Below are 576,716 nucleotides of genomic sequence, written 5' to 3'. Positions count from 1 at the left end.
AGACCAGAATCTGCCTTGGCAGAATTCTGAATTTGTCGGCCTTTTATTTGCATAAAATAATAAATGTGTATTTCTTTCTCTTTTTTTATGTAGTTTTATGTTGAGTTTGCAAATAAAAAATATTTATTATTATTATTATTATTATAAATGATATGCCCAGAACTGAAAACTAATTTAAGGATATGAATATATATTATTCTATAAAAATATTATTATAAAATATTTATAGATTTTAAACCTTATTAATAGTTATATAAAATGTAAAGCAATAAACGATGCAAGCTTCTGTCAGTTATGTTGATAAAAAATTTATTGTCATTTAAGGGAAATAAGTTCAATGAAAAAAACTGTTTATCCTATGAATTTCTGGTTTGAACAATTTTAACAGCTTAATACTCCTCGGTTTATATGTTAGAGTATTAAGTTTATAGTATACAGGGAATTATTTATAATCGCAATAAAAATAATGTTAACTGGTTATATGGACATTATCCATAACTATTACTCTTGGGTATTATTATCTAATGCAAACATGAGAATTACTTTATCGAAACTAAATTATTGTTTCTTTGGCTTTTAAAATAGTATCGAAGTACAAAAGAAGAACAATAAACTAAAATCAGAAAGTAGATCCAGCAACAGAGTAATATCGATGGAATGCTAATATGTAAGTATGTGTAACTAAGCTACTATTAGTGATGAATATAAGAAAATAAGTTAAATATATAGAAAATAATATATACTACGAGTCTTTAACTTATTAAATAAATATATTAAAATAAATTCTAACTCGAAATTAGCCAGTCTTCAGTGTCAAGAGTTCTTAAAGCTTAAAAAGTTGTATCCCTATAAAATATCGTACTCACCAAAGATAATCCGAATACAAGACTCCAGTCTTGTGAACAAATAATAAATCGACTAGACCGGGTTCTTATATAAATAGAAAATGTCCTATTATATGATGAATCAACGTTTATGTTTAAAAGTGAAGTAAATCGTCAACATTGTCGTTATTGGGTAGACAAAAACCCATACTGGATGACCGAAAGCTACAATCAACATCCAGAAAAAGTCAATTTTTGGGCAGGGATTGTTGGTGATCGAGTTATAGGACCTCTTAATGCACTAAGGTATTTAAAATTCTTTTAGGGGGATCTAGTTTCGAATGTAGCTATATTGTTCAATTGCCCTATTAAAGCTGACGTCCCCAATAGAAATACCTATCTTCAATAGGATGATGCGCCTCTTCATTTTGCGAGGCCTGTCTGTGAGTACCTGAATGATATATTTCCAGGTAGAAGATGACCCTTTGAATGGCGACCTTGGTCTCCGGATTTAACGCCTTTTTCTAATAGGGTTACTTGAAAAGCAAAGTTTTGAAGACTAAACCGGCAAGTATTGAGGATTTGACAGAACGATAAGATAGGAGTGTAGGCTTATCTCTGGCGATGTAATTAGAAATGTCTAGTTCTGTTTAGGGTATCGTCAGTTATTAAATAAATTTTAGTACATTTTTAACACTTATTTAAAAATGACTATTGAATTAAAGTTATTTTTCGAATTAGATAATGTTTGCTAAATATCTTTTAAGAGAAAAAAAAAAAATAAATAAAATTAAAATTTGGCACATATGTGTCACTTGTTAAAACTTTCAATAAATAGTCACTAAAAAAACAGGGTTGCCAATTAAAAAAATCAATGACGTCACATCTCAGAAATTCTGTCTAATATTTTTTACAGAGGCAATTTAAAACAATAATTGACATGTCCGAATATATTTCTGAAAAAAAAATACCTTAGAAGAAGAAGAAGAAGAAGAACCTACAAATGTAAAAGCGATTTTTTTACTCGTCCAGGCATTTAAGATTAAAAGACATTTTAATGGCCTTGGTTTTCTGTATATTATAGTGGCAGTTCAAAATTCCTGCAATGTTTTCTAGGTCATTTATTGAAACAGTAAATTTTACATTTTAAATTAATCCACTTATTTAATTTTACGGCAGTTTTTAAAGACTATTTCTATTTTTTTCAAATACTTTAGAGGCAGTTGAATTCTTCCTTGTCATCTAGGAAATTGATAATACCTAAAAGTATAGATTTTGTATTGCTTTTAGGCGGCTGATTTATTTTCCAATTAGTTTTAAAAGACTACTAGCTATTTTAACTATCTTTAAGATATAAGCGAAGGCTCCACCTGCTTGTAAGAAATAACTTTTAAATTGCATGAGCAAAATTTTGAAATTTTAATTTTTATTAGGCTATTGATTCATTTTTAATTCATGTAGTTTTTAAACTTTTACTACTTCCAATATCTTAAAATGTCAATATCTTCACAATCTCGGCAATTTTGTTACTTATAAAAATTTTAGAAACAAGAGCTTCTTAGTACATAGCTTTCAACGTACAAAGGTAAAAGCAATATTTTATCCTTCCAGAAAATTCAGATATTAAGACATATTAATAACTTTGTTTTCTCCCTAGTAGCAGCTGAATAATCCTTTTATATTTTGCAAGTGATTACTTATATTCCAACGTTTGAGATAATAGATTTTGTATTTTCTATCTGCTTATTTTTTCCAGGCAGTTTTCGAAGACTTCTGTTATTTTTCCAAGTACCTTCAAAATATAAGGCAGAGCTTCAATAATTGCCTGTAAGAAAAAAATTATAAATTTCATTATAAAAGAAAATTATAATAGAAATCTCACCTTTTGAGGACATAACCTTTAACGTGCCATTTATTATCCTTCAGGACATTTTAGACTATTAAATCATTTTTGTGGTCTTGGTTCTTACTTAGAGAAAGTTGATTTTTTTTGTCGCCTAGGAAATTGATGATACTTCAAGGCATAAAATTTGTGTTATTTTTTAGGCAACTGCCCATATTCCAATTAGCTTTTAAAGACTTCTATTAGCTCTTTTAACCACCTTGAAGATATAAGCCAAGGCTTCAACTGCTTCAAAGAAATCAATTATAAATTGTTTTAAAAAAATATTGAAGTTGTCAGCTTCTGAGTTTAATAAAGCTCCAATGTAAAAAGTTTTCAGGTATTTGAGATATAAAGGAATAGTAATGCTCTTGATTTTCTTTTTAAAAGCATTTTCTTGTTTTATCTACACCTTCCAGACCAATTATTACACTCGGGTATTTAAAACCGTAGATTTGGTAATTTGGATGAGGTTATTGATCTATTTTTCAGGTAGTTTTTAAACTACTATCTTATTTTAGTACCTTTAACGTTCCACTAATTTTAGTGCTTATAAAAAGTCTAGAAACAAGAGATATTAAGTAAATAATCTTCAAGATACAAAGGTAAAAGCAATATTTGATCCTTCCAAGCATTTCAGATATTCAGGGACTGTTATGACCTTGGTTTTCTTCTTAAGCACAGTTGAAATAAGAAATTTTATGGCTTCCAGGTCTTACATTTAGTCATTTAAAATAATAGATTTTGTATTTTTATCAATTAATTGGTTTAATTTTTATACGGTTTTTAAAGATTTACTAATTATTTTAACTGCGTATGACTTGGAGTTGCGTGGAAGGTCAGCGAATCTTCCGGTCCAACGATCTTCCGTCCCAGGCGAACCATGATGGTCAGCCGAGTATATAAGGAGCCATATCATCAGTTGGTTGATCAGGGAGTCAGTTGGTTAACTTCTGTTTGGAATATTGGCGCGAGATTTAAGTCGGACATAAATAGTAGTAAATAAAAATCAAATAAATATAAAAATTAAATATTTCTATTAATGGTGAATGACCATGTTTAGTAGTGTATGTATATAAAAAAATTAATTAATGATTTTTGTGCAACAGTAAAAAAATTTAGAAACTGATTTTGAGTACATAAGTTTATTATCGTAAAGTTAATCCCTCACATAATGCAAGTTGTTCCTGTATTTCCTTTTTGCTTTTCATCAATGGTGTCATAGGCTGTAGTACAGAAGCTTTTAGCTTACTCTATGTGAATGACCTACATTTTTTTAGTGCAGTTACAATACTTGGTTTTACCAACTGATCTGATAAAAACTATATTTCATAAAATGTTTGTAAGTGTAAGCACTGATATTTTTCAACCGTAAGGATCCTTTAAATCACATAACGGTCACTTAAGCCACAACTAAATCACATTAATGACTTAAGAGTCATATGTGATCTAGATCTTACCTTTCTAAAGTCTTTAAAATGATTGCAATCATAATAGCGACTTATGTGCCTTTCCAACATTCTAACTTGGCTTTATAAGGCCCTAGTAAGAAGCATTCTAAGTCTTCTACGGTATCTAGTCTATGCCTGTAATATTGAACTAATTAAAAAAGCCTAGAGGAAATGCACAAAATATTTACTAATCAAACACTCCTTTCAATAAGACAAGATTGATACTGTGTAGCATACAATCTCTTAAGAGGTACCCTTGCAATTCATATATTATTTTCCTATATGAACTTTTTCTTTTATACAGGGTGATTTTTAAGTTGATACTTTTTTTTTAACTGTCTATAGAACTCGGTAAATTATAAATTTTTTTCAAATAACTTTTTTCGATACACTCAAAAACAAGAGACATACAGAATAAAAAAAGTGAATATGGGTTTGTTTTTCATCGTCTGTTTATGTTTAGTTTTTGCTCGAATTTTTGTATTATCGATCACGCATTGTACCGATCAGTTAGTCTTAGACACTTTTGGTTTATTGTTGTTAATTTTAAATTTGCAAATCCTAAAAATGGCACATCGTTATGAAAACGATGAACTTGTGGATATGTTGCTTATTTATGGAGAGTGTCTTCAAAGTGCTGCTGCTGCTTCGGTATTATATGCAGACCGCTTTCCTTTGCGGAATCATCCTACACCTAGAAGTTTCATAAATCTTATTCAACGGGCTAGGGATACTGGCTATTTACGGGAACATCGTGGAGGGCATGCAGGAAGAGGAAGGAGACTTGGAAATGTTCATATGGATGAACAAGTTTTAAATCTGATCGAAGAAGATCCAACAACAAGTACTCGAGTTGTTGCAGGGCAGGTCGGATTAAGTAAAAAAAAAGATTGGACAACATTGCGCGAGAATCAATTTAATCCCTTTCACGTTCAACGTGTCCAAGCGCTACTGCCTGAAGACTTCCCCCGCAGAGTTTAGATTTGTGAATGGTTTCTACAACAACATGAAAATGATCAACATTTTTCGAACAAAATTTTAGCCATGGACGAGGCAACATTCACCCGAAACGGAATTAACAATTTTCGAAATATGCATGTTTGGTCTGTTGATAATCCCTATGCAATTCGCAGACACCAATTTTCAACACCGCTTTTCTGCTAATGTGTGGGCAGAAATTGTGAATTGGCAGGGATACTTGTTGGACCATTTATCTTACCAGACCGTTTGACGGGCGATGTTTATTTGGACTTTTTGCAAAATAATCTGCCTGTTCTGTTAGAAGACGTGCCACTGAATATCAGGCAAGCTATGTGGCTCCTGCAGGATGGAGCACCTGCCCATTTTAGACGAGAAGAACGCTTAAGACGAGTTAGAACGCGAATTTTTAAATATAAGTTACCCAAATCGGTGGATTGGCCGAAATGGACCAGTTGCATGGCCACCAAGGTCGCCAGACTTAAATCCATGTGACTTTTTTTTTGTGGGGGTATATGAAAAGTTTAGTTCTCAAGACGCCTATCGACATACAAGAAGAACTAATAGCACTTATTGAGCAGGCTGCGGCAACAGTTAGACAAAAACCGATTTCTCTATTGCGCGCCGTTACGGAACAGTGGATACGTCGAGCAAATCGTTGTGTTGAAGTTAATGGTGACAACTTTGAACAACTTATTTAAATTAGAAAGGACCGTATTGGACTCATTTTATAACATTTTGGCAATGCAATTTTTTTATTTTTCGGTTTTTGAATAAAGTTATTTGAAAAAAATGTTTATTTTACCGAGTTCTATACACAGTTAAAAAAAAGTATCAACTTAAAAATCACCCTGTATATTTTCTACGTATTTTCTTATTCTCGTAACTATTAACAGCTCAATTACAAATGCTTACATATTAGCATTTAATTCGTATTTCTCTGTTTCCGGATCTACCTTCTGACCCTAGATATAGTTTTAGTTTATTTTTCTGATACATTACTTCAATTGCCAAAAAAATGATAATTTAGTAACCAAAGGATAAACGTTACAGTATATACTTGCCCTGTATCCTATAAAATTAAAAAGTAATAAAAACCAAACAAACAAAACTCTACCTAATGTACTTGCGAAAATACCGACACGAGAAAAGACATTTCGAAGTTATATGAAAGCCCTTAGTTCGAAAATAAGAGCCCATAAAGTGCATGTTTCGAAGACAAGTTTTCCGATTTTGTGCGGAGCTTTCCAGAACCGAAGTTCTATGGCTGTCTCTTATAAACTGCGAAAAAAAAGGACAACTACTCGCAAGTGAACACTAAATCTTACGGAGGATCCGAATAGATTTAGAGCGGTGTCGTAAACAGATCGTCTTTCAAATCCGATTTGCCCTAAATCTCCTTTGTCGTCCTGTTTAGGCTGGCAGGGAACGAGGGATTTTTAAGCTGTCACCTTTATTGCTCAGGTAATATACTCGCGGAGCTCCATTTACCTACTAGATAAAGCAAATAATTTAAAATACTAGCTGGGAAAAATCAATTTTCTTATACATGGAATTTTTAGCATAAAATATGTTAAATATCTTAACAGAAAGGCATAGTAAGTCAAGAAGAAAAGAAAGAAGGTTTTGAAGCACTAAATGGAAATGGATTTTGATTGGGTTTTCATTAATTAATGCTATAGAATGACAAGAGTTCTAAGCTTGGGATTATCATAGAGAAATGGATACTATTTGCTTCTCTGGTTGACTTTTAATAGAAAATGAGGTTAGGATATATTTTATGATAGATAATTTGTATTTATCTATCGCCGGACACTGTCCCCCCAACATTAGCAACAGACTCCAAATAGAGTTAGTTTAGACTAAAGTACACACCAGCTTCCCTATATAACAAATCACTGGACAATCTCATTGTTTTATGTAACATAATTTTTAATACATTTATTTGGGCATAGAGATATACTAAGATTGTAAGAAACGCTGCACTCTAGACTACTTAACCAGTTGAAAGAACTGATACTATAAGTGATTTTAAAATAGCTAAAATATTTTGTCTTGGTAACCAACCTCTTATATGATCAAATTTGTAGTGTTGTTGTTTATGTTTATGTTGTGTTATGTTGTTTATGTTGTAATGTTTCTAACTTTTGTTATAGTATATTAAATATGTGGATCCTATCTAACATGAGGATTATAGTAGAGCTGTAGATATTTCGCTTTATCTGTAATTAATTTTTTTATATTTTTGAAAACATTTATTATATTTATTTTACAATGCTTTCAAAACGATCCACCCTTAGTAGCTTTTTAACAACAAAAACACGTCAATTTGATACAAAGGGACGTTTACTTTTATATTTTTTATATTTGTCAAAGTTTTGTCAATCACCTCCTCACCTCTAGCTAACCTCACTTTGGTATTTCAAATAGGAACCCCTTTGTGTAATATATCATTGTAAGCAACATTAAAATATCTATCAAAAGCGGCAAAAAAATTAAATCGGTTGACTTAACAGCGAAGTGTGAGCTAAACTGTCTGGTAATAATGAACATTTTATCGACGTCATACTTTGGTACATCAAATGGCTATTCTATAGTGTGATACATCATTTTAAAGGGCATACAATCTACCACCCAACGGTGTATAAAAATGTAAGTGTATAGATAAATAAACAGTAAGGGTATATTTAAGTTTGTTGCGAGTGGGACACCTTAAGGATATAAGAAGGTGTTTAAAAAATAAATAATTTAATTAGTTATATATATTAATAATATTAAAGTCTATCTTGAAATTTGTTTGTTTTTTAGTTTGTTTAGATCGGAGATTGTATGTCCTTTAAAATGATGTATCACAGTTAAAAAAGCCATTTGAAATCCAAAAGTTTTTTTTTGTGTTAAGAAGTTATTAAAGGTGCTTCGTTTTGAAATGAAAGCACTGTATAATAAATTGTTTGGCCGGGAATTCTATTTCCCTATTTTAAAGCACATAAAGTTAGACTTCTTAAATTTATATATTAGATAAACAGAAGGCATGACCCTTTCAACTTTTGGATGCACTTTTTCCCAAGACTTACCATGATGTAACAAAACCATATCATCATAAAGCACAAAAGTAAAGAGAAGTGGTGGTTGCATACAAACTGAAACTATTGTAACTAACTTGACAGTTTGACGGTCAAATTAAGGCGGAAAAATCAAATTTCATTTACTCAGAAATCTCATAATTTTATTATTTAGTCGCAATATTAGAAGCAATCGTCTAATATATTAATTAAAAATAGGTTTTGCTTGGCCACACTTAAAAGCCAGAAAAGAATTTCTTGTAGAATCTTTGGACCAGAAGGTAGTTGGAAAACATATCATAAGTATTTGAAAGACATAGACTTCTTTTAAAAATGAAGAGGGCAAAGGCTTTGTCTTTCACTCGAATCACAAAACAGTTTGACCACTAACCAAAATTCTTTGTTTTACTTTTGACACGTGTTTCGCTAACGAAGTTAGCATCTTTAGGAGAAGAGTGAAACTTTTCGGTAAAACTGTTTCGTGATTTGAGTGTCACACCAAGGTTACAACCATAGAACTGTTTACCTTTCACCGATCAGATGCGGTATGAAAGGCGATAATTAGCCTTGAGAACTGTGAGGTAATGAATTCCTTAGTAACTATATTAAAGTTAACCGCTATAAATTGAAAATTACCATAATTATAAAGAGCCTTAAAAAGGTAACTTCATCTCTCATTTTTCAGAAGTAATTTAAGTTTTGACAACTTGTTCATTGTAGATTTATAAACATGTAACACTATTCTCTGTTCATAATTTAAACTATCTTTAAAGAGACCAGCCTTTGCCTTTCCATTGGCCGAGGCATCATTTGAGATTGAACTGACTGAACATTTTCAAAGAGGATGATATTAAAGCTTAACCACTAATGTCTCTAGTTATCAGAATCTCAGCAGTTTATCACTAATAAATAAAATTTTCTTAGCGGTAAAAAAAACTAATTAATTTAAAATAGCATCCTTAATAAAAACTGAATCCACGCGTACGGCATACAACAAAAATCAAACTCAACTGATATATCAAATAATGATATCAGTCAATGTCAACAACGTCATTTTTGTCAGCTTCCTGTCATACATGTAATAAATGCATATAATAGTATTATGTAATAATTATTCTTGCTTGATATATAATATACAGCCATCACACTTATTACTTACACTATTGTTATAAATAACTTGAGAGCCTGTTATATTAAAATTATTTTTTATACCCCCAATAATATTAAAATCTCTAAAAGGGCTATCAAAAATATGTGTATCAGTGATATCACTTAACATTTTGAATTATAATTATGGTAATCGTCGGTGAGATTATGATATACCATAGTATATTTTTAGTATAATTACAAGTAAGTTAGGTTGTTAATTAGGCTTTCTAGTATCAGAGCTTCAATATGCAAAAAATCCCGAATTCTTAGAGCATCGTTTCTTTCTAATAGTCGCATAAATTTGATTATATCTACACCATACATAACTTTATCCAGCAAGAATGAGGCGTTTTGCATATATAAACTTTCTATAAGGCAACAGAGTCACCTGTTTATTTATATAGATATATTTATTTATTAAATGTGCTTATTAATAAGCTTAATAATAAACGTAGTAGAAATGGTACAATAAATAAGATAAAAACATTGGAAAAAACATTAACAAATAAGGAAATTATAGATGAATTTGGTAAATATCTTGCTGTATATGTAAAGGATAAACTACAGATTTATTTTGATGATCATCAATCTGCCACATGTACTTATGGGAAGTATGTCCCTAACTCGATGTGTTTTATGCTTACTACTCCTCTAGAAATCGCAAATTTTATAAAATCTTTACCCAAAAAATAGTCCACTGGACCTGACAACGTTCTAGTGTTAAAGCATGTGTTCATGAACTTTCAACAATACTATCTATAATTATCAATATCTCGTTATTATCAATAGTCGTTCCAATCTTTAAAAAGGGTAAATAAAGCAACATAGAAACTTTTAGACCTATTTCTCTTCTCAGTGTGTTTTCAAAAATGTTTGAAAAAGTGATTCATAAAAGAACGACTGATTTTCTTAATAGAATATTATTAAATGTTTTGGTCATTTTTGACCGATAGGCAATTTAATGTAAAAATAGAAAATAAACAATCTGCAGATTTTGTGATGTACCTAGGTGCACCATAGGTGGTAGTGTACTTGGACCGCTTATTTTCAGTTTTTATAAATGACTTTTTGAATTTATTAACTGTTTTTATGTTATCTATTAAGTGCGAAGATCTTATTTTCTATGATGATATATTTTATATAATATTTATTTTCTTGCACAACAGCTGTTATTTCTGATCCGGACTCGCTAAACTTACAACGCAAAGTCCAGTCATGTCTAACTGAAATTAATAATTGGTGTAAATCGAATAAACTAATGCTAAATCATGTGAAATCAAGGCAAGTTTCTGTCGGGTTCAGAATCGTCTAGATTCCTAGGCATAATGATTGACAAACACTTGCACTGGTCGGAATATATTAATATTGTATTAAAGAATGAAATAAAAGTGTCTATCTTATAAATCGACTTAAAAATTCACTTGATATCAAAGAACTGATGAATGCGTACTATAGCTCTGTTTACAGTGTATTGGGTTACTGCATAGTATTATGGGGCAGGGCCATGGATATAGAGAGAGTGTTTGTGATTCAAAAACGTATAGTTAGCATTTTATTTAATATACCAGTCAGACAGTCTTGTCGAAGGATCTTTGGCGAGAATAAGATTTGAACAGGGGCGAGTATTTATATTTTAAAGCTTCTTCAATTAATTATATTTAAAAATGAAAGTAAATTGATTACATTGGGTGATCAACATCAACTCAATGTGAGGGTAAGCACTGTGGTAAAAACAACTTACTCCTCACTAAGCATACTCACCAATTTTATAAAAAATCTCTTTTGTATTCTGGAAGCTATCTTTTTAATTTGTTACCTACAGAAGTAAAATTGGCAAAATCGCTAGAAATTTTTAAAACTAAAATTAAAACACTGCTCTTCATTGTTGTTTTATATATTATCTTATTTTTATTATATTTACAAAATGTATTGCTTTGTATAGCAATCGTGACGTGTCTATGCTATGTTTCTAGTATCTAAGACAATAAATGATTTTTGACTTTTGATATATTGCTTACCCATTTTGTAGACAACATCTAGACTACCGATATACTTCTAGTTTCCGCTAACTTATTTCACGTCGTTATTTCCGCACTCATGGTTGGGTTTAGGTTAAAGTTGACTATAAATGCAAAAATTGAGAAAAAACATACGCAAAAGAGATAGTTTTATACTAGTATTAAATTATTTATAGTAAACTTGACGGTTTTGATGAAAAATAAAGACGGATCATCAAAATTATAACAACTCGATAAGAAATAAAAATGTAGATTTTAGAGCAATAAATGGATATCAGATGCAATTTTGGAAATAGTATTATTTGACTTCACGAAAGCATTCGATTGGATATTTATTAAATACTGCTATGAAATAATATAACTTCATTTAGGTCATTTACACCCACGATAAGCGAATCAAATCATAAACAAAACAACAAATATTTTCTCACTTCCTTTTAAGAATCAATGGTCCATTCTTTAAAAAAAAAACTGACTCTCACTTAATCCCATTCTTCCAAATTGCCATAATCAATTACGTATTGTCCTCGCTCGTCCAAAACGCATATTCGTAGGCTCACACCTACGTAAGTATTCATTCGCGCGGTATATTTTCGATTCATATTACAGGTTAAATTGACGGTTCGTGTCTAGAAGAACATATCCTGCGTCATATTAAAAATAATAACAGTAATTCCTAGGGCCGGGTGGCCGCCCACAGCTCAGAACGGGGTGTGGAACGCTTTTTTTTGTATGCTAATTCTTCCGACAGTTCTCGTCAATGCGGGGTGTATTCACGTGTTGACGTCGGTCGGCCTTTACAAGGTTCGTTTTAAATTTTAAATATGATTCTTGCATTTAATATATAAGCCTATAAAAAATCATTGATTGCATATTCTTTGAAAACAGCTGTGTTTTATATAATAATAATAATAATAATATTAATCCACATATACATATGTTTACAAAGCTGTAAAAAAAAGCTGTAATAAAAGTAGAATAATTTATCCAAAAAAAAGTATCTAATAGTAAGTACCCAAAGAAAAATAAATAAATAGTGCAGAAAACACTTTTACATAAATAAAATTTAAAAGACAAAATACAAAAATAAAAACCTATAACAAATCCAAAATTCATATTTTATTAAATGCATTGCTCTGTTTTTAAATAATATTTTGAAGCTGAGATTTCATGCATTTTCGGAAGCCGTTTGTCGTTAGCGAAAGATCAGTAATATATTTATTTACCATAGATGCAATATTACAAGGAAATAATCGTTAAAAAATTTCTTTTCGATGTCGTGGAATATCTAAACACCGTCTATTTCTAACATTAGCCTGATGATGAATATCAGCTCCACCCTATCCAAAAGATATTGTGAGCACCTCTTCTTAAGAATATTGTAGCAAAATACCACATAATGTAACTCTCTCCTCGATGACATATTAAGCCACTCAAGATCAACCTGTGCGACAGTCATATACAGGGTGGTCCATTTAACTTGAGACATCGCAATATCTCGAAAACTAAACATGTATTCAGAAAATGTTTTAAGTGAAGTTTGAAGGGTTTCCAAGGGGCCATAAAATGACGTCATTGATTTGATCTTTAGTGGGCTCCTTCAAGGTCAAATGAAGGTCAACTTCACTTTTTTGCATAGAAACCTCTATTTTTTTACTAGTATCTAATTTAGCGTTAAAAAATAAGTAACTTTTATCTGACACTTTTTTATATGCGACCTCTACTTTTCAAGATTAATTCTTGATTCTTTTACGAATTTTTTCCTTGACAATGACATTTGCCCTTGTAGGTAGTATCTGATGATCTATCAAAAGGAGCGAAAGTATCTTATGATAGAATTTTATTATCAACAGAATCGAAAACTTCAAATAAAAGAAATTGAAACAGAAAAAGTCAGAAAATAATTTCAATAAATGTTCAAAGTGTTGACCTTCCACCTATACATTTTTCGACTCGCTTTCTAAATGATCGATGAACAGAGTGCAGCATCTGTGGAGTTATCTGCCCGCAAACCTCCGTGATTCGCAGCTTTATATTTTCGGGAGTCGTTGGTGGATCGCCATATACGATCTCCTTCAAATAACCCCATAGAAAAAAATCTAAGGGCGTCAAATCAGGTGACCGTGGCGGCCAGTGGACTGCTCCACCGCGACCTATTCAACGTCCATTGAAGTCACGATGTAACACTTGGCGCGCAACGTGTGAATAATGTGCAGGACAACCATCATGCTGGTACCACATATTTAGTCTCACTTCAAAACACACATCTTTCAAAAATACTGGTAGAATCTCCAGCAAAAAATTACGGTATTTTTGGCCTGTAAGGACACCATCAGTATACACAGACATTGATGATGCCACACCAGACATTCACAGACCATGGCCGCTGATGTTCTATCGCTCGAAACCACCTAGGATTTTTAACTGCCCAATAATGCATGTTATGACGATTAACTATACCATAGTTTGTAAATGAAGCTTCATCGGTGAATAAGATGCGCAGAAAGAAATTGTTATTTTCATGCAACTGATTTTGGACCCATTCACAAAACAACACTCGATTTTGGAAATCATTCCCATTAAGCTCTTGATGTAACGACAAGTGATATGGATGAAACTTGCGGCGTTTCAAAATTCTCAGAACACTTGTTTTGGAGATTCCAGAAGCAGAAGTAATTGATCGTGAGCTGACTCCAGGATTATGGGCAACTGCAGCTAAGACGGCAATTTCATTATTTTGACTGGTATTGCTTCTCTTTCGTGATCGATTTATCGTTCTCACACTTCCATCTTCTATAAAGTGGTTCACTACATGATAAAACAATGCTCGCGATGGAAGTCGCCGTTGAGGATGTCATTTCTGGGTATTTACAATATCGTTATAATAATAAACTCTATTGCATTAGTCTAGTTCTGGTAAAATGAGGGATTCTATTAACTTAAGTTAAGTATTTACAGGCAATTTAAAGTTAAGGGAATAAAGGCTAGTTTACAGTATACTATTGATAATTTTGTTCTGACATACGCCTCAAAACTTCACGGTCTTACCAAATATTACACCAAGATTACCAGCCTGATCCACAGAGGAAACTTTAATAATAGTCACATCAGAACCAATAAGTATAAAGTTACTCTTCTTGGTATTAAGAAGAAGACCCTGGTTATTACACCATTCAAATATACTAGATAAATCATCGTTAATCCTCTGCATTGATCCACTGAACTCCTCCAGTCGAAATTCAAACACAATTTGGGTATCGTCAAAGTAGAGATAGAGAGCGTCATACTTTTTGTGTTGAAAGTTTACTCGTAGGTATATATTAAAAATAACATGGGCCTCAAATGACCGCCCACAAGCATCTTTATCTCAATAACCTGTATTTTTTGAAATTGATAGTTGTAGAATTATTAGAATGCTTATACAGTAAAGCCATATTAGGAAAGCATAGCTACAAGCATTTTAGGATTAGTCAGTTAGCTATGAGACTAGGATTAGTCTCATAGATACAAGCATTTTAGGATTAGTCAGAGTAGCAAAGCCTTTGGGTTTTGCTAGTCTAAGGAGAACGAAGGGGGATACTTTAGCTGCGGTCCATGGGAGTGGATAGTTCATTTTCAACGTTGCAGAGCGCTGTTACTATATTATGATCCTTCCTAAATCCAAACTGCATAGAGTGCAAAATTTTCCTTTCATCAGCAAAGTATTGCTAAGAGACTAATTGGTCACAGGTCTGCATGAGAATGCAGAGTCTCGACTAGAATCCTTCTGTACGTCAGGAAAGACGCCCTCCTGCAAGAACATGTTAAACAGTCTAATCAATACAGCAACATATTATACGCTATATTATCGATAGCGGCATAATTTGACTTAATTCTAGAAAAGCAATACGGGCCCGTTAAGTTAGATATATTTGTAATTTTAATCCTAATAATGTTTAGTTTATTTTCTTTACATATAACATGTAATAAGGAATCATTACTTTTAGACAACTTAGTTAGCTCAAAAGTAGTCTTTTGTCGGCCAAACATTTGCAAAATGCTCTCAATAAATATGGAATCAGTACCACTTATAAGTAAATTAAAATTTAGGTCACCCAATAATACACCATTATCAAACAATGAAGAAGGACTAGACAGAATATTTTCTAGGCAATTTTAACATTCATAGCCTGTAAGTAAGCCCACTAGTAGTTTTTTTTTTAATATTGTCATTAAGCTACAAATATTCACAGTTCTCATCATTCTTCACCGTTGACACATCTACTACAAATCATCTTAGTCTAGCCAGCATATATACATCAACACCACCATCACGAGTGAGTCAATCTTTTCAAAATAACTTCTAACTATCTATGCTTATAATGTAATCAGGATAGTCTGAAGGAAATCATGTCTCAGTTACTGTAAAGATATGCCGTTGTTCTTCCATAAGCAACTCCCTAATATGGAGGAATGAAAGTGTCTTATATTGACATGGGTAGTTCCATTGTTGCTAATATTTTGGGATCTTCAATCCTTTAATTGCTATTTTAGCATATACAACCTTAGCTTATCAAGCTTATCCGAATTCGGCCCGACTTATCAAAAGTCGGGTATTTGTAACTGAAGCACCTAGGACACACTGTTGCTTTATCACATTTTTCACCTTAATGAGGAAAGCCGCAACATTAAATACTATGCATTAGTCGTAACCAATAAAAACATGGCTCATCTACTGCGTTCATAAGCGTAATGATCAACCTTAATTAAACAGCAGAATATATTATTTTTAACTCAGAGTAATTTGGAGATATAATCTTCAAGCTGCAACCCTTTAGTATAATTGACTTAATCTGCTGTCTCAGCAAATTCACTAGCATATCTGCGTGTCAGATTCTTACTCTATGACTAAGATGACCAACTGCTTTAACATCACATTTATCTGATAATTTTACAGTAACTAATCGGAAAACTTTATCTACTACTTCTTAGTGGAGTAGCTAACAATCATATTACCACTACAGTATTTTTAAGAAATTGCATAGAAAAATCTTCTCCTACGGGATTAATGTAATTAGGCAAATCACTTCTTGTAGTATTTGGGCTTTAAGATAAATCTTTCGGTTGCTTTTATCAGCAATGAATTTTATGAATTAGCAATGGTACCAAAAGTTTCCAACAGAATCCAAAGCTTGGACTATCTTAGTTGCATTTGCTCTTTAATAATTTTCTCCAGAACAGTAGATTTGGTCTCAGTAATAATCTTTTCCCTCATTTCCGACAGAAGCAAAGCATAGTTGATCTCCCTATACTTTATCTTCAAGGCTGCATGACAGTCATGAATATCATAAAATGGAAACATGGCACTTTTTTCTTAAGTTCCAAGCACCTGACCTTAGATGCACTGAGCAAAACTTAAATAAAAGTAAATAAAAATCATAGGGAATAAGAGAGTTTTCACATCATCCGCTTTACAAACCTCTATAAAAGAGGGAAAAAAGTGTACCTTTAAGGCTTGTTATTTCTGTTTTGTGTAGTAGACCTGAGGATGCCTGGTAAAACACGTGTCAACGATACATTTGACACCTGTGGCTTGAAATTTTAATTTACTCCTATATAAAGATTTTCTTAATAAACATTTCTTTAGTAAAAACGTAATGATACTCAGAGTCATACCCAACTGAAATATCAAGATTACCATATGGAGAATTTATAATAAACCTCGCCATAAGCAAAAATTTACCCCATATATGGTTTAACCGGATTTAAATGCGGCACTCAATGTCATAACAAATCTTAAGTCACAAGTTACAAAGAAAAAGACGTTTCTTCTACTTCGCAGAATGTACGATCGATCGTAAATTTTATGATCGGCTTGGGTGTTGTGAAGCTTAATAGCGAATTATTTTTGATAGAAATATATACTTGAGGCGTAAGACTAATAAAAACTCAATATTCAGATTAAAATTATTTTATTTTAAAATATTATTTGGCTTCAACTGTCGAACCAAAAACATCGTAAGGCAACATGCCACAAACAATAACTTATCGACTTCATAGTTCACAATGCGAGAATACATTTTCCCTTTTAGCAGATAGCGCTCGTTGAAGTATTATCTTTTTTTTTAGGTATATTAACCATTCGGAGCTCCAGATACTACTAAAAGCCCTTTTGTAGGCCCAAAGCATACGTATTGTGATAGTTCCTTGGAGGCATACTTGAAATCTAGTGTGATACTTAGAAAACATACTGCCCGGGAGGATTTCAGCTGCACGCCTCCTTGGATCCAGAGATAGTGTCTCTAGTACACTACCATTGTGTCATTACTTTAGCATGGAATGTTGCATACTACTCTTATGTGTCAAATCATTTATCGTGAACAATAATCATCTTTTATCTGGACCAAGTGGTAAATACCGAGGTAATCTTACTTATCTTACTTAAAAGTTGACCCGGTCTGTTGTAAAGCTTTATAGCAACAAGACTTCCACTTCCATATCTGTTATTTCAGATATTTTTTTCATAACCTTTTTTGAAGTTTATGTTAGTATTTGCGAATTTAATTTTGGAGTCCAACTAATAGATATACAGATGTAAAACCTCTTTTGTGTGTCCTTCATGTGTCTTATAGCTTTCTTCTTCCATAGTGATTAACTTGAACGTATCTAGATTATGCGCTTAGATTAGGTCAGTGGAGTACTAGGAGCATGATGCATTCGTTTATTATTTATTTATGCATTATTCCGCATAAGCTTATCATGAGATGTTATGTAGAGTCTGAGATCATCTATATAGAGCAGGTGTGATGTTGAGATTAAAGTTCGCATGATTAACTATAGTATTTGCAGAATCAAAAATGTGATTTAATTACTTAGATATACCTATAATTCCGGATTGCCAATCTGGATTTAGGTTTATTAGATTTTTTGCCCAAGAACCTTCGTACTAACCATCTTATTTTCCTCCACACTCAGTAGAATATTAAGATCTCTGTTCTCTCTTTTTTTGGCTCTATTTTCAATATCCTGAGTTAAACATTTACAATTATTTATTACGATACCTTTGGACTAGAACTTATTGACAATACGCCTAATAGTTAAAATGGACGGAATGGGTTTGGTCGGAAAATAAACTGAAAACATTTCAGATACTGCTCTACAACTGTTTCCCGCATAATGCCACTTAATTATGGCTATTTTTTCGTCGATTGAATAATTCATACTTGTTTTCAAATATCGACTGTCACTGATTTACTGACACTTTTCCTCACGTCAGTGACAATATTCATTTTACTGGTGCCTGTTTGGTTTTACCTGAACCGAAAATTTGCTAATTTTGCAATTACATTTAATTGAATAATTCAAGATTCGCTTATTAAAATTTGTTAAAACTTTGCACAAGAGTTTGCCCGATTGGTCTCTTCAAAAAGTTATGTCACATTTTTTCTATAAAATGTACAGGGAAGCCAATAATTGACCCCCTTAAAATGTACATGGGATTTCCTATGTTCCGCTCGGCGACGCACCACCCGGAACTTCATGAGTGTGCAATAGTGTGCATGCCTTTTTTTTATTAATATTTTTCTTAGTCGTTTTTCTTGATTTTTTTCTGTTTTTACATTCATATTCAAATATACGTTCTTTTCATTTTGGCTCATAAATATTTAAAATGTATTGCAACTGGAATGTAAATAGTTGTTTAAGGTCTTTCAAAGGGTTGTCTCACTTGTACTACAGTTTACTGATGGTGCAGGCAAACGGTTGTTTTAATCGAGAGACACTCCTATTTGCCATAATAAAATAAGTGAACACAAAAATGCAACTTAATTATAAAACTGACAAATAAAATCATTTTGTATTTGTATTTGTATATACCTTACTCTTCTATTGACATGCTTCTTTTGGACGTTTTTTTTCGCTTTTTTATCAAAATATTCCTGCCTAATTATAGAACTTGATAAATTTTGCTACCCTGTACACTCTCTTCATTTAATCCTTTTTAATCCTGCTAATTATACATGATGAAGCGACAACCATAATAAATTACTTCCGGAAAGCCATTATTTAATTATTAGACGTAAATGATAGTTTTTTAAATTTTATAGCGGACTGGTTGTTCAAGCTCTACTCGCACATAGTTAAATTGCACATGGCTGGGACAATAAATAAAAGGAGACAAAGACAAATCATGTAAATAATCCGGCGAACGTGCGACATTGCGTGCCCCCGTCATGATCACGGAATTTAATGTCGCTGTGGCATATTGCACGACCGTACGTGATGCATGGCTTTGATTGCGTTTCCAAGTGGACGACTCGAGGGCTAGAGTAGTCCAGCATGTTGGGAGAGGGTCCGTTTTTTATAGTTTATGAGTAATTGGGGTAAATTTTTGCTTATGGCGAGGTCTATTATAAATTCTCCAGATGGTAATCTTGATATTTCAGTTGAGTATGAGTCAGTTCTTATAGAATCAAGCTGCCAAAGTCTGAATGTCATTACGCTTTTACTAAAGAAATGTTTTTCCTAGGAAAATCTTTATGTAGGAGTAACTCAAAATATTTATAATATTTATACAATACTTCAATGATTGCGCTCACTGTTTTTTCTTTTTTGTGCAGGTTTGTAAAGCGAATGATGTAAAAATTCTCTTATTCCCTATGATTTTGCTGAGTTAGCCAGACCTGTATAGAACTTTTATCAGCATTTGAATTGATAAATTTTAGGAAATGTTTAAACATTTCTACTTGCTTATATTATATTATTCTCACATACCTTCAACTGTCGTCCAACCACAGTTGAATGATTCTCTTCTCTTGAATTATTGTAATATCAATGTTAAAACATGGATGTACTAATAAAAATACGTACCAATAAACGTACTTAATAAAGTAAATAGTGCAACTTTTGTGACATTAAAAAAAGAGGAATATTTACCGATTTAGTAGGGTAAATTGGATAGTAAAAACTACTATTGCCTCTTGTAGGACTTAATGGAATATGCAAAACAATTTTTTTTAAGTAACTGAGGAGCTGGTACCCTACTGTAATTATAGAACTTGATAAAAAATTTTATATAGGGTTAAGACATCTCTTCTTTTTCACGTGCTGTAATAGCGTCAATATTTATCAATTTAGTTAAATGAAAATCGTAATAATTATCTAAAGTATTTAGGAGATATGCTACAACAACAACAAAATCGTTTATTTGTCAAAAGAAAAAAAAAAAACACTTTATGAAAAAAGAAGGCAGCATGACAAAAAGGACAGTTTATCAATTATTAAAAAAATCACTTCACATGCTGCGTATATTAAGGAAAGCATATGTGAACTATCTTGTACATAAGAAACAAAAACAGCTAAATTATTCTAAATAAAAACTAACCTAAAAGCAGATGCAAGCACTATCATTAGTATTTACTTTAAGAAGGAATTTAAAACGATTAAAAGAAATATAATGTTAAGTTATGAAAAAACAAATTATAAGAACTTATGCTCAACCAACTTTATTTACTTATTTATGGGATTACCATTTTATAATAAATAGACTAATTATAGTATACATAAATTTAAATATAATAGATAAAAATTCATAAAATTACTATTAAAATTTAAACTACAAAGAATATTTTAATGTATATCATAATAATTTATTTAAATTATATTACAATACTACCTGCTTTACTCTATCAGCAACACTCAACTATAAACACTTAATTATTCTATTTACAATTTTATGTATAAAAGTCATTTTAAGGATTACTAAGGTTTCTCCTTTTTAAAGGGTCCATAATTATTAGTTAATGATCTTAATTCACCCTCTCTATTATAACCACATCTACAATCAATAAATCATAGAAAGTTGCTGTGGACACATTCTGTTGCAATAATATGAGCTATATAACTAAGGTGCCAGTTATTGGAACAATACTCAAGAATACTCCAAACTAGCACAAAATAGAGTCATTTTATCGTAAAAATCGAAATTACTTTTGCATATTTATTTAGGATTTCGAGCATCCTAAGAAAGTGAAAAATAATTTACAGATAGGTTATTATCTAATGCAATACCAAGATCTCTAATTTTAATATCAACTTTCAAATCAATTAAAACAATGGAATAATTAAAATGTATTGGTTCTAGTAGTCTAACAAATGATCTATATTTAGAATTTTTTGTAATAAAAACATAGAAAAGCTGAAGTTTATTGGTAAATATGACCAATATTCATATCGTCATAAGAAATACAAATCAACTAAAATTCCTATCATGTAAAAAACCTTGGATGTAGCCCGTCTTGCCAAATTTGATGTTTGTGAATTATCTCTCATAAAATTAATGTCAATGGTCTCATAATACCCTTAAAAAAGAATGTATAATTATATTAAAAATTATAAAAGGAATACTGCAAATCATTAAAAATAGTGTTCTAGTTTAAAATTGTTGAACAGGCAGTCTTTTACAGGCTGTGCCACAATACACCCAAAAGAAAACTGGTATTACCGCAAACATAAAAAAGTTCTCTTCAGGTCTAATAAATGCGCCAATTATAGTAATATATGCAATTATTACGCACTTTCTATAAGGATCTGATACTAGGTATAGTTTAATTTTATAAAATTTTACTTTCTCTAGAACATATTAACTTTTATTATATCGTTAGGTGTAAATTAAAATAATCGAAAATAGTGAACTAATTTATTTACACACTTCACTATGAAAACACATTGTCTTTTGTCCCAATATTAAGAACTTTACTTTACTGAACTGACAACTCATACGGCTCCTTATATAATCGGCAGAACGCTGTTCCGGAAGATTCTCGCTAACCTTCGAAATGTCCTGCGGGGTGTGCCACTTGTGTTATTCCAGAATACGCGGAGAATCAGCTGGTTTCTTGGTGTTTACAATATCGTTACAATATATTCTTCTTTACGAAGTAGCTCATTTAAAACCATTTGACTCTCACAGACATAATAAAATAAGACAAAAAAATAAGATCAGTTTAGTGGTATTTGAAAAGTATTCTCAAGACGTTCTCAAGATTATTAAATGAGACTCGAGTTTTTCGTTGTTATTTATTTAGATTTTTATTAAACAGTATTCAATGATAAATGAAAACGCTGTTACAAAAAGTCTAAGCACAACCAATAGAATCGAGAGTAAGTAACTGACCCGTATGAATGAGAGGGTTTCTTATTACATACGGACTATCATTTGATAGTCTATACTAAAAATGCAAAAACTCGAGTGCAAATGGATAGAGGCTTACACCTTGCTAGCCTCTAAGCATCACAGGATCATCCATTTTTCCCTTGATCCTAGCTATACGATCATATTATAGTATATGTCTAGGTTATTGTGTACAAGAATCTCTCCTTTTGATGAGGAGTGATTGACTAAGGCACTACAACCATAATGGCAAAGAGGAGTAGCAGGGCTCTAAAACGCTTGCATTATGAAACAGACAGATCTAGTACAGAGACAGATCGAGTACAGAATAAACGAAAATGCTGGTGCATACTTTCAAGGTGGGGCCTTATATACCAGAAGAACCCATTAAAACTATTATACTACGTACACGAAGCTATAGCTGTCGCGTCTAAAGAGTTTTGTCATCTGCTTAATAGCAAGATGGTCTGGAGATGATGAGAAGCGCCTTTCTCATGCCAGGTATTGTTGGTGTTAGAAGGAGGAGCAGACAGTGTTATCGGGGAATTGCAACCTACTTTAATATTTACATTTTATGATAGTTGTAAAAAACTATTAAATACGTAAAAAAACGAAGAGCTACATATACTAAGGGAGAGCGCCCACCAAATCATCGATATGATGGAAGTGAAGCGTACCTAAAACGCAAGACAAGTGTACAACATGCGTGCGTCTTGTGATCGCATACTAAAATAGTGTACAAAACGCATGAAAATTAAAGATAGTTCTTAAATTGTCGTCGTCCGATGAAGGTGATTTACTTGCAGTTTTGTACCCGGATAAATTTAGGTTATTAACTTTTAACTGAGAAAATCCGTCCTTTTATTTAAAAAAGGATACGAACTAAGGCAAAGTGTGTCAACAGAAGAACGTCTGCTTATTACTTTGAGGTCAGTATAAATAGGTTTTATAATATTTTAAAGCATAATATATATTTTTTACAAGTAATAACAGAAGTAACAGAAGTAAGTAACAATTTAAAGTTAGCTAAGTAAAAAAATCTCTTGTCAAACTTTTCTTTATCTGATAAATCCCACTGGCTTGTTAGAATTGTGAAATATCCATTATTTGCGTTAAAACAAGATTCAGCTTATTCTTCCTGCTGAGGGTTGTTCCAAAGTAGATTAGTATCTTATTGGGATGCTGGTTGAAGTACTGCAAACTGAGCAACATTCCTATTTGGAGATTGTTCTGAGCACTGAATTAGTGGCGAGGGATAAGGTACTTTAATCACACTTTTCCCTTCTAAAATATCCGAAGCTAATGAGATTAGACCAATTTTGAATCTTCTCTTCTGTTCTGGATTCATTGCTTGCATGTCTGGAACCATACTTAATAAAAATGAAACTTCAGGACCTTGCGTTACACTTCTTGATTCAAAATAATTAAGAGCCAAATGATTGACATCTTCGAGAGTAGTGTTTTGCATCTTTTCGATGCAAAGTTCTTTCTATTTTCATTCTGGTTTACGCTTTTTTGCTGAGATTGAACTGGTTCCCGCTGTACCTGATTTAAATGAGTTGACGAACTTTTTTGTCTTTGTCTTTGAATTAGGTCAGTGTAAACATTTGAAGTAATTATAATTAATATTAGTTAAATCTTGCTTTATTAGTTAAAGCTGCTGCAATTGCAGATCTTCTTCTAGGTTATTTTCGGGTAGATTGGCAACCTGTGTAGCATCATTTGATTCATCTAGGCTCATCATACTCGTATTTTCTTTTCTGTCTTCACTTTTTATTGCACTGATACTAGATCGTTGGGAATTATCCGGAAGCTCAGAATGTGAAAAGTCAACATCTTCTTCAGAATCCTCTGTTCTCTGTAAATTGCTTTTGCTTTTTCAAGAAGTGGCAAAAGGGTCCAAAAAATTCATATATTCTGCTAAGTAATACTGTTTATATTTTACACATCCAAATCCTAAAGGCACATATTTCTTCTTTTGTCTAACATAACGGCCACGCAGGTCTCTCCAATCGTAACACTCAGAAGCTGGAACTGATTAAAAATGATAATACGTATTTTTATTATTATTATTATTATTACACTAGTTTTATTAGGCGTAAAAGATATTAAACAAATTTTTATTTAGTTAATAGTACAAAGAATCTAAGGTATTAATAACTAATAATTACTATTTTTTTCTGTGGTACTATTAACAGTGTGTGATGCCGATGGTATGTTTTTAACAATAGATATAGGTGAATTTGGCAGGAACAGTGATGGGAGACCTTTGAAAGAGAGTGAATTTGGTAAAGCTTTGTCAAGAAGAGTGTTAGGAATACCAGACCCCAAACCACTTCCAGGAGAAATAACAAATTTTTAATATTTTTCCGCAGCTGATGAGGCTTTTGCGCTGACACAAAACATTTTAAAACCCTATCACAAGCGAAATCTAACAAACAACAAGCGGATATTTAATGCAAGGCTTTCAAGAGGCCGAAAATCAGTTAAATGTGCCTGTGGCATGTTAACATTCGAGTTTAGAATTCTAGACACCTCAATCAATTGCAACGTCAAGCAAGTAGATGACATCATCTAGGCTGTATGTGCTTTACATAACTTTATCAGGAAACGCGAAGGAGATTTCAGTGCCAACAGTGGACCAGCAAATTCCAACTCTTCATAACAACGAGCATCTTCGGCTCAGAAACCAAAATCATTAAAAAAAATTTTTTTTTGCTTACCTGATGCATTTAATTTTTTTGCTATAGTTTGCCAAGCTTTCTCCTGCACATTCGATGATAATCTTTGCTAGTAATATCGTAGAGACATGGGTGAGATTCTATTACCTGTACGAATCTAACATTAAATTCTTGATCATCACGTATATTTTTAATAAATGTATAAACAAAAGTATTCAAACTCAATTTTATACATAACCAAAAATAATATTAGCACCTCGGTACGCATGAGTCGAAAATAGAACGTGTCCTACGTTTCAGCATACATGCAGTGAGACACTGCATCGAGAAGCTTTAAAATCTTTCCAGGGGCCGTCCCACAGCTTCGGTGAGCGTCGTTCCATATAAAACATATAAATGTTTTTCAAAGAGGTTGTTTACAGTAATGGAGTTAAATAAATAAAACAAATAAATGACAAGTGTCCTTACTGCAAGACTTAACTGCACATGTGGCACGTGGCAGGTATATGTATGGAACGGTAGGAAACCATAAGGAATCTCAGGGACCATAAAAGAAACACGTTGAATCTAAGTATAGATTCCACAGAAAATCGAGAATAAAAAGGCCTTATCTCAATAACTTAGAAGGGTCTAAGCAAGGGTCTAAGTTCACATAGTAGACACACCGTCTTAAAACATGACAAAAACAAACTACATGTTACCTAAAAATACCCCATGGCCGACTTTTGGCTTTTTAGGAAGGTGTTTTACTTATTAAAGAACTTTGAAAAAAACCAAGATAGTTGAGCAGTGCTGTCACTCTTAAATGTAAGAATATATTCAAAAAATTTGAAAAAATGTATCGAAATGTATCTAAAATTAATTTGTTTGACATTATCATAGATATAATATGAGTGACCAGCCTCACTCACCTTATAAATACACCGGTATAATATGAGGTTTTTGACCAAAATGGATAGTAAATTAGGTCTTTATAAATAAAAAAAAAACGAAAGAAACTAGCAAGTTATAAAATTAACATTTACTTTATAATTTGATAAACCAGCAGGAGCCTTACATTCAAAGCATCTGGTAAGGCGGAACATTTACTTATTTACTAATATATCCAACTATTTTTTATTTTTCCGATTTATTTAATCAGATGCTTAAAAGACCCGTTCTGCAGCACCACTTCCATGCGGTATGCAAAGAACATTTTGAAAAAGTATAAACAAATTAGGAAAAAACTTTTCACTCAAAGCATTTTTTGTAGTATTTAACTATATAATTAAATTCTCTAATATAATTTTTTGTATTAAATTTTAGTTCAAGTAGATCCGTTAACCTTCGGTACTCGGTATTGATACGGTATCATAGTGGGAAAGCATTTGACCAATACTAGTGTTCTCCTTTATCTTAGAATGACATAAGTGGGCATACCGTAGGACATCTCGAGAGACACGTGGGAGGTCAGCGAATCTTCCGGAACAATGGTCAGCCGAGTATATAAGGAGCCACGTCACCGCTAGGAGGTCAGTTAATTGGTCAGTTATAATTCACTTCGGAATATTGGCGCAATATTTAAATCGAACATCAATAGTATTAAATAAATGCGGTGTAAATAAATCTTTGTAGTAGTCGTAAGTGATCGTATTTAGTAGTGTAAATAAATTAGTTAATTATTTTTTTATTGTATATTATTTATCGAGTATTTTAATTTACACCTTAACAAATGAAAAAAACGCTAGATTTTTATGGGAGGAGTTTAAAATCAGAAAAAATATAATGTGACTCTAACTAAATCAGTTTAAAACTTTTTTATTTGCGTAGATAGTTTAATGCTAAATTATAAACATTATTATCTAAAATGATGTAATTCCTAAGGATCTAATTAATGATGTTCCATGCTGCTTGTCAGCAGTTGTTTTTCCTACTGCATTTTATACCATCAGCAATTTCATAATCTTTACAAATATATTTCATTAAATTTGGCAAATGTTCCATAATTTTAAAAGGCATATCATGCTTTGCCACCAAAACAGCAAATTTAAGCTCTTGTTTTAAAATAAATTTTTCGACAAGTTTTTTTCTTAACTTCCTGTATTAGTATTAGGTTGGACTTAAGACGAACATTTTTTTGTGAAATTCTTTAGTTTCTTGTCATAATGAATGGCACGGATTCCTTTTAATGTTACAAATTTTTCAGTACAAGTACGGAAAGTTGCTATTTGCCGCTTTTTCACACCATTTAAATTCAACTTTATATAATGTTCTTATTTTTATTTCCTTTCGTTTATTATTACTTTGTTTCTGATACAGAATAGCCGTGAAAAAAAACTCGAGTATTAAAATTTGCTTTATCTGATATAGTCTAACATTGTCTCTCTTCTACACATAGGTAATTTTTTTCAATTATAGGTGCCTCTCTGCCGTATTTCTGATTTATTTTGATTAAATGACTAAAAACTCACGGAAATTTGGTCAAATTTCCAAAATTTTTTAAGTAAAAAATGCAACAATTTGACAAAAAAAACGAATTTATGTTAAAAAAAAAAACTACTTCAAATAGAACTTTTTCCAGACAATTCCACTAACCCAAAAATACGCTGTAAATAAAAAAAACATCAGTTGGTACTACGTCTTTTAGTATCTATGGAGAATGGTACTCTGGAGATAAGTAAAACTGAACTAAATCGGACGATGGCGCTGTTGGAGAGAGGCTGTTGGAAGTCGATCGAGTTGAAAGCACGGAAAACACTTAAACTCTAAAGATCCTATTGTGCAAGCTCTAATATAGATTTGATGTTTAAACCGGGGTTGAAGTACCCGTAAAGAGGCTAGGAGGATCGCTGACTAGAGCACTTGCCAAGCGGCAACACTGTGATCGATAGCACCGCCCAACAGCATGTATGTTGCATGGAATATTTTTATGATTTTAGGCTTATTTTTAATGCTGATATTAAATAATGTCATCAGTTTATATGTGTCAGCTCTAGTTTTTGAGTTAAAAGGAGGGAGTATTTTTTGGGAATTAAAAATACACTCAACGTACAAACATTTTTAATTACAAGAACTATACACTCAGGAATTTTCTTTTATATGATTTTCTACTAGTTTTGAATGAACTGCTACTCTGAATACTCCAGCAAAAATCGGCCAACATATGTGCATCCCAGCGACCCTGAAATCGTTCCTCCATGGTTCGAAGATCTTGGTGGAATCGTTCACCCTGTTCTTCACTCATGTCACCGAGATTTTCAGGAAAATGGTGTAAATGGCTGTGTAGGAAGTGCACTTTGATGCTCATGTTACATCCAAGTCGCTGGAAGTGTGACAACATCTCTTCGACGTGCGCAATGTAATCATCACCCTTCCTATTACCTAAGAAATTTTGGATAACCCAAACAAAGGAATCCCATGCATTCTTCTCAATTTCTGACATTGAGCTGGTGAAATTAGGATCGTTTACCAACTTGCAAATTTGTGGACCATCAAATATACCTGCCTTGAGTTTTTCTGAACTTAGACTTGGAAATTTCCTTGAAATATATTTGAAACATTCACCATCTTTATTTAATGCCTTAACATATTGCTTCATTAAACCTAGTTTAATGTGCAGGGGTGGCAATATGATAGGATCTCGTGGCACTAGAGGTTCATTTATAACATTAAGACTACCTGGAAGTAGTGCTTCCCTAGAGGGCCATTCTTTTTTTGACCAATGTTCTGATTTTGCTCTACTATCCCATAAACACATAAAACAAGGATATTTAGTGTAGCCTCCTTGTTGTCCTAAAAGGAAGTTCACCATCTTAAGATCAACGCAAATCACCCATTTATGATTGTTATATTTGATTGTGTTCATGACCAGTGCTATTGTGGGGTATTCTTCCTTAACTTTAGTTGAATGTGCTATTAGTATGGAGCCTAGTTTATTTCCGTTGTGCAATAGTACACACTTCAAACTCCGTTTTGACGAGTCAATAAATAAACGCCAATCGATTGGTTCATATTTCTGCAAGCCTATGGCAGTCATTAAACCAGAAATATTAGTACAAAATACAAAATTATCCTCCTCAGCGAAGAAGGGAAGTAAGTCTTTTTCTCGAGTGCGGTAATAAAAAACTTTAGTTTCTTTAGTTAAAAGATTTCTCTCTTTTAATCTGGAGGCCAATAATTCAGACGAAGTTTTGGATAGTCCAAGGTCTCTAATTAAATCATCAAGTGCACTTTGATCGAATGGTTTTGGTTCAAAGAGATTTTCTGGAACAAACTCGTCATCGCTCATGCTACTCAGTTCATTCAATTCATCAGAACTTTCTGGAGATGTAGATGGTAATGGTAAAGATGTATCTTTTGAGCTCCTTACAGGCCTCACAGCTGATGTTGATGTGGGGTAAATCCATTTGGAGCGGTTCGTCTTGTTGATTCCTTTTATATTAACAACGCAAAAATAGCAGTCATCGTGATGATTTAAAGGTTCACGCCAAATCATTGGGGATTGGAATTTAAAAGAGAGTCTCTTCTTAGTGGCCCATAAACGTAATTCTTCAACACAAATTTTGCACACAATATTGGGCACCCAGCATTTGTTATCTGTTTCCAAAGGAAAACCAAAACACTGTAAATACGCTCGTTTCACAAAGTCTGACATATTCAATCGAAATTTTTGAAAAACATATTCACCACAAATATAACAAAAACAATTCGGATCGTTAATGCAGACCCTTCTTAGCGAAGTCATGATGAAAATTATAATAATTTATCTAAAACGCGACTATAATAGATAAAAAACCAAAAATAAAGATAAATGAGAAGAACGTAACTATATCTAAACAACTCGAGCTGTTAGAGTAAAACTGACGACAGATTCGAAATCAGATGCCTCGAATTAGTAAACAACAATAAAAATATTTCAGTCAACATAAAATAACCTTCGATTTGTTGTGCAGTGTAATCGAACCTACCAGGTCACAAGTTTAGGAGACAATCCCTACTCATCATTAATAATGACGCCAAACATAATCAAAATAACACACTACTAAAGGAATTTATTCCCAAATAGGTATTATGATTTTATTCCTATATAAACATTTAGAATAATAATGGCAACAAAGGAGGGTCACTATAAATTGAGAAAAAAACATACGTTAAGCCACGAACTTAATAAATATACCTGGAATGCTAATGCTTATGGCCACGATACCCAAAAATGACCACTGCCTGGTGGCCGCCATTTTTATAGTGGTTGTGTCCTCTTGATGTTGGTCACTCTGAACATTTGTAGTGTTGCCAACACAAAATATATTAAATAACGGTAAGTTGACGACGCTGACGTTTGACGTGTGAGTAGCGGATTGCTTAGTTTTTGGCGATTTGTAAACGAAGCTTACAAGCAGACAATATACCAAAAACAATATATCCATTTTGTCTGCAACAAGCAATATAGCTTCCTCTTTATTTAATACGTGAATAATGTACCACCATCCTTATTTAAACGTATTTGGTTCACTGTTTCTCAAAACCAAAATATTGTGAATTGTCTGTGTTAATGATGAATGAAAGATAGAGTTGTTTATTTTTATTATATAAACCCTTGCTAATTACAAAACCTCATAAAATCATTTATACTTTGATTTTTATAGATGGTTGTACCTATTAATGTAGAAACACTGTACATAGAAGGAAAGTAAAAGTGTAATAGTTAAAATTGAAAGAAAATCAAGTGTTTTTAACTGAATTTGTTAAGTAGATACAAGCAAAAATTTTAATGAAAATGATCATTCTCATGGTATTAAAACTTATAACTTCACAACTGAAATTTGTCAGAGTAACCATTATCGAAAGGACACAATCACGCAAAATGGCGGCCCCCTAGTAGTGGTCATTCACTTTTCATTAAATTGGCAGTCCAGGTATATTTATTAAGTTCGTGGGTTAACCCAATAAATGCAAAAAACAAGGTAGGATGATTTTTTACTATTTGGGATTATGACTTAATGTCAATGGTCAACTCGACCTAGAGCCATCTCATGACAGGAGTGGTAACGTAGAGTGGTATGTTGCCAACCAGTAATACAGTAAGCTTAAAGAAGGATTTGTAGATTTGTGTTATTAGGCTATAATTCCTTTTCTTAATTATTGTATACCGAAAGATTAAACAAAATACAGAGTGTCCAGGATTTATGCATGCTAGGTTCAAATATCTTCAATACTTACAATTTACCCAGGAATATAAAATTTCTTAGACCAAATTCCTAGATTCTGCCATATTGGTCAGTTAGTGGTTAAATATAATTACAGAAAGATGTGAAACTTTGATACTAATCATATTATTTTTCATCAAGATAATACCAAAACAATTATAAATATACTTGTGAAAAAGTTTCTTAGTCGAAAAACTAAATTTTTCCTGGAAAATGAAATTGCACCCGTCGACTGAAATAAATTTGTTAACATTAGGTAATAAACAGCGCAGTTCACTTTAATGCCCAACAAATTTATTTTTATTACTTTCATAAGAGCGTAAAGGTGAGAAAAGAATCCGAACTGAAAATGAAATGGTACGATATAAAATAAATTGTTCTTACTAAACTCGGCCGTTCTTTTTATAAATTATGGATCAATTTTTTAGGAAATTTATCTCTCTTTTGTGGACCAGGAGAAAAATGTGCGTTTCTCTTATTAAAGTAATCATAGACGCCATTTAGCACGATCCATCTCGCTCGAAATTTGGCCATATCAGAGATTTATATTGGAAGTAATTCCATTTTTCATCCTTTTATTTCCAACAGCCAAGGTTGGCCTTATCATCTGAAGATTTATTGCTGAATAGGCCAGATTATTTTTTTGTATGAACGGTATTGGGGATTTTGTAGAGATTTCGTTAAAACGTTAGTAGAAATATTTAAATGATTAGATTTTTGGAAACTTTTATATATGTTTTGGAATTTAATTTTCCTTATTTTATTATTGTTTATAGTAAGGGAGTTAAATACTATTTACAGTTTCATATACAATATTACCTTCATGCAGAGAACCTTTGCTTTATCACGAGGGGTAGTAGGTACCATACTTTCCTAAATATATTATTTTAGTATCATTTTCGCAAAATTATTGTATTACTGTAATATATTGACTGCCTCACCTATAATTTAACCAGTTCGGCAGCCCAAACACACGCACACCCAAAATTTATTTAACCAAAGCCCATTTGTAATAACATTCAGCGTGAGCATTTTGGTTAGCCACTAATTCTCTAGTTTTACCCAAATTATCGAATGTATAATTCGTAAAATCCACTAGAGCGACCGCACGTCTGTTATTTATTCAAATCGGGGCTGCGTACATTTCGTTACGTCCGTGTTTATTAATGGAGAAGGGCCCCATTGGGCAAGCAGTTTATTTGGCCGGAACGATTTAAGGCTGGATGCACATCGGGGAGATATATTACGGAAATAAAAATTCCGGTGCAAAGTTTAATGACATCGCATAAAAGCCAGGTAATGCGCTAATGGTATATTGCGCGTAAATGCAATAACGAGGGGCCAAATTGACGATTGTTTACGCCATGTGCCCGTCAGGGCCGATTGCTTTTATCTTTTGTCCATTTTATACTTCATTACATTAGGGAATATGATTTTTGTTAGTTATATTATTATGGTATTAATTACATATTAAATTTCATGTTGAACACTAAAATTTTACGATTACAAGGAGCCAATTCAAGTAACAATTTGCAGTCACCTAAGTTGAGATTACTCTTATTTTCACTGGTTGCAACGTTGTTTTCAGTGCAAATTTAGTTAGTTTTGCAACAACGTTTATTTTCGACCAAACTTCGACGTATTGCTAAAAAAACAACGACGTGCAGACGTGTACAATTTTTCGAATCATAAACCCAGTAAGAGCAACGTTACCTCATCGTTAGCGAATGGGTATTACCACAGAACTAAGTATTTACATCTATGGTATTACATTGCCTGATCGTCTGTGTTAGGCATTTTTTGCTGTAGAGGAAGCTTTTTGACGTGTTAAGAGTTTTAGGAAGAAGATGAAAAACAAAGGTAGAGAGAATAAGATGAAGAAAAAATATTTAATTCAACATAACTTACTTAATCTATATTTTTATTTTTATAATTCATTTTTTGCTTGGAGTTATTAGGATTTATTATTTTCGTTTTGCTTTAAAAAATTAAGAGATATAAAGACTAAATATTCTGCAACTTCAACAACTACAGACGCAAAAAAAACTTGCAATGGAAGCAAAAATGCCTACAACTAGCTTATCTGAAGTTGATATGGATTATATAGAATCAATGGAAGTGGCGGAAGAGCAGTGAAAAAGTTTGTATTAAATTTTACATATTTAACGTTTAATGATAGAGTGTACAGAGGCTTGTCCTGCCAGAAGCGCTTCTGGAAGTACTTTTGTACAAAGACACATGTCCTGCCAGCAGGACTTCTTTCCGCTCATAAAATTAGCCTGCAAGCAGAACAAAACGTCCTTCTGGCAGTACAGGTGCAGAATAAAAAAATAAAACATGCAGCCTCAACGTTTTAATCAGTGCATATCCTGCTGACAGGACTCATATTTAGGCATATTTGTACTTCCAGAAGTTCAATGTTTAAAACCGATTATTTTTATTAACTTTATCTTGATATGTAAGTACAAAATAAAAAATAAAACATTTTAAATGAAACATTAATATTTTAATCAACTTAACATATAAGGATTTTATAAAAAAAGAAAATACATTTATGTTGATAGAAAATTAGGCTGGTATACCATGCTAAATGTGATATGTGAAACAATTTCTTCCAGTAGTTGGAGAACATATTACTGCTCGGATTCCACAAGCGCTACATCTGTAACTAGACTTCTGCTGCACATTTCTTATTCTACTGCAAATAATACACTTTTTTTGCACTCTTTGCCGTTCATCTTCCTTACTCAGGGCAATGAGAGTGTGTTCTCCAGGAAGCCAATCTTGTCTCGGAGGTAGCCGTTCTTCATTATGTACTTGCCGCGGAGGTAGCGGAGTTTCTACTACAGCACCTGTCCATTGGTTATTAATAAGTTGTAATGCCAAAGCTGCAGTAAAATCAGAATGCTTTTTATTAAAATCTTTTTTTAAATATTTATGCGCTAGAAAAGCATTTGTCTCTATAATTCCAAACATGCTAGCAAATATTCTATGCTGCCATCTCTGAGTATTCCATGTAGTTTCTAGAGCTAAGCCGTTTTGACGAATATGATTATGAATATCGACTGCGGGGGCTCCATCAAAATAATCCTCCACTAGCTTGATTCGCTCCGCTTCATTGATAATGGTTTTCCCGTTGGCATCTGTCCTTTTTTTTCTCGCAGGTTCACCTGGCAGAGTTGTACTGCAAGAACCTATGAATGTGTGAACCTTCTTGTCACGCCAAGCAACACATGTTAGTTTGATGTATGGATCTGCGGTCACACAGGTGGCAGCAATAGACTTGCCTTTTTCTTCTGGGCAACGTATTTTTGCCTCCTGTATTGGATAATTTTGGGTTGCTGTTTTTACGATTCTTAAAAAATACAGGCCCCTTTTATTGAGCTCTATAGCCGTCTTGACAAAAGCAAACCACGAGTCGCCTGCTACAATATGTCCAGATCCATGCCAAGGACGGGTAAGTCTCAGAGTTGTCGCAGTTCCTGCGCCCAGTTCTCGTTGCCATTCCTTTTCCTGCATTGCCTCTTTTCCTTCGTTTGTTTCAAGCCCTATCATGATTCCAGACGGAACATCAGCAATGGTTTTGCAGTCGCAACCCACACCTTTTGGCTTTCTTTGTATTTTTATTACAGCTGGCATACTATCGCGTTCATTATAAAGTCCTTTCCCGTACCACGCGAACATCGATTCGTCGACGGTTACCTTATAGCCCGGGCTAAAAATATCATTCCATTTAGATGTTGTCATATCGAAGAACGCTCTGACTTGGTACCAGTTATCCATATTTTCTTCATTGTTAAGTTCTTCAGCAGTAGGCATTGCAAATGCCAGGCAATTGATGATTTCTTCGAATCGATGTAATCCCATCCCAAACCTTTGACCAAAAGCAGGAGCCGGAAACAAACCAGATTCGGTACTCCAATACTCTCGCTTTGTATGCAGTGAATTTAGAGTAATCGCATACATAATTCCTAAAGCCTTGTACAGGTCGCCGTTGGTTACAGCTCTTCGGCGCTCCCTCAATCTTGCATTGGTACTTTGGTACGATAATAAGATCTATATCTTCAGACGGAAAAAATGTTAGCCAAAAATCTAAGTCAGTCATGTTTGGTATGTTATTAACATGTAATTGGGGCTTATATTGCGCATCTTTGAAAGCATTGATGGTCACGGTGTCTCCAAAAGTCCAGGTACAGTCATGAACTGTTACTTAATTACTGTAAATAACTGGCATATACCTCTCAGATTCTGTCTCCATGGATACTCGTCAGCTGAATCTGAATCAGATGATGCAGAGGAAGATGAAGATGACGTTTGGTGAGGCTCATCATTACAGCTGATATCATGGCATCAGTAATTTGGCGTTTGAGTGGTGGGGCTTTTGTCTCTAATACGCCTTGAAAGAAAAATAAAATTAAAAAGAATGGCAATTACGGGCAGTTAACTTTTTTAGAAAACGCTCAGACGCGTTGATCCTACTTACGAGTGGGTCACCTAATATTTACAAAATTACCTTCATACCAACCAACAAACACCAACCAACAAAGTTTTTTTCAACACTGAAATCTTACCCATTCTCAAAAATTAAATCTGTATTTCATAAAGAGAGTATTTTAGCCATTAAATTTTCCTAATTTTTAAAAAACATGTACCTGTAATCCTATCCTCCACGAATTATCATTTTTTGAATCAAAACCGTAGCGGGTGTAAAAATACGACTGCCGACTTTCATTTTTCACGCGTAACTAATTGACAAGTTTACACTTTTATAAAATCGGACTCAATACAGACATTGACGTCATTGAAAAATGCGCTTGTAGGAAAATCTTTTACAAATCAGAATATATGCACATTTGTCCTGCTGGTAGGACCTAAAGTCCTAATATTTAGCGATTTCTTACGTACTCAAATGTACCTCATACGTCCTGCCGGAATGCCGCTCTACATTCTATCATTAAAATACCGGATTTAATTTTTGTAAATGGTTTCCTTCATGGTTCCTGTATCCTAGTTTCTAGCCTTTCTTTACACAAGAGACTAACCAGTTTGAAAACAATGGTAAATTTTAGAAAGTTTTATTTTTTAGGATTTATATAGCAGCAGCAGCAATGAAAACTCAGAATTAACATTAAATTCTGAGTTTATATTTTTCGAAGAGCTAAAAGTTAAAGTTTCTAAAAAAATGTGCTGCAAACAATATTGCAAATTGCAAACAATATATGAAATAATAAAATTTTAGGTTAGGTCCATCCGTTCTTCCTCTTGCTTCAGGCCAACCAAGGACAACAACGGCGGGTTTCTTACCAATAAAAAAAAAATCACCTATTTTTTGTTTTTTTTTTTTGGATTCCGATATAAATTCTGGGCGCGCGTGTTATTTAGGGCTAAAATAACATCTTTTTATAGTATACTATGTTCCGTTTATAAATTAAGTGCTTGTAAATCTTTCAAAACGGGTATTTTACCCGTATAATTCACTATATTAAACTACATACAAAACAAATATTAATAAGGGCTGTTCAAAAGATAGATTAAAAAGGTTGTATTTTTGGAGTAGCTGCCTACTGCAGTTATCTATTAGTTTATTGTTAAAAAAATTATTAATTTTCTCAGTTTTGGACAAGGACATGAATGGTAACCTGGAAGCTGATTTTAGAGTGTCGTACCTTGGAGCGACTCTGGAGTCATCGGATTACATTATTTTGATGATTGATGCATATTTGAAAGTAAGGTTTTGTGTTATTTCGATTAGCAGAGTCAAATTACAATATTTCCATTTGAAAAATAAAAACTTCAAGTAACCTTGAATAGCACCTGCAAAATTGGCTTCAAGATCACCATTCAGATATTCTTAACATTTTTCTGAAAAATTTCTTTCGAAAACGCATATTTTTGTTGCTAGAGTAAGTGGGCTTGATACTTTTTATTGGCTCAATATATGGAAAACTAATAAAATAAAATTTAATGATGAGTCACAGAGAAGCATAATTATATTCTTTATAGATTAACAACATAAAACATATTTAGATATGTTTTTGGTTCATTCCTAATAAAACTATCTTTGGTTATAATTAACTAGATATAGAAATAGATACAGATATGGTATAAAAGCAAAAAAGTTGATTGAATATAAAAATCACTAAATTTAAAATTATAGAACGTTTTGTGGGCGGATACTATATAAGTATATAACAAAACTAAAACTATACGAATAAAAGAAAATATCAGAGACTAAATATATTTGTGTAAATAAAATTAAAACAAAATAATTGGTGTAGAGAAAATATAAAACATAATAAAACTTAGAACATTGAAAGACTAGAATCAGTAAACAATAACTTTGAGTTTGAGTTCAATATGCCGATCTTATCACAAGTAAATACCGATATCTTATATCAAGGGGAACCGTCATCATAGACGTAGAATAAGGGATCATATAAATAAAGTTAAATAAATACTTGAATGTGAGGTTAGTACGTGTACCAGAATAAAGAAATAGAGGTAAAATACCAGAACCTTTATATTTTTAAATTCAATAATTTAAAAAAAAATACTTATGTATTAATAGGCTATAAAGAATCACAAACTCGAGTTTTGTCTTATTAACAGCACTGATTATATCTTGATAGAAAAATGGCGTATTAAAATGTGGAAAATGTATATCTTAAAACATGAATTATAATTAGGAAATCTATAATAATTATAGCATATTTAAAATTTTATATAAGTGCTTTTTATTAGATAGGTACCTTTACTCTAATGAACTACTTTAAAAAAAACTTATAAAGAGTTCATAAAGGATATTGTTTGTATTTAAAGCATAATCTATTATTAATAAATATTTATCATGTAAATATTTTTTGACGACGTCACTGGTAAAGATTCCTCCTGTCCGTAGCATCAACAATGCGATCCAGCAGCGTTGCGATGTTGTTGCCGTTTTACCTAATATACGTTATCTACATTTATTTAACTTTGTATATTGACTTCTTTATAGGAGTATCTTATCATATTATTTTATTTAAAAAATGCTTTATTTGTTACTTCTTTGACATCTTTCAAGTTTTTGACCACCAATTTTTCTTTTAGGGCACTAGGATGATCAACTAGAATGTTATGTGATTGCGTTTTGCTTTAAGTCTATATTTGCTTTTGTTTTTTTGTGGTAAGTGTTTCTTGTAAATGAGCCTTTATTTTCAGTGTCCATAAACATTTTACGGTGTTCTCATTATAATATCGTTTCTGACGCTTTCAATATTATTTTCAATTCGTGAAAATAATAGTTATTAATTAGTGAGAGGGAAAGATTTTCATTCACTTCTCTTACTAGTTGCTTAGTAGTCGGTTGTGATGGAGCTTTGGCAGCTTTAGGTCTATGTTGGGTATTTTTCGATCGTACTCCGTGAGAAAAGCTGTGAAACAGGATTTGAATTTATTTATTTAGGGACTGATATTTGTCGGTTGTGTTTCCGTTTTATGTGTCTTATTAGTTGGTCTTACTGTAGTATCTTTATTTTGCTGTCCTTTGATGTCTGATTGCCTTATAGTTCCATTCTTATTTTATCTTTAGTTTGTTTAATAGTATTTGCAGTTAGATCAATAGGTAAAGCCTTAGGTCTGGGTATACAAAAAATTTAACATACCTAAAGTAAATTTTTGTTTTTAAGAAAAAGTAGCCTTAACTAAATAAAAAATAACCAAAGGCATTAAAGATTTAGAATCATACTTGTTCTCAATACGTGAAAAAGGCGACTTTCATCTTCTTTTCAATTATTGTGCGTATGAGATAATTACAGAAATTGATATTTATTTAAATATTGATGTCATACCTAACAAAATAGATCACTAATGTATGTTATACTCCCGCAAAATCAGATGAGGGACGCAACGTACTACCGCAAGCTTAAGTCCATTCTACAGAATTGGACTCATAAATCGTTCAGAAACTTTAACCTGTCCCCGTGACGTTTTATGGGAAGATTGGTCCGATACGTTTAAGAATTATGCGCTACAGTTGGCCTTGCCTTTGAATCATACGTCCAGTTACGGAATTTATGGCCGTTATCCGGCCCAATCTCGATTTCAATGTTTAAATTAAAATCCGCCGGATAATAAGGCCGTTTAGGAGATCTCTAATAAACAGCTGATCCGCCTTTTCGGTTCCACCGATAACTCGGACCGGCTCGATTGTAGTTGTTTTGATTGTTTGAGCTGTAATTAAGGATCTACCAGGGCAGCTTAGTAAGTATTGATCTGCAATATAATATACGAGGTAACAGACTTAAGATCTTTTTAATGACTTACATTACCCTTAGTTTTGATATGAGTGATAATAGATATGAAAATTTTAGGTTTTAAGTGATGATGGTGAGGCCATATTTTGAGATAATGCAGGTGATTTGACTTCTTCAGACAAGGCCTTGCAACACATTTCTGTTAAATTTTTTTGTCAAAAAAGGGTACACTACTGTTTGTTTGAAAAAAGTTTTTTTTCTAAATATTCTATTTATTTTAAACAAAAAAAGGCTTTTGCATTTTTGAGCTTTGACGCATCGTTTTCGTGTAAAAACAATTTATACAAGGGTCATTTACTTTAAAAAAAGCTTAAAAAATAATTGGAATATTCACACAAAAAAAGTTGCGTTAAAGGTGATTTTGTCATCTCAAAATCACTAAACTTGAACGCTTTTAAACCAAGTTGTAATTTTATAAATTTTATTACTTGATGGACAATTTTGGTCATAACTTGGAAACCGCTTAAAATATTTTCATGATTTTTTTACAATAATATAGTAGGATTTTTGAGGAAAAATTTGAAATGAAAGACGATTTTGAGTTAACAAGTTGGATAGTAAGGACCAGTTTGAGTGGAGCACTTCTATGGTTACTAAAAATAACTCTAATTTAAATTGATTTTTTTCGCAAACTAGTGTTCTACCTAAATAAAATCAACTAATTTAATGATAGATAAAAAGTTCCCAAAGTGCTTATCTAATAATTCGAGTCGAGTATTATTTGGACAGTTTTCATATTAATGTTCGCACGTGGTATTGTTGTGGTAACAAGTTTCCCTGTTTTTTGGTTGTTAGAGCAGTTTTTGAGACCATGCTTTTATATTAGAAATAAAATATCTAGGATGATATTTATGTTATCGCTAGAATGCAATTTTGAGAAAAAGGTATTAGTTTTATAGAAAATATATGGTGTGCTCAGGGCGGTGACACCAGTCTCTTAGGCAAAAATTTTCTCAAAATTTCATGAGTATTTTTCTAACGTTTTTTTTTATAGGATTTTATTATTATTTACAGATAAATTTTATAACAAGCTTATAAATCTCAACTCCAATGACCTGTATGATTATTTGGAAGAAATTCCTTGCAACAACATTAGCGAGTTAGGAGATGTTAGTGAAGATGAGATTGAAGGAGACGCAGAAATAGTAGGCCCAACGGCAGCGGCGTCGCCAGCAATTAATTTGTTTGACATAGAAAATATGCCTATTATATTTGGGAATGATACTTTGTCCCAAGACGTTGATGCTGACTTAGCCGAATGGAGCAGTATGGATGAGCTACCTTTGTCACTAATACGACCCCAGGAAATTCGCAAAAAAAACTATAAGGACTAACTCCAACTCACACTGTGTTCGAAATTTTAAAGAATTTGTAGAAGAAATAGGACCAAACATTCCCACCGATATAAAAACCCCTACCGACATGTTTTTGCATATATTCCCTGAGCATCTGTTAGACCACATAGCTTTTCAAACTAACTTATATGCCTTGCAAAGAAATGGAGGTAATATTCATGCATTTACGCCTACTAATGTAAATGAAATAAAGGGTTTTATTGCATTTGATAATGGGCATAAAAAAGCTACCCAGCTACAAGGATTACTGGTCCTTACGTTTGGAAATGAGAGATCCATTCATAAGTTTAATAATGTCAAGAGACAGGTTTTCATGGATGTTAGCCAACCTGCACCTAAACGACAACTTTACACAGCCTGGCCGTGATCACCAAAACTTTGATAAGCTTTACGAATTACGGCCTTTGTTATAAGATATTATAGATGTATTATCTGATACATATAAAAATGCTTTGAAACCAAGTCAACATCAAGGTATTGATGAGTCGATGATCCGATTCAAAGGACGAATCTCCCTAAAACAGTATATGCCAAAGAAACCAGTAAAGCATGGCTATAAAGTTTGGATTCGTTCCGAGAATTCATGATACGTATGTCAATTTCAATTTCAGATTTACACTGGTAAAATAGGTCAAATAAGCGAAAAGTCTCTTGGTGGTAGAGTTGTTAGAGACCTTACGAGAGACTTAGTTGGAAAAGGGTACGAAATATATTTTAACAATTATTTTAATTCGGTCGAGCTGCAAAAACAACTGCAAACTGAGTTGATTTATGCTTGCGGTACCGTCAGAAAAGATCGAATGAATCTACCAACAGATCTACTAGATGACAAGCAGTTAACAAGGGGTTAATTCGATTGGAGAGTTAGCACTGATGGGTTGACATTTTTGAAATGGATGGATAATAGGCCAGTCGATTTTTTAACTAATTATCTGGATTCATGCAAAAATCAATGGGTTTCCCGCAAAAAAAAAAGATGGTTCCGCCGAAGATGTTACTTGTCCTGAACTAGTAAAGAAATGTAATACGCATATGGGATACGTGGATAAGACGGACATGCTAAAAACTCTTCCTGAGGTTAACCGAAAGTCGAAGAGTGGTGGCATAGAATTTTTTTCTATTTCATAGATTCATCCTTAGTAAATGCATTCATATTGTATCAAAAAAGAACGGATTCCAATGCGCAACTTTCGCTAAGATTTTTTCGACTTTCAGTGGGCCTAGGACTTGTGGGAGCTGAACAAGGTTTACCGAAAAGGGGTTGGCCATCAGCAACGGTGAATCATTTCAAACGTACTGTACCATACGAAATTTGGTACGACTCTTGTTCCCACATGCCTCTATATGGCAAGCCTGGAAGATGTGCTTTTTGTAGTACCAAGGCGGAACCTCACAAATCAAGATGGCATTGTATTGATATTACATTGATTAATAAATAAACATAGTTAATTATTGTTATTTTTTTAGGTGTGATGTTGCCCTGTGCCTTTCAGATAAGAAAAACTGTTTCCGTCAATATCATACCAAATAAATTTTTTATAATTAATGTATTTTTCTAGCAATAAAAAATTAGTTTTTGCCAATTTTTTTTTGTTTATCTATCTAGTGTCCTTACAGTGAGCACACCTCATTGTAACTAACTCATATGCAAAAAAAAAGATTTAATATTAAAAACATATTAAATAATCTTTAATTAATTAAGCAAAAAAAAAATTTTCACCAAAAGTTAAAAAAAATAAATCCGGCCTCAAAGGGTTAAAGATCAGAGCTTAATTAAGCACCGAAATTGCTCTTTTTTTTTAAATACGTAACTGTCGTCTGTAAAAAAAAGGTTAAGGTCCAAATTTATCGGTGCGAAATTAAACAGCGTTTTAGGGTTTTCTGTAAAAAAAAAAGCATTTAAGTGCCACTCCAGGTATGCATTGCTAGAAATGGTCCTGTCCATTGGCCAGCGAGATCACCTGATTTTGTCAAATCAGGATTTTTTTGTCTAAGACGCCATGAAATAACTCACATACGAAATTCCTGTACCCAACAGAGAGAATTTCTGAAAAATGATTCAGGCGTGTTGAACTTCTTGCTGTACTAAAATAAAAGTTTTAAAGGATCGATTTATAGCTTTTATTTCTTTACACATAAACGGTGTGTCAGAGCGTAAAAATTCAAGGGATTTTTTCTTAAAAAAAAATAGATGGTTTCTAAAAACATATATATTTTTTTCCAAATATACAATAGATTCATTAAGAAGTAAATAAGTATTACAATTAATATTAAAAGGGACTATAAGGTAAACATAAATTTAACTGAAGAAAATATTAAAAAAGATATAAAATTCTTTTGCTCTTTTATAAATAGCAAAAAAAACACGACATATAATGAAGATATTTGTGAACGTTTTTAAAATACTTTAGAAGCGTCTTTGAGCCATCTACCACTATATCCTTAGTATATTCTATCAAATGCTTACAATGTTTTAGCATACATTTTATAGGAGAACAAGAAATAGGAACCGCAATATTGTCTGTTGACTCTGATGGTATTCCTTCCATTTTTTTGACATCTTGTCCTAGTCTTTCTGAGCCATTGCATATTTTATTTGATCAACTTTTATTAAAAGGCTCATTTCCTATAGCGTAGAAAATGGCTCAAATTGTATCTATTCTTAAATCTGAAGATAAAAGTTTTGTGACGAATTCAACACCAATTTTCTTATTAAGTCACTTTGTAAAGCCCTTTGAACTGCTTATTTTTAATAACTCTTTTTTAAAATAAAAAATGTCAAACAATACGGATTTTTTCCAGAAAAGATCGGCCCTTACTAATTTGATACCATTCGTTCATAACACAACCAAAAACATAGAACAAAGTCTCGATACATGCGCGGTGTACACTGAAGTAACAGGTCTTAAATTTATTAAATTATAGGCAAAGGATTACACTTGTTTCGTTTATAATAGGCATCATCAAATCCACTTGTGTATTTACTAATAAAAATAACGAAAAAAGAAGCAGAGAACAACACTACATGATATAAGTCAAGAGTAGAAATTATGTTAAAATTGGTAAAATCAGAGGGAGATTAGTTACTACATATTAAAAAAAAATTATAAATAAATTATTTAATAATCTAAAAGATGTCACTATACTTTTCTCAAATAAATCACCGCAAGTACAGAATATATGTGACGTTTATTTTGAGGAAACTAAATTAAGTTATGTGGATTGTATTAGGGACTTGGTTGTTACTTTGAGTTTCAGGCTGTTGTTTGACTTAAGAAAATTATGTTCAAAGAGCGAATAACAATGTAGGATGTATATTTTGAATAACTACTGGTTTAAGTAATATTTAATCCATAAGTTTGGTATGTAATTCATTAGCAACACCTATCCTTAAGTATACAACAGTTGTTTGGAGTTCGATGTATTATAAATTCATTGATCAGTTGGTACCTTATTGTATTATTGATTGTTTCATTGTACCCTTTCAATGTAAATATGCAAATATATTAAATTTTAGATTTAATAGACCTAGGCATTTTTTGAGTTATAGCAAAACCTTTTACGGTATGTTTTTAAAAAACTATTATATACTTTATTAAAAAAATCATATTTATAAAAAAAACAGATATTTTTTTGATCTAATTTTTGTGCCTAGAATTATTAATAATTAAATTGACTTCCCTCTCAGTTTAGAAAACTTATGTATTAGTACTAGCCCTTAAATTCTGCGTAACAGACAAGCATTAAATATTTTCAGGTACTCTTCTATTTATCACACTCTCCATTATTTAAAAGTGCTAGAAATTTTTTTAAATTAACTTGCAAATTTCAATGCAGACTTATTCTATGACAGTGCTAATGTATTAAGACGATATTTAAGATAACTTTATATTAGTTTTATTCTTTATTCCTTCGCTTTTCAGATAACCATAGTATTATTATAGGTTCTTACTACTTTGTAATTTGATTTTGATAAATTTTGTACTTTTAAATTAATTGTATTAAGTCAAATATTATTAATTTCTGTTTACCTATTAATTGTTTTTTTTTATCACACTGTGCTTTTCATTTTTTGAATACTTAAGTTATCGTGAAGCCTTTATAATAAATAAATAAATAAACAATATATAAATAAATAAATGCTACAACTGGTAGAGTTACTTGTAGTAACTCAGAGTAACTAACTCTGGAGAGTAGTTTGGAGCTTTCCGTTTCCCTGTAGTTTTATATTGCTAGTTCAAAATGATGATAACCGGTAAATTGGATACACATTGTTGAATTTGTGTACAGTTTGTTTATTAATTAGTTCTTCTTACTAAACTCAAAGATACAAAATACTATAAAAGGTATAGAAAATAATAATTAATAATTACATGCTTATTATCTGGCATGTCAAGACGTAGCAATGACGCAACACATTATATACGTTGCCATCAAGAATATTAAAGTGGAACGGTCATTAAAAATAAAAATAAGAAAACGCAACATAGCGACCTCCTTACTTTTAAACAAGAAAAAACAAAAGAATATCTTAAAACTAATCACTAAATAAAGCACATTTTAAGATACTAAGATTAAATAAATACAAAATGAATTTAATTTACCTAAGTGGGCTAAAATGTTCTTAAAAGGTAAACAAACAACAGAGTTGCCAAAATTATCACGACTGTAAGTCTGCTGAAAATTATTTTCTACCTCGTTTTCTTTTGGCGTATAATAATTTTTTAAGGAAAGGATTTCTTCAATTGACCAATATTTTTCTATTTAATTTTCAATATCAATCGCGGATCTTGACAGATTACATTGGGAAACATTTCTATTATCTATATTTCAACAGCTAATTGTACCTGCAACAACCCAGCCAAGTTTAGTATTTTGCAAAATAGGCCGACCTTTTCCTAAAGAAATATGACCTGCTAAAAGTAAATGATAAAATATACCAGCGCCTAAAAGTATGTCAATTTTACTAGAATCATTAAAATTAGGATCGGACAAATTAATATAACTTGGTAAATTTAAGTGCAATATATCAAAGTCCATTTGAGGATTATCTGTCGTTATTTGATCAGATAATAAAAATTTTAGGTCAACGTCATAATTTAAACTGAAAGATTTAATTCGCGCTTTAATTACATTATTTGTCTAACTAATATTGCTGTTTATGCCTATCACTTTTATATTAACTGTAGATCCTTTTATATTCAAACGTTTAAAAAATTCTTGACTAATAAAATTTGTCTGAGAACTCCGATCTAAAACTGCCCGCCCAATGATGGGATTTCCGTCTTTATCTATTATTTGCAAAAGAGCGGTCGTAAATAAAACACATGAATGATTATGATAGGAAGTGTTTTGCTTATTATATTTTGGGCGCAGGAGACGACCCTTTGATCTTCATGACCCAAAATGTTATTTCGTTCAAAATTCTTTTCGACGACAGCCGTAGTCGATATGGGAATCATTTCGTTTGAATCAAAGACGTGTGAATTTTCACTTTCTACTTTATTTGAAGTATTTTATTTATAAGTGTTTTTGAAATTTTGATTAGCGCTTTAGCTTGTATTACCTAAAGGCAATATACTGTTATGCTTGTTATTACAAATTTTGCATGGTTTTCCATGGCAATCATAACTTGTGTGTCCCATTCGAAAGCAATTAGTACAAGCTTTAAGTTTACGGATTTTATTTATTCGATTTATTGATAGACGTAAAAAATCATTACAATAATAAATTACATGATCTCCTTTGCAAAAGATACAAGATAGAACCATAATAGAAATATGATTCTGTACTTTTAGTGGATAGGGTTTTTGCGAAGCATTATGGTTACTTGAAGAAGTAGATTTGCTTGAATATTTATTATCGATAGATTCAAGAAGCTGACATCTATCGGTTAAAAATTTGATGAATGTTTCTGTGAATGGCAAAACTTGATCTCTGGTTTTAATTTTCCATTCCTTCCTAGAATTTATGTCTAATTTAGACAGCAATAAATGTATCAAGATTGTACTCCACTGTTCTAGGGGAAAGGCGGGCAAGATGGGGTAGGCGGGTTAAACGGGGTGCCGTGATTATTTTTAGTACAGCCAGCTCCATCTCTCCGAAAGTTCGTACAGCTTCGTTTAAGACCATGCCCGATCGATGGCAAAAAGCGCTGTCACTTCAGAAGCTGCGTGAATATCGGTCAGTCGAGCGGTGTTTGTTTTAGAGATGCAAGTATATTTTCGTCAATAATTTAATAAAAGGTAAGTGAACCATAATTGTAATTTATATTTAATTGTTATTCTTTCTGGAAAAATATACACATTTAGGCATATTTCTGTGCAAAAATGTTTAGTAATTTTTTAATCGAATAGGGAAAAAAATATACCTAACCTCAAAATATGCATTTGGGCAAAACGAGTACTACTCCATTTTACCCGCCCAATATAAAACCATAATTTAATTATTATTTTCAGATGGTGTTTAAGTACGACCGCCATTTTGACCGACACGAATGGTCCACGGTCAGAAATGCAGAATGCTCTAATAGCAGTATTTACGGGCAAAATGGGGTACTACAGAGCATCTACCAGTTTTAATGTGCCTTAATCTACATTAAAGCGCCATGTTAAAAAAGCTAGGGAAAATCCCGGGTATATTGTTACTAAATCTTTGGGACGATTTAAGGCAATATTCACTCCTGAACAGGAACAAGACCTTGCAAATTATTTAATGCACATGTAAAAAAGATTGTTTGGATTAACGATGACTGAATGCAGGCGTTTAGCATTTCAATTAGCTGAGCTCAATGAACTTGATCATCCGTTTAATAAAGAACTTGCCATGGCTGGGAACGATTAGATGCAGAGTTTTTTGCGTCGACATTCAGAACTTTCAATCAGAACACCAGAAGCAACATCTGGAGCTCGAGCAATGGGATTTAATAAAGTGGCTGTAGCTAATTTTTTTAACTTACTTATCGAAACTGTAGATATCAACTGATGATAAAATCTATAATGTAGACGAAACCGGAGTGTCAGTTAATCCAAAGGGAATGTCTAAAATTATTGCTACTAAAAGGAAAAGACAAGTCGCAGCCTTGACATCAGGGGAGAGGGGTGAGACCGTCACTGCTTTTCGGCTTCAAGAGCATACATGCCTCCCATGTTTATATTTAGTAGAAAAAAAATCAACAAGTTTTCATGGATGGAATTGTTTCTGGCGGTTGGGTAGAGCTAAATGATAGTGGGTGGATGGATAAAAATGTATGTTTTATTTGGTTCAAAATATTTGTTGAATTTGCCAAGCCCTCAAAAGACCGACCAATTCTGCTTCTTTTGGATGGACATTCATCTTACACAAAAAACCTGGAAGTTATTAATTACGCCAGGGAACATGGAGTTATTTTGATCTGCTACCCTCCCTATTGCACCCATCGGCTACAAGCCCTAGATGTAGCTTTAATGAAAGCAAGTAAGTACCCATTACGCTGAAGAAGTACGCAAATGGCTTAGAGCTAATCCTGGTCGTGTAAATACCTTACAACAAAATAACTAAATTATTTTGTGTAGCTTACCTCAAAGCAGCTACACCGCTTACTGCCATGAATGGACTTTTACAAACTGAAGAGTTTGGCCAGTTAATGTTTTCACAGATGCAGACTTTTTGCCTTCCGAAACAACAAATATTGAACAAAATGAAAACTTACCACCTAAAAACAATAATAGTGAAACTATGAATGAAACACAACTATCGGAAATTAATTTAGTTAAAGAAAAAACTCCAGAACCAATTGATATTTCCAAACCAGGTACATCAAAAGATTCAGAGGTAAGCTTTAAGATTGTTAGTCTTGAGGGTATAATTCCAGTCCCTAAAATAAAACAAACTCAGAAAAGAGTTTCTCGTAAAAGAGGAAAGACTGCTATTTTATCGTCTTCGCTTTACAATAACGAGCTAAAAGAAGCTGAGCAAGAAAATAATAAAAATTCTAAAGGAAAAACTCTTGTGAAGAAAAACCTTGCACCATCACCAAAAAAGAAAAAAATTACTAAAGCCTCCACTATTCTGAAAAATAATGACTTAAGTGATAGTGAAGTTAGTGATGCGGAGTGCCTTTACTGTGGAGATTTTTACTCTTCGTCAACGGAAGGATGGATGTGTCACCACTGGGCCCATAACTCATGCGCAGGATTTGAAGACAAAGATGACGAAGCCGTTTTAGTTTGTGAGTTATGCAAGTAAGGTCCAATCCCATTTTGCCCAACCGTGCGGGCAAAACAGGGCAATTAGCATTGTTTTGCTAAAATTACTGTAACAAAAAACTTGTATATTTTTTATTTTATTTTAAGCTCTTATAACTTAGGCATGATATGTAGAAATTATTTTTTCGTTAATTAAAGTTTCTGTGTCAATTAATACTAAAGTTATCTTTATTTGGAGACCAACTCCCCCATTTTGCCCGCTTTTTCCCTACAGGTTCATTTAGATTGCGTAGAGCACAATAATGTTTTTGGAAATTGTCTGAATATCGTAGAGATTCAAAGGAATCTTTACCAACGTCAAATCAAAAATGTGTTTAGTATGATTTTTTATAATAAATTTTTTAATTTGATATCTCTCTTTTAACAGTTCTTCAGAGAATCTATGATTTTTGTAGCTTTCTTTTTCAAAGAAGTTTGCAGACAAACACATCTCGTGAGAGTGCTTAGATTGCAATTGCTATGGTTCAAAGCTGAAAATAAATAATAAAATGTTAACCATTTATCATAGCTACCGTCAAATTCAAGTAATGCTAAAGGAGGTAACTTGACATTAAATGCGTCAGAATTAGAAAATTGAGTATTAAGATTTGAATTATTTTGTTGTTGTGGAGTTAACTGATTGTTAGTAGACTCGCCTACTTCACGTCTTTTGCTCTTGAAATAAATTCATAATAAGCGTCTTCAAAGTAGACTCGTTCGGAGCGATTTTGTTTAGATTTATCATACTGTTCAATTTTATATTGAACCTGATTAAATTCATAAAAGAAATAAGTTCAATTTTTTGCATACACCAGTTGAAATTTCTGATATTTTTAATTCATCGTTTACATCAGTAATAATATTTTCAAATCGATCTTGATTGATCAAGTTAGAGTTAATTTAAGAAAGCTTCCACATCATCCACATAAATGTGGCTGACTTAAAAGCTTTAATTTACTTGCTTTAATTTATTTAAACAGTTCGTATGTGTATAATACCTATCATACTTAAGATATGGGTTGTTTGGAAAAAGAATTTCACAATCAAGTGGGTGGGAATTTCTTTATATTTTTTCATCTTGTTCTACATTAGATACTCTGTTTATCGAAGGGCACTACCCATAATTACATACTACAACCTAACATCTTTACAAAAACAGAAAAACCCAAGGAAAACTCTTTCCGAAGTTTACACTCGTCATAAATGACTGCCTTTCGACCTTTGGTATGATTTCTTTGATAATAAATGATTTAAGACTTGACAGAATTAAGTATGTATATGATTTCGTATATTTACAAAGTAATCGTAATAGATTTTTCAGTAGGAAAAGGAATTTGATAGCGTCAGATCGTCAAAGGATAAACGAAATGCAGGGAGGGCGTTATCGCCGTCTGAGCAGGATATAGGGTCAAAGAGCGGTCCGGACCGGTAAGTGGGCAAAACCCTTTAGAAATCGGCGCTTTGTAGATCTAGTTCCTTTATGTCGGTCGGCACACATCTCGTGAGAGTCGCGCAATAAGACCCATATTCAATTTATAAGCGTACACACGCGGCGGCTCGCCATTCTTTGTGCTTCTTGCGGGATTATATTTGAGTTAGTCATGCAAACAGACGCGGCGCTGCTCCTGCTTTCAAAAAGCCTTTTCTTATTACATTGGATTTCCCACTATGTCGATCATTTTATTCTTTACTTTCCAGGTATATTAAATTTGGATTAAATGGTGCTACTTTTATGAGAGAACATAGACTATATGAAGGAAGTTTTAAGGGTTCATTCTGGCTTAGATATTAACTTATTTTCAACTAGGATATATAACTTATAGCTTAGTCAAAGGTATACAGTGCATCTACGATAAAAGGAACAAATTTAAAATGCAGTTGTTTTTTTCTTCTTTGATTCTTAGACACATCGACTAGCATTATCACTAGCGCGTTTTTTCGCAATAAAAATTTTCTATACAGAGAGAAACATTAATTTTTTTATGGAACATGCTATATATTTATTTATACTATTTATACTTTTTATATCACATACCATATGCCTAAAGCCAGCGGTTTGTTAAATTTGACATAAAAGACTATTATAAAACATACAACATCAAAACATAAAAAAATATAGTATATATATTGCAACTGATATTTTTGATTTTGTTGTCCATTTAATTCAATGCATTTTTGAAGTCGGTAAGTATCTTCCAATTGCACATTTTCAATCACTTCACGATTAGTCTAATTTCTTGTCGAATTCTTTGCTTTAAATCATCAAGATTATTTGGTCTATTCACATAAACTTTGGACTTTAATTAGCCTCATAAAGAAAAAATCATAAAAAAATCTAATAGGGTTTTATCCGGTGACCTTGGTGGCTCAATCGGTCCTCAATGCATGACAAACCGTTATCAAGCAGGTTCTAAAACTAGAAACTGTTGGAAAATAATAAGGTCTACTTCCTTCCTAAGAAATCACATAAGAAATAAAGCCTGAAGGAGTTGATATATGACTTTTTATTATTTTTAAAGTTACTAATAGTAAAAATTAGTATAGAGCCAGTCAATATTAACAGTGGTAAAATGTTTTTAATCGTGTAATTGGTCCAGTAGCTAGAGCTATTTGAAATTTGATTGATGCGTCATGATCTCTTTAACAAACATTCTAAGATCTAGATGGAATAGATCTCACTCTGTAGATTTAATTAGAAACTGCAATTGAAGAACAAGTCAGCGTATACTTAAAATTGTCAAAATATTTTTAAGGTTTTAACTGTTGGACTTAATTTAATTAACGGGGTCGTTGGTTATACTAAATGCTGGATCACCAACTCAAGTAATTTTATTTTCTAAAATAACAATGTTATCTATTATTCCAGGTAACACCTTAATGTCCTTACATTCAGATCAGTTTTTACTGATCCATTAACTAGTTACTCCACACTCAAAATTGAATATGTAATTTTAGTAAGCTAGTGTAGTTTTTTAGTTTATAGGGTTATGTTGGATCTAGGGTCAAGTAATATGTAAATGATGTAGGGTCAAGTTAAAGGGATTCAAATTCACCAGAATGGTGGACACTGATAAGTGGTATATTTTATATTAAAATTTCTGAAAATGCTTTTATAAGATGAGGAGTTGAATTTTACATGAATTTCACCAAGGTAGTTCTTCTTCTTCTTCTTTAAATCATGAAAACTTTTTTATTTATTAAAAAATTCTTTATTTAGAATTTTTCGCAAAGGCTTTGCCCAAAACTAAAAATATTTTCCTTATTAAAATCTCCTTCTATTCCTGATCTTTTAATGGAATTCTGTATACTGACGCTATAAATAATACAGAAAAAACTCTTATTATTGTGGAATTCCAGTCCTACTGCTGTTACCAAAAGTGAGTTATTACATTAGCTTTTTATAGATGCATATTGTAGATGATTTTTTAAATATTTTAGCTAAACTGATAGAAGATAATGAAGAATTTCAGAATTGTTCCCAAAGATTTGGCTTAAAGCCAAAAATGTGTTGCCTATAAATATTTGAAGTCTAATTTGAGAATTTTAATTGACTTAAATTCAAATCAATATGCACCAAACTGTACTGACACATCTCGTGAGAGTATCATCTCAACCTTTATCCATAAGAGCTCCACTGGTAGCCCTCTGGCTTCTTTTTTACCTGATGATATTTTTACAAATTTCGTTTACCGAATATGACTAAACCATTTCAAATAATTCTTTTATTCCACGATAGTTACAAGTTTCATTTAAATGGTCATATAAATATGAACTTCAGTGCATTGGTTTGTAAGACTATATCTGAAGATTTTCAGAAATTTGAAGCTCATATTATATCTTTTCCTTCCTGAATGTCATTACACACTTCTTCCTATTCTGAATATCATTATACACGAAAGTCTACTAAACACCAATATTTGGATTCTAAATAAAGCACAGCAAAAATACAGTCCTTTTATAGGCAATTGTGTGAAAAGAATGATTCGGTACCTGTCTTACTTATAATTTATAGAAGGATATTTTGTAAAAATTAAAACTACTCTCAAAAAAAATAAAAAGTAAAAAGAAAAAACTGGAAAATAATTATCAGGCCTACGTATTAAGAACATTGCAAGTCCGCTAATATTAGGAATAAAAAAAGAGCGTTAAATGCCAACACATTTGTATGTTGCACGATGGACTAACAGGGTGTTCTTCAGATTCCTAGCAGTGACGTAAGCCCTATGTATTAAAGCAGAAAATTATGCATATAAAATTTAACAATCTATGAAATTGCATCAAGGTATAATGCATTTTGTTACGTTTGGACTGAAGTTAATAAGAAATGAGCCAGTTTGGAGATCGGTACCTATATTTAAATATATTGAGAAGCTGCCTGAAACAGTAACTGAAATATATCATTTTTGAAAAACTTGTTGCGCAACAAAAACATGAGTGGCTCTGATGCTTTATTTAGTTCAAGTAAATGTCAATGTGCATATCATGGAACAAAAGTTTTTAGAAAGCGGCCATAGTTATATGGAGGCCAACAGTATGCATAGCTCAATTGAGAAAGCTTAGAAGCATGTTCTGGCTTATACTCTCCATCACTGGATGACAATATTTCGCATTACTAGAACATCAAGATCAAATAAAAAAACCTTATAATGTAACTGAATCAAAACTTAGTGATTTTTTGGACAGAGAAAAATTAATTTTTGAAGTCGGTAATAAAAAAGAAAATTAGAAACACACTTGGCGCGAAAGTCAACTAGCTAAAAAGTAAAGTGCTTTAATTACTTAAGGTGTGAACCATCGATTCTTTAATACAGATACGACCATACATCAGAACACAAAGCAATTAATGTTTTAGGTAAAGGCAAGCCACTAAATTTAGATAAATTTAAGTAAAAGCATTCAGTAATCCTAAACCAATTACAACCTCTAAAAAAGCAGATTTGAAATTACCTAAAACTTAGGTAATTCCAGAAGTATGTATTTCGTATATATCCTATATCATTTACTACCTAGGCGAGAAAGACGCTAAAGATTTACTTCCAGAACCAGCAGTTAAAGATATTGATATAAGACTCATCTTCAGTTAACCTAGATAATTTAACTGAAGATGAGTTTTAGTATAACTGAAAACCAGAATAATATAAATACAGATTTTTGTTTATAAAAAAGAATCATTTTTGTTTTGTTTTTAATATGTCAGTAATAATTAGGTTTATATTTTTTTCGTTATATGAAATAAAACATTATTAATTTCAAAAAGGTATTTTAAAAATTCGTATTTAAGGTTAAAATGCTCATAACTCAAAATGTGACTCACCTGGTTTTTGCACCTCGATGATATTATACCAATAAATTATTTTTCTATCTATATTGTGAGTTATTACAGTTCAATGTACAACGTTCAAGCAGGTTTATAAGATAAAATATTAATCAGTTAATTTTAATAACCAATTCACAACTTAAAAAACTCCTATTAACCTAAAAAATTGCAATTTAATATTTCTTCTTCGATCTGGGCTGAGATTAAGGAATTTCTTCCTACTGCTTATCACGGCTAACAGTTCCCCAAAGACAGACGATGCGACCAAATGGTCGTTACGGGTGAAGTTACACGAAAGTCCGCGTCCGGTGGGTGGCACTGGCGTATCGACAATACCATTAGCGATAAGAGACCCGCTGCTATCGAGATTTAATCGGATGAATTTAGAATGCATTACTGCGGTGATTTATGTTATATACTCTTTCGCGAAAAATATTGTTTGGTTTTTGATTTGTTGCGGCGGAAGTTGTGCTTTTGATCCGCATCAATGCACGTTCGGGTGTAAAAGTCAAAGGTCTCAACATAATTCGTTTCCGAGATACAGGGTGTCAACTTTTTTCCAAAAATTAAGTTTTTTATTAATAACTTAGAAATGCGTTAGTCGATTTCATTGAATTTTTTACAGTTTATTTAAACCTTTATCAGACATCTACTGAAGCAATTAAATTCGATCCGAAATTTCCAGGGGCGTACCAATAGAGCAAGTATTTTGTCTTTTTGTAGAAAAAAATATCACCCTGCAACTTTTTTGCGGTTTTTATTTACTTATTTTAAAAAACCCACTAAAATACAACTTTTTGGTCTCTTGACTTTTTTTAGTGTCTCGCTTCGTTTTTGAGAAAAAATTACAATACGGCACCACGGCACGTCTCTGAACTCCATAAGGAAAAATAAAAATGCTTAGGAATTATCCAAAAATGTATCGCAGTGTGTTTGAAAACTAAAAAAAACATTACCACGTAGATAACATCGAAATCGTAAATAATCGTAACTAACATCGAAAATACCGAAATTACATTCCAATCCATTCTAAAGATTATTTTTGTATCAAAGTGTTTTTGTTTACAACGCTCTGCATTTGTTAAAGTTTAAATTTAACAGTGTTAGTTCTAAAATACCTATCTTGGTAGTTGGTGGTGAAAATAAATGGAATACACTTTTGCTGACCTAACAGATATGCTTCTTGTGTATGGTGAGGCCCGTTGCAATTCTCGAGAAGCCGAACGAATTTATCGTCGAAAATTTCCCAATAGGCGACATCCCAGCAGAAAAATATTTCCAAATATCGAAAGGCGAATACGAGAAACTGGTACATTGAGTGTAACACGGCCTGATGTTGCTCTCAGAAGAACTGCCCGAACTGTGGCTGCCGAGGAGGAAATTTTGGAAAGAGTAGAAAATGCACCATTCGTTAGCACTCGTGAAATAGCTAATGCTATGGGAATTGGACACAGTTCAGTCTGGAGAATATTGCATGAGCAGCTGCTGCATCCCTACCATTTGCAAAAAGTCCATGCATTGATTCCAGCCGACTATCTACTCCGTGTTTTTTTCTGCCAGTGGTATCTTCGTAGCCTTATAAACAATCCACAGTTTAATAGGAACATTTTATTTTCCGATGAAGCGTTGTTTACCAGAAATGGATATTTTAATAGCCATAATTATGTTTGGCATGAAGAAAATCCTCATGCAACGCACGTTACAGGCCACCAGCAGCGTTTTCATCTAAATATCTGGGCAGGAATTGTAGCTGATCAATTGATTGGCCCATTTGTATTACCACCGCGCTTAAATGGAGATGTTTACTTAGATTTTTTACGCAATACTCTTCCAGGACTCCTAGAAGAAGTTCCATTAAATAGCAGGCAGCAAATGATATTTCAGCATGACAGTGCACCGGCTCATTTTTACCGAGAAGTAAGAAACTATTTGGATGAAGCTTACCCTGGACGATGGATAGGTAGAGGAGGACCCATTGCATGGCCTCCTCGCTCACCAGATCTTACATCTTTAGATTTTTTCCTTTGGGGTTACCTAAAAAACCTTGTTTATGCTACCCCCGTGGAAACAGTGGAACAATTACAGCAAAGAATTTTCGATTCTTGTCGGACTATTCAGAACACTGCAGGTATTTTCGAACGAGTATGACAAAGTATGGTGAGACGGTGCAATGCTTGCATCGAAGCAGGAGGTTGTCAGTTTGAACATTTATTGTAATTTTGTTATCAGTGATTACTTTAACAAAAATGTATTCTCGTACCTACTAAGAAAATTGAGAAATAATGTATTATTTTAGAGAAAATTTTATTTGATGTTTTTTTTTAGTTTTCAAAAATAAACACACTGCGATACATTTTTGGATAATTCCTAAGCATTTTTATTTTTCCTTATGGAGTTCAGAGACGTGCCGTGGTGCCGTATTGTAATTTTTTCTCAAAAACGAAGCGAGACACTAAAAAAAGTCAAGAGACCAAAAAGTTGTATTTTAGTGGGTTTTTTAAAATAAGTAAATAAAAACCGCAAAAAAGTTGCAGTGTGATATTTTTTTCTACAAAAAGACAAAATACTTGCTCTATTGGTACGCCCCTGGAAATTTCGGATCGAATTTAATTGCTTCAGTAGATGTCTGATAAAGCTTTAAATAAACTGTAAAAAATTCAATGAAATCGACTAACGCATTTCTAAGTTATTAATAAAAAACTTAATTTTTGGAAAAAAGTTGACACCCTGTATCTCGGAAACGAAACATTTCCGGACCCATGTTCATATAAACTTTTTTTCTTATTTTGCTGAGCGGAATCTCCCCTAAGGTTTTGGCACTACAACTCTGAAACACCCTGTATATCATTTTTGCGATTTTCAATTTTTTTTTTATTAAAATAATAGGAAAAAAGATGTTCAAAAATTTGCCACATGCACACAAAAAATCCTATTCTATGTTTAAAACTGAAGCCACTCTTGAAAAAATTATCTTGAAATAACTTTATGATTATTAATAATTAATGTAATTATGTTTAAATCTAATGTAACAACGTTGAGATAACAACACCCTAAAAATTAAATCACCCAAATTATTTCACCCGATATTTGCTATACTTGGATCTAGTTAAAGGTACTACGGAAACATCACGTGGTAACACTTGCTTCGAACTTCGACCAATAGCAGAAGCGAGTAAATTTTATTTAGGCTCGATTCGATAGCTTCTCATTTTCCTTTTCAAATTATTGTTTGTTTAATGATTTGCCTTAAACGTAGTTTGTGATTTGTGATTTCCACGAGTGTTATTTGATCGCATTAATGCAATTGATCCTTCAAGGTATGTGATAAAATGAACCCAGTTTTGATTTCTCCGTTTACATTATTCTGGTTCTCTGTTCAAAGTGCTTATATAGTTGCTTATATAGTGCTTATTAGTGATCCATACACCGGTGTCGGGTACACGTTGCATGGCTGAGATTGCTATCAATCAAAATGGAGGATATTTTAATTGTGTTTTATATATGTAAGTCCATTATTTAATACCAAGTGTGTAGGTACTATTTTTTTGATCAAATCAGTTTGTTGGAAAAATACCGGGTGTTCTGGAATTTTAAATATTTTTTGTTTTGGAATTTAGAATCTTTCTTAATTGGAAAGTTGTTAATTGGAAAAAAATGTTTATTTCATTTTTAAATTTTCTTTGCTCCATGTAAATGCTTCATGGACGGTGTCACTTTAAAATGGTTTAATGCAAATTCATTCTCAAAACCCTAGAATAGAATAACATTTTTTTGTTAAGAATTATTCAGTCCACATATATTATATGGTATACTTACTGTATAAAAACGAATAAATATTTTTTTAATAGTTTTTGTTACCTACACTTACGTTTTTATATGCTTTTATTCCATAATGATAAGAAGCTTGACCTACATGTTATTATATTAGTGTACGGATAGAGAGCAAATTATAGGGTAATTAATGACTTTTTGACAAGAAACTTAAATAAATGCCATAAGATTTGAGTTTCTGTTTACCTAACCTAATTTATTAATCAATTTATTGAAGAAATGTTGAAAATTAGCTAGTAGGCGAAAGTACCTTTTCTTTTTTTAAATTGTATCGCATTTTTCAACTTCGATGATACAGCATACTTTATATTCTTATATTCTTATAAAATATACAAGCGGTAACTATTCTTTGTAATAAAAACCTTAGCGTTTTGTTTGAAGATGCGCATTTGAAATTTAAAATTAGTGTTCCATTCTACTTAAGAATAGCACATTATTAATAAAGTATAAGCTATACTTATTTCAAGTTTAGTTACTTCTAACTAACAATACAATTAAAAAATTGTATCAAAAGATTACTATTCTTAAATAAAGCTTTTATCCTATTGCAATAATGTTTGCAAACGTGTTCTGCCGAGTATCGCTATACTAAGACAAAGATTATTAATATTTAAATAAAATGTAACACCAATACGTTTTCTGGAATAAAATTAGTTGTCATTCCGGATATATAAATCTAAGCTTATCTCAAGATTATTATTTTTAGTTATAGTGAAGTTTTCTTCCGTGTGGTATGACTAACTGTGTTTTCTGAAACTTCACAATTTTACGAAAATTGTTAATTTTATTTAAAAAATCCAGGCCTTATTTTAGGACAGTGATCAAAGGCGTTTAGCAAAGTGATAAAAGCATTCACGAATTGCCGATGATACTGTAGTCATTACCAATACAGGCAAAGAGCTTAAAACATGCTTCGGACTTGAAATGAACTGAAACAAAATAAAGATTATGAGTACAGAAGACATCTAGGTAACTGTTAATGACCCCTACAAATTGTCTCAGAATATATTTACTTAGGGCACAATAACAATATTGCCACTAGGCTATAAACCAGTCTAGGAGCAATGGAGAGGGCTTTGATTGGAATCACTTCAGAAGGGATAAAGTTCGCAACGAGGTAATTCGAACAAGAATGAAAGTGACGTATGTAGTAGGGCTTGTGGCACAACTAAAATTGAGATGGGCGCTGGTCATTTGGTCTCATAAATAGCAAGGTAGGATGACTAAAGATGGGTACATAGGATATTCATTTGGCGCCCAAGAGAGACGAAACGGAGTATCGGTAGTTCCAGTAGTAAAGGAAATTTTGAATCCAGAAAATTTCTAAGACGCATGGAACTATGGAAACGAACACTACTGCATTACACCCGCAGTCAGATAGCATAATGAAACGAATGAATGATAATGAATGAATGTATGAATGATCAATATTTGGGCAAAGTAATCTCTAGGCACCAAAGAGACTGGGACAGGTTTCGTTGATTGTTATTTTCACAAGAAGTCTAGAACTTTCTACCGATATCGACATCCATTTTTTCGGAACGAAATGAGTTTAGCAAAAAGGCAGTGTAATGATATTGGCAATACCAGATATACAGTGCTTTTCTTTGAAGTCCCCCCCCCCATTTATTTTTTGAACGGGTCAAAACAAATTTTTGAAACTTGGCATAAGTAAATTGGTCTATAGATACTATTTTTCACTGTAAACTAGGTAGTTGTAAATTCCAAGATGGCGGCTGGGCGACATCTTGAGAAAAAAATTTAAATAGAAAGGGGGGTCGTGTGGTACCTCATTTTAAAGGTCTCAATGAGTACTTTATAACCCTGAAATATTAGACCCATATCTTAACTCGTTTCAAAATGGCGGCCTAATAAAAAAGTATTTTTTTTTATTTTAACGTTTTACATTTTTATGATTTTTGAATAGGTAAAAATCAGTGTACGAAAATAAATGCGTCACTATTTTATTTTGACATAAAAACAACAGTTCTAAATATCAAAATAACACATAAGCGCCATCTTGAATAAATGCATTAAATAGAAATCTTGTGTTACCTCATTTAAAAGGTTTTATTGAGTACTTTTAATATTTATTACATGGACTCGGTGGACTCCGTTTTGACCTGTCTAAAAGTAACTGCCAAAAAAATACACTGTTGCGATTTTATTAACGTTTTTAATAATAATATACAAATAATTTATAATTTTTGAATTTTGGATTTAAAAATTGTCCATGTAATAAATATTAAAAGTACTCAATAAAACCTTTTAAATGAGGTAACACAAGATTTCTATCTAATGCATTTATTCAAGATGGCGCTTATGTGTTATTTTGACATTTAGAACTGTCGTTTTTATGTCAAAATAAACTAGTGACGCATTTATTTTCGTACACTGATTACTACCTATTCAAAAATCATAAAAATGTAAAACGTTAAAATAAAAAAAAATACTTTTTTATTAGGCCGCCATTTTGAAACGAGTTAAGATATGGATCTAATATTTCAGGGCTATAAAGTACTCATTGAGACCTTTAAAATGAGGTACCACACGACCCCCCTTTCTATTTAAAATTTTTTCTCAAGATGTCGCCCAGCCGCCATCTTGGAATTTACAACTACCTAGTTTACAGTGAAAAATAGTATCTATAGACCAATTTACTTATGCCAAGTTTCAAAAATTTTTTTTGACCCGTTCAAAAAATAAATAGGGGGGGGGACTTCAAAGAAAAGCATTGTATATATGTATATTTTTTTTTCGGAATGACGCAAATGAGCTCACCACACGACCTCTCTGGAGACGCGTGGAAGGCCAGTGAATCTTTTGGGATCGTGGTCAATCGTGGTCAGTCTACAATATACAGGGTGTTCATTTAAACACTTCCCACCACGGATTTATCGAAAATCACTGTTTAAAAAAAAATGCCGAAATACGTCAAAAGGTCGCCGAAATGTCTTTCGAAGTCTTTTATTTTGACGTTTGATTTTTTTAAATCGGTCGATTCTTCTTCGACAAAATTAGAAAAATCTTTGTTTATCCTAATTTGTTCAGATAGAAAACAAAAACATGAAAATATCAGTTTTTATTTCAATAAGTGTTTAAAATGTTGCCCGTTAGCGTTTGCCAAATCTACAATTCGTTTATAATTTAAAACGGAAACTACCAACATAAACGGCAATTCCGAATATTAGACGTGGAAAAAACTAAATAACAACCCGATTTTTTTTACGCATTTTTTTCATCAACACAGATATCCTGGGCGAACTTTATTTATTGTTATACCTGCTTAGTTATTTATAGTTGCTTAGGAAAATAAAGAATTTATTTTGCCGTCAGTTACATTTGTGACAGTCTTGGAATAGTGAAAATTTATTCGTTGAATTGAAGATTTACTTCCAAAATGGTTTACACACTAGCCGAAAGAGTAGAAATTATTCTAATTTATGGTGCCCAAACTCAATGTGCTCGGTAAACTGCCGTCACGTTTAACGCCAGACATCCAGAGAAGATAACTTCACATTGATATGTTTTGGACCTTGTTACTAAGTTTACTGAAACTGGATCCGTTGCAAATAAAAAACGCGATCATCGGCGAATTTTGGATGAAGCCGCTCAAGTTGAAGTTTTGGGTGATTTTGGAATAAATCCTAATATTGACCCTTGACAACCTTTTGACGTATTTCGGCGTTTTTTTTTAATCAGTGGTTTTCGATAAATCGGTGGTGGGAAGTTTTCAAATGAACACCCTGTATATGTTATTATTGTAATTTAAATGTAATGAAAATCATTTTAATTTAAAACCTACCATTTTTTAAGGTATAGTTAGATCTAATTGTACGTATATTTACTAAAGAATAATTCGGCGGCGTGAACCGAGTTTTCACGTCCTATTGTAATTTCTTATATGTTCCTAAATATTATAGCTTTTAAAGAGTAGTTACAATAGTGTAGATAGTTAATATATTGAATATTGAATTATTGTACTTTCTGGAGTATTTCTAATCAATTTAGTGATAGCTCGTAGCTTATTGTAGCTGCAATATAAATCCATTTGCACTCTACATTTTTTGAATAAAAGATAAAAACTACGAAATTAAACATTTCGCGATGACTTTTAAAGATAATACAACGTTGTCAGCATACCCAGAATTTTCAAAAAATTCCAATAACTTTTCTTTTAAAAACTTTTCCGATTTTTACTCTTATGGCGCCTACGTTTTTTTTTACTCTCACTTACGGAACAATAAACTTTTCCATATATGTTCTAGTTCTAATTTGGTACATCCACCCCATATATCCGTTGTTCATTAAAAGTTTTTCTTTTCCAATAAAGGCGAAGCTCCCTTATCCGTCGCGACCCATGTCAGGAAGTAAAAATTCCGGGGATTCCTAACGTCGGAAAACGGAATCCAGTCAGGGGTGACAATGAAAACACTGTGTCGAAAGCAATAAAAATACTCCTAGCTCCTTTGCTAACGGTCTGCACGTCTCTCTTGAGATGACAGCAATCCGATGGATTAACGGAAGAAAGTTAATAATGAAACAAAGAGGCTGCCAAAGACATCAGTTAAGTTTGAGACTAGAAAGTTTCTTGACAATAGGTGCCTTCAGCTACATCTAAGATTGGCATGTTGTATTCCCTAAGAAAGTGAAACAATACATACTTTTTGTATGATGCATTCGAATATAGTTCTTTTATCCTGATATTGTAGTCAGTGCGAAAATATTGATTCTAGTACTTGATTGATTTTACTCCAGAGACTTAAACATTTTTCGTTTATTTCAATATTCTTTTAATTTATTGCGGGCCTTAAGAGTTATTTTTTAATGAAAACCAAGAATTGCATAGTAATTTTGTGTGTTTTCCAGGCATTGGAAAAATAGCTTATATGCCTTTTATTAAATATTTTTAGGTTGATGGATGTGTTCCTGTGGCGCCATCTAAAAGAAAAGCTTCAAAGCATGAATTAAGGTCACCTCATAAGTTGCACAGTACTTAAACTACACACTTCCGTTGCTTCACCAATAGCAACTCTGTTGTTGGAAAATGACTGCCTAAATGTTCCGAAACCAATAAATTTATAACTACAAAAACAATAATTATTGAAATAAAAGAACAACACCAACTAACTAACAAACCAGTCACATATCAACGCAGGAAATATTAAAAATCTTTAAAAACAAAACTCGAACCAGTCTTCAGCGACGCACAAAGAGAAAGTAATAAATTATTCAAGTTAATATATCCGCTTTTTACCTGGGCAAGATCCTAGACGCAAAAAAGGGCAGTAAAATACCAGCTTGGTCGGGCAAGAGCACCGAATCAAGAGCAGCAATTCCTTTCCTGTTGCAGCATACGAGTAGACCTGATCCGATCTGCCGTACCCTGCGCAAAAACAGTCATTTTTAAGGCCTTAATAAAGGTAGTTACAACGGTTAAGAATCATTTCGATTCTTGGTGCGGCGTTAAAAAAGTTAAGCAAAGACAGTGATGTGCACAGTGGAAAACGATCGTTCGTTTGATCAAAAATACACTTTTATTATCACTTGGGGATTACACTATTTGAAAACTAAATTTAACACAGGCAACTATCAGTAGAATAATCTTTGAGCATCGTGGTTTATCATTCGAGGTTACTGAACATACATTTCTTAATAATTTAACTAAAGTATCTCTAACAAAACATATTGAATTTTTTACTCGCGATTTGAATGTTAATATAGAAAACAAACTAATATATTTAATGTTGTATGTATGTAATGTTATATGTAATATATATAAACTATAATATTGTATGTAAATGAATATCTCTCTCTAATGGACCAAAATGGTTTTTTATCCCACACAAATTCTTCAACAAGGGTAATTCATGAAACAGCCACATGTATTGACCATTTATTTGTCAGACAAAAAATTGAAATAAATTATTTAAAATTTAAATCATTTATCTTGAATACTCATATAACAGACCACTACCCAATTATGCTGAATGTTAATCTCGAGGCAAGCACTAATACTTTTAATTAATCTGAAGAACAAATTGACTATTGCAACCATATTAATTATAATCTCTTAAAACAGAGTTTGTCAGTTCAGGATTGGGCAGAAATCTTAGGTACAGAGGATCCTGAACAAGCCACAAACTCCTTTTTGGATATTTTTAAAAAGTCCTTGCAAAATGTAACCTTAAGACGCCCTATGAAATACTCAAAACACAAAAAAATTAAATATTAAAATTTATCAAAAAAAACTAAACAATTTAATTAAGAAACAGTAAAGTCTTCTAATCATGCGTTTGTAAATTAAAATAATCAGAATCTTCCAAGTACTTTTGAAATGGCAAATTATTGCAATAAATATTTTAATAACATTGGTGTGGAAATGGAGAAAAAATAAAAGACACAAATTACCCTCAAACTGTAAAAAAACTACCCTCAAATTGTAAAAAAATCATTAAATGATAGTGCCCCAGGAAAGTTTATTACAAAATAAATATAGTATATGAAATATTTAACAAAATAAGATTTTATATCGCAATAAAGCACTTGAAGTATTAGTACTATCATTAAATATCTAGCATAAATAACAGATAACAGGTAACATCGATAAAATTAAATAAAATATAAGGACAACAATGGTTTAAAACAGAGTAACTGCAATAGAACAGAAGACACACTTTAAGCAAAGTCAAGATATAAAATTATATTGCCCTTAAGCAGATTTTAAAACTCGTTAAAGTGAACTCAGAGAACCATGAAACAAATCTATACTGACACTATTTGAGTTAATCATCATTCTACCTATTGCACAGTTTTCACCATACAGTATACGATGTTGTTCAAGGTAGAATAATCTAGTCTGTCTGAGCACTGTAGTAGGAGGAACATTTAAATTAAGCTGACACAACAACTCAGGAGACTGTATTACATTGTTAAGAATCTTGTATGTTGTGACAATATCGCGGTTTTTACGTCGAGTCTCCAACTTTTTAGCAATCTATACATTTCACTGCAATTAATTTCAATACAATGAATATTAAGCTTGTAAGCAATGTATCTTATGAATTTATATTGATCTTTTTCTAGACACATTATATATTTAGCATAATAAGGTGACCATATACATGAATTCGACTTAAGTTGACTGCGAACCAATGAAAAATACAGAAGTTTGATGGAATCAATACTGCTAAAATCATGAGTGTCCTTCTTAATAAAACCCAACATTTTGTAAGCCTTATTACACAGGTTTTCAATATTTTTTGAAAAAGTTAGTCTGCAATCTAAAACCACCCCAAGATCACGTATTTCTGATACCTTCTCAATAAGTGAACTCATTAGATGGTACTGATGAAATGGTGAAATGGGAAATAGAAGATTGAGTTTGCTCAATAAGGTTTGAGTAGCACTGATCGGCCTGATTTTTACAGATTGCTCTAAGATTACTGAACATTTCATAGTCTTCAACGGCCTTAGACTGTTTATACTTTGCATTTGACAATCTCTTTTGCAAGACATTTGATTTCAATTCTGCGCTGAACCATATTGGATACTTGAATTTATTGTAAATTTTTATGATAGGTACAAAATAGGTGAGAGCGTTGCCTAGTGCATTATACAAACAGTCCACATTAGCGTTAACATCAGATGAGTATAAACTATCCCAATCCGCATCAAGAAGGTAGCTGTTAAGACCCGCATAATCTGCATTCTTGAAGTCGTGTAATTCTTCACAATAATCAAGAGATTCAAAATTGTTTAACTTTTTAAAAATCACCAATGTAGGATGATGTCGATCACATTTAACTAAAAGATCATTTGAGCATGATAGGGTATCATTCCTATTGTTACTAAAAACTAGATCTAGATATACCCCATTTGCATTTTGAACTCATACATGTTAAGGTATGGCATTGTTTCTAGTAAAGATTCTACACGCCCCACAACACCACTTCTAAATATTCCAAGAGAGTCATTACACCAAGTCAATTTTGGTAGATTAAAATCACCGGCAATCAAAATTGAGCTGTCACCATAGTCTTCGGCCACCTTCTCGGTTGTCTCACAAAAACATTGGTAGTCTTCGGGTTTAGAATTGGGAGGTGTGTAAAAGCAACAAAAAATAATTCGTCTCACTTTACCAAAAATAACGGAAACCCAGATGGCTTCAGATTCTTCATGAGCCATAGGCAGCAATTCAGACTCTAGAGACGACCAAACAGCAATAAGTACTCCACCATTCCTGGTTTTACCAGCCCGTTCAAGACATCTGTCCCGTCTATAAATAGTAAAGCTATGCAGACCCAGTTCACTGTCCAAGAAGTTGCTGTTCAATGAAGTTTCACTCAACATCATCACACCATATACTGAAGTTGAAGCATTTTTGCAAACTTCAACCAACTTTGTTCTTAAGCCATTTACATTCTGATAATAAACTGTCACCTCATTAAGAGCTATCAATTGCCTTGTATGTGTACATTTGGTCTTTGAAAATTTACATTAGAGTTTCTGGGCTTATATTCAAATCGACGAAATACAATTCCATCTGGCTAAAAAGATTGATCAGAAATTATGTCCTAATATTTGTCACTTACACCAACTTTAAGTGATTTTATGCCATTACGAGAAGATAGCTGATATACAACTACGTCTTTATTGTCATCTATCTTCGCCTGATTTTTGACAAAGTCAATAATGGTATCCTCACAGACTTCTTGGAAGCCATCAGATGTGACAATTGTACCGGACACCCTTCCAACATATAACCAGTTCTTATGAGTCACTGGTACTCCAGATAAATGTAGGTTTTTCCCTGTGCCTCTTGAAATAGCTGGCTTGGAGGCAGTTTTATTGTTAGGCTCCAAAGATGATGTCCCAGGGCTAGATTGTGATAACTCAGGACTGATTTAAGAAGACCCCGAACTGGTTAGAGAAGATCCCAAGTTGGTTTGTGTAATGGCGAGACTGACCGCTGTCTCCAAAGCCTTTTTTGACACTAATGGCTCTTTATCCTGAGTTCTAGAGTTGCTATTATAGGGACTCTTTGGTTTATTGTTGTGAGCTAGGGCTGGTGATTTTAAACCATTTGCTTGAAATCTTGAAATGTTGATGTTTGAGAACTTTGAGTTCAAATCACTGGTGCTGGTTGAAGGAGCAGAGTTCCCAAGCTTAAGTATTGCTTATCAATTTTGTTCAACATAACATTGACTAGCTCTTTGTTTGTATCATAAATATTTTTTGTAACTGATTCAAGCTTGGTGTTAATTTTGGACTCCATAATATCAAAAAGACCTTGGATCATTTCTTTAAGTCCCGTCATAATGTCATCAGTTGATATCACATCAATATTGGTAGGTGTTCTGTTAATCTTTGCATAAGTAGATATACAGCATTTGCACCAGGCAAGTAATACAGGTTTTTGCAATAAAACACATCTAACCTCACTTGAAGAAAGACCACTGTAAGATTTACAAATAGCTTTTCTACACCTTTGGCATTTGAAACCAAACAAGACATTTTTCTCTTCCTTGAAATAGCAATTGTTCTTACATGATTCACAGATAAGCTGAATATCCTTACCCATTCGGTCATCTGAACCACCCTCACCCATTGTAGATCAGGTAAGACAGTATAACCTTAACCCTTATGGAAATGACTAAAAGCACTGCCTTATAACACAGTATACACAAGTTCAATATTATAACAGATCACAAGACTAATATATTTATGTGGCAACACTGCCTACCCGGTTTATTTACAAAATGCACAGCTGATAAGTTTAACAGTGTATTATAATGAGAGAAACTTTTTTTTAAATCAAACTTCAAATTTCATAGCCTTTGTGTCATTTAAACAAACAGATGCAACACTGTTTACAAATTAAAATGACGAAAAAATCACAAAAATTACTGCGTTTAAATACGGCACAAACAATAAAGTCGCGTGATGTTGCCACTATCCAACTTATGTCAGAGGGTAGAAAAATAGGTCTTAATTCCACACTTGTGAAAAAATAGGAAAATAAATGCATATATGATACATTTATATTTTAGGAAATAGTATATTATAAGTAATATTTCAGTGCACATACAGAGGTATTAACCTCTAGGTGCCAATTAAACAAAATTTTTGATAAATAAAAATAAAAAAAAATTTCTATAGAACTCAAATGTATCGTATCAATAATTAAATTTGAATAAATTTGATTTGATTAATATATTATATATTTTTGAAACCAGAAGAAAATGTTTGTCATTTAATATACAAAAAAATAATTTAATATACAACTCAAATAGGATATACAGCTTCTTGAAAATTGAAAACCTTTAATATTAATTTTCAGACCGATCCAGAGCTTGGAACCATTGGCATATAGAAAATATATGAATTTTTTTGGATGTTTTGTTCAGATTAAAAATAAAGCCGAACATGTCATAAAAAAAATTATAACTTCGTATGATCTTAATTATTTAACAATAAATGAAAACAAATCTAACTTTATTTGTTTCTCAGTAACTAAGTATAAATCTGCATTTTTAAACTATTCATGATTAGAACTGTTCAGATAATTTTCAGTGTGAAAAATGAAAAAAGAAACAAAAAATATTTCTCCATAGTTATTGGCTGATGCATATACAATATGTATCAGCCGAAATCAGAAAGCTTATTTATAAATTCTACCAATTAAGGCAGTATTTGGACTATCATTGACTAAAGTTACTTTATTCATCTCTCGTAGAAACTATATTAAATCATTGCATTGCTGTATAGGAAGCTACAAATAAAATAAATATAAAACCTTTACCCTAATAAATATATATTAAAAATTATTTTAAGAAAACCCAAGCTATACTCATCTACAAGTTTTGCTCTTTTCCATGAAGCTAATATATCAAAGTTAAAACTATTATATATTAAAGCACTAATAGGATATATATCAACAGGCGAATCATTTGTAAGTTTTCCAACTTATTCATTTAATACTAGGGTAAACTGTAATAAAGAAGCAGTAACTTGTAATGTAAAACTTGGAAAATGTCACAAAAGTCTTTTTTTATATTGTGCCAAAAACACATAACACTTGATATCAAAAATAAAAACTTTAATAAATTAAAACGCAAAATGAATACATGGTTACTTGTAAATAATATAGATTGGTTTACTAACTGACTTTGTTCGTGCTTACTTACTACTCGATTTTCTGGTATAACTAATTCCTTTTAGCATTTATATGTTTAAATACTAAGTGTATGTATTATATTTACTATTACTTTAATTAGTTTTTTTTTATATTTAATTAAACGATATGCACACACATATTGTAATCCATTGTGCACTCTGATTACAATATGTGTGTCACAAGATTTATATTATATGTATAACAATTATAATATATTTGAATTTGTCAAAATTTTGTATTACCCTGCACTAATTCCATAATCCTAAAATGACCCTAAGGCAATTAATAATTATAGATAGCTAATCAATAACTAATTATTAATGGCTTAACTTAAGTAAACATTTGATTACCTGTATTATTAAGGAGAATCAATAAATATTAAGAGATATGAATCTTTAATGTAAGGTAATTGTTTAAAAAAATTAAGAGTTAAGTTAAAACTATTGTTTAAATGAGGAACTGCTAAATAAAGAAGAAGCGTTTTACACCAAAAAACGTATTAAATGGTTCTAAAAATGTGGAAATAACAGGAAATACCTAAGGCATAAAATGGAGGCATCTATATTATGAAACCAAGTAATAATTTCGAAATTATTAGGTATATCGCTTATCTACATAGCATACAAAGTTCTAGCAATAGTGAGGAGGTCAAAAGACAAATATTAGAAAAGAAGTGGGAGTTTGACCGGGATGTCCACCAAATTTTCGTATATTTCCAGCAAGCATAAAAAGAATTAGGTTATAGTTGGCAACGTTAACGATGAACATATTAAGGAAATTAGAGAGCATCCAAATTAGTAGAGCATAAATATGCGTAACAAACTCATATGCACAGATATAGATTAGAACACATACGTTATTCAGTGTAACATCAGGACTCAGACAAGGAGACTTTCTTTCACTTTTGTCGAAAATATAGCGTCGAACATAACAAAAGGTTATGCGCATCCAGATTCTAAATTGAGCAGAAACAGTGGTTCATTAAGAAGACATGTGAGAGGTTTCTTCGCAGTTCGAGAAAGAATCGGGTAATTTGATCCTACGAGTAACCGAAGAAAAAATAAAATATATGCTGGCTACAAAGAATCCAAGGTCTCGAATCAGGTAGAATATAATCCTTACAGAGTTCAACTTCGAAGTGGTTAAAGAATATAAGTACCGAGTGGTCATCACGGATGACAGTTGAATAGAAAAATGTGTCTCAGCATGAATAATGGTCGGAAATAGGGCTGTGTATTGAAATCTAAACTGCTAAAGAGACACTCTAAACTAACTTTGTATAGGGCATTAATCTGCCCAGTAGTTACTTATGGCAGCGAAACCAGGACCCTCAATTAACGGGAAATAAATACACTTAACAAGACAGTATTCCTTAAGAGACCAAATGGCAGAAGATCAATAAGTACACCGAGAAAAAGATGAAAACAAGTGGAGGCACAGCATTGCAAGAGATAGAAGGCAATGTATAATACGGATCACCCAAAGCCAGAAAAAAAGAAGAAGAATTACTTAAAAAAATATTTATTTTCTCTTCCATTTTTGATTACATTAGTTCCAAAAAATGCCACCAGCTTTACCTTTAAATATTGGCATGTCCTCATTTAGGTCCTTCCCTACTTTAGAAAATAATAAAACGAAATTATGGTTCAATGATACATTAACTAATCCTAAACTGTAACGCCTTTAATACTTTATTGAATAAACATTATTTTAATCCTATATCAGGGAAAAACTACAGGCTCACTCTTGAAAATTGGCTTTTATTAATGGATTGAAATTTTAAACGGAAATGCTGATTATGCAGATGAGGTCAGGTGCTCTACCATTCCTGTTCTCAGAAGATCATCAATCCAGACATTTTTCGTTTGGTCCTGGCTTTATTCGAAATATTTACAATTCTTATAAAAAAATTAAATGCAGAAAAACCAGACAAAACCCAAACAAAAATAATTACGTCTAGGTCAAATGTATGAAATAACCTTTTTTACTATATAAATTAATATCAGATGAATTACTAACTTAAGTTAAAATAAAGAGCATTGTTGGAGCAATATACAGTTTACGCACAACTTAAATGGACACGACTTATTTTTCGTTGAAAATTTACTTAATAGAAAATGGAAAGTACTGCTCTTAAATATTTATATATTACATTAGTACTTACCACTATTATGAAATATATGTTGCATTATTATTATGAAATATATATATATATATATATATATATATATATATATATATATATATATATATATATATATATATATATATATAAATTTCAATTTGTTTTTTTTTTAAATAATTTATTTACCGTACAGAATATAATTTATATTTAAACATTATAAAAGTTTAAGTGCGGAGAATGAACCAGAATAGCAGCAGGCTATTACGTCGTTGCTGAACCGCTACGTCTTCTAAAAACTTGTTTAGATATTTATAATGACAATAATTGACATTTCAATCATCGGGACAATCCAGGATGGATCTGTCGAGTCCGTAAATAACCCCCTCTAACCCGAATTTGAGGTAAAAGATGTAGCTTTCCCAGTAAAGGTAAGACGGTAACTCTAAGGGACATTCCGAAACCGAAGAACATTATCATTGGCATAGTTAGGGTGGGTCTAAGAAACGTTCCATTTACAACATTAAAGTAAGCTTTAATGATCAATCTAAAGCTCTGTTTGTTGCACACCACTATTAAACTAGTCACGAAGAATATGGTAAGTCTTATAGCTTCATATGGCTGAGCCGTTAGGTCTTTTTTTTTTTGATTTACTTTAAAAATACTTTTATGCTAACAAATTGCACTTACTAGAAGAATTTTATTTCAACGAAATGCTCGGGTTTCGGTCTAAATACATGCAAGATAAGTTCGTGTTAGTATTCTATAACAAGCTTTAAAAATTGGGAGTGTTTACCAATATTTGTGAGTGTAACAGATTTAATATAGAAGTATTTACAGGTTAAGTTTTGTGATTAGGTCTAAAAGGACGATAATGTATTATTGAAGAATATTACATTACATTTCGGTTACAGGTTAACATTTGGCTTTGAACCGCGGGCATGAACGTTTTTAAGACTCTTGAATGAAGAAGATATTGCTAAATAAGGTTTATTTACACATCCCTACACTACGCCTTGTTTAAACGGAATGTAGAAAAATTAACACATTCTTTTTGCCTATATTTGTAAGGCAACTATAAGATAAACTATAGAAATATATTTGGATTAGATAACTCTTATACCAGCTTGGCCAAAGAAGATCTTGGTTGCGGAAATTAATATATTAACTTGCAATATGGCAAGCGTAAGTGAGGAATCGGAAAAGATGCTATTTTTGACTTAACGCTTTTTCTATGAATTAAGATTTACTACTGATGCATTTTAGTAGAACATAATATGTAGTTATCACAAATAATCTGCACTGCTCAATTGCATTCGGTATAACATATAATAACTACCTATTTTGAAACCGAATCTTTTTAATGCACTGGAATGGTAAACGGACTTGTTGATTATGCAGATTACGTGAGGTGTTCTACCGATAAAGCCATTGGGAAAATTATCAATTAATCAATTAATAAAAACAAAAAAAAATTTGCATAAGCTCTGATTTACATTGCTTGGACTTTCTGTATGGGGGAATTGTCTGCTAAGTTGCAGGTGGAATAGAATGTAGATTTGGTTGTTCCCGATTTTGGTCTTTCTTCTTCGTTTTTTTTAATTTGGACTGAAAAGTAAATAGAATAATTTTTATTTTATTTTGACGGAATTCAGAACGTTATTGAGTGGCAAATTATAGAATCTGACAACTAGAATGAAATAATTACGAAAATAAGTAACGGAAACCTGAGCACAATGACTACGACGTGACAAAATGAATTTCATAACGTAAGTTCGTTAGTACTTTATTTTCTTTACAAAATACTTTGATCCTGACATATTGCACTTATTAAAGGAATTTAAATTTAACTAAATGTTCAGGTTTTTCTCTTAGTACATGCTATATTAATTCATGTCAGTATCGACATATTTTGTTAGTGGGGATTATTTACAAATATTTGCGTACAAGCAGTAGGTGTAAAGCTTTAATATAGAGGTTTCCTACAAGTCAAGGTTTGCGATTAGGTATTAACCCTGCTTTGAACAAAATACAGAAAAACAAAGAAAGATTTCACTTTTTTTTATATCTAGATCAGATGACACCTATACCAGCTTAGCAAACAAAGTCTTGTGTGCGGAAATTCATGTATTAACTTGTAATATGACAAACGTAAGTAGAGAGTCAAGGAAACGATGGTTGTCGTGCTCTCTTTGACTTTGTATATGGACTTTTATTGCACGTTAATGCATTTTGGCATGTAAGTGAAATATTTGCCAGGTCTGCAGAATATATTTATTAAGAAATTGTTGGTTTGGTTCAACTGATTTTCGAGTGCAAAATCTTTTGCTGCCTTTTCAGTTTTATAAGAATAAACTTGGAAAGAAGATTCACGATTTATATCGACGGACTACAGGATTAAGCATCACACTGAGGTAAATATAAAATTTATTACTAAACTATAAGTATATTATACAAATACAAATATACTGTAATTAAATTTCATAAGTTAACATGAAAAACTTCCACAAGTATGTTTCTTGGTAATTACTGTAAAAGGTATGGATAAAACTGAGATTTGTATAACGAAAAAACTCCAATTACTTTTCATGAAAAAATTGCATACAGAATTCTGTAAAAAGAAGATTATTTAGGTACATAATTTATTATTGGAACTTAAATATAAAGAATTTGAATATAAAGACTAATGGAATTTTAAATGGAGTTCACCAATAAGTACAAACTAAAAAATAAAATATTAAAATAAACATATGTTTAAAAAACTCGGGTGTTCATTATATATCTCGTTATTAAGAATTTGCTTGTCAACAAAATATTACAAATTGATTTCTATCAATTCTACTTTTCTAGGAGGCTACTTTTGATGACCTAACTATTTTTTTTACGACATTTTTTATATACTTTATGCAACTATCCTGATAAAAATGATGTTATACCGATGTCAACTGTAGCAATCAGTTTTTCGTTTTATTTTGAATACTGACCAATTTTTTAACCAACTTATTTCAGTGGGGACTTTGAGGATCCTTCTACTCGCTAACATTAAATAATGCAATAAAAGCATATATCTTCATAAATATCAATTTTAATTAGAGTCAAATATGAGTGATGCAACTTGGAATTTTTTTACTTCAATGACGATTCAATGAACAATTGCACCAGTTTTCTTTGGTTAGTTGAAGGCATGTGACTGGATTAATTATACAATTCTACAGCAGGAGGTTGTATAGTTCTAGTCACACTTAACTGCTGACTTGTTTTGTTCATTGTCATCAAAACCATTGAAAGATTATCGTGACCTTCCTTGGAACTCTCTAATTCCATATTGTAAAAACTTTCTAAGTATTCTGTATTATTTTACCTTAAACTGTTTCGATTTTATATATTACAACACAAAATTCAAAAATTGCTATGTAATGGAAGATTGGAAGTAGAGGTAGATGTTACAATACAAGATATACTCATTTTTGACGGGATCTAGACCGTCTTATCGTAACAAAATTCCATATTATAGGGAAATCAACGATTTTTTAAGAAGCATCTAGCATAGACCCGAAGGTGCGACAAAGATGGAACGAGCGACGGTCACATCTTGCGACATCTCGCGAGACATGTGGAAGATTTAGGAGGCCTCTTCAACTTAGAATATTGGCGCGACCTTTAAATCGAAATAAATAGTAGGAAATAAATACAGTATGAATATAGTGCTTAGTGTATACATGTAATAAATCACTGGACTATTTTTGTGTTTTTACTCACACCTAAAAAAAAATGCAAAAAGTTATGAGAGAATTAATATTTGTTTTTGTAGAAAATAATTTAATACATTCTAATAAAATTACAGCTTGGTTGGCATAATATTATTATACGGAATACTGTAGTAGGGCACTTATTGCTAACAACTTTTCTTTATGAAGACATTACATATTTAGTTATAATAGAGTAGGTGTTATAGATAATACCCATTTTATTTAAATGAGTTACTCAGCCATTATCATTAGAATATCATAAAATAGACATTAACTTAAATAACCGCACATCATATTACACTTGTGAACAACGTCTTAGACCGTAACATATTATATATTATATGCATGAGTTCCCTTTTTGGTAATGACACTTTTGAATATTTAAATTTGGTTCTTTCGTTGTTTGTTTCATAAATGCATTTTGAAAATAAGGTTAAATTAAAAAAATAATAAAATTTTCACATAGGTATTGGTGAGTTCGTTCCACTGTGCGTCTCAGACGTGCGAACAATTCTTAACATCCAAAACGGTCAGCCTCGTCTTTTTTCATCGTCTAATTAGAAACACATCGTGTGTTAAAACTTTTCGAGATATGAATTTTTTCCCGCCAGAAATGCGGATCGGCTTATAAGATAAATTAGGCTAAGTGTTGATGAGGCTCTCGGAATTTCTCGCCATAACTTAACAATAATTTTTTATAGAAGATTACACCTTAAGAATTTTTTATTTTTGATTTTATTGTGCTTTCAAATTGAAGAATTCCAACTGGAAGATATAATATGTTTATATTCTTCCTTATGTTTTTTTTTCTTTAGTTATAAAATATTTAATATTTTTTTATCAATTTACTTTTTTAAATTAGGAATTCTTCGAAGGACTGATATTATGTTAATAAGTGTATATTTCTTTAACAACCAGGCATATACTAACATTATTAAGTTATAAGATAGATCTACCCACGAGTGCTGAATCCCACATATCGGCATCATTATAAATAACGAGATTACTAATAAATAAACTATAGTCACGCTAATCCGGCAAAGAAAATATGAAATACCCTAACCCCCACGACAATATTTATTGTATGAAATAAAATTAGCAGTTTAGCATCTAATTTAGGTAAATCCTTTTGGTGGGTTAATTAAGTTGTTCGTGTTGAGCCGGTTTTGCATGTACGAACGTACTAATCAATTGTTATCTGATTTTTCGTTGCAGCGCAAAGAACATAATCCGCTACTATCGGGTAACAAAAAGTGGCGCCTTTCTAAATTACTTTTTGCCACGTCATTTTGCCGGCTTAAAATTTCTTTATTAGCATTGATTTATTTATGTCCCATTTACATTTCATTTGATGCCTTGACAGCCGTTTTCAGCTGTTTTATCGCAGGAATAATTTTCTTTAAGATCTAAATCCGATTACATAATTAATTTAATTTTTAAAACGGGTGAAATAGGGAAGTCGTTTATGAATAATTACCGACCAATAAGCGTAATTTCAAACCTTACAAAAATTTAAAAAAAAGTTTAATTGTGATTAATTTATTTATAAAAGAGGCATTCTACATCAGAAGTAGCAACTTAAAATTAATCGTTGTGTTATTTGCCAAAGGCACAAAATAAACTATTGCACATTGAAAATTATACTCACAGGGGCCTTGACAAAGAAGGATAAAAATAATATTAGGAAATATTAGGAACTAGCAAATATTAGGAACAATTACTAGAAATTCATTCAAGTGTATTTCTTAAAAGAACAAGACTAAATAAATTGAGGTTAAGAGAAGATTAAAGCAAACTTTGATAATCTAAATCACTAAACCCACTCCAGCTAAATACTTTAATATAAAAGCATTATTCGCATCAGAATTGGTCATAAATAAATCGATACATAAGAAAGAAGCAGGAATAAAAAAGCCGACTAATGGAAAATAAGATAGGAGAGCTGAGAAAAGATGTATCCTGACTAAATTAAATTTAAAAAGTACATTATACCATGACAACGAAGAAAAGCCGATTACTTACTAATTATTACTATATTATTTATAAGCATACAAAAAAAATGCAGTGCAAATCAATAGAAGAAAAAGAGGTAACGAAAACGATAAAAACAGCTAACTGACAGTCCCCCGAACCAGATTTTAAATTTCTAGCCCAAGTCTTTAAAATTAATCATCACAGATATCAGGTAAATAACTAACATTAAATAATCACAACACGAACAACTTATCTACTTCCAAAAAAGGAAAATTTTTACAAAGTAAAAACTACCACCTTATAACTTGCATCACTACAGGAATCCTTTATCAATTATCGCTTAAAGAATCCAAGCATATACATATAGATAAAAAGTGTATTATGCCCCCAGAACAAAAATTCAATACAGAACAACAATAAAGGATCTAAGGATGCAAAGAACAGCTCATTTTATCTAAAAATATACTGGAAGACTACCAAAAAGAAAAATTAAATTTAACACTAGTCTGGATAGATTAAAAAAAGGACGTTTGATAGCACCTGAACCTGGAAGCAGTAGACATACAAGTAAATATAGTAAGTATCCAGACCTGGGTCCAACTGATGAGAGAAGGCCAGGAATAATAAAGGTCATTCAATAGCAACCTTCGCAATCATTACAGAAGACCAATGGCAATAGGTTTAGGACAGTTTCAGATAGGATAGTCTGAAATAAGATTTCAGAAGTTAAAGATTGTATAAAAATGCTGAGAGGATCTCGTGGACCTAGCCAAAGAGCAAAACAGGCGAGAGATTATCCTGTCACAAAATATGGGCAACCATGCTCTACAAGAAGTATAATGTGACATGCAAGGAAGGGAGCAGCAATAGACTCATAGATCCAAAATCAATATGCTGTGTCAGCGATAAAACCTGGAAAAGGGATATCAGACACTGGGTGGAATTTGAGCATGAAAACTACTAGGAAATACTGCCAAAGCTAGAACGCTCACAGGCCATGCACCCTGCAGGAAATACCTACATAGAATCGAAAAGTAGATACATCGCTATGTAGAGGTTGTGAGGAAGAGGAAGAAACAGCTCTTCACATTTTACGCTTCTGCGAAGCATTCACCGGATAAGAAGATAGGACCTACACCACTGTGCAGAATACTGGACTTCCTAGAACAGCAGAACTGAACATATGGGAGTAAATGTATGAAGCACAATAGGACTGCAACAGAGCAGACTGCAGTGCAATGAACCAACCAAATATCACAAAGCGGGGAAGTTCTATTGGGTAACTAGGCCCGTGCTTGGTTGCCTAGTCTCACACTACCGTGGGTTCAAGAACTACCGGTATTCATAGAGAATTTAGGCAAAAAAAATCTAGAACAGTAGAAATGCGGAAAGGGAATACCAATCTTTAACTTGAAACGCAAGCATCGGAGATAACTATACCAAATATTAGGATACAAAGAGGAATTTCTCAGGGTTTACTTATTATCATCTCTTTTGTTCTACATATTCCTTATACCTCTATCAGCTGAACCAAATAAGATGAAAGCGGGGTGCAACATGAATCATATTACGATGAATCACTCACTTTACATGGATGATCTAAAGCTGATAGGTAAAAGTGAGGCGGACCTTGAGGAACAAATAGCTAGAGTTAAAAAATTTGGTTATAACATAAATATGCAATTTAGACAAATGTGCTAAAGCTATTATACTAAAACGGAAAATACAAAAAAAACAGATAATTTGATAATAAGCGATTTTCAATAAGTTAATAGCAGAGATAAGGTTAGAGAGAGTTTGCAATTCCTATCCTGCTTTAGAAATTTGGAGCGATTAACTGGAAAATAAATAAAATAAAATCAACGAAGAGGAACACTAGTAAACTTCTAATACTTCATAATATGCACTATGAGCCAATACCGAGCGTTTGTATGTGTCTATAAAAAAAGATGGCAGATGACTACAACAAATCTTTAGCAGTCAAGCTTCTACTCTTAACACAGTTATAGAGAGCTATATTATATAAAGGATATATAAAAAGAAGATATCGGAGCAAATAGAAGACAGCTGGGACCGTAAATCTATGCATGGCCAGTACAGAACTACTTGCAAGTTCTAGATAGTTTCCTGGTTCATAAATAAAATACTCTTAAGTGGCTAACTTGACCAACGTTAAAGGGAGAAATAGAAATCCCAATCGTACCGACTCAAGACCAAGCCACTAATGCGAGTTACTTCCTCAAAAATATCTTTGGGCAAAACATTGATCCTAAATGTAGAATATGTAGAGAGTAAGAAGCAACAATTTTTTACATTATATCGGCTTGCTTCACTGGCAAAACGAGAATATAATAGACATGACAAAATTGCTAATCTACTTCATTTTTAAACCTGCGGAATTTACCATATAGGCGTTAACCGTAATTGGTATAAACATAAACTAGCCCAGGTAATCAACGAAGAAAATTTAATAATTATGTGGAATCACAAATTAAAATAGATCGCCAAATAGGCGCAAATATATAATTATTGATATTGACATAATTTTATCTTCAAATCAATTTGATTTTACTACTGGCCTGAGCATAGTAAATGCCATTTTAACGTGGTTGATTAGAAAACTTAATTAGTATCTTGCTTAGTATTTCTAGACTTCTCAAAAGCATTTGATACTTCTTTACATAAAATATTGCAAAAGATAATTTGAGAAATATGGTATAAAAGATCTCGGATTAAATTTTTTAAAAAATTATCTTTTTCATACGATACAATACACCAAAATAAATAACTACATAAGTGTCGTAGGGCACTGTTCTAGATCCTATACTGTTTAACCTATATATAAATTCAATAATTTTTTTTAAAGTAAAATTTAGTCTTATGTCAATGATACTATCCTGATATCTTGTGCGCCAACATGGGAAAAATCCAAAATTCAACAAGACTTAATTAAAAAAAACTTCTTTGATACTTCATTCCAATGACAAAAAAATTAAATATATAGCTTTTACAAAATAATTTCAAATGAAATATTCACACTATCAGTGAGTCAAATGAAGAGTCAATAAATATTTTAGCATATACAAAATGCAAAATAAGAATATTCATAAAAAATATTAGAGTACTTTACCTTACTGTTTACTTTAAATTTTACCTATTAGGAGAGTTTCTGACAAAAAAAACTTATATTACATGCAGACTGTAACATTTTGTAAACTTTAAACTTTTGAATATTTAAATTGAATGCCAAATGAATTTACGTCTATTTCCCAAGTTTGATTAATCAGCAAAAGTGAGGAGTTTTCAGTTGTTGCTTAAATTGGTGAATAAGCAATATATAAACACTATATTTGAATAAGCAATTTAAAGTTACAATGTCAAAATATTAAATAATATTGAAAAAAAAAATTTATGAATTAAAAAACTATTTTTTTTTATGAAAATTGTTAAAACAATAAGGTACACAAAGAGTGACATTACATTTTGAACAAAATGTGCGGGGTTTACTTTTGCATGTGTTAAATTGACAACTCCTTTGCTTTTCTCTCTTGGCTACCAAGTGATTCTTGCCATCATATTTTACGTTTTCTGTAACATTACTCCGAGACGTATTTGATAAACTCAAGGGACGATCAAAGGCTACTCTTCTTCCATGACCAATCTTTAGGTATGAATAAGCCACATCCATCCTGAAGTCTTTTATGGATGTTTTTTCTTTTCCGGTATGGATTATGTTATAGAGAATTGAGCTATTTACGATCGACATGTCTATCAGTCGAGTAAAAAGGCACCAATACCATTTTTTGCCCCGTACTGATATGTGATGTTTTTCAAGCAACCAATCATGGTGGTCCACCCCTCCCATATGCTTATTGTAGTTGGCAATCAAAAGAGGTTGTGCAACTGGAACACAACCACCTTCTTTTTTGTTCCACCTTTGTACAATAGTGGTTAGTAAAAGTATCAAAGTTGGTGGCCACCGAAACACATCTGCTATCATCCATTTGATTATAAGAATTTTTTGGCTACTGTCAAAGTGCCAGTCATAGGCCCCTCTCGGTTCCTTCTCGAGTTCTTTGGATGACTTGGTGGGACACTTGGATGATCGATTTTCCCTTATGGTTCCTGTGGCTCGGAATCCTTTTTCTTTTAGGCTACACAAGAGGTTGTAACTCTTAAAAAAGTTGTCAAAGAAAATAATGTGTCTTTTAGGATTTTTTACAGTTTCCAGCATACTTGTTATGACTCTTGTCCCTAGAGGATTCTTGGGCTCTGCTGTTGATTTATTATCCTTGCCACAGTACAAAGCAAAGTTGTAGCAATACCCATTATCACTACAAAGCGTCCATAATTTGTAACTGTATAGGCTTTTCTTTGATAAATTATTGCTTTAGGCCATGGTGTCTAAAATATTTAACAATCATCGCATCAATCGATAGAAATGTATGAAAAACTCCCCATTGCTGAAATTTAGTATTTGTTGCCCCAAATAATGGTCCTATTTTGAATGACTTATCGTCTTTGTTATCATTTGCAAGGGAATTATCAGCAAAGTGAAGACAAGATTTTATATCTTTGTAGGCATTTCTGGAAAACGAACATTTTTCACTAGAGGAACACCCAAATCTTCTCTTTCAGACCAATAGTCTCTTTCACTTGGTAAGGCATGATAGCCAGAAAAAATCAAAAACCCGATAAAAATTTTGAAGTCCTCCGAAGTTACAAAAAAATTATGTTTCTTTTTCTGTTGGGCGTATTTCATGGTCTTTGTTTGAAGAAGATTATAAAGATCGTCATCAAAAAACTTCTCAAATATTTGTAGTAGTGTTAATTCCTGTAATTCTTCTTTTATTTTATGGAAAGCTTCGGCACAACCTTCTTCTTTAATATTTTCATACATCGATCCTTCCTTAGTCCAGGAATGTCCAGGATTTAGTGCTGAATGCAACCTTTTTCCTTTTTATGAAATTTGACAGTGGTAGATCATCTTCCGATTCCCAATCATTTTGTTCTTTTACCTGTATCTCCACAACCCCTGGGACGTCCTGGACATCAACCGCCCCTAAGTCACCATCGTCGATATCGTCTACGTCCATCAATTCATCCACCTCGGGAGGTAATAGCGCAATATCAGCATCTATTTGGTTAGAATAGAGATATTCCACCGCATCGTCTAAGTTCTTAAAACTATGTCTATTCATTTTTTGCCAGTCTAAAAATAATAAAACAAATATGTAATAACCCAGTGTCCTCATTTGAGGACACAGAGATTTAGGTTAGGTTTTCGGCTAAAAAAATTCAACTAGAAATATCACAATATTTTTACAATATTTCTACATCTCTTTGGTTGTAAAACACACTAAATAACACAGAAAGTATCTTACCCCTACTGCTAAAGGAAATATAGCAGATCTTTCTAAACAACGTGATTTTCGCCGAACAAGTAAACACAAACACTAGTAAATACCACCTGCAGAATATTGCGTAGGCATTGCTCTAATGCGTTAGACAGCCGTCGGCAATCGCCAACCTACTCGGGCGCTCTCATCCCCTACCAATTTCTGACGTCATCAAATGATGACGCTGGGCGTTAATAGGTTAAAGCCTCTTAAGTATTAAACATGATCTTTCTAACCGAATTTGTTGAAAATATTTAAATGTTGTTCGCGTCATAAAAATCCAAAACTTCGCATCTTTCTTATATTCTTCCCCTCTTTATAATTTTCGTTTATTATCTTCTCGTTTAAAAATTCCAATCTTTCTTCTTTATTTTTCACCGATTTGTCTTAATAATAATTGTTATAACCGTTTTATTACTAAGATTTTAGAGCTTCTGAGACTAATCTTTTTGATACCGAATGCGCTGTTTTATGGGACTATATGAAATGAGAAGTATACAATTGAATAGACTTTCATTAGCCAAGACTGGTGACGAACAACAAATTTTACCACAAACTCAATATTCGATAGGGTTCGTCTAGGCATATTTTGCAAAATCTTTTTTTTGTATTCTTCCAACACCCTTAGCAAGATTTCCTAGATTTTGATTTTTTTTGCAAGCTTCTTTATGAAGAAGCAGCTCATATAGTTAGAATTCATAATGCATTATCTAATAAGAGTTTTATTAGATATTTTTTTAACTAGCTTTACTCTAGACTATTGTTTGGTTTTTCTGCTTGACCTCATGAAAGAATTAATTCTTTTCAAGTTTTTTATGCTACTGTTTTCTTATATTTTTACAAAAAAAAACATAAATAATTCATCGCTTTGTTATAACCATACATCCCAAATGCCAATCCCAATCAATCAAACCCAAAACTTTTTGAAATAAAATACTTAGTCTTAAGCTCTGGTTGCGATATCACTACTGCTGTGGACATAGCTAATACTGCTGTATCACTACATATAAAATTACTGCAAGTGCATTATTTTGCCTTTATTCTTAATTATACTTCTGACAAGAATCAAGGCATTTTTCAAAATTCTATCTAATTCATTTTGTCCGATAATAGGAACTAGATAAGACTTATTGATTTTTATATTTCTTTACCAGTTAATTTTTTGATACTTATTACTTATTAGATTCGTCTCTGATTTATAATTATATATTTTACCCTCATTTTCGGCTAAATTGAAACTTCTTCTAATTCTTCAAGAATGTTTGGTGTATATTATCAACTCACCGCATATCTTGAAAAGGCTTATGAATGCACTTAAGTAGCTCACAAGAAATATCAAGATAAAGTTTACTAGGAAGATTTCCTCAACTTCTTTCAAAAATTAAGTGACATTTTACTAATTTATATAAATAATCCCTTTCAAGTGCCTGAAGAAAGCTTCTGTGCGCATTTAATTAGCTTTCAGCGTGTGCAACATTCTGCAAACAGATAATTTCTTCATTAAGTTTGTTGTATTTTTTTTTAAAATTGAGTGTATTGCTCTTACCTTTAGAAAGCGTTACTAACTCAGCTTCTGGAAAAGATTTTTGAGTAAATAAATCAGTTGGCAAAGAAGACCGGACATCGCAATGGTCACCCCCAAAAAAGTTTATAGTTTTAGTATCTTCCAACCTCAGCTTTTTAGCCAAGAAGTCTTTTTAAGAAGTCCTGAAGTCTTTTTAGCGTCAAACATAAACTTTTTAATCGATTTTATTGAAAATATTTGATCGCTGTTGTTCGAGTCACAAAAAGCCAAAGCTATTCATCTTTTGTTTTATCACCTTCTTGTCATCTTTTCTTCCCTTATTATCTTCTCGTTTGCTTTCACCTTTTTGTCTTAATAATAACTTTGATACCGTTGTATTACTCAGATTTTAGAGGATGTGGGAAGATGTGGGGGGGACTAATCTATTTAATATTAAATAAGCTATTTCCCTTGACGTGAACTTTAAGATTTTATACTTAATATCAAATGAAAAGTATAAGACTGAAAAGTCTTTTATTACCCAAAGACTTGTAATGAATAACAAATTTTGCTTCAACATAATTTAGACATAGTTTCTTTTAGGCATGTTTTGCAAAATCTTTTTTGGTTTCGCTTCCAATATATTTATCAAGATTTCCTGGATTTTAATTTCCTTTGGCAACTTCTTCTTAAAGAAACGTTTAATATTATATACTTGTTTTATTGCCTAACTATTTGTCATTATCAAACTTAAATATTTTTTCCACTAGCCCTGCTATTTCTTTGATTTTCTGCTTGACCTCATTAAAGAATCAACTCTTCTCAAATTTTTCCATGCTACTGTTTTTTTATATTTTCACAAAAAAAAACATAAAAAATTCATCGATTTCTTATAACCATACATCCTAAATCTAATTTGAGTAAATAATCTGATTTATTCAAATAAGGGATTCTAATTCTCCAAGCTTTAACATATTATTCGTTTGATACAAACTTGCCGCACTTCGTGTTTTAAGTGGTTATACGAAGGATATAAACACTTGTGCACTTAATCAGAGCTCGTCTGTAAGACCGAGCCCATCCTATCCAGACTTTCTATAGAATTGCTTGAAGCTAAAGCGATTCTAAGTGAGCTGGCAATCAATCAGTCGCTTAGGCTTTAGCTTCACGCCTTGCGCCAGCAGATAAGGACGGGATAATGAATTGAGAGCTTTCAAATCGAATGGCAATGCTGCTGTGGTTTAAATAGTTTGATTCCAATGTTAATCGAGTTTTTTATTCGATATATTTCTTATCAAGTTAGTTCTGTTTTTAATAAAATCGGAGGAATTTAAAGGAATCAGTTATGTAATGCATAAGATTAGTCTTATTAGTATTCTGACACGTCAATATAATTGTATTGAGTTTTTTGTATTTTTCATTAATCTTAGATTAATTAAAAGTCTCTTATACTTTTCGTGCTTCCAATTTAAGAAATATTCAAACCTTTTTTAATATTCCAATAAGCATATTTCCGAGTCATCGTGGTAAATGATGGAGAAGGAACTTTTCTTTATTAAATTCCTTAGTTCGGCCGAATTAAGATGGTCTCCTCAAACTTATTGAACCTTGTGCGAAGTGCGAATGCCTCTAAAGAGAGCCCCAAAATGAATATTAATAGGTAAGAAATTACTTTTTAGGAATAACCGTAATCCTTTATAAAGAATCTAGTTATATACAAGAAAAGCGTGGAGCTCTGCCCAATGAAGAGAAAAATTCATAATTAAAAGACTGTTTTTGTAATAGATTTAACACCATTTAATTTCAAAATTTATTTGTAGTAGCATATAGACACGATTCTACACATAGACATATATATACGATTCTAGATTTATTCACTATAAATCTTTTAAAGCAATTAAAATATCCCCTACAACTGTAAAGAGGAAAGCTGCAAATAATTTTAAATACCCAGCCAATTTAAATAGCCCGCCCTTTAATTAAGTTAATAATGTAGGCATCTGTTTTATCAACAAAAACCATGATTTCAATTTTCTTACACTGGATCGTTGCGATCGAACATAATTAGTACGTATTCGACCACTCTCTCTTCTACCTTCTCTTATACAGAAAAAAATATTAAAAAGTCTAAAGTAAAAGTAAAAAAAAGAAAGAGTTGAGTAAGAACTCCGTAACTTTTATAATGAAAGATTTCGAAAAAACATTTCTAATTCCACCTAAGGAATTTAATAAGGCAAAGTTGGAGCAGTTAGCCCACTCGATGGCACGCAATGAATAGCAAATTAGACATAGTGAAATATTGCTGAAGAAAAGACGGCCCGTCGCGAAGGCAAATGGGTCGCGCCGTGCATTTATAAAAATGTCCTCGATCCCTTATAGCAAGCTTTGCATCTTTTTGCTTTGTTAACTAAATTTAATTTTAAAAAATATGATTTTTCTACTACCATGCGGTAAACACGCTCTAGGGTTCATAAAGTTTTGATTTTTAGTGCATTGCAAAGCGTTATAAATAACACAATTAGCCGAGCTCTAAAAATTTGCTTTCCAATATCCCCGGCGAAGGTGTTATGATATCGGATTTGCATGTAAAGGTCAAGGGTTAAAGTCCGATAATCCTATATAATTTCTTTTTTCTAATAAAGTTGGGTCAGAAAAGCAATTTGGTATTATAATATTGTAACGTAATTCAAAAACACACTCCTTCTGGAACAAATTTACTCCAGGAATACTTTTTTATGACAGCAACACACTTTTTATTGACAAGGTCAAAACTTTGATCTGATTTTGCATTGACTGTCATTTAACTGTCTAAAGTTTAAAACTAAACTGATTAAAATTTCACAGAATGCAGTCCCTTTTAAAGACCCATGGCATAATTTAGAATATTTTTTTTTTGCTGATGTAGACCAATAATTTTAAGAGAATACTGATAATCAAAGCATGCAAATATACAAATTCTAAAAAATTGAAACTACAAGGATTTAAAATAATATAACTGAAATAACCTAAATGAAGTCCTCAAACTAATGAATTACTAAAGACTAAGCATTATATATCCAGTACACTCGTCGTTGATTCTGGTGACCACATGAAACGGACCTTCTCAATCTGGAGTTTTGGTGACTTGGCCTTAGTCCTTTATGGATTATATAACCAGACTGTGTCTCCAGGATTAAAACTGATAGAATTTGCCTTTATATCATAACGTGATTAGATTTTATTACTTTCTTTCTCAAGGGTTTCAACGTCCTCAGATCTCCAAGTAATAATGTCCAAAGGTAAACGAAGTTCATCACCGAAGATAACTTTTACCAGGCTTTTTTTAGTAGATTCGTAAATAGAAGAACGATATGCTAATAAGAATGATTGTATGCAGGCATTGCAGTTGGTTTGCTTAGACTCTTAGAGAGTCACAATTCTCAAATACGTGTCAAAAGTGCGATTAAATCTTTCAACCATTCCATCGAACTGAAGATGTGAGGGGGTTATGTGAATCTTATTGATTTCCAGCAACTGGCATTCTTGAAATACTTGTGACCCAAAGATTCTTTCTTGTTTTGAATGTGTGTCTCTGAAAACACCAGATCGGCAAGTTCTGAAACAGCACTTCAGCTGCGGCAAATATTTATTTAAATAAATAAATAAACGTTTATTAAGCAACAACAAAATATTATATAAAAGGTAACATTTACATAATATGTTCTTCCATGCTACCTAAAAAATACAGTATTAGTGGGCAGTTTCAATACAATACTACTTTATACTAAACTCGTTTCTTAAAACTACTTAGCATTACAATAAAGGTATATGTGCATCTAACAGAAAAGCCTTGTATTTCTTCTTGAAATTGAAAAGTGAGCATGATCTTATTAAGTTGTATACTTCGAGTTCAGCAAAAATACACCCTGGTAGGCAACTGAGTTTGTAAAACCTTCAGTTCTATGCACTGGTATTTGAAATCTTATATTGTTTCTTAGGCGGTGACTATGTAAATCTTGTCTTGCTGTGAAATAATCTGAAAGATATTTACGGTACCTCGACTTGTAAATTCTATAAACAAACTGACCAAAATGTAAAGCTGCTCTCCTTTCATATTCTAGTATTTTATTGTCAACATATGTTGGTTTTATTTAATCAAATTTTTGTCAGAAAATCTCATAGAGGCGTGTTGAGCTATCTGAATTTTGTTCTTCATCTCAAGAGTAAGATGATTGCAGTAATCTAGCTTTGACCAAACAAGAGCCTCCACAAGCATTAATTTGATATTTTTGGGAAAATAATAGTTAAATTGATACAGACTTTTAAGTAAAACATACATGCACAATAATTTTTTATTGACATGTACCTAAAAGTTTAGGACCTCATCAAAAATGACACCAATTTTTTGCTGATGCTGAACAAGGAAGGACACAGTTATTTATATGCAAAGTAATGAAATTAGATTGAAGAAATTGTTTTTTTAATGTATTAGAACCTATGAGTAAGTATGTGCTCTTGTAAGCATTTAAAATCATCCCATGCTGTCTAGACCATTTAAATAATGAGTTTAAGTCCTCATTAATTTGCTGCATACATTGGCATTATGAGGAGGAAATACGGATAGCAGCTGTGTGTCATCTGCATAAAGATTTACAGAACAAAACCGAATTTGCTCTGGAATAATAGAATAAAGGCCTTACTAAAATCTAACAGTACCAGGCAAGAAACACAAGAGGAGTCCATATTGGTTGATATCTCGGAAGCTACTTTTGTCAGGGCTGTAGCTGTTCCATGATTTTTCCGAAAACCAAACAGTACTGAGGGTATAATTTCATGCATATTTACAAATTCAAGCAACATATCCAATATTTTGGCAAATATGGGTAAAAGAGAAATTGGTCTTAGCTCTGAAAGATTTTCAATTCTATTTTGCGTTGGTAGGGGCTTGATAATAGAAGTTTTCCATATTTGTTGAAATTCCCCTTTTTGTAGAGATAAATTAAAGAACTTTATCAGGAATAGAGTAATAAGCTCAATGCTAAAAAGAACAAGATTATAACTTATTTGGTCAATACCTATACTTTCTGATTTTATTCTTTTAAATGAGATGTATATATCATATTCTGAGATGTCTTTAAAAACAAGTTCAGCATTATTAAGAAATTCAGTAGTAAAATATCTATAAGTGTGGCCAACCGGTATACATCTGCAAAAGCGACACTTATTTCATCTTTCAGATGAGTAGGTATTTCACTGTTTTTATTATCCTTTGTATTCCAATCTTTTCACTTATGCCAATTTTTTTTTGTATCCCTTTTATGTTTGTGGAGTTCAAATGACATATATGCCTTTTTTTCACTACAAATAGCAAAACACAAATAGTTCTTGATGTCTAGGTAGAATTCTTTATGTTTAGTTTGACCAGTTTTTTTAAACTTATTAAAAGCAGCTTTGTTTAATTTAGTGATTTGCTTTATTGTATCGGTAATATAAGGCTTGTACTTTTTCTTAATTACTGAATGTCTTAGGGGAGCATGCTTATTGAAGATTTCGTTAAAATTATTACTGAAAAGAATCACTTTATCATTTAAAAATGCTTGCTGCAAAATAAATTCATAATCTATATGCTGTACATCTATCTCAAACTGCCTCTTATCGAAGTTTTTTAAATCCCTATAGATTATAGCCTTATTACTTATTTTAGGAACATTAATATCAATTATTGAGTACACGAGTCTATGATCCGTAAAACTAAGCATATCTAAAGTACCTGAATTAATGACATTTATTTGCTTATCAACACATATTATACTAATTAAAGTTGAACTAATTCTACTAATCCTTGTGGGATTAGAGACAAGTTGTTTTATGTTAAAAAGCACTAGTAGATAAATACACTAGTAGAAAAAAAAAACCTATATGCCATATGTCTCATTAGTGGTTTTTAGGAGGGCTAAGAATCTTTTTTAAAGTAATTTTTAAATAGAATATCCTACATGTTTTGTATGTATTCTACTAGTGTATTTATTTACAGTGTTCCCACCAGAAAAGATCTATTCTTATATTTTATATCTACCTATAGTTGTTCCACCATATTTTCGCTATTCTTGCTATAAGAGACACTTTCATTCAGAACTTTACTTTTCAAACACTGAGCTACATACAAGCACACACCCCACCCCTTGATTCTCTATCAGCCCTATATAATGTGTAATTAGGCACGTTTACTAGATTATCAGGTAGTGCTGGTATTAACCATGTTTCACTTACCCCAAATAAGTGAAACTGTTCATGCTGCAGCAATGCAGATACCTCGAATGAAGAAGGGGTAAGAGATCTAATGTTTACATGACCCATGCACAAATTATCATTACTATCTAGTGTACTCATTGACGAATTAATTTTTTTTTTGGAATTATTCATAAGAAATGACCTCCTCTTTCTAGTACATTACCTAAATTATTTAAAAAATCCCTATGTTCTTTAAAATCAAATCTGTTAACCCCTACATACTTGGGCCAAAAAGAATGTTCATACGTACAATTCCTTTCGTCTCTTTTTATTTCTTGGTTTAGAATGGGATAAATCTCAGACCATTTACTGAAGTAGTCCATAGGAACAAGAGCATATCGATTTCCAGAACGGCTAGTAGGAAAACGTTTTGCTACAATACATGAATTCATTTTCCCTCTATTCCAGGTTCTTGGGCCTTTACTCGATAAACATTGTTCATACTGTCGGCAACAGCGTGACAACATGACTATTTAGCCAGTAAAACCTTTCTCTTACTTCTGCCAAGGTATTACTAACTCCAAAAGATCCTCCGGCAGTACAGCCTTAGACATCTTCAAGAACTTCTGGAGTCTATTTTCAAGAAAATATTGTCAGATAGTTCTTTTCTTTTTCATCTATGCTCTTTCAGACTCTTGTTAACAATCCATCTTTTATAACCAACGAATACACATTGAGGCCAGTATGCTATTAGTTCTGGAGATTTGTTAGAAATATTTTTCTGTTCTGACTTTGACATTCATTAAGTTTGCAGTTAAGACATCAGATTAAATACTGGATGATCACGCAGATCATGGATAGTTACGTCCCACGCAATGTAGTTTTAGGACTCTTAATGCCAATACGTTAATAAGCAAGTATCTCTAGATATTGTTGCAATTCCTTTTCAAGAAAATGTTGACATGTTTCAACGCAAGGTCTTTTGGATAAAGCGTTCGTATTTTGGTGATATCCGCCTTTTCCATGTTCTATTGTACAGTGATTCTCTTGTAATCGTTGAAGCCATCTTGCTATTTGTTCTTCCAGGTTTCTAAACTGAAACAGCCATTTGGCAGACAAACATGGCAGTGCTAACGATGAATCGTTTACCATATAAATATTCAATAGCTCTAACTGCTGCCCATAACTGTCGTCTGGTCATACACTAATTTCTTTCTAACTTTGATCGAATTTTCCTGAAATAAATTTGCTCGCCATCTTCATATTTTTGTAAAAGAACGACTCCAATCCCAACATTGCTTGCATGTATATCCAAAATAAGAGTGTGCCTAGGAATTAGATACGTTAAAATAAGAAATATACACAGTGCTCTTTTCAGCTCTTGAAATACTTTCTCATAGTCTGCTGAACAACTAAATACCATTTTATCCTCCATTAGTTTATGTAGAGGTTTTGCTTAAGGCCCAGCAAGCTTCTTTACTGGCGTTTGTCAGCAGGTCGTAGCCAATTTTCTATTGCTTGAATCCAAGTATCATAGTTTCCATAACTCTTTTAAAGGTGGCTGAAGGGCATGACTGTAAACTGCCAGTAAAGTCCTGTATCAGTCAAAAATGCAATCTTTTTATTCTGAGTGCATTTGTACCTGTCAGTATCCACTCTTTTGAGCAAGCGTTGAAAACCATTATGAACCAGCTTGGTAATATCGTTTAGTCACCAGTAGTCGGAATCAAATCTGGGAGATCCGTCCTTTATCTTCACTAGTACAACTTGAGATATTCAGGGATTCTGATATGGTTCACCTTCAATCACCCTTTATGTCCTCATTTATTGAAGCATCAAGGAAATTTCATCTAGTTTAGCTATCGGAATCCTTTAACCTACTTGTTTTATCCAGTCCACGAGCCAAAGTTTCCGAAATACTTCTATGATGAGCCATCCTTAGAGCATAGTTAGTATCTGAATCTTGAAGCTGGCCAATAAAACAGTTTATAGACATTTGTGTCCGAAATTCCTTTGGAGTAGATAGATAAGCCAGATTTATGAATCCAGCAACATCGGCCTCAAACTGTTAAAGAACTTTCTCAGGTTGTTATCTTCTAGATTTTAATTGGGCCTGGTATACTTGTTGTAAATGTACTTCACTGTATGTTCTTTCTAAGATATGCACCAGTACATCCAAATTAAGCTGATCCTCAAATGGTACTTTTCTCAATATTTCTGTAGCTTCTCCTTTCAGGCATAGCTTAAAATTGATTGAACTTTTTTTGTTATCCCAGAGATTTTTTCTAACAGCGTGATTTACTCTCATCTCTTGTTTTTTTTTGCACTTGTCCCAATTATTCTTCAACTCTTACTTCGAAGTTAGTCAAAAACGGTTTCTGTTTAATCTCCAGATTTTCTTATTGAAGTTGTAAATGTTGTTCCTCTTATTTTCTGTCTCGTTCGTCCTGCTTCTTTTTAAGATCATCTTTTAAATTCGGTAAGTTTTCTTTCATAGTCTTTATAAGGTGTTCTTATTTTCTGTCTTGATCTTCATTTTCTTTTTTCAGGTCATCTTTCATGGTCTTAATTAGGTTTTTATTTTCGTTCTTCACGTCCGACTTAGTTGTCTTTAATAAATCTTTCTGTTTCTTGTCTTGTTTTTCTTGTTTTTCTCTCTATCTGCGATCTCGTTCTTCTTGTTCATCTCTCTGTTGACGATGTCCTTCCTCTTGTTCATCTTTCTGTTTACGGCTCGTTTTTCTTGTTTATGGTTTTTCTTGTTCTACTCTGTACTCTTTAATGGCAGCTCCAATAGTTTCCCGGTCTACACCTTGTCCTGACTTTTTATTAAAGACACTTACTAAAATGTAACGTAATTCAGGAACACCCTCCCTTCTGGAATACACATCCTCCAGGAATACCATTTTATATCAGTAACCCAAAAGTTAACCCATGGGTATTTTAATTAGAGATCAAATACTATACAGCTTGAATTTTGCAGATGACCAAGTAATACTTGTAGAAAGAAAATCAGGATGATATTCACTATATGTTACAAAAAATAGACGAGGAATACACTAGGTGGAGTTTGTCAATTAACCTTTTAAAAACAGATTATGTAGTGATGTGAGGTAAATGAAAGTATTTAGGAGTAAGAGACACTCAAATACTGACAGCTATAAAACATTTTGGTGAAGGATTACAAATGATGGTGGAAGCACAAAGGAAGTCTCAATTGGACAAGGTAGTCTAGCAATTTATAAGCAAAATAGGATATAATTCGAAAAATTTTCTTTAATAGGAAAATGAACTACTGACTTAATGGTTGCTAACTAACCTAACCAGAAGAGACAGAATAAGGAATACTGAAATCAGAGAGCGTTTGGGCATAGGTTTCATTAGATCGTTTGAATTAGGATAAAGAAATAAGATATAAAAATTGAAAGAGGTGAATGACTTACTGGCGGAGAATAACGAATTCATCAAGATATAGATTCAAAAAGAAAGAATATTTAAAGCCAGAGAAGGAAACCAAAAAGAAATCTTGGATGACCAGTGAAATTTTAAAACTAATAGAATAGAGAAAAATACATAAAAGTAATAAAAAAGCATATGAAAAGATCTATACATAAATTAAGAAACCAAAGAAAAAAAGCAGCAGGGAGATGCGCAGACATATAAATACTGCAAGCTAAACACAACAGCATTAACCTACACAAAAAAATTAAGAAGATAACTAAAATCTTTAAAAAGTAACAAGTTATGAAGATCATCGACACAAGTAGAAAAATTATCATTGACAAACTTGATCTGAAAATTACGTATGTCATACTCAGAGCTTTTTGAGTTACAAAGACCGGAGGTTACGTACTCACTATTGGAAAAACCTACAGGCCCATCCATACTAATCCATGAGGTAGAAATAGCAATAAAACGAAATCAAAAACAAAGAATCTGTATGACCAGACAACATACTCTCATACAGAATTTTTAAAGCTATTAGATGATGAAAATGAACAAGAAATAAAATGTATAGGAAAAGCAAAGACAATAACTTACAAACTCAGTGCCATCTTTAAAAGTCATAACATATCATATGCTATATCTTTTCTGTTTCAATGTATGACGTACGTATTCTGGACACTCACAGAGGCACTTACTAATAATCTGAAAGCATTTGAGATGTGGCTGAATAGGAAAATGCTCAGAATACCTTACAATACAAATATAGTAGTGCTAGGAAGAATAAAAAAGATCTATCATGTACACCATCAAAAAAAGAAAACTATTATACCTGGGGCATATATAGAAAACTAGAGATAGCAACGCTTTATTACAGATATCAAAAGTATATCATTATAAAAATCTAATATAAAATCTGCTAAAAGGTAAACATTTCAATGACTTCTGACTCAACCTCAATTACAATGACAAGTATAAAGCATCATTTGCATTACTTGTATTTTATAATAATAAATTCAATTAAATGATATAAGCGGAAAATGTGGCACTTTAAGTATCAATAAGTCAAAGAAAAATGAAGATAGATACGTGGCACCCTTAATAAAAAACACTAATATTTAACCATAGAATTTAAACATTAAAAATAGGTGGAAAGTAAAAAAAAAAACCTTTTTTCTGTTAAATGAAATACCCTGGTCAAGTCACAATTATACTTTTTTTTACGCGTAGCTCATGCCTCTTTTTTATGTCCATGTTAGGAGTTTAAAATCGAATTTAGTACTGCTCAATAAAAACATTACAATACAGACGGAACTAATCTAATTGACTGTAAAATTATAATTTTCCTTTCTGAATCCGTAATTTAAAAAGAAATCAAAACTATTTCCGTGAAACGAATAATAAGGTACACAATAAAATATTAAAAGACAATGTGAGGATTACAAGGCACTTTAGCAACCCATTTCTTTTACACCTGTCCTATTATTAGAGATATCTATAATTCCGAGTCGAGTTTCCACACTGCCGAGTATAATTTCTAATTAATTCTTAGAACGTCGTATAATTTATGATAAGCTATTAACAAGTCAGTTGCTCATTAATTTTGGTTTTATTAATGGCCTTGTGCAAATAAGTTGTTTTTTTTTGAAGAATAACGACTTTTTTATTATTATAACTTTATTACGCAGTTTGGTTAAGCACGAAATTACTTAGTTCATTTTCCAAGATATTAAAGGCAAGTAAGGTTGCCTTTTAACTCTGATGTTATTAAAATAACTCAACTGTTTTAAAAAAGCCGGGGTTTATTGTGCCGCGGGGAAATTTCTGTGGTAATTTTATGGCTGGAAAAAATTTTCTGTTTTGCTTAACAAGGGAAAAGGTTTCCTTTGCTCATCTCTTATTAAGGTTTTATTTTAATAATTTATTATCAGACAACCGCAGATATATCCTTAAACTTAAGGCTTCAAGAAACACGGCTTAGAGGCTTAGTAAGGCGTTTCTTTTAGTAAGTAAATGTTAAATTACAATATTTCAAGAACATTCATCGAATTTTTATAAATGTTCTGAACTGTTTTAAGTACTGGATTAAATCTGATATCCATGAACGCCCTTTTTAGGAATTTGGTTGAACATTGGACCTTCGTTACTCAGAGTTTCTAAGTCAAACTAATATTTTGAGATATATGTAATAATATTTAAAAAAATCTATTTAGACCCTAAAGAGTTGAATTTTCATAAGAACTTTTAGTCATTTAAAATATTGATTAGAAATAAACATTAATTTAATTATACAAAAAAATATAGGTACATAAACTTCTATTAAAAAATGCATCCAAATAGCTGAAATCCTTAGAAATTGTTGTTTGGACCTGATGTTCCCGAAAGCAAGAATATATTCCTGCATCCACGACATGTATTTAGATATTTATTAGCAGCCAGGCTAGACGAAGGTAACAATATTAGGCGGAAGCAAAGTGGTGCTTAGCTATTCTGTTTATGTTCTGGAAGGCTTCTACACATGCATTATCTATGCGCATTATTTTACCGACGCTGGATTTGGTTTAGAGTGGAAATAAGAACGTTTATTATCACGTTTTACTAAACATTCTATTTTATTTTTTGCTTTAAAATAATGTTTAGTTTTATTGTGTATTTTTTTAAGGGATAATACCTCTGGTTAAAGAAAAAGTTTCAATGATTTTGATGAACCAGTTAAGAAAACAAACAAATTTTTAATAAACTCGTTAAAAGTATTTTAAACTTTTCGGAAATTGTAGTTACGTTGGCAACGTTGTGTTAACTTTTTACGCAAATTCTATGGTCGTCCATGTGTGTCATGAATACAGCAATATCATGAAATCGATATTGCCAACGCGACTCGTTTTCCTTGTTTGCTATTAAATAATCAAAAACTCTCCTGTGTGTTTATAGGATACGCCATATCAGGTTTAAATACTTGATGTATACCAGGATTTATGCTAGTGATTACTGATTTTTAAAGAAAATTGACAATTTTTAATGTACACTAATATATTTTTCAATATTTTAGTTAGTAGATATTAAAATATATAAATTCTATTTTATGATTTGAAAAAAACAAGATTTTTTAAATGTAGATATTTTAAATAAAATTTATATGATTTCTCTATATTCGTTTAAAATTACACGTATCTCAGTTGTAAGGATATTCTATTATTATCGTATTAACGTTTTAATTTTAGTTGCATTTATATTGGACATTTTAAATTCTATAACTAAAAATTAAATAAAATAATATTTAACTAAAGCAAAAGAAGACTGAAGAGAAATATTAAGAATACAATTTACATATTAAAATAAGATGCAAAATAAATTAATATTTTTCGTATTACAAATATATTGAATTAAAAAAGTTAATATGGGCATATTCATTGACCATGGAAAGTATCTTTTAATTTCTTTTGCATTTTTACTGCTTTAATAGTTATTAGTCAAAAGTTAATGACTAAAAACAATAACTTAAATTTCAATTTTTCTCACGAAAATCAGTATTTTAATAACATATTAAAATTCATTACAAAAAAAATATTTATCTTGAAAATTTAAAACCACTTTGTATTTAAAATAATTCAACATGCCTATATTTAGGGCCTCTGTGTATAATGTTTTATTTATTATCATCATTATCATTATTATTTTTATTATAATTATTATTGGTTCAACGTGCAAAAAAATATTATTAAAATGTTTGAAATGATCATATTAATAGGTATCTTTAATGGTCATCTTATTAAAGTTTTAATTTTAATTGAGTTTTCACAGTTTTTATAGTTAATAAGTAAAAATTAATGAAAAATATTTTAATTTATTTTATATTTTAAATCCATAGTTCAACGATTTTACTAAAGAAAAAAAACATTAAAAATTTATTCAGGAAAAAAACGCAAAAAATATGTAAATGTAGATTTCATTAAAATTAAAAAAAAAAAATATTTAGGGTTTTTCTCTTAAAAATAACATAAAATATACAAAAATCACAAAATATTTTAGATATACTATGTAAATATTTTTATAACATTTCAGGTCTTTATGTGTATTATTAAGATATAATTGGTAATTTCTTTTTAAAATTTAGCCACACCTTAAATATAATATAAACTATTTTAAGTATACTGTTTGTTCAGCCTTTTTCCCTTTTAACGAAAAACTGTAGTTCTTCTGCTAAAGTTTCATTCATCATTAGTACAGGGAATGAGTTCCTTAATGGAAACCTGTGGCCCAGAGATATTGTGAACCAAATTTTTAAATCTGCAGCGTCAAACAAAGGTGAATCCTCACAGAGAATTCTACATAAGGAGGATATCAAACCAATTAAAACAAAAGATTTAAGGATCTTACACCTTAATGCTTAGTTCTTAAAACACAAAGTACTATATTTAAAGTTATTTATTATTGACAAAAATTTAGGTTGAGCAAAGCATTAGGGGAGAGCAAATTAATATACTTTAAATTGATGGGCATAACAGCATAGGATCTAGCAAGAAAAGAACTAGCTGAAGATCAAGTTAATATGTGGAGTTCAAATAATTAGGATTTCTGTCTTTCTCAAATATAGTTTTAGACCAATTACACAAAGAGACTTGTTTATGTTTTATAAAGATTTATATACTTATTATGTTTGGAATTTTGTTGAGAGCTCAGACATAATGCTGATAATAAATGTGATGACTGGAGAGGAATTTTTAGATAGCTAGAAATACTTATCTTGCTATCTCTGTACATATCGGGGAATTTGCTCTATGTGAGAAAGAACATCCACCTATTTGCTACTCACGGGGACCTACATGACTATTTGGCAAGAAATGGTAATATTCTAATCCCAGCTTTTTGGTGACTAAAAAGGTGTCTGAATAACCCAAGCTGCTGGTCTGACATTATAGAGTTACCAATAAATAAGCTTAAGACAAAAGTCAAAATAGATATCAATATGAAGGGCATTTTATTCAAATTTAACTCTCGTGGGTATTTATAGTGTCCACATGTCATCTATGTTTTATTTAAACTCTAAAATGTTAATGGAACGCTCTGTATACTTTACAAAAGATGTTTTCCATGTTGGTATGATGTTGGTATGATGTAGGTACACTAACAAGTCTTACACCAAAGAACTAAGAAATTTAAAGGATTTTGAAAAAATTACACGTGATTGTAGAGTAATTCCGGAAGAAGTAATAAGAAGCGCTTGTACCACTATGAACTCTGTCAAACCGAGAATCAGTTTGAAGATTTACTATAAGGTTTTTTAAATTATTCTAGTTTTATAATCTTTTTCAACTGTTTTAATAGTAGATTGGATAAAATTAGAATATCATCATAATAAGCAATTTTCTCAAAAACCATTAATATTTGACGTATATTATATTTTATATTTTTTATGTAGAATTAAATGGGTGATAAAAATTTGGTAAAATATACAGGGCGTTCAATTTAAAAAAACTTCCTTGACAATAAAAACTTTGTTTTTGAGACATTTTGTACATTTATCAATGCTCTCAGCATAATTAGTATTTCCAAATAAATACTTTCTATCTTAAGTCTTTTTTCATATCTTATACAGGGGCGAGAAAAAATTGTGTATAAATAGAGTTGGAAAACCCTGTATATATTCTAATGTTACTTTAGTGTTCTTATTGCTTTAAGTAATTTTAACACGAATAAAGAATTTAAACTACTACTATGATTATTATTATTATGATTGCTAAATTTATTTTTCATAGTCCAACATGTAAAAAACCGTTAATTAAACATTTAAATGTTAACTAAGAGAATAAGCATTACAATTACATAATTCAACATTTTTTATATCATAAGTTCGTATAAAAAAATTAAGAAGTTAATAGGGGCATACTAAATGATCATGGTAAATATCGTTAATGGTCATTCTGCTAAAGTTTTAATTTTAACCACGTTTTACGGTTTTAATAGTTATTAGACAAAAAATAATAAGACTGTATAAAAATATTTTCATTTATTTTGCTTTATAAATCTTATAATTAAATATTTAAAAATATTACATTTCTAAAGAACAGACATTACTGAAGCCGAAGGAAAAATATTTAAAATATATTTAAGAAAAAGAAACGGAAAATGATTAAATGACAAAAAATTGGACTAATATTCTACATTATTAAAATATTAATTAAATGTAAACATATTTTTTTGTAAGTACTTAAAATTTACTTAAAAAATTAAAATAAAAAACAGATTATTGCTCTAATACGCGCAAAATATTTACTTAAAAAAGTACATGGTAAATATATAATGTATATATATAAAGTAAACCAAAACCAAATTAAATAATATATTTTAATTACATTAGTTTAGTTTTTAGAGGGATTTGATGAATTGGATACATTTGAAACTCGATAAATTTGGAATAAAATTAATTTTTTAATATTTAAAATTCTTTAAGAGTGAAAAGTATTTAGAAAAAAATAGTATAAGGATGTTTGAAGTTACATATGAATATATTAAATAATATTTACTAGTGACGGCTCCTTAATTAGGACAATGTTCCCTACCTCCCCAAAAAAATATTTAAAAAATTTTTTTTATTGATTACATAAGAGATAGAACAAATTTAAATTAGGTTTGAAATGCCTAGTCATAATAAAAAAATTACATTAAAATAATGTCCAAGTAAAATCAAATCGATTATCTATATATATATTTTTTAATAAAAAAATATATATATAGATAAAAAATATATAATATATAAAATAAAAATATATAATCTTTATCTATATATTTTTTACCTCAAAAAATAATAAAAGAAAGCGGTTTAAAACCAATATTTTATTTAATATATAGGAGATATTTTAAATGCCCGGAATTAAAAGAAAATAAACCTTTTTACTAATTGCCTTTTAAGGTTTTAAAAAGTTATGTCCAATTCCTGGGAAACATAAAAATAAAATAAATTTAAATACATTAAATAAAATAACCTCAAAACCCTGGCACTTATTATAAAATTAAATAAATTTAAGTCCGTCAAAGATGTAAAAATTAATTACGAGTTAAAAACTAAGACAAAGATACCAGTAAACTTGTAACTGTTGTTTAATTCCTAAAGTTACTCTCATCTTACGCTCCCATTCCTTATCTCGTACGCTGGCAATGCTATTACCCTAAATCAAATTAATTAAATATTGTAATTTATGTTTTAAATTAAATACATTCTTTTTTCATTTTGGTTGTTTTAAATTAAGTGTAATACGTCGTTGGAAAGGTGAAGAAAGTTCTGTACGAAAATAAAACTCAAACTGGCGCTTATTTACTACGTAGTGTTCTCTAAATACTGCTCTTAATAAATATAACTATACTACCATGTTAATTGAAAAAGGCGTATTTGCGAAAAATCACTTTTGAGACATTTGACTTTAAAGACTTTAGTTTGCGCCATCCGCAGATTTAAATGGATTAACATGAAAAAGGAATTCGTGATATGATTCCGCTTAAAGAATTTTTGTATATTCATATTATATGTATAATATTACTACTAGTGATCTTATCTAAAAGTGACTTTTGATAGATACGCCCTTTTCAATAAACATATCATTCAAGAATGTAGTGATTTTGGGTGTAACTAAAAGAGGCAAATAAAAAAAGTTAGAATTTAATTTCAAATTTCGTATATTAGGGTACTTAACAAAAGCAAACTAAATTATACAACTCAACATTTACATAGGATACAGATCGGAAAAACCGATTAACACTAAAAACGTTATTAATTAATACACGAGAGAAATTCTCCAACATGGGCCTTTAAGGATTTAAAAACCTGCAATAGATAATAAATAAGTAACTTAAATTTAATGTTCAGATTGCCAACTTACATTTTAAATTTTATGGGTTAAGCTCGAAGGCTTCATTCATCATCACTGGACTCTACTCTGTCATTTGTTGTAGGTAAACTTTCCCAAAATGGCATTCTGGATTTTGGAAGAATGTTACGAAGTTTGTTTACAATTTCAATTTTCTTAGTATTTGGTATTCCTTTAGGACTAATTTCTTTTTTCGGCATATAAATTCCTGCAATAGTATTTATTTGAATATTATAGATGTTTTAAAATTTTCAACTTACCCTGTTTTTGAGACGTAGTTTTCTTTATTTTATACTGTGATGATTGATCTTCCCATTTATAGAAGCAAGCATTTTTCCACGCCTCTTCAAGCTGATTTCAATTTGATGGTGGAACGAGTCCGCTGCCATAAACGTATGACCAGGTTCAAAATATCTCAGAATTACTTTTTCTATAGAAGTTTCTGTCCCATTAACTAGATATATAAAAAATGAAAAGAGGCACTAATTTTTATTTTGGGCCGAGCAGTCGTCAAGCCACAAATCTACACACTTAGTATCTCTCATGGATAGGAAGTATTGATAAAAACTGCTAATGATATTTTCTTTTGACCTCCCTTGTATAGCATCATGCACATTTTGCCTAATTTGCCAGCCGGAACGAAACTTTCGTTGTATGCCACAAGTCTTGGAATAAAAATGATTTCCTTGAAAGTATCACATCTAGGTAACATGATTACCTTAAAATTAAAAACGAGACTTAAGAACGACGAATTTAAAACGAGAATTAATAAAAAATTAAAAACGATCGAATTATCACTTACTTTCTGGAGATCAGCGGTGATAACGATTTCGGATGTAGTTTGTGTTGCATTTGCATCTATTTGGTACATTCTGCGGGCATTCTTATATTTTTGATGATGTTTCTCCCAATCCTTGCAATTTTTGCATAAGGGATTCAGGTTTTCTTATGAGCACTATTATGTTTTTTAAAAACTTCGCAAGTCCAGCACTCTTCATGGCCCAATTTACTAAATGATATATTTTGACTGGCAACCACATCTCTGTATAAGTAATATGAAAAGGAGGCATTGGGAAATTTATTCATAAAATCGTCATACATAAGCTTAATAGTAATATCACTTGGGAGATACAGGCGGTTGGGAGCATGCTCCCTTCGGTAGTGTGAAATGGATGGTTTAAATGTTTTTATATCCTCAATAATAATATTTCGATCAATTTTTGTTTTTCCACAATTTGATGTCCGGCCGGCTGGTTTTGCAATAAGAGATGTACCTGGGCTTAAAACATTTCGTATTATTTTATCATGATTTGCATTATAACCCAGAGTATAAAGGAAAAACTTTTTACACACTTCTTGTTTATTGCCCGCTTTATCTGTGAAAAAATAATTTAGCGTTTTGCTTCTTCTGGAGGGTCGTTCACCGACTGTTTTTCTTTTCGTGGCTCTATTGGTAAGGCAACTGAATACAAAAGTCCTTTGATTATCTGCAGATAGTTTCCAATATTCTTCGTATATACGTTCCGCATTTTCTATTTTTTTCGAGCATTTTTTTACACAGGATTTACCGCATGCTTCTTTCATTAAATGCTTTGTTTTTCTTTTTTTTGCCTTGGATTCTTTCTTTCAGTTTTAGTTACTTCAAAATACCTTTTACGTTTTCTAACTTCACCTTTTTTTGTAAACACTTCCATTTGTATTACATTATCTAGAACATCTTGGCTTGTCTATTTTGGCTTGTCTGCTTCATCGCGTTGTCAAAATATATGTTTGTAACAATTCCTCGTATAAAATTTGTATCATCAGTTTTTTCGCATAATTGCATTCCAAAATTTTTACATCCCTGATTTAAAAGAATGTTACTTAAGATTACGATTTTATTTGTAGACGAAGGTCCAGGTCTATTTGGGTCACGGCAATTTGACAAGCAATCTGTTTGTATATTTGTACATTCCTTATTAGTCAATGGAATGTCTTTTTGTATGAATAAGAAGTTCCAGGCTTATTTATGTCATAACAATCTATTTCGTCATCAGATAAATCAGATGTTTTGAAAGATTCGTAATGGTAGTCTGGGTCAAGTTCAACTTTGGGTAGTTTCCTCTGGTAATTATTACTTTTGAAATGACACATATCATCTTTTAATTTTGCACTTAAAGTTAATGTAAGCAATTTTTTGCTTCTAGATGACATAATTAAAATTTTGACTGCAAACAGATTAAAAATAAATATGTAAGTTTTCTTTTATCTTCAATATGTACTAACTTACCAACAATTTGTTAATACTCTAGCACAAAGTAGCACAAACATCCTAATTTTAACGTATATAATAATGAAAACTACAACACAGAAACTGCACAAAACCAATAACATAAATCTCAGAAGATATATATGTATATCTAAAAAAGTGAGGTTATGATGAACATGAACTTCTAAAACCTAAACGTTATGTTAATTGATACAGGCGTATCTGCACCAATTCTGTTGGTTACGTCTAAATCTAATAATATTGTCAGATACGGTTATTTCAATTAACAGACACTGCATTTTTGTAGATACGCCGTTTTTATTTTTAATTATACACACATTTAGATGATCAGATACGCCTCTAGGTTTTAACAGATGATAGAACTCATTGCGCAGACTCCCTAGAGGTCAATTTTGCAGATACGCCTTTTTCAATTAACACGGCAGTATAGGAGTGACGAAAACCCGCCTGTTTTCAAGGAAGGACAGACACAGTACTCAGAAAGAATGAATGCATTGACAGACAAATTGGGTAATACTATTATTGAACCTTTATTTATTAATGGTAACCTTAATGGCAAAACATACTTAAAAATATTCGACATTATTCGTCCTCTTATAGTTGAATAAATAGAAAATTAGTTAGATACTAGTGGAAATAAAAACCTAAACGAAGATCTAATAAATTGAGATGTGAGTGTCACCTTACAATATTTTTTCTGTGAGACAATATTCAAACGAAACATGTCCAGATCAGTGAATTAGACGAAGAAGTCCGATATAATGGCCGCCACGATCACCAGATTTAACACCCTTGATTTTTTTTCGGGGTTTTATGAAAATTGCGTTTAAAACATTTTGGCAATGAAATTATAACAGAATGTTCTTTTATTTTCAGTTTCAAAATATGTTGTTTTTGTGTTTAGCCCAAAATGGAATACATTTTGAGTATCTTATTCAAAATTTCTATTTTACAGGAGTTAATTTGATATTTTAATTTTGTGTTTTGCTCCTATAAATAAAAAAAAAACTATTTTAAAAAGTTGAGGATAGTTTTCTTAAAAATAAAAAGTCACTTCAAAAAACGTTCCACATATTTTAAAATTATTTAAAAATATAACAAACTTTGTGGTATTTTCGAAAATGTATTTTCTTAGTTTTTCCATTTCCGATATCAAATTGTAAACTAAACAGCATTCATTTGTAAACACAATTGCCAAAAAAAACTCTTTTTATTAGGCCGCATTTTTCTTTGTCTAACCATTGATTGAAAAATAACCTATTTTTACATATTGTCTATTGTTCTGTTATCAACGGTCCAACAGTTTTCGTGATCATAATACATGCATAATACATGATCATAATACATGTTATACTGGTTCTCTTGGGAATGTCAAAAAAACAACAAAAAAATGAAAAAAAAAAATAAAATAGGAATTTTTTAACATAAAAATTTTAAAGATTGTATATGACTTTAGACGAACACAGGTTTGTTTTGCATGCGGTTGTTAGTATTCCCTTAACGCAACGTCAACCGTCACCGTCTAGAAAGTAATAACGTAATATAAATGGGGTGCATTACTTTTGAATGTCACTTTGAACCCCAGACACGTACCAGCTAGTTTTGTTATCCAAATGACGCAATCATGAAAATATAATTCGTTTCTCCCTCGTATTCAAAAAAAAAGGGAAAATGGTAATTTTTCTTTTTTCCCTCATGTTTTGTTTTAAATTTTAGGGACACGCATGTTCGCAGGACGTAGTCATTTATTTTATCTACATGTTATGCAATGCTAATGAAATCAAATAATATTTTCACTAAAAAGCATGTCAGTGGTAATGTGAATCTTGGAATATTTGTTTTGTCAATAATCTTAGAATTACTAGTAAAGAGATTGGCTCATTCAACCTGCCTCAATTAAACTTAATATTAGAGAAAATGAAGAATAAGTCAATAATTCTGAATTATACTTCTGGAAGAGGCAATATAATATTAGAGCAGATGAAGAATGCAGCTGATTTCTATTAGAGGTTAATTGATTAAATAGTAACCCATTATGCTAGTAGCATACCAATCTCAGCCTAGGAGGAAACCTCTATTCAAATTTAATCTACCAATCACAATTATACAGTTTGTCTTCCTCAAGTTTATTTAGCAAGAGTGAGTTCCAGTGCGCAACATATGAGCCGTAAGTTAAATTAGATATTTTTTCAGTTTCTTTCTTCTATATTACTCCATTTTCGTATTTGTCTGTATTATTTTTTTCAGTGACTCTTAGTTCTTTATTAAAAAATCTGGTAAAAGAATTTTATGAAATTGTTTGTTGATATTAATCATGAAGTGTTTGCTGTTTTATAGATATTTGTTTGGTTTCTTGGATACGATTGATAAGGTATTTTTATTACTTTCTTTGATATCCCAATAAGTAAAAAAATGTTTCTTCAAATCTACTATAGTATCACTAGCCTATGGCTTCTATCTGGATATAAGATTAGGCGGTTTTTCCACTCTTCTTTAGTTAGTAAATTTAACTTCAAATGATATATGGGAGTCACATAATCTGCTATAATTTCTAATATCCATAAATCTTTGAACTAGGAAAACTTAGAGGTTGTCCAGATATTTAACCTTTTAAAGTATCTATGCATTCTTTAATGAATTTTTTGACTGAGAGCTACACGATTTAAGAAAATTTTTAATTTTTTTTGTATTAGCTTACTTTAATTTTAATCTGGCCTGTCAATCAATTTGAATTTCAAGCATAATCATAAAATAATTACAGTAGAACAATCCATAAACATATACATATATCAATCGATCTTTTCTCTCACAGAATCAAAAATCTTCTCCTATGGATTTCCTTCAAATATTCTGACCTCAATGTCTTTGATTCGTTTAATTCTTTAACCTGGTTGGAACCTATTACCATCTTTATGTTATTATCTGCGATCAAATGACATGGTTTATCGGATCATTCACATGATCTGAGATTATTTCTTATATCCCAGATCTTCTAAATCTTTTGAAGTTTGATGAAATTATGCTGAATCCTACTGTACATTCTCTTTGTCACGGTTCTTATCACAATTACCATGAAAGAATTTATCTGATTGGTGTAACTATATTGAGAATCATCCAAAGATCCAGTAGCGCTCAAAATCTGTTACATTATTCATTAATATTGTCTTATTTTGATTAAACATGTCTTTATAAGTCTTTTGACTGTGTATCAAATCAAATCATGCTTTTAGTTTAGTTGAAAATTTAATTTCAAAAGTTTTCATTTTGTGAATATTTTTTGTTGAATATCTGAAACCCAGCTCTATATATGTATTAGAAAATGTATGGTTCTTTTCGAAATTATAGTATGCAAATAGAAAAAGTGTTAAGTTGGAACTTTTTATCTTTATATTAAAAAAAATACTTCATTTAACACTTTTTAGATTCGCGTACTTTAGTTTCCGAAAGAACCATGCAAAGTAGAGAAAAATTCAAATTTGGCGCCATAATCAAATTCAAAATTTCCCGCTACTATGATGTCACAAACTCATTTTCGTTTCCGTTTAGTACTACTTCTCGACATTTAAAGGGCGCAACAGTTAATTGACGGTTTATTAGTAATTTCCCGCTTTATTAAATTCATATTTGGTATCCGATTTGACCACGACGTCTTTTAAACCTGATTGGTTAGACGGGTTGCCAATAGTTATGGCTTACAAATGTAAAAATTAGTTCGAACTATTGCACCTTCAGTAGAGGGCCAACATATCTTCGCGTTAACAAGGCAACCCGCATTTCTCTATATTTGTGTTCAGTACTCTTACATTTCTGATTGCTTTTGCGTCCAGCTTATATATAGGAAATTTGACTTTTCAGCATAAAAGTCTAACTTCTTGCTCTAATGTCTGTTGGAGAGACAGAGAGAGAGAGAGAACGAGTTATAGATTAACATTCAGGCAATCATAAGATTAATCCGTACCACCCTGGGCCTGTTTTGGCCCCCAGTAAGTGCGATCATCAAAAGTAGTGGTAATAAATCGGAGCCGACCCACACTACACCGAGTGTTCGCATTGTTGTGACCTCTCGACGCGGCCTGATTACAATTTATGGGGGCAGAGCGCCCTCGGGCCTTTCGGGAATTAATTTTATGGAGGCCTCCTTTTTTTTTCTTTCTTTGTTTTTACCGGTCGATCGGGAATTGGGATTGCGTGCGTATTTAAAGTTATGTAAAGTCGAGAAAAAATTAATTGTTAAATCCGAGGGAATGTATGTACACGTTGGCAAATGGCGTGGGTTTTATGCGAGTTGCAATTAAACCGAGATTGGAGTGGGTTTTTGACTGGGTTTTCTGATGGGGTTTTTCAGTTACTTTTTTACTAAATAAATAATAAACAAAGTGTATGATCTTAATGTAAGCCTCTTATTTATCGCTCGTATTGTATCTACAATTAAAATACTAATTAAGGATATAAAATAAAATAATGTTCTAAGAAAATATTTAGTAACTTATTGGTTGAACCCAGATTTAATAAATAAAATTTAATGAACAAGATAAATCACTTCCTAAAAAGGCTCTATTATTGATGTATATCGTCCACTTTTTGTCCCATAAAGTTTTTTGTAAAAATGACTATATTGTTTGAAAATATTGCATTTAACATATTGCATATGAAATAAACAATTAAATATTGTAAATTAATATATAAATATAATTAAACAAAGTAATATATTGTAATAATAATTAAATGGAAATTGAATATTATTCATTAATATAAAACCTAATACTATTTGCAATATTTTAATTAATATTTTATCACTAATGAAATAAAAGCCTGAAAAATGAAATTTGCATGAAAAATAAATGACAGATGAGATGAGTTGTGTGGATTATTAACATTTTTCGCAGTGATTTTTATGCCTAATCAGCGGTTTTTAGGTTTATAGACGTATGGCTAGTAAAAAAAACGTTTTTTCTCTCTTATCGGCTAAGCTAGGATCACCGTTTATTGCTACTTTTATAGTGCTTTTGAAACTTTATTTAATATTATATTTATTTTTTTTATTATTATGGATTTTCTCATACTGACCTTAGATTCGATAACTATTTATATTAACATTAAGTTTTACAAATACAAAAACCCCATGCATTCTTCGCAAAGAGACTAACATAGAAAATTGACGAAAAAAGAAAACACACAGTCACGGTCTCACAACTCAAACAAAAATCCCATTTTAAAAAATTTAATTCAATATTCTTTATCGAAGTTTTCAGCTTACGTTTGATAAATATAATAACATTTAAGTAACTTTGTATTAGTATCTAGATAGTCCAGAGGTTTAACACTTCTAATCTTCCATTCTTTTACCATATTTTTTGACTATAGTTGGTAGCAGTAGTAATTTACACTTAAAACAACGACGTGCAGACGAGTACAATTTTTCGAATCAAAAACCCAGTAAGAACAACGTTACCTCATTGTACCCATTCACTAGGGTATTAAATTGCCTGATCGTCTGTGTTTAGCATTTTTCGCTGTAGAGGGAGCTTTTTGACATGTTAAGAGTTTTAGGAAGAAGATGAAAAACAAGGGTAGAGAGAATAAGAGGAAAAAAAATATTCAATTTAACATTTTACTTAATCTATATTTTTATTTTTATAATTCATTTTTTGCTTGGAAAAATTGGGATTTATTATTTTCATTTTGCTTTAAAAAATGAAGAGATATAAAGACTTTAAATATTCTGCAACTTACTACAGACGCAAAAAAAAACTTGTAATGGAAGCAAAAATGCCTACAACTACTTACCTGAAAAAAAAAACGCGCTGCATACGAGCAACAAACTTTAAACAATAATTAAAATATTTAAATTTCAGGTTAGGTCCATCTGTTCTTCCTCTTGCTTCAGGCCAACCAATAAAAAAATTACTTATTTTTTTCCCGAAATCCGCTATAAATTCAGGGCGCGCGTATTATTTAGGGCTAAAATAACATCTTTTCACAGTAAACTATGTTATACAACCGTTTACAAACTAAGTGCTTGTTATTTTTTTTAAAACGGGTATTTTACTCGTACAATTCACTATATTAAACTACATACAAAACAAATATTAATAAGGACTGTTCAAAAGATGTATTAAAAAGGTAGTATTTTTGGAGTAGCTGCCTACTGGAGTTATCTATTGGTTTATTGTTAAGAAAAGAAAGTAATTAATTTTTCTGTCGTTATGGCGTTCATCCGTCCAAAAATCAGTAACTCTAAAAACGCTGCAGAAGCGTTTAGAAAGTTAACGGGTCGTTACTTCGTAACGTTAAGACAACCAAAAAAATCTATTTCAAACTGGTGTATTGGTTTTCAACGGGGTTAAGACAACGTTGCGTTGCAATTTGCAACGTTGTCATATCGAAAAGTTGCTAATTGGGTAATCTTGTGGAACACAATTAGCAATTTTGCTTAATTCAATTCTCGATGGGTCTATGTTTGTTGAGTTCTAATTTGGTATTTTCTTATTTATTTTTAAAATTATAACCTAAAAATTTTTGTTTATTTACATAGTGTGGACGTTTTGAAATGGCTTTAAAAGGTTGTTATTGTTTTTTGTTTCAATTTCGTTTTGTTTAGACTGATATCTTTGATTTTTGGCCTAATGATGGTCTAGCTAGAGCGAAACACATGGGGCCATGTATTATATGTTGTGAGACCGTGACTGTGATTTTGTCAATGATTTTTACGTTTCATCAACCTATAACCAGTACAAAAATGGTTTTTTCTTTTTCTTATCGGCTTAAATGATGTTACTATTGTGTTAGTAGTGATTTTTAAACTTTGTTAACTTATAGCTATAAAGTTTATTAACTAATAGGAACTAAGCTTTGTTAACTTATAGGAAAAATGAATTTCTTTAAAATTGTCAAAAAAATCATATTGATAGTAAGGTTTCACACCCTTGATTCATTAAAATTGTATAAACTATATCGGTAAAAATATCTTGGCAGTACTTTTTCCATTGAGAAAACTATGTTTTTTTGGAAGCGATATTATAAGTAATGACTTTATCTTTTTCGGTATATGAACTATTGATCTCGGTAATGATTGACTAAAGTACGTCCTCCTGTATAATAAAAAAAATTGTTCTTTTGTAAAACCGTGTTCAATAAAACATGGTTTTCAGTATTAAAATATTTATTGATTTAGAAAATACACATTTGGGAATTATGTATAGGCTTGGCTGGCATATGCGTACCCTTTTCACAAAATAATAAATAAATTAATTGTGTACATCTGGTGGTATTTCATTGATACATCAACTCATTGTGACTTTTAATCCTCTGATGTTGCAGGCTAATTGGCATAAACCTGTGACTTCGGATAACCCCACAGCCAAAAATCTAAAATTGCAAGATCGGGAAGGCCAATTCTGGTCACTAAATCGAAAATTGACACGACTAGGAGCAAATTCGTACAATATCGTCAATGCTTCACGGGCGGTATAAGATGTCCGTCCTGCAAATGTCGTCAAGATCAATAGCTTTTAAATGAGGTACAAGAAACTGTGTTATCATGATACGATAACGTACGTTATTTACCATTACTACATTAACTTCTCCGTTTTCGAAGAAAAACGGTGCAATATTTTCTTGCACATCATACAGTGACACGTTGTATATGTATTGCTTCCTGACAAATCATTCATTGATATTCTAAGACCCACGCGACAGTGTGTCTACTAACGAAGTCATCGAGGTGAAAATGGGCCTCATCACTGACAAAAATTTTATTTGCAAAATCAGCAGGTTGCTCAAGGATCTAAATGGTGAATTCTCTTTGCTATTGATGGTCTGCTAGCAGAAGTAGTTGAGTCATTTGAATTTTTTAGACATGCAGCTGTATATTTTTAGTAATAAAAGTGCCTGTTGAAATATCCAATTCTTGTGTCCAATAACGAATTGACATCATCGGGCACTTGATGCACTTGATCTCAAATTGATGTTTTGTCCTGAACGACCTTCGTTCGTATTGTGCATTCCAGATCACAACCGAATAAATTCTTTTGATTTTTTTTTGCTTTTGACAGTAATTAGGAACATTTATTCGACCCAACGTTGGACGCACTATAAGAATAGTGGCAATTGAACTTTCACCATATTGGTAATAATTTTTGATAATCAGGACGCATTGTTCTACCGTGTTTTGTCATGTTTACTAACCTTCATCTGTCAACTTTTGATCTGGCACGTCATAAACATGTGACATTATGACTGTCAAACACCCTACTATGATTTGTTGTCATGTAACTAGAATATCCCCCTCCATCCTTATCATCTTGTCACTAATAATTATTTATATGGGCAGTGACTTCTAAAATCTATCAAACTGTAGTTAACAATTATTTCTTAGTTCTTGCCTTTCACATTATTATGTTTCGGATTTATTTTGCCTTTATAGGAAGTTATCTGTGACAGAACTCAGTAAGTAGTAAATGATGGTTCGAAATCTTTGTCGATAACTTTACATCTAACTACAACTTTAATATTGAGTTAAATGGGACCTCTCTTGACCATTCAATGTATTCAAAAAAATTAGGAGTATACCTTGATAATGATCTTCGTTTTGAGTACCATGTGTCACATCTTCTCCAAGTATATTTTAAAAACAGGACCTTAAATCATAATTTTGCAAGAACAACTTTTTTTTCCACATTAAATGGAGAATCTAACAGTTGACTTCTTATAAAAAAATATATTATCACCTCACAGATTTGAGACCAAAAATGACCAAGTCCCTCCGTATGTTACGCCACTGGCAATTTTTTTAAAAAATAGCAGTAATTGAATAACAGTAATTCACAATTCACTACAATAACCTACATGCGAAATTTAATTAAAATTGGTAAGTAAAAATGGTAACTTTAAAGTTGAATATTCTGTGTATAAATTTTATTGTAAAAATAATTATTGGTTTATGATAAATAAACCAATAATTATTCTTAACATTAACACCCTGTATCTTTGTTATTAATCATTTCTGAGAAAAAATTTTATGATAAAAGTCTATTTGTTTTTAAATTCTCTATCACGTATTAAAATTAATGACATTTAAGCTGAACCACCCTGTATATGCATTTAATTTAAATTTAATTTTCATATTTTATTAAGCTCCCAATATATTATACTTAAGGTCGCCTGTACTGTTCACTCATTGTATTATTATATTAAACTTATTTTTTTTTAATCAGTGGTTAGGTGAAAAGCTGTTAAACCTCGCCTCGCCTAAATAGTAGTTTTTATAAATTTTTATGAAAATAAGACGTTTATAATTATTATTGTTATTATTATTATTAATATTATATATCTGGACTGTAATTCTAGATTTACATATTCATAATAAAAAATGTTATTTCAATAAATAATTGATTTTAATAGCAATTGTTCAGTTAAATAAGTACACATTTGTTTCCTCTTATCTGCTGGTCTTTGATAACTGTTTATCTCACCAGTGATTGTCAACTTTTACCGATGCTTAACTGGTAGAAATTTTGTTGTTCTTTCTGTTTTTGTAACTGATTCATTAATCGTAAGAGCTTTCAACAATTTTATCAACGCTCAAACGCACTACCTTATTAATGTATTTCAATAGTGATTTTTAGGTTCTATTAATGCATAATAATAATTGCGTGCTTGAATTTTGGGTTTGGAAATTAAAAAATTTTTTTTTCGACAGTGATAGTAAAAAATTGTTTTATTTTATTGGCTGAAACTTTTTAACTCTAATTTTAGAGATAAAACATATTATTGGCTTGGATCCAGTAACTAATAAAAACTGAGGAAAAATTGTGTGTTTAATCATCAGCTCAAATTAATATTATTCATCTCAGTTAAGTGAGATTAACGGTTCATGTGTCCAAACATTTTTTGTCAACTTTGTTGTAAGAACATAATTTTCTCACCAGTGACTTTTGAAGACTTAAATATCAAAAAAAAATTCTTTTAAATTTACCTCTTTAACTTATATCTAAACAAAATCAACAAAATTATATCAGTAACATCAAAGCACGTTTTTAAAACTAAAAAGACATTTTAAAGCCAGACGTTCACATAACTTAAATAAATACGAGATCAAAGATTCGTGATGAGCCAAACGGCATTCTTCCAATCAATTAGTTTGCCGATGTAAACTAGAATTATTACACAATCTTTTAAATGTGTCACCGATTTAATTGAAATCAGATTGACAACGCCGATAAAATTCCAACGACTTAATTTTATCGTTGTGTCCCTTTTTTTTCTTGTTATCTCAGTTTTGGCCTTATGACTGTTTTGTGTTTATTTAGGGGCAATAATGAGCGAAGAGAGAAACAACTTGAGATTTTTGTTTTAATTTATTAACAAGTTCTTTTCTTTCTTGTCTCATAATTAAGTCCTTATGATTAAAAAAGAAAAGAAGAATCACTGTGGCATACCGGACGTTTTTTTGCTATAGACTTAATTATTTTTATTATTTATCAAGATATCAGGTAAATTGTAATATGTCGAAAAAGTGGATTCCATAATAGGCTTTAAGTTATGTTAAATGCTCTTAGAACTGCTTGGCTCTGTGTAGAACTTGATTATCAATTATCCGCAGATTTACTTATTAGTGGGAACTCTCCTGTAGTTTTTACTTAATCTTTCAAAATTTTATATCTGGACCATTGTTAACAACGAGTAGAAAAATTCCTGTTTTTGGTTTTGATGTAATCCAGCTTCTCCACCTTTATCGGATGTTGATTCCACCTGTCGATGACCAAAAGATAAACGATTGCTCTTATTTAATTAATTTTGAATAAAATATAAAAGAGATATATGGCAAATCATCAGATACGATTTTTATTTTATTATATTTTCCTCTCAGATCCTCTTTAAATAATATATTATTGATGCCAAAAGAGAATTCTTTATGGCTCAGTATTAAATTTGCAATTTCTGTTTTATTAAAAATAATCAAATTTATACACAGTGGATGGCATTTATATATTTAATTTAAAATACGGATTTATGTGGTTAGTTACTTTTATGCTAAAATATATACAAAAATAATATTATAATGAATTATATCTTTTTATTGTAATATTTGGGCTTGCTTGAGAATCAATTCTTAACTGAGTTAATCTTAGAAATTATTGATTTTAAGTCACGTGGTAATTATAACATTTTTGCTATTGGTTCGATTTGGTCAACATTTGGTATTGGGTGATTATTGAGCATATAGTTAATCAATATCGACAAATTTTTGACATGTTGAGTTTTGTTGTCCTGTGACACCTATTATCTTTTTGCTATTGGTCAGAATTAATTAAACTATTGTATTTGGGGTGTAAGCAATTTGTAAAATCTACTTCTAGATCTATCTCTTGGTTTGTCGGAACTTCTACTGTGGCTTCAGAGAAAGGCGCTTGCATTATATGTAAGAATAAAAGATAGCGCCACATGAAAGCATTTCAGACTCGAAGTAACACGGCAAACATCCATCATTCAACTAGAGGACAATGAATTAAAAATGAATTTCTACTACCTCTCAATGCAAAGCCAGGGGACACTGTATAGCTAGGAGATCCTTTTAGATTATCTTTAGTCTGTTAGATACACACATGAATTTAGAATGGTCTACATATGGCTGCTGTCAGAAGCCGGAATGTATCGTAGTGATACTGATCGAGAAAAAGCTTTATCGGACGGTATCTGAAGCGAAAGTGTTTGCCATTTTGGAGGTAGCCATAAGGGAAAAAGCCTCGGAGGTCCGAAAAATTAATATAATCATTTACTTTGATAGCCTGAGGCTGTCTTAAAGATTATCCAATCACCCAAGACCAGTTTAAAACTAATTTGAGAGTGCAGGGACATGTCCACGCGTTGTGTAGAAGGAAGATAGTCTGAGTTTGTAAGGTTCCGATATACAGCAGACTAAAGTGCAATTATTGAGACGAGTTCGCCAGGCTCGTATCATCTCTCCCACCGAGCAGCCCCGAGCCCTACCTTGGACTAAGAGTAAGAGACACATTTTTTATATCCTAAATAACTAGGCATGGGCAAAGATTAGCGAAAAATTTTAGCGGTTACTGACAGGCCAAAGACCTGCTGTCAAATGCAACTTAGGTTAAAAATGCCTGGCTGCTGTCCCGGCAAAAAAGGATTATAGCAGACCTGACTGGAGTCCTAACAGGTCATTGTAGTACCTACGTGTAACACTCGATGTGCTTCCGCCTATACTTTACGCTTCTTAGCCCTAGATCTCAGCTGCAGAATACTATGGACCTAAAACAGCAGAATAAAAGATTTCCTATTAAATACTTCAAGAATCAAGAATCAATCGAGTGTATAAATTTGATGAATGTTCGTTTGCAATGATTTTGTTGTCATATATATCTCTACGACGGCTCAATCGGCATCTGCATATCTTAGATATAATACCCAGTCCGCTGTGCCCTAGTTGTGGCGTGATAGAGGAAACCGCATATCATTTTATAAAAAAATTTAAAAATTGGGCTAAGATAAGGAGAGAAACCATGGATTCACTTCCTGCCACGAGACGAACTAAAGTACTTTAACTGTGAAGGCCTGCCCTCCTTTATTAGGAAGACTAGAGACGGCTTTTACCATCACTAACACCACCTAGTTATGACATGTCACCTTCGTACGTTATTTTATTGTTTTGACTACTTAAGTCACATAATACATTATGGTACTTTAACGCAAAACTCATTTTCCTTTTCCTTCGTATTGAACTTTGACCCTTTGGCTAATTAAACCTAACTGCACTTGATAATTTGTAGTTTTTCTTAATAATTTCTTCTAGCAAGACCACAACATTTTAAACTAGTCCCCACGGACCAGAAGTATAAGAGCGAAGCAGCTCAACTTGTTTATTATATTTTGAAATAATTCGGACAATTAGAAGTCCAGAAAAATGTTCCAACAAACATTTTTCTATAAGATGGTGAATTTTTTTTGACCAAAAATGTCTGATCGCTTATGTTGATGGCTACGTAAAAAACAGAAAACCATAATTTTACTAAAGCGCAGCCCTAGAATTTATCATTAGCCCTTTTTAAAAATGCCTCTGCTTTGCCAGTCTAGAAAATTAGACAAATAATTTTTTTTATGAGTATTTGTCTTCACTTGAAGTAAATCGTCATCTACCAAGGCATTTTTTCGAATACAGTGGATGCTGTAATTTTGTCCATCGAAACTGCACAGATGTGCACAAGCAAGTTACCATGATACGTATAAGATGATTTATTTTCTCTTCAAATGTTGACTTTTTCTTTTTTTCTTTCTTAAACGGTGCAATAACGACGCATAATACGCCCTTGTAATCATTGTTTTTTTCTTTTTCCAAGTAATCGATAAAAATGGTGGCGTGTCCATCCCAAAAGACTGAGACCATCATCTTGCTAGCTGATTTATTTTCGCTTTTGTCCTCTTCACCCTAACATGAAACACGAAAATTTACTATTGTAGCTGTATCTTCGTCGCTAGAGTGTAGTATCCATGTTTCTTTCACAAGTATGTATCTGTAAGAAACTTCGCAAGATTATTAGAGTCAATCACACTAATGCGCTTATTCTCCTCTAGTAGTAAACGCAGCATCCATCTTGCCGAATTTTTCGTACAAAATTAAAGCGATTGTTCCTTGTTATATGCCAGTGACCCCATTTATTTGGCACAAATTAATCGGCAAACACTCAAAATTATATCCAAAATTTTGTCAATATATTCGGAACTAGTAACCTACATTGGACGTTCCAGACGATGTTCATCTTTTGTGGATGAACGACCACATTTATTTAATATTGAACAGTTGCAAACACAGGAGGAAATGTGCCTTTGATTTATTTTGAAGCAAAATGTTTGAAACGAAAGTGCTTAGTCACTTTTCAAAACTCGTTATTCTTCATTTTTATTAACAATTCTCAATCTACACCAACTCTATCAACAACGGAAATAGCACACGTAAAGAATGAAACTGAATTTTTGACAGCTCTCTAATTATTAGTAGTGCCAACTGAAAAACCTCATTCTTCAATTGTCTTCTCTTGAATTTTCTAAAGACATTTTGAACAACTCTAACATTAGTGTAGACTGGGTACGGTTGAAGCAAAGCGAATATCGAGTCGAAACACGAATTTCGAAGAGGGTGTTGAGAATAGCTGAAACATTTTTTTAGGGTTAAGGTTGAAAAAGTTGTTTAATTGCATTTTCTTCATTTTTTAGATACCAAGAGTACGCCAAACGAAGACTACGAGACACAAGGCCAGTGTATTGACGTATAAACTAGCCTATGAGATGTAAAAGCGGGATCGTCATTGAGAACAGTGGCAGCAAATTATGAACTAAACTATTAAGCTACTTATGTTGGGGATAATAAGGCTCACAATCACATATTTAACCAGGAACAAGAACGTGAACTTAGTATTTAACTAGATGGTTTAATATCCAATATAAGGTCTAACTAAAAAGACCTCGGACTTGGAGTGACAACAAAAGGGCGAGGAATGGTTGCGAATGTTTATAAAAGGAAATTCTGGATTTTTAGTTCGTACAGCTCAGGTTACAGGTCTTCTAGAACGACTAGCTTTAATAGAAACATTGTAGATGCTTTCTACGTAAATCTTAACCACAAAATATATGTTGATAATAAAATTTATATAACTATTTTGCAAGACCCCAGTAATAGCTAGGCGTGGTATTCATCAGGTATGTTTAGTGACTTTAGCAGGGAGCAGTAATTTAGATTGAGATTGATAGAGTTGCTTTTGTGGTCAATGCCATCGGCAATGCCATTACTCCATTTTTGATTTATCATTTTATCAGAGATGGACTAGTAATATCTGCCAAGAGTGCAAATCCTTCTGGCTAGATGCAGGTTGAAATATTTATTTATTTCCTGGAACACTTCAAGAAACATATATATATTTATAGATATTTTCAGAGATGATTAAAAAGAGCAACAAATCTGTGTCACACAGGTAAAAGAGAATGGCGGCTTGCAACTCAACTACCTGGAAGAAAATCTTTATGAAATTACTCCCAGGCAGATAGATGCAGGTAACCATATTACAGAGAAAGACAGACTATAACTCAACTGCCTAGAAGAATACCGGAATTACTACCAAGCAACTACGTTAACAAATAAAACAGACTTAACTACCTGGGAAAAATTAATAAAGTTTACTATCAAGACCAATAAAGTTATTTAAAATGAAGGGTGTGAGGTACTTTTTCCTATAATTCAAAAAGTTGTTAATCAATGACCAATAACTGCCTGGAAGGAAATCTTTGCTAACTATGTAAGCAATTTACAGGGAAAGACAGAAATAACTCAACTGCCTAAAAGAATACCTAAGTTATTTCCAAGCAATTGAGTGGACAAAATACTAGACTAACTTATATAGAGTCGTACTTGTGCTTGATAACCACTTTTAATTTATTCATATTAACGCATTAGACTTTTGCAAGGCGAATGGCATTATGGTGCTATCGTTCCTTCGCTACTATTCACACAAGCTCCAACCGCTTCATCGATTTGTACTTAGTCCACTGAAGAACGCTGTAAATTCGACCTAATATAATTGGAAAAGCTGTGTTATGATAACTATATTTATACAACAGAGCTTTCCCTAGGTACTTAAAACAACTTCTGGAAATTTGTTTGTTCAAAAAGAGCCAATTCCCATATACGCAATGTGCTCTCCTATAAGAGCACTACAGGTTCTACAGGTGAGGCCATTGCATGTTGTTTGCGGATTATTTTTTTGAAATGTATTATCCTTGATAAATTGCCTTTTAATAATATTCATAAATCTAAATCTAAAATTATTAGTTTCTGGTATATATACTAAATTATCCAGCTTGGATGTGAGCAAGGGCCCTAAACCAGATAATTCTTTAATAATTTTCATTTTAAAAAAAAGGGCAGTTTTTAAATAGGCCGGCCTCTAAAGACAAGTTTTATAACTCCAAGACCTAAAAGTGGTAACAACTTACAAGTTAACAACTATAGACCAATAAGTATTCTTAAGTAAGGCCCCAAAAATGTTTGAAGGATGTGTTCATGAGCTCCTTACACCTGCTCTTCAGAGTCAATTATTGGATCAGCAATTTGGTTTCATTGCATGGGCATTCCGGTAAATTGAATGTCCTTAAAATCGTCACGTAAAGTGACTTCCCGAGACCTTTGACAGGGTAAGCAAATGTGACACCGTCAAGCAAGCAGGACAATGTATTACCAGGATTTTAAGTGTTACTATGTAGCCTTGCTCTTACACAATTCAAAATACATGCTGGATTTCTCTCTACTGGAAATGTTCTTTAAATTGAATGAATTTTGCAGTTGAATTTGTGAAAAAATCCTTTTCATCCAAATACAATTGAGGCAGCTGATGACCTAATTCAAAATAATAGGACAACCAAAAATAAAACAAAAATAGAGAACGGGAAAACATTATTGCAGATCCAGAGCTTTTGATTACACTACCCGGACATTAAGGTAGTGGTAGAGCTTAGCCAATTTCGCCCAAACCCTGTACAAGTTCTTAATTCATTCCGGCGTTGACAAATCAAACGAAGAATATAAGATAATGAGTCTCTAAGTTGAGAAAAGATTAGAAAAAGAGGAAAAGGCTACAAAAATGCTAGAAACAGAAGAAACAAAAAACTTGAGAATGAATTATCAGAAGAACAGAAATACTGCTGCCATGTTTATTGACATATTCAGAAAGCAGACTGGGGAAAAGATTGATACAATGCATAGAAGGCTGCACATGAAGGCTGTACAAAAGGTAGTCAGTCTTTTTTATGTTTACCTCAATTAAGAATCCGAATAATTTCGTAACCACTTGACCCCAAGTACTATTTCATATAGGAAAGGTTCAAACAAATTAAACTTTTTAAAGATTGACGTTACCGATAAAATACAATCAGTGTCAATCTCATATAACATTGTTCAGTAATTTTCAGATTACTTGACCCTATGGTCTCTTACTTACTACATTTTCGATATCGTTCACTTAAGTAATCCCTATATCATAGACAATAAATGCCAAAGTGTTTCAACTCTATCCAGTTTCCCTACACCCAATAAGAAAAACTTTCCATTATAAAAAAAACAAGTCATAAAAGTATATAGCCTATGCCAGTTTAATCATGTTCTAGCCGATTAACTACTCATCTACTATACTTTAAAATGACAGCAGTTCTTTTTAATTAATTAAATTGACAGGCTTTAGACGGACCAACAATTCCGCTGCGAGGTGTCTTATCAAATTATCCGGAAATGGGAACGGAACGGATAAATCCAGATTGGCCACAAGCGAGGTATTCATGTATTGTTCCTCTCGCCACCGCAGGCCGTTGCAGTAATTATGCCTCGTCGTTCTATTCCTCGACGCCGGCAAAGCGGATGTACATAGCGCCAGAAGGCTACGGATAATACCCCCGGATAACATCAAAGTGATACTGTGCTATCTCTTAAATTCTCAGTCGGATTCATTAAAAAAATCGTCAAGTGGAAACCCGGATAATTGCGAGTGTAGACAAAGGCAACCTCTTAAAGTACATTTTCCTTTTGCATCAACTTTCAAATTATACAACCAAAAGGCATCAGAGAAAAATTACTGCTACGCCTATGAGATTCTCCAGCAAATAAATCAAGAAAACGCAAATCTTTAGGCATTTAACGGCCCAAATTACCATAAGCACCCATTACGCAACACCTTAAATTATACGGGAGTAATGGTATGCCGCTGATACCATCTTATTTGCGGTTGAATTTTTGAGTTTTGCTTTCTTATGCGTATTGTACAGCTCGTATTGATACTAAGATTCTATAGTAACCGAGAGGAAGTTAAAATACCATAATTACGGTTCTAATAAAATTGGTTTATTACTGATGCTTATCATTTAATTAAACTTCTATAATTAACTAAAATTTGTATGCATTTAGTTCATTGGATACTTAATAGGAAGGAAATCTCTTAAGAAGCCTATGAAGGGATTTTTGTATTTATTAAAATAGTGAACGATATCTTACTTTTTTAAAGAGAAACGTATTTTTTCTGGTCTATATTTATATTGGATCATCAAGTAACAAACGTTTATTCAAGAAATGCATAATCACTAAAAAGTATTTTGGTGTTGATGCCACAATGAGCTCAGAGAGGTCGTTTCTTTCCTTCTATCGAACGTGTTATATGTAGAATGATCATAGCTCAATATCCCAAGAAAAATAGTAAAGGTTTAAATATAAATCCAATAGTTTTTTTGACAAAAGAGCCACGCATTACATACTATCAAATATAGACGAAGACAGAACAAGCATATTTAGGTTAGGAAATAATAGTGTATAATAATTAGATAGGGTCATTAACCTAACTACTAATGCTATAGAAAATAAAAAACAAGATAATTAAAGCTACAACTAGATATGAAAGAAACAAACTGGCATTTAATTAATAAAGACGAACAAACGACAGTGACATTTAGAGAGCTTGATATTGACTACTTCAGCGGTCATTTGATTATGACTGACAGTTTAAGCTTGAAAAAAGTTTAGATTTTAAACGCTTGAGAAATAAATACAGCAACAAAACGAATTAATAAAAAATCTACAAATAGAAATTAGTAGCCTAACAAACGAAAAATTACAAAAAATAAACAAAGAAAACCCAGCAACATCAAGCAGACAAAACAGAGAAGGTCAAACACAAAATAACATACAAAAAAAGCACAAATAGACACACAAACGTGTTACAGATGCCACGAACCTGGATGCCTGGAACATTGCGACCTACTTTATTTTTTAATGTTGTGATAGTTATTAAAAACAATTTTTTAAAAGGTTAAATTAATAAAAAAAATGACAAGTGCCCCTACTCCAACTGGAAATAGATGTAAAAGGTACATAAAGTTATGGAATTTCACACCTAGGCGAAGGTAAGGCCAGGTCAGGTAAGCATTAGTTACTATACATATGGTCAATAATCGAAACTGCTAGATTACGATTTCAGAACATAATACCCACTCATCATTAACAATAATGCCAAAGCTAACCAAAATAGCACACTGCCAAAGGATTTTATTCCCAAGTAGAAGGTAAACATTAAGATAAACAACGGAAACAAAGCTGGATTGCCATTAATTGAGAAAAAACATGCGTCAATCCGCTCAATGCAAAAAAGAAGATAGCATGATCGTTCACTGCCTGGGATTATGACTTAGTGTGAACGGTAAACTCGATCTAGAGCCATCTTGTGACAAGAGTAGTAAGCTATTCCTAAAACCCATAAATCACGGAAGAAAACCGCTTCAGCTTTGTTATGCTGTATGCTGACAACCAGTAATAGAAGATATATGTTATTAGGCTATATTTTGGTTTGTTATTGATTTTTTATTATGAAATTAAATAAATATAGATAATTTTAAACTTAAAATTTTAATAAGCAACTTACAAAAGTAAAATCGCTTCAACTGGCAATACAAAAAAATATAAAGATGACAAAGACAAAATGCAAGAAACAAGACAAGATACAAAAATGAAGGCCAACAAAAGGGAGACGAAAAATAGACAATACTTCGACTAACAGTTAAAGCAGGACAAAATTTAGAAATTGAAAAGCTAGAGAGACAAATATAGGAACAAACCGAAGTAAGTATTAAGGAACCTGTAAAAAGAAATCAGTAATTTAACAAAGAAATAAATAATAAATTTCTATAACAACAAAAGACAAAAACAAGGGACAACAGACGTAAAATCACGAAAACAAACAAGACCAAACACAAAATATTATACAGACACACAAACGGATAGAAATAGCGAATGTAACAAAATAAATATATCAGAAAAAAAACACATACATACATACGAGAAACAAAAAAAACAAAAATAACAAAAGAAATAAAAATAACAACAAAAGAAAATAATTTAATGACAAACGGAAGCAAAAGAAGTTCAAACAGTACAAAAATACTTAGAATACGAGACATAACAACACTTAAAGACAGGAATAAAAAAATAGTTATGCACGATACAAAAGAATAAATACTAACACAAAAATTAAACTAAAAAAACTAAAAATAAAGATAATGGAAGTAGGCAGACACGGACGACGAAATAATAACTAATTTACAAGAGGACAACGAATTACTAGATAATCTTTACCCAGGACATATACAAAAATGAAAAGGGATGGCTAGAAAAGGCCACACAGGAAGAATCTAATTTTGGAAATTAACCCAATAACTGCGAGATACGTATTGAGACAAGAACGACTACCCTTAGACTACAGACGATACTACTCGAAGGAAGAAGTAATGACATATTTTTTAAGAGGCACTACACACAGAGAGACAAAGGCAAGACGTTACAAATATGAACGAACCGAACATAACATTACAGAGTGTCAACAATTGTGGGACTGCAAAAACTGGCAAGGATACAAAGAGACTTAAAACGACACTTGGTACGAGATAAAAACTGTATACATGGAATAGAGGGACAAAATTAGGAAAATTAAAGACTAGTGACAAACAAACGAAGAGAGACAGACAATAGGCACAGATTAGGTGGAGACAAAACTTAAAATTGAAACACAAAAAAGTACGGTACACTCTGGATCCTGACAGCTCTGTGTGGGCTATTCTTGGCTATTCTTGATTAGGTCATTCATCCCTCCTTACTATGTCAACCCTAATGGAACCCCTAGCCATACTCCTCCTCTGAAATCATATCTAACTCCGAACTCTGTACATTGGATACTTGGTACATTAGGTTACTATGGTTTTAGTATGGATTACTATGGTACATTGGATAGCTCACCGAGATCACGTATGCAGCTCTGGCATTGTAGCCAAAGACACTGTTGTCAATTACAATAATATAAAAGAGGATTAAATACAAAAAGTATTAGGTTGTATATATTGGTTTATATTTGGTATCATAGGCGTTTAAAGCTGAAAAGTTAAGTTATATCACTTTTTGCAAATCAAATATTATTATTGATATTGAGGTTAGATCTTCGAGTATTACTGAAGCATACATATATTTATAGACTCTCAGGTTGCCAACAAAAACTTATAAGATTTTTTCTCATCTTTACCTACATCGTATAATCCAATAACAAATCCCAATTTAATACATGCATAAGTGCTAACTTAGCATGTCTAGATACTGGTCAAATATTAATCATCCAAAAGGAACGTGTGACTTAACAGGGCCACAGTGGCAATACCAATCTGTCATACTTTGCCAATATTGCGTTAAATATTCATGGGATTATTAAGATAACAATCAAACTACTATCGATCATTTACCGAGCAAACTGAATATCTTGGTTGATATTGGTAATGTTTTAGTCAAATATTATGATAATTATATATTAACGATGATGTGTTATAAAATATTGGGTGGTCGGGCTACAAAAGTTCCACTTTTATTTAAAAGCTTGATGTTTCGACAAATTTTTTATTTTTGGGCAAATTAAGTTTTTCTGTTAACAGATTTTATTAAGAGCAAATTAAAACGTGTTAAAAACTGCACTTTAGCACCCTCTTAGCATCAAAATATGAACAACGAAAAAAATATATTTAGAGGAGCCATAGCCATTTAAGTTATGCATAGAAAAGTTCAAACTATTAAACTTCTTATAATTAATATATTTTCTTAAAAACTTCTTATAATTTTTTTTCATAGGTATTTGTTGATTAATGTTAAGTAGAATATCATATTTAATATAAGTTTAGGTAGTGTTAATAAATTTAAGTATATTGAGGTTTTTTGAGTTGGTAATTGCTATGGATTTTATAGTCTTAGTGTTTATAGTAACTAAAAGGAAAGTGGTTTTATTATACAGAAGTTTTTGTTTAGCCAAAAAACAATTTTAGAAGTGTTTATAAGTCTACAGTGGATATAGGATTTTTTTTATTCCGACGGTTTAGCTTATAAGCATTGTTTACTATTAGTGTTATTTTTTATGTAACAAAATCTCTAATTAGTTTTGTGGGCAAAGTGGGTATTTACCCTATTGTCTTTAAACTGATTTAACAGAAGTTTGCCTTGCTACACTAAACCTAATTAAACATATTGCTTTTAATAATGGTTTTTTACTTGATATAATTAATTACCTTTATCATAAATTCTATAATAAATACAAGTTCACCCATAACTAAATTAATCTTAAAAATAAAAATATTCACGTTTATATACCAATGGCCTTTTTTGGTATAACACATTTGTTTTCAGCTAAAGTTTTTAAGTCTATAAGTTTCACAATAATTGATTTAAAATAACGGAAAATTTTAAAAGACAGCAAATTACTATGCTAGACAAAACTGATTTCAATTTAAGATTAGAGATATATTCGTTAAGATGTAATGACATTTACGTAGGGCATTTAGGTGTAATATTTCCACTAATCAGCTCATCTCTTATGAGCTGATATTTTAAATTGTCCAAAAGTCAAAAAACTAGACTTGTTAGCAAAAAAAAAAAAAAAATTAAGTGAAGGAAGTCTCGTGTTTACGTGTGTAAATAATGTTTTCACGTATGAAACTCACCTCATTTATAACAACCTAGTGACTTTATGTTTTTACCTTTGTTTTGTGTTTTAATTGTGCCTTTCGGAGATTGAGAAAACTTATTCTTCAGATTTTTGAAATATTTATGCTTTTCCTAAATTAATTTTAAGTTCGTCCTTAAGAACTTTTTTATGTGGTTATCGATTAAGTGGCCCTAATATAGATAGATTATGAACTGAAATGTATCATTTAAAAAAAAATAAAACAATTATGATAGAGAAGAAATTCCGCATATATTTAATAAGGAAGAAAAATTTTATTTTCTACATGTGCGAGAGAAAAGTTCAATAACGTTCGGAAACTTCAGGGTGTAAGTAATAATGCGAATTGTGAATTTCTTGGCATCCGAATATTGACGATTTTCCAGTAACCGTAAATTGAGATCTTCCCCAAACTATTTACTATTTGTTTGCTAAGTTATTTCTGTAACAAATGCAATTCTAAGAAAAGATTCCCTTTCTCAAGAGAACCCGTTGCCTCGAGTGACGTCGGAACCGGTGTATATCGGATTAAGGAATATCTCGGGGGGATTAACCCCCCGTGTCACGTTGGGGAATTGGGGAGGCCACGGCTCGCAAGTTTCATCAGTCGGATCCGACGAGAAAGCCGATATAAGAGTAGACGTGACGAAAATCGCAATTTACGGAGCTTTGTTGCCGGGTCTAAACTATGATTGATAGAATTACGTCGGAATGCCACGAAATTCATGCCGAAACCGAAACGAGATACCGCGTTAGTAAAACCTATCTAGTTTTTATGCTTGAATTCCCGTAAGAATGCATTAAGTCCAAAAAAATTTTGAATCTACATACATTGCATTTAATAATAGGTTTTGAAGGTTTCATGTTCGCAAATTCGAAATTCAAGACCCAAAAAAGACATATTACAAAAATTTTAAAAATAATAATATAGAATTTAATGTGCTTTGTATACTTGTGATATCTTACCCTTCCTAAAAACCACCCTCAATCACAACATATTTTAACCTTATCACTACAGCTCATACTTATATTTATTAGAGACATGTTATATACCTGACTAGGCAGCAATACATACTACAATAAAAAGAGCCACATAGCAGGAGAGCCTAAAAGCGAAAAAGTCGGAAACAAAAAATTAGCAAAAGCTGACTGTCTAATTAATCAATCAGTGTGAGTTCCTTACGTTCATCCGGTTTTTCATTTTATGATTTATATCTACAAGACTAAATCATTTTTAAACGCTAGATGTTTAGAAAATACACTAATGTTGCGAGTGTTCAGTGTGTGCTAGTTATATAAAATAATTCACGCAAGTATGGTGGTAACAGATGGCACTGTCATCTATTAGTCATGGACAAAATGGATAGTCTTTTTAAATACGATGTAATCATATGATCTCTAAACGCAATGAAAAATAAGAGTCGTAAATAAGAATTTTACAACTTTTGAATCTAATATTAAGAATCCGTCATAAACAGCATCACCATAGTTCAAAAGAGATAAGGCTGAGTTATTACAGAGAAAGTATCTTTTTTGGAAGTATGTACATTTTAATATTTCGTTGCTTTTTTAGGCGCATATAAGCAAAATTTATCTACTTTTGACATGTATAATGGGAGTTAATTTTTATTATTAATTTTCACAGCAGAATTCTCAGAGATTTTCTGGTTTGAAGAACGAAGAAAGTTTTGGTTTTAATGCACTTATATTATTATTACACATAACTTAGACGTGTTAAGTTTTAACTTGTGTTTTTCTTTACATATGTTAATAAAATTCAAATCAAGATTATTATTTTTTTGCCATTTGCAATTGACATTCAGCAAAAGATAAATAAATATGTGAGTCGTCCGCATATTGTTGCATTTTACAGTGTTTTAATTAGGCTTGAATTTCGACAAAATAAATTAAGGGATCTAATATGGGTCCTTGGGGTATGCCTGAGAAATTTGCAAATACTCTGATTTATTCTAATGATGCTGTTTTTATACCAAATACTTATATACTCGTATATAAAATTATATCAAATTTAAAAACATTGTGTTATATAATTAAATATTCCATAAATATTTTTTGCCAAAACATTGTTTTTCATCAAGACAACCCTTACCCAGCCACCCACCCTAAACATTTCTCTAGTAAGAAATTCTTTTGAAAAATCACTGTTTTTCTTTCATAATATCCAAACTAATAACACAGTTTTTGTATTAAATATTAATTAATATACATATGTATAATTATATTAAATTTAAATAAACAAACTGTGTAAGTAGATTGGATATTAACGATGAAACCAGCTATTATTCATGCGTAATATTTTGGAAAACCGTGATTTTTCAAAAGAAGTTCTTACTGGTAAGTTGTGTAGGGTGGAGCAGGGAGTTAGCGTAGTGTTATTAAAAACCATTTTTTTGCAGAAAATAATTGCCTGAGAGAAAAATGCTTTTTATAAAAAATTATAGGTATTAAAGAAATCTATAGTTTTTGTATTTATACTTTTCTCACATAACCTTAAGGTTTTCTAGTAAAACGTGGAAAAAACCTATTTTATTTTTCGAAAACAAGGCGTAGCGCTATGAAATATGCAGTAGCTGTATCATTTTTTATCGAAATAAGTAGAAATTTAGTTTTTTAAGATCAGTCAATAAGTTTTGAAGAAACATCACTTTTTCTAGATAACTTTTCATTATCTAGGTTCAAATACACCGTTTTTAAAACTATAGGTATATTGATGAGCCGTAGAGGATCAAAATATATTTATTAAACTGTAAAATATACGTATATCATAATATACGATTCTGTTTTTAAAAGGGAGAAAATTTTGGCATTTAAAAAAAATAACATGGGATTTATATATCTAGTTTTATACTGGTGTTCTATAACTAAGTATATTTGCTTTGAAGCTCATTCCATCCAACGCAATGTGTAAACGTCTTAAATAGTATAGAATATACCTAAACGTTAAATAATTATATAATATTAACATGTAATAAACCTTCTTGTTAAACATGAATAAGATAAACATAATATTAGATTCCTCTAGGTATATCACGCGGACATTTTATCCAATATTTACAATTAAATTTCAACCAAAAATGACCCGGTGTAAACCAAAAATGAACAAACATTTATTGAAGCAATGTACCATTTCTATTATCCTTACTTTTTCTAAAATCATTTATCAAGCTAAAGTTTTTTCTAAATCCTATTTGACAATCTGGTATAATGCGTAAAGAAATTGGTCCTTGATATGATTTTCTAAAATTTAAGATACCACTGGTAGAGTGCTTATAGGCCTCAGCTCGTTAAAGCTTGATAGATTTGATATCTTACGTATGAATTACGTAATCAAGCCTTATTATTGCATTCAGTATATTGTCGATTTAAGGATCGATCAGCTGACTTAGAAAGGCTCTAGATGGATTATACGTTAAATTTGACTTTTATGCTGAGTTCGTGAGAATATTGAATTGAAGCGTCAGTTCTTCTCTTCAAACGGGTTTTGTGTGCCTTGTCCCTGTTAATAGCCTAATATTATCAATTATCTAAGGCGTAAATTGCTTTTCTTGCATTGGTATTTTTTTTTGGAACATGTTTATTTAGTAAGAAAAGAATATTATTATTAAACATGTTCACCCTATCATCAATATTTTGCATGTGAGGAAACTGATGTGGATGGTAAGCGTGCTTATCCAGAAATAAACGGTAACTAGTTTCAGAAAGAAGTTTAAAAGTATACTGTAGGTAATAAGTGTACCTTACTCTTAACTCGTCACTAATAAGAAAAAAAATATATATGATTTTAATTAAAAATAACTTAAAATTGGCGTTGATGACAAGGCCAAGGGGCCAAAAGATCTAAGCATCGTAAACCCGAAAATAATGAAAAAGGAAAGGGGAAATTAATGCTACGTAAATGAGAAAAAGAAAATACGTCACAAGTACTCAGAAAATATCAAAAATTCTTTCCAGTTCCAGAATATGATAAAAAATTACTACGAATGCCTAAAATAGATATAAAAAATGCAATATATTAATAAAAGCCTAATTTATATATTTTTTAAATCTTCGACGAACAAAGACTCATTAGTTAATTTTTTGAAGAAAAAAGTATGCATACACGTAGGAATCAAATTAAATATAAGAAAAACTTCCCTATTAAACAAGTCACAAGCACCAACATAATTACGTATCAAAACGTGTTAAATTTGCATTTCTGCATCTTCTTTGCGCTAAAATATGAACAACCAAAAAAATATATAAAAAAGAGCCATAGCCATTTAAGTTATGCATAGAAAAGTTAAAGATATCTGACTTCTTATGTATTTATTGGTTAATGTTAAGTAGAATTTGATATTAAATATTCAAGTTTCAGTAATGTTCATAAATTTGAACATATTGAGGTTTTAAAATTACCAATTGCTATTTTTATTGCACACATCGGAAAAGTCTAGGGATATTTTTATAAATTGACCTTATTTTTTTTTGAATTGTTCTGGATAAATAATAGCCGAATTATAGTAATTAAGACTCTTTTACTATACTAAGAAAATAACCAAAATTACAAAAATAAAGAACTGCCTATAACTAAAATTTAAAAAAATTAAAAAGTATAATAAAAAAATGTTTTTTAAACTAGATACAAAAAAAATCTTTATAAAAAACGCAAATTAGTACAAAGTATGATCTCCACGCTGGTTTATGACGGCTCGACATTTATTATTGTTCATAGACAAAATAACGTTGTCGATGTTTTGTTGGGGTAAGTTCGCCCATTCCGCTATCAGTCGCTCCCGGAAAGGAAAGGCAGTGTAAATGTCACCCATCTGTGGAGTCATTCTTCGTTGGAGCATATCCCATACATGCTCAATTGGATTAAGGTCAGGAGATTGTGCTGGCCATGGCAATACATTAATCCCCTCGTTCTCCAACCAGTCTCTTACTACGCGTGCGACATGTGGACGCGCATTATCATGCGTTAGGTGCAAGTTTCGGCCAACAGCGCCAGCAAACGGACGAACAACAGGTTGAAGAATGGTATCGATGTACGGCTGAGGAAGCGATCTGGAAAAACGAGGTCGGTTCTACCGCCCATCATTATTCCAGCCCATACCATAATTGTACCCCCTCTGTATGTATACACTTCCTGGACATGTCTTAACCGTTCTGCATTTCTAGATCGTCTCCATACCCTCATTTGACGTGAATCTGGATGAAATCCAAATCTGGATTCGTCGGTGAATAAAACTGTAGCCCAATCATGTTCATTCCAGTTTTGATATTCTTGGCACCATTCTAATCTCGCAGCGCGATTGCCTCTGGAAAGAGGTGGACATCTAAGTGGCCTTCGATTGTGGAGGTTGGCTTCATGGAGACGATTTCTTATAGTATCACGACCTACGGTAATATTGTGTGCTCTCTGCAACTTGATAACCAATTCAGGAGCTGTAATGTTAGGTTGCCTTCTAGCAGTTAAAACTAAAAATCAATTTTGAGCAGCTGTCGTAGCGCGGTCACGTCCTGGATGTTGTTCAGCTGGATTTCCAGTTTCACGAAAATGCCGCCACAATCGACTTATAACGCTCTGAGAGACTTCTAGACGCTCAGCTACATCAATTTGCCGCATGCCTCCTTGAAGAAGTCCTACAGCTCTATTCATCTCGTCCAAAGTTAAATGACGAGTTAAATTCCATGATAAAACACAATTTTTTTAATCACTCTGCAAAGCAGTAACTCTGTACCATGAACGAAATCCAGACTACCAGAATATTTATTGCAATATAAAAACCATGGTTTTTTCTGTTTTGTGAAAAAATTCCTAAAATATTTGTTATCAGTGTTAAGATTCTGTTTGTCTCACAGAAATCTACAGGATGAGCCAATCTTCAAATTTGATTTAAATTGATCACCAAAAAAATTTTTTTTTTATAATTTTATTATTTTATAAAAATATCCTTAATTCTTATCCTATCCTTATTTTTATGTAAAAAATAGTGATGGAAATTGTGAATTCGTTCTGTTGGCCAAGTGGGTATTAACTACATGTCTTTTAACCGATTTAACAGAAATTATTAAAAAAAATAGATTTTTTTAACTCGTTTTAACCGAGAAAAACCATCTTATTTTGAAATTTCACTTGTGATGATTTGATTCTATTCTCTAACATTCGATGTTTCATCTCTTGATTTCCATTTTCAAATAATTTTTTTAATTTTTAAATAATGCCTATTTAAATAGATTTTTCGAAAGATGTACCAGGTTCCATTAAATATTTCACAGACTGGAAGAAAAGAGAAAATTATTTTAAATTAATAGAACTGAAAATTAGCATTGATGATGGCGGTCAAAGGGCCGAAACCTGCGAGGGTGGTAAATCCAAAAACACTCAAAAAGTAAAGAGAAAATTGTATCTACGTAAACATCCAAAAGAAAATATGTCAAATTCGTTCAAATAGATATAAAAAAATTACTGATGCAAGATATTAAAATTATGCTATGAAATATTTGTCTTAAATACGTGGTACAAATAAAAGACTCAATGCTTTCATTTTTTAAGAAAAGCAGTTTGTATATATGTAAGCATTAAATTAAATATCACATAAACTGTCGATTACTTTTTTTCGCATTTATATATTTAATTTATTAACCCTAAAAAACTAAAATTTTTAATAAAGAATTTAAGCCAAATGGAATTTTGCATTCGACACGTATTTTCCTAATTTTATTTTTTTATATGTATACTTGGGCAACTTAAGGCTAATATTGAAATCTAGCTTATACTGATAGTTTTAATCTTATAAAAATAAAGAACTGCTTGGCCAAATGAATTTAACTTGTTTATCATACAAGGCGTTGAGGAAAATGTGAAAACAATTTTTGTATTAAAGAATAATTAATCTTTTAATCAATCTATGGAAATTGTTAAAAATAGATTTGGAAATTTTTTTTTAATAAACTAAGTATACGATAATATAAAAAACCCTTTAAAAGTCTCACCACTAAAATAGTTTTACCTTTATACTTCACCTAAATCTCCGTAAATTATCTCAAGAATTAAAAGCAATTTAAGGCTAAAATTAGGGCTTTTTGGGCCAAATTAAAATAAATTATTGTTTAAATAAAACCCCTTTGAAAGAAGAAAGGATCTTGGATGAGTTTCCAAAAAACTTTAAAAATTTTTTTAAGCTCACTGATATTAAAACGTAACAAAGTAGCATCTCTGCCCTTTTTTTGTGACAAAGTAGGAACAAGCAAATAATATATAACCAATGTATTCATTAAAGTTATGCATAGAAAAGTTAAAACCATGTTTTCTTGGTTACATTTTAGAAGAAATTTGCATTAAATTTTTCTTTAGAAACTCTTTATAAATTTAAACATATGGCGATTTTTTAGATCTGGCTAGGTCTTAATTTTAAAAGTATGCAATAAAAGTGTAATAAAAGATAGTTTTTTTTTCGAAATTATTTCAAAAGTACAGAAATTATAAGAAACTCTTTGCAATACATGGATGACATTAATTACCTGGAACAAAATAATAATGTTTTAAGAAGATTTGAACAAAAAGGCTTTGTAAAAACGTAAAAAGTCAAGTACTTGCAAGATTACTTTGAATTACTAAAAATGTAATAAAATAATACCTTCAACCTATGAAACTCAAAACTCAAACAAATTTTTCCGATCTCTAGAAGACTAATACTTAAAAAAGATAAAATATTATTTTCAATTCAAGGATAACTACAAAATAAATTACTTCAAATGTCTAAAATAAATATTTAAAAAAAAAATACATGCAAGATTTTAAAACCCTGGAATAATTTTTTTAATATTTGGTAAAAACGAAAGTCTTAAAAACTCTAGATTTAATAGCTCAAGGGAAGACTCAATGTTTTAAGAAAAAACAACATGTTAGAATCAAACTAAATATAAAGCAAATTCCCTATCAAATAAACCATGAGTCGCCACTGGCATTTAAATGTGTTAAAGTTGCAATAATGTATTAACAACCAAGAAAATATAGAAAAGAAGAATCATATCCATTTAAGTTATGCCTAGAAAAGTTAAAATTGCATAACTTCTTAGATACTGCCAATGAATTTAAATATATTTACATTTTTTACATTGTCAAATGCTATCGATTTGAGCCTTTATAGTTGCTCGCAATAAAAAGAACATTTTATTTAATTAACTACATTTTAATATATACAAATTTTGCTTAAATAACTTTACTCATTCAAATATCCTACTCTACTTGTGAAACTTCTTACCTAAGTAAACCTCCATATTTAAGCAATAAACCTCCCTTTCAATTACGAAGTTCTTGATGCAAAACAAGGCCCATTATCCTCTTTATTTGCCCTGGCTGCATCTTGATCCATTCTCTGCTGGCAATATCCCCAGATGCGAGCAGGCTATACATATATACAGCAGCGCCTAATTTCAATTTCAAGGACCATTTACGAATTCTTCTCGCAACATAAATGAATGCAGTGCCTAAAAGAATTGGATTTACTTGTACACGTAATGCCTTTAGCTGTTCCTAAGATAAATTTTAAATGATGTTTTTCCCTTGGAGCTTATTTGAATATAAATCTAACAAGCTTACGTTGGTATTATTTGTTTCGTTTTTTATAAAATGAACTTTTCTGTAAAACAATTAATGAGAATTTAAATTAAATAAGGTTCGGGGTATGACGCTTTACTCAGAAATTTTCTCCATTAAGGGGTTATTAAATGCTTAAAATTTAATCGGGTAGAGGCGCGCACAATTCGTCCTAAGGGATTTTGTAGGGCACTTGTATAGCCTTGCACTATCGAATTTACCGAAAGCATTTCCGAGCCACTTTGTAATCAATCAGGCGTTAACAGCTTCTACTTGCGTCTCTTCTGGAATAGATAGAGGCTTAAATGGCTCTCCCGAAAGTAACTAAGATTAAATTTAATGCTTTTATACTGGGTAATTGTATTTACATTTGCCAAGAGAAACAATAGCTCACTTACTTCTTATTATTGAATGGGCGGAAATAGCTACTAACATCTATTCTAGAACACACAAAGCTCTTCAGAAAGAAGTTGCGATGAAATTAAATTCTTTTATTTTAGGTAAATATATTTAGAGATTTAGGTGCTCTTAACCATAACACAAAATAACTACAATACTTCAGGGCTCGTCCCTTGACTTTTGAATTTAAGAGATAAAATACAGTACGCTAATTAAAAAATAAGGAAAAAATATATATATGACTTGATGATATGTGTGATAATAAAGAGTTGTTCTCTTATTCATGTATCAAATAATTAAAATTTAATTTAATAAATGATACCTCCCATAAAAGCGCCGATTACAGAATATCACGGAACGAGAACTGCCATAGTATCACATTACGAATAGGACTATAACCATCATTTAAGCAGTTTTCCTCGGAACATGGCAAGTTTTCTGTTTTACACGTTGGCGATTTGAATATCGCTGCATCATCAGCATATTCTCATGAATTAATAACGTTGGGAGCCCATAAGAAACAAAATCTTACGAGATTGTTTCGTCGAGTGTTACATGCGAAACGGAGATTTGATATTCCGGCGATGGTTTAACGATACCGGGTAATAGATGGGGTATAAGGAAAAGCTAGGGAAAAAAGTGCGTGGGATGAATTTAAATGCCGAATGTTACCTTCTCTCGTGATTTTGTATAATGTTCCTGTTTTGTTAACAATATAAGGACGTGACATGACTTCAGTTCTTACTTATATATAAAACGAAAATTTATATGGTGTATTATTGTATTATTAAGTATTTATGAAAATATTATTTGTGTACAGTTTCTTATTAAATATTGACATGTTTATTATTAAAATCCAGCAGAATTAAGTCTGATAGTGTTTTATGTAAGTATTTTAAATCAGATCAATGAATCAAAATGATAAAGTTGATCTTAGTATGTACAGTGAGCGCCTAAAGTTCCGCATAAATTTGTCAAAATCGACATGATTTTTTGAGAAAACGCTCGGACCCATCGATTTTTATTTTAAGTTGCGCATTATTTCACATACATTTTTGTATATAGGGTGGAACAAGAAAAAAGATATGACGTCGTCGGTCATTTTTTTAAATAGATTGTTGTATTTTTTATTGCATTTATGAAATATAGGTGAAATTCCAAGCAAGTTTTGTAAAACATACCTTATCTCAAAACTCAACTGTTTCAGAAATATTTACACTTAACCAACAAGAAAGCAAGTAAGTACGACTATTTACAAATTCAGATAAAATGGAGGTTAAAATTGTTATCACCACTTGACAACAAGAACCAGGCAAAATCTTTAAAACCATTAGGAACCCACAAATAAGATGACTATTTCTTTGGGTATCGGGTTACACAAATGGATCTAGGGCAACTTGAACCGAAATGAGGGACACTTGGGTTTAGGTCTAAAAGGCGTGCACTTGTCGGATACAGAACCCTATTTTAGCTTAATTTATTCGTTTGCGTTTATATTAATATTTTTATTCTTTTATTCTCTTCTGTCTTCATTCAATCAATCAATTCTTCAATCTGATTTCATTGTAATAAAATCCGTGTGTTATTTAGAAATAATTTTAATTATTTTTGAGTTTTACAAAATGTTATAAGCTTCTTTTGGCGTGCGCACTCGATCCCCGTACCCTAGCTACATCAAAATTTTAATTCGTTGGGTTTCCGTTAAATTCGCCATAATTTATTCTGATAAAAACTATTAATTTTCGCACTGACTGTGATATTCGAAAATGAAGATTCCTTACAAGTAGAACCATGGAAATAGAAACAATTGGCAGTGCTTATAACATTATTTTTATCCTCGATTTTACATTAATTTGTAAATAGACGTACTTATTTCTTTTCTTGTTATTTAAATGTAAATATTTCGGAAACAGTTGGGTTTTGAGTTAAGGTGTGATACAAAACTTGCTTGGAATTTCGCCTATATTTCATAAATGCAATAAAAAATATAGCATTCCATTTAAAAAAAAGACCGATGACGTCATATCTTTTTTTTTTGTTCCACCCTGTATACAAAAATTTATGTCAAATAATGCGCAACTTAAAATAAAAATCGACGAGTCCGAGCGTTTTCTCAAAAAATCATGTCTCTAATTTTTATCGAATTTATGCGGAATTTTAGGCGGTCACTGTATATACAGAGATAAGTTAACCCATGGAGATTAACTGATCTTCAATCTAATTTCAGTTATATAAAATCTGCTGTCTTATATGCATAAATGCGTTGAACTTAAGAAATCTGTCGATATGTAAAATTAAATCGATCCATTAAAATTAGACGATCTTAAGTATTAACCAACCAAACTAATGGAGTTTTAGTATATATAAAAGACATTTATAAAACGAGCTTCCGTAGTGAAAGTAGTTCTTTTCGTAAAGCTTTTTAAATTTTTATTTATATAGAAAAAAATACAAATCAGTGCATTATATAGACCTTATAATAACGAGGTTTACACTTTTAATACTTACCTTGATTTTTTTTAATAAGAATCACATTGATTTTTCACATTTTGTTCTGGGCGTCATTATGACCGATTAGAAGTGGTATTTTGTGGATGGGTGTGTTAGTCAATTGTTAAAAAAAACTATTTGTTTCTAGCTAGATATTTCGAGTTATTGTTAATTCAACTTCAGGGCTCTACAACAGATAGAAAGAAATGATGTTTAGCATTTTTTTCCCTCAACTTTCCACAAATATTTTTTAAAAACTTATAAAAAATACAAGTTAACATAAAATGAGAGTATTCATATTATAGGGTTTTAAAAAATACGTACCGAAGTCGTAATTCTCTCTTGTCATATTAAAAAAGTATATAACACAGGGATAAAAAAGTGGATAACATGGTAATAAGGCGGTTACGTAAAGGAGGTATTACAATTAAAATATGATAAAATATTATAAAATGGAACACGCTGATAGACTAGAGAAATTTAGTATAAGGTGTAAAAGCTACAGAAGAGAAATGTGTGTAAATGTTGGAAAACGGTTTTATAATCGAAAGGATAGTCCTATTTGTTAATATAATTTTTTTTTGTAATTTTTATTGACTTATAAAACTGTAAATGTTGACAAATAAACCATTTTGAATTTGATTTTAAATTTATTGTATATATACATTTTTATATAAAAAATTTTTGTTTGCTAAATAATCTGCTTCCTATAATGTTGATATAATCTTAAAGTACGCTTGGCTTGCGGCTCAGGTGATGGTTGACAGCTATATAGTAGGGTCACTATTTAGTATCTTTCTAATAAGGGAAAATAAGTAATTATTTTTAATTAAGAATTAATGCATGAGATTAATACTTTTTTTTATGAAAATGTTGGCGTAAGAGATTTTGTGCAATTTTTTGAGTTTTGAATAATGTTAATTGTTTTTTATAGTTGATGGTTTGAAAAATAGTTTATAAGTCTCTCTAAAAATGTGGGTTTATGATACCAATCTATAAGAAGTCTATTGTTATTACTTATGATTTTAGTACCCAAAAATAAATAAAGTAATTGTCTTCAAGTTCTATAGTAAACTGTAGTCTTGGGTGAAACGAATTAAAAACTTAAAGAATCTCGCCATCATATCCTGTAGGTACGGAGATTAGAACACCATCGACATACCTCGTAAACAATGGCACAGAAAAATATATTTTACTAATGCAAATTTTTTTTAAATTCTTACATCACTATATCTGAGCAAATCGGTGACATATAATTACCCACACCAAGTTCAAAGGTTTGTTGATAGAAATTTTTGTTGAAATCGAAATAGTGTGCGTTTTTTCTTTATTATTTGCTACAGAAGTCTTTTAATTTTTACATTTAATTTTTAATTCCTTAAAGTTTTTTAATTTCTTTATGCTCTCATAAGTCAAGAGAAATATTTTTACGTAAGGTTTTTATTTGTTTTGTTGCTTTTTTTAAGGATGTATTACGTAAAAATGCCTCTTGCACTAGGATTATGTATATGAGGTATTAAAAGGATTAATTATGACTTATTAAAAAACCTCGACACAAGTTGGGAACGTATCAACAACTTAAATAATGTAAATGAGTCCTTCGAATGTTTTATAAATATATTAACGAATTATATAAAAAAGTTTACAAGGGTATCCTATAATAATAAAAAATAAACAAAAAAACAGTTAAAACAAGACAAGGATTATATAAAAGATGCTGCCAATTTCCAACCAACATGAAAAACGATAGAGAATATAACTTATAAAAGAAAACTAAAAAAATTATAAACAAGAAAAAATATTGGGAAAAAATATTTTAAGAATTTGCTACTTCTACTATTACGACTTTGACTTTTTCGACTAGAACAATTTTCGGTCCTTAGATGCGTATTACACATGATTAAATTTTTTTAGTTGGACAAAACGTCCAGTAGAACTAAAAAATGGAGATATCGGGGATGAAAATGGAGCAGAGTAAACTCAGATCCAAATGTTTTATAACTATTGCATTATTTTCTAAATAAAAATTGCAACATTTAAAATAGATACATCCACATTAGAACAAGAAACGAAAATCATTGATTTAGTTTGAAATCGAGAAAAACAATAAATATTTACATATTTAAGTTAAATACATAAATATCGTCAATATTTTTATGTGTTATCTTATACCGTCCAAAGCACCAACCATGCATGTATTAAAATATAATTGATAAGTCCGTTTACCAACAAAAAAAAACAATAATTTTTCCTTTAGTGTTCCAATTTTTCAAGTATATTTTTCTATTTTAATAATTTCAAGTCTATTCAAAAACATAGAGAAGAAATAATAAGAAAATCTTATATAGTAATAAAGCATGTCGAACAATTCTTTTATTTTGCCCTACTCTATATATTATTAAAAACCAATATCTCCTACCAATAAAATAAAACTGTTATATTTAATAACTCCTATCTCCAGAGGTGAATAATTATCCTAATTTGCGCAAAAATAAGGAATAATTAGGTTTAAATAATATACAAATATTAATGTTAAACATCTAATTATATAGGAAACCATTTTTTTCAATAAAAATAAAATATTAAAGCACAAATGTACAAAAACTTACTCGATTGTTCACTTCACATACCACCTGCGATTAAAATCTTGGAGATACGAAATATTGTATTTGTTTTTGACAGTCGACGTAATTATTTTAGAGGATATGGTCCTATTACCGCCATCTATCGATTCAATATGTAGTTTTTCAGAAACGCGGGAAAAACCTTGATTTTTAAAATAAGTGGAGATACGAGGCGTTGTTTTGACACCATCGTTATATTATTCCGTTATATCAATGACGGAGAATCAGCTAGTATCCTCAATGTTTCGAATTCAATATCGTTACAATGCTATGAATTATTTAAAAAGCATAGACTAGAGAACAGTATTTGGAAAAAAGTAATTTTTCAGTCATTTGTAAAAGATACTCTTACGACCAGATTCCAGACGAGACAGGTTCCAGAGTGGAAAGTTTGCAAATGACCCCAAGGATATCCCAAAGAAATTTGATAATTCATGTGCCAGACATCCTATATATATTTAATATGGGAGACACGAATATAATACGAATAACTTATAATATATTAAAATCTAAAGGTTTTTACTCAATTGACATTCAAAATATGAGAGATGATATCACTTTTGCCGAGTAATTTACCAGATAAACTAATATTAAAAATACTATATCTTCTCAAACCCAAATATTACTTGAAAAAATTACCAAAGCAACACAGGTATAAAAACTTAAAAAAATAAACATGTCAACATTACAGGCAAATGCCCTCTGGCCCAACGATATTTCCTGCCCCTTGTCATCTAATACCATGTTTTTAACGTAATTAAGCCCCATAAAATATGAACCGACCGGGAATATTGAAAGAAACTAATTTGTAACAAACTATTTATCATAAGTAATTAAAATGTTAATTAGAACTCCACGAAGGCAAATATGTATCGTCCAGATTTCGAGGGTTCTTTTTTCTGTTCTTCGCGGCTCAATTTACATCTTTATGTATGTTTTATGAACGCATATTAAACGTCTGCTTGTCCATAATGGAATGTAGTTAATTACAATATAATTACATGCGCGGCGTAATTTTGAAATAATTTATATAGATGATTTACAATAATTTATGAAAATTACATTGAATCCACGTCTTTTTATTATTAATTTCTTCGTTTAGTCTGAAAACTTTGATACGCTTTTAGCATATTTAAAGCATACCATGTTGTATGTATATAGGTGGAAGGATGTCATTATTTTTTATGATCCAGACGTTTTGACGATCAATTTGTTGGATTTTATGTGCGTTTTTTCTATAAGATTGCTGAAGGATATGCACTTTTTAACAAAGCGTTATATATACAATAGAAATTGCACATAAAAAGTTTTCTTTAGGGGCAAATCTAAATGGCTCTTTATCTCGCATTCTGACGTAACCTACATACATACAATCAATGTTGCCGGGGAATACGTGAACATGCCAACAAATAACATTTTGATAAAACCTTAAATAAATTATGGGCAAACAAACAGGACTGGAAAACGAACTCCAAATATAATGCTCGATCGTATTTCTTCTTTTGACTTTCGGTAAATAATTTCTGGAATCGCATAAATTGCTGAAGAATGATACAAACATGATCGTAAATTTACGTTAGGTTCGTCGGTGCTGTATTTATAATTTAGTGATTACATTCAAAAAGAAACAATAGATATATGTATTTTAGGCTCGTCAGCTTTATTTGTTTAAGTTAATTTGTCATATTTTTTTAATAAGAAAAATCCTTAACAGAAGAAGCTTATATTGAATATTGAATGATCTAAATAGTAATAAAGATGAATTTTGGCCGTAAGCAGAGATATTTTCACTCAGGGGGCGTAAGACACTTTTTCAAGCTTAATTACTTAAGGACAATAATACGAAAGGATGACTGATAATAAAGCATTTAAAATTTTAATTAAAAAAATTGGCAAAAAGCAATGCTCCAGTAAGAAATCATGATCAACTTCAATAATAATGCTCCCTTTTCCTAACGGTCTCTTAATTATGGGTCTTCGTGGAATATAGTGACCTCAAAACACATATGCCCCTTAAGTTACCATCATCCATTAAGTTACCAAATATATGGAAGTTATTCATCATTTCTCGTTACAGATCAGTATAAGGATCAATAATTTAATTGATTGAATATCTAAATCATATCATGGTAACTTTTCTTAACGGTTTCTTCAGCTTGGAATTTTGTGGGATATAATGATTTTAATATATACATATCACATATTATAATATATATTTAGCCACATAATTTATTATTCTATAGAGTCTCCACTGTTATATTACATCCATCAAAATTACTGGCAACCATTAAGTCAGCCAGTATGTACTTATACTATCTAATTATTCTATATAATACAATAGCCGCTCTAATTATACAAACAGATTAATATGTCCCTTAATGCGTTTTTTAAAATAAACTGATGGCCAAAAATTTAGGTGTCGCGGAATTTTGTTATAAAGATTCGCTATGTTATAGCTAAAAGATCTTTTAAAAGTAGTTGTCGTGTGAAATGGAATTGTAATGACACTTGTATTACGTAGATCTTCGTATGCTATGTATTTCAGAGCGAAACTTTATTTTTCGATATAGATAATCAGGACATTTTTTCGCAATTATCTTCTGAAATAAGACGACCGAGTGGAAAATACGTCTCTCATCCATTCTAAGCCATTGTAACTCCCTCAATTTGGCCGAAACCTTTCGCTCCCCACCACGTAAACCTCCAATCAACCTCACACAGTGATTTTGAATCAGTTGGATTTGGTATATATCTCTTGCTAACAAACATGGTGCATAAATTACATCTGCAAAATTGAAATGGGATAGTACCAAAGAATCGCAAAGCAGTTTTTTCAAGGGAACTGTAAGTAGGTATCTGTTTTTAAAAATCAGTTTTAAGTTTAAAAAAGCCTTTCTTATGCACATACTTACATGTTCACTAAACCTTAAACTCGAATCCACCATTAAACCTAAGTTCTTAGTGCAGTCCGTAAAGTTAAGTCTATTATTATTTAAAGTTAGATGAATATCATGCAGATGTACATTTTTTAACCGAGCTCTACCAAAAAGCATAACCTGGGACTTCAAGGGGTTTAGTTCTAAACAATGTTTATTAGAAACTGTAAGGAGTGTCTCTAGATCTTGATTCAATTGATTAACCGCTTCTACAATTTGATTTGGTCCAAATGATTTATATACCTGTGTGTCATCAGCGTATAAATGCATGGTAGAATATTGTAAAAGCTTTACCATCTGAGAAGTATATCATATAAAAAGCAAGGCCCTAAAATGGATCCTTGTGGAACCCCAAATAGCAACTGTTCAGAATCTGAGACTTTGCCATTGACCTTTACTTTTTGGCTTCTACCCTGTAGATAACTTTTATTTAGTTTAATCGAGAAATCAGTAAAACCTAAATATTTGAAGATTGCTAGTAGAAGATCGTGATTTATTTTATCAAACGCCTTTGAATAGTCTAACAGGATTAAGACATTTAAATTATTGTTCTCGATACCATGAATTATATCGTCCGTAACTTTCAAAAGCGCTGTTGAACAACTGTAGCCTGGTCTAAATCCGGACTGTATTGTAGGCAATATGCTATTTTGTTGGACATAATCACGGATTTGATCGTTAAGGACCCGTTCTAAAATTTTTGATAGAGTAGTAAGAATACTTACAGGGCGCAAATCTTTTAATTCCATAGGTTTATTTATCTTAGGCAGAGGAATAACAAACGAGCACTTCCAATCATCTGGAAAGCAAGATGTCTCTATCGCATAGTTTACTAAGTGCACAATTACAGGAATAATTCTGGGACAATAAAGCAACAACATGTCAATACCAATGTTATCACACCCGGTGGCCTTGGAATTTATTTGAAATAAAGCATCTTTTACTTCTTCGGTAGTGGCCATCCTAAAACTGTTTGATATCTAAGTTCGTATACGTATACGTAAAATTAGGATATCTAAGTTCCGACCTATTTTTAAAGGTGGCGGTAAGGATAGTCTCTGTGCTACCCAGCATTTCCAAAATATTTGATATCTGAATTTAGTTAACAGGCATACTTCATATCTTCATAAACATAAATTTATAACAATTGCGATATTATTTGTCTTTTTTCAATAAAAATGCACAGCAAACAGTGGAATTACATTTTAATATTCTTCGCCTTCTCAAGAGTCCATACCAGCTTCCTCATAATCCTTTTCTAATGCAGCAGTATTTTCTTTTTAAATTAAACTTTTTTTGAAATTGTTTTCTAGTTGTCAATATGCCTTCCGTGAATCTACGTAATGTCGTATCTACGAATCTACGTATGCCTTCCGTAATCTACTTCGGCGACTGTTGATGTAATAACAGAACTTCAAACTCAAATAGATCATGGTGAAAAGACTGCAGTGGTGTCTTCTGACCTGCAGACGGCATTTGACACCACTGACCACAATGTTGTGTTGGGAGTCAACTAATTTCATGACGGTTATTATTTATTTTTATAGATCGCTGTAAAAATTAAAGCATTCAATTCATCATATATCTTATTAGTATTATAGCAACTAAACTTGATTTTTGAAGATATTATTTAACTTGGATCAACAATAACACAAAAATATTTTTTTTAATTATAATAAAACTTTTATCTCTGTCAAGCTGCTGGCAATGGTATTGACTCTAAAATGATATCTGTTATCCCCTCATACTTAATTTGTTACAAAACAGTAATTCTTACTACTTCTTTATAATCCTACAAAATCCTTAACCCTTAGAAATTGGTTGCTATGATCCCTATTAATAATGTAAATAATCCAACTCTAATCAATCCATGAAACTGATTCCAAGTATTAATTTATTTTAATATATATAATTTGGTGCATCAAGGTTTTCAATTAAATAATAAGTATTCAAAGTATGAAAACGAAAAGAGAATAGATTTTTAAACATGGTGCGGATCATACGTTTTTTACAGATCAATGCTCTTTCAATAGTGTCGGACACAAAATCCCAAGCAAACAAACCATAAACCAAAGTAATTTGAACTTCTGCATAATAAGAGGTCTTAAGTATGTCAGTATTTATAAAATCTGTAAGCTGCAAAATTGCCTAGTTCCTACGAGCCAATTTGCTACATACAAAATTCCCAAAAATTTAGATGTCTTGTTAAATCATGATATTTAAACCCAATTTGAGCAATAAGCTTCTCTCTTGGAGAACTTCAAAAGGTATAAAAACAATAAAACTGGTTTTTAAATTGTTAAGACAAATTCCATTTTGTATAATAATAATAATACACGTTTTATTTAACAAACAAATAATTTACAGTTGTAAATATTATACATACGTTTCTATAAAAATATAAAAACAATAAGAAAAATCTGCTATACATTTGCTATCCCGAATATGAAGACACTGGTAATCATGACCTGAGATAATTGTCGATGTATCAACAAATAAGGTGATATAACGCTAATCAATTAAAAAAGGTAAATCATTTATAAAACTCAGAACTAGAATCGGACCCAGGGCACTCCCTGTGGAACACCAGTGTCAACCTCTACCTTGTCAGTATGTTTTCGTAAAATATGCCAGATAGAACCACAATGGTCGAACAGCTTAGGAATGACAAAGAGGTGACTAATGGAATGATAATTAGTTGTATCATTTTTATTCCCAGATTTAAAACTATAGGAAGATACTATACTAAGAAAACTATACAGAGTGTCATAAGTACATATGTTATAAGTACCAAAACTTTTTTGTACCCCTGTATAATAAAGTTCTAGTAAAAAATTCTAACTATCCAATCTTTTATTGTAAAAAAAGTATTCTTAGTAAATGTCGGCCTGAGAATCCGTTTATTAGATATCTTAATTTTAATATCTAGATACATTTTAACAAGTAACAAAATAAACGTTAATTATTTTTTCTAAATTAATGCAAATGACTTGTTCTAATAAAAATTATAAAATAATGACCTTAAACACTTTGTTCTACCTAACCTCCATTCATTTGTATACACATACGAGCCCTCTTCATTAAAGAAAATCTACGGTTTTAAAAAATATTTGGTTTTAACCTGAAATGCTCTCCAACTGCAATGATTCTTTTCCTTACTTAAATGATCCTTGAGTAAAATTGGAAAAGAAGAAGAAGTCTTTTATACATCCCCAGACTGAAAAGTCCAAAGGTGTAAGGTCGGGCGAACGGGGTTGCGACGGAACAGGAGCATCTCGACTCCGACAAATCCAGCGATTAGGAAATACTTGATGTAAATAGTTCCTTAACTATAGTTCCTAAACATTTATAGCAAAAAGAGCCGGAGCACCATCGAGTTGAAACCAAAGACTTTGTCTTAAATTTAGACGCAAATTATCAAGCAAATCGGGCAGTATTTCTTATAGGAATAACAGAAATGTATCACCAGTCAAATTTCCTGGTAAAATGACCGGTCCTAAAAGAAAGTTATCTACAACACCTGCCCACACATTGACCTCAAAATTTACATGATGATGTGTCTTGGCTACGGCTGTAGGTTTCTCTTCAGCCCATATGTGTGCGTTATGCGAATCACCCTTATAAAATTCACATTTCTATTATTCATTTCACATAACCATCTACAAAAAGAAAGTCTTGCCTCGGGATCGTCGGGTAAAAGACCCTGTACTTTTTGAAGATTGAAATGGGTAAAGTTGTTGACTCCGTAAAATATTATGTGTTTCGGTTTTCCAAATAATTCTCACCCGTTCAGCCAAAACCCTAGTACTAATGTTTAGCGATTCTTCGACAATTCTTAAAATTTCTTCCTCTTGCCCTGGTTGAACCGCACGAGGTCGGCCGCAATTACCCTTCCGTCTTTCGCTGAAACTTCCAGTCTCCCTTAGGCGGTTAATCAAATTTAAAAAAATATTTTCTTTTGGGATGAAATCGGTTTGGGAATCTCTGGGCTTAGCGCCTAGCGGCTAAACTAGCATTGGAGTCACATTTTCCTAGTTGAGAATTTACACGTATTTACTGTTTACAATAATATTGAAAACTTACAAAACATCAAAACCATATCCGCCATTTCGGAAAAGGGAATATTTCTTGGTCTATAAGCCATTATGGTTTTATAAGTTGTAAGAAAACACTCCAATTAAAAAATGTAAATTTATTTTAGGAGTAATTGAGAAGCTTATTAAGAGCATCACAGGCGTTTAAATTTTTCACTTTGACATTACGTAAAAAGTCACTGGTGACCGAGATCAGCCAATTTGTATTTAGATTTTAAAATTAAGATATCTAATAAACGGATTCTCAGGCCGACATTTATGAAGAATACTTTTTTTACAAGAAAAGATTGGATAATAAGAATTTTTTACTAGAACTTTATTATACAGGGGTACAAAAAAGTTTTGGTATTTATAACACATGCAATATACTGCAGGTGGCGCCCTCTGCAAGGTATAGCGAATCCGTGAACCGATTTAAATTTCTCGTTCCAAAAAAACCCCTCACACCAAATTTTAATTTAATATATAAATAGACACCCTGTATATTGAATACCGAGCGCCCAATTAGAAAATGGCATAACGAAAGTCGCAATATTTTGGCCCACCCTATATGTGGCCATCGGATTGGTCTCCTTTTTCCGGACACCCTGTATAATAAATATAGGAAACATGAGATAAATTCCAGTCATATAGAAAAGTTTCAAAAGTTAGCGACAGATAGAAAATATGAAAAAGTAGAAGAAGAAGGATTGGGAGCACTCTTTTAAAAGTCTGTTTGGCGCCAGTATGTTATCAGGACCTGCTTCATTCCTATTATACATTTTAGCTAATGCTATTTGGATTGTAGTAGACATCTGGTTGATATGGTTAAATTTATATGAGGTGTCAAAGGAATGGTCATGAAGGAACATTTCATTTGGGACATTAGAAGCGCCTCAATTGGACCGAAATTTTACAAACTTTTAAAAGGATTTGCTGTCATTTTGTATAGCATCTTTGGCTCTGTCAATATAGTGAATGACATTCTGATTGCAGACCACTAAAATCTAAGTAATCCGAGTATTGCCATTAAGGACCAGCGAGTATTTTTGAAAGAATTATATCTAATCACATAAAATCTCATATTCCGCAAACTGTTTTAATACCACCTATGCAGTCAGGTTTTCGAAGTGGCCATAGCACTACCACTTTTCTGTTGCATATATGTATGTGATGGCATTTTTAGGGTTATGGATGACGGTCGTCCAATAGCGTTAATACTTTTAAACTATTGTGAAGTATTTGATACTTTGATAATACTGTTCAACTTAATCAAAATTACTTAAGAGGAAGGAGCCAAAGAGTTTGTATTGGATCAAAAGTTTTAAATTTTGAATGTCCGGAAAAGTGTTCCTTAGATGTCAATTTTTAAAATATTTTTATTGTCCTTAGATCCATGTAGCCTTTATAGTTATTTAGTAAATTGTCATTTTCATTAATACGCTGATAACACTCAAATTTATTTCTCATTTTCTTATTTAGATGTAAATGAGTTCCGTATTGACGGTGTTTAGAAGGGTGCCATTGATTAGAAAAGGGTTCTAATCAATTGAGGCCCTATAGACTGTAAAATTTATAGGTTGCGATGGTTTATGTACCTTTGGACGGTTTTACACCACAGCCTGCTGACTTAGCACGAAAAATATAAAAGTGATTGAATTAAATTAACAGTAAAAAGACTTACCTAGGGGTCAGTCAGGATCAGGATAACACAAGAGGTTTTTGCGGAAGGCCGCGCGAATACTGGTCGTAAAATGGTTATTAACAGTAAGACGATCTAGTACCGAGTGTTTTCACCTCGATTCCCCGCGTTAGTCTTTTCAGTACTTGCGTGTGACGTATTATTTGGGTATGTACCAGGTTTGTAGTAAAAGTAAAGAATAGCAAGTAAGGAAATATTATAGGGAGAGGCGAGGAAACAAGGCAAATCTCGACATTCATTATGTAAAACAAAAAAATATTAGCAGCAAGAAGCGATACTTTGAATGCACTTAAGAATATAACTTATAGAACTAAACTAAATCAAACTAAGTATTAAACTAATCAATAAAGTGAAATTGAGATGACTACAAGAACAGAACATTCCCGCGCCCATGAAAACCAAGGGGTTTTCATGAAACAATAAATAAATTATTGGTTTGGAAGTGGGCACAATTTTACCAAAGGTCTTTTAAGTATACCTTTGGCTGTCCGTACTGTTGCCACTCTAGGAACCCCGTCCTTGCCCAAAGTAACTTCCGCGATTCGACCAAGAATCCAGTGTAAAGGCGCCGACTTATCATCTTTAATAGCTACCATAGTACCCGTACTACTCTACCTATTGCATTATGCCATTTGGCTCTTTGTTGCAAAGTATGTAGATATTCACAATGCCACCGCCTCCAAAAATCACGATGCAGTCTAAGTAAAAGCTGCCAACGCGTAAGGCGATTAATATTTGTGTTAGTAAAGTCCGGATCGGGAAGAACAGTTAAGGGTTGTAGGGTCAAAAAATGTCCAGGAGTAAGTGGCAATAAGTCTGATGGGTCTGAACTTATAGGGGAAAGTGGTCTTGAATTAAGTACCGCTTCGATTTGTATAATTACCGTATTAAACTCTTCATATGTGAGTATCTGAGTTCCTACTACCCGTACTAAGTGAGTTTTAATGGACTTAATATTTGCTTCCCATATACCACCCATATGGGGGGCAGAGGGGGGATTAAAATGCCACGTAATTGGTTCAACTTCGGCAGATTTTAAAAATATTTGACGTAAGTATTTTTCACTAGCAATAAAATTTGTACCGCAATCTGAATATAAGTTAAGTACTTTTCCGCGCCGTGCAACAAATCTGCGAAGTCCCGCCAAAAAAGCCTCTGCACTAAGGTCCGATAGCAACTCCAAATGAACACCTTTTGTACTAGTGCAAATAAATAAGCATACGTATGCTTTATGCACTTTAGCACCCCTTAATCGGCCAATAGTAATTGGAAACGGTCCACACAAGTCCAGGCCGCAGTTAATAAAAGCTTTGGAATTTGCGGATACCCTGAACTTAGGTAAATTACCCATAGGGGGTTGATATGGTTTCGGGTTAACCTTCCAACAAATATGACATTTATGGATTACTTTACGAACTATTCTCTTTGCTGAGATTATCCAGTAGTTTTGAAATAGCAAATTTAATGTGGTTTGTATACCACAATGTAAGTAATTAAGATGTAATTCGTTTATAAGTAAGGACGTAAATTTACAATTACCTGGTAAAAGCAAGGGAAATCTTTTATCGTACGACAAATCGGAGTTATGGAGTCTACCACCAACCCTCAAGTAGCCCTCTTTATCTAAAAAAGGTCTTAATTTCTGAAGACTTTTCGAAATACGTTTATTATGTCTAAGCAATGTAATCTCTTCAGCAAAATAGAGATTTTGGATGAATTTTATAAGTAAGTAAAGAGCATTATTTAATTCTGATAAAGTAAGATAAGAAGTATTTAAAACTGTCGCTTTAATTTTAAAGGACTGGAAATTCTTAGAAGCCCGCAAAATATAAGCTACAATTCTTTTAATCTTTGGCAAGGAATTATATTTATCAATTAAAGATTCAATAAAATGAGGAGATTGCTGTGTTATTAAAGTATTTAAAACAGTCTTTCTCTTCTCAAAATTAAAAGAATCGATACTAGGAATTTCAAATTTTGTAAATGACCATTCCTCTCTGTTTTGTAATAAAAAACTGGGCCCGTTCCACCAAAGAGAAAAATCTGCGAGCTCAGAGACACATAAACCTCTACTTCCACAGTCGGCTGGATTCAGTTCAGAGGGAACATGGTGCCAATATTCGGGTGGCAATTTTTCTTGAATATAAGAAACGCGGTTGCTTACAAACGTTTGCCAATGGTGAGGAGAACTTTTAATCCATGTTAAGGCAACGGAACTATCAGTAAATGAAAATATGTTGGTAAATTTAATTTTATGTGAGAAAATATTCAAAACATAATGCATTAATTTGCTAAGCAAAACAGCGCCAAGTAACTCAAGTCGCGCTAAAGTTACTACCTTTAGAGGGCTTACTTTAGATTTGGCACAGACAAGGTAGGTTTTATAAAGAAATTCTCGGGAGAAAAATACACGAATATATACGACAGCACAATAAGCACGTTCTGACGCATCGCAAAAACCAAACAATTCGTGTGATTTAGACTCAGTAACATCTACTTGACGTGGAATTTCAACCAAATGCAAATTATTTAATTCCGTCTTAAATTTATTCCATTTAGTAATAATGTCAGAGGGTGGTCTTTCGTCCCAATCAATACCAGCAATCCAAAGAGATTTTATTAGTAATTTAATAGAAATTGTAATAGGGGTAAGATAGCCACAAGGGTCAAACACCCTAGCACAGTGACTGAGTAGAGTACGTTTTGTACATCCCGTATCATCAATAATGACTTTATAGAAAAATGAATCTCGAATAGGATTCCATTTTAGACCCAAAATTTTTAAAGTTATATTTTCTTCCTGATCGAACGAAATGTCTTGGGCAACATGTGTTTTAGGTAAAGTTTTGAGTAGCAAAGGACAGTTACTGGCCCATTTTCGTGCCTCGAACCCACCCCTAGACAAAAGTTCAACCAATTGATTTTTTATAGCAATTAATTCCTCAGGGCTACTTCCACCCCCGTTTAAATCATCCACGTAACTTGATGACTTAAGAATGTCTGACGCTAAAGGAAGATCTTTATAATCATCTGCTAACATAAGAAGGGTGCGGATGGCTAAAAATGGGCTGCAAACTACTCCAAAAGTAACAGTATCCAATTGGTAGTGTAAAATAGGCTCATTGGGAGAAAAACGCCAAAGAATTCTCTGGTAATTACGATCCTTCGGATTCAGTAAAATGTTTCTGAACATTTGTTTTAAATCACAAGTAAAGGTATATTTATGCAATCTAAAATTAAGCAAAAGACTAAGTAAATCTTGTTGCAATTTTGGTCCCGTATGCAAAGCTTTATTCAAAGATAATTTATTGCTGGCACAACTGCTAGCGTCGAAAACTACACGCAGGGGTGTACTTGTCGAATCCTTTTTAAAAACTGCATGGTGACTTATATAAAAATAATTAGAAATTTTGGAACAAAAGGGTTTAGTAACTTCTTGTAAATGATTATTATCTAAATAATCTTTAATTACGTCTGAGTAAGAAGCATGAAAGTCTTTGTCTTGTAAGAACCGTTTTTCAAGAGATAAAAATCTACGTAAAGCCACACTGTAAGTATCACCAAAATCAGGGGCTGTTATTTTAAAAGGCAAAGAAACTACGTAACGTCCCGATTCGGTTCTGTAAGTTGTGTTTAAAAAGTAGTTTTCACAATATTCATCATCCTTAGATTGGGCATGAATCTCTGGTACTTCTTCAATTTGCCAAAAATTTTGTAGTGTTTGATTTAAATTATTAGTACTACATGTGGTAAAAAACGTATTTATCGTTTTATTTGGTTTTTCATAGGAAGTTTTGCCAGTTATAGTCCACCCAAAGTAAGTTTTAATGCATACTGGTTTATCTGGACCGTCATCAATTTTACCGTCTTGTAAAATATATGGAAAAATATCATTTCCAAGCAAAAGATCGATTTGAGAATTTTTATAAAAGTAAGGGTCCGCCAATTGCAAATCAGAAGGAAAAGTAAAGTTTTCTTTTGAAAAGGAAACAGAAGATAAATCGTCGCATATTTTATCCAAAATAACGGCATCAAGTGAAAGGGTATGACTTGAATTGTAAATTGATGAAATTATACAATGCACGCCCTTTTTGGCAGTAGCATACATAGAATTAAGACCATGCAGGGACATAGATATATTAAATTTGGATAAATGTAATTTATTAGCACAATTTTTAGAAATAAAACTGGACTGAGCTCCACCGTCAAGAACGGCTCTAAAGGTATGCCATTGATCAAAGGCATCTTTAATTTTTACTAACACAGTAGCAAGCAAAACTTCCTGATCATTTATTAGTACACCCACAGTAGAAGCTTTAGAAGTAGATGGCATTGGACTTTCAAGATTCCTAGTTGCCTCGACCGGCAAATTTGAATTTAAATTCTTATTAATGTTAAACTTTTCATTGTTTGATTTAAAACACAGTAAGGTATGATGCTCTTGATTGCAATTGCGACACCGTTTTTCAGATGTGCACCGACTTACAGTGTGAGCACTTGCAAGACAATTTACACAAGCTTTTTGGGTTTTTATGAAATCAAATCGATCCCTTGTTGTTTTAGAAAGGAATGACGGGCATCTATAAATTATGTGAGAGCCTTTGCAAAGAAAACATATAGAATTAAAATTTGATTTCTGGCTGTTTGTGAATAAAGCAGAACGGTATTTTGGTTTATTTACATTAAAGGAGTTTTGTGAATTACGAACATTATTATTTGAGAAATTTTGTCTAGAAATCGAGGGTTTAGAATTTTCTTGAGAGTTAGATTCGTATAAAAATGACTCAAGTGCAATGCATTGCTTTTGCAAAAAATGCTTGACTGCCTCATATTTCGGTACGTCATTAGACGCGTGAAACTGTTCAAAGGCTTTTCTTGTTAAAGGATCTAATCTATTAAGCAGCATATAAACAAGAACAAAATCCCATTGATCAATTTCAAATTTTAAATTTTTAAGAGCACATAAATTCTTGTTAAAAGTATCTAATAAATTTCTTAAGGAAAATGCACTATCAGAAGACATGCGCGGGCATTCTTCAATTAATTTCCAATAAGTAAAGGCCTGAAGGCGTCTATTACTGTATCTTTCTATTATGGTGTTGTATGCAATAGGATAATTTTCATTAGTGATTAAAATATCAGCAATGAGATCACGAGGTTGTCCCTTTAGGGCACCTAATAAAAAATTAAACTTCGCGATATTACTTAAATTGCGTTTGGAATGGACCATAATAGCAAAGCTTTGATGAAATGTGGGAAATGTAGTTATATCTCCATTAAAAGTAGGTATATCGAGCCGAGGCAAATGATCAATCTCGTGAGAGTATTGTAAAGTAGGACCAACAGGGCGGATAGAAGTATCCAGGACACCATTTTCCTCCAGCGGCAATTCAAAAAGTTGATAAAAAATTGTATCAATTTCATGGCAACGTTTAACAAAATCTAAACCTGTTTTTTCCTCAACCTTAATCTCGTCTGGAGAAGCCACAAGTAAAGTGAGTATGGAATTATGGTGTTTCTCGAAATCCTTCTTAATTTTTGCCAAGCTTCTGTAACATATTTTAAATGAAAGTAATTCCGATGAATCAACAAGAGCTAATGCCGCAGCCTCTTTCACCAAAAAGAGTTGGGATATTGCACTTTGCCTTAAGGCTTTTGATTTTAAAATCTTATCATTTGCTGAAGAAGTCATGGTAAGGTTTTTTTTTTTTTTTTTTTGTAAACCCCCAAAATCACTCCAAATCCAAAAATCTCAGAGTAAAAATGTTACCTCTTTTATGAATCCCTGTGCTATACGCGTAGAATGAAATAAATGGAAAATAAAAAAGAGGCTCCACCTTAACGAAGAGCAAAAAAAAAACAGATCACTTAAAAGTATCACTTTCCGAAAATCCCCGGTAAAGAAACACAAATAATAAAATTCATCACCAAAAGAAAAAAAACCCGGCCTTGGCGTATACAATGCAAACGTTATCTTAGCAACGGAATGCAACAAAACCCAACTAAATTTAGCTGATCTCGGAGCGGCCGAAAGAAGTATTTTATATATATATTATATTTGTATACAGTATAGTACAGTATAAGTATAGTAGAGTAGAGCTGGACTGGTTATGCAACCAAATAAAAGCAAATATAGATTTCCCGATTAGTGGAAACAGTATTCTAATAACAGTAGTAGCAATTATGTAAAAATGTAAAAATAAAGGTTATAATAATTTTATCGTATAACTTTCAAAAGTTTTAGGCAAAATCGTATTTCAAATTATGCAAATTAATAGTAAAACTAAATCGTATTCATGAAGTAGCACTCAAAGTATATATGGTGAGCAAACTGAAGTACAGAAAATCGTCCAAAGTTTTTTTTTTTTTTTTTTTTGAAATTAATACAAGCAATTTAGAAAGGGGCACTATCCGGCTCGAAGGACCATGTTTAGAAGGTTGCCATTGATTAGAAAAGGGTTCTAATCAATTGAGGCCCTATAGACTGTAAAATTTATAGGTTGCGATGGTTCATGTACCTTTGGACGGTTTTACACCACAGCCTGCTGACTTAGCACGAAAAATATAAAAGTGATTGAATTAAATTAACAGTAAAAAGACTTACCTAGGGGTCAGTCAGGATCAGGATAACACAAGAGGTTTTTGCGGAAGGCCGCGCGAATACTGGTCGTAAAATGGTTATTAACAGTAAGACGATCTAGTACCGAGTGTTTTCACCTCGATTCCCCGCGTTAGTCTTTTCAGTACTTGCGTGTGACGTATTATTTGGGTATGTACCAGGTTTGTAGTAAAAGTAAAGAATAGCAAGTAAGGAAATATTATAGGGAGAGGCGAGGAAACAAGGCAAATCTCGACATTCATTATGTAAAACAAAAAAATATTAGCAGCAAGAAGCGATACTTTGAATGCACTTAAGAATATAACTTATAGAACTAAACTAAATCAAACTAAGTATTAAACTAATCAATAAAGTGAAATTGAGATGACTACAAGAACAGAACAGACGGCGTATATCAACTCAGATCTTTTAATCATTTCGGAGATTTCCAAAGCTCAAAAGCTTGTTTTTAATAATTCTAAATCTAAGCTTCTCTAAATCGCAACTCCCTAACTATTTCAATATTAAAGTTGAAGGCGTGGTTTTGAACTCTAAAAATCATGTGTCTCTTAAAATGCTTATTTTAAATTAAAACTATTATCCATACACAAACAGGTTCTTTCCACCAATATTAAGTTAGGTTTATGCGATTCATTGGTTTCATCTACTTGTTTTGACTCTTTCTCTACCTAATTACAAAGGAAAAGAAGACAAAATAGTTTGCAAAAGGTTCATAATTTTTGTTTTAAATTTTGCCTCAATGGTAGGAAATTTGACCATATAATTCCTTGCATTTATTTGAAGCATCCAAGTGGTGTAAATCTAAGAGAAAGGTATCTAGCTCATCTGTCTACTCTTACTTACAAAATTGTATTATCAAGAGCTGCCACATATCTGGTAGTGTAGAAGTCTATACTCAGCAGAGGAGTGGAACTTTAAAGGTTAGGCAAGGTTGTCGTTCTCCCTATGTAGTATGCATTTCAGCTATTATAATAGTTATCAACAGATACAAAAATATATAAAACACATTACAAAAGTCTTAATATTCAAGAATTACTTTAATCTTAACCTTCCCACGTATCTTTTATCTTAACTTATGATCCACGCTACCATCCATCGTCGATTTACAGGTAACTGCAATAACCTTAACTTAACCTAACCTTTTTTAAATACAAGACTACTAAGTTTACAAAATTATTCTCTCTAGTAAGGTAAAATTTGCTATCTCTTTATTCAACTTTAAACATAAAATTAAAAAAATATATTCATTCGAAGCATTCGCAAAAGTCAGTCAATGTTTCTGTAGTTCTGGATATCCTATTCAATTATTAATATAAAATTTTAATTATTATAAAATTTTTGAAGCTTCTTTAATTTTTTTAATGGTCTTATCTTCGCTTTATATGACTTTTTTGTCATTAGTTCTTTATCATGTATTTTAAGTTAGAAATATTATTTTATGATAATATATTTAGTTGGACGGTTGGATGAAGTAGCTTTGCTAAATCTCGCCGTCTATTAGACGTAAGTTATTTTATGTAATTTTTTAAATAAAAGATGATTATTAATTTAATAATTACATTGTGGATATTCTATTTCTTCCCTACAAACCTCAATGTGAAAATTGAAACTCACTTATTTTAATAAACGCACTTACGAACGTCAATGACATTACGGTCGGACACGCACGCTAGCCCAAAACCGCATCGCAAAATTTCGTAATGATACGCTGACTCTCCATTAAACTTAGAATGAAAATTACGCTTAATAAATTCCATAACGGGCTTAATGGCAAGTTTGGTTATGGAACCGCTTTGCTCTTGTATTACAAATGCGCCCAACACAATAATTAACAGACTCTGAATTGGAGCTCTGTATAATTGACTAGCAAAAGCAAATCGCGGTGCTGTGATTACCCCTGTGAACATGTATGGCGTGCACTTAGAGAATAGAGCTTCAGAAACTGGGAATATTATGATATTTTCAAAATGAAATTTGCTCTTAGCTGTAGAAGCAATAGGATTGTTGTTAGTGTTTCAAAAGCTGCAAGCTGTAATCTAATAATGGTAAAATATACTAGTTACATAAAAGAAATATACATTTCTTTGTTAAGAGTTATTCTTCTTAATGTATTTGAAAAACATTTTTAAAGGCCGATTTACACGATGCCAGTAACTGGCGCCAGTCTCACTGGCTCACTGGCACGCCAGTTTTTTACTGGCCAAGTGTTGTACCTAAAGTTGTTTTCACGATGTCAGTAAGTTCAAGTCAGTTGTGAATTTGTACTTTGTTGTTTTTAAAAATGAATTCGAGAAAAATTGAACTTTTCAAAAAAAGAACAATAAGAACCGTAATTATGTTACTAAAAGATGAATTGAGTAATATGTTGAAAAAAAATAAGCGACTATGGGTGAGAAAATGGATCAGTGAGAGATCAATAACAGGAGGTTCGGCTTTGCTGTTTAAACAGCTTAGATTAGAAGATCCCTCTGAGTACAGATTGGCGTTACGACTTACAGCCGAAAATTTTGACGAGTTACTTTCTCTCATAGAACACCCTATTCAGCATCAAGACACCATAATGAGAGATGCACTACCCGCAAAAATAAAGTTAAAAATAACGTTGACATATTTAGCTACAGGAATGTCTTACCGAAGCATAAGTCACTTTTATCGTGTTTCCAAATCTGCTATATCACAGTTAATACCAGAAGGGTGTCGGGCAATTTTTAGAGCATTAAAACAATTTATTAAGGTAAAGTATGTTTAATATATTCGGAATAATTTACATTACATATTATTTCTCAAAGCAGTCACTATTATATCACTGGCTTGTGTGCTTTCGTCCAGGCTATCATTGTGATATGAAATTGGGGAAAAATCATCGTTGTAGTGAGAAGCTGAAGAAGAACTTGTAGTGCCTGTTGGACTGATTTCTGGTGGGGAACAGTATAATCAGTATAATGCTGGCTGGTAGCTCGACTGCTGATATTGGACGATGGTATACGCTTGAGAGGGCATGTTTGATTGCACCGGTTGCTGAATATTAAAATATGCGGTATTAGGTTTCTTGGCTTTTATATTAGCAAGTCTGCATTGAGTTAATATGCTCTGTATTTTTTCTTGAGCAATGATTGCTTGTTCTTCGGATAATTTCTTTAATTGAGCTGATACACTCTTTAGAAATACGTCATGTCCTGTTTCTTCCAAATTTTTATCTATATTTTTTAAATCGTCAATTAATGAAGACATTTGTGAGAGTTGGCTGCGCTTAGATTTTAGGGATGCTGTAGTAAGTGGCCGTTTTTCTGCGCTTGATTCATTCTCCGCGGGTGATGTTACTGCCGGAGCAACCTGACACCTATTTTCCGAGCTTGGTGAAACTAAACGTTCCATGTCGTTGATAGGGTTTTCTTCGACATTTATTATGTTATCCTGCAAATAAAAGAACAAAATATATTAACATAACTCTAATTTCAATAGGTTATAAAAAGAAAAAATATCTAATCATGTTATTTCATTTTTTAGATGCCAAATACAGAAGAGGAATGGAAAACCATTGAGGCGGGCTTTAATACAAAATGGAATTTTCCAACGTGTTATGGCTCAATAGATGGAAAACATGTAGAAATCAGAGCTCCCTCTAATAGTGGAAGTGAATTTTTTAACTATAAGAATACAAGCAGCATCATATTGTTAGTTATTGTTGATCACAACTACTGTTTTTCATACATGAACGTTGGCGCAAGTGGCAATGCATCTGATGGTGGTGTTTTCAAAAACTGTTCAATTCACGAGCAACTAGAAAATGGCCTGTTACCTGAAGATGGAGATATTGTTGGAGATGCAGCATTTCCGCTTAAGACATATTTATTAAAACCATATCCAGGCGTTAACCTCAGTGCAGAAGAAAAAATATTTAATTACATCACGTGCCAGACGTATAGTCGAAAACTCTTTGGGATTTTAGTCAGTAGGTTTCGTATTTTTGAAAAGGCAATACCGACTAACTTGAATACGGTAGATACAATCATTTTTGTAACTTGTGCACTACATAACTGGCTAAGAAAAAAAATCAAAATCCTATATCACTGCAACTTGTATAGATAGGGAAGATCAAGATGAAAATGTTATACCAGGCTTATGGAGGCATAAAATAACGCCCTTAAAAAGTATCTCGAATCAAGGAAGTAATCATTCAGCAAATATTGCTAGAGAAAAAAGAGATAAATATAAGAATTTTTTTATGGACGACGGTAGTGTTCCGTTGCAATTTGGTTACATATAGTATTATAAAAATAGTAAATAATGTTAAACTAAACTTATAAATATACATGTTGTTCGTCTTTATATTCCTGGCATCGAATATTCCATAGGCATTCATGCTCTCTATACAGTTGAACAAGCTTTAAAGTTTCATCTGCACTAAACTTACGGGCCATTTTTTCAAAAACACCCAGAAATAATTATAAAAAAGACCAAGAATCTGAGCTGGTAAGTAGAATAATTAGATTCGCTGAAATAGGTTTGCCGATAATACCACAAATCCTTCGTCGTCTGGTTTACAAATTTTGCGAAATGAAAAACATAAAGCACAATTTTAATATTAAGCTAAAACTGGCAGGCAAGGATTGGCTATCTGCTTTCATGAAGAGAAACCCAATTATTTCCAAGCGAAAAGCACAATTTATGAACCCCGCCAGGGCACAAAAGTTAAATAAGTTTAAAGTGGATGACCATTTTGCTAAAATCAGTAAACTTTACGATCAGCTGGACCTAAAAACCACCCCGAGCGAATATACAATATGGATGAAAAAGGTTGCAGGCTGATAGTGCACCACCAACAAACGGTACTGGCACAAAAAGGGGCTAAAAGAGTCCATTTACAATCATCGGAACATGCTGAGAGTGTCACTATTGGTGAGTGTGAACGCATTGGGTTGTCCTATACCACCAATGGTTATTTTCAAAGGTAAAAGGTTAAAGCCAGCATTAAATGATAACCTACCAGCAGGGACTCTTGTAGCTAAGTCAGCCAAAGGTTACATGACTAATGAATTATTTAAAGATTTTCTAAATCATCTAGCCAAATACAAAAGCCCCGGGAGATGCCTTTTGATCTTTGATGGCGCAACTTGCCATTTGGACTTACAACTCATACAACTCATACAACTCATGATCTACAACCCATCGATAAGTCCGTATACCGCTCGTTCGAACATCATTGGGACGCAGAACTCTTATTATTTTTGGACCAAAATCCAGACAAAAAGATAACAAAGACACGATTTAATGTTATTTTCTCTAATGGTTGGTCCAAATGCATGACTCACAGCAATATCACCAATGGCTTTAGGGCTACTGGTTTATTTCCTCTTAATTCTCAGGCGATTCCGGAAACAGCGTTTGCACCATCTATATTGTCAGCTGTAGCTTAACCAGCAATCAAGGCTGTAGCCAATGAGAATGCGCCCAATCCCTCTTCCAAAGCATCAACTTCAAGAAAAGTGCAACGAACATATGGATGGTCGAAGAATAATATAATAAATATGAACATCTGAAGGTCGTCATATCCAAAAAAAAACTAAATGGTCTGATGAGGATGAGGTGCCTCTTGCAAAACTTAAAAACAAGTTAAATGAGACAACCAAATGTCAGCAACCGTCAACATCTAGACAAGCAGCTGAAAGGATGCCCATCAAGTTTTCTAACGGAGCCCATTCATCTTCCTCGAAAAATATTGGAGATGGAAAAAAACATTTTTATTCACTGGTGTATTCGTCCGATTCTTCTGAAGGCAAAGATGATGATAATGATGAAGTGGGTGAAACTACTTTAGACACTTCAAAAGCAATAAATTACAGGGGAACTTTGGTTACTAAAGATCTCTTTAAGGAAAGTAATGAAAGCAGTGCATGACTTAAAACTGGAAAAAGCGCTAATTCGAAGCAGGTGAAGGCAAGTTGGTTTTGTCATGCGTGTATGGAAGATAAAATGGCTGATATGCGGCAGTGCACAGAAGGTGGTAAATGGTATCATGAAGAGTGTATCGGGTTGACACAAGAATACACTGATACTTTTGAGTGCCCCGCTTGTTGTTAAAATCTTATCTTACACCGTAGGCATCTATTTTTGTTATCAATGATAATGTGTTTAAGTTTGATCTTTAATACCAAATATTTCTACTTTAATAGCCATTTTTTATGTTATTTTAGTGATAGGCCTTATTACCTTACCATTGTTTAATAAGGCCTAGTTGCACTGTTTTTGAATTTTTTGTTTTATTTTATAATTAGTAGAAAATGTTTTACTTTTAAGTTTATAAATCAGTTGTTTGACCTTGCTGGACCAATAAAAATTCAAAACTAATTAGATGTGCTGTTCATTTTCTGAATATTTTTCTTTAGCTAGGCCTTATTACTCGCAGATACCTTATACGATACCAGCGCTGGCGTGCCAGTGAGACTGGCGCCAGTTACTGGCATCGTCTAAATCGGCCTTAATAGTTCTTCGGATTGTCATTGAGTTATGTCTACTAGTTAAAAGATTCAATTATAATTTACTGCAATAGAGCCAAAGAGATCTTAAAAATTAACTTTTTCCTTGAGGAACATTCAAGGAAAAATGGAATAATTAGGAATAATTAATACAAGAGCTACTTAACTAAAGTATGAAAATGGTGGTTTCAACAGAGACAAAAAAGAAAGCTACAGGTACAGAAATCATTAAAAACTATGTACAGGGTGACCGTTTTATTAGCGGCCCATACCGTTTCTCAGAGTCTACAGGGTGTGCAAAAAAAATTCTTACCGAAGTGTTTTCGTTTTAAGCGAGTTTTTAGTATATTTGAGTTTCATCAATTCAGGGTGTTCAAAAAGTGCTGCACCGACTTTAACACCAATATTTTTATATTTTTAGATTTTTTGGAAGGGATAAAAGTAACTTTTATAAGAACTACCTATCTGAATTTTGTGTAGTTCAGATAGAAATTAAGGTTTATATTTTTTTTTAGCAAATTTATGTCCTTGGCATACAGTGTTTTGTAATGCTGGTAATTAAGACTTTTTAATAACATTCCTACCACGACTTAAGAAGACTACCTCCTATTGATCGGCGGTATCCGGGTATTTTAAATTTACACAGGGTGCCTCAGGTAACAATATATATTTTTAAATTTTCAATTCGCAATATTTCAGTTTTTTTAAATGGAATACCCTGTTTTTTATATAGTATTCTTAAAAACAGCAACAAAAGCTATTCATCGATATATATATGTCCTATACCAAAATCTAATTATTTAGAAAATATTAAGAATTTTATTGCAGTGATATAATTTCAACTCTCGACAATAATATCGCTCTTTGAACAAATTTTGCTAGTTTAGTATTTCACCGTAGTAAACTGTGAAATAACAATGGTTAATATCCGCGCTTGTCATATCCATAGCTACAGAATAATACTATCACAAATTTACATTATCAGTTTAGTAGTTAATGATATTATTTAAATTCAGATCTCTCTTAAAAAGTTTTATACAGTGGAGGCAAAAGTAGATATGCTTGAATGTTTTTTAACAAATTCAAAAAGTCCAGCTTTGGCGCTCAGAGTATAGAAGAAAATTTCCGTTACGGAAAATTCCGGAAAAGAAGTCATTTGGCAAAATCTATGCAAAATTCAGGCAAGATAGTACTTTACTCCCAAGACCTAAGAACAGACCCCGAAGAGTTCTAACAGAAGAGAAGCAGCTAGAAATTTGTCGAGGATATACCCAAAACCTCCACCAGGAAAGCCGCTTTGGAAATAAATATCACAAGAAGCGTGATTCAAGATCAGTAACCTTAAATCATTTAAATTTTTATCTGTTCAATATTCAGAAGAAAGAGACATATGATGGAATATCAAACTTCCGTGATAGGTTAATGAACATGAATTTGGATGAAAATATCTTTAATAAAATTATATGGACTGATGAGTCCAGTTTTTACACATCAGCACTTATTTTAAATAGGAAAAATACGCATTACACGAAAAAGCAGGAAAACAATCCGTAAAGGTGTGGTGGGAAATATATCGCTCAAAAATTATAGGACCAATTTTCTTTAATGAAAATTTGAATTCAAGAAGATATTTAGACAGGGCAAGGATTAAAATACAACCGCTAACAGAAAATGAAATAAGTTGAAATACGTTGGACAAGGCAAAATAGAACAATCCCTTGGCCAGCTCGATCTTACTCCGTTATATTATTCCTGTGTATACAAGAAAAGGCTTACTACGGTAAATTAAGTGCAAAGAAGTATTAGAAAGACTGTAGCCTACTTAAGTCAAACAGATTTTGTATCCAATACCCTAGAACCTAGAATTTGTTTATACTACATGTAATATTTGAAATGGAGAATATATATCTAGAGAATTATATATTCAATATATTAAAAACTTACTTTAGACTTTAGTCAGCGTTATGTTGCTGTTTTTTTAAGGCTGTTATTTCTTACAATTAATAAATTTGCAAAGCTAACTTGATTTATTTCCATAATTTTTAAAGATGCATTTTATGCATAAAAGACGTTTTTTTAATTAACGATTACACCCAAACGGTAAGATTTACAGCAAAAGTGATGGAGGAATTTTTTGTTTATAATTGATTGATAATTCAGATAAAATTATAATTTTAGATAAGTCAGTAGAGTAGTATTTTTTTTGTAAAATTGTATTAAAAATTCATCGTAGCTACCCCACTGGTTGCTAAAAAAAAGTAGGTGAACATCTAAAAAATGTGTTTTTATGCCATAATATCCTGTACCAAAATTCAGTTCAATATTTTAAACCGTATTTAAAAAATTTATTAAAAACGAAAAATAAAATAAAATTTTAATACCCTGTATCTTAAAAACTAATCATTTTAGGACCCATGTTTATATGAACTTTTTGACTTAAAATTGGTCCAGGAATGTCCGTTTTAAATTATGACATACCTTTAAGTAACACCCTGTATTTACTTGTGTCCTGATCATGATGTACCAAAAAAAAGAGATAAAATAACCGACTTCGAGCCTCTCAATGAAAATATTATTCGGGCTCAGATAACTATAAATCAGAAACCAGTGGACACTATCTTTGAACTATACGCTAAATATATTATAAAAACCACTACCAAAAAAGGGTGCATTTTTTGAACAGGTCAGTAATGATCTTATGAAAGTAGTAAAAAGTATTATATGTTAGGTGTTGTGTGTATGTTATGGTAAGTTTTTGTTGAATTTCCTTTTTTCGAGTTACATCATCCTAATTATTTTAGGTCTGATGATGCTCTAGTTCGGCGAAACATGTAACCTTTGTCGTTTTATTAAATGTTTCTGTGATGCTGTAGATTTTGTGTTTTTGCCTTTTATAAAAACGTAAACGTATGACCAGCATCTTTGGGAAAAATGGAGTTTTTCGAGTTATTAAAATAGGCAAATTAAGAGAAATTATAGTACTTCGTGATCCGAGTAGTAGAGTTGGTCGGAGGTTTATGACTCCGTAGTAGACCCATTCGGAGAAATTAATATAAACGACAAGGGTAAGAGACTGATCAAAATGTGTCAACAATATCGGGCATAAGATATTTCAGGCATCAGGATTATTCATACATACAGGGTGTTTCAGAACTATGGGATTAAACTTCGGGGGGTTGTTGAGTGCAACAGAAGAATCCATTTGAGTATAGGAACCCATGTCCGGAAATGCGTCACTACGGCCCTAAGACGCGTTAAAATTTATAAAAAACAATAATTACCTAAATAGGATCTGCTGCATTTATTTTTACCTTTTGTACATGATACTGTAACAACAATTGTTTAAAATCAACGCTTATCAATGTCAATTCTTAATGTCAAGTTTAAAAATTTTATAGCTTACAATTTTTAAACATTTATTTCTAATAGAAAACTTTACCAATCAAGAATTGGCGCATATGCATTTGGCATACGGAGCAACAAACTGCAATGCACGAGTAGCATCGCGGTTATATCATGAACATTATCCCGAATGACAGCATCCTGGATACAAAAAGTTTATTGCGGTTCATTGGCGGCTCGCTGAGACAGGCATTTTTAAGACCAAGATGCATGATACTGGTGTTGCTCAAATCGTAAGAGCGGTCGAATTTGAAGAAAGAGCTGCTTTAGTGAGTTGCCGATGAACCATCAAATAGCACACGTGACGTCGCTAAGAATATGAATACGAGTAACGCTTCTGTCTGGCGGGTACTACATGAGCAACAACTTCAGCCTTTCCACTTCCAGAAAGTTCAAGGTACCACTGCAGCCGATTATCATCCTAAAGAACAATTTTGTCAATGGCTTCTGGATCACATCATTGCACAACCAAATTTTTTACGATATGTTTTGTGGACCGATGAAGCCTCTTTCACAAGAGACGGTATTTTTAATAGTAGAAATAGCCATGTTTGGGACGAAGAAAATCCTTATGCAATTTTTCCAAATAAACATCAGAATCGTTGGTCTGTCAACGTATGGGCAAGCATTGTTGATGATTATTTAGTTGGGCCATACCTTCTATCTGCGTTTCTTGGAGGAACTTCTTCCAGAACTCCTTGAAAATGTTCCACCAAACGTTAGACAGCAAATGTGGTTTCAGCATAATATAGCGCCGGCTCACTTTGCTGTACAAGTACGTGAGTATTTGGCTCAGCGGTTTGGGCACCGTTGGATTGCCAGAGGTGGAGCAGTTTCTTAACCTCCTAGGACACCTGATTTAACGTCGCTCGATTTTTTCTTGTGGGGACATGTACAAGTCTTCAGTCAGTACAAGTCTTTAGTCTATGAAACTCCAGTAGAATCAGAGCTAGACTTAATTGGACGAATAACAGCAGCATTTGAAATCATTCAAAACGAGGATCAAATTTTTAGTGTAGTCCGCCAAAATCGTGTGCGACGTTTAAATCGGTGTATTGAGGTTGGAGGAAGACATTTTGAACAATTGTTGTGATGGTATCATATACAAAAGATAAAAATAAATGCATCAGATCCTATTTAGGTAATTAATATTTTTAATATTTTTTCTAAATGTAAACACGTCTTAGGGCCGTAGTGGCGTAGTGACACATTTCCGGACATGGGTTCCTATACTCAAATGGATTTTACTGTTGCACTAAATAACCCCTAGAAGTTTGATCCCATAGTTCTGAAACACCCTGTATAAAAAACATTACATCTTTCATTGACTATGTAATAGTAAGATAAATTACGATGTTACGAATAAATAACGTACGATCTACTATACTGTCAGACCATTAAATTGTCAGAGCAAAACTGCTAGTCATATCCAGATCTCCAAAATTTACAGATAACAAGGAACAGAATTTCACAAACAACAAAACATTATATTTTAGACAGTCTAGCCATTGAAAATATTCGAATGTTGTACCATAATAGACTAGATGAGAAAATTCTTATAGGAGGACAACAATAACCTATAGACAAAATATACACCATAGTAAATAGTATAGAAAGAAGAAAAACTAGACGGATGAAAAACTGCACAACGTAGTAGGAAACTGTAGTAAAAAGATGAGATCAAAGAATTAGTGAACCAGAAGAAAAAACTACATCATCAATGATTGAACATCCATCTTCAGGAAGACCAGTACTTAGAAATTAAAAAAATATTTAAATGAACTATAGATCTAGCATAGAAAAGGATATGGGGCAAAAGGTATAGGGTAATATAAACACCTATGTAGGCGAAAGAAAGTGCTCGGATTCCTATTAATTCATTAAAAACTTAAAGTGCGACTCAAAAAATAGGGCAAATGAGATAGCCGTTGCAAACAGTAAAGAATGTTATGGCAAATATTGAACAATTCAAAAATATTAGTACTGCTAAGCTGTCTAACTAAACCTATAAACTATACAGGTATATCTGTGACCAGTACAATGACTCGTCTCTATAGCATTATGTGAGATTTCATTAAAGACGAATGAATATGAATAAAGAAAAAGAAGAACAGTCAAGATGTAGTGCTGGAAAAAGGTGTATGGATATCATCTTCCACTTAGAACTTATGACAATAGGCAAATCAAGAGAAAATATAGCACGTGGTGATCTGATATTAAAGTTGCCGAATGATTAGCGACCAGCAATCATAGCAAACCAGTTCGAAAAAATTAATAAAAACGATAACCAATGTATCCAAAATATCTATTAGGAATAACAAATAGATATTTGAGGTTTAAGGATCATTCATACATAGACATGGATACAACATACAAGAAACCTTAAATCTTTCATTCACTATGTAATAGAAAGACAAAATACGATGTTACGAATAAATAACGTACCAGCATATAGAGGAACCATAAAACAAAAAACCTTATGTCCCTGTCAAGAAGTTGTAAAAAGTTATACAGAAATCGAATCTTATTATTCACTCTATTTAAAAAGCTCCTAAAAACTGTATGATAAAACATCGTGAAGAGTAAAAATCGGTAATCAGAGAAGTTGCTGATAAATAAAAGTTTACGCCAAGACTAATATGCATCACCTATATTGTTTAAGATCTATGTAATACAGCTGTGTACCATGGAAAAGAAAGTGTAACGGGATGGACCTTGACGTTGGAGACACTTGTCTTTCTACTTTACAATTTGCTGACAACAAAGTTATTATAGCGAACCGACAAGACGACTTACTAGGGCAGAAGTCTGCATAAAAGTTTAATCACTGGGGACTAGAAATCAATATACATAAAATGAAATATCTCCTCATAGAACCAGAACCATTTAACACCCCATTAAATATAGATGAAGTAACTATTTGCAACGTGTAAATGCATGTTGATGTGGAGAGTGACTCGTCTGCTTAAAAAAGCTACTCTTCAAAAATCTTGCTACGACTGCGATAAAATTTTACCAACTTCAGGTTGTTAGTTGAAAAATTTGATTCAAATATTTGTTAGTTGTAAAAATATTTGTTAAGTATGCTGTGCTTGACAAGATGTATTATTAAAAATGTCATTGTTCTTCTCAGTTACTTTGATGAGTGGCTATAAAAATTAAAAATCATAAATCTTTTTACTGCGTTTTTGTTATGTTGTTTAGAATAAGAACGCAGTAAAAGTTAGTTAGTTCTATTAGTTATTGATATTTGTTACTTATGGCGTATGAGATGGAAGTCGAAGAACTTGGCCCGTACGAAGTCCTGACTTTAAAATCCAATAGATTTTTGATTGGGGACATGAAATTAATTGTAAAAATATTAACTGCTGTTGAATCATTTTGAAATGACCAACAATTTTTTCAGATTTGGAGAACTATTTTTTGAGAATTTTAAAATGTATTGAGACAAATGGAGAGCACGCCGATCATTCATTGGCAAATATTCATAATTTTAATTTTTAATTTATCTTTTGTATTTTATCATTGATTCGAAATGTGGTAAAGCAATTTAAATAGTTTATGAAAGTAATTTTTTTAATGTATTGAAAAATTTGATTTTTTCAAATTTTTGAAGTACATCTTTTTTAAGTCAGACAAGTTTTGATGGCGTCCTTTATGGCATAATTTTCAAAAAGATTAATTTTATTATTTGCCATATAAAAAAACCCACTGTCCAAATTTTGTTAACAATGCAGAATAAATGCTAAAGTTATTCCTAAAATTTAAAAAAAATACATTAAATTTACCACCCTGTATCTTGGTTGACTTTTGGACTAGAAGAATTTTACTTAAACTCATTGTTTTTTTTTTAAAGAAATCTGCTTTTAAATTATTTACCATTATTTATGGGATACCTTGTATATATCATTATAAAGACCATTATTCATATTATTTTTTTTGCGGTTCTTATGGTTGGTTCATTACATAGTTTGTTTTTTTATATAATGAGAAGGGATAATTTCCAGATGATAGAAGTATCATGTTTCACTGCTGATTAGAATATTTTGGCATAGTTCTCTTTCACAAGAAGTATTTTATATTCCATGGTATTGGCAACGTTAATACAAACTATTAGGTGCTGCCAGAAAGTACTCCCAATACTTGAAGTGATTGCAAATTACATGAACCTATATGCGACGTTGCTAACGCACCAAAAAAGTCTTAAAAGTTTCAATAACTTCTCCGGATCCCAAGATGGTGTAATAAATATAAATGAATATCGTTATTGGACTGTTTTACAATAATTTATGTTACACTACTATTATTGGAGTGGACTAAACGCCTCTTATCCGTTAACCTTTTTAACCAAATGATGCTGTCAGATATTTTAAAATAAAAATCTCCATATCTGCCTTCATATAACGTTCATACAATACACAAGCGGCCAATGACAAACGGCTCCTTTTGAATGCAAATGGCGCATTTTTCTTGTACACGACCGCGACATTTTTATTTATGAAAAGGTATTATAATAAGTTTTGCGGCTTTTGCTGCGTGCCCCGTGGTTTTACGCCAGACTGGAATCCCTCCGTCTCGCATAAACTAACGTAATTTATAATAATGCAGGTGACACGTCGGAAACTTATGTTTAATTGTTGCCCACTTTGTCTTAATGGGTAATGCATATTTATAAACGGCCGTAGATCCTCCAAAGTTAAGCAAGAACGCCTTATTTTTACCTTTTTAATATACTTGCTCATAACACGCCATTTAAAAGTGAGTTTTTGATAAGGAATTCGTTTTATTTTCTAATCGGTGCGATAATAAATGTTCCCCCACTTGTTCGGAGTGTGTACCTAAAACAGCTTCAAATTATTTGATAATCTATCACCTACTCAAAATATTTTCTTTTCATCTAAGAAGAGAGAGAGAGAGAGATATTTATTATAGACGCACCGGTAACTTAGACCTTTTGGCATCTATCAGAATTTTTAATAGTTATATAAATAAGCAAACACAGTAGAAAATAAAGGTCTTATTTCACCAGAAATTCCTTTTATTATGACGAACGGTTTCGCGATTACAATATCAATGCATCATCAGATCGAGGACTAAAAGTAAAAGACACAATTTATATAGATACTACGCTTATCAAAAATTGGTAAAATTCTGAATAAAAACGAATTTTAAAGCGTACTTACATTGTTAAAAACGAGATTTGTCATAACAAAACAAAAGCACATATAGAACGGTACAGTTAAAATTAAACGAGTAAATCTTATCATATGATAACAAATAATACACTTATACAGGTTTAAAACAATAACATCTAAAAAGCACCGTTACAACACAATAGACAAAATGATCTTAAAACTATGATAACCGCCATTCAAACTAATCTGACCAACAGAGTCATCTATATCTAGTTTTCATAATTAAGAAAGAACGTTACAAAGAAATCTATATTTTATATCATATAACCGAATGGGTACTAGGTAGCGGTACCCACAGTAACTTTAAAATATTTTTTAAAACTGTTAAAAACAGATGTCTCTACCAGTTTATATTAAGAAAACAACGGGGTTTTTATTAAAATAAATTAACCAAAAGGGAGGGAAGAGTTATTCAAATAAAATATTAATTAAATTAGTTTCAAGAATGTTAATCTGAATATTAAGAGATTTATCATATTCTTTTTTGAGAGATCTTTTTATCTCGAGTAATTCAAGATTATTTAGATTTATGTTGTCCTGAACTCTATGTAAGATCTTGTAATTATTTAGTAGATTCGATGGGTGACCGGTCTCCATAATATGCTTGGCAAATAATGATCGGTCATGTTCGCTAAACCGAGTTTTAAAAGGATAAAGATCTAGTTTTCAAGGATATTCTGATCTCGCCACTCTTGCCCATAGTGCTTACGTAGAAGATTCTCCACATCTTTGATTTTTTCTTGCTTAACAGGAATATATAGGAACATATACAGGAACCAATAGGTAAACGTTTCAGTTCTATATTTCTATAAGACTGGCCTTTCTTTAGTAAACTTCTATATGTTAAAAGATCAGACTTAAAATTACCTTCCCCTTTAACAACAATGTCACCTTTAGTGTTTTTTTTCAGCGACAATCTTTTACACTGGGAAAGTTTAAAATGCCAGCTAGAAGTATTTTTCATGACACGGAATGATTCACTTTTCCAATCACTCACAACACATTCTCTGTCACCTAGTTTTTGGAGCTTTCCTTGCTCTTCGAATAACAAGTAATAATCTTCTGGTCTAACTATGGTTTCTTTTCTACGAACTTCGATTCTTCCAAACACTCGATCCGGGGGTAAGTAAGAATGCCCAACTACTGAAAATGTTAGTTTTACTTCAGTAATAGTAGGTGGTGCTTGCGTCTGTAACCAGTATCCTAACATGTAAATAATCGTGGAATTCTTGTTTTGTCCAGGGCACCCATCACAAAACATTTCAACTACATTAGTGTCGTCGCTGAAGGTATATGTCGTTAGGAGATGATTTATCATCGAAGTTCTCATTGGATCCCTTAGGCCTTTCATTTTTCAACCATGTGTATATGCGTACAGAATTGCGTGTCTGTGTAGATTTTAAGCCTCCAATGCAAACGGTAAAGTTATAGCAGTACAGTTGCCTAGAAAAATACGCTGCTTGATCTGGTATTTTTGGTAAAGTCATACACATCTCGTGAGAGTTGTGCTTTTAACGTATGCACTCTCAGTCTAACCATAAGTAGATTTTTTTGTACCTCCGGCAATTTAGTTTTTAACATTTTCTTAAGGGACTGACTTTCAGAGCAAACATCGGTGGCTGGGGCTTTTAAAACTAATATTATAGCCAGAAATAAAAACCACTCGAAAATAGTCATACTTCACTGCAAGATTTGGTGCAACAGAAGCACAGTACATCTTCCACAGCTTTCTGATGCTTAGTTCTGAAGGAAGATATTTCCTAGTCTAGGACTATACTTGCTGTAGTGGAATTCAACAGGCTGCAGTTTTTTAATAAAAGCTGTAACGGACTTTCTTCTATCCTCATATTTTTCTGGATGTCTATTTCCACCCCTTTTTTCTACTGGACCGTAGCCTGTTTCCAGATGTCTTTTGCAAATTAACTGTACCCTATCTTTTTTGATACCTAATATCGACAAAAATTATTTTTTACAAACTTGAATCTTCTTATTGCCTATATAAACTCTTACAAAGTATCTGACTCTCATTCCTTTTCTGGAACTTCCTACTTTTTCACCTCTTGATCGTTGTGGTTGTTGCTGAGTTGTATAGCGCAGAATAAACTCGTCTTGTTGCATTTTCGTTTTGTTTTTGTAAAATTGCTCGTGGAAGCGCCGAATATCTTGTATTCCTAATTCATTGCATTTTAAGGCATTTTGTTTCTTGTGTTTACATGTTGGTTTAGTTGGTAATGTTTTTGCAGTATACCGATTCTTCTTTGCTCGCTTACGTTTCCAGTTTTCTAGATTACGTTTAAGTTTTCTGCTAATGATGACTGTAGTTTCATCCATTACAAATATTATGAAACACACTTTCTACCCCGAATAAGAATAAACGATACTTAAAATGCTTTTAAAAAGCTAAAGACGACTGCTTCAAAATAATAAACTGATAATTCGACGCCGGGCGGTTTATCTGCACGTGGCTGAAACAAATCTGTTTGAATTGGTTGGAAATTCTTTGTTTTCATGCGGTAAGTACAGAGTTACCAAAATTAACAAATCATTTATCGCACACATTATGGATAAGGCGGCAGTATCATCATACTTGGGTAAGTTACCTATGGTATAAAGCGGGTATTGCAACCGTAATCACAGTGAAAGTATATAAATGGATAAGACGGATTCTGCCGCAGTAATCGATTTTTACACTTAATTTTAAATAGTAAGAAGCGACTTTTGCTGCATTTTGTGGCTGTATTTATAAAGATTCCAAGGTCCCCTATTGATATATTTACTAACACAATTTATTTTGATAAATGGACAAGGCGGGTTTTACAACTTGACGCTTCACTTAATTTATTAGACACGTAGAATAATATCCTCTTCAGACCCAGGCGACAATAGTGTGTGCAATTTTTATTTGGTTCACTTGGAGTTAACTAGGGCACCATTTTAATCTAATAATTATCCCAAACGTACTTGCCCCGCCAAAGGGGGCGCTAAAATAATTTGCACACAAATGTGTATCTTGGGTCCATATAAACTTGCGAATACCAATGTACACATTTGTGTACAAAATATTTTTCAACAGTAGCTAGTTAAAATTTAGTATCTAACTAAAGTGGAAATAAAAAATAAAAAACATTTTTTAATTTTAAAAGTGCATTTATTTAATATGGAAAAAAAAACATAACATATATCGCTAAAGAACATAAAAGAGGAATCTTGTTTTAATTATGAAACTCAATAAAACAATCACGGTCTGCACGAAATGCACTTGACTCACGTACGTCTCGTACAGTCGGGATTTCTGCACCTCTGAGCCTCTTTAATATCGATGGCTTTTGGTATATGCCGGGCTTTTGATTTTGCCACTTTAGGAGGAGGTAGAGGCACCCTTCCAGGCCGACCCGGTAATTTTTTTCGCGATATAGGTTCAAAAGACTCATCATCAGATTCAGACTCGGCAGTTGATATTCCTTTAATTAGTGCTTCTGTTATGCGCATTTTAAATCCGAATAAATCTAGAATGTCAGTCTTTTTGACTTTTAACATTTCACAGTCACTCCTAGACTGATTCCATGAGTTGACTACTGCACAATACATGAAGTGTTCAAACACTCGTATTGGTCATTTTTTAGTTTTATGATAACATAGTAAATCAACCCCTTCCATAAATTCATTGTAGCGCCTTACTACATCTGGTTGGGGAACATTTAAATACTGTAGATCAGGCCTCGAATATCTGCGACATTGATGTATTGGATTAATGCTGTGTGCTGAAGAGGCCATTGTTATTGCCTTATTGTCCATCCACCTAACTAGAGCTACCTTTTTATTATCTCTTACTTTTGTTTTTATGATCCCTCTGCCTAACTTTTTTAGTTCATAGTCAGTGGGAAAACCAACTTTTGGAAATCTGTTGGACATTGTAGTTCCTGTACCAGAAATTCCCTTTTCCCTTAGTTTATCTAATAAAGTAACGCTTGTAAAAGAGCGGTCGAAATAAATGTTTGTTCCAGGTGAACAAGTTTCACTTAAACGCAATACGGCTCTACCTCCTGCACCTAAATTTTTCTTCTCGACGTCTTCTGGAAAATTAGTTATTTTTCCTTGGTAAATTTCAAAATCTAAAATAGTTCCGTTTTTTGAAGCTAAGACATAGTTTTTTAGACCAGTGGGGTTGGGTTTTCGAGGAACGTACTGTCGAATAGCTACTTTACCCGAAAATGGTATCATTTGTTTATCAATGCTCACATTCTCCTCTCTCGGTAGCCGCAAAACCGCATTATGAAAAGAAGTTATTATTGGACGCACTTTCCATAGTTTATCACGTTTTTGTTCTTCATCTGAAACTTCCAAGTTATTAACAGCATGAAGATAATTTCTTATTTTAAAAAATCTATTCCTGCCCATTGTATCAACGATAGTGGAATTTTAAATCATTTTGACCAGTAGATGCGTATTCGAGGGTAACCCAAAATTCCCATTAATAATGTAATTCCGACGTAGGCACGTATTTCGGTCTCGCTTGCATTAAGCAAAGTATTACAAGTTTGTTGAAAATGAATATTTGTATTTTCCATTAGATTTTTAAAAAAAGCTTCATCGAAGTACTGATGGAAATAATCAATTGGATAATAGTTTTTCCTTTCCTAAACATCATTTAAGGGAGGAATGAATTGCGCAAAATCAGTCTCTAAATGGCAGCCCTCGTCTGCGTCATGCCATTTTTGAGCCGGTACTTTTTGAGTTTTTTGCCTCTTACGCGATTGATTTAAGTTAGCAACAGATCTCTTTTTTGGGGATGATGGATTTTTTTTGAGTGGCTAGTATTGAGTTATTACCGAAGGAGCTGCTGACATCACTTTCATTGTCTTCCTGAACAGGACAAATTAAGTTTGGAAAAACTCTACTAAGGGGAATTGAATCTTCTTCTTCTGAACTTGTTGCATTGTTATGGGCATCCAAATTAATTGTTGGGATCACTGGTGATTCCCTGATAGATGATCCCCATTTCTTGAAAAGTCACTGCTGGATCGTAATGGGCATTAGTAGCTTCAAAGTTGCCACTGACGAAGAAGTGGCAAAAAAATCGCTCTGATCCAAAATCTCCGCTAATTGTTCGTCGCTGTAGTAAACGTTCCGACCTAAAAAAAAACTTCTTTTAGACCCAATGGCCACATTTGTGATAGGGACTTTTGGTCAATAAGACTCAACGTACACAAATGTGTACGAACAAATTTGTCATGGCGTGATTCACAAACAAAAATTAATTTATAATTTTTAAGGAATTTGTCCTATATTTTAGTCTTTCTAGATACTAATTTACTAGATTTCCACCCTACATAATTTGTTTTTAAGCAAAATTTGGTACTTAAGGCCAACCGGTTTGGCCTTTTCAGAATCAGCTGTGCTGGTAGACGCCATGACACTCACTTTCGCACAGGTTGCCTGCCAGAGAAAAAGTGGCACTTGCGGGGTGTAAACAGACTATTACTAATAGGAATTTATCGATTGAAATTTAATTTGCGTAAACGGTAAAGTCAAAAAATGGGAGTCAAATATTTTGTACACAAATGTGTACCGGGGGTCTGAAGAGGATATCATATTTTGAAGAATTACATTAAAGCGGTGAGTTGGAGTAAGTGACCTTACTGGACCATTAGTTTATATAGAAAGTTTATTTAAATAAAACAGAAACGAACTAGTTTCAACAAAAACTGTTACTTGAATAGATTTTAATTAAAAAGATGCAACCTAATTTATTAATAGAAAACCCTAAGTCTAATTCCTTGCTATTCCTCGAATTAATCCTCTTATCCATCCACATTAATCTATTTACCCTTAAGGATAATCTGCATTACCCTTTCGTTCGGCCCGCTCTCTTACTCACCTTTGAAAGATGAAGATAGCTCTTCTCTCTGTCGCTATTAATTAATGTAACACATAAAATAATGTCGGCGTTCTATTTAATCCCGTTAAAAGGGCTTATTAGCTTTATATTTTCATACGTACATATAAACGGATACAAGTAAAAAGTGGGTGAGGGAGGGAGGGAGGGCGTAAGATCTACTGACCCAGTGTCACAGAGAAACCCGACAAACGCATCCCGGAATTGGATTTGCTAATGGCCGTTTGGCCACCGTCGTTTGTTTTTCTTGTGCTACTTTCGAAAGTCGAATTAGCGAAATTGATGTTCACTGAAGGATTTTAATGTTTACGTGACTTGAAGTAGCTTAATGCGGTTTTGGCAGAGCTGAACTGTTTGGAAAAGGGTTTCTTTTGTGGCTTGGGAATGGAAAAAGCTTTACCCTTTATAGGATAAGTCTTAAAAAAAGTCATATTTTATCTAGGGTGGAATGTAGTTAGATTATGGAGTTTTTATTACATAAATTCGACAGCTAATAGTTTCAGAATTGTAAATTGAACTGCAATAGGATGTGTTATATTAGAAAAAAGTTGCCCAATTTTAAGGTCAATAAAGATCTATTTATTAATACGAGTTGGCACATTCTAATTTGTTCTTGCTATAAAGGGAAAAAAAATATAAAAAATTTCAACAATTTTTACATTTTTAAAGACACAATTAATTTGACTAAGGTTTTGTATAAAAAAAGCCACTATTTGACTGCCAAGAACGTTTTTTTTTGTATAGGTCTATTTTGTTATGAACAAATAAAGAGTCTGTATATAGGAACAAACCCTGATAATGGGTTTTTATTATACAAAACCTCATTATAAATCCAGAGTTTTCTGCTAACGATTTAATAACTGCAGTTTAGGTGGTTGGTTTTTTGGCCGAAGTTTTGCCAAATAAATGAACATCATTAGGGCAGTAAAATAGAAGGTGATTTCATAAAGATTTTTTAACTTGAAAATCTAAATAAGATTTTAAAAAAATATAAAAAAGTTGAATTTAGTAAAAATAATACTACAAATTAAAATGAAAATCACAAAGTTAAAGAGGTTTTAATTTAAAATTAAGTTGACATACGCAATTTAAATTAATAATATGTATGACATAGGACGATGATAGATAATACTTGATATTATCGTAACGATTTTCTAAACACCGAGAAAACAGCTGACTCACCGTCATTCCGGAAATACACAGGTAGTACGCCGCACGACGTCTCGATGGTGCGGGGAATCTTCTGGAACAGCGTTCTGCCGAGTATATAAGGAGCCGCATCGCCGATAGTTGTCAGTTGTCAGCCTAATGAAGTAAGGTTTGGAATATTGGCGCGAAAGTAAATAAATACAGTAAAAATGTATATTTTAGGTAGTCATGAGTGATCGTGTTTTCGTAGTGAAGTGTGTAAATAATTTAGTTGACTATTTTCGGTTGATTTACTATTTTTTTTCTACAGATTGCTCTGTATTCCTATAGTAGTCGGACCATGTAAAGACATAAACTAGGGTTAAAGTAAAAATGCCCTTACAAGATTTGTAGTTTTTTTTGCATTGGTAAGTAGATTTTTTGGGAAATCCCCGCTAAAAGAATTTTTAGTGTTGTAGGTATTACACCAATATCTGAGATTGTGATTTGGACTATAATGACAGATTGCATTTGTCACACCTCTTTCACTTAAATTGATAGTGCCACATACTTTCTAAGTTCTTCCCTGTATTTGATGTCAACGTTGATGTCGAGTGGAATGGAAACATCTAAAAGGCAAGCTTTATTCTCTTTTTTATTTAATTCAGTTATATCTGGTCTGTTATGGGTGATTGGAGCATCTATTATGATGCCTTTATCCCAAAATATCTTGTTATTAGTATTTTATTTGACGGGATTTCGATGTAACTTAATGTACCATGGTAGATTGGATGTACCAAATTAGTATAATTTTAAGAGTTCCAAATATAGTATGGTTATATCTGGTAAGGTAGTATGTATTTGCCTTAATGGGACGAGACGGTATTATGTGATCTATGGATTCAGGGCTTCGATTACATTTGTCATCATTAACTTGTTTCTTTAGACTGTTACAATACTTAGAATGGGCTTATAGTATATTCAAATGGCAATGACTTGATCTTAAATTGTCAGGAAAAAGTGTTCTGTCTCTAATAATAGCCAACCCACGAAAGTTTTAGTTATTTAGTTTAGTTATTTAGTTTTTACTTTATTTATTCAATGTGTTTTTTTGGTTAGATTGTTTAAATATCGCCCGTAAATTTGCTTAGTCCTCCATTGGACTGCTTAAGCTCCAACAAATGGTTTATCACTCTAGAGAGTATGATCTCTCTTAGATAGATCTTAGATTTTTGTCGACTAAAGGGTACCGGTCTCGTCGGGAAAGTAGTGTTTTTTATTGAACTTAACTATTGCAAACTTCTTTAACATGCTAGACGTATTCTTAGAAAAATACGTCTTTCTATCATAGACTTTTGGTGGCTCGTCAGAATTGTTCTTATTTTTCTGTTAATAATATCTAGATCAGAGGCACACCAGGACACCAACCCAAACGAGAATGTTAAGCACAGAATTACATACGTGTTGATGGCTTTATCGATATTTTTAGAGTTAGGTTTTCTTTTTACGATCAACCAGCCGAGTCAAGTTTTTAATTTTTGTTCTAGTTGTTGCTTCATGTGCTTTTAGTCAATCTTGTTCATTTGTAATATGTCTAGGTATTTGTAAGGCTATATACATCAGTGGTATTTGTAGTTATGCTAAACGATTCATTGTCAACTAGTTTACCCTTATTATTAATTATGTTAAGCCCTTTTGGGTTCTTGCTGATGGCTGTTACAAGAATTACCCAAGACCTTTCTATTGGTTATAGTTATCGATGTGGTTAAAAAAATAGTTTCGCTTTAATCGAGTTTTTTCAATTTTATTAAATTCTTTGGTATAATCTGTTAAAATTACAATAATTGGTATCGTACAAACTGCATTTACCAATGTCTCATCTTTGGTCTCCTAGCATAGTTTACCACCACATTGTTAATGAACACTGTCTGGTCAGTTATGGTTCACTGTTTGATCTGATCAGTGTACGGTCCTAATAGAACTTTTACTGGTCGATTTCAAGGATGGAGTTAGGAATCTATGTATAGTACTTTTCCCATTACCGATTAATATTCTTATAGTTCTTGATTAACAATTTTTGCTATTGCATCTTAACGCTCTTCGTAGTCAGTGGCGATGAAAATTTGACACCCTCTTATTATATGCTGGATAGTTTTTAATATTCGACTGCATTTACATTTTATGGTCATTTATGGTTTTATTATATATTATGTTTATGGTTTTATTATATATTAAATATGGTTTGTTATATATTTAAGGTAGTTTCTTGTTGCAATTATTTAGTCTTGAATTTCCAAGAGTGCCTTGAATGACCCAACCAGTACTGTGACTTTAATTAATTGACATAATCGTGATTAATGTCATGATAGTGTCTCCCATATATATAGTGGTTTCTCCTTCTATACCTGAATTTTCCCATTTTTAGTAAAATGGTCAATAGAAATTTCTCACTATTTTAGTTTTAAAGGTGTGATATCATGGCACATTGCTTAATGGAAGTTTAATAATTTTTCCACTCTCCCTTCTTCCAATTCCTTCCACCCTCGCCATGACAACTTTGTTCTTTCTATCGCACTTTTAGGATGGTTCGTCATTAAGCTTACTCTAATTTTCCGCTGTAATTTCACAAAGGTTAATGATGCCAAAAGAGTAGCTAAGTACGGTATAAGCCTATGTATTAATGTATTTTATTAGATCCCTGCTATTTAGTTTCGCTTTTACCAGATTTTGTAGTCTTTTTTGGAAACTTATTGGACATTTTTAGCTTTATTCATTGAGCTTAATTGATCCCAAAATATTTATAGGATTGTCCTTCATAGTTGTTTTAATTCTATTACTATATTGGAGTTCCTATCTACCTTTTTCATTTTTCCTTTAACAATATTAATTATACGCAACTTCTCTAATTCAATTCTCTACTTCCTCTAGCTCTCTTAGCTCTTAAATAGCAGCCTTTTGTGTGAGTGCGACTATTGTCTTTGAATGTTTGAATCCGAGTAGGCTTCGATATTTGATGACGCTTTTTTGCATTCAGTCAGTTTGGGCATATTACGCTTTCATCAAGTGGAATAGTAACGTCGACTAAGAAGGCATTTTTGTTCTTTGTCTCTGTAGTTACAATATCTGGACGATGTGTTTCACTTAAAGCCCAGTTCAGAGATCTATTAGAATCGTTGATGTGTCGCAGATGCCGCACTAACTAGTCCGTGCGCCTATGTCGTATTTATTGTCGCATGATATACATGTTTAAATGGCAAAATTTTATATTGTTTATTTATGAAATCATTTTAAATCTACGTAGAACTCCATGTTTTATACTATTTTTTATTTTTCTTTCGAAAATGTCCATTTTTAGAAAGAAAATAATATCACAAGAAAATCATATCAAAAAAATGACCGCGGACTAAAATCCAAGCATCTTCCAAATATTTTAAGCACTTTCAGCACTGACAGACTTGTCACCTCTTTTCAGCCAGTCTAATAAGTCTAATAAACAAAGATAAAACACCTGGCGATTCCTACTATAGACTGTGCAAGTGATCTGTGTATCTCTCTCTATCCCACTGATTTTGAAAATTACGGGGCCGTACCCAAATAAATTTTTGGGCTGTTTTTGTATTACTTTCGACGTGTTTTTAAAGAGATCTTTAAGGATGGGTCTATCACCTTTATTAATTGGGAGGGGGGCCATGTGAGGTTATTATTATTTGATGGGTTTTGCCGGTTTTGCTTTTTACACGTTTATGAAAGTGGAGAATTAAGAATTTTTGGCCTGTATTCGTCTTTACTATATTCGTCGTTTCATATTGAGCTAGTAGGTATACATGAAAGGTTATACACCTTGTGTGACATCTATAAGTGTAATTCTATTTTAGTCACCAAGTTATACAATTATATGTTTATTTTTTTTACTATTTTTACAACATATTGGAAATATGATTACATGTGTGAGTGCTTACTGACATAAGCTAGAAGTAAAAAAGAAAAAGAAAATAAATAAGGTAACTAATAACTAGAGACAGATAATCAGATGAAACTACCCTTTTTAGAATTTTTACTCATTAGAGAAAATTTACAAAAATAAATCAATAAATAAATTATAATTTTTTAAAAGTTGCAATAAATATCTATTTACTTATTTATTCATAAAGATGCTACATCTAATGCCAATTACAGACATCTATTAAATAATAGAAAACATACACGAACAAGCTAAATACAATAATACATTAAAAAATATAAACTTAGGTCTATAGCCTATAGGTAGCAGTACATTATTATTTGACATAGGTCACTGTGCCATTTTAAAAGATATTTAGTTGGTGCTACACAATTTCTGGTCATTTATTTTTTTAAATTTTTCACATCAATGTCAATTTTAGAGCAATACTGGTCAAAGATACAACTTTTTTTATATATAGGAGAAGTCTTGTAAAGATTTGTTCTAGGTAATTTTGGATAAAATATTTTTGGAGCTGTAGAATTGCTTTTAGTTATCGAAAAAGGAAACTGGCAGACAATATCAGGACAGTCTATATCCCCCTTGATAATGCAAAAAAGTACTCTTTTCCTTCTCTTTTCAAGTGATAGTCTTTGAAAAACACCTAACAAATAGTTATGATTGCATCCATGTCTTAAATTTTTTTGCAGTTTTTACTGTAAAGAAGTGTGTTTTTTTATTTGTGTTTGTGGATTTGTTTTGGTATTATACCTAAAGACCTTAAATGTTTCGACCCAGGGAAAATAAGCAGGAAAATTGGGCAAATGAAGAGGAAAGTGTTTGTGCGGGCTTATGGAGACCGTGGGTGCACAAGAAAAACAATAACATTTGTGATAAAAACAATAAGAGTGATCTGGACAGTGATTTAGACTTACATAGTTCTGATAGTTCATTTTCTAGTGTTGAGAAAGCAAGGGAAGTAGAAGATACAGGGGAAAATCAAGCAGTTTTAAAACGTAATTGTTTAAGTACAGACCCCAAACAAATTTACGTAAATGTCTATAACAATCTAAAGAATGATCCTCAGTTCACAAATGATTGTAGTGCTTTGCAAAAGACAGCATTTTTAACAGGGGTACCCTATAGTACAATATTCCTGTAAGAAAGGGATTAAAGATAGAAAAGAAAGGAAAGATGCCGGGCAATGAAAGGGACTTGACTTGGATATTGCCAAATTGCTATGGAAAGGTGTGTATTCTAAATACAAAAAAAATTAGGTTTTGACTACAGAGATGGTTAAGGACACTTTATCGGCAAGGGACAAACATTTCTCAGTCTCAACCTTGCGGAGATACCTGATAAAACTTGGGTTTAAGCTGAAGAGCTGTTGTAATGGAATTATCAGGTGGTGTATAGAATATTTGAAGAAAATTAAACCATTTTGAAAGGAAGAAAGATCCATATAATATTTAGCCAAAACATGGTATGATACATTTGTGATTGATGTATGATTTCCATTCTCTGAGAAAAAGTCCCTTTTTGCCATAGTAAGAAAACCATATTTTTATTAATTAAACAAATTTAAAATTTTGTTTTTTACAGCTTACTGCCCCTGTTCTCCTTCAGCGATACAATAAAGTACACATAATATAATGCTTTAGTATCCATATGCTGATGTGCGAGATGAAGTTGGAATCCATAGTAACAACAGAGAAACTGTTTCCTTCCTTAATGGAAGAAACTGCTAAAGAACTTTGGGCCATATTCAAAAGAGTTTAATTTATAAAACTATTTAGTATCCTCACTATAGTTTTAGGATCCAGTATACCTAAAATATAGTGTTTGTATAAGATTTGTAGTTTTTAGTATAAGTATTTACTTTTGTTAATTTTCATCTAATGTCTCATAATCTGCACAATAACTAAATATGAGGCAAACAAATTAATAAATATTACATTCAGGATCTAAAGTGTGTTTTTTTTTATTAGTAAAACTTGTGTCTTTTACACACATAAAATAGACAGCTAGATGATTTTTAATGTAAAAGTTTATTTTAAAAAATATACTTCTACTTTTCTGACTACATAATTACCTTTTATCAAAAGAAGTTGTTACTAAATATAGAGATGAGGGTTTTCATGAATATATTATTATAATAATATATAATAATATGCATTAATTCTTCTTCTTCCTGAATTACAATGGACTCGCGTCGTATTTTGACGGCCGCCGAATTTTATTGTTTATTATGGACCTGCAGTCTAATGTGGGTTCCGAACCACAAGTGCTTTGTTTTTATCAGACAAACACAAACAAACATGCCCATGCCAGGATCCGAACCTGAGACCACACGATCGCATCGTAAACACCTTGCTCACGGTGCTACCGAGGTTGGCACGTATTAATTTAAAAAAAAACAATAATAAATTACATTATATATGGCAGAATCCCTATTAATAATCACCACCAAGTAAAAATAAATCTCAATACCCAAAAAAAGGAAATATATAAGATTTGAAGACAAACCAAAACATTTTACCCTTTTGTGTTAAAAAGTTAATATTTAATGTCTTTATCCGCAGAATAAATAGGCCTAAGTAATTCGTACCACCTATTCTCTAATCATTTCTTATAAGCACCCCACTGATGGCGCTAAAAATTAAACTTTAAAAAAATTAAAATTTTTGGTTAAACTCATTTTAAGTACTTAAATCTTATACCTAAATTAAATATTATCTTGCTATCAACTATCCTGAATTTCTAACTTAAAAAAACTAAACCCAAAAATCCCGAATAATAAAGTTTTAAATACGAATAAATTTTAAAGCCGGACCTGTGCAACTTTTCACGCTTGAGTGCTGTGACTGAGGTCAGACGTCTAACAAAATAGTGCGTGGGCGCATGAAGTCAAATTTTACGAATCAAATGTATAAATTCTTAAAACATTTATTTATTTAATGGAATGATTAAATATCGTTTAGAATATTACTTTGTGACTCTTTCCACATAAAATTTTGCGATTTAAACATGCATGTCATGTGACAATAATATAAGCAACATCGTCACACGGACTATTCGCGGGACATAAAAGATTCTAATAGATCCCTGAACTGAACTATATCTGTCTGTTATTACATTTGTATCACAATAGATCTTACATGTTAACGCAGGCTAAGACTATATGTTGTATTGATACTCGTACAGGAGACCCCCCCACATCGTCTACAATTTTCATTTGGCACTTCGTGTTTTATGAAGTTTTATGTAGTGTCTACTTGCAACAACTTGTTTTTGGATATAGCTGATAAAATCCTCTGTTTCGAGCTTGATGCTTGGATAAGGTAAAGGCTAGATGATTGTTTTTTAGAGTGGATTTCATTTCTGTCATAAAAGTAGATGCATTTAACTTAAATCCGAAAAAATTAAGTTTTACCATTTAATTTTGTATTAATTCTTTTATTCATAGTAAATTTTGCATCGATATTATTAACAAACAATACTTGTTTTTGAAAAATAAATAGAATAGTGACATAAAAAATTCCATAACGAATCCATTGATATAAAAAAATCAATTTTCACAAAAATGTCAGTTACCCACTTTTATACTTTGGATTGCAGATTTATTGGTCTAGAGTATCTTCCGTGCATATTTTTGTTTTTCTATTATTCTTTAATTTCATAAATATTTGTTTTTGTTTAAGATTTTCAGCATGCAGTTAAATGGAACCCTGTTAAATAAATACACCAACTTGTTTCCTATTAATTCTAAGAAAAAATAATTTGTAAAGTTTAAACAAGAGAATTATGTTTGGCACGTATACATTAAACCATCTTCTCAGCTCTCTCTGCAGAAAGTTCCCTCTGCGAGAACTTCACTTTATTTAACCTCGCAGATTTCCTTAGCAAGCTGAATAAATACCAGAAATATTAGTTATGCCTGAAAATCAATCGGAAGTTTAAGATTGGAATTGAAAGTTTAAAATAAGCCAACTAAGTTTGCTCAAGGGTTTCTTTACTTAGACATTAATGATTCTCTTTGCTGTTTAAAGGCAAAAAATTAAATTTATCATACTTAAATTGTTAAAATAATGGTTCCAGTTTCACATCTTGTATGTTACAATAACAACAAATCAGACCCCACCTCATATTTATGTGCGATATTCGAAAATCTCAATCGTAGCCGGACCCCTCCCTGCTGAGACCGCCCATAGTGGTTAAATAATCGTTTTCTTTTCGAATTAATGTTCAGCTAGCGGGGCCTCTGTAATGGACTATATTTTATACGATGGTAATATCCCTATATGGTCTATACACGAACACCGACTTGAAACCAAAATAAGTTTATTGAGACAATTTGGGGATTGATAAGAATATACATTTTACGACAAAAATGTCCTAAAAATTCTTCTTTATATTCTTCTACTGCAAATCGTCTTGGAATGAGAACATGCAGAGTCAGTTAGCAATAAATAAAAAACATCAGCTAAATACAGTTATGGGTGACTGTGGAAAAGCATCTGATAAGGTAAATCTGAGATTATCATTGCAAAGACGGAGTATTTCGATTTTTAGAGCAGGAATTGTAGTTTATGAAATAATGTCAGCAGGTTAAGGTTAAATAATGTTTTTCTAATAACTTAGATCAACTTCTTTTTTTAATATCGGTGATTAAACTGAACAAATCAAGTATATAACATTATACATATTTGTACAAAGGTACTCTTTGTGTTTAATTTTTATAAAATGGATTATATTCGTAACTAATTTTCTATTAATTTTTTTCTGTTTTAATTTCGGTTTTTCATTTACTTTTTGTTTAGAGTATTGCTATTTATTGAATTTTTTTTATATTAATATAATAAAAGCCTAATTTGTTTTATTTATTTATTTTCAGTTTGGCATTTGCTTACTGGAGGTTTCCGTTATTAAAGTGTCTGGTGTTTTCAGGAAATAGATTGAAGAGTTTAGAGCCAAAATTGATGAGGCGGCGTTGCGCTCTTGTTTTAGTCAGAAAAGGATCTTCCATAGTTTCTACCGACCTGCTTTGAATTTGACGACTGTATTAGTAGGAAATTGTCTCAATTCAGCTTATATACTATTAGTTAAACCGTTTATGTTATGTATAATATTTTCAGAATATCAGTTGGTAAACTATTTTTAACTTGATAAAACTTATTAATAAGTTTACAAAGTTTTGAAATTGTGCTTTCGATGTGTTTGTTCTACTTAATATTCTAATCAAACAAAACGCCCAAATATCTGATACGTAAAACGTAGATCACCTCGTCTTATTATTTTTGTGTATAGGGTCAATAATAACTAAAAATTGAGGAATCTAACAATTTAGTTCGTAAGATTAATTTACGTACGTAATACAAATAGGTTTTTACTATTATTGATTGCCCCAATAAATATAATATGCCTGAAGTATGTAACATAGATTTGTTTGATAACAATAATACCACAAAAATAAAGTCTTGCTTTCTCACATGCTAGATTTTATATATTTTACAGTTATTGGTGCTTAGGTTTTATAGTATGTTTTTGTTTTGTTTTGTTCCTAGTTTCCGTATCTATTTCTTGTTAAACCTTATTTATATATAAGCGCCCCTCACACGATCAGTATTACTGACAATCTTGAAGACAGTCTGAGCAGTCATCAGTCTGCTCGAATCGTCTCTTAAAGTGTGTTCAGTCACCAGTCTGCTGATTTGCCCAATCCTCTGCTGCTTGAAGCAGTTAAAGCGTGTTCGTTCGCGTCAATAATCTGCTAGTTATTTTGCAATGGATTATAAAAAGAAAGCCTGCGCTGCTATTATGTTTTTACATTTAACAAGTGCTAAACGTACTAAGCAAAGGAGACGCTGCATTAAGCAATGGATTAGTCAACGTGAAAAATATACCTATTTGAATTTATTAAATTTTATTATAGACACAAACCCCGAGGATTACAAAAATTATTTCCGAATGACAAATGTAGTCTACAATGAACTTTTGGACTTGGTTAAGCCCTATATTATGAAACAATAAACAAACATGAGGGATCCCATATCAGCAAATGAAAGATTAGCAGTAACTTTGCGTTTTCTGGCAACTGGAAGATCATTCGAGGATTTAAAATATTCTGCCATAATTTCTCCCACTACTATAAGTGAAATTAAGCATTAGTCATTATATTTTAATTTTTTTTTACATATCTTGCTTCGATTCATGGAGCTTTTTCCTTCATCTGGTATTTCCACGTCAGATAAAAATTGAAGTGTATGAAAAGTTCACGCGCTTGGTTCATACACATCATCTGTTGCACTTCCAGTCCGTTTGAAATCCTTAATTTTTTTTAACTCTCGCCTAAAATTGCTTCTTAGCCTATTGATTTGTTTTTTTACATCGTCAATGGTCGCACTCGGTTTATATTATTCGGCATATCCTCTTGTTTTCTTATCTCTGTCACAATAGTCAGATATATTTGAATTCCAAAATTGGGGCATAGACCTATATAGGTCTATAAATTGCGTTAAAATATATTTTTTTCCTTTTTCTTCTGCTTCACACAAATCAGGTGAAGCTATTGAGCTCAGAGCGGTCGTTTCCTGAGTTTCTTTGATTGTGCACGGTACTCAACTTATCTCTGCCTCTGTCTCTGCGCGGTGCACGATGCAATTCAGACTGACGACTGTTGGAATGATTGACAGTCTCGCCCTCACACGGTCAGTATTTTCATCAATCTTTTAGCTCTGCCGCCAATGCCTGACGTGATTTTCAGGATCCCAAAAATCACATCAGTTATTCAGTCACGACTGACAGTCAATCAGTATTTGCCCTCACACGATCAGAATTTCAAAATACTGATTGCGTGAGGGGCGCTTTAAAGTTTTATTCTCTTATTTCTAAACATAAAGATGTGTTGTATTTCTTACCGTCAATAAATAATTAAACATGGAATGCTGGCATAAATTTATACAAAAATTGAGATTCTTATTCAGTTATGCAAATATAGCATTAGTGCCAATAGTTAATAAATAAATGTACCAAATGCATAACTTAATTGGATGTGCTACACGATGCTTCAAAACTTAAATAAAATGAGAGTCAATATCTTTTTTTTCACATTGACAAAGTGCTTTGCTTTATATTGTTGCTTAGTCTTTTGATTTACACCATCCAAAATTGCTTACTATTTTATCATTATTTAAATATCGTTTACTTCTTAATCTGATTTTACATGAGTAAATAAAAAGCATTAATATATAGAACTATAAAAGCAATATATTTAATATCATTTAACAGTAATTAATATCATTAACCTTACCTTCTTTATTACCGTAAAGTAGTTCAGCTTTCAAACCTTAAGGTAATGGGCTGATATTTTTTAAATAAGACACAAGCAGTTTTTGTATTTATTATTGTTTTAGAAAACATAAAAAAATGGAACAGTTTGACAAATAAACAAAAAACGATTGTTTCAATAAAATGTTTCAGGAATACCCTAATTGGTCATGCTAAAAATACTTTAGGAAAGAATTACAGAATATTTTTGTAACGTTGCAATCTTTTTGAGCAAAACCGTAAATTTTGTTGTAACTTTAGAATATTAAGTACTTGGAGCCAGTGTATTTTAAAAAGCAACTATATTTGGTTTTAAAATACACTGGCCTACTATTAAAATTAAAATTAGTAACTTTACACTTAAGTAAAAGAAACAGCTTTAACGAAAATTCGCTTATCGATAAAGGGGTAGTTTTGTACTAAGCTTTATAAAAAACCATATGTCTACAGAGTGTTTCAGAACTATGTGATCAAACTTCTGGAGGTTGTTCAGTGCAACAGAAGAATCCATTTGAGTATAGGAACCCATGTCCGGAAATTAGTCACTACGCCACTACGGCCCTAAGACGCGTTAAAATTTATAAAAAACATTAATTACTTAAATAGGATCTGCTGCATTTATTTTTACTTTTTGTACATGATACCATAACAACAATTGTTTAAAATCAACTCTTATCAATATCAATTCACAATTTCATGTTTAAAAATTTTATAGCTTACAATTTTTAAACATTTATTGCTAATGGAAAACTTTACCAATCAAGAATTGGCAGATATGCATTTGGCATATGGAGCAAAAAACTGCAATGCACGAGCAGCATGGCGGTTGTATCATGAATGTTATCCCGAACGACAGCATCCTGGGTACAAAAAGTTTATTGCGGTTTATCGGCGGCTCGAAAAGACAGGCATGTTTAAGACCAAGATGCATGATACTGGTGTTGCTCGAACCGTAAGAACGGTCGAATTTGAAGAAGAGGTGCTTCAGCGAGTTGCCGATGAACCATCATATAGCACACGTGACGTCGCTAAGAATATGAATACGAGTAACGCTTCTGTCTGAAGGGTACTACACAAGCAACAACTCCATCCTACCACTTCCAGAAAGTTCAAGGTATGACTGCAGCCAATTATCATCCTAGAGTTCAATTTTGTCGATGGCTTCTGGATCACATCATTGCACAACCAAATTTTTTACGATATGTTTTGTGGACCGATGAAGCTTCTTTCACAAGAGACGGTATTTTTTATAGTAGGAATAGCCATGTGTGGGACGAAGAAAATCCTTATGCAATTTTTCCAAGAAAACATCAAAATCGTTGGTCTGTCAATGTATGGACAGGCATTGTTGATGATTATTTAATTGGGCCATACCTTCTACCGGAACGGTTAAGAGGACCTATTTATCTGCGTTTCTTGGAGGAAGTTCTCCCAGAACTCCTTGAAAATGTTCCACTAAATGTTAGACATGAAATGTAGTTTCAGCATGATGGAGCGGCGGCTCACTTTGCTGTACAAGTACGCGAGTATTTGGCTCAGCGGTTTGAGCACCGCTGGATTACCAGAGGTGGAGCAGTTTCTTGGCCTCCTAGATCACCCGATTTAACGTCGCTCGATTTTTTCTTGTAAGGACATGTAAAGTCTTTAGTCTACAAAACTCTAGTAGAATCAGAGCTAGACTTAATTGGACGAATAACAGCAGCATTTGAAATCATTCAAAACGAGGATCAAAATTTAGTGTAGTCCGCCGAAATCATGTGCGGCGTTTAAATCGGTATATTGAGGTTGAAGGAAGACATTTTGAACAATTGTTGTTATGGTATCCTATACAAAAGGTAAAAATAAATGCATCAGATACTATTTAGGTAATTAATATTTTTTCTAAATTTAAACGCGTCTTAGGGCCGTAGTGGCGTAGTGACACATTCCGGACATGGGTTCCTATACTCAAATGGATTCTACTGTTGCACTGAACAACCCCTAGAAGTTTGATCCCATAGTTCTGAAACACCCTGTATAAACATATATGACATTTACAACATATTAAAAATCTGAAATAAAATACTTAAAAAGGTGAAAGTTTCCCATGTAAATGAAATTATTCTTGTGGTACAATCAGATTGTTGGCCTAACGTCCTGATTTAAATTATGCTGATTGGTCATTATATTAACTACTGGACTTAAACACAAGCAAAGAATGGAAGCAAAATGAGATTTTAAAGTCATTGATAAGTTCATTCTATACTTAGCTTAATAAGATCACCATTTACTTAATCCCATTAGCATTTCGTCTTTTTATCAAAAAGTTCAACTTACCTCTTCCTCTGTACATTCTTAGGAACTAGAGCCAAAAAGGAAAGTGAAATGTTATTGACAAGTACTAGTGACAAGTATAGTAAGTCAAGATGAAGACATTGTGATATAACCAGAGAACCAGCCTAAAATCCGGATTTAACTCATAGTGAATGGTTATAATAATACTTACAATCAAAAAATAGTTTTAACCGATATTTTTGGTTATACACTGAAAAAATTAAATATGCATGAACTAATGGGGTTAAGTTTATAAACATGAATAAGTACAGTTCCTTTTATATCTTCTTACGAAAGCAGTTAAAATTATCTCTTTTTCTATAAAGTAAAGGGTAAATAAGAAGTAAATTGGAGTTTTCAACAACATTTACATAAACAATAATGATCACTATAATGTAGACCAAGAATCAGTCTTTGAGTAGCTCTTATCTAAAAAAGCAATACTGCTGGTTTTGCTAAGAAGAACTGCTGAGCATGATTATGAATATTTTTCGATATTTTTTAATTTAATGTTCGTTGTATCATATGATCACTAAAAAATTAAATAATTTAAACTGTAATTAAACTTTTGTATTTAAAAAAATATATAAATGTTTCGCTGAATAACAATCTGTCCTCTATATACCAACATTTTCTAAAATACATCTATAAGAACATTTCAAAAGGTAATTTTTCACGCTAAATAGATGATGAGAACTTATACAGAACTTACTTGAAAACAAATAGACTTTATGACATTTTATATAAAACCTTAATATAATATATTAGTTTACATTAACATAATATATTCATAATGACAAAATTTTTTATTGAAAAGACATGTTCATCAAATTACCATATCAGGCAGGATTAAAGAGCGAAATATCCGTACAATATAAAAAAGCATTGTGTACGGCCTACAAATGACAGCGTCATTTTTTTTTATTCTTAAGCCGGCGCACATCCACCTCACTATTATATTGAATTTGCATAAATAAATATGCATGAATTTATTGTTTATTTTTTACTGATACCATGTCGATTATATATATGAATTATTTAAAGAGGTGGTACTAGGTATTAATAATAAGTAATCCATGGGGCTTATAATGCATGTAATTTTTCAACTCCTTCGTGTCAAGTCACTAGAAAATTATTGACCTTATGTACGGTGATGGACAGCATGCAACTTTTAAATTTATTCCTGCCTATTTGTATAATTTGTAATTATAAGAAATGGTCCTGAATAATTTTACTTGGGATATGTAAAGTAATGCATAATGAAGCATAATACCTGTAAAAAAATGTAAAAAGAATAATGTCGACTGGGATAGAAAAAAAAGAAAATATGATAAGGAACGAGAATGATAAAAATAAATTAAAAAGATTAAATAATGAAAAGGGTAAAAAAAGCTCGAAAAAAGTACGTACAATTTACAATAAGAAAAGAGATAATAAAAACTTATATGGTATAAAGAATAGTTATTATAACAGAGCAGGTATGCACATACATGATGTTTATTGATATAAAATAAAAACAAAAATACAGTTATATTTAAAAAAAAAATAATAACTACATCAGAATAAAATTGTACAAGGGAATAGCCTCATCCACTTGAAATATTTTTAAATATTTTCTGAGTACAATTAGTGTCGGTGCTAATTTTATATTGTTTGGTAATAAAATGGTATTGATATATTAAATTGATATTAAATAGATTTTTACGTTAGGGTGGAAGTAATAGGCAACTGCAAATTGCATATTTGACGTGTCACATAACTTAAATTGTCTGACAAGAATCTATGACGATATTTGTATGAAAGGCTAGCAACTTCTAGCATATATAAACCAGTAACAATAAGAATTCTCTCTTGGATGAATAGAGACTTGCAAATATTCCTAGATTTTGCATTCAAATAGAATGAAAGGTACATCTTTGTCATTTTAAGAACAACTGTAGAAGTGACTAGCATATCCTCAAAAACAGATTCTATATCTAACACAAAACTCAACTAAAGCAAAATATATTAACCTACCAATCTATGGACCAAGTTCCTGGGTTACTATTGTACTGCAAGACATCCAGGAATAATCATCTTGCCAAGATTTTGTATGTACTATTCAAACTTCATCTGTGATTAAACCAAGAGACCTGATGTTATTTCTCTCTATAATTGGAATACGTCTTATCGAAATCCTATCCATAAGACTGTTGGTTTTATTTAACTTCAGTGATAGAAGAAATTCATGACTCAATTACATCAAACGCTTTTGATAAATCGCATAACACTGCCGCAAAAAGTCTACCTCTATTGATTCGCTCATACAACTTAAAGAGAAAGTTGTATATGGCATCAGGTCTATTTATCTCCTTCTGAAATCCAAGCTAAGATATACTGAGCATTTTGGGTATTTTTATAAAAGTCATACTTTTCTATTTTACAAGCTTCTCTAGCAATTTGAAGACAGTGGATAATAAAGAAATAACTCGAAAGTTTGAGGGTTCTTTAGGATTTCCATCTTTAAAAAATAGTGATGACTTTTGCTGTTTTCAGGCAATCTGGAAATGTGCCCAATGTCCAAGATTATTCGAAGACTCCAACCAGTGCACACAAAGCTGATTCAGTTAAGTTAGAGATGATGTTAGCAGAAATCCCACTATCTCCAGAAGAATTTTTGTTTTTCAAAGATTACAGCATTTTCTCCAATTCATTTAGGTTAGTTGGAAGAATAAAAATGGATTGAAGTGTTTTTTAATATAAGCAGTGAGGTTTTGAGTCAGATTTAAGTTCTCCTAAAGTTTCTGGACCACATTACAAAATAAATTATTAAAATGGTCAGGGGATACTTAGATATTAGACTTCCAGTTCAATAACTGGTTGATTGCCCTTAAAACGAATGTTATTTTCCAGCTCTTTTTTTATTTTTTATTTTATTCACGTATAAGGAATACTGAAGTGATGAATATGTTTATTTTGAACTCGAAATTCTAGTAACTATAAAAGTTAAGCCCGAAAAATTAATAAATAGTAGCAGTTTATACAATTTATTATTGACCTATTACCAGCAATTTTTTCCAAAAAAAATATATTTTTTTATACAGCTTTAGGTTTATGATACCAAAGACCAACCATTCAATACCTCTATTATTAATTATATATTTAACGCTTAAGTAACATTCATTTTTAAAATTTCCAAGGACTAACCATAAACATTTTCTTTGTCAAAAATTTGCTAAATTTAAATTTTTATTTTGCAATGTAATATGCAATTGGTAAATAGCTGACTCTGGTAATAAAATTTTCCATTAATATCCTAGTTTATATATTTAAAAAAGTTGTCCATTTTTCTCAAAGAAACCTCTTAATAATTAGAGGGTGAAGGGACACAAAGTCAAAGGTCTCAAAATATCATGTAATGTGAATATCAGCAACATTTTTTTTAACTTAAATATTTGTGGTATTAATTTAGTGTCCTATTTGTAAATAGACGTACTTATTTGTTTTCTTGTTATTTAAATGTAAATATTTCGGAAACAGCTGAGTTTTGAAATAAGGTGTGTTTTACGAGACTTGCTTGGAATTTCGCCTATATTTCATAGATGCAATAAAAAATATAGCATTCCATTTAAAGAAATGACCGATGATATCTTTTTTTTTGTTCCACCCTGTATACAAAAATTTATGTGATATGATGCGCTTAAAATAAACTAACACTTAAAATATAAATCGACGGGTCCAACCGTTTTCTCAAAAAATCATGTCTCTAATTTTTATCGAATTTATGCGGAACTTTAGGCGGTCACTGTATATCAGTTTACATACCTCATAAGCATTTTTAAAAGCATCCATCTTAAAAGTGGATTAAAAGAAATTAGCAGAATTTATTTTTCAATACAACGGGTAATTTGTAATTGGCTCTATTACTATAAAGCTTAATACTATCTTGGTTTGCTTATGTAAGACATTTTTTAGGGCTATCATAGACATTTTCTATTCCAATAAAACTACAGAATTTATTTTTCATGGAAGGATACAATTTCTAAATTTAATGGCTCTCTTACGATGAAGCTCTGTTTATATTTTAGATTACTTTAGCATACTTAATAAGATAGTCTTACCGGTTACTATAAGCATTTTCTATGTCAAAAAATTAGCAAAATTTATTTTACAATGCAAAGTGCAATTTTGTATATGGCTCTATTATTACAAAGCTTCATCAATAGCTAATGCATAACTCATAAGTATTTTTATAAGAGCATCCATTAAAACAATAAACTTGAGAAAGTTAGCAGAATTTATTTTGCAATATAATGTGCAAGTGTGTTTTGTAAATAGCTCTTTTCTATAAAGCCTTATTAAAATTTATATTATTGTAACAAATTCATAATGAGTTACTTATTTTATTGGATATAACGTCACTTTTATAGTAAAAATCAATTTAGAAAATACTCACACAATTTAGAAAATATCTCACAGTAAAATTAAAATAAATTAAAAGTATTAAAAAATATATTTTATCTTTTTTTAATTTTCCGCCTGCCCTTTTTTTTTAAATATCGTTCTTAATTCAAAAATAGTTTGAAATTGTAGTACCCAGCACAATAAGTAAGCCTTATTAATATTTTACTTTAATTATGCATAGCACTTAAATAATTTCTTAAAGGCAACCACCAAACACTTTCTTGTTAAAAAAAATTGCAGGATTTATTGTTCAATGAAAGATGCAATTTGAAAGTAGCTTTATAATTAAAAAGCTCTATTTTTATCTGAATTTACTTTTTTATAGTTTATAAATAATTTTTTAGGAACATTAACAAATCAAATTCAAAAAAAATTGCAAAATTTATCTTACAATGCATGGAGAAATTTGCAAATATCTTTATTACTATAGATCACTTTTATCAAATTAACAAAGTAAATTTTGCATTTTCTAAAAGTAAGAAATTTAAACTAATATTTATAATGTTAACATCAAGAAATGCACATCAGGAATTACAATCAGAGTGCAAGGAGCAATTTACAATTAAAAATTAAGCGAATAAATAAGTATAACAGGTCCTCCTACAAAAAAAATTTAAAATGTATTTGAAATCCCATTTTTCAAAATTTTTTATATTATATAAAATCATAACACTCTGCTTTAAGAAATATTTGAAGTGCCTGATTTAGCTTATGGGCTATTTTACTTTTTGATAACTAGTCCCCACCGTTAAATATAAATTTTAAAGCTTAATTTTTAAATCATCTTATTAAAAACAATTTAGTTAGTTATTTGTTTTTATAATTAGTTCTAATATAACTTTCATCACTTTAAAGCCTTTATAAATATTTTTAATTATAATAACGCATTATTTCTTGTAGTAACGCAGTGGTTTTGGATACTCAAGCTATAGGTCTCCAGAAGCATGAATTTATGTATCATAGCAAAATACTATATGTAGCTGGCATAACTTAAGAAAAATGTATATCAAAGTTATATTATTTGATAAGCAATTCAGCAATATAAGAATTCGTTTTAAAATTTCTTAGTATTAGTATTTTTTTTTAAAATTGTTTTGCTATTTCTAATAATAAAGCCCATAATTTAGCGGTGATATGAGCTCATTTTTATTCCATTCTAAGAAACATCTAATTAAACAATGACAACATTTATTTTCTGATAGGCCTGTTACTCAATATCGGTAAAAACGAGAAAGTTTTTGTCTATAAACGAAAACGAAAGGTTGTGGTTTCTACTGTATTTCTTCGTCTCAGATGGGTTTAAAGCTCAAAAATTGGGTAAAAAAAAGTTACTAAAAAAGAAAGAATTTGTATGTGTTTGATGGAGCAGCTTGTAGGATGCTTGGAAGTATTCCAAATAAAGCAACGACAGTCTTTAAGGCATTAAAGTTAGCTTAAAGTGCCTGGAAGAAATAAAATAACCCTTCCAGGTTTTAATACAACTCTTAAATAGTTTTTTTTCTACTGTTCTTGTTTTTTCTTTTTTTCAAAAAAACAATATTCAGAAAATGTCCATAACTATTACTAAGAATGTAGTATCTTTGCAGGGTACCATGCGGTTTACAGATACTCCAGGTATTTTAAAATATCTCGATCTGAGTTATTTTTGCAAACAGGATTTTGTTTATGCCCAAATCAAAAAGTGTATCAACCTGTCAAAAAAGTTTCTGAACCTCTTAATGGAAAAAGTGATGACGAAGAAATTTTTGCTAACTGTTGTGAAAATAAAGCCGTCCCAGCTGAAAACTATTATAATAATGTATATTCAGAAACCTCCAATTCTGAAAATTGCAATGCAACTCTTCTTCAGAAGATATAATGGAAACGAGTAGCCTGGTAATGATTCGTAATAAAAGTCTACATTCCACCCAAAATAACAAAAAAAATGTTCTTGTTAAGATTTACAGTAGAAAAAAAATTACTATTACACTTCCTTATGACCTTAAGTACTGTAGATGAAGAAGTAAAAATCATGTTTTTGAAAAACAATTGGAGATACTGGGACAATATTAAGAGCGGTCTATAAAGATATATTTTATGAACATTGTGAGAATATCACAAAAATTATATTTCAACCAACAATTATTGAAAAGGCATCAAATATTTTATACCAATTTAGTAGTCCTTTAGAAATATTTAAGGAATAGTTCCTTTGTATTAGTTAGTAGTTTTAAGTTTAATGTATATTTTTTTGTTTACTTTTTAATGAACAAAAATTTGTTAGAATTTTTATGACAGGATATTTTAAGAATTTTCAAGTTTTGTTTATTGTACATTTTTATTTTTGTTGATTTCATGTAATTCAAATATCATCTGTGATTATTATAAAGGACTGAAAAATAAAGAGTGCCAAATGTTTAAAGTATAAAAACTGATATACTGATCATTTGTATTAAATATACTGGTTTACTGATAATTTCAGATACTGTTAATATCTGACTTATACTTACAGTTAAAGTTTTGTTATAGGAACTTGCTTTGATATCGTTTTATTTTAAATACTAGTCTAAGAATTATTATTATTTAAGTTTATTCTAAATTTTTAGTATCCAGAAAAAAGAGTATCATGATATAAAATAAAAAGGAACGCAAAGGTATAAAAATACATCTTTGGAATTACAAAAATCACTAATTTATACCTTAGACTGTTTCTGATAGTTTATTTGTATATAAATATTAAGTTAAATATACATTAGAGTAAAACATGTATAAATAATAAATTAGTTTTACAGTAATGTAGGTGTTTATTTTTTTTAATATCTGTTAAAAACTCCTAATTATTTTTTAAAGTATCCAAAAAAATCGCTACTCATAATAGAAATCACTAATTTAAACAGAAAGAGTAACATTCATACTAAAAAAAAACATATATTTTTGTTTTCGTTTTTTAATTTTTTTTCTTAAACAAATAGTACACTAAAAAATAGAATAGCCCTTATAAGTCATTTCACTAGTAACTATGAGCAAATTTAATTTCAAAAGTGTAAATGACTCTATTTTCATAAAAAGGTTTATATTAAAAATAGTCTTAAATTAATTATGAAAACCTTATTCTCGTTTTTTTTTCCTTGCAGTTAACCCAGATAATTTTTAATAAAATATATAAATCACGGAGGGCAGCACCGAGCTCCCCATGCTGAATGTTAAGCGGATCCCCCATCAAGATAGCCAGATGTGATTCGCGATAAAAAGGGTTTGGGATTAGTATGCAAACGAAATAAAAAAAAAATAATCGCCAGAAATTGGTTTAAAATTCACCTCTGCTTTGCCGTGTGCCACCCGAATCACAATTACTTGTTATTATTTACGTGCGGTGTTGACAAATCAGATCCCTTATTTAAAACCATTAAATAACTGTTAAAAACAAGACATATAGGGTGTTGTAGTCATGGAAAGTTGTAATTATGAAACATAATTTTTTTTGATAAATTTGATATCCCCTAAGATATTTCAGTAGCTTGAAAAGTTTTAAACAGATAGGTATTTAAAATATCCAAAAATTATACTAAAAGATACAAAAATTTATAGTCCAGTAACCATAGAAAAATATTTTCTTATTTCTTGTAAAAAAATATGTATATATATTACAAAAAAATATTTTTTTTATTGTAAAGATGAAACAACGTTGCAACCTTATCACCCAGTAATACAGCACACGAAAGAAGAAGAACGAAAACAAGAAAAACAAATTTCTGACAAATTAAGTATTCCTAATGATATTCTAGGAATATCAAAAAATTCACATAAAATATATTGAAAACAACAAAAAAGTATTCAATGACCACAGAAAAAATATCTTCTTATTTCCTGTAAAAACGAGTCAAAGTGGCAACCTTGTCACCCAATAATGCAGCACCAGAACAAAAACAAGAAAAAAATATTACACGCAACTCCAGGTTGTGGTAAACCGATAAGATCTTCGGGTCCTGATGTCAATGTGAATTTGGAATTAATGGTCGGTAGCATCCGTGTTGGGTGCCCTTCTTTTCGATTCATATATGTTGTGCGTCCACTTTTCACTCCTTTTTTGTAGCTGTTAGTCTGAATGAATGTAAGGTGACTCCGGTTAATATTTTTGCAACACCTTTTTAAGGTAATTTAATATTTTGATTACGGGTTTAATATTTAAATGCACAAGAACCAACTGAAACATTTAGGTCGTTTCTTTATAACCTATGGCCTTCAATTGGGGCCAATGGCTAAGCCAGACTGCAGGAGATTAATAAGTGTCAAATGATTAATGCAATTTTGTTAGAAACGGGCGGTAATCCAACGTATTTACGACAGCTTTAGAAAAGTCAAGTCAAGATAGATGTTAAACTGTGCTGCTTTTTTACTTTTTAATACTGTTGTAATAAAACTTTGCCTTGTGTTCATAGTAAAGTACTTTTTGAGGTTATGTTAAGATGCATGTATATCACATAATGCATGTATTGCAGAAGATTAATGATGAGGCTTTTTGTCCAAAACAAGACCACATTACCAAAGAGAATTTGGTGGCCGCCTACTTCCAGTTATCTATTCATCTGCAATTTATCTATTTTTTCTAATCTGCACCTACCATACCAAATGGCAAATAATCAGCATCTCAACTGACTAGGACTCAGTTCTTAATACAATAGGATAAGACGTAATCTATTCAAACTTCTCAGCTACCATTAAATAGTCGTATTCCACCACTATCTTGTATTGTAATCTAATGTAATATCTAATGTAATACTCTAATGTAGTGCAATGGGGTCTAGCCCAGAATAGCCTTTGCACTGCGACCGTTGTTGATCTATTGTGCTTCCCCTTTCCCTCTCTATTTAATACGCTCACGAACAAGAACAGCTTCTTTAGTGGCAGCGTCAGCAGATCCTTTTCACTCAGCGGATATGTGTGTGAAATTCTGTATCTCCTGTGGCCTAGTGCTCCACACTGAGATCTGTAAATTTAAGTGAAGCCCTAATCGACCTTTGGTTCAGCATGTAGCTGACTTGCGTGAGCAGCAGCTTGTTATTTGGAATTTTGACTTGGAACAAAACGGCTCCTATTACAAAATTACTTGCATCTGTGCTAATAATTAAAGTTTTTTTGGAATTTGGATTTTGGAAGATAGGGATTTAATTAAAAGTTATTTACAAAGCTCTCAAATGACTTGACAAATTCTGGGAAATGGACCTTTCTTTTGAATCCGTCTTTTTTTAAGAAAGCTTTGTACGTTTTGCGAAATCACGATTAAAACGTTTGTGGGGATCCAAAAAGGTTTAAATTTCTTTTGGACTTTTTAGAATTGGAATTTTTTTTTTGCAGATAGTATCTGGATTTAGTTTGACTCCATCGGATGTTATTGCATGATCACGATATTGTGCTTTTTTTCGGAAAAATTCGCATTTATCCGTTTGAATTATAAAATTGGATTCACGAAGATAAGAAACAATCTGATTTAAATGGTTGATTTTTAATTAAATTGAAAGATGCTGTTCATTAGTCTTTATAATATTGGTGGTGCGTTCTTAAGACTAAAGGGTATTTGACGTATCAGTTAGTTTCTATACTGATTTATCTTATTATTGATCCTTTAGTCAAATTGGTCAGATCAGGTGACCAGGTTAGGAATGTCTTCTCGTGGTGGTGTTGCAAAACATTAAAATATTTCGCCTATTTGCAATCCCCATGTTACTGAATATTAAGCATTCTAGGAGAGACTCACGTCTTTTGTTGGCGTCCGTGGTTCTCATACTATATTGTGGGCATTCGCATCACAGCCAATGATCAGGGTCTTTCCATGGCAATTACAATAAACCACTAGTCCCTTAATATTCAGAGGTGGTGCTTCATCTGTATCACGCGGACAGTAGGCTGAGGCAATAGCGACCTCTCTCCTGCTTTTATTTGAGTCCAACTCGACTAGCACCACAGCAGTGTCATTATCGATAAATACTGTAACAGGCAAATAGTTATTATCGGTGTTCATAATAAACGCAGCCCTGAGCTTGTCTGCGCTCGTGCCTTAATATAAAGGCTTTGTATGCGGCCTATTGATATCTTGATGTTGCTACCAGCAAACTATCTAGTTTTGGCCGATTTAGCCTAAGCATAATGAATATTTGCCTGGTGGATACACTTCATTCGATTAGATTTGATTTCGAAAGAGGCCTTTCTTCCTTTTCTTCCAATTGCACTACCTCCATTTACTAAACAAGAGCTTCCTTTTTTAGTTTTCAGCCTTGAGTCTGAGGACAATTTGGCCAAACTGAAAATTTAGCTTCCCGTTTGATTTCATCACATTGACTACGGATTTTTCATCTACCCAGGAAACCAATACAATAAAAGAGTCTATTTCACTTCTTTTTAGCAGTTGTCACGTTAGCAGATTGATCACTGTAGCTGATCCAACATATTGCTCGTCTTCAGTACAGTCGAGTTTGAAAAGTGTCTCACGTCAATATAATCATCGAATATAATACTGGGTGTTTAAAAACTATGGGATCAAACTCCTAGGGGCTATTCAGTGTAACAGTAGAAAACATTTGAGTATAGGGAAAATGTCCGGAAAAGTGTCATTATGGTACTGCGGCCCTAAGACGCGTTAAAATTGAAGACGAAAAAATTAAAATTGAAAAAGACGATGAATTGCCTACATAAGATCTTAAGCATTTAATTTTTGCCTTTTGTACATGATATCATCATAATAATTGTTCAAAATGTCTTCCTTCAACCTGAGTATACCGATTTAAACATCGCCCATGATTTCGGCGGATTTGACTAAAAATGTTATACTCGTTTTGAATGATTTCAAATGCTGCTATAGTTCATCCAAATAAGTCTTGTTCTGTTGCTACTCGAATTTTATAGACCAAAGACTTTACATGTCTCGACAGGAAAAAATCTAGCGACGTTAAATCGGGTAACATAGGAGGCCAAGAAACTTTTGTATCCCGGATGCTATCGTTCGGGATGACGTTTTTAATACAACCCTGCTGCTGCTCGTGCATTGCAGTTTATGCCATATGCCAAATGCATATCCACCAATTGTTGATTTGTAAAATTTTCCAGTAGCAACAATTAATTTTTGTTAAATTCTTGCAAACTTCAGAAATAAGAGCACGACTAAGGCGATATGAAATGCAGCTACAAAAAACAATCTTTCCTATCGTTTTTAGAGATAACAATACACAAGCGCCGGTAAATTGTTTAAAATCATCAGCTATAAATTTTTTTAATCTTGACATTGACATTTTGAAGAATTATTGTGAATATATTATGTAGGCAAAAATTAAATGCATTAAATCCTATTTAAGCAATTTATCGTCTTCATTTCTATATTTTTACGCATTTTAGGGCCGTAGTGCCATAGGTCCGCTTTTCCGGACGTGGGTTCCTATACTCAAATGCTTTCTGAATAACCCCTAGAAGTCTGATCCCATAGTTCTGAAACACCCTGTATACATGTAAAAATAAAACAGATAAATTTTTTGAAAAATAATTATTTACTTGGTTTTGATGAAACAAAAAGCACAATTATAAAAAAAAAATTACTATTTCATTACTCGTCCGCTAATTCACTTTATTAATTTAGTAATTAAAACTGGTATATAGACTGGTATATACCTTCTATAAAGTTTTAAAACCTAAAATACATCTCCTATATTTAAAACAGGAGACAAAATAAAGATAGCAAATTATCGACCTTTAAGCGTCATTACTATTTTAGCTAAAATATTTGAAAAACGTCGTAAAGAACGCCTTTTAAATTATTCATTAGTTAATAGTATTTTGTCAGACAATCAATTTGGCTTTCATAACGGTATTAGTAAGGCCGATGCTATAGTTAACTAACAACACGTTTGTGGATTACATAGCCACGTTTCTAGATTTAGCAAGGAATTTTGATGCCATATCTGTTGACTCATTTTTAGATGTTTTGAACATCTATGAGTTATGTGGCACTACACACAGCTATTCACACTACTTGGAAATATTCGGAAGCTACCTGACTTTTGAAGAATTAGTAGTACCTGTAGTGAACAACCAAAACTACTTATTGGAATACCTCAGGGCACTGGTCTAAAACAGATTGAAGGAGGCATTGTTATCCCCTATACTGATGAAGCATTTGAGATAGTTGTAGTTAATACTTGAGAGAAAGCTAAAAAAGAAACTGCTGTAGGTTTTGCAAAAATAAAAATTGGCTTGATACTTTTAAACAAACGTTAAATATTGGCAAAACTACTTACATTCTTTGACAAGTGCAAACCGATATAATTTTAACCGCATTAAAGATCTTAAGTGGAAATAATATATAAGTAGGTTAACAAGCAACATTAGGAAGTTAATTTCAAAATTTTACTTAATAAGAGACATTTTAAATAAACATCTGATATTAAAGGATGTTATTGAAGGGTGATTTCTGAAGAATTTTTAAAATAAAAAAATCCTATACATCTGTAGTCTAAGTTGTTAAGTACTTTAAAGTTTTTTGATATTAGAAATGTTAATTTATTCTTAATTTAGCTCTTAGTTGTAGAGGGCGCTATCAGAATAAAAAATAAAATAAAACAAAATCATGGATCAAGGATTTCAGGTAATTAAATACATAGTCTAAAACTTGAAAATAAAAATCTCAAAATTTCGGGCAAATGAGGCAGTTTAATTGCTTGTAATAAAAAAAAGTGTCTTTTATTAATTTCAAAGGCTCGTGACTTTTTGTACAACCTTGTATTATATTTTTGGTAAAAGAAATGAATTTCTTAATCATTTTTACGCGAATAACGCACTCTTGTAAAACGATTCACAATACTCCAGGAATTTTCCAAAATCAATGAGGTTACAGATAGGAGGTAAACGTTTCCAACATTTATAGTGATTTTGATTGGGCTTTTTACCCCGTCTTTATTTAATGTTCGTCTAATTTTTTTATTAAAAATACTTCATTTTGATTTAAAAAACGTTTTTTTAAAGAAATATTTCACTTTTTTAAAACACATTCATGGATTATTTCAAACTTAAATATTTCGAATACAGTTGCTTGTAGCAACATCTTATATAGTACCTTTTTCGTGTAAAAATTATTTAATAAATAATTTCTTTGGCCAAAAATTTTGTACAAGGTTATACAAAGAGCCGAGTTATAAAAGACGCCCAGATAGCCGCCCTTTACAAGTAAGAGCTAAATTAAGGGCAAATTCAAGTTTTTCATGTCAACTAAACCTCCAGGTATCAATAATATTAAGGAAATTATTAAAAATAAATAAAACTAAACATAAAATTTTGACACCCTGTTTTTCGAAAATCAAGCATTTTAGTGCAATCAAATCACCCTGTGAAGCATCGGATACTTATATTGATAAAACAATCTTTGATTAGATATGCAGTGATAGTATTAAAAGCATATATGAGAGTACACTGATACATAACAACTTATCCAAAATACATTTAAAAAATAATAGTATTTAGAAAAGATAAATGAACAACTACATATAAATTTTATAACGAAAAAATCCTACCGGTAAAATCATTGTATATTCTTAGTGTGGGTTCTTTCATGTATCAAAAACCTTTATTAGCAACTATGTTGATTATTCATATTCAACTAGGAATAATGTAGATCGAAATTTAAGAACACGAAATAGTATGACAAATGTTGACTATGAAATCAAATGACTGCCTTGGTCCTAGGTTCTATAATAATTTACTTAATGCAATAAAAAAATAATAAAGCCTTTATGCATAATCGTAAGGCATATATTAGTAGGAATTTGGATTTTTTTAAAAATATTAATCTGAATCCATTTACTTAGTAATAAATTTTCTGAATAATTAATTAATTGGTTTTTCAGGTTAATCTTAATAAGCTAGTCATTAAATTGTTGTATTAGCTTAAGAATGTATCATATGTAGCTGGCTTTCCAGGCCAAGAACTGAAGAACCATAAACTGAGTTCTAGCATTTTTCATTTGGCGCATACAGAAATTTAGTTTTCTAGTACCAAACAAAAAAGAATCACTGAACATTGGAAACTTATTGATAATTTATTTTTTGGCTATAACACAGATTTAGCAATGAATTGAGTATTCAATATTGAATAGATAAAGAAGGTAATAGTTTATTTTTAAATAAATGTTCCAAAAATAGACTAAAACACAATTTCCGCCTGACACATTTTTATATTTGAGCAAATAAGATACGGAAGAAACGGTGCGGAAATATATCATAAATGTGTAAATTAATATAGCACCGTTCTTTCTGGCACAGGTAAATTTATGCTTTATCTGCCACCGGAACTTTGCTGGAGCTCCCTCTAAGTTATGGTTCGTTGGAAATTGTCTGCAAAACTGTTTAGCATGTGTGTGCGTAGCTAGTGTGAATTGGGGGTGTTTGAATTTATATACGCGCATAATTTAATATTTAGATGCTCGTAAATAACCCCGGCATAACAAGGCGGAATTTTGAGTATTTCCTCCCCCGTTTATGCAAATTGAAGCTTAAAGCATTACTTATGACGAATAGGTAGAGTAAGTAGTAGCTTTAAAATTCAATTTAAATGTATGATGTTTAATATGACTTATGTTAGCTGGAAATATGTATATAATAAACCTTACGGCTTAGGACAAAATTACGAAAATAAATTCTGATGTGTTCTGATATAAAAGCGATGCTGATTTCCATCATAGAATGAGTAGCAGTTAAATTTCATAAGAAATGGAAAAACTCCAACAGTAATAGTTTTTTTTTCAGTTGTTTCAAAACCAGATGATTAAATTTAGTAGTGGCAAACGATGTGTCAAACGTAAAAAAGTAAGCAAAGTTATTTTTTCTTATAACTAACTGAGGCTAAAATCTAGCTATTTTTTTGTATTTGTTTTGTATATATTTACTAAAGAATCGTGTAATACAGAAGAGCAAAATATATATTAGTAAGGGTTTCTTATTCTTCCCTCCTAAGAAAGGACCTTACTTTTCTTCTTGATATCTTTTTTGGCTCTATAATCTGGGTATGACTAGCTTTTGGATTATAAGGTAGTTTAATATAGCTACTAGCAGGACATAAAATAGTACGGTCTAAATGCTGGCTCTAGTCGTAAATTGCTGTTTCAGGGCACGATCGAGTTTTTAATTTAGGTCTAATGAGATTATTTCCAAAATAAAGAACGGGAATAAAGAGTATAATACCAAAACTTCAAAATGAACATTTTTCTGGATGCGATGGTATTTCCATTAATATTTGGCAGGCCGATATTGCATCGCCTATTGCTTCTGATACTATAAATTAACGTTTTATTTCGCGTGTGTTTCCAAATAGCCGTAAATTGTGCATCTTTTTAAGATTGGTGGTATTGAAATTTCCTTCAACTATCCACAGATTTTTCTCTTATCAACAATTTAAAAAATTTGTGAAAAACTTGTTAGGAGTCGCATGCTGGATTTTTTGATGAGAAATCAGGTTTTACCAACATGACAAGTTAGCTTTCAAAACGATCTAAGTGCCAATGATTCAACTTTTTCATTTTTAAAACAGCTGCATCCAAGCCTCAATGAGGGTAGTGTGGCAGCAGCCGTAATTTGTGATTCTACTAAGGCTTTCGATTGCCTCGATCATGGATTTCGGTTGCGCATCCTGGAGCTTTATGGATTTTGTAGTATTTCCTTGAAACATCTTGCATCCTATCTCTTTGATAGACTATAGGTAGTATTACAAAAGAGTACTTCAAAAGTTAAACCTATCGCCCCAAATATGCCTCAATGTGCCTTGAGAACCTTTATAGTTTTTAATGATTGTGAATGATTGAAAATTTTATAAATGTGGTGTTAATACGACTGTCATGTAAAACAACAAATCAAGGAAAGATCTACATAAAATGATCGACTTGGATCTAAATATTCTTGGATATTGGCAAAAGATTAATTTGCTGCTACTCAATGTTTTTAAGACCAATACCCTAACCTTTAAATGTCAGTTGCCTGTATTTACTCCTAAATTTTATAAAAGTTATAAATTCTAAATCTATTGAGGTTAAGGAGAAGCACAAATTCTTGGGATTCTTTGACGTAGTAGTTTGAAGTAGTTTCTTTTTGGAAAACCTCACCTATAACTTTAGACATTTGTAAGTCCTCAGCCACACAATATGTCAGAACATACTTAGCTAAAGTAGTAGGATTTGCTGCACTTCACTGCACTTCCGTACCGACTCTTTCGGCTATTAGAATAATGAACCATGGATTTATTTAATGTCAAGTTTTGCTCTGGTTTGATTTGATGCAAGAGCATCTTCATGGTTTCCATAATAAGGAACCAGTCAGTTAAAGTAAATGATTCGAGCTTTACCCCAGGGCGCCTTTTGTATTCTGCAAAGGACATCATTAATGACTTAGTTTCGGTGACAGACCCTTTCGTCTCGTAAGGAGAGTTTCCTGGTTTAGGTAATTGGGCATTGGGTATTTGGTATAAATTTATAAATTTAGTATTTCTTATTTGGGGTTTTGGCGAAGAGGTTTTTTTGACAGTTAATAGATTTGACATTTACATTAATTTCATTTTGTGCTTTTTTTTGAGTTATTTGATTTTTACTTACCAATTCTTTTTTTTTTTTAATTTGAAATGAAAATTACTGTTATTAATGTTACTTAAACAAAAAAAATAATATTAAGGAAATATAAACTTTTGACAAAGGACAAGAATGAAAAGAAGCTTAGAGTAATTAAATATAATTATTCAAAAAGGATAGGTATGGAAACTATTACTTTATTTTCATTAATTTAAAGCTCCTAAATCCTATTTTAAAGCAAAGACCAGTATTTGGAATTAATAGTTTAATAATGAAACTTATTTTCAAATGTCTGTATGATTATTTGACATATGGTTGGCCATAGAAATATAAAAACTGGCCAATTTAGAAAGGATGTTATTTAATCCAGTTAAAGACTTGAACTTACATTACGGTATGATGTGGAAAATTCTGTCCTGTACTTAATACTATAAACTTATACTTAAACATAAATAACTTTTTACCATCAGGAGAGAGTATGACCAGTCTGTATTAAAACTATTGGATTTCAAAAACATCTATTAGTAGAATTACTCCTGAAACCACAGCTACTATAGATGTCTTAATGCCGTATGTTACTCTAGAGAAAACTCGGGACAGTTTCATTGAAATTGTTCAGGAGTTTTACCAAAAATAAAATTTTCCTCATCGCCTCGGAGCTATAGGTGCAAAACAAGTTGTTATACAGATACTCTTAAAATGTCTCTACTCTTAAAAATTTAATTTAAGATTCATGTAGGGATTCATGAGGCTCAAACTAGCTTTAGTATTAGTTTTGAGAAAATACAAACTGGTCTCAGTCACAACACTAAGACAAGACCATTGCTTGTGTCAACATCTAAATAACATTTTGGGTGTTTTATATATTTTTTATGTATTTATAGAACATCTGGATTATATACATTGTAGATAACATATTTTCTAAATATCAGCTATTATGAATAATTAAAATATTCATAATTTTATCAAAGCAAATTATTATGAAACAATTTTATTTTTTTCACAGGCCCCTGAAAACAGTGGCTCATTATATTTCAATTTTAAGCACACCCACAGTATAGTATTATTAGCAGTAGCTGATGTTGATTACAAGTTTTTGATTATAGATATAGGTGCTACAGGACGGCATATTTAGGCAGAGAGACATATTTAGAAATTCAAATGTTGGTCGACAGTTACAACATGGTAATATGAATATCCTCTAGACAAATTTCATTAGGTGTAGAAGACAATTACCGTATACGCTGATTATCGATAACGCATTCCAACTTATAACCTATATGTTGAGACCATATCCTGGAAGAGGAACATAGAGGTAAACCAAACCAGAGTCATAGAAAACACTTTTGGTATTTTGGAAGCAATATATCAACGTCCTATTTAACTGTAATGTACACAATAAATATTATTACTACTGTACTACAATAAATATTATTAAAGCAACTATATGTTTACACAATTTTATTTGAAATAATGATCCAAAAAATGATTACATGCCAAAAAGGACATATAGACATTGAAACAGAGACTGGAGACATTATAGAAGGTCTGTGGTGGCAAGAAAGAGAGAATGTCATAGGAATGCAAGACATTTAAACACTAGGATTAAATACCTTTACAAAAAATGCTTCAATAACTAGTTTGCATGAGTTTATTAATGAGGGTCAAATCCCTTGGCAATGGAATTTGAAACATAGTTAATAATTATTGTTCTTTAGATATTTGTTATCATTAGTATGTATAGTTTATTAATATTATATATTAATACAGTATAATAATTTATATTAAAGAGTTAGTAGGGGAAGTCTTTTCCCCACAAATAAAATGGTAATCCTCTTATTTGAGGAGAGATGCGTAAATATTATATTGAGTCCACTTCAGAATGGACTTTTTCCTTAATGTATAATAATTTGTTTGTTATTGCCTTTATATTAAGTTAAGCTTACTATTTTTTTCTCTTAATTCCAACTTATTCTCTTACCCTAACACCACATAACCTCTAAATGACCTTCTCTCGATCAATAAGAGTATTCGCATAATTACAAATACCCAATTATCTCCTCTCCTTAAGTGATAATCTTAACTCTGATATTTAGGCAACAGTTAATTAAAAACATCTAAAATTGGCCTCTTGAAGACGTTATTTTATTGACTTAATAAACTCTAACACTTTTGAAAAGTAAACAAATCTGTCTTTTCCAATCAGATAATCGGCATGATTTACATTCTTAATATCCATCTTCCCATATAATTTTGCAGCTGCCGGTAATTGGTCGTAAAGAACGTTTGAACCCTAAAAAAATTTTTTTTCACGTTACGTGCCGAAATGCCAATATAATCTCACCCAAGAATCAGATATGCTATCAGAATCAGAAATCACCAAATAAGTGGGCGCAGTGATGTCTTCTAAAGGATAATCAGGTGGGGTGGTAGAATTGTACATCCTTAAATTCTCATCCTTTCCATAATCATACATACAAAACCTTCCGGATTCTATCAGCTGAGCATAATGATTAAGGATTTTTGAGCAAACTGCTTGTGTGCCTAAAGATACTATCATTGGAAATTCTTCCTAAAAACAATTTTGATTAATTCAAAATTCGTTAAGTTAAAAGCACTTACAGGATCATAGTCCATTCCAGATCTTCCAAATAAAAATCCGGATGCAATTTTAAATACTGAAACCATCAAGTTGTTAGGCAATAGTATTAATGCTATCTCTTTGGATAGTTGTACGTACGGGGCGTGGTCATAAAAGACTGCACCCCATCCGAATATATCCATTATTGGCTATAAAAATAATTAGGAAATATTATTTCGGAACTATATTTGTTTCCTTGGCTAAATAGGGTATTTTAAATTTCACTAATTTAAGTTTTTTGCTTCGTGCTTTATCACTGACAAGTGTAATAGTAACTCACCAAAGATTTTTCTCTTATCTATTGGTAAATTCCTAAGTTATACAGATAAATGAAAATATAGACTTTATAATAGTGGACCCACATGAATAAAGGCAAACGATTTTAAAGCCTTAGTACTTTAATAAACTTTAAAGATACTATTCAATAACGTCTATTTGCATAACTTATCTAAAATAGATAGATCAAATGAAAGACTCAATCTTTAGCCACCAAAGATTTGTTGACGAAAAGCAAAAATGAAATAAGCACATTGAAAGCAAAGTAAATGAATAATTAATCCAATAAAAATAATTACTATATAAACTTATGTATAAAATTGATCTCAGATTTTATTCATCGGAGTTTGTTTTTTCTCAATATCGAACCAACTATAACAGCGACATCTTCTTATAACAAAAAAAACTTATTTTAAGATGTGAATAGATTTGTTATAATGAGAGTAATTTGAAAATTTACAAGAACGCATTTTTTTAATATTTTTTTAAACCGAAATTGAGCTCTGAAAAGGACAGATCTCGGCTAATAAAAAACCTACGACCTTGCGGATTGTTTTTGCTTTAGAATGACGAAACTTATAAAAAACCGTTAGAATTATCAAGATAGCACCCATAGGTGCTGAGAAATCAGCTTTTAAGGTTTGGAATTTTCCATTTTTTGGGTATCTTCAAGCATGGATTTTGTTCACCAAAAAACCATTTTCCTTTATATTAATCGATTACTATACCAGGAGCACGTTCTCATTCCATATATTAGAATAATTACACATGGACCCATCGTGATTCCAAATCAAAGTAAGTAACTAATAACACTTTTTTATACTTGAAATAACACTTGCTTAAGCATAAAAATATTATGCAGGTACATTTCATTCAATTTTAAAATGATAAAAGTAACTAAGTAATATATAATTTAATGCTCTCACCTTGATAATGTTATACTGAAGTCCCGTGAAATCCTTTAAAGGCGTCCTGGTATGGTTCATAAAGGCAGAAGATGCCAGATTTATGAATACTTTAACATTTCCCTCAGCTTCTTTCGGTTTTAACGACGAATAAACCAGGCTTGCTGTTGAACTTAACGAATGGTTTATTACTATAAGTTTGGTTTTAGTTACGTTCGCTACGTAACTTAAAATTGCCGGCACGTCATAAATTCCGATTTCGTGAAAACTAAAAGATACATTAAAATGGTGAAGTTTTTACGAGAAGTTTGTATTCGGTCGTAAAACATTGACGGCGAATCTATTTTATTTGCAATCTAATATTAAGGTTAGATTTAGTTTTGAAATTACCTGAAATTCCAATAATCTAATTTTTTAATGCTTGGGTTTGTGTGTTGGTCGGAATCGCGTAGCCCTCTGAAATTTGGTAACCAAACTTCGTATCCTGCATTGTATACTTCCATGGCTTAAAAAATAAGTTATTAATACATTTGACTATCATCCAAAATAAGACCATCTACTTCTGTTATATAATTATATAAAATGCTTTATGGACTAAATAATAAGCTAATAAAATATAGCCAAAAACTGCTTAAGGAATTATTTAAGTATACCAAATAAATTTCGATTGTCAAAAAATAAGATGCATTTGTGCTATCAGAAATACATACTTTGAAAATTCAGATTATTTTTTGCATTATTAAACTTTAAATTCTTTTGATTTTAATGTTTTATTTAACCTGTATTTATAATTTTTTGTCTTTACCCTAATACAACTACTGTCTTTAACCCAATGCATTACTCGCAACGTTTCATTTAATAACTTAATATTTTCTGGATCTGAAGATGGCGTTAAGATTTTTTGAGGTAACTAATGATATAAAAAATAATTTAGGGCTCTTTAATCCAGCATGTCTCCAATAATGTTAATTTCTGAACACGGGATATGACAAGCGCCCCATTATTATTATTATTATTATTATTATTATTATTATTATTATTATTATTATTATTATTATTATTATTATTATTATTATTATTATTATTATTATGTTATGTCACTGTATTTTTTCTATATAAAAGAAGTCAGCTAATAATTCCTTGTAATATGATAATAATTACGATAATAATAAACTCACCTATAGATCTTTTTTGACTCACAAGAAAAATAGCAGAATCTAAGCTTAAGGAATGCTGTAGTACAGCTACCCCATTGCTGTCATCTCTTGGTATCCTAATCAATGATAAAATATATCCGTCTTCTGTAACAACTTTGTGTCTTTCATAAGAAACATTTCTATGATTGAGTATTTGAGGCTAAAATATAAATTTAATATATTATGCAAAAAAATAATTGCAATTATTTACAGTAGTCAAAAATAACTCATCAGTTGGCACACCAAACACAAAACTGACAAGAATAGTGAAAATAAATATCTTACGCATTGTTTATACTGATACTCTTAGTGTAATACTGATAGTTTATAAAATGGTCATCTTATCAGCGCTAATTTACCAATGACCTTATCGATAATTGCAATCATCATCATCAAAGTCTGCCGTTAAACCTGCAATTACTTAACATTAAGTATGCCAAACATTGTTCGTTAATGGAAATGTTTTTACGGTTATCAATTATTTTCTTTTTCTATTACATTACTAACAGTAAGTGGATAGGTGAATCATCTGATTTACTGGTAATACTGCTATAATATTATTATTAACCTACAAAGTGGTTCGAAAGCATTTTTTCAATTTACACAATAGAGAATTTGGGTACTTATTCTAATATGTTGATATTCTCCACCAAAGGTAAATGCTTTGTGGTGCAACAAGGTGTTCAAAATTAAGCTACTTGGTGGAGTGCTTTTGCTTTTACTTCATGTGTTGATTGACTTTGATTATTCAGCAATGTTCCAGGATAAAACTGACAACTTCTCTGATTCTGCATTCTCGACACCATGTCTATACCCTTGACATCGTTCCAATAATATATAATTAGAAATGTATAATATTAACTAAGTCAAAGTTCATCTCCAAAGATCCGAGGATGTTTCCCCATATGAGATTCCAGATGTGTCCATTGGTCTTTCAGCACTGTACTTATCTCTATTAATATAAAATAGATTGCTTGGAAGAATTTATAACTTATCTCGTCCCCTAAAGCCCTTTCGTTTGAAGAAGATTAAAAGAAAAATCAATTAGGGGTCAATGAGGTATTTCCTCTGAGACGGTTAAACTGGTGAAGAAGATTAAGTAAGATGATTGTTATGGAATATATGTTTAAGACCTACTTCTAGATGAAACTTTTAGAAAGAGAAATCTCCTCGATTATTGGGTACTTTAATAGAAGTGCTGAAGAAGAGACTTGATATAGTGATTTATCTCTCATGTATATGCTGATCTAAAATTTATTGGTTAATAATATTTCATCTCCTATGATCTCTTCTTAAAGCTTTTTTATTGATTTAAATAAAAATAATGAGATAGCAAATAAGCAATTTCCTTTGAGGCAATACATAATTGTATTTTTAGATCTTTGACATACCGTCCTCTACCTTAACATTTTTTTTATCTTGGACCTATGATATTAACTAGGTACAATGAGGTGGGTTGAAATGATAGGTTATTTTATCAATTTAAGATCCTAGTCAATAGTTTATTAAGTTATATTGTTAAGAGCTGTAAGAAGTATATTTAAAAAAAAACCTTTCTAAAATATATATGTGTACGTAGTTGAGGAATATTATAGTGGATCCAATAGATCGCTATTTTCAGAAGAGAAGAAAAGTGTGAAGCCAGATGCAATCAATGAAGTATCAAAAAAAATTATATATTGGCTTAAATTTGACTACCATTGCCCTAAGATGTAAGGTATAAGCAATGTAACGGATGGTTTTTTCTCTTACATCTTTAATTTATTTATTATTGGTAGCTGGTCCATAATGATGACCTATATATATCAATAATGTATGTGTCAATAAAATGTCAGTCATCAAAGCTGATCAACGAATTTCTCCTACACATATCCTGGTGATCAATTCAAATCATTTAGATAAAAGGCACTAAAGAAACCGTAATTAAAAGAGAAATTCTTTTATAATAATAGGTATATGTGAGAAAGAAGCTTTAGGTGAATTTAATGTAATCCATGACGACTCAAGAAATGCCTTTTGGAGGTAATTTGGAGGAAAAAAGTGTTAATGTAGCCTAATTTTCAGCTTTCCTAGATTACTATTGAAGTGACTTTCATGCAATTGCCATTGTATGTAGTCTACTATACAGTGCATCCCAAAAGTTATGTCTAAATTCATTTAAAATTCAGGAGTGTGTTCGAAAAAAAAAACGCTCGGACGTGTCGATTTTTATTTCAAGTTGCGCATTTTTGTACGTGGAGTTTGTATACACAGGTTTGCTCCAAAATAAATGACGACCATCAACTTCATTTTTTCAAATAAAAGCACCTTTTTTTATTTCATCTTTGAATTTTGCGTGGAATTCTACGTATGTTTCATGCATCATGTCCTATACCTAAAATCAACAATTATCGAAAAAAAGACGTTTCATGTAACAAATAAAAAAATAATAAAAATTAAGTTAAATGTTCAAAATGGTTGCCATTCACGGCTTGAAAATATCTAAGGCGATCCATAAAGTCTCGTTGCACATTTTCTTTGGATTTAAAAATAAAGCTAGTAATGCTGCAACTAATTCAAATTGGAGAAAGTCGAGATACACTTGTCCCGTTAAAGTCTGTTCAAAGAAAAAGGGAACTATTACTCTTCCGCATCTAAATTATGTATACAATCATGTTCAAATTTAGTTCATAAAAAGAGTTCATAAACGGTAATATTTTGTATAATTTAAAGCATAATATATTAATAATAAATATTTATCATGTAAATATTTTATGACGACGTCACTGGTAAAGATTACTTGTGTCCATTGAATCAAGCAGCGTTGCAATGCTGTTGCCTTTTTCTCTAATATAGGGACATTATCTACATTCATTTAACTTTGAATGTTGAGTTCGTTATAGAGTATCTTACCATATTTTATGAAAAAAAAATGCTTTATATTTTATGGCATAGTGGTATTTTTTTGTACCTTGCAAAAAAAGTGACAAATTTTTATGATATTTTAAAGTGTGTTTTTTTTTGCCATTTCTACATAACCATTTGGCATCATTGCATCAGAGATGTTGCATGAAAACAAACGGCCCATAGTTCCACGGCATAGCTAATTCTATCCTTTTAATGTTCTAAGTTTAAAACTTATAGTGCGTATTAGACTTAATTAAACTGTTTAATATATAATCTCTTTTATTCAGACTAAAATTTCCTATACAACTGTTTTATTTAAGTAACTAAATCATCAACTTCACTGTGCAGAGCTATTAGACAAAACAAATTTTTACCATGTCGCCAATCATTACATCAAAAATTATTATTCTCTTTATGCGGAGCTCGAACAAATAAACTGCGGTTTTGTCCTATTCATGTCATATAACACATACATAACAACATTAGCAGCAGTTCTGATATGTTTAGTACATTCCTTACAGAAATTCCTTACAAAAAAAACCACCTATTTTAATACTTTCCTCCCCATGAGCCTATGTTAATCTGACGTTCCATTAGTGTTGATTTTCTCAATATATTACCTTGTTTTATATTCATAAATATGGTTAGTTTTCGTTGTAGTAAATAATTCAATTATTGTTAATTGATTAATACCTAATTTAATACTTAAGGCCTGTTTTTCAGCTTTGCAATTGGGATTATCCTGCTTAGCAGTCTAAAATCTATCTAACCCAGTAATAAAAATAACACCAATTTTCTTTACTATGGGATCTCCAACTCCCAATGTTTCAAAGTTTTTGGTGAAGCAATTCAATACATAAAGATTAACTTATGAATGTTTTTTAGTCAAAAACAGTCAACAGTTTACTGCGAAAGTCAATAATTTAGTATTAAGTGAAGATGAAATTTCAAAAATATCTTCTTTGTTTCCAAGCATTCCTATTCCAGAAACTTTGGAATATCTGAATGAACTTTTGGAAAGTATTGGTTTAGACAATATCTAAGAAATAATTAAACTAACAAAATATTGCATGTTACCAGCTGTTTTTTGTTGCCAATCCAAATAATTTATCGATAAATTACTTAGGTTGAGAGCTTGAGTAAAAATATATCTAATAAAAGAATATTTTTTTTTTTAATTTTGCGAAAACTAACTATAAAGCGCACTACAACAAAATCAAAGTGAAAATTTTATCCCGGTGTCCCGGTTTTCAAATTTTTGTAAGTTGGCAGTACTGAAGATTAATGCGAATTTGGAATTTTTTTATATATACAGGAACCTTAATGCGCATTACAGCGAGATCATCAACATATTTAAAACGTTTAAAAGTAATGCGAATTAGAAACAGTAAAACAATTTATGGGTATCTACACATGCGTTTTATCTTAATTCGCATTTCGCTAATTAGCGGTTGCCTGTACACATGATAAATGACTCCGCTTAATTAAAAAGTGGTTATGGTGCTATTGTCAAGTCAAATTTACTATTTAAAGTTTATATTTAATAAGAGGCTCAATTTAAGTTAATAGACGAATCACCAAATAGATTTTCCAAGAAAGGCTAAGTTTATGAACCATATAAGTAATCTCAAATGTTGGAGAATACAGTAATTCAAAAGTGTATTACATAAAACGCCATATAACACTTCTAATGTTATGTGTAGAAAAGGATACGATAGTATTTTAAGGACAAGAAAGAGATTTTTATGAAACAACTTCAAAGGATCAGTATCTCAATAAATAAATAATCATTTTTTGTCATAAATATTAATTGAAAACGAACAAAATGTCTTATTGAGGCAAGTAAACCCCTTTTTTCTAGAAGGCTAAGCCAACCAGCGCCCGTTCCGTTCTCCTATTGTTTTTATGATGCCGGCTAATTAGCCGGAAGTACATGGGCGGAACTTTGAGTCATCCATCGGAGCACATGCTCTGGTTCTGTTGCTTTACTTTAATGCCCCTCGGCGAAAAGCTTTTCATCCCGGGTTTTTGTTTGTCTGATTTCTGCATGTGTGACGGGTCCGCCATTAAAAAAAAACCGACAATCGTTAAGAGTGTTTTCTTTATTTCATGTACCAATGCTTATAATGAAAAACATTACAATAAGGTTATAGTTAAGAGAGAAACTGGTATAAAGGGTTAGTGATTAATAGGCAGGCAGCAAGGACTTTTGAGTCATAAAAAACTAAATTTTTGTAACCACTCTCTTTGGGAGAGAGCGTTCCATAATCAGACATGTTTTACAATCAGACAAAGCATGTAATTTTGAAATTCCCGCCGCGAGTTTGATGTTTTTCGTTCGGATAGTCGGGTTACATACGCAGTTTTGTTAAACAAAGTTAGAACGCTATTCTTTTAGAAATTTAGCTTTTGATTGTGCATTTTTTAACAAAAAAATCGCTTTCCTAAGTTAGTTTTTTCTATCCTTTTTTTTATTTGTTTTCTTAATTTTTGTCTTAAAATTAAAACAACAATCTATTGATCAGATTTTGGGATATTTTATTGACTATTTTATGAGCGAGTTTTATAGGTTATGAATGGAGTTCTAAGTTGAATTTCATTTTGTATTGCGGTTTAATTTCCACCTTTAGCTGCCTGATTGTGGAATATAACTAATGTTACGAAAAAACTGTTTTTGTAAAAAATTAAATTTTATTTAAACAAATACGACTTGAGGATGTCAGCCAAAAAACACAAAAGGACAATTTAATGAACAATCCATAAGAGCTGCTGTTAAAGCGGTCATCGACAAAAAGATATGTTTAAGACAAGCAGCTAAAAGATATAATTTAATTTTAAACGGTTTATGAATAGATATGGAGGCGAAAATAGAATACCATCAAGGAGATAAAAATGGCTCTAAAATATACATATAGAATGGTCTTTATTTGAAACAAAAGAGAAATTGCTAGCCATTTATGTATTATCTTATGTATGTCGTTAATATAAAAAAACTGACTAATAAAATACCAATCATTATTATTTGTAAAATTAAATAAATTAAATAAACAAACAAGAAGGTTAGAAGTAAATGATTTCTTGGATTTATGTGTCAGATCTACAAAAGTAAGTCATCGTCAGCCAGAAGGAAGTATTCAATAAGCACAATGCTGGACTATTTTTCCTTTAATTTGTAAAAAGCATGGAAATGTTTGTAGCACTATAATAATTTATAATTTAGATGAAACTGCCACTACATGTTATATCAGCATCCGGCATTATAATGCTAAAAGTCATAGCTTAATCCTCGAAAGACTTTTGGAGTATTGTATGGTTTCTTGGGATTGGTGTCCGTATCTGGATAGATCACTCGTGAATCACCTGATGATAAAATAAATATATTTAGCAAAGGAAAATGAAGTGATCCTTTAGACCTCCCATAGTTCGTTTTTGCGTTTAAATTGTTTTGCCATACTGCCTTGCAAATATGGCTTTTAGACAACCCTGGGATAACTGTTACTATTTTTCATATTTTCGGCTGTGTTAATTATGCATTTGAAAAATGTATGATTGCAGCTAATAATAAATCCGAAAAAACTGGAATTTGTACTTTCAATATATTTATATTTGCAGCTTTCGACTGCTGTTAATGGCGTAACTGATAGGAATCTAGATCAAAGCAATGCAGAAGCCTAACTACCTATAGATCCAAATCAACCATCAACATCAAGCTGCATTAAAGAAAATACTACGTTATTCTCCTCAAAAATCAAAAGCATAGAAACTTTCCTCAAATTCCGAAAGAATTCAGGGGATACCCAAAAACTGATAAACGACAAAAATAGAGAAAGAAGAGAGAAGAACCAAAAGTATTACCACTACGGACGTATACTTTAAAAAAGATCATCCTGAAAGCTAAACAGATGGAGAGATAAAGGAAAAAAGAAGACTAAAGAAGAAAAATATCGTGATAAGAAAAGAAGGATTTGATGAAGGCTCAACAGGTGAAAGAAATGAAAATGCGGCGATGCTTGTAACTAAAGATTCTGATGATGATATTGATTTTGTAAGACAAATCGATCCACTACCTTTTCTTAACAAGCTTAATAAAGAGCCAGAAGTTGCCATATAATACCATATGATACCATATATGATAACAGCTCTATTGACCCTGAAAATGACGATGTCCCTTTGATAAGCTTGAAAAAAATTAAGATGCTTTTACCAAAACCAATCCCCGGCAACAATCATATTTGAAGTTTGAAGTGAATTTTTCAGCTGTTTGTTTTCGGATGTTTGTTAAAATATTATTAACACTTTAATTATTGTGGAACATGCAGATGTGAAACATGTATATACAATACGACAACGGTTCTTTCATTGTTATTTCTTTTTTGAATTATTGTTCGGTTGACGAACGTTCAATATTATTAAATAAAAAAGTCGTTTACTGCATATAATGCATAAAATGGTGATTTTAAAGCCTTGCAAAATGCCGAAAAGAAGACATGGATTTAATTTTGAATGACAGAGAATACGCACTTTCTTCCATTGTACGTAAGTCTTATATACGTAAATATTTTAACTTGTAAGATGGCTTTTCTGAAATTGCTGATGTATTATTGCAAATTAAGAAGACACATTCAAATTTTTAACAATTTCTTAACAGGGTCTCCTACTACTGAGTCTCAATAAATAAACAATACAAATGCAAAAAGTCCCTTAGTCAGAAAAGACTGCCAACAACTTCGAAAAGTAATAAAGATGAATATCGCAACATATAACGTAAGATCTCTGAGCAGTGATGAAAAACTGCTCGAACTAAGAATTATAGAACATAAAGTGACCTCTTTGAGGTAAAACGAATAAGTAAAGCTAGTTTTGAAGTGGGATTTCTTATTTCTAAAAGAGAAGCAGATAACATCAAACGGATCTTAGGAATTTTTGAGAGATTAACAATTGCAATTTTTAAATTGAGAAAAGCCTACAAATTATGCAGATTTATGCTCCAACATAAACACACGACTATGAAGAAACAGGGACATTTGTCGACAGTAATGAAAGCTATAAACAATGAGCAAATACACATACATGTTAGATTTATTAGAGTTAATGATGGCTAAGTTAGTATTATGAAGTACAAAAGGTTGCAACGTGTTTTTAATGATAACAATTTGGTTTCAGAAACGTTCAGGTACAGAAAATTTGAATCACAATACGATTAAGTGGTGACTAGGTCATTTAATACGGTTCTATATACTACCTCAATATCCGGGTTGCTCTAAGTAAAACTAGTATCATCTGCAAAAAGGCAGATTTTAGCGCTGATATTTAGACTAGCGATATTAAACCTATAGTACTGCAGCTTAACAATTAAAAAATTATGACTTTTTTATTAAGAAATAATTAAGAAATTATGAATTGAGTATTCGAATGCAAAACTAAGCAAGAAATTAGAAGACATAAAAAACAAAATAAGCAACTTTGGATACAAAAACCGGAAAGACAGAGGAAAAATTATAATCAAATATTTAGAACAAACAAATTAATTATTGCGAAGAGTTCATAAAAAGGCTACCTATAAAACACTACATAGAAAGTGGACATAAGACTACGAAAAATGGCGTACAAATATATACCGATAAAAGAAAAGAAAGTTGTCCAAGACGCCGCAGCTATAAACACCATATTGATTGGTAGCAACCGTACTACTCGGAGTAAAATTAAAAATACCAACAAAACCAGACTCAAAAAACTTCAGAGTAAGACATTAGCAAATAGACACAGAACCACGGAAAATACGAGAAATAACAATGAGCAATATACAAATCAACAGAAAGAAGCTAGTGACTTACTTTTAGAAAAGCTTTAATTAGATGAATTAAGCATAGTCATAACAAATGAATTATTAGAAGCAAGTTGCAAGATATGCTAAGAATAAGACTCCAACTTTTAAATAAAAATAAAAGGCTTATAGTGGATAGCGCGTATTTAACTTAAACTGTAAAAAAACAAATAAAAGCTGACTTAAGAAAATTTCAAAGCGAATGCATAGAACGAATAATAGAAAGGACCGAATTTTAAAAATAATTAAATCTACAGTAAATAAAGAACAATAACAAACGTTAATTCTGAAGACTTTCAGTCAGAAAGAAAGTCAGAAATTACAGAGGATCAAGTAGACAACGCCTTCTAAACTATGAAAAGAAATAAGGCGGCAGGAGATAATGGTAACTTAGTAGAACTTTTTAAAGAAAAGCTAAGAAATATCTAAGGATCTTATTCAACAAATGTCTTTTTAAGGATAAGATGGATGGAACATTGCTAACACAATACTGCTATATATGAAAGATAACCCAACGAATCAAGATAACTATTGATTTATATTTCTTCTGTCACAGTTATATAAGACCGTTATAAAAATCATAACTAATACATCTCATATTTAATCTGTTAAATAAGCAGGATACACATCTCGTGAGAGTTTCTGCAACCACCTGCATATAATTAAAATATTAACCCATTAGTGCGTAGAGTCCCTTAAAAGGGACACCACTAGTTTCAAGCACATGCGCACTTCTAATGTTTTCATAACCTCGTGCATTTGTCTAGACGTTCGCTATTTGTTGTAAAATCAGTTCATGTGCAGAAATCGGAGATAGAGTTTTGATTTTGTATTCTTATGTGACCATGGATCCGGAACTTTACTCTACTCGAAATGGAGGGTAAGTTTTAATTTTTTATATCGATAGGTTTTGAAACCAGGGTAAAGAAATTTAGTAAATATGTTGTGTTTGAGTTTAGAATCATCATAAAATTTTGTATGCAAAACAAAAATGTGTTATTGTTTTCTTAGACATAAATATTTGTGCTGTCCCTTATAAGGGACTCTATGCAAAATAGACAATCCTCAGTATAATTCGTAATTCGTATTTTGCAGATTATCTCTGCATGAATTGCAGACATTATTTGAAGAAAATGACGCTGAAGTTCAACAAAATCTTGATGTTTACATTGGAATTCCTGACGACCTAGGCGAAGACACAGAAGAAGACAGCAACAGCTCTGATGATGAGCATATCGGAGATGTAAATTGCTTATGCCGTGGAATACTTCAGCAGAATTGTGAAGTAAGAGCCAGAAAACAAAATGATTTTGACGAAGAAGATCTAGTTCCTCTATCCCAACTATTTCCAAAGTCTAAGGGTTTATCTCGTCAAACCTATGAAGCCCCACCTAATGAATAAGATTATTTTGATAAAGAAGATCTAATACCTTTAGCAGATCTGCTTTCTAAACCTGGGTCAAGTATAAGTCAAGGCAATTTTTCAATCCCTAAACATAGAAAGCTATACGAATGGAACGCAGATCCCCCCGTTTTTTCTATAAATACAAACTGTGTGTCACGAGAGCCATCTCAAGAAGCAAAAGAAGCCCAAAATCCGTTAGATTTTTTAAAACTGTTTTTCGATGAAGATCTTACATCGAAAATTGTTGAGGAAACCAATAAATACGGCCACAAAAAAAAATAAGGAGCTAAATTTTACAAAAGAAGAGTTATATGTACTACTTGGAGGAATGCTTCTTTCAGGTTATGCAAAAATCCGAACAAGAGGATGTTTTGGAATCCAACAAAAGATATACCAAGCATGATACCCTACTTTGGCAAACACTATGCCAAACAGTACATCAAGGGCAAGCCGATAAGATTCGGCTTCAAAAACTGAGCTCTATGCAGTAGAAATGGGTACATGCTTTCTTTTGAGATTTACACTGACAAATCAGATGCAGAAAGAGTTTTTGGTCTTTGGACGTGGTTATGTCCTTACTACATAAATCGGAAGTGCCTTCTAACCAGGGATATAAAAATTTTTTTGATAATTATTTTACAAGCCTGAGTTTACTGAGCCATCTCTTGGAAAATAAAATTTGTGCAACGGCAACAGTAAGAGAGATTCGAACGGAAAAGTGTCCATTTCCTGAAAGGACTTCATGGAAATCAAAACCAAGGGGAAGCCACAGTTTTGTTTCTTGTGATAACGTTGCTTTTGTAAAATGGAAGGACAACAAGGTGTGACATTGGGTACCAACTTCGAAAGTAATGACATTGTTACCGCATCTAGATGGTGTAAGGAAACTAAAACTAAAAAACAAATTCCACAACCAAAAATTATAGCTGGATACAATAAACACATGGGAGGAGTTGATAAAATGGATGGGCTGATTGCTTTGTATAGGACAAGAATGCAACAGCGAAAATGGTATTGGCCAATAGTTTCATATTTATTAGATGCAAGCATCTCAAATGGCTGGGTACTTATGAAAAAGCTAAGACCAAATGATGCAAATTGTGACTCCTTACTAGAATTTCGGAGGTATATTGCCCTAAGTTTTTTACAGTCCTATGGTAAAAAACCAAGTAGAGGAAAAACTACGCTTCCAGTTCATAAAGCCTCTGGATTTGATAATATATGACATTTAATTCGGTACAATGAATCTGATCGAAGGTGCCAAGTATGCAAGAAGAAAAGTAGCTTTATATATGTAAAATGTGACTATAAACTTCATCCAAAAAATTGTTTCGAAAATTACCATATAAACTAAATAATATTAATTTATGTATTTTATGCATGGAGTCCCTTTTCAGGGACGGATCATAGATTTGATATTTGATTTTTGTATTTTTTTTTATATCTTATTTAACTCATTTAACTAATTCATAAAGAAAAAATACATAAAAAGTTCATGCACTAATGGGTTAATGGAAAAAACTACTGGGTATAATCTACATTTGTATCTCTCCTTGGTAGAACTATGGGCTGTCGAAGAAACTGAATAAAATATTAGTGGTAGATTTGTGAATCATATAAGATTAGCAGATGACGTACCTTTAATTGAATCTGATGGGATAAAATCTAGTCATTAATAAACGACCTCTTTGAAAATTCGTACCAAAGAGGATTCAAAATAAAAAGTAATTTTAAACTCAAATGCACAATGCATAATAATAATAGGAACGGCTATGGAAATACACATAGTTATTATGAATATCACTCAGAGATTAAAAACGTAATAAGTATAAACGTTACAAGAAAGAAAAAGAAAATCAGAGCAGATGACGCTGTAGAATAAGCAGCACCACAAAAAAGCTTGGGCCATAACGAACGTAAAACAGACGGTGGAATTTTGAAATTGAAAAATATACTTAAATTGAGTTGCACAACATGTGCCCTAGAATGAAAGTTGTTAAATATAAAGAATTTAATTTTTTGGAGTGATGTGCATGTTCCAATTTAAGAAATTTTCTACAATAGGTTTTAAGAAATCAGCAGATCTAACCACGTCTAAACTGGTGTTATGAAGCAAAAAAGCTTCCAACGTATTTTTCCATGACACGACTTTAGTTTTAGAAGCGTTTAGGCACAGAAAATTCGAGTCACCGATTTAATAATGACTAGGCTTTTAATATGGTTTTATATAGTGCTCAATATTCGGGTTGCTTTTAATAAAACTAGTATTATCTGTAAAGAGACAGATTTTCCCACTAATGTCAACACTAGATTCTGAACCCACAGTGCGTTCTCTATTAATTTACATATTATGATTTATACAGATTCATATTTTTACTGGCTACACACGGAGTAGAACTCGGAGAAAGATATTAGATAAAGAAGCAAAATAACTCAGGTCCGATAGGCGAAGTGAAAGAAATGAAGAAAAACTACTTACTTTGGTCACATCTTCAGACACTACAACTAACTGCAGTTAGTTAGTACAACTAATCTTGGAGGGAAAGATAAAAGGCAGAAGGATATTTGGAAGGAAACGGTTGTCATGTGCAAGAAATATCAGACAGTGGGCCAGACTTAGGACTGTAGAAGAGCTGATTTGCATTACAAGATGCAGAAATTAATCCAAAATATAGCAGCCAACATCTCTTGAATAGATGCGCAGCTGATTTATTAATTAATTTACACAGCCAAAAGTTTTAGAGAAATCACAGAAAATTGCTGCTGTCGAGTGTTTCGTGTGGATGTTATTAAAGAATACAAATTGCCTAAGAATGTTTTTTTTCTGTAATAAAATAAAATTTATTTAATCATGATATAACTATCAATACATATTAAATATCAAGAGATGCCGCTTATACTTATTACAGTATCGATTTTCTTGAAACCTTAAAAACGCGCCGACATGTCATCCAGTTGCCAAAAATCGAATTTGACACCAGGACTAAGCATTAATCAAGAAGATTACCCTCAGTCCCTAATTTTCGAAATTAGTGTTACCACCCAAACACTCATCCGGACGCATCCAACCTGTTTATTAAACCATTATGCTCGGATGCATTAGATCTTTATCTATTTTAAAATGTTACTCGAATATATCTATCTATTTAAGACCATACGGATTTTTATTTTATAAAGTATCAAATTACGACCAGATTCCAAACATCTCTTTTGAATTTTAACGATTAAAATAATGCCTTTGAAACTAATTATGTGCGCGCAGGTATTAGGTTACCTTTTCTTTTATAAAGACAAATCAGACGGCAAAGATGATTTAGAGGCTTGGAGAGAGAGAGGGCCTTAATCACTGCTATACAAGGGGATTTTATGTTTCTCAGTAATGAGGTACAGACTTTAGCTGAAGACAGTTTAACACCATCGTTTGTTGATAACACTTGTATATGAATCATTAGTATATACAATAATAGAGGCTAATCTATATACCGAGAAAAAAAATCTTTTTACAGTATAATTGGATCCTAGGTCCTTAGTTTTAGGCAAGCGTAATCGATCTAAAATAGGGAGATAATGGAGAAAAATGAGAAGAAAATTATTGGACTGTTAGGAAATATAGTTATTATTGTTAATTTCAGGCACTTAACCATAAATTAAAGGTATCTCTATTTTTTCATGCAGCTCATCAATAGACTTATCATTTATTTCAGGCTCTTATGCAACAGGTATTTATTTATTATAGTGGATAATTAAATTCCAGGTAGATAGTAGGGCGGCCTAAATTTCTCTTTATTTCAGGCATTTTAATCATAAATTTTAAATATCTATTTAGTCTAGGCTATATTCTTTTATTTCAGGCTACTCAGTCATATATTTATTATTTTTAAGTGGTTGAGGCTTATTCTTTAATACTAATAATTTTTATTTCTCTGTGTAGAGTAGGCGTAATTTTTTTATTATTTTAGACTACCAAATCATGGATTCTTTTTTAGGACTGTCTAGTAAAGTTTCAAGGGGTTAGTAAATATTTATTCCTTTTTACGTTTTAGGCAGTAACGTCTTAAATTTTAATTGCATCAACGTTTTTTGTTGTTTTATATTAGAAAACTATTTCATAAGTTTCTTTTGAGATTAATATATTAGGAGTTGAATTCCGTAGAGCGAAAAACTCTAGATCTTTTTTTAACTTTTCCAGATATTTGACCCATTTAGTAAAGCTTTTAAATATAAATCAATAGAGTGAGCAGGTTACAACTACCTGGACAAACGAAAATACTTACTACCTTAAATAAAAGAAGCTGAATACACTTCTTAGCTATCTTTAACTCATATGATGCCATGCACCAAAAAAAAAATGATTTAGTAGTTTGAAATAAGTTAATTCATAATTATCCTTATCATCATCATTTGTAGCTCTACAACCTTTGGTGGCTTTTGACTTGCTGCATGCATCAATGCAGGATTGTATTCTATTCCCATCGCTTTCAGATCTAAAATTATGTTGCTTTTCCATCTCATACGCGGTCTCCTCATAGCCCAAATATCTCCGAATTTTGTTCCCACATCATTTTGATTACTCGAGGATGTATATGTCCAGCCTATCTCAACAGTCTGGCCTTAGTTAATTTGATAATAAATAATTTCTCATAAAGCTCATCAGTCAGTTCGTTGTTTGTTCTTAGATAGAACTGCTGAGGTCTTGGATCTTTGCATGGTACAAAGATCTTGCGCAGAACTTTTCATTCGAAACAGTTTAGTTTGCGCTCGTTTTTCTTGGTAAGTGTCTAAGTCTTACTTCCGTACATTCCGACTACTGGTGGTGACTGTGTTTATTTAATTTTTTAAAATTCGCGATAGATTTTTGCTGTCAATAACTTATTTCAGAGCGTGCATGTATCTACAGCCGCATTGGATTCTAATTTTGACTTCTTCAGGTATACGGTTATCCTCGTTGATTGTGGCGCGTATGTACCTAAAACTTGTTACTCTCTCATTATGATTTTTTGCCCTATCCTAGTGCTTCTCGTTCTTTTACCAACATACATGTATTTAATTTCGTCCTCGGTAACTTTAAAACTCACTACACTACTTCCGCCTGTCTTCCAACTTTATTAATGTAAGCTACTTTATCATTGTCACGATGTTTCCAATAACGTCAATATCGTCGGCGAAATCCAGAAGAATCCTTGGGACAACACCAACGACCTCCGTGCTTAATTCCTTCGCTCTTATAGCTTGTTCCAAGGCATTATAGAACAATATTGGATAGACAGAATCACATTTAGACTTTCCTTTAGGCCATCCGACACATCAAATGAATCTGACAATATATTACCGTTTTCTTATTCTACTTCCGAAGCCGTAGTTGACATATATATTTGTTAACTTAATTAGCTTTTTGGGAATATCTAGCTAACCACTGCATCCTATATCTTCAGTCTTACGACTTAGACAATAAAACTTTCGTATGCTTATTTAAAGTCGACAAACAATTGATGAATCACTCTATTAAATCCTCAGCATTTTTCCAGCATTTGCCTTATGAAAAAATAATCTAGGTTTTAAGGCGTTCTAACAGATGTTAGCAAAAGGATATTCTTTTATAGTTACTTCATTTTAGTCTGCCTTTCTTTCTGTAGGTAGGAATGATCAGGCTTTCTTCCCACTTTGCTGGTATTTTCTCTTTACTCCATATAATGGTAATTAGTCTCTGCAGTGCTTCTCTTTTATATTTAAGAAGCAGTTCTGCTGGTATGTTGTCTTTTACTGGTGCTTTGTTATTTTTGAACTTGTTCATAGTTTTGACAATTTTTTCGTATGTAGGTTGTCTACCTCTAGTTTTGCAGTTTTGATCTACTTTAAACTGATTATTTTAAGGTAGGGGATATTTAAACTCTATGGTGTTATATCGGCCATAGATTTTCTAGAAGTCCAAGAGGCTAATAGAAGAAAGAGAACAAAAAAAAATAAGACATGTTCTTAAACAATATTTAAAGGAGCCATAAAGTTTAGCAATGGATTTTTGTTATTTATTTTAGGGTCAAAACACAGTCGATATTTGGGTTTCAGATAGCTCCACGGCATTTTTTAATTGACCCATAAATTTTAGTTATGTTGGTTTTCTCGATAGTTAAGCCATTTCAAACTACTAAGTCATACCATTTTTCAGGTAATTAAGAATTAATTGAACTAGTAGTTGAGAGGTATAAAGTACCTCTCGAATTTCAAGTCAATAATCTTAAATATTTTTATTTGGGTAAGCAGTTTTAATTTATTTCAGGCTAAATTTTATAAGATATATAAATTTTACTTATTTTGGTTTTTTCAGGCATGTGAGCTATAAATTTTCCATTTAATTGAGATATGTCGAGCCAAAAGGGAAGAAAGGAAAACGGATAAGAAAAAAGATCCTAAAGTAAGGTATTAACTTTTAGGCAGTTTTAGGAGTTTTAGGAGCCATAGATTCTAGGTTATGTAGTCCCTGTTAAGCCATATAATTTTTTTAAATTTATTTTAGTTCTTTTGAGACGATCGAGCAACAATTTTAAACCACGGATTTTTGTTTGAGGCACCATTTTTTAAATTTTAGGTAGTCAAGCTTTCATCAGAGACTATAGTATAGACATTAATGTTAATTATTTTTATTTTTCCAGTAGTCATATACTTATTTCTTTTTTATTTAAGGCTTCTAGACCATAGATTTTTATTTTACTTAGTTCATAATTGAATTTGAGGTACTTTTACAGCTTCTTTTCTAAGTAGGTGCGTGTTTGATTTTAAGCAGTTTAAGTCAAAAACTTATTTTACTTTTTCAAAGAGCTAAGCGGCAGGTTTTTCTATTATTTTAAGCAATAATAGTTTTAATTATTACCTAATTAAGTGTTAATTATTTTGTCTTTTGGTAGTTTTAAGTCAAAAATTTAAGCTTATTTTTGTTAATGCCATTTATACAGGGTGAGTTATTAATATTGTGCAAACATTTAAGGGCGTATTCTTTGGGTTAAAATATTGAAAAAACTTTTTTAAACCTATGTTCGAAAATGCTTTGCTGCGGAGATATAGGCCGTTGAAATTTTAATTACATTTTCACATTTTCTAAATTATTTCGAAGAGAATACATTTTAAGCTTGGAAATACAACAATGAAAACAACCATGTTATTTATTCAATTTAATTCTTATTAAATTTAAAGTTTTTACAAAAGGGAAAAGTGAATAATATGACATAAAACACAAACTAGTAGTAGAGGTTATAAAAGATGTGAAAAGTGTTGCCCTCTAACTTTAATGCAAGTCCTTAGATACATTAATTGCCGTACTCGTTCAAAATGCCTGCTATATTTCGAATTGTTGTGCATATTCAACATTTCAAACATTTTTACACTTCAATATTTTCAATTGGAGTAAAATAAACTTATTGTTTTAGGTTTAAACTTTAGGTCTTGACCAATTCTTTTACACTGGAGAATTATCGTGTATAACATACATTTAATATCTTAGGTCAAGTGGGACTTGTTTTGATAATAGGAAATACCAATGAACATCTTCCGTTAATGTTACCGTTCTGGCAAATAATGGATCAGTCAAGTTATATCCAATAATTCCCACCCATGAATTAACTAAAAATTGCTTCTGGTGGCGACTTTCAAGAATTTTCAGAAATGCAGATTTCGCATGTCGATATGTGATTATTATGAAAATTCATAATTGCGTTTTTTGAGAAACTTGCTTCATCTGTATATAAAATTCTCACCACAAACCGAAAATTTTTTCCTTTTTTTTTGTTATAGCCATCCACAAAATGCGAGTCTTTGAGGAAAAACACCTGGTAAAAGTGCTTGCACTCTCTGTATATAATACAGATATAAAAGTTCTCTCTTCACTATTCTGGAGACTTTTAATTGGCTCATATTTATTGTTGTACCAATTTTTTTTATACTTGTTGTAGGATCCTTTTTAAATTAGTTAACCACTGCCTCTACTGCATTTACAGCTAATTGTACAGCAACATTTTAAGCTCATTTAGTGAGTGGTCAATTTCTTGAAACTGCCATTTTCACCGAGTCACTGATGAAGGCAAATAAACATTGGACTATGTGGAATAGCGCAATTCGAGAATTTTGCTTCATAGGCATTTCCGTTCGTAATACAGTACAGAAAATGGCTTTCACACATTTCTCTGTTACTGCAAATCATTTAACATGAAAATTTTGAAAACTGTCAAGTATAGAAAAGTCATTATAACTTCAATACAGGTATGGGTCACTTACTATAATTCAACAAGCTAGTATTTTATTTATGGGACCAACAATGACAACGGGATATTTTGGCAAACAATCGGCTTTCTTTCCTTCGTTTTTTGTGACGTATGAGCCATACATAGATATGTCTTCCTTTGACAACAAAAATGAAATGAAAGTTCCCATAATTTTTTCAGTTTTAATATTTTATTATTTTCGGCATTTTATAAGCATTTTTAAAAAAGGTTCATTGGAAGTTTGTTCAATATTTTGCACAATAAATACTGTGTCTTGTCTAATGCCTTGGAATTTTCATGCAATATTAATAAATAACCCTTTATAAAGCCATAGAGGAATTTTGTAAGAATATACACATAACGAGTGATTATAGAAAATTAATTTTTTTTGTCATCTTTAAGAATGCATGAAAAGCATATCTATTCATTATCTTGTTACTTTTCACACTTCAAGTAATTAATAAATATTTACATTTGCCTAAAAATAGAAGAAATTCAAACAAATCTTTTATACAATAAAAACGGGATAAAACTACACTAGTGCGGAAATCATCGAAACTAATTGCACATTTCAATAAAAAAAAACAAAAAGGAAACCTCACAAATAGAAGTTTAAAAGAATGTCTGTTTTTTTTTTCGCCCGTATATTTCATTACCGGGAGTGATTTTCAGCGGCAAAAAAATGGCAATAAGCGGAGATGAACGCGTGGGATATTCCAAAGGGAAAAACACGGTGAATATGTATGTCCTGGCAGCTGGTTCCACCCTTGCGCGAAGGGGGTGAACAAACGAGTTTGCTGCAGGTGCCGCTGTTACTTGAACGATCATATCCAGAAATTCAGAGACCCTAAACATTTTTTATGAGTCTAGGGAGTACAGAAGGGATACAACTTTTAGATTTAGGTCTACGTAAAAAATAGATTTTTTAATATTTTTAGGTTTTTTTTTATTAATTTATAAAAGGTATCCAGAATGGAATTATTTTGTCGTTTTATGTTTTCTCACAATCACTCTACTTTACTCTAAATATAATTTCACAGAAATTGAGAAATTGTATGGAATTCGTCCATGTTCAAAGAAGCTTAAATTTCAAACATTACATACCTAAATCTACACTATCACTAAATCTAGTTTACATACTCAAAAAAATTATTAAGCATATAAAACAGTAACAGAAGTAAATATATTTGTTACAGCTAGTTATTACACCGAAAGGTAGGTCTAAATATCATAGTAACACTTCACAACTAAAAAAGCTTTTAATTTCTTTTTAAATGTTGACTAACTATTGCAATTTTTTATGTCATTTGGCAATTTATTAAATACTTTTGGACATATTTTCAGGATAAAATGTTTTGAAAGAGTTAATCTAGTATGCAACAAAGATAAATCATTTCTTAATCTAGTTGGATAATTGTGAAAACAACCATTTCTCACAAATAAATTAAGATTTTTAAAAACAAGTACTCCCGCCATACATCTAATAACTTGTTTTTGACCAATAAATACACGACACGCATACGCTGAAAAACTGCAGAATTAGATCCCATACAGAATCCTAGAGTGGATTATGACATGTGTACGCAAACTGGTTCATTAAGGACCTAATATTTTTTATGGCATAACAAAGGCTACCTAATTTTAATGCCAAATCATTGCAATGTGCCTCCCATGCTAAGAAACTTTATTGTTTGTTGACGTTGCAAGAAACTACCATTATTGCTCAAATGCATGTCAAGATCAACCCCGATGAGTGCATAAATTTAAGAGGACACCTCTAATGCCGTATGACTTCATGTTGCACAACAAAGCATCATGGCTGACAGTGAAATGCCCTGCTTAGGTCGCAAGAGATCTCTACAGAAAAAAACGACAAAATGGCAGATGAGGTAGATCTACCCAACAAAAAACCATGTTGTCTTTTCGAAAATATTTTGTTTTTTATTAGATAAGCTAAAAGCCTATCAACCATTGCATATTCAAATATTTTTGAGAAACAGGAAGTTAAAGCTATTGGCCTATAATTCTCAACCAAATTAGAATCCCTTTTTTTAAAAACAGGAATACTTTTCTAGGATTGAAATTAATAAGCCGGTATTCTCTAAATTAAATTAAAAATTTTTTTTTTTGCTAGGATTTTTAGAGTTTGTTATTTTATGGTGATAAAATTATTTTTTACTATGATTAACTAATAATTTATGCCTGGCACTTTTACTTCTATAGGTCGTCTCCAATTCCGAGATCACACGCCGTCGTTGGTGTAAATATTTTATATTTTTGCTAGATTTTCTAATTTCATCCGTTACCCATGATTTTTTATTTTTATTTGGATTTGAAAATTTTAACTGAAAACTGAAATTAAAATACTAGATATGTTGAATAAAATAAGACAAATTGGACATTAAAATTATTTTCCTTATAGACCTCTGCCCATTTTTCACACTCAAGAACAGATTTAAAATTAATTATATTAGTAAAACAAAAATTTATTTTAAGCTGGTCACTCTAATTGACTTCGTCGGAACATTTGTTAAAAATTTCAGAATTTGAAAATACAGTTTCATGATCTGATATAGTATTGCTTTCTACCACAGCATCCTTACATTTAGATATATTAGTAAAAATTAAGTCCAAAACGTTAGAACTGGTAGGGCCAATTCGAGTGGGCAAACAAATTTTATTTTTTAAATTTAAGGTAGACAATATATTAAGAAAACACTGATTGTTTATAAAACTTAAAGGAAGGGAAGGAACATTAAAATCGCCAGTAAAAATTATTTTGCTACTAGGCTTACAGTATTTTTTCTAGCAATAAGTCTAAGTTAGTTATAAATATATCGAAGTCTCCATTTGGTGGCGTATAACACAAAAATAGATTCATTTTTATTTAAAGCATAATAGTATAAAAATTCCTTAATTTTCAGTAGACTTTACCATATCAATCCAATCGAGGTCACTAAAATCAACAAGAGTGAAGAGAAAGGAATAGATGACTGAAGAGATATTGGACCTGATCAAGGGAAAAGGTGAGGTTATAACAATATAACGGGATAGACAAATAAATCAAAGGAGAAAAAAAGTTTTTTTTTTTTAGAGACTGAGACTTTGTGTTGTTCTCCCCTTTATTTATTTATATCAGGGTCTCTTTGAGAACATGGAGAATATGACTTCTTTCAATTTGGGATAGACAAAGAAGTTAAAAATGCTGTTAGAAATGCAAAATATGAATGGTTAACAGAGAAAAGCACAGAAATACAACTATGACAACAAAAACATGACTCATTAAATCTCCACAAAAACGTTAAAGAGGCGGCAGGCCTATATTAAATTAAATTATTTACTTACTTTTTCATTTATTTATATACACAAATATAATGCATAATATAGACATAAGAAGTTTTCCAATTATACACCTAGGTAACCGAATATCTGCGCGTACTCCTAATGGAAAAAATTAAAATAACATTTGGTTTTGAATGAAATATGTAGAGGAAACGTTTAGAAATAAACGATACAATATTACAAGTAACACAGTTTCAATAACTGGACTTTTAATTATAACCGAGGTCGGAACGGCTATAAGAGGAAACAAAGATGGAAAAATATCAGAGCAGAATAGTGTGATGAGTACTAAATTATATCCAATTATATCCAAAAGAGAATATATAAAATTTATCAAGAATAAATAATAATATACAGTTTGAATTTTGTGATGCTTTGGGTACACCAGAGATACTTTTCGCTAGACAGGTTTTATTCCAAAGGTAAGGCAATGTCATCTGTGATATCATATTATATGTTATATGTAAGTTTTGTTTACTGTTACAAGGCATTCGATTGAGTTAGGCATGACGAACTTATATTACTGCTTAAAGAAATTAGCACGCATAGGAGTAGACATAGCAGCATAAGAGTAGATTATCAGTTGACAGAAAGCAATATCAATAAAGCATGGAGTAAGGCAAAGATGCACACTATCCGCCATGTTGTTTAATAGTTACTCCGAAAATTTTTTTTAATATGCCTTGAAGGAATGTGATAAAGTCATCCTACCCAACGGCTAAAGTTTGAAAAACATCAGATACGCAGATGACGCAGTTATATTTGCAGACAGACTAATCTAATAAAAAAATCAGCCGATAGTACGGTTTAGACCTAGACACACAAAAAACAAAATATAGGGTCATTAGCAAAACGGTTAGTCTTAAATACACAACTGACTATAAACCAACAACCAATTAAAAAAGTTAAAAGCTACTCATATCATGGCACAATTGTTATTAATCTATGGGATCACTCCTCGGAAATAAGACAACATTTAGCATAAGCCACAGCAGCATTTATAAAAATAAGGACTGTCTTCAAAAGCCGTAACCTGCCGTGGATAACCAAGATCTACGTACTACAGTGTTATACTTTTTCAGTTCCGTTTTACGGTGCAAAGGCTTGGACGTTCTCGGAAAAAGCTACGAAAAAACTAGAAGCTATGTAGATGTGGTGTTACACACCCTGTCTGAGAATTCCTTACGTCGACCGAGTCACAAATAATAAACTCATATGCAAAATAGGAAAGGAGTGTGAAATTATTATCACAAATAAAAAACGTAAACTAGAATACCTATTATGAGGAACGAACGACGAAATAGCCTCTTCCAATTAATCCTACAAGGAAAAGTGTACGCCAAGAGGAGACTAGAACAAAAAAGAATCTCCTGGCTTAAAAACCTAAACAAATGGCTCAAAATGAGACTGAACTGTGCCACACAATTACCTATAAAGTAAGAATTGCAATATTAGCCACTAACATTCGGACGAATAGGCAAAAAGCTTCAGAAGACCCAATCGAATTATGTTGTTTTCCTTAAAAGATCTCTTTATGAAATTCCATTACTATGTTCTATATTTAAATTATAAACGTATTCCTGACTATTGAGTTAAAAGTAAAATATAGTCTTGCTATACAAAAAAGCGTAAAGCCCTCAAATTGCCATATTTGTAAATGAAGGATTTCAGTTAAACATTAATATTTCAAGTTTTAGAGCAAAAAATTATTCAAATAGTGAGAAAAACTATTTACTAGATTTTTAGCTCTTGTGATGGATAGTTTGTTGCAGATTATTCAAGCTGGACGATTCCGCATTTTCTAGAGCTCTTGAACTTGAAGAATCTGAGAGTCATAGTCATCTGCTCTAATCTGAGGTTTGCGGTTCTCGTTGGATTCTAAGTAGAATCCTTTAAAACCAGCTCACCATCTCAACAAATTTTCTAAAAATATTTATTTTCTAGAATATATTGTCATTTTATACAATTTTCCTATTTCTTTAGGGTTCATCAATAAATCCAAGATCCAACATTAAAGGTTTCATTTACTAACATATTTTTTTACAATCAATTCACTTGAACTTCAGGCAACTTAGAACTCCATTGCCTTGCAAATAGCGCCATTTAAACCTTTTTTGCGGATGCTTTTGGATCAAATTGTTAAGACCTGATTGCCCAGTAAAGTTTTTTTTTTAACATTATACGATTAGGTTTATTACTCCTTTATTTCATACTATATGTTACAATAGGCAATCCGATAATTACTTTCTTCTTTAGCCTGTAACTTAGATCTCAGTAATTATTATATATTTTTGGAAATGATATCTTAATAAACTATCTACCGGCAAATATATGTAAACTAAAGTCCCAGGCTACCGAAGCTTGAACTCTAAGTGGTGAGAATACTAAGGACAAGTTTCTAGTTTTTATGAGGGCCTCAACCATTCTTTAAATGTTCAGAAACTTATGAAGGGGTTTTGCGAGTTTTTTGCCATATCAAATCTTATCTTGACTATTAAGAAGCGTTGGTTTTCTCGGGAACGGTATATTAAGTAATATTATAAGTAGAATATAGTTCCAAGCAGTCTTAATTTGTCACAGATTTTAAAAAAATTTAAAATTTAGCCTTAAGGCCTTGGTTTCAACTACTTGAATAAGACATATACAAATAAGTATCATATCTACTTACGTTATCCATATACCTAAATTGGTCCATTTTGATGGATTTATTGTTATATTCCTATTGATCTTGATGTTTCATGTTAGTTGAAAAAGAAAAAAAAAGAATCCTTTTGGCAGCTGTTGGAGTTTAATATATCTTAAAATAGTTCTTAGTAAAACGAATACTTTCGAATTCTTTGTAGATAGTAAAAGAAAATACTAAACATTGGTGTTGTACAATATTGGTTTGTTGAGCCGGTTTACTTAAACTAATATCAGATTTTTTATCAAATTTGATCTTGAATTTTAATTGTATCCCAACTTAGTCATAAAGGTTTTGTGGATTTTAAATATAACGATTCTAAACTAAATTAAATTTCATTATGTTAAGGTTTGCCTTTTTATTTAATTTAGTATTTCTTAATTTAATAACTAAAAAAATAATAAATAATTATTTGTATAACAGTACCTAATACTTAATTCCAACACCTCTTATATAGTATAGGTTAGTTTTTAATAGCAAAATATACTTCTTTAAAAAATAAGCTTTTCAATGCTTATTTACAAAAGGAGTCCTAAATGAAGTTATTTTGCTCTTTTAAGTTCACAATTACTCTACTTACGCTATAAAGAATATTACAGCTGTTTCATTGCTAGCTACTTCTAGGTCAAATTTTTATTTACAGCAAAAATTCAAATCCTTACTTCCTTAAACAATACTCACATAACTTTACAGTCCCTGCCCTATTTCCTCCTTTATATTATTGGTTGCCTTCAACCTTACAATATTAGATATCCCTAATTTTAACTAAATTTTGCTATATAGACAAAATCGAATTATGTACTTGTCTCAGAAAATCTCTCACCTGTTGTAATATGAGTTTTGTGAAAAACTCTTGAAATATATTAAGTTAGTGAAATCAGCAGGCTTTGCAATATCTCAGAAGATGTTGCAACACCTGCTAAGAAAATACAATTTACACTGCTGCTAGTTTTGGATAAAATTGATAAGACGTAAAGCCCAGTAGACCTTTCCTCTTGGTTTAACTTTTTTTTCAACCTTGCAGAGTTACGTGTCTTATTCTTTTAATTCTTAACATATTTTACCAAAGGCCAACAGCTTTTTTAGCGTGTAACTTAAATCTCATCAAACATTTTCTATGCAAAATGCTATTTAAATAAACTATCCAAAGGTTGATTAAAGTCCCAGGTTACGAAAGCATAGGAACTCTTAGTAGCGGCAATACCAAATTTTCTGTGAGGATTCTTTTATCCTAAATTTTTCCGCAAATTCCCAAACTCTTATAAAGGGTATTTTTTTTAGAGGCGGAGAACTTTAAATTGAAATTAAGCACAAAATATTTTATTGATATGAACGAATTTGCTTTTATATTAAAGATTTTTTTTTTGACATTAATATTTAAAAATGATTTCGGGCATGCGACCCCCACGGCTGGCGCGTACGTGCCGTAATCTAGAGGTCCAATTTTCACACACTCTTTCCAGTACTGCAGGCTGTATTTCGGCAATCACGCGTCGTATGTTGGCTTCCAAGTGCTCAAGTGTTTCGGGCTTATCAGCGTAGACATGCGACTTAACATAGCCCTAAAGAAAATAATCTAATGGCGTGAAATCGCACGAACGAGCTGGCCAGTTTACAGGTCCATTCCTTGAAATTATTCGTTGCTCGAATGTCTCTTGCAGTAAATTAATTGTTTGGCGCGCTGTATGGCACGTGGCACCGTCCTGCTGAAACCACATTTCTGCAACGCCTGCAACGGCTTCCAATTGAGGCACAAAAAAGTTGGTTATCATGTTTCTGTATCGCTCACAGTTTACTGTAACGTTCTGACCATCAGCATTTCTGAAGACATAAGGACCAATGATTCCACTGGCTCATAAAGTGCACGAAACGGTTAGTTTTTCTGGATGTAACGGTTTTTCGCCAATAGCTCATGAATTCTCATCTCCCCAAATTCGGCAATTCTGCTTGTTTACATAGTCATTAACCAAAAGTGTGCTTCATCACTGAACAAACTTTTCATATGAAATCGTGGATCAACAGCAATCATTCCTTCCGCCCATTCAGCTAATGTACAGCGCAAAAGATTATCCTGGGGTTTCAACTCCTGGACAAGTTGAATTTTATATGCTTGCAATCCGAGATCTTTGCGCAAAATTTTCCATAAAGTGGATGGACATAAGTTCACTTGTTGAGAACGATGACGAATCCAATGACACATTTGGATCATTATCAACACTATGCTGCACATCAGCTATCGTTTGTTGCGTGCGCACTGTACGGCCTCTTACGGGATGCGTATTGTTGACTACAGTAAAAGTATTGCGAAACTGATCAACAGTTTCTCGAATTAATCTCTCTGAAGGACGATTATGAGCACCATAAAACTCACGTAATGCCCGATGTGTTTCTCGAATAGAACCATGTCTTTCAAAATAAATTTAAACAATTTGGAAACTTTGCTCCGGCGTGAGTCTGTTCATGATGAATTGCCAAACCAAACTAATCTAAAAATAACCCAAAACTGTCAGGTCGGCTGTCATAAAAAACAGTGTTGCCAAATAAAAGTTCTCCGCCTCTAAAAAACACCCTTTACTTCTAGTATTGCGAATTTTTTGTCATGTCAAATCTTATCATGACTATTTAGAGGCGGGTGTTTTCTTAGGATCAGTATATTAAAAATACTCTAAATAGAAAATAGTTTCAAGCCGTCTTAATTTTTTACAGATTTAACTTCACTTAAACGCCAAAAGAACAAAACTATTAACATGTTAAGTATTTAAATAAGACATATAAAAATGAGTATCATACCAATTTAGGTTATGCATAACTTAAATGATGATTAGATTTTTTACTTGGCTAGGTTTTTGGTTTTGATTGTATCTTACCTAAATCATAAAGCTTCAGCGTATCTTAATTAAAATTATTCTAACCTAAATGAAATAATATTTTAAACTTAAATTGATCAAATTAAAGTTTCGGTTTTCTTAAATAATTTAATGAAAATTTATAAATAATAATAATAATAATAACGTTTAGTAGTCACTCAAAAAGCAAAAAAAAAGTACAAACAGAAGTACAAACAATATATGCAGTACCTCATAATTAATTCCAACACATCTCTAGAAATGTGGTAATACAATGAAATAACTAACAATATGAATAATAAAAGAACTAGGTCTACATAAGTGTATGACCTAACAACGATTTAAATTTCATTAAAAACTTTAACGGGGCAACTCGAGTGTATAATTAAATTTAACTATTCCTAAAACTTTCAACCATCTGTTTAAATAATGGCGTTGAGGAACTATATATTGCGTTTGTGTTAATTAAACTTAACGTAGCTGAACAACGCGAACGAATCCGACCGAAACCTGCAGGTATTTAATTTCAAAAGTAAACAAAAAACAGTTTATAAAACCAAAATAAATAAAAGTAAAGGGCCCCGAATACACCGACAGAAATGAGTTTTCGGTAATATTTTGTAAAAAAATTTGGTTTATTAAAAAAGTTTCAGATTACATCGGAAAAATGTTTTTACTTTTAACGTTTGCCGTAGGCTTTTACAGTAATGGCGGATTTTAATATCAAAGCGAACTCCCCTTTTTACCGGTGTTTTTAATCGCCTAAAATACATATTTATCTGATGCCCAGTTTGATAGTTTCAGTGTTTTTGAGTGAATATTGTCAACAATATTGATAAATATAAAGGGATTGGAAAAAAGGCTACATTATAACAAATATTGACAGGCTTTATACTGCAGTAATAACTTTTTTTATGACTGCAGTAAAACGTCTTTTAATGACAAATTTATTTATGAACCAACTATATACCGTAAAAATTGAATTTTCCATCAATTTAAAGTGCAGATTTATTTTTTGAAATTTAATTTACCCTACGCTAAAATAAGAAAATTAATATAAGACATTTGCTAGTTTATTAAAACCTTTTATTTACTTAAAAAGGGAGTATCGCGGCCATTTAAGTTATGCAGAACTTAAATGCTGTTTGGCCTAAACTCATATAATATTAGTTGCAACATCAACATAACTGTGCTTTTAATAAATAAGGCAAGGAAATAATGCTTAGGTTTAGTCTAGTTTTATTTTATGGTCTACCTCTGGCAGGTTATTTTTGGAACCGGGATGCTGTTTCTGGAATACCGAGACCATTCATGGAAAAACCGGAGTGTCCTGGTAGAGTTATGGCCAACTTATACTTTATTTTTCATTTATGTTTTTATTGAATGTAACTTTTTTGCTAAAAAAATATATTATTTATTTATTTATTTATTACTTATAAATCACATATAACAAACAGAAAAAAAGCGTTCAATGTATCGACATGTAACATATAAAAAATCTCTTTAAAAATTATGTATTAACTTAAATTTAATTTAAGTCAGGTATTTGATAGGCATTTTATATTTAAAATAAAATTCTATTAAGATTTTCGCTGGAAAATAGATTAAGCAATTAACAACTTGTTTTAATATAAGTAAAAATCTAAAAAAATCATGTAGTTATCATTTAAAAAGAAATTCTAGAAATTCCCAAGAAACAATTTTTAATAATGAAACCATGATATAATTATTAATAATATATTTAAAAATGGTAACTCCACCTTCACAGTATTAACATATAGAGGGTTAATTACGCAAGGGGGGTTTGAAAAATAATACAGATCGAATATTGAATGAAATCTCCCATGAAAAATGGAAATTCAGATATTTTTTTATCTTTAGAAATAGCGAAGTTCCACGCTGTAAAGGATCTTGAGACATATTACTATTTTTTTAATTTAAAAACTAAAAAAATACATTAAAAAAAGACTTTTTGCTTTGCTAATTAAGCAAAACAATCTAAAGGAATTATCATATCCATTTAAGTTATGCATTTAAGTGAATAACTAAAATTCATAATTCTATATAATCTTTACATAAAAATAATAAATTTTTTAAACTAAATTACTTAACGTCAACGTTTTGCCACTATACCAATTATTATCAAGACTAAAATATTATATTTTAATCTGCAATTTCTCTCGGAGAAATTTGATGTTATATTTTCTATAAAAAATCTAGTAATATCGAAGGAACCATTGTATGTCTCATGAATTGTGGTGTTTTTTTTTGTTGTGAAAGTTGAACCAAGTTAAAGTATAATAAGTGGTTTTATGTTATTATCTTGTATTGTTATTGAATGTGCACTCTTTTTTTAATAGAAATAGCGCTGATGATGGGCTGAAAAATTGCTAAACCTGCTACATTTTCTATAATTTTCAATTTCAATTTAAAATTTAAAAATACATCGTACATTGTTATCTTATTCTTTGAAAGCTTTCTATATATTTTTATTTTTTTGGTATATTTTAAAATAGTCTATATTTGTACCCGATAATATAAAAAAAATTAATTAAATCTTTTAAAGTTTTTATTAATAATAATTTTAAAGTAAAGAATTTAAAGTAACACACCCAACTCATTTATTTCTTTACCTAGTAAAGTTTCAGTTTCAGTAGAAAACTTTCAATATTAAAAATTATTTTATAAATATTTTAACAAACTCTCTAAGTCTTTTATAGCCTAGCTTATTCTAAAAAAAATCTTTGTAGACGTTTCCTAAAGTCGAAAAATATATCTTACTTGAATTTTGAAAATTAAATTATTTACAAAAATTCTATTTAGTTAAATATTGAACACATTTCTTAGTATTAGATAATTACTATTTATAAAACAACAGTGCAAATATGTAATAGTAATAAAAATTAAATATGATATTTTACTATTTTAATAAGAAATACAAAAATGGGGTTTTCTATCTATTTAACTTATGCATTACAATGCTATTTTCTCATATATTCTCTATTAAAAAACAAGTATTTAGAAAGTATTAACTTTTTCAAATTGTATTGTAGGTACAAAATACAGTTTTCTTTAAAACTTTAATCCTTTTATTAAATTATTTTGTATCGAAGCTTTTTAACCAAATTTTTTTTTAATATTTTATCACCTATCCAAGTGGTACCCAGTTTCACATAAATCTAGTAATATAGGATATATACCTATATAACATACACTTTACCAACAATGTGAGACTATTATTGCAAATACAACTTTTTAAAAATTTCCTCGTCCATTTAGTCCTCACATTTACACACGACTCTCGGTTTATAATGACCTGATAAGTTGAATAAAACTCAACACATCAAACGCTCGACAAATGGTTAAGCCTCAGTTGATAAATTATCATGCAAGCTTCTTACGACCACGCTACAGATTTACATCTGGGTCTAGATTCGTCTAGAGACCATTGATCTATTATAAGCGGGGCTTAAACAAATCTCTTTAACTATTTAAATTAGATATTTAATACTCTTGTAGAATATCCCTGACAGCTTTTTTGGTTTTAATACATCTTTTAAATTTAAATTGGAAATCATAAACAACATGGATAAAATTAAAGACGGAACTTGAAAAAGGCTATTAAAGTGACTTAATAAACAACAAAAGGTTTGTATAAACAACTAATGGAAAAAAGTAAAAGTGTTAAAAACACCAGGATACTTCCAAAACCTATAAATAAATACATACAGAACTAAATCTCTAGGTATCTTTAAGAAAGCTTCGAAAAAAAAAGTTTAAACTTAAAAATAAAGTAAAGGCAATTTTCAGACACTTGAGAGGGTAGTTTCTTAAGAATAAATTACGTAAGAGCAGTTTGGAAAATAATTTAGACAAAATATCGTCTGTCATAAAAAAGGTAATTTCAGATAATTTTTAATTTTTATAAATGGCTTCAGAAGTTCCATGCTCTAAAAAGCTATTTAACTAAAGCAATATGAAAAAAATTGACATATCCATTTAGGTTATGCATTTAAGTGTATACCTAAAATTAATATTTATTTTTAAATAAAAATTCTATTTAATTATACTATCAATTACTTGAAAGGTATAACTTTAAAATAGAAAGTCAACCTTTTAAAGAATTTTAAAAAGCAATTATTTGCCATGAACCTAGAGGAAATTATATAAAATTTATAAATACATTAATAGATAATTTACTCAGGAAAAAAGCATTTTCACAATTATAAAAAACCGCTTACATATTGTACCAATAAAAAAATGGTACATATTCAAAGCTGTGCTGCGAATACTGTTGACTAAATAAATATATTATCTACTTAAATTATTTAATAATAAAAAAAATACCTTACTAAAGAGGTTTATAAGAGATGTATTGTAATATTGATTGTAATTTTAAAATAACAGTAATAAAAGTCGGGCGGCAACAAATAAAGAGTCAGGGACATCAAGAAAATAAGAAAAATTTTAAAAGTTAAAAGAAATCTGATTGTTCTAAGAGAAACTCAAATGAGAACAATTTAAAAATTAAATAATTCTAGAAACACTAAGAGAGTATGGAAGATCTATTTTTTTTGAAAAGTCTAAAAAATAAAAAAAAAACTATAATTTTCTATCAAAACTAGCAAAAACTATTCAAAAAAATACTTATAAAAATAACGACAAGCATAAGTAAAACTGTAGGTAATTCCAAGTAAATTTGTAGAAAAATTTTTAAGCTTAAAAATAAAGTTAATACACTTTAAGCAAGCTTAAAAAAATCAAACAATCTTAGATTAATACTGCAGCTGCCCAAATTTAAAAATGTAAGAAAATTTAAAGAACTGGAAGCAAATCTATAAAAACTTAAAAAACAAAAATAAACTTACAAAAAAAATTAGACTCAAAGTAACTAAAGAACTTCTAAGCCAAATATAAAATTAAGTAAATTTTAGGAACCTAAAAGGATTTGAAAAATACCCAAGCTCAAAAAAAAACACCCAAAAAATCACTAGAGAAATTTTCTAGAAATCTAAATTGAGAAAATCAGCAAAAAATATTATTTAAATACTATAATTAAAAAACACCTTAGTAAGAAGAATCCTAAATACTTTTGTTTAACTTCAAGGAAAACTAAGCACAAGAAAACTAAAGCTTAATAAAAAAAAATTAATTACGTGTATGATCTTTCAACAAAACTAATAAAAATCCAAGGAAAATTATCTATGAATAACCAAATATACAAAATTACAAAACTAAAAATAAACTTAAATAAATCATTAGATAAGTCAATGTAAACTTTAAAAAAACTCTTGAGGCCTTAACTTAAATAAGATAAGAAAATACCACAAATTTCAAATAAACTAAAGTAAATTAAGTAGACTCAAAACAAATTGTAGAAAATTAAAATGATATGAAAAATTAAACTGACTAAAATAGTCTTTTCATTTAATCAGTCTTATTTTTTATATCTTTGATTTAGTATTTATTATCTTATTCTTAGTTTTTGTTAAAAGTGTGTATTGTTCCATTACTTTTATTGTTCTATTGTTTAATTTTTTATTGTTTTTAGATTACTATAACCAACGTCAAGTAGCTCGGTGCACACAATTACCGTTTACTATAATGTATAATAAATACTTTAAATGTTCCGTTAATTTCTATTTACATTAGTTTAATTTTAGTCTTTGTTGTGTAATTAATTATTTTACTGTAATAGCCTTTGTAGCTTGTGCTAAATAAAGTACATTATTATTATAATTATTACAAAAATAAGTACAAAAAAATCCAGAAAAAAATAAGAAAAGCTCTTAAAATACAAAAATTCGATTACCTAGAAAATATCAATAAGAATTAAAGAAAGTTGAAAAAAAAATTCTGCAGATAGGAAAATTATAAATATAAAAATAAAAATGACAAAAAAAATAATGTAGGACTACCCAACCCAAACCTAAATACATTATTAGATAAATCGAATTAAGCTTTAAGGAAACTATAAACACTTTAACTTAGAATAGATAACAAAATACGTGGAATATCGAAGAATATCAAAAATTGCATAAAAAAGGAAATATATTTTAAAAATATTATACAGATATTTAAATGTACAAAAATAATAAAAGAATAACTAAATAACAAACTAAATAAAAGAATAAGTAAATTTATGCGAGCTAGAAAGATTTAAAGAACATTCAAATACAGAAAATAATAAAATACAAAAATTAAGGTATATCGAAAATATCGATTAAATCTTTAAGTTCGAGGAACCTTTTACGCCTTTAATTTAAAAAAGATAAGTATATTTGATGACAATGATACGATAAACACATGGGAAAAACTCAACAAAGTTTAAGAAAATAAACAGATGTGAAAATTACAGAAAGCCAAATATAAAAATTAAAAATATACAAATAACATTAGGTAAGTCCAAAGAAAAACCGAAATCAGCTTCAACCGAAAATAAAGAATTTAAAACAAATCTAAAAAATAATAGGCATTTAAGAAATAAAGTATGGTAACTAAAAACGTAATAAACTTCGGGCTTGCGAATATTCTGGCTTTAAATTAAAGTACAAAATATGACAAATTATAAGGTTAAGAGACCTGTAAAAACCTTCAAAAATATTTATCAAAAAAAATGTAATGGAAACTGCAGATATCAAAATTTAAAAATGCAAAAAACCAAGGGAAGTTTTAAAAAAATACTCAAACTAACAAAAATCCCTCCAAAAAAAACCAACAGAGCTAATATAAGAAATTTTATAATAAATAAAAATAACTAAATCATTTCATATTTTTATAATTTTCTTAAAATTTATTTATTTATTTTTTTTATATAAAAGAGACACTATCTATTACATTATGTAAGGCTTAAGCAAATCTTTTTTTAATTAGAGATTTAATACTTTTGTGGAATATCAGTGTCAGCATTTTCGTTTTTCAGTTCTTTTAAATTTAAATTGAAAACGATCAAAAATTTGGGTAAAATAATAAAAATTCGAATAAATTTTCAAGAAAAAGTAAAAGACAAATAAAAAAATGCATTTGGTATATTTAAATAAGAAGAAACACAAAAAAGATTCAAAAGATAATAATAATAAGTAAAGAAGTTTATTTAGCATAATAGCTACATACATTAAAATAATTATAATTATAATATAAGGCAGTACTACAGTCTACAAAGAAAATAAACTATAATAAACCAATAAAAGTTCATTACATTAGGTATAATAGAGTGGTGACCAGCGTAATAAAAGAGAACGTAAACAACAATTATTGGTATAAATAAAACCTACCCTAGGACAACACAAATGGTATAATAAAACTTATAACTAAAATCATAAAAAGAATATAATGTACAACACAAAAATTTAAAAAAATAAAAATAGAAATACTCTTAGCTATCCCTATTTTAAAAGACGTTTTCTCAATAGCCTCCTAAACTAGTTTACATTATCACAGGTCTTAATTATCACAGGCAATTTTTTAAATTCTATTGAGCCTCTAAATAAAATCGAATTAAGTAACTGAACAGTGTTACACCTATCCACTATGGCGAAATCTTGACGATGTCTAGTATTGTATGTATGTACGACCTCAAACAATTTTAACTTATCACAGATATAGCTGGGTAACAAATGATGTTTCAATTTAAATATAAGCAAATAGACATTAAACTTTATACGTTCAGTCACATATATCATATTTAGGACACTTAACATACATTTAATTGGTGTATATCGATCACATTTTAAAATCAGTCTCATAGCTCTATTCTGTATTACTTCCAACTGGTGTATTTTATATTGTGGCAGATTAAACATTAACGTGGAGCAATAACAATTACATAAAAATGTAAAATTATTAAAAATAAACAAAAAAAGGAAAACCCTCATAAATATCAACTAGAGCAATATTGGTATTAAATAAAAACCCCAAATTAAATTTTATGTTCTTTTTTAAGGCTTTCCCAATAAAAGTATATTTTTAATTTTCGGTTTAACGAACATAAATAAACCTCATTCATGGCGAAGCCATTTCGAAGCTCCATTGTTACGAAAAAAAACCTCTAAAAAGCCATACAGCAAACAGGATACGCTAATTATGCGACATCCACGCATAGGGGAGAAAACAAAAAAAGTAATCAAGCGATATACTCCAATAAAAGTGCGTAGTTGGCTTTTATACACACTTAATATCAAATGACTTTCACGGTATTGGTGGAAAACCTGTAAGAGAGAAGGGAAGGTCTCGATATTGTATTAAGGGTCGCGGTGAAAAAAAAAACGGATTAAATTACGTAAAAAGTTAATGTGGAATACGGATTTAGTTTGGATATTATGTTTTTAAGGATAAACTTAGAAAGCCACAGTTTACGGACGTCTTTGTTATTTAGGTCAAACTCGTTTTTAAAGATGTTTTGTTAATTAAGTTTTTGCTGATAGTATTCTTCGCTATATAATAATATTTTTTTGATTAAAAATACTTTCTTGTTTTATTTCAGGAATTTAAATATTTTTTTTGTATTTTTCAAGCACCTAGAATCATGTTTATTAGGTATTTAAATTTGTAGGTTTCATACTACAGGTTTTATTTCCCCAAAAATTAGTAAAATTAAAAATACATATAGTATTAATAATTATGTTCATAAACCTAATTCAACAACATATTAAGTCAGCAACTTATAAAACAATCAGCAAGTCAAACTGTTAATTTTGCAGATAAAATTTAAGCTACTTATTGATATATTACTCCGAGTCCCTAAATATTATTGCCTCTTTCACATATCTTATGTATTTAAACCACACACTTTGACTAGTTTTATTTTTTATTTCAGGCATTTTAAAAAACCTTTCAGGTATATTTCCAATTTCCAATTTAATTACAAAATTTTACATTAAGATATTATAAGCATCTAAGTGCTTTTTTGTGCACTTAAGTAACTAAATACTTATGTGTGCTTGTAACACTAATATTATAGAAAACAAAAATATCTATATAATATATTTAAATTCCAATCTCCAATTATGTAGAAATAAATATTTGTGAAAAAAAAACCAAAGCCAGTACATAAATCTTTCCTACCAAATTCGACCGCTTTTTCGTAACTCAAAATATGCAATTTAAAAAGAAATATTTATCACCTTAGGATTATACTAAATTTATTATAATTATCATATACATATTTTCTAATTTTATTACTGAATAACTCATTAAAATAATTCAATTTTAGAAGAAATTAGTAAATTGTAAAATTTTGACCCTATACAAATTTATAAATTACTTCAGATTTCCATTTATCGATCGATCTTTGAGGTAATTTTTTACATCTTTCATGCATTTAAACCAGACTTCTGGACTAGTTTTTTTATATTATTTCAGATATTTTAAGAATCCTTCAGATCTGTACATTAATTGTTGCCCTCATTTAAATATATTTTTTATTTCTTCCAAGCCTTAGGCCGGCGGCACATTGGCGTATTCTGTAAAATACATGGATTAATATGGAGTGGCAACACATTACCCGCCAAATGGCCGCAACCGCCTTCTCAACCGCATCTTACCGCGGTTGCGCGGTTCGCGGTCGGAAAGTCAACGTGTTGTTTCTTGACTACGTGTTCACATTAACCGCGCGGCCAAGAACGAGATCAGATCATTTTTGAAACATGGATATATTCGACACAGAAAAATTTATTATTTTGGTGCAAAATTGGACGTGTTTGTAGGATGTTTCTGACAAGGAATACAAAAATCGGGATAAAAAAATTAATGCTTGGCAGGAGGTTTTGGAGGAAATGTATTCGGATCAAAATTTGTTGACTCCGGAATAAATAAGATGAAAAGGTAAGAAAAATACTTCATATATATGTACAGAAAGTGTTTTGATATAATAATGGTTTACAAAAGTAATAATATACCTATCCATTAAATAAACACTAATACTTATCTATATCATAGCATTTTGCCAAATCAAACTGCCTTCTGGCGATACAAAATACTCAGTAAAAAGATCTCTGACATGTTGTTCTCCAGTCCCATGTACATATATATCATTTAAGCAGCAAGTTAACGTGTCTTCAAATTTGTATCCGTCCCGTTTTCGAACAATGTTATGCAAGACACAAGCTGCTTTTATTACCAGCACTGCAAAATCTGGTTGCACTAATATGCTAGTATGAAACACACGCCACTTATTGGCCAGAATGCCAAAGGCACATTCCACGAACCTCCTAGCTCTTGTTAATCTGTAATTGAAAATCCTTTTATTCTCGTTCAGATAACATCTTGGATATGGCCTTAATAAATTTTGATGTAAAGCAAAAACTTCATCGCCCACCAATATATAGGGATAAATACGTTGGTCACAATTATCTGCCAAAACTGATGGACTGGGTGTTATAAGCTCACTGTTATACAACTTTCTTCCAACAGTACTTTGCTTAAAAACATTGCAATCGGACTCCCGTCCGTATGCTCCTACATCTATTATTGTGAAGCAATAGTTTGCATCAGAAATCGCCATAAGCACGAGCGAAAAATATTTCTTGTAATTAAAAAATGCCGATCCGCTATGTTCTGGTGACATTATACGAATATGTTTTCCATCGACTGCCCCAAAGCAGTGGGGAAAATTAGATTTCTGATCAAATTCCTCTGCTATTTCTTTCCCTTTTTCAACAGTAGATTCGGGCATTTCTAGTGGTTGTAATATAGTTTATAATGCACGACAACATTCATTAATGATCATTGCGATTGTACTTCTTCCCATTAAAAATGAATACTGCAAAGCAGCAAAATGCATTCCAGTCGCGAGATACCTTAAATAAAGTCCAGTGCAACGATATATTAGAATGGTTACAAAACACCAGCATTCCACCTGCCAAACAATGTCATCCGCCTTCTATTTACATTGTTTGAGAAGTTAAATGCTGGTGTTTTGACGGGTGACCATTCTAATATATCGTTGTACTGGACTTTAACATTTTATTTTTACGTCTGTGTATGAAAATAGGTTGCTTAGTTTAATGAGATTTTTTTTTAGGGACAGAACATCAAAAGAAATGGAAAAACATTAAAGACCGTTGTATTAAGGATCTCAAAGGTGATACGAAAAGCGGCTCAGCAGCATCAAAAAAGAAGAAGTACGTTTTCTTTGATATACTGCAGGTTCTGGTTCCTCAAACACAAGGGCGATGGTAGATTTTAATGGCAGTAGAAAATAACAATATATATTTTTCTTTTTCCAGCACCGAATCTAACGTGCCCGAGGAAGCGGCCCAGAAAATACCGAAGGAAATGAAGATGGTTCTGAAGAGGCCAGCACTTCAACCAAAGAGCAGCAATGCCGAACACAATCTCCAGAAAAAAAGCATCGTTTGAACAACAAATTGTTGACACTTCTAGAAAACAGGTAGCCTCCACAGCCTCTGGAAGATGACGACGATTTAAATTTCTTTAAATCGTTGTTACCAATGGTTAAAACCTTAAACCCGCAACAGAAAATCAATTTGAGAGTAGAAATACTGCAAGTTCTCCAAAGAGTTAAACTTAACTTAAATCCTCAGCCCTCTTATCATAATCAGTTCCAATCAGCGACATACATTCCGCCAGTTTCTCAGCAAATTTTTACCCAAACCATTGCTTCCACATAATTCTCCGTTCACCCATCACCATCAAACCCCTCTGCTTTGTATAACAGCCGCCCGTGTACCTCTCGTTCATTACAACCTATACTTTCACCCACAGATTCTAAATCGTCCGACTACAGTCAAATTTTACCTTTGATTTAATTCCTTATTTTCTTTTTGTAAACGGTATTGTAGATTTTGTTTAACTTTGTTCCATAACTAAGAATAAAATATAACTATCTTACCTTATAGTGACTGTTAATCTTTCTTTCACAGTGATTCAATCTCTAAAGTGACTATTTAACTTTTGCAAGTGAGGTCTTATCAACGTCACTAATTCATCAAAAGACGTAACGCTCATTCTGTGATAATTAAAAAACTTTTCGGGATATTCCCTCAACCGATAAAAAAGGCAATGAAACTGACCATTTATCAGACGCCTTTCGTATAACGGATGGACCCAGTACCTTCTTTTTCATTTAGATTTCTTAATTTTAAGAGCGTAAATTATGGCAACTGTTTCTGTCAACTCCATACTACTGACTGTCGCGAAATTTGCGGAAAATGTGAACGCTATCGCGGTTGCAACCGCTGCCACAACCGCCAATGTGTCGGCGGCCTTAGAAATAACTTTATATATCTTTAAGCTACCTAAAATAAAATTTAATTTTATTAAAACATTATTGTCTCTTGTAACCGTAACCTATTCTAGCATATAAAACTACTAATAAAATAATCACCTAACGCGTTCTTCTAAAATATGTATTTGCAAGTCAGCTAACCCTAATTTAATTGTAAAAATCTACGACAGAATCCAATGAATATAAAGCTAATACCGCTTTCGGTCCTTACATTTATTTTGCTTTTACCCTATTAATTTAAAGTGCCTTGTAATTTATTTACAGATTTTTTTTAAGGAAAAAGCAACTGAAAAATGTTTAGCGCCGATATATTCAAATGAACCCATTCAAATGCAAAACAGCGCCTTTCGAAAAACGACATTTGGGATACCGAGACCTCGTTTCCTATGTCCCCGTACGAAAATATGCTCGTGTACCGTTTTGCAGGTTTACGAACGGAAGATCTCTCTTTTTACATTAGAAGCTGTGTTTCTAGTAAGGAGAAATTGGAAGACATCCACTTAGGATTGTTTTTTTATTTATCGAAGATAAAATTTTATTATATTGAAAAAACTTACATATAAATTTTGATCAGTGTTTTAGAAAACAACGACATGGAATGAAGTAGATGCTTGTTCAAGAGGTAAATTTAAATTAGTTGACTTTTTGTGAAATATCTGATCTACTGAGAAAAGCTATAAGTGGTGGTCAAAGAATTTTAATTTTTTTTAGTAAAACTCAATTAATAATATATATTTTTTTAATATACTTCTAAGGCATAGAAACTCCGAGTTAAATTTGTACGAATATAATGTTGATATTATGATGTCTTCCAGGCATTGACATATTACTCTTTAAAATATTGTTTCAATTTTATTTTTATTTGTACAAATATATTTAAATGTGGCATTGGATTTTTAAATATGGTTTTTATGGACTTCTAGCTATTACCCTGAAAATAACAATAAATTTTGAAAGTCTTTTCAAACTAAACACAAATTTTTAGTTAGTACCTTGGAAAATAGTTTTTTTAAGATTTATTATCTTTTTACAAATCTGATAAATTGTGAAATTAAACCACGCAAAAAAACCTATAAGTAATAAATAAAAGAGTTCCACCGCTAACATTCAGTTCTCTTTTTAGAAAAACCCAGTAATTTAAAAATATATTACTTATCGCGCCACTCCTATTAGGCATAAGACCTGATGGCTTATGTTATATGTTAAAATACAAAGCCATCCATAATTCTTTTTTCTAAATAGAACGTTTGTTAAAAACCAAAATAAAATTCTAAACAGATAACAATTGGTGCAGTCGCAGTAGGATCCATAAAACGTAATAGAGCAAACAAGGTATCCTAATTCATCAGTGCAGGCAGTAGAGCACCATTTGAAAACCTCTGTTTTTTTCTCAGTAGAGAATAAGACAACTTAATGACTCTAGCTTTAATAACACTGTAAAAGTCTAGGACAAAGTCAGAAATTTTACCTGGACCATATCTCATTCAATTGATAGATGCAATCTATGAAGCGCAGCTCCTGAAGCAAAACTACCACAAACCTGCCAAGTTATTATTTTTCTAGCCAAGGGTTATAACGTCAAAAAATAAACCAAAACTTATGATTGGTTTCACTGTCTGACCTTTTACTAATCATTACTAAATGTATAGAAGGATTGCGCCGATGTAAAGAGTATCCTGTAAGTTAAATCCTCTTGTACAACCTTAATTGGTAGCAATACAAGCAAAACCTGTCAAAATATCACTTTTGAAAACCAGCCTGTACTTATACCCTACGAATGTTGTGAGCACCTATCAACGAAATACTATATCCCGGATCTTCAGCCATCAAAAATAAGTAAGACGAATAAAGGCGATCTCAATATTGCTCAACACAAACTGGATCTATATTCTGAAAATTGGGAACATTTCATACAACGACCTTTCATATCATCCTTCTCGTTATTTATGTTTTCATGAAAGGTATTCGCAGGAGGCAACCGATGCTAACTATGAAAACTACCTCAGCAAATGACTTCCTATCAACTTCGAAAATTCACAACCACATTTTAGTAGATTTAAGAGCGCTTAATATTGTCAGATAAGATATTAGATTTGTGGTTACGGAGTTATATATATTAACAATCACTATTGGGGGTAAGTTCGGAAAATAATTTTATATGTGTTAATAGCATTGTTAAAATATTTTTTATTTACTTTCCAACGTTAAATTAATCAATTTTACGTTCAGATGCAACTGGTCTTTTTGACTTCATTAGTAGTTTTTTAAAGTAAATATTGTTTTTTTAGTTGTTGTTAATAGGCTTGAAAAGCGGTATAATAATTACATTATTCTGAGATTTCTGTAATAATTTGTTTAGTTTATTTGTTTACATCAAATAACATTTAAAATTATAGTCTTAGAAATAACAATATGTTGCAAAAGAAACATTACCATCGTTTAATATTTGTAATTATTCCTATATAAATCATAAAAGTCAAATAAGCATCGTATCCATTTAAGTTATGCCCATATTACGTAAATTTATTATTAAAAATACGATTCAACTCAATTCGAGAATTATTTTAAATACCTAATTTATTATAGATAGATCAAATTATTGATGGTTAATAGTTTAGACCGGTCAAACCTTTAATGAGGACAAATTCTCTGTTTTAACTAACTCCAAAGCTTTCTACTTGGCATCCTTCTCAGATAAGACCCTTGGAGAAACCACAGAGTTGACTTCGTCATGAAAGGTTGCTGCAAGGTACCAGCTTTTAACTAAAGGAGAGAGCTGTTATATGTTTGAATACAAAACCATGCATATGTACTATTTTGCAATAAAACAGAGACAGCAGTTCTAGGAATCATTGGTATTTCCGCTAATTGGCAAACCAGTGGGCTAATTTCCTTACAATGAAAACCGCTGACGTCGCTCTACTTGTAGTTTACACCCAATTTTTCCATTATAGAAGCCGCTAGTACACTTCTACCATTATGTATAAACATGAAAGGTCTTATTTTAAATTAATTCTCTAAGATCAGTTTAAGTTGCATGATTATGTTATGTTTATTTAAATTTAATTTTTCAATTATAAATAGTAATTCTTAAGAATAAAATGTTTTTTAAAAGGTGAAATAGAGTTTTAAAGAGATAAAAATTGGCGCAGCGGTAGGATTCTTAAAACGTCTACAGAATAGAAAGATGCCAACTGACGGATTTTAGTTTCTTAATAAATAACGGACCACCTTTGAAACTCTCGTCAAGCAAACAAGGCGTCCTTTCCTATCGGGGCAAACAGTAAAGCAAAATTTTAAATATTTCTGACCGATAGAGAACAAGGCAACTCTATGCGAAGCAATTCTAAAACGAAGTCAGAAAATCTGCCTGGACCTCATTCAATCGGTAGAGATGCAATTTGTGAAGCGCAACTCCTAAAGCAGAACGCCCAGCTACTATCACAAACCTGCCAAGTTATTGTTTTTCTAGCTAAGGGTAATAACTAAAAGTCTAAAAAATAAACCAACATTTATGGTTGTTTTTACTGTCTAACGTACTATCTATCACTACTAAATGTATATGAAGAGAACCATCCTCTAGTGTCGCCAATGTAAACAGTATTGTGCCAGTTTAATCCTCTTGTACAGCAAAATATGTTATTGAAATTTAGCAAAACATCAGCTATAAAAACCAGCCTGTACTTATTCCCTACACATGTTGTGAGCACTTATCAATTAAAGAATATATCCTGGAACTTCAGCCCTTAAAAATAAGTAAGATTCATATAGAGAATTTTAATATTGCGCAATATAAAGTAGATAAATACTCTGAAAATTTTGAACAAATAATTTAACAACTTCCTAGTATATTGAGACATCTCCTGGCTTACTATCACATCAATCACCCTAACTATTCTTCTCATTGTCATTTACATTTTTATCAAAATTGAACAATTGTTATGCTACTCTAGAATATTAATTTAAAATTACACTTTAGATTAAAAAACAAGCTTCTGCGTCTTATGCTGTTTTCAAAAACGTACTATAAAGGTAAAATAAGAATTTAAATATCTGGCTAACGTATCTAATAAATACACAATCTCCTGTAATTAGTACCGTAAAAAAATGGTGCCTCTTCCAGGTTCTGAGACATTGCTATCTAGATCTAGTTTAAAGTAGATTTTTGGCATATGGTGTATTTCTCTGAGTAAAAAAATAATGAATGTCTGGATATTTTGGAAAAACAGGACATAAAAAACATGTTCTTTTTAAATGTGTGTCTCCAGATATCTAAATTTAAATAACTTTTATGCTTACTGGAGTATTCTCTTGAGCTAAAAATTCAAATTAGTACGATTTTTTGTAAATATTAAATTAAAAATGTTTATCAGTGCCTTTCTTATTAATCAGATTTCTACATATTAAGTAAAGTAGTGTTCCTTATTAAATTATTAATGGTTGACAACTAGCGAGTTACAAACAAAATAAATATTTTTTTATTATTCAATATTTATTGAAATTTTTTTCAAGGTTGAGATGTAATTATTTGTAAGAAAAAACAAAAGAAAAAAACAGAAGTAAAATTTAAAATCTAAACACTCTCTAAATTATTTAAAAGTTTACGTTGCTAAGCTTAACATTAAACGTTTCAATAAAACCACACATGTTTTCATATATGCAACATTGATTGATTAAAATACATAAAAGAAAAAAAAAACAACACCACACACTCCCGTACAATTAATAAAATATTTATTCAGCAAGGGCGGTCTTTTCCTTTTTATCCATGTTAATTGTTCTACAGTCATACTGGTGTTGGCAAACCCTGCTTTTAAGATGCTTTTCCGTTATTTCTATATAACATTATTTGTTGTAATTACAGCAAGGAATTTTATAAACTAGACTTGTACATAATTCAAGTGGAGTGGAGTCTTTTTATTTAGTACATAAAATACTTGTAGTTTTTGTGTTTTAAAATGCTAATATACAAATTAGATGTTTTAATTTTTAGATTAACTTAAATGTTTTGTTATAGTGACTTTATATATGGAAATTTAACTTACCGTATATTTTCTTTGTTGCTACTTGGTTGGGTATTAACCTTATAGCTATTAATTATTTTGTTGATTAGAGTAATTAAATAGTTGTTTTTTTGTAAAATGTTCTCTAGATTGTTTTCTTGTTGGATTCGTAAAATCTGTCGCACGAAAGGTAATTAATCACCCTTTCCATTGAGATTGGTGTAATGTAGCAATTTTTCAGCAAAAATCCATCCGTTAACAAATGCATCAAGAAATAGAATTATTCTGCCTCTTTCAGTTTCTATTGTCACCTTTACTTTGCTGTGGAAATCGTCAAAATAGCCAATAAAATCGTTTACTTTATCAGTAGAATATGCTAGAAATGTGAGATCAACATAAGGTTTTTAAAAAGAAAGCTAAAAAGGTAGATTATCAAGCACGGATGTTAAAAGTTTACTCATAACAATGTTAGCCAAGATAGGGCTAACCGGATTACCATAGCCAACCCATCCAGTTGTTGGTAGAATTGACTGCTAAAAATAAAGTAACTCGTATTAAACAAAAACTCTAAGATTTCTAGAATGGTTTTAGATTATCTGTATAGGTTGAAATGTGTCGCCAATCCTTTTTATTAATATCTAGTACTAGATCTTAATTATTTTTTATAAGGAACTTGTTTAAACAAAAATCATTTATTAGAAATACTATTGGTACTTTTTGAACAAGAAATTTTTACCTTTTACTGAAAATATAACTACCGCTATAAAAACGTCTATATACCTCATTTCAAATTTTTATAACCTGCCTTAAAACTTTGTTATAAAAAAACACTTAAATAGAATATACGAACCTGTATGTCAACCCAAATATGCGTATGGAAATTGACGGCAGTTCACTGTTTTCGCCGGATGGCAGCCAAAAATTTTACGAGCAAGATGCGGAGCCTCGGGAATTGGAATTTTTTCTACGTTCTTTTGCCTCGGGGACATAAAAGGGAAAATTATGATTCGTAGCAGTTTTACATAACATACATATAGGGTGTTTATGCCGAGTTATAAATTTTTCTCTAAGCTTTCTTAAGGCAAATATATGGATATCAAGTTTTCGAGGATACTTTGCTATGTCCTTGTCGATACTTGGATTTTAGTCCAAGGTCAATTTTTTTATATTATTTTCTTGTGATATTATTTTCTTTCTAAAAATTGACATTTTCAAAAGAAAAATAAAAAATAGTATAAAACATGGGGTTTTACGTATATTTAAAATGATTTCATAAATAAACAATATAAAATTTCGCTATTTAAACATGTATATCATGCGACAATAAATACGACATGGGCGCACGGACTAGTTAGTGCGGCATCTACGACACATCAAAGATTCTAATAGATCTTTGGACTAGAAAAATAGATTGCAGAAAATTAAAAATGCTTGTTGTAGATTTGTTTGCAGAATAAGAAAGTACGATCACGTTTCTAAAAAATTGGTTGAGCTGAAATGGCTTAGAGTTAGTAAATATATACATTTATATTTAGTTTTTGTATACCGACTACTTTTTCCCAAAAATCATTAAACTATATTATTTCAGCGTCATTTGGGCGTAATTTGTTAGGCTTTCTAGAAATTGGAAAAAGAGCAGTATTTTCTAAGTAATTAAGTATTTAGTTTCTAGCAGTTTCTAAGTATTAGAAGACACAAAAAAATTATTGCTTTAAATACTTAGGAAATTAAGGTAGATATCCAGGAATCTTTATGAAGTTTATGAAAAAAAGAATTGACTGAAGAGATAACTAGAGACTTCCACGATGACCTGACATAACATCTGTTGATATTTTGCTTTAAGAGTAGCTTAAATTAATGACTTATCGGCTAAATCGTGATTTATAGACCTATGAAACAGTTATGAAAATATCTTTTATACTGCAATTGAAACGATTACGTTATGCCTGAACAAACAATAAGAACCATATTTTATAATTTTTAAAGACAATTGTAATAAAAAAATAGTCCCTCACAGCTAAAATATAATTATTTTATATAAAGAAGTTAACGTACCCATTTAAGTTATGCCTAAAAATTTAAATCTTTAGCTTACTAATTAAGTAAAAAATTGATTATTTTTAGAATTTTTTCTCCGTTCTTCTGTCTCGAGGTCATAAAAAATATGGTTTTTAATAAAGTGTTTAAACCCAGTTTTTAATTTTTCTCTAAGCTTTCTTAAGGCAAATATATGGATATAACATTTTTGAGGATAATTTGCTATGTCCTTGTCGATGTAGGATAAAAACTAAATTAAATAGTAAGTAGAGATATTAGAAAGTAATGGTCAAAGAATTTTTGCTATTAATTTAGATTTTTTTTATTCCTGCTAAATTATTAATGAAATTATTATTTATGTTGCTGTTATTTCTCCTATTAATAGGTTTTTTTAGATATAAAAAGTCAAGGCCTTTTAAGAATATTTTATATTTGTTTCAATTATAATTAATATTTTTCATAAACTGGAAAAAAATATATCTATGATGCATTTCATTTTTTATTTCATTTTAGATAACAATTGTAATAACAAGTAGCGTGTATTAGGTAAGTTTTAATTATTTTATAAGAAGAAGTAAGGGTACCCATTTAACTTACGCCTTACAATTTAAATTTTTAGCTTTTATATTATTTAAGTAAAAAATATTAATTCTTATTGGAATTTTTCATATATTCTTCTACCTCGGAGGCATAAAACAAGAAATTACATTGAACATTTCTTATATTTTTATTTTTATACTTCATATCTATACAAAAGCCAAAAAAATAGGAATAATAACATAATTTTACATATTTTAATGAACCTTAAAAATTAAAAAAAAAAAATAATTATAATACTTTGAAAAAAAAAGTGTAATTTTATTACTTCTCTATAACACAAATGTGTCCTTACCAACTGTTTAAAGTACAACCAATTGAAAACTATTAGTAGTAATATATAAAGAAAACATAATACGATATAAAGAACAAACTGAATTAAAATGCATAATACGAAATTTCTAGACACAAATATTATAACAATAAAACTTTACTTTTTTAATTTATTTTTTTTCAATAAATGTTATATTTATTTATTTATTACACTCTCACAAACACATTGGAAATGTAATTACATGTTAAGAGTGCTTACTAAGTCAGTAAAGGCGAGAAAAAGAAAGACTACAACTAAAATATACTAACTAAACAAATTAACAATATAAAAAAATATAAAAAACATAAAAAACATAAAAATACATATAGAAGGTTCTAAAACAAATATGTGTACTACTTATACTTTGATCTACCTAAAATCACAGATGTAATTTCTCCTACAGAACTATTAAAGGAATCTATATCACATTTTTGTATATATTCATTACTTTGGTACATCATTCGATTTATAGGTGAACTAATTGGAGTTAAACATTGGAACAGCTTTTTATTTCTTATGTTTAAGTTTACTTTAGGAACTACAAAAGTTATGTTGTTAATTAAGGAACATTTCTTATACTTTAAATTATTGACAATATTATATATAAATAGTATATCATTTCAACTTCGTCTAATATTTAATCTAACCATACTAAATTCAGTCAGCATACTTTCATAAGAAATCATATAAGGACAGGTATTATGAGTTCTTAAGTATAGATACCTTAAAAACCTCTTTTGCACTTTTTCAATCATATCAATATGCACCAATGACTGTAGTGACCAAATAACAGAGGCATATTCTAAATGGGGTCTAACCAATGTATTGTATAACATTATGATTGATTTTATTTGTTTAAGGTTTTTAGTGTTTCTAATTACAAATCCAAGAACTTTATATGTTTTATTGACAAAGGCTTCATAGTGCTAGTTAAATTTAAAGTTTAACTGCATGTACACACCAAGGTCCCTACAACCACTTTTTCTGCTTAGTGACAAATTATCAATCATGTAATTAAATTTGGTACATTCCACTTTTCGTGTAAAAGTTAAAACATGATATTTACTAACATTTAATGACATTCTGTTGACCTTAAACCACTCAGACACTGAGTCTAAATCAGTCTGCAACTCACACAATCTTTAATAGATGATATATGTTTAAATAACTTAAAGTCATCTGCAAACATGACACACAGAACATTCTACAGAATCTGGCAAGTCATTAATAAAAATCACAAACAGTAATGGACCAAGGTTACTGCCCTGTGGCACTCCAAACGCTGCCATGTACTGCACAGATAATTCTCTACCCATCTTAACCCGTTGAATTCTTTTCTTTAGATAGGAAGCTATAAATTTACATGCGGACAGAGAAAAACCGATTTTAGCCAGTTTAGTGATCAGCAGACCGTGATCAACCTTATCAAAAGCTTTTTTACAGTTCATCATGATCACATCTAACTGCTCCTTATTGTCAATAGCCTTAGCTGTTGCCTCTGTCACAAGATTGGTGACAGTCGAGACTGACGCAAGAAACCGTGCTGTTGTTGAGCAAATTTATTTATAAACGTGTTCAAGATATCTTGGTATAGAATGTTTTTAAAAATGTTTGCAAGAGAATTGAGAACACTAATTGGTCGATAATTGTTAACCAAAGATGCATCTCCCGATTTTAAATATTGGAGTTACTGTTGCATACTTCAGCATTTCAGGAAATGTATTCGTCATTAGACACAGATTAAAAATTGTTTTTAGTGGAGCACACAAAATATCAAAACATCCCCTATGTAGCAAGGTATGTAATTGTTACCAGTGGCCTTTTTTGGCTTTAATTTTTTGATACTTGCTTTAATGTCGTCGTCAGATAAAAAGGAAAACATAAAACTTTGAAACACTCTTCAAATTTAGGCTCCTAAGACTGCCGGAAAACTGACTCAAAATATGCAGCAAATGTGTTAGCAATGTCTAGAGCACCACTAACAGAATGACCCTTAAATGAAATCTCTGTCGGAATATTAGGTTTTAAACGTTTAGATCTGATAAGGTCCCAGAAGGTATTTGGATCAATAAAAACATTGTTTTCAACTGTCTCATGATACAATTGCATTTCTTGTGTAATTTGATATTTGATTGTGGCCCTCAGGGTTTTAAACTGCTTTTTAACCTCCAAACTAGCATCCCCTTTTTTATTTGTCCGTGGAGTTTACTTTTAAACTTTATGTTTTTTTTTAATTCTGTAGAAAAATAAATTGGATAGCTACTACTTTCGCAAATGTCGCTCTTTACTGTTTTTTTTTCGGTAGTGCTTGATCCAAGCATTCATATACCTTTTTGTAAAATAGATCAATACATATGTTTACATCTCTAGTTACTTCAAGATCTGACCATTCAACATTCTTCAATAAATTATACAACTTATAGAAATCACCCCTTGAATAATCATAGATATGCTCACTGTGAGGAAGACTTATTCTCTTTTGTTGTGATATAGGCACAGTCATACTAATGAAGGGATGGTATGAATCCTCCTCTAAAATTGGACTATCGCAATGTTTTCGGTCTAAAATGTTCATATTTGACAGTACAAGGTCTAGTTGCCTTTGCATTTTGTTATAAACAGAGTTGTGTTGATTAAGATTGTAAAAATTTAAAAAATTATTTAAAAGCTTGCTTTTCTCACAGCCTTCCGTTGAATAAAGTGGTAAATTGAAATCACCTAAAATTATTGCACCTACCTTCTTATCTAAAATACACTCAAATTGATTAAAAAATTGGACATATATATCTACATTTACATTAGGTGGGATATAAACAGAACAAAAATAAAATAATTTCTTTTTACTTTTAATATTTACCAGTAAGCACTCGAGATTAGAGCTATTAGGAATATCCATGCTTACATTTTGCATGCTCAAATTCTTCTTCGCAGTCACAAGAACTCCACCTCTTTCTCCTCTTCTCTCTTCTGCCATCATTTCAGTAATTTCTGAGTACATGGTATCTGTTATCAAAAAGCTCTGCATTATGAATACCAGGTCTTAGTCAGGATGATCAGATCATATTCCTCCGCCAAAATGCTGGTATAAAGTTCACTAACCTTTGTTCTGAGTCTTCGAACATTCTGATAATAGACACGCAATAAAATTGTTATTTTTGTTGGTGTTGATGTTTCATTTAAGGATCTTCCTTAATTGGTCGCATCCTTCTCTTCATAAATAACTTGGATACTATAGCCCCACTCGGCCAAACCTCTCTCCTCCATGCATTCTTGAAGTCGTCTTTGATTGTCACCTTCATCGATGTATAAATTTCTGGGTGTTTTGATATGTGCTCTTAACATTTGCCTCCTGCAAAATTTGGTTGTAGAAAGGACTGCAGTTCTTCTGGCTTTGTATCTGGAGCCAATCTGGTAATATGAAGAGACACAAACTTTGGCACTGCAAGAATCTGACTATTAGCATCATCATTCTGTCCCATAACAAATCGGCGTGATCGCCTAGGTTTGGCTGTTTGCCACTCATATCTATTACACTTTAAAATAATCCTCATGACTCTATTCTGTATAATTTGTAACCTATCGATTTCGTAGTTCAATATATAAAACAAAAATGCCGAGAAAAAATTAAAGTTTGGTTCAACAATACTTTTATAAAGAACAATTTTTTGTGAAATCAAAGGTTTTGTCTAATTTATTAACTAAAATATTTTTTTTTTTAAATTGTGCGTGTTATTTCTGCTGAACGGTTCCTTTCAGTTTTTTCGGAAAAAGAATTTTCTGAGGAGGTAACTAGTGATTTTCATAAGGACCTGAGACACCATCTATAGATGTTTGGATTTAATAGCATCTTAAATTATTTAGTTCTTAGTTAAATTGTTATTTACAGATTTATGAAGTAGCTATGACAATATCTTTTATACTGCAATGAAAATAATAACAGTTTGCCCTAACAAATAATAAGAACCATATTTTATAATTTTAGAAGACAATTATAATAAAAAATAGCCCCAATAGGCTAAATTTTAATTATTCCATACAAAGAAGTTAACATACCCATTTAAGTTATGCCTAAAAATTTAGATCTTTAGCCTTTATGTTATTTAGAAAAAAAGGATTGTTTTTTATTTTATTTTTTGCCTCGGGGTTTAGAACTAAAAATTATAATTCGTAGCAGTTTTAAGTAACATACGTGTAATATATTTATACCTGGTAAAAATATATTTTTCTCTTAACCATCATAAGACAAATATATGATACTCTAATATTCCTTGTCGTTATACGATAAAACTATATTAAAATAATAAGCAGATAACTTAGAAGTTAAAATCATAAAGTAACTAAGTTAAAGTTACAAAATTATTGATAAAATTATTTTGTATATTGATGTCATGTCTGCTATTAATTTAATTATTATTGCTAATTGTAAGATTTAAACTATTTTAAAATTTTATTTTTAATTAGATATCTAGGAATCTTTAGTTATAATTTACAAGACAAATCTCTAACAAAAGTTTTTTTAAAGTTTAAAAAAAATATATATAAAAAATTAAAGTACCTATTTAAGTTATGCCAAGAAAACGTATATTCTTAGCTTTTATTCTAATTAGGTAAAAATTATTTATTATTTGGGGGGTAATATTTAAAACAATTTTACCCAAAAAAATGTTAAGTAAAATAACTTATAAAAATCTACTAACTCTTATTTAATAAAGCAACGTTAAAATTACACATCCAATACCAACCATGATTCTTTTAGGGATATCGTACGACTCATTCACCTGAACCTATAAATTTTCTTGACGTCAACCGATATCTCTCTATCAGAGATAGATATGTGGCCCATCGCTTCTTTGTCCCAAACACATAAAACATCACTAATTAATTCGATTTCCAAGCTGAAGACACGCTTCGGAGGGTCGGACAATCTTTGGCTATCAGCGCTGCTTTGAGTTTAATCTCGTTCCGAAATCATAAATTCCTCACAAAGTTTGAAACTGTCTGCAGATTAAGTGAGTGAAGGATTTAGAGCTATACGAATTTACCGGACGAAGGTAAAAATCGGATTTAAAATTTCTAAGGTAAGATCAAGGAAAGACTTAGTAAGCTCTTTTGAATCGTTAACTATAATTTATTGGAATTTGAGACGAGGCAGATATTTTGCAAATCCAGCAAAGCAAGATTAAATTAAGTTCTCTTAATAGTCTATGTTATGATGCAAGGTCAGCCTATTTCTCTATTTTCTTTACCCATTTTAATTTTAAAAAATAAGTTTTTCCTCAATATTCTTATCTTAACGCTGACCTTCAAGGCTTAGAGAGAAAAAATCCACGAATACAATCTCAGATAGTAAATCGGGTTTCTTCTTTTATTTCCCTTTCGTGGCTCCTTTCTATCGCAACTTAAGTCGACGATATCTCCTCGTATCTAATCAGCTCAGGCTCATCACCGGGTGTCGCATTCAATCTTAGATAGAAATCTCCCGAACCGTTCAGACTTCACGTATAAACGTTTTTCACTTACTTTATTTTTAGCCAGTCTTAATAAATATTTGCCAGTTAATCCTATTGCTTGTCTTCTTAACTCGTGCCTTTCTTTGCCTTTTCAAACTGTTTTTATCACAACTGATGTCCTGGCTTTCTTTGGAGTATACCACTTTTAGCTTGCGTTATCAGGCAAGGGCTTTTTTTAAGAAGTAACATGCTTAATAGACGCAGAGTAGATATAGAGTTATGTACCCAAGAGATTTTTAGTATTTAACAAAGAAATACGGTTTCTTTCTAAAGCTCTTTTTTTCTTTGCTTAGAGATATATATAATTCATTGTTTAGTGTAAATATTACTGTATATGGTGTAATTTAAATTAGTACGATAACCTTTTTCTTATAAGATAATTAAAATCCAGAAGACTTCCTAAAATATTGGTTTGGAATTTCACTAAAATAGTTTATTTTATTATGTTCAGGATTTTAAAAATATTTAATTTTGCATAACAGTTAATTAAAAATTAATGAAATATTCAAAAGACATTTTAATTTTTCTATTTTTAAGAAGATTTACACGTAAAAAAAATTTCGATGTAAAAAATCTTAAAAATTAAGTCTAGAAATTATAGCAAATAATCCTCTGACAAGTGTATTATTATCATCTATATTTTTTAGAGTTTTATTAAGAAATAAATGTAGAAAAAATATGAAAATAATAAACATTCTTTAAATTTGGCCATTCTTTGTTAGAATACTTTTCTGAAAAAAGATTATAGCCCAGATATAATTTTACTGTAAGTTTTTGTTAATTCTGAATATTTTGTAAATTATTTAATATTAAAGAATTAAATAATAAAATTAAAAGAAAAAATAAATAATTTTAAACAAAATTAAGTAATATCATAATTATTAGTAGCAAATATTTTTAAAGTACAATATTCTTGATGAAACGCCTTTTAAGTTAAAAAATATACGAAAGATATCTGGAAAGCTTAATAGAATTAGTTCTTGACTAATGATACATATAGAAAAAATTAAATTTCCTTATACCCACGCATAATGCATATGGTACTCTTTTTCTATAAAACATGTGTTTTATTATGTGTTTTTGCTATCTACTTGATGTCTCCTAATTTTGTTATTTCATGTGTCTACTATCCTAAAGTATATACTAGTTTTTGCAACTAATAAACACAGCATTTATTTTTATAATACTGTTTATATAACGGACATTACCCAAGCATTAAAATTGCTTATAACTAGGCATAACTTAAGTGCATATGGTGATATTGTTTTTTTTTTTTAAGTAATTAAGGTTAAGCCAATTAGGGCCATTTTTCTTAAAAATAGTCCTCTAGTCATTGATCAGATAATTGACAGATCTTGATAAATTCTGTACTAAATTTGATGTTCTTATTAATTTAGTGACTTCTGTGTAGTTCTTTTTCTTTGGCAATAAAGAAATTTCTTTGGCAGTCAAGTATCAGGTCTTTAATATAGGCAAACTTGATTCTTCTTCTTTGCTTATCAATCCTGCCATTTTGTTCCCAATATACGCCTGAGATAACGTTGTTAATATTTTTCAAACACTCAAATGCTTACAGTTCGTATTCCGATCACATTGTAAGCAAGGAGCTTAGTGTACACTAAAATAATGTTTATAATAAAGTCGTGTCAGCAGTCGGCCGATCGATGTTAAATACCAGCATCAATATTTGCATTTCATGAGAGGTGACTCCCGAATTATGGGAAGTGTTCGATACTTTGTAGGGTTTGGCTATTGACAGTTATCGTGAAAGGCTATAGTTCGGTATACGAAATATATTGATACAATATCTGGGTCTTATTTATATTTAACTTTAGCCCTATGCTATTGTATACCTTACCAAATGCATTAGGATTTATCTATTGCCTCCTCGGTGTTTGGCAGAACCGCATTATTATTAGCTTTCGCATTCGGCTTCATCAGCCTTTTTTGGAAATTCAGCACCAATATATATATCCAATTTTTCCGATTGATATGTTACTTATATTACAGCTATGACACAAATATTAAAATTAATGATACTAATTGATATAATATCATAAAAAATAAGGATTCTTACATAAACAAAGCAGGGTCTTTCTCATAATATATCGGATTACAACATAGTATTTTTGATCTTACATTTTCTGAAGCAGTGCTTTACTTTTGAATATAAAAACACTGATAATATAGATCTTAATTATTTCAACTTTGACGCGGGTCAGCAAAATTTTAAAAACATTTATTTATCAGCAAATTTGTAATTTTGTTAACGTGCACAGCACAATTTTGGATTGTGAATCGGGTTTTAGGAAAAACATTTAATTCTCAATATTTATTGAATAAATGAAGAAAAAAGAAAAATAATTCGTCTAAAGCTACTATATTTTAATAGAGCTTTCAATATACCGATACCTCAGTTCAATAATGTAACAAGTCAAAAAAATTTAAATTTGAGTTATTACAATAATATTCCTAATATAACATTTTACCTATTTTAAAAGTGAAACAACTCGTATTTAATACTTTAATTCATAGATGGCGCTCCATAAATCTGAAACAACTCGAAATCGGTCGTTGTCATAGTTCGATAGTGTATAAACTCACTTGTTACAGTATTGAATTATATTGATCCCTATTTCATTATGACGCGTGCGTTTCGAATTGTTACAGTGCTCTTAAAAAACATGAGTGAATTTACGCAAAACAAAGTAAATAAAAAGCCCTTTGAGTCTCGTGTTGAGTTGTTGTTACGTTTAGCGAAAACCGATACCAAGACCGAGGAAAATTCAGCGGTAAGTACATTAATATTATTATTTTTCTTTTTTTCAAGATAACCTTACTTTGTGCTTAGTTTTAATAGGCTTTTATAATGTATGCACAACTCACAATTTTGATTTAGATATTGATTTTTCTTTTAATTCTGTTCACAAAGTTTTAGTAAAATGTTTTTAGGTAAAAAAAAATTATGTTGTAAGAATTATTACCGAGACTATCTAGTGATAATGATACTATATGCGAAAGTATTATTAATGAGAATAACTTGAGCTTACCAAGCCACTTAGAGAAACATTTTTCTGAGGGTTGTTGGGTGGGGTCAGAAATAAAACAGAAACCTGTTTACCTAAATGTCGACGTTTCGACTTATATTAAGTCATCCTCAGGACACTGAAATGGATTCAAGTAATTACAGAGATAAAACAAAGTAATTTCAAGTACATAAAAAACACTATTAAAATAAATGTTCTTTAAGTTACAAAAATTAAAACAACAAAAAACAAAAACCACGACACAGTTAAAATTACATTCAGGTACAATCCGTTAAAAAAAATTTTTTTATAAAAAAAAAAACAGTATAAAATTATTTTTTTTTCTTTTTTTTTTATATACATTACACCTCTTACCTAAGTCTAGGTTTCTTAAGTTATAATTAAAATAGGAGCGTAGAGTTATTTTTAACATGGGTTAAATTGTAGGTGTTACTGTGGTCAAAGGTGTCCTGAGGATGACTTAATATAAGTCGAAACGTCGACATTTAGGTAAACAGGTTTCTGTTTTATTTCTGACCCCACCCAACAACCCTCCGCAATATTGAAGATATTGGGTCACAAACATGAAATTGAAAAAAACATTTTTCTGGTCATGAAGATAATATAATTTTATTACCTGAAGATGATTTACTCGTACGAGGAGCAAGTAAATATATTGCGGTTAGTTTTTAAATTTAATAAGCTTCTTGCTTTTTTTAGTATTAAGGATAATATTAAATTAATTTAGGAACTACCATTGTGCCGGTAGATAACTAGTAGCCTAAATTTTGATAATACGCATAGTACTTTTGAAAACAATAAACCTATTATATCTGGCCTTAATAGACAACTAAAGAAGATATTGACTGAGAATTGGTCAAATAAATACATAGAAAAAAATAAAGTGAGTTCATAACTTTAAATAAGTAATATTTTCTTTAATCAAGAATTGTGTTTTAGGATTCAATTAGGACAGCTTTGATGAAGATAATGACGACAGTATTGCAGACAAAGATTACTAACCATCATCATCCGGGTTATCTGATTCTGCAGATAATAATATCCCTTTAACACGTCATAGTTCTGAAGAAACTGAAAACAGCAACTATGAAAACCAAAATTTGTCTTCAATCCTAAAAAAGAAAAAAAGTTAACCAGAAAAAGAGTAAGGGACCCTAACAGTTTGGAAAAAAATATTAAAAAAATAAAAAGGAATTTAGGAAAAGAATACATAAATGCGTCAAAAAAGAAAATGGAAAAAAGAATAATGCGAGAGTCGTGCAATGAAAAGTGCAGAATTAGATGCCCAACTAAAATATCGGAAGATCAACGCAGAAATATTTTTAATGCTTACTGGAAATTGGGGTCAATAGACAGACAAAGAGGCTTTATCAATGCCCATATTTCTGAAATTACCCCAACTTATAGAAACAAAAAGGAAGGTAGTAATAGATACAAAAATCTTAAGTACACCTTATAGACTGAGGATGAGGTATATCAAGTATGTAAAACATTATTCAAAAATACATAAGGTATCAATAATCGGACTATTTTTACAACAACTAAAAAAAAAATGAGCAAGGTTGTCTGTTACTTGATCAACGAGGAAAACATGGGAAGCAAAGAAGGATTAAAGAAGAAATCATTCAAGGAATACGAGACCACATTAAGTCATTTCCTAAAAAAACATCGCATTTTTGCCGGAAACGAACTAACAAAGAATACGTGGATGGTAGCTTAAACATTGCTACTATGTATCGACTTTATGTGGAACGTTGCAAATCGAATAATAAAGATGACGCAAAGTTGTCTATGTATTCAAATATATTAAATACAGAAACAAATATTGCTTTCCACGTTCCAAAAAAAGATCAATGTGGTCTATGTGCTACCTATATAAATGGATATGAAGAAAAAAAAAACTGAATTAAAAAACAATTACGAAAATCATTTAAGGGAGAAAGAACTAAGCAGAGAGGAAAAAACTAAAGACGCTGAAACAGCTGATAAAAATACCCAAGTATTGTGTTTTTATCTTCAGGCAGTACTTACTACACCTTGTGGTGAAATAAGTACTTTTTATTATAAAAGAAGACTGTCTTCCTACAACTTTACTATCTTTAACATTAAAGACAAACTGGGACACTGTTTTTTCTGGTATGAAGGGATCGCGAAGAGAGGAGCAAATGAAATAGGGAGTTGTATTTATAATTTTTTTAGAAGTGACGCCTGCAAAAGCGTACATGTTATTTTCTACTCTGATAACTGTGCAGGGCAAAACAAAAATAAGTTTTTATGTTGTTTGTACCTTTGCTGTGTAATGCATGAAAATAAAATCAAAACAATTACACATACATTTTTAGAAAAGGGACATACCCAGAATGAGGGTGACAGAATGCATGCCACAATCGAAAAAGAAAAAAAACGAGTTCTTAAATGTGGCCCAGTATCCATTCCTGCATAATGGGTAACTATTATAAGATCAGCAAAAAAAAAACTGGGGTGCCTTACAAGGTCAATGAAATCAGTTATAAGGATATTTATGACCTGAAAGCATTAAGTACGGCTATGGGTAATAATTTTGTAAAAAACTCTAACAGCGAAAAAGTAATTTGGAAGGATATCAAGGTATTTAAGGTAGAGAAAGTGCATCCAAATAAAATTTTTTATAAAACATCATATGCTTAGGAAGACTTTAAAACTACTAACATTAAACAAAATAATAAAAAACTAAGATCTGAAAATCAAGAGAAGAAAATTCAGTTACAACCCGCATTTAAAAAACCTCCTTTAATTGATAAGAAGAAAAAACAGGATCCTTTAAGTTTATGTCGAGATTGTTCCATCAAACCTGTTTACTGGGAATTCTTTGAAAATTTACCAGCAAGAACGGACGAAGTCGAGGATAAGTTATCTGAGTCAGATTCAGATTAGTTTTAAATAATTATAATTTTTCGCTAAGAATGTATTTAAATATTTAAAACTGGTTACAATTAGGTTTTGTTTTTATTTTTTAATAAAAGAATTTATTTTTATATAATTTAAGTTTTATTTTAAACGAAAACTAAATTATACACCAATAATTAATTATAATTTTTAAGAGCTAGTTACATATCGCAAATTGAAAAGAAAAATTAGTTCAATAATGTAACAACTAAACAAAATTTCAAATTTCTTTTAGCAAACAAAAAATATTTAAATGGTTTTAATTTGATAAGTTATATTACCCACCTTTTTACTAAATCCCTTTATGTGCACTCACGAGCGTAAAAGCTAAGAGAAATATTTACAATAAATTGTATAAGGATTTGTTTTCGTTATTTTTCTCAAATATTGCTTTTATTAACTTATTACACTATTGAACTGAGGTATCGATATATACTTTCGATAGGCATACGCGACATCGAACTGTCAATATCAAAACTATGTTATTTTGTTTTTCCTAATAATGCAGTAAAATTCTTTTCACAAACATGATTGACAATATTGTGTGGTAATAGATAAAGAGTTTTACTGCAGATAATCAAATCATAATCTTATTTCTACCCTACACTGATAAGTTCTTCTCATGGTATTATTTTAAAGTAATTGCTATTTTCTTTATATGTTGCAAATATGAAGTCTTGTTTAAACTATTCTATATTACAATACTGATGATTCGCAATTTTATGCCTTATTTTCATATTAAAACATCTGTAATAGAGGAGTAATTCAGTTAGGATCTAGAGAATATGCAGGGCTTTTCCAGAGATCATAATTTGAAATTAAATACATGTAAATTATTGGTGATTTTTTTATGTAGCGGGAGGCATGCCAATGATATTTCTTTTCATTAAGAGATTCGTAATACTCAACTGTATATGGTTCAAGAGATCAAAAACTTATTTTAATCTGATTGTGGTATTTCATTTGACAGGTACATAAAAAACAAACTCAAAATTGAAGAAGTAGTAGCTCCACTGCTATTCTTGTAGTGGAGTTAATACGTTAATGGGTAACTGAAAATACTTCGGCCATACTTCACTAAATTTATTTAAAAATTGTTAATCCGACATATTTCGGACATATAACATGTCCATTATCAGGGATAACAAATTGAGGGGTTTCGTCAATACATCTTATAGATATAGTGCCTCGGACAAGGTCAAAAGGTTAAAATGAATTAAGATTCATGAGAATGGAACTAAACCTGAATCTACAAAAACATTAAAATCACATCATTACAACAATACGATAATTGTTTTGTAAACAACAACTGGGAACAGAAGAACCATATCTATCCATAGGATATGAAAAACTTTAGTTGTCAAAAAACTATTTTAAGATAAAATTTTATTTATGCAACACACTTGTTTTATGCCTGTTTGACTTCTGCCATACTCTTTACGCTAGTAAATACCTGGAGAATGATAATTTTAAAAATAATTTGCATCCGCACAAAATTAGATTGATAATTTTATTTACAGGATGGATTAAAAATGGATTTGAACTTCCGAAAGTACTAAAAATTTGCTAATTAAAATATAAAATATTGTTCATCGAGCCGATCATCTACCCGCTTCTGTTTTAAACAACATTTATTTCGATATTTGTTTTTCTAACATCTATATTATCCCTTCCTCGCCTTATCTATTGATTGATTTAAATACCTAATTATTTATTATGCATCTGTATGCACATAAAATTTTTGTGAAAAAACTATGTGTATATTTTTTGAATATGCATGTAGGTTTAATTTTAGTTTCTCAAAGGCTGCGCCACATTGGTTAATTTTTGCCCAGTTTAAATGGTTGTTTGTATTCGCGGCGTTCACCAATTTGTCATATATTTAATATTAATCTTAATTATATTTAATAATTATTACTGTCAATAATTGTAACTTCTATGATGATTTCGAATTTAATTTTAAGCTTTAAGTTAAAATTGCTTATAATCAGGTATAAAATAAGTGCTTACGGTGCCCATTTTATTATAAGATACCTAAAATTTAACCAATTAAGCTTATTAAATTTTTTTGAATTTTTTATTATTTTAAAATATGCATACCTAATCTGAATAACACATTTGTCATTTAAAGAAAAATCATATTTTATATTGTTTTTGGTGCAAAAGTAAACTAAACAAAAAAATCTTTCGTGAAGTCTAAATTACTGATAATATCACGACCGTGTCAAAAATGTAAATTGAATATAACTAGGCATAACTTAAATAAGTACGGTAACTTTTTTTATAAGATATAAAATTCAGCTAATTTAACTTACTTTTCCGCAAAAAATATGTTATAGAATTATAATAATTTCTGCATATTAACTTGAGGTAAAAGTTTGCATTCTTTTTCCTCAATGTCCCGTTAGGCTATGTAATAATTTATTTACTTAAAAAAGCTCTTTTCGAAGATAATATTTTTGTAAAGAAAAGTCCGCCGCCTTTAGAACTTGCTGCTCACGTACGTAATTAAACCCAACTAGACTACTTAAAGTAGTTTGCGGTGGCATGGCGTCGCACTAACTTTTGCGGAGGAACAATTTTAGATCGGAGGAAAACTTTTGGACTTCGATGAATAATGCATCGGCTCCACGGTTGTATGTAGAACTGTTTAAAGCCACATTAGTAGCAGATGGCGCTGCGCCCGCTCGGATACCGTAGACAAAATAAAATTACCAACTAAACGGATGGGAATTTTAGTTATAGGTATTAGTATAAAATTTTAAATTGATACTACCACAGATATAACTAGCTAACGCAAGTGCTTGTTAGCTAGTTATATCTGTGATACTACAATTAGTAATAAAAAGTTATTTATATATAAGGTCTACTCTTTCTTTATGACTCATATCAGAAATTTTAACGTCAATTACTAAATATATTAAATAATAACCGATAGCGTCAGTACGGCGAGCCATTAGAATCGACGACAATCATCTCATATCAAAATCTAGAAACTCAAAACCGAAATTTTCCGCTCTAATAGTCACGACTGCACGCCCGAGGTCGACAAGATCGAATATGTATCGGTCGCCGATGCGATGACACTCTTGGCCATGCATCGACATCGAGATAATCCGTAATGACAGCTAATCAGGGTACAATTTGCAGTTTCCATGCTTTAACGAGTGAGCAGACCGAGTCCTCCTGCATACGCTATGGCTGATGGCTTTTCTGATGCCGATACTGTAATGCCACATAAACCGCGCAATCCGCAACGGGACAAGGGATCGAGTTAGGGTTAATGTTAAGGAGATCAGCCCAACCAACCTAATGCATATTAACAATGAAAGATAAATAGTCGTCTTAACCGCAAATTAGAGCGGCCACACTATAATCTATGAAATCCAAATACTCCTTAGGAATAATCAATAAATCAAAAAATTTCAGTGTGATAATATGGAGGAAGTAATATATTTTAAAATAAAAAGCAAATAAGGCATTCAAATAGTAAACTGTTTAAACTATGGGCATTAAAGAAATACTAAATACCTCAACCAAAAAATCTCTAATATTAAGAGATTAATGTACAAACAGAGTATAAAGAACAAACTGGCATCTAAATTCATTATTAAACAGTCTCAAAACGACAAACTTGTGTACAATATTCATTAGCAATATTTGCCCAGTGAATATATATATTTTCTGAAAATTGTGAAATCTGCAAAAAAATCGTTTTTTTGGAAGATTACAAAAAAATCCAGTCTAAATAGTGAATTAGTTAATCGAAACCTGCAATAAACTACTAATATATATGTATATTATAATATATATGTATATTATTATTATATTATATATATGTATATATGTATAATAATATATATGTATATTAGTACTCCTATAGAGGATTTTGATTTATCTTTGGAAGATTAAATCAAATCCGGTCATACATGTTTTAAGGTTAAAATAGTGATAGTGGAGATTTTTATATTAAGTCGCTAAAAGGATCTGATGAGCTTACTCGTCTCAATTCTTTGTTGCCTTGATTTAGTCTAAACTATTTATTTAATAAGCCATCTCGAATAAGTCAAAATATAATGATAACTATTTATAATAGAATTGCTGATTTACATGTTTCCACAGGGTTAATAAATAATTCTGGTCTTTCACACCACAATAAACTATCAGTTGTAATTAGTATCGATACAAATCAAACAAATAAAAACTTTATTAATAGACAGAAGATTGAAACCTCAAATATGAATATAAATTGAGTGATTTATCAAAATAAACATAATGTGAAGACTATATCTGTGGAAGCAGTAGTATTTACAATAAATTTTATATATGGATGAACTCATGCAAAAATTAGGTACTTCATTAAGTCATTGCCATTTAAAAATGAAAGTAATGTATGGATATCTGAAAAACATAGCAGCAACTGAAATTATGAACAACTTTTTAAAAAAGTACACCAAAATATTTCCTAAAAAAACTTGTAAGTATTGCAAAACGGAAAAATTATAGAATTCAATTAATTGATAAAAATTTTTATTAAAAAAAAACAAAAAATTATTAAAGTGTTTTACGCCTATACAAATTCAAAATTCTAGATAAAAATTCTTAATCATGTAAAAAATTTTAATATTTGCATAAATTTGCAAAAATTCAAAATGTTGAACAAGATTTTTATGCCTTTTATGGCAAAGCAAAAAATGTATAATTTTTATAAGAATTTTCATGTCTAAAAAGAATCGTCCCTGAATTGAAATTCATGTTTTCAAAGCAAGAAATTTTTTTTCAGTAGTAGGAAAAAGCCCAAAAAAAGATTTCTGAGAGCAAAAAATAAAAGTAAAATAGTATAAGAACTGATAAATAAAATAAGGGGCTTAAATTTCGAAAAAGTAGACGGCACCAGTTTACAACCTACTGGCAGTACATAGAAAATAGTCAACATCAAGTTGTAAATTTTCTAAGTTACTTTTTATCTAAATGAATTTATCAGTGTTAGTAAAGATCTCAAAAACACTTAAATGAGTATGACGGCTTACCACCGGTAATTTAAAAAGAAGTTCAAAAGTAAAATAACAGCAGTACTTTTGAAGGAAGAGGCCTACTTTTCTGTACAAGAGTACATAGAGGATACTTTTGTATTTGAACTGTATTTTTAGATATTTTACACACCTCTAATACCATACTATCTGTACTACCTAATGTTTTTTTGAACATCGACACTCGAAGAAATATAGCATAATGTAAAAACTAGTTTTAAGACTATATCAAAAGACACTTATAAATATCTAAGATAACGTCAAACATAATTGAGCATAAAATTACGAAGGAGAACCTTCCTAAAAAATTTACCTACTCTTGACATCGCTACACAAAATAGAGCTTAACTCAGCTCAAACATAAAGATTCACGAAAGCCATTAACAGATTTCATATAGAGCTAAAAAATGTTGATAGACGCAAATAGACAAATGCAAACAAAATGACATCCTACAGGAAATACCATCGATTATCTTCCAAACACAGAATGATACTACTGCTTAAAAAAGAAAGAAGTATTTTTGACTTAATACATATATGTAACTAACACACTCTAATATTACACAACTAGTTTTTTACAAACATTAATAACTATTTCTTCAACTGATCATAAGGGCTGATCCAAAAGTTATGCCACTAACAGTAATCGAACATTAATACCTATCGTTTTTAAATTTGGTTAATAACAAAAAGAAGAAACAAAAACGTTTGAGAATGGAACTCAATGCACGCTTTTAAAATCACCTGCAAAACAAAAGTGTGGATAAAACTGCTTCCCTAACTACTAAGTCAAGGACAGTTCAATTTTCGTTGAACAAGTTTTAATGCTGAGTATTTCAGAGAATATCGTTAGCACCAGGAATCACAGAAAATATATATTAAGAGAAAACAGTGAAAGTGACAAATGGAAAAAGTACAGTATTAGTTCTGCAACTAAAAAAAACACATTATCTCTGCTTGACAGTGTTTAGCAAATGGTAATTACCTGAGGAGACAAAAAGTATCAGCCATAGTTTACCAAGAACTTTTTGAAAACATAAGATCTTATGTCGAGTCGAAGGAGATAGTCAAACACCTTATTAAACTCTGCTACAAATAAAATTACCAGTTATTACTAATATAAATAAGTAAATGTATTATCTGTAATACATTTACTTATCTGTAAATCAGCCTATTTCGTAAATATAGCAAATATCGATTTAAATAAATGCCACCGCTTTGCCGAGATACTAAAAACTGTAGAAACTTAAAAATGTGCAGGTATTACCGCTTGTGATCAGGGCGACAAAATGCAATTATTATTATTAATATTATCGTAATTTTTTTGTTTATTGTCTTATTTCAAGTTTTCTTGGATAATATATGGATGCGGGTATTACCGAAACATTCCTATTATTCCTATTCATAACTGAAAAATCTACTAAAATTTCATTAGGACTGCTTTTTCTAAAAGAAGGTAGATATTCTTGTGAGTCCTAACGTCTCTAGGCTACTGCAAAGCTCCTAATCCAGTTATTATAAAAGAATAAATTCAAATATCTCGAAAACTACTAGGGTTAATAATTTAAATTAAATTGCATTGGATTGAGGAAAGCATAAGCATAGTGTGAAAAAAAGGCGACAAGATGTTTTCACATTAATTAGAGAGGACATTTTTATTTTTTATTACTGCTATTAATATTTTCGTTTTCAGTAATTCTGACATTGTTGTCAGTTTTCCAAAAAATCTTCAATTTCTGGATGAGTAGTAAACTAGTCTAAAAAAAAATAAATGAACAGAATTAACGCTCCTATTCTAAGATGAGTTTCAAACATTATATATACTTATATATAAACATTATGTATAATATGTTTATTTATTTACGGCAATACCATTTTATAATAAATAGACTAATTATAGCAATCATAAAATAATAGATAAAATCACAAAACCACTACTAAAGTTTAAAGTACCTATATTATATTATTATTTAGTATAGTAATATTAAAATGTATATCACAATAATTAATATAAAATATATCACATTACAACCTGCTTTTCTGACCTCTTAAAACTAGCCTCTAAAGTATTAAACAAATTCACAGCGTGCTGCATAGTATTTGTATTTCTTAATCTTCTGGAAATTGGATTTTTTTTGCTATAATTTGTTGAATTGTAAGGAATAATAAAAACATTTGTATATCAGCTTCTTCTATCGGATACATTTCGACATATAAGATTTAAAAGATCAGAGCAATCAATTATTCTATATATAATCTTATGCAAAAAATTCATCTCGAGGTTTATTCTTTTTCTTTCCAAAGTGTCAATATTGACTAATGTTCTTAATTCTCTACAACAATATTCACTCTGTTATAGCCACATTTATAGCCAGTAAATCTTAAAAACTTATTTCGGACACGTTCTATTGCATAAACATAAGTTATATAACTAGGGTTCCAGATATTTAAGCAGTACTCAAGAATACTCCGAACAAGAGCACAATAGAGTTGTTTTATTGTATAGATCACAAATTCCCTTGCAGATCTAATTAGAAAACCTAGCATCCTAGTAGAATGAAAAATAATATTTGACATATGTCCTTTAAATCACAGATTATTATCTAGTGCAACACCAAGGTCTTTTATTTTACTAATAACTTTTAAATTAATTTGATTAATGGAATAATTGAAAAATATTGGTTCTTTTACTTTGAGAAATATTATTTGAGAACATTTGCGTATATTAAGGATATCGAGTGTATATCCATATGATTTAGTTTACACCATGCATTAAAGCAATTTTTGTCTTCTTGAAGAAGCATGGCACCATCTCTTGTTATCACAGGCCTAAAATCTTTTCATCATCTGCAAACATAAGTATTAAACTGCTTATTTGAGGCAAATCTGACAAAAATAAATAAATTAAGAGAGGTCCCCAATGGGACCCTTGTGGCTCGTCTGAAGTATATATATTGATTAAAAAAGAAAATTATCATCTTTAACCCTTTGTATTCTATTAGAAAGAAAACTAAGCAGCCACTCCACCACCGACTCCCAAGACCATTAAACTTTGCCGCCAAAAGATTGTGGTCCACTCTGTCAAAGGCCTTGGAGAAATCAGTATAGATAGAGTCGACCTGGCCACCTGACTCCATATTTCTTAAAATAAAATTTGTAAATATTAAAAAATTGGTATTAGTAGACCTGCCTTTAAGAAACCCATGCTGTTCCCTATTGAGTATACCAAGGCAATCACTGGTTAATCTTTGATCAAAGAAATAGTCAAATAGTTTAGGTATTTCACTTTGAATGCATATTCGTCTATAATTTTCTACAGAATATTTATTTTCAGATTTAAATATAGGTCTAATATAACTTTCTTTCCAGAAGCTTAGAAAAACTCCCAATGACATGGACTTGTTAAATATTAAATTTAGAGGTATAGCTAAGGTGTATATACATTTAATTAGAAAATAACATGGAATACCATCTAATCCACAGCTAAGTTTAAAAGGCAATAAATTTACTGCCTCAATTATTTTCGTATCATTAAACTGGTAATAATTCACATTAACACATTTCTAAAAGACATTACTAGTAGAATTATTCATTATAGGCTCTTTATATACAGTTGAAAACAAATTTACCAGCTCTTGATTATCACTGCTACCACCATTAAATTCAACTACTTGGGGCAACATAAAATTCTTTCTTTCTTCGTTAATAGATGATCTTATTTAAATGTGAATTATAGCATGTATCTCTTAGTTTCTTACTGAATATTACCTGAATATTACCTGACTCCATGTATTATTTATGGGCTTGATATAAGCGTATGATTTAAGGTACAAAATGTTCAATAGCATAAAATGAATGGTCGTAAAAAAAAAAGATAAATTCATTTACATCCAAAGCCATGAAACAACTTTTCCAATCAATACCTGCAAATAATTGTTTATAAGAAAATAATCACAGTTTTTAATATCATAAAAGTATTTCTCATACCGACCTAATTTATTATCACATATTATAGGAACATTAAAAGTTATAGCTGTATGATGACTACAATTTAGCAGTACCAAATCTATAACCTCTGATACAATTGTCTCTTTAATATTGGATAAAACTAAATCTGAAAGTTTGCCTGCTCTTCTTTACAAAGTTGAATTAAAACATATTAATAAAATTTAGATAGTCTGATAAAACATTAGCTGGAGAGGTATTGTTGCTTTGTACCGTTAAACCAAATTCTTAATTTTTCCATAATGCATCCAGAATATTATAATATCCTGCTATAATTACTTTAATGTTCTTAATTGAATAGCTGCTATATGTGGAATTTATTGCAAATTTATTGGAATTTATTATTCATATATAAACAATATATATAGAGTAATAGCAAAAGTAATATCTGAAAGATTAAAATTGCATTAAAATATTTTGTTTAAACGATGCCACTGTGCGAAAAGCATCAGACAAAAAGAGTCCACCAGCTCGAAAACCTGCTGGGGAAAAGCGTCATCATCAACATCACACATGCAGCCGGAAGTGTCTCTCGACTAATTAGTTGATTGTTTGGGCCACCCCTACGGGCCGTCTGGGCTATTAGGGCCCCCGCCTTCCGACCGGCCCCCTTTATAGTTATGGAAGCCACTTCCGCTCCCCATATCTCGTTTATGGCTTTTCTATATCAATATGGGGGATCGGACTAATGGGTAGCATGTGGCAAAATTAACTCAAAAGATGAAAACGCACGAAAATATCGTGAACAAGTTTTTTCGATGTATTGTGTTCGTATACATGAGCTAGTCAATTTTTTTTAGTACCATGCAGAATATAATTACTTCTCTTACGCCCACCCCCAATGTAATATTAAAAAAAATGAAAATTAGTATAATACTGAAGTATAACATGTTTAGAGTCTAAAAACAAACAGTTCTTTTAATATAAATAAATAATTTGTATGCTCTGGATAGTAACCTAGCCACCATGTTGGTTCTTTTAGATTTTTCCAGGGCTTTTGATTTGGTAAATCACAAAATTCTTTTAGCATTACCGCATTATTTAGGCTTTTGCGAGTCGGCCGTTTCCTTAATATGTATAGCCGATTCCTTATAAAAATTTAAAAGCTGCATTTAAAAATTAACTCTGCTAAATCTATATCTATTCTTTTCTGTAGCAATAGCCACAGAGCTGCCCTTTTGAGTAATTTAAAAATTCAACTTAGTAACGATAAAATTATTTATGAAAACAGTGCCAAGAATCTTGGTCTAGTAATGGATCATAAATTAACATTTAAAAAGCATGTTACCGATATTCTGCTTTAAGATCTATTTTTTCCCAGAGATACTTTTTAAGTGCCAACATAAAAAAAATGCTTTGCGATTCCCTTATTTATTGGCGTATTATCACCAACAAACTTTTGCGATACCATCTTTGGGCCCTGTCTTCATCATTATGATTCATATAAAATACAGAAACTCCAAAATATAAGCGCCATTTGCTCAACGCATCAATTTTCTCTTTCTAAACTAATTATAAATAACTATGAATATTTATGTGCAAATTAATATTATATTATAAAATTTAAAAAAATATATTTTTTTTTATTATACACAAAGATGGAATTTAAAATTGATATTACAGTTTTAACTTCCCCTCTCCTCTTTCCATCACATTCCTTTTTTAAGTATATATGTAGGTATAAATTATTACTATGTGTGTACAAAATTATATTATTAAGGGTAACGAATAATATTCTTATTTTTCTTATTTACATTGAAATAACATATTATTTATAGTTCACTGTCTATGTACCTCGGTACTTTTTGCTTTTTGAGTGACTAATAAAATTTTTATTATTATTATTATTATTATTATTATTATTATTATAAATAATTAAAATATATTTCACCAAACTTAAAAAAAATATACTATAATATATAAAATATACCACTATGAAAATGTTGAAAATTTGAAAACAAAAACTAATAAAATGCGAGTAGATACGTACTTATTTTAAACTTACAGAAAATTAAAAATAATTATACAGTAAGTATATGAAAATCAATACAAATTAACATTTATTCGCATTGTGGATAAATAAATCTTTCTTTCATGTCCTTAGTTAAATCCTCATGAACATATTTTTGAAAGACAAAAACACAGGCGCATATCAGAAATTTTCTTTTTCCACTACAAGTCCTCGATTGTTTATGGCCTTTTATCTCCCAATTTTTACTGTTCTACAAATTTGTCGGGGGTCTCCAACATTTCGGATATTGATATAGTCAGAAGAGTTTCTGATGAACATAAATCTATATCTGAATCAGAGGTATCCAGAAATAGAGGTTTGTTTTCTTCATCTGAGCTGTCACTACAAGAAGAGCTAATCGTACTTCTCCATCTTTTTCGGATCTTTGATTGCCCGGGCATAAGGGATGACGCTTTTATCGGTACGACGATGGGCTCTTCTGGTTCATCTCTTATTCGGGTGTCTTTACTAGGAGCATATACCAATTCCGATATTGCCTCCGGATTAAATGGAAAAATACCGGCTGCAGCAAAGCCTGCTTTTATATTTGCTGGTGTGACGCTTTTATCCCACACAACACCAAATCACTGTTTTGTGATGTTTCGATCTTTATATTTTATCTAGTACTGAATCACTTGATCATCCCAGTGGTATTAAAAAAAACGAAATACCAATTTGTTCATAGGTTGTAGCTCATGTGTAGTGTTACTTGGTAAACAATAAAGTTCAATGTCATGTTCTTTTTCTACATGTACGATCCAGGTGGCGTTTAGCACCATCAAAAATTAAAAGACATTTTCCCGTTGGTTTATACGTAGCCAAATGCTTAATTCAGGTGCAAAATGCGCTAATGTTCATACTACCTTTCGACGTTATAACGACTAGTGATCCTGGTGGTAAGGTATCCTTCCATTTAGGTTTAATTTTTTTCTCCTTAACACAATTTTAGGCTTAATAGAATTACCATTATAAGAAAGAATTGTAACATTTTCTTCGTGCTCTGGAGCTACGAGGTGTATACGTTTCGCTCCTTTTTTGCCAGCACACTTTGCTGATGATGTAAGTGTAGCATACAGCCTTTATCATCGATATTAATTTTTTTTTCTAGGCTTTCCTTAAGATCTAGTTCCAAAAGGATTTAAAAAAAATTTTCAAGATGGTCATAAACAATAAACCTGTTTATTTTCTTGGCACGGGAGGGATTCATACTTTAAGCTTTTCTTTGCCTTATTTCAGGATTTCGTTTTAAAAATCTATCAAGCCAATACCGATTAGCCGTTCGAGACATGGTGGAAAATTTATTTTGTATACCATTTACGGTACAAAAATTAAAAACATACAGTCAGAGTGTTCTGGATGTTAATGATAGCCAACATCCGCCAAACGGATAATTCTTCCGGACAGTTTACTTTCCTGATTTCAGTTAGTACTGGTCTTTGCCTCATTACTGTTTTATTAATCGGGTTTTTATTACTATACCGAGACAGAGTTCTTTTTGGTATTGAAAATGACTTTGAAGCACCTTGACGAGGCATTCGACCTTCCTGTATAGCTTCAACTGCATTTTTTAAGTCCTTCTTGCTCTATTTACTCCGAATGCCTTGGTTCTTTGTCTTACCAGTCATATCTGTAATAATTTATTCCAATAAATAACTTACCGGCAAATAGCTGGCAATATGCCATTGTGCATATGCCAGCATTACATGGTGGGCATATACACATGCGGTCAAATATACAGACTGAGACATTAATATTCCACGAAAATTTAAGGGCGTTTTCCATGGGTCAAAATATTGAAAAAACTTAAACCTATGTTCAAAAATGCTTAAAAAATATATGGGAACTGTCATTAAATTTTTGTTATCAAAGAAGAAAATATCTATGCATAGCTCGTACGTCACAAAGAATGTAAGAAGAAAAGTCGATTGTTGGTCATAATTTAAACATGCTCTACCTTCTAGTTTGTGCTTAGGAAAGTCTATTCTTGAAATTGAAAGTTATTCAGTAAATTTCGTATAACGTCAAAAAAATTTATTTAATATGTCTGAATATGCATATTGTGAGTCATCGGTTCGCAGTAAACTAATACTAAAATGCAGCTGATACTTCAAAAACGGTGTCAAGCCGAATGTGCGTTCGTTTTAAATAATGTAGAATCGATTAATAATACTACAGCTAGAGTACTGCTAACTATTGTGTGTAATTGCATAAGTGTATAAAAGGTATTTAAATCTCTGTTATCTTTATGATCTTAAGAATTTGTTTTTTTTGAACTATTCCTGTGGATTCGGGATTAAAAAAATCATTTAATAAAAGAAATATTTGAGTATTTTGATGCATGAATGTAACTTATATGATATTTAATTTTTAATCGAATTCTATAGACCACTAGTAAATGCTTTCGCAGACTTTCAAAAGGCATTTGATACGATAAAGCTCAATGCGGTCCTTAACTAAAGGTGTTTTGGGTTAATTACAGGTACTCAAAAGTTTATGAAAACACTAAAAGTATTGGATTGTGGTTTTAGAAAATTCAATTGGAAAAACAAGGACCTTAATACGAAAGATTGAAACTTAATGGATATACGTTTTGTGAATGATATAGGTTTGCTATCAGATAACATTAAATACATTAAAGTTAAGTAGTTCTAAAAATGAATATCTCAAAAACAAAAAATTAAGTACCCGGCTAGCAAATTTTTATTGAAATTGAGAAATTTGCATCTTGCGAACTCAATCGTGCGAAATAAGAGTTACACTATAGCGAGATGCTGGTCATGATCCATAAAGGTGAAACTTATGGTAACACAATGCAAGATAGGAGGATCCATGATTACGAAATATCCATACATCAAGAAAGGAAAGATACTCTACACGTTGGACAGATGATCTAAAAAGATATAGAGGCAACTGGATACAAAGAGCTTATAACAGAAAGTAATAGCCATAAATAGGACAGGCTCATGTCCAGCAGTGAAAGGACGACATTAAAAGATGATGATAATGACTAATAGAATAAAATTAAAGCTACAAAGAACTACAATAATAGATATAATTATTGAAATTAACCAATTGCATTGTTTATTAATAACGACAAAATGCATATTACCACGGTAGAAATAGTGAATAACATTTGGGATCGTTAAAGGGCACTTAGATGAAGAAAAATTAGGAACAATGACCCACAAAATTCAAAAATTACACTCCTCTTATGGGTTTTTTACATATAAGGGAAATATTTAGTAATATAGATTTTTCGTTCATTATGCAGTTTTCACTAGAGCAGTCATCAAATTATGAAATTTACGATTTTGCTTAGATATACTCTCTGAACTGATTCACTGTCTTAGACAAATAAATTTACGTGAAAAAAAATGTTTAAGAGTGTAATAGTATACGCTATACTTCACGATATTAAAAAGAAAAATTGAATGAAAAAATTTGGTAATCCTAATATATTTAAATTACTATTTGCAGAACTTAAAGGCAAAATTAACAGGGATGTTAAAAAAGCTTATGACCATTATTTGAACAAAATACAGATTGACATGGGTACGGATTCCAGATTAATCTGGCATTAGATTAATTATAAGAATAGTGCGACTAGCATTCCTGAAAAACTTTACTGAAACGCCGTTGAATATGATAGCGGCCAGGCAATTGCAGTTAGTTTGTGAGCAGGATATTTGAATATATGACACTAAGGTATTTTTAACCGGAGTAGCTCTAGCATCAAACCCATAGATAATGATGATGTGATAAGTGCGGTCAAGTGCCTTAAAGGTAATAAAGTAGTAGGGCCTGATGATGTACATTATAGAAAGAATGATTGGATTTCTTACTGAACCACTTAGAATTTGATTTAATATGTTAATAGCTATTTAAATAAATTCAAAAGCATAAAAAGAAGTTAACATATAACCTGAATTTAAGAAAAATGATTCTGGAAACATTCAAAACTTTCGACCCATTGCCAATCTATCTTGGCCTGCAAAGATATTTGAAGCAATGATATGGTAACATATATACTCTTATGTGCATGATAAGATTTCTGATAGATACTATGGCTTTGCAAAAAATAGGTCCACCGATTCCAATTTATGTAATATTCTTTAATTTATTACGGAATACCTTGACAAAAAATATCAAGTAGATATTATTGTCTACATGATTTTACTAAGACCTTTGATCGGGTTTAAAAAAATATTTTTTTACAAAAGTTTAAGTTTCTATATGGGTTTGATGCGACCTTACTTCAGTTTATGGGTTTTAATTTGAAAAACAGAAACCAGAGGTTGGCAATCAAAGGGCACCACTAACATTATTATCTTGCCATCTGAGGTGCTGTTCCTCCTGTTCAATTATGACTTAGTCCATAAAACGGAAACCTTGTTGTTTGCTGACGATATGAAAATATATGCAAGCCTCAAGACATCATCAAAATATTCCAATGTGACTTTAATAAAAATTGCATTAATTACTTTTTAACATAAATAATTGCTACGTGGGATGTTTTACAGGAAGAAGCATTATTATTGACTAGCAGTATGAAGCGGGTGAAGTAGTACTGCCTAAAGTTGGTGAAATGCGTATCTTGGGTGTCAAAATTAAATATAAAATCACACATGTGTCACATTGTAAATAGGGCCGGTAAAATATATGGTTTGCGTGTGAGGAATTGTGAGGATTTTCAAAATTCAAATTATATTGAAATAATTTATGTGTCTATCATTAGAACCGTTTTAAATTATATATTAGTTAAGTCATTTGGTGTTTTTATTATGACTTACATTAAAATAGTTTTGAAAGAATGTAAAACTAAATTTTGCGGTACATATGCTACAAGCAAACAATTATAGAATGCACAATCCGACAATGCAAGTAATGGCTAACTATAATTAAAGAATAATAATTAAAGAAATAATTTAAAAAATAATTAAAAACTTTTTTTAAATAAATTAATTAACAATAAGATTAACGACCCTAATCTGCTGGCTAAGTTAAGTTTTATTTTACCAACCGACCGAATGAAAATCCCTACCTATTTTATGTGATTTATATTAATTAATTATTATATAAATTCTTCAATTATCCCTATGTTTAAAATATACAAGTAGTTAAGAAACTACTGTAATATTTTTAGTTTGTCTGTTAATACTTTAAGACATATATGCTAAAATAGGAATTTTGCGCACATAGTTAAATAGAGTTGGTCTTTCCTATTTGTGGATGTTTCCTAAGTGGATGTTTCTGTGGAGCTTGTATTAAAAAAATTAATAGATAATTAATTGCTTCTGTTATTAGAGAAGCTTAGAAACTAACTGATAAGAAAATAGTTGATATTAAAAAGTCCATTATTTTATTTAAAATATTTTTTCTTAAATCTCCAATATGTGATGTAACTTTTAATTAGCTTTTATTCATATAATTTAATCAAAAAATGTTTTTTGTTATTTAGGCATCTGGATAATGGTCGTCGAGTTTCCACCTCTATAAATTATTTTAATTGAAATTTATTTCCTACTAACTGGTTTATTATTAAGTAATTATTCTCTACAAATGTATGCCATAAAAAGTATTTAAAGGTAAATATAAATTTTTTATGTTTTTTTCAAAATAAGTCTTGTTCAACTGAATTATTTGGTAATTTATTATGGCATGGTAAATAGATTTGAATTTTAATTTGCATTATTAAAAAACTAATTAAGAAGTCAAATAGATCTCAAATTAAGCTTCTCTAGAAAAATAAATTTTCATACATTTTTAAAAACTTATGTTGTTATACAGATGTAATTACAACGATTACTCATAAACTCTAATGTTGAAAACTAAGCCATCATCAATAACTAGTAATCTTTTAAAGCAAAAAAGAAAAACTTTATTTTCCAGCCATTATCCAACCCTTCGAAATGAAACAAACGAGCTTTTTGTAATAATTCTCCAGATCTGTACTTTTCAGAAGTAGTCTCTAGCCGGAGCCACGTCGAATTTCACAGATTGTGAAATTTTCAAGGGTCCTCAAAGATGCAGGCTTGGCGTGCCGAGGCACAAAAGACACGAAAATAGGAAAAAAAATTCCCGAACGTGGTGGATACGAGACCAATTCGAGAAGTAGTATTAAATTAAATTGGACCAATGTTATTTCTATGAGAAATCCTTATGTGTACAATGTTTAGGTATTAAATGATAAGACATAAAGATATCCCTATATTAATTATTTCTTGCCAAGAAGCCTTATTAGTATCTAAGCAGCGTTACTGAAAAGCCATGAGAACACTTTATATAATATTATTGCAATATTCGAAAAGCTTATTTTGATGATAACGCTAAAATATTTTTAAGTTGACCAGCTTATTTGTTCTCTTTTAACTCTGCATAATTTATGCTCATCGTAAGCTTATAAATTATGCATAAGTAAATTCGATACACTATCTGAGTCAATTAGCCGTATTTTATGGCAAAGCAGAAAGAATTTGGGTATTAGGTCTATTTACTTCAACTGTTAATTTTAAACACAAATTTATTCACACCGACCATCTATTTCTAAAGTGGCTTTTCGTTGTGCTAACTCTACGTTTTTTTATTTATAAAAAGTTTCTTTTATTAATAAAAGAAATAAACGCATTTCCCTCGTATAGTAACTACACGCTTGAGTAGAAAATTTTCACCTGCAAAAAATTATAATATGCCGACGAGTCGTTTTTATTTTATTTTGAAAATGCGACCTCATTTCCCCGACTGGCGAAAAAAAAAATGACGGAAAAAAAATTCCATTCCCCAAGCCGAATAAATGACTGTGACGTTCTTTTTAAGATCGCAGCGTTTTTAATTAAAAAGATGCAAATTGTACTTCCCAGTTTTCTTCTACTTTGGACTTTTTGAAGAATTTACGAGGAAGGGTAATATTTATTAAGAACTCGAATCCAGTGGATAAGAAAAATCTATTATTCATGATTCATGATTTATCGATTTTCGCGAAAAGTTTTCTGCTGCCGAATTCGTTTGGAATTTTAATCTTTTGTACGAGAGACTTAATAGGGCTTTAAACAATTTTTAAATAAGAAGCAATTATTTTAATTTATTGGGGTTTTTACAGCTTAAAATTGGTTATTATGAAATTGATAACCACAGATCTAATATTGGGCTATGCTATTTTTAATGTGCCATAACTTGTTCAAATATTTTCTTTAAATCATGTTCGTTGATAAATGATCTATATAGGGCCTTTCAAATTCGACCCTCAACATAAGGATCTCGGAATCTAAAAGAGATACAAAGATAGTTAAATTGGGATAAAATTGAGAATTTTTAAGCTTAACAACATGCCGTTTAAAAAAATAAAAATATCTCCGAAGATATTCGAAAAAATACGAAATTTTGAAAATTGAATTTTTTCTGCGCTTATTTTTTATTCGATCTTAAAATAATTTGGACTTTTGTATTGCCATTTTTTTTCTGCTATATGGTTGTGTTTTTAGATTTTTAATACGACGTTGATATGATTTTGTTGATCCGACGTTTTAATACGATGTTTTGTTTTGTTAGTATTGTAGTACAAAGTGACAGGTATTTTACTATTAATTTAAGCAATTATGGTTTTTAGGAATGAAGAAAAGCAAGATATGGTTAAAATGTATTATAAATTTGTTAGAAAGGCCATTAGAACGTCAAAAATGTATTTGTTAATGTAATCGAGGTATTTTGGTTCTTTTAATAAGCCTAAAAGTAAATATCAACAAAGAGTGGATGAAGAAACTAAAGAAAACTTAAAAAAAGTGGATTTAAGCCATTTAAATTCTGGTAATGCTGAAATATGTGTGTTTCTTTAAAACTGACTAGCGTAAAAACTTACTTATTATCCCAATTTGTACATTTACCAATTTGATCGATGACAGTACATTTACAATTTGTGGCATTTTTAATACAAATAATGCTCGTATTTAGTGCTAAAATAATCCCCGATAATTTCGGAAAGTTCGGTAAGGGATTTAGCCTAAATGTTTGTATAAAGTATTGAAGTTATTCATAAAAATTCCTTTTTGGGTCCTTATTTTATTAATAGAACTTTTAACGGAGATTCTTATTACCAGTTTTTAAGACTTGATTTCGAAGACTATTTGGCTAACATGATTTCTCAGAAAATTACTGTAAAGTTAAGTTTCATCAAGATGGTGCTCCCCCACATAATACACGACCAGTTTTAAATGATCTTACAGAAAGGTCTAGTAATAAGTGGATTGGAATTAATGTTCCTGTAAGATGGCCGGCAAGAGTAAACAAGATGGCGACGCAACCAAAGCCAGCGATTTTTGTAGAGCGAAAAAAAAGTGAAAATAAACCAAAAAGTGTATGTGCACATTGTAAAAAAAGTTGCGAAACCCCAGCAACTTGTGTAAAGTGTCAGGATTGCTTTCATCCATCGTGCCTAAGGCAGGCTGCATCGAAAAAATCGGTAATTTGTTTTCACCTTGCCGCATCCGAAGCTCAGATTGCAATGGCGGCTACAATAGCAACAGAAAATCTAAAGCATTTAGAGATAGCCAGTTTAAAGGAGAAAATCAGAGAACTAGAAGAAAAATACCATCTACTATAGAAGAAATTTGAGTACTTATGGAAAAACAAAGCCGATCCCAATGAAAAACCGGAAAAACCAAAAGGTAAATAATGCAGTCCCCTTCCGCCTCCGCCATCACAGGTTTCAAACACAGCTGTTCACCAGACCAATCTGCTTTTGTCAATCACCAAACTGCCGCCAGAGGTCAGCATTGCTTCCATTGACATAACAAGGTTAGAAGATAGTGACAAAACCCAGCGGAATAAGAATTCCGATGCGGATAAATCCGAATGCGCTGTCGGCTTTGCTGTTGTCAATTTTTTTTGAAAAAAACAATCTCCTTATGCAGGGTCAGTTTGGTTTCAGGAGTAACAGGTCAACTGCATTGGCTATTGAAAGTTTGGTGGATTTTTCATCAAGGGGTCTGGAAATGGGTTTCGACACATACGCTTCATTCTTTGACCTGACAAAGGCCTTTGACTGTGTATGTTATGAAATTTTATTAAGCAAGCTCTGTTACTACAACTTTTATTCAGAGCGCATTGCCTTTGTCAGGTCATACCTGTATGGCCGACTCCAATATGTGTCATACAATGCTAGTGTATCTGATAAATAGCCATTACATCATGGAGTACCACAAGGATCCTTCTAGGCCCACTCTTATTCCTTATTTATGTAAATGACTTGCCTTATTTTACAGACCGGGCACATGAGCATAAGTTGATCCTGCTTGCTAATGACACTACTCTACTTCAGCCTCATCACCCAGCAAAACAGAAAATCGCCAGCACAGAGGAAATAGAGAGTAAAATGAGGGAATGGTTTGTAGCAAACAAACTAAACCTTAATGCATTAAAAATGCAGCATCTAAATTTTTCACTTCGAAACTCTCAAATAGATCTGCCACAGGATGAATCTGTAAAGTTCTTGGGTGTACTTCTTGACACTGGTCTCACTTGGGAAAACCACATTATTCAGCTGGCATCTAAGTTATCAAAAATAACATTTCTAATAAGAAATCTATCCAGCTCTGTATCAAGGGAAGTTTTGTTGTTGGCTTATCATGGTTGCTTTAGCTCCGTTATGTCATATGCTGTGCTGAACTGGGGTCACTCTACTCATGGGGAGAAGATATCTGGTTTACAGCGCAGGTGCATAAGGGCGGTGCTGAACTTGGCATTCTCACATTTCCAACAATTTTTAACAATTTTAATGACCTAATTTAACTGTTTTATAAATATTGTGTATCTATTATATGTATTTTTAAATTGAGTGTCTGTAGATTTTAATTATATATAAATTCTAGAATCTTACTGTATATGTGCGTATATAATTTTAGTTAATAGTTAAGTTTTAAACTATGAAATTGCATTTTATATATTACCGTTTATATTGACTTGTAAAAACACTATGTGTAATATTAACACGTTGAGCCTTGCGTTCCCACCGGTGGTCATTTGGATTTCACTTCCAGGGACCAAATTTTCATTCTGGATATTTTTTGTTAGTTATTTTTTTGCAGTTTATGTTGTTTGTGGATCAATACCCTGTCGACTTTTGGCTGTTTGTAATTTTTTTGCGGTGACCCACGGGTGGGCACGTGGTCCCAGAATGCTATTTTACATTTTGGGACCGAATGCCCACCCGTGGACAGTTTTAATGTATTTATTTGTTCAGAGTTAAGCAAATATGGCTAAGAAACATGTATTGGATCAGGAGTTGGCAAAGGAGCTGGAGAATCAGTCCGACGATGAGTCAAGAGATATAATAGAAGATGAAATTACCGGATTTTCAGATGATTCGCTCGTAGATTAAGATTTTATTCCTGTTGAAAGTGATCTATCATCCGATAACGATTAATCCGGTAATAATTCAGATAATTCTGCTATATCATTATCCAAAGACGAAGATCTAGACGATAACGTACCTTTAACTGCTAAGCAAAAATGGGATCACGTTCAAAGAGACCGAATGTCTTTCAGTGAAAGCCCTCAGAATGTTGGTGTTGTTCCAGCTGTTAGTGCAGACTTTGCAGGGAAAGAACCAACTAAATTCTTTAACTATTTTATCGATGATGAGATGATTAATCTATTTGTGACTGAAACCAATAGGTTTGCTTCACAGCGAATTGCTGCGGCAATAGCAGATCCAAACCGGAAGGCCAAGGTGCCGAAATGGGTGGATACCAATCCCGTGGAAATGCGAAAATTTTTTGGCATTATATTATGGATGGGCCTTCTTCCAATGACTCAGGTACGAGATTATTGATCAACCAAATCGTTGTACCAAAATCGCATACCCACAATTATGAGTAGAAACAGATTTGAAGGTATTTTGGGCATGTTCCATGTAAGTGATAATGTGAAGGACAGACCCTCTGATGACCGACTTTACAAAATATCCGAATTTCTTGACATGCTGCAAAAGAAATTTAAGTCCTCCAAAATGCCCGAAAAAGACATTTGTATTGACGAAAGTAACGTCCCGTTTCGAGGACGCATTTATTTCAGACAATATACGCCCAATAAGCGACACCACTACGGTATAAAGCTTTTCAAGTTGAGTGTATCTGGAGGATACACCTGGGATTTCAAAGTATATACCGTCAGAGAAAAATCAAGTGAATTTGCAGTTTCTGAAAAGGTAGTCATGGAATTGATGGAAGGTCTTTTGGACAGTGGCTGCACACTTTACACTGACAACTGGTACACGAGCGTATCATTAGCCAAAAGACTGATTGACCGAAAAACGCCTTTAGTTGGTACAATTAGAGCAAACCGCAAAGGTAATCCTCAGGAAGTAATAAAGGAAAAGTTGAATCGAGGTGGAATTGTAGCTCGGCAAGATAATGACAAAACTGTAGTCCTGAAGTGGAAGGATAAGAGAGACGTCATCATGCTAAGCACCAAACACGATGATTCTACCGTTACTTTAGCAAAGAAAGATAGGGAAGTTATTAAACCGAAAGTAATTGTTGACTATAATCAGGGCAAGGCTTTTATCGACTTGTCGGATCAAATGTCAGCATACGCGCCTGTTCTAAGGCGAACTTCAAAATAGTACAAACCCCTTGTGTTTCATCTCATTACTGCTACAACAATAGTAAACGCGTTACATCTTTACAATAAAATAAACAAGAAAAAAATCAGCATCACCACTTTCAAAGAAGTTGAAAACGACGAAAAACTTAATACTGTTTCTCGTCCTTCCACGTCAAGAACGCAACGCTGCACGTTGAAGGAAGTGGAAGGCCAAAAACGAGTTACTCGAAAGAGATGCACTAAATGCTACAGCACCATGTCAATGGCTCACAATGCTGCGTACGCCCGAAAAAATGCGAAAAAGGTCAATACAATTTGTGTACCGTGTAATATTCCCCTTTGTATTACTTGCGTCCAAAAACATTTGGCTTAAAACTGTAGAGTCAGCAGTTTCTTTGTGGCAGTGTGTATTTCGTCAAACGTTAGGTCGTTAATAAGTTTAGTAAGGTTTGTTATATTTGGGTTAGTCATTTCTATGGTATCTTAAGTTTTGGTTACATAAGAATACGACTGTTTTTTATGACTCAAATTATACACAATCCAAACTGCCCAACCCAATATATTTTTTGGCTCATCCTGGGACCAGACCGTCGTTTGGTATAGGCAGAATCAATGTAATCCATGTTCACGGGTGAGCACGCGGTCCCTAAATAAGCGATGCGATGTGCCCACCGGTGGGCATGTGATCCCAGAAAGCAAACTCGAAATGCCCTCAAAATGGCACGCGGAGCTCAATGTGTTAAGAATAATTAAATTAAAAATTAAATTAAAATAAGATCTAATGTAATCTAATGTAAATGTTTTAAATACTTTCTTATGGGTAACACTTGAAAAACCAAATTTATTGAAATTCCCCTTTAATACTAAAAAGGGAATTTTAAAATGTAATCAAATTTGGCGCCTATAAAAAAAACAAAGTTAATGATGGTTAGAAAAAGATGAAACGTCGTAATAAAAATCTAAAAACACGATCATGGAGCACAATACAAAAGTGCAAATGATTTTAAAATCGGAGAAGAAATAATTTTGGAAGAAAATTAAATCTTTTTTTTTCAAAATTTTTTATTTTTTCGAATATCTTCGGAATCATTCGGAATTTTTAATTTTTTAAACGACATATTGTTAAGCTCAAAAATTCCTAAGTTTGTCCTAATTTAACCATCTTATAGATTTCGAGATATTCATGTTGAGGGTCGAATTTTAAACATCCTGTATAGAACGTGGTTCTATACTCTATTAATGTGTTGAACGTGTTCTATATTCTCTACTCTTTATTTTTACGACCTTTTTCTATAATAATTTCATGTTTTCCTGCTTTATACTATACGAGGATCTTGCAAAACCTATATTTGTCTTTTCTTTGTACCTTGTATTTTTTTACTTTTTTTCTTCGAATAAACCCCTCATTCAATTTCGTGTTCTGGAAATCTATTTAGAAAAATAATAATACATATTGAAATCCGATATTCAGAACTTATACGTGACTATAAGAAAACTACTTTTAACAGGCATCCTTCCCGATCGCAGTCAATCAAAGTCAAGCATATGTTGACTTTGACTATATCAGCATTTTTTCCAAAACAATTTTATAATAAAGAAGTTTATCTCTAAAATAATTATTTTTTTATTTTTTAATGTTCACTTCAATTCAACTTACATTAAATAAACTCTACGTCCTCTGTTCGACTTAATGATATAAAAATCCAATATAACTGCAACAGAAATCTTGAAATAATAGTTTTTTTTTATGATGACACCTATTTAATATTGGTTTAAAGCTTAAAAGTAATTAACTTTAAAATGTTTCAAAAAATCAAGTAAAAAGTATTTGATTTATATTCGCTATATACATGCTAAATAATTTATCTCAGCGAATAAAATGTTTGTTCTTTTAATAATAACCAGATAATAATAACATATTTTTTACAATCGAATGACCTAACATGTAAGTTATATGCATCACAAGTTATAAGTATACAACTCGTATAAAATCTTTTAAGGCCATTGAATTCCTCAAATGGAATTTTATTCATACCCGAATGGCTTATATGGTGTACGTAATTGCAAATAGCCGTTTTTCTCCCCATCCAATAACCAGAATATCCCAAAAGCAATAAAGTCAAACCAATTTTCCGGTCAAATGCACCTCTATTATCTACCAAAGCTAATAAAACTTTATATCTTTGATGCCCTTCCGGTCAATCTGATCTCTTTATTCGCACCCCAAGCCCAAAGTAAATATTTTTTGATGCCCCTCACGTGAGATCCCCCAGGCCGATACCAATTAATTTTGGACCATCGTTCCAGCGGTATATCTGTGAAAGAATCCACGTCTTTGGAATGTTAACAAAAGTTTATCAAGAATAATAAAGTTTGGTGTTGAATTATTGAGTTATGCTTTGAGGCGGTTATATTGTATGCTTTTTATCTAGGAGTAAAGTGTCAAGAAAAAAGTTTAATTTTTTGTCTTAAACTTTTATTTAACTTATGGCCAGATTTCTTTGTATTAAAGAGAATGATCATTTTTACCTTTTCATCTTTTGTAAATTTCGATGGAGATGAATATGTCCGTCTAAAAATGCAAAACACTTAAACTTCCTTTCATTAGTTTTACCCTAAGAATATTCTAAGAATTTTAGTTCTCTTGCGTAGCAAAAACACAATTGTTTCACAATAAGGTATTTAGTAAAACTCTATAACTAAAAGAAGCAATATGTAATTTACGACGATTGAACATATTTAACCATCCTCTATCCTCCTAAATAAGGTAGCTGGCTATTCTATAAGGCTTAATCTTTAATTATGTTCCTTAAAAAATGCAAATAAATTTGATAGATTAATATTACTATTTTGATTTGCAATTTTTTTTATTATTTATTGGTGTAAAAATGAAAATAAAGCCGAGTATCATCGGCTTACAAATTTTAAATAAAAATATATTTTTTTATAAAGAGGTGTTAATAATATACTTGCTTATCTCACAAACAGCGAGTACTCAAAAAGAATCTAAAAAGATAACCGCACAATATAAATAGCCTATACAGGGTGTTCCCTTGATCATGGTACAAACTTCTAGGGCAGATAGAAAACGTCAAAAGAAAAACAAAAGTTCATATAAACATTGGTCCGGAAAAGCTTCCTCAGGGAGCTAGAGCTCTTTGAATATAACCTTTAAAAACTAATTTTTTTTAATAGCTCCGGAACTACTTTAGCTACCGCAACCAATTTTGGGAGGTAAATTATTGTTAGTACGCTTATTCTTTTGAACCTACTAAATAAAAAAAAATTACCAGGAGCTTCAGAATCAAAGGGGTATTTGGTAAATTTAGGCCCATTTCTTTAAGACTTTAATTTCTATCCGTTTGCGCATTAGATTATGATGTTCCTATGCTTTTTACATAAAAAAGGTGCTCTTAGTAAAAGTCGGTAAGAAATTGACTAAAACCAAACTAAGATATTAAACCTGAATTAATTATTTTAATAATAATAATAATGCTAATTCATTGCCACTGTCAGTATTTTTTAAATTTGTCACTGTTAGTATTTTTTACATGATAATAATTCCCTTTTTATTACGGTTAAGTAATGTAAGATTTTATATATATAAGATTTTGCTGAATACGCCGATATGCTTTTAATTTATGGGGAAGTTCGATGTAATGGTAAAGCTGCTTCTCGACTATATGAAGAGCGGTTTCCCGAAAGGCGAATCCCAGCTCACACACTTTTTGAAAGGGTCAATCAACGGCTCAGGGAGACTGGCTCCGTTGAAATAAAACGCCAAGACAATGGCGCGCAAAGGAACATCCGAATCCCGGATTTTGAGGAAGAAGTGCTTCAGCGATTTGAAGATAACCCATCAGTAAGTACTCGAGCGGTAGCTGATGCGATGCATGTAAATCATGTTAGGGTATGGAACGTTGTTAATGAACAGCTTCTTCGGCCCTACCACCTGCAAAAGGTGCAATCATTAGGACCCAATGATTTTATGCCCCGCGTGAATTTTTGCCAGTGGTTTCTTGACCGGTGTACCGAAGAACCTCAATTTCCAAAATATGTCCTTTTTACTGACGAGGCTTTATTTAGAAAAAAAGGCATTTTTAATTCTAAGAATAATCATGTGTGGAGTGAGGAAAACCCTTATGGTATTCATTTTAGGAGCTATCAACATAAGTTTTCGGTCAATATGTGGGCCGGCATTGTTGGAGAACGCTTAATTGGTCCAATTATGTTGCCTCCCCGTTTAACGGGAAATATTTATTTACATTTTTTAAGAAATGTACTGCCAGAACTATTAGATGATCGGCCTCTAAATATACGACAGAACTTATGGCTACAACACGATGGAGCGCCACCTCATTTTTCACTTATTGTCGGCGAGTTTATGAATGAAAATTGTTAATTTGTTGGTTTTTTATTACACTTAAAATCATTTAAACATTTTATCCCTCAAGGTAATTAAAGTGATAGTTAATTAATTTGAGTACCAATTTAATAAAGTGGCTACCTTACCTTTTTTTAAACATTTATTTTTTATTTACGCCAGATTTTTTTTTATTGTTTATTAATAATAATAGGTAATTCATTTTTGTATCTCATAACTTGTTTTTCGTCGATTTTCACAAAAACGGTGATATTTACCATTTACCGACCTTTACTAAAAGAAAGTTATGTCGGTTCACAAAACCGTTTCTGTAAAATGTACATTTATCAGTAAAAAGCACAAATTTTAAAAAAATTCTCATTTTCTGCTGCTTGATTTTGTGCCCATTGACAAAAAGTTCTTCTTTTTTTTCTCTATTATTAGGATGTTGGTTACTAGGAAATTTTTTCGCATAAACTCTTGAAGCCAAAAAACAGTTCCCAAGGCATTCACCGATAACGGAAATCATTTTTACTAATTCTCGCTGAGAGTAATATTTTATTTTGATACAAATATTCTTAACATGAATGATAGTAAACAATAAAATTAACATACTTCACACATGAAAGAATAAATGAATCACGGCTAACTTTTTGCTTGTGAGAAAAATTTCCTTACTTTTAAAATATGAGATAAGCATCATGGATTTATATTACTTGTCTTTATTACTATAATTTCATTATGGTTACTACAACTATTGATTTTTTTTCTTACCAAAAAGTATTTCAAATAGGATTGAACAAAGTGACAAAGTGCTTATTACTCTGATAAAATATTTATTAATTGTTTTCCGTAGTAATGTCTGTGAAAAAATGTGTTATTCCTTCTTTAAGAACAAATTTTAAGAAAACGGTTAGAGATAAAGGCAAAATTGTTTGTATTAAATTGAAGATAAAAGAATGCTCTATCAAGTCTCGTTACTAGATACAGGGTGTTCCATTTAAAAAAATAGCGCAAAATTGAATTGAAAATATTATTATTTGAGTAACGATTTTGATAACCCCGTATAAAAAAAAATTTGGAATTTCGAAAGATAAAATGAACTAAGCCAAGGACTCACATAGATTTTTCAAAAAGATAGAAAACGTCCTTGTTAAATATAAAGATATAAATAATACATTGATTTTCGTAAAATTTCTATAAATTGTTAATAAATAGGCAACGTCACATTATAGGGCAAAACAGTTTTAAGGTTAAAGAGAGCGTCAAATAAGACTCCTATTTCGGAAAAAAATATAGGTAGTTCCATTTAAGAGAAAGTTCAAATGATATACCATGCTTTTTTGGGACACCCTGTATCAACCAAATTAATTTTAAAAAGTAGCCCTTCTAACTTAACTAACATTCTTCCTATTAAAGGTTTTTCCGTTTCAAGATTTAGCTGCAATCGAGCACCGCGATATTAAATGGACACCCTGTATATAGAATACATTATGAGAGAGATTTTTGACGAGGGTGGGAAAGGAAAAGGGTGGCATCGCTATTGGTGATAGAAAAATTAACAACCTATGTTACGCTAATAATAGCAAAAGACGAGCATGAACTGAATATAATGCAGAAGCTAGATGAACACAGCAGACGGTACGGATTGAAAATCAATAGTTGAAAAACTAAAGCAATTATTGTTGAGCGTGCTAATAGCAACAGTCCTAACATTACAAAGTCGCTGGTTATCAAGTAGTAACTTACCTTGAATATCTTGGATCCATCGTCCTAATACCATAATTAAGATCCATAGGTGCATCGACAAGATACGAAACTCAGCAACAAAACTCACTTGTATCTGCAAGGAAACTTCCAATACAATTATACAAACTTTCATTGCAGCAAATTTATGTAGCAGAGACGTAGGCAATGAAAATGGCCGACCGTCACAGGATGTGGTGCTATAGAAAAATATTTTAAATTCCATGGACAGCACATTGCACCAACGAATCAATACTGTCAATCAAAAGCAGGCTATGGACTTATGTCAAACAGCAGTATTTAAAATACTTTAAACACATTGATAGGAGATCAGAGACAATGGTGAAGCTGATTAGAAGAAAAAGTGAATGGACGACAATCAAGAAGACGTTCGCCGTTGCGATGGATAGACCAAATGCAAAATCTAATAAAAGAGAGCCTGTAAGATGTACTACATCACGGCCAATATAAAGAATTCTGAAGAAAAACGATTGATGGATTTACTAGATGATGCCACCACACACCTGCCAGGGGTTTAGGGACAACGAATGAACGTGGTCAACTTTGACACTCTTTTTTGGAAATACATTACTCTGGATAAAACATGAATTCACTACTATAATCTAGAGACGAAGAGAGTTACATCAAAGGATTTTTGAGGGTGAACGGGCTTTGAAGAAAGCAAAAGCGATGAAAACGGCCGGCAAGGTCCTTTGAGATAGAGGCGGTATAATTTTCATCGATTACTTAACTAACAGAAAACAGGAAAGTGGTTAAGCAAGGAACTCAAAAAAACGTCGGCACAAGAGAAAATAAATCCTGTTGTGAAAATACACGCCTCTATACACCAAAATTACAGAACTAAAATTCCAATTGTTACAAAATTCACTGTTTTTATCAGATTTGAATCCCAGTGACGTTTTTCTGTTTTAGAATTTGAAAAACTGGCATTGTGGCTGAAGATTTACTTTAAATGAGCAAATTGTTAATCAAACAAATGCTAATTTTGTAGCACTTTCAAAATCCTCTTATTGCCGAAGATCAATTTAAAGATGTAAGTAAAAATTAATCGTTGGTTAGTCCCACTAACAATTTATATTTTAAATGAACTTAAAAAACAAATCGAACGTTAGTATTTCCTTTACATATCCTATAATGCCGTCAGATTTATTTAATATGTTGGTGATAATGTTTCGTGTAAGTAATTGTGTTTTTTTTTTTAATACATCTAGAACATCGAAAATTTACTGGATCAAAAGCCTATGTTAGGTCAAAAAATACTTATAGGACTCAGACTTATTAAAGTAACTAACTCTTTGTATATTTCCCTTATTTGTTCTTTTGTATAAATATTTGTTCGAAAATGTTCTTGAAAAACTTGAGTAACTTTTAAACAAACCTCCTTTATCCACCTGAAAAAGTGAAAGCTTGTATAACCTTCCCTGTATCCTAATACAATAAACACCATATTGGCATAACTATAACGACACAAGCCCATTAATGTTTATAACTTCCGGACAAAAGCCATTTATTAATTCCCTTTCAATATTTTAAGTAACAATTTAACAGCCTTCCATAAAACGACAAGCCCTCACTTTTAAGAAATCCATAAAATAAATAACAAGCGTTAAAGGTATAGAGTAAAGCTGTTTATTTGTACATGATAAACATAAACAATTGTCCTTTTCGTTATGGGTAAGGTAACTGCCGTCAATTGCGAGGAAAGAATAAGCTCATTTAATTCCTAATCAGGTACTTGCCCAGGTGTGTAATAAAGGCCGTGGAATGCCACTCATCTATACTTGACGGTGATTAAAAATTATGTGGTTGCATTTTTAACATCGTTTCGTTTTTTCTCGTTTCGTTTCTTTCACAGCATTGAGCTTTAAACTTGTTTTTTTTTAATCCTTAAAATGATACATATAATGAACCCATATGAAAAAAGTCTTTACGCTGTAAATCATAAAAAAAAAATCTGTTTTTCTAATGTATAATATGCTTTAAGTTTCAAATACTCTTTAGCTTAGAGAAACCTACTTACTCTGCATCAATTTGCGGTTTGTTAATCATATAAATAAATAAATAAAAAGGACTTTATTTTTGACTCAGAGAATTTCAGCAATGCTGCTTTTAACGGAGTACATAAATGATCAGTATACATAATAGATAATGTTTGGAATACAAAATTATTAAATATTACCACTATATCTAAATTCACAATTTTAATTATTATAAAGAAAAACAGAAAAAAATATATAGGTAAATCCAAAATAATGAAATTAAATTAAATTATAAATTTAACGAACTAAACCATAAATTATAACAAATAACAATAATCCATGCATACAAAACAGTAATGGGCAAGAAGTACAATGTAATATCTAATTAAAATACACAAGAAATAAGTAATAAGATGGAAAAAAAAATCACGTAAAAAAAAGTATTGTTATTAATCTAATAAAGTCTGTCTGTACTTTTTTTTTAAAAGCTTGTCTTTGCAAACCTATCAAGCTGGATGGTATTTCATTTAAAAGTTTGCTGGCCTGGTAGCTAAAACAACCTCTGAAAAGGCTTGTTTGGTATTTTGGTATTTCCAGTCGATTTATGTACCATGTATTTAAGTTGTGTACAGAAGTTCTATATGATAGTTTGTCTATTAAATACTGAGGTGTTTGTGTTGTTATGAGATTATTTAGAAAGAAAGCAAAATGCAGCTTTTGTCGTTTTTCGATATTAAGCCACTGTAGTTCTTTTATTTTGTGACTTATGTGATCCCTGATTCTTAAATTGAAAATTAATCGTGCACAAGAATTCTGAATCTTTTGCAATTTAAACTTTGTCCCACAATCAATGAAAGGTCCGTAAACATAGTTGCCATATTTGGTATGAGAGAGCACCAGTGACTCACAAAGTATTTTTTTAAGTGCAAAATTGATAAAATGTTTGCTTTTATAAAGATTTCTCAGCGCTTTTTGGCATATTTTAGCCTACAAAGAGCAGCGGGCTCAATATTGAACCTTGCGGCATACCTCTTAAAACAGGCAGCACACTCGAAAACTTCTGGTTAATAATCACTCGCTGAGATTTTTGTGTTAAATAACATCTTAAAATTTTTATGGTTTGGTCGTTAAATCCATAATAATGTAACTTGGCACACATAAGTTCTGGATCCAGCGTGTCAAAGGCCTCGCTGTAGTCAAGTAACACCAGGGCACATTGTTCTCCTTTATCTATCAACTGGATAATTTCATCCAAAACGTCCAGCAAAGCTGTACCGGTACTAAAATCTCTTCTAAAACCTGACTGATATTTATATAAAAAATTATTTTTTTGCAAAAAATCGAAAATTTGATGGTATATTATCTTTTCAAAAATGTTAGAAACCACGCACAACAAACTAATTGGCCTTAAGTCTAAGTGACTCTTAGGATCACTATTTTTTGCCAAGGGTAAGACTGTAGCTGTTTTCCATTGTTGGGGAAAATTGCTAGTTTCAATCATTTGATTAAAAATATGCGTTAGAAACGAAATAATAACTGGACAGCATAGTTTAAGCATTTTAAGCGTAATCTGGTCCGACCCTGATGCATTTGACGTAACCGAAGAAATAGCATGTAAATGTAACCAATAGAATTCTCCAAGAGATTAATTGCATTTAAAGCGTTGAATTTTGGAGGACGATAAAAAATCCCTAATCCCAATTTAATGGTATTAACCTTCATAATAAGCCATTGTTGCTCCAACTCTTGTTCTTATCATAAGCATCAAATTCAGTTACACACAAGTCACTTCTAAAGTAAACACCAACACCACCACTTCTAGTATAACGATCTACTCTTAAAAACCGGTAGCCCTCGATGGACACGTATTCATTAGAAATGTTCTTAGAAAGCCAACTTTCTGAGATAGCCAAAATATCCAATTATCCAAAAAAGACAAAAAAAGGCAATTTTTAATATCTACTATGCTTGGCAGCAATGAACGTACGTTTAAATGATCCACTTTGAGACTAGATGCCATAAAAAGTTAGAAAAAAAAACAAATAAATCATACCTTAATAAACCCAAAGTAACCAAAAAAAAAAGAAAAAAAAAACAGTAAAAAACAAAACAACTAAGCCAGCGAGCTTTCTAAGAACCCCATACTTTTTATTGCAATTACTGGCTCACCATCATCCTTCCTAGCTAAGATCTGTCCATTTTTGTGCCATACAAATTTGTAACCTTTTTGTCTCAAATTCTTGGCTTTTTTAAAAAGCTCGTATGTGCCTTTGGTCATATCTTCATCTAAGAAAATTCGATCCAATGAGTGTCCCAGCCCAGAATTCTTCACTGTCATCTTTCCCCTCTTATAGCGCGCTTCCAGAACCGCCCTTTTCAGCTCAGTGGGTAGAGTAAGTATAACCTTAAAATCGCCATTTTTTAGTGACATGTTTTATATATTCTATGTTAGCCTCAGAAGCATCAACATTTAAATATTGAAAAAGCCTGATTGCTTTTGAAGCCGTCTGGTTTTTCTCCTCTTCCCCCCTAATTAGCCCTGTTATGCATATTCCTAATTTTTTTAAATTCCTGGGAGGCTTGAGATGATTTCAAACATTCTACCTCTTATTTTAGGATAGCATTCTCTTGTACAACTTCATTTACCATGTCCGTCAAAACTTTTGAGCGGGTCTTTTCTTCTTCGTACTTTTGGTTTAAAAAGTCTATGAATTTTCGAAGTTTTTCAATTTCATCCTAAAGGCTTCTAAAGATCATCTTAAGCTCCGGATCTTTATTAGACGTACTGGGTTGCGCAAAAAGCAGCGATCTCCTAGTTATATTATTTACTGACGCATCCTCATCTTGTTTACGTTCTGTACAGCACCACGGAGATTTCTTTGCTTGCATCACCCGAGCATCTACTTTGGTAACGTTTCCGCACTGAATATGAAAATAACCTTTGCAGTGGCCACTGTTAAGTTTTCATTTAATTTTCATTTAGTTTATTTAGTTCATATTAATTCATGTTCTTTTATCACTCGGTATTTTTTCTTTAGTTAAATTTAATGCCTTTGGTTGACTCACCTTGTTAAGGAAGTATTTCATTTGTTTAAATAATTTAATTTTTTTTTCTTGAATTTCAACTCCTCATTTTGAGGCCTTAAACAGTGCATGATTTATTCGAGCTCTAATCGTCAAACAGTTTAGAGTCGCGACTCAACACCGAAAAATCGCTAGCGTGAAAGTGTAGATAATTCGTAAATCTTGGCCACCGATAATAAAAGGTAAGGTCTCACAACAGCGTTTTCCAAGTTTTTAGTTAATCTCATTAAGTGTTTACAGTCCACTAAATTACCTTTTTTTCCCTTTTTTTTCATCGTGAATTAACTAACTTTTAATTTTATTTTTTATTTGAACTCAGCGCAATTAATCAACAGCCACACTGCAGTTTAATTTTCTTTCCAATGTTGGCCTTGCACATTTTACACGATTTTGAGGTCATATTGACAACGCCGCGGGAGTACAACTCAGTCGTTACAATAGAATACCATGAAATACGACCTCGGTTCAAAGTCCAATTCGATTGTTTATAAAGGTTGTCAAAGCAATTTTTTACTTTATAAGTATTTCTTTCGCCACGATAACAGCACTGATGGATAATGCACTTGCCAGTTACTGATAAACGACAAAAAAATTAAATTTAAACACTAAATTTAAACTGATCTTTTTTACTTTGAACTGCTTAAGCCAAACAACCGTGCTTCGGGCTACGCTGCCACCAAGAGATCTCCAAGAGATATATTGCTAAAAAAAGCTTCAACACTAACCACAATTTTTCCCCATAAGTGTCTAACCATGTTAAGTTTAGATCGTATATTAAAATGTATAGACAAGGCTTTAAATTCTTAGGTCAATTAAGTCGAAATATTACACTTTTTTATAATAACAATTATTTAATTCTTTTAAAATAAAATATTGGCAAAATTATTTAAGTTAAATTAAAGGAATGATAGCAAATTAGATATTATGCTTGAAATCCACATAATTTTAGTCAACAAGCAGCGTCAATGTTCGATGTCACCCTTTAATTGATTATTCGCATATTAAAAGAAATATAAATGCACTCCTATAAATTAATACTAACTCGAGAACTCATGGAGTCGAATTTTGATGAACAAATGATGATGGCAATATTAGACAACAATAAGTTCCTAATCAGAGCATGTTTTGTTTTCTGATAAATGTACTTCATGGTTATGCTAATTGACAAAATTTGTGCTGCTATTGGTCTGAGAGAACAAGATACTCAATACCCTAAAAAGGTCAATGTTTCGGTAGAAATTGTTGGAGATCATATCATAGGTTCCTTGTTTATCGATGGCAATTTAAATGGTGATAAATTACTGCTTCAAAATAATGTCGTGCCAACTTTCATAAACTTATATCCTGATCCAGCAAACCTATAAGTACCAGTTAATATCATTTGGTCTTAGCAAGATGAAGCACCACCCTATTACCAAACAAATGTATTGCACCTTAATCGAATATTTCCAAAATCAGTCCCTATCCACTGAGAACCGATGAAATGGCCAGCATGATCCCTTGATCTGAAGCCATTAGACTTCTTTACGTAGGGATATATCAAAAATATTGTTTAACTAAACCCGTCGATGGTTGCCATTAGTTCGGTCATATCTGAGATGTTGAGTAACGTCAGACATTTTTTTCATTTAAGATTAGCATGTTTTTGGGACGTTCGTGGTGAGCATATTAAAAATCTACATTAACATTGTTTTTTTTTGGTCATTTCAAAGATGGTCATTTCATTAAAGATAAACAGTTTTACTTGTGTGTTGTAACAAATTTATGTTACCAAATATTTTTCTCTTGTTTTTGTAAAGATATATTTATAATATCGAATCCATTGTTTACAATATTCAGTTTATCTTTGAAATCTGGGGTTTTTTCTAAATTTTTGGAAATACAGTTATATCACACCGATTTTAAATTTTGGCAATAGCGCTTAGAATGAAAACTATAGGCAAATTAGCATCCTAAGTATTTATCTCAAGCTGTTTAAAAAGCTTGTACATGGTTATCTTGCTGGTGTTCTTACCACTGAACTAGATAACATGATATTTGGCTTTATGGCAAAAAGGTCTACCAAACTAAATGTCTTTATTAGCTCAGTTTGGCTTTAGCGGATACATTTACGATTGCCCTAAAAGCTACTTAACTAATCGTAAGCACATGGTAAGGGTGTGTCAATTCAACTTTAATAGGATCTAAGTGTTATCTAGTGTCTAAGTTATGTCAGCTTTGTCTAAGTCTCTTTAAATATTTGGGTTCACCAAGAGATACACCAGAAATTTTTAGGATATAAATTTTATAAAACTCCCTCACTGTACTTTGGTTTATTCTCCCCTAAATATGGGTCCTGCGTATGGTTCCCATATCATAACAACCTCACACAAATCATTGAGCAAGTCCAGCATAATCCAATTCAAAATTTTAAGGAATACTGCTTTTAAGAGCAATATTCCTTTATCTTTATGAAGAATTTAAAGGTGAATTACATCTTCTTAGTCTTTAAAATCGTTAAAAACATCATGATTTAACCATCTTCAATGACGTTCTTCACTCCAATAGTTTATCTCCTGATCTACTCCACAAAATTAGATTATATGTTTCTGGTGGATTGACCAGACAAGCAGCTTCTTTTGATGTACGTTCTAACCTTTCATTTCCTTTTTTTCACACACAGTTCTAGTTATTAAATATTTTTTAAAAATAAGGCAGGAATTTGTTAAAAATTTTATTAAAAAAATTTTGTGATATTTTGACATACTGACTTAATGTCACTAATTCGTAACACCCCGTAAAAAGTTCATAAGATAAAAACCATTAGGCAGTGTAAATGGACTGCATAGCATCGTTAAGGCTCAAACTAATGAATAAATTTAATCTTTGACTAGTTATCGTAACAGAATATGAGCTCGCTGATGGTCTGACAGCTTGCGCCTCTATACAAGGTTAATATGAAAATAATCGTTGACGGGTATGAAAACTAATGGATGTCTATTTGCCGCTAAAAATCTACAAGGTAATTATTACTCGATTCTCGGTAGTTGAATTTCGTTCCTGCCCGATGGTAATAACCATAATTATCAAAAGAAGCTTAAACAAAATTTCCAAGAGTTGAGTGTATAATAATATTGTCCTTTATAGTTGTTCCGAGAACATTGTACTGAAGACAATTGTTTCTTTGACGGCTCACTGTCATTAGTCGAGAAACAAAAACTAATGGCACTATAAACTTTTCGTTCTTAGGGTACGGTAATTATATGTCGGACTACCATTAAGTCATCATTTCCAGCTTTAGTAACTAATTTGGGGTTTTTGGGAACATATTAGTATGATATTACAGATTTATTTAAATTCTTCTGCTATATTAAAAAAAAAAAATGCAATGCTTTGAAACTGTTGTTTACAAATGCATAACTTAAATGGATACAACTCTCATTTAAAGAATTTATCCTTTTTTCTTTTTTCTAGTTAGATCTTGATATTCTTAATGAACACCCATCTCGTTCTTCTTGTTTCTTCTATTATATATTTTTTTTTCTTTATAAAAGGATAATTTAATCTTTGCGCTTTTCCCCATTATTTCGTCAAAGATCCTACATCACAGAATATTTTTTATTTCCGCAAATCTCTTATTTCTTGTTATTTTATTTTTTCTGTTCTTTTCTTTATTACTTTATTTATTGTTAGCTTTGCCTAACGGAAATTTTAAGTGTATTTTAATTCTTTTTGTTTTTTATTAAGTATCCTTCTAATATTATTTTACTTATATTTAAAATATAACATAAGAATTTGAAACAGCAAAAATAGTAAAATATTTCAAATAATTTATTCCAGCTGTCTAAATAAAATTTAGTTATATCTTTCTTAACCATACTTTATAGTACGTTTTAGTTCGACCACCCCATATGTATACTCATACTTTTTTTGTAAATATTACCATGAAATATTTTTATTGTTGTTCGATTACTAAAACCGATTTCAATGAAAGAATTTTTAAGTGATAATCGTATCCATTTAAGTTATGCTTTAGTTTTGGCATTAATTGCTGATTATAATATACTTTATACTGTACCTAATAATATTGGGATAGTTCTACCCGGTGCTTTACATAGCAATTTACTAACAACCTTTAAATCTGTTTTTATTTTAAATGCTATCGCAAATAAAAATTGATTATCCTGTTACTGCTTTCGTTTAAATGTTATCATCTAAAGATCAATGGTTATAGCATGAAACAAGTTGCCTTAAAATACTTAATTTTTTATTGAAATTGTCACGCAATAACCTAAAAATGGTTTTTAATTTTCCTGTACAAAAGTACAATTTTGTACCCGCCATTAAGCCATTAAATCACTGGATCCATATATTTAAATAACCATTAGCCTGACAATCAGCACGTTAAAGCCACCTGTTCCTGTCGATATGAATTTCGTAAATTTCGGAAATGTGCAAGAGCCTAAATGCATGCTGACGTTCTACTTTATGGGCAAATATCTAAAGCAATTTAATACAATCTTTTAATCTCTAGCTTCTCTGTGCTTATTTAAAAATTAATAAAAAAATAATAATAACTTGATCCAGACATTAGCACAGATAGGTTCTGACCTAACCAATTTTATGAATTTCTTTTTTTTTTTACTCTAGGACTATTTTTTGTTAAAAACAATTAATTAATACACATAAAATAATGTTTCTGGTACTCCCAGTGATTGAATACAAATGCTTTTGAATATTGTCAATGCCAAAGTGAACACGTAAAGGTAAGAGATATCATCGAAATGCCTTCAGAAGCAATGCATAACTTTAATGAACACGCATTTAAGATAATATTTATTTAATTTAGTAAAAACGTAATAATTAAATTAACTGCAGGATAAATTAGCTGCAGCCTAAATAATGACAAAAAAATCAATATATGCCTGAATACGTTATTTCAGATTACTAGATTCTGAAACTTTAAGCAAATTGTTATTGATGATAGACCAGAGCAATATGTAGCTATAATATCATTATTAGGTCTAATGATTACGTTTGGCAAGGGATCAAAATTGAAATTGTCTAATAGCAAACGTGAACTGATGAAGGGCTGCCTCCAGGCGTCATATGCATCTATTTTAACCAAGCCCTTAAGGTTATATTACTAATTATACCGGTATAGCATTAAGGTCCTTTGCCTTAGGTAATTGATGAGTAATTTCTGTTCTAACTGGCTAGTTATTAGTTATTTTAACTTTATGAAAAGGCAAAAGTAAAAGTCTATTTTATATAAATCTGATGAAGCTGTTTCAACTGAAACTGGCAACTGCCAGGAGGTTAAGTAAGAAAATTCATTGTATTCTCAGCAGCTTAAGTAAAAATAATTAGGAAATATTAAATAACATGTTAGTAAGTAAATATAAAACAGGTTGGTTTGTAGGACACTTATATAATTTTTGCAAAAACTTCTAAATTTTGGTAAATATTGACAAGACTTGGATTATATATATAAAATACAGCATAACTTAAATGGACACTAATATTATTTACATAAATTAGGGCACTTATTATTCTATTAAAAATAGGTTACAGGAATTTAAGACTAATAAAAATATTACAAAGTTTTGTTTAAAAAGAAAAAGTAGATTAAGGTTTTGAAGTAATTTAAACATTTGTGAACATTTTCTAAAGTGATGTTTGCATGACAAAACTGCAGGATGTTTTTTAGCATAATTCAGGTATTATAATTCTAATTTACTACTTATGTTAAAGACTTCCTTCACATTAATAAATAGGCACTCAAATGCCCTTTACGACATTGCTGCCTTTAAGAAAGTAATAAATACTCGTATGACAAGGATTTCTTTTGCAAGATTATCACAAATGTTTTGCAAAGAATAACTTTAGCTTATGAACTGTAAGTTGTATGTTTTTTCTAATTTCTCTGCAAATATAGGTACAACGTAAATAAAAATAATTATTACGCTTTAAACAAAAATCTCTATGTCGGAAATATTAAGGAATGACGTGGCAAGTGTAAGCCTTTCTCTTTTCTTTAGGCAATACTTCAATTTTGATAATTGACTTTCGAGTAATCATTACTTAGCAACTAAGGACTATTCCATCATATTTTATTACCAACTAACTGCTTAGGATAACATTTTTTAGACAGTATATCTGCAGGATTGTTCTTTGTTGAGACATGATGCCAATCATAAATTAAAGTCAATAATTCTCTTTGGGATACACGATTTCCAACGAATGTGTTTATAATATTATTATTTACTAATCTTTTGAAGGTAATAATTCTACTCGAGAAGAAGTGTTATCGATTTCAGATAAGCCACCTTAGCCGTAGGGAATACTAGGAAATATGAGTTTGATCACTTTTTGAGAATTTATTTGAGATTTTATTGTAGATATAAACATCATAAGCTGCTTCAGCAGAACTATCACAGAATCTATGTAGTCCACAATATGATAATCAGAACAAAGCATTTTTCGCGAAATTTCTAATTAATGATTAGGAATAGCAATTCTTATTTTAGTTTATGTCAAGGACAAGAAATAATCAAAATGTAAAATCACATTTGCAATAATTATGCCTGGGCAACCAAATTATATGGGTTCGTATATCTCAGCAACAGATGAAAGGATAGTTTTTTTAGTATAGTTTTTATTATCAATTGCATAATATATATATATACGATTATTACCTTTCAATTACTGATACAAGCTAAAAGTGTTATTCTTGTCACTAAAATATATCTATCATTAGTCAAATTGTTTCCAGCAATTTGGGTTATGTTTTCAGATAAATTTGGTACCCATTTTGCCATTTTGAAGACAAAGACAGGCAGTTCTCAATATTTAAGATAACTGAACATCTAGATCTAGAGCTTTGCCCCACGGAACATCTACAAAACAAACTATGTAAAATTACATTGCAAGCTTGGAGATACTCATTTTTAAACTTTGGACTCAGCTGTTTAAGGTACCTTATAACCAAAAAAAAAAGCGGAAGTCGTTACAGAATTGAGAGTATTGACAGAATTTATCCTCAGCTGGACTAACTGTCCAATAATTTTTCTGTAGATTTGTTTGATACTCATTAACAAATAACAAGCAACACATTTTTGCAACAGCTACACAAACGACTATATTATATGTTTTAAAAGCTAGAAATATTTTTAACAAATATGCTTGTATGCTTGGTCCAGTATACTGCATACCACTAAGAGATTGTTGATTTTATTGTCTGTCGGGGGTGAAACAATAATGAACGTCACCAGAATTCTCCCTTCATTTAGACATATGACCCATGACCTTATATTTTTTTCAAGTCAGTATACTTTACTATTACTTTAGCGGAGGAACTGGAATTGTCAAATATAAATATAGAAGGTTTAAAATAAATTTAAACTACAAATCATCTATTCTTGTTTCTTTTTTTATTATTTGAACAAACCTAGCCTCACACTCTTTTCTATAATTTAAAAGTATAGGTTTTAAAGAATTTGGGTATTCCTTAACTAACTATAATTTCTTAAGTTGATTTTGAATATCCAAATTAATATTTAACTTATTAGTTGGAAATTGCATTACTTGACCAAAAGTACAAGGACCTGATATAATCCATCCAAATCGTATTTCCTGCATAATAGGTAGACTCACCTGTTAGATGAGTCTACCTATGGTACTACTCTACTATGTCAGGTGGACATCACCTAAGCTAAGGTGGCCAATGCATAAAAGTTGATCAAATAAGTTAACTCCTAAGATAAGATCAATAATATAAGTCGAAGCAAAACTAGTATCTACCAACCTTCAATATCCTAGAATCTGCAATTGAGGCACAAGGTTTTATTAGGAAGATGACCAACAATTCTAGGTTCCATTAGACAAAAGATATTTTTTGTTTGTACACTATATTACATTTATATCTTACGCCAGAAGCCAATTGTTTTATACCAATAATTAAGATATTTTTTGCTTACTCATATCCAATTTATGACAAAGACCTTCAGTTAAAAGATTTGATTGTAAACCTATATATAGGAAAGCAGTTATAAATTGACATCTAAATGAAGTATCTATATTAATGCAGTGGAAAGTAATATGTTTTCCTAGCCAACAAAAGAACAGAAGATGGTTAGACTTGCTATTATAAATAGCATTTTATGATACATCAGAATCTTGATTTGAATTTACTTGCTTTTCTTTAAAAGGTTTTTTTCATAATTTCATATGGTGGTTACTAAAAGATTTCCTACTATTTCCAGACCGATAATCTTTACTTATATGGTTGGGTTTCAAACAACTCAGATAAAGTCCAAGGGGTTTTGCCTTTGTAAACTGATCATAAACTGATAATTCAAGAAATTTAAGACAATTCAATATAGGACGCTGGAACACTAGTAACGGAAGATTTATAACGATACTATCTAATAATACTCGTATCTCTTCAGCTGATTTCCTAGTAATATCTGGAAGACCAAATATTCATCTGTAAAAATTATTCACCAAAATAGATTTATTGTCATCATTGTATAATATTAGGATTTTTAGCGCATCCTTTGCGCTACCTTCCAAGGATCCTCTCAAGAAATGAATTTTCTTTATTTCTAAAATGTCACTTTTCTCAAAAAAATTTCTTTTAACTAGTGTCCCTAAATTCAAGCCATTTTTCAAAACTAATGTATATAATAACCAGAAAATGTGGATAAGAGAATGGATTGAAATTTAGGACTTGAACTTGATTAAACTCTTACAAAAGAAAAAACATTATTCATTATTCAAAACAAAAAATATCTATTTTAGTTAATAATTAAAAAATGTGGTCTCTAGAGTACTTTTCATTTCACTTCACGTTTCAAATTTCACTATAGATATATTGCCAATTTAATTTGAAGCTAATATTATAAATTAATATTGTAAGAAGCCAAAACAAGTTTACATATTTGCTGTATTCAAACAGGATATCAGCTTAACAGTCCTGAGATCTAATTAATCCTAGACACCTTAGCTAAAAATCAAACTTATATTCAGCAATATGATGGCGGTTTTTAAAAGTAATAAATTTGGATTTTGCTACATTCACTTAATGAATTTAATATTATTTTGCCCAAAAACAAACACAAATTACAAACATTGGATGGATCATTGGAAAGTACCACAAGGCGTAACTGTCAAGGAATTTTCTATGTATGCAGATTTGAAAACATATTATCAAGCATCAACTAATTTTTTTCAAATAAAATGCCCTTTAATTACCTGAAAATTAAATTTCAGCATTTATCAGAATATTTCCAAGACTTTTTTTTGAATTTTTGTCCTATTTTCTAAAAAAGCGATACCTCAAAAAGTTTACTAGGTGCAATTTTGAAATATTGTAGAAAAATTCTAAGCATAATTTAAGTGGATACCTAGGTTAGCTTTCTTTAAAAAAAAAAGAAAAAAGTCAAAAGTACGTTTGTAAAAATTTATATAAATTGAAATTTAAAGCATATGACTTGAATTATTAATATGGAACACAACACAACTTAAATATACATGAATATTCTTTATATAATTAAGCCCCTAAGTTGCCTTTGCTTTATTATAATTTATGCCCTGTAATTACCTATAAATTGCCTTTACCCTACTTGTTTACCCCAGATCAAAGTTTAAATTAAAAAAAAAAATTAATTAAAAAAAATAACTGAAAAATTTGACTAATTATAATTTTGAATACTTAATAAAAACGTCTTTAAATATTCTCTGCATAATTTAATGAATAGATATTTAATCGCTTTTGAAAAGGAGTTTTGAAAATTTGTTAAAATACGCTCAGCATAATTTGAGTAGACACTATTTCGGCTTTTTTCAAAGCAGAGAAGAAAATTAAAAGTTTTTTTGTTTTTTTTTTTAAACATTTAAATTAAATTAAAATTCAAAGTATATGACATAGACAAAAAATTAAAATATTTTTTTTTTAAATTTGCCACTGTGCAGGATTTTTAATAAATAATCAATTATTTATTAAAATAAAACACTTATTTAATATATTGTAATTTATTTCTCTCATATTTACAGACATTAATTTTTACAATCCTTACTAAATTAAAATTTCTTTACGCATTAGTCACACTAATCGAGAAATAAAAAATTAAGAACATCATTTCAATTGCATAGATAAAAATACAATTACAGACTCTAAGAAACAAATGAAAATTCAGTAGAGTAATCATTTTAAAATTCAAATTTTCAAAATATTTACACACGATTTAAATGCCTTATACTCTAATAAAAAATAAATAAAAACTTAAAATTATATAACACAGTCGAAAAATGTACAGTACAAACTTAAAAATAAAGCAACAAAAGCGAAAAGTACAATCGTTGCTAGATAGTAATATATTTATACTGAAATTGATTGTTCAAGCAAAACAACAAAAAGATTATATACAAATTGCAAACCTAAATTTTATATATTTTAATATAGCACAATATTTACAAATTTAGAAGGTAAATAAATTACATTTTTTCTATAAAGTTGCCTAAATTCACACCATTATGCTACAAATGCATAATAAGCAATTTTGATTTTATTTTGGACGATTACATTATTTATTTTAATTTAAAAATTAAATTATTTACTTTATAAGTTGTCTTACAGCGTATTAGGAAGACATACAAATGTTGCTTGCATTTTACAATGTACTGACTAGTACTTAAATACATAAATATGTATTATTTACTACGTACTTTAATAGAGAATCACACACAAAAAGCGGGATTTTTAAAATGACTTTTATACAATATAGAGAAAAGCTTAAGAAAGTAGGTATGATTTTTAAATGAAATGTGTATAATCACTTTTATTTTATTTATAAAATAATAATTAGAAATCAGTCTATTGTTTAAAATTAATTATCAAAATAAGCGTACAAGACTTTTAGTAATATATAAGCGTATTATATTTTAGGCTAATATTTATTGTACAAACAAAAAAAGTGTTATTAATTTTCTACATTTTTGGAAGTTTCATTATTTCACAATTAAATAGAGAAAGATGCATAATACATCTAAGCCCAAGTTTTATCAAAATTTTTTTATTTGTAGGATCACTGACTACTAGAATTATTCTTCACTTTATCAGTATTTCCCAACTTTATTTATATAAAAGCTCTTAATTGTTGCACTGAAATATGAATATCAAGCTTTTCAAAATGTCACAATATCTATAATTAATTTTAGCAATTAAGTGCTTACAGCTCGACGTCTTATAAAATAATTTTTACACTCGAAATATTTAATAAGCGAATCTATTTTCATATTTACAAAATACACGTGACACTTTAAACCTGTTTAATTACCGTTATGTAAATCCGCAGGTGAAAAAACCTCGAACTTAGGAACTTGAAAAGCGTTTATATTTGGCGCACTATTTATTTAATATTTAAATTTTGGTGTCTCCATCTGGCGTCAAACTTGGAAATCGCTTTTGCTTTGTGACGATTCGAATCGGATTTCTAATTGGCTGGAAGCGTTGTGACTTTCATAGGTGGGGTGAAGCGGTGACCTTTGATGTGATTGTGGTGGGGGTGTTAGAACTGTTACTATTGGTGGCGAATCTGAAATGAAAATTAGTGGATTTATAGCTAAAATTAGGTTATTTAAAAAGCACTATTATTTGAGTGTATAAGCACGACATTCCCATTAATCTTTTGACGTAAATATGGCAGTTCCCATATGTAAAAATGCGCATTTTATTCAAGATTCGAACTTAGGATTTTTATATAATATCCGAAGCAACACATCATATATTATTATCCTTATTATGATTTTTAAGTAAATTTTTGTTTGTGATATATTTATTAACTGTATATGGTAAAGGTTTATTTATTAAACTGTAGAATAAACATATATCATATACTGTTTTGTATGCATTAACGTGTATGGGACACAATAATTATACCAAACAAGATATACAAATTAAAACACCTCATAAATAAAAATTTGCTCAAAACTTACAATAAGTATAAAAATAATGCTAAAAATGCTAATTTTCCTATAATAATTTAATTGGGTCGAAAGGAGGATTGAACGTTGCACCTCCTGGTGCCTCCACCAATTTATCGCAAATAAAAACATAAAGTACACACCACCCTACATAAATGGAATTCAAAATATATGTATATACTTGTAGTTCAATTTTTCTGAAAGTGTATAGGAAATTGTCAATTGTTTATTGCAAAAGTTCTTGATGCATTCTAAGACATATTTTAGGCTGCTGAAGTAATTTTTGGAAATTTCATCAACTGTCAAATAAATTTTTATAAATAAATAAATATAAATTTTTTTTTTATTTGTAATTGTTCATTTTTATAAATATAATCTATATTTATTTTTTGTAAAGGTTCTGAAAAACAGTGATTTTGCAGGAGAATTTCTCACTGGTAAGCTGTGTGGGGTAGGTGAAGGGGTTAAGGGTAGCTTTATTAAAAAAACTTTTTTTTTGCTTATTAGCAATAAAAAAATTGTAACTTTTGTATTTAGACTTTTCTCATGTAAACTCAAAGTTTTCCAGTAAAATGCGAAAAACCCTGTTTTTCGTTTATAAGGTTTAGGTTAAAGGCTCCATACTGATTTTCTATAACTAAACATTTACTGTCCAAGGAACCTGGAACTAAATTGAAGTCGCTGTCACTTCCAGATGGCGGCTTTACTACCAATGAGCGGGAGCTACTGGAGGTCATGCTGCGCACTCACTTCCCAGACTCCAACTCATCTCGCGATCCTCCTAGCTGTTCTCGGGCTCCGATTCACTTACAGTTCGAGACTGCTAGAAGAATAATTACCTACGAGAGGGTGAAATGGGCAATCAAGACATTCCCCCCCCTTTAAATCTCCGGGCATGGATGGATTATATCCATGTCTTTTGCAACCCCATACATAGTCAGACTATTCAGGACGTCCCTTGCTCAGGGCTTCGTCACAAAGTTATGGCGTCAAGTGAAAGTCGTCTTCATTTCGAAACCCGGAAAAAGCGATTTTACAGATCCCAAATCGTACCGACCTATCAGCCTTACCAGCTTTATGCTGAAGGCGATGGAGAGGCTGATTGATCGGTACCTTAAGGAAAGCATTTTGGTGAACAAACCAGTGCATGTGCACCAATACGCCTATCAGGCGGGCAAATCCACGGACCTGGCCCTACACCACCTCGTGAGGAAGGTACAGGATGCTCTGAGAAGTGGCAAGACCTATCCGGGTACGTTTCTAGACATTGAAGGGGCGTTCGACAATACCCCTTTCGCATTAATCTGCCAAGCACTCGAGAGCCGCAGCTCAGAACCCTGTTTGGTTAGCTAGATAGAGGCCATGCTCTCGAAACGTCATGTATCTGCCCAGCTCAACAACGAGATTGTCGAAACGTTGGCGGCTAGGGGCCCGCAGGGAGGAGTATTGTCCCCTACCTTGTGGTGCCTTGTGGTCGACAGCCTGATAAATCTTTTAAACAATGCTGGCCTATACACACAGGCCTACGCTGATGATCTGGTAATCCTTTGCCCAGGGAGAGACGCCGCCGCAATGCGGGGCCCTATGATGAGAGCCCTGCATATAGTGGACATATGGTGCCTCTCAGGGGTCTCAGGGTTAACCCCAAAAAAGCAGAGCTCCTACTATTCACGAGGAAACGTAACTCTGGCACGCCCCCTGTTATATCTCTAGGAGGCGTGCAGCTGCATTACTCCAGGACAGTTCGATTTCTGGGAATCAAGTTAGATCCCAAACTCTCCTGTCACGATCATGCAAATACCAGAATGAAGAAGGCCACCTGCGCGCTATGGGCCTGCAGGCGGGCTTTCGGCAATACCTGGGGTCTGTCTCCTAAGATCCTCCACTGGATCTACTCGCGCATTGTGAGACCTCTTCTCGAGGAAGCGAAAATTCGTGCTCAACTGGACAGAGTCCAACGTCTTGCATGTCTCAGCATAACGGGTTACATGCGGACGGCGCCAACGAGAACGCTTGAGACTCTGCTGAGCCTTCCGCATTTGGACCTTGTTGTGCAATTCGAGGCAATGAGGACTGCGTACAGGCTATACGTCCTCGTCGAACTACGTGCTGGCGAGACCGGTCACGCAAAAATTTGGTCACGGGCCATACAGGAATATCCTCTCCTTCTGATGGGCAGTGACTGCATGGATCCAGTGACTGCGAGGGATTCGTGACGCACATTGCAGGCAGAGGGGAGTGGCAGCATTCCAACAGACCTGCATTGCTAAATAGGGAGACCATCTGGTACACAGATGGTTCCAGAATGAATAACAGAGCTGGACCAGGGCTTTGTGGTGGGATCCCACATACGAGTAGGGCATACTCGCTGGGGGAGTACGCCACTGTCTTCCAGGCCAAAGTATTTGCTGTATTAAAATGCGGACAGAAAATCTTAAGCTGCGGACACCGCAATACAGTCGTATCAATATGCTCGGACAGCAGAGCTGCCATTAAGGCTATCACGGCCGCAAAGGTAAGCTCCAAGCTTGTACTAGAGTGCATAAAAGTCCTGAAAAAACTGGTACAGATTGGCTGCAAGGTCCAGCTCGTCTGGATACCTGGCCACGCAGGCCATGCAGGCAGTGAGGAAGCGGACTCTCTTGCCAGACTGGGAACCGCGATTGTGCCGATGGGGCCGGAACCCATAGTTGGTATCGCCAAATGCGTTGCGGTCACGTCAATGATGGGTCTGCTCGACAAGTGGACCCACCGAAGGTGGACTGAGTCCTCTGGTATGAGACAGGCCAAAGCGCACATAGGTGGGCCCTCTGCCTGTCTCACCAAAAATCTACTACGCCTAAAAAGTCGCGAAATTCGGCTAGTGACAGATCTTTTAACTGGTCATTGGCACTTAAGAAGCCATCTCCATATTATCGGTATTGCGGACAACCCGGAATGCCGATGGTTCTGTGAGGAGGATGAAACCGTTGACCATGTAGTCGGGGAGTGCCCAGCACTCACGCACGCCAGGTTCAAATACTTGGGTAATACTTTTAGTGTACCGAGTGACTTTAAGTCCTTCAGACCAAAGAGCCTTATCGGTTTCTCTAAGGCCGTTGGGCTCTGGTAAACCCCAGCGGGGCATGACGGGTCCATCAGGAGACCTATATGCACAACTGCCTCGGCAGCCCACTGTTTCGACAATTCAATTCAATTCAATAACTAAACATTCAATGTTTTGTTGATGGTAAGTACATTTGTCTAAAAAACTCATTTGGAAACGTCTTTAATATTTAAACTTTCAACTTTTATGAAAAAATACTTGTGTATTATCTTCATGTTATAAACCTTCTTCTAAAACGTGAATTAGATAAGCATAATATTACATTTCTCAACGTAAATTCTTACGACATTCTATCCGATATTTATCGTTGAAGTTCACTTAAAATGCACACCTGGTGTAAACCAAAAATAAACGTTTATTAAACTGTCGTGTGTTACTTGGGTCATGCTTCAAAGCACTATTCTTTCTTTTTAGACCGAAAAATAATGATAATATATTGCAGATCGATTTATGTTATCAAACTTTTTAACAATCAATAAAGTCTCAAGTTTTCGTTTACTGAAAGTTAGAAGTTGAGCCCAAGACCTTAGTTTTATAAAACTTTTGGTGCTCACTTTAGCATACCCATACTACAAGTACTATATGTTAATATACATGGCATGGTAATATACAAAAGTATCGTTATTGGAACGACGACAAATCACACGTATTTAGAGAAGGCCATACCCGGTATCCTCAGGAAATTATTGTTTAAGTTGGTATATTGGATAATGGTATTATCGGCCCAATATTTATACCAGAAAATTTAAATGACGACATGTATGCTGAAATGCTATAGAGATCTATCGAACCACTAATAGTGCGAGAATTACAAAATCAGAGGAACATACACACATCTTTAGAAGAACGCTTACTACAGTAACAGGATTGAGCACCTCCCTATCATATAGTTCCTGTTAGGCACTGGTTAGATTATCATTATTCTAATTAGCAGATCAGAAAAATAGGTCCCATTGAATTGCCATCTAAATCTCCAGATCTAACACTTATTTACTTCTTTGTGATATACTTTTTTTATATATTTTACTCCAGTATAGAGTAGTTTAGAAACGTTGTGCTATGTCCAGAAAAATATTTACAAATGTACAATAAGAATTTGAAAGTAGGCTTTATTATTGTCTTTATAATAACATAAATCATTTTCAACATTTAATTGAGTAATAATAAAAATAATTTAAAAAAATCAGAATATTGTTTTTATTTATTGTCTTCCTTGATAAACAGAGAATAATTTTCTGAAATGTTATCTGTTATCTGTATTTATAGTTGTCTTTCTATTTTATTATTGGAAAGTATTTTCCATAAGCTTTAAGATGATGTATCACTCGACCCCACTTTCTATATAAGATTTAAGGGGTGTAACTCACCCTGTCCAAGAATTTGCATACTAAAGGTGAGAAAATATGCTTGTTTTTGTTCCCCCGTCTTTTTATAGAATCTGTTTTCAGCGTTTTTTTATCTAGTTTTTTGTTCCTAATATAGGGCCATTTCAAGTTTTTAAATTATTACCCACTATACAGGGTGGGCCATTTAACTTGAGACATCGCAATATCTCACAAACTAAACAGGTATCTTGAAAATGTTTCACATGAAGTTTAAATGGTTTCCAGGGGGCCATAAAATGACGTCATTAGTTTGAAGGTCAAATGAAGGTCAACTTCACTTTTTTGCATAGAAACCTCTATTTTTTTTAATAGTATCTAACTTAGCGTTAAAAAAAAGGTAACTTTTATTTAACACTTTTTTACCTGCGATCTCTCCTTTTCAAGATATTAATTCTTGATTCTTTTACGAATTTTTTCCTTAACAATGACATTTGCCCTTGTAAGTGGTATCTGATGATCTATCAGAAGGAGTGATAGAATTTTATTATCAACAGAATCGAAAACTTGAAAATAAAACGTACAAAGTTTAAATAAAAGAAATTGAAACAAAAAAAGTCAGAAAATTATTTCAATAAATATTCAAGGTGTTGACCCCTTCCTCTTCTATACATTTTTCGACTCGGTTTCTAAACGATCGATGTGGTTTCTAAACGATCGAGGTGAACGAACAGAGTGGAGTATCTGTAGAGTTATCTGCCCGCAAACCTCCGTGATTCGCAGCTTCATATTTTCGGGAGTCGTTGGTGGATCGCGATATACAATCTTCCAAAAATACTGATAGAATCTCCAACAGAAAATTACGGTATTTTTGGCCTGTAAGGACACCATCAATAAAATAAGGTTCTATGACTTTATTATTGATGATGACACACCAGATATTCACAGACCATGGCCGCTGATGTTCTATCGCTCAAAATTACCTGAGATTTTTAACTGCCCAATAATGCATGTTATGACGATTAACTATACCATAGTTTGTAAATGAAGCTTCATCGGTGAATAAGACGCGCAGAAAGAAATTGTTGTTTTCATGCAACTGATTTTTGGGTCCATTTACAAAACCGCACTCGATTTTGGAAATCATTCCCAAAAAGCTTTTAATGTAACGACAAGTGATGCGGATGAAACTTGTGGCGTTTCAAAATTCTCAGGACACTTGTTTTAGAGATTCCACAAACAGAAAAAATTGATCGTGATCTGACTCCAGGATTATGGGCAACTGTAGCTAAGACGACAATTTTATTATTTTGACTGGTAATGCTTCTCTTTCGTGATCGATTTATCGTTCATACACTTCCGTGCTTCACTACACGATAAAATGATGGCGATAGAAGTCGCCGTTGAGGATGTCGCATGGTATACAGTTCAATGGCTCTATTAATATTCCGTTCAGATTCACCATAGATAAGGACCATTTCGACTTTTTCATTTATTGTTAGGCATTCCATAGTCACTCAACAAAATAGTCAAGAACTTGATAACTGAACGAATACTGTGAACCAAAATAATCTCTTATTTAGTTTATTCATCAGTATTTGTTTACAATCGCCTGAAATACCTGGGATAAACACGTCAGATCTGTTCACTATAGAAAATTTTCGCATCATAACAACTTGCATTGATCAACAATGCCTTGTCACAACAATATTGAAGAATTGCTGAACGAAAGCTATTCCTGTTTCTAATGTCATTGTCAAGGAAAAAATTCGTAAAAGAATCAAGAATTAATATCTTGAAAAGGAGAGTTTATATGTAAAAAAATGTCGAAGCAAAGTTATTTATTTTTTAACGATAAATCAGATAATACTAATAAAAATAGAGATTTCTATGCAAAAAAGTGAAGTTGGCCTTAATTTGACCTTGAATTTCACTCAAGGTCAAACCAATGACGTCATTTTATGGCCCCCTGGAAACCATTCAAACACATTCATTCACATGAAACATTATTGCGATGTCTCAAGTTAAATGGACCACCCTGTATATATTGTTTTTTTAATGTGGTTATTAAATCTAAATTTAAAAAAAATTAATAAATTATTTATACATTTTATTACGTAGTTAAACTAGTAACAATAGAAAATTGAAAACTCAGCTGAACATCATAAAATGAGCTAACTAAAGGAAGATATACTTCAAACGTGTTGGTTTTTTATGAATTAATTATGGCCTATTATTTGATAAGTAAAGTCATATTTCTAGTCATAATGTGAATAGCTTAGTAAACATTTTGAAACAAGGAAAGGAAATCCTGCTTGGAAATTCAACTTACAATCTTTAAATATATGCTTCCAGGAGCTTTATGGGTTTCTAAATCTGAATTTTATCAATTGATCACATTTACTTATATATTCACATTCTTTGTTAACAATATAATGTAAATAAATAAATAAATAAAGTATTTTTTGACATAAACTCAAAACCTGGTGAATGTAACCTATACTAATTTTTAACTTTTTATTCCCTGATGATAGACACCGCTGTGTCCGAAACATGTAAGGAATTATAAAACAGAATAACGTTTAATAAATAAGTGAAGGGAGACTGTAAGATTTTCATTTAACCTTATATTTAGATAAACTAGTAAATATTTTTCAGAATCCAGAAATCCTGATTTTTTAATATATACTTTAATGCCACGCTTATCTATAAGATTGCGGCTTTTTATTATTTAAGCTTTCAACTATGGTAATCGCAGAACTTGAAAATCCTAGAAGAAAAGGGAATTATTCAGGAGCACTAGTCACTTCGACTCAAATTTACTTTAAATTTTAATTTTTATCCATTTCCAGGTTCTCATGGAAATTTTATTCTAGGAAAATTTTAGCATTTAAAACTTAAAAGAAATGCATATTATAGCAAATATCAACGTTGTCGAATAATGCAGCATATTTATTCTCCAGCATCATTAGCATTTCAGTTTTAGCATGATAAAAAAAATTATTCCTTCAAAAACTAGTAAAAGCGAATAACATAATTTATTATTTAGCATAAAATTTCCCCTTCAGCACATAATATGCGATGCAGCAGCTCAATGGCATCCCTTGATGCCCAGTTCATTCCTCTCTGGATTTCTGGATTATAGATACATTTCGTCTAGGGAAATTTGCATTTCTGTAGAGCCGGACAGCGTGTTATCCAGGAGCTTTAAATTGACATATTTTACGCAATATGCTTGCTTTATTTTTATTGATATATGTGCAAGAAGTTTGCTTTTAAAATAAAAATATTAAATATTAGAAAAATAATTTGGAATTACTGACATCTAGGTTCTGTGTTTTTGAAAAGCAATAAATGGCTTCTTACCTGGATAAGCAGTTAGATCCTCAATAACCTTATTCCCATTTATCCGCCTTCTAACATAAATATTCCAAAATTTCTTTAAGGTAAGTAGAACGAACAACAGCACAATGACTATTCCAAAACACTCTACCAGTGCTGCAGCAATATCTTTATAATATTGCTCAGACTTATCGATTTTTTGCCCCTTAACTGCACTAAACAGTACTGAAAGTAAAGGAGACGTCAACTCTTCAGGTCGCTCTTCTGGTAATATATTCTCTGATTCAGTTGACACTTTTTGTGCTCTACCAGTGTCTAAGTCCATCATCTCCGACTTGAGGTTATCTACTCCTGGTACCCTTGATACCAGTTCAACTTGAATATGGTAAATTGTATCAGGCCATAAGGATAGAGTAACACATGTAGAGTCGGTGAAAAGATTTCCTTTTAGGCCTCCTCCATCTACTTCCCATGTTACAAGGTAGACTCCCCTTACTGTTTTGGGCTCCCAAGCAATTTCTCCTATGACAAGAACTTTTTGATGAATCAATGATACCTCTTTTAGTACCCATGGAGTATCTTCGTCAAAGCCTGTGCTTTTGGTGGTGGTAACTTTAATTTCCGTATTAACAGTCTTCTTTTTCTTCTTATTTTTTTTTATAGATTCTTCGTTAGGGCTGTAGATTGTTACCAAGCCTTGAGGATCTACTACCAACACTCTAAGCATAGCATTGCCTTGATCTATTGGGACCCTGGTAGATGATTCTAGAGTTTGTATTATTTGCCTCCAAGGACCTGCTTGACTTTTACGCATAACTACGTAGACTACTGGAACATTCGGATCTACAGAAATTGGTCGGTCAGGCCATTGAGCTTTTGCACCAAACACTTGAATAACTGCTTCCCCTTTGGTATGGATTACTGGTTGGGTTTGTTGCGTCGTATATAATGCTTCTTGATGAAACTTGCATGCTTGTTGACATCCAGGAAACTGAAACAACAAAAAGCTACAGTTAACAAATAGAAATAAATTTTCTCCTTAAAAATAAAAATATCGAAGACACGAACTGAATAAGAACCAACTCGGTGTTATTATTAAGGCCCGAGGACACTTTGGTTTTCATTAGAAAATTTGCATCCCAGAGGAAACATCGGAGCCCTATTCGAAAAGAATAGAGAATGAAAACTGGCTTTTCCATTCTCCGCTTTTCGTTTGTCTCGAAGGCAAATTATAATAATGAAAGTTACTGCATTATACTGAAAATAAGCCAAGGAATAATGGTGTAATTGTTTTTCTTTGAATTTTGTAATATGTAATTCTCTTTGAGAGATGATAAAGTAAACATGTCAGCTTAAGAAGAATTTTTAATTTTCCTGAGTGAAAAATGACTAAAAAGAAGTGCAAAATTGAACTTTAATTTAAACTGTCGTCTTATAAAATATCTCAACAATTGTATCCTTAGGAGAAAATTCAATAAAACCGGATGATTTTAATGATTTTATTTTAAAACTGGTGATTTACTGCTCCTTTGAATGTTTTCAAATTACCTTAATGGAAGGTCCTTTATTTGAGCTGAACTGGAAAACACGCCTTATTTATTTCATACTCTTGCGAACAATTATGACTCGTTGCTTTTAAAATGAAGGTCTAAAAGAAGTGTCTGCGAACGTAATTAGGGATGCTCAGGGAATAATTGACGAGATACCTTTATTAATAACAGAAAATAAGAAGGTTATATTAAATAAAATAAAAAAAAAAATATTTGCTTTCTTTCTGCCACTCCTAAAATAAATAAAACATGTTTTATTTTGTTTAACCTCGATGTTATTATTAAAAGATAGTTTTAGCTGCTAATGTGAAAAAATAAACATATATCTACATGATAACGTTGTATTTAAAGGTAATTAGTTATCACTGTAATGAAGGTTTGGTTTTCACTAATACAATAAATTAGTATATATTCCACAATGTATTATAGCACTGCCGCTGATCTAATCTTACCAAAATTCAGGGAAAATATTAATTAAACATTATAATCAAATTAAACGAATTTTGGAAATAATGTAACTTAAGTACAAATTTCTAACAACTCCTGACAATATCACTAGTATGTTTGCACGTAAGATTTGGTAGTATCTAATTTAGGGCAGGCACATAGCAAGCAAGTATCATAAAAGCATAAAGCCACGTTGCACCTAATGTCATGTGGTTATCACTATCATGAAGGCTTGATATACACAAATACAATAAATTAAAGTACACAATATATTAAAACACTGCAGGGTGATTGTCCAACCTTACCAAAATTAAGATAAATTAAATATTTTAATAAAAATAAATAAATTTTTGAAATAATCCAACTAAAGTGCAAATTTCCGACAGCATTTAGCAATATTGCAGATATGTTCGCACACAAAATTTGATACATTCACGGCGAGTGCAGGTCAAGTAAGCAGCACCAAAGTGTAAAACTACGTTGCCAATAAGCTAACAATTTACAGGTTTTAAAGTTTTTTTTGTGTTATTTAAGGATTTATTGAATATTTTTGTATTTAAATTGCTCTTGCTTTTTGTCTGTAATATTCTGATAATTTAAGCTTAAATAAAATTTATAGAAGATACATAATGTAAGAGTAAGAGCATCTAAACAAAGTATATCTGCTTATGTATAAGGGTGGTCTCAAAAGTACCTCACACTTTCAAACAAAATTGTTTGAAAAAAATATTTGGATTCTTTAACATAAACTCGTTTTAGCTCTATACACTTTTCCCAGCGGTATACAAAAAGCTCTATACAGTTTGTGTAATAAAAACTATCATGCTGCTCAAAATAGCCATTAATTGCCAACATCACATCTTCATCGTTGGAAAAATCTTTCAAGTTTGGAAACTGAAAATAATCCGAGGAGGCTAAATCTGGTGAATAGGGTGCATGAGGTATCATATCAACCTTAAACCTTAATGCGTTAATTTTGGCCTTTTCACCAACGGATTTGATGGTCATGATAAAACACCAGTTTCTTCTCAACCAAATGAGGCCGTTTTTGCTTCATTTCTTCGCTAAACCTTTGCAAGAAATTGGCATAACACTCCGTTAATAGTTGTAGTTTTTTCAAGATAGTCTATGACAATTATCCTACGCTCATCCCAAAAACTAGATGAAACAGTCTTCGCCTACTTTGAAGACGACTCTCCCTTTTTAGTTATTGTTTTGTTTGATCTTTTTCTCAGCTGTGAAGTGATGGACTTGCGTTTCATCTATGATTTTGAAACAATGCAGTGGTTCTGCTTTGCTGCTAGGAGACTTCACTAAACACTAAATTAAAACATATTTACGAACCTGTATTATGCAATGTACCACACTTTTTGAAATGTTTATACTATGTCTGTTCATTCGCTCACTTCAATCGACAGTCATCCAATACCACTTTATGGATTTTTTCACTGTTTCTGGAGTCATCACCTCATTTGGTTGACCAATCTGATACTTATCTTGGTAGTTCCTACGGTCTTGGTAGTGCATATCGTTTGAACTCTGCTACCGAATATTTTACTGTTATAAAGAAATGAGCAGACTCACCCAGAGTAGAATCTAGTCCAATTTTTAGATTGGTTGGACTAAGGCCTTTCAAACAAGAGTATTGTAACACATATAAATGATCAATTTTCTCCATTTTCAAAAATTCACTAAAAACGTTTTCTATTGATGGCTGCCAAAACAAATGCTAAACAACGTGGTATCTTTAAACTTAAAACAGTAACACCATGTACCGGGTGGCCAACTAAGAATGGACGTCGGCGATATCTCAGGCCCTAATAGTCGTAGCGCCTTGAAGAAAAAAATTGTAATAAAAGTGGCCAAAAAAAAAATGCTGGAAATTATTTTGAAGTTCATTGGTCAGCGCCACAGCTTCTTTAAATCTTAAAATTGCATTTTTGTCAAAAAACAGAAGAGGCGTTTGACATAATAGATACTTATTTTGAATGTATGAGAAATGCCACAATTGCTGCAAGGGTGTATGCGCATCAGTATCCTGATAGACGCCATCCTACTGCAAAAGTTTTTCTTCGGATCATACATCGTTTGCGAACGACTGGAAACGTTCGGCTGCCCGTGTTTCGGAGACAACGCAGGGGACGCACCGAAAACAACATAATAAATGTTTTAGCCTACGTCGAGTTTAATCCTCACTTAAGTACTAGAACAATAGCGCACGACCTGGGAGTAAATCGAACTACTGTTCAGAATATTCTTAAGGAGTACAGATAAGCGATCTTTTGCATATTAATCTTCACTATACGCGATGAGACTTAATTTTCCTAAGGAGAGTTCATTTTTTGATGATGATGCGTTAAATGTAAAATTAATTAATTTTTACACAAAAAGCACTTTTGCGGCTTTTGGGTATGATTGCAGAGGATCCTCAGGTGCTTTCAAATATATTGTGACAGATGAGGCTACATTTCACAGCAATGGAGGCGTCAATCTCCACAATATTCATTACTGGTAACCAACGAATCCGCACTGGATGCGAGAAGTCCAGCATCAAGGCCGTTGGTCTTTAAATTATTGGGCAGGAATATTAGGAGGTCGAATTATCGGCCCATTTTTTTTAACAACGCACTAAATGGTGCAAATTATTTGCATTTTTTAAGGAAGGAATTGACAATTTTATTAGAGGATGTGCTACTTGAAATTTGCCAACGAATGATGTCCAGCACATTTCGCCCGAAATGTTCGGGAGTTTTTAGATGCTACCTACCCTGGTAGATGGATAGGACGGGGCGGTACCACACCTAACGTGCCTGGATTTTTAATTATGGGGTCGAGTTAAAGAAATTGTTTTTGCAACAAGACCTAACAACTATAAACTGTATGCACAGTTTTCCCAAAATAGGCCCTGCTTTTAATGAAGTAAAAAAATATATATAGTTGCATTTGAGTTTTTTGAAATAATTCATCAGAAAGGGTTAGTCACAAGTCAACGCCCTCTAGCTGATTTTAGGAAAAGTAATTTGAAATTTTTTTTGGTTGAAAAAATAAGGCAACAATAGACTTAAAAAAATATGTTTAAAGAAAATCGGTCTAGTCATAGCTGATTTTCAGCTGTTTTCTTTATTCAAGCTAAAAATGCCCCCCACCACTTTATTTGACAACTGACAGAAACTTTTGTAGAAACTTTTTTGTGACGAAATCTTCCTAGAATATTAATATAATATTTTGAGGTGTACGTTATTGGAGGTTTTTTGGCAAAAATACAATGCAAATTTAAGATTTAAAGAAGCCGTGGCGCCCTCTAGCGATTGACCAATGAGCTTCAAAATAATTTCCAGTATTTTTTTTTGGCCACTTTTATTACAAAATTTTTTTTTCCAAGGCGCTACGACTATTAGGGCCTGGGATATCGCCGACGTCCATTCTTAGTTGGCCACCCGGTACATGGTATAGTAGGAGGGTGGTCGATACACAATATGGTTATATACTATACTATTTGTATTTAGTACTATTTTATTACCAGTGGTATGGAATTACTAAAATTATATTATAATCATTACTTCGTGCATCGACAAATTTAAGAAAATTATACAAGTAGTCATGCCTGATATTAACTCTATTAAGTGTCTTGTAACAAAAATACTATCAAATTGCGTATTTTTGATAGAAAAGTTCATAATCTGATGCAGAAAGGCATCCAAATGAAGTCTTTACCGGTTTTCGATTCTTAGCCACCGAAGTAGACTTAAATAATGAGATATATGGTCCGGCATGTTCAAATTATGGTATTGACGATTAGAATACAGCAATTTTAAACTATAAAATGCTTGTTTTCCTACTTTAGTAACATGACGTTCAAATTTAAGTTAGAAATACAATATTGACGTAAATTACGAACCACGTCCATATTCTTAAGCAGAATGTGATCAATACAAATCTTTATATTGTTTTTCAAAAATTCAACCTTTCCCTTACTGCTAAATAATGTCACGCTATCAAATCAAAAAATGTATAATAAAAAATTCTGCATATCATCAGCTTAAGATTCAATATTGAAGTGTTTTTAAGATGTTACTAAATGCGACCTATACACAATTTAAAGTAAAGGTCTCAACATTGAACCCTGCGAAACACATATAAAATATTTGATAAGCCTTGGGTTCTTTGAGATAGGTAATTCGAGCAGGTAAATCGAAGAAATAAAATTTAAGGTAAGAAATCAGTAACTAATGATAATTCGCAATTCTTTTGAGTAGTCAAGGAAAATAAGCAGCGTAGACATTAAAAATGTCATTTGTTATTTTTTGCTAGCGCAAGTGCCACACTGATTTTCTGCGATTATTTTATCTAAATTACAATATTTAAGCATTTGATTGCTTATTGTAGACTGCTTATTATCTTTAAATCTGAGAAATTTGTAAGTGCCTTACATTTAAGTAAGGAATGTATTTAGCACTTTTCCAAATCAGAGGATTTCTTTCTATACAGCAGTTGATAATAGGTACAATAAATATGTCAATTTCAAAAAAAATAATAGTAAAATATTTTAGGCGGAGCTTTGAGTTTAGGCATTGAAAATTCACAAAAACAAAGTCTATGGTCAAAAATCAGCATTCAAAGTTCTTACATATTTCATTCTTAAGATATTAAAAATTAAAATTGGATACATTAAAGTATATGAGTATATTATAGTATATTATAGTATTATTGTATTTTATCTAAACATGTTAATACTGGGTTAGGTATTTAAAAAAATGTATGGTAAAATCTCCACTGCAGATATTGTGTTCAGAGGTTAACATATAAGAAAAGATGTTATCCATATTATAAAGAAAGTCAAAAATTGAAAATTGATTTAAAAAATCAAACTCTTCTTATTACAAAATGTAAAATTTAAAAGTGTATTCTACGCTATCACCTATCTGAAAATCAAAATTTATTTTTGCAATTGTAAGTGAGCTGCTTACGTATGGCAACACACCACCCTCTCTTTCGCGCAAACTGTCCTTATGAATAATATTAAAACCAAGTATATTAAAAATATCTGACGGAATCTCTGAGTAAAACTCACTTTTCTTTGTAATTTCATTATAATAGTTTATTTTAATTAATTTGTTTGTATCTACTTTGACTACTGGAGTACTTTTAGTGGATTTACTTTTTTTTATTTCTTTCAATTCAATATACAAGAAAATATTGTGAGAACTCACGCGCGATTTGAACGGAAAATCAGAAAAATGGAAATGAGAAAAACTGAAAGCATTATGTCCAGATAGAAGGTATCCAGTTTTACATGGTATAGTAGGAGGGTGTTCGATACACAATATGGTAATATACTATACTATTTGTATTTAGTACTATTTTATTACCAGTGGTATGGAATTATCATAATTATATTATAATCATTACTTCGTGCATCGACATTTGCAAACAAACATCACATAGTAGGTCTAGCAGGGACAAAAGTGAACTTAGGAACAGCCAAGGTATGTTGTAGCCCGGATACGATCTCCACGCCCGATTTAGATACAACTTCCGATATGCCGTCCTTATTAGAAGCGACATGTGATTATAAGTAAAAATCGAAAGATTTATCAAGTATTTCTGCTTCCTCTACAAATCAGCAATACACACTACAGAAGGCTTTTCCCCAATTTTGCTAATAAAATCGACGATCTGCAGGCAAACCATCCAAACCATTTACAATATCAATTGGTTCATGTCCTAAGGCAGCTTACACGAAAGCCACCCAGAATTCCTGATTAAGAGGGAGACTTTGCTAGCCCCCTAAATCTTTTTTTCCTGACTCATACAATATTACCATATATGCACCATTAGGAACATTAGATCACAAATTAGCAAGCGCAACATGTGAACTAGGAATAAAACCTTGGGATCAAGCCATGCCGCGTAGAGTTTTCCATTATAGATCAGCCAACTGGAGACATTGAAAACAGTTCGTCTCTTCGTTTCCTTGAGTTGTCTGTTTCAGGACCAACGGTCTTTCAGTGTGTACGACCGATATTTCAAAGTTGAGTTTGGCAGGTATGGATGCTTATATTCCGAACATCTTGAAAAGCTCTTTAGACAGCAGCCGTGGTTCGTTAAAAATTGCACCAAGATAGTCAACAACAATAATGCTGCTTATCGCAAATGGCTCCAAGACCCGAGCCCTGCATATCATGTTAACTTTGTTGCCTTGAGAGATGCATGCAAGCAAAAATATAATACAAGAGCGAAAAACACTTTTCAATTACCTAAAAGGATGTAGATGGTTTTAGTGTAGCAAAAGTAATTGGCCACTATTTCTATAGGTCAAAAATTCCACCACTTAATATAGGGAAGAAGGTTCCATTGCAATGACCGTAATGGAAAAGGCAGACTTGCAGGTTTAGATGTTTGCATCAAACTCTACGGTAGACCCACAAAGCAAAACATCACTGACTTTTTTTTAAATTTAATATGATGGTAAAATAGAATAACAATTATTAGTAAAATTTGTCATTTTGATATACTTTTTAGTGTTGCTTAATAAAAGACAGATTTATAAGTTTATTTATTTATAACCCGTGTTAAAAATACCGAATTTATGGTTTCTTGGCGCCCAACAAAATAAACTCAAGACATTACCATGGATTTCTGAAAGCTGAGTTGCCCTTCCAAAACTGTTTTCCTAATACCTCACATTATTTAAAAGTCTAAAAATTTTTTAACATAACGAATTAAACGAATCAACATTATTTAAAAGCTGCGATCAACACTGTCGATCGACCAAAATGTTGGTCAGTCAGTCGATAATAACATGTCTGACAAAGGTGACGTTATAATTGTTTGTGTCGCATGTATTATTATTGCATCTAAAAAAAATTGCACGCAAAAGAAGATTTTGTGTTCGACCAAGTCTTTAAGGCAAAATTCAATAAAAAAAGATGACATCAACATATTGAGCCTTGAATACAGAAATTTTTTTCGAATATCAGAAATTGAATTTGAACATTTATAACCAAAAATAGGATCACAAATTGTTAAAGAAGACACTAATTATAAACCTGCCATTAACATAATGGAGCATCTTGCTAGAATAAACAAGATTTGTACCAACGAGACTTCTAATTTTTTGCTCTACCGCTTGCTTCTCGACTTAAACTCTTTAGCAATTTCCATATGCCTCAAGTTTCTGTTGTTATAGTTTTTAGTTTTAAATTATTATAGATTTTTTTTCAAATTGTATTCCTCAATAAAGGCTATGACATTATCTTGTTCCTATTCCATTTCTCCAACAAAAGCACACGGCTATGAGATATAATGTAAATAAGGCAAGACGGCACTGAGTACTATAGTTTCAGTTTCTCAAATGTGATCGGACGTCGAAAAATACGTCCACACACAAAATTCGATCAACTGCTCTTGACCAAATGTTTACCGAAAACAAAACGACATAGTCGATGGCCACATACACACCAAGTCGAAAACGTCGATTAACAGTAACAGATTAAAGTGTATTAAGTACAGTAAAATAAAGTAACAGATTAAAGTGTATATCTTTTTGCATAAGGCATAATTTTTGCATCACGTTAAGCCGAATTTATTATACATTTTATTCTTTTATGCCAACAATTCCAATGGCGTGAAAAGAATAATTCGAGGAAACCGGGGAAATTACTTTATTTGATTAAGCGCGTCCGTTTCGGCTTTTGGGGGCGCATAGAGGGACGCCGCGTCGCGTCGGGACGGATGACAAGGAAAAATCCGCGGCTTTGCGGTACACGACAATCCTTTTTAGGCATTTCTAGTTTGACAATACGACGATGCAATTATTTACGGGCCGCTTAAGTAAGGGATTAGTAGTTTGTTTAATGTTTTCCATTACGTTTTTTCGGAGAATTAGGTTTTTCTGATTTAAATCCATCGAATGAGGCACGTCCATTAGGTAATTTGACCTTTTTTTTACTTGTATAATTAAAAGGAGAAGAGAAGCTGTTAGGCCTAATTGTTGCAGGTAATGCCTTTTGTAAATGTTAAATAGAAAAATTACCTTAATTACCTTTTCTTTTTTATTAAAATATACCGGTTATAAAGGTACCCCATACATTATCAGCATATTCTCATTTCCTAAACCAATAGAATAGAATAGTAATTTCCTGATAGAGTTGAGGGCGATGAGAGAGATGAACTGAGAAGTAGTTCTGCTGCAGTCATTGCCGGCCGCAAGCCCGGATAAATTGTGGAAGGTTCTTAGATGAGATAAGCTCCTTGTCTAGGATAAAAAATAACTACGGCTTACAGAGAAGAAGGTTTAGCCTCGGAAAATAGACGGATCACATTGAAAACAAGCCACACACGGAAAAAGGTTAAGCAAAAACGGAAAACTACTAAAATAGCCTACTAGAATATTACTTTATAGAATGGAAAGGATTAGAAAATAATCTGATATCTAATATTCTAAAATATTTGAATATGCAATGCTTGATCGCCTTATGTCTTATTTGAAAAATACTCAAATTATTTCGACAGGCCAGCATGTTGTTTATGTTTGTGCTTTGTGTTTGCTAGGTCCACGACGTCTGCTGTTTTGTCATTTTTGTCGGGGGTATTCGAGGCTTTTGAGGCGGGATTTTATGATCTCAGCAGGGCGTTTGACTGCGTAGATCACACTTTACTCTTGGATAGAATGGAATCCTATGGTGTAAGGGCAGTAGTGTTGAGCTAATTTGCATAATTTTTGACAGATCGCTCACAATATGTAGCAGCAAGGGATAGCTAGCCGGATCTAGTATGCGGTCTGAAAACCTTAAATTGGACATTGGGGTCCCACAAGGTTCCGTATTGGGTCCGGTATTGTTTCTCTTATTTATTAATCCCTTGCCTCTAGTAATAACACATAGTGTCATCACCATGTATGCTGATAATACATCTGCGCTGGTCCGAAAACAGAACATGGAAACAATTGATGTATCTGCTGGAAAAGCCTTAGAGGAACTTAGCAATTGGTTTATTTTAAGTCAACTTTACTTGAATAATAAAAAGACTAATTACATGGTTTTTCATTCATGTCATAGTCAAATAAATAGTGATATTAATATAATAGTAAATTAGATGTGTTACCAACGATAACGATTGTTTGAAATGCCAAAAATCAGTTTAATTTCTTGGCTTAACATTGGATGATTCACTTTGTTGGGAATCTCATTGTACTGAGTTGTCGATAAAGCTCGGTAGTTTATGTTTTGCCAGTAGGAACCTTAGGGTGGCAATGGAAAATAATCAACTAACTTGTCTATACCACGCTACTATACACTCACGAATTTTGTACGGTATTCAGCTTTGGGGCTGTACGTCGCATGCACGTCGAGTATTTATTAGCCAAAAACAGATTCTAAGGTGTATTGCCGGAGTATTACCAATGACTTCCTGGAGACCTCTTTTTAGGGAATATAGAATTTTAACGGTCCCGTGTGTGCATATATTTGAAGTTTGCTTATATGTTTTTAAGAATTTTAATTCCTTTACTGTTAATGGTAGTTTTCATAATTTCCCAACTCGTTCTAGAAATGACTTGTTCATGCCTCTTAGCAGGATACTTATTTCTAAAAAATTTGTATTAAGAATAGGTCTAAAACTATACAACAAATTATCTCATTTGCTTTGCTCCTCCAAAGTCATCAAGCTTTCAAGAGCACAGGATACTCTCGACAATGATCGGTAGTATGCAGACCATGCCTGCATCCTACACGTGGTAACCCTATTAAAACTAAATCTTATAGATCTACAGTGAACGACAATAAATCACGACTAAATGTCGACAGGGCTCAGCAAAAACGCAAAAGTTTAAGCATTGCAAAAAAGTGAAGAAGGGGGAAGGCTAGAGCTGCCGAGGAAGCCAAGAACCCTGTGACGGTTTTAGCCCCCACTCCTTTCGCAAAATGATCGCCTGGATCTTTCACCACGGAGGGACAAAGCATCCATAGCAAGAAACTGGACACCTGAATCCACACCTACTGAGCGTGCCGGTGAGGCCAAGAGACCCTAGACTGATAAGTTCCGGCATCAGGTCAGTTATGAACTGATATTGGTTTCACTGGAAAGCAACTACTAGAATTCGTGAATTTGAAAACCGAGGCCATCCTACGGACTTTGTCCGGCAGTAAGGCTCAGTCGCTGTAGTTCCAGTCACCGTGGCCGATTAGAAATCATCACCCAATCACGGCTGTGAACGAGGAAAGTGTGGAGTGGCTTCGCTGAGAACTTCTAAATCATTCCCCCTAATAGGGAGGACGTCTGAAAGGTAGACAGACAGTCGACCTTTCCATACTTTGCAGGGCAATCCTACAGATTTCAGGCATTAGCCATATAACCGGCCAAGATATCTTGAGGCTTCTAGGGCGTCGAAATCCTAGCCTTCAATGCTTTCATAGGAGGGTATGGAGGCGCGAGAAAGAGGCAAAGAAGCTTAGGTTGATGGTGGGAGTTGATAAGAAATCCAGTCAAATAAAGAGAGAGGGCTCGCTATTTTAGAGTATCACCAGGGCCTCTATTTCTCTTATTGAAAGTAAAAAAACGGCTGGAAACAACTTACGCTACTGTTGCCAAAACAGATCTAATGATCTGTCACTGAACACTCTGAACTTGTTTGGTTCATAAAGCGTATCTCTTAAGGTCTCAATGTCGGACCATAAGCATATTCTATTCAAGCTAGAGAAACATGTTCAGCGGGTTACGCCAGCCCGCAGAAATCCGAAAAACACTAATTGGGACCACTTTCGAAAGGAAGTAATCGGTTGTCTTTTGTAGATGCCGGTAGGATCTACAATTAAGACTAGGGACTGCCAATCTGACTTGTCAGATAGCCATGGCATTCCAGGGTAGCCGTCCACCCAGACGGAGACCCGAAAATTCTAAGAATATCTGGTAGATCAAATACTAAACTGCTAGAAGGATAGTCAATCATTTACGAGAGGGCAAAATGGGCAATAAATACATTTCCTCCCTTTAAATCTCCAAGCATGGATGAGTTATATTCTTGCCTTCTACAAAACGGGTTAAATGTACTAACTTGACATATCGTCAAATTATTTAGATCTTCTCTTGCTTAGGATACGGCCTATAGTTATGGTGTTGTCTTTATCCGAGTACCAGAAAAACCAGGAACTGACCAAAAAAGTAAAGTTCTTACTATTCACGAGAAGATGTAACTTTGGCACACCACCTTCTTTACTTCTGGGTTAAGTGCAGTCGCAATACTTCAGGACAGTTCGATTACTGACAATCACGTTAGATTTTAAACTCTCCTGATACAATCACGCAGACACCAGAATTAAAAATGGCACCTGCGCAATATAGGTCTGTAGAAAGACTTTCGGCAACACATAGGGTGTATCCCCTAAGATCCTTCACTGGATCTATTTATCAGGAGGAGTTTCAGGCGTACGACGCCAACTATAGCGCTAGAAACTCTGTTCAGCCTTCGGCTATTGGAGGTGCAATCCTTGATAAACTATGAGCTGGTGAGACTAGGCACAGGCTGTACAGTAGTACCCTCTCCTTATGCGCAGCGACTATATCGTACCTAAAACTGGATTACAAGTGTATTGTGACCCACATCGTAGGCAAAGATGAGTGGCAATACTCCAAAGTGTTGAATAAAGAAACCATCTGATATTCAGATGGCTCTATGGTAAGGTCCCGCACACCAATAGAGCGTACTCGCTGAATGCTGGTGGTGTTAAAAGGAGGAGAAAACTGCAGACAAATTCTTGGGTAACACCTACAATGTACTGAGTGACTTTAAGTTCTTTAAACCACATAGTCTCATTTAAGGCTATTGGCCTCTGGTAAACCTCGGTGGGCCACGACAGGTTCATCAGGAGACCTATGTGAATAACAGACTCTGACTGGTCATTTAGTAGGAAACAGAAACTATTAAGAACGAGGTTACTCAGGAGTCGGTATTCTTTTACATCTCAGGTTCACTGAAATGATAGAGGACATCGACTACGTAAGCGACAGAATTTTTAAAAGTCACACTTACCCTTCCCAAAGGTCGACTGTACCTTGTAAGTACATATCTACGCCCGAAACATGTATAAATTAAGAGAAAAATGAGGTTCTATGAAAGGATTATCACATCAGGGATAAAATAAGAAGCAAGGATATCACAGAAGAACTAGAAATACAGGACATAGTAAGTTGGGCTAAAACACGCAGTGCTGGAGAAACCATTTGCTAAGCAACACAGATGAAATACGGGTTAAGATAGTCATGTCGCAAGAAACAAACTGACGAAGATTGGCAGACAGAGCAACCAAGAGAAGTACGAAAGCTGGAGCTCAGCGTCACATGAAGAGCTCTGAAGGAGGCAAAACGCAAAAGACTTAACAGGTCTAAGTCGTATTATAAAAAGAAGAAGAAGAAGAAAAAAGTAATTTTTTATTTTAGTCTAGGCATTTAAAACCTTTTAAAATTGTTTATTTTTTGTAGGAAATTTACGGTTTCCACGGTTTGTAACTTTTTACGGTTTCCACATTTTCCATGCATTGTTCGAGCTTTTTGGTATTTTTTCAGAAATTGCGTTTTTTTTTGGGTTTTCCGGGGGTTTGCAGTAGTTTTTTAGATCGTCCAGTAATTTAGCGTCATTTAGCTTTCATAATTTATGTGTTCTATTTTATTCCAGGCGTTTTTTCTAAATATCTGGGCAACTAAATTTTTATTTATTCGAGGAACAGGAATTATTTTTTTCATGTTTTTTAAAAATTTAGTAATTTTGAATTGTATTCCAGAAGTTTTCAATTAATATTTGATATTTTTCAAATATTTGTCGTAATATTTACGGTCTTCGATATTTTTTAGGAGATTCAAAATATTATTAATCCTACATATTTTTTTTTCTTATAATTTTTTCCCACAAAAATCGTAACATTATTGAAAAATTCCCATTCATAGAAAAAAACTAATTTTATATCTTTAAAAATTTGTTGAAGGTTATTTTAATAATCTAATTGAATAGCCGCTACTAACTTATTACTATTCTTCCTAAAATGCTCCATATTCTTTACAGCCTTTATTGCTAGAAAAAATACCGAGTAGTACCTTTAGCAGAAACAAGAATGATAGGTGACAAAAACCAGGTACGTGCATAGTTTTTTTTAAATATTTTTCTGTTAAAATTAAATAAGGGTCATTATAACATAAAAAAACGCCACACAATTTTTCATACCACCGGGCTAATAAACTTGAACGTATAAGTGGAGTGACTAAAATGTAAAGTACCCCTATATTTGTCCCCGCTTATCGCGTTTTAACATCTTGGCTCCGAGTTTGTGCCTTAAAACAAAGAATTATTTTCCTCACTGCTACTTGGTTCGTTTGTTTTCAAAACCCCGCCCGATCCTGGAAATGAATTAACGTACTTCAAACGAATTAATTAACTTACTTGCACGTGTGTCGTGTATTTTGCCGAGGTATCGGTCGTGAAAATTTTATTCCTCTTAGTGTGTCAACTGGAGGATTTGCGAGCGACAACCGCTCTGTTCCTTTGTACTTTTCAACAATAATTATTTTGTTGTATTCCAAGGTGTTTCGTTTCGATAAGAAATCTTTGTTTATTTATTGCAAAGCTTTTAAATCGATTCGGTGAATGTAGGTTACGAGAGGCTTAAGAGGGGCGCGATTAAACTGATAAGCTTACGTATACGTATATACCTTATGTATGCAAACCTTAACCATGTAAATTGTGAATAGGTTATATGTAATGATAACATTTTAAATGTAATACTTACACAAATTTCTTTTTCATCGCACATCTCTCCCCAGACTTGGAAGTTGGATTGTAGAAGCTCACAGTTTTCCCAGCACTGGAAAAAATGTTTAATTAGTATAACTGGAATATATTTTTAAAGAGTATATTTTGGGAAAAAAGGGGAAACTACATCAAAAGAATTCAGTAACTGATACTGAATATGCATAGTAAATAAATTCACAAAGGAAATACTTTGTTTTCTATTTGTAGTGTGTGGCGTTCAGATTATTTGCATTTCACGTTAATTAAAAAACAACATTTATTTGCCAAACACAGTAATAAGTACAGTATAAATTATTAAATTAAATAGTATGACGCCATTGCTTGCGTCGTCAGAAAGTCAAGACGAGAGAGTCCGTCGTTCCCACTTCTACCTCGCGCGGCGCTCTCCTCGCGCATGGTGACGTCGTGATATGGAAGGGATGCGGTATTGCCAAGCGTTTACAAAAATAACTGTCGACCAGACAACCAGACATATCGCCCCCCTTGAAAGCCTCCAGGCTTTAAAAATCATAAATAGGCAGGACAGCAATCTTCGTAACTGGACGCTTATACTCGCCAGCAGCAGTCCTTACTAATACTGTTCGGACAATACCATCTCCTCCAGGAAATATTTGTACCACTCGGCCAGTTCGCCATTTTAATGGTGGTAATCCATCCTCCATGATGAGCACAAGAACGCCTAGTTTCAGGAGCTGCGGGTAATTCTGCTTCCATTTCGTACGTATCTGGAGTTCTGCAATGCATTCCTTGACCCAACGAGACCAAAAATGTTGCACCATTTGTTGCCTATGTTGGTATTTTGATAGTCTGTTCTCTGCTACTCCCAGTAGATCAACTTGTGGGCACGTCGTCAATGGTTCACCAATAAGAAAGTGCGCAGGAGTGAGAGGATTTGGATCATTCGGATTATCAGAAAGAGGACATAAGGGTCTGGAGTTTAAACAGGCTTCTATTTGAGTTATTATTGTAGAAAAATCTTCAAAAGTTAATGATAAACTACCAACTACACGCTTAAGATGATACTTTACCGATTTAACGCTGGACTCCCAAAGCCCACCAAAGTGTGGAGCGCGAGGCGGTATAAAATTCCATTGTATACCTTGATTTGCTAATTTATCCGAAATAGTAGAAGATTGTTCTTTGAGAAACGCATTTAATTCATTTAATGCACCCACGAATGTTGTCCCTTGATCAGAATAAATTTGTATGCATTTGCCTCTTCGTGACATGAATCTGTACAAAGCGGCTAAGAAACATTCGCTAGTAAGATCACTTACTAGCTCTAGGTGAATAGCCTTGGTAGCAAAACACACAAACAATGCTATGTATGCCTTGTTAGTTCTAAAATTACGTCCTTTGCGATCCCTAAGGGAGAAGGGCCCTGCGTAGTCAACACCGGACACAGAAAAGGGTCTAGAGGGTGTAATTCGTGTCTTGGGTAAATTACCCATAAGGTACTTTGTCGATTTTGCAACAAAGCGAAAACAAGTTAAGCAGTCATGGTAAACCTTTTTAATTAAGTTCCTGCCATTGATTGGCCAGAAGCTTTCACGAAGTGATGCCAATGTAAGTTGTGGACCAGCATGAAGTAGCTTAATATGTTCAGAATGTGCGATCAAAAGTGAAAGTCTATGTTTAGGGGGTAAAACTATAGGGTGTTTCTTTTGATATTCATAATTAGATTGTTGCAAACGACCCCCAACTCGAATAAGATTAAGAGTGTGGTCAAAGAAGGGATTCAAGGCAAGGAGTTTGGATTTATTAGAGACCTTATTATTATTCTTCAGTGCTTTAAATTCTTCAGAAAATGTCGAAGCTTGTACCAAGCTGACAAGTGTATTCAAAGAATTCTCAATTTCCAAAGTTGAAAGCTCTCTATTAAAAAAGTCAGATTTAGATTTTAATTTAAGGATGTTTTTAAAGCGTAGCACAAAGGCAAAAGTACGAACCAGTTTAGTTAGATTAGAAAATTTGTCAATTAAAGTAAGTAAGTCATTATTGGTGTGTTTTTCGATGGACACATGAAAAGACGTGACATTTCGTAATTCAGGAGTATCAATATTTGATAAATCTACTATGTCGGTTGGCCACTCATCTTCAGTCAGCCAAGGAGGTCCATGAAACCATAAAGTCGAATTTAACAAGCTTAAAGGTGGAATTCCTCTAGTAAGTAGATCAGCTGGATTGTCTGCGGTTCTAATATATCTCCATTCATCAATATTAGTTATGGATTGAATTTGAGCTATTCGATTAGCAATAAATGTCTTTAGACGATGAGGAGATGATCTAATCCAGGCAAGTACTATTGTAGAGTCACACCAGTAGTGCTTAGAGTCCAAAGTAGAGGGTATTGAAGCTAACACAGTTTTAGCTAGTTCTGCTAAGAGTAATGCTGCACAAAGCTCGAGCCTAGGAATAGTCAATTCTTTAAGTGGAGAGACTCTAGTTTTTGCACAGAGTAGTTTAGACGAAAAATTGCCTAACGAATCCTTTGAACAAAGGTACACGCAGGCACCATAACCTGGCTCCGCAGCATCAGAGAAGCCATGTAATTGCAGCTCAGTAGGATTACCGCAAAGAGTTAGTCTTGGTATTTTAAGATTATTCAATTCCACAAGTTGTGTCCTGTAAGATGACCAGATTGTGAAAAGATCCATTGGAATCGATTCATCCCATGATATTTTAAGCTTCCACAGCTGTTGCAAGATGATTTTTGCCGAGATTGTGACGGGAGAAAGTAGACCAAGAGGGTCAAAAATCTGGGAAATTGATGATAAAATTGTACGTTTTGTTACGCGAGTGCTAGATTCAATAGGACCTATTTTATATTCTAGCGTGTCAGAAATGTGATTCCATAAAAGGCCCAAGGTTTTAGAAGGAATATCTGTATCAAAAGAAATCGAATGTATTGAGGAATCAGAAGTTAAGGTCGGCTCATTTGAAGCCCATTTTCTAAGTGGAAATCCATACTTCATAAGAAGATCATGGATGTCTTCTTTAATTTGTCTAAGTTCATCGACTGTTTGTGCGCCGGTTAAAAGGTCATCAACGTAAAAATCACGCTGTATTATGTTAGAAATCTTTGGACAGTCTTTAGCATGTATTTTACCTACTTCCTGCAAAGATCTAGTAGCCAGAAATGCAGCAGAGGCTGTACCGTATGTAACGGTGGACAAATCGTAAGTTAAAATCGGCTCATTAATATTAGCACGCCAAAGAATTCTCTGAAGTTTACGATATTCAGGGGCTACATAGACCTGTCGATACATTTTTTCAATGTCACCACTGAGAACTACAGGATGTATACGATACCGTAAGAGAATTGAGAAAAGACTGTTTTGGACATTAGGTCCGACCATAAGTAAATCGTTTAAAGAAAAACCTGAGTCAGATTTACAGGAAGCATCGAAAACGACCCGTAGTTTAGTTGTAGTGGAGCTTAATTTAAGCACACAGTGGTGCGGTAAAAAATACCCAGAAGTATCATTTTGATTCTCAGATAGGGTCATGTGACCGAGTTTTTCATATTCTGTTATAAAATCTTGATAAGTACGTTTTAAATCAGGGCTTTTATTCAGTTTCCCTTCAAGATTTAAAAAACGACTTGTAGCTGTCAACTTCGAGTCCCCAAGACGATCAATGGAGTCCTTAAGAGGAAGATGTACTACAAATTTACCATCAGGGGCTCTAAAAGTGTGCTGAGAGAAATGTTCCTCGCAAAAGGTTTCCTCTGGTGATAAGTATTTAGTTTTAGGAAATTCCTCTACCTCCCAAAATTTAGTTAACTGATTGTCAATTGAGGTTGTAAAAAAGCACTGTGTCTTTGAGCAAAGGCTTGAACTAAGATTAGTTTGTAAAGGACCAGAAATAATCCATCCAAAATGTGTCTTTTGCAAAATTGGAAGTCCTCGACCCAATTTTATTTGACCAATATGGATCAGTTCCCAGAAAATTTCTGCTCCGAGCAGTAAGTCAATAGGTTTTGCAGAGCTGAAATCGGGGTCAGCCAATGCAATATTTTTGGGAATATGCAATAAATTGGAGTCAAAGGATATAGCTGGAATATTTCCAGTTATAGATTTAAGTACAAGACACGATATGTTCGCCTCAAAGTTAGAAAAATTGGATTGGACTTTAGCAAAAACTCTAGAATTTATGGTTTCAATTTTCTGACCGATACCAGTGATAGAATGTTTAATATTTTTAATAGGAAGTTGTAACAAGTTGAAAAGTCTTTCTGAAATGAAATTGGATTGGCTTCCACTGTCTAGGAGTACTCTACACAAGTGTGACTTATCTGTAGTGTCAAAAACTTTGATGATAGCAGTGGATAATAATACAGTGTTTAAATTAAGTTTTTCATTTACCACTAAACTACACGGTGAGTATATAAGAGGAGTGTGCATCACATGTGTAGACAAAGAGGTTGTGGCTACGTCTTTCAAGTCAGTCTCAGTGCTGTTGGAATAAGAAGAGGTAGATGTGTTATTATTATTGGTTTGTACAGTCCCAGAATCGGTTCTGTTGAAATGTAGAAGGGTATGGTGGAATTTTCCACATTTTCTACATCCAGACGACCTACAGTTTTTAGTTGTGTGGCCTATAGAAAGGCAATTAATACATAACTTCATTTGTTTAGCAATATTTAATTTTTCAATAGCAGAAATTTGTAAAAACTGAGGACATGTGTAGATGAGATGTTCCTTTTGACAAAACGTGCATTTTTTATTACTGTTAGTAGCAACAAAGGATTGAGAAGTATTTTTGTGAAAGTTGGGGTGTGATTGGCGAGGCCTTTCGATTTTGTTTGAAGCGTTTCTTAAAGAGCTGTTTTCGAAAGACTCTAAAATTCGGCATCTGTCTTTTAAAAAATCTATAAGTTCCTTGTAAGTAGGGAGTTCTTCAATAAAGGTTTTGGAATCCCAAGCTCTTCTAGTCACATTGTCAAATTTACCTGTCACAATATGACAGATTAAGGCATCCCAATGTTCTGTGGGCATCTTTAAAACCGTCAAGGCGCCCATGTGCTTCTGTAAGCCGTCAAGTATGACTCTAAGTCCACGTCCAGATTCACGTGATAAAGATGGCAAATTAAAAATAGCCGTTACATGGTTGCTGACTAAAATCTGTTTGTTTTCGAATCTCTCATTTAAGATGTTCCAGGCTACATCATAATTGGCGTCAGAGATTTCAAGTGATGAGATAGTTTCAGCGGCCACACCCTTTAGAGAGAGGCGCAAGTAATGAAATTTTTTGGCTGGTGTCAGTTTGAAATTGCTATGTATTAAAGAAATGAAAGTGTCTCTAAAAAACAACCATTGGTCATATGAACCGTCAAACGTTGGAAGGTTTATTGGAGGCAGTCTAATGTTGGCTAAATCATCATTAGAATTAGATGCTAAGTTAGATTCCACGTTTGGAGTTAAAACCTGCGGCTGCATCTGGTCAATTAAAAATTTGCTCGCTTCAGATGTTATGCGGTAGAATTTATTTTCAAATTGTTCAGACTCACTGTCATGTTCATCAAAATCAATATCAGTCTCCGTAGCGGCAATCTTTAACTGAGCAGCGTTAAAATCTTCCAACAATTGATCAGCCTTTTGCGCACGCATTTTGAGTTCCACCAAATCAGTTTGAGAAAGATTTATGTTTGACTTAATAGCTTGAAAATAGTTTTCAAACCGTGTAAGAGCAGCTTTAGTAGCCTTTCTTTTATTTCTTGCGTCAGCCATCTCGAATAGTTAATAATACAAATATATAAGTAGTTTCAAAGAAATTGTTCAAAATAGAGGCAAAGTAATAAAACAATGCAATTAAATAGGTTTCTCAGAACACTTAATTAAAATGCATGTAAAGTTATCAAACCTACGTAAGTAACACCAAAAATGTGTAAAATATCTAATAAAGTAGGTATATTAAATGTCAAAATTTGATAAAATGGAAATAGTAGAAATCACCATCAAAGGGAGTGTGAAATACCAAAAGAAATTAGTGTAAATAGGTATAGTATACCAGCAAATGTGTAATATATTGCAACGTAAACAAATGTCAGTTAAAGGTATTAATTTTGTCACCAAAGTAGCATCAAATATCACGAAATCGTTTGTAAATCAATGTAAAGTACCATCAAAGTAACCACCATAAAGTAACACAAATACAAAGCAGTTTAAGTTTATTAAAAAAATAAACAAATAAATCAAACAGAGGCCTGTAAAAGTAAAGGAAAGAAAGTGAGAAAGGAACGCACTAACCTGTAGTGAAATAAGCAAAACCAATCGGTGTTCCCTGAGAAGACGGTCTTGTTGTTTCCGTCGTCAAAAAGGCAAAATATCCAAACTTGTGTCGATTGGGTCGGCGGTCGGCGTTTCTTCCAGTTCAAGCCACAAATAAATGCGGTAAAAGCCTCGTTGAAAGTCCCGTACGGATGTTAAAATGCAGTAAAATTCCGTTCAGGAGTCAAATCCAGCGACGAAGGACCATAAAATGTAGTGTGTGGCGTTCAGATTATTTGCATTTTACGTTAATTAAAAAACAACATTTATTTGCCAAACACAGTAATAAGTACAGTATAAATTATTAAATTAAATAGTATGACGCCATTGCTTGCGTCGTCAGAAAGTCAAGACGAGAGAGTCCGTCGTTCCCACTTCTACCTCGCGCGGCGCTCTCCTCGCGCATGGTGACGTCGTGATATGGAAGGGATGCGGTATTGCCAAGCGTTTACAAAAATAACTGTCGACCAGACAACCAGACACTATTCTTCAAAATATTTTTAATAAAATCTTGAATTTATTATTCACTCATTTTTAATAACAGGTTTTGTAAAAATTAATAGAAAAAGATCTAAAGCATCTTAACCTATTTTTTAGTCTTGATATAAGATAATGAATCTTTTGAATATTACTAAAAAATATAAAGATTACCGAGAACCATTGGATTTTGCACTTTAAATTTGAATTTGATGCGTTTTTTTAAAGTTACGCATTACAACGTCATCAAAAAACAACAAGTGAGAATTCATGGCCCACATCTTTTAAATGTCCTTACATCTGAAGTTTTAGGAGGTCTTGGAAAGAGTAATATAGTTAAAGTCATTTGAAAAGTTTGCAAAAATTGTATATTAAAGCCTTCTGACGTACAAGATTATCTGATGTTTAAATTCCCTTTTTTTTGCCAACAGGTTAATCTAATTTAAAGATATGCATCTTTATTTGACAAATAACTCTTTTACTGAAAATAATATCTTTGGGGAAAATTATACCATTGGAAGGTCGATGTTTTTTCAAATGAAACTTGTCGATCGAAGAATCGTAGCACGCTCATGCTGATGCCTCCTACTCTTGCATCTGATTGGCTTAAAGATAAGCGTTAGCAAAGCAATTATATTATATATTATTTAAAAATATATAATATAATTTGCCAGATATTTTCAGACCTTTAAAACTATTTCATTATATGGTTTTTGTTTTAAATTATTTTTTTTTTGAATTATGTAAGTCTTAATGATTCTTTGATTTATAGTTATTATTTAGTTTGTGTGGCATTTTCAGACAAACACAAAGCTTATGAAAAATTTAAAATGAGATGAGCCTCAATCTTATTTATTTAATATTGCAAATGACCATTTTATAAAAGATAAAAAAGGAAAATGTTCTTGCGGATTCCTAGTAAAATCATTTTTTACTTTTTTAGTGAATTAACCCCCAGTTATCATTTATGCAAAACTAAGGTTAAGCATTAAGTACACAATATACTCGTATCTTTAGGAATGCAAAATGATCATCTAATAATCTATAAATATTCCCTTGTTGTAGTTCTTCTGCATTCCCAGAACAATAAGAGAACTGAAATAAGAAGAATATACTATAATAAGAAATACTACTAAAGCTTTTTCTCTATAATCATGATAGAGTAGAATATAGTTGAGCCTTACAAACTCCAAGGTGATACGAAATGATAATTGTTATATGCAATGCTTAATTGTTATTTAAAATAAGAAGCACGAGAGATCTGCAAACGGAACAAACTGAAAAGCCCAATAATCCATAATAGAAAGGAGACAGTTAGTAAGATGAATCAAACTCCTTGTTTGGAGTAAGTTTCATGGATATTTACTGTGAAAATTAAAAGAAACCATCCTTATCTGTCCTTTGCCTTCCTACTTAATATATTCATCATATAAGTGTGATGTCAGCAGCTAAATATCATCCTTGGTGGTATTTTTAATGACACTTACTTATGTGGAATATGTTTATAAGTATAGATTAGAAGTTTAGAAAAAATATAATTTTCGGTTCTCTAGAAAAGTTTTATAGAATTCCTGAAAACTCTCAAGCGAAAGCTCTGATTTTCTTAGCAGTTATAGCATCCATTTTAGAAGCATTGTACCATTTTACTTTGCTTTTAGCATCTTACACAGATAAGAGAATATCTGGTTTCAATTCAAGTTGGAACATAAAGATTCTCAATATTTTATAATAAGATGCCATTGGAAAAAATAAGGAATTTAGGACTTCTTCATAATCTTTAAATGGAAAAATTCTGATATGAATTAAAAAGATTCAGAAACTTTCCAATTCTATACAATAACTAAAAAAGTAACTGATAGATATGTTGTAGTAATGATAGCATCCACTCTTTAAAGCTTTTGAAGATTTATGACGTTTTATTTTGTTTAAAACATGTTTCACAAATAAGAAATTATCTCATTCAAATTCGATTTTTACCATCTTATAATTACTTATCATCAGAAGAAATTAGTGATTCAAGATGCCTTCATGATCTTTAAATGGAAAAATCTGATTTGAAGTGAATAGTGTAACTTTGAATTTGCTTAATAACCAAATGAAGTAATCAATTGATGTTTTGTAGCAGAACTTTATTCATTCTTCATTAACTACTTCTTTCACTGAGAGCTTTTAAAATTCAGCTTTTTGCTAATAACTATATAAAGTTGAAAATGTGAAAATATATACAAACTCAATTTATTAAAATATATTTATATACCGAAGACTGAAGAAAAATATATTCTGAGTAATCGAAATCAAAATCAGCAGAAGCCGTTGTTTGTAGAGAATTCACTCTAAAATGTGGTTATAGTCTCTTATCTAAGGCTTGGCATATGTCAGCTATATTAATTTTTTTGATATATGTACTGTTGAGCACATTTTAGTCAGATCTATATTCTTCTTTTTCTCTTTTACTTTCTCTTTTTCTTCTTTTTTCCTTCTCATTAGTTTTCGTGAGAACATATTGTTGAGACAGGACATGTACAAATATATCTGGCACAGGAATTGAAGGATTTTGGAACGGAAGGCTGATGGAAGACGGTATATAGTTATTAGGGGCAACATGAACTTAGATGAGATTGTTTCATAGTTACTTATGTTTTTTTCTCCTACTATTTTAAGTACTGATACTGTTTGTGTGTGATATTATACTAATTATAGATATCTTTTATGGCTGATAAGTTAATAATGGGACAAATTAATATTCGTTCATTGGTGCTAAAATTTAATCATTTTGAATCATACGTTGTAAATAATAATCTGGATATTGTGTTTATATCAGAAACGTGGCTCACTGGTTATATAGCAGATGAGATTCTTCAAATCCCAAATTATAATTTAATACCACGAGATCGTACTACTGGGCGGGGAGGTGATATATTGTTCTATGTAAAGGGATTTATTAATTTTCAAATAACTAATTATGGTAATAGCGTACACTCGGAACAAATTTGAATAAAATATAAAATCGGTAATACTATACATTATTTGGGAGGTTATTATAGGCCTCCTACTGGTAATCTGAATAGCTTTCTAGATGAATTTGAGGTAAACGTATCAACTTTATTAACAGAATGTGACAACCTTATGTGTGTGGGAGATTTTAATATAAATATGGAAAACTTACGATCCAAAGATGATAAACGCTTCTCATCTATTTTAGAGTCTCTTAGCATACAGCAAATGGTGACCGAACCAGCTCACCTGGGTCTGGCAGGGGAGACTCTTTTGGACTTGTTTATTTGTTCACATGTTAATCTAATATGTACTCTAAATGTTGACCAAAACTCTGATTTTTCAGATCATTTTTTTATTAAATGCGAGCTAAACCTTAAAGTATCAAAACCAGAACCTTTCATTTACACATATAGAGATTTTAAAAACTTTAATAGGCTTGCTTTTCTTGAACATTTTAATACTATTCCTTCTAATCTAATATATTATTTACCGGATATAAATGCCAAGGTGGAAGCTTTTAGTAACTTTTTAATTGATATACCTTTGATATTTAGGCTCCTAAAAGATCAGCACGGATTACCAAGAAAAAACTTCCTTGGATAACACCTAATTTAAAATATCTAATGTCACTTAGAAATCGAGCATTGACTAAATACAAAAAAAGCAATTCTCCTGAAGACGGGGATCTTATAGACAGCTAAGAAATCAAGTTTCTGCAACAACCAGGAGGGAACAGAAAGCTTATCTGGAGCATCAAATAAGAATAAATGGATCTAAAGAAAACTGGAAACTTATGAGGGATCTGGACGTTTATGGAAAATGTAGTAGGGTAATTCCTAGCGGTCGCTGGTCAGCAGATGAAATCTAAACTAAAAAACTACTCTGTTAATATTCCGCAGATGAATATTCCCAGATGAAGATATTCTAAATTTTTACTTAAATAATACATTGTCAAATCGGGATATTTTTCGTTTTAGATTGGCTAATATTGAAGAAGTTAAAGATGTTTTATTTTTAGGTAAATCCAAGGCCATTGGAAATAATGACATTGGCATTGAGATGCTACTCTTTTGCTGCCCGCTAATATTACCTGTAATTACACACTTAGTGAACTTCTCCATAGAAATATCATGCTTTCCCGATCATTGGAAGTGTTCCATTGTAATACCTGTACCTAAGGTAAATAATTTAACTGAACTAAAGGACTTACGGCCAGTAAGCATTCTCCCTACTCTGTCTAAAACTTTAGAACGTATTCTTAATAATCAAATGCGAGAATATGTTCAACAGTACAATTTATTACCAGCCACTTAGTCTGGATTTCGACTAGGATTTAGTTGTTCAACAGCGCTTTTGAAAGTAACAGATGATATATTTCAAGCTATCGAGAATAACGAATTAACTATTTTAGTCCTTTTAGTCTATTCAAAAGCCTTTGACAGAATAAATCATAATCTTCTTTTGGCGATTTTAAAATATCTGGGATTCGACACTACCGCTTGCAATCTAGTTACCAGTTATTTAGGGTAGAAGTCAGAGGGTTAAAGTCAATGGTGAAGTATCTGAATCCGAGCCATTATGTATTGGGGTTCCACAAGGTTCAATTTTGGCGCCTCTTCTTTTTACCTTATATACTGCCCAAATGGCAAAATACATTGAATCTTGTAATGTACATTTTTATGCAGATGATACGCAGGTCTACAAATCTTTTAATCCGGGTCGTGTTCTCGAGTGCATAAATGAAATAAATAAAGATTTGGAGTCACTGCTCTTAATTTCTCATAATCACTGCGTCACTCCTCCCCTCCAAGTCTCAGGTGTTGCTCTTTGGCAAAACTCAATCACGTTAGTTGCATAAGGATAATATTCAAATAAATTTAAATAATAATAATAAACTTGCACTTGTTGACCACGCTAAAAATCTAGGGCTGGTTCTGGACAGTGATTTAAGGTTTACTGAGCATGTCAGCATGTGTATTAAGAGAGCATTCCTAAATCTAAAGCTTATATTTAAACAAAGGCATCTATTGACAGAGTCATTAAAGAAAATACTTTGTGACTCTTTATTATGCCGATGTAGTTTATGGCCCATGTTTGCTGGAAAGGGATAAATATCGCATTCAGTTAATACAAAACCACTGTGTAAGACTAATTGGGGGTATACGGGGTGGAGAACGGGGAGTGTCGGCTAAGTTGAGAGATGTGCATTAGCTTAGAATGGATGAGAGGCGCGTCTTCCATTCAGTTGTGTTATTTTATAAAATAATAGCAAGAAAGTGTCCCGACTACTAATACAGGAAAATAAAGTTTCACTCAGAAATCCATAATCTAGATCTTCGCGATACAAGCTGTGTAACTATACCTATTCACTCAACTTCTATTTTTGAAAGGTCTTTTAGTTACAATATAGCGAGACTTTATAATAGAGTTCCTCTGCACATAAAATCTCTCACACTAGTTTCTTTCAAAAAATTTATTAGATCTAATATTGATCAGTTATTCATGTAGAAGACTTTATATTACAATAGTTATTTCTTTATGAAAATGGTTGCTGTAATCGGGTTCATACTCTGAGTAAGGGAATTTAATTTTGGATGTACATGAAATGTTGATTTTCCTATGTTTATTTATTAACTTATACATATTGCTATTTTTTATTGATATTCTTCTGATAGGTGAATGCTTTTTGGGGTTATATGCTAATTAATATGACCGATCTGTGTTATTATTTAGGTTTAGACCAATATCAAATGGTTCAGTAGAGTATCTTCTAAGCTAAACTGCGCCATATTATATATTGTAGTAATAGCTCTTTACTGTATTTGTTATTGTATATTTTCAAATAAAGCCATTATTATTATTATTATTATTATTATTATTATTATTATTATTATTATTACTATTATTATTATTATTATTGAAATTGGCTACTTGATCAAAGATGAAGACGACATTTTAAAAAAAAATGTTGCTGGAACTACATCTCTTCTATATTCTCCAGTATTTTTCTAACTATTTTGGTGAAGCAACTGTTATTATCATTGATGCAAAACTAAAATATATTTTTTGTAAAAACCCGGATTTTTTGAAGAAACTAAATTTGCCGCAGTTGGCTATGATAAACTAAACAAGACAATATATAAACGTAAAGTCATAAATATTATATGTTTTGTTAGTATTATAGCACAAAGTGACAGGTATTTTATTATTTACTAATTCAACCAATAGAGAAATCTACATCAAAAGTTTGAAAAACTGTGAAATTAGGTCATTTAAAATTCATTTAGCTCAAAAACTGCATCCTGGTTATACTGAAAAACATAATTTTCCAACTTCATTGAACAATTTTTTATTATTGTATTTCTTATTATGTAGTAACTAGCGATAAAAATTTACCTCTTGAAGTTCATTTAACACCGAAAATCAGTGACTATTCCATTATCTCGATTAATGTTGATCATCAAAATATAGTGACTTCGAATATAACTACTTTAAAAAGATCTACTAAACATTATAACTCAGATCAATTGCAACATAATATTATTAGTAAACCTTGGAACACTAGCATTTCAGATGTTAATTTACAAGCAGAAGCCTTCATCTTCTCTATTACATCAAGCGTCAACGAAATGTGTCTCATGATCCCAGCTGTCACAGAACAAAAATTTCAAGATAAGAAGTAGATTAACTCGGAAATTAAAAATCTAATGCGTGAAAGGGATAGTCTGTATAAAACAGCCATTTTACATAAAAGTGAAGACATATGGGCAGAGTATAAATCAAGACGAAATGCTATAGTGAGTAAAATTAGGAATGAGAAAGATAATTATTTTGCTGCAACCATAGATGAAAATCGAAAAAATCCAAGGGAGCTATGGAAAAAATCTGAAGACCCTTCTGCCGGGTAAAACTGAAGCAATACAGCGCGAAATTCTCTTTGGAACAAAGATTGAGACTGACGTGGCAGCAATAGCACATCAATTTAATCATTTTTTTATAGATAGTATCAGTGAGATTGATATTCAAAATATACCGCAACAAAATATAGTTAGCAATGCCCCAAGAAGTCCAACCTCAACTAATGTTCTCCAGAATTTTGAACCAATATCAATGGCTAAATTGAGACATGTCGTTAATAATTTAAAAAATGCAGGCGGGGGTTAAGATCGCATCTCCAAACAGATTCTTTGTGATGTCTTTCATGTTGCTGGAAATAGGCTGTTGGACGTCGTAAACACCTCACTTTCAAATGGCGTCTTCCAGAGTCCTGGAAGATATCAACAGTTATTCCTGTCCCAAGGTGCCAAATACCAAGTTGTCTAATGAGTTTCGTCCTATCAATACTGTTCCTATATATGAAAACGTCTTAGAAGTATGTGTAAAAGAACAATTACTGCAGTTCTGTGATAACAACCAAATTATAGTTCCTAACCAATCTGGCTTTCGTGAACGTCATTCATGTGAATCTGTACTTCTGAATATCTGTGATAATTTTTTAAAGGCAATTGACTCAGGTAATTATGTGTTGGCTGTGTTTTTGGATTTTAAAAGGGCGTTTGAAACTGTTGATAGAGATATATTGTTGGGTAAGTTAGAGCACATAGGAATTAAGCTAAACGTTTTAAAGTGGTTCAAGTTTTATTTGTGTAATAGGCTACAACGTGTGAAGTTTAATAATGCTATATCTGAAACTGTAAATGTCGATGTCGGTGTGCCCCAAGGTACTGTTCTGGGTCCATTATTGTTTTTATTTTACATTATTGATATGGTTAGGGTGGCTCAAAAATCAAATATTATTTTATTTGTTGATAATACTATGCTCTATATAGTTGGTCAAAATCTACAGCAAATGGTTTGGGACATGAACATAGAACTTGGCAATTTGTTTGACTGGCTTTGTAACAATAAGTTAAGCTTAAGTACCACAAAATCAAAATTTTGTATATTTGATAGACGGTCGAAGACATCTTCTATTGACATTGAAAGTGTAAGTGTTTGTGTGGATGGACAGAAATTAGTTTACGAGGATCAAATTAAATATCTTGGAGTAATTTTAGACTCGAACTTAACTTTTCAGGCTCATGCTGATTATATCATGAGAAAGTTTGCTAAAAAGGTAGGGTTCAATAATAAGGTGGGACAAAACATATCAATGAATACAAAAATAACGTTATTGAATGCTATAGCTCTTCCGCATTTACAATTTTGTTCAAGTCTTTTATATATTTACCGCAATATAAAATCTCTTAATCGGGAAAAATTCAAAATAGGGCAATGAGAACAATATTGAGATGTAACCGCTATACCCCTATTAAAATAATGTTAAATGTCTTAAATATGTTGACCGTCCATCAACGAATTATGTTTAATGTTAATGTATTTATATTTAAGTTGAAGAAAGGCCTTTTACCTAATTATATATGTGATAAGTTAGTGCTATTTCGTGATGTCCATAATTATAATACTAGGAATTGTACTGATTCTATTTTAGCCCATAAGTGTAACACCGTTCAAATGCTTAATTCCATGCTCTATAAAGGTTTGCTCGAATTTAATAAATTGCCCAATGACTTAAAAATCTGTAATAATATAAATAGTTTTAAACGATTATTAAGAGTACATATTTTAAAATTGTATTATTAGGCCCATGTTTTGTTTCTTATATTTAATTTTTGTCGTTTATAACCTCTTTGTATTTATATGTAGCAATTTGCTAAATAAAGATTATTATTATTATTCCAATTATTTAGAGTCATATTTTATGTCTTTCAGTCGGCTGAAATACATTTTTATTTATATTTGGGTTTTTAGGGTAACTTATTGACGTTTTTTGATTTCTTTTTTAATTTGAGAAATTTCCATGTTTTAGACTTTTTTGATAAGCGTTCCCAGGTGTAACAAGTAATTTTTTAATTATTCCAGGCTTTTATATTTTAGTTTTTCTATTTTCCAGATACATCCAGTGATTTTATGACTCCAGACATTTATTGTAATTATCGAATATAATTATTTAAAAACCTTGTAAAACTTCAACAATATTTCAAGTTTATAGAAAATTAATGAAAATGATTAAAAGAATAAATAAAATTCGGACACAAGTGCGATTTAGCCTAAATGTTTGGACAGGTATTTATAAAAATCTTGGACTAATGGAACTCTTAACTGAGATTCTTATTACCAGTTTTTAAGATCGGATTTTGAAGACTAGTTATAAAACATGATTCTATTAGAAAATTACTATAAAGTTTGGATTCATCATGATGGCGCTAGCTGCCCCACACAATACACGATAAAATTCTGGTCTTGTTAACTTACAGTTTTGTCACATGGCTCTTTATGAAAGGATAAGAACAGTTTGTTCTGCATATCTAATTTTTAACACTGATTTTCCCTATTTAATTTGGACTCTACTGGGTGAAATATGGCGTTGTATTTTACTTAATTAGTTTTTAACACTAATGTTAGCCTTAATGTTAGCTATAAAACTATAACCACTCAATACATGTTTCATTAACAACGATAGAATCCTCAGGACTTCAATCTTCTATTTTTAAATAAATACAGGTTGGTTGGTTAAGTACTTAAACCTGTTCTATGTTAAACTGTAATTCTAGAATTTGTATTTGTCCTGATTCCATAATAGTAGTATAGGCTTAAAAAAAAGAAAAATTAAATAAAAAAAAGCTTTTTACTTAAAAGCTTATACGTGTTTTAAACATGACATAATTCTATTAAGTGGTTAACTTTTAAACGTAGCGAGACAAAAAGCCTGTCGTTGTATCTCACGGGCTTCTAAACACAATTTAAACTAAAAGTTCCGTAAGTTCTAGGAAAAATCAATTATTAATTACAAGCCCCGAAATCCTTGTGTTTATCAGACTTTTAGCTGGCTTTCTTCGGGAACTAACTTTTTCATTTTGGCCCGAAACGATGTTGGAAGTTTCTTTTGCGGGCCCCAAGCTAACTCGCTTATTTAATTTTACTCTTTATTTAGAAAAGTTCGCTGCTAAGCAGAATCAATTTTCAGTTCGTTTCTGGATATGTTGTCTCTTAAGATATTGCTAAATTGCTTTAAAAAAAATTATTTTAACATCGAATATTATAATTTTTAATAAGAAGATGCATACCTAAAGTGGAAATAAAGTTATACGTTTTATAAGCTTTAACTTTTCAAACTTCTCTCGTAACATAAAAAGCTTGAACACGTGCAACTTTGCTTAGAATTAACTTTTTACCGAGAGCTTCATCTCGCTACTAAACTTTCCAAATTATGAAAACTTGTATGAAATACATTTAGTTAAACCGAGATTTAAATTCTTCTTGTCTCATTTTTAGGGAGAACCTTCATGGATTTTAATAATATCATCTTAAAGTATTTGTACTTAAACATCTGAAGTTTCAAAAAGATGATTTTAAGATGTTACAATAAAGACATTTAAACAATCTTAATGTTTGACTTTTAAGCATTCCGTTTTGATGATATTTACGTAAAGAAGTTTTTAATTTATTATATGCTTACAACAAAAAATTATTAAATAAGAATGATTTTATTAATTTGACCTAAATTAAACTCTATAGTATTGTTTTGTATTAATTGATATATTTTAATTTCTTTTGCTTTAAATTTTTGTACACAGATAAAAAAGTAAAAAAAAAATACTAAAATTACTAAAAAAAATAATATAAAATATTAAACTTTTTAGTAATTAAGTGAATAACTACTTTAGGTTAAGTTAAAACAAGTTTTTTATAAAATTATCTTATTTTAATTTATTCTTTTAGTGGCATTTTCTGTAGTTTTTCTATATATTTTTCTTGAGCTTTTTGTACAGGCTCGATTAAATTGAGGCAAAATTGCAAAATTTGATGCTTATTAAATCGTAAATTAAATTTTTTTTAAAAATCTGAATATTTCTGGAGATATTAAAACACAAAAATTTAGGAAAAGCGTTTAGTTTTTTATGACGATATTTAAAGTCATAGAGCAAAATAAGTGATATTCATTCATAGCGACCATACAAAGTGATCATATAAAATAGATGATAGACGTTTTATCTTCAAACGACCATCATCAACTTTTTTTTTCTGATGGGAAGTATCTGAAGTTATATCAGAATTGTATAGTCTTTTTAGTTGCTTCTTTAATAATTGCATATTTTTACCCATATTTATATTTCTTATAAAGGCCTTATGAAAAGTTATGCATGATTAATAAATTATGCAAGTGTGACATAGCATTAAAAAGCAAATTAAAAAGAAGCGAACGTAAACGTCATATCATCCATTTTAAATAATTTTAATAGGCATCAAATTAAATATCTTGACTCCATTTTGTGGACCTTGTAACTTTTGTGAACGAATAAAAGACATTTTCTCTATGAATCTGTACTTAGTCTTTCATGCACTAAAGTACAAAAACCCTCTAGTAAATTTCCTAGACACCCCTAGTATGTTTCCTGATACACTTTTATATAGCTTCTAGTTTATTCCTTAATGCACTTTAAATTACGTTGAATGCATGATGTTTTTTTCATCATACTATTATTTCACTCACTAACACTAGCTATTTTTTTAGAAACCTCACCTCTGTTTCATGAAAACCTGTTTTCATTTTATTTACGAATATTTTTTTTTCAGAAACCCCCAGTTTCTTTAATGTTAATATTTTAACTACTGAGAAAAAGTTATACAAATAACCAACAAATAACAGATGAAATAATCAGTGCTAAAAAAAACAGATAACCCATTAGTAGTTTTTAGACCCTAATTTCCTCAAACCCCTAGTTTGTTTCATGATAAATTGTCTTTATTTTTACTATAAATATAACCCACTGGTTTTCTTTTCAGAAACATCTAGCTTTCTTGTGATAACCTATTTTTTTAGGTTTATACATAACATAACCTACTTCTACATTTCTTAGAAACCCCTAGTTTTTTTAATTTATAATGATACCCTATATATTAGAGAAAAAATCAAAATAGATGTCTTATGACTTTAACAAAACAAACATATATAGAAGTTGTCCCGAATTACAGTGTCTAAAATTTGCCAGCGCATTTTATTTTAAGAATAATCCTTAATTTTTTTATTAACATATATCGAGAAATACTTTATTATTAAAAAACGGGAAGAAAAAAAGTTTTTTAATCCTAACTTTTTCATTACTTGCAATATTTTTATTAAATTTAGTACTAGCCTTTGGAGTAAAAAACGTTATTTTTTGATCCAGAAGATTAACAAAAAAATCAGTGGTGTCCATACGTGATATTATACTGCATTTTTTTGAAGAAAAATGACGCAGTTTCTGTGTGAGATTCCATGAAAATAGTGATTTTTCCTGCAGAAAAATATTACTGAAAATGTGATGCATCGTATGCATAATGCTGAGACAGAAACTCATCTATTGTCAGAAGCGACTGCTTCATTGATAAATTTCATGCATTGTTAGAGTGCACCAAAGCAAAAATGGTTGAATATCCAATTGATTTAGTATAATTTTACTGAAGTCAGCTGAAAGAATTTGTAAGAAAAAAAATTATAGTTGCTCTTAGAACCAAATTGTGAAACTCGTCAAGAACTCCAACTTTTTTCAGCCTTATCTTATTTAAATAAAGATTGTCTTTGCAGAATATTGAAACTTCTTAAAGAACAGATGACATTCTAAAAGGCAATCTAGGAAACTCAGAGTTCGCTCTCAAAAAACGAGCGATTTATGAAGGAATTATATCCATTGCAGGTACTGACATGAAATTTACATAAACAAACTTGAAATGTAACAAAGAAAATGCCAATGTGTCATCATGATTATACACCTAGGTGTAGAGCTTCGATATATATCATCCTTCTTTGCAGAAAATCAAGATTTTTATTGCAGAAGACATACGGCTTTTATTTTTTTACTCGAAAGCCTTGCATCGTACAAAAAACAGGTAAAGAATCAAATTTGCTACGAACTGAATGAAGATGTTAAAAATAATTTTTGATTTTAGAAAAAGTAATGGCATATCATTTTTTGTTTAAGAATAATTATTTAAAAATCTTGTAAAGTCCAGTTCAGAGATTAGAATCTTTGATGTGCCGGTGTTGCTTGTTTTGTCACATGGCATGTATGTTTAAATCGCAAAATTTTATGTGGAAAAAGTCATACAGTAATATTCTAAGCGATATTTAATAGTTTCATCAAATAAATAAATATTTAAAAATTTTTTTTTTAATTTATACATTTGATTCGTAAGATTTGACTACAGATACCCACGTACTATTTTGTTAAGACGTCTGACCTCACTCGCAGTCACTGAAGCGCGAAAAGTTGCACAGGTCCGGCCTTAAAATTTATTTGTATTTAAAATTTTATTAATCGGGATTATTGGGTTTGGTTTTATAAAGTTAGAAATTCAGGATAGTTACTAGATAATATTTAATTAAAAGATAAGATTTAAGTAAATAAAATCATTTTAATCAAAAATGTACATTTAATAAGTATAGTATTTAGTAATATAGTATTTAGCGCCATCAGTGGGGAATTTATAATAAGTGATGCGAGAATAGGTGGTACAAAGTACTTAGGTCATAAAATAAAATAAAAAATGTACGTTTTTATGTTATAATTGTTATTTGTTAGTCCAATTTTAATAACACAGCTTTAATAACTAAGACTTTTTGATATAGTGAGCTTTTGACCCTACATTTGTGATATCAACAGTCAGAGCTATCTTTTAAATCTAAAAACCAAATACTATGCCTATAATTTGGGCATTTTTTTTTAAATCTTAAAGCAATACATGGCAAAACTTAGAAGTAAATATATCTTTCATTATTTGTCAATTGTAAAATTTTGTTTGTTTATTTGTTTTGGCAGTGTATAGTATTTCCATAATATTTTATTTTCAATAGCAGGCGATTGAGTGGACTCCACGCATGTTTTTGTCAATTTTGGGCAGCAAAATCATCATCGGTCGATGTTAAATTTAATGAATTGACATATTGTAGTATAAAAATTTGATTATTTTCTAAAAGTTTTTTTTTTAATTTAGTAGATTGAGTTATTTTTATATATTTTTTTTGAACTCTTATATATTTTCTTTGAATTTTAGGCAATTTATACATCTATTTTTTGTGAGAAAATCCAGTCTCGAATTAAATTTGAATTATTGCAAGCAAGTAAATTAATAATTAATAAAAATAATTTGTAATATATTTCAAACAGATAGGACACCCACTCCCAACTATTAAAGGCGATAGACCCCTCCTTAAAGATCTCTTTAAAAACACGTTAAAAGTAATACAAAAACAGCCCAAAAATTTATTTGGGTACGGCCCCGTAATTCTCAAAATCATTGGGATAGAGAGAGATACACAATCACTTGCACAGCCTAAAGTAGGAATCGCCAGAACGCATGTGTTTTATCTTTGTTTAATAGACAGGCTAAAAAGAGTTGAGAAGTCTGTGAGTGCTGGGAGTGTTTAAAAGGTTTTGTAAGATGTTCGGTTTTAAGGTTAAGGTTTTGTAAGATTTTACTCCGTGGTCAATTTTTTGATATTATTTTCTTGTGATATTATTTTTTTTCTAAAAACGGACATTTTCGAATGAAAAATAAAAATAATGTAAAACGTGGGGTTTTACGTACATATAAAATGATTTAATAGATAAATTATATAAAATTTTGCCATTTAAACATGTATATCATGCGACAATAAATACGACATAGGCGCACGGACTATTTAGTGCGGCATCTGCGACACATCAAAGATTCTAATAGATCTCTGAACTGAAGTTCATACTGACATCACTGATAAAAATCTTCTATTTCAAAAGCAAAGTTTTTATCGATAATATAAGAAAATTAAGGCTTATTCTTAACACAGATCCCGCTGTTAAAGTTTGGATACTAAAATAAGAGACAGCCTATATATATAATATTATTAATAGTTCTTTTTTATAATATTCTAATGTAATATTTCAGTATTAGTAATCTCGGAAAAAGTCGTTGTATAAACAAAAAGAAAATCACGTTACGGGTTATCAGATTAAACTTCTTTGATCAAATAGATAAACAAATGAAATTTTTAACTTGTTTTAATTTTAGGACATCTGAATAGTTCAATGTTTTTAAAGTTGTAAATTTTCGAAAATTCCTTTTTCTAACAGTGAATAAGTTCTTAAAAGAAAAACTAGAAAAAACTATCAAAGTATCCTATAATTTAAAGAGACCTGAAAAATAATTTTTTCTCCAAAATTTCTTCATATTCATAAAAGTTTCCCTCAAATTTAGAATATATTAAAAAAATATGATATTTTTACAATATTATTGATATTCTTAGAATTCTCTGCAATAAGGGTAATTCTAGAAATTACGTGAGGGGTTAAAAAATTAAATTTGTGAGCCTTGTTTAAAATTTCAACAAATATATCAACAAATTAAACTTTTCCGAAGTTTTCAGAGTTTTAAATTTTTTAAATATTTTCTCTATAATAGTAAAAAAAAAGAAAAATATATCAAAATATACTACAGCTTAAAGGGACGTAAAGTCTCCAAGTCGACAAAAATTTCCTTGAAATTCTCAGATTTTTTTTTAATTTTTCAAGAAAATTGTATTAAAAAACTCTAAGAACTAATACAAAGATATTTTTAAATTAAATATATTACCGTTTTGAGGATATATTCTAAACATTTTACTTAATAATTTGCAAAAAACACAAAATGAGGCGATAAAACATATGTTAACATTAAAGTATTTTACTCCAACTAAGAACTAAATATTGGTATAAAATAACGAAACTGTAGGACTTAAAAAAAGACTGTCAAATTAACATATAATAATCACGTTTTCATTTTTAAAAATAAATACTTACATATATATGATATACAAAAGAAACATCACAAGAATCAAAGATCACCTTAATATGGCAGAACTAAGAGTTAAATCAGCTTACCAAGGGAGAGTAGTGGAAGCAAAACCAACAAAACATTAAAATAAAATTTTGCTTAAGATAAAAAATAACAAAAATAATTTTCGTTTGTAAATTTAATGTTAAATTTTCATCTATTAATAAAATATTTGTAAAACCTGTTATAAAATAAATAAATTAAAAGAACAAATTTTGGGCTACACTTCGGGATTTATTTCAAAAACTGCTTTAAACACTAGTGCACACTTTTTTTTAGTAACTTCTACAAAAACCAACTTCAGCAACAACAATTAACAACGCGGTCTTTTACTTATATTTAGATTACATATTTTATAAGAAAGATTTATAGAATATGAAACAAAAATGTGGTCAGGCTTCAACTGTGCTGCAAAAAAGATTAGTTAGATTAGAGTCTACATTTTGATTTTTTTAAATTATTTATGTGTCTCTTTAGATATCTAGCTACAACTACGTTTGAGATTTTTTCATTCGTACCCAATATACTAGAGGAAAATTGTTCTATTAGCTCAGACCTTATGAAGCTTATATGAATAATGCACAAAAAACAGATCAGGAGTCCAACTTTACCATTAAGGTGCGTCTCTCTAATCTAATCTTTAAAATACTTAATCTAATCTTTTTTTAACATTACAAAAAAGCTCTTTCGGATAGCCAGTTTTTCCCAATGAAAATTATACTCTCGTTCTTATATCTATCAATCAAATTGATAATTCACGTCTATAAGTTAATTTAACGGCGACATATTTACCTTCTTTCGTCAATATCCTTCGGTTACCCTCTTAAACATTTCTTATTGTATCTTCCGCAGCATTCGAGACAAGATAATTGAAATAACCGTCTGCAAACAATCACCTTATTGTCTTCTGAACATTTTCCGGCCATATCAAACCGCAAGTGTATATGTTTAGTGTATTATGGCTGGCCGAGCTTTTACAGTTATTACTGGTTAACATACTTGAAACCTTCTAACAAACTAAGAGTGCTGGGCCTCGAAGCCATCACCTGAGTTATTGCATCTCGCCACACAGCGTGTTTGTCTTTGATTTTGCGGTAATGGCTATCGGGATTTGGTTTTATTTCGCTTCGGGTGGTTAAGCTGGTTTAGCATTTCTCTTTCTTGTATAAACTATATTTGATTGTACTAAAGTTTTCGTTTTTTAGCTAGACTCCATGCTGCCTAAATATATTGCAAAATACAAGGGAGGGTACTATAATGTTTTGGGGGTGGAATTATGGATTAGTGAAAAAAGCTCTTTTAATTCCTATTTGAGAGACCCTATTAGGTCAAAGGTAAGTTAATTTAGCTTTACAACCTGTAATCAGACTCTGGAGAGTTGGTTTTTGCCGTTTTTCTTGTAATTTATGCAAAGTGAATGCACCTTCACATATTAGCAAAGTTGCAAAATATTTCTTACACAGGTGAAGGTCGTTTTGCAGTTTTGGAGTGGCCTTGGTTGCTCATCAGATCTTTATCCTATAGACCACTTATGGTGTACGATCTATTATTAAGAAAATTGTATTAAGTTTTATTAATTTTTGTAATTAACTTGGTTTGGAAAAACCGCTGTTTTCAATCAATTACTTTTTTTTCAATTTAAATTCTATTATTTGAAATTACGGGATGATTTTCATATAACGTTTAGTTGTGTGTATTAATTTTTTTAACGAACATGTAGATATACTTTTCTGTCTATATACTCTAATCTTTTCTTATTATACCATGCATTTTCCCGATTTCTAACTTATTCTAGTTAAATAAAAAAGATGTTCTGGTTCTATTATGCGCAATAATTGTCTATTGCTAACAAGGTTCCGATTAGTACGGCCCTTGTGGTTTCTCTGGCTATATTAGAGCTATAAAATTTGTAATATATTATACATTTGGGCAAATAAATGAATACCTAATTTCTTTTTCTTCGGTAAATAATCTTAAAAATCACGATAGTAAACTTGTTACAACTTCAATATAATAATTAACTATAACGAATAAAGCTTAATACAATCATAAAAAACTTTAACGATTCTTTATAATGACTAACTTTTATTACAAAAAACCAACTCTGTCTCCATTAAAAACGAGTTATAAAAGTTTCCAACTTAACAACGCTGAAAATGGTATTCGCAATAGTTTTTGAAAACAAGACCAACTGTGACAATTTAAATGCAGATTGGATTGCCAAAACTTTCCCTAACGAAGCCAATTAAAGAAATATTTCTATTTTTCACTACACCGTGAGTTATTATGGCCTGAACTAATAATTCAGAGTTCGTTGGTCCTGTTGGAAATCCGGTATTTTAGTTTGGGCGCCTTAATGAGATTTTTTTAGCACTAATTGGGACATATTTCTCTGAAGAAATAACATACTAGCAAAAATCTGGTATAGTATACCATAAGTATTCAATACCTTGCAAAGATTGAATAAGCAATATTGCTGCATGTTTACTTCTAAGATACAGTCGATAGGCCAGAGGCTTGCAATCACATAATGTACAAAATACATATCTTTGACACGTTCTAATGAACCGTGGCCATCCCAGAACGTTTCAATCTAATCGAGACGCTTTGTCTGCCAGATCTAAGAATTTATTCTCATTAAATCAGTAAATCAACTCCGGTCCTTTGGGAACCTGAAGAGAACAGCTCGACCAGTTTGTTGTTTTCTTTCAAAACAACCAGTTATTTAGCTTAGGTGGCCGCAGCCTTCGGACCGTATAAAGAATATGACTCTGCGATTAATGAAGGTATTTTGAGTGCCTTTTTTGTTATTTAATTGTGTGGGTATTTAGCTGATGAATATGGGCGTTCATTAACTTTTCTTATTGCGTCAAGTTTAAAAAATAAACGTTAATTTTGACTATTTAATGTGAGAAATTTGACAACTTACATGTAATCATAACAAATAAAAATTTGAATCTCTGAAGCTTATAAATTAATGATCAAAAATGTTTTAAAGTTGTCATAATATATGGCAGTATTGGTCCAAAATAAATTGAAATGTCCATGGAATAACAATGGACATCCTTTTCATATCCTTTTAAAATATGCTTTAAAAAGTGTAATTACTTTAGTTGAGTCTAGTGATTGGATTTCCTTGAGAAGCCATTAGGCTCATAATTATATAGATACATAAGATATTAATATCTAGTCGAAAAATGATTTTTAAATATGCCGGAAATACGATTGATTTACGAATTATTTAAAATCATGGTTTTAAAACAAAAAGTCATTGAACAACAAAAAATTAGAAGACATTCAACTGATATAATAAAATATATCTAACATCTCTATATTTGGTTGAAAGTCAAGCTACGCGTATTAAATACCTATAAATCATTAAATTATCATTACAATAATCACAAGAGATCAACGATCTTTAATAAATTAATTAAATATATCTCAAGTATAGTCTTATTGGCCTAACACTAATTATTTTTGATAATCAGTGATAATTTAAAACCAACACAATTTTCTTTGATAATAAAGAATCATTGATTAAATCATAGTAATTCAAGACCTTTAACCCAAAGTCCTTAATACATACACCGAAATTCATAAAAATAATAATCAATACGATGATTCTAAGGATTCATAGATCCGAAACTAATAAAAGTTTACAAATACTTGAATCAACGATCTATAATAAATTGACTGAGTTTTATGAGTGAAATAAGCCTTCATGAGCATGGAATTAATTGAAGATTTCTTTGATAATGAGAGAGTTATCCACACAAAATTATTAAATCAAAAGGAGTATTACCGTAGCCATAATTTAATATGAATAAAACAAGATTTAAGTAGCTTTGAATTACCTAACTAAATATTTATTATAATTATTCTAAAGGTTTATAGAATTAAAATCAGTAAATATTTTTGATTTTTAAACAAATAATTTAATACGCCTAAAATATAATTTCATAGACCTTGCGTTCATTAAAAAATTATATTTAATGATAAGGAATCATTTACTGAATCATAGTAATTTAAAAGACCTCTAACCCGAAGTCCTTAATAGCCTAAAATTATTTTAATTAGCTATCATCGTGGATTCTAAGGGTTCATAATTTCGAAAATATTGAAAGCCTAGAAATGAATAATTAATCACGATTATTTACATTATTATCATTTAGTTATAGATGTTTATTGAAGCTATAAAAATCATGTTTGTAGTTTCTTTTTTTGTACCTATAAATCGTCAAAATTACAATATTTAAATAATTACATTTTTTTAATAGCTTAATAATGTACTTTATTGCCAAAAAAAGTTTCTAAGATATTCATGTCGCTAATAAGAAGTCTTTAAGAATTTTAAAGGCATTTCTGTGCCTCTCTAAGGGACCTTTATCAATTTTTTATTTAATGATTATTAGGATAAACAAAATATATTTCTCGAACACTCTGTATTATGAATACCTTTTCCTAGAACGCTATTGGAAATGCTTTTTTATATATCTCTTTCTATTGAAAAAAAATTCGTCCAGTGGATAATTTAATTTAATGATTCTATGGTGGTCTACTTTTTTTGACTTTTGTATCCTCCCGTCGACAACTATTGGATTTTCTGAGCAAATTGAGTAAACGGACCTTAATATTTCCAAAAAGAGGAAACATTTGGATCTACATAGGACACATTCATGCTGTCTGGAATACTGTGCAAACAGCAACAATTGAAGATATCAAACTCCATTTTAACTCTGATTTTAGCAAATTATACCTACTTTTAAAAAGCTACAAATGATTTTCTCACCAGACAGTTTGCTCTATAAATAGTTATGAAAAATTGAAAAAAATTGTTATAAAAACTCTATTTTGCAGGACTTTATCTTAGCAAACACTGATACTAGCAAACCCAATTAACATTCAGATTTTAGCAAATTGTATTTACGTTAAAAAGGGTAAGAATGACATTGATCAAATATATCTTTAGTGAGTTTTTAGAAGAAAAGCGAAAAAAAGCTACTGTAAAAAAAGTGCTTCTAGAGAGCTGTATTTCGACAACTACAATAACTACTAATTCTAAAATGTTCTGCGGCTGATTTATACAAAGAAGGAAATAACTAAACTAGTAGTAGTAAAAAACATTTCAAATAAAATAACAAAAAAATAAGTAAAAACAATTAAAAAATACTTAAAATCTATAGAATATATATAAATATTTAATTCTAAATAATTAACCTACAAATCAAAGCTTTCGTTGCTCTTTTTAACATTTAAATGAAAAAAAATGTTTTTTATATCATTTCACTTTAGAGTTTAAAAAAATTGTATATTATTACCATATAATTATATTGAATACCATATAATTATTTGACTATTCCCTAAGACTAAATGTACATCATATCCACTAAGGTTATGCATATGAGTGTTTCATGAAATAATTTTTCACCATCACTCAAGTAAATAAAAACTTATCAAAATCAAAAAAACAAAAACGTATTTAAAATTCTATATTTAGATTCGTTTATCTATAATATCATATAATATCAGCATTTAAATACAAATTTATATATTTTTCTAAGTACATAAAATTTTCAAGTTAATGCTTATGTATTTAATAAATTTAGCATCAGTTAAACACAGCTTTTTAATAATTTAGGCTGTGATTTTTTTTCTTTTTCAAGTGCTATATTAGGTCCCTCTGATTTTGGTAATTACTACTAAAAAAACAGAGGGCCCAGAAAAACCAAGACCATGTCAAAAGCCTTAGACCAGTCTAAAGACATAGATACAATCGCCATGCTTTTATCTAAAGCTCTAATTATATTATCTGTCAAGCTTAGTAGAGTAGTGGTACTATGTCTAGTTCTGAAGCCTGATTGATGAGTTGGAAACAAGTTGTTGACTTTAAGGTAATCTGTAACCTGAGTGTGTACCGCTCTCTCAAGAATTTTTGCCAAACAGGCAATGAGCTTATCGGAAGATCACCTTAAGCTTATTGGTTTTATTGTTTTTTAGAATGGGGAGTAGAGATTATTTCTACATTTCTGGAAAATATCCAGCTTTCAAACATTAATTAATTTTATGGGTTAAATAATTGAAGATAACAAGGATGCTAAATTTTAAACCATCAAATCCAGTAGAACTAGACATAATTGAATAAACATATTTTTTTGCGGATTCCGTATTAACCATGTTAAATTAAAAATAAAATTAAAAATTATTGTTGACAGTATATTTCCAGTATTAATTTTTGATAACTCTGACATCTTTGGTGCCTACCTCTATGTTCTTTAAGATATCATTAAGCTTTTTGTGTTGTACTTTGTCAAAGGCTTTCTGGTAATTAATAAAACACACTGATCACGACATTTTTGTAGTAGTATTTTCAGAGCAAACAGTACCTCTATAGTTCTCAAACCGTTTATAATTTCAAATTGGGTTTTATAAAAATCTCACTTACATTTGGATCTTATCTTTCCGTAAATAATTATTAGAAAGACCTTTAAGGCGCGGCTCACAAGGCCCATTACTCATTGCATTATTTTGCTTGTTTTTTTTGGAATTAAAATGGATACCGATTTTATCTAAATTTTCGGTATATCTCCAGTCGTATACACCGCAATAAACGGTTTGACAAGATCCTTATGCTCTTCTTTTTTGATCATTTTTAATCACTCCAGTGATATGTCATAAGGTCCGGTGACTTTTTTGGTTTTCCCAAAATTTAATGCAAATAGAACTTCTGTATTTAAAATTTTTGATCTTACGTCTATATTAGCGTGGTCGTATGTATTTGAACTGCGTGCGAAGGACATCTTTTTCATCTAAAATATTTTGGCTTCAGTGGCTACTAGCATATTAGTGGTATTCTGAATGTATGAACCTGTCACATCATTGATGTTTTTATACATGTTGTATCATGTTTATTCTCCAGGTCTTCCATTTTCTTACACTTTTCCTTTAACCAGTTTTATTTGGCGATTCAAGCTGTAATAGATAAATCAAATGTGTCAAAGAAACATTAACTACAAATTAAGCTTAAAAATTGTATATTGTTAGCACTAGTCAAAGGCGATTTAATTTAACTTACCGCTTATTAAAGTGTGATATCTATGTTTAATATAGTAAACAAAAATTAATATTAGATAATAGTATTATAGACGCAAATAGCGATACATTTAAAGGAAGAACATTATGCAAAATCAACAGAATTTAAAGCTAACTGCAATATATCGTCTTTTATTTTTAAAAGTTAAGCAGTTTCTGAAAGATTTCTATTTTTGTTATATAGTGGAATTGATCAAACCTATGATGTATATATCTTTTATGCAGATATGTATAAGCCTTAATATCCTAGACTTTTAAAAATAATTAAAATAATTCATAATTTAAATATTTCAAATGTAAGTTGATATTGAAACTATCTTAGTGGAATGGGATATCTCCCTTTTACTGTAGTATTAAGTAATAATATTAGCAAAATCATAGAAAAAGCCAACGAATCATGACTTGAGACTTTTCCACATTTAAAACAGCAAAACTCACAATATGGATTTAGAAGAAGTTTTGTTTCTAAGAACGCCTTCATTAGGGTTACGAATGTTATCTCTAAATGCCTAAGTGAAAAAGATAAATGGTTATTAATATTTTTGGATCCGATTAAGGCGTTTAATACTGTGTCGTACCCTATCCTACTGAAAGAATTAGAGATACTGAGTATAAGGGAAGAGGTATATGATTATATGTCATCAAATCTAAAAAGCTAATGTGAACTAATAAGAAATGGGAACTCACTTAGTGATTCGATAAAGTTCGGTGTGCCTCAGTATGCAGAAACTGTACCTACTTAAGCCTTAACTACTTACGATCTGTAATATTACTCTAAGAAAAAAAGTGGGAACTAATAACGTTGTATATTACGGGGATGCTACGGTTTTATTAATTAAGGGCAAATTATCGGACAAAGTATATGCAAAAGCTGAATGGGCATTACATCTATTAAAAATTGATCAGATTCAAACTGCTTAGAATTAAATACAGATATATCTAACTTTACAATAAATAAATATAATTATCAGTTGAATACATGACAGGAAATGCGATAAATTAAAAATTTTTTTAGATCATCAAAGAATTTTAATTCCAGAGAAATCAGAATATCTAGGGGTATACCATAATCGTCACCTTAAAAGGGATCTATATATTGAATATAATATCAAAATATATTATATAAAACAATGAGATTATCCAGTGATTTGTTGTATAGGGAAGTTAGTGTCTTTACTCTAAACCAACTCGATTTTCAATCTGGTGCTAAGTTACTACTGAATGTAAAATATAAAACAAATAAAATCAGATCACAGAGGGTCACTAAACAAACTTCAAAATATAATGGGACGCTGTCTAAGAAAACATCTTAAAAATTTCAGGGAACACTATATTACGCAGCATCTAAAATTTACAATATATTTTCTTTGAATTTCAGAAATTTTTAATATAATGAGTTAACAAATATGTTATTTACCTGGATTTTAAAATCGGCAAAAAAAAGTTGGTAAATAAGGATAAAGTAAACCCTAAATCTAAATATATAGTGTATAATTAATACGCAATTATTTGGGCTTAATGAATAATATGTTCTCTGTTGTTGGTAAGAAAATAGAAAATTATATATTTACACGCTCACAATCCAAAAGAAACATTTTGTGTTAGATGTACCGTTAATTACACTTTGACTGATGAAAATAAATATTTTTGTTTGCTTGTTTATTTGATTATTAGCTAAAGTATTATATATATGAGTACTATATCCATTTAAGTTATGCGCACATATTTTATCAAAAGTAATTTTAAGTAGATTTTTTAAGACACATACAATCGATTTTAAACCTTAAAACATCCTTTTACAGTAGCCATTGTTCTAGTATATGTCACGGGTTTTGTTTGTGAAACCAGAATAGCAAAAGCCCTAAGACTTATTTATGTATTTTCCGGTTTTCGTTGCGCTTTTTAACTCTTCCACCGATTCGATACCCTGTGCCCGTGCGGATAACGTTGCCACCGTTCAGCCGACAGTTTCGATTTACTGCGTTAATACGGTCGTTACGATAATTTTTTGATCGGGTGATTTACGAGCTATGAGGGAGGGTACGTGCGCCCCCCCAGTATGAACGATACATGTGCGTTGACTAGTAGATTTGATTAGGTCATGCGATTAAGGAAAATATCGTTGTCTAGGGATAACAGTTGTGAGATATAAATCTTGATTTTTTTTGGTGGTTGATTTTACTATGAATCATTCATATTTTACGAAAGCCTGATAAAGTCTCATTTCAGGCTAATTAAAATTATTATTTTCGAAAAGTGAAAATGCAAATTTTTATATAATAATAATAAAAATATTGAATTTTTTTTATTATGAATTTTATTTTCCTCTATTACCCTGGTTACTTCGTCAGTGTTATGTAGTCTTATATTCCTTCGACTTTACTTGAATTTCTCTTGGCTGTGCGGAGTTCCCTGAGTGTTTTTCTTATAAGCCTCTTCTTTTCTTCATCAAGTTTCTGGTGTCACTACTCAGCTTTCCTCTTTTCTCAGGTTTAGCCAATTTGCATTTGTTTTTCGCTTCCTCTATTGCTGTTGTTACTTATTTATTTGTCTACTCAAAGTCTATAATATCATCGTGGTGATAGTAGAAGTGAATTAAGCAGTTACGCCTGCATTTTGCGCTGCCAATAACGTCCCACATGCTGTTTTTCTTTACTAGCTTTGATCTTGCCTTTCTAATATTTATTAAGAGTGATTACTCTGCGATCACTACTTGTACTGTACCTTTAGTGTTTGAAATTACTGGGTCGATTTCGCTTTTTGTTACACCGTTAGGCTAGCCTAGTACTTTTTCTCTAAAGAATTTTAAAAAAGCTGTTCATTGCATATATGTTGTTTTGTTACACGAAGTGAACCAATATCTTACCTCTGTCGTTCTGTATTTTAAACCCATGATCTCACAACGAGGTGTCGCAATCGTATAATTAAAGTGTAATCAGAAGATCTGTTGATGTCGTCGTAGAACTTCTTCGACTACTTCCTAATCCTCCGTTGATGTAGATCCACGGGTCTGTATTATCTTTAATGTGTATCTACTATTTAGTTTGAGTGTCAGTTATACTACTCGAGGACTTTATTTACATTTCCTACACCAACATAATAAAGAAGATGCCCTGATTCTAATTATTACTTCTAACAAAAATTGAGGAGAGAATAGTGCTATAAAGGAGAAGGAGTAAATAATAAGAAAAGTTTTTTTTTTTAACTTGTTTACTTGAATTATAATTTCGTTATGATTGATAAATCTCAAGATTCAAAATAAAACTATATCAAAATGATCGCTTTTACATAAAAATTGAAAAACTAACCTTAATTATAATGTAAGAACTCAATTTTTTAAATTTAGATAAATATAGATAACATTCAAAAATTTGTCAATAATTATGAAATTGCTAATAAATATTGAAAATTTTAGGATTAGTAGAAAAATTAGACTTTATTAAGATAATAAAAACTTTCTTATATACTATATATAAAAGATTGTTATAATATAATAACGGCATATCGCATCCAATAAAGTTATGCATATAAATATTTTGAAGATATTTGATTTTTTTTTTCTTTCAGGCTTCTAGATGTATCTTAACTGATGATACGTGAGATCCTCGAATTTTACATATTAATTTAAAATATGCTTAAAGAACACAAATTTGTACATGCACATTATTATACGTAAAATTCCAAAATTTGTTATAGCAACGGAAAAATTTATATTTATATGCTTACTAAGTTTTTACTTTCAGGATATAAAATCAGACTACAAACATAAAATTGTTACTTTAAATTGAGAAATACTGTTATTGATTTAAATATAAAAACGGAATATCATATCCAATAAAGTTATGAAAGTATATATTTCAAGACTGGAAAAACTTTATTTTTCGCTTAAAATACAAACTTTTTTCTTTAGTGCTCGTTGCTGTAGTAAATTTTATAAGCTTGTTTGTGAATATAAAATAGACAAAGATTTTGCTTGCCCTTCTTATTTTTATATAAACTTGCCTCTACTTATATTGAGTAATTTAATATCTTTAAACTTTAAGCAAATTAAATGTTAAATTCGAATAAAATATTTTGACTTAATTATACCATAATTTATGGTGTAAACTATTTTAAATACAAATATTATATAAGAGGTTACATAATTGCTAATATGGCTTTAACTATAAAAAAAGGTAGACTTAACGTAGTGCCCATTTTTAAAATTTTCTTTCGTTAATATGCAAAAAATAAATTTATACATAAAGAATATGAAATGCAAAAATACTTCTATTTTTAATATCTAACCAACTTAAAAAATTAGGACCAACAAGTACCTTTAAATTAACGGTTTAATCTTACTAATTAACCGGATATATTCTTATTATAAATGAACTTTTCTGTATTTATGTCTTTATCCTCAGTAATTTACTTACACATAAGGTAATATAATATAACCGTAGGCAAACTAAAGGCAAGCCGCACCAAAATTAGTAATACGATATATTATAATACCAAGGCAATTCCATGGTTAAAAATTCAGACAACGGAGCGATTATTAAGGGAACCCATTATCCTAACTACCCGAAGAAAAACACAGGGTGATTTCTAAATTAATACAACAGCTGTTTTATTGTATCATGTATGATTTTTATATAATAAGAGCTCGGTAATATATCAAGCGGACGCAGACGAAGCATCAGAATTACCAACCTATCATTACCAACATTATAAAATAACTAAACGATGTGCGCCGGCGATCATTTTTACGTGGGCAATTTGCTCTTTTATTTAATCTACGTAAACGACTTTGCTAAAGTATGAATGCATTTTTTTTAATGTCCTGCGTAAAATATGCAGATTATGCACTCTTTAATTGCTAACTTTAGTTATTAACTTTGTTTTGTAATGCTATCCCTTATACATCAATTAAAACCTGAAACTTAAATGGAATGTAATGGATTTTTGAAGCAATTTTAAGATGTTAAATAAACGCTGTTAAGAAAACTAAATTCATTAGTTTATTTACTAAGGGCCCCTAAAACATCCTTTATATTTTAACAATTTTAATATTATACATTTATAAATAATATTAAAATTGTTAAATTATCGTAATGATGATTAACGTCACGTTTAAGGTATATTAGCTACGTTTTTTTAATATATTATTTGAATTTTTTTATTGGATTTTTAAAGAACTTTTCACACTTTTCTATTTTTTTTAATTTAATTAATTATTGACCAAATAGTAAATACTTTGCAAAATTTTGATGAATTTTACTATTTTACTGGTATTTATTAACATTTTGCATTTTAGTTTACTCCTACATTATTTTTAAAATATATTTACAACAAGCCTTTAGAGGCATTAAAAATAATGTAAGAATATTTAATGCGATGACTTTTGTATTACCAAGACAAATTTTAATAAAATATAATATTAGAACTTATATATCATTAAGTTATGCCAACATTAATGAGTTCATCAGAACTTCAAACTTTTGCGGAATTTCAGAGATGACAAATGTACTGAACCTTGGCACAGAATTTGCTTAAGTAAAATTACGCTGCTGAAAGTTTGGTGTGGTGTATATATCCGGCTACCAAGATGATAATTAGCTTTGTCATTTCATTACTGAAATCTGATATTACTGTCCTTAGTATATAAATTAACTGGGAAACCTAGGGCAATGTGATATAACTAAACTCTAATAAAGGTCAAATACTTAAGCTACTTTTAATAAATATGTACCTTAAAGTTTTTTCAAAGTCATCCGCAACCATTTTTTGTGATTTTTCTAAGGCATGTGACTGATATTAGTTACCAACTTTGGTGTTTAATAGTAAAAATTAGCAAATACTGTAGTAGAATGAGACTGTGTTGCAGAACATGTTAAATGATGAAAAAACTTTTAAAAAAATTTTAAAAAATCAGGACGTTCGCTTTCACAACCTAGTCTAACAATGATGAATTCAATAGAAGTTGATGCCAGCCCATAATCAAAAATTGAAAAATATTTATTCGAAATAAAAATAAGAAACAGTAGCAGTGGTGGCTTATGTAAGATAGGGTTATCAAGGCTTTAAATTGCCTTAGCTAGCTTACGAGAGTACATACATATCCAGGTTGGGTCATCAGTACATACATATCCAGTAGTTCTACAACGCAAGTTGTGTCTTGGCTCACTACACTAAACTCTTGCAGGCCTCCAGGTTCTTTATCTGATTCGTGTCTAGAGAAATATTTATTGTTGGGAGATCTGCTTTAATGTTCTCTTTTTATCTCTGGTATAATCTGCCAAGGGACCATTTTTCAGTTTCGTCAGTCTGTCATCTCGTAGTCTGTGGATATATAGACGTACTATCTTAGGTGCTGGGATTTAAATTCCTTGATAATATCACCGTCACCGTATAGCTGACTAACGTTGGCGTTTATCCTGATGCGATACTCATTGCTGTTAGGGTTGAAGTATGGACTAAACAATTTGCATCAATATCCTTAGTAATTGTTTATGTTTTGCATCCGTAAGGTTTTACCTTTGAGGTTCTTGGGATATTTTTAAATTTTTTTAGAGAGAGCAACATCGATTTGCGGTTTGAATTCTGTCTTTAGTTTTTTCTGTAACATCGTAATCGGTTATAATTGTAGCTCCCAGATATCGCTCCGAAATTATATGTGTCTATTGTTACCTTCTGCCCTATGCTCTGCGCCTATTTACACCCTTTTCTACGCGAATAAAGACTTCTTTTACTGTTAGTGTGGAATTTCCAATGATGTCAATATCAGCTCTATATGTTAAAAATAGTTTTGGGCATTCAGGAGTTTTGTTTGAATTTCGAGCTGGTAGCTTTCTCTAGTGAAAGAGTAAATGTCACAAGGCAACTCCCTATCTTACGCCGCTATGTATGTCAAAAACTATCTGAGAGCCTATGATTTATTCGCATTCTAGGTTTTTTATTTTCCAAACATGCTTTCGTTATCTAGATTAACTTTCTTGGAATTGCGAATTTGGCCATATAATTCGACACCTTAGATCTTTCAATGCAGTTGTATGCTAACCGAAAATTTACGAATTAAATATGGATAGTATGGTTTTAATATCCTTGTTTCTCTAGTATTCTCTGAGTGTAAGAAGTTAACCAATAGTGGATGTAAACTTTCTGAGACCCGACTGATATTTCCCTAGAATCTTGAATTGAATTGTCGAAACAGTGGGCTGCCAAGGCAGTTGTGCATGTAGGTTCCCTGATGGACCCGTCATGCCCCACCGGGGGTTACCAGAGCCCAACGGGCTTAGAGAAACCGATAAGGCTTTCTGGTCTAAAGGACTTAAAGTCGCTCGGTACACTGAAAGTGTTACCCAAGTATTTGATTTGCCACCAAACGATAGCCCCGTATGTGAGAAGAGGTCTCACAATGCGCGAGAAGATCCAGTGGAGGATCATCAGCGTAGGCCTGTATGTATAGGCCAGTATTGTTTAAAAGGTTTATCAGGCTGTCGACTACAAGGCACCACAATGTAGGGGACAATACTCCTCCCTGCGGGCAGCCCCTAGCCGCCAACGTTTAGACAATCTCGTTGTTGAGGCTGGACAGATACATGAGTATAAATGATATATATGAATACAGATGAATACAGATACACAACGCACAAAAAAATCAGACCTACATGCGGTTTTACTTTAAGGATCCGCTTAATGCAAAACTAACTAACCTCCAAAAATTTGATTATTATAAGTCATCTGTCAAGCTTGACACCTTAAAAACTACTACAAAAATATTTAGCATCTACAAGATAGTAATATAAGATTTCTAAGTAAGTTACCACTCGAGAGTCAACACCAGAAGAATGAGGTCTTAGAAAGAAAATCAATATTTAGGTTTGACAATTATTTTTCTTACAATTTTGCTAAAATGGAAACATATTATACTTTACCAACAGTAAAAATATTTGAAAAGAGAAAACTTCCAATTTTTCTAAACCAACTATTGCAATCCCCAGATATAATGAATTCTCAGTCTAATTGACCCAGACATCTGCAAAACCTTCGACACGTACCAAGTTCAACATATGGGTACCAACACCATCGGCATTTAAATATATTTGCAATAAATATAATTTGCTAAATAGATTAAAATCTTATTAAATTAGATTAAAGAGATAACTTTTTCTTACAAACCTAAACCGTGTTTGCTTTTAAAACTATTAACTCAAGACAAGAAGAGAACAAAATTTATTTTTTCCTTTCAACTTAAATTCCTTTGTTTCTTACATCACTCAGTAAAAATATAACTTACGTTCAGGCTGTAAAAAAATTGTTCAAAATCCAACCTTATTAGTAATAACACAAATTTAACCACGTAAAACCTAATAATGTATGTCAAGTGAAGAGCGAAGCTAATAAAAAACCAAAACTAGTGGCTGTGCCTCAGTACAATAAATAAGTAACAAGAATAGCCTTTAACGTTTTATTGTAAACTTTTATTGCCATTTATTTACCACTACAAGGGCATTATGTACTTCCTTTTGAACAATTTATTGTCAGTAATGAATAACCATTATACATGGTCAGTTAGGGACCAAAACGATTTGTTCGAGTCTATCGTATAGCTGTGTCTTTTATGGCTATATGGCAGTTATATTTTTACTCTTGACCGCCGGATTTTCCAAGAATAATATTAATTGTACGTATGTAGTGAGGCGGCAATACGAAAAGCGATAAATGTACAGGAAGTATCCGGTTTTCTTTGTAACTTGGCACCTGAAAACTTTACTGCATTAGTAAAAAGTCCATAACAGTTCATTGAAAATGAGACTGCAATCGAATCATAGTGTTTAAAATAATAAAATAGAAACATTTATAAAGATACACTTAAGGTATGCACAAGGTATTTAGTTTTTATTAAAAATTGTCAAAAAAAATTAATTGAGAAAACTTCATTTGCATAAGCTTATAATAATTTTACTACATAAATAATAATCCTTTATCCTATAAGGCCTAACTTAAGGAGTTATAAAACTTACATTCTAAGCATCTAGCTTATGATGATCCTAAATTGTAATATTTTTACATAAAATAGTTCAATGATTATAATTTATATGTTTAAATATTGTAACATAAGGCTATATTAATAGTATCTTTTGATATGCCATATTGGACAAATATTAAAAATCCTTATTCTATTAGTATACGTTAATATAATGACGATTTATTTGATAAGACGAGCTCAGGTTTTCATGAATAATTTATAAAAATAGATATTTCAAGAATAATACACATTTTCTATTTTAAATGTAGTATTTTTACATAAATATTTCTAATGTTGGTTACAACTGTCTTGTCTTAGCATATATATATTGCTAACATAAAATTGATAGCTGTCAACCTGCAACTTGATACAATCTTAGCAAGTAAATTGCTATTTCTGTGTTATCTCTAACCAATATCGGCGAATATTAAAAATTCCTATTTTATTGGTATATATGTACATATTAATATAATGATGATATACAGGATAACACCAACTCAAGTATTCATGAATAAATTATACAAATTTTGTTTAAATTTATGTATTCTTGATCAATATCTTGTTTTCTATACGTATATCTTAATAAATTGCCACACCTACTACACAGCAATTAATAAATTTAATTATATATTTTACACATTCAGTTCGTTCTGGAATAATGTTTTGCAGAGTTAATATCCGGAGGGTGTTTCAAATTTTCGGTCTAGACTTATTAACTTCGCTTTTTGGCGAAGAATTTTAAGAACATCGTGGTATTTTGCATATTATAACGGAAATTTCAACTCAGGGGCGGGTACAACTCAATTAGAGCAACTGTAGCACAAATTAATGCATTTATCCATATATAAAATTTACTTGAATACATATTAAAACATTTTGTATTTAACGAGCTTCTATACCAGCAAAACTTGCTTTCTAGAACATTAAAGTATATTATTTTATAAAAGAAAATGAGACGCAACAGTATCTTTCTATTTTCAATATTTTAATCAAGTTTACTAATTTTTTTTGTAATATTATTGTGTTTACTTTTATATATTTGACTATTTTCCTACTATTTGCTGTAACATAATACTTCCTTAGGTCTTTTAATAAAAATAAGGAAACTACCTCAAAATTTAAATAATTTACCTAGCTATCTTTAAGAAGCAATCTTCTTTAAAATAAAAAAGGCTTTTAAAGATGAAAAGCTTAAGTAAAATCTATAATCTAACTTTCCTTCAATACTAAACGTATATTATGTTTCAAAGTTCACCCACCAACATCAATTAAAACAATCAATTTCTGATTAGGTAAACCCTAAAACCTTTCAAGTTTTATAATTGAATTACCTTCGCCTGTCTAGTCCCATGATTATACCCACATGGTCTGCCCGTTGAAAACGGGTTATTATTGGTTTTTTAAGCCCAATGGTTGCTTTCTTATTGATTTGCCTCATATTTATGTATCTGTAAAGGGTATCTCTTACGGATCACCGCAAGCCGGGGATTATTGAAGAGATGAATGGATATTTTCCATTTAATATCGCCTATGGAAATTATTAAATTTTATACAGCACCGGACCAGATATATTATTTAAATAAAATATTAAATGAATTAAAATACCTTTGTTTGTATTAAAATATATTTTTTTAAATCTATTTTACCACTGAAACCGAAGCCCGTGGCTTGGAATATATTTGATTATACGTGAAAGAGTTTGCGTAATTATTTATGTAGGGTTTAACCAGATGTGAATTTAAAAATTTAGTAGAGCCCACATTTTGGTTAATGTTTTTTTAAATATTCAATATTTCTTTTAATTGAAGCGCCATAGTTTTAAGAAAATAAGAGAAAAAATATACAAAATATGTAGCTACGCCACTGTAAAACATTAATTGACATTCTTCACACTTTCGCTAATAAAGTCTGAAGTTTCTTTATCCCCAAAGATAAAACTAATAGAAGTGATAAAACTAATAGTGTTAGACAAGCGATGGAAATGCAAGAGAAAGTGCCAGCTCTTCCTAAACTTTCCTTGCTGGATCAGATATATAAGTATCAAAGTAATAAAATATATAATTTTTTTATTATTATATTATATGTAATAGATACATTTATAGTTTAGTAATCAGTTACACTTAGTTAAATAGGTTTATATGACTTAAGTAAGCCACAACAAATATATTTCTGGCATAACTTAAATGGGTAGGATACACATTTTCAATTACAATTTTGTGATTAGTTCAGCGGTTCTGTATTAAACTGAATTTAATTAAAATAAAATATAATAAAAACCTAAGTTTCTAATTTAGTGCTGTTGTTAATTAGAAATAGGATTCCTGATTCTCTTTTTAAATATAGAGAACGAGCAAAATCTTCATTAAAAAATGTGGAATTATATGTTAATGGAAATAATGGGAATGGAAATATGTTAATGGAAACAATAGAAATAATAATTATGTTGTTAATTAGAAATAGGATTCCTGATTCTCTTTTTAAATATAGAGAACGAGCAAAATCTTCATTAAAAAATGTGGAATTATATGAAGTGAGTATACGGCTTAATGGGAAATTCCTTGCTACAATGCTTCTTTACATACATGACTTTAAATGCTTGGGATAAGAAAAACCACTTCTTTAAATGGCTTAAGTGCCAAAAATATGAGAGAAAAAAGGATTATGTGCCTGAAATAAAATAAGAATGGCTTTAAAGACTAGCAATAAGTCCGACAATTCCTTGAAATTCCCGAAATAAGAGTAAAAAATTGTTTAAAATGCATGGACTATTAAAAAAATTACTCTAAATGCTTGGATTAAGATATGCCAGGAATTATTTATTATTTGGCTTATAGACCTAAGCTTGATGGCTTACAATTATCCAAGTTTCTTAAAATTATCTGAATTTGGAACATATCAGGATAATTTTACTATGGTATTTATTATATACGACTTTATTAGCTTTGATAGCACACTTTCAATAAATAATTAAAAGCACTTTTGGATAAGATATCCAATCTCTTTATCAATCATATCCATTTATTTTATTTAAGGCGAATTTTTTATTAATTTTGCATAATTTATACATTTAGATAAAAAACTAAATCATATCCGTTCAAGTAATGCGAGATAAGTTTTTATTATATGACATAAAATTTATGTACTAAAACTAAATTAATAAAAAAATATTATTAATTAGTTTAGAAGCAATTGTTTTAATGTCAAAAATAAGGGAGAAAGTTAATTTAAAGGCCCGAAGTAATAGGAAAAAAAGACCTCAGTTTATTAATTATTAAAAAAAAAATCTGTTTATATTAAATAAGATGAAAAGAATCTTAAATGCATGATTAACAGAGAAATCACTGTAAATATTCGAGAACAAAGGAGCAATTACTTCAAATGAGAGGAATAAGGTATAAAATTTATTCGAATTATTAGAACAAGAGGAAAAATATCGTGAATTAGCTGAAATAAGATTTAAAAAAACTTTTACGCCAGAAATAAAGGAGGAGAATCTTCTTGGAATAAAAAGAAAAAAATAACAGAAAATAACAACAAAAATAAAAAAAACTTCAATAAATAAAATACACCGTTTTCAATAAGAGATATAATCTGTTTTTTCATGGTTCACTTAAATCATGCCAGAAATTATTTTAATAATTTAAGAGATTTTTCTTAATTAAGCACAATTTAAATTTAATTTAATGAAATATTTTCTGGCTTTGACCATTATATATTTTAGATTAAAGTTACATTTAGATAAAAAAGTATATCATATTCATTAAAGTTATATCAGATGTTTTTTTATTATGACATTATAATTTATATTGTAAAATTAAATTAATAAAATATATCACGATGTTCTCAACTTAGTATAATGATTATTATACTTAATTCAGTGGAATCGCTGTGTACATATCCATTTAAGTTATGCCATAAATGCTTATACTAATTGACATAGACTTAACAGTGATGATGTTTCTTGTAAAATTAATTAATTATAGTAGTAGGAATTAATTAACATCTTATAATTATTGCTAGTTAAACTTAGGTTCGAATTGAATTTTTTTAAATCACGTAAATGAAACAAGCACAAGATCAGGCCTGAAGATTATTCTAAAAAAAATTACGTTTATAGTCGTGAGTAAGACTAATTTTCCAAAAATCAGAATTCAGGTAAATGTGAAGATTATAGAGAAAGTAACGTTATTTAAGTATTTGAGATATATGTTGAACTAAAATTGCGACACAGAATAAAATATTAGATGTAGAATAGAACAATCGAGAGCAACCTTCCTTATACTTAAAAAATTCCTCACAAATAAAAATTTAAGTTTCAAACAAATATACAGAACTCTAAAATGTTTCGTTTGATCAATTTTTTTGTACAGTGTAGAGGCCTAGATATTAAAAGCAATTTTTAAGAAATAAAGAAGTTGAAAGGAAGACCACAAATAGAAGATCTTCAGCTTTTTAGAGTAATAAAACGTAGAAAAATATCATACTTTGGATTTATTATGAGAGGAGAAATTCTATGAATTCTAGCGCTTTATCCTTCAAGGTTGACGGAGGAAAGACGAATATGGGAAGAAGGAAACTTTCGGTATTGCGGAATATTAGACAATGGAGATGAATTATCAGTTTTCAAGAGCTCCAAAGTGCTGTAATTGATAGAAGCATATGACAAATGCCTACGCAAAAATTTGCATGGCTCTCAAATAAGAAAAGCTGAAGTTTAAGAAGCGCTAATATAAAAAAGAAAAATATTAGTTCAGAGGTACGTAATAAATAACAACTAGTACAACAAAATCCATAATCATAAGATGAGCTACAGCTAGAAATATTAAATAAAAAAGTCAAATAATAATAAAACGAAACTGTCGATACCAAGTAAAAGTGAGAAATCTAACAAATATGGTAAAAGCTTTTTTAAGAACTGCAATCAAAAACTAAAAGCAGATTATTAAAATTAAAAGCGGCCTTTAATCTTTACTTATTGTAATTTGAAAAAAATAAAGAGAAAATAGAAAGTCACATAAACTAAAAAAGACTCAGAGGAGAGTTATAATCATATCAACTGAAATCCTAAAAAATATATTATAACAAACAAAAATCTAATATTTACAGTTTTTAAAAATATATTATTTCCTAAATAAAGGACTTCCTCAAATAAAAATAAAAATTATATATGAGTAGACTAATAAAAAGCAAAGAGAGATTTAAAAAATAAAAAGATAAACAAAACATCTTAACGTCTTAGACAAAGTGTATTTTAATAATTAAGAAAGGCATGAATATACTAAGATTGATATATAACTAATTTAATGCAGTTACGTAAAGAACTTTTAAGGGTTACAAAAATATTTATAATTTGAACATCATAAAACTTTAGAAAGACAGTAAATTACAATCAAGAACCTTTTTTTTAATTATCAGCCCTATACATGCCTAAGTTAAGCATAACTTAAATAAATACGAAATGCAATTTTGTTAAAAGGTGCCTTAGAACTTAACTTTTCTTTTTTGTTTATTTTATGTTAGTATAAAAATACAATTATGCAGCTATTTGTATAAAGGTTTTTAACCCATTTTTCTTATAATTCTTAGTCTCGATATAAAAATCGATTAAATTATAAAAAACAAACAGATCCCTTTGTAATATTTCAAAGTGAAGCTATACTTCGAAAACCAATATATCAAAGCAAAAGCTCACGTCAATAAGTTATCTAGAAATAATTTCAACCAATAATTTATTTTCGATACTATAAGCAGAGAGCTACGGGCTCCTAAACCATAAATGCTAGAAAAACATTCATGAAAACAGTAGGTAACTAAAACCATTAGCCATACGCAGCATGATATAAATTTCCTTATTTGACTTACTAATCTCTCAAGTGTGAAAGATTGATGGGCACAGTTTGAAAGATTTTATTCACCTTTACAGTTTGTAACTGTAATGGCGGGCATCTGCCAATAGATGATCAAACAAAAAAAAATTATAAATTGCTTGTTATACATGATGTTTCCTATGTAAATACCTTTATTTATTCAAATTAAAGATTGTTTATTACCCAATGCAGTAAATTAACATTTAATTTGGCACATTTGAAGTTAATAAACCTTTCGCTTTAAATATTTTTTAATTTTAATTACTATTTGTAGAACCTTAAAATATCTCGACTTTCTCTATTTGCAAGGTGTTTAACTTTTAATATGAACTGCCAATGTAAGCTAGCAAATTATGATTGTCATCCTTTATACATCTAGTTAGGCGATATTAATTAACGGTAGTCTGAAATCTAATCAATTCCACGCCTTGTCGTTAATAATTGCTACAAAGAGGTTCAGCTATTGACGCTCTCTCCGGCATTGTTATACAGGATACAAAACTATTTCAATAAGAAATTGGAATTTAAGGTTAGTTGAGGTCGGTTTTAAACAGTAATAAACTGGAATGAAGTGTAAAAATTAGACTAATTACGGCTTACATAATAAAGGTAATACAGGTTTTCCTTATACTCCAAAGTTAAATATATTTTTTGGCATAACTTGAATGGACACCATAACTACTGTTTCTAAAAAATTCTCTTAGGCGTATTGAGTTTTTATTATTAGTAAGCTGGAATAAATTATAAAAAGTAATTCGTAGTACACATTTTATTTATATTATCAAAAATACGATTTAAATAAACTAACATCAGTAATAAACTAGAATGAAGTGCAAAAATTAATAATATTTAAAGTAATTTAAATTTTTTTCAATTTGATGCGTTAGTAAATTACATAGTCTTTTGAATTTTTTTAAAGTTATAAATAATCTAGCAGTTTTTATGATAATTTAAATGGACACAATTATCGCTTTATTTAAAAAATGCTCGTTTAGTAAATTAGAAATTAAGATTGCTTGGGATGAATCGACTTTATTAATAAACTAAAATAGAATTTTACAAGTGGATCTTAAGTACCCTAATAAATAAACAGAATATTATTTTGTTTACATAACTTAATAGGATCAGATACGCACTTAAATTTATTTTCTAAGTCTAATAAATTATCCCTTATTTTCAATTCTTTTAAGTTAAATAAAATTTCTTGACATAACTTAAATGGATACGATAACCACTTTTTTTAGTTGTCCTAAGACTCGCTTAAATAGCTGTAATACCTTAGACCCTATGCGTTTATATTATATTATTATTTTCCAATAAATTTATAATCTGCAATGTGATCAGACTATTCTATATCTCGACTATCAAAACCATTTATTTCCTAAAGTGTAAAAAGAAATTTGCATCGATTTGGCACAACCTAAATCAAAATAAATAATTTATCAGCACGCAAGGTGTCATTAAAACCCTCCTAGGAAATCTCAAACAGATAATAAATATAAACGGTTTATGACTAAACCAGTATACCGTTTTCTCTCAGATGTGAAATCCGTGTAAAATTAATTAAATGAACAAAAACATACGGCTCGGTACGTTGTTCTGCAACCAAATATACGCTACCAAGCTACTAAAACACGAAATTTATAGTAGGGTCTATAGTGTTAACAGCCAGTCATTCTTATCGGGACAGAACGAATAAAAACACGGCGACAGTTTTCCAAAGATGGACTAATAAAACTGGCTCTTAACAACACGCGCTTTGTAGCATGTAGGCGTTATCGTGCTACAACATGGGTTATCCCACTCATATTTTAACACAACTGTTTGAAAGAATAGCCATTTTCCCGCATCGGATTTTCTGCTAAATGTTTTTTTAGACTGTTTTCTTGTTTGCTGATACAAATAAGGTTCAATATTCATTTATTTGAATTTTTAATGATAGTTTGTGGCTTATTTTATGCATTATTTAGTGGCAAATTACCTAATTCTAACAAACATGCAAGGTGAAAATATTTTGTCGTTCTTATAGCAGTAAAAAATGCATAACTTAAATGCATACGATTCTCATTTCATTTTAAAACACCTTCTGGAATGCCATAAGTTATTGGCTTTTTGAGGTTTATAAATGTAATAATGAATTTTACCTTTAAATAGTCGAAACTGGTTTTAGTATTATCTTATATTACATAGGCGTAACAATAGGCACCTAACAATTGATTCTTCTTGGTTTCATCTCTAATCTAAACTTGATCGACCCTAAAACTATTTCGCAATTGAATACCTCTTGACAAAAAATATGTCGCCTCCTAAGCTCGACACCCATGGGACGTAAAAAGGGCTTTTGTCAAAAATTCCTTAATCCGCATCCTTTTGTGCGAGGATTATATTATCCCTTAACACCTGGGCCTTGCAGCCATGTTTTCAAGTAAATAAGTTCGCATTCTTTGGGGTTTTCTTTGGCAAATTGATACGAAAAGGCATTGTGGTGTCTGATATACGGGGTTGCAAGCGGTGTGGGGATTTATTCATTTGAAAAAAAAAATTATTTTGCTTTTATACGAGATGCGTTAGTTATGGATGAGCAAGTAATTGATTTTTTGTCCGGTATTCAGTTTTTTTTAATACTTTTTAAAACAGCATTGAAAATCTAGGAAGCCAAAAATCATTAGATATATAATAAAGATATCAATTCACTTACTATTGTTAGTAATCAGATACTCAAAGTCCGGATATAAAGAGATCGAGGTATTGACGTTCTCTTTGGCATTGTTACGTGGAAACCAAAACTATTTTAATAAGACTTAAGGTTGGTTCAATTTGTCTTATTCATCAATAAATTAAATTGAAGTGTAAAAAGGAGACAGTGGGAAGATACTAAAGATATCTTGATTATTCTTTAGGCTCCAAAGTTTAATAAAAATTTTCGCAAAAACTTAAATAAATATCATTATTAAATGTATAGCAAAGTTGTAAAATGTGATACATATTATAATTCTGCTTATAAATTCATAAAATTAATTTCTCTTTGGGATACTCTACAACTACATTCTACTTGTGAGATATCTAATTTTGACAAAAAAATCTCATAAAAAAATAGATTAATTACGCTAAAATATTGCTTACTTACGCAAAGCAAATATTTTTAAAATATAGCACACGTTTAGGTCCCATCCGTCTTTTTTTTTCACAAGCAGTCAATTACGTTGCAAATATAAATTTCTTAAAAACGAGAATCCTTGCCTCATAAATTATAGGTGGTAAAAGGAAGCAAAAGAAAAACGTAAAATCGGTTTATTCTTTAGCTTATTTATTTGGGGGGAAAAAAGCTTGCCAAAGCTTTAACCTTTAACATTTAAAAAACATCAAGGACCACAAGTTTTTAATTAAACTTCTTTTGGTTATTATTTATTATATGCTCAGAAAATACACGATATTATAAAATAAATCCTTCATTATAATTAAGTAAACTCTTCCTATGGTAAAAGTATAATAATTTCCATGGAATTTCTGCGAGAGCTAAGAAAAACCATGCATAACATTATATCTGAACACGGCCACTAATCATCAACATCATCATCATCGTTGTATCCGAGCTTCTACTAAATATTCAGTAATTAAATTTATATAGCTAAATACCCTATGCATTATTCAAAGACCCATTGCGGGCAAAGAGGCTTAATGGTAGTGATTAAGCATATATTTCAATTAGGGGCAATTTGCAATGCAAATAGTCGATTTCAAACAGTGTCTTCTCCTGTGTTTTTACGCCATTTTTCTATTTTATTTTTTCTGGTATTAAACCTGTCAGTGTTAAGCGACTATAAATTACTATTAAAAGAGATTAAAAACGCCACTTGGTACTTAGCCTTATTGCTAGAATAAAACCCGGATAATTGCGCACTTATTTAAAAATCTCATACAAACAGTTTATAAAAAGCAGGCTTTAACTCTTTTTAAATTGCTAAAAATTAGTAAGGAAATATGTTAATTTTACAATGTCTCTAAGCATCGAGTTTGATACTAAAAAAAGGCATAATAAATGTTCTTTTTCTTTATCTGCATTAACTGGCAAACATGGTGTTTTTTATACAGCTGGTGTAACTTACTTAAAGGGCGGTCTTGAAACCAATCTGTCACCACTGACAATAGATTTTACCAACAAAAGGTTATATTTTGGTTCAATTTGTCGTATAATAGCTGCAACACCTGGGTATTTCAGCATTCTTGCTAATAATATTAAATCCGTAAATAGGGTTTATGGATCGGAAGCCATCAGAAGTGGGTTTCAAAGAGGATGAACATTCTAGAAAATACAGTTTGTTGGAAAAAAAAAATCAAATTTATTCAAAAATAGAAAATTAATAAAGTCAATATTAGGGGGTTGGACAAACAGGATAAACCTTTTTTTTTAATTAATATCGAAACAAGATAAATATATTAATGTGTGTAGCAGAAATTTCTTTCTATTCATTTTTGATATACTGAACTTCGAAAATTACCCGATATAACAATTTGAACGAGCTCTTCTTGGCAAGCTGCTAAAGTTGAAAAAATAGCATAATACTTACGTAAATAAATTGATTTAATACCGAATAACCGAAAGGTATTTTTGGCTCATATTAAAAACCCATAAGAATTTTTGTTCGCAATCTATAAGGTATTAAAAACCAAATTAGCTAAGGAGGAAGTAGATATTAAAGCTTCTAATGTAATAATAGTTGGGCTTAATGTTAAGGACAATGGTTGATGCTAAAAAATTCACAAAGTTCATCCGAGTCAAAGCAATCGAAAACCCGTTCTAGTCAAGTTTAATTCGGAACTTTTAAAATACCATTTAACACTTAAAAACAAACCTGTACTGACTACAAGTTACCGTGGAATTAATGACAATGAATAAAAAATTTATATAAATGAGGATCTACCAGTTCATGTTAGAAAACTCAGAACTATGGATATTAGTACGTTTGGTATAAAGAAGAAAGAGTATACGCTATGAAAGATGGTAGACAGCCACTAGTGAAAATCTTGACATAGTTTAAGGTTACAGAAATTATGAAATCTAAGGTTATATATTAAAGAAATAATGTTGCTAATATTTTAATTTTTATTAATTATGCATAATTTAAGAATAGGGCATGTAAATGTGCATTCCCTTACTTCTGATATTGGTAATGCTAATACTTTACTGCATGATAATAATCTTAATATTTTAGAAATAACAAGAACTGTCTTAGCCGTCATGTGGATAACGAAGTACTAAGTATCCCTAGATAAAACTTCTCTAGGTTGCATAGACAGTAAAATATAAGAGAACGAGGTATTGAGATATTTGTTAGGTCTATACTTCACCCAGAAATAATCCCAGACTATTTTACATCCGTCGAGTTTGTGGGGTAATGTAGTTAAAAGTAAAAATCGGTAGCATTCGTTTTAGAATGGGTATTTTAAAGGGCACTTAATTAAAGTATTTAGCAAGCTCTAGAGATTGTTGAAGATTTTATGTCTGTCGTATTTCCTGTAGTCGATGAAGTTATAATGTTAAGAGATGTTAATCTTTTAACTTCCACTTGGGGAACTGAGTTATTTACTGATGTTCCTAATTTATTTTACCTTATACATATAATTAAAAATGTAATTCCATATCCATCACTGCTGGATATTATTGCAGTATCAAATCCTGATCTTATATCGGGTGAGCCTATTGATTTACATTAAATTTTGAATCAGCAATTAAAATATTGCACCCTTAAACTTAAAACTCTGCAAAGAACTAAAATTTTAGAAGATTTTTAACTAAAATTATGCTCCAGAGAAATAGGTTACTTACTACATTTAATACTACAAAAACACAAGCTTACTGGAGAGCTTATAAATAATTGAAAAATCTTATTACGACTAGCGTGGGAAATGCTCAAAGGGCTTACTTTAAGCATCTTGGTACAACAAAAACAAGTAAAATTAGTGGGAAGATTTTGAGAGATTTTAATGTACAGTGAGAGCCAAAAGTCCGGAATAAATTCATTTAAAATTCAGGGGTATGTTCAAAAAAAAACGCTCGGACACGTCGATTTTTATTTTTAACTGCGGGTTTTCTTACTATAATTTTATTTATACAGGATGGTACGTAACTTATTTTTGGACCACCTTGTATACATAAAATTATAGTATGAAAACCCGCAGTTAAAAATAAAAATCGACGTGTCCGAGCGTTTTTTTTTGAACATACCCCTGAATTTTAAATCAGTTTATTCCGGACTTTTGGCTCTCACTGTATAATAAGAGTGCAACTTCATTTGTGAATAACTTTGTAAAGTAAATCAAATTAAAACAAATTTTCTTGATTCAGTTGACTGCTTAAATTATCAAGCGAATAATGCTACTATTTAATTTTATCTAAATCATCCTATATAAAAAGACATCCAACCTTGTAAATTTGTCCATTTATATCATTTATTCTAAGAAGATGTAATACAAGCTATTGCTTCATTGAGGTCAAATTATGTCAGGAATTTATATAATTTATGTGAAAAATATATTATACCATATATGAATAATATTTTCATATTAAATATAAAAAATAAAATCATATTTTTTAACAATTGAAAGAATTAAGTCCAATCAACCATTTGTTTATATTAGGAAAAACTTTAAAAAAGCTATTGTACATTCAAGTAGCTAACTTCATAAAAACCAATGATCTTCAAATATCAGTCTGCTTTTAAGCCAACTCATAGCACTACAACGGTTCTTTTAGACATTATAGATATTATTTTAACTGCTGGGGATAATGGTAACTCCTTTACTCTGGTTTGCCCAGATTTTAGCAAGCCATTTGATACCTCTAAGATCATTAACTACATGCTGCGAAATTAAAACACCACTACTTCTCTGAAAATGTTATAAAGCTTTTTGAAGGCCCTTCTAGGTCAAAATCAGATAGTTGAGGTTGATGGGAATCGTTCAGATATTGGATGGGTGCAGAAAGGACCACTTAAAACCACTTAAAAAATTTCCGAAAACCCATCTGCAAAGAATATTTTATTAAAATTATTTTATTAAATGCTTATACTTAGATATATGATATTATACAAAAAATATATTTCAATTTGTATGTAAAATGCTGAAATGTAATCACATTAAGGATATTATATTTATAACAATAATGTTAACATCTATGTCGCTACTTAAAATACATAGAAAAAGGAGAATTAATAAAACACCGAACACAGAAAATTTAATTTAAAAAAACATATACGCATAAACTCAATACTAATAATTATTTCAAAAAATCCAGCAGTAGAAGCATTTTAATACCAAAAAAAAGATACTATTAAACACAATATAAATTTGGCATAAGTCTATCTCACAGTTGAAACTCGCCAATGTGCATCAGTGATATTGCGATATCAAGTTGACTGGTCCTCTATTACACCTATCTTAGCTTCACTTATAATGTGACCAGTATTGAGTTTTAATGTATTTATAAAAAATTATATTTCTAAAAAAGAAAATAAACATTTTAATTAATTGACCCTTAGTCAGCGAAACAATTAAAGAGCAGCGGGCAAAGGGCACCCAGAAAACGTAATAAAGAAAGTTAATTAATTATTTGACAGTAAAACGAAATGTTGCATGTTCGTTTTAAACCAACACAGCTGCGTCTTTTCTCACCGTTATAAACCGGGGATTGTTTTTAACTCAAATAAGGACACGTCAAGTTTCAGGGCATTCGGCCCCGTTAAAACAGACAAATTGTCGTATTTGCGAGTCTTAAGGAGCTTTGCTAAAGTACAAAGTAGGTTTTTTGTCGCCTCTTTAATCAGAACAAACGATGGTCTTATGCTTTTTCAGTGTAAGCCCTTCTAGAATTTTTTTTAAGTGGCCTCCAGATCGTTGAAAAGGTATATCAGTTAAATCCTGACAAAACCCATTAAACATTTTGAGTTTAATTATTATTTATAACAATATCCTCTGCTCGCCAAACACGTATAAAAATATTATTTTACATTATTCACTCAATTTGCAGTTATGGGGGTTATCTTACAAAGATAAGCCCTTAATAAACACACCAGGGACTTAGGGTGGATACACCCTCTTTTTATTAAGCTGGTAGGAAAAAGATATTTGCTGCCATTTATTATATTTATCACGTGCTTTAGGAGACAAGTACAGATAGATGTATTATGTATTTTAAGGGAGTAGAAAGATATCTAGTTCCTCACGCGATGCTCTAAGGGATGAATTTGATTAGGAGGGATCACGAGTGAAAAATAGCTTCATTTAGACGTTGAAATAGCTGTAATTTATCTTGGAGGTCGGTGTTACCTGTAGGAAATATCCTGCGTTTAGATTTATAACTTTGAAATGTATATGCTATTTTACTTAACACTGAAAATATTAAATTATATTATTATATGGGGTTGTTTCTCGAAGTTATCCTCAAGATATTTAATTTTCATTTTGATATTAAAAATTACAATTTTAGGATGCTGCTCTAAAAATGAAATTAGTCCTTTGTGGGAAAACTATAAACAGCAACAATATAAAAATTTAAGAATTTCATCTATTTATTTACTGCTCTTAAGAGAATTATGTATTTAAAGAAAGGGTGGCTTCGTAATAGTATGAAGCCTAAAAACCATATATGCAAAAAATTTGCTTACTTTTCAAAATTTTATTTCAGGTTTTAATAAGTTGCTACTTCCAGTATTAATATCTCAATTTCTTTTATGTCTCTATATTTAAAATTAAAAAATAGACCTTTTCTCTAATATTGTAACAATTCATTTTTTTTTACCCATTTCTGTTTACTCTTGTGTGTGTGCTTAAAAACTAAAAAAAAGTTGACTTTTTTAACTAATAAAAATTAAACAATTAATAGCTTTAGTTAACATTGTACGATAAAATGTTAATACTGAATTAACTAAAAATATGGTAGAGCTGAAACTACACAATTTTCTTATTTCTTTTATTAGATTATTGGAGTAAATTACCTACAAACTAAATATTTTATATAAATAACTTAAACACTTTTCAAGGAAACCTAAAATTTTCTTCATTTAGATGAAGGAGTATGAAAAATATGGCATAACCTAAATGTATACTCTACACCTTTTAACAACTTTATTTAAGTGGTCGATTTTGTTAAAAGATGTATCTCTTCTGGTACATGCGCTTATTATTTAAAATTAATTGGTATCGTGAGATTTACTGTTTTAATTTATTTATTTGTATTAACGTTTTATACATTAATAAAAATAAAAAAACTTAGAATATAGTAATAATACGAAAGCTGAGATAAAAATTTTCTTAAAAAGTTAATGAGGGGCTGATTACGAGTGAAACATGGCTTCATTTAGACGTTTGCTGTACTTTATCTTGGAGGACAGTGCTAATTGTTGGAAATATCCTACATTTAGATTTTAACTTTAAAATATATATGTTAAATAGCGGTTTAAGAACGATGGCTTTCCAGTAGTATGAGGATTGAAAACCATATGCTTCATATGCAAAAACTCTGTTAAAAACTGGTTGTTGACAATTTAAAAAATTACTTTTACTTTTTTTTAATTTTGTTGCTTTAAGTCTTAAAATATAAACTTTTCTTCATTTAATTGGAAGGATATGAAAAATATGCCATAATCTAAAAGGATAAGATATACCTTTCAATAATTGGTTCTAACTGGTAAATTATATAACTTGTATCACTTATGGCACACGCTCTTAAGGTTTGAAATTTATCGGGTGATATATTTAACTTTTCTTATTTAATACTGTAAAATATTAAATTACAACATTATTAGATGTAGTTGGTATTGTAAGATCTTTTCGTATAATCAAATTAGCGCTTTTCTATAAAAAAACTTTGCAACAGTATGAAAACTATATGGTTTAATATAGAAAAATTATGTTGAGTTTGATGAAATACATATGATTACTCCTTCCGGCAGTAATTGTTTCATGTCTCAGTGTTTTTTTTTAAATTTGTCGTTAATCTCATTTTAGACATTTCTTTAACTTAAAAAAAAGGATTATTTTTAAACTGAAATTAAGTAATTATTCTCTTTAATTAACATTGTACCTTAAAATATTAATACTAAATTACCTAAAAATAAATAAAAATTACAGTTGATTTTGATTGATTTTTAGACTAATGATTTACTTTTAAAATAATACTAAGAAAATCTAAATTTCTTCCTATTTTGATGAGTATGAAAAATAAAGCATAACATAAATGGATAGGATACATCTTTGAATATTTTTATTTATGCCGTATGTAATATAGAAATGTGTTTACCAGAAGATATAGATTTGTCTAATTTTATACTATATTTGCACTAAAATTTTATGATCAATTTAATTTTTTCCTATTTACAAGAACACACTTGTTTAATATTTAATATATTTCGGCAATATATTTTACAATATATTTTTGCGTCTTTTTGCTTAAAGTCGATAGTATCAGTTCAATAAAAATATTTTTCGAAAAACAAACAAAAAATAAAATACCGACTTAACGATATGACAATAGTACTAAATAAAATATCTTTATATATATTAAGTTTATTTTAAACCAAAAACACTTTTTACACAAATTTATTATTTTTCTAGAGTAATAGCTTTTATTTAAATACAAAATTATATATTTAAAAATAATTAGATAGCTTAGAAAAGATTAAATTAGGAAAAAATAATAAAGAAATTTATTCCTCAAAGTTTATATCTTGAGCCACTCCTTTTCAGTATCTTCATTAATGATATTTATGAATGTTTTAGTTACTGGAATGATCTGCGATTCGCAGATAACGTTTGAAAACTACGAGCTTTTTTCACATTAAACGTTGTATAGAATTAAATTTTAAAATTAATCAGCAGAGCCTTTAAAGGGTTTCTGTCATTAGAGATTTATTGAATTGCATACCAAATTAATAAAAACCTCCAGTTAACTGTTCAATTAGATAATAATATTGCTAAGGCCTTTTAGATCTCTAAGACCAGCTTGCTTCAAATAACAAGTAGCACCATAGACGTCGACACCAAAATCACTCAGGTTCTTAAAACTATAAGGCAAATGAAGATTGATGGTGTAACTGCCTCTTAAGAAAGCGAACTCAAATTTGAACATCCTATAACTATTTTGAACATGGATATCATTCATGAACCTGTAAAGGATCCAACAAAACAACGCTCTTCTACACCTGTGGGGACAATGGACGAGCTGAGAACTGTATAAACGTGGCCGGTTATTGAGACTGTGAAAACTCATGTAACCGCACAATAGACTTTCCTGATCAAAAACCAAAAAGTTAAAGAAATCACGGTTCAGCAAGGGAACATCAACAAAGAAAGACATGTCTTTCATCTGATGTTAAAAATGGCCGAAGACTATAAAGCTAATGTAATCGTTGAGGTGGAACCCACCTGCAGTAAATTCATCCATGGCCAGTAGATTGTTGATGACAAACAAGACGTAGCAATTAAATCAGCAAATGTTACAATTCTTTACCATGGAAATGGTGATTACATTTTGTATTGTACGGCTGTTCCAACGTTTGTAAAGAGAAGTAGGAAATCCTATATCGAACTTATTTTTGGCACCGAAAACATAGCCAATAATATATTGAACTGAGAAGTCACTAAAAAGATAAACCTCAGCTATAATCAACACATTATGTACATACAAAGCCTGAAAAAACTATATGAAAAATAAGAATACATAAAATGGGAAAAAAGGACTAGCTATTCAAAAAAGAAAACAAACTGATACGCTTTATTTATATAACAAAATATGAAAATATGTAAAAAAATATGGCATAACTTAAATGAACAGCATACACCTTTAAATATTTTATTTAGAAGATATACATTATAAGGAAATGCGTAACTTAAATGGATCTAGGTAAATTTGAATTTAAAAGAATATAATGATTTGCTTTACTACGAACGTTTTGTTTCATTTAAGAAAAAAAAGAGATAAAAATGCAAAAAAAATTGTAAAATACCCCCATTTACTTAGCAAAATGAAAGCAAGCCGTGGCCGAAATACTAAGGCAGCCTCTTAAGGAGTTTTTTTTTCTATAAAGTCGAGAGAACATAACTCAGAAGTGAATCTCGGCTGTAAAGCTAAACTCTATTTTATTTTAAGAGATTTTCTCTCCTTCACCTTTTTACGGCGAAATTTTCTGCAAAAATTTACATTTCAAAACAAAGTGGCTTCCAAGCAGGATTTTTAGGGTCAGAAGTTTAGCAATTTGTGGTAACCCATTTCCGGGTGTAAAAGAGCATCTCTGGGGATATATTTAACTTTTTCTCATTTAATATTACATTAACATTTAAAGTTTTCTTTTACACTTTAATCATCATTTATTTTAATGGATTCTAAGTTTTTTTAATCAAATTAGGACTAACAAGATGTATATTATTATTTTTTGATTCTTGAATACTCTGTAAACTGTGCAAAAGCTTCATCAATACCAGCGTTTTATGTAAAATATTTTTTAACGATTTTTATGTATTTCAGGCATTTAGGGTTATTTTATAACCTTTTTACGACTTTTTTCAGACGTAGTTAGAGGGGCTAATAAAAAGTTTAATTAAATTAAAATTCATAAAGGGCGTTTCAAGACATAAAAAGTATGCTTCATTTTACAGTTAAATCATAAAAATTATGCTTAATTTCCTATCATTGTTAAGCCGATATAGAATTAAATTAAAAATTCATACACCTTTGGCTATAAGCGTTGAAATTTAGCATATTACCTCTCAATATATTGGGCATGATAAGTCCGTATAGCTAAGCACGAAAAAAGTCAAAAATTCGTTAAAAATCCGATCAGAGAATCAAATTTGTGCGCTACTAACTCAAATTTAAAACCTTCAAGCTACTTTAAACTTATCGGGGATTAAGAGCTGTATATTTTTGAGAAATATATGGTATAAGAAATAAAGAAAAATGAGTAACGAAATTTAAACTGCCTTAAAGGCGTAACGACAATCTAAATAAAAAAGTGCTTTTATACATACATCACTTTATGAGAGATACAACATAATTAAAAAAATGTCCTAAATTTAATAGTAAAGTAAAATATATAAGCCCTTTTTATTAAAGATATTGGCCCTTCTGATTCACGTACTTAATGCGTAATAAATCGTGACTAAGCCATTTTAATCCAAAAGCCCTGTTAAAACATTTTGGGTTTTTGTATTTAACAAACACAGGTAGAATCTTAAGCAGAAAAATTACCCAAATTTGTAGCGGCGTCACGATTATAATCTCCCTACCCGACTGTCTTCTCGGTTTGCCATGAAAAGGATCCACGTCCTTAGTAATCTCTAAAAAATCTTTTAAAATCCGTCAAACGGCAAGGAAATATGAGGCAAATCTTCTTAGTTCACAGAAAGAAATACCTTTACGAATATTAAAGAGAAGTTTGTATAATTTTTTTGTTAATCCAGCTTGATAAATGGCTGCATATTTTTTTTAAATTTTCTATATGTTAACTTTTTTAATGATTTTTGTATGATATTAAATTCCAGGAAATTAAAGAATATATATTAGCACAGGCAAGTTAGTTAAAAAACAATTTGAATTATGTTAAATTAGTTTATTTTGAAGATTTTCTTATAATTAAAGGACCAAAATAAAGTCATCAATAAATTGTTGTCATATCTACTTACAACAAATTTAATCAATAATATAGTCAATAATTATAAAACTCTTTTCTATGGAGTTTTTGGTGTTACACTCGCCTGACAGTGTCTTTTGCATCTAGAAACGTACATACAGATGCTACAAAAAAATTAAGTATTTTTCTTTAATCTAAAGCCGCAATAATCTTATATATGATCTTTAAAAGTTATGTAATAAAATAATGCGCACAAATTCCGGACTAAATAGTAAGCAAAACACGACATTTAGAACAGTCATATTAATTACAGACCGCAATTTGTTTTACATCTCTTTTTAACAAACCTACGCCACAGAGATAATTTTTGTTCTTTTAATCTTTCTCTTGCATGCACCCAAATTTATATAGCAGGATCGACTTATGGCGAATTTTTTCCTCATTTGATTTGTTTTTAATGACAGCTTTTTTTTAACCTATGATTCTTAAGTATCACTAGTGGTACCAGTACTGTCAAGGTGTTTGTGGATATTTTTTTAAAGTTCTGCAAGTTCTACTATTCGGGAAAGATGTGTTTTGACAGGCGAATCTACTCACTTCCACTTCTCCATAAAACCAGTTCTAGACGTTCTAGGCGTCTGCAATTGCACTTATTATTTGTCAAATGCATCTGCCTGTCTATCGATAAAAACAGAATAAGGTCCACCACATTCCTTCTGTGTGCCAAACTATCCAAGGTTCTAGTTACCTCTGATCTGGAGGTCCTATGAGACGTATGCTCCTTTTCTGGATGGAACCAAGCAGCTTCAAAGTGTGTTTGGTTGCAGAGCTCCTTATATAAGAGCAATACTCAGGAGATGAGTGTTAATAGTGTGTGATTATAGAGTGTTAATAAATTAAATATTGGATATATATTTTCTGCAAAAACATTGATTTTCATCAACACAACCCTAACCCCCCACCCACCCCCACACAATTTACCAGTAAGAAATGTCTATGAAAAATCACTGTTTTTCGTCCATATTATCCAATTTATCAACGCTGTTTATACTAAATATTTATATATAAATTATCATATTTAAATAAACAATGTTAATGAATTAAATATTGAATATATATTTTCTGCAAAAACATTGTTTTTTATCAAAACAACCCTTACCCAACCCAATCCACCCCAAACATTTGCCCAGTAAGAAATTCTTTTCAAAAATCACTGTTTTTCGTTTATAATATTAAACATATGTAATTATATCAAATTCAAATAAAGAGTGAAGTTTAAAAAGGGGGCCTTGTATTATTTTTTTTTTATTTTTTTTATTAGAATGCCCCCATTCTCTTTAACACGAGTCCTTAGTCGTAGAAATATCCGTTAATATAACATTTTCGAGTAAGTGCAACACATCGCTGGTTTAGGAACATAAGGGGCTCTTGAAATCCGTAATAAAATATCCAACGCCGTATTTAAAAAAACAAACTTGATGATGACAGCTCACATACGAAACGTCGGTTTAAAAATCTGACAGCACCATTTTGTAAAATAGAGAAAGTGGCAATAAGAATAAGTAATTTATTTTGTTATGTCTTTTCCAATAGAGTCGTGAAAAAATAAAAATTAAAACGCAAATAATCGGTTTTTGCCAAATAACTTCGGAAGTGTTCGGATTTTTTTAAATTTTAAAAGGGCATTTTAATGAGCACCAAATTGCGCAACGTCTAGTTTACGAGATCTCAATGGTGAGACTCGAATTTAGGATACCCTGTACATACATAAATACTTACAACATAACTGATAAACCAGGTACCATTTATACTAAAAGCGTATAATCTAATGTCCTTTTCGTCCACTTAATTTTCTTTATACTATACTTGGCTATGATCTCTATGCAAAGTAGTATTCCCGAAAGAATATACACGACAGTTGTTGTCAAAAATACTGATTTGTGATATACCTGATGGTTTTTAAACGACAGGTAGTACTGGACATTTCCTTACCTCCCATTAAGATTTTGCGACATTTATAAAGGTTATTGAGTAAATCGTTATTATTTCTCAGCATATTGGCAATATCAATAATAGATTTTATGATGAGGTGAAGTGCCAGACATAAAATTCTTTAGGAAAAGTCCCTGAACCAAAAGTACTGGTAATAATTCCATCCCCATACGTTCATCAGAAAAACCCCATCTGCCACTACAATTCCCACTTTAAAAATTATGAATGCCTTGTACCCCTGGTATTTAGGCAAATGTCCTGTACATTCCATATTGTCCTGTGGTGGGAGGGTAAATCTGGCAACGGGGCTTTTTTCACACCCGACAAAGATGAACATACTGACCGCAATAAATAGAAGAGTGTTCGCGATAAGATCCAAAAGTTGTATAACAATTGCAATGTTTGCGTTGAAGACTCCTGTGGTGAATACAGGTGAATTTGGTTTATTAGTGAAGTAACTTTTTACTGTTTTTTTTTTAAGTATGAGCTTATAATATGTATATATTTAATTAAATATAGTTATAAAAATTGGTATCAAAGTTTAAACCTATACAGCTAAACACCAGAAATAAATTAAATATTATTAATTTGGTATTGATTTTTGCAAATAGGTTATTGTAAAAAGCCTATATTTTCCAAAAGAAAAATACTTTTTGTTGTTCAAAATTGTATTTATAAACACTGTGAGTTGTACTTCATAAAAAATATACAGCAAATAAAAATTCTTAAACAACTGCACTAAACCGCTAAGATCAAAGAAAAATAATGATCATTTAAAACTTTACTGTGTCAAGCCTAATATTCTGAGTTATTGACTAGCTTTAACAAATTTAATTAAATAATTTAATAAAAAAGGCTATGCATCTTATGCTGCTTATTCTATTTAAGAACATAAAGCATTAAGGTCGAATTTAGATGTTATAGTACTAACTGTGAAGGTTAATTGGACATGAGATTAATGAAGTCTCTTAAGATCATAATAAAGGCGAAAAAAATGAGAGACTGTGTGGCTATGAAACACTTTTGGCCAGTTCTATAACATATCATTTAATTAAGAGACAAAAATCAAAATTAATATAAAAAATCCTTAAGAAAGTATTTTGCAACTACTACTACAAACAATAGTTCAATGGCTTTTTTTTAATATATATAAAAATTATAAAATTTCTTTAAAATGCATGGAATTTAGACTAATATCACAAATTACGTGACTAGAATGACCTCACTTTCAATTAATTTAATGAAATTAATTACAAATCCCAACCTGTTTTCTTGAGATACGTGATCGTAAGATTCCTTTCTAAGATGCTTAATGCAGATTTTCGTCTCAAGATTTCTATTAAAAAGTTGTAAAGAGCGTCTAGGAAAAGTAAAAGACAGATTTTTCTAATATTTGTATAGATTTGCTACAAAATATTTTTTATTGATTTGCTAGGCTTCTTAAAGAGATTTTTGACTGCATCTCAAAATATAAATGTGATAGAATTCAAAGGTGTTCTCTGTCTAATAACGCAGGAGAAGCATGTACAGTGGCACGCAACCTCAATCTGCTGTGCAACTTCAGCAACTGAAAGAGAAAAGAGATCTCTGCAAGTCAAATTCCTAAAAGACACCTTTCTTTTTCCAGACTTATACGATCTCTGAAAATCATAAAAATTTAAAAAATATTGAAAATTCTTGGAAAGCAGTAAAAAGAGCCATTAAAAATGCATCTATTTTCAAAAAAAGTGAAGAATAGTTTATATTACCCAGAAGAGGTAAAAATACCGTGAAACACCCGCAGATTATTAAAAAAGGAGTCCAAACGCTTTCAATAAAATTAATAAATATAACAATTACTTGAAAAATTGAACTACAGGATGCATGGGCAGAACGGGCAAAGACATTTTTAAATCTGTGGAAGATACGCAGAATAATTCTGAAAGCCTGAAATAAAATGAATGGTTATTTTATATTCATTCAAGCATTAAATTGCTAGTTCTTAGTTAGACCAATTATTGCCTAAATTATTGAAAAGTCTCCAAGAAAAAGAAGGACAAAGCACTAGAAGAAGGAAAGTAAAACAAATAAAAATTAATCTGTTAATAAAAGTAGTCGAAAGTGTCTTTGAGCCAATTAGTAACACAAACTCATTTTAGTAGTAAAATTCCATGGCGATTTTTAATTTTTATTTATATGTTGGGCGCCAAAAAATTCCAACATACCAACCGCAACTTTTTGGCGCCCAACAAAAAAAATTAAAATTGTAAAAAAATCTAAATTGTAAAACATAAAATAGTTCTAATTTTTGACGAAGTTAGGCACTGGATTGAGGTAATGCTGGATTAATTTTTTTTTTACAATTTAATATACTAAACCCTAATTTATTAATTTTCTTGGGGTCAACTCTAACTAGATCTCAAAAATGATAATACTGAATATAAAAATACAAAATACTGAAATTTCTTGAACGAAATCGTCTTTTTCTAATATAAAAGTGGTTAATAAATTAAAATGTATTTAATATAATAAAATATAAATATTTTTATTAAAAATCAAATGCTCTTTTGGGAAAGTACAGCCATTTTTAAAAATTACGAATCACAAAATATATTAACATCTCGTTTTTTTATTGAAACTTGTATTCAATATTATACTAAAGCAATATTAATTAAAACAAAAGTGCACAGAATTGAAAATTGTTTTAAATCTCTTTGTGAAATTCGGACTATAGGAATTTTTTTAAATCTTTAAAGAACTTCAAAAATAATTTTAAAAGCCTGGAGTAAAGTAAAGAATCAACACAGATGCCTTAAAATATTACATCAAATACCTGCAAAAGTAAGAAATAGTATATTTGCCTATAAAACTAAAAAAGTGTTTCTAATCCTATTATCCCTATGATCATTTTTGAAATGCCTTTAGGGGTTAGTAGTATTATTAAAAATTAAATGCTTTTTTAGAAATATGCAGTCATTTATAAAAATCATCAAGTTAAAATTAAAAAAAAAGATCAACATATCGTTTTCTTAATCAAAATTTGTAGGAAATTTGACATTTAATTATTAAAGGCTGGGGAATAATCAAATTCTAAATCCTTTATAAACTTCAAAAATATTTTTTATTTTAATCAAGCATAGCTTTTAATTTAAGATCTTTTAACCAATATTAAATAATTCTTCAAGAGGGATTAATTTTCTAAAAAAAAACAAATTAATATCTACTAAAAATCAATATACCATCAGATATTCCACAAGGTTTATACCTATAGTCTCTACTTTCCAATATTTTCGCAATTGATATTGATTTTTGTTTTATGTTTGCATTTTCCTTCTATTGGTTGACGATTTGAAATTTTATATAAAGATCGACATCTTTTGACAACTACCAAAATCGACATGACTACAACAAACTTCAATCAGACCTTATAAACTCAGCGGTGTGTGAATAAGTGCCAATTAATAATTCTTAGCAGAGCAACAAACTTTAATTTTTATATTAAGAATATTAAAGGATCCTTCATTATTAGAGTTTCAAATAAAACATCTGAGAATGATGCTTGAGAGCCATTTCTTTTTACTCTTCACCTACAATAATTTATTTAAATCTTTACAAATGCTGGGCTTTGTCAAACATAGTACCAAAGGATTTCTTCAGTAACACTCTTAATAGCTTGTTGATAATTAAAAAACTAAATAAATATTTCTATAATTAAATTTTCCTTAAAGAGAATTAGAGAGCGACTCATATACCTACTACTTTATCGACCCATACCGATACACATCAAAACAATACATTCCTTCTATAATTCTGATTTTATCAAATATATTAGAGATTTTATCAAATTATCAGGTGATTTATCAAATTGCTACTAATTGCTACCCGAGACTTAGCCATTTGATGTTTTTCATTAATCAAAAAACTCCTTAAAAATACATAAATTATTAACTTCAATTAAAAGTTATACTCCTCCAATAAAAAAATAGTGTTATTACTTAAACTTTACGATCTTTAACTCATATTAGCACAAACAACTTTCCCGAACTTTTCTGCTCTACCGTTTCCAGAAAAGAAGTCTACGCGAAAGTTTGAAATATCATAAATACAATTTCCAATTCCAATTTTCCTGTTCTCCAACTGGCAACGGTATAGAACGTCCAGTTCGAATAATTTCTCCGTCGCTTTTGTGTTCCCATCTGTTGTCGAAGATAAGTTGTTATTCTTGAGAGGAGTTACGGCGGTCGCTTTTATTTCACATTCGAGTTTTATTGATATAAGTTCTAAAAGTTAAATGTGCTATTTGGGACATTATGAAGGTTGGCTATTTTAGTACTGTTGCGGAAGTAAAAAAATCAATTTTGTTTCATTTTTTTATGTTTTAATTTATGCTATTGAACCTAGAGATAATTGTAAAATTTTAATAGAAAATAATATGATTCTCATTACTTTAAATTATCTTTTATGTTGCTTAGATTTATGAGATATTTCAAAACGATTATCCTGCTTTAAAGAAGTATTATAAACAAATGGATCAATTTCACTAAATTAGCCTCATATATTCTTACCGTTAAATATATGTTTATTCAACGATTTTTAAGTAAATTTTTGGTTTTGGTGTATTTGTCAACCGTATATAGTCAAGGTATATTTATTACATTGTACAATATACATATATCATATACTATTTTATTTACAAAAGTAGGGAAATTATGACATTGAAAAAAATTGACACAGTATTTATATATCTAGTTTTTAAACTTAATACTACACCTTAAATATTTGATGGAACGACCATGCCACTAAATAGCATACGATATACTTTTCATACACGTATATATCTTGTAGTGTAATAATTAACACGTTGAGTACTAACAATGCTTTAACCAGTTCTATATTGCGGTACCGCAGTTGATAACTTGGCAAAGGATTGACATATTAGCATGAAATTTAGACAGAAATGACTAATAGGAATTAATAATGTGACCTTGTCACCTATGACTTTGAGCCACTATAGTGGCCACTGGTCTATTTTGAAAAAATATTAAGTCTGAGGTACCAATGGCCACTATATTGGCCATGAATAAACTAAGACTTTTTATATATTTAATAACACAAAAATATATTTTTAAGCAGTTTTTTTTTAATATAGGAACACAAAAACTAAGCAAATACAAATTTTGTTAGATATTTTTACATTATTTTGTATGCTATATCTTGAAAAAAGGATGAATGCATAAGCCTGGACTTGTATCACACTTGGGGCAGTGATATCTAGTCCTTTTTCTCATGTTATTTTTAGAACATTGTTGACAACGTTTAGAGGGCGTTGAATTTTGGTTTTCTTTCGGTATAGGTTCTAAATAATGGAACGAATTAGTATCAGAATCCACTTCAGCTGAGGCACGTTTTTCTGCTTTTTCATTTACTTTAACACCAATTAGGCTTTTAATAATTAGTTCCCTGAAGGGCAAAAATTTATATTTGGGATGAATTAACTTCTTGTATAGATAATAGGCATTCCATACAGAAACGTCTAATAAATGAAAAAAAATCTTGCGGTACCATCTAATGGTTTTTCTTGGAGTTAAATAATAGCTCATCATTTGATCTGAGCGATCAATTCCGCTCATATGCTTATTATAACTTAGTACACATGCTGGTTTTTTCTTTGCTAATCCGCACTTTGTTAGAATCTCCTCCATTGCATGTTTGTGCAAACTACTGTATTTATCATACGCACATCACGTCTATCTTTCCATTTTGTCACAACTACTTTCCCTTTTCTTCTCCATACAGCTTTGCCCTTTTTTAGCTTACTCTTAAGAAGATTCCTAGGATTTCCTGTACGCTGTTCCCTTAAAGTTCCGACAACATATGTTTTACGACGTAACAGTTTTTCAGCTAGCGGAACACTATTTTAAAAATTGTCTAGATAAACAATGTAACCTTTATCAAGATAGTCCTTCAACAGTTCGAATACTACAGCTTCAGTGTGGGTTGCTTTTTCTGCTATGATAGTTCCTTTTTATGTGTACACTATTATATTACGAACAAATCCATCATGAGTTGTAAGTTCATAGAGTTTAATACCATATTTGTGTCGTTTGTTGGAAATATATTGACGGAATGCCAAACGCCCTCGCCATAATCATTGATTCATCTATGGATAAATGCTGATCAGGGCATACAGCATTTTTAATGTTTTCTAAAACTTTTTCCAAAATGTTTTTGATTTTCTGAAGTTTATTATTGGTGTTAACAATGTCGTGATTCACAAATCTAAGCATTCTTAAAATTTGTTGAAAGCGAGATCTACCCATCGTTTTTCCAAAGATTGGGTAATAATATATCGAATCTTGACTCCATTGCTTGAACAGGGCGGGAAATTTTACTGTGCCACCTAACAGACACAAACCAAGGAATTTTTTTAATTCGACGATCATCAAGTTCTTCCAAGTCTCTCGACGCTCTTTCCATGTTCGAGGCTTAGCATCAAAAAAAATAATTGCTCGGCGATTAGTCTCTGTGACAACCGTTTCCATAATATGATCATTAAAAAAAATTTCAAAGTATTTTATAGGCGCTGAATCTTTCGGTAAATTTATATTGAAAGCAGGTTGTCCGTCAAAATCAACTTCATGGTCAAAGTCGGTATCTTCCCACCCTGGATTCGCCTCAATGACTTGGTTAGGATTTCTTTTATTCTCAGCAACTTCAGCCTCCCTTTCGCTGGCATCTGGTGTCATGCAGCTGTTAGAAGAATAATCGTCTTCGTCGTCAGAATCAACTTGATCCCCTTCTGGAGAGTAATTTTTAGCTGCCACTGAATCATCACTTGAAAAGGGGTCTTCGATGCTCACACTATCATCAGAACGGTTTGCTAATTCTTCAAGTTCATCCTGTCTAAGAGGCCTTTTTCTGTCACGTTTCAACGTTCAACATATATACCGCTGGGGCTGTAATAAATATTACCGTGTAAAAAAGTAGCAAGATAACATACCCGTTTTATACATCTATTACACACTTACATAAATACAAACCTACAAGTGAAGCTATTATAATACACAACACGCCGACCGCATGAAAAAAATGAGCAAAATATTAAAAATGTGTGTCTCCGAATATTTGAGGTTATGGGGTAACAAAACAATTTACAATACAATAATTAAGTTATTTCATTAAAATCGTAAATCGTACTCACCCTGGTTCATTTTTATCACCCATAATAATTTCTTAAGAGTTTGTCAGTCAAAACCAAACAAAATACCTATTCAGCACGTGGTAAGCAAACGACTAATTTACATAATACCTCTACGTACTACATGGCCAATATAGTGGCCATAGTGGTGGGGATATTTTCCCACTTCTTTCTGTGTACCACCCAACTAAACGCAACCTTCTATTTTGTACTGCTGAAATTTACTATTCATTTAAAATGCTTTAAATTGCTGGCCACTATAGTGGCTGCGGTACATATTTAGAAAATTTTGTGGCCACTATAGTGGCCGATCGTATTCAACGTGTTAAATATTATACATTTATAGGGAAATCTAGAAAAATGTATAAAATACAATAACGTGTCTGACACAATAGTTACACTACGCCGCGTCGGTAACATTGGTAAAACATGATTAAAAAAAATGAAACATGATTTTTATCAATTACAAGAAAAAAAATATTTTTACTAGTGACGTCCATAAGGGGTTTATCGTAAATATTTTTTAATAAAAAAAACAGTATATCAATGCATTTTTATAAGATAAATTTAATTTTTTGAGCAAATTTGTATTCTTTAGTTTTCTTTATCTGATGCACTGTTTTTGCAATATTAAACGTTTATTTATTTATCCTGGGTAGACTATGGATCTTGGAGATCACCAAGACTAAAGACCAACTTGGCAGTTCTTTAGGATGTGAATTTCTTACAGAGGTATAAAGCACAAAAATCTTTGACTTTCTAGACAATCTCAACTCTTTCAACCAAGGAGTTTTCTAAGAATTGATTCCGATATAGCAAATAAAACGTTCTTTACTTTAAGAAAGTCGTCCAAGATTAAAGGGTTTTTTATTATTAATAATAAGACGTTATCTAGTACCAGTATATCCGAAACTTAAAATCATTTCTAAAACTGTTCCAGAATTATAATAAATTTTACTTTTTGAAATACCAATTCATGATTTATTAATAATTGATTTTTTCGAAAACGGAAGCTCCTATCGAAATTAGACAAGATCACCTTCTTTATGTAAAAATGTTTGTTCTTTTTAATTCTAATACCAAAATTATCACGGAGTTGCTAGAAAAAAAGTTTTAACAATTTAAACTTTACCGACCACTTATTTTTCACGACCCTGTATACATTTTGGCAAAAATAGTTGCAATATCAGTTTTTAATAAAACCAATAGTAAATGTTAAAAATTTCAAAGGATTACAACTAGGCGTTCCGGATATATTAACAAAAAACCATCTTTAACATGATTCATAAAACACTCTGTAACTTAAAAACGATGCACTTTTGAACCATACTGTATATGGACTTTTTGTCCTATTTTTAGACAAAGATGCGGCTGGTAAAATATTGCGACGTAATTTCGGGACACCCTGTATTTTATTGGTATAATGATATCAGTATTGGATATCGTGGAAGTTATTCAAAATATTCTACAAAGGCGAATATGATATCTGTTACTCCTTAATTAGCATCGTCAGGGTGAGAACATAAAAAGCATATATCAGTGAGTAAATATTATCTTCAATAATATATGTTATTATTAAAATAAAGAATCTAAGAAGGAATCCAGAAGATTGTCTGCAGTTCTTTAGGACGCGAATTTTCTATAAGGCCACAGACGCTTTTGTTGATGATAAAAGTGAAGATATATCCTATGCGTTCAACACTGTAGATAAAATAGAGGTATACAGCAAGGATATTTTAGTTTTAATACATCTCAGACTTGCCTTTTTTAACCAAGGATTTATGATAATTCTGCTTACAGCTTATTTAATTAAAATTTTATGTTGAAAACTTTTTAGCCAAGAATTGCTTCTGAGATGTTAAATGAAAGCATCAATGACTTTTTACCTAAAGACAGTCATCTAAGATGAGAAGCTTTTTTATATAAACAATAATAAACTATCTAGAACTGCAGTACAATATATAGATAAAATCACAATATTTTGTTCTAAAACTCACTTATTATTCACAGTATAATATTGCAACCTGTATTTTAACTTGTATTTTTATGATAAAATGATACAGTATTCGTGGAAGCTTATTGATGTATTTCACAAAAAACAAATATGACCTGTTTCTAAACAGAAACACATGTCACTAAATCTTCCATAATATCTGCTGTTTGTAAAATAAAGGAACCAAGAAGAAATTTAGAATATTTCCTTTGAGGATTTACACAGCGTCATTCAGTATGTAAATATGATAAAATGATAATTTTAAATTATAGATGTTTTTGGAAGATTACACACATTACGAAAATATTATTAAGAAATGCTACTGGTAATACGCGTTTTTGCTTATAAGCATTATTAGGGTGAGACGACTAAGAAGTTCATCTAGTTATTATAGTTTTTTAGTCGTAGCAGTAAATTTTTGTACTAAAAATATTATATCTTTAATTTTTATTTTTGTCTTTTGTTCTAGCTATTTATAAAATATTCTGAACTAAAGGCTTAATATCATCAAAAATTAGCGTTGGGTCAATGAATCTTGGACGTCTGCAGGGTTTAAGACCAATTCGGCAGTTTTAGCATGTAAATTTCTTATTAAGCTACAAACGCTTTGGTTGATAATAAAAGTTGTGATATCTTATGACTTTTAGACTGTAGATAAAGCAGAGGTATGCAGGACAATACATTTCTTTGAGTTTTTACATAACTCAAGTTAACCTCTTTTAACCAAGAAGTTACAAGTGGGTCATTCATATTATTGAAAAATAAACTCTGACATGAAAAGTGAAAATATTGACCCAGATGCTCTGATTACCCAAAGCTTTTGAATAATAATAATTGAAAAAAAAGACAAAAGTTTAGAAATTTTTGCATTAAAGTTCACACATCATCCTTATTATCACATATACTTTAATGATAAAATGATATCAGCATGTTGAAATACTTCTTAAAAGGCGAATTTTCTTGGGTAATGGTTTATGATACTGGTAGATTAGGCTGCTTACACTATTTATTTAATTGATTAAAAGACTTCTTAATCTTACTGGTAAGAAAAATATCTTACCAGTTTACGTCTTTCTATGAAAAAATATGCTCATGAAGACAATATGCAGAAACACTAGTGCACTGAGCATTACCTTCAATAACATCTACTTCTTACAAAAAACCTTACATAACTTACTCTACAATTTAACTCGTTAACACATAATTTTGTTACTCATTTTCGAGAATAACCCTAGCATGCACAGCAATAATAATTATTCCATTTTACACCTTACAATTTCGCCTACAGTATAACCGACTGCAGCACGTTCGTACCCTTTTTTTCACTACCACGTAATCTCTTATTTTACCTCTAAAGCATCGAATTAAAGACAACAATAATATGCAGTAGTTAAGGTTTTCCCTGATCAGATCTTGGAATCTTGAAATAATTGGCTTAAAGGTGGCCGAGTATATATGGAGCTAATTTAACAGACACGCCTTAAGGGGAATTATTTGACGTCATCACTTTGTTGATTTGAATTAATCAAAGTAAAAAATTTATAATTATGGATAGTTTTTAAGTTGAGCAAACTTACATTTTCAAGTGAAGAGTGAGTAGATTGTAGCAATTTAGTGTGTTAGGAGAAAATATTATTGGGTTAAGAAGACTCGTTCAGAAAATTAATCAAGCAAACGATAAAAAAATGTTTAAATAAAATAATTTTAGGATCTTCTACTTAAGCTATCACCATTTCAAGTTTGAGAGCAAATGGATTTAACAAACTGAAAATAACCTGATTTTATCTGAGAAAATGTTTCTTTCTATTTGATTTGGACTCCTAAAGAAAAAATCATAATTCTGCATTTTATGATAATGCATTGATAAAGGGTAACTACATACTTGAACATGTACACAGTGCTTTTTTTTTAACTTTAATTGCATTGACTAAAAATACACTTAACTTCCTAAATTAATTTTAAAAAAATATTATAGAAAAATAACTGCCAGAAAATAAAGGAATAAAAACTAATAAAAGAAAATAAATAGATCGCTGAAATAGCATAAAGAAAAATGTGAATATAGCTTAAATGCCTAAAAGAACAAAAAAAATTTAACATAGTATTAAAGCAACAAAAAACTGAGCTTGAGTATCCAGAATTAAAAATAAATAGAAATTCTTTAAATTTTGCTTGAAATATTGAAAAAAAAAATAGGTAAATTACTTCTTCGACTTTAGGAACTCAAACTATATATGAGCTTTACTTTAACTTAAAAATTAATTTACTGCACTAAATCAGTAAAAGGCGTAAATTTTTTACAACTTTTTTTGACTTTATCTTCAAGAATAAAAATAAATTTAGCTACCTAAAGGAAGCCAAAAAATTACTTAACTAATTAAATTCATCAGGAAATAAAGTAAACTTTCTTATTTTGCCAACAATAGGAAAAGTACATAAGTCTAAAACAAAATAACATTCTAGGCAGCGCCCAGTTTGGCTTTCAGGAAAATTCAAATTTAACTAGCATCAGTGTACAAGTTTTTCCACCTCTACAGCCAACTAAACAGTGAAAGAGCTGCTAAGATAGTATTTTGCGACCTAACTAAAGCCTTTGACTATCTTAGTCATAGGATACTGCCTCGAAAGCTTTAACATACTTTTTTTAACTTTTTTTTTTTACTTTAGATCAGTCTTAGGTACAATACTTCAATGATATTGCTATTCTTGATATACAAGGAAATATCATTTTATTCGCTAATGACCCAACAATCTTTTGGCATAGTCCAGATGGTAAGTCATTATCTGCAACAATATCAGAAGGCCACCGGAAAATGAAACAGTAGTTTTTTGTCTTAATTCCTAAAAGACCATTAGAACACCAAGACTTTGATGTCATTGATTTGTATGGAACTTGAACCGACAATGGAGAGATCTGTATATTGCATGTGCATCTGCTTTTGGGGTAATGCAAGTAACATCCTCATTCAGTTGCTATTTATTTGTGATGTGTGAAACTTTTTAACAAACTTCTATGCAACATTATGGATCTACATTCCTTCAAGGGGTTATACTTAAGTTAAAAATATTATTGGTCTCTGGAGCATACTACACCCGAGAGTTTTACAGTGACTGTTTCTAATTTATGTATTTTAGTTATTTTTTAAATTTTGCGTATATAATATATATGAGTGTTTTGCCTAATTTTACCTTGAATAGTGTTTGTATTATAGCTTACTATCTCCTTTGCTATAAATATTTTTTTTAACATATAAATAAACTTTTAAACACCAATAAACTTTTCAAACTTATCCTTTATCAAATATAGTTTTTGTTAAAGAATAAAATTACTTAATTTATTTTAAAGAAACGGAATTCGAATTAATTTTTTTTAAAGTTAAAGGTAAAAATTTTACAACTTTTTCTCATAAATATTAAAAATTATTTCAACTGCTTTCAACCAAAATAAAGTTACCTAAAAAATTAAAAAAACTTTGCATATGAACTAAAAATTTATTAAACTGTCTGGAAGTAATCAAAAATTAATTTATAACTCTAAAAAAAAACAAAAAAGGACATGAACCTCCAAAGAAAAGTAAAAAATCGTGAATCAAAATATTTGATAAAAAGTACGGATTTTTATTTGAATTTTAAATAACATCAAAGTATTGATCAGAAGTATCTAGTAATATATATTTTTTAAATTTAGTTTAACGACATATTAAGAAAAAGTAAAAATTACTTAGAGCAATAGGAAATGACGTTAGCGTAAAAATTTCTTTTATTTGTACTTTTTAAGGACAAATTTTAAAATAATAAGAAGCTCAACTGTTAGAAAGAACTCAAAACTCTAAAAGCATTATAAAACAGAAATTTTCCAAAAAATGCATTAAAAGAATCATAATATTCAACTTTTTGAAACATTCTAAAATCCTAAACCTGAAAGTCAGTAAGGTATTTGAAATTATATTTAAACGTATTAAATTTGCTTTGTTCTACACCTGAATTTTAATAAAATATAAAGTACTAACAAACATATGATCGAAAAGTGGTATCCAGTTAAGTTATGCCTGAAAAATGTAAGATATTTTTTACATATGTAGGTATAATATAGTAAAAAGTGTTTTCTATCAATGATATTTTGAAATGAATTTTGATCCAAAATCGAACCCAGAAAAAATTCGAAAAAACGGATTTTATTTTTTTATATAAAATATAAATCTAGCAACTTTTTAACTATAATAAAAGATATATTTTAATATTACGAAGTATCCGTACGTTAAATTCTGGTAATTGTTTATAGCTATTATATTATCGGAAAAAATTGGAAAAACCATTTAAACATGAATATCGAATTATCAACGGCCCTGGAAAAATTAAAATTTTTTATTCATTGATTATGTACTACTCCAAAGCACCTAAAAAAGGTTATGACGGACCGGTTTGACTCTTAAATTAACGGAATACCTATTTCTTAAATTTCCTTAAACTACTGTCTTTTTCCCATTAGGGTATCTTAAATATTTAAAAATATTCTTCTCCGCATTCTGGTATCTAAGGATATTCTAGGTACTATTAATGAACTTTGGTATATTCCGAATTGCTATCAATTTTAATGTAACTAAGTATATAATTTTTAAATAAAATTAATAAAAAACAGAATAAAAAAGAACAAGAGAAGATTTTTTTTGAAAAAAAAATACGCTTTTTAGGATAATGAAAGAGTATAAGCTATTCCCAAATAAAAACTTAAATAATATTTAAAAAAATTCAAATTATTAATTAAAAATGTGTTATATCATCAAACAGTTTTTAGACAAATTTATTTGCAAATAAATTCCGTTTGGTTTGTAAATTGATCTGTTATGGTTTTCAAAATAGTAGAAAAAAGCTAAAATAACATATTTTTCATAGCATTTCATCGAAAAACTTAAAAAATTATGGAAAAAGGCGTAGGTATCTAAATAATATTTTTGTCGGAATTCATCGGCCAAAAATACCCTGGAAAATTTAGAGTTCACCTTAGGTAAATCCAAAACAACATTAAATTGGATAAACCTTTCAAACAAATTTTTTAAGACTTTCGCTTAACAAAATAGAATAAGGTCCATTGCCTGAAAAAAGTAAATAATAGCTTTAACTATCCTAAACATCAGAAAACGAATGATTACGTACTTTACTATAAATGATTTATTGCTATCATAATAAAATTAACGTCGCACCTTGGAGGAACTCAAAGTTAACTTTTAATATCTAAAGGTAATAAAAGATTACTCTAATTTTCTGAAAAAAGTAAAGTTCTTAAAGATTTTGCCTCTGATTTATTGAAACTAGCTGAATATCTTATTTAGTTTTTGGTTCATAAATAGAAAGAGCGGTTTCTCTTTAGCTTAATTGACTTATTTCAAACTTATTAAATTGACTTTATTTCGCAACTGTTTTAAGAATTCAAAATCCCAAACCTAAAGAATATTAAATTAATTAAATTAAATTTTATTAAAATGCGTTAAATTTGTTAATTTTTATACCTAAAATCCAATAATATATAAGCTAAAAAAAACCAATGATATCCATTTAAGTTATGCCTAGAAATTTAAATCTATGTAATTTCTCTTAACTTCCACATATAGTTTAATTTATCATCAATCCAAAATATATTTACATATGTAAGCAGGATATAGTTAAAAGTGTATTCTACTATTGATTCTAAGATACCTCTAAGTTTTTCCCAAATTAAGTAGCTAACTATCGACTTATTTGCATTTAAATTCTGTATGTTAAATATTTAAAACTATGTTACGTGTTTGTTTACAAAACTACATTTTCTAGGATAATGATGAAAAGATGTAAGACACGCTCAAATATTTTAAAAAATCAAAGTGTAAGTTTTTTTTTTAATTATTTTATTAAATTAGTTTACTAAAAAAAGCTCGACCCGCCCAACTAATGAAGCAATTTTACTCTACTAAATAAAAAAAAATAATTTTTGAGATTAGTTTCCTCTTCTACCTTGCAGATCCAGGTAATTTTTTTAACAGTATTCAAACTTCAAAACTTTAATTTTAATTTTTCGATTTGTCAATCAACTTCAAAAAGCCAAGCAAATATTTAAAGGTATTAACGGAGAACGTATACGAAAAATATTTGAAAGCGCCCCTGGGGTCCAAAGAGATGGGGGGGGAGAGGGGGGCAAACCGCATAAAAATCCTCAAAAAGCGATTCCCGCAAGTGAAACTTTGAAATGATTTATACATATTTTTGTCGGTTAAACGAATGCCAGTCGTTCCAACTTCAAAACTTTTGGAAGTTGAGCGGAAAAAGCCGGACAGCGGTGGCGATAAAGTTGTGAGAGCGGGGCCATCGATCACGCCGGGCGTCATGACAAATTGACTTTATATGGGCCATTGCATGTGCTTAAGTCCCTTTTCAAACGAAGAAATGGAAATTACGCTTTACGGGTCTACTGTTTATTCAAATTGATGTAAAAAAAGGTGCTAATGGAGTAATTATTAGGAAAGTTTTTACTTAGTAACAGAATATTTGCACACATATATAGTGTGTCTCGAATTGGTGATATACTTTATCGCCTATCTCTAGATCAAAGGATTTAGACATAAATAGGAATATTTAAGAAATCAGACATCAATGAGATTTGGCATTAAACAGATACCATCATAGAAATGTTTTTGTTAAATTTGTAAGACCACTTTTTCTGTTGACAATTTTTTTTCTTTTTAAGCTAATTTTGGAGAAACTAAAAAATTGTGAAAAGTAATGTAAAATAGCAGAATACCTATATTTCAAGAAATTACTATTACTTAAAAACATTTCTAATTTTAATAAAAGGAGTACCTTAAAAGATGTTCCAAAAAGTGACAGAAGGTGAAAAACTGATAGTGTAGTGAATAGAAATATCAGGAGATTGATTGTGCAGGCTCCATTTATTAATGCTTTACAATTCAAAGAACAGTTGGGACATGTTTCAATATGGGTAATCACTATAAAACTTAAGGAAGCTGGTTTATACCATGGAAATCATTTGCTTCAGTAAACAACAGAGAAAACAGACTTTGATTTGCCAAAGAGCATCTTAACTGGTCTTACGAAAAATAGGAAAGCGGTAATGTTTTCAGATAAAAGTCGTTTTAAACTATTTAGGCTGGATGGCATTTGCTGAGATAGGAGACCAGTGAATGAAAAATGTAATCCAAAACAGACGTAATTGGCACAGTGGTGGTATCATGGCTTGGGGTTGCTTTTGAAGTTTTCGTATGGGTCCATTAGTCAAAATCTAAGGTATAATGGATCGGTTTTTAAATCTTAATACATTAAAAAACGATATGCTTCTTTGGTCAGAAGACAACCTGTTCTTAAAATGGGTTTTTCAGCATGGCAAAGACTCAAAGCATACATCAAAACTAGTTAAAAATTGAAGTGAATTGAAGAGAATTCTCAACCCAGTCGAGAATTTGTGCTTAAAGCAAATTTGTGCACATTCAAATCCTCAAGACTATATTGGAAAACTTTTAAAGTCAATGAAAAACCAATGTGAATTAATCATTACCAGTAAAGTATATTATGATTATACATATAAAATTAATAATTATATATGCAAAATATGTTTAGTTTAATTTGTTTCACTTTTAAAATAAACTTTTTGCAAAATATTTTACTTTTAGTATATATTAAAGTATTGAAAAGTCAAACAAAATTTTTAAGTAAGTTGTCTTATTATTACACAATTAATTAGCAGACATATTTTTGAAAAGAAAACAAAAAAAAAGAGAAAAAATTAGATTTTTTAAAAGTTACTCCATATATGGGCAGTAGGGTAGATTGCGATCGTAGGTACTGCTAGAGAGAAAAAAACAGATAACTCATGAAAGTAAGCAATTGAATCAAGAATAAAAAAGAAATTCTTAGTTGCCCAGTTGAGCTTATAACATTTTTTTTGCAGTTAAGGTTTATAACTTTTAGACTTAACTGTTAATAAATTCAAACTTGTTGAATTTGACATTTGCGCCCCAATGAAAGATAAAATACAAAAAAATATATGATCGGAGAGTAGTATTCATTTGAGTTATGCCTGAAAAGTTAAATCTTTGTAAATTATTAGCTATAGATAGTTAATTTATTATAAATTAAAAGATTTTCCACATATGTAGGTAGAAGATGCAATGAAGATGATACGTCCAACTGCTCTTTTATTCGCACCCATACGCAATAATTAAAGTTGGCATATCTGCACTTTTTTGCAGCAAAGATTAAATCATCGAAAAAATATATGAAATTAAAATATATTAACGGTTATATTCTTAATAATCTCCAATTAAAGATAAAAAATGCGTTATTCTATCTTATACGAGGATTAACCAACCAATTTTATTTGAATATGTTCTAAATCAGGAATTAAATAACCAGTCTGACAATTTTAGGTATTTGGATGTCTTGTTTATCATTGATTATTATATCAGAGTCTTGGAGGATGTTTGGATTAGAGATGTTTGTACGTTTCAGCAAGCATTTTTAGCAGATAGGCGCTCGTAAATAAATTTTAATTCTTACATTAATTTTGAACTTAAGTATGCCACTATTGGACCACCCTGGTTCTGCTGTGCATTCTTCTAGTTTAACAAATGTACAGCAATTTTTTTTAATATCTTAGGTTTAAAGACGCAGATATATCCTCCACAAGGTTATTGTAATGCCAAACTTCTGGCAAGTTCTATTTATAACTCATGAAACAACAACTAGTATTTTTGTCTAAATTAGTCCAGATTAAAAAAAAAATTATTATCGGGTACATGTTTGATTTCTCATCTCGGAAATTTCTGTTCTTTATAGACGATTCGCACAAATGCTCTAAAATTTTCAAAGATTGTAAGTCAAAGTATGCCGCTCTTCTGGTAGATACTGCAGTATAGTTTGAAAACTATATTTAAAACTATTGGTATTAATATAGAATAATATAATTTTGTATTTCAATTTACGTTGTAGTTATATATATAAACGAATGAAGTTATGCATATTAAATCTTTTAAACTATATAACTCTCCTGCAATTACAGGTACAATTTAAATAAAACTCGTTATCCAAGGATACTTTAGATACTGTAAGTAAAGTTGATATATGAGCTAGCGATTTTAGTATAATGCAATATGATTAAAAAAAAGATAAATATTTATAGAAAAAGATCAAAAGAATATTATAAATTAAATATAAACTTTTAGAAAAACAGGTTTCTGAGAGAGATGAAGAGGTGTAAGCAATCCATAAATAATTTAAATCATCAAAGTAACTTCAAACTTCATTCCGAAATTGTATTTTCAATGTTTTGGCTTGTTTTGCACCATCATCAACGTTAATGTTATTTTTAAATTTTTCCAGAAAATTAAAGTCATTTTTGAATGTCGAAAAAGATGAATTTTAGGAGAGCTTCTGCTATCTTCTGAAGTTTCGGCATAGTTAATTATTTGTTAAAATTTCTTATTGATAGTGATTATCAGAAATTTGGAAAAATACATTAAATTAATTTAATGCCTAGATGCACCAAAAATACCTAGAAACTCCAAAATAAAAAGAAATGCCTAAAAGCTGAAACAAAATTCACTTTTTTTATTATTTTTTTTTTAAGTTAATTATATTATATTAATACGAAATCTAAAAAACGAGAGTAGTTTCCATTAGAGTTATGCTTAAAAATGTTACATTTATGCAATTTCATAGCTAGAAATCTAATTTCAATATAATTTTGTCTTTCTGATTATTTTAGATATTGTTACTAAACTTTCACATATGAAGATTTTAAATATGTTTATTATTTGGGGATCTATTTACTACACATCTAGGGGAGTTTTACATTTGTAGGCAGGAAATTGTAAAAGTTTTTTCTGTGGTCATTTTGAAAGTTACACGTAATTAAAATTTATGTATCTAAATACTCTATGTACCAAATAATTAATCACCAAGAAAATATATTAAGGGAAAATCATATGCATTTAAGTTATGCATAACAAATGTTGTAACTACGCTTCAATTTGTATAATTTAAATAAAATGTAGTATTAAAGGATACTATTGATAAACTCTGATATATTATGATGTTTAGTATATGATTTGCTATCGTTTTTATTGTACCGTTATTTAAATTCTTAAAAAGTGCTGCTATCCTAAATAGCAAAAGTAGGTTTTTAATTCTTTCAGGCTCATTTCTTAAATTAAGGAAAAATATTTTGATAAAACAATATAAAATCGAAATTAATTTCAAGAAATTACTTAAAATACCTGTAATAATAATATTTTTAAAATTTACGTGAAATTCTTGAAAAAAAAATAAAAAAATGTCTAATTACCTGAAAGATAAGATATAATTATTACAATGCAACAAAGGTGACAATAAATATCTGAAATATAATAACAAATATTTATTGGTTTCACACAATCATGATTTTTAAGAACTGTCTAATTTACGACAATTGGTAAAGGCACAAAAAGTTACTTAAAAAAGGCTAAAAATTGCAAAAATATATTTCCAAATTTTGAAAAATATTAAATGTCCTGAAACAAAATTCGAAATAGGAAATTACATAGGCAAATATGAACTTCTAGCTTATAGTTTAGTTTGTAAAAACTTTATACTTTAATGAAACTATACACACAAGTATGTTTTAAGTGCTCTTTGCACTGCATTAAGGATTGTGGTTAAATATTTATTAAATTCTTATATATAAAAATACACTACTTATATAAAATTGAGCATCTAAAACTAAAACAAGATCGAAGGGTTTATACTCTGCTGCCTTCGATGCTACCTAATCCGATCCGGAACTGCCGCAAATGAAAAACGGAATATAAAAAGGCGATTTTCTCATTCGGGGATCATTACTGTCCGGGACATCGGATCCCGGATATACTTCCAGACAGATCGTCGAAATATAGAACTCTTATATTTGATAAATTCCGCTCTCTCAAACTTTTTATTTATCTTCGCTTATTATTTCTACCGATTCCGTATCGGTTTTTAAAATTGATGCCGTACAGCGTTTACCAACTTTGAAATTGTTTGAACGCTGTAGAAAATTTCCTTTTCGTAATGAAAAATGGTTTTCCGGTTATTGCGGATTTATTTTAATATACAGTATGACTTTAAAAAGGGTTTTGGATGATTATATTTGCAAATAAATACCATTAAATAAACGTGCAACTAAAGATATTAACTGAATATCACTTTTTAGAAAAAAAAAAATTGGTCAAATGAATATGATAAATGCTGTCGAATATTTATAGATTAGAATTGTACATATTAAAAAGAACTTTGTCTAACTATTAGTAATGAAGGTACGATGATATAAGGGAAGTAGGCACAATAGAATCTTTACCAACAAAGACTGCACTAAATCATTTAAGATAAGTGGCGTAATTCAGCAAATAACAGGAAACGTCGCATGCAAACCGGCAATAAAATATAAATTATAATTTTATTAATCCAAGTAATTTAAGCGATATAAACCATCTTAACTCGCCTGAACTAGGCATATTCCGTATTACTCCAGTTGTTGGCTCCATAACAAAGATATATACTGTTTTTAATGCGTTTAAGCTGTCAAGTGGCTATGACTTATAGCACGTTGTAAATATTTTAAATGGTTGTAAATCACGCTCTTAATTAGGTGTTAGGAAAATATGGTTTGAGAACTCTTCTTGGCTGTACCCCGCGGTTTGCACATTTTTACTTTGTAGTTAAATGTGGTTTTTTTTGAAGTATTGTAAGTATAGCACTGGCGAGGAAATATTAATGGCCCGATTAATAACGTAGCAGCCTAAAGGGTTTTTGAACCTATAACGTTACTTTAACGTAGTTTTCATATGGAATGTGTGAGTTTTCTAAGCGCTTTAAGAGCATCGTAAAATCGGATCTTTACGCTCGCTTTGGTGTGTAAACGATTTTTTACTTACCATAAAGCAATCTGGGCCTTGCAAGCATGAATCTTTTTCAGGTGCTCCATTTAGAAACTGCAATAAAAAAAAATTTGTTTATTTTTTACTTAAACAGTTATCAGAATAGCAATGTTTATAGCCTCACATTTATTAAACTTAGATGATAATATTAAATATTATAAAGATGTTTCTTAGAAATTTTCTTTTTTTAATAATTTTTATAAATAATTCTATATGCTTCATTGCAAGAATCATATTCTAATTTTTAATTTATATTTAATAAAACTTTATGGAAAAAATGGCATTTATACATTAAGTAAATATATAAAGGTAGAGCCGTATGCATTTAAGTTATGCATATTAAATATTTAAATCTAACTTCTCTGCAATTGGTATAATTTCAATAAAAGGTGGTATCTAAGGATATTTTAGACAATTTATTAAACTTTGATAAAATAGGATCTTCAGCTTCGAATTTCTACCAATTTTAGTGTAACTCATGTATTTGATTTTTTCTAAAAATCAAGTAAATTAGGATTAAAAATTGTTAAAAACTTAATAGAACAAAAGCATACACTTTTAAAATGGATTTGTTAATAATCTATAACAGAACACTCTAAAAGTATTAAAATAAAATAATTATTAATTTAGATAATCCTAATTAATAAACATTAAACTTTAGTACTTGTTTAGTAAATCAAAGAATATAAAATACATAAAAATCATAAAAATTAAAAAAATTATATTTAAATAGAAAAATTTAATAAGTACACAATCTGTAATGTTTAAAATTACTTTAACTTTTTAATTTTTGCTGTAATGGTTATCAAAATGTTAATGTTTATAGCTCCATAAATATAAATTTTAGAGTTTTTTTAGAAACTTTATTACAAAGAGCGTATTGAAATTTTCTACTTATATAAAATAAAAAATTGCATTTAAGTTTTTTAAAACAAGACAATTCTAAGACACTAATTTTTAAAGATTTTTTATCTTGCATTTAATTTATATAATTATATTTTGCTAACTTGAGCTTTTAATTTTACATCAGTTTATTCCTTTTCAGCTTAATGCTTTAAAAATATAAATAAAAATACTTATTTCTTCTTTGAAAACCGTCATCAACTATGTTTATTTTTTAAACACGGCCCTGAAACTTAATATTTTTTAATTAGTTTTCATTACATATCCAGTATAAATGATAAATTTTTATAACGAAAAAATATTGTTATGCCTATGTCTGTCTAACACTTTTATTATTCTATAAATTTAAATAAATTAATAATACGTTTATTTAGCTTAGAGTTCACATACATAGAGAGACAAAATAAATATATAATATATAATTACCGGTAAGTTACTAACATTCTTTTACCGATTTATTAAATTTGCCTAAGCTAGTATAGTTTTTAATAAAATAACGCAAAATATTAAATTAATAGGGGCCCCTCTGTAATATTGAGTTATTCATTTTTCCATCAAAATAAAATCGTTTCTATTTCCAGTATTATTGCTATGTACATCTTTAAATATTTTGGTCTTAATACAAACATAACTATCAAACAACTATTATTTTTAATTTTAAAAACAAGAAGAAAACAATAAATAAAGTCTTTAAGAAAACATATTTAAAATATTTAACATACTATTTATTTAATCTACATAATTTCTTTTGAGAATGAGAAAATTCTAATTGGAAATTATATATTTATTGCTATGTGAATATGTTTTGGAATGCAAAAACAAACAAGAAATTAAAATTAAAAGTTAAGAATAATATTTAAATAGATAAAAATTATTGTTGTTTTTAAAGTATTAATTATTCCATTAGTTATATTTTCCTAAAAAACATCATTATAAAATTGCGAGATTCTTGTCTAAGAACTAAATAAAATATTTTTTTTAGTTATAGGCTTTTCTATTTTCTTTTAAAACCTTTTATACATTTCCAAATCTCAGGGATAGGGCTCTAATTTAAGTCTCCCTCTATTTAAATATCAATTTATTATAATTTTCAGACATTTTATTTAGGTTAAGGTATTTAAAAATATATTTCCAGCTTTTTAGGTACTATATGTATCATAATGAACGGCTATAAAAGCAATAGTTTGATTCCATTTATTTTACTAGTATCTTCCCATTTTTATACAAGACTATTAACAGAAATTCTTTAATTTCAGACTTCGTTTTTACGCCTCATGGAAGAATCATTTATATAATATTCTACGTATCGTAGATTTTTATCGGTGTGTTAATTATTACATGTCTCAAGTTTAGTGACAAGAAATATTAAATATCATTAAAATGAAATATTTCAAAGACGACAGCTAAAAATTTAAAGAGAAATTATTCGTTGTGAGATCGAAATTTCTTCATCTTTTTACATGATAACAAAAAAAGTAATGTGAAAAAATGATTGTAAAAATTCTCATCACCAGTAAATTTCTATGCAACTGCATTCTACATGACATTCAGCTATAAACTGGATATTGATTAGATGCAGATAAAAACATCAACATGTTCATCACGTTATAAAAATGTAATGTAAGTTTCAAATAATTCGATTCTTTAAATTTTTCATTGTCTGACTTTTTTTTAACGATAGCCATTTTTATGGGAAATTTCATTGATGAATTTTTTTGGGAAAAATTCGTCGGGGAAGTAGCGTGAGGTTTTTTCATTCAGCATTGTTTGCATTATTTGGGAGTATTACTTATCATGTTATAGCCCTGGTAATTATCAACTAAGTTACATATATGAAAAGGAACATTATCCACATTCAATGCATCATAACTCAAGATTTATAGGCCGTAGCGCAAAAATTCAAAATTAGTTTTGTATATTTTTTGTCATCTACAATTTTTCAATTCCGCTGACAGTAAAAAAGTTATTTTACGTCAAAAAATTATAAAAACTAGTTTTTGGTGACTTTGGCACTCAGTAAAAATGTTTCTGTTGGTTCGCGTCTCGAAAGTGAATTGGAGAGAATTGAATTTTCTACTTATTAATACTATAAATGAGTTTTTATTATCATTTAGCTAAAAAATCAAATCTAAAAATATCTTGAGTTTAAAAAAAAACGACAGGGGTGGCAGGTGAATCATTTTAATTTAAGACTTTTCACATGAACGATTACCAAAATTTCGGCATTTTTTTTTAATTTTACTTTTTTTTATGATAGATTTACTATAATTAATTGTCATATTTACGTTTTCATAACAATATTAACGATTTTTTTTTTAATATCTCACTTAATGTTTCAATATTAAATGTAGAAAGTTTTCTACTATATTTCACTTTTCTTCCAAGAAAAAGCGCCATGGAGGTCCGGTTTCTAATTGATAATTATTTTACTCTCATTAATAAAATTAATTAAAATCAAATACATTATGGTTAGTGTATGAGTTTTTCTTTAATAAGAAGGCCATTTGAGAATTGATTATCTTTGGTTTTCCTCTATGTTGGTTTTAGTAGAGTAATTTTTTAACGAAGTCATAGCTTTGACTATGGCCTACGGCCGAAAGCGCAAAGCAGGTATTAATATATTTTTTACGCTGAATACGTTTATTAGTATTAAGTTTATTTGTTTATTTTAGGTTTCCTATTTCTACAATCTGGCGAGTATTTAATATAGTCAGTGTTGAGCCAAACTTGACTTTTTAACTCTTCCATATTTCACATAAGCTACATATTCTTTAAATCTAATATTAATTGTTCACCTATGTATTTCTTATTACAACCAAGACAATCAATCTTATAGATCCTGAGTTTTCATTGGTCTTTAAGGTGGACCGTTCTAACATCTTAGTCTTAAACGCTAAGTAAAAACCATATGAAAGGCTTTTGTCAAGATCGGATCATATAGAAAGTTTACTTATTTTCATTTTCTTGAAATGTGGTAGAGATTTAATTTATTTTCTATAAATATCAAAAACTAATCAATTATTATTTTTAATGACAATAGTATCTCAGAGTGGAAGTTGGCTATTGGTTAAGCAAATCATCAGTATATCTTAACCAAACACGTGGAAAGTAATGGAATGTATTTTCTGCACTTAACTAGAATGGTTCGAGACTAGCTCTGCTAGAAAGGAAAAGAGGCAATTATCCATAGGTACTGTACCCTCAAGTTGTTTATAATAAGAATTGTTTTGTAACATACAAGGTTTTGTTAATTTTAAAATTTTTTGGATAATATTGACATCATTATTTCTAAAAGTTCAATCAGATATTTCAAAACTTCTGGTATAGGAAGGCTTGGTAAGAAAAAAGGATCATCAAAAGAAATAACTTTTGAAGTTAACTGTTTTTGACTGAAATACCTTTATAAGGTAATGCCAATGTCTCAAATTGCTTTACCCAAAATTTTAAAATTAAGTTGGATATCCTATAATAGATATGATTGGTCTCCTTTTATTGCCAGGTCTATGGATTTTTGGTAAACTATAGAATTTTGGAATTATTGGATTCGAAAGCTGTAACTTGAATTTATCTTTATTATGATATATTATTAGATATATAATTTATTTTTGTTATGAAAAGGAAACAAATTTTTCGCAATTATATATGGAATATTTTCAATAAGATCAATTCTTTTAAAATATTCTGCTCTGTCTAAAATAACAACACTTGTCAGCTTTTAAATAGAAACAATCTTTCTCTCCATACTCTTTAATAATATAGGACCCTGGTGTGTTTTTCGATTATGTTAAATTCTTTGAGATTTGCTTGTGAATTGCTTCCCTAGCAAATCATTTCGAAAACTCTGGCAAGTATTGAACTGACGATTTAACACTTACTATAATCTCATCCAGACTGTTTTTGCAGTTTACAAATGCAAAGTTAAGATCCTGATTAAAAACATCAAGTGCTTTCTCATTAAAAGACTGAGAAGTCTGATTTTCGAACGATATTAATTGATTATTTTGTGGTTTATCCTTCGAACTTTCCAACTTTGTTACTTTTTTATTTAGTAAAGAAAACATAAACATGTTTCTTTGAAATTTGCTCCAGGAAGTTTCTTTGAAATATCCACCTCAAAATCAATTATTGTGTTATTAATAAAATAAATATAACCATTTACGTAACTAATCTGGTAAGTAATCAAAGCTTCAGGATAATCCGTACAACTAGAAAAAAAGAACAAAATGACCAAACCTACCAGTTTGGTGTTATAACCAAAGCGAGTAAAATAGTGCGCAACCAATCTAGTTATTACCATTGGGTCCGATTTGCCTGGTATTGTACTGGGGAATGCGCAGATATATCTGCCGTAATTGAATAATTTATTTTCTCATTTAAATAATATTTATAGGCGACCGGCGCGATTTTACGGCGTAGGAAATCGCAATTTGCATGCCGTTGAAAGAGCGCGAAAAAATTGCGATGTCAGTCGTTATTTTTGGCCAATTAGCTGATGCCCGTTCGGGCCCGATGAGAAATACGCTCTAAAGGGCCCATTCAAATGAAAATAGTATTTTACTGTGTTTGTTTTTATTTTTCTTTTCTCGCATAATGAGGGTAATATATATGATCGGTTGAATTGCTCGGGTTGTTTTGTATAAGGTTGTACATTAATTCTTTAGTTATGGCCGGAAACCTTCACTTATGAAAATAAAATAAAAATTTTATAAAAGTCCAGGTGTGGAGAATTTTAAGTAGGGAGGTAATAAAAAAATTTAAATTATAATTTTTATTTACGATACAAGAGATTTTAAAGATCCATGCAGAAATAATAAGTTTTTGGGAATTTCTTGATGGATTACTTCGGTTGAAAACAGTTCTGGATTAAACAATTTTCTACATTTTTAAATTAAAATACATAATATGCGAATATAAACAACGAAAGATCTTAGATCACTAATTATTAATTTTTTTTATTATTGTGCTTTTTTTGTGGTTACTCAGTAAAAATTTTATATAATTATAAATGGAAGGTAGTAAAAAATATAAACATAATTTAATCTGATGTAAATCAAGTTTTTAACATATGTGTGGAAATTATTAAACAATATATGGACATTTAATTTCAATATCATGAAATTTAATTTGTCTGTTTTTTATGAGTCCTTGACTATATTTGTATATAAATTGATATTCAGAGGCATAAGTTAAGTAAGAAAAATAAGGACTCAAAGAATGAAAAGGTTGTATCTGATGTTCCCTTGGCACTTGAAACCCAAATTGCTCTGATCTTATAATTTGCTTTTCAGCTAAATATGACATAAGTCGCTTTTTAACCAACTTCTCGATGATTTTTAAAAGGGTGGAAAGCAATGCTATTGGTCTGTAAGAAGGAGGGTGCTTCTGAAGCTCCCCCCTTAAACAAAGGCATGAAAAAATTTTAAAATGGCTACTTTAAGACAATTGGGAAATTGGCCGTTATTGAAAGAATGAATAATTGCAGATACAAGTACCTCCAGTGCCGAATCAGGTAAATTAAAAAATAACCGTACATTAAGTTCATCATAGCCAGATGTATTTTTCCTCTTTATCTCCTTTAGAGTAGCTCAACTAGATCAGTTGGCAAAAAGAAGAAAGAATCTGGTCCAGCCCTATACTCAAAAAACTGTTCATAGTTGGAAAAACCCTGAATTTGACTTGCTATGTTACTACCTATGGTACAGTAGAAGTTATTCAGCCTATCAGGTTCAATATTTACCTTTACAATATTGCCCCGTTTATCTCTTAGTTCATTTACTATCTTCCAAGCCTCCCCCTGAATATTATTTGAATTACCTAAGCGACTTTTAAAGTATTTTTGCTTTGCAGTCTTAATTGTTAGTCTATACAGTGCTCTATATTTATTAAAATAGTTAATAAAAGCAATGTTATTTATATAAAATTTTCGAATATAGTGTAGTGATCTAAGATTTCTAGCAGACACCTTAAGGCCCTTGGTAATTCAGTTTTTTTTGTTTTTGTTTTTAAGGTTTTTATCGGAAAACATTTATTAAATTTTTCACAAATAATTGCGTGAAATGACTCTAAAGGGCTTGCAGTCATTTATAGGATCAACAAGAACGTGTTTTTAATTATTAGTTTGGATCTCAGTCCATGAGAATGAAATGCAACCAATATGATTTTAAAATATTAAAGATTTTTTTTAAATTTTGTTTTCTGTAATATTGTCAAAATAAGTCTAACTAGACACAAGTCTAAAAATATATACTAGCATTATCTCGATAGTTATTCTGGTGCCCAATAAAAAGATGAATGTTTTTTTTTTATATTTTTAAGCGCTAATTTAATTTTGAAAATTTTATAAATATTTATTTGCGCAGTTTAAGTGAAAACCTATTTTAGTGTTTGTAAAGATCTTTTCAAAATGTTTTTTCAATGAGAATTTTTTAAGTTTAATTTAAATTTTTTCCGTTTTCAAATTTAGCATTACTAAAAAACGTGACTAAATAGGATGTGCATATTTTTTAGCTTATTTAATGATAGTCCTAAATAGTTAAGAACATGTCAATTACATAATAATAATAATATTGATTTGTGCTGTTACAAATTATAGATTATACAGTTTTTCTATAATAACAATAAAACATTTATTTAGCATAAAAAAAGCTACATATAAGTACAAGTTTGCCTTATTAGTCTTATTACAATAGTAGAAATAGAAAAAAAACAACATTTGTAAATATGTGAAAATTAAATAAAAATAAAAATAAAAAGTGTAATGTATGTACAGGACACAAACAAAAATAAACAAGAATAAATCTACAGTACCTAATTTAACAAAAACATTATTAATACAAATACCAGGGGACAACAATAAAATTAAACAAAGATAAAACTTGAAAAAAAGGGCTAAAATGTGTAAAATTAAAAATAAACATGTAAAATATTTATATACAGGACGAGAAACAAAAGAAATGAGAATAAACCTACAGTGCTTAGATGTATAAATAAAAATGAGCTAAAATCTGTAAAATTAAAATAAACAAATATAACTATCTGTACTAACAGTTATCTAAAAGAAATTTTTTTAGGAGCCTTTTGAATCGGTGTAGATTATCACAGTTTTTTATTATCACAGGTAATTTGTTAAATTCAGATAATCCCTTATATAAAACCGAGTTTTGCATTTGGGTCGAATTGCACCGTTCCAATAAAATAAAATCTGTACGATTTCTCGTATGATAACTATGAATATCACTAAATACCTTCAATCCATCACACAAATAGTTAGGTAACAAATTATGTTTAAGTTTAAAAACAAACAGATACACATTAAATAAAACCCTTTGCTTCACAGACAACATATTCAGAACATTCAACATACATTTAATTGGCGTATACCAACTACATTTTAAATTTGTCTCATAGCTCTATTTGGTATTTTCTCCATTTGGTTTATTTTATACTGAGGTAGATTAAATAACAAAGTGGAACAGAATTGTAAGTGTCGGAGAGCAATAATATTATAGAGTTGTAGTTTTGTATGCATGCTTAAGTTTTTACCTATTCGAGTTATAAAACCGACATTTTTTGAAAATTTTCGCATTACATAATCAGCATGAGCTTAAAAGTTCAGATTGCAATTCAACATTATGCCTAAATATTTAATTTCCCCATCATAAAAAATATTTTCCCCATTTACAGCCATGTGCATATTTTGGATTTCCGCTTCACTAAGCTTTGATTTCTTTCTAAATATGCAAAATTTGGATTTATCAGTATTTAGACATAGCTTATTAACACACAGCCAATCAAAAATACGCTCCAAATCATCATTTAAATCTTTCTGCATTTGTTGTAAGTTTTTACCTATAATATAAAGCATTGTGTCGTCAGCAAAAAGAATAATTTTACACTTAAGTGTTACTCTAACCATATCATTAATATAGATTAAAAATAACAGCGGACCCAAAATCGTTCCTTGTGGTACACCATATTTAACATTTACAGACTCCGACAAACAATTTTTATAAGACACACGTTGAGATCTTTTATCCAAGTATGACTTAAACCACTCTAAAACAGTATTCTTGATTCCTATATGCTCTAATTTGTTTATTAAAATACTCCTATCTACTGTTTCAAAAGCCCTCTTAAAATCAAGAAAAACGGCTAAGACATAGTTATCACAGTCTACGGCCCTAATGTGTCCTATGTGTAGACAGTTGCCTAAACAAAGACAAAAAAATTACTTATCTTATAGTTATCTAGCTTACATAGGCTTTCCAGAGTATTCATATAGTACCACACAAAAGGATTATGAGGCTGTAAAGCTGATATGATTATTATGATCCCTTATAAAAGAGGACAATATATTTTTGGAACTCAAAGCATATTAATAATAATATAATAATTTATACTGTTAAGCAAGTATATATTTCATTGGTGTAACAAAAAAAAGTTATTTCAAAAAGAAATCCAAAAAACGAAATTGAACCCACATTTAAAAGGTTATAAAAATATATCACTCATTTTAAAGTATACGTCTTTAGAAACTTCATTGTATAAAGTTCAGAGAGTGAACATCAGTTCTAAACTTTATTTTATTGTACAGGTATGAAGCAGTCTTATTATTGATTGTTAAATAAACAAATAATTAAAATAATCCCAAAAAGAAATGTCTTTTTTTTATTTTTAGATTTACCATATAAATAAATAAAAAATCCAGCGGCCGTTTAAATATTTTTGCGCAAAATTAGTAAATACAAAAAAAAATTCTTATAATATTTTCAGCCTGTTCCGAGGTCTGAAATTTCTAGGAATTTTTTTTTTTAATTTTAACTAATGCAATAACTATAAACTTAATTTTATTAAATTTTGATCAAATATTTTCTGAATAAATTGACTAAAAATGTATTGCAACATTTATTAAAATATTTTCAAAATGTTATCACACACAAAATGTTCTGGTACTACAATCTTACTAGATACACTTTTAAAAATTTGTAAACACATGCTCTAAATAATTTTAGCAAGTTTTAAATTATTTCTAAAGCAAAACAAAGATTTTTATTTAAAAAGTATTCTTATCAAAAAGTACTATAACTGAAAAATTTGATGAGATACAATTTTGAACTTAAAAAAAATTAATACCAGAATAACTTTTAAGTTAAAAATTAATATTGTATAAGGAAGTTAAAAGTTTACATATTTCTTAATACATTTTATACCTAAAATCAGTTCTATTATAATATCTGAAACAAAAATCATTTTCCTTAAGAAAGAATTAAACAACAACGTGTAAATTACCATACTCTTAAATTGGTTTTATTTGAATCAATCCTGCTTTATTGATTTTTTCTTAAAATCTTCTTGTGAGAAATGCAGGTTATAACTGATTTATTAGAAGCATATAATAAAAAAGCAGATGGTTAAGAAATATATAAGTGGAGAGATATATTATTGGATAAAGTAATTTATTCATAGTTTCCAATACTAAATTTAAAAAAAATATTAAGCAAAAGTGCATACGTGGAAAGAGATTATTTTGCTAAAGCAATTAATATCTATATATTTTTCTTAATGCATTTGGAAAACTAATAAGAAATTGTTTTTATGTCAATGTTTTTTAAAATACCGAAAACTGCACATAGAGCTAAGGAATATTTTAGGAAAAAGAACTTTATAATAAACTACAAATGCCTTACTAAAACTTTTAGTTTTTATTTTTCTTCACATATTGAAATTAAATTATAATATATGTTAACCAAAATCGTCTCGTGTATATCATAAAACTGCACAAGACTCCTCTGCATTTATTGTCTTCTGCGAGAGAGCTTTTACGTCAAATACTCTATAATTATGACAAGAAATAAAGGAAGAGCCTGATATCATGTCTCGGTAGATAATAAAGGCTTTGGCGGTTTTTAACCTTCGCAAGTCGTGATGTCAGCCTCAGCTTTACCTATGAGGACGATCTCTTATTTGCTTTCTCGTAGGTTTACTCGAAATCATGTCGTGGGCTATTTTCCTCTTGATACCATTTCGTAATTATAGGATGAGTCACAGAATATAGGCCATTTTTATTACGAAAAGCAAAACTCACTCGGAATAAGTAAAATTCGAAATAAATCCCCTGCGATTCTGAAAACAATTTATAATCCGTCTAGACTTATATTCATGAGCGTCGATACAAAAACAAACGTTATCAAAAGAGGCAGCGAGAGACCAGGTCCATTTAGAAAATCATCCCTGCCATGAACGTCAAAAGAAAATTATCGAAGCATGCCTAGATGCATGCCTGGTCCGAATAATAATAATATTAGGTCTTCCCTTTTGTTATGTTTGCCTGCACCCTTATTTCTGACTAAAACTTATCCTCACCAGATGTCAAAATTTTATTTAACATGGTCAGTTACCCTCCTGCTCAAAAATTCCATAGAGATTTCTCTATATTAGGGGATTAAGGGATGGTTAATGGGTGGTTTAGAGTTTTCGAACACAATTTGAATTTTAATAGAGTGCTACAGAAAACAATTACGATATACTGTGTACAAATTGTATGATTTTACACCATGCTAGCCCCTGGCATCACAAAAACAAAGAACAAAATAGTTTAATTGAAAATGTTAATCAAATGGTACCTCTCGGGCTGACATTCGTTTGTTTATAGAGTAGAACGATTAAAAGCAACGAGAAAAAAATTACAGAGACGGGGTGCCTGGTGCTTTGCTCGTTTTCGATTAACATGGTAATAAGATAGAATTCATTATAAGAGGGCCTTAGCTCATTTTTACTCTTCCTTTTCACTCCCGCGGCCGTTTGACGTTGAAATGATGGCATTAATCAAGCGAAAGAATTAAATTGTTGCTGGTGTTATGCATATGTATTTTAATTATATAACACAGGGGCTTAGTAGTGTCATCGTATTTAACCAACTGAATTCGTTAATGTCAGTTATACTTTTACCGGAAATATTAATTTTATCCTAATTTGAAAGAATCTTCTGTGAAGTTCGGATTTTTTTATAAAGCGGTTGTCGCATTAGGGCTAAGAGATATGATTTAGAAATGTTAACTTTATAATCGTTCACATACTAGTAAATATGCTAAGGAAATCAAACCAAGTCAAAGAATCTATATTAAACAATTTACTTAGTCACAAGCATCGTACCCATTTAAGTTATGCGTTAAGGATGATTGAATAATCTTTTATAGAAGAAATAAGGGCAACTTAAGAAATAAATAGACGATTGATTCTTGCGATAGAAAAATATATTTGAACATTTTAATTGTTTTCAATTAATGTATATTATACTATACAAATTATAGTAAAGCTAGAAATATATATTTATTATAAGAATTTTAATAAGATAACTAATTCTGGATGGAATAATAGTATGTAGTCCTAAGTTATTATTACCACGATTAAGAAATCCTTCAAATAACATTGAGGTTGCTGTTGCAATTCTATCATATCAACTGTAGTGTATCCTAACTACACTTCCAGATTTTTTTTTATTTTCTACAGATTTGAGTTTTTTTAACACTCAGTCAAATACTAAACAGTCCAGTATAAGAGAATTTATGAGGATTAGAACAGAGCACCTATTTAATTTTCGTATTAAAAAACGATTAAATAAAATGCAAGTAAATTAAACAACGTTACAATACAAACAACATTAACCAAGAAAAACCAACATGAAAGAATTTATAAAGAATAGGAATTAGTATCCATTTAAGTTGTGCATTAAAACCAATTACTATTTCTACTATGTTACTAATACTATTCCTAGGTAATATACTTATGAAAATGTTGAAATTTGAATGTGTAATCATTTTGAAGTATCAAAAAGCTAAACTGTGACAAGAAAGCCCAAATACCGACAAAAGTAAATTTAGTTAAACTTGTATAGAGGTGTAGAGTATACATTAGCATATCTTTAAAAACCAATTTTATTTATTTATTATAATTCCCAATAATTTAGATCATAAATATAAAGTATAGTTATTATTAGTCCAGGGTACTCGCATCTATTTAAGTTAAGCATTTAAAAATTATTAAAGGATGACCCTTGCTATAGAAAAATAAAGTTTAACATTTTATTAGTTTTAAGTATTTTAAAGCATATTGTAGTATAATAACCATAAAACTCAAAAAAATAGATTTTCTTCATTTGATGACTTATAATTAAAAGTAAAGCAAAAATCATATAAGTAATAAAAAAAATTATTAATTTTAATAAAGTAAGTTATACTGTCTGACATTATTTAAAGGGGTAGTAGTGGTCAAAGGTTATTATTACCATGAATAAATCGTTAAAATAATATTTTATTTCCTGTTGTACTCATACTATATTAAGTGTATTTTATCCTAACTACACTTTTAGATTTCTTTTGACACAAAATATATTTTATTAGCGTATCAAATGTACGAAGTATTATTTTTAAGAAATTTTTATTTGCTTAATTGAACCATCATCAGTAGTTTTATATTCAAAATAGTTAATATATTTAATATAACTAAAGAGTTTAGTTTCAATTTTTTGTTGTTTTCAGGAATTTAAATATTATTTTCTAGAAAAATAAATTTTGAAGAGTCTTTTACGAAACCTTTAATTAAGAAATATATTATGAAATAAGAATCGCTAGAAATCAGCACATCCAATGTAAAAATTATTAGGATTAGGGGGGAGGATTCATTTAAGTTATGCAGTAGGAAACGAAAAAAATTAAACCCAAATAATATAAATGTAAGTAGATAATTTATTTTATTTGAAGTAATTATAGTAATATTAATGATAGTAATTTTGTACCAAGACGTTATATAATAAAAAAAACTTTAAATAACATGCATTTTTTGAATAAATAAAATATATATTAATAATATAATTAGTAATGATTTTTAAAGTGTACAAATTTTACAAGAAAACAGAGAAAATATGTGGTATTTACAATTATTTAACTCGGATGAAAAAATTACGAGGAAATGTGAAACATATTTTTCCAATGCTTTTCTTTCCTATTTTCACTTGATCGTAAAATCTTAAATAAAAATGTCGTTTTTATACTAAAAATAAAATATTTTAAGACAGCAGCGACCATTGAAATTCTTTAAAATATAATTGTTTCATTAAATAATGGTCTAACTGGAAATCTCGGTCTTATGCTCTATTATACCCATGCTCCTAAAACGTTTGCATATCAAAAAACAAGCTCAGCATATTAGACCAAATCTAGACGTTAACGTAAAATTATTTTTAATAAATAGTGTATCGAATACAGTTAAGTTATGCACTAGAAAAAGATAAATAACTTGAATTTTTTATTACATAATATATAGTCGAGAAGAAATATATGAGTTAGGATATAGTATAATAATTTACACTAAGTAAAAACCAAGTAAATTTTACTTTTAAATTAGGTTAAGGTTATTTATTAAATAGAACTTTTAATTGATTTTTTATATTGTGTCCGTCAAGTACTTACTGGAAATCTGTATCTAATTATTATTGTTTCCCAAGAAATTTTTGCTTATAAACAAATAAAACCATAAGCATCTTAGGTAAAAATGAGAGACTACAATAAAGCATTGTATGTTATGCACAAGAATAGTGTAAAATAGTGGCATAATAGTAGCCAAATACTTACTATTGGTCACTTATAGAGAATAGAGTTTATTTACTCTATGATCCCAATGTATCTACAAAAATGAATCTGCATAACGGGGCTTCAGTATTATTTTATGAATTAGCCCATCATAGGTTTGGTAAGTACCAAATATACTAAAACTATCCTTCTTTAGCAACAAATTATTACTTTTTTAATATTTTATATACAACTTGGTAACTATGGACTGGTGGACCCATTTATGGCTTACGGTTTTGTTACCTACATAGCTTTATTAGCTGTATAATTGGTTCCCCAAATAGGATTCTTTAGAAAATGGGTATGTCAACGCTATTAAAATTTCATACAAAAGGAAAGTTCTTTTTCTAGAATAAAAAGTCTACTTTTGAGAGCAGAACTGGAGAAAGTAACTGTTTAAGGAAATACAGGTAAACTGGCTGGTGGTTTATCTGGAGACCTGTTACAGAAGTTGTACACAAAAATCAAGTACTACCACACAATTCAACTGTAAAATAGATAGTGGATATTTGGAACCCCAACACTGGTTTTTCAGTCCAGAAAAAAACTATGATGATGAACCACCGGAAATAATCCAGGTATGAAAAAAAATACCATAATTAATTTTTAAATTTTGTTAATCAACTTCACAAATTTATATGGATTTTCTTAGGACTTACATTTTTCTATTTTCAAGCTAAATGTGACAGTGTTTGTGAAATTATGTTGTAACATCTTAGATATCTTAAAAACCAAGTCACAAGCAAATACTATTAAAATGACTGGTATATTTGTGGGATTTACAAATAATGGTTTAAATTCTTTTAATGCTAACTTAATATATTTTTTGATAAATGTTCATTGTTAGTTGTAATTGATTGCTCTTCCTTCTACCTCATCGTATTTTGGACGAACACCTTAACCAGCTCATTTAACTTCTTACATAGCTTTGATTTAAAAGCTCATCGTTGGCCTGATGACAGATAAACTATACTTTGCCTGCGGCAGTTTTCCTAGAAAACACATCACAGTCACATTAAGTTTTTTCCTAAATCTCCGTCTTTGTAGTTTTGCTGACTGTAGCTTCTAGATAATTTTTTCAAGTAAGTTTGCTGTCTAGTATTATCCCCAGATTTCTCATTTTATTTATTTGCTAGCCATGGTCTGTTATTCTGTAAAGCGGTTGAATAATTAATACACTTCACAACTATGATTAAGGTATGTTCACCCCAGAAATATCAGCTGTTCGCGTGAGAAGCATTTTATAAATCCACATCATCAATGCATACTAAGATTGATCCCATTTCTAACGTCAGTTGTTAGTTAATGATTTTACAGTAAAAGCAGTGTTCGATGTCACTTTTCATTTTTAAATAAATCAGTTTTAGGTTGGGTATCAACGAGAGTATTTTTTTTTGGAATAGTATACGTTAGCAAATATTTAAGAAAGTGTTTAATCTAGTTAATAAAATCCCCTAAATTTAAGTCAAATTTATAAGACACATAAAGTACAGGGTACTCCTACCCATTTAGGTTATGCTTTAAAAAGCAACATTTTCTTCGTCTAGACAAATTAATTTATCAAATCTATCTAATTTGATTCATCATCTCATCAAGATATTAAAATAAGATCTTTAATTCACAACAACTTTTCCTATATTTACGGTAAGCAAAACTTTGAAATCCTCTTAAAAAACGTAAAGTCATTTATTATTTTTTTATCTTTATAGGTTCAAAAGTGTAAATAAAGGATCAAATTGACTGTAAAACAAATCACAAATTGCCTTGCTATTATCTAAGTAAACACTTCCGAAGCAGCGCTTGAAAGAAAAGCCCCTCGTCTTTTTCAAAAGTCTAGGTATGTCTCGATCCTCTTTCTCTTGGAATTATTACCCGCCACTAGATGTAATGGTTACTTGCAATTGTCAGATAAAGAGTCCGCCATTTCCCGGTTGAATGGATCTCACCGATTTAGCTGCCAACGCAAATGGCACCGCGTTATAAAATACTGTAGCTATTTGACAATAAGTAGTTTATAGAACGATAATATACCCGGCATATTTTCTTGGCATATTTTACGAACATATAGTCATGTATAAAGTAGCGTTGTTTGCATAAAACCGGTGAGACGGTCTATTTGAATAGATTTATACTTTTGAATAGCATCGAATTGGTATTAAGCGAATTATCTTGAAAAGGCTATGTTTAGAATGTGAATTTATTTGAATATAAAAAATATTTTTACTTTTTAATATAAAATATAATTCAAGCTGTATTTTCTGCTCTTGTTTAAATCCCAAAAAAAACATTCCAGCTCGTAAATTCATGCAACAAATGTAGCATACATGCAAAACACAAAGCCTTTTCATCTGAGCCCCACGAAAACTCGATTTGAGGTGATAAATTGCCAGTTTTCCTAACTCGACAACCTTAATATCCCATTTTCTACCTTCCTATCTACTCGGGGAACGTTTTCCGTTCTCTCACTCAATTTGCGCGAAATATCACAGGTGAGGGGACAAAATTAAACTGGAAGTTTTAAAATTCCCGTTGCGTGCGAACTGCCAACCCTCCTCCGTTCGAAAAAGATAAATGACGTCCCAACGCTGCTGTACAGGAAATGTTGGACCAAACATCACCGTAAATAAATTGTTTTTGGCTATTTAGTTAAAAAAAGAAGAGTCAGTCACTGGACGATATACCATTATAAATTAGTCTTTCTAAAAATAAATACAACTATATTTCTGCACAATTTATTTGACAATATAAATGGCTACATTAGCATGTATATTCCTATTGGAATCCATGAATTGCCAGAACTATGTTGAAATAATTTACCACGTATTTATGGATTTCAGGGTTTGGAGGATTGTTGAAATTCATGTTTATGTGGCTTGTTTAGTATGTAGGAATAATAATCTACTTATTTGTTAATTATTGAATAAGTGTTGATGAGGATTAAGTTGTTAATAGATATTAGTGGCATTAGGGCATTATCTTAATCCATTAAGTGTTGGGTGGATTAGTCAGCCTAAGATCAGAGAGCTTAATATCCACTAAAAAATATAATGGAACTAAACAAACCAGTTGAGAATCAAATAAACACTCAGTTTGCACATACCCTCACATTATAAAGAACAAACAAAGGACCGTAGCAAAAAAATAAATTCTTAAAGACAAAGAACGCTTAACTTATTTTTGCAATGCATAACTTAATTTAGATGTTAAAAAATTGCATATTTTTATTGCAACTTCTGCAATCAATCTTCGTTTAGAAGCCATGAAAAAACTGTATAGTTTCAAAATAAACACATGGTTGCATAAACACTCTGTACCTGTTAAAATACCAACATTATCTCCTTTAATGTTTTAATAGAATTATACGATCAAATCCAGAGACAATAGCCGAAAATTAATATGCATTTTAATACCCGCAATCCAGTTAACTGACCAACATATATCACGTTATTTGAAAATATTAATATCAACGAAAAACTCGGCCCGATGAGAAAATACAAAAAAAAAACGAAATATAAATATTTCCCATTAAATCAGATATTAATGATGTTCGCTCCCTATTTATTCTTTTTGAATGTCATCATTTCGAAAATAAATAGATATTTATGAACTATTGATATTCACCCTCTGATTCCGTTTCATCAATACGTCCGCCTCATGTGCGTGTGTCTGTTATTATTGCAGTTTTTGGATTGCATTACGTTATTTTATAAATATTTTAATAGGAAACATTTTGTTTGCAGCATATGGGTTTTAGTTTTTTTGTTGATTTTATTTATTTAAATATTTATATTTATTTTAAATTTTTATTTGCTTGATTTTTCATGTGTATTTGGATAATACTTGCTTTTTTTAAGTAGATAATAATAATCCCAAAAGTAATCCATTATTGTTCCACTGTTACAAATTGGCGCCCAACAGTGTGGCAATTTTATAAAATTTACTCCGGCTCACCGTATCTGCAGGGGTAAAGAATCCTAGAGAGCGAATTACTTCATTTTGTGTTTAAATTGTGGGTTTTATATAAAATTAGTTAGAAGTATCGTTAAATATACCTGTTATTTATTATTCTTTTCTAAAAAAATTGCCAATTGGATCAATCTGAGATATGAAACTACACTCAAAGTCCTATATTTTCTTGACACGATTTATTCCTGTATTAAAGTCATTTCTAATCTTATTCTTGCAATAATGCGGTGCCGTTAAGTAAGCAACCCAGCTAGGAGTCAATTGCAGATATCAGTTTAAATTTGACTTGAAAAGTCACGATTTCGGTGCTGCTTTATAATTAGACAGGTTCCCTTGTGTAATCACTTTTAAGCGAGGAGGCACGTACACAGAGAGAAAGTTCTTGAATTAAACAAACATGCGAGAAATAGTAAAATCTCTTTAATGCTGTTTAGTGTGATATTAAAGCCACATATGGCCGTCTTTATCAAAAACGTTAGTTAGAAAATATTTGGAAACTCTTTAAACCTCTTCTTTGTTTTAAAGAAAAGATTCGAGTTTGAATTTGAATAATTCAACCATACCTAGGATAATTTAAAAACTTTGACCGTCTTTGGCTTGAACTGAAATAATTACTGCAGAGCATAGGTGAAATGCAATTAACACTGCAGTTTGCTGCTACTCTAATTTAATAAAATCGATAAAAGAATTATATTTTAACTTTATCTTTATTTTGCACTACTGTGTCTCTTCTAAAGTGGAAATTACATAAAAGTTTTACAATTTTGTACGCCTACATTAAAATATATTAAATATGTTAGACATAATAAACTTTTGAAGCCTAATTCAATTATTCATTAAAGTGGAAATTTGTTACTTAAAATACATAAGGGCATTGGAAAATAAAAAAATTATTACCCATATAATAAATAGTTGTTTGTTAAACTCGTACTTTCCAAAATCTTGGAAGTCTGCTTTTATTTTGCCATTTTCTAAAAATAATAATCCCTTAAATTATGGCGAACTTAGATCAATTTCAATTTTACCAGCCCTTTCAAAAATCTTGGAAAAAGTAATGGAAAAACAAACTACCGCCTATGTTACTGATAAGAATATTATATTACAACTCTAAAGCATTTGATATGCTAAATCACGAACTTTTGAATAATATTTTACATTATTTTGGCTTTAATACTACAGCTACTAAATTAATTTTATCTTTTTTAAGTGATACAACGAGTTTTAATTGGAGAAGATAAGTCTAGGGTGGCAATAGTAAGGTCTGGCGTCCCACAGGGTAGCATTCTGGGTCCTTTGTTGTATAGCATTTTTACGTCGGCTTTTATGGATAAATTGCAATTCTGTAACTACCACCTCTACGCCGACGACACACAATTATATTTGTCATTTAATGCTAGTTATATTGAAAGAGCTAATTTTTGTTTGAATGCTGACCTTGCTCTAGTAAATAGAGTCTCGACAGATCATTCTCTTAAATTGAATCCAGCCAAAAGCGTGGCAATGTTATTTTGTGGTCACAATAGCAGAAGGGTGGTTTTGGATCATGTCCAACTAATTCTTAATGGAGAACTTATCCCTTTTCATGTCTCAACTAAAACTCTAGGAATAATCTTAGACGTCAAGCTAAAGTTCACAGATCACATTACAAGTTGTCTTAAGAAAGGATTTTCAATGCTAAAAAAACTTTGCAAGCATAGATCTTATTTGTCAAAAGAAACAAAAAAAAATTTATGCGACTCATTAATTCTATCCCATTTTAATTATGCAGATACAATATATGGACCATTTTTAGACTGCGCTAACTCTGCAAGAATTCAAAAATTACAGAACTCGTGCATAAGGTTTATTTGTGGAATTAGACGTAGGGAAATGGTATCACATAAATTAGTTGATCTTAAATGGCTTAATATTTTAAATCGCCGAGAGTTGCACTCCATATCTTTTTTTTATAAAATAATGAAATTTAAAGCACCACCATATCTCTATAATAAGCTCAGATATCGTACTGACGTTCATAATATAAATATTCGCAGACGTGACCTTTTGTCTATAGCTTTACATAAGAAAGAAATTTTTAAAAAGTCATTTTCTTACAATATTGTGTCCAAAATTAATAAATTCAAAATTTGGGATTTTTCTAAATCCTCATAGGCTTTTAAAAAATCAATAAAAATGGTTCTTTCATCATAACAAAATAATATTTAATGCATTGAAATAATTTATGTTATTTCTTGTTAATACTGATATCTCTGGTAAATCAGTTGCCCTGGTTCTGCTTTCTTTTGTGTCGAGATTCCGTGTTTGGATCTGGCCCGCGTTTGGAAATATACATTTTTATATGTATATTTTTCTCTATTTTGAGGGTCTACAACAAAAATATAGTCAACATACCTGTCCCCCTCGTTCCTCCTTTCCTGCCTCCTATTAGTAAATAATAAGTAAGCTAGGATAATTTAGATTCCTTTTCTTTTCGGTTAGTTATGGAAGTAGGGTATGCATGCTATTTGTACACTTTATAATGCGGTTCGCGATTTTTTTAAAATTATAATTGTAATATTCAAGGTCTTAATAGCTCCTTTTTCTGAGGGTAGCTGAAACATGACCTTTATTTCTTATTTACAGTTACATGGTGAATTAATACACACTGATGGATTTTTGTTCTTTATATTTATATTGTAAACTTATTTATATCTATGAATGAGCATATGTAATATCTTATGAGGAAATATAAACTGTCTATTATTATTATTATTATAACAAGGTGTTTCACTTAGCGTGATTCGTGACTTTATCTAGGGAACTGTCTATCTAACATCATTATAATTTTTTTAATATTATAAAAATGATATTATAATTTTATAATAAAATCCTTTTAAAACCGTGAATAAATAATTTTTTTTTTTAATTTATGAAAAAATTACGTAAAAAAGATGGCAAACGGAAAAAATTATTTCCATTTCCTGGAAAACAAAACGTCAGAGATGTTAAAAAAACGGTCGAAGTCTGGAATAATAGATAAATTATTTTTAAATCCTGGCAATTCTATAAAGAATAATAGATCCTTTTTCTAATTTCTAACGTAAGAATTAGGTCAAGAATCTGAAAGATTTTTTTTTCAAATCTTGAAAAACATAAAAAATAATGTTAAGAGTGTAGAAAAATAGAAAGTTATGTCACACATAAGTAAAAGTCCTAAAACTCTCTATCAAAAATGCTAAATTCTAGTTCAATTTTCGGAAAACATAAAAAATTACATCAAAGACTACGAATAATTGCAAACTGTTTTTAAAACCTTAGCATCAAAGTGATAAACGTAAAAAGTAAAAAAACAATAATTACGCTAAAGGCATTATTAGGAAAATGTTCCCAAAAGTCTAGAAGAATTAAACTTAAAAATGAAATTAGGAAAAAAATGCATTCATTTAATTTTTTTTCCTAATTTCTGAAAGACGAAAAATTCAAGTCAAAAGCCGGGAAAACGGGAAAATAATTATAATTTCTGAAATATTTAAAAAAAGATTTTTTTACGAGTCTCTAGATACAGATTTTTTTACAACATTTAATGTAGAATTTATACACCCAAAAACAACGTCATAAATCTGGCAAAAAGGAAAAAAAATGAATTCCTGCAAGGTAAAAAATTACATCAAAAGCTTGGAAAACAAAGAAAAAACATCAATAATTTATGATACTGTTTTAGGGAAATATTAACAAGTTGCTTAAAACCCTTTTGATAGTAGTAGGCAAAAATAAAATACTTAAAAAAACGTTAGGATTCTAATTTTATTTTAGAAGTAACATTAAAATAATTAAAAGAGTCACCTTAAAACAAGCTGATCACATGTTAAACTAAATTTTAAAAATAAAAATGTTCTTTTCATTGAGAACTGTATTTTATAAAATGGTGGCCACTTTGAATATTTGTAAAATTTTTGTTCTCGTTCTTTGGTTATAATCCGTTGGTTTTTAAACACGTTTTATATTTTTTAGTTTTGGGATGCTTAAATTAAATTATCTTTTTATTATGTTAACTTGACAATTTTTAGAAATTTTGTTATTTTTACATAATTTTGTATAGTCCTATGTCTAAGCCATCTGCAAAGGGAGGTGCCAAATAAACAAAAGAAAATTAATAATTAATTACGCCAAGTGACATAACAATTTTACTAAGAGTTTTTGCGTACTACTGGATGCAATGTTTAAGACTACTTTTATTTAACATTTAAATAAGCCCAAATTATACAGAATTGTAAAAATCTTTTAACAGTTCCAGTTATTTAAGCAATTATACTTTTACTACCTTTCCCTACTTTATGACGGTTGGTACGTCAATGAGTTTTTGACCAAACTGATATTTTAAAGTTTCTAATTATGTTGAAAAGAAACATCCTACCTTAGGCTGATATTTTCTGGAGAAAATTAGAATTGAATTACTGACGTTGACAGATTTCGACCTTCAAAATAATTTCTAGCATTTTCTCTTTCCAATGAGGTCAGATCAATAGTTTTAGAGATATAGCTGCAATCTACGTTTAGTAAAAAAAAACCTTTATAGTAAATTTATACATTTGATCATTACTCAGTACTCAATTTTCATCAAGTTAATTGATATAAGATCTGCTTTTGTTAACATTCCTTCATCAAATAAATATTTTCTAAATTGAAGTTCCATTGATGGGCCTCAAGTGAAATCTTCTACAAACACCTAGGCCACAAGATCATTCACAATATGAATATAGTAGTTCAGTCACAGACTTGTTTGTATTTATTCAAAGACACAAACTAGGCCTAAATCTCTTGGCCTTTTGGTTCCAAGAGGGGCTCTGTTAGATGTGAAGTTTATGGAGCTAAAAACAACTTCTGGTATACCCTTTTACATATCTTCTATAATTCTGTCTTTATTGGGGTACTTCCACTGCAATTTCGTTTCAGTCTGTAATTTCTTTAAGTAATAGCGACATGAATTGCTAATCTAATTCCAATTTTTTTTAATAGCTTTTTAGTAGCAAACTAAAAACTCTTTCTAACTTTATATCTGAATTGTTTTCTCAGTGTCTCGTGTTCCGCTTGAACGGACCAGTTTTCTCAGTCCGAGTGTAAAAAAATCTGAAGATAAAGTGCATTATCTGGTACGGTCGCGTGTGTTCATTAAGAGTTGGTGTTCGCGAACAAGTCGGCCGAAGCCATTAAGGTCGCAATCAGCGACGACATGACCATCTATGACGGCCATATCGGATGACACCGCTTGTCTTCGTGCTCGTCGCAAGCTTCCTTTACTTCCGAGGTGTGGGAATTCAAAATTTTTTAATATAATAGGCAAATATTTAAACTTCGGTAATATTAACAGAATTAAAATTCAGTACAATGTTAGGATAGAGTCATTAAATCTAGAAGACTGTCGCATTTTTGTATGTCCATTTATATACAGGGTGTTCATTTGAAAACTTCCCACCACGGATTTATCGAAAACCATTGTTTAAAAAAAACGCCGAAATACGTCAAAAGGTTTGTCAAGGGGGACAACTTTCTAACCTAAAATTACTTCACCCCCTTTCACCCTCTCCCCCCAGGGTCATCCCTATAAAAATTTTAAATGGCAAGGGGTATCGAGTTATAGCTTGTTTAAAGGGTCTTTCGAAGTCTTTTATTTTGACGTTTGATTTTTTTTAAATCGGTCGATTCTTCTTGGAGAAAATTAGAAAAATCTTTGTTTATCTTAATTTGTTCAGATAGAAAACAAAAACATGAAAATATCAGTTTTTATTTTAATAAGTGTTCAAAATGTTGCCCGTTTTTGGCCAAACAATGATATAGGCGATGTTCAAATTCCTGACGGACATTTTCAAAAACAAGTTGTGGGATATCATGGTAGCTGTCGATGATGCGTTGACGAAGTTCATCCAAACTTTCAGGATGGGGAGTAAATACAATAGATTTTAAATGACCCCATAGAAATAAGCCTAACGGCATTATATCAAGAGATCTAGCAGGTTATTCTATAGGTCCTCTTCGCCTTATCCATTTATCTGGAAACTCGTCGTCTAGCCATTGCCGAACGGGAAGAACATAGTGAGGAGAAGCGCCGTTTTGCTGGAAATATATTTCAGACGACGAGTTTCCAGATAAATTGATAGGGCGAAGGAGGCCTATAGAATGGCCTGCTAGATCTCCTGATATAACGCCGTTAGACTTATTTCTATGGGGTCATTTGAAATCAATTGTGTTTACTCCCCAACCTGAAAGTTTGGATGAACTTCGTCAACGTATCATCGACAGCTGCCATGCTATTCCCACAACATGTTTTTGAAAATGTCCGTCAGGGATTTGAACATCGCTTATATCATTGTTTGGCTAAAAACATGCAAAATTTTGAACACTTATTGAAATAAAAACTGATATTTGCATGTTTTTGTTTTCTATCTGAACAAATTAAGATAAACAAAGATTTTTCTAATTTTCTCGAAAACGAATGGATGGATTTAAAAAAATCAAACGTCAAAATAAAAGACTTCGAAAGACCTTTTAAACAAACTATTACTCGATACCCCTTACCCTTTAAAATTTTTAAGGAGATGACCCTGGGGGCAGAGGGTGAAAGGGGGTGAAGTAATTTTAGGTTCGAAAGTTGTCCCCCTTGATAAACCTGTTGACGTATTTCGGCGTTTTTTTTTTTTTAAACAGTGGTTTTCGAATCCGTGGTGTCAAGTTTTCAAATGAACACCCTGTATATAGAATACTGAGTGAAATTAGTATATTAAATAGGTCTTCCACACTGTAATACCACAGCAGAGATGTAGCTCTATTAAAGATAAGTATGCTATATGTGCTACTGCCAACCCCAGGTTGAAAGATATAATACGAAAAGCATAGCAACCAGAAAAGAGTTTTCTGTTCAACTATATTATATGGCTTTTAAATGTTCAAGAATAACCATGTTTTATTGTTGCAAGATATCACCTAAGTTGCACTAAGTTTAGAATATTGTTTTTGTAAATATTGATCACGACACGAATTAGACCAGTATTCCAGACATTATATATGACAAACAATTGCACACTTCACTGTTGAGGATCCCTGTTAAAGCCGATGTGAAAGTATCATTGTATCATCTCCAAAAACTGTGAAGTGTCCACGATGTTCAATACAGGCAAATCATTAAAACATTCATTACAAACGGCAAGACTGATCCCTGTGGTGAGACACAAAAAAATATGTAAATTAAAGAAACATGAATTATTAAACAAAATTATAATAAATTTCCAGGTAATTTAACAAGGTTGCAGTCAAAAGCTTTTAACATATCATAAAATATTGAAGCTGTAATATCACCTGTATTGAGCCTGAGATAGAGCTTCCGAAGAAAGCCAAACATATTAGAACACTTATCATAGAAAAAAAATTATTAAACATTATAAAAATATTAAATTTATTATTTATTTATTATTTATCATTAAAAACTTATCTATATCATCACTTATTATCTTTCATCACTTGTATTCGAGAGATTTTAGAAATCCAAGGTGGTTAGAATCAAGAGGCATATGTCTGTTGAGAAATGAAACAATCCTTACCTTAACCAGTTTTTTTAGAAAATTGAAAGCTATATTCAGAACACCTGTCATGCAAATTGAAACAATGATAGCCCTCATAAGACAAGGAAAAAATAGGCCATTTGTAAAAGGCTTATTCACTACATGAGCTTAATAAACTAGAGCTGGTGTAGGTAGAATTTTAATGACACCCAATGAAAACATATCCCGTCCTGAAAAAGTTCTGTCTCTGATCTCTGGGAATATGGATTTTAATTTCCCAGTATAAATGGGTAAAAAGAAAAACGTTTCTGGTACATTGATATAAGTTAGAAAATGCTTAGGTGTCACGGTATGTGGACGGTTCTTTAGCAGATTAGATGCTATGGAATAGTAACATTCATTTAAATGGGTAGCATCAGGAATGTCATTGTAGTTGCCTTTACCTCGTAGAGAGTTGACAATTCTCTATATTTGCCTTAGTTTATTAGAGGTATTTTCAATTCTTCTCAAGTAGTAAAAAGGCTTTGCCCTTTTCAGAGTAGATCTGTACATTTTTCTATGGTTATTGCAGTAAGTCATAAATTATGTGCTATGCGATCTTATGTAATGTAAAGATCTTATATTTTTGGCTGATTTTTTTATTTCCTATTAAAAATGCTCAAAGATACTAAGTGGAATCAGTCCATTAAGGCAGTATAGTCTAAGAATTAATTTGTACGTATCTAAAATATACTTCAGCTTAATTATGTTTTTTTATTGGCATAGCTGACAAATCAATAACTTGCAAATAGTACTATTAAACATTATTGAGACATCTTTAATAATAAGCATTTAAATTTTGTTGTTAATATTGATTCCCTATGAATGTTAGACGTATGGATATCATTGTGGTTATACTCATCAATATCATGAACTTGTGCTAACTATTAATTTATTGGAATTTTTAACAATAATATTAGTATTAGGAGAGTCACTTAAAAAAGTCATTTAAACTTTTCCTTTTTTTAATTGCATGAATAGGATCTAGTAAATAGTCCTAGAAGAAATCATCTATGGTAAAGGTCAGAACTAAATGTTATGATTCCGGAGTACGTCTACCGTTCTGATTTCTGGAAGAGATAGTTATGAGTGACCCTAGAAAAAAAACAGTACAACCAAAATGATTGAAATAATACACTTGGAAGATTAAAACGATGACAAGATCAGACAACGTCATCCAAGAAATGAAGAGAATGAATATTGACATAAGATGAGATGGATAGGAAGGAGTAGGAAGTATAGACATCACATATAGAGCTAAAATATGAGGTTGAAATATTAGTTGCAAGATATATTAACCGAGGTGTTTCGATTTATGCTTTTATTTGGAATAAACCTGTACGTAAATGACATTTGTTTTCGCTTTACTATGTTCTTGTATTTGCATAGATGCCAAATTAATTGACTTGCAAATATTGTTAAAATTCGACATTTAGAAGTTGTTATTATTATTAATTTCTTATAGATTTTAGGTTTATAAATATAATTCTGGTAAATCTAATTAATAGCAAGAACTTATGCTTCAACTATTTATTTATTGCAATTTTCAACAATAAAATTAGAGATATTAGGAGGGTCATTTGAAAAATCATCTAAAATATTTGTATCCTCTATTACATCAATAAAATCGTATTCAGGACTACCTCCAACAGTACTAGCTACTTAAGAAGAATATGTATTTATTTAGAAAATAACCTATAGGTATCTGTCAAATATTTCTGCTTTATAATATTTTTCTATTTGCATATCTGCCAAATTAATTGATTTGCAAATAGTATCATCAAAAATTATTAAAATATCTTTAATATTAAACGTTTGGATGTTCTTCTGTTTAATATTGATTTTAATATGAATTTTAGGTGGATTTTAGTGAATCTCATCAAGAGCATACATTTATGCTTCAACTATTAATTTATTGGAATATTTATCAATCAATCAAATCAAAACATTAGGAGTGCCATTTGAAACATTATCTAAAGTATTTCTATCTTTTATTGCATTAATGAGCAAATTGCAATTAATGAACCTGATTGAAGAGTGTCTATAATAGTATTAGCCACCACAGAGAAATATGCATTTATTTAAACTTAATCTATAGGTAAATGAGATATACTTGTGCTTTGTTCTATTTTGCTATTTGCATCGCAACCAAATCAATAGACTTGCAAATATTACCCAAAATTTTGGAGTATTTGCAATATTAAAAATTTAGAGATTGTGGTATTGGTCTATTAATTCTTTATGGATTCTAGGTGAATAAACGTTATTCTAATGAATCTCATTAATCAAATACTATTTTATTGTAATTTTCATCAAGAAATCAGAAATATAAGGAGTCGTTTAAAAAAGTAACCAAAGTATTTCTATTTTACTTCATTAATCAGAATTAATGCATGACAAACATGTGGAAACCTGGATCTCGTACGGCGTTTATGAAACATGATTTTTTTTTTAAATCAAGATATACATATATCCCTTCGAATCTATTTATGCCAAGTGCTATGTCTAGTCGGTATTTCTATGTAAAGTGGAATCTTCAGACACAAGAGATACTACTCATATTTAAGATGGCAAAAAGTAAGCATAGTACTGTGTGAACTCTAGAAATTAACACGCAAATTATTAATGAAAAAAATGTGTAAATATTGCCAAAAGAGTATAGTGAGAGGAACTCTATACAGTGTGATAAATGCAAGAACTCTTATCATTCCACCTGTTTGATTCAAGCTGTAACTCAAAAGCAGCAAAGTGTTTGTGCCTACTAAAATGTTTGTAATAATCGCTCTATTAAAAGAAACAAAAATTTTTTTATCTTACAACAATCTTCTGGTTAGTGAAATTGTGCAAAAACATGAGAAAAAGAAGAAAATTCAAGCCTGGCAAAAACGAAGGAGGTAAGTAACGAAAAACAAAAAACCGCTAGTGTCAAGAAAGTCAACATCATTTGATAAGAATTTCATGTCAGAAAATTACGTTCTCTTTGTCCACAGTGTTGCCTAATGCAACCAAAAAGAATGGCCAAACAATCATAAGTAACATAATCTAACCAGATCTACAAACGTGGTAATATTGATTTTCTATGGAATTTAGGTGTATCATAGTCATTTTAGTAAATCTCATCAATAGCATGAACTTGTACTTTAACTAATTATTTATTGCAGTTTTCAATCAATAACATTAAAAAAATTACAAGAGGTATGTGAAAAATCATCCATGAAATTTATTGCATTAATAAAACCTAGCTCTTAATTGAAATTTTGTAACATAAGTTTAAAATTTTGTTTTACTCAAAGATTCATATTTTTCTTTTGTGGCCAACTACTGTCGACTGACCAATAACTGTACCTCGTACCCTCCAAGTGACTTGCATTTTAAAACCATCGTATCTGGTCTGGTTAATTGGATCTGATTAAAGTCCAACCATAAAGCTCGAATAAAAATCGAACTAGTTCTGATCTGACAAAGTCTTAATAAAGCAAAAGATATAGATGCCAGCCCTGATTTATCTGATCGACGATCCATTTAAGTAGTCAATCACGTTTGCAAAACAATATACAAAAACAATATAATTTCAAACACTCGGAAGAGTAAGATGGATGAATACGAGATAGGCAAATGTAATAAAAGGAAAAAAAATAACTATTTAAATACCAACTAACGTTTCTATGGTTGCACGGATTTATTGAAAATCCCAAACACAATTTTTATCTTGTGCTTTTATCTCAATATGACCGTATTTTTTTAATGTCATTTAAAATAAATAGAGAAACGCTATAACCACCTCTTTCGCCCCAACTTTTCACGTCGTATCGTTAGGTTTAACGGTCTCTACTTCGATACAGCTATGTACAAAATGGAGCTTGAGAACATTTTCCAAACGAACGATAGCTCCTTTGAAACATAAAGGGATACGGTCTCTAGTATTGTATGTACCTCGAAATAACATTTCATTTTATTTGTTTATTTTACTTTTGTTACTGTCGTGCAAGAAAATTGCTCCTTTTGGTGTACTTGGCTATAGATTAGTGGATATCCGAACAGATATTGCTTTGGGGGAGGGTCCCAAAAAAGATCTCGGAAAATTGAATTTCTTGGTAGTTTCGATATTTCTAAATGGATAAAAGGATGTTATAGAAATATGACTAGTTTCGTTGATATGAGCCAATATCTGAAAGTACTCTTATACAAAAGCAATTATGTTAAGTAGGTTTTATAAGATCAAATAAACCCAACCTAATCCAACCCAAAAGAGTTTAATCTAATATTAGATAAAATATTTATATAAGCAGTAGTTTCCAGGAACAAATATAAGAATAAGAAACTATTTTATTTTTCTAAGGTCCATCAATAATTATGTTTGTTAAGGAGCGATTTTAAATGTTGATATACCAAGGAAGTTCAATTATTTGACAAAATTAAAAGGTTCATTGGATACTAAAGCTACTTTTTTTCAATAATTTTATTTTACCAAAAAGGACTATTAAGACTAAAAAATCTATTTTGTTTGCCTCAATATCTTCTTGAAATTAGATAAATTGTTTGTCTCCGCAGTGATTTTTAAGGCTTACCGACTTAAGTAATGACATACATTTTTTATTTTAATGTAGAGTAAAAAATTTTAAATCATTTATTTCCAAGTGAATTTAAAATTAAATGTAGAAGTACATTTTAAAAGAATCTTGGCAGTGTTATTACAGGTTACATTACATTACTTGGTTTCTTTATTTTCTTAGAAATATATAATAAAATTCTCTTCTTGACAGTGATTCTAAAAATTTGTCCACCCCAGTCAAACATGAAAAACTTATTTATTTTATTTTTATCTTAAACATAATAAAATATCTATTTCGTTTTATCCATACATCGCATTATTATAAAATTTTAGTAATTTTTTATCTCTTTATCGACGTGGATATAATAAAATATAACATAAAAGTGATTTTAAAGGTTACATTGTGTACTTTTTTGTTTTTATATATAAAAATATAATATCTGAACAGTGATTTAGCAGTTTCTTTAATCCAGAAAAAAGAACTATTCCATTAGTGGCTAAAACAAAATATTTATCTTTGCAGAGATTTTTTATTTTGACATTGAACCAGTGATGAAAAGAGCTTGTTTATCTCAGACGAATACTTATGAATTTAATTGTCCTAATTTTGAAAATGTATCGATAATCGCTAAAAAGTCTTGATTAACGAATTTGAAAATATCGATGTGTAGTAATATAAAAGAGTTTTCCTGTGGTTTCAGTAAGGACAAGAGAAACATAAGAGGGTTTCTGAAATGATTAGATGTTTGGCATATCGTACAATCGTTTATATATTCGTTTATATAACAAACGACAGCTCTAGATATACCCAGAACGGAAATAGAGATCCTGAGTCTTAGTCACGTAGCCAAACGCAAGACATTGCATGCATAACGATGTGATGCTATAATGCTTAGGATGTAACAGCGAAGAATACAAGCATGGTGTGGACATTATGATTAAAAAACAGCTTTAACGACACGTCAGCAACTTCATATACCTCAATGAGAGAATGATGATGAATCAAATATGCACCAGCACAATAAATATAAAACTTAGGAAAGTTAAAGTAGGAAAGTTTGAGTCGGATTTAGATCAAATAACCAAAAACCTAAAGAAGCACCAGTTCAATATAATCTGGGGGATTTTAACGCCAAAATTAAGTTGGCAACATTATGAGGAATTTTGATCTAGGAGATAGGAATGAAATAAGTGACAGACTTATGTGTTAACAGGCGGTTTAAAGAAAGCATAAAGAGTAATAATCCCCTTAAAAATTATCCAACAGATAATATACCGTAAATGTGAAAAATAAATGCATGTAATGCAGTTTGGTTTTAGAGAGGGATTAGGAATTGGAGAGGCTCTGTTCACCCTAAAAGTAATGCTACAAAATAAAAATGTATTCAACATTTATTGCATACTTTTCAATGTTTACAAATAGAAATTTGTGCCTACGAATTAGACTAAGTTTCATGGAGTGTTATGTTTAGTTGGTGTTAAGGGGTGAAAATCTGGATCTTAAGAGCACAAACTGTCAAAAAACTAGAATCGTTGGAGATGTGGATAAACAGTCGCATGCTAAGGATACCCTGGACACATAAAATATAAAATGAAGAGATTATTAAAATCTAAATGCTAAAGATTATTAAAATCCGTAAAACAGCATCATACAAAGCTTTTTTTTGCTTAAAACATAACAAAAACATATCTTTTAGTTTCTAGAGGTTTCTTAAATTTGTTCCTGTTTTGTTGCTTTACTGACTTGAAAACTATAAATATTTGTCACTTTCAGAATAAATGTAGGAAATTGTTTTATTCTCTTATATAATAGCAGTGATCAGATATATTTAATGACCTAATAAAGCAGTACTACGATTTAATTATTTAATTTAAGCTATGGTTTGTAGGGTTAAATGAAAAGTGAAAACTAAGTTATTCTCATATAAAATATTTTACGTTTTTTTTAATAAATATTTTTCTTAACAAAAGCTCTTTACCTAATTTTTACCTAATTAGTAAATAAAGTCGTATTTAGTTTGTACCTCCTTATGAATAAAAAATTGTGCAATATTCTATATGAAATAAAATTTATTATGAAATAAGCATTTAAAGATTTTATGTATTTTTTAAATTATAGTAAGTCTTTTAGATGAAGATCTCTTAAAAATTGCTATTACTTACTAGTATGTGGTTTTCTTAAAAAAATTGATAGTTTTTAAGAAAAATACAATATATATATATGCTACTTTTCATTTATTTCAAAATATCCTTAAAAACCCCTAACTTTATTGATTTATTTTACACTACTTAACTTCCTGTTTTTTACCTATATATGTTAAATTATATTAATATACAAAATAAACCGTCGACTTCCGCAAATTAATTTATCACAGTTACCTGAGATTATAGTGGAGCATCAGGAAGTAAATATTTAATATAATTATGTTTGCTGTAACGTTAGAGCTCCTCGACTTGTGAGAAATTCTATTATGAATAATATACATTCGTGCCATAAGGTTAAATCAACAACTTGGTTTTAGATAATAAAATTTTATTGTTCTATTTATGACGGTTTTCTATGAGAAAGTTGAAAAATATACAAAGGAAAAGTTTTTAAAATTACATTCGACTTATATCAATCTATAATTTAAGAAGACGTTGCTCTGATGTGTTATTCAGTAAAGCAACCGGCGGCTAATTTACACATTCTCCAACTACATTACTGAAAATAACCCATCTTAATAAACTCCTTGGTACTCCCATACCAATTTAATCGCGTAAAGATAAAAACCAGTTGGTAATATGTGGCTGTGGTAATTCTAATCGGCATTTAGTATCTCTAATAGTTGTCCAGCTGTGTAACTGCAATTTGTAGGCAACTTTCTGTCCTTAGCCGTGTTATTAGTTAGTTCTTAAGTATGCAAGATCTTGTCACAATATTTTAAAATTCTTCTCTTTCTCGGCCTAATTACTGTTTTGCATCCTCAGATGCTTCGATAAGGGCTGAAATTGATTTATTTAATGGAAGCCTTGGGATTTTTTTAAAGTGAATTATTGATTTTTGTTGCTCGGATTATTATGTCTTTTAATAGAACTTTCAAATAATCTATTGTACGAGAAATATATTTATTATATTATGAATATTAATTATGCAGGAAATACAATTACTCTATAAATCTGTTTGTTCATTTATGGTTTATTTAGTGCATAACTAAAATGAATACTAATGCATTCTATTTTTTTTGACATAATTACAATGTTACTTCCTTAGATGCCCGGATAAGATGTAAAAGTGATTTAGTTACAATAAGCGTTAAGATTTTTGAAAGGAAATTAATGATTTTTTTTGCTCTTATTAATATGCTACTGAATACAACTTTGTGATAATAATGTGATATAAACATTAATTATGTAATTAAAACTTAAGTAAATCAAATAAACTAATATATTATAACTCAAGCAAATTAATATATAAGTCCCATGATTGGAACCTTCAAAAAAGAGTTTTACCATTAACCAAAAGTTTTTAGAGTTTTGGTTATTGGTAAAACTGTTTTGTAATTTAAATTTAATATATTTTATTGTAAGTATTATTTATACATAAAATGCAATAACTCTTAATTTTTGTTTAATCTTTTTTGCCTTATCTAGTGCATAACTTAAATGTGTATCAACACACCATGTTTTAATTTTTTTTCCTTGTCCTAGTTATACTTTTAAATAGAACATTTAGGTGATATTATTGAACAGACTTCAAAGTACTGCTGTACGTACTACAATATTGATTGCAATAACTTATAAAATTCTGGCTATAAGTAATTTTTTTAAAATAGGTCAATAACCGGAGGTTCTTACCTGGTATTCTGATCCTTACCTGAAGTCCTCTTATCGAGAGCTTTTCTTTTTTCACTTTTGTTTTAATTAATTATATGAAAAAATTTCCTATGCTTTTCACATATTTTCTTAATTAGAACAGAAATAATAAATATTGATTGAGTAACTGTTCACAACACGAGTCGGTACTTTAATATGTATACATAAATAAGTTTTATAAGTTTCAAGTAAATTTAAGTACACAGTTACACTCTAGTATTAACAGAGAATTTATCAAAAAATTTAACGTTAAAATCCACATTTAAAATAACTTTTAAATAAAACGATGAACTATTATATTATTTAGCTATGCAATTAAAATATAAGTAAAAATAATACACTTAAGCAAGTTAATAAATAAAAAAAAAATTTATTACTAAAATATTATTATTTTATTAATCTTTATTGACTGACTTTTGGTTAATCTAATGAATAACTTATAAGCATACCAATGTACCATACTTTAATATTCTTTTTTTCTTGGATTAACTACAAACATGCAATCTCAGATGATTAGATCAGAGCTAAAATTAATTTATTTAACGGGATCATGAAGTTTTTTTGAAGAAATTATTGATTTTTGTTGTTGAAGTAATTTATTAATAAATTATGTCATTAAAATGCAAATAAAGATAACAATCGAGAAAATTAATATATTGCATTACGCATATTAATTATGCATAGGCTACTGTTATTTTTAGTTTATCTATTGCATAATTTAAAGTTGTATCATAACATCATACTTTGAAATTCTTCTCTTTCTCAGCCTAACTACTTTTTTGCATCTTCAGATGCTCCGATAAAAGTTAAAATTGATTTATTCAATAGGAACGTGTCATTTTCAAAATTCGGGACTTGTCTTGTCTTGTTGTCTTGATTTCCGTTACTTGTACTATAATGCTTTTGAATAGACCATTCAAGTTACGATAAAAGGTAAGTAAAGATCAACTAAGTTATAATATTTTAATATGATTACTACTTATGCTTGACATGCCTTTATTATAATATTTTTTATTTAGTGTAGTTCAGGTCTAACTAATGCATAACTTAAAGGGATACTAATGCATCATATTTGAAAATTGTTTTTTCTCTCGGCCTAGTTAGAATTTTGCATCGGCAGATGGTCCTCTTAAAGCGACAATTAATTTATATATTGGGAGCATTGTGATTTTTATTAGTACGACTCAACTTTATTACCAAGCCGATTTTTATACATGAATTCTATTTTGAACGTTGCAATTTTATCTTATGCTCAAGTTTTATTCTTTGGTATCATTTTCCAGTTCCTTTATTTTTAACTTTTTTTTTAGATATTTTCTTAGGATTATTCTGTTTAATATTGTCCTAGTTCAGTTCTTATTTGCCTTCTCAACCACCTAGTATCTTAATTTTTTTTTCTATTTTTCTTCATTTCCTCTAACCTTATTTCTGAAAAATCAAAAAATTGCGTATTGGTCAATAGATACTTAGAGTCACCTTTAAGTGAAACAGAAAGTTTTTGCTATTATTTAATATTTTTTACTATTCAAGTTAATAGTTTATAATACAAAATTTGTATAAATACATTAAGTCACTTTTTCGTAAGTCTTTTAAATATTTTTGTCCATTATAAACTAATTGCTTATCTGTAAATAAGGGTCTGTAGCATAAAGTGATTAAAACGTTAATGCTATTTATTTTAAAAACTGTCTCTAGTAATTTTTTTTCTGTTAAGTTAATACCACAAGTAGTGGGCTAATGGAATTTTCAGTATACAAATTAAAACCGCGGTTTTTGCTTTTAGTTGAACTTTAATAAAATAAATTATTGTTCGGGTTAATATATAATCATGAATCGTTTAAGTTATCGTGCTCTTAGAGAAGATTTTGGCCATCGTGGACGGTCTTCTGAGCTTGCAATAAGGCTCACAATTAATAAGTTTGAACGGAAGTACACTCTTCTGGATAATAAGCCACCAATGCGACAAAAAAGTGTAAGGATCGCTGAAAATATCGCCGCTGCAAGAGAAAGTGTTGACGCAAATAACAATGTGTCTGTTTTGCGCCGTTCTCAGCAATTAGGCATTTCACCAATGTCTCTGTGGCGCATCTAGAAGAAAGACTTATGCCTACATCCATATAAGATAGTTCTAACTCAAGAATTGAAGCCTGCTGACCATGGTTTGCGAAAAACGTTTATCGACTGGGCCCTGTTGCAGTTGGAACAAAATGCCGATTTTGGGAAACAAATCATCTTTTCAGATGAAGCCCATTTTTGTCTTAGTGGCGTTGTCAATAGGCAAAATTGCCACTTCTGGTGTCAGAACAATCCCCAGAAATTAGTACAGGTGTTATTACACCCGTTAAAAGTGACTGTATGGTGTGGTTTGCATGTCGGTGAAATTATCAGTCCATACTTTTTTGAGGATGCAGGGAGGCGTACTGTGACAGTCAACGGAGAGCGCTACCGCGACATGATAACAAACTTTCTTTGGCCTGCAATTGATGGTGCAGACTTCGAACAGAATTGGTTTCAACAGGACGGAGCAACATCACACACCGCCCGAGCCACAATTAATTTATTAAGAGAGCGTTTTGAAGATCGAATAAATTCGCGACATGGCAATATCAACTGGCCACCAAGGTCCTGTGATCTTACTCCCCTGGACTTTTTTCTTTGGGGATATGTGAAGTCGAAGGTGTATTCTAACAATCCTCAAACCATCAACGAGTTGAAAGTTAACATAACTAGGGTTATTCGCGAAATTCAGCCCAACTTGTTAGAAAAAGTGATTGAAAATTGGGCTCATCGTCTAAACGTCTGCCGCCGTAGCCGAGGTGGACATCTTAATGATATTTTGTTTAAAACATAATGTTACATAATAAACTACAACATGAAACATCAATCATAGAAATTGACCAATTCGTTTTATTATTTAGCAATTTAAACTTATATCATTCTTACTAGTAGACCCTATATTTATTTGAATATTTCTGGCTTATCTAATGCATACCAAGATTTTTTTTATTGCCCAATTACAAATTTACATTTTTAGATGCCCCGACAAGCGCTGAAATTAATTTATTTAATAAAAGCATTGATTGACTATTGTGACTCAAATAATTATGCTTTCAAATATAACATTCAAGCAATTAATTATGTAACTGAAACGCAAATAAAGAAAATAAAATCGAGAAGGTTATATATCTTCTTAAGAATATTAATAAACTTTATGAACTTTTATTATTTTACTTATGTTTGTTTTACCTAATGCATAATTTAAATGTATATCAGTGAATCATCCATTAAAATTCTTCTATTTTTGGGACAAATTACTGTTTTGCATTTTCAGATGCTCTGATAAGAGCTAAAATTCATATATTTAATAGGAACGTTCTAATTTTCAAAAGAGGATTTTTGATTTTAGTTGCTTGTATAACTAAAATAAGCTTTTGAACAGAGCATTTAATTAAATTTGCATATAAAACCTTACTATCTAAGGTTTTTAATTAGGTATTTTAGGACTATCTAGTTCATAACTTAAAAGAATATCAATGCAACAAATTTTAAGATTGTTCTTTCTTTGCCTAGTTATAAGTTTGCATCTTCAGATGCTCCTATAAGAGCTAAAATTAATTTATATAATTGGAACAATGTAATTTTTAGTTTTGCTTGAAAATAAAATCAAACAAGTTAATGTACCTTAATAATAATAATGTTAATGCACGAACTACTGTTACTTTGTAATATAAAATTATTTTTTTCTAATGCATAACTTAAATGTGTACGATTGCACGATCTTTTCTTGCTTCTTGGCATAAGGACTGATTTGTTTTTTTTAAATGCTTTTTTAGTATATCGCTATTTTGTAGAGGACATAAAGTAGTCACCACTAATAGTATAGTATCTAATAATATTAGTATCCTTTAACATATCCATGTAACTCATTCTGGTTTCTAATATTTATTTTTGAATTTGTATAATTATATTTTAGCTTTTTCGCTTATAACAAAAAGTTTACTGGTTCAAGATGCAAAAACTACCTTTATTAAGATAGCTCATAATGCAATAATCTACAATCTAAGATGTTATTCGTTTGTGTATTTTTTGACTTGGTATAGGTATTTGATACGGTCTGCACTAAAACACTGTTAGAAAAACTTGTTGGAATTAGAGGTAGAATTCATAATTTAAGATAATTAAAAGACATATATGTTCACTTACAACTAAGTTATAGAGAAGCTGGTTGGAGCTTGCTTATGTAATTTAGAGATAATCCAAAAATCAAATTTAAAAATTTATTTTTTATATAACGGAATTAAAATCGTGTTGTTTTACTTAAACAAAATTCTATAGCGGTGTCAAAAAAAATCAGTAAATGCATTTTCAGGGAAACGCTGCAACTTACTACACAAATGATTACTAGTAGTTTTGTAATTTTAAAGCTTCTTTTTTTTTCTTTTCAACGATGTTGTTTAAATAAAATACTTTTTACTGTTTTTTTTTTTACTTTACAATATCCTAATTCTATTGTATTTATTGCTTTTTTTCAAGTTTTTAGTGCGACCTAATTTAATTACCAAGCAGTTTTTTATTCTATTTAAATGTAATAAAATCTATAAAGTTATTGTCTATTTTAAATAATCGTTATAATTTTATTCTGTGCTGAAGTTTTCATATTTGCTACCTTTTTCCAGTGCCCTTAGAGAAATACTCTTATTGACTTAATCATTGTTAATTAAAAATCGGAAAATTGCAGATCAACAAATCGAGACTTGAGGTCACCTTTAATTAAAAAATAGAATTTTGCTATTGTCTACTATTTTTTATTATTTACAATAGTTAGTAGCTTAAGAGATTGCTTATCCTACTTTTTTTCTTAATGTCTTAAGATGTAAATCCTAGACCGGTAAATAAACATATATACAATAGGTAAATATAGAGGCAACAACGGCAGTGGAAACAAAAGCCAACCGATACGCCGATCGATTATTATTAAAAGAAGCTCTTAAATTGCCCATTGAACATTGTAAGTATCGAAAGAAACAAGGCAAACACATGTTCCCTTTGTGCGACGAAACTTACGATTTGGCTCTCCGCATAACTCGCATTAAATGTTAATGGTACAATGGAGCGCGGCACACAATTTAATGTAAACATGGGTACCCCGCGCAATTCCAGCCAAACTTTGCGTGTAAATTCGTCCAACGAAAGGTTTATGAGTCTGCACGAGGGACCCAGAGGCTTTAATCTAAATTCCTCATGGTGTTTTAAAGTGAGCAAACGCTGCTGAAATGCCGCATCACCGATCGTACATGTCGTAGATCTGTCGGCCGAGTAATTTTTATGCCTTCGAGTTTTGTTCGGCTTTGTCCAGGTGAATTACATTAATTATATCGGATGTTTGAATTTACATATTGCGATGAGAGAGCGTGTTTAAAATGGGGGACATGGAGCAGTTCCATTAAATTTTAGAGATCGTTTAAATCAACTTTCTTTATTTGTTGGTCTTTTTACATCGCTTATTAAAGAAAAATAAGAAAAATCGGGTTTTTGTCATCGATTGTCTTCCTTAAATTAAGTCGTATGTTAACTAGCCCTTACTGAATTTTTTCAGTTATGAAAAATTGTGCAAGGAATAGAAATAATACAAAAATCTAGTCTAGAGTCACACTTAGTCCAAGGAGATACTAAATAGAAGTTGTCTATCATAAGAGATTGGAAGAGACTTACTAACAGACGCTATACCAATAACCAGGTAACCCAGATAACAGTCCTAAACCATGATTACTTTATAACATTTATTATTTTTATTTAATGCATAACTTAAATGTCTACGAATGCACAATACATAAGAAATTTTTTTTTACTGATTTACTTGGTCTATTAACTGATTTGTATCAAACAGAAATAAAGAAAGAAATATCATAATTATCATAAGAGAATCTCAATAAAAAATTGTTGAAAACTATGAGCTTGGCAATTATAATAAAATTCTACAAGAAAAAACAACTGTAAATCAGAAAAAAAAATAAGAAACTAAAGGCATTAGGCAAGATTCTAAAAATATCTATGATCTTAAAAAAAAGTCAAGAAAGAATTTTGAAAAGAACAGGAAAACCTCATAGACCACAAAGGGATAAATGAAAAGCTAATATTAAGTTTTGTAACGAATTGCAGTATTTTCCTTAAAAAAATATATGGCTCATAAAAAATATGAGCTTTTTGTTTCTTTTAATCATTTAGTTTTTGGAAAACAGATCAAATTTACAGTTTTGATAATGACTTTAAATAGGTTTCTTTTAACAATAAGTACTTGTTTTCAATATAGATTATCCTATTTACTACTACTACAATATTCACGTAATAATTCTAAAATTTGAAAAAAAGTAAATTATTGTACCTCAGACCTTAAGATAGTAAGATATACTCTTCGATTCATATATTCTATTTAGGTTTTTTCTGAAGTAGATGTAAAAACCATAACAGAGCATATTTAAAGATTAAAGGTAAAAGAAATCCTAACTAGGTAAAGTGCTAACTTTGAAACTAAGCAAAATGTAATAAAAGGGTAAGCAAAGAAATCTTAAAGGTAGATTAGGCAAATAAGACTAGCAATATGGAAACTATTACATCTAAGATACATTTAACTATGTTAGAAAGAATATACTGTTCATGTTCAAAATCCTATTAGGCATTAATATTGAAGTAGTAAAGAATAAATTATAAATACATCAAAAGACAAAGTTAAGAAAGATCGATAGCAAAAATATTATATGGTTCGATCAGAAAAAAAAAATAAATAGAAGATAAGAAAGAAGAAGACGATAAAGAAAATTATAAAGCTGTAAATTCAAATTCAAAGTTTTATTGTCAAACAGCAAACAAATTTTAATAAGACCACATTATTAGAATATCGACAGATAATAAAAAAAATTTAGTAATGTAACAAATAACAATATCAAACTCACTAAATTTTGCAATATAAAACTAATAGTAGGTAATAAAAGTTAAATACCCTAATAACTAATAATCTAATTCTATCTAAAGTAACAGAATTACTTAAAGCCATGTCAACATCCATCTGTAACTGAACATCATTACCAGTTATATGGGTTCTTTTTTGGCCTTTTTTTACTTCATCCAGGTCTTTATTTCCATCCAGAATATCCTGCGTATTTAATGTTAAGTTCAAACCCTCCTATGTAACTGCTTTCATCGGTTTGGGTCAATTTTTAAACAGAAAAAAAAATCACCAGAAATCCCAATATTTGTTCCTTTTAGTTTTTTAAGCAAGTGCATATTTTTCTCTTAAAAACTAACAAACTCGATTTAAATAGGGCAGTTTTAAGTCTTTCCCATTAAACTTACGTCATTTATATATTATGCATAACTTTATGAGGCACGAGGGTGTAAAATTCAAGGTGTAACATCTCGGTTTCTTTTATGCAAAACAAAGTATAATTTTGACTAAATAAAGCCGAAACTGTATGCGTAAATGTCAAAATATAATAATCTATTTCATCTTGTAAGGATATAGAGAACAGCAAAATTTAAAACTGAAGCATTAATTTGATATTTGCATATTTTAAATAGGAACACGACAGAAAGTCCCACATACAACAAATAGCGGAAGAAACAGTGCATCAAACCTTAAAAGCAATAACTGCTGACAGAAGCCTCTCTCAGAGTATACACCATCCAACCTAATAATAATATATTTGTAGGATTTTTGTTGAACTGATGAACTGAATCTTGTGAATATGTCCGGCATAATTCCGAAACCATAAAAGAGGAGCATACAATAGGCGTGAATAATGAACTATACAAAATTATTCTGCTTGAAGTATTAAAAATTCTGTTGATCTTATAAAAAACCCTAGGGTCTTTAAAAAAGATCTTATGATCGTATTTATATAAGAATAGGAGGTAAGCTTATTATCAATACAGATCCCCAGGACATAAACAGAGTCACAATTTTGAAGCCTGGTACCATTTATTACGTAACCAAAGTCAATCTTATCTTCGAGCATTAAGGAAATTGATATCTTATTACATTTCCGACAATTATTTGGGAGTCTATTAACTTCACACCATTCATAAACCCTATTAAGATCAGCTTGTGTCGCCATTTGTCATATCTATCTACTAAGTAGTAGCGAGAAGAGTTTTTAGAAAATAATCACAAAGTACAATCTATGGCAGACCTTGGTGCAGATCACATCAAGTTAGTATTTGCAATAAACGTTAATTTAAAAAATTAACGTTAGGTTTTGCTAAATTTTTTGTATCTCTATTAGATAAGGATGACTTGCCTGTTTCTCTTTAGTGCTGAACAGCCATTTCTCTATTCTCCACGCATTGTCTAACAGACCAATTTATAATATGTATGTAATTAAACGCGTTTGGATGATCAAGATCTGATATTTTTTCCAATATCAATTTAATTTTTCCTCCGATCTGGTGAAGTTTATAGGAAGAAGATCTCCAAACTAATAGAAAATCAGAGGTGCTAAAAAATTTAAAGGTTCTTAAATAGTGAATTTCTTATGGAGCTTTTGTTATTTTTCATCGGCTGTAAATATAAAAAGAAATATTCCTAATATCCTTGTATGTCAGGCGTAACAAAAAAGACTAACGTCTCAAGTACATTTCATATCGCTGCGGCTTCGGAGAAGAACTAAGCAGCTTAAAAGATACACAACAGTCAAAAGATGATCTTGTAAATAGAGCTGATATATAGCATTTTTTAATGGGACAAGGAACCGCCAAGAAGTAATAAATTACTCGTTTCCCTTTGCTTTGTCGCGTCGAAATCGTATTTTATAGATGGCAGTGGACGTTCTATGGTTCCGCTTATCTTCGCTCCTAATGAACAGGCCGTGTCAAAAGAAATCGTTTCGGACTACCGACTCATTTATTTACGGGAGCCGCTTGGCCCGGCCCTTTGATTAGGAGATTACCGTGCTTTATCAACCGCCCTTCAAAATAAGTCTAAATAATTATGTCTGTAAGGTTATTTATATTTTGTTAGGTAATTTATCATTAAATCGTGCAATTTTTATGGACCATGTACTCCAAGTGACTAAGAATAGTAGGTTTTGTTTCAAACAATGAGTTATTTTAATAAATTTTGGTGTTTTATTAGGAAATGTGATGATGTAGACAAAGCATTAATTTATTTTAAGGAAGCGAGATAAAACCTATTTTTTGCTATGATTTCATTATCACATGCCTCTTGCTCAAGACTTTATTAATGCAGAAAAAAATAAAAACTATAACATATGTGGTCATGTAATTCAGCAGATTTTTCATTAAATTTTCATATTTGTACTTATTTGTAATATGAAGGTGCTTGATGTATATTAAGTAAACATGCAATTGGTTGAACTGTTATAGAAATATTTGAATTTAAAGCAACTGCGATCTTCATTTAACACCTAAAAAGTAGGCATAACTTAAATGGATGCAATTTGCCTTTTTGATTAAACTGCTCTGTACAGCCGAAAAAATAATTAATTAAAACTTCTATTTCAGTAAATTAATGACAATATAGCAATAACCCATTATACTGGTCATTTAACTTTTGCTTCTGAAATTTTATCCTTTTTAAATTTTGGTGATGCAAATACTATTATTGTGGAAGTAAATAATATATTAATGAATATTTCGATACCACAAGGATCAATTGAGATACTTTCAAGGTATAATATACTATACTAATAAATTAAAAACAATAAATTATTATGTGTGATTTAGCGGAAGACTAATAAGCAGACTTACACTTTTGACTTCTTTAACTATGCAGAAATCGACCGTCCAGTATATCTTTATACGACAAGCGATGCTTTTATTGATGATATTGATATTAAAACCCAAGTAAATGAAACAACTGGTAGTGATAAAAATAAATGTAAGCTTTTAAATTGGTTAAATTTGGATTTTTTAGGGATAGTCTCCTATGACGTAGCTATATCAGGATCTACTGCAAACACAAACATCCAAGTTAACATTTTAGATAAAAAAGGACAAATAGTAGGTTCATCTCAACAATCATCAGATCTGGTAGTTATTAAAAACGCGATTCTTTGGTGGCCATATCTTATGCATGGTGAACCAGGTTACCTTTATAATTTAGAGGTAAAAAACAAAAACAATTCAATTGAGTCTTAATGGGAAACAACCATTTGGAATAAGGGAACTAAAACATGATAATACCAGTTCCACTATTAATGGAAAAAATATTTATATCAGAGGTCTTATCATATTATTGTAAAGTAGACATATTAAATCATAATTAATAATATTGAATTAGGTTTTGGTCGGCACGAAAACTCAGATATCCGAGGCAAAGGGCTTGATTTACCTCTGATAATACGTGATCATAACCTTATCAAATGGATTGGCGCTAATTGTTACAGGACTTCTCATTATCCATATGCTTATGAAATTATGGATTTGGCTGATCAGCTTGGAATTATGATTATTGACGTTACAGCAGTTAACACAGAGTAAGTAAAATAGAGATTGCATCTAGTGTATATAGATATATTTCTAAAACATCTTTAGCCTTTGGGTTCTTTGACTTATCGTAATATCATTTGACTCAATTGTCAGGTGGCTCTTGTTTTCCATTTCTTTTTTGGTTCTATTTACTTTTATTCCTTTCTTCTATAACATTTTGTGCAGATACGCTTTTTTTTAAGTAATTGCCTTTTTAGAATGTTGTAAGTTATTTATTTCTATAATTAATAAATTTCATTCAAGAATTTTCATTAGATTAAGAAACAGCAAATCAGCCTCTTAGACCCTTGAGGTTGATTAACGTTCTATTCCAATAATAAAACTAGAATTATAAACTGATGGAAGGTCATTAAAAGATTGCTTTCATAGTTCAGGTTAGTTGCTAATTAATTGAAGATTAATGATTATGAATGGTATTCTGTAATTATATAAATGAATATTCTCGAAAAATTGTGTTATCACTTAGGGATTACTCAATTTTATCACTATATTTATATATCACTCTGTTTTCAACAGAAACGTATGACACGTAGCTGATTAAGGTTAAATATGGAACTGGTGCAATAATTTTCGTATTCGGAAAGTAGCGAATTCAAAAAGCAGTTTTCCAGCTTTTGGATTTCTTTAGTAACAGAATGCAGAACTGCTTGTATAGTTAAATCTAGATTAATTCCAAGACCCTGGGAGAATATTTGGAAGAGATTTTTCAATCTATCACCATTAGAATATATATGAGCTCTTATAAAAAAAAGAATGAAAGTACTAAAAGCCCTTAAGTCATATGAATGATATATCTCTATACTAGCGCCTCAGGGCTCACCACTAACTTTAATACTTTATTTCTTTTAAGTTAAAAATTATTTTAAAAAAATCTAGCAATTTCAAGTCAGTTATGTTGTTAATGCTACTTATGATAACAACATAAATAAAAAAAAAACGAATTGAAATGTCTTAAGCAAAAGGTGTGTCACAATCAAAAACCATTTTCACCAATTAATTTATTTATCCCAGACCCCATACTGATTTTTCAAATCCATGGGAGTTTTAAAGGCTAGAACCATTTCAATCTTTTCTAAACCGACATATGCTGCGTTCTCAATTCAAGTTGCTGGCAACCGCTGTGACACGTTTTTAATAGTCTGAGTTTTAGGGCTTGGAAGTGATTTCTGGTTAGCACATGCCTCTTCTTGGGATTTTTCAAAGCATTTTACTCTTTTAAGTTAAAGTTATTAAAAAAACAAATAGCAGAAATTTTTATATCAAACATAATAATAACAATACAACTAACTGAAGATATTGCGCCCCAATGCATATATTGAGCGACACTAGCGATACTTTAATAAAATGCTGTAAAAATAAAACCTACAATGCAATGAAATCAAACCTATAAAAAGTTGAACGTTAGATTTACTAGGTACTCAGATATTCCTCATCAAGTTAAAAGAAGCGTGTTTTATGTCTTGCTTTTAATGTGAGGCAGTCTTAAAAACGATTTATAGGGAGTTACCAGTACGCAGATCCAGTGGTTGGTAAATTTGTCATAAACCTTTTGTTCTTTTTAATCGGCTTCAAATAATGTTAATAAAAAAATGTTTTAGGATTGAAGAGCATTTTTAATGCATTTTTCTTTCTAAGTTTCCAGTTTCAAATCACTAAAGCAATAAATAGCATCAATTTGTGCCTCAAATATAAAACTTACAACACAACTGACTGAAGATATATGAAGCGCGCCACTAGCGATGCTTTTATATTGCTTTAATAACAAAATGTACAACATAATAAATAATCTTAAAACAACTTAAAACTGTAGCCAAAAAGCTGTTAGTCAAATGAAAAACAAGTTGAATGTTACTATACTATACTTCAAATCGGTAGAGAGTAATAAAATGTAAATTTCCGAGAGTTTTGTGGTCGTTCATGGACGTCGGTACATTTGTACCTATTTAATGAATAAAGCGAGAAAGAAAGTTGAACGCTACAAAAAGGGTATAGGTTCATGCGATTTTTAAATATTACGGAGATTAGCATAATATATAATATACTAATTTGAGATGTAATCTAAACTTCATTGTGCTTCCTCTGGCGAACTGTAATTAAATAAAAAGGACTGGTAATAAAAACGCAGACTATAATATTAATTCAAAAGTATTAAACATAAAGAATTTGCTGTTATGCCATAATATTAAATATATATTTATAACACAATATATGAAATTAAAAATAAATCAGACATTTACTCTAACGAAAAGCAATTCTAATAGCTCTACTACTTGTATTCCTGGATTGCCAGTCTATAAAAAAGTTATTGTTTTAAATGTGCATTTCAACTAAGTTATAATACTTGACCTAATATATAATATAGTACCCCGCCTGCACGTCATCGTCGTACCATTTTCAGTGTTTTTCCCATGGATAACATTAAAAAAAGATCATAAGTCCGTTAAAAGAATTAATTTCGCAATGCAAACTACGGAAGTGATATACATTTTTGGAGGGTCACTCTGTACCCCGTTTGCATACTTAATAAACTTTTATTACTCTCTACCCATTTGAAATAGACTATAGGTGCTTAGATTTTCCTTACTAAATTGACTGAGGAAGTGTTTTTTATATCTTGCTTTTTAGGCAATTCAAAAAATGATATGAAGTACGCGCACTTGTTGGTTCATCTTGGTTGTTGGTCAAACAGGAAAAAAAATCTTCTCATATCAGACATAATGAGTCCTCAGCCTTATTATTAAATAAGTTTTTTCAATGGGTTTCTTCTTTTAATTTTTTAGTTAAAAAAAATAGCAGCAATTGGTGCATCCAAGATAACACTAACAATACAATTAACTGAAGACATTGCGCTCCAACGCCGCGAGGGAGCGCCACCAGCGATGTTTTAATAGAGTATAGCTTAGTATTTTTTGGGTTTACACCTTATTTAATTATTCCAATTTTACTGGGTCGCTTTGGAGTGTTTCTTCTTACTAAATCTTTTTCAAATAGGTAGAGAGTACTAAAACCTTATTAGTATGCCAAAGGGGTATAGAGTGACCCTCTAATAATGTATGTCACTTTCGTAGTTTGCTTTTTCTAGTGTTATTCTATTACTCTCTACCTATTTAAAATATAAGATAAACGATGAGCATTTATCGATTTCCATGTTTTGAAACTATTAGTTGTAAGTACTTTTCTTTGTTAGGCACATACTACCTTACACTGTTCAATTCATGTATGTTTGGTCTTGAATTACTTACTTTTTTACGTAGTTATGCCAGTTACAGATGATGATTATTTTAAGTAATTTGTCGATTTCTGAATCTGAAATTATGAATTATTATTGAGATTAATACCGTTTAAGAAATAACCTTAATTTCCCACTAATCAGCATTGCTGTAATTCATTGTTTACTATAAATTAATAATAGATAAAATGAAAATATATAACGAAAAAACATTAATAAATACAAATATTAAGTAAATATTTTCTCAATTTCTACCACTGGTCCAGCGATGATAATTTTACCCAACTTTGACCACAAATCAATTTTTATTTGTTTAATTAGTTGTAAGATTTTATTTTTAAATCATTTTCAAATTGTAAGAACTCTTTCACACTAAATGAACTATAAATTTAAAATCCTGTAACAAATCTTAATATGAAACCGCATAATAAAATTTAACTTTTTTAAAAAATAAATTTTAATTCGGAATAGAAAATCAAAAATAATGTAGAAGCCGTATCCATCAAACCACACGTCAAAAGTTTAGCCATAACTACGTAAAGTAAAGTTAACACAATACGATATAAAATAGGGTAACACGAAAAACTTTTAACTAAAAGCATGCACCGGGATGATCAATCATATTAGAGGCCTAATCTGACACTATAAGAGCCACCATAGACTTAAAATTAGTTTTTATAGCACTTATAGCAGAGGGTTAAGTAAAAACACTTGCTAGCGGAATAAGGGTAAATAGCCCACAACCCAGGGCGCAAAATTTGGGGTGAAAGATGAATTTAGCTGTTTCCCACAAGGCGGTATATAATTTTGTTAAAGGGGGTGACACATACATGAGTAACCTTATTATAGGAGAAATATTATTCTATGGGGGTGGCGTTGTTTATAACCCTTTCCTCTTTGTGGTGTTCTGATTTATAGCCTGAGAACCAGATAAATTATCGTAACAATTAATTTGGCATTTTGCTATAATTAAAAGGAAACTTTTCTTTTACAATTTAGCTAGGAACTTACGGAGGGTTAAAAAGGATGAAGTTGCTGAGTATTTGAAATAATTTGAAGTAAAAGACGGTCTTTTATTTAATCAGTTGCTGCTTGTTTAGCAGCTTCGTTCTAAATGTAGTAGAGTAATTATGCAAATATAAAGAATTTAAAGAAAAATTCCCAAATAAATAAAATTACTTGGGTGTTAATAACAAGTGACACGTGGTCAGCTAGCCATTGGGGCTAAATAATAATTATCTGCAACACTTTACACTTCTATAACAAACCAAACATAAAGCCCTATATGTAGTGCTAATTACCATTTTATCCCCTGGAGCACAATTAAAGCATAACTGTCTGCGAGCGTTCAGTGAAAACCGCAGGAAATGCGACAGATGCGTCGTAAATGATCACGGCATCGTCAGTATCCATAATTTAACAGACGAATAAACTAAACAAGCCCCACAAATTGCAAATGTTCCACGGGGTCCAGGGATTAAAATATGCAAACAAAGTGACGGTGACGGTCGAAATGTGCCTTTGGGCATTAAAGGAATAAATAAAGGGAATACTTTAATGTTTGGCCTTTTGAGCACTCCGGTTGATTCACAACCGGGGCTTTTTCGAAATGTGTTTGATTGCGCTTCAGTTATTTTCGTAGTAATGACACTTTCAATATGAATATGTAATATACACATTTTCAATTAAATATAGGCAATATATTTTTTTTAATGAAAAATCTTCACGTAAGCAAATAAATAAATAGAAAGAATTTACAATTTATCCTAAATTTATAAGGATAACCTTTTGGAATTATCACAAATAATATAAAAATATATATTTTTCTCATGTAACTATTTTCCACTTTACCATTTACCAAATGTCACCTAAACAATGAATAGAACTTGGGTATCGGCAACTTTATATTTTTAATACATTGCAAAAAAGTATCAATCAGTTTTTTAAACATCGAGAAAATGTTTGAGTTTTCACATGCTTAATAATATGTGGAGGTTGGCAATTAAAAGTGAAGAAAGCCTTAAATATAGAATTATTATTCCGATTATGTAAATCAATATTTGTTCTAACAAGATTTAGATAAATACTATTACACTGGCGAGTATGAAAACTATCAATTTCATTACCAAGAGCAACATATGTTACATTTCTATAATTTTTTTATTATTTTAAAAGCCTGTATTTTGAAGCTAAATTTTTAAAGTGTAAATTAAATAAGGTTAATAAAACTTTGTTATAGATTGGAATCAAATACCTCATTACGGCATAAACACTAGCATTATAAATGTGACAGATATGACTTTGCTTTTTGTGTATTTAACATGTGGGTTCCAGTTTAAATCTACGCCTAAAATAAGCCACAAATATTTGGCAATTTGACATGTGCGATTTTTGTAATTCATAATTGGTAATTGAAATTATGGTGATAAATCCCATAGCAGATGAGATTACCTTTAAAATTTGGGATTTTTCATTTTTCAAGTACCTCCGCGAATGCATTTTTTTTTCATTGACGTTTATTTCTCTGATATCGAACTAACTAAACCGACGTCTTGAAAAATCAAATCATCTCATCATAAAAAATCAAAACCCGCATTTTAAAATGAATGTAGTTATTAAAGATTAAAGATATTTCATTCACTTAAGAAAGTTGTAGTCAGCAGCTCATCAATTAATATAAAGGTAAAATAGAAGAGAGAATAAAAGAAAGAGAACTACTCTATATAATGACAAACAAAAACAGAATACACTAAGAGTAGCATATTTAAAAATACCACAAAAAGAATGAGTCAGGAAATCTAATAACATAATATAATCTGAGATCAATAACAAAAGGGAGGAGATCCTCGTTCACTAAAGAAGGATGAATATAAATAAGATCTTTTAGGGTATATTAAAGTAATGCCTGAAATTACAGCAAATCACATAACCAATTTTTAAATCCTACAATTGCTGATTATGTATAAGTATTTCTGAGACTTGTCAATAATGTTTCTATTGGAAAATGACTCAAAGTCAACCTGAAAAATAAAAACCAAGTTTGAAAATGAATGTAGCTATTCAAGAAACTTGATTTAATACCTTATTTGCTTTGTAAATTTATAGTCAGTGTGTAACAGAAAAAAGGCCAGATGAACGAGAAGTACTCTATATGAGTATTTCTCTATAATATAGTCTATAATTAAGAAACACATCTCGTGAGAGTAATTAATATTCGGGAGATCTAGTAACATAATTTAATTTAGATCATCAACAAGAAGCCGATTCTCGTTAGCTAAAGATCGATAAATGGAAAGTCTGAACCAGAGAGAAAGTTAGTTACTTTGTTGAACTACAACAGTTTCAACTATAAATCACAAAACAGTTTATTACTAACCAAAACTCTTTATTTTATTCTCGCCTTTATATATGAAAGACGTAGCGAAAAAAGTATGGTTAAACAAAGTGTAAATACTAAATTTAAAGAGATGGGACTTTTATCCCTTATAAGAATGGTTTTTCTGATTTTTAAATATCTGAGTCATTTTCCCAATTTTCCAGGACAGTTAATATAATTTTCCATGTGCTTTAAGTTTCTGGAATGAATTTTATTTTATGTTATCCAATTCGGATAATTTTTTTTGAATTTTACAGGTAACTAAGGTTGTTTTTCATGTGCTTTAAGATCCTATATAAAAAAATTATATATAATTATATAAGAATTTTTTTTTCAGATATTTGGGTTTGCTTGTTTCAGTTTTGTAGGCAATTAAAGTATATTTTATATGTTCTAAGTTCCTAGAATAAAATTTTAATTATTCCTTGCAATTGGGGTCTTTTTTCTCAGTTTTCCTGCAGAAAAAGCGGGTTTTCTTGTGTTTTAGGATCATATAATAAACTGTCATTTATTTAATGTACTTGGGTAACTTTTTACCAATTTTCCAGGCAATGGGGCTCTTTTCATGTATCTTAAGGTCCTGGAATAAATTTGTATCTATTCTAAGCAATTTAAGTGAGTTTCCTCACTTTTTTAATCAATTGAACTGTTTTTTAGGTACCCGGAGTTCCTAAATTAATTTTTTTTTTCTGCTAAGGAGTAAGGGTCATATTTTCCACTTTTTTTTTGAGCAGTTAAAGTATGGTAAGTATATTTCGGGTTTTTTATATTTTTCAAGCCTCTAAAATAAGTTGTCATTTATTTCAGATAGTTGGAACCTTTTTATCCAGTTTTTCACTCGGTAAACTAGTTTTTTTTTTCGCTTTAAATGCTTGAAATATATTTTTGATTATTTCAAGTAATTTGGATAAGTATCCACATTTTTCCAGGCAGTTGATGTGACTTTTTTAGTATTTCAAGAGAGTAAATTAAATTTTTTATTTATTCCATGAAGTTGGAGTCATTTTTCTAAGCAACTAGTGTGGTTTTTCATGGGTCTTAAGTTCATAAAATAATTTTTTATTCTTTTCAGTTAATAGTTCAGTTTTATATGCTTTAAGTTGGGTTCAATTTGTCTCAATATTATTAATTTTCCAGGCAATTGAATTAGGTTTTTATGTCTTTCAAGTACTTGGATAAAGTTTCATATATTCCAGGCAATTGAAGTCTTTCTTCCAGTTTTCCAGGTAGTTAAAGTAGTTAGTTCTTTCAGGTAGTTAGGATCATTTTTTTCAGATTTCTAGGTAGCTGAAGTGGGTTGTTCATGTACCTTAAATCCCTGACGTAATTTTTTATTTATTTCAAGTAATGTACTTAGGTTTTTCTAAATTTCCTAGTGTTATCTTTTATTTTAGGCAGACTATGACACTTCTTCCAATTTTTAAGCCAGGTGAAGTAGTTTTTCATATGCTTCACGTTCCTAAAATAAATTTCCTATTTGTTCCAAGCAATTTAAATAATCTTTCTACTTTTCCAGGCAGCTATAGTTCCAGATAGTTAAAGTAATTTTTCCCAGTTTTTCCAAGCAGTTGCACATTTATGCGCATTTATATTTACATCTGCAAGTTTTTACTATAAATCCCATGGAAACTAAGCTGCAGCGCTTAAGTCTGAAGATCTTGGAGGCGAATCATCTATTTATACACTCATGGTATGGTATATGGTATAGCAACGAAAGTTTGCTTATTTTCATCTTTTTGAAATGTGAGCCTGTACGAATTACTTTAAAGGTATGTCTTTTAATCAACTTATCAATAATCCTAGCAATTAGTTTAATTGTTTATGTTTCTTTTATTAAATCTTACTTAGAGGAAGTGAGATCAAAAAATTTAATGCATGCTAGCCTTATTTTTTATTGAAGTCAGACCAAAGGTTCCAACCAAAGGACGACTAGTCCTAACAACGATTGCATTAAAAGAATTATTCCTGATACCAGATTATCTATTATTGAATTTATTCAGTTTTATTACTAAAACCTGACAGAATAGATCAAAGCAATAACTGACTCAAATTGAATATTCTCATCATTAAAATCACTTCACTACCGTGCGACTCTGAACAAATAAGGCGCTATTTGCAATAACTGCCATTCGACCGCCATACATTACCGATATATTGCGTGTTATCGCGTAACCAGTCATTGGGCACTAAACTAAACCAACTTCATAGTCGAGAGTACCTTTTGACTTGGTGTGTTTTAATTGGCGTCTCGTCTAGCGAGTCAATGCGGCCCGATGCGATGAAATAAGCGTCATTTCGACGTATGCTTTATGGCAACCAATAATTCTTTTGCCGTTTTGTTTTTTTGGGTTTATTTTAATTACGTGTCTGTCTGCCATAAGCAATTTATAGCTGCGACAATTTAGCTCGGAATGTATCGTAAAGTTTTTTTTTGTTTTGTTTAGATGGTGTATAGGAAGGATCTCGATCAGTGTACATTAACGCCTTGTTTTATTGACTGTTTCTTAGATTTTAAATTAATTTTTTGATTTTAAGAGTCTTCTTCTTCTTTTAGTCCTATGGTTGGAACCTTTGGTGTGATGCTCAAATTACGAGACAGTTTTACCAATAATCAAAAGTTTTTATTTTTACTCTCGACACGTGTTTCGTACTCGTACACATACACGTAAAATTACTTAAATCAGTTAATAACAATAAAAAATTAGATGCATACGAAAGTTTAGCAATATTTAAAAATCAAAAAAATATTCTTAACAGGAATAAAGGTCCAATCCCTTATAGTCAATTATATAGTTTAGTTAGTGTTTAAGATTTTTTCGCCATGCTTCACTGGTTTTTCCGCTCTATTAGTTACATCATAAGTAGTTTTAGTTTGGTTTTAATCTTCTCCTAAAGATACTAACAGCGTTAGCGAAACATGTGTCGAGAGTAAAAATAAAGAGTTTTAGTTAGTGGGAAAACTGTCTCGTAATTTCTTCTTCTTTGTATACTACCTTCTAGCGGAGGTTGGATATTAATAGAAACAGTTTATTGGATGTCATATTTCAAGGTTTTTTAGCCATCAAGTTCTTCTTCTGCTCTGACAATGCCTTCCCTCAATGTTTATCTCTAAATGATTTTACAGCAAATGGAATTTTGAATTTTTATTTGTTTATACGACGCAGCACTTCGACGTTTTTTCTCTGTTTACCAACGAAATCCGCAACATGCGAAGATAGCACCATTAACAACTTTCAAACATTACCAGTTCATTTATTTCAGCTGTTTTAAGTCTCTATGCTTTGGCATCATATAACAGAGTTAAGAATACATAGTATCAAAAATTACTTGTCCGTAATTGTAAGTTTATATCTTTGCTATCTGAATTCTAGATTTTATTTCTGGTAACTGTTCAGTAGTATCATTTAATATTGTCCCTAAAAATTTATAATGTTGGATTATTTTAATTGGAAATATGATAATTGTTAAGTTTACATCTATATTTTCTGATAACCATATTCTTTGTTTTCTTTAAATTCATATTGAGTTCATATTATTAACAGGGGTCATTTATTCTTGCCAGCAGAATCTGCAGATCTTCATTCCTGTCTATTGTTAAATCTAAGATTGTTCAATTTTGGCCGTTTTTCTTAAATCTCTCTGCAAGAGCTTTTTCAAAGATTGTTCCACTATAGATGTCAAAAGAGCAATAAGACAAAATACTCCCTTGTCGAATACCATGCTATAATTCTATATTTTTAGAGAAATAGCGATCTAATTTAACCTCACTTTTTTGCCTCCTTTTCAGATTTTTTAGTTGTTTTATAACCAGTGCCTCAAGATTTTGCTTTTCTATTAATTTTTTGTATGAAACCTCTGTCAGATACTCTCTCAAAGTCTAAAAAACAAATTCAAGCATGTCTTAATAAAAACAAATAATCTAAACAATCCTTGTGCCCATACCCTTTCTGAATCCTATCTAGTTGTCACTTAAATATGATACGTAATAATACGATGATACCTAATAAAAATGTATTATAAGTTTATGGCTCATCAGTGAAATTGTTCGGTACTCAGAACAACATTTGACATATGATTTTTTGGGTAGCGGTATAAGTGTAGATTGGAACCATTTCTTAGGAATGATACCTTTCGTAATTACAGCGTTAGAGAAATCAATAAAGATGTCGATAAAGTCATCATCAATTAACTTTAGCAGTTCCATGAGGATTGCATTGCTAGTCCTGTCTTTTTTGCAAAATCAAGACTTAATTCCGGTATTGTATCGTCAAAAATAGTTTTGATGTAATTAGTTTATTTTTCAAGTTGTTTGTTGACATTTATTAAGAGTTTCCCTTTACCATTTTTTTAAACAATGATTTGCTAAATAGAATTTAAATAGGGCTTAATCTATACCTGAAGAGAAGTTTTAAATAATTTTAGAAACCCATATTTTATATACTTTTTTAAAAAGATAAAACTAGTTTCTTCTTATAGAAGAGACAAAATTAAAATAGGGAATTTTGCAAATTTTCTGCTTCCAACTGTAGACATCAGCAACTGCCTCAGAGCTGTAAAAAATATAATTCGATTTTTCTAAAAAAATTTTTTTTTAAGTTTAATTCTTTTGCTTCTCGATTAAAATTTATAAGAAAAATAAGGCATCTGCTCTATTTCTTTTTACAGAATTGAAAAGGAAGAAATAGATAGAAAGAATTTGATAGCTTTCATCGCTGTCAAGTAATATTTAAATCTACATTGCTGATAAACAAAAAAAAATTAAACAGGCATTGTCACAACATGCACCTTATGTTAAATTTTTTAAAAAACCTGTTAAACAATCAAAAAATATGAAGAATGCCTCTGATAAATCCTCGCCACTTTGAAAATGGCTTGATTTAATTTTCTTTGCCGTCTGATATATTGAGAGTTGGTGGGTACTAATGTACTAGTAATAACAGTAGAACTTTTAGAGGGACTTAGAACTGATTAGATATGATATTATACAGAAAATTACGGAGATAGTAAATGTTTAAAGTTGTTTGCTTAGTGTCTCTAGAAGTGTAAATGTTTGGTCATAAATATTTGTGCTCTGTTTTATATCATTTATCTCAAAAAGAAAAAGCTAAATTTTTTTATTTTTTTTAACGATTATTTTTATGAAATTATTAATTTTAGTGGTACTAATATTGTTGTCGGTGGTTTTAATTTTGACCTATTTAGAAATACATAATACAATATAACTTGAATGAATACACATAAATTATTAAAAGATCAACAAGAATTGTTTTTTTTATTAAACTTTAATTGATTAGATAGACACCAATGAACTGTTTCTCGCAATAAAAATAATCGCAGAGACTAAAGAACTAGAAGAAAAGGGATAATCTAGGCAAAAAGTAAAAACATCTGGAACGAATGTAAGCCAAAAAAATTTTTATTGTAAATGGGGCAAGTGCAACCATACAGAATGGATGACACATCTCGTGAGAGTAATTTTAGAGAATTTTAAAAAAAATTAAAGATTCTTTTACCAAATAGACCAAATTCTACCCGAGCAAATTGACTTTGAATCAGAGAGAATTCAAGAGAAGCAGATATATGATATAAATAATCAAAAGAATAACTTTGATTAGAACGCATGTTAATTAAATAAATATCAAGAGTTCACTGAAACTAAATAATTTTTTTTTGTTGATCTTCAATTCAATGATATGGGAAATTAAAATTATGACAAGAAAACATCTCGTCTTAAAAAAAAATATTTTTTCAAAAATAAAAAGAAAAAAAATTAAAAAGTATAATTTCCATGGGAACATTTGTTAATTAAGTTAAATATATCGATAATTTCTTAAAAATTGACTAAGCTTAAGGACTTAAAGCAAAAAGGAAGAAGGGAATAAAGAAGAAAAATACAAGATTTTAAATATAAATTAATATATTAAAAATTACAATTTTTATTGATTACCTTGATCAGGTTAGTGAGTCTGAGGATGTCAATATTATTATCACGGAGGATAATTAGGATAACTAGAAGACTTCAATTTCGATTTACTTAAACCTTCGCTTTATGGTCAAAAATCCGTATGACTTCTAATCTGTATACCTTCTATATACTTAAATGGTTTTTCTTAAATTGTAGACTTACTTATTTGTATTACAGATAGAAGCCAGACAATAATTGACTGTATTGTGACCAACAATAGGAATTTGTTATGTAAGATTCATTTAACGACCAAAATAAGTAAATGATAAAAATTGTGATATGATTATTAATTGTAAAACTATGGGGGGATACAATGTAAAATAACTAGATGATCTTTATAATAGATAAATAATAGTGGGTACGTAAACATTTTAGCAAGGATTTTTATTGATAGTATCACAAAAATAATAAATAAACACATCTCGTGAGAGTCAATCGTTATAAGGCAGAAATATTTACAAAAAGATTGTATTAGGTTTAATAGCTGTAAGAGAATGAATGAAAGAAATAATTTATGTATTAGGATGTATCAGAAAGTAATACTTTGATCTGATTTAAATCCACATTATTGATAAATTAAAGAAAAATCAAAAAACGCATTGTCATGATTGGTAATATTAAATATATTATACTGACAATGTAAAAATACCAAATATACCAAATGATAGAAATAATGAAACCGCATTATCACAATACGTGATAATATATCAATTGTCCTATTTAAAATAGAAAAGTTACTATCACTTTCTGGTTAACCTGAAGTAACAAAAAATAACAGAATATATCAAAAGATGCTTCTAAAACTATTCTATCGATATACCAAATTTTTTTTTTAAAGTAAAAAAGTTATTAAGTGTTTTTTCTACGTCTATATACAAAATCAATGAAATTTTTTTAACATATATAGAATGACTCCAATTCGATTTTGTTTACCGTTTGCTCTTTTGCCAAAGTTTCAAATTAAAAAAAGAATAGTTTAAACAAGTCAAAATAAAAACTTTTTAATTTAATTAAAAGTTTTTTAAAAGTTTATCAAGCTAGACTTTCTCGGTTTTTTAATCAATAATGCAATTATCCCAAAATTAAACATTAAGCATTTTTTTAAATAATTTTTTTATAAGAAAACTAAGAAAGAACTAATAATATTAATAGCGTTAATTAAATTAAGAATTTTATCAAGTTAAACTTTTTATTTTATTTTGAGGGAATATGAAATGATTGCAGAATCAAAGCAAGAAAAAATACAAAACATTTTAGTTTTTTGGGAAAAAATTCCATTTCCCATAGTCACAGCTTAAAAATAATCAAACGAATAACTGCCATGAGGATGTGTATTAACTAAATTGATATCATGATAATTTTTGGCAAAAAAATCCTTATTTATAATAAAAAAATAATAATATGCCGAGTCGAATGTAAGTTAATTGAATAACAAATTGAGCAACAAATTAAACTTTTTAGTTTTGTGAAAGGAATATTAAATGACCAAAGAATTTAAGAAAAACAAAAAACTAACATTTTTCCAAATAAATATATTTTTTTAAGCAAATATAGACGTTTGCTGTTATAATTAAAATACTTCATGTTCTTATTTAAATAACGTAAATGGGTTGGCTTAAATCATCGCTTACATACATTCGTTTTTTTTTTCCAAAATTATCTAGGTTCCTTGTTATATGTTTTCAATTATTAATGAAGAGAAGATGTAGTAAATAGCTTTAGTTTTATTGATCTGTTAACTGCCACAGATCAGGGCCATAATGAAGAAGCAATTAGAAATCCTTGTAGAGAAGTATTTACTTCTTAAAACATCTGTATAATAAAAGATTCGTTAATGTCACTATGATACAAAGTTAGTCCAGGAAATCTTTAGCATGAAAACGAAAAAATACGTAGATGCAAGAAGTATTGCAAAATTTTATAAAATATAATTGCTATTTAATTAAGCATGACAAATTAGGTAACTAGTTCCTAAATGCTACCCAAACTTCCAGTACTAAGTAATCAAGGGTTAAAAATCCCCAAGCCAGTAATTAATTACATCAATAAATTTTTTTATATATATGTTATAATTAGCTTAGTATTTTTTCAATTATTGTTATTATAGTTATATTATTGTTTGCCTCCTTAAATTAGATTTACTCTGTTCATTGTGTAAATAAATAAATAATAGAAAAAGCTGCGAAAACTTTGTATTTCTTTGAATAATATAGTAAAAATTAAAAATATATATTTCTTATACTAAGTAGATGACACCTAAATAAATTACAGTTTCTGTACTACTTGGAATCTATTTCCCAAAAACATTTATTTGCTGATACAGGCATACATACTCTTAGAAATCGTCGTTCTTAAAGAGAATCAGAAAACTTTAATAAATGTTATGATTTGTTAGTTCAGAAGCCTGATTTCTTGTAATTTTTTTTAATTAGAAGGGGAAAAAAATAAAAGTTTATAATTTTGGTCAGTTTTTTCATAGTTCTCTTTAATATTGAGATTTTTATTTAAACGTGGTTATTAAATAAATAACTGACAAAAGAATATTAGGAGTTTCATAAAGCTAAAGAGGGAAAAATAATGTTGGATAGTGCAATTAAAAATATTTAAAAGAATTACTTCCATTAGAACCTATGTTAATTAAGAAATTATTAAAAAAAACATCCAACTAGAAATCTTGTTTTTTTTTCTTATTAAATATGTCAATGATCTAGGAAATTAAAATAAGCGCAGATTTTTTAAAAAAGTTTATCTATTTTCAACTTTCCAATTTTTTTAATAAATATTATAGCTAACGAAAATATTATTTTTAGAAGAATGTGTGTAAATTATTTTTTAAAGGATATTAAATGACTAAAATTTATTCAAAAAAAATAATTTAAAGAAAAAAATCACAAAAAAAAACATTTTTTCTTAAATTCTTTTTTTCATAGTCCAGCGAAATAATAATTAAAAGAATAATTTCCATTAAAACGCGTTTAAATTAAATTATTATCGAAAGTTTATCAGGCTGGAGTTTTTGTTTTATTTGTAATTAAATTTTGAAAAAATATGACAAAAAACATCTTATATTTGTCAAAAAAAAACTCGAAAAACAATAAAAAGTTTAATTTTTATAAGGAAAAATAAATTTAGAAAATTTCTTGAAAGTTCATTAAGTTTTAAGTAGTAAGGTATAAAGAAGAAAAGTGCAAAGATTTAATTTAATAATAATATTTAACTAAACAGTTTTTTTATAAAAAAAGATAAGCTATTAAAGAAGTCTTAAGCGAAAGGGCAATTTTAGAACATAAAATAGATCAAAAGGTATAAATTTTGTAACAACATATGTAAATTAATTTAAAAATTAAGTAATAGAGAAAAAGAATTAATAATAAAATTAAAATTTATTGAAACAATTTTTTTAAATATAGTCAAACAAAAAAGTTATGCTTAAAGGCAGTTTTTAGGGCCTCAATAAAAATATCCAATTTTTTTCTTATAGTACCATCTAAGACGAGTATCCGGCAGAAGAAGAAAGGTTTTAAAAGTCAAGCACCCATAAACGTCAATAATTTAATCATGATAAAATTTATAAGGCAATTTTCTGCAAATTAATTAAACTGTAATATACGTACTAAAGCAATTATGGGCCGTGAAGCATTAAAGTCTTTTTCTTCGCACGCTAAAATAAACAGAATATAAAATACGTAATCGGTTTATAGTGTTTTATTAGTTTACAGTGGCTATAAAGGAGTAATAGGCAATAAAGCATAGGCGTATCAATCAAAATGAGGTTTACAGGACTGAATATATGTGCTTAAGCATGTCATTAAAAAAAATACTTTAAAGTCGAAGTTTCTATAAAAACTGTCAAACGACAGCAGAGAATAAATACATACCTTAAACCGATAAAATTGTACATAGTACCAACGACCATTATTCTGGAGGTATTGTATATCACAATAATAACTAACACACATAAAAATCATATAGACAATCCCTTAAAGCTCCATTGTAATATCCGTTCAAGTAAAACGACAAAAAATAAAAAAATCGACAGGCGAAATCCATTGTTAATAATGCAAAAGGCTTATAATCACTATTATTCTTTCTGCCTATTTTACATTGAATGCCGTACATCTTCTGAAAACATGTTGGCGGCGAAAATTCGCCAAACATAAATCTTTAGAAAGCCACCATGTAGTCAGATGCGGCCCTAAAAAATTGGCAGGAGGTTTTTTTAATTTAGTATCTTGAGACAATAATGGATTATAAGTGTCGCTTAATGCAAATAACTTTGGTTATTTGTAAAAAACGCCCATCGTTTCGCCCATTTATAATGTATAATTACTGCTTGCATATATGAACGTGGGATATTTTATCAATTAGAACATTGACTTAATAAATAATCATTTTCAGGGTTTAGATCAGGAGATTGAGCAGGCCAGTGTAAACTATTTCGTTCCTCTAGGGATTCTCTTATATTTAGATCAGCCCACAAACAATAAGGAAAATTTTGTCAACTTTCTTGGAGTTTTTGGCTGGAATCATTTTGTTCTGTCCTTTATATCATGTTTTTCTATATAAAGTATAAAACGGGGAAAAATATGGTACAAGCAAAACAAGTAGCTGGTAAATTATTGAAAGACTGGACAGATACAATATTTTTTTTATTGTAAAATCATAATGACACCATGGTTGTCCATGTACTAAAGGAAATTTTAACTTTAATATGAGTACTATCTAATAAATAAAATAACTAATAGTTACTATGAAGTTAGATTTTAATTTTTTTAGTTTTTTTTTAGTTTAAGAGATGATGTTAAGATCATAGTTTTAAGATCATTTAGTAGAGAGTCAAGACATTTCTAGAAAAACAATACCTCCATTGGAAAAAAACAATTTGGATTTAGAATTATCTATGTGTGTTTGTATACTTGACCAAGGCATTTGATACAATTGCTCATAAAGTTTTAATTTAAGAAAATGGTATTCTAGGTAGTGTGTTCAATTTTTTTAAAGATTACTTAAAGGACAGATCTCAATACGTAAAATTTGACCAAATCAGAAAAGAAACCAGGATTGTAACATAGAAAGTACCACGTGGAATCATCAGTTTACAGTATACATATGTCAATAATTATTAAAAGATTAACTGGAAAGGTAATATTATAAAATTTGCTGATGACACGACAACTTTTTATTCAGCTACTCGTGGTCTCAGGTCAAAAATAAAATTACATAGATCTAAGAGGCATATTAAAAAAATTAAGCTCACGTTAAATCAGTCCAAAACGAAATTTTTGCCATTTGCGTCATACTCCACACATAAGCCTCAATACCACAGCTTAAATATTGGAGAAAATATTTGTATCTCAAAAACAAAAAATACAAAATACCTCGGAATAATTTTAGACCAATATTTACGATGGGACCAATATATTGAACATCTCATTTCTAAAACTATGTATTTTCTTTTCGACAATTTACCACTTGAAGTTAAATTCTAGTCTCCATCGGTCCATTCAAGAATGGATTGTGCAAGGGTGTCTTTGCAATATGGATGTATCATTTGCTATCATATATAAAGTATTGTGACTCATGTATTTTCTATACTGCTCTATTTTGCTATACGGGATTGATATAGGCTTACAAATTAACTCTCAAAGCACTTACTAAAGCGTATTCCAAGTATGCACAATAGGTCGAAATCAGGAGACTCAGCGGGCCAGTTCATTCTGATAAGAAATGTGTTCTGTTTTTTTATATTTTAACCAATGTTATCGCGTAAGCTGAATTCAATATGTAAAAAAACTGGAAGCAATAATTCATAAATTATTAAAAAAAATAAACAAAATGCCGTAGGAATGTAGGAACAATGTTGGATTTTGTGATCCAAATTATGAGTTTAAGCAGTCATTTGAGACAAAAGATCTTTAATGAAATGGAATAAAATGCGATGAAGAAAACGCAGATCTAATAATTTTACTATTGTGTAACATAATCTGAGAAGTAAGTGACAAGGAAATTAGTAATCTTCAAAATGGTGTCACATTTTAAAACAACGAGCAGTCGCAGTCATTCGGATTATTATATTTTTATAATAATTTATTTATTTCAATATAATTTGGCCGTACCTTAGATATTAGCATTTATCGAGCAATTTGAAGAACTTAAACGTATGGTTTAAACCCTAAAATAATTTCCAAAGAAATAAATAACTTTTTTTATGCAGTACTGAGATAAATTATTTTGATTAATTTTTTTTCCTATTGAATGTGGATGCGGGTGAGTTAAAAAAACATGTATACAACGATTGGTTCTGATTTAATTAATCTTTATTTAAACACTATATTGTCCTCAACTTGAGGTGCATCCCCAAAGAAGGGCATATATTGATCTAAGACCAGTTAGTGTTTTACCGTGTTTGTCAAAGATACTGGAAAAAAACATAAATCTTTAAATTAGACATAATTTAAAAAGTTTTAGAATTTTACCAAAATACTAGTAAGCATTTCCACCCAGATAAAGCTATATTTCAGGTCTAGCCAACATATTGAACGATATTTAAAAAAAAAATGATGTTGCTAAATCTACGGCTCTCGTTAACCGTGATTATTCTAAAGCCTTTGCCACTATTAATCACGAATTTCTTTGTGCTATCTTAAAATACGCCGGATTTTTCCATTAGTGACGATGTTGGAAAGCTTTTTAAATAAGTGGCTTTCATTCGCAGAAGTCTCAGTATGTCAAAACAAAACTGGTTTCTTTGAACCTGTCACCAATACTTTTCTCAATTGCAGAAATTGCACATCTGATTAGTATGCTGGTTACATAAAGTCAGGTACTCTTCTATTCACCAGGACTTCATGTTGGAGAAAAAAAAACAGTCATATCCAGAAAATCTAGTTAGCTATTCTGAGAGGCTTAATTTAAAAATAAATCCATAAAGTTAGTGGCTTTCTACTTTGACAAATCTGATGTTGCACAAAAAATTAATATTAAATTTAGAAAAGATAACTTTCAACATCAGTATGTGTTTAAAACCTTGGATTAATGATAGACACAAAACTAATAATTAGAGAATACATGTATAGATAATAATTCTCAGTGCAACAAAAATGATAACACGCAGAAAGTTTGGTTCGGGGATATTTTAACTACAGTAATGTAGCACAAAAATAGGATAAAGAAAGACCAGAAATCATGCCTGAGATCATTAGATGGGATTGAGAAAAGCCAGCCAGTACAATATAAGCTACAAGATACAGAATGACTAAACATAAAGAAACATAGAAAGGTACACTCCCTTAATTTCTCCTAACAGATTATTAAGAGATTCATAATTTTAAGACTCAGGGGATCAGTAATAACAACTCCTTAGCATTATACTGCAAAATAACGTCGGTACAATAGTATACTCACACACTTAATGAAATTAAATGTTAACAATTTGAATAATTTTAAAAAGAAAATAAAACTATACCTACTTAGTTAAGCATGAAACAGGCAAACCAAAAAATGTTGCAGTTAACTAGTTACTTTTACAAACATAAGTTAGTTATAGTTTTTTGTAGTGATGCAAATTAAATTGATAATTAACACTACTATTATTATTATTATTATTATTATTATTATTATTATTATTATTATTATTATTATTATTATTATTATTATTATTATTATTATTATTATTATTATTATTATTATTATTATTATTATTATTATTTTTATTTTTCTGTCTTAGCTCGCTGATAGCGGTGTTGCCAATTTCATCGGCCTGAAGGCAAGATAAATTTTGCTATGGTAGATTTAGGAACTTTCGAACAATGTTGCATGTATTCAATATAACAGATTTCTGTATAGTGACAATCGTCCAGGAGGAAAGACCCAATGCGTTAAGGTATTTGGACAGTGTTAAAGGGACAATTCCAGTGGATGAAATAACTAGAGGGAGTATATATATATTATCTTGCTTCCATTGTTGTTTTATCTCGTGAGCTAGATCTGCGTATTTAGCAAGTTTAGTGTGTGTCGGTTCTAGGATATTGTTGGTATTTGACACTGCTATGTCAATTAGAAAGGTTTTCTTTTGGGCTTTGTTTATTAAGATTATATCTGGTCTATTTGAAGTCAGCGTCCTATTGGTCAAAACAGTTCTGTCCTAGTAGAGGCGAAAGTCGTCATTTTCAAGTACAGTTTCTGGTTTTTACTGGTAATAGGGGCAAGTTTTGCCAATTAGATGATAAAGTTTTGCCAGTTCTTGATGAATAATTTTTGCCACACAGTTATGTCGGTGCAGATATTCGGCAGCCGGACCTCTTCTCTTCATAGAGCAGTGGTGCTAGCGTATAACGGATACACACCCTTGAATCTTCGTGCAGGTATAGCAGAACACATTACTGTAACAAGGTCAGAGCACACAGCCATTTAAGTTAACACATAGAAGCAGAAGGCAATACACGGAAAGCATTCTCACGAACTTAATGCCGAGCATGTCGATTATGAAACGTCGAACTACTGGTTGACTCGTGGAGATCTATTTCCTGAAACTGAAGGCTTTATGATGGCTATACAAGACCAAGTTATTGCTACAAGAAATTACCTTAAGTACATTACTAAAGATGAGAAAGTAATCGATGATCGGTGTAAAAAATGCCTGCGCGTACCGGAGGCAATTCAACATCAGATGCCAGAAACCTTTCCCGTACCATCTTTTCTTGACTAAGGCATAGCCACTTGATATTAACAAGTCCTCTTTCACCTTCTTTGCCTGCAGCATATAATCTTTTTTCTGATGAATTATGGCACAGCTTCCTAAATGTTGTGAAGATTCTCCGGGTTTGTCTATTCAGCTCTTCCAAATCCGTGAGAGAATATTTAAGAATTTCAAATAAATACATAGCCATATTGGTATCGCTCATGCATTTACTGCAACAACAAGGTTTCTGCCTGAGACATTTGTTTTAAATTTTTTTTTTATATTGCATGGTCTAGCCGTTGATTTAGTGGCATCCCCAGGTAACGATAGGTTTCTTCTGATGATAGCTGGCTTATCTTAAAATAAAATGAACAACTCTTTTCTTGATAGTTATTCATGCACACTTGTCAAACCCGAAGTTTATTTCGATGTTCTGGCAGTAATCCTTGACGATGTTTATCAGTTCAAAAAAATTGATTGGGGAGAGTCGACATCGGATTAAAATCTATGCAAAACCAAACCGGCGATAGCGAATTCCTTTGGAAGATTCCTCTCTTTTTACTGATGTTTTCAATAGTCTGCCTATCCATCCTAAAACTCGTTTTCCATGACGCCATTAGATTCGTAAGAAATCGTCTTATCTATGGGTCAATCTTGTATATATTCAAAACTTGTAAGAGCCATCATTAGGTACTGAATCATAGGCCTTCGCATAATTTCTGTAGTAAACGTTTAGATTTCGATTTCTTCTTTAAACTTGCTTAAGAACAACTTTATCGATAACATGTTATTCACAAGCAAGTGAAGGTTCACTTGCGGAGAGAGGTCGTTATCATTATTTTTACTCTTTCACGAAGACATTGTGATCATATAGAAACAAGTAATAGACCTATAGTATGCTCTGTCATACTTTTAGAAAAGCAGCAAAGTATTTTATTAGGAGAGGTATTAAGGCATCTTCTAAACTCCTAATAAAAAAGTCAAGATATTTTTGGGTAAGTTGAAATTTTTATATCAAAAATTATGGATTCCGTCTGGACCTGGCGTCTTCCATTTCTGTGTTCTCTTTAAATATCCAGATACATCCATTGCTATAAAGGCAGTATCTCCTATCTCTATAACATTCAACTGCTTCCGTAAAGTAGTACCAACCATGTTACTGTTGAGTTTGCTGAGTTCATTATATTTTCTTAATCTTGCTCTCTTAGCTTTAATTTTGTCTATATTAATATTATAATAATTATTATTATTAATATTACATAAATCATTATCATTTCGTAAATATCTCGTTTCCATCTAATATTTTAAGTAATTTATTAAAATCCTTCCTAATATTATCTACTTCGTAGAATAAATTAACGTCTTAATACCGTGCATTGGCTACAATACATATTTCTTACTATTATCTTGCAATAGCTTCTAATTTATCAACTCCTGTCATATCCGGTGTGTCGCGTTCTGAGCGAATGTTACATAAACAGAGTAACCGGTCACCTTAGGCCGGCATACATATATATCAATTGCGATTCTGCTGACCTCAGAAGGAACATGCTGCGACCTCAACCTCGACATCTAACAAAACACGGAGCATTTCCAATTCAAATACAGAGTGCCGTGCATGTATGTACCTTGTTTGTCTAATATGGCGTAACCTGCTTGTGTTTGCCCAGAGCGACGTTACTGTTTTCAGTCGCGATCTTTAATATGTATGTAAAGTAATTCTTCGAGAGAAATGCCCCGGAGGTTAGTCTTACCTTAGCGAATTTTGTTTTTTCTTTAGGATATTTATAGTAAACTTAAGATTATAAGCTTTTTATTTATAACTTGCGTGTCTGCTTTTTACTAAGTAAACTTGTGGGAAAAAAGGGATTGTAGCCGATTGATTGACAGATACATTATTTAAATTTATTCTGAGGAAGGTTATAGAATAAATTAATAATAATTAGTGTTGTCACACTATCTTTTTTATTTAAATAAGAAACGTATAATTAGTCAAAAAAGTTGGGTTTAGTAAATAACAGTATAAGAGGATTAAGGTAGTAATGGAATATGAAATGCAAAAGACAACTCAGGGACATTTAGCCCATATTTAGGCTTGATATTTTGTTGGTACATATTCAAAATAAAATGTTGGTCGTCATATATATAGAGTATAAAAAATGAAGAATATACAGCGTATTCCTGAAACTTATCCTTAACAGAGATTTCAAGGAGGAAACTTCAAATACACCTATGACCTAAGCCTCCTAAGTTTTGAGCTGCAGGATGTTAAAGTTTTACAAAGAAAATATTTTGAATGAAAAAATTTTTATAATATAACTTGAATAACAAAAAAAAATAGCCTTAAAACAAATTTATGCTGTAAAAGATTTTTTTAAACTTTTCACCAGTGGCGAAAAATACGTAAATGTTCGTGCTAACATAAATAGAAAATTTTCTATATATTTTTTATTGTAGGAAAAATTAACAGCATTGCCTAATAAGTCTTAAATTTTTCTTGCTATAATGAATTACGTAAAAAACGATCATTTTAAAATGCTTGTATTAGGTCTAAATTAATATTAATTCTGACGATCCAAGTTATAATTTGGATTCTTTAATTTAATTTTTGTTTACGATTTGGATAGTTATAGTTAAATCCAATAAAATAGAATTTAAGAAGTTCATAAATTAAAGAGTTTCAGACTCAAATACTATAATAGTTTTACCTTTCTAGACTTACAGTTTAACTAATTTACGTAGAAAAACACAATTTGCCGGTAAAGTTATAATATTAAAAGTATTATATTTGGTATTTACTGAAACAATATATTTTATGGTTGATAGAATTTGCTGCTTTGAACTGAAATAATCAAATCCATTTTATACATTTTAAATATTGCTTCTGATGTCTAATATTTAAAACTACAATATAATATAATTTATAATATATAATGCATATGAATATATTTAATGGTATTGACGGACCTTCAATATATCACGTCGTATCTGTTTCACATATAAATTATAGCTGCAAAGCTGCTGCTATAAGCTTTTAATTGAGCTACATACAGTGTGTGTCAGCCAAATGGAATAAATTAGCTAATAAATGGATAGGAGCGTGTTGGAAAAAACGCTTGAACACGTCGATTAGTTTTTATAGTTGCGCATTTTTTTTCATAAAAACTTTTTATACAGGGTGTATCAGATAATAGTGGTCAATACCAACTTGCTAAGTTTAAACATAACACCCTGTATGTTGTTTAATATTTAGATTCCTCAGATCATTTAAGACATATTTTGTATACATATAGATATATCTATCTTTGACTGTTTCGGAAATATTAGGTAAAATTCAAAAAATAACATTTTGAAAAGAAAATTATTTATTTTTTAAGATTCTCTACAATTCACTTAATACTTCTTGCCCATTTAGGTCTTAGTAATGATAAAGCAAGCAAAAACTATTTCAGCATTCCTTTTTATTGATATGAGAATAAAAAAAACTAAAAATTGTTGTTTACTTTGGTTTAAATTGCCAGACTTAATGTCGACTCATGTTGCATGACAGAAGTAGTCGTCAGTGCTATAATCGTTTGAATTTTATTAACTACAAGCCAGAAAAATGGTTCATTTAACAAAAATGCACAAAATAACAATTCTACAGATGATTGGCTATGGAGACGGACGCAAATGGAAGTAGCTCGCTTATTTCACGAAAAATGTCCAAATTTGCCGCCTTTAACCCAGGAGACAATTAGTAAAATAGAAAAGCAATTCCGCGAGCTGGGCCATGTTAGGCAGGTAAAAAAAGCAGCTGCCAATGCAATAAGTGGGGATACCAAATTGGCTGTTATGCTTGAGTTTGAGAAACACCCACATACATCTACTCGGAAAGCAGCCCCAGTACTCGATATTAGCTATTCATCAGTTATTGGAATATTAAAAGAAAACAAAATGCATTCCTATAAAATTATACCCACCCAGGAGCTCACGGAAGAAGATTTTGACAGAAAAATGTATTTTTGTGAATAAATGAAGGCAATGTTGGACAGCAATATGATTCAATTAAAACATGTTATGTTTTCTGATGAGTGCACCTTTACTCTTCACGGTCATGCCAATCATGAAAATTGCTGGTATTGGTCCAGGGAAAATGCTCGCTGGACAAGAGAAGATGATACTCAATACCCTAAAAAGGTTAACGTGTGGGCAGGAATTATTGAATCAGATCATAGGTCCCCTTTTCATTGAGGGCTATTTGAATGGCAATAATTATTTAGAATTGCTTCAAAATAATGTAGTGCCTACGCTGGCCAACTTGTATCCTGATCCAGGAAACCCACAAGTTCCAGCGAATATGATATGGGTTCAATAAGATGGAACACCACCCCACCACCAAATAAATGTTCGGCAGTACCTCAATCCAATGTTTCCCGATCGGTGGATAGGGAGGCGAGGATCGATGGAATGGCCAGCACGGTCTCCCAATCTGACGCCATTAGACTTTTTCTTATAGGGATATGTGAAAACTATTGTATACAAAACTAAACCCACTGACTTAGCTGACTTACGAAGACGAATAATTCTGGCAATTAGATCGATCACACCTGAGATGTTGAGTATCGTTAGAAGAAATTTCTATTTATGAGTACGGTGTTGCCTAGACAAGACATTGACATTGACTTCATTGACATTATTGTTCAGATTTGTATTATGTATAAGTTTTTGAATTTGTTGTAGCAATTTTCGGCAAATAAATATTTTTTTTTCTAAATGTTATTTTTTAAATTTTACTTAATATTTCCGAAACAGTCAAAGATAGGTATAGGATATTATATACAAAATATGTCTAAAATGATCTGAGGAATCTAAAAATTAATTAACATATAGGATGTTATGTTTAAACTAAGCAAGTTGGTATTGGCTACTGTTATCTGATACTCCCTGTACACAAAGTTTTTATGAAAAAAAATGCGCAACTATAAAAACCAATCGACGTGTTCGAGCGTTTTTTCCAACACGCTCCCGTCTCTTTATTAGCTAATTTATTCCATTTGGCTGACACACACTATATATAGAAGTAGTAAGAAAATACAAGTATTAGTTACCTCATTGGCAGATGACGCTTTAACGTCACTACTTGTAATCTTAAGTTAGTCAAATATAAGATATATACAAAACAAGCATAGTAATTAAAAAATTTGAGAATTGGTTCTAATAAAATAGTAATTACGGCAACTTAAATAAAATATTATCAATGAACACATTTTTATCTATTTAATTTAATTTATGTTTTAACTGGAAATCTTACTATAATGTTGCTATTTCCAGGCTAAATATATTGTAATTTCTTGTTTATGCAGAATATTTTTAATTTTTACTTTAGAAATTAATACAATATATTAATAAATAAATATTTAAATGTCTTAAGATCGTCAAAAATTGCACAAATGATTTTTTATTTAAACTGGATGTTAACTACAAAAAGTCATGGGGAATAATTAGTTTTAATGAAAAATAGATACTTACACCTAATATAATAAAATACGTAAATACATAATCTATACATAATTAATTTTTCAGTAAAATTTCTGGCTCAAGAAACAAAAAAAATATATTGATCGGAAGACAAAATGTTATGTGGCGTTATTAGCTAAAGAGGGACTTATGATAAATGTCAATTTGTCATATGTCCCTCTTTAAACAATATCAATCTATCAAATGAACAATAATCAGTTGATTAAAAATAGAGCAACCGATATGTTTTAAAGTGATATATTTAATAAACGATTTTAATATATGTAGTCTCCGAAAATCTACTAACAATTCCATAGACCTTTAGTAGAAAGTTATTAAGTCGCTTAAAAACTTCTTAAAAGCCTTGCCTTAACTATTAAATTATATCCCTAGAATCATACTTTTTGAACATCTTGTTACGTACTTGAGTATCTCTAGAAAAATTACTTTAATTAATAAAGCACAGGATAAAAAGTTATTAGAGAAGATCCACTCTATTGTAATCAATAATAACTTTAACAACAAAATATTTTTCAGTCAATTTTTCATAAAATCATGTATTTTTCACCAAGTAGCCGAATTAATTAAATTAATCCTGTAAAACCTACACCATTCATTATTGAGAAAAACGTACATGTTTGTGTTATGTACGAGACATCTTTTTAAATTCATTTCTGACATAACACCTCAATATGTAAAGTAGTATAAAAACATCAATAATTATTCTTATTACACCATGTACGCCTGTATTGTCTAGAATATACAAATGAGGATGTATAATTTTTACTGTAGTAATATTTCCAATTTTCAAAAGATCGCATTTCCGTATTAAAGGCATCTAAAAAAAAGGTCAGATTTCCCCTTTGGGGATAGTTCATGGTATTAAGGTATAAAAACTTTTAGGAAAAAAATAACCGTATTGATATTCTGATATATTGAAAACATAGTACATATATATTTCTTAAAAATAGGCAAAACATAGCAGAAATCTAGTTTAAACATAAAATGAACTATCATAACATCAATGTTAGATCGTACGATCGTTCTAAATTTTGACCTCCAAACGAAAAGATAATATGATCTATTGCGTATACGCTTAAGGCATAAAAACACTCTATGCCATTAATAAATTACGTTTTTCCAGAAACATGTTCGAAGAGATATAGTAAAATCAGCCTAAAATGCTTTTAAGACACTTAAAGTTTATTGACATATATGGTCCTTAATAATAACGAAGGACCATAATGTAAATAGTTTGGCTTAAATCCTACAACACAGATTAAACAGCTTACTATAACTAAATACCAAATTAATTATCCCAGTAAGCACATCCATCACAGGACATCAAAATCATTACAGCTTCTATATAAAAAAAGCTTCTTTTAATAACTTGGATCCTACAACTTATTGTTACAGAAGGCCACCTGAGACCTTTTTCAAATTAATTAATAAAAGAAATCAAAGCACGCAGCGTTACCATCAAAATATTTCGGCAATTATTAGACAGTCCGATGTTAAGATCCCAGGTGCCCAAAGAGTTGGGTCCCCATTAATTCACCGCGAACTTCGACTGACAGGTTATTTGGTCCCGGTGGGGTTAATTAGATTTATGACGCGTCCGACGTTGTTGGTTTTAATGATTTTCGAATGATAGGAGGAGAAGAAGGAGGACGTCAAATTATCCGGACCCAAGCCTTATCGACCTCGGCGATCTTGTAACTTTGTACTAAGATAAAGTTTGTTTTGTGTCTAACTGTCAGATGGTCTTTGGGTATTTAATGGTTTAGACGCCCATACTTTGGCGAAACAATTAATAAACATCATTTTAACACGGTAATCTTAAAATTGAACTAGATACTTACAGCAGTAGAATGCTTGTCTTCAAAGTTGCCTAAGCGCTTTCTGTGACTAATAGACAACCAGCCTAACTCTTGCTTTTCAAGAACATACTACGAATTTGTGATAAATAGGTATTTACAAAATTTTGCTACTCAGAAGAGCATGGAAAAAAGTAAGAAGGGAAGTTTCTAAGTGACTGGGGATTGTGGTATCACCACAAAAGCGTTAAAGGTTTCCTTACTCCTCTGGCTTCTAATTAAATAGTGCTAAAGTATTGGAACGTGTGAAACATAGCCGGAAATGAATATAAAAATGAGCATTTATGAAAAAAGGTATTATTGAGTTCATGAGAGAATTGGTCATAATCGGTAACCGGCTAAAGATCATTTTAATATTCCTTATGTTGATTTTGCCATAGATATTAAATGCAATTAGCCCAAAACCCATTTTGTCAAATTACATATTTAATTCGGTTCCATTTTCGTAGACTCGACGTAAACTACGTATCCCGTTTTATCCCAAGATCCCTATAATTATTTCCAACACGTCCCCTCTGTATGGCGAAACCAAACTTGCTCGCCTTTGTACAGGAACAGACGTAATGGCGCTATGAAAGGGGAAAACGGGTCGGGCCGTCCTTAGAAGTGTTTGCGATGTAAAAGATAGGGTGCAGAGCACATATACACCGTAGTGCTCCTGGCTGCTGTACAGAAACACCAACTTTACAGCAAACTTTAAAGTTAATTTACGCCATGGCAAAAGATCTGTGGTGATAACAGTTGAAAAGAACTTCGTCTGGCTTTATATGGGTGAAATGTAGGTCAGAGGGTGCAGTTAACTTTATTACATGTCAAATTATGCATAAACTTTAGGTATGTGAATCGCTCTTGTTTTATACTGCTTTTAGTTCTGGAGGTTTTTGATAGTTTTGGGAAATTTCACGTGGTGGCAAATGATCTGAAACTAAATGTAGTGGAGTCCTTATTAAATGAAATTGTGAAAAAGAAAAATACGACAAGCGTTATTCGAACTTATCTTCCGAAGCAATTTAGTCATGAAAAAAATAAATGTTGTCACAAATGAAGAAAAAGCTCTTGTCACTAAACCATAAAATAGACAAGACATATAACAAGAAAGTAGTAGCATAAAAAAAGTCGTAACTCAGAAACTCAATCTGTTAGATTCAGAGGTAGGAATTATAGATTTCAAAGCTGTTAAAGATGGAGGAGTCCTAATTAAGTGTAAAGCCAAAAAAGAAATCAAAAAAAAAAAAACAAAGAGCTCAAAAAACCTTAAAAAAAAGATAAGTACACCAAAGTCCAAAATAGCTTGTTTTAAAATTTGCAAAAATTCTCTTGAACCTCAAAATGCCTCTATATATCATGAAGATATAAATTCAAGAGTTGTTTTAGAAAGAATGAGAACTAGGTCTATGATAACATTAGATTGTGATCCTAAAACATGGAGGCAGGTCATTTGGCAGATATGTGTGTTACATGGGGCAGAGTTTTCGATTATATATGAATGTTTAGATGAATTATACAGATTTTAAGAATAGAGTGAATGCCTGTGAAGAGAATTCAGTTTGTATGAAGTATAGCTCTATGGATCATGGCACTACTGATTGTAGATGTAATGTGTCGAAGTCTTATAATTAATGTACTGTACTATTTTGTTTAAATCTTATTTTAATTCGTTAAATACAATAAAAATATTTTACTAAATTATACAATATATTACAAATAAAATAAATATTCTGCGAGTGCATTTTCTGCAACTTATCGAGACGCTGTGTATCTGTTTGAGCACTGAATAGCTTAAGAGCAACTTGCGATAAGTTTACCAAATTGTTTGATAATTATTAGAATTTGGTGGTCTAAATATAATATAATAATATAATGGTGGTATTGTTCCGTTTATAGAAATAAAATTTTAGATATATCGGCATCTAATGGTATTACCTGCAATATTGATGTTTCTACAAGATATACGCCAGAGAGGGATTCCTCTATAAATTAAATTTGTAGTAATGCTGATAATGTATTTAAAGTAAAAGTAGATTGTAATGGCTTATATTTTATTTTGTATTTTTTTAAATAGTGTATGGTATTTTCACCAATTATATTAATATTTGTATCAGCATTAATAACCGAACCACTGATTTATTTGTTAAATATGTCTCTTCAGACCGAGACCTTCCCGGGTAATTTTAAGATAACACGAGTTATTTCCTTGTTTAAAAAGGGCAATAAAATGTTGTTTAATAATAATTGACCTATATCTATTCTGAGTTTAGTCTCAAAGATTTTTGAGAATGATGTTTGTGCGCAATTATTTTTTTTGTTTTTAAGTGAGATTTTCTATAGGTTGTCAGCACAGTTTTTGAATATAGCATTGGCATTGCAGTAGTGCAATTTCTGGATTAACGTTATAAATACCTTCTAGGCTTTTGATTTGATAGATCATTATGCTCTTAGTGTTTAGTTAGTCTTACCAAGGTAACAAATTTTTAGATTGTTGAGATAATAGGTCAGAGATCAACAATTCCTGTAGAAATTGGTATGTCGCAGGGCTTTGTGCTATACCCTTTACTGTAATGACGTACCTACATTGCAGATAATCAAACAGATTTTGTTATGTTTTCCGATCATAATAGTTATATTTGTAATGATAGTTTTATAAGTGAAGAAATGTTACGATTGCGTGCTGTACTTTTTGCATTTGTTTCTTTAGAACAAATTGCGTTTGAATGCACATAAAACGGTTTTAAATAATTTAACATACAATTAAAATTATCACCTAGAAAACTTGTGTTCTAAACTTGCTGTAGTTTGTTTTACTATTTTTCGTCTTAAAAATCTTAATACTGTTTGTTCCAATCCAGTCCCAGCGACTTGTTTTTTGGGAAACATTTAATTCTAATATGACTAAGTTGCCTTAAATACAAAAGAAAACCATAATAAATATTGCTGGTGTAGATATTGCGCATTCTTGCAAAATGTTATTAAAACAAAATAATATTTTAACTCTTCCCGCACTCTATGTACTAGAAATATTGAAATATTATATAAAGAATAATAGAAATATTGAAATATTACTTAAAATGGGCACCCTGTAAAATAATATGTTCTAAATAAAATCTATATGCTTTTGAAATATACCAAAGCTATTTTATAAATTATGAATTACCTTCTTTTATGCATAACATAATTGGATATGGGACACATTTCTTTAAAAAATAGGTTTAGGCTTTGAAATTTTCGGTAGCGCTCTTGTATCTCTAATTTTATTTCTGTTTAATACATAACCTAAGTAGATATTATTTTTTTAAAACACAAATAGCTTTAGCTTTTGTAATACCTTCTGCTAGTAATAAATATCAAATTTTTTGTATATTCAGAATAATTTTTAAAAAATCTCCTGGAAAATTATTGTCCGTTCGGATATGGTGGACGTAAAAATGTCCTAAAAAATGCTCCATAATAAATAGGCAGTAAACGCTAGACCTAGATTATTTTACTGTTGCAGCAATCAGTGTGCAATCGATATTCTGTGAGTGCATCCTCTGCAACTCAATACAGACATTCTATGTCCGTCCAAGCACTAGATGGCAAAAGAGTAACTTGTAGCAGTAAGTTATAAAATATAAAAATGGTGGTGCCATGTTTTTTAAGGATTGCTACTGTTCTGTTAGTAAATAATGTTATATCTCTGGTGTATGAGGCTGATGAGGTAGATAGTGCATTTCAAGTTTTTGGTGGTATCTCACCTACTTGTATCAATAGCGCATTTCTCTTGAAAAAAGTTTCGTGTGGTAAAATTAAGAAAAAAAAACCTTGGCTTACTCAAGACATACATCTCTAGTCATAATTTAAAATTCTTATATAAACTTGTAATTCAGGCAAACAGTATTTTCTTTATTATTTATTAGTTATTATAAGTATAGTACATAAAAAGTTTTTTCAAAGCGCAAATAAAATGCAGAACGATTTGCTATATACTAAGTTGGCAGATAAAAGTAAAACAGTGTATATTATTTCAGAATCTCTGGAAAAAAAAGGACACATTTTTATAGTATGTCGCTAGACCCTGGTAATCGCCGTATTACTCTACGGAGTTCACTTTCAAAGATTTTTGAATGTGCATTTTTAAAAGTAATTTTTGAGAAAATAATTTTTTTTTATTCATATGAGGTTCTTGCAGATTGGTTGCATCGCTTTGCCAATTGTAAACAAACTAGCCCTGTGGTAGTGCAATTTCTGCAATAAATTGATACATACCGAGAGTGTATTGGCTCTTTTATAGACTTGGGTAAAGCACTTGATTTAATAAACAAGTTATTTCCACTTTTGAAATGTAATTATTATAGTCTTATAAGATTGGTTAGTGTTTGGTTAGAGTTTTACTTTAGTACTAAATTGTGAAAATTATGGGTGAGAGATAAAGTAGCCTTCCTGTAAAAATTAGTGTGCTGGATTCTTTACTGTACCTAACTTTTATAAATGACTTATCTACAGTTCTGGATAATTTAACAGAGTGGGATAGGTTTGCCGGTTAAAATATTTGTATTTGTTATGAAAATTTTGTCGTGCTCTACTTTGTGCCTTTGAAGTTTGTTGCTTTCTTAAGATCAAATTGCTCATAAAATGGTTTTTATTAATTTTGCACCTCGAGCGTCAAGTCGTGATTCTGCTTTAAACTGGAACTGTTTCATAGATAACTTGTGTTCGAAACTTGCTGTAATTTATTTTTTCTAATTATAATACTGTTTTGTCGTATTTTTTTCTCACTTTGTATCCTTTTTGGAATATAACACAAGATTTTAATGCCATTTTACATTATAAGTTCCTGATCACAATCTAGCACTGTTTAGAAAAAATGTTCGTTACATAGCAGTAAAAAAAAATGAATTTTTGAGTCACATGAGTCCCTTATATCTTTGGCAACATATAACTTAATGAAATTCTTAATAATGGATCCGACCTTATCGCTTGTCTTTAAAATTTGCATTTCAAACATTTTATGTTCTTTCTCACCTGAACTTTATTGTCTTCTTGAGAAGTTTTATATCGAAAATGCTAAAAAGTATATTTTTTCCTTTTTTCTCTTCTCTTGTGACGCTTTTAATGTCAATTACGGTATTTATCTTATAAAATAACAGCTTTATTTATTTACTTATACAAAAGCTTTAGGTATATATCTTTAATCTAATAAGCAATTAATTTTAGAAAATATGAAAATTTTTAGAAATAAACTTTGATGCACAATAAATTATGCATAAACTATAGGTATATGATTCATCTTTTATTATATAGCTTTTAATTAAGGGAAGTGTCGATATTCTTGGACTTAAATATAGAGTAGAGTATAACATATAACACATTTTTGGACTATAATAAACAACTACTATAAATCCATTAATAAACGTTAATTGGAACCATATTGAAGCTTACGTGTGGTCGGATCGTGCTGTCATCAAGCGCCAAGCTGAAATATTTCACCATTCTATTTCCAGACTAGGATTCATTCATTTCTTTCGTAAGCAATTTTAAAGCCTCCAGGTTCTTTAATTATCTAAGTAGCGGCCAAAAACAAATAGGGAGCCATCTGGGCCGTGCAACAAAGCAGCGGCTTAATGTTTCAGAAAATAACTCCTCAACATTCCGCCGGTGCTCTTAATGAACGGAGGAATTAGAATTAGCGAGCGACTCGCTCGATTTTATGTGATCTCCTTCCTATTGCTTTCCTATTCTTGGGCCGGCATGGAGTTTTAGCACCATCGTAAAGTCCGAAAGTACAACTCGGATTGTCTTTAAATGGAAGTGATGTACTTGTAATTGTAGTTTAGTGAGGTCTTAAGATAGTATTGAGAGTGTTCTAATAAATTGTCGCTGAAATAGGTGGTAATTTTATACCTATAAACCAGTTAATTAAACTTGTTTTTAACACTCTTACCACAGCTCAGGTTTAATTTATGGAAACTTAAGGCAATTAAAATGCATTATTTTAGAGTAATTTATTATGTGACTTTTAATTTTATTTATTAAAAATTACATTAAATTTACAAATGTCTGGAAATTGGAATTGAGGGTCAAATATTTTTAAAATAACTCAAAAATTACTAATTTAAAAAAAAACTTTTCTAGTAAGATTTGATCTACAGTTTTGTGCTCGATTTTTTGAATACAGTTGTAAGAGACGTAAATAATTAAAATATTATGTTGTTTGTAAATTTCTTTGGTAGTTCCGTTATTTTAGGTTGAAAACTCTGAAAGCCCTACTAATTACTGCTCAATTTCTGTTCTACCTACCTAAAGATCAAAAAACTTGTCAATAAGAGGGTTTGGATTTATTTACAATCTTTCAATAAAATCTCAAGGCAATTTGGCTTTCAGACATTGAAGGATACTCACGACGATACTTTTTGAAGAGCGTTTACTTTAATGTGAATCCAAGCTACATATTGGCAGTGGTTTCTTGTGATCTGTCTAAAGCTTTTGGTTGTGTAAATTATGGAATACTGCTGTCGAAGATTGAAAGATATGACTTTCAAGGAGTCCCTAATATCTGATTTTAGTCGTATCTCAGCAATCAGGCTCAGTCTGATGTGCATATAAGGAAAAAAATCATCTATCTTAAAGTACTGCCTTATCCTGATAAGATACTAGTTAAAATACTAACCTTAAGAAATTTAGAAAGTAGAAAGATACAATAAAACACATGCAGTCTCCCTCCTGAATTATTTAGTGACAAAACTCAAACTCTGGTGTGTTTATTTTAAAAAGTTTATCCCCCTGACGCTAACTGCTGTGTTTAAAACATGTTGAAAGTTTTTGGCTATACGTAGAATAAAGGGAGACTGTATGTTTTTTATTTTACCTTAAACTACAACTTCACTGCAAGTATGGGCTATTTCTACACTGTTAAGTAGAAAGATTTCATCAGGATGTTTTACTATAAGGGTGGTAAGGTCGTCAGCAGTGATTAGGACATCAGCTGTAACGGAGAGTCTGTTTTATATTATTTGAGTCACACCTTAAATATGGAACACTCACTCTGGGTGTCATATGTCAATAAGGGATTTTTAAATATGGTTTTTATGATCCAAAAGAAAGCTGCTCGTTTTAATACTAAAACAAATCAAAAAGAGTCTTACAGACCACCCTTTATAAAGCTAGAAATATTAACTCTAATATTTTTATTCATATTAGAAACTTTTACACTTGAAAAAATTGTTTTGCACTTATGCATTCTGTGACTTTCTAACACACGGTAAAATAATTTTCTGCCTCTACCGCTTTCAAAATCTGCACTGGTAAAAAAGTCAGTTGTATATGAAAACAGGAAAGTGTTTAACCACTTACCAACAAATATAAAAACACTAAATTTCTTAAAGACCTTTTGACACTCACTTAAGATTTTACTACTGCTCAAGTAATATACGTAAGTTAAGTAAACGTTTATTTTTGGTTGACTTCAACTATAAATATCGGATAAAAGGTCCGCGTGATATTATTGTGTTGGTGTTTATTACATGTTAATAATATAAAATTATTATGTCATAAATGTTAAACGTGTATATGTATGGTATATTGTATACAATTTAGACACGTTTACAAAATGGAATGAGCTTCTAATTAAATACATTTGTATTTGTTGATATGGAATTTATTATAAAGGTGTGGTGTCCAGGAAGTCTTTACCAACAAACTTTAAATTTGTGATAAATATTTTTTAATAAAAAAACACCACTGCATTTTTCTAAAATACATTTTATTTTTAAATCCTTGTTTAGGTTTGAGCTAATTTGTATTCGTGAGTTTTCTTTTTAATTGTATCTTATATGGTATAATTATTATCTTTTCTATACGTTAATGCATTGTCTACTATTTTCTCGATTTATCTGTGATGAAGGGTTGTTTTGATGAGAAACAATGTTTCTGCAGAAAATAGATCTGCAATATTTAATTTTAAAACACTGTTTATTTAAATTTGATATAATTGTATATATAAATATTTAGTATAAAAACAGCGTTATTAGATTGGATAATAAAAGCTAAAAACGGTGATTTTTTACAAAAATTTTATCAAATATCTGGGGTCTAGTAATTGGGTTTAAAAACTAGATATGTAAATCTCGTGTCAATTTTTTTAAATCCGAAAAAAATCCTCGAAAAAAATCATTTTTTTTTTTAACCGAATTAATTAACATGTATTATAGACCTTATCTTACTAAAATTATTTTATCTTAGTAGTGATTCGCGACCCGAAACTAATAATAAAAATAATTATTTATCTAACTGTAATAAAATATTTATATAGACAGTGATTAAACAGGCTGTATAAATATAAAACTCAAGAAATATTATTATTTTCCTTTTTGTCTTACAAACTTGAATTAATACACCTAAAAATCGAAACTTTTTATTTTATTCGCCACACGTGTTTCGATAACGATGTTAGCATATTCAGGAGATTCAAAAGTCAAAGTTCATACTCATCGTTAGCAAAACACGTGTCGGAAAAAAAAATTTGGTAAAACTGTTTTGTGACTTAGAGAGACCTAATTGTTATATTTGGGTCTATAAATAAAGAATATTTATTGCCTATTCGAAAATGATAAAACATTGAAATCATTGCTGACCTAAATATTTTATCCTTCTAAAATAATGTTAGCTCAGCAGTGATTTTTAAACTTTGGAGGTTTCTTTAATTTTTTTTTGCTTATTTTAATTACTGTATTTTATCAGAGCTTGCCTCTCAATAAGATTAAGAAATCCTTTAGGCAAAAACCACTTACAAATAAAATATCCACCTCTCGCTAATGAGTGAAAATGTAACCGAATAATTATTGTTGAAACGTTTTTAATAAATGACATCTGGCATTGCAGGGACCACCCGCAGCACCCAGTTAGAAAATCTGTTACAACTAAAATAACTCCCAACAGTGACTAATTGTGCTTATCCTGCTCAGAGATGTTTTTATATTCCCCGTCTCCACTAAATGGTATCACATTATGTTTTATTAATGTCCTATTTTTGGACTGTTTAAAACTAATTTGTGAAATTAATTGGTGGTTGTTTTTAACGGCTAGACGGGTGGTAATTTTATTCAAGAAATTAATTAAAATTAGACGACGCCAAGATTAAAAATATCTTTTTGATCCAGACGGGTAAAAAATGCAAAGTTTATTATCCTATAAAAGTGGGCACTCAATGAAACCGCAAAGTACAATGACAGTAATTATAATTTTTTAGTTTTTCCTTGGCTACACTTCTTTGTGCAGACAGAGCTTTAAATTTATTTTCTTTATTATGATAAAGATGGTTTTAAAAACAGTATTTTAAATTAATTTATATTTGCCTCTTTTGTAAGAATTTTTTCAAGCGGAATATTATATTTATTAAAAAAAGATTATATAGAAAAAAAAACTCAATATTGATATTTCCATTTTACTAATAAAATGATGTTTTCTCTTTCTTATTAGGTGAACTATAACAAGAAAATACAATTTGTAGATTTTCCAGATTGTTTTTTAAAAATAAAAAGAATAATCAGACTTTATATCTCACTTTAACAGAACATTAACAAGGGAAATAAAATAATGATTATATGGCTCACATGAGGTCAACTATGCTAAAAAACAATGGAGAAGTTGAAAGAATCACGCAGACATATAAAAAGGGCAGCAATATTGAACAAAAAGTGAAGAAAGTGTTATTAGATTAAATAATATAAACGAAAAAGGGTGATTTTTCAGAAGATTTTTTTTAAATATCTAGGGTCTAGTAATTGAGTTTAAAAACTAGATATGTAAATCTCGTGTCAATTTTTTTAAACAACACATTTTCAAACTGATAATTCCATCTTACTTTACCATGTCATAGAAAATGGAAAAAAATATATTTTCTCCCTAATAGTAGGTGACCTAAGCAAAAAGAGGTAATTCTCTGAAGATCCTGACAATTATTTAGAATTATAAGAAAATTGCTTTAAATCTTACCTAACATGCCATAGAAGAAGAAAGTAAAATAAGGCTTTCTTTTTCTCATTAGGTTTAATATGCAAAGAAAATATAATTACTGTTATAAATGCTGTAGGCATTAATTTATAAATGAAAAAGTTTTAAAAAAATTACTGATATCCCATCTAACTTCATAAAAAGGGAAAATAAAATGCGATAAAAAATTTATCTTATTAGTGACTTTTAAAGTTTTATAGGCTTCATATCGATAAAAATTTAAAATCACACTTGAGATAAAAATTTCAAAATTGATTTATGAAAACACTGCCTTAGTAATTTTCGTATTAGTTACTTAATTAAAAAATATATATTTTTCGCAAGAATATTTTTTAAAATTCGGTGACCAAAGTAAAAATAGGTTTTTTTTTCCATTATAGGCTTGCAAGTAGAAAATAATTTATCTTTATTATGGTTTTGTTTTTTTCTGTTCATTGTATCAGGAATTCTATTGTTTGTAATAATAAAAGCAATAAGAATAAAACACCGATTTGTATACGTAATTTGTATTTAAAAAAGAAAAAATTATATTTATATCGAAATAAGAATAAAATAAAAGCCTTAAAACCGAAATAAACAAATAGAGCAAAGATTATAAATTCGGACCTGTACAGCTAGCAAGCAAGCACCTTCAACTTGCTTTAAAAGTCTGCATATTAGTTCCATGCAGATTAAGTACAGTTAGTGGTAACCTAATTAATTTAATTTTGAAAAAGAGTCACACATACGTAGAGTCTTCTATGTATGTGTGACTATGTGTGAATCTTATAAAGGTAGAGAGATTTTATTTTTTTAAGCAATTTTTTTAAATTATAAATGAAATAAATATTTAAATTAAAATTAGTTATTTCTGACTACAATTAAAAAATTATATGTATTTATCTATCCTCAGTTAGCTTACCTCTGGGTATGCAGGCTATATTCTAAATTAGAAGTTGGCTTACCTAAAATAAAAGAAAAATATTTTATAAAAAATAAAACTTGCTATACAGTAAATGTTAAATAAAAAATTTAATTATTACTAAGAAGAAGAAAGTGTCAAAAAATAATATGAAAAAGTATCTATTCTGTAGAAAAATTTAATGTCAAAAGATATGAAAGAAATAATTATTAAAAACGTCAATATTACACATCTCAACACCATGAAGATATGCTACTTGTCCTGAGCTAATATAATTCAATTCAATTCATTTATTGGTGCCAAAACGTATATTACTTTTACGCAAGTCAATTAATAATTTCGAAATAACTAAATAGTAATAAAAATCTAAAGATATAACTTAATGTAACAATACCAAAGATTGATGTAAACTTTGACAATACTAACATAAAATCCAATAAAACACTTTATTCTTTATTATAGAATAATATAAAAATTAGCCTTGAAAAATTCCTTAAATTAATAAAAAACATTTAAAATCAAATAGTTTTGTACTCTGAATTTAAATTCATTAGGGACAAGGCATTATACAGGTTATTAGCAAACACAATAAAATAGGACCTTATTGACTACGCCTTTAGTGAGTTACCTTTAGTAGGTTAACAAACTGGCTTCTATCACTTAACTAGGACTGCCGTAGTTTAATACTTTTATAACCAAAGCCATAAAACTTGAGCTTATTGAGTAGAATATTGTGCTCTAAAGCAATCTAAAAAAGTATTATAAAGAATCATAAATAAATACTTAAAAAAAAAGGTTTTTTTAGTAGAATTGCTTGGTATTGGCTTGTCTTATATTGGACTAAATTATTGATTATTTGTTTTTTATTTTATACTGCAATTTTTTCTAATCTATTGTAAGCTAGACATATTAGCGCACAAGAATTGCGTTAAAAATGTGCTTTAAAACTATACATTTAGATATAATTTAAACCTCAGTTTTATCTATTTTTAGTAGAAGGTTTTACTGTTAGTTACTCAAGTAAAAGTAATTTTTAATATGCTAACATTTAATGCTTATTTAACATACATATTAGGCATAGCTAAATAGTAATTAAAAATGGGGTAAGCTAAATACACTAGAAAAAAATCTTTAATTAAAAATTGTTCAGGTGTGCAGTAATAGAAAAATTAATATAAAGAAACCAAGAAATATTCAATTCTTTGACATGAAAATCTATCCTTTATCGAAGTACCATAAAAAATCGTGATAATGAATATCATAATGTAAAAGGGATAGACAATGGGGAAGTAGTAGTTAATTTTTAGACTTTAATTATCTTATTGTAAAATAGACTAAAATATATCAAAAACTTTCAATCCTTCTATTCAACTATCGCTCAAAACTGCACACTCCTACTCATTTTAAAGCAAAATATGAAAAATGTAAAAAATTTCTCTGACTTCGTTTTTCATTTGACTCACTCAAAGTAGAACCAATATAAAAATAACTGAACTACAGTAACTTAAATTATGACCTTTTAGCTTTGCAGAACGATTGGTCATATTCACCTGATGACGCCCCTGGGGACAGAAACTAATCTCTGTTTGATCAAAGAAACAAGTGTTCGGATAATGCATAATATAAACGCTGTTTTTTTAGTAGTGAATGACGTTGTATACTACATTGTTTCTTTGTAAGTTAATTAGCCATTAAAACTGTTTGGAAGTCTGCACAGATGTTTTTAATTATTTTTTAAACATGCCAAAATTTTTGGCAATGTTTCGCACATGTCAATTTAGCAAACAAAAGTGATGAAATAGTGAAGCTAATAGTGCTAAAACCATCAAAGATCAGCAAAAAAAGTTATATTTAATTGCTCTTTCATTATGGTTGAAATGCTAGTATTGGGCAGGAAGTAACTGTTGCCTAACCAGCCGCTAATAAACGATGGTTCTTCCCCAAAAAAATATTCTTAAATAAAATAGATATAAACAAGCATATATCCTACACACCTCTTCATACATCACGTCAAATTAGAAACAAATGGGCCGGCCTTAAAATCGGAAGACACGCCCGGACAATCTATATTTATAACGTCTTTTTTTGTAACGTTTTAACAGGCAGATCTTCAGCCAAGTAGAAAGAGAAAAAATAGTAAGGATTTAGTGATACGCATTTAGATCTCATGCATAAATATTTGCAGGCATGAATGTAACGGTGTGTGCTAGATGTTAGTCCAGATTCGCCGTATCTGATTTGGCGAGCCACGTGTAAACGTTATTTTTAGTAAAAGTATTTTAGAACTTTCTACTGAATATGCCGAAGATGCTTCTGGTATACTGGATGATCCTTAAAAGTATGATTTTGAAAATATAATTGCTATGATTTGTTGCTTCACAGCATGTATGTCTTTATGCTGAAATATTTAATACAAACTTCACAAGAAAACAATAAAACGTTTTGAGATTTTGATCTGTGTTTTTGGTTTTTGTATCTCTTGTCTGTCTTCAATAAAGTTTAACTAAATTCATATAACTTCTAGATATTCCTGGTTGCTACTTGGGCAAGTTTTTATTCTGGATCATTTACTCAATACTATAATATTCCTATTAGTGCATATGCAAATTATCAACAACAGTTTCAGGCTAAATATTTAAGGAAGAATCATAGAATATGACGGTACTCTACCACAATTCACTTGAAATGTCTTGAAATTATTTTGAAGGTATTCAAATAAATCAGAAAAAAAGATAATCCTACTATAACCTTTATTACCGTGTACCCATCAACCCAGTTAAACTTTACATCTTAAACAAATATAAATGTAAAAAATAGCAGAAAAGGTTTATGTAAAACAATGAGTGCATAACTGTAAGACTTACTCAATATTGTGACTTACTTGGAATAATTTTTATTAGGGTGTAATCGTGAAGAGGAATTAAGGGGAAGAACGAATATAATATATAAAACCATATATATGTAACTAAGACTTATATTTCAGAGACATTTAAGTGCTTACAGATTAAGTATTAAAATTAAAAAACCGAAAACATTTATGTGATTTAATCTGTGCATAATTTAACTGGTTATGGCTTATTATTATTTTGACTCTGTTAGATTAATTTGAATTAGAGTCCTTCATTCAGACTAAATCGTAAAGAGGAATTAAGGAAGAAACTAAAAAAAAAACATCTAAACTTATATACTAAATAATTAATAAATACAAGATTTCTGTACAGATATACCTAAGATTTATTAAGTATCTACAGGTTTAGCAATATGTTAAGAAAAAAATTACATAAAACAATAATAATTTTAATAAAAATGTGTTGTGTTGGGTGCAACTTATTTGGTTTAGAAGTCGTATTTATTTAGAAATTTAAAAGAATGCATAACTTAAAGAGTTACGATTCCTTAATATACTTCATTTTTCAGAAAAGTTATTTATCAACACCATTATGCAAGAGAGTCTTCTCCTTCTATATTGAGGATTGTATTGCTATTAAATAATGTGAAGTAGATCTTTCTGGGCCTTATAGACCGTATCAGCGGACTGGAAAATGCCTTATATGACCTTAGCATAAGCATTTATTTTCTGTTGGTTTCTTTTTGGTTTCGTTAAGCCCCTACATTACCGATTGAACTCAAATTGTGCAGGTTAACAGCTCACATCTCTCCATTAGCAGTCTCCGTAGGGATACACAAGGGTTTCACCAGGATCCTCTGCTGTTAATTTTTTTTTAAGAATATTAAGTTCTGGTTTAACAATTTCTCCTCTTTGCTGACGACCATAGGTTGCTCAGGGGAGTGGCATGCTCTGATGACTACCTTTTATTATCGGATGCTTTCAATAACCTTTGGTACCACGCTAATGGCATGGATCTTACCATGTCTAAATGAAAAGTCATAAAATTTTCTAAGACGAATGCAACTTTATTGATTATATAAGCAATACCCCTCTAGAGTGTGTGCAATAGATTAAAGATTTGGGTCTGCTACTTGATTTTAACCTAGATATCACTGCACATATGAATCACCTTATTAATAAATCTCCAAAGTTGCTAGGATTTGTTAAACGTAGTACCAAAAATTTTAATTACAGTATGTACCTCCATTAAAACAGTTAACTTTTCCTTTGTCAGAACTCACTTAGAGTGTGTCTCCTCTGTCTGGAGCTCAAACTATACATTTAAAATCGACGTACTAGAAAGAGTTTAGAGTGAGTTTTGTAAGCATTTACTACAGGTTTTATAATGTCCCAGAATTTCATTATAAGAGTCTCTGCTCACTACTTAATCTTGAAACCATATCAGCTAGAAGGAAGCAGACTTAAAGACAACTTAAAACAAGACTTAAAGAAAATATTTATAGGTTAGTTCATTACAAAAGAAGAAAGAAAATAAGTTAGTCCATTAAACCATAGATTATACATATCTGACTTTATAAATCACTATATATGTACCATCTCGCAATACACATTCAAACTTTCTATGTACCTATTTTACAGGACAAACTATCAAAAATTGATTTATTCTTCTAACATTAAAACCCTGCCATGAATTACTTAGCCTTAAATTCTTTCAATCTTTATAGCCTTTTCTGAGAGTTTTATCTAAACTTTGTATTGTCAGTATTTTCAATAAATCTATGTATCTTTTTATTTTTTTTTTTATTTTTATTGCTTAATTTTGATTTTTGTTACTTGAGCTTGTATTTATTTACTTACATAATGTTGATAAAAATAAACGGTTAATAAATAACTGAATAATTATTTATTGAACTATTTATATTGAGGTGTGTAAAAACCATGGTATTCTTCAGATCATTTAATCGTTAAGAGAAGTTACGAAAATATATACGCGTATTTTTTTAAAATCCTTTCTCAACTTCCTGGGCGAATTAATTTATTTATAAATTATATTTAAATTAAAATTATTTTCTAATTTTAGGCAATTGGGCCATGGATTAGTTAATATTTTAGGCATATTAATTAAAATTGTACTGCAATTGCCTAGACTAATTTATTTATTTATTAATGATGTTCAAATTGAAATAATGTTATTATTCCAGGCAGTTGAGCTATCAATTTTTTAAGACCTAAAATTATAATTTAAGAGTATTTAGATGCTTACAAGCTATATAATATAAAAAAAAAAATAAGTTTAGTTGGGTGCAGTTTAATTTAAAAAATAATTAAAAATTGTATTAATTCTCTAAATGAAAATAATTAGTGCATAACCTAAAAGGTAGTGATGCCTCAACTAAACAAGTTTATTAAATTATTCTTAGTGGGGTCTGTAAGACTAGGGTTTAGTTAAATCTATCAAGGTAGACTCAAGGGATAGATACAAAATAAATTCTGTATTAGCTAAAATAAACATTACAGTTATATTTTCTTTTTCTTCATCGGGTTAAGTGATAAATGCAATGACAATATACCTATGTAAATGGATACCAACTGCCATATTTAGCTCAGGGCCAAAGAAATGGGGCGTAAGCCATAATGGATGGATTAAGGTATTAAAATGAGATTATGTAGGTACAGTTTGGTCAAAATATCGTATGTATTCTGAACATTAAAATAGTTGGTGCATAACTTAAAGAGTTAACGATTCCCTGATCTTTTGACTTTATTGGAGTATTTTTATTGAGAAGTATAAACACCTTACTACACTACAGACCTACTAATTATTAAATATAATTAAGAGGAAAAATCTAAAAAAGAATTTGAAATTGTTAAACAATTTCGGTGATTACAGGTTTAGCAATATATTATAAAAATAAAAATTGTACAGAGAACATTATTAGTACTTAATAAAATGAGTTTAATTGGGGGCAGTTTTGTTAAAATATTGCATAACCTAAAGAGTTAAGATTCCTCCTTCCGGTGTGTTAAATCATCACAATTCTTAAACTGTTAAACAAAAGGAATACAAAGCAAAATTTTAAGAAAAAATCCAGAGTAGCTGAACGAATTGAAAAATACTTGATAACATGTTTAGCAATAGAGCATAGAAAATAGTAATTTTACAAAAAAATAAACGTGCTAATATAAATTTGATTAATTGAGGAAAGTTTGACTAAAATATCAAATTTCTGTACCACAATAAAATAATCCGCGCATAACTTAAAAAGTCACGTTTTTTCAACCTCTTGCAAATACCAAAAATATCTCATAAAATAGGTTTTTTAGGAAAGAAAGTTTCCAAGAAAAATTACTTTATATCATCACGTAACACCTAAACGGAGTAAGGACCTAGGACCTCCTCTTGAACACAAATAAATTGCCTACTCTCGCTAGATGTTACCGTGCATTCCGTCGTAAGATTTATTAAATTTTTTTGTTTTCCCGCACTTTTCGGAGAGTCGAGCGTGTTTGTCATTTGCCGGGCGTGGATCTGCTGGCTCCACCTGTCTTTTGAGTTGTAGCTTTTATTCTTATTTTGAAGCGACGATTTAAGTTCACGCCCGCTCGCGAGAAAGAATTATTTCCCCAAGCACCGTTAAAAGTTTCGAATTCACGATTTACAAGCGGGTCTAACTTTCTAGCGACGGAAAACAGAAAGACAGATTTATAAATAGGTTTTACATTTCTATAGGACGGTAAGTTTTCATAGATTTTCGTATGCAATATCCGAATCCAGCGATAGAACTTTACTGGCATCTTTTTAGAAAGTTCTGTCATTCCTTGAAATAAATTTTCTTCTATAAGAAAATACTTTTTACGCGTATTATTCAAATACCATTGATACTTATTCCACTTAAATTAACTAAGTATTAACGAATTATGTATTTAATTCAAAAGTCAACTAAATTTGGCATAACTTAATAAACCATCTTCCTCCTATATTTCGTAATTACCTGAACTTAGTACATAACAAGAGTATTAAAATTAGCACTAATATTACTTAAGTAAACCCTAAATAAGTCACCAAAAGACATTGCTTTTCACGTCAAAAACTTCCACGTCCCATTTTTCCTTAAACGGGATTCTTTCTGCATAGACCGTGTGATCCTATTTGTTTACAATGAATTGTAGTGTTCCAAGTCGTGTGGGCCTACACAGCTACATACTTTTTATATATATTGTTTAGTTTGTTTGGTCCCAGGAAAATTACAAATTTTATTGGTTTGGATTTTATTTAATATTCTTTGAATTTTTGATAGTATTTAAAAAAAAAATACTATTTTTAATTTTATGAGTGAACTTTAAATCAATATAATAGTTTATTGTTACATTTTTAAAATTGACAATAAAATAAACTAAACACACTGCTGCGACGTATCATTAGCCACCAATTTTTTTTTTCATTTAGTGAGGATTTTAGGTTATAGTGCAGTTTGTTTTATTTTGTTGGTTATAAATACTGTTTTTGCTTACACTGTCGAAGGTTGTATATAATAATTTATTTTATATACATATATAATAATAATAATATATAAATTATTGAGATGCAGGCAGACGTGAATGATGACCTTTGTAATTTACTCAAATGACTTTGTATTAATAAATTAAGCTTAAATTCAAACAAGTCTAAATTTTGCGTCTTTGCAAAGAAATCAAAAACTTGTCAAGCTGGCATGAATCATGTCCGGATTATTGTGAATAGAGAAAAAAAATTTTTTGACTAAGTATCTGGGACTGATTTCAGATGCTAATCTAAAATTCAATGCCTATGCAGACTACATTATAAGAAAATTTTCGAAAAAAGTTGTATTTCTGAAACGAATCTGTCAAAATTTGTCTATGCAAACAAAATTACAGCTATACAACGCCCTTGCACTTCCCCATTTACAATTCTGTTCTGCGCTGCTGTTTGGTTTGCCTCAGTATAAAGTGGCCCAACGAGAAATAATACAAAACAGAGCTATGAGATTAGTATTGAAATGTGATCGTTATACTCCTGTTGCGTCTATGTTAAATGTCCTAAATATGTTATCTGTAAAACAAAGAATGATGTTTAATGTGTACTTGTTTATCTTTAAAATTCAGAAACGTCTACTCTACTACCCGAATTTAATTGTGAAAAATTATTCGCAGATGTACATGAATACAGAACAAGAAATCGTACAGATTTTATTCTGGTAGATAGATGTCGAACCAGTCAAATACTCAATACTGTTTTACGCAAGGGCTTAATTGAGTTTAATAAGCTACCCAATGACATCAAGAGTTGTGATAATTTGAACCAGTACATAAACGAGTATATACAGGTAAATAAACAATATTATTATTATTATTAATAAGTCTAATATTAATACTCCTTCCACTGAAATTAACTAAGTATCGAGTTTCCTATTAAATTCAAAACAGCCAAGTAAATTTGGCATAACTTAATAAACTATGATTCTCCAATCTTAACGAAACTACCGAGTCCAGGTAATTACGATAACAAGAGTATTATAATTAGTATTACTATTACTTAGGTAAACCTTAAAAAAGTCACTAAAAGACCTTGCCTTTTACATCAAAAACTTGATTTTCTACATTTTATTTCTCCGTAAAGGGAATGTTTATACCAATGGTGACCCTTATTTGTACAAAATTTACACGACATCCTTAATACTCCTTAAAATCTGCATATTAAATTGAAACGACAGCGCATGTTGCTACTAAATAAATTATTTGTTTATACACCGCCAGTAATCGATTCTCTCATTAAAATAAAGTATTGTTTTCTTATGTAATGTGCGGGGCAGTAAAGGTCAAAAATATTATCTGCCGGAGCCGAATAATAACCCGGTGGACCACCCAATCATTCTCTCCAAGTAAATTGGAGGAATTTATTATTGTTACGTCTATAATCAAATTAGGGCTCGAGTTACCCGCTCCGAAAAGGCAAGTAATGCTGCGTAATGCCAAACCGACCAGGACCGAATAGATTGTTTTTTAGCTGCTATTCGACCAATTGCATTTAAATTGATATTATTAAAGTTATACAAGATCGGCTTTATGAACATCTAAATCACATAACACTTATTTATGTCGTCACTTTGATAATACAAAACATGCCTTCATTAAAAGATTAATTTAAAGTTTATAAGTGATTTTGAAGTCCGGCCCTGCCAATCCACTTTTTATAAACAGACCAGGATGAAGAACCATAGTAGCTACTTTCTTAAAATAATAACCAGAGTCCAATTTAAAAGAGCTTTACTACTCGGCCCATTAGTGCCTTTGATTATTTGATTGTTGGTTGGTAATTAAGGATGTCTGGGCCCCGCTAATTGAAAAATGACTTGGCAAAACCAAATAAATTCAATTATGCTTTGGTCAATAGCTTCCAACTGTTTTAACATGTGTAACCGTAATAAAAAGCAGGAGTTTGAGTATGAAGAATTTTAATCCCGATGGACCATCTGGTGCAAGAGCAACAGCTGTAAGTGAAGTTCCAATAAAGGATCAAATGAAATCTAAATAGGCTTCTAATTGATTAATTTGTTAGTTTCCCTTTGACAGATATTGGGTAAGCAGTAATTGGGTTTAATAATCACTCTTATGAATGGCATAATCACTGTAAAAATGAAATTATACTTTGATCAATAGTTTTTAATTCGTCTTTAAAATACTAAGCTATTAGCCTACAACTGAGGACATTGGTAAAATTGAACTATCCTTTGATCGGTAGTTTCCACTATCTGTTTCTATATGTTACTGTTATAAAAGTGTGGCCAGGAAATCTATTAAGTAAGAGGGATCTAATCCTAAAAGACTATCTTTTGCAAGAGCAACAGATGCTAGCAATATGCTAATAAATTTGTTTAGTTTCCTCTTGACAGATAAACAGTGTACTAGCCACCTTATTGTATAGCATTAGTGCATCATTATAAAACAAATATTGTGATTAAAATACACATAAATCACTAACCATTTTTAAGATGAATATTGTAATCACTAAGATAATAGCCTCTAGAGAGATAAAAATTATGCTCTTATTAGTTTTTTGCATTAACTGTTTCATAATATGAACTATAATAAAACACCATGTTTAAACACTATCCACAATGTTTGAAAACCAAATCGACTATATCTTTACTGACAAAAGATGAAGAACTTCATTCTACAACGTTAAAATAAGTGCGAATACGATAGATTATTTACTCTGGGCAAATTTTAAGATGAAATTGAGTGTCGTTGATCAAAATGTCTAAAATCCATTTATTAAAATTTAAGAAAAACTGAATTATTATTCCAGGAGTACCTGTAAAAAAATATCTATTGTTTGTACGCCAATATCTTAATGCTTATTCAATAAATTTTGAAATTTTTAATTATTATACTACTCCAAAAATTTGTCTAGTTTTTTCTGAAGAAGTGAATATAATCAAGAAATAAAAAAAAATATTCCAGGAGTGCCTGTAAGAAAGAAATAAATTTGTCTCTTATTAGTACGCCAATATCTTGAGATCTAGTGGTCAAAATTTTTTAATTATTAATTTGTAGACTATTCTGAAGTCTTTTCTAAAAAACTTACTCACATCAATTAAATAAAAGTAAGGAAAATAAAAGTTTTATTCCAGAAGTGCCCGTAAGAAAGATCTCTTTTATGTGTTTTACCTTCAACAGAAAACTGCTGGACTGAGCCCTATGGTAAAGTAGAATACACATGAGTTCAAATCCAGGACACAAATCGTCAAAAGAAATTGCTAGGGTGTGGCATACATATTGCACATAGATCTTCCAACATCATCTGCAGTTTGACCCCGGAGACCTAGGCAGAGAACTCGATTCAACTTAGGAAGGAAGTGGAACAAGCCGCGAAAAACCTACGAAATCAAAAAATACCAGGTTGTGATGGAATTATTGCTGAAGTACTGAAAAACATAGATAAATTGGGGATATCCATCATACACATAAACAGGATATGAAATTATACTTTCCATCAGAAGATTTAAACGACTTGCAGCTGGCCAGAACAATTGTGTTATTCCATTTTCTTGCCTTTATATAAGAAAGATTCCCCTTGCGACTGTAGATACTATCTTACGTGAACTAATTCTGCATGCTAGTAAGATCATGCTCGTGACACTGAAAGAAAGGCTGAACAATTTCCTTCTTTGATAATACCAGCGGAAAAGATGGGATTTGTTCCAGGGAAAAAAACTCGCAAACCAATCTTGAACGTTGTAAAAATGCTCATGTGTTTTCTGAACTACAGGAAGGCTTTTGATAAAGTAAACTAGTCGAAGCTCTGGAACATTCTTTTCGAGATGGGAACACCAAAGCATCTGATACAATATGCACGGTTCGATTCAATAATAATCTCTTCCATACCTTTTCGACTGCTGCTGGATTGAAACACGGCTTCATTTCTATTTCTACTTTTTTTCGATGTAAATAGTAAATACATTATTAAGGAGATTCTTAAAGAGTGGAAGGGTGGCAATACGATAGATAGGTAATACCCTAATCATAGCAAAAGACGAGCATCAACTCATTAATATAGTGCAAAAGCTAGATTTGGATCGCAGGTGGTTCGGTGTAAAAATCAATAATTCAAAGACTTTAGTAATGACTGTTGACCGTACTAATTACAACAGCCCTGACGGTACAAATGTCGCTGGGTAACAAGTGCTTTTGAATCACGTTATATGTATATCTTGGGTCTGTCGTCACCAATATCAGCGAATATGAAATTTAAATCCGTAGGTGTATCGCCATTAAACGAAACTAATTAATTCGAATCTGGAAGGACGCTTCTATCGCAATTAATACCAAAGTCACGTTTATATCAACTCTCATTTTCTCCATAGCGTTTTAGGCAGTAAAGACGTGAACAATGAAAATCATAGACCATCGCAGAATTGACTCTCTAAAAATATGGACCTATAGAAGGATCCTTTAAATTCCATGGACAGCCACTTATGTCAACCAGCAGTATTTAACCCGGTTTTGCCCAGTGTTCCATAATTAACACATCCGAGTTGTTCCCGATGTTCCGACTTCCGATAATGGAACATCATCTCTTTTACCCCCTCCACGCCGCCATCTGAAACCAAGATATCGCCTGAGGTGTCCACTTCGATTTAGTATGATTTTGGACACGACAACGCGCATTTGTAAGGTGAATAGAACATTTTTTTAAGCGTCGCGCAGCAATATAATTGTTTTGTGTACCAGTGCATATAAAATGGCCTCCAGAAAGTAAGTATTTACATTCATCCTTTTGTTAGATTTGCACTTAAAATATATTGCCATTATTTGTTTGGTTGTTCTTAACAATATGAGAGGTATTACAACAAAATAAATAATATAGTTGTCTTACCCAACCCCTCTACTTTTTGATGTTCCAAAAATGGAACACTGGGTTTGGATGACACCGTATAGCTTAACTTTGTTAACAGGTTCTACACTACAGAACAGTTAACGCAGTTAGTTGAAAATGAAGAGTTTTGGGCTGCAGATATTTTTCACTTCCCCAGGCCCCCAGCTGATGGGTTAGATTCAGATGATAATGAAGCGCCAGCTACAGATGTTGACCATTTAAGTGGACGCCAGTTAGCAGCTGAAGCCAGTGCAAGGATTTTTAGACCAACTGGTTTGATTTTATTAAAAAATATGTATATTGTGCAAATAACTCGAATCTAGATAAAGAAGATAAATTTACAAAAATGCGTCCATTGTTTGATATGATAAATGAGCGGTTTTTAAATCAAGCATTTCTTAACGAAAAATTAAGTATTGACGAAAGCATGGTACCTTATTTTGGACGACATGGCGCTAAACAATTCATTAAAAATAAACCTATTAGATATGGATATAAGTTGTGGTCTCTGTGCGATCCATGTGGATATCCTTATCAGGGAAAGCAAAAAAATAGGCAACATATGAAATTAGGTCTTGGTGGCTCTGTTGTAAGAAAGTTATTGTCCAAGCTTCCTCAAAATATTCCATTTAAAATATATGGTGATCGATTTTTCTCATCTATAAAATTGGTTAATGAGTTACAAAGAATTGGATATGGCCACACAGGGTACAATAAATCCCAACAGAACTGATCACTGTCCCCTTTCATCTAAATGACGGATAAAACAACTGAGGTAACCAATACATCGTGGAACGATAATCGTCCTGTGTTGACAATTGTTCATGTGATCCTGTTAATCCCATATGCCATGCCAATAGATAGGTATCTACTGAAAAGAAAAAAGTACCCATTCCTCAACCCTTTGTTATAGCACAATATAATAAACATATGGGAGGCGTAGTTCACTTGGACCAAAACATTAATAATTATAGGATTAGTGTGAGGTCGAAAAAATGGTGGTGGTCATTGTTTGCATTCTGCTTAGACTCCATGATGCATAATGCTTGGCAGATATATAGACGTCAGCCGAATTGTACGAAAGTAGATTTTCTAAATTCAGAAGAGAGATTACCAATCTTTATTTGAAAAAGTATGCGCAACCCTGTGTTGGTGGAGGAAGACCAAAATCATCTAAACCTTTAGTTGAAAGGGTACATGAAAATATGCGATTTGATGGTTTGAATCACTGGATGGTTCTTGCTCTAAAACAAGGACGTTGTGCTTTATGTCAAAAAAATACGACAGAAATATGCGAGAAGTGCAATATCAATCTGCATGAACAATGTTTTAAAAATTTTCATGCTGCATAAGCATATTTTGTTTCTTTATGCCTTTTATTATTATAAGTTTGCTATGATTATAATATTAAAAGGTAAACTTTGTCATGGTGTCTTTTATTCCCAGTTTTCCCAAATTGGAACAAACACCTAAAAGTAAGCAAAAACACTTTTTTTTATATTTTATACAAAATTTTAACGTTATACATCAAAATAATTAAAAAAAAGTAAAAAATAACTTTTTTTAAAGAAATTGAATAATTCGGGCATATAAGTACTAAATTTTTACGTAAATTCGGGCAAAAACGGGTTAAAATACTTAGGACACATTGCCAGGAGATCAGATGGTATGGAGAAGCTAATCATAGAAGATAAAGTAAATGGATGAAATCCGAAGGGACATTCGCTGTCGTGGTGGTTAGACCAAATGAGAATTCTAATAAGAGAGTCAAGATTCAATACACCACGCACAAGATAAAGAATTCTGGGGGTAATGGATTGATGGACTCTAGACCCCTCTGAGGGATTTACGGACAAACGAATAAAAATAAGACCTGGATTCATTAGGCCAAAAAACTTGATTCTAAAAGACCAGCTGTAACTAAAATTTCAAAAAAAGAACGAAATAGAGGCCTAAATATACTGCTAATAGATAATCTTGTTTAGATGAAGCCAGTAGCCCATATTTCAAGACAACTGGCAAATGATTAGAAAAACTACTTGATTCAATAAATTCCATTCCATTATTAAGACGAATTTTTGTAATCACTTTTTAATAATAATAGACACTAAAGAAAAAACTATGCTTTGATCAGTAATTTCCAATATGTAACTGTAATGAAAATGGAATCCGGAAATTGATTACTATGTTAACGACCATGTGCATGCCCTAGCTTCTGCAGAGACCATGTGATCCTATTTAGTTACAGTGAATTGTATTATTCCAAGTCGTGTAGGTTTTATAGCCACGTGTTTTTTATATTTTTTGTTTAGTTTGTCTGGTCTCAGGAAAATAACAAATGTAATTGGTTTGAGTTTTTTTTTTCTTTTAATTTTTGATAATAATTAAAAAAAAATACTGTTTTAAACTTTACTAGTGAACAATAAACCATAATAATAATTTGTTGTTACATTTTTAAATTTGACAATAAAATAAACTAAAAAAACTGCTGCGACGTATCACTAGCCACGGAGTTTTTTTAATTTTATTTTAGCGAGGATTTTAGGTTGTAGTGCAATTTGTTTTAGTTTATTGGCTATAAATACTGTATTTGCTTACACTGTCGGAGGTTGTGTTTAATATTTTATTTTATAAACATATATAATAATAATATATAAATTAATAATATGTTAATAAAGAAAATCTAAGTGCCGGAGAACTTCGACAAATCTTGGAAGACAGTGACTTTAAGTATACCGATACTTTAGAAAAGGATCTCATATTTGAACCAGAAGGAAGTAAGTCTAGTGCAAGTAGTAATAAGGTCATTTTGCCAATTAAAAAAAAGTAGAACCTACACCAAGGCCTAGTAATGGACCGGTTTTACCTGAACAAAATTCAAGTGACGAAGAACCCGAAGACGATTTTGACTCTCCCGTTTTTGCTCCACGAAATCGTAATTTCGTATGGAGACGAAATAGTAATTTATATTTTCAGCAATGCTAGAATTTCGACAAGAAGAAATAAATCGCCTTAAAGAACATGAAGGGGAACAATGAAGGGTATATAATAATAATAATAATAAATATTTTTTTTTTGCATAGAAAGAAAAAAAATACAAGTTTACAAAACCTAGTAATAAAATTACGCAAATAAAAGGCTTACAAATTCAGAACTCTGCCATGGCAGATTCTGGTCTTTAACATTGGAGCCCCACACTTCATTAACAAAAATGGTAATTTCAGTAACGCTTATTAACAGTAACGCTTAACTAATAACTGCTATAAAAATGAATGCTTAATTAAATACAGCTTTTTCTTCAATCATATACCTAATAAAACTACATATAAAAGTTTAAAATTATAAATTTGACAGTTTAACATCAAGCAATATAGTACACATTGCAAACACTCTAAAAATAGATTAAATTTTTTATTAAATAACAAAAAATAGAAAAATTATTACATACAGTATATAAACAAATAAAATGATCCCAATACCAAAAATTGTAATAAATTACTTAAGAAAGCAACCATTCAAAAAGTTAAAAAAGAAGAACCTAAACTATACCTAAATTAAATACCCTGCTAATTCATTATATGTACAATCATCCTATTACGAAAAGTATTACAAGATATTGATAATCGGTCCGGATCCAAATTTAAAGAATTTATTTTATAAGCAAAATTGTAAGAAAATGATCGTTTAAATATGTGTATTTTATGTCTCGGAATGAGAATAGTATTTCTTCTTAAATTTAAATGGTGTGAATCATTTCTAGAGTTTTTTGATAGCGATAGGGCGGACTACGATATATTAAAATTTTATAAAAAAAATGTAGAATGAGCAATTCTTTGATCAAGCAAGCCATCCAAGTTTGTGAAGTTTATGGGAAATGCGGTTTTTTCTGCGAATGCCAAATATTAGTCGAATGCAAGAGTTTTGGAGCTTTTGCGGTCTACCCCTATTCTCATAATCAAGACACCAGCCATACACTACATTACAGTAATTACATTGTGAAAGGACCAATGAATCACATAAAAGCTTCTTAATATCTTTACTTAAATAGTGTATATGCAAATAAATTAATTTTAAAGCAAAATATGCCTTTTTAAGAATATTAGACAAGTGATGTTTAAAACGAATATTATTATCTACTACACGGCCCAAACTCTTACATTTGTCAACAACTGGAATTCTTTCGTCCCCCAATTTAATATTTATACCATTTAAAATATTATTTACATTAGTTCGATTACCTATTAAAGAAACATCACAAATAGCTTGTAAATTCTGATTAATTTTAAACTCAGCCATTTTAAAATCTCCTGGTAAAAATGAATAATATAACTGCGTGTCGTCTGCGTAAAAATGATAGGCACAATGCTTTAATTGAATATAAAATCTAGACGTATAAATATTAAAAAACATGGATCCTAAAATACTACTATGAGGCATACCACTTTCAACTTCCAAAGGATCAGATATTTCGTTATCTATTTTAACACGTTGGACCGATTATTTAAAAAAGAGGCAAATAAATTAATAGTAGCATCAGAAAAATCAATATAATGAAATAAAGACTTTAAAATTGAGTGGCTAACGAAATCAAAAGCTTTAGTATAATCCAACAACACCAGAGCAGAAATCTTACCATCAGCCCTAGCCCGATATACGTCGTCAACAATGTCCGCCATAGGCAAAGTACAACTATAATTTGTTCTAAATCCAGATTGCTTAGGTGGTAAAATATCATTATTCTAAGGAAAACTACGAATTTGAGAGTCTAGAATGCGTTCGAGAATTTGAAGAGATGTGAAGAATCAATTATTTAACACTCTATTTTGCCTACGTGGTATGACACAAATGAAAATCAACTTTTGCTTTGTTTTTGTCTTATATTTTAGATGGATCTTGATCAAAATACATACGTTTAGAGATTATTTTATTAAAAGGTTCTGTATAAGAATGTTCTTAAGTTAAGGCACATAAGTAAAAATCTATTGATTGCCAAGCTGGTGGCAGATTTAGCGGATGGTTAAGCTGCATTTAGTACATTCCAGGGAAAAGGCACAAATACGGTGTTAAACTTTGTGTTGATCCGAGGGCTACAATTTTGCGATTAAAATATATGTAGAAAGGAAATATCTCATAAGCCACAAGAGTTATCAGGGAACTAATGGAACCTCTTAATATACAATAATATACGAGTATAAATTTATTCAGTTTTCTTTTAACAGATAAACAGTGTAGTATTCACTCTATTGCAAAGCCTAAGGGCATCATTATAAAATAAACACTACCCAAGCACCACACAAAGGTTACTACGAAACAAAATTATTTTATATTAGTTATATTAAGAGCGTAATAAATAATAAATTATTACGTAACAGCTTTAATTTAAAAAATTCTGTCTTATAAATAACTATGTGACAGTTTAATAAAATATGTTTATAATGAAATAAGTAATTAAGCATTTATAGAACAATCTTATATAACTATGTTGTGTTAAACAAGATTTGTTATTTAGTTGTTTTATAATTGTTTTTAAACATATCCATAAAATAGATATAAGATTATTTTATAAAGGTTTTGTAGTAGTTATATTAGATGAACAAAGACTTTATTATAAAACAATTTACTTTCAGTGACTTTAAAGTTGTTTCTAAGGATTATGTTTATAAAAATATTTGTTACACTCTCGAAAATGTTATATATACAGTATTTATAAAATTAATATGTGGTTTTGTCCACACACTTGTTTAAGAAAATTATATAATTTTTTGAAGATCATTCTTTAAACTAATTTATGATATTTGCTAAAATACAATCTGTTTTATTTTTTCTTGCCAATACTTATTTATAAAGTTTAATTTTTTTCAAAACGTCTAGAATTTCTTGTTGGAAAAATAAAAATCGGGAAATTTTAAAAGGAAAATGAAGAAAAAGAAAAGAAAGTGAAAAATATTGTAAAAACAATATCATTGAGAATCGTTCATTCGGATTTACATGTTGGTGAGGTAATTAGATCGCCGTCTTCATCAGAGGACATTTATCAACCTGAAACATTGGAAATTGGTCAGAATACTGACATATCAGACATCGATGATGATGAAGTAAAAGCTATAAATAGTACTAATAAAGATCAACAAACTTACTGACATTTCTAAAAACATACAGAACAATAGTGAGCTAATGTTGAGGGCAATAAACTATAAGTCAAGATTTTTAATAAAATAATTCCAAATATTATTCCTTTAGATCTTTTAGAATAATAAAATGATCCTCAAATTTAAAACATCAACTTCAAAACCTTTTCTTTTGAATTTTACACCTATAAAAGAGCCATCTGTTAAGTGCTGATAGCCTTCGCAAATAAAAATTTTAAGCACATTATTTATAAAATAAAAATATATATCATTTTTATCACAGATAAAATAATTATATTATTATTTCTTATAAAAATAAATTGATTTATCTAATTACGCCATTTTTTAATGACATTTGTTTAGGTTTATTTCCACCATGTTTGTTAATATGTACGTAATATAAATGTAAGGCAAAGTTGAGTGAAAAAATTACAATTTTTTTACTTAATTTTAGGAAATTCTTTTAACTTATCCAAAATCTTTTATATTCCGAAGGGGCATTAAAAATGAGATGCGAATATGCTCCTATAATAACAATAAAATTCGTTGCGCAAGAAAATATTGAACCAGAGAACCCTAAAATAATATTTTCCTATATAATAGTCATTACAGGTATGATCAGCTAACCGCCATGATAGGCGTGGTATTGTTTTCAATGTCGCCTTTTATCTTTTCTTCTAACAAAAGGTATAGAGCTTATAAACTTTGTTAATTTTACTAAACTCTAGTAGTGTGATAAAATAATCTGAGCTGAATACAAATTGTGTTGATTAAAATATTTGTATTTTGCGATTGTATTTACATAGTCTTATAAATTAGTAATAAGACAATAATATAACATTAATAAAATAATTTTGAAAATGCTTTATCATAGACTGGAATCGATTTTATAACCTTATGGAAAACTATTAAACGAGTTTAATGAAATAAAAATATTTTATTAGCGTGGGCCCTTTTTGAGTTTATACACGATTTCTAAATGCTTATAAGAGCAAGTTTAACGACAATAAAGTTTTTTTTTGATGTTATATAGCATGCTATATAATAATTTCAAGCATATTTGTGCTGCTTGGGTAGAAGTCAGAAAGACAGGTGGAGCCAGAGCACATATTTCAAGAAGACTGCCTATTTATTAGCAATTGCTAAAATGAATGTTGTAATCAGAAAGACACTGAGACACTGATTAAATATACCTATGTTGTGATCAGTAATTTTCACCAACTGTTTCTATTTGTAGCTGTAATAAAAATAGGGTCTGGAAATCCATTAAGTAAGAGGAATTTAATTCTGAAAGACCATCTGTTGCAAGAGCAACAGCTGCTACGGAAATTCCAATAAAAGAGCAAAATAAACTCCAAAATATACTGCTAATAGATAAATTTGTTCAGTTTCCTCTTGGCAGATAAACAGTGTAGTAGCCACCTTATTGCATAGCATAAGTTCATCAGTATAAAACAAAAACTGCAAGTCAGAAAGACAGGTGGAGCCAGCAGCACATATCTCGAGGAGGCTGGCAAATGACAAACAAGCCTACTTCGTTCCTGCGTCCAATAAATCACAAACAAGAAGAGAAGCTGCTATAGTCTGATAATATTGCAGGAGATATTGGCATCCGCGCCAAGATGCTTCACTGGCGACAACTGCACTGCAGAATCCTGCTATATGAGTTGTCGGAAAACTGCGACATATGTGGTGCACTTATACGAATTGATAAATCATTTTGTTTTATTGAAATCGTGTCGCTCCGGATTGCACTTTATTAGTTTTTCTTCGGCGTATTGATTCTTGAATATTTCTGCGATTTGTTATGCGTTTTATTGCCGATAAGTTATTTGGAACGCATGCTTCGTAGTACGCGGATATATTTGGTTCAAGTTATCGGTAAAGGGTTATATTTTGAGAGTTTGGACTTAATAACCAACATCTTTAAACAAAGTGATTAGTATGATGATGAATGTTATTAATTGTATTTCATTTTTGTCGTTTTAATATTTTTGTCTAAAGTAGTTTTTACATTTATTCCTGAGGATGGATAGATACAGTGTTTCAATTTAAGTTCGGAGCAAATGGGAAAGTTTCTTGTTATTAGTTAAAAAAAATATTTTTTATTAAAGGTTCTGGCATAGTCAAAAATCTACAATGTAATAATTAGAAATGAAATTTTAATGGTCGTATACGAAGTTCGTCAAATAATGAGAATTGTATCCTTTAATTTTAATATTTTTAAGAGTAAAGTATCTTTATTTTTGGCAATACCGAAAATTATTATAAAGAGAAGTTGGTTAATACTAAAAACAATGCTCAAATATGCCATTATATCCTAGTACATATTAACATAGGTATTAATATAGCGCATTTCGTTTTTATTTGTTCCACACTGTGGGTAACATTTCGATAATATTATATCATTCACACTCTTGGGACGGATTGGAAAAACTTAATTTTAAATCTTTTGTTTTTAAATTTATTAAATTTAAACATACTACAAATTATATAAGTACATACTTAAATGTTATTATTTTTCTATATGCGATTCGTGCTGTGGATATAATTATTAACTGTTGGTTAAAATACAGTGACAGCTCTCCTTGCGGACAGCTCCTATAAGCGGACATTTTTTTTAACCAGATAAAGTTGCTGGAACCGAATTTCAGCATATCATTTTCAATGTTAAATGTATTCCGATAAGCGGACGCTCTTATAAACAGACGCGGACACTAGATTTTTCTGTATGTGATCAAAAAATCTCCCATAGGCGGACGCGAAACTGTAATACCCGGATGATTTTTAGTTCCGCTTATTGCAATGCACATATCTACATACATAAAATTCGGTAATTCCCCGATTTACATTAGGTGATTCCCCATTTACGCATTTCGTTGGCTATGTATGTAATCTTCTGGTTTATATTCAGTTCAGGCAAATTCGTAGTTGATTGAGATATTTTATTATTGTAACTGTAAATTGTCCCAAGAAAAGGATGCTCTCGTTAAAGGAAAAGATGGAAGTTGTTAACGTATTAGACAGAGAAAGTGTTTCAGTTCGTCATTTGGTAAAGAGGTTTAATTTTTTGGGAAAACGTAAGCAGCTGAAATTGCCAAAAATAAGGAAGATATCAGGAGTAAATGGCAATCAGGAACTAATATAAATCAAAAGAAGGATTTTTTAAAAAAGGAAGGTTTTGCTATAGACAAAACATGTTTTGAGTGGTTTGTGAAAGCTTGAAGTCAGAACATTCCAATCTCAGGGCCGTTAGTGGAAAATGAAAGCTAAAGAAATCGTAATTACTTTGGGCTATAATAATTTCAGTGCGTCCGACGGGTGGTTGCAAAAGTGGCTCAAGAGACTGTGAGTCAAGATAGTGTGAGTTTTAATTGCATATCTGGCGAAGCTGTTGCAGTAAATCAAGTTGATGTGCCACAATTTTTGGAGAAACTTCCTTCCATGTTGCTTGGCTAGAAACCAGAAGACGTGTACAACGCAGATGAAAGTGGACTTTTTTTTCGCGCATTGTCCCTTAAAGAAGAAACATGTGTGGGTGGAAGGTTGTCTAGTCTAATGGTTAGTCTTGATAGACTAACCATTTTATTCTGTGCAAATATGGCCGGTGAAAAATCGATTTGATTGTGATCGGGATAGCGGCTCGTCCCCGTGCTTTAAAAAACGTTGCTATTAAGGATCTACCAGCGACCTGGAAATCCAACAAAAAGGCAAGTTCTTTTATTTTTAGACAATGCATGCTCTCATCCTCGTGATCTGAAAATGAAAAATGTGAAAATTATATTTTATTACCGCCAAACACAACTTCAGTTTGTCAGCCCTTAGATCAAGGTATTATACAGAACTTTAAATTTATTATCGGCATTTGATTTTAAAACATATTTTAATTAAAAAAAATTGACGATGCCCAAAGCTTATCTGAGCTTACAAAGTCTATTAATGTGTTAAAAGCTTTGTATTTTATAAAACCAGCATGGGATAAAGTAAATTCCTTTACAATTAAGAACTGTTTTGGCAAAGCTGGATTCAGAAAAAGTGGATGTAGCTCAGAATTTGCTGAGCAAAATTATTGCGATGCTGAAGACGATCTGCCGTTAGCGACACTTGCTCAGTTACTGCGACATGCCAAACATTTAGGAGTAGCAGACCCCCAGAAAGTAGATGATTTCCTGGCCTTAGACAATCACATAACAACAGAAATAAATGCCGTTGACAACTTTTCGAATTTGGATGTAGAAAGCCCAGGCCAACTTGAATATGGTAGTCCAAACGACTCAGAAGAAGAAGTGGAACTGGTGGACTCACCAACAGGTTCAAAAACTAAAAATTCATATGGGAAAGCTCTATTTAGAAAATTTTAATTTTATTTCAACATTTAAAAAAATTAGAAAGTTATTACGAAAATTGTCTTCTTCAGCAAAAGATGGTGAAATTTCGTCAGGCAAACATTTTATACTTTTTTCAAAAAGCTAAAGAATAATGTTTTTTTTTAATTCTCGTACCATGTATTGAAGCATTTATATTTTTGTATGCGTATACATACATATAGATATATAGCATAAATACATACTTTAAAAATGTAGCGTGTTTCTATTTCATTTTCCTCGTGATTATGTATTACCTCATTTCCTCATGATTATATACCCCGTTATTTATACTCTATACTCACATACTCTCTTTTAAACGGACACCTCCCATAAGCGGACAAAAGGTACGAAACTGTGAGTATCCGCTTATGGGAGCTTTCACTGTATGTCTTTTTTTTTAATGTTTATGAAGTACGCAAATTACACATAATAACCTGCGATCTATTAACACAAGATTTATTAATTTTAAAAGCTTAGTATTTAATAATAAAGGTTCTGATGCATTTTTTGACCACAATTTGGATAAACAGTAGTTCGAAATACCTAGATATCATTTTTTTAAATTTTACTAGAGATAAACGCTAAAATTTGCTTTAGAGTAAAATTAGGCTCTAAAATTATTGCTATAGAAAATTTTATAGACCTTCATCAACAACATCTCAATGTAAACATAAATATTCAGGATTTTGATCGAATTTTGCCAGAGCTAAAAGTGCATTATGATACGGTGATGCGTGTAGGCAATTTTACTGGACATTTTTTAACCTAGACAATTCAGTTATACATCGTTTTGAGCATAACCTTTTCCAGATTTTAGAAAAATCTACATATACCACAAATCACGGTAGTGAGTTGATAGAGTCCATTTTTGTCTCAGATAGAGGCATAGTTTTGGACTCTGAGATGCAGACTTTTTAGGTCATAGATTATTAATATCAAGAAAGAAGTTAAGTAGGGCAGAGCTTCAAGATCTTAGTGACAATTTAGAAGAGTTGTCATCTGGAGAAGAGGTGCAATCCCCATATGAAGGCTCTTCCTCAGAAGAAGACCCATTCCATAATAGTAAAGAGTCCGACGAGTTGTATCAGCCCTCGGATACTTCGGACGAACATAGTGGAGACATTTAAAGTGATCCAAACGAGAACCTAACCCAACCCAACGACGGCGTTATTTCTGCTGAAAATTTAGATTAATAATTTATATTAGATTAAGAGGCTGAAACTCCTGTTACAACTGGTAATATAATTTGATCATTACCTACAAATACCTACGTCCCAAGACTTAGCATTCCAAATGAAAGTCAATGTATCATACATATTTCAATTGCTGCAAATGCCTCCCCGCTGGACATATTCACTAAAATTTATCCTCGAAGTTTATTTACTTTCATTGCTGAGTCTACGCATCTAACCACTTTCATTACACGCAAAAATGGTACCCGGAGGAGCTCCATCTATTAGTTCGGCCTTTATTCGCTTTCTACTAAAAATAAGCATCGGTGGGACAAAACTTCCAGGATCTGATACACAAACCACCGCTGTTGTCGAAACCCCACGCTCCGCTGATGTGACCCTTGCCACTTGTTTGGAACCTTTTCGTGCCAATATTCTTGAGTTTCGCCCAGGAACAGTAGAAATCGAAGTCTCGTCTACGTTAAAAATTCGGTGAGGCGCATAATTATTTAATTTTAGAGTAAATCTCTTTCAACAAATTGAAGAACTTTGTCACAACTGGTTTACTAACGGCTCTTGCCCTAGCAGCTGACGTCGCTTCAGAACACCTCAAGGAAATCTCTAGATGTCTTCTTCTAAAACCGCTTAACCAATATTTACCAGCACCTTTTTCTACGTGAGAAAACTTGTGGCGAATTTTGTTCTTTTCGGCAAGTTGATAAGCTAGTTGTCGCAAATCACGAGCTGTGAGTCCATACCTCCTGCTTTCAAAATCTAGGATATGAGTTACTAACTCTTGCTCTTGTTCCGGCGAAAATACAGGGTGGCAGTTCCCCAGTGACTTTATCTCTAGCTTTGCTACCTTATTGTTTGTCCATTACACGCCGTTTAAGCGACATTCTTGGTACGTTAAAGATTCCGGCAGCGGTTTTCACAGGCATTCCTTGCTTCATGTGCTCAGCATCCCAATTTTGCCTATTGGTTATTCGCTTATATGTTCGTAGCATCCTGTAACAATACCACGTAAAATGAGTTTGTAAATAAAAATTAGGATTTACGACAATTTGGTAAGAACTAGGGGGTAAAATGATCCCCTTTTTAAAACGGGATGGTTTTGCCCCACGCTTAGAGGATCGTTTTACCCCAAAGTGATATGCAGTACCATTTGTTAAATGAAAATTAATTGATATATATTAATTGAAAACAAAAACCACAAATCAACTCAGCATCCCTTCCTCAACAAAACAACGTAAAAAGAAGATGGATCAGTCACATTGTTAAAAAAATAAATGAAACAAAACAAATACCTTACCTTATATTATAAACGTAAAAAACACAAGTTCACGTAGCAATTGTTGGATTCGAACTGAATCGCAATTCCGATTGTGGTCTATTTATAACCTCTTCGCCTACAACATTGTTGCCAATACTATGCTTATTTTGCATAAAATGGGAACTTTTCAATTGCGGGATCATTTTACCCCCTCACCCCTATATGAAAAGTAAAAGAAAAAAACATCATCAGAATTTTAAATAAATTCGTTCCTTTCATCGTAAATGCATTGTATAAAGGTGATATTTGAATTAGTTTAAAAACAAAATCGTTTATTTTTTCAGGCAGGTGAAACCTACTGTCGAAAATAGAATGCTAACTTTTTCGATTTCTATGGTATGTTATCTTCGGCGGCCATCTTGGCTTGCCTCGTCACATGGTGGGTGGAGCCTGGATTTGTCAGACGCATCACGTGACCGTTTGCCTATTATTGCATAACCGGTCACGTGACCTTTGACAAGTCACCGTCTAAAAATAATTTACAAAGTGAAAAACATTGACCATTATCGTTGGTATATTGTTTCCAGCACATTGATCATTTATTAAGTTTTCAATGAATTCGAGTAGAGCCCCATGCACACTTAAATGTTGGTATAATGAACTTTATCAAAAGCTTTGAAAAGTTCAATGTACACAGCACATTTTTCCAAACCTTGCTCTATATTTTCGTTTACCCTCTGAATGGTATCAAAATGGTTATTACCCATCTTTTTTGGAAAAAGCCATATTGGTAAACGTAAATAACTCTCGTTGATTCTAAAAAATAATTGCTTTAATAGTAAAGATTTGAATGGCTTACTACATTGATTAAGTAAGGAAATTGGAAATTTAAATTTTAATAGAATTTATTTCTTCGGACTTATATAAGGCCACAATTTATGTTATTTTCCAAACATTGAAAAAAATTATGCTCGACGACAAACATTGGTTGTAAATGATATTTAAAGGCTCGCACAAGCTAGAAAAGGACTAGAAAAAAATGAAGGATATCCGCTGTACCAGATCTCTTTTCAAGATCTATGAATATAATGCGGAGTAAACATAATTTTTATCAAAATTGTTAGCTGGAAAACATTCTTGACATCGACTAGATATAATTAAAATAAGGAGGAGCAAATACTTTATAAAAATATTTGAAAAAAGTTCACCAATATCAACTTAATTCCAAGCTTTCTGATCAATAAATTAAATTTTTATTATAGATAAATTATGATTTTTGTAATCAAATAAGAAAAAGGGTCCGCAAATAAGAAATTTTCTTCCTAAAAATAAATTCTTGATGGTAATTAAGTGAAAATTATACCGACTAATTACAATGTGCAGCGGTAAATGCTCATCGATAAGATGTTTTTTTTCAAGTCTTAATTAAGCCTGGTTTTAGGAAAATAAGCGGAATCCCTCTCGAAACAAAAACAAACTGGGCAGAAAAAAGACTAAAACGAATCCGGTATCATAATTAACAGGGGCAATCTGTATCGACAATGGTATTTTATAAATTTCAGAAGTCAAATGACTGTGAATGCGATCGTCTTTAAGATAATGTTGAGAAGCTTAATTCCTTTTTTTTTTGCACAGACCGCCTTCTTGAACCCCACGTGTGGTCTAAGGTCGTAAATTCTTTCGAGATTTTTGTATATGGCTTTATAAGAGAATTTTAAACCCCTATATTTTGTGTAAAAAAAGGTTTGAATTTTAGTTAAAAATCGAAAATTGGTTTACTATAACCAATAGGCTTTAGCAAGCATCAAAGTCGATCGTGCAGCAAAGCCCTCTATCGCCTTAAATCAGTAATAAAGCTTAATATAGCCGGCTCATGAACCATTATAAACCCATAATCCCAGTTTTATTGCGTTTTCTAAGAAACACAAAACTAATCGCTCCCCATATAGCGCTCCAATTTCGGACACCGCTCGTGATATAATTATTCTAATTTAGTCTTATGATAATCAGGGGGTCGGGGCGTAGCCTCGGGACTTGAAATCTTCTCGTGGTATTTTCATCTAATAACTATAATCAGGTCGATGATATGGGCCCAATTTTATCGGATATCTGGGAGTCTAATAGAGGTAAAAGCACTTGTTACAGTTAAAATGCTATCAAGATCCGGAGTAGGCTTATGTATAGTCGTAGCCGCGGGTTACATCGCTCCCTATCATTTTGAGTTTTAATGAGATACGTCTAATCCAGGCTGACACATTTTCGTAAAGTTGTTTAACTGTAAAATAATGTTTTTGGTAAAAAATTAGATAATTTAATGTTTTATTTAAAAGTGAGATATCGTGAGCGTTTCTTTTAGTTTTCAGAATAATTTTAAAGAAAAAAATTAAAATTTAGATGTTACAGCTAAATAGGGTTTTGATATATCCAACTTGTATGCACGATCTTATTTTCAAAATATAGTTCAAATAATTCTCCTTAGCTTGATTCAGATTCTTATCAATTAAGAAGTAGAAAATGGATTAAACTTCCTAGATCTAAACAAGGGAAAAGGCCCTGATGGAATTCCTGACAAAATCTGAAAATTCTCATATATTTCGGAAATTTATAAAAATTAAGATAAAAACAACGTCAAAAACTATAGGCCTATTAGTCCATCAGCAATTCCAAGGTTTTTTAGCAGTATGTTATGCTGATTTTGTCAGACCATTATCAAGAAAAAAAATTTCGTAGGCAACATGGTTTTACGCTTGGGCGTTCTGCTGATATGAACTTGTATCTTTTTATATTATTACGTCTCGTAATTTGAGTGTCACAGTAAAAGTTCCAACCTTAGGACTAGTGGTATCTTTTGCTAACTCTATCTTTAAAATTTTTGAAAAGGGTGATGAAACTCATGTATGATTGTTGATGAGAAAACTTCTTATTATCTGTTTGACAAATGGCAACAATTTCACACTCATCATATTATTTATTTAATCCTTCCAATGTAAGATCGGGGGTTTTTATTTGGGCCCTCTTCTGTTTATTTTAGTTATAAATGAAATAAGCACTTTGCTCACATGTAGATTCTTAATATTTGCGGATTACCTAAATTTAATAACTGCAATTAAGAATTTGAATGATCTATTAAAACAGGACAAACTATTAATATTGTTTTTTTATGGTGCCAGATTAAAGACGTGTTTTTGAATGCAGAAAAGTAAATGCCAGTTTATAAGATTTACACATTCAATAAGTATGCTGTCTATACAATATTTTAGCAATAATGCCATTCTTGAATAAGTTAATGTAATAAAGAATTTGAAATTTTATCTGGACATCTCATTGACCTTTCATTCTCACTTTGATAAATTAATTAATGTGGCTTACCGTATGTTAGGATTTGTTAAGAAGACACGTAAAGATTTGAATGTGTGCACTTAAAACATTATATGTGGCCTTTGTTGGGTATATGCTGGAAATTAGAAGTGTTATTTGGAGTCTTTTAATCTAAATATATATTGAGGAAATTAATAAGATTCAAAATAGGTTTGTGAAATTTTACAATTACATCCTATCGAAATCAGAAATAAATCTTACTAATAAGTTGACAATATTTTATATTGCTCTAAATCTATTAACTGACAGAAAAGAGTATTATGATGTGTGTTTTGTATACAAGATTCTGAATAACAATATTAAGAGTCCTAAGGTACTTTTAAAATTCTTGTAGCTCTTGCATGTTCCCTATTGTAGACATCTTATTTAGTTCCTCGCTTAGTCAATAGAATCTTGATTTCTGTAAACATATTGTGCAGAGCTTGATTATTTTAATTTTATGTCATTGAATAAATTTAAATTAGTAGCTAAGTAAATTGTACTTTTCAATGCGATTTAAAGTTATTATTATTGTAACTTAGATTTAAGCTTAACTTTGTCAAATGTATTTTACGTTATTAAATAAAACATAAATGATATGTTTCCAATCCAAGTTAACACGGTGATCTACTGAGACTTTCGTTACATTTTATAGGTTCAGGAATATTAAAAGTTTTTTTTTGTTAGTTAAATTAGAGTCCAAATTTTTAATTATATTGTTTTATTGTTTAATATTTAAATATAAAATAACATTTTAACAAAAATTCGTAAATACCCAAAAAGGTTTTTTGACTTTTTCAAAATTTCCCGTAATCGCCTTATAAAGTTTTTTTATTTTTTTATTTATTTTAGTAAAAAGAGTAAAATGTATCTTAGTAAATCTTCTTAAATTCTGGTTGATCTTGTTGTTTTAATAAAAATTAAATATACAAAAGAATTTTTAAAATTTATTATTGGTTAAAATTGTTTAATTTTTTTGGCACTTTAAAGTCCAATCTCATAGATTTAAAATATTTTATTTTTATTTTATTATAGGATTTCCAAAAAAAAAGCAGTGACGTATTCACATTTTCAAGTAAACAAACAAGGACTTTCCCACGAATCGTCATTTAAAGCTAATGATTTTTCAAATACTTTGGTTAGTCAAACTTGAAAGCTTTGTATTCATCTTAAAATTTCATTATAAAGTTTTCTAAGATACAAAATAAAAAAATAACATGCATGTTTACATATTTTTAAATCATAGCGTATTCTAAGTATAGGGTAATAAAATTTACTAATTTAAAAAACAACTAAAAATTAAAATAAGCAATTTTAATAAATATATAATAAAAATAAATTTGTAGATTTTAATTTTTTTTTTAATTATTATATTTTCTGATAAAGCTTACTATCAAGAATAATTTTTATAAATATTTAATGAAAGAAATACTTTACCAAGCAGGTATCTCAACTTGCATTATTCTAACTATTGAAATATTTATATCAGTGACTGAAATCCTGAACACAGAACCTTTATAAAAAAAGGTTTATCTTTAAAAGCTTTATCTACAATAAAATATTTATTATTGCAATCTTAAAACCCTAAATAATCCGACACCTTTGCTAAGTTCTCTACTTTTAATATAGGTTTAAAAGTTTTGTTAGTAAAAAATTGTATTTTTCTTTTTTTGGTATGGATGTGATCAATTATTCATCACTGCAGTGATTTAAATACTTTAGCATAGCTTTCAGCTGTAAAAGCATTAAATTTAGATTTTTTAATTCAAGCAGTAACTTAAAAAAATCCAGGATTTCTTTATCTTATCAGTGATTCTTCCAGTAAAATACTGATTTTATTCTTTTAATATTGGCTTAGTTACAAATCAAATTTTCTCGACAGTGATTTACAAAAATTTGCAAAAAAGAATCAATGTACAAATGCGTTTTTTCTTATCAGCTGGCAATTCCATGTAACATTCAGTAATTCCTTATTTTTTAAATCTTTTTTCAGGTTGGATCACATTTCTCTTTTTAGTGATTTTTAAAACTCGTTAACCTAAAAAAAGCAATTTTTTGTTAACCTTTTCGTTGCTATAAAATTTTCATTATTTCAGTAGTCAATTCTAGTCATTTTAATTTGTATCTCGTGGCTTCGATTTTGCTAGATATATCCTCTTATATTACGAACTTTCCACCATCTTCTAGATTCCTTAACATTTCTTCCCATAATGTTTCGCTCATAAGTCATATTCATGAGCAAATGATAGACTTAATAACAGAAAACTAACGTGAAATAGCTTCAGTGAAACGGTTAAACAATGTTCGGAGAAAGAAAATATTTTAACTAAAAAGATACATAAAGATCGTATACTATGGTTCTATTCTTTTCTTTTCGATTAGTTATAGATGTAGGGTATGCATGCTACTTGTACAGTTTATAATGCGGTTCGCGATAATTTTTTTTAATTGTAAGTGTAATATTCAAGGTCCTAACAGTTCCTTCTTCTGAGGGTAGTTGAAACATGACCTTTATTTCCTCTATTATTTAAATCTGAAAAAATTGGATATTGTAAAACCCGAAAAGTTTAAAAGCATATACACGTTTTATTATAATCATTTGCATAGTAACCATTTTCGAGTACTCTAAAACAACAAAGTGTTCTTGTCGGAAGCAGATATTCGCCGCTTTAAATAAATATTTGACCATCTCTGTTTGCCCAGTCATGGTTTATAAAACGTCCTGACCGAAGTCTCCGTCGGTTTATTTTGTTTTTTTCGGTTTTTTTTTTTTCTTTTCGACCGTTTTTATACTTCGCGTTTTAAGTGTGCCGCTTTTGTAATTTTCGCCTTTGTCTTCCATTAGTGCGGCAGTCGAATGTTTGGAGAGACAAAAAATATATGCATATGCAGCAACCGAGTTGCCTCGCTGCTACGGTAGACTGAATAATTTATCGGAAAACCTGAAAGAAAAGACAAATGTGCGCGGAAGTTTTAAGCTTTTGATGTAATATTTTGTTAGATGTAAAAAAGTTCAGTCGAAAGTTTGCTTTATATTTTTAATAAAATTTAAAAAATTATTTAGTTTACAAATTCAAAATCTATAAACAAGACGATCTAGAAGGTAAGCAAGAAGTTCACACTGTAGAGAAGATTTATGAGAAATAGCGTCAAATTTTACTCCTTCAGTAAAGCTTCTAAACTTTTATATTTTTGATTCTATTACTAGCCACCAGGGTACCAGGGTAAAAAAATAAGTTTATAGAGACGATTGTAAGGAAACTATAGGTCTCCTCTCCTTTAAGTAGTAAAGGCTTTCAAAATTGCCAAATTTTACGGTTGTGACTCTAAAACTCGAAACCAAGTACCTGAAATAATTGCAACATTGAATTATGGATGACAGCTAGCGTGGACAATTAGTAAAATTTAGGAAGGATATTTAGTATTTATTTTAGTAGTGTGACATACAACATTAGTGAGCACTATTCTGCAGAATATTTCGGGTGTATATTCCTAGTATGTTTTCTTTTTAAATAAACCAATGGTTTTTTTTGCTAAATTAATGTTAAATTAGGTAAGCTTTAAAAATAAAATTTTATTTTTAAGCTTAAAAAAAAAAGAGTTTGGTTTTTAAAATACCAGTAATTACAAACAAAATAAAATCTAAAATGTAAAAAAATTAAAAGTATATATTTTAACTTTTAAGTCACTATCGATATAAATTATTGACTACTTGTTTCATTTTATAACTAGATTTAAAGTATCAGTCTTTAAAACCATCGGATATATTGGGTCACTGAATTTATTGGAGACTTTCTTTAATATCATAATGGACTCATTAGGGAAAAGGGATCATAAAAGAATATAAATTAGATTTTAGTCAAGGATCTTGATTTACATATTGTCGAGATAATTCGAATTTTTACAATGTCAAGTAAATTGATACACTTTGCTTTAAACTAACAAAATTCTTGCATTAAACATCAATTTGCTTTGCTTGTATGCGACTTAATATACCCCATTCTTTGTAGTGCATAGCGTCGAGGCAGGGCTGTCATTGCCAATATATATTCAAATTCGGCTCCACGGAGTGATCTCACCCCCTTTAATTCAAAAGTGCATTCTTTTGGGGCATAACATTAGGGATCGATCATTTTGAGCTTCTTTTGGTATGGACCGCACGTTTTCGCGTAGGGGGGTTTCTGTTCAGGAATAAATTCGAAAAGCCATTGTAGGTGGCCCCACTTTATTTCTTTTCTTTATCTGGAGAAATTTTATTCCCTTCGGTGCAACGGTTTGAGATCGGGTAAAGATTTTCCCTTTTCGGGTAGTGTATTATTAGGTAAAAAAAGATCGAGAAATTGGTTTTTAATAAATTTACAGAGAAATCGTTTACAGAATGATTTTTCGTAATCTATTTAATTTCAATTCCACGTAGTTCAAATTAATTTATACCAGGCAATTTTCATTTCTATATGATGCCCTCACATATTTATCAATTTAAAATCAACCTATTACTATTTTGTAATGTAATCAATAAACTGTAATTAATATGATATTGTCTCCCTAAAATATCATCAAAAAGAAATCAATCTATAGGCAATTAGTAACTCTCAGTTATCTTTTTAAATTTAGTTTGCAGTTACTAGACTATTAATGACTCTAGTACCCCAAAAAGGTCCCAAAATAAGTTAAAGTATCTATAATTAAATAATCATTGAATTAAATAATTTCATTTAAACGGCAACTGTCCTGAGTGTTATTTAAACCCAAATCCAACCCACTCACAAATGCTGAAGAACCAATAAGACATTTCTTTGTATCTTCAAATATAGTTCCGAAAATTGTAGCATATTACAGATCTTAACCACATGCTCTCCACTAACTTTTGCAAACTTATGTATCATAGCCAATTAAGTTATGCAATAAAATGTTTTTTTTTTAATTAAAGCATTAGAGTTTGTTTTTCTTTTTTTATAAGGCATATATAAAATTATAAAAATACCGCTAATCCAGCAAGGTATAAAAAAAAATAAAAAAGACCTGTAAATTTTTGATTTTTTGTATCCTTGATAGAACAGTATTCTGGTTAAGCATCAATTAAGTATTTCTGCAGTTCATGTTACTTAAATCTGAATAAATTGAATTGGATTTTAAGACCATGCGTAACTTCTGTATCAAAATAATTTTGGATGATCAGGTCAACTATTTCTTTAACACAGCAAAGTTAAGACGTGCACTATTCGGAGTATCCGTCATCTATTCACAGTGTGAATGTTTTAAATTTGCTGTCTTTAAGTATGTAAATGTTAGAAACTTATAAACTGCTGATCAGGTTTAATGATGCTTTTGGGGGCGAAACATGTATACCCAATTTTTAGTCATAATTTAAATTCAAGGCTTTGATCAAACTTGTAGCTTTCTGTATTAAATTTTAGATCTGTAACAAACCGAATATTGATCATATGATAACATACAGAAAAAACAATTTTCCACAAGCAACTATACCAGAGGTTCCGTAAAAAGCATGAAATTTTATGTCGTTTTAAAAAATCAATAAAAGTGACTTTTGTAAAGCAGGGCAGTAGTTTGCAGATAACTGGACACAGCTTTTTCTTACTATGATTTATTTCATTTATTTATATAAAAAAAATACATTCCTTGAAAGAAATAACTAATAAAAAGTATATTAAAGGCAATTGAATGCTGTATTTATTTAAGTTATGCCTTAAAATTATACTCAGAATTAGCTTATATAGTGTCTGATTGAATTAAGTTAAATTTGGGAAAACAGGGTAGTCAAAGAAGTTTTGGTTTGAAATATTATATAACTCTAGGCAAATGTATATATTACCTAATTATTTGACCTAGGAGGCGTACGTTTCAAGCACCCACTCTTTTTCATCTCACCAATACCATCGGCACTGAGGGTTATCCATCGCAATATTGAGAATGTAGAGATAGCCTTGTAAATATCATTGTCCATTTATCACTAGCTAAATTTCATGTCTCTTTTGAGACAGTTTTTCTCATCAGACAAATAAGCAGAGAGCCTAGCTAGCCTATCTCTTAGCAAGAGAAGAGCCTTGATGTTGTACAGACTCAAAATTTGGCAAATTCAGGTATAGGTTGAAAAACAGAATCGTGCATAAATATTATGATATTCTACAAAGTTTTTAGGACTCTACCGAATCCTTTTATTCAAATATAGAGGAATATTAAAAGGTCACTTAGCAAAATGTGGAAAATGAAAATGCTATGGAATAAGGTCACAGAATAGCAGCAATAAATTGACTTGATTATTCTGCTAAAACTGCTAAAGTCTGCTTGTAGGTTTTGTTATATTGAAATAATAGTAATATCTACTAACGTCTGCTTAAGATGGTTGACAAAAGCTATTGCCAATTGAATACAATTGCTTATAATTAATAGGTAATCCAAAGTCTTTTCATGCTTATTATACCGCTTTGTTAATATATTATCTTACAAAAAGCCCAACATTATTATATTAATATACACTTAACTATCTAGGTCTACTTTAGAACTTATCCACTACTGTTCTCACGTTCCAATACAATTTTCGATTTTCCAATCAAATTAGCTTTCTTAATCGGGCTTCGTGAATTTAAATAAGTCATTTACTAGCCTTTTTGATAAACGGCTACTAAATATCAGCAAATTTCAGACGACAATGAGTTCATTACTTGTTCCTTTGTCGAGGGGCACCTTGTTTAATGGTTTGATATAAAGTCAGTGTTGTGAGTTCCCACGTAGTTTTAAATTGCCACTTTTAAACTGGATTGATCGTATTTTTTTTTAAGGAATTGAGATAAAGGAGTGTTTAAACAGCGAAAAAATAATTATTAGACCTTTGACAAAAGACAAGACAAAATCTTTAAAAGATTCATTTTAATGTTTAATCTAATTTGGAATAATAGGCAATTGCGTTTACCGTAAATTATATGAGTAACTAAGTTTAACTTGTTAATTATGTTATTTAATGTGGAAGTCTCTGCCTGACATCAAGTGGACGTCTCTTTAAACTGTATTAACAGTACATTTCCTTTTGCTTAATGTAGAAAAGAATTGCCTTAAAGAAATGTGTAATTGATTAGGATATTGCAAAAATCCTAATTAATTCATTTTCTACTGTTCAAATGCATAACTCAAATGGATATTTTACAGAAATTGTAAACTCAGCAGAATAAAATTTGTTATTTATTTTGACGATCCTTTCAAGTTTAGCTATATTGGCAATTATAAAAATACAATTATACCTAAAAATACATAAACATATTAAAGGTCAACATCATACTATAAACTGACAACTTCTAAAGTATTTATTTTTTATTGACTTATGGTTAAGGAAAACTTTTTTAACTTTATTGGGGTTGTCGCAAAAAATAATATAAAACTTTGCGAGCTGATGGGATAGAAAAGTCTCTTACGAAAACCCCAAAATATATTTATTATTAAAAAAGTTATGTACTTACTGCCTATACAAAGTTTAAATTATTTTTGGATTCTATGGAACAAAAGTAGAACAGGCTAAATTATTGTTTTTTTATACCTTTAAATGTTTGCTTTTGTTTTGCTAAATATTATAGAGCAGTAAAAACATTTTGTATGAAGAATTACGCTTAAAAAATATTGAAACTTTAATCGTCTAACAAAATTAAATTTAAGGCATAATTTAAATGGAAATGATATGGAATTTTATAGAAGTTTATAAATTGATTATGAAAGAGATTAGAATTAGTGTAAAAAATGTTCTTATTTTTAGGAAAACTGTAGATTATTACAGAAGATTAACTTAAGTGATAATAGAATGTCTAGTTAGATTATTCAGTAGGATACTTACGGAAAGAGCTTAATTAGTGTTACAATTTCTAATAACTAAGAAATCCATATAACGTACATTTTTAAATATGATTTTATTAAGTTTAATATAACGTAATTGAGATCTCCTTCAATAACCCAAATTTAAAAACAGTGTGTTGTAGCAAAAAAATGTCTAAGAATAAACAGGAAAGTAGTACACAATACTTGCAGACTATCCTATTTCTCGATCAAAACTAACTAAAGCTGGTTAAAAAAATGTTCGTTAAAAAGATAAGGCTGTAGGCTAATTTTTTAAAGCCAAATAGTTGGTCTGATTAATATATGTTTTAAACTGTTAATTTTTAATTTATTTTGGGTTAGTAGTTATTAATCTTTAAGACCATACATTAAGAAAGAATACCTTATGGCAAGAGCTTAAAAATTACTTAGGCCAACAAATGAAGAAGCCTTTTCTTTCACCTAATCCAAGATTGCTTGCAGATCTTCGTAGAGCCTTATTATGTTTGTTAAAGAACAACAAGCAGATTGGAAAAATGTTCTCTAAAAGATAAGTCTTGGACTAAAAAATCTGTTGTGATCACATATCAATCGCAATACTTAAACAAGAAATATAAATAATTTAAATGTTTGTTTAAATAATACATAAAAATTTTTACGAAATCACTACAATTAACGGGTGTTTACCCTTGACGCTCACAGCGAAAACATTGGACTTAACTAATAAATGACGTCTTACCCGTATACAGGCAACATTTTGATGCGTGCGATCTTCAAAATAATTCAACTTATTTATTGGAAAATGATATTAGGTTTCATCTATTTTATAGTAAAAAATAGCTTGGCTATAGCGGATCCTGAAATGCAGAATTTGCATGATCAATTTAAAAGTTACAAAATACTCTCTTATGTTTCTTGTTTCGTATAGAGATCTTATTATTCCACATCCATATAAAATATCCATTTTGCCCATGATTAATAGACGACAGTGTCTTATATTTAAAACATTCTTTAAACCCTAATATGGCTTTTTGTTTACCAATTAGAGAGCTAAGAATCATTTTCAGAACACATATTTAAAACCTAAAATAACAATTTCCCTTTGAACACTCCCTAAAGTCCAATCCCAGACTTCTTTATCGTTCAAACCAAATTCAATATAAACTTCGATGTTAAAGTGTGATAAATGGTCGACAGAAAAGAAACACGGCCTTTCCCAGATCGTCGTGCCGAAATAGTAATTTACATTAACAGTATTAACAGAATTTTGTCTCGAAAAAGGCAAAAGCGTGGGTTAAAGACGTACGATCAGAGATTTCTTTGTGCCAGTATTAATGTGTATCCCATACTGTCGTACGATGCACAAAAATGTCTCACAGCTGGTTGCGAATTCATTAAAGAGACGGTTTACACGACCGGCCATTTTCTTATGGCCGTTTCATGCTTCGGATAATATAAAATATATTAATGCTGTGGCAAATGCGCGCACAGGCACGACGAATACGACGATGCGAATAGTTTAAAGTATAAATGACTCGTCTTTATGATATACGTATTTGTTTTGCCTCATTTTCTTCTTTGTCTGGGATAAATGGTATCCTGTTAGGCCAGTGGGGATTTTTTTTCTGTTAAAAAAATTAAAATAACACTCCCCTAAGATGAGTCTATTAAATAGCTAATTTTCCTAATAAGGCTATTATAAAAGGTCGTGTTGATATTTTAATTTTTACCAGATACCCAAAGAGGGTTTTCAAATGATGTTATGATGCCGGATTTGATTGATTACCCGTCATTTTACCGAACGCAACTCTTTCGAAGCGAATTAGTCAAGATTTGACAGGTCATAAAACTTCGCGGATAATGAAAATCAGAAAGGCAATTATTGTTGTTATAATACGTAAATATAATAATGTTAGCGTAGGATTGTATACCTCTTTTCTTACTGTAATTTATTATAAGGTTAATGCTTAAAAACGGTAATTAATTATTTTATTTAATTACAAAATATAAATTAACTTAGTTATTCTTTTTTACTATTTGATGCTGATAATTTATTAAACCATCAACATCAGCTTCGAAACCCACTTATAGATACTTCCAACTTGTTTAAAAAAAAATTTGCATTTATTTTGCAATATTAAGATAAGATTTAATTAGGACTTAAGACGAGTTAACAATTTAAGCAAAAAACTTCCTTTGCGCAATATCCAAAATTTCTAAAGCTTACTATTGTCATACAAATGGAAAATGCTTAAGTTTAAATCAGTATATCCACTAAATCCTAGATTTTAACGAGATTATAATTTAGAGCAAAGTGGTGAATGTCTAATCGAAAATTCATAAATCTTATATTAAACGTTTATGATTTACGATAGAATATAAATAAGGCTAAATTATGATTTTCACAACGGGAATTTTCGTGCGGTTACGAGTCGCTAAATTCCATTTCCTACATAAATAATAAAAGCTCATTAAAAATATATTACTGGGGAATAATTTACAAAATAGGTATGAGCTGTATATAGGTATAAAATGGCCATTAATTTAACATTAGTTGTGCTGCATTAAAATTATTAAATTAATATCTTTTAAGCAGTGCAAGGATGAGCTCAGAAGATGTATGATGTAAGGCCTGTAAAATAATAAGATAAGTGGAACTTTTTGTCAGAAATTTACTGTTATAGTGAAATTCTATATAAAGAATGAGGCTATTTATGCAATTTACTTTACACATTTTAAAATTTGTAACAAAATTGTAATTTTCTTAAGAAGTGCTGCATAGGAACGGATTTATTTAAAGGCTTTAGCTCCAGGTTAAGATATTAAAGCAATTAAAAAATTATTGTTTTAGGATGTGCAGAAAAACATAAGAAACTCAATTATTTCCTATTATTTAAAGAAAAAATTAAAAAATAAAACGAATTTATTACACTTAAAGATCTATTAAAAGTCATATTTAAAAAAATTATACTTAACTAAACTCTTGTTCCAGGAAGCTCAAGTTATGACTATACAACATTTATATGTTAAATCAGTTCTTTCATTAGTGTACAAACATCATGGCTCAACACATCAAAATACTTCAAACTATCATACAAGAAGCACGTTTGCGGAGTCTATAAACATTAATTTTTTGACTAAAACGAGAAAACAAAAATGTGTAATAAATACATATTAGTCCCATACTTTACAAACATTTTTCCTATAGATATTAGACGTATCCACAAGAGAAATCTATTTAATAAAAAAATCTTACAATTGTTGAGTCAAAACTTCGAGATGTTTGCTAATATCTTGGACAGATCGTAAAATGCATTTCAGATTTATACTAAATAAATTAGGTATGTAAGTCATAAATTGTTAATCGATTAGTTTTGCATTATTGTTAAAATAGAATTAGGAAAATAATATTATAAGTGATGGATGTGCGATTGCTGTAAAATTTTCTTGTACAGACATAGATGTTTATCTAGGTGGAGAACTATAATTAGTGTAATTTGGTAATATACTTTTTCGTAATATATTTCAATTTCAAGTTTCTAATTTTTTAAATTCTCTAGTTATTTAGTCAATTTGCTCATTGCATGAAAGAGCCGTAAAGCTCGATTAGTAAATAAAGAGGCTTATAATATGAGATGTGGAGCAAACTATAAAAGAAGAACAAATAGACAGTTTGACTATCGATGACTTTAAGAAGTTTTAAAAGAATTTTCACAGAAAGTTTTGATGAAGTTTTTGATAAAAATTTCTTATTACTGTCATTCTGGATAAATCCAGAGACGCAATTGTAGTTTATGCTTCTAGACCTGATTAATGTTAACTTTTTACTGTGCCTCAACTTAAGTATACAGGGTAACCACGGTAACTTTGGCAAAAATTGTAGGGTAGGTAGGGGCTTCATAGGCAAGTATTTTGAGCATAGGAACCCATGTCCGGAAAAGCCCCCATTCGGAGATGGGGCTGTTTTAAAATTGGACCCTTCGCGGCAGGTAAGTAGGCAACCCAACGTACACGAAAAGTTCTTTTTTACTTTTTCTGAATACCATGTATTTTTTTTGTCGATAAATTTTTGACGGAAACTTCAACCTGACTGACAGAAAAAAAAATCTGTTTCTTGCACGTTTGTATGAGAAAAAGTAGACGAACCGGCTAACTTTCCGCGAGCTTGCTGATGTGCATCTAGTTTATGGAGCTACAGGCAGCAATGCATTGGCAGCTCAGCGCTTGTACGCTCAGCGATTTCCACAGCGTGACCAGGTACACCGCAGCGTGTTTGTAAATTTCGACCGCACACTACGGGAAACGGGATCATTTCAAGTAAGTCTTGTTGTTTAAAAGTATTTTTTTATTGCCAAAGTATAAATTTATTGTAAGTCGTTTATACGGGATTGTTAACTAGGTACAGCAGTGCGAGGACGACTGCGTCTAGCACGTGATGGACTTGAAGATGCTGCAATGGCACGTATTGCCAACAATCCCCAAAAGCGCAACAACAATTTACATCCATTTAAATTGAAAAAAGTTCAACATCTCTTTCCTGACGATTCCCCTCGGCGCCTTCATTACTGCCAGTGGTTAAACCGACGCATTGGGGAAAATCCTCATTTCCTGCGGTATGTTTGTTCCACCGACGAAAAGGGCTTTTCTCGAGAAGGTATATTCAACGCCCACAACAACCACTTCTGGTCGGAAGAGAACCCGCATGCCATGCATGTCCGAGGATATCAAAAGAATTTTTTTGTTAATGTTTGGGCTGGCATTGTCGGCGACCACTTGCTTGGTCCATACGTTCGTATATTCGTCCGCTTGAATGCAGAAAATTATTTGATATTTCTCCAAGGCCAGTTACAGGAATATTTTGAAGATTTGCCCCTACAGATTATTAATAACATGTAGTGGCAGCACGATGGTTGTCCTGCGCACTGGCCAAGGCCGATCCGGGACTATTTAGATAAAATTTTCCCCAATCGTTGGATAGGACGTGGGGGTCCCATAGCGTGGCCACCGAGGTCTCCTGATCTTACGCCACCAGATTTCTTTCTGTGGGGCACCATGGAACAAATGGTGTATCAAACACCACTGGATTCGGAGGAGGACTTAATTGCGCGAATCGTAATGGCCGCAGAGTTCATTCGAGAGCAGCAGGGTGTTTTCGCTCGAATGCGAACTCCATGGCACCAACGGATCGATAAATGCATCCAGGAGAACGGGCAGCACTTCGAGCATCTGTTGTAGTGCCCCTGTCCATCACTTTATTTTTGTTTTATTTTCTTCGTTTTATTTTGATCCTGTTAATTTAACTTTTTAAAGACTTAAGACTTTAAGACTACTTTTACTTTTATGAGTTATCTCCGGTATTTTTTGTGGAGAGCTTTATTGCAATTATTACATCTTTTTGTTTTTAAACTAAAGCCTTTAATTTGTGGCTCGTGTACGATAGGTTACCAGGATTGCCTTATTGCTTTCCTATCTGGCGCAAAAATGTCAATTTTAAAACAACCGCTCAATTCACAACATTTGATCCGACTAGTGCGGTCTGTGCGGATATAAATCGTGATTACTTCCTTAACCGCCAAATAAGCGATTTCAAAGTCAACCTGACATTTGACAAATTATACATGGTATTCAGAAAAAGTAAAAAAAAAACTTTTCGTGTACGTTGGGTTGCCTACCCACCTGCCGCAAAGGGTCCAATTTTAAAACAGCCCCATCTCCGAATGGGGGCTTTTCCGGACATGGGTTCCTATGCTCAAAATACTTGCCTATGGCGTCCCTACCTACCCTACAATTTTTGCCAAAGTTACCGTGGTCACCCTGTATAGTGAAAAAATAAAGAAAATTCTTCTGGATTTATTTTGGATTTGGTTGCTACTTACTTTGGATATAGTCGCAACTGATTCGTATAAATAATAATAATATTAATATTAAAAGGTCTTAATTTTTAACTGGGCGAATCTCAGCAGAGCTGTTTGGTTAACGGAGTATACATATTTCTATCGATAATTAAAAGCAAAAAAAGATAAAATAAATTTAAATATATAAATACTCCAATACTTAAAAAGAGAATAATTAAAATATTACAAAACGATGGTCTACACAATAATACAATTAAAATTTAAAAGAAAAAAAAATTTAGAAGAATTTTTATTGAAACTTCATAGATTCATCTTCTTTATGTCTTCCTGGACTAGTTTAGAAAAGATATTGTGATAGAGATGTATAAAAAGATAAAGAAAATATAGAGAAAACAGCAACAAAAGTGAGCATAAGTGTGTTTTAAATATTACAGAATAATTTCGAAAAGTTCTAAATGGTCTGGATTTACTACTATGTATATTATAGAGTATGAAAATATTGAAAATATGCAATAAGAAAGTAGAATATTTTTCTTAGAATTATGGCAATATCTTGAGAACATATACATTTTGAAAAGTAAATAATATTGCTGTGCCACAACTCTGGTACATATTGATAAAATAACTGTTAAACAACTCTTTAATTAGTTTTTTTAACAGTTCTTAATAGCTTTAAATAACTTCGGTAAGATCTTTGGATAACACGGAAAGTGATACTTTTCAAATTCTCAATATACTAGAGAGAGCTAGAAACTGCTAGTTAGATACTAAGATAAATGCAATATAAAAATATTATAGTGAAGAAGGATTCTCATGGTTCCTTTCAAAAACTATGTTTTGCAGACACTTGCAAAATTTCTTAAAAGAAACCCTCATTGAATTTAAACTTTTTTCACAAAATCGGATCATGTTTTTTTTTGTTTTTTTTCTTTTTTGTTTGCCTCTTCTTTTTCGTCTGATTCGTTTTTTTCCTGTTATATTAGAACAAATTACCGTTTATTCTGGTATTACAGCTCTTCTAATGTAGTTCTTATAATTACTCTCAAGAAAATAATGACCTCTTTTTTAAACGATGACTACGAGAATACATGACTAATGAAAAGCGGACAAACGAAAAAAATAAACAGCTTTCAAATATTACAAACATTTCCTCCAATACCTTTACCCAAAATTTCTTCAAAGAACCTTAATTGAATTAAAACTTTCTTCACAAAATGCGAGGGTCATGTTGTTTTTCTTCCTCATGTATCTTTCGCTCCGTCCCCAAATAAAGTTTACGCTCGATGACTTGCCCGACTTGGTTATCGAAGGTAATTGTTTTGAAGACTTTTGTACGATGCCGGACCGAAGGTGACTTGTCGAAATTAGTTAATAAAACTCGGTTTCATGGCGTTCTGGTGCGCAATCATCGTGCACCAGTACCGCCAGCCAGACGTAATTTATGGTTGATGAAGTTACCAGTTGATCTTTTACTATAATCTTATTTATTGTACGTTAATTGTGATAAAATATGTAAAATTAAACCATAGGAAACTAGGGAAAGTCTTTTCTTCATAACTAAATTGCCAATTCTAGGAGTGATGCATATTGGCAACTGTTTTTGCCATTATCAGACTAGAAAGTTACTGTATTTATCTTAACACGCTCACAAAATATAAATAATAACCAAACATTTTGTAAACGTGTCAAGACTTACTAATACTTAGCCCTGTTTCTTTTCTCACGTAATCATGCATATTTTCATACGTGGCAAATAAATAAATATTCACCCCAATAAATAACAGATTCTGAAAGCCTCCGCATCAACCAAAAACAGAAATGATAGTATCGTCCGCAAAGAGGGTATACCATATCTTTAGTTTCTAATGACTACTATTAAAATAAATAAGAAAAAGAATAAAGCCTCCAAGCACCCAATTGTTGTTTCCCTCTTGGTAGATAACACTCTACCATACCGGATAGCTTGGTGCCGCTGTGCTAAATACAATTTTAACTTCTGAAAACCAGGATTTAATCTTCTCTAACAGGACTCCATGGTCAATACAATCAAAGGCTTTACTCAGATCCTCATTAAACGGATTCATTATAATCGAAACAACACTGAGGATGTCCAAAGTCGTGTTCTTTTTTCTTTGGAAACCAAACTTTTTGCTAGCAAGAACATTATGCCCCTCAAAGAATATAGTACTTGTTTAGCTATGACCTTTTTGAATATTTTAGATAAAATAAATATTAAAGACATTGGTCTATATATATCAGTCTTTTTCATACTGCTCTTTTTAATTAATTGAACCAAAAGCGCTCTTTTTATTTATTTAATAAAGGTTTTGATTAATAATCTCCATGAGAGGTACCAGAATTAGATTCAAAACAGACTTTATAACTCTGATATTAACCCAGATATGTCCCTGCTGTTTTTATTTGTTAGTTTTTGTATTATGTTTCTAACTTTGTTAAAATTTACTTCCGAAAAAGAAACAGTACTTGCAATAACATTTAATTAGAGTTTAGTTTCTTAGCCTCTTCATTTTTTGTCTAAGAATTATCAATAGTTTTATTTATAGTTTGCAATATGCACGTTACGATTCAATGCGCGAATAAATTTTCGCTTTACAAATGGCTTTTTTATATACACTTGTAGTTTTTGAAAAACTTTTGGTTTTCATCACTACCAATTTCCTCCAAAAAATTCAATTGATCTCTTATTTTCATTAATTTTCGATTAAATTATGCAACACATTCTTCAGCCTAACTGACCCTGAATATTATGGTCGAGATAAACACATATTTATAGTAGTTCCAATGATAATCTATTTTTGGATAATTGGATAATAAAGAAAGCTTTAAAGAGTACCATATTTTTGTTGGATAAATATGTTCAACAACTAAAGTAAAGCAAATATTGAGCTAAGTAGATCGAGATTTTCATATTCATGTGAAACTAGTCAAAAAATTCGTCTTAAAGAAAAAGTCTTTAGACTCTTTAAAACTATCTTAATGTAATTTTTTGAAATTGGAACTTAAGGAAGCACTTAAGCCTTGTCAAAGCTGACCAAAGCATTTATATAAAGGTTAAGTTCTTCATTAACCGAAATATATGCGGTGAATAAAAAATTAAGTGAAACAAACAGACATAACTGATTCTACGATAATTGTAGATAGTATATTTACCATTAGAGCATTTGCTGGTCAGCGTCGTTTACAAGTTGTTCCTAAATAGAAAATGAGTAGATTTTAATATCTGTAACCTAAATTTCTAATGAGCTGCCGTTTCTTTCCCTTAAAAATTAGGTCTACTCTTGTGTCTTAAAAGCAATCAAGATTTCGATCAGTTGTATATGAAAGGAAGACTGATGTTTGACTATTGCTTGGATGGGAATCGGACAAATTAACTTTGTCACTGTTTCTCTATTATTTTACTCTCTTTCAAATTTAAAGATATTAAACATTTTAACTTCGTATTAAAAATTGTTATATCTTATAGTACTCAGATCCTTCACTTTGTGCATTAGTGAGCTGGATTATAGCTACGTAGCATTAAATAGATGCAAAAACTTTAAAGAGAGAGACTTAAATTTTCTTTAGATAGGAATATCCAATAATTAAAGTAAACCAGATGCAAAGGTAGATAGACTGGGTGTTTTATGTTTATGTGGAAGTATTTGAATATAACTGAATCTACGTTAAGTCTGACTAAAGCACCTGAATTGAAATATAAAATTCTTCATTTGTTGCAACATATGTAGTGAATTAAGAGCAAAGCTGACCTAACTGATTCTATGACAATTGCAGATGAGACCTATAATATTGGACTACTTGCTAATTAGACTTGTATAGAAGTACTTGTATTTCTGTTTGAGAATTAAGAGGAATTTAGTTTTCCTTATTTAAATCTTTATATAATATTGTTACAAATCTTAAGGATCTCAATAAACTCGTTTTTTTTTAATTGGTAGCAAGTGAATTTAATACCAGAGTTATTCAGACAAAAGACAAAATATTATACATTTGATGAATACATACTTGAAGCCTTCCAGTATGTATTCATTCCAGACGGATCTGATCAGTTTAGTTATTGCTTGAATGGCAATCAGCTGGCCTAAGTTTGTCACTGGCGTATCTCTTAATTATTGTTATTTCTTTTAAATTGCTAGAGATATTAAGTGTTTTAAATTTGGATCAGATTGTCTCTTATCTTTTAATCTTGTATTAATCAGATCTTGCGCTCTGTATACCAGTGAGCTGGATGATAGATAAATAGAATAAGATCGATGAGACAACTTAAGAGAGTATAATTTTTTTTTGAATAAGTATATCCAATAAATAAATTAAACCAGACAAAAACGTTATTAGATCTGGATTTTTATGTTCATGTAAAATTGGCGCAAAATGTTTGCTTTTAACAAAACCGAAAAAACTTTAAGATCTTTGAAACTATCTAAATATACTATTTGGAGAGCATGGATCAACACTGAATTTAACTCAAAGCGAATTAAAAAAGAAGTGAATATAACTGATTCTACGACAATTGTAGATAAGATATATAACATTGCATAGTTTACTGGTAAGACTCGTATACAAGTTTTTACTATTTAGAAAATAAGCAGTCTAGTATATGTGACCTAAATTTGAAATTGGAATTTGAGGAAACACTGAATGCAGGTCAAAGCTGATCAAAACATCCAAATTTAAGGTAAAATTATTCATTTATTAAAAGATATGCCGTGAATTAAAAAGAAAGCTAATCAAGTTAATGTGACTGATTCTATAAAAATTGTAAATAAGATATATAAAAAAAAACAAATTGACTACAATCTAAAGCATAACCCCGGATATTTTGCTTTAGATGAAGAATACTTGGAGGGTTCCAATGATATTTTATCCTTGACTGTAATCGTTTAATTATTTATGTATTGTTAAAAAACTAGAGTAGAATTGGTATCTTAAAAGCATTCAGGATTTTACTCAGGTATATATGGACGGAAGACCACGTCAAGCATCTGGTGTGTCTGACTTGCTTAGATTTGAATTAGGTGATTTTTGAATTAGGTGAAGTTTTTCACTGGTGTATTTTTTAATATTGTATTTTTTTTAAATAAATAGCATATTAAACAATTTAAGTTAAAATGAAGATATTTCTCTTCTAATCTTGTATTACTCAGATCTTGCACTTTGTGGACCAGTAAGTTAAATCAATAAAGTTAGATGAATAATAAGGATTATTCATAGATTCATATAGATATCCAATAACTAAATAAAGTCAGATACAAAGGTAGGTAAACCTGGATATTCATGTTGATGTGAAATTTGTGCAAAAATGTATGATTTGATAAAAACCAGGAAAACCTGACCTTTAAAACTATATGGAAATGAAATATCAGACTTGGGTAAGCACTAAATCTACGTCAAAGCTAATTAAAACATCTAGATTTAAGAATTCTGAATTCTGATTTTAGAATTCTGAATTTACTAAATTATATGTTGTGAATTAAAAAGAAAGCTGAGCCATCTAACATTACTGATTTTAAGTAAAATCTGTAATGTGATGAATTCATAATAAATTACTTATTTTGTATCACTTTTAAAATAAGATTCAATTTAGAGAATGAATAGAAAATATGCTCAAATTTATAAAAGAAGAAGAAAGTAGAATTTTTTACGTATTTAGAAGAAATATGAACTTAAAAGTTAAATGATTCCTTTTGATATATTTAATTTATTTTAAGTTCAATTAATATTAAATACAATAGTTTACTTGAAATTTAAAAAAAAATTTTATATACCCAGGAGCTGAGATTTTATCTAACAATCTCTGAGCTCATTTCTGCTTTTCAATATTCTTTCTAAAGTTATTTTGAATAATTGAAATTGAAAAGAATGAAAAACTTATTTATTTGATAAAAATACCCTATTTGAGCCAACGTTTCGGTAGTTATACTTATTTTTTTTAATCTCTTGCTTGCCTTTCTTTACTCTGGTTTACCAAACAAATACTTGAAGGATTACAATAATATTTTATCCTTGAATATAGTCACAGTTAGTCAAATTAGTATTTATATCATGGTAAAAACCAAGTTGTGTCCTTTAGTATTTAAAATATTGTTCAGGTATATATGGATGAAAGACCATCGCAAGAATTTCATCTATGTAGCTATTGCTAGGATGGAAATCAACTGATCTAATTTTGTCACTGATGTGTTTCTTTATAATTGTTTTTTTTTAATATTTTATCTTTGATTGATGGTCTTTCTTTCGTAATCTCTTATTGCTGAGATCTTCCATTAGGATAAGTAGGAAAGAGTTAAATAATTGAAAGAACTTTGAAGAGAATCATATTATTTTTGGATAGGGATATTTAATAATTTAAATAAGCCAAATAGGTAAATATAGCTGGCTTTTCATACCACGTCAAACTGACTAGAGTATCTGAATTTAAGGTGATATTTTTTATTTTCTGAATCATACAAATTGAAATAAAAAAAAACGATAAGCAAACAGATTGAATGTTGTAAATTTAAATTTTTAAATAAACAAGTGACAGTTGATTTTAAAATTACCAGGTTAAAAAAAAGAACAATATAAGCAGCATTCTGTACAAAATTGACACGCAGAATAACGCCGGAATACGATGTGTCATAATTTAGCTGACACGCGGACGAATCGGGCGAATTCAATTTCGCATCGGTGCGCTCACGTTTTATGGGTCGTTCCGTCTAATTCCCAATTTACTTCGAAATGTCTGTCAAATTAAAAAACTAATTTATTTTTTGCTGTCCTCCGGTTCCGAAATTTTATTAACGATGATCTCCTTCTAACATGGCCGGTCAATATTAGGCCTTGATTTGGGTTGGATTCTTTTTTTGTTACGTGCGGTTCCGTTTCGATTAAAAATTTTGCTTTCTGACCTGATCGGTTGCCGCCGCCACTAATAGACGGATATAGTTTGGTTAGTTTTCAGTTTGTTTTAAAATAGCAACCTTAATAAAAAAGATAGGGAAAAAAGGTTTTCATTTGTTATATTTTTTATCGTAATATAAAAGATGGTTCAAATTTGAGGGTGATCATAATTGAATGTTAAGAACTATTACTTAAAAACTTTAAGACAATGTGAGTATTTCCAGTGAATTAAAAAAAAAACTAAAATACGACTTTTTAGTTTTTCGGACATAACACTCATTTTATATTCATTTTCCAATTACTTTTAAACTACGTCCAAGATATAGGTCTTAGGAGTAGCAAAATCTCGACTTTTTTGTCAGTTTTTCAGACATATCCCTGTATTAGTTCTTTAAAATGCTCGGTATAATTTTAAATTTGTGTTTTTCTATTATAGTTTATCTAATTACGTATGCAAACACTCATTATATAATAGTTCTTCGATTATTTTCTTAGGAGAAAACCTCGACTTCTTGGCCAGTTTCTCAGACCTACCCCTGTTTCAGTTCCTTAATATCCTTGATATCATTTTAAAATTGTATTTTTCTATTGTGGTTTATGCAATTATGTATGAAAACACTTATTTTATAATAATTATTTGCTTATTTTTAAACTGCGTCCAGGATATATATTATATATTGTGATAATATAACATTAGACCTCTAGAAATGGTCACCGGGAATGGCCTAGAAGTTACGAAAGACCGAGACAAATGAAGGCAAATTGTTGCCTCAACGAAGGCCAATCAGCGATTGTAGCACTACGGAGTAAGTAAGTAAGTAAGTAAGTAAGTTATTATGTACGTTTTAAAAACAATGGATAATCTATTAATGTACACATATTTAATGGATTAAACTACTTTAAGTTCCTAGAACGCTAAAGCATAACTTAAATGGATATGATTACGCTGGTCAATAGTTAATATAAATTAGGTTTTATTAAAGTCTTTAACATAATTGTATTATTAAAAAAATTCCATACTAATGACAGAATTGTCCAAATTGTCAAGTCCCTATACTTAGTCCATATAAAGAGGTCTCAAAATACAGTCCTTGCCCCTCGTATCTTGATTACCATAGTCAAAACCCCATTATATAACTTAATCGGCGACCTTTAGCCAACACGAGTGCAAAGGTCAACGTCGCAAAATGGTCTCAAATAAATAAATCTCACGAACGACGAAACGCGACAACGGGATCTATAATACCGAGCGTTCATTCCCTCGGCTCCGATGAAATATCTCTTGTTACCACTCCAATTGTTATTTGAAATCTAACCTAACATTTAACACCAAATCGTGCACTGGCGCGCTATCAGTTCGGTTTTGTGACTGTAGCTGCTATCTTGGATCTATGCTCTCGACAAGATTCGATCTTTAAGGTTCTTCGTGACTGAGCCTATCTCGACTGGGGTCTCTTTAGTTTGCTGAATCATTTCTTTGAAAGCATCAGGTGCATTGTTGATAAAGGAAATACGGTCTTGTTATATGGCTTACTTGAATTAGCGGAGAGCACTTTTTTTTTCTTTGCCTTGATGAATTGTCTTTTATGGCTGATGAGATTTAACTGACTTAATTTGTTTTAGAAAAAGCTAATTTTTACAATAATTTTAGGAGATTTTCTTTTAGAAGCACGTATATTTATTAAAATATTTGTATAAAAAAAGCTTTAATAGCTCCTAGGTAAATAGATTAGAAGTATTTTAAATAAAATACTGAGAAACACTAATATTACATAAAAAAACATCACCAAATAACTGAAAACAAACATTTTTCTTATTTTCATTTAATATGAAGACAATTTTATTCGCATTACCTGTTTCGTTTCTGTTATATTACAAATAAAATGAGCACAAGAAATTTTGTCCTTTCAGACATTTCAATATTATTTTATGCTCGACTCTAGACAATTTATCATCAATCTGTGTCCTACTATGCTAAAGAAAAATGCGAAATATATAACATATTATTTCTTTCTATTTTTGAAGCATTTTTCTTACTAAGGTATTTTGTGCCAATATATATTTAACTAATATTTAAGAATTGTTTGCCAGAATAATTCAAAATTTTATAGATTTTAAGATATAAGAGGAGATTTTTATTTTATTTTCTCTTAAATTATTTATTAATATAAAACTAAGTATTTGTTGTCGTTTTTTTTTAAGTTTAAGCCGTTTTGGTTGTATATGATTCTAAACATACGTAAAAAAGTAAATCTCAAACATATTTAGGCAAAAATGATTCATTAGCATTTTTATCATTTATAGCAACAATCCTTAGTCGGTCTTCTGACCCACAGGCAGCAGCCTAGCTGACTGTACAATCATTATCTCGATATTGCACCGATTCAGTCTCGTTTTCTATTTTCATCTCTCTCAGATATACAACAATGTTTTCTCTAGATGTTCTTTCCGGATTTTGTTGCCAAATCATTTTAATCACTTGAGGATCTGGTTGTCGGTATACATGTCCAACCCATCTGAACGGTCTGGCTTTAACTACTTTGATAATATCTGGTTCCTCATAGAGCTCAGCCAGCTCATTGTTTATTCTTGAAGAGAACTTTTCGTTCGCCTTTAATGAAAATATCTAGTCGACAGTAGATCTATTTTTACGGAATCCACACTAGTAGTCCCCTAATTCTACGATGGGTTTAAGGCGTTCCAACAGTAGATATGCAAGAATCTTATATGTCGTATGCATTTAGGATATCCATCTGTGGTTAATGCATTTTGTTTTGTCCCACGTTTTATGGATCGGAATAATCAGGCTTTAAGGTTAATGAGTCTGTGCAGCTGCCTATGCTGTGCTTCTCCTCCATACTTGAGCAGCTCTGCTTATATGGTGACTTTTCCTGGAGCTTTGTTATTTTTCAGCTTTTTAATTATTTTGATAAGTACTTAGTATGTGTTCATAGTTTATGCTTAAAAGGTTATTTAAGTAATGTATCTAATCGTTTACTACTTAATTTTTGTTGGTCGTTATGCTACCATAGCCTCTTAAGCATGGTTTTCGCATTAGGTGTTTGTCTGCTCTTTTTTAAGATTTGCATTTCTTTTTAGACCAGTTATGGTTGCTATTTCGTTTCATTCCTTCCAGTTTTCGTTGATCGTCTCTTCTTTTTTCAGATTAATTTTCTAGCTCTTTTTCTTAGTTTTTAATATAATCGTATGTTTTCATCGGTTCTTCTTGGTACTATATTTTGCTTTACATTGTTTCTTTTCTTTAAGACATTTTATCATTCTTTGAATCTTTGCATCGTACCAGCATTCATGAAACTATTTGTTGTATTTTTTTTGGCTGTTTTCCTAATATAATTTTTGGGTATTTTTTTATTGCATTATTGACGGTTTTCCATAAGTTATCTATGTCTTCACTTTTCCATTGACTTTCGACGCTCTGAATGTATCTTTTGTTAGTAGTTTCTTTTGATAGGTTGTCGGTATTTTATTTTATTATTTAGACCGTTGTATAATTTTTTTAAATGGAAATTATTTCTTTGAATAAAATAATCGATAAACTCTATTAATTACAAATTTATTCTAAATTAAATTATTGGTCTTGAACTATTATTGATAAAAACACGTCATAATGGTTAACCAAGCGTATATACTATTTTATTATAACATTTATTACTCAAGGTTTCATTTCATCTAGGATGGTATTCCAAATCAGGTTTTAAAGAAAGATCTTCAGTCTTAGATTGACGACCAATATTGATTAAAAATAATTAAACTAATGATAAAAATCTACAAACCTAAGATCAATAAAAAATATTTATTTTGATTTATACTTCATATTATCTTGGTAGTTACTTAAATTTGCAGTGGAATACTGTAATTTAAATTTGCGTGAAAATTATATTCTGAGTAATTATTTAAAGATAATATTAATATATTTAGCCATAACCATACGAAGAATAATATAAATACCTTAAATATACACCCTGGAAAATTTTATTTTCTTAGAATATTAACATTAATAATTTTAGGCAGAAACCGCTGTTCCTATCCAATTAAGTTATGCATAGAATAACAATCCTATATTAAATAGCGAATATATATTTAAATAATTAATTGTACTAAAAAAGTTAATTGTACTAAGTTTAATTAACTTTATTATTAATTAAAAAAAAAGGTTTTTCGTTTAATATTATATTTATAAATTTAAAAAGTTAATCATTAAAATTTTAATTAAAAACTATAGGGTCGTAATTCGAAAAGTAAAATAAACAGTTATAACCACAAGACATATTAAATATAAATCTATGATAATATACAGCAAAATAGATTTAAAGTTAGAAAAAAAATGTTTTTGGCTCAAATTGATAAAAAATATAATGATTAATAATTATAAATCAAACATTAAATAAATTTTCATATTTATTTCAATCTAATTTAAATGATCTTGAATTGATTTGATCTGTATCCTAATAATTCTGTGTAAAATTTAACAATACGATTTTATTGTTTACAATTGTTTATAAATCATAATTTTTATCTGCTTCTAATTAATTGGAAAATCTAAAGAACAAAAAGATGAGTTTTTAAAGAGTTCCTTATCAGCATAGAATTGATTGATATGGCAATTAAAACCGAAAATTAGATTTAAAGAATCATAGATCCAAGATCATCATCGACTTTTTACAAAAACCTATTTAACCTAAAATGTTTTTTCTTAATATATAAATTAACTAAATTAAATTAGCCGTCTTGAATTATTGTAAAAATAATAAAGCTAATTATAAAAAGGTATGAACCTAGACTCGGTTGAAAACATTTATTAGGATTTATACTTAGAATTAATTAGTTTATTGTCCTGGCAAATCTTTATATAAAAAAAAACTAAAACATGTTGAAATAGTTACTATGACTCCTATAATGCTTAATTAACTTAGAAGTAATGTAAAAATCAAAAATTGATAAGAAAGAGCTTCTGAATTAAATCTAAACCTATTATCAAATAATATTTAGATTTTTCGATAATTTGAGTTGATTTAAATGAAGACCAAGAATGGTCTAAATATCTTAAATTTGTACTCCAGAAAAATCAGGTGTTTTTATATAATCAAAGATAATAGCATCAAAGTACCTCAGATATCAAAAGATATCTACGTATATAATTAATATGTTTATTTTATTTTGAGTAGAGAATACATGAAATAAAATTTATTTATTTATCGTTTTTTACACAATTTCTTTTTTTTTAAAGTATCTTACGATAAAACCGCACGCTATTTTTAGTATTAACAATGCTGAATGAAGAAAAACGGCGAATCATGTACAATTAAGTTATGCACACAAAACAAAGATAAAATAAATATTGAAGATAATTTAAAATATATGATTTTATTTAATTGCATTAACATGAGATGACGAAGATGTCTAAGATGTTTTACTAGTATATTGTCCAGGTCTTAATATTTAGTACATTTGTATATTATTTATATTATTATTTAGGCATATTCTTTCCTAAGAATAATTTTTGAAATTCTTTTTTAAATTATTAAATTGAATTAAATAATTAATTAAATATGTGTACCTTTTCTAAGCATGTAGCCCGACACTGTGCCACCCTTAGAGGACTGGCAATATCCTGCTCTCCACCAACAAAAATGCAATCGACTGACAAAGTCGAAAGCGCCAAAATAATCCAAAGAAATACCATAGCGCCAAACCCAGTCTCTATACAATAAAACATAATAAAAATAGTTTTTCGACTAGAAAAAACAGAAACCAAGGAAGCCAATTAAGAATGCACTATAAAAGCAAAAAACACATATCAAGAAGCACTTGTTGATGTTCACACTATGAACTTTGGCACCACGAACTAAAAATTTACAGAAAGCAAAAAGCACAAAAACAAACCAAAGAAAAAAATATATAAATATTAATTGTCACAAAGTTTCTGTTTATAAATATTAGCGTAAATATCGTGTAAATATGCCGGTAAAATAGCGGAACGTTAACGTGCACGTCAGTAAGCGTTTGAACGCGAACTGGCTCTCCTACGGATTTTCGTTTCTCTTGTTGATCCCTCCAGTTTGAGTCCGTGCCATTTCGGCACTAGTCGGCTCCGGTTCGCTCGTTTTATCCTGCCGTTTTTTCCGAGGGTTGTAAGGGAATATGTGTATGCTTTGGACACGTTAAGGGGTGTTTCCACGCCGCATGGTGGTTCTTTTGTGGTCTTTGAAATTAGCATTCTTGAAAAGAATTGGGAGGTACAAACCGGAAGAGGCTTGACGTAGGTTATTAGTATATAGGCTTATATAAAGCCGAACAGGTTTTTTTGCTTCCTTTTTATTGTTAAATAAAAGAAAGAGTTCGAGGTTTGGCTATTGGGGTTTTTCGGGGAACCTATAAGGTGGTCCTTGTAAAAATCCTAAGAGTATCGAAAAAAAATTATAACTGTACAAATAAATATTGTTAAGAGAAGTTGTGTGGAAAGAATAATAATGGCAATTAAACGGAAATACTAATTATTATGATTGAGATAAATAATTTCCATTTAAAAGTATCCAAGAATTCTTTGAATGTACAATCAACTTAATAAAGTAGTAAACATGTTATTATTCAGTGATGCGTGTATGAATATACTTTAACCCTTAAATTAATATAATTTTTATTATTATGAATAAATATGTAGATGCGTCATATTTAAATACTCGTTATAAGAACAGAAAATCAAAATCAATAAAATATTTGTAATGATTCTGATTAGGCAGCGTACAGTCGTAATTCAGTAGTAATAAAACTGATAACAAGGTATCAATAAAGTTCCAAGAGAAATCTTTTAAAGAAACTTACCCACAGCTATATTCGAGTACTGAAAAACGAATAGAGCCTTGATATTAAGATATTTGTTGAGCCTATAAATCGATTTGCAGTAATGAGTAGTTAGGGAAATGAATTGGCATACATTTATTTAAAATTGACTGTTAACAGAGTCGCTAGTTAAGGTACCGTGGAATAATTTTAAAATAAGAGTGACACATTATCTGGCGAAACATAACACAGTATTTAAATTACAAAAAAATCTGTATCGGCAAATTTATATGAATTAAAGAGGTGAAAAAACCTAATTAATTAAATAATTAAGCTAATAGCTATAAAAGAGCACTTGCTCAAAACAGATCAATAAGATGATTTAAAGCAATATTAATTTTGATTTAAACTCTCTCTAGTCAGCTTTTAATTAATTTTTTTTATGCTGTAGTAGGTAAATAAGAAGTTGTAGAAAGACCTGATAGGTTTTATTAAATCAATTATAAAATGTTACGGTCAAATCAATAAATTTTGTATTTTAAAACAGACAAACTTTTATCCAATTTAACTTATCCAACTAGTACTGATTAAAAATTAAATATCAATTAATTTTTCTCTTTTGAATTACATTTGATTTAATGGCTTTGAAGGAATTGGATCTGTATCATAGTAATTATTTAAAATTTAATTTAAAAAAACTCTTTATGTAGATGCGTAGATTCTAAGTGAAAAAAATGATATTCGTAAACTGAGATTAATTAAGTTTTTTATCCTTATATAATAGAGTTAACAAATCGAAATTATAGTTATATAATATAATATATTATTCATTAACTGTATTAATTTTGATAATACTTGATCAAACAAAAAACCAATATTTTTTCTCCTTTTCCTTTAATTCTTATTAAACTAATAATACTATAATTCAGATATTTTTAACATTCTATAATTTATTAAGTAATTACCAAGTTTAACCTTAATAAAATAATAAAAAAATTTTGATTTAATGATGATTTTATTACTACACTTTAACCCTCGAATTAATTCGATTTTTATTATTGTAATTAAGTATAAAGATGCATCAATGATTGATGTAATTTCCTGTAGTCTAATCCTAATTTATAAATAGTACAATTATTTGTGAAAGAATCGTAGATAAATATTATTTTTTAGTTCAATGTATATTATTTAATTTTAAATATTTTTTAAATTAATATTCATAAAAATAATTACTAAATAGTAATTGCTTAATTAATAAAATAATTTAAAACAACACTTATTTTGATTTAAATTTTCTTTAATCAGCCCTAAGTTGATTTTTTATACTGTAGTAACTATATAAGAATAATAATACATAGTTTATAAAGTTAAATATATAAAGTATTATAGGCTTAAATTACTACAAATTTAATATTTTATTTAGAAAATCTTTTATTAAGCTACGAAAAATTCTTTAATTTTTAATTAGTAATTTGATTTGTGAGTTTCAAATGAATTCGATTTCTTACATATTAATCAGTTGAAATTATCCAAAATAAACTTTGTATGTGCAAGCATAGATTTAAAGGTAAACTTTATTAAGAAATTTATTTTAATAATCTATAATAGATTTACATTATGCACTTTTTATGCCTGGAAAAAGAGTTAACAAGTCGAAAGTTTAATAATAAAATATAACATATGCTTAAGAAAAAAAATTTAACAACTTACTATTGATTTTAATTTTATGATTAATAAGGAATTTTCTAAATCATATTTAAATTTTAATAAATCATAGTTTAACAGTTATTTTATAAAAAAAGATATTGAAAGAACATTTTTGAGATACTGCATTTAAAATTTCTTTATTTAAAATTATTTAGGGCATTATCTGAGTGCTAACACAGAATAAACAATCTCATTCAACAATTGAGATCGTTTATTCTGTGGTAGTAATATACATTTTTATATTAATTGTTGTTGTTACTTAAAGCAAGCTTAAACCTAATCCAATATTTTATTTATTTTAGGTTTCCTGAACGTTGCTAAAAAAATATTTAATTAATCAGGAAGAAGCTTATATACAATATTTAAATCACAAAAAAATATTTCGTTTTGGATCTCTGAGTCACTTAAATTTTAAATTAAATTATTAATATAGTGAAGTTATTAATTAGTTAATAAATAGTAAGTACTAAGTAAAATTAATAATTAGTTAATTAGTTAATAATTAGTTTAATTAAATTTTATAATAATTCAATAAATTACTTTCTTTTTATTGTAATTTTTCAAAACTTAAATCAATTTTATACTAATAGTAGATTATTTGGTAATTAACACTAATTTTTATGGATTTTTGTTTGATACTCAATTTATGATCATTTATAATGCATTTTAATTTTTAATTCAAATTTGGTAAAATATTATCTAAATTGTAGTGTGCTTAATTAATTTGTCTCAAAGCCTTATACGGGGCTAAAAAATATTTTTATTTTAGAACATTTTAATATTTATTCTTAGAAAATATTTAACTTTATAGTATTGAAAAATTATAAAGCTATAGATTTAAAGTCACAAAAATGAACTATACCGAACTATAGTTTGAGGATCCAAGACATAGATACTCTAATTTAAATTTGATTTTGAGACCAACTTTAAGAAATATGTATCTTAGTGAAAATATAGTTTATGTCAATTACAATCAATATAAATATTAATGGCTATTAAGGTTATACTTTATAACTTTCGAATTAATTAAAAAATTGCCAGGTAATTGAGAACTATAATAGATGCAAAGACAAACTATGTTATTTTCCCCACAATTCATTGAAAAGATATAGAATTCATTGATAAGTTAAATATAAGTGATATTAAACCAAGTCAAAGAAAATGTTTATTTTGGTTTAATTTTACTTATCCCGTCGAAGGTTGAATAGCTTTTGAACTCATTTGATCACTAAGTTAAAAAATATTTGTTACGGTATAAATAATTCTTCAGCACTGTAGAATTGATTAAATTAAAGAATTAAAATTAAATCTGAGAATAATGTATTTATTAATCATATTAATAAAAGAAAAAAAATGCTTTTATTAATATAAAACTTAGTAGATATTTATCCTTAAGATTATGTAGAAAAATCAATTAAGGAAGATAGTAAAATGTTAAAAAGTTCTGTTATACACTTAATAAAAATATTAAAATATTTGTTATAATTCAGATAACCTTACTGAACTGGAATTAATAATTGCCGATTTGCCATACTTATTGCAGAATATCTTCGAATTAAAAGCAATATACGTGCTAAAACTCAGGTACCCTTTTGACTATAAACTTAATGTGTTAATTCATCTTTTAGTGCAACACACACTGTATGTTCGATATCTTCAGAAGCAGTGAACCATTCGCTTTGTCTGCCACACACAAGTTTATATTGGTATTTCCCAGACAACGAAATCATGTTTTCAACTTATAAATAACATTTATATTCAGTTTAATTCATTAATCCTTAAAGCGTTATATGCAAAGGTCCAGTAATAATCGCGTAAATTCCGGGTATAAAAAGAGTTTTTGGGGTTTTCAAGTGAAATGTTAAAGTTTATTTTTGTTTGTGCTTTACTTATTGGGAATATTGTTTCGTTAAATATTGGTATGTTGAAATCGTTATATTTGCCTCAACAGTAATTAATATATATTGTTATTAAAAAAAAAGTGTATTAAATAAGTCTTGTTAAATACATGTAATTTTAGTTTAAAGAAAATTAATTATTAAACTTAATTAAAGACGTAGAATGTCTTTAAAATATAAGTACGATAAAAAAAATCTTCTGAAGTAATAATAAATATAATCAGAGAGTATTTAATTTTCCAATTATTTGTAGATAAAAATGAAATAAATTTGAGAAGCAGACAGATAGAAGACCAAAATCAATCGGTAAGGAATTTTATAAAATTTATTTTGATTTACTAAATAACTCAATACCTTTAGGGTAATTATTTGTTGTAAAATATATATGAATTTTGCCATATTGAATTCTGTTAATATTTTAAAAATAAATATCTTAAAATAATGCATAACTTTAAAGAAAATAATAGTATAGTATTTATAAAAATAAATAAATAAATGTTTAACACGGAGCCTTAATTGACATTGTTCAACTTTGTCCTAATTTTTTAATGGATTAAAGGATATAAAATTTGTTTTATAGACATTATTTAGGTTTAATATAAATTTCCATTTTAATAAGGATCAAAAGGGATGCTACTAATAATAGTTCACTTAATTAAAGCATAACTTAATAAAAGATGGTTGCTGGTTTATAGTCAAAACTTGATAGAAACTTATCTTAAATATTTTTTTAAGTCATCATTTTGTCAGTACGAATCTATGTCAGATTTTAACTAAATAAAGACAAACAAAAATAAGATAAAAATAAAATCTAGTACGTTCATATAAATAACTCACAAAATTTACATCATTACGTCAAATATCATTTGGTATTTTCCTTACATTTTATTCATCACTTTTTATTGATGCCTGGTATAACTTTAAGCTATGCATTGAACCTAATTGAAATAAAATATAATTGTTTATGAAAATAATAATATAATTAAATATAATTTCCCAGATTACAATTATTCCTGGTAATACCAATATTTCAAAGTTTATTGAGTTGGCTTTGGTAGTGGATAAAACCAAACATGAAGCCCTAGGAAGTAATGAAGAAATCACTATTTTGTTTTGTCAGAATATAACAAATATATTAAATTCGGTAAGTATAATTCATATGTTATTTTCATAACATTATAACTATGAGATTAGGTATAATATAGTTATTACTATTAAAAACTGATTTTAGATTTATGAGCCGCTTAATATCTCTATAGCTTTGGTACAAGTAGTTATATGGTCGGAAAAAGATGAAATAGAAATATCTAGTAATGGAGATACAACACTTAATAAGTTTTTAAAGTATAGAGCGGCTGTACTTAATTTAAAATATCCAAATGATAATGCGCAGCTAATTTCGTAAGTACTTATTCAGAAACAAATATTTTGAATAAAATAAATATAATTAACACAACTAAAAAAGAATTTTTTAATTTAATTTTGAAATGTATTTTAATTTTTAATATTATGTTATATATGAAAAAATAAACATATATTGTAGCAAATGATATAGAGATAGGAAAATCTTTAATATAATATTATGTATGTACATATTGGATTTTGCTATACATCAGCACATTGATGGTAAAATTATGATCCATATATCAGTGTTTAATTTGAATTTTAGTTGAAAGTTTTATTTACTTATTTTGCTAATATTTATGTCGAAAAATAGAACTCATTAATAAATAAAACCAATAAAATCAGCAAAAATTTTATTTTATAAAATAGGGTGGAAGATGAAGTGAGATGTAGGCTTTAATTGTATTTGCTTTATTTTTTATAATAAATTAGGTAATAAATAGTTAGTAATAAATTATTTAATAATATTTTACTTAGATTTTGTCGATCTAGATAAATTACTTAAAGTCCCTTGTTAATTTGTTTTAAATGTTCTTGATATTTTTACTTTATCAAAAATTTGGAAATAATTTAAAAAACTTTAAATGAAAATTAGTAGTTAAACTTTTTCTTTATATTTTTTTTCTTTAGAATAATATTGCTATTTGACTTTCTATAATAAAAAGGTTATTTTCTGGCAAATGTGTTTAAATTAAAATATTAAACGAAATACAAATTTAAAAATTTATACCATGTCAAATTACTTTATATATTCTTTATGTTTGTCTTTTTTTGTCATTTTTTTATTTTGAATTTTCTACTATAATTATTTTTTACTAAAAGTTTTTTATTAAATTGTAGAAATTTTAAAAAATTAAACTTACATTGCTTATAAAATTATTTATTTGATGAAAATTTAACACACGTTATGAATTAGTACATTATGTTTGCTTTGGTTTTATAATATGTATTTGTCTAATAATGTATCCTTTAAATTGTCTATGCAAAAAAAAAATCTCTAAAAAAAGTTTAAAAAAGTTAATTTCAAACAAATGTGAAATTGAAAAACTTTGCATAAAAATTAAAAATCAACATTAGAAATAAAATATATTAAAAATTAAAACAAAATATTTGTGAATTTATTATATCCTTTTATTATTTTTTTTTAAATAATGTGTAAGAAGTGGTTCATCATTTTTCTCATGGAATCATTGTTTATATAGATTAGTCCTCATTGCAAATTCAATTGTTGGATTGAGGTTAAAAAAAACAAAATCGTTTCGACCTTTATAATATCATCTGCAGGGTACTACAATTGCATAAACAGTTATGTAAAATCCATACTAATTTTAACGTATATGCTCTAAATTACAAAATTTAGACAATAATAATAAAATTATGCTAAAATATGGTTAATATATATAGACAAAAACAGAATTTTACACCAAAGATTCATCTACCAATGCAGAACCTAAAATAATCTCCCAGCACTATTTATCGGCTTAAGCATATATATCTTACAAAACTGTTTACATTATTTTAGGGTCCTGAGGTTAATCTTATAAAGGTCAAAACATCGGCAGCTAAGCAGGAAGATCCTTTGGTGATTATTGACAACTTTATGTTGCAAAACTCTATATAGACTTAAAATGAAAATTTATTTTTTTTATTTCAATATATAATTGCTTTGATTATTTCAAATAATTGCTTTAGTTATTTCTAGAGTATATAGTTTGTTTTTATTTTCTTCTAGTCTAACTTATTGGTTTCTCCTTATCGAATTTCTTTTGTTTTAGTGTCTGTCTTCTTTATTTGAAATTTTTGTATTCTTTTGTTTTCACATACGTATTTAATACCAACTAATTGGTTAAAAGACAGTTTTATTTTAAGCTTTAATAGGCAACTATTTTATAATTTCAACTAAATTTTATGTTTTTTTTATTAATAAAATATTTTTTTTTATATACAATATTAAGGCACTTACAAAATTAACAATAAAAATAATTATTTAAGCGGAAAATCTCTTGAAAATGGCGTTGTTGCCAAGGCATTAAAAGGACCAATTTGTACCCACGAGTATTCCGGTGGTATTAACATGGGTAATTTTTCTTCATTGCCAAGAATAGCAACCATAATTGCTCACAGCATTGGACACAATATTGGTAGGTCAAGAAAAATTCAAATTAATATAGAATTTGTCAACATTCCTTGGTTTTAGGAATGGAGCATGACACAGAAGATTGCAACTGTCCTGACGATCTTTGTATAATGACTACAAATATTCCACCATCATTTATTCCTACAAGTTGGTCTTCATGTAGTAAAAACTATACCATAAAGGCCTTCAAACACGGTATGGATTATTGCCTTCAAAATAAACCAGAGAAGCTCTTTAAGGGACCAGTTTGTGGTAATGGTTTCATAGAACCTGGAGAAGAATGTGACTGTGGCTCAGAAGAGTATTGTAATAATAATTGTTGTAATGCTACAAGTTGTAAATTAAAGGAAAATGCTGTTTGTGCAGGTGGAGAATGCTGTGATATTAAGGTATTTTTTTTTTAATAACAAATGTTTCATATTATTTTTATCGGAAAAAAATGGAAATAGTTGGATCAAATGGCTCTTTATTAACATTTGTTAGTAATTATCCTTACTACTGAAGATAGAACCTTAGAGTTTTCACTATCTTTTCATTCCTAGCTACTGGGTGAAATATAAAAGTTTATTGTTTAAATCTTTTACTATAAATTACCGTAATATAACCAAGATGACACACACAAAAGAGTTTATCAAAGGCAAAAATGCATATAACAGAGGATTCAAAAGACTATTATATGCAGTTTCATGAAAAATCAAAATTTTAATAATTTCTTTAGATACATGAATTTTTTCATATATTTCTTTTAGTTATGTCAACTGAAACCTGGAACACCTCTATGCAGACCAGCTAAAACCAAATGCGATTTACCAGAATTCTGCACAACTGAGTCAGCGTATTGTCCTGAAGACAAATATAGAACGGATACTGAGCTATGTGGCAATGGAGATGCATTTTGCTTCGAAGGATTATGCACATCTCGGTAGTTATAATATCCAACTATTTATCTCTTTTAATCTTTTAAGCTATTTGTATGTAAATTTTGTGGCAGACATGACCAATGCAAGCTTTTATGGGGTGATACAGGAGCAAATGCTATTGAACGATGCTATTCAGCGCTTAATACTAAAGGAAATATTTTTGGACATTGTGGATATGATGTATTAAGTAACACTTTTACCAAATGTGAAGAAAAGTGAGTGAAATATTTTTACTTTATGATATATTATGAGCTTAAAAAATATAATATAATTTGCTTGTTAAGGCCTATCCTGTTAAGAAGAAGAAAACAAAGAAGTCTGAAAATAGTATAACGGAAATAAAAAATAATAAATTTCGCTTTTCATTTTTAGTGTTTTTTTGACTCCTTATTTTATACTCTTCTTTGATAACTTTCTTTATTCTTCTCATTTTCTGATCCTTTCTTCATCAATGCTATAATTTTCTAAGCTCTCTATCAACATTCATATTACTCTTGTCACTACCATGACAATTTATCTTAATAAATACTACAATAAGGATTGATTATAAAAATTTCTCATCATTTAAGTAATCAGTTATCGTTTTTATTTCAATTATTTGATTGTAAATAAAAACTAATTTTAGAGACGTGAGTTGTGGCCTGTTACATTGTACTCACCAAAATGACAGACTAGAATTTGGATTTGAAGCGACCTCGAAAATACGACATAATTTTTTACAATATAACGGATCAATACATGGTTGCCGTTCAGTAATTGTCAGCTTAGGAAATCAACGAATTGACCCAGGACTTACTCCAAATGGTGCGAAATGTGGTGAAAATATGGTGAGACTTCATCTAAATGGCTTTTAGTTTTTCAACTGCAACAAACATTATTTATCTAATTAATTTTTTTATTAATTTAAGATGTGCTTGAATCAGAAGTGCCGAAGTATTAGTGATATCCACAATGAGATGTAAACGTGAGATTGCCTGGAATATACTCACTAATTGAAAAAAGGTTAATTGAAGACTAAAAAATTGTAGCTGTTTTATGGATCTTCCAGTAATAATGTAGCATGCATTTGTATAAATAAAAAAGTAGTTTCAATGTTTCGACTTTAAAGTAAATTATAGAAAATAGGATTTTGCTAATGATTTTCTTACTTCTTTTATGATTACTCCACAATTCTTAGCTAGTGGAAAATATAATACCATTGCTTAATTAAAATTATATAATATGACTTTAGCCATAAACGTCCTATTTTGAAAGATTTTAATACAGAGAATTCAGGTTTTTTAAAAATTTACATTCCATAAGATGCACTCTCATATAAGATGAATAGGACTGAGATATACAACTATTTATATTTTTAAATTATTGTTAGTATTGCTGCCAAATCAAACACCAAAGGCAGATAAAATAATCTTATATAACCCTTTTTTTAGGTAACTTTTCCATTAAAAATCACTGTTTATTTTCTTTCCCGTCAATTCTCCTTAGTCTCAAATTGCCAAAGATAAAAACAAAAGTTTATTCTTAAGCTTTTTAAATGCGAGTCGTGCTACTTAACTTCCCAAAAGAAAAAAAAAGACATCAAAGGATATTAAAAATCCCTTTAGATTTGCGTTTGATTTCTACTCCAAGGGTGAAACAAAAACCAAAATTAACATTTTATATTAAAATTAAACGTGGGACAGATAAGTTTTTTTTCTTAAAGTCTGCTTTAAGTCGGGACAAGTAATGAATAATTCAGAAGTATAAGGCAAGTTTTTTACCTTTTCCTGCTGACTCTCGCGTTGCTCGCAAGTTATTTGAAAATGGTATAATTTGAAAAAAGAAACTGCGTAGTAATTACCTTTGTAAGAATAATTAGATGAGCTTTTGGGATTATCTTTTTATCCTTCGGCGATAATTATCGTGAGCGATAATTAGCATCAATTAATTGTTACTTTAGCAGCAAACTTTCTGAGACTTTTTTGTAATTTAACGTTTACGTGTTTTTGAGCTCGTCTCTTTTGAGAACAGCAAGAAGTGCTATCATTTGATAAGAATTAAATGACTATTTTTATAGTGACGGTCTTCATAAAAGCATTTGATACCAATGATCATATAATATTATTTACATTTTTTTATATGTTGGTCAGCCATTATTATAGGAAAACGTTGGTCTTAAGCTCATACAGATTCAGGTAAATTTTCAAGGTGCAAAGAAATATATCTGAAATAACTTGTAACTCATTATTTTCAATATAATTAAAAAAAATAAATAAAAAATTAAGTAAAATCGAACTCAATAATTTTCCAGCATTACACATAAATTTATTTGCCGTTCCGTTTCCAGTTCGGAACGAAAATCTCGCCGGTATTAATTTTCTTTAGATTATTTGTATGTCTCCCCCGGATATCTCGCTAAATCCGGATTGGATGGCACAGAAAAATAGCATTTTGTTTCTTTTGGATCTCCGTTGGTCGTTAGAGGATTTTTACATAAATCCCAGTATAAAAAGTAAACCTGTATATATAAAAAGTTGGTGTAGTCGGCTATATATTATTGAGCATTTTATTCAAAAGGTAAATTCAGCATTTATGAGACTATATGTTTTTTAAAACTTAATCTAAAATACCTTTTTTAGAATAAAATATTGGTTTAGAAATTATTTTTAGAAAGTAGTTCTGGCTTATAGAGAATAAAATGCTCAATAGAGGATGATTAAAAAAAACTGAATTAGGGAATAACTTAAAAAAAAGGTCAAGTATATCATGTGTTACAGCGATATTTTCCCTTGCCTATTATTCAATAACAAGAAATTATACACGGTATATCATGTAACTGGTCAACATCAACTTTTTTATTTAAATGCGACACGCTGTATATTATTTAACATCTCCTATAGCAGTTTTCAACTATTTCGGAGAGACTAGGTGTTATTCCCGATTTATTGCAAAAATTAACAATTAAAACACAGAAAATTATTTGGTTACATAAATTTTATACAACACACTCAAAAATAAATACGTAATACTGTTTATCTCTTAAATAAAGAAGAGAAAGACATTAATGTTAATTTAGAAGATTTTCAGATGTTTCAGTATGCTTGCCACGAGGATTATAATTTTAAATAGATATTTTTGCTACTGTTATTCGTCTCTTTAAGTCAGCTAAGTCGAGGGAGTTAGTTTTGTAGATATTATTTTTTACGTATTTCCATAAGAAGAAGGCTATCGATGTCAGATCAGGCAATCATGCTGGCCATTCCATCGGTCCTCGTCTCCTTATCCAGCGATTTGGAAATATTCGGTTGAGATACTGCTGCTATTGATTTGGTAATGGGGTGGCATGATATTATTTTAGACATTTAGTTAAATATTTATCACTATTAAATTCAATTGTTTGGTATGTTTTTTTCTCATCCAGTGCAGATCCATTTTTTCAGACCGATAGCAGCAACAAAGTTGCACTTATCTAGAAACAAAAAATACATTGGATTTCATTGTTATCTAACTTTGCCATTATTTGTTTACAAAAATCCGTTCTCCTATTAAAATTGTCTTCCGTAAATTCCTAAGTGGATATCAATTTATACGGATGCATTTTATTTTTTTTATTGTTTGAATTATCGATGAACTTCGAACTTTAGTGCTGCTTTTTGACCAGAAATATGTAGATTTTTTTTAATATCAAGCACATCTCAATTGATATCGTCACTTATTGCATTCACAGCTGGTTTTTTAAGATGCCTTACATGTTCAAGCTCACGAGACTGCTGTTCTATTTTACTTATCGTCCCTTCAGATATAGGAGGAAAATTGGGAAGTTTTTTAAGGAATAAGCGAGTAAGTTGCATTTATGTCTATGTGTTATCTCTATAACCAATCGTCTGTAGAGTTATTGTTTTATGCATGTTTGTTAAATGAACCATTCTTCTGATAAATAGTTACCCAAATTTAAACGACTGGTACTAATAGCTATTGCTAACAGATAATAATTGCTAAAACCAAGCATCTTAAACCACAGTGAAAAAACAATTTCATTTATTATTTTTTATTTTAATCTCGTTGTAGTAAGTAGGTATGTTTAAATGATTTATTTTCACATGGTCACATTATTATCTCCGAAACAGTTGAAAATTGGTATGGTAAATTGTATATGAAATATGTAGAGAATATTCTGAAAAGTCCAAAAATTGAGTAATATACAGAGTGACGCATATAAAGTAAAAGAGTTGAAATTGGGCACTGCGACATGATACTCCCAGAGTATTTTTTTTTGTAGAAAGAAAAAGGTAAGTAAAAGTATCTATCACCGTTTATTACACTCCTTCTTCTTCTTCATTTTTCATTTTCCTTTGGTGCCGTCTTCTAGTTAAGGTTGGGAATCTGTGTTTTGGAGACCTGTGGATGAAATAAGGATCTGAGACTTCTTCCAGAATACTCTCTCAAGTTTTTAAGCCACAATGTACTATCTTCGTTTCGGTAGTCCTTTTCAATTTGTCCTTGTATTGTGTCCGAACAGCAAGGATTGCATTTGCAAATTCTCATTTTGACTCATTTGCAATTCCGATCAAAATTAGCGATAGAGCTAATAGGTTAATTCCGTGGACGACTAAAGGCCGGGCCAATTTCACAATTTGTACGTGCAAAAAAAAGAAATCATTCGGATGGTAGACCTACTGTTTTTAATGCTGTACGACTTAATAATGTTGGAACTCACTTACCTATAAAAGGTACAAGACGCAGGTGTGCTCATTGTAGCACAAAAAAATTACAACAAAGATCAAACATTATCTGCAAAAAATGCGAAGTTGCTCTTTGTCTGGAATATTTCCTTCCT

General features: G+C 30.6%; 7 protein-coding genes across 8 annotated transcripts; 2 read left to right on the top strand and 5 right to left on the bottom strand.

Annotated features, from left to right (window-relative positions):
* Nucleotides 1–134,954: 134,954 nt before the first annotated feature.
* Nucleotides 134,955–153,840, bottom strand: LOC126741403 (uncharacterized). Its single transcript, XM_050447801.1, has 2 exons — nt 149,490–153,840; nt 134,955–135,174 (listed from the first exon to the last, which is right to left on the bottom strand). The coding sequence occupies exon 1, from the start codon at nt 153,838–153,840 to the stop codon at nt 150,097–150,099; it is 3,744 nt and encodes a 1,247-aa protein (XP_050303758.1). The 3' UTR covers nt 134,955–135,174; nt 149,490–150,096.
* Nucleotides 153,841–158,877: 5,037 nt separating this feature from the next.
* Nucleotides 158,878–171,320, bottom strand: LOC126740949 (uncharacterized). The gene is made up of 2 exons (XM_050447148.1): nt 171,188–171,320; nt 158,878–159,540 (listed from the first exon to the last, which is right to left on the bottom strand). The coding sequence occupies exons 1-2, from the start codon at nt 171,269–171,271 to the stop codon at nt 159,061–159,063; spliced, it is 564 nt and encodes a 187-aa protein (XP_050303105.1). The 5' UTR covers nt 171,272–171,320; the 3' UTR covers nt 158,878–159,060.
* A 3,491-nt stretch (nt 171,321–174,811) lies between these two features.
* On the bottom strand, nt 174,812–175,597 carry LOC126741402 (piggyBac transposable element-derived protein 3-like). The gene has a single exon (XM_050447800.1). The coding sequence runs from the start codon at nt 175,595–175,597 to the stop codon at nt 174,812–174,814; it is 786 nt and encodes a 261-aa protein (XP_050303757.1).
* Nucleotides 175,598–210,937: 35,340 nt separating this feature from the next.
* LOC126740948 (lipase member K-like) lies at nt 210,938–214,207 on the bottom strand. The gene is made up of 7 exons (XM_050447147.1): nt 214,044–214,207; nt 213,815–213,992; nt 213,027–213,141; nt 212,658–212,904; nt 211,437–211,604; nt 211,159–211,386; nt 210,938–211,107 (listed from the first exon to the last, which is right to left on the bottom strand). The coding sequence occupies exons 1-7, from the start codon at nt 214,119–214,121 to the stop codon at nt 210,955–210,957; spliced, it is 1,167 nt and encodes a 388-aa protein (XP_050303104.1). The 5' UTR covers nt 214,122–214,207; the 3' UTR covers nt 210,938–210,954.
* An 80,446-nt stretch (nt 214,208–294,653) lies between these two features.
* On the top strand, nt 294,654–295,406 carry LOC126741399 (piggyBac transposable element-derived protein 4-like). Its single transcript, XM_050447794.1, has one exon. It carries the CDS (start codon nt 294,654–294,656, stop codon nt 295,404–295,406), a length of 753 nt encoding a protein of 250 aa, XP_050303751.1.
* Nucleotides 295,407–317,469: 22,063 nt separating this feature from the next.
* On the bottom strand, nt 317,470–563,052 carry LOC126740947 (uncharacterized). Of its 2 annotated transcripts, none has more exons than XM_050447145.1 (5): nt 562,612–563,052; nt 423,430–423,486; nt 342,087–342,161; nt 326,339–327,305; nt 317,470–318,156 (listed from the first exon to the last, which is right to left on the bottom strand). In XM_050447145.1, the coding sequence occupies exons 1-5, from the start codon at nt 562,768–562,770 to the stop codon at nt 318,008–318,010; spliced, it is 1,407 nt and encodes a 468-aa protein (XP_050303102.1). In that variant the 5' UTR covers nt 562,771–563,052; the 3' UTR covers nt 317,470–318,007. The 2 variants fall into 2 exon arrangements, with proteins under 2 accessions (XP_050303102.1, XP_050303103.1); XM_050447146.1 differs by lacking the exon at nt 562,612–563,052 and adding an exon at nt 440,369–440,436.
* Nucleotides 563,053–567,190: 4,138 nt separating this feature from the next.
* LOC126741167 (disintegrin and metalloproteinase domain-containing protein 12-like) lies at nt 567,191–572,992 on the top strand. The gene is made up of 10 exons (XM_050447514.1): nt 567,191–567,460; nt 567,693–567,745; nt 568,440–568,583; nt 568,671–568,840; nt 570,836–570,984; nt 571,041–571,369; nt 571,730–571,902; nt 571,972–572,115; nt 572,526–572,727; nt 572,809–572,992. The coding sequence occupies exons 1-10, from the start codon at nt 567,400–567,402 to the stop codon at nt 572,860–572,862; spliced, it is 1,479 nt and encodes a 492-aa protein (XP_050303471.1). The 5' UTR covers nt 567,191–567,399; the 3' UTR covers nt 572,863–572,992.
* The last annotated feature ends 3,724 nt before the right edge of the window (nt 572,993–576,716 follow it).

The sequence above is a fragment of the Anthonomus grandis genome, chromosome 10, assembly GCF_022605725.1.
Source record: "Anthonomus grandis grandis chromosome 10, icAntGran1.3, whole genome shotgun sequence".
NCBI classification, from domain to species: Eukaryota; Metazoa; Arthropoda; class Insecta; order Coleoptera; family Curculionidae; genus Anthonomus; species Anthonomus grandis.
Note: the sequence above shows the minus strand (reverse complement) of the source record. Positions and strands in the feature narration are given on the sequence as shown.

Coding starts and splice junctions, on each gene's coding strand:
- LOC126741403 (XM_050447801.1), bottom strand. CDS start 153,840: ATGCCATCTACTTCTAAAGCTTCTACTGTGGGTGTACTAATAAATGAT.
- LOC126740949 (XM_050447148.1), bottom strand. CDS start 171,271: ATGATAAGATTTACTCGTTTAATTTTAACTGTACCGTTCTATATGTGC. Junction 159,541..171,187: donor CAAATCTCGTTTTTAACAAT/GTAAGTACGCTT, acceptor TTTTATTTGCAG/GATAACATAATAAATGTCGA.
- LOC126741402 (XM_050447800.1), bottom strand. CDS start 175,597: ATGGGCAGGAATAGATTTTTTAAAATAAGAAATTATCTTCATGCTGTT.
- LOC126740948 (XM_050447147.1), bottom strand. CDS start 214,121: ATGCGTAAGATATTTATTTTCACTATTCTTGTCAGTTTTGTGTTTGGT. Junction 212,905..213,026: donor TTAGATTATTGGAATTTCAG/GTAATTTCAAAA, acceptor TGTATCTTTTAG/TTTTCACGAAATCGGAATTT. Junction 211,108..211,158: donor ATAGCATATCTGATTCTTGG/GTGAGATTATAT, acceptor AAATTTTTTTAG/GGTTCAAACGTTCTTTACGA.
- LOC126741399 (XM_050447794.1), top strand. CDS start 294,654: ATGAGTAGAAACAGATTTGAAGGTATTTTGGGCATGTTCCATGTAAGT.
- LOC126740947 (XM_050447145.1), bottom strand. CDS start 562,770: ATGTTTTATTGTATAGAGACTGGGTTTGGCGCTATGGTATTTCTTTGG. Junction 423,487..562,611: donor GGGCTACATGCTTAGAAAAG/GTACACATATTT, acceptor TTTTTATTGCAG/TTTCTAAATGGAGCACCTGA. Junction 327,306..342,086: donor GCGATGAAAAAGAAATTTGT/GTAAGTATTACA, acceptor TTGTTGTTTCAG/TTTCCTGGATGTCAACAAGC.
- LOC126741167 (XM_050447514.1), top strand. CDS start 567,400: ATGTTAAAGTTTATTTTTGTTTGTGCTTTACTTATTGGGAATATTGTT. Junction 568,841..570,835: donor GATAATGCGCAGCTAATTTC/GTAAGTACTTAT, acceptor TAATTATTTAAG/CGGAAAATCTCTTGAAAATG. Junction 571,370..571,729: donor GAGAATGCTGTGATATTAAG/GTATTTTTTTTT, acceptor TATTTCTTTTAG/TTATGTCAACTGAAACCTGG.